Raw genomic sequence first — 543366 nt, forward strand, 5'->3', positions numbered from 1 at the left:
ATGCCTGTTACGTCTTGTATGATACCCAATGTATGGTTAAAACTGAGGGATACTTAATCGACAACTGAGAATCGTAACAGAGAATGGTGATGGATTTTTATGGGACAGATTATGCTTCTTGATATCATCTAATCATTTAACACCATCAAGAGGTTATCATGAATTCTTCACCGTCACGCTCCCATTCAGAACCTTTACCCATTCATCTTCCCCTTGCAAACTTCTCATGCCACTTCCCCCTTGGCTTAGGTGCCCCAGCGGCTGCCTCATCTGCCTCAACAAGAAGCTCAACTGTGTCGTGCATGGTGGCGATGATGCTGAGCGCACCTTGTGCCGCAGCCGCTATGGCTGCGTCTGGGTTGTCTGCTTGCTCCCCAATGTTCTTTCCAGTATTAGAGGTTGGTGATATTATCATAAGGGCATTGGATGTGTTTTTCTGGCGGAGAGAATATGTCTTTGATGGGGTCTTGAGAAGGGCAGCAGTTGGGGATGGGTGGAGGGTGAGTCTGCTTGGGAGTTAGTGGAGCTATAATAGAAAGAGTACATAGTATACTTTTAGGTTTAGAGCTAAGTGTAAAATGATTTCCTTTAAATTTTATCATCGGTTTCGTGAAAATATTCTTGGAATAGCCGAAAACAGATGAGAAGAGGTAAATAAGATGAGACTCACGTTGGTGGGTTTTCACTTTCAAGCAGTTCTAGCACCTCGGGCGGCAGCTCTATGAGCTTGTACCCTCTTCCGTCGTGGGCGTAAGTTAGAGTAATGCCTGCATCAGCTTGAGTTGCCATTGTATTATGCCCGGTTTATGAGGGGGATGACCTCAGTTGACTGTTGTTGAATGCTTGTCTTCACGCTTCAGGTACTAGTACCTTGCGATTTAACAGGCTCCACCAAGCAGCCAAAGTGGGGCCCGAACGAGCCGTCAAATGCGCTGTGGCCCAGTTATTCGCCTGCTCTTGTCACTGAGATCAGACAGATTACAGAATTTAGCAAGTCTCTTGTGGAAAGAAAAGGATTTGACACGAGGATGTCTGAGCCGTTAAACGTTGCCTAGACATATTGGCATACAAAAATTGAAGTTTGTGATATCGGTACCTGTCATAAGGCTGTCCTGATCAATTTCGACTAACATCCATATTGTTGCGTGTAACCACCAAGATCAAATTACACCAAGCATGTACTATTTAACTGACCATGGAATCCTTGTAATGGCATCCAGCAAGCCCAGTTGCATATACCAACAATCTAATTCGAGAATTCGCCCGCCGTTTGTGCTACCCGCTGGCATATTAAAGCCAAAGCAAAGTTTGCAGCCTGATTCGAAAACAGCATGTCACAATGTCCAAAGGTCACTGTTGAGGTCCTTCCCGTGCCAAAGGGGACCCCAGAAGGCCTAAAATTCGCATCACTGCAGCAAAATACAAGATGTCAAAGTCTCTTGCCGGTCAACATTACAAGTCTCTCGTAGAACCAGCAAGCCAGCAAATGGGGGGCCCGGCTGACAGACCTCAGAACACAACTGCCTCAATGATGTTGTCCACGACAGGTGACCAAGACAGATCTGTACGGTGCGAGCATCTAATGGTTCAACCCCTCGAGCTCTGACAGCTAATTTGCTCTTCTATCGTCCTGAGACATTTCGAGCCCAAGGTAAGAATGTAATAATGAGGATGTACGGTTCCAGATCTCCAGATGATGAGGGCACGCCAATAGGAGGGGGACAGTTGCAGAAATGCCCACTTGTGCGATGATCCCGTCATCAGGACCCTGGAAGGCTTCCAGAAGTGGGTCTTGCGCCCACTAACTCCTGCAACCGCCCCACCGTAGGGCTGAAATGCCGACAGCTGCCGGCAAGTTGCCATCGCCATTGCGTAAGAGCTTGCCCCGCCTGAGCTTCCTAGCTCAGCAACATTGCCCTTACATCCAACTTTCTATAAAACTGGAAGCAACTTTTCTATAAATCAATTCGGTGCTGCATTTAATGACTATTATCCCCCAGGAGCCAGTCAGCCAGAAGCTAAGCAACTATGGCCCCCGATCCGCTTGCCCCAGCTGCTGTGCTGGAAAGCATGGCGAACGCCTTGCCAACGCATGAGAAAGACGACACCACATCAGACTTGAGTAGTTCGCTTGACTGCATCTCGCTCTTCGTTCACGCCTGCCTGTTCAATCTGGGCTTTCGCTTGTTGGGCTTTAGCGAAGATCAGAAGATCGGTATGTCACATTAAAGGCCTAGGACCAAGGAAGATGGACTGACATCTCGACAGAAGCAGAATGTCAACGCCTCGCTCCTCGTCTTCCCGCACAGTGGAACAAGTCCCTGAGCTCACATAGCTTTGTTTATGCTCACACGCAATCCTCAATGCAGTTTGTCATCCACATCGACCGCATGGGTAGTAAGATTGACATCCGCGGCCTGGCCATCGGCGACGAACGCATTGCCCATTTCGACATTACCGCTCGCGATTACATCTCTTCCTCCGCTCTCCCTGTCCGCATTACCATGACATCTGAAGGTACTGAGGACCGGAGCGATCTTCCTTCCAAACTTAAGAATGTCTTTATCTCCGACGAGCGCATCAAGGGTATGTTTCCAATCCTGCATGTTCCTTCATAAATCAAAGCTAACTTCTTGAACAGACCTCTCAACCCTCCTAAAAGTCTCCCTCATCCAGCGCCTACTCCCCGGCCTCCACAAAGAAGGCTACACCGAAGAGCCCCTCCCCTCCGGCTCCTCATCCTCTCGTCCTCCCATCCAACCGCCCCAACACCCCCGTCCCCAAATCCCCGCTCACCTCCCCCCACCAGCCGCACCAAACCCTTACCCAGCTCCCGACCCCCTGGCAGCTCCTCCCTCGCGCCCTATCCCAGCCGCCGACTTTCCCCCTCCGGACTTCGAAGACGAATACGAAGTCAATCGCCCTCCTCGAAGCCCCGTCCCGGGTAGTCAACCAGGTTTCGGTCCCGGGTTCGGAAATCTAGGTCACGATGATCTCTACCCCGCAGGCCTTGGACCAAATGACCCTATTAGGGGGTCTTTTACGGGAGAATTTGGTATCGGACCTGCGGGTTTAGCCCGTCCCGGAGCGGGGACTAGGGGAGGGGGAGGGATGCACCCCACGTTTGATGACCCCCTGTTTGGGGGACCCAGGGGGCCTGGGGCGACTGGAGGAGTGGAGGATCCGTTTGGGGGGCAGGTGCCGCCTGGGGCGAGATGGGACCCTCTTGGGCCGGGGGGACAGCCGCGGGTTGGAGGGGGGAGACCGGGGGGGAGGGGGGGAGGAGCATATGGGGGGAGTGGTTATGGGTTTGGAGGGTTTGGGGGGGACATCATCTGAATGAGGTCGGCGGTGTCGAAGGGGAAGAATGTAGGCAGTGCTAGCAGGAGTGTGCAAAATGCCTAGTGTTTCACGAGAATCATGAAGTAACGCCGTAATGAGAATGAGGGGCTTGGGAGAATGGCAGTCAAGGAGTTCAAGGGAAGAAAAATGCAAAACATAGTTGATAATCATAACATCGTGTGCCGAAGATATGATCGGATATTTATATCTGGTTCATGATTGCAATGTTTGTAGGGATATCAACTAATCAGCATGCCACCCTTAATGTCATGCTCCTCTTGTCCGTACAATTGAAAACACTCGTCAGGCAACACAGGCCACACATGCAACCCCCCCTCCCCCCGCAAAAAGTATTAGAGGTCAAGCAGCTGTCACCAACACCACTGATCATGCGTAGTGGTATCAATAAACGCCCTGTACCCCTTCCCCAAATCCAATCCAATCCAATACAACAACCATATCTCACCCCCTTATTGCGCGGCCAACTGATGCAGCTTATTCTGCTCATCTGGCGTTAGCATGTTAAACCAATGCTGAAATCCAGCGACATTCTCCCTCGCGGCGCGGATAAAGAAATCAGACAGGTACGCCTGCGTCTCGTCGTCGCGCTGGCGCGAGCTGCCACCTTCAGCCCAGTTCATCAGCTCCTGCTTGGTGCCACCCAGTGCTAGGTCTAGGGTGTCATCGGGCTCGTCCTCCCAGCCCTCGTCGTCCTCATCTTCGTCGTCGTCGGCGAGATTGCTGGTTGCCGCGGCGGGCATGTTGGGAGCAGCACCGGCGCCAGAGGCAGAAAGGAGCTCTTCGATGAGGACCTTGAGGATCTTGAGAGGGGCGGGAATAATTGTGTACTGATCGGGGTCTGGGGTCGGTTAGCCGGCAGTACTTGTGGGAATTTAGGACAGGAGAGACATACTGAGCTTGGCTCTAGACCTGGTCATGATCCTGTCGCTGTTGTTCACGATCAGGTCACCCTTAACCATGGTTTGAGCGACACGGTTGTCGTTGAGGGAGTAGATCTTGGACAGCGCAATGACGCTAGCTGAGGTTAGCTAACTGTATGCTGCAAGACGACCACCGTGAATACTTACTTCTGCCTGATCTCATCATAGCCAGCAAAGTTGACCGAATTCTCCAACCACTTGGCCAGCACAACCTGGAGACCAACTTGGCCATTAATCTGGATATCGCTAAGGAAATTGATCACATCCTGAGCGCCGACCAGGGAAAGGCGAGCGAAGACAAGGATGAGGGACTGGATGAAAGGAGCAGCTTGGGCGCTGTCCAGACGGGTAGCAACAGCCTGGAGAAGCTGGGGAAGGAAAGGACCGAGCCTCTCATGGCCAGCCTTTTCAACCAGCTCAGCAGCGACACCACCAACCTCCGAGGCAGCATTGTCCTCGATACCCTGGGTGAGCAGACGGTCGATAATGCGCAGGCAGACCTCCAGACCGGACCGGCCGTTCTCATCGGTCCAGCTGAACACCTGCTGATGATCATGCATGAGCATGAACTTGACAGCCTCGGCACCAGGGCGCAGAATCTCTCCCTCGGTCGAGTTCATCAGGAGATGGTTGAGCTTGGGGAGGATTCCAGCAACGAAGCCCTGAGGGAGAGGCTCGGTACCGTACTTGACGAGGAGGGCTAGGAGGTCGACAGCCAGCTACAACAAGTCAGCACAAGAAATGGTCATTACGAAACGGAGTAAAAGTCCTACCATAACCAGCGGGCTATCCTGGGTCATGTTCGCAACATCAAAGGTGCCAGTAATCGAGGGCAAGACCTTGGTACAGAGGGCAGTATACAGAGCAGGGTCCTTCCTCTCCTCGAATGTGCTAGCGATATCCTCGAATGTCTCGCAAACAATGAGAGTGACGTGGAAGCTGGAAGCGCCATGCTTAGCAACCAAGAACATGAGGTCGAGGGCCTTGCTATCCGGTTGGATGGCGACCGTCATATCCATGTTGATGGCAGCACGGAGAGTCTCCAGGATAGTGACAAGGAGGTCATCGGCATCATCGAGGTCGCTGAGATCCTTGGTCTCCAAGAAATGCTGGATGGCCAAGATGACTGCAGACTGGCGCTCAAGGGGGATGCCGCCGTTGACAAAGCCTTCGACGGCCTTAATGCAAGAGACACGGACAAGCTCGTTCGCGTCGCTGGTAAGGGCATTGAGAACGCCATCGAACAGAGGGAGAGTCGCCTTCAAATGTTGAGAGAGATTTCCAGCAACGAGGTAACCGCGAGCGCGCAGCATTGGATCCTTAGGCCTGTTGATAGCATAGTTGACCAATTCCAGGTAAGCACTGAGGAGCTGCTCCGGAACCTGCTTATCGGTGTCCTGGAAGTCATTCAGGACAACATTGAAAAGGTAGAGGGCGGCTTCCTGCTTCTGCCAGCTGGAGTCCTGGCCCGTGAAGAGGGCCTTGGTATAAGCATAGAGGCCCTCCAGCGCTCGGGAGTCAAGCCACTCCGCAAGCTTAATCAGCAAATCGCCGCATGCGGTCCTGGCGGTGTAGTTTGAGGACACAGAAGTCTCCTCGGCAAGGAATAGCGACACGTCAATATCCCACAGCCCTTCTTCCTCCTGGGTAATCTGGGAGTAGGCAACGAGAAGCTTCATGAGATCCAGGACCCAAGGGGTATCATGAACGGCGCCACCACGAGCAGCAATCTCAGCATCCAACTGCTTCTGGACAGGAGGAGCCCGCATGCACTGGTTGAGGAAATCGAGGAGATCGAGGACCAGGAAGTCTAGAGTGAAGGGCAGACCATCGGCATCCTCCAGTCGGCTCTGGGCATCGGAGTCGATAAAAAGAGCCTGGTAAGCTGGCGCCAACCTCAAGAGCTCCTCCCAGACGGCTGTGAAGAAAACAGGGGTCCGAGGAAGCAGAAGGGACTTGAAGACGCTTCTGATCTTGATCAAAGTCTTGACCACCTGCACCTTCAGGGCAACCGGGCCGTACCAACTCTGCGGCTGAGAGCCCGAGTCATCAAGAGGAGGGAGGGGAGATTTGATCACCTGCTCCAAGAAGGGCAGCCACCCGCTGAGAACCTGCTCAGCAAAGGCCTTGACCTCCTTCTTGTGGTCATCCTTGACAATGTCCATGAGGTCGAAGCAACTCCGGAAGACTTGAACAGCCAAACTACGGTGTTGAGCCTTGCGGTTCTCGTTCAGGGCCACATCATAGCACGCCTTAATTATATCCCGGGCCGCCCCAAAGAACTGCTCGTCGGTCAAGCTCTCCTCGACAATGTCCTGGAGAATACGCAGAGCACCATGGAGCTGGGGGTCCGCACCGCTGGGCATGACGCCCAAGACAGACGGCAGAAGAGCCGGCCACTGGTCCGGAAAGTCGGACGAGGCGATCTTGGACACAACAACGCTGTCGTAGGAGCAGGTGAGTCGATCAGTCCATTGCCAAACGTTCCCAGATTTGTCAATCTAGGGAGAAGGGGAAGTCTCACCTGGCAGCAACCTTGACCTTGCGCTCATCCTCGGGGCTCAGGACGAGCTCCAGAATGATGTTACGCAGCTCTTCTTTGGTCGAGTCCGGGATGTGGATGTGCGGCGCGTGGTCGCCATCGGGGCTCCAGTTCTTCTCGATGAAATTCCGAAGGTAGCTCAGGGCAGACTGCCTGATCTCGACAGGGGCAGCGGTATGCGAGCCGATGCGAGCCAGTGACAGCGGGAACTCGGGGTTTGTCTGGGCATGCAACAGGTCGAGTTCGGCCTGCTTGCGAGGACCCTCATTCTTGTCCTGTGTGTTGGCGAGGAGCCGGGCCAGGTGCTCATCCATTTTCACAGCTGGTCGCTAACGAATATGCCTGGAAATTGCTTCGAGTGTCGTATATGTCTGGTCTGAGCCGGTCTCAGCCTTTAGGCTCTGCCTAGTTGGCAAAGAGTGGGCGCTGGCCGATGGTCAATCGGATATACTCTGCCGAATGTTGACTTCGGGGGCTTCAAAACAGCTGTTTTCCTGAGCCAACGGGGCTTGCTTTTGTCGGGCACTGCCGCCTGCAAAGGAAAAGAGCGGGATGTTAAATGGCGGTGGTGTGGGTGCCCAGAGATTATGTGGGGGAATCGTTTAGCTTGCTGGTCAACAGCAGAGAGTGGAGCGCAGAACTGCTCCCCCATCGCAGGTCGCGCTGTGAAGCCCCTGGGTCAGTGGGCGAGGAAGTGGTGCATTGCGGGGTAGGTGGCGACAAAAAATACCCCTCTTCACAGCCAATCGTTCTAATTCGCTCCACATTTAGTGTAGAGAAGCCCAGTTAATTGGGTCACATGTTTTGGCGTCGCGGCTGCTGGGGTGGCGCGTCGCTAAGAGGACCCCGCGATCCTCCTTCTGACTGGGGCACGGGTCACACAAGTGCTCCCATATCACACATTCCATCACAGGGCTCTTCCTGGTTGCTTCAACGTTTGGGTAATTTCCATATTTCCATGCCAAAACGTTGGCTGACTCAGATTGGCTTTCACAGCTTATGAAATACCAGTCGAGCTGGGCCCTTTGTCGTAATGCCTTCCCTGGATCCTGCTCCCCCTTCACAGCATCCAATCCCAGCCCCAGTCCCAGCCCCGGTCCCAGACCCAATTGAAGTTGAAGATGAGCAGCAAGAGAAACCATTTCATCAAGAAGCCCTAGAACGTCTGAGACGAACAGGGCGCCTTTTCGGTCCAGACGACGAGGACAATCCAAAAGAGGAGATGGAGGAAGATGCCGAGTATGCCGAGGACGCAGAATGGGACAACGAGCCTGTTGGCTTATACTTCCCCATCGAAAAAACCCACATTCTCTTCTCCTCCTTCAGTGATTTCCTAACCGTCGCCATCCACAACATCCTCTTCTACCGCAACATTTATCCCCCAGCTACCTTCCTCTCCACGAAAGCTTTCAACCTCCCCGTCCACCAAAACCGCCATCCCAAGGTCTGCGCCTGGGTCAAAGACGCCGTCGAGGCCGTCTTGGCCCAGCTGTCCACAGGACACGTCTCCCGCGTGGCAGTCGTCATCCACTCCCCTCTCGACAAACCCATCACCATACCCCAGCCCAACATCCCCCCTACAACAGCGACAGGGGACTCTCAGAAGCCGAAGTCCTCGGTCGCCACGCGCCCCTTGCAACAACAACAAGATGAGCTCACCATCCCCCAAGGTTCTGTCCTCGAACGCTGGCTGTTCGACACCTCTCACTTTCCGGCTTGGCCGGCTGCCAAATCAACCGCGGCTCACACTTCCCATGCCATGGAAGAGTTTGGCTATGCTATGGAAAGGGTATCCAAGGAGGAGCATGTGCGTGATGCCATCCTTGATGAGTACCCGGAGAGGGACGAAGACGAGGGAGATAAGAATGAAGAAAAGAAAGGGGAAAGCGAGCACAAAGGTGAAAATGGCGATGGAAAAGGAGAAGACAGCGAGGGTGACGACGAGGGTAAGGGAAATAAGCCAGAATATCCGAAGGAACCTATCGAGTGGACAAAAATACACTGGCCTGATCTGGACGAGCAGCTTCGGGGGGCGTTACGGAGAATGGCGAGCACGGCAGAGAAAATGCCGCCGCTGCCGGAGGGCTGTACCTTCACTGTTGCGATCGAGATGGATCAGGAGGGGCGAGCGCCGATAGGGGTATGAATTCTACCCTTTTCTGCCCAGTGTTAGTGGCTCTTGTGTTAACATCATCAACAGCATCCCCAGCCCTGGATACCTTCTGAGCCCAACCTCCAGCCTGCATCACGGGCAAAACCCACCCCTGGAGCAGACCTTGGCGGCGTTAGTGCACGGCCAATCCGGACGGTCGAAGCCGGACCGCTCTTCTTCGAATGTTGGATTGAAGAGGGCAAGGCGAAAGACGTGTGGAACAAAATACGAGAAGAGTCTGCCAAAGGTGGCCAGAACTCAAAACCTTAAGCTGTCTCAACCCATTCTTGCACTTCTAACACAGGAAGACAACTCAACCCCATCCAGGCTTGGAGATGCCATTCCCAGTAGGTAACTGTAACTTCCTTGCTATATGCATTCCTGTTTGCATACAGTACCAAACACATCAACATGAACATTTGGAAACGCCTCCAGTAAATATCAATCCACCAATTCCTTTAACAATAGAACACATTTAAAACCCAACACCCAATATCCCGACAACCCCAAACACAACCATCAATGCCCACCACCTAACGCCAGGCCTTTTCGGCCACAACAAACCCTGAGACCACGGAAATCGAAATCACCCGCTCATCTCACCCTCACCTCCTAAGCTTTGGCATCCAAGAAGGAAGCGACTAGCTTCCCTCCCCAGTTGTAGCGCCTTTCAGCAAATTCCTCAGGCTCGCCATCTCCCTTTTGAGCCGAGCATTCTCCTTTTTCAGCTTAGCCGCCTCATCACTGGCCTCTTTCACCATTTGCACCAGTTCTTCCTTATCCTCTCTACCCTTGCCCTTGAGCGCCTTGACGATCTTGCTCAGCTCCGAGTTAAACTTCTCATATAGCAGCTCGTTCTCTGCCGTGGCTTCCTTATAGAGCTGATCGATCGCCTTGACTTTGGCCTCGGTCGCCTTCAGGGTAGCCTCCATGTCGCGCTGCATATCCGCATGTCGCTCCTGCAGCTCCTGGAGCACTTGCGGGACGCGCTCTTCGAGAGCCTGGACTGCAGCCTGTAGCTTGCGCAAATCGACAGTTGGCGTCCGCGGTATGGACGCGCTCACTCGCGACATGTCCTCTGAGATGCGCGATAGCTCAGACTTGAAGGAGGAATCCACTTCCTCGACGATTTTCTTTTCGGTCTGAAGCCGTTCGCGCAGCTTTTGGGTGGTCTGCAGCCGGACTCTCTGGCTACCGCTAGAAAGTTTGCTGGTACTGCTGGAAGGCCGAGTAGGTGACTCGGGCGAGGACGGGACAGGTAGGCGGGTTACGGGCTTGAGCGTTGGAATCTGGGAGATTGTGATGGTCTTAGCACGTGTCCTTGAAAGAGATCCCTGTTCGGTGTCCGAAGAGTCGGTAGTCTCCTGCTGGGAGTCACCATTCTCCTTCTGCCGCGACGAAGACGATCGTATGATCTGTACCTGTGCTTGAGGGCTGATGGTAACTTTGGTAGGGGACGGAGTGCGTGCCGCCTTCTCCGGTGTGCGCTGCCTGTTTAATCGCAGAGGGAGAGTTGGCACATCTTCGAGACTGGCGTTTTCCATGAGGGACCTGAGATCAGACAGTGAGCTGCGCCTCTTCCTCCTGAAGGGCCTCCGTTCAAAAATCGGTGTAGCATCAGGTTCGTCAATTGTTTCGAGTTTATAGGAACTCGTGGGCCTGTGTATGATGTCATCGAAGGCACCGACAACTGGGGGACGATCGCGAGAATTCGGGCGGCGAAGTCGGTTTGGTAATGTAAAGTTCGGGCCCAAATCTATCGACTTTGGTCTGCTGCCCTTCGAGAGACTGTTATCGGCAGAGGAAGTTTTGTGGTGCTTGCTAAGGGTGCGCCACACTGAGGGGCGATCGGAATCTCCCTTGCTGTTTTGACGCAATAACGAGTCCCAACCAAACTTTCTCCGAAGAGAAGAAGTATTTGAGCTTACCGACCCTGTGGCAGATTTGGAACCCTTCTGGTTTGCCATCAAAGCCTCGTAAGTCTGCAGCAAGAGGGTTGTGGGATCGGTGTAGTCGAAGATACGCTCGCAATCCTCAACCAAGAGGTCAAGCAGGTTGATATAGTTCGGCGCAGTTCCATCCTCGACCAGGAGCTCTGCAAAAGCTAGGGTCAACGCTCCTCTATCGCCGTCGTTGCTGCAACCTTCCAAGAGGTCAGCAAGGAGCTTTACGAGAGCTGTGAAAGCGCGTCGGTTTTGCGGGGCCATATCACTGAAAATAAAGCGGACAAAGTCCGAGAACTCGCCCGGGACCTTCTTAGACGCGCGTATCTGAAGCGCGTCGAGAGCTTCCTTCGTGATAACCGGACCTATTTGCTCGCGCCAAGCAATGCGGATGAATTTCTCAAATGCCGCGAAAATGACGTCTGTTCCAACTTCCGACGCGGCCTCCAGGTCGAACGGATATTCGATCAGGCGATTATAGAGGTCATTGACAGCGAGTTCATCCGCCATGTTTCTGTTGAGCAAGGTCCGAGCCACGAAGTAGCCCTTACGGGCTTGCATGTTGGCCACATAACCAGTGAAGGTCTGCTCAAGTCGAACGAGGGGGTTCTCCGGCGGCTCATCCTCTTCAAAAGTGACGCGAGGGACAAGGATATCCCTATCCCTAACTGGCCCAGAAACCACAACCACGTCCCTAGTGCTATTGGAACGGGCCCTCTTGTGTCTCGAGCCATTGATGCCCATGTTGTCGAGTGTGGTGGTGCTAGATGACGCGCTGTTGTTGCCGCCCAGGAAGTTAGAAAGCAGCTTGACGGGCGAAGAAGAAAGAAACGACCGACTGCTTTTTTCCTCTTCGACTTTGGCTGTAACCGTGATGGCGCGCAGGATCTTGGTATAGTACGAAACCAGAGCAGGAACCAGGGTAGGGTTTGTAACGCCGCACTGTGTGTTAAGGAGTTGGATGATTCGTCGAGCGAGGGTAGGAAGGAAGTCCTCCAGCGCCACGTCATCAACGAACCTCTTGCCGTTCAAACCCATCGTGTTCATCTGTATTCTCCGCAGGTCGCCTGTTCTGACCTCGGCCACAATTTCTACACCATAATGACCTACAGGAGCACCCTTGCTTCCTTTGTCGGTGTCAACGACAATGCGAATGGCAGCTGGCTCCCGGCGACCCTCAATCAATTGCTGGGCACCTTCTTGAAAGACGGCGGCGTGTAGGCCAAAAGTGTTATCGAGCATCTTCACGGAGCGAAGGGTCCAGGTAGGCTCTTCCCGCTCCTTCTCAGAGAAACGCCCGCAGATGCGAGCCTTCACAATATCCTCCGCAAACTTGTTGGCTCTTCCCTCGTAGATGTCTTGCAACAAGAAGCACCGGGACGTAGGGGCCTTTCCGGTTGGGGGCTCGCCGCTTGGGCCACCCTTCATCTCCTGAGTCGATGTCATCCATATTAAGCGGCCGTCAGAAGATTCAGTGAATCTGACATCGGCAAGGTTGTGCCAGCCTATGAACATAAACTCAAAGTTCCCCTGTCCACTGGCCGCATTGGTCATCGATGCCAGCAGGCCCGCCGCGGATGGCCTTTCAACTTCGCGGAGAAGGTCTCGGCCAGTAATTCCCGTGTTTCCTTTCTTTTGGACTAGGACGACGCAGTCAGAAAAGACCAAAAGAATACCCGGGCGGTCTGACAAGTGATGGCTGTTTTGTGATACGGGCACATAGGGCGGCGAGAGCTCCAGAAAGTCGACAGCAACAACTAGGCGACCCTGTGGCTCAATATCCACAGGCCATCCCTCAATTATCGCACGAAGTCGATTGTTGACATGCGGCTCATCCGGAAGCGGCTCGTCCATGGAGCAGATATTGGTAATGATGTCTCTGGCTTTGAGAAGAAGCTGGAGGGCTGGATGAGTGATGGGTAGGCAGGAGATGATTTGGTCGATAAGAAGGTTATACCGGGGCAGCCGCTGGACCGGCTCGATCAACAATGACCGAATGGTCTGTTCGCCCGTATGGGCTACTCGCTGGCGGAAGCTAGACTGCTTGTCGAGGAACAAGTTGAGTAGCTGAGGGAAGTTCTGGCTGGCCCGGATGTAGTCCTGATAGCAGTCTGCAAACTTAGGAAACCATTCCAAAAACACCTTGGCCATAGCAAGCACACCAGTCGGGTCCTTGGTTTTGCATAAGCTATCCGGCCTGGCTCCGGGACCGGTATTCTCCATATCTTGGATGGCTTCCTCCTCCGTCTCATCCATGACTCGCCGAAGCTCCTGCATGAATGCCGTGTTTACCTCCAAGATGCGGTCCGCAGATTTCGGGAAGAGCTTCTCCAGATCCTCCTCAGTAGGGCTGATGCTGTTCGGGGGTCGATTCTTCGCGTTCTTGCGGAACTCGTTAGCGATGGTGTTGACGAGTTCATTGACTTTGAGAACGTAGCGCTCTTCGGTGTCGACTAGCTCGCTCATCTTCATACGAAGGTCAACCTTCTGATTTTTAGAAAATGACTTGGTCCTGTTTAGCGAAATGGGTCTTGAAGGCGCTCGCCGCAGCTTTGAGGTAGGTAAAAAGACAGGCTCTCCGAACAACTTGACCAGGGGGGAATATCCACAGTACTGGCGCAAGCTGGGGTCTAGGATGTCGTCTTCATCCTCTGGCACTTCCTCAAGGTCTTCAGGGTTGAGTGGCACAATGGACCCTGGGGGCAAGACAAGGTCTAGGTCCACATGGCTGATATGTTGTGTCCGTAGTGCATATTCCAGGACCCCGATGACCTCGAGTGTATTGTCAGCCTGGACGGCATCTTTGGCAATATTGGCAGCATGCTGCTCGCTGAACAGTTCAGGCGCAGAACCGGGATGGCCGCTGCCGTCGGAAGGGTATATCTTCTTGAGATGGCTCTTGACGGCTTCTGGGAGCTCGGTGAAATACTTATATAGACCGAAGGCCAGGCCTCTGCACACCTCATCACCCTGGAACTCGCGGGGCAGGTAGGAGACGACACTGTAGAAGGGAGAGTTGGGAGAGACTGTGATGCGGGGGAACGACAGGTAACCGGCGGGACTGATGATGTGGACTTGTATGCGCGAGCTGTTAAGCGTATAGTTGGCTGTCGTCGAGGGCCCATGGAAGATCAGGATGGGTAGATGGCCCAGCAGCGGGTCGCTGGCGTAGTAGAGAGTGACATGCTCTGGCGAGAGCGCCAGCTCCTCCGTAACACGAACCATGGTCGTCACTTCAATCGGCTATGAGCATGGCGATCGCGAGCGGTAGAGGGGAGGGGAGGGGGAGGAGAGAGGAGACAGGACGGCTCGGGTTAAGTCGGTCTCGGGCTCGTTGGGCGGCTGAGGGAACAGCTGGGAGCGGAGAGCTTGGATCGCAGAGGCAGAATTGGAAGCAAGACGAGAGGAGCAGTCGTTGGCTGGGCTCGCTGTTGGGCGCAAATGAGGACGAGGGCCCGGCTTGGGACGGCTTGCGAGGGGCTGGGGAGTGTTGATTCTGCCGCAGACAAAGGTAAACAGACAAAAGCTCGGCCGTTTTGCGGTTCGCACGGGACACTGCAGAAGCAGCGGCAGGGTTGGTTGCGGGCGTGCGGCAGACAGCGATCGAAACAAACGGCTGGGAGGGTCCAAAGTGTAAGGTCTCTGCACCTGCCACCCTGCTGAAAGCCCAAGTGGAAGACCCGACTAAGGCCCAAGGGTTCCCCAAGGCTTCCAACCAAACTCCGAACTGCAGCTTCGTGGCGCACCGCGGCTGCGTACCTCTCTCGCTGGCTCACTTGCTCACTAGACGCCTTCCAAGCCGGCAGCTTTCAAGATTCCGGCTTTCACTTCCACCTGCCTGCCTACGCAACTTGTGGCCAAAAACCAGTGCAAGCGGGCAGCAGCGGTTGGAACAGGTTCCAGAGTGGGGTGAGCAAGCTTTGTCAGAGTGCTATCCCGCGCAAACAGCACCGCATCGCAGACGGAGAGATTGAGGGTAAATTATTGTACGCGCAGCGCGGGAAGAAAGGGAGAAAAATCGAGGAAGAAGTATTAGCTTGTCCGAATAAGACGACGACCTTATCGTCCACGTGCGTCGCGCGAGAGCAGCCTGCGGGCACTAGATGGGTGATAGCAGTTGCTACCCGCTGCTAACGGCTTAACAAATGACGTTCCTACGCTACTGGAGGGGGATTGAACGATGGACGGGATGAGGCGGTAGAACTGAGAATCTGATCTGAGAGCGCACCAGGGGTCGGGCATCGATCAACACCGGCGAGTTTCTTGGCGGTGAGCTGGACCTGACCGGCCGCGCTTGATGGCGCCATCCCCAGAGGGAGCTTGGGCCACATGGGGCGCGGGTAAACATGGCCTAGCTCTTCCACTGCAGCCCTCCACCAACCCTACCAACCCCAAACCCTGTCCATCTCCGCTGTGACGCCCTCTCAAAACGGCAAGAACACAACAAAGGCCCCTGAATCAAATCGAGATCTTGCGAAACGTCCGATTCTCATATGTCCATTCTGAGAGTCGAATTCATACTGTAACCGTTCTACGCGGCAAGTCGCCGATATCTGCAGACCAGATTCTGCATGCTCCCGAGACCGGACTTCCTCCTCGGCCACACTTCACTCAACCTAACAACTTGCGATATGACTTGTTGTTGTGATACCGAGGGCTCGAGACTCGGGGCCATCTTTACCGATTACCAAGTGTCCGGTTCATGATTCTAGTACGGGAAATTGGAAAGCATTTTTCCATGGCACAGGTTCACATATTTATCTACACCTTATATTAATCCCATTAGGTGACCGTATCATGTCTCAGCTTGAGTTTGAATACTAGTACAGATTGCTGTACTTTTACTTCCCTGACTGCTAAGGTCTATCTGGAGCTCTTATTCATACACTTACACATGCCACAGTGTGAAAACCCCATAGAGCCAACTGCCGTGATGCAGTTCCGTGGTGTTACTTTTCTACGCTACACGGCAATGCTGTCTTGCACCTCCACCAGATCTGTTGCTGGATCGGCATGTCGAGATCCGGATCAGAGGCCATGGCATGCACTGAAAATACTATCAGCAGGATCTCAAACACCTCCCAAACACATTGTTACAACTCAGACAATGGTATTTTTGGGTGATCTTCCAGTACCTGCCGTCTTTGTCCTCCTCCCGATGATACTCGGATCCCATGAATCATGAGAGTTTTCCGAAGGTCAAGAGACAAGATAGTCATCATTTGCTGTACCTCAGGCATATATATTGTCAAATCCTTTTGTTTAGAACAAGTTTCTTCCTGCTTGTTCCAACATATGGACTTCTGGAAGCCCCCAGCATTTGTTGAGTACTATGATGGAGCCAAGAACGCTACCCACTAGTCCCTTTCACATAGCCATTATCGGGGCTGGCATTGCTGGCCTCTCCACCGCCCTCTTCCTTCTACAGTTCTACTCCGGTGCTTACCCTTTGACAATTACGATTTATGAGCAATCTCATCAAAGCCGCCCCAACTCATTCCCAGGGACTGACACAACCCGCAGCTCTACACCAGACAGTTCCCACAGGAAAACAAATACTATCACAGCCTCCACAACCGGCGCAGGTCTCGGCCTTGGCGTCAATGCCACAAAACTATTACATCGGGTTGGCCTCGGGCAGGCTCTTATGGAGATTTCGACACACAGCTGTCGCGACGAAGTCTGGTTCTCTTTTCGGCGGTGGGACGATAGCACTGAAGTTGTCACCGTACGGTCACCAATCTTGAAAACCTACGGTCAGGGAGAAGCGAGGGGCATAGCCGTTGCCAGGGGTGAGCTGTTGAAAGTCTTATGGGCTGGTGTGGAAAGAGGGCTCGAGAGGATGACTCAATTGTTTGAGGGACAAATCCATGAAAAGATGGATTGGATGCTTACTGGAGGGAGAATTGAAGTTGGAAAGAGGGTCACTGGAGTTGAGGTAAAGCTTGACCAGAATGCCTGATTCGATCAAGAATCTTGAACTTGAGTAGCTGATATTGTCTCCAGGACCTCGTTGACACGGTACGGCTAAAGTTTGAAGATGACACAACAGCAACCGCAAATCTTGTTATCGCTTGTGATGGCATCCACTCCCCCATCAGAAGCCAGTTCGTCCACGACGTGCCAATATATAGTGGGAGGGTTGCCTACCGCGGCCTTATCCCATTGGAAAAGCTCCCTAGTCCATGGCCGTTTCCCACGTATTCAGTCTTGTGGGTTGGCCCTGGAAAACACATCGTCATCTATGCTATTAATAAAAACTTGTTGAACTTCGTTGGAGTTGTCAGCAAGGATGAGAATGAAACACGTGCCTTCAGGGAGAGCTGGAACATAACGTGCGACAGAAAAGAAGTCGAGACAGAGTTTTCCGATTTTGACAACGTGGTCCACAAGATTATTTCCCTCCTTCCCGAGAAGCCTTCCAAATGGCTTCTCAATGATCGTGACCCAATCACGGACTGGACATTCCTGGATGGCAAAGTTGTGCTTCTAGGCGATTCGGCCCATCCTGTGCTACCTCATCAAAGTGCTGGAGCTGGGCAGGCAATCGAGAGCGCATATATCATTGCAAAAGCTGTGACAGAATATCTTGACCGGCGAGCTCAGGGGAAAACATCCCCAAAATTACAAAGATGGACACGACTTTACCAGGATATCCGACAACCACGAACGCAATACATTCAAAAGAGCAGCCGAGAGACCGGTCTGTACTACCACTTGCAGGTACCGGAAATGGAAGGGAAGAGCATTGATCAGAGCCTGCAATTGGTCGCCAGGAGAATGGAAACCTGTCTGGAAAGGATCTGGTTAGAGGATATCGACGTCAGCTACGAAAATGCCAGGGAAAAGATGTTGATGGAAGGGGAAACAAAGCTGAAGTTTTGGAAAAGGAGAAAATTTTGCGGGTATTCACCGGATCTTTGTAGGATTCTTTGAGGACATGCAACTGCTCGCGAGTTTAGGGGGCTGTGTCTCCCAGAGTCTGTTCCTTATTCACTCAAAAGTATCTCTGTTATGCCGATTATGCCTGTTCTTCTGGGTCGCGTCCTGTTCCAACCCCTGAACATCATATCTATATGAATAAGCTCAATCAGCCCAGGTAGTACAAATCTGTAACAGTCGAAGGCTGTGCTATGTGCTGAAAGCATCATCTGGCAAAAGCAACAGATTTGCTGGCGTAGTTTTTCCCTCCTAATTCGTCCGATGTAGCAGCATCCTTTCGTTCAGACGTGAACGTCATTCATCCGACCTCGCGAGCCTTGAGAAGATGACTAAAACGGCAAACTTATGCTGTTAGCACCGTTCCCATATCCTTCATACCGACATACAATCTGACCCAAGATACATAATACAGACCATACATACTAGTAGTACGTCGGCCCGTGAACTCCGATTGGCATAGGTAAAGTCCCAAGCCACAATCATCTGGACCTCCAACTGGCCCAGCATCTCGCAGTACCAGGACTCCTCCCGCCACCAGTCGGCCTGAGTTGCAGAGACGCGCATGGCTACTCGGTTTTGAAACAGGCCCTGAGCCCGCTAAGTGGTTTCCAGCAGCGCCTGGAGCTGTTTCGCCCTCCGGGCCCGCACAGAGCCATATTCGGCCGATTCTCCCGCAACCGCCGCTGCCACCATAATCTCCTGCACATGTTGGGAGTTGCAGCCAGTGGACACTTTCTCAGCCAGATACAGCAGCGAGGTCAGGAGCTTTGAAAGCGGAAACAAAGATATTGAGTTACGAAATCGGTTCTAGTTGGGAAGTCAGTTGGTTCAGCGCGTTAAAACTAACTACCCTTAACCAAGTTGATTCCACTCTTCAATGAATCTCGAAGCTGTGAGAGGGCACACAAACTGGCAGTATGTTCACCGGTGATAGTGGTGATGTAGGTATGGTTCTTTGTGGGCTAGCTGGAAAGCTTGATGGCCATATGAGTGCAGTTAAGGAAAGGAACTTTATGAAACCTATCCAGAGAAACTGCTCCTGATCATCTTACCATAACGGTGTTAAACTTTGAAGGCAGTCATGGGAGTCTCTGCCCTTTTCTAATGCTAGAATGGGGCTCTATCTGATGCTGAGGATGGCTTTTCCCGAACCTGACGGAATGGTCCTCCCATCGCATCCTGAGACAAGGGAGGACCGGGAAATGCCCTAACACAGGCATTGGATGGGAAAGCTCTTCATCTTGTGGTAACAAGCACTGTTCTAAGTTTCATAGTCTGAACTTTGTTTTGTAATGGGAAGATGACACCTTGACAAAGGTGTAACTCTCAAATACGAGTTGACCATTTCATGGGATACAGCTCTCATAGAACAGGTTAATTGACATCTAATATATTCATATAAGCTTAGCTTCAGAGTTTCAATTATGCGACAACACAAGTAAGCTTGCAAATTTTGAGAATCTTCCAGAGTTGCGACACACCCATCTTGGCGGTTGATAATTCAGCTACACATATTGGTTTGAATGTTAATTCCACATCGAGAGAAAAGCAACAAAAAGCTTCAAAGGAGATACAAGCAGCCTGAGCATCATGAAAAAAAGTATGTTTCAATAAGACCAAGAGCTAGGTTGATGTCGAAGTACATAGTCGTGAGTTTTCCTATCAATCAAGGCGATGTACTACACAGGCAAGTGCAGAACCGTATGGCTGCTACCTTAAGTTGACAATCCAAAACATATGTTGTAAATCACAATCAAGCCTTTTCCTTGTTGGCCCTCTCAATCGTTATTGAAGCTGGCGAGACGTTATCTTTCGCCTGTGATTCCCCAAGTCCAGACTCATCTCCGCTAAAGGTATGCTTCTGGCTTCCTTGTTCTGGCTGGGATTGTTGCTCAATGTCGACTTGATGATCCTTCTTTCTCTTGGATAGCCACGACCAGCTAGGACGAGCTGCCATGCGAGCTGCCATTTGGGGGAACAAGATGCCAGGTGGAAAGCACGCGAGCAAGAGACACGCAATAAGAACCATGCTGTTGATAGCTTGTTAGCATGATCAGGGAAATACTGCAAAGGGGGAAGACACTTACAATCCCTCCAGAACAATGAATGATGGTTCGTCTTGCATGATTGGGTTACCCCAACCACCAGCCATTTCAACGATACTGCATGGTATGTCAGCTCTACCATGGTTCGCAATTGCGCATGGAGGTTATACACACCGATAAATACATCTGATAAGGATTCCGCTGTAGGCACCTGTAACAGCATACACAAACATCCTAAACTGCTTATCCTTCCAAAGCTCAAGGGCTTCGGGAAGAGCCTCGTCTGATTTGATCCTATAAGGATATTAGTCACAATCCATGATAATCTCGTGTTTTTGTCTAAATATAATATTACAGTCAGAATGATGAAAGTTTGATACTTACCATCTCCTGACCCGAATGTAGTAATCCAATGCAGATAGCCCAAAGAACATCAACACAACCACCTGCAACACAATGCCTGCAATGATGCACCGGTTTCCATGCTGCACCATTTCATAGTTATTTAATGCAGCACTAGCTGCAAGGGCACCACCAATGGCCTGGATGAACAAGCAGGACACATCCAGAGGAACAAAGATAAAAGGGTAGCGATGAGGCCGAATGCGGGAGAGTGCTGGATTGAGAGAGAGACAGATGTGCTTGAGGGTTAGGTAGATGGAGATGCAGATGAGGGTTGGGCCAAGAATGATAGCAACAATTTGGGTTTCAAAAGCATGCTTGTTCCAGGGATTGTCCGTCAGTGGGATGCGAGCAGAATACCCTGGAAGGGGAACAAGATATTTGGTCAGTCTCTATATCTTAAGTGGGCTGTTGGTGGTCATTATCAATAATACTCACCTGCCATCTCCAACGCACTCCCAGCTGCAATGAATGCCATGTAACTCCATGTCTTCTTCTGGATACCAAAGAATAGTGTGACAATGGCGGCAATGGCATAACCTATCACAAAGAAGATATTAATCCCCCTGGTCGGATAGTAGCCCATCGTCGTTGCCTCGACGGGGCAGAGAGGCGTCACTTCATTGCATGAGTAGTAGAAGCTGGCAAGGTCGTTCGCGTCTATATCGTTAGGGACTTGAGAGGGATCAATCCCTGGAGGAAGCACTGAAGGGTCTAGCTGATCCATGCTGAGGAGCTAGGGAATCGAGAAGGCTTGATCGACTCGAGGGTCCGAGTTGACTGACAGATCAAATGTTGGGATTCTTTGAAACGGGCTACAGGTACGTGATAATGGTTAACCTCATCATATGACATCCGCTTGACCGGCAAGACAAACACGGGTCAAGAGATGCTTGAGTTGCTTTAGGCAGAGGCAAGCAGTCCACGATGAGGCGACAGGGAGTAGAAGGTCAAGTCAACTCCAACTCTTTAGCCTAACAAGGCTAGAGATCTCAACATGGAAAAGTCAAAAAAGCGAGCTCAAGTGCTCCCCCCATGGGGGCTTGCTCTTTGTATGCAAGTACATAATAAGTGCATGTGTGTACGGATATGGGGGCATCCATTGCCCAGGCCGCTGAGGTCCCATTGAAGCCAGAAGGCGAAAAGATAAGATGAGGTTAGCGTAGCAATGCTAAGAAATGACACCACTCCCGGGACCTAGTTGCCTTCCCCCCCTTCTCTTCCGGAACCATCACCGCAAACATGGCGGAGGGGCCATGCAGCGCTATGATATGGGCTAGCGGCAGGCGCGGGGTGGGCTTAAAGAAGTCGGTTAAGTTTGCGGTGACTCGTCGGTGAACTAACGGTTGGCACGCCAGACGGCTTGGTGCTGCAACATGCATCAACACGTGTAAGGCTGGGCAACTGTCAAAGTTCCTGGAGGATTTGGAGTTGAAAATGCCATGCCATCTCGCAATCCGTTGAAGACCAGGGATCCAATGGCCCGAAAGTTGGTGAGATGTGGGGTGGTGCCAGAACCCGATCCCGAATAGTGGCACACCAGGGGGTGTCACAAAATGTCGCGACCTGACCGGATTTTTGTCTGGCTTTGGCTCAGGACAACATCCAGAGAACTCTCCAACGGCGGACATCTGTTCCGTCGGATCAGAAAACCCGAAATGGCACATCTACAGATTTTCGTCAATAAGCAAATGTCCGCCCGTGACAACGCCTTGTTCTCTGTGATAAAATGGAATCTTTAAAAGAGTGGGGTCAGGAGTGACAGGGATGACAAAACCCCGAATTTCACTCTACTTTCCGCAAAATTTAACAAAGTAGGGCGGCCCCGGCAATCCGTGTCCCGCTTCCGCTGGCTCGCCTGATGCTGACACCCGCTGCGGTCTTCCACGAGCCGCATGAAATCGATCCGCAAGCCAATGACCCAGATCATCCTCACCAAAGGAAGCAGCAATATATCTAGGGACTCAATTGGTTGGATGACTTGATGTATAGTTGTCTCTTGTTGACACTATTTGTCCTACTCTTTGCCACCAAGCCACCGATAAATGACGGAAAAGTCACGGCCTTTACACCTCTCTTCGGACTCAGCAGCCTCATACACTTCAGAGGCTTTCTCAGCCAGAGGCAGCTTCGCGCCGGCTTCTTGGGCGGCAAGGATTGCCAACCTAAGATCCTTACGCATCAACCCAATGCCAAACCCACCCTTATAGTCCCTGTTCGCCGGAGCAGTTTCGACAACACCAGGGACGGGGTTATTCACTTCACTTGGCCAGCACTTTCCTGTGCTGACGTTGATAACGCTGGCCAACACCTTCGGATCCAGGCCCCACTTGACACCCAGATTCATAGCCTCTGCTGTCGCAATATTTTCAATCGCAAGCAGGTAGTTGTTGGCGAGCTTGGCAGAGAGGCCGGCTCCTTGAGGACCGCAATGGAGGACACGCTTGCCCATACGAAGAAGGATTGGCTCAACACGACTAACGAGGTCTGGGGGGGCACCCAACATGAAAGTCAGAGTGCCCGCCGTTGCGCCGACCACGCCACCAGACATGGGCGCATCGACAAATGTTCCTTGACCATTAGGGAGTGCCTCAGAGATGGCAGCAGCAACTTGCCGTGACGATGTAGGGTCGATAGTCGAGCAATCAATGAAGAGGCGTGGGCTCGACTTGGGAACCAGACCACCCTTGATGATGGCGTCGTAGGTGGCCTTTACGTGCTGTGGCTCGGGGAGACATGTAATAACAGTGTCCTATTAAACACCAAGGTTAGCCATGCTAACTCATTGAGATGCTTTCGTTGCTTATGCTGCTAACGAGTATAGCTTTGGGCAATTCAGAGGATTGGCTTAGTTGTATATGATAATCATTTAAAGAAAGAACCGGCAAGCCGGCCCAACTTAGAACCATCATAGATTGAACAAACTCATCACGGAGCCCATATGGGAGAACGATAACGAGCCTCGAGACTTACCGCATCCTTTGAAGCCTCAGCAGCACTAGAAGAAATCTCGGCAACAGCACCGCCCGCCTGAGCCTTCATCTCCTCAACCAGCTTCTCGGCTGCATCGCGATTGATGTCGAACAGACGAACCGTGTCGCTGGGAGCAAGCTTCGCCTGAAGGTTCCGAGCCATTTGGTAGCCCTACATCATAGACAAAAAGTCAGCCTCTAACTCTGACACAATGGGTACATGTCACTCAAGCTTACCATCTGACCGAGGCCAATAAAGGCGTAGTTGTCCAGCCGGCGTAGGGACGTGGAAAACAGGCGGCGTGGGGCCTGAACAACAGGCTTCCATGACCTTGTAGCCGGCCTCATCTTGGTCTGTTGCTTGACTTGACTCTCCCAAAGAGCAATGTCGATATTGCTACAACAACCTCGAGGTGGTTAGGGAGGTTGTCGATCCGGTCGAGCGGGTACGCCAACGGCGGGGGTTTTGGGAGAGCCGAGTCCAGAGCCGGCCATTGCCGGCCGTAGCCCGCTGCTCACCCTCGCAGCTCTTGCGTGGTCCTTGTCTTAACCTGAGAGGTCACGAGAACATGTCCCAAAGAGGGAAGGACAAAACGAAGGAAAAATGGAGCAAGCTGTAGCGCTCTAGGTCCCTGGGCCGAAATAGGGGTTCATATCGAGAAGACTATCACGGTTTGCACGGAGTCTTGCGAACGTTATGCAAATGTGAAAGGGGAGAAAAGAAAGTTAAACTTCGAAAACAGAAAAAAAGCTTTTGTGCGATGGATCAACAGGGACTTGGTCCGAGCGTCCCCAAGCTGGCGTGCCCGAACCCTAACCCAGGTGCAACCAAGAACCACGACATCAGGACTCTGACGTGCCATCAATGAAGTCGGGTATCGAGGAGGATTGGAAAAAGCCATTACGCATTTGGGGTTATATCTGAACTCTGGACAAACGCCTTACACCAAAACACGCCCAAGGAAGACCTGCATCCCCTATCCCCTGTCCGCACGAGACGCCGGAGAGACCGTGGTCGGCAACAAACCGAGCAATCCTGCTCGAAAGACCAGCAACGGTTGAGGCCTCAATGCTCTCCGACTCGTGAGGATGTCAACCAATCCGATTGGGTCCAAACAACGGCCCAGTCCTACCAATCCCAGAACCCTAACGATTGTATTTCCTTCCGTCCCGCTTCCGACCACTCCGCCCCTTGAGACCAGGAAGCAGGTATATTCGTAGGGGTATGTGCAACCAGAAACAAAAACCGAAATTTCAAGACAGGTGCAAATCGAAGAGAACTAGTCGCCTCTTGCGTGCGAATAACTTGCGAGGAGCCTGGATTTTGGTGACCTGGCCTCGGTTATTAGGAACGAGCCCAGGTACCCTATATCGATCGCTGTTCGACCACGACGGGCGCTGTTTGGTCAATCATAATGGGAGCGAGAACGCCAAGATTTGACTATAGAGCATTCATAACATATGGTGTAAGGACGGGAATCAGAGCGCTGCAGTCTTGTGTTAGCACACGGTTGTGGGAAACGTTGCAATCAAGAGTCACTTACCCAAGCGCGCCAACAGCCACGGTCGCAGTGAGACCCAAGAAGGCCCGCTTTTTGATCTTCTCTTTCCGAATCTCCTCTTCTGTCTTGACTTTCTTCGCCTGAGGAGGTTCAACAGCGTCTTCCTCTGTCTCTTTATCCTCATTACCTTGGCTAATATCCTCAGCCTTACGCTTGCTCTTACTCTTGGTGCTTGCGGGGCCGTCGGCAGCGGCGACAGCCTCGCTGTCGGCCTTCACAGCAGCCTCAACCATTGCTTTGGCCTCGGCAACCATTTTGGCCGCATCCTCAGGAGACGGAATTTTGCCAAAGATGGGAACCTCCACCTCGACTGTGGTACGCTTCACTTCCTCGCCGTCGACATCAACCTTGACGTCTTTGTCAACGTGAACCTTGATCTTCGGCTCCTCTTCTTTGGATTGGGCCTCCTTTTCAACTGACTCGACGGGCGCTTGGCTTTCGCTCGGCTCCTCAGTCTTGGAGCTTTTGAACTCAAATGACGCCTGGGACAGCTCGCCATTGACGAGCGTAGGTGACGACGACTCTGCCGTGCTAGCAATGGTAGCTTCTGTAAGGACTGACGACTGGGACGACGCGACCTTGCGTCTCCTGGGGGTAGCAATTGCGCGCTTGCTGGTAACTGACTTAGCCGGACTTGCCGAGCGACGAGTGCGACGAGTGGTGGTGCTAGGAGTCGGCGGGGCAAGTGACGAGTCATTGAAAAAAAACTTTGGAGGAGCCTGGATCTTCTTAGGCGGACCACCATCGGTGCTCGGGGTAGGCTGGATGTCGGCAGGGTCGAGAAGGGCGCGAATCCAGGGAGTGATCTGATACTCTTCGGCCAGCTGCAGCGCCTGCTCCGGGGGAATCCAGAGGTTTCCGGCCGTTTCCTCTGGGCTTGTCGTAGGGAGAGACTTGATGTATCTCCGCTCGGCCTCCTCTTCCTCATGCTCTGCGTATGGGAAAGTTGCCTTGAACATGCCGGTCGCAGAAACATAGCCATCCGCGCTACGGCGCATCAGGAAATAGCTCGGGGGTGACGATTTGAAGATGCCCGACACGATCCCCTTTGGCAGCGGAGCCCTCAGGTGCGCGTAATCAAACGCGCCGAGAGACGACTCGGGAACCTCGGCGCCAGGGACAGATGCCTGAACCATGCGCGAGGTCAGAATCGTCTGCCCGAGCCTGCGACGGGCAACAAGCTCGCTGTCTGTTGATATTCGGTAAGCGACGAGCTAGAAAAAGCGTCAGCTATTCTTGAGTACTTACGTGGCGGAATATTTTCGAGGAGCAGAGGGTTGCGCCGCTCCGGCAGCTTTCGAGTTCGCGCCATGGCTGTCAAGTTCTATGCCTTTGGGAAAGACTCGGAAAAGGAAAAAAAAAGCCAGGGGTAGCGTAGCCTCAAGCAGACGTGTGTTGATAGAGTGCGCGGTTGAGTTGAAAGAGAATGGGCGAGAAGGATGAGGCGCGACGAGGGAAATCTTTGCGCGCAACGACACCTTGTGTGCGTTTGTGGGCGTTACCGCGGCGCGCGGGTCAATAGGAACAAAAAAGAACTGATTTAAAAGCTAATTGAATGAGAAAATATGCGTTTGAGGTCACTCCCTCCCACTGCCAACAGAGCCGGGATAGAACAAAGGTTGTGGTGAGACGCTTGATAAACAGGTTTTTGAGGATGAAGGGTGATCTGCAACCTCTTCGCGGAGTGACAGATTGGAAAGAAGGGAGTCTGGGGTTTACCCATCGAGCTCGCACGACCACGCGACTCGGCCCGGTGGGGAGGGTTGGGGACATGTTGGGGGCACGGGCCACCTTCATCATTCTGCGCTTGCCGATAGGGCAGCCCACTACTAGATTGGTTGACAAGTCCCCACACATGCAGAAGGCTCAGAGCTCCGGGGTGCCAACAAGGGTTGCGCAGGCCATGCGCCATCGTTCCGGGGAAGATCGCTCCGAACGATCGATGGCCGAGCAGCTTGCAGCCGTTGAATTACAACCGTGTCTTTCCATTGCTCGGCTTTGCTTCTTGATGCTGAAATTTGAGAATGAAAGATGTGGAAAGCAAGTATATCGAGGAGACTCAATATGACGCAATGCGTTCACAGCTAAGAGGTCCAAATCGAGGCGTACTCACCAGCAAATAAGATGGTGATCTTAGCTGCAATAAACGTTGATGAATTATTGGGCTTGCAGTTTGCTTGTCAAGATGCCCAATCCAGATCAAACAGGTGCCATCTGGCTTTTACTTGCAGTTCAAGCTTCAATATGAGATGAGACCTGGAGTTCATTTCCATCCCAAAGTGCACTCATCCAAACCTGCTCATCATGAGACCAATAGATAATCATTTTCAGCCATAATCGCTGGGAGACAGGAGAAAGAAGCCTATGGCGATAGCTGCATCGTCAAATGATGTTCTTAGCTCATGCAATTAGGTGTCTCTATATGAACTGAAGTTAAAGTCTGATGATGGTAAGTAGTATTATCAGGACACTGTCAAAGATGGCGAAACTGAAGCCAGAGCAGATGCTGGTCAGATCTTGGGCATCCAACACATGCACTGAGCTTGGAGAAACGTGTTGCTGCACAAGGGCCGCACGGGCAGAACGGCCCCAGAGCAACAAATGAGCGGTGAGAAGGTTCTTGGCTTCTAATGCGATGCCCTGTCAACTGCGACAAGTCCGTCTCACACTCGAAGCCCATTCACTATGAGTATCTTACAAAAATGGAATTCTATGGGTACTAAAAACATTTATCATTGTTGATGGGTAATGATTACCTAGACAGCAAGGACCACAAGCAGTGCGTTTCAGTGAACGCAACAGATGTCGATCGGTGCTTCTAGGCTCTTACAATACCTGTAACATAGAACTGACATGGCCTCTCCCTGGGCCTAAACTTGCTCAGCTAACACATTCCTAACAACCTCTGGGAATACTAACATTTGACTTTGTTAGCACCAGTATTCACCATTGCACAAGTGTTCAGGGGATCATCAATGATCACCTGTGTCTTCATGAGAAAGAGGTTCTTAAAAGAACAGCCAGATTACAACATTAAGTGTACCTACTGTCGTTTTTTCCTCCTTAGCGCACTTTACTCACTGATAGCATCGTGGACAACTCATCCACTGTTGCGTCTCCGCCTATCTCATGGGCAACCTTTGTTGTCCTTGCTGCACCTGGCAACGATGTCGATGAAGTTCCAGAAGTCGGAATCGCCCAATGACGAGCAGCATCAATGTGGGGCCGTTGACTGAGCCCCACTAAAGGGGGCACTGGCGGCAGTGGTTGGTCCATATCGGATTTGTCGGGGAGCCCCTCCACTTCATAGGACCAGGAAGCTGTTGGACCCCTCACCCCTCCATCAGCCCAAATAAATAAGCTTAGGACCGGGCATCATCGTGCTGCTCCAGTTGTCCGCCTCGATCAACATCAAAACACCCATCACACATCCCTTATCACCAAGCAACCTGGTGGGAACGGTATCTACTGTTTTCAGCATTGCCATCCTTCTCTGAGATTCTGAAAGCTCCAATTGCCCAACATGGCGTCGCACCAAGAAGACGACCTTCTGCCCGAGAACACCACGGGCTATAAGCTCACCCAGCCCAAGCACACGCTGGAAGAGTACAAGAAGATGGGTAAGTTGCAAAAGATTGTGATGAGATCTATATGTTCTACCTCTTCTCCCTCACTATGGGCCATGACAAAAGCCGGAGGAGCTGGTTGTAGCTCCTGAACTGGTGTGAGCGAGTGCTGCTAAGTTCAGGAGAGATCTGTGATCAGTATACCTCATCGTGATAGGTGCGAAGGCCGCTTGTGACTCAATTTTCGCCTGCGTGCGAGCAGTGAACTTGCTCTACCCGCCAGGGTGACTGATTCCAATGGGAACTTTGAGCTTGCTCGATTGACCCCTTGTCCTTGTGACTTCTGGTCATTCAGCGAGGAACCGGTCCTGTTATTGTAGTCTGATATTGTCCGGCCGACCGACTTCTCAACCTCATCGCAGCCTGAATCGCAGCCTGGCTCCGCGTTACGCGTTGTCTTTCCTCCTTACATTGCGAACTGCCAGCCTGCAATCATCTCTACTGACTTTCAACCTTTCACCCTTGATGCTATCTGGGCTCTGCGAATCTCACCACAGCCCCCCCAATAACCCCTTATAACAACTTTCTCTGTTCCAGAGAGTTCAGTCATCGAGCAAAACACAAATATGAGCCCCGACCGCAAGATCCAGTTTGTGGTTCCGGAGCCGCGTGAGCCCCGTGGTTCGGAGGACCCTCCACGCGCCCCCATCAAGCCCCGTGGGGTTCAGGCCGCGGCAGCCGATACAGAGAACTGCGGGCGTTGCCCATCTCCTTATCCCAATAACATACCAGGTGTTAGCGACTCAGAGGGAATTGGCAAGACTCTTCGAAAACTCAGCAAAACAAGGCTATAATCGCCACATCGGTTGTCACGGCCATATGCATACTAACAGTTGCTTTTGTATAGATGAGAACGATGAGTCCCTCCAGCGCTACAAGGCTTCTCTCGGCTTGGGCAACGGCAAGGACCTGTCTGATCCCAATGACCCTCGCGTATGCATTATCCTTTCCCTGACGATGGAATCGCCCGGCCGCGAGCCGGTCGTCATCGACCTTTCTGAGCCTGGAGCTTTGGAGAACCTGAAGAAGAAGCCCTTCAAGATCAAGGAAGGTGCCAACTTCACGATGAGCGCCAAATTCAAAGTCCAACATGAGATCCTGAGTGGTCTGCACTATGTTCAGGTCATCAAGCGCCATGGCATCCGTATCCCTGGTGGCAAGTCCGACGAGATGATCGTAAGTACCACCAGCAAGGTGATAAGAGCTGAGCTGACATTTTGATCGTAGGGCAGCTATGCTCCCAACACCGATAAGCAGCCGGTGTATGTCAAGAAGTGTAAGTCTTTGTTGCCTCAGAATTTTTTTCATCGCTTCCTAACAGCTCTCTGCTTAGTCCAAGAGGAGACCGCCCCTACTGGCTGGGCTGTCCGCGGCAAGTACGATGTCACTTCCAGCTTTGTCGATGACGACCAGAAGACGCATCTCAAGTTCGACTGGGCCTTTGAGATCGACAAGGACTGGTAAACTGCCATGCAGTCCTAACGGGGACTTACCTTTCCTTTGTTAGCCTGTTGGTACTGCTCCGACTACAAATTTTCATGAACTTTCTACGATTCCTCTGGGACTTCTTATGTGCATTGTTGGTGTGATGGAAGGGTGGGTAAAAGGCTTGGAGCAAAGAAATTTGGGGGAGGATGGAATTCTCTGCTGTTGCAGTGAACCAGTCAATCGGACTCAATTCACCTTAATCGGAGTTCTCGGCTGATACCAATCTCTTTCGCCTTGTGAATTTGGGTCTGGCTGCTGCTGGATTCTGGAAAGATCTGCGGCCCTTCTTGGATGAGAAGTTTGGTCATGAGAACAGCGAAGATATTGTGGAATTAGTGAGGGCTGGTCATGTTGAGATTGGAACCAACATCCGCATCCAGTTTTGATTGCCCGCTACTCTTCTTTTGATGAGGGAGAGGCCCGATCGGGCCTTTTTTCTATGTAGTGACGATACCGAAAGACAGATATTGAGCGATCACCATTCTAAATCATCTTCAAAAGGTAACTTTTTATGTTATTTGTTAGTATTCCAGTCATATACTATTCATTACGCCATCCGGTTACTGAAGATTAAGTACTGTATCGCCTCTTTGTCCCAGGCACAAAGAACAGGTATCAATCCTTTGCATGTAGAACACACCATGTCGACGGTGACAAGACGATTACCCTCGACGGAACGCATCAAATCCTATAATCCAGACTTCTCTTACAAGAAGTAGTCAGGTAATCCATTTTCCCCAACTTTATCCAACGTGCCATTCATCTGCGCCTCCTTGACCTGGTCATTTTCAGGAGCCGCAGAAAACACGTTAAAGAAACGCTCGCCGGTATCGCTGACCTCAAGCACGCTGGCCATGTTACCGCAGCGATAGCAATAGTTGGGCGCGCTCCACACCGTGCTTAGCAGGTCACCATACAGGACCTGAAAGCCCTCTTGGCAGAGCTGATGTGCGCGGAGGATGTGGCTCATGTTGTTTACGGCGAGGAACTTGCGGACAACCTGGGCGCCGAAAGTGTACCCCGCGCCGCGGGGCGAGAGGGAGAACTCGTCGCGCTCGGGGTCTGGGTCGGACCAAACAAGATCGGCCATGGGGCCCTCGTGAGGTATCTCGCGGAAGCGGTCGATGATCTTGATTTGGTCAATGGAATGAATCGACGGAGAAAGACCTGTCCACTGCATCAGCAAGCTAATTCGTAGGTAGGAAAGCGGCAGTAAGACAACCATACCTCCATGGACACAGAATATTTGGTCATTGATAACAACACTCAGGGTCAAGAAGTCGAACATATCGGTGAAGTAATGCCAGACATTGGCGTTGCCGTACTTGCGGGAGCACTCTGTATAAAAACCATAGGACTGCGTAACGCCTCGTGACTCATGGTTACCTCGTATCAAATGGACGCGGTTGGGGTATCTCAGTTTCAAGCAGACAAGAAGAGAAATCGTTTCCACGCTGAACATGCCGCGGTCGACATAGTCACCTGTATAAGTGTCAGTCACCAAGCACAAGCTTCAGCAGAGGGACTCTGGAGAAAGGCAACACACCAAGAAACAGATAATTTGTATCAGGACACCAACCACCAATCTTGAATATCTCAATTAAATCGTAGAACTGTCCGTGAATGTCGCCAACCACGGTGACAGGGGCGCGCACGTGGACGACATTGCTCTCGCGCATCAAAAGTTCTTTAGTCTTGGCGCATATTGCTTCGATGACGGACTCGGCCAGGAGTTCCTTTTTATAAAGGCGCGAGATGCACTCGTCAAGGTCCACGGAAGCTGTGACATGCGAGGTCAGCGTCAGTTGGGACGAGGACAACCTCGTGTGGAGCGTTGCAGACGGAAGGCCGCTCGTGGAGGGGTCAAGACAACGAGGAAGGCAGGCAAAAATGCATCGATAAAGAAACTCACAGGGAAGTCCAGGCATCTTCAGTGAACACAGAGAAAAGGATGATTTAGTCAAGCGCAATCGAAGAAAGAACAGGTGATCAAAAAATCAGGAGCCGCAAAGGGGGCGGCTGCTTCTCCCACTGGCAGCTCGAGCAAAATCGACGGTGGAGATGATGTGGAAGATGCGATCCAACATATTCGAGGAGATTGGCGTCACATCGACCAAGAGCTTGTTGAAGTTGTCTTTCTGCTGGGCTTTATCGCGTCCGATCCCGCATCTGTCGAGGCTCGAGATGGAGGTCTGGACAAGGCCTACGGATATTGCTGTGCAACAGCTGCAATGTGAGACGCCACGTCGTTAAACCACAAGCTGGAGAGCAAAGCAATCGGGCTCAAACATCGCCCACCACTCCCAGGGGTTCATCCACTTAATCATGGCCTTAACCAGCTGCGCAAACCTGCGGCACCGCAGTGCGCAGACACCGTCCCGCAATCAGTTCTCGCCGCCGATTGGTTCGGAATTTTCTCGGATTTACGTTTTGGGAGGTCCCTATCGATAAGCATGCTGTCGCCACTTCTGCCACAGTCCACCTGCTGCCAAGGCCTGGTGCACCCCACGGTGCGTGGCCTGTCCCCACACCGACTGGGAAAATCATTTAAAGGCAGAGCAGAGCACTCGCGCATTTTCTGATGGCTGCGTCTTCAGCTTGTCTTTCGTTTCGCGTGTCTTCCCCATCGCTGTTCTCTTCGCTTTCGTCAAAACGTCTGTCTGCTCAACCTTGACAGCGGTTTGTTGAGTCAAGTGCGATTGTATTCCCGTTTCTTCACATCCAACATAGCAGATCGCGATTTTCATTGCTCTCTGACAATTCTGCCTTTCCTCTCATTCCTGGGCGGTTTTTCCTGGAAGGATATATTCTGATAATCAGTCCTGTCTAGGTTGCCTGGACAACCTTATTGACTGTTCCCCCCCCCCTTTCTCCCTCTGGTCTGCTACTTCTCTGCTTCATCACATTGCACCAGATCAGATCTCTTTTTGATACTCTGAGGTCTATCTCCTTGCCTACCTAATACCCATGGCAGGGAGATGTTCCTTGGTGTTCGGGCTCGTCCTGTTCTCGACTTCTTTGGTCTCCCCAGATTTTGTTTACTTTGGACCCCTCAGGGGGCTGCTTTAGAATCCGTCATTCTAGCTTTAATCCAAAACAACCGTCTCCTGTATTTGGGTCTTCTGGAGCCCCCAAGACTTGGACATTAGAGGCCGCTATTTTACTATCTCGACGGCATAGAGGGCCTACTTTACCTGTTCTGGTGCTGTAGTTATTCCAGCCATAGGCTCGGTTTCGGATCTGTCAGTCGTCCAAAGCCCACTCTGCTCGAATCATGTAAACAGTTGATGATGAACAACGTTGTTCACCATGTTGGCAACACAAGGCTCCCGGTCCAGGGCCGTTTCACGTGACTTTGGAGTGAAGAGTGCGATCGCCCCGCCCACAGCAGGTGGTGGCGGCTGGACGCCCAAGCGCTGCGCAACCACTCATCGAACTCCCAACCTCGAAACCCCAAATTTTGGTTTTGAGATTTCGGCTCGGCCACATGCGACCGACTCGCATCCTCTAACCAGCCCGGTGAACACCACACACCAGCAACTCACTTCTATCCCTCATTTCTACTTAGAATTTCCAGAGACTTTCCGGCCCACTGTTGTGCGTGCTTAATGCTGCGGGACCAGCATTTGCGCAAGCGACACTGAGCGCTGGGCAGTAATACTTCCTTCACTGAGACCATTCGCGTGCCCTCTTTCGCGGATTCACCACTCAACGCGGCACGGGTCCAGCTCACTATTCCCTGCGCGTTGCTATCCCAGCCTTACCATACCTACTCTTTCTAGTGAACAGAAAGCTCTCTCGACTGGTTGGAGCGTTTTTTACCATTCTAGTGACTTCAGCGACAAGTAGGCGACTGCGATCTCAGTTCTGGTGTTATCCTCGGCTGGCGCTGGCTGAACTGTGCGCATCCATCATCCTGGACGTGTCAACCTCTCATCATCTCCAGCTCATATTTGACTTCGGGCTTTCCTAAACGACCGACTTTACTATCCTACGACAGCGACAAGCAGTTCAAGTCGCAGGAGCTTGAGACTGCATACTCTTGAGCACCCAGCACTCAATTTCATTTGGGCTTCAGGGTTGCTTGCGCCCTGTACACACTGGTCTGGCATCCTTCGGCTCATCACTCATGCGACTCGGATTCATCGCGCCAACCTCAGACTCAAGTGATCATCATGCCTGACACACCCCTCGACCAGAAGCCTGCAGAGAGGGAGCCAGAATGCTTCAACTGCGGAGAAAAGGGCCATTGGGTTACTGCTTGCCCTGAACCTATTCGGCCAGAGCCTGTGTAAGTTGATCCCAGCTTACCAAGTCCACTTATTTCCTTCAACTAAAAACTGACGCATTGGCTAGTGGCGTCAAGCGCTTCAGGGCGCAGAAGTCGCTGGAACTACAACAACCGAAACAGGACCATGCACGCTCAGGAAGCAGAAAACCTCCGGTCATTACTCGCTATCCTCCTCCAGCGCTCCCGCCAGGAACACATTATGGCCAGCCGGCTCCTCCACCTCCTCCTTATCCCCCCGGCGTCCCCCCTCCCCCTCCCCCTCAAGGCTATCCCCAAGCCCCTTATTCTTCGACCTCTTATCCTGGGGGCTACCAGGCACCAACTCAACCAGTGCAATATGGACAGCATGCGACGTCAGCTCCCCCGCCGCCTGCTACTTATAGCCACCAAGCTCCTTATGGCCAGCCCCAGTTCAATAACTCGTACCCCGCTCAGCCAGGCTATTACTCGCAACCTGCGGGGTCCCTACCTCCTCCTCCTCCTCCTCCTCCTCCCCCTCCTCCTCCTGGCCCATCCTATCCCCCTACCCCCTCGTCTTATCCTCCGGGAGGATACCAGGCTCCGTATACGCCTCCCCCCCTCCTCCCGGGGCAGCTTCTTATCCTACTCCATATGCAACTCCGCCACTAGTCAATTATCAGTATCCTCCGGGACCCCCAGGTTCATACCCCCCTCCTCCTCCTCCTGGGGCTCACTACCCTCCTCCTCCGGGCTGGACCCCTCCGCAACATGCCCCTCTGCCTCCTCCTGCAGTTGCTGCAAATCAAACTCCGTCGGGTGGCCATCGTGGAAGGCACCAGAAGGGCCCTGGGCAGAAACAGCAGCGGGACCACCAGCGGGACCGTCAGCGGTCAAGAAACGAACAAAGAGAGGGCGATAAGCAGGGCAGAAACGATTCTCGAAATGACCGTCACGAGCGTCAAGATCGCAAGGACCGCCGATCAGCAAAGGACGATGGCAAGTCCAAGAGCGAGAAAGCTGAGGAGAAAAAACGCTCCTCGAAGAAAGATGACGACAACGATGGCGAGTGGGATCCTACTTCTGAGGAGGATATGAAACATGTCTTCCCCGAGATCAAAGTCAAGCCTGCTGACCCCGTGGGCATTCCTCTCCCTGCAGAGTACACAGATGCTCCGACTATCCCCCCAGCCTACAACGCGACCTGCCTTAAGTCTGAGTTCTTCAAGGAAGATGACAAAGAAGAATTCGCTCGCTCGATCCGAGAACACCCATGCTGGGCTACTCTGAGTATTGATCCGGCTTTTAGACAATACCCGGGCATGATTCTTCGGCGTTTCCCCGATAGCCAGCACGAGTATCCGACCTATGAGCCATCGGCACCTCCCCCACCCGATGCAAAGATCAAGATGCCGCCGAAGTTTAAGATCGACAGGGCTGCTTTGAAGGAAGCTCTAGAAAAGCAAAAGGAGGACGGCTACTGGAAAGATGACCGCAACGGCCACGCTTCCCATCGTTCACCATACAGCCGCGACAAGCATGACAACGGGTATGACAGATACGGCAACTATGACAGGGGCTACGGAGATTCCCGGGACGAGCCATATTCACGTCAGCCCCGCAAACGATCTGTCGACGAACCTTACGATCATGATCATGGCGATCGAGACCCAAAACGTCGTCGGTGGTCGCACCACGATCGTGAGCGATCCAGAGATCGCTGTTACAGGCCCATGTCTCCCTGGGCCGGGTCACCACGCCGCAGACGCAGTCAATCCCCGAGGTTCAACATCTCCGCAGACCTTTGGGCCCCGCAAGCCGGTGAGGGTTCGCTGAGCCGTTCAAACGACCGCCGGTATCCAGACTCTCATACCGATAACTGGCCGTCTTCGAGAGATGGCAGGACAAGCTCTTTCAAGGAGAACCGCCAGGACAGTGGGTACCACAGCGCGCAATCACAAGAAAGGGGCTCCTATCGTGAGGGCGACCGCGACCGTTGGTTGTCATCCTATCGGCCCTATCAACGGGATAGATCATCATCTCGCTGTCCAAGCCGCATGCGCAGCAACAGCCGCAGCCGTAGTCACAGCCGCACTCCGAGTCGAAACCGCGTTCGGGGCCGTAGCAGGCTTCGGAGCCGGAGTCATGGCAGGAATAACCGGCCGTCTACGTCGGATTCGAAGAACGGTGCCAATCAAGAGGAGCGGGCTCGCAGCCCCTCACCGTTAACTGCTATTGAGGCTGAGTTGCTTGGGTTGGCTGCTGGATCGGAGTCTAATGAGCCACCGGGAGAGCCCAAGCCGAAGCCCAAGCCGGCTGCGAAGAAGCCGATTCGGCGGCCGCAGGTTGCGGAAGCTTTCAGGTAAGATTTGGATGTTTCCTCGCCTGTTATTTACTGTCTTGCTAACAGCAGCTCCAGTCGCCGTTGGTAATTTCCACGAGCCATCTCTGACTTTATGAGTGTACACTTCGACATTTCTTTCTCACAAGGCAATCTCCCTGTGACATGATGAATTATGACGGGTTTGGCTGCTTTTCATGATGCTATTCCCTGGTTACATGGCGTTGGTTGCATCGTCGTTTTAGGAATGTGAGGGATCATTCTAGACAGGCGTTCTGGGCACAAGGACTCTGGAGTCTGGGTTGCTTCCGGTTATCCATTCTGTTTCTCTGCGCACTTGATTATGGGGCTGATTGATGCCATGGTTACCTATGGCTTTGTTGGCAGGTCCCAAGAAGTTCATTATTCTGCGCAGCATACATTACTACGTTTCACTGTGAGTTACTTACTTACTATTACAGCTATGACAGTGGCATAGAGAATCCAACTTCTTGTGTGTATGATACAGGGCATTGGCACATTATAGCCAATGAACAAAGGCATGGTTCATGTGCATGGGGATGTTTTAGGGGCAATGTCTTTGTTCCATCGACCTTTCCACATATAGCCTCAGCACACATTTAGCTCTCATCTTTTTAGAGAATAGGCCTGCTATGTGTGAACAAACCTGTCCACATGATCGACGGACTCCAGTATTTAGACTGCCTCGAGCCAGGCCAGAGAGTCGCGGCTCGTTCGGGAACAAGGCCGTTTGTGTCTACTAGCATCTAGCAGCTACCTGGCGATCCTTTGCTAATCACAGAGCTTGCTACATACTGAATAGATACTATACTATAGCCGATCTCATTACCTCTAACCTGAAGAATGTTTTCCCGGTTCTTCGGGTCCAATCCTGTCCCTCTATACAACCCTCAAGTTTCATGGGAGAAGAAAGTTGAAGAAGAGAAGGTCGATACAACTCACGGCAACTGGCAGGAAGATTCCGACGAGAAGCTAACTCGAGATATCTGGAGGGATCTTGGTTATGAGATTGGCAAGAAGGGCAGGTATCACGCAATTCGTACAGGCTCTCTGGTGAGATACGTTAATAACAAGCCGGTTGTGGTTGATCCTGCGGCCCGTGAGCATAAGGATGCAGCTTCCGCCGCCGCTGCTACTACAACAACCCTGCTGCTACTAGAATGTTGAGCGGGGGAAGAAACGCATGAAGTTAACGAGCCCGAGCCGGTATCGGTGGATGGAGAATGTCAAGCCTGCCTCCATGAGGACGCCATCGTGGTCGACAATGTAATGAACAGCACTGAGAGAATGCCTTGCGTGGCCATGGCGGTCCACTTCAGGGGCGAAGCGACAGTCCGGAGTCTTACTTGTAGCGAGAAAGCCTCGAGGTAAGTGTGGCCTTTTGAGAGTCGTTTAAGAATAATTAGGCGAGTTCCTGTATTCTTGGTTTTTGAGCATTATGTGAGGTAAGGTAGCATTTCGCCAGACATTGCCTTTGTATTGCCTTTATATCTAGCCAAGGTAAAAAAAAAAAAAAAAGTCAAGACTTCTACTGCATAAGTTCGTCCATAGTTGAGTTGCACGAAAATATATCCATCTGTGAGTTGTGACATGCAAAAGTTTAGATGCCTCAGGGTTCCGTGCAGTGCCGTGCCTCTTACCCCTCTTTCTAAGGCCTCCAAGGGCATACGGGGTTCCCCTCATTAGCTTGAACTACGAAATCCATATTTTAGTGCAGACATACAAGGCTGTATGATGAACCAGACCAACGGGCCGCATAAGGTTGCCTGCAGAAGCCTCCACCTTTCCCGACTATGCAGACACGATAACTGGTCAGCGCTAGCTAAAAGCCGCAGTCGCGAAGGCTACCTAGCTGTTGCGGTTGATTAGGTAGTGATGCATCGACTTTGACCGCGCAGCCAACCATTCGGCTGCGGAGCAATCGCGCAGGCTTCCATCGATGCTTTGTAGAAGGCTTAGGAACAGCTTTTCCATTCTGATAAGCCTCGCTCTGGCTTTTATGTTTTTTGACAATGGGAAGCCTGCCCCTCCTTAGAGTAAGCATAATTTTGAAGGCAGGGAGTTTGCGTAGTCGTAACTTATGACAGTAGCATAGATCAGTGAGATGCGGCATCTGACGAGCCTTGTGCTTGCTCATCAAAGCCATTGGTGATAGCCTTCCCATACCCAATGACCCTATGATAATTCCCGGCTTGTCCAACGTGATAGACCGCGTCTGACCGCTGGGTAACATGACTTAAAACGCAAAATGTGCCCCCACTTAACATTCAAGACGAAGTCTCGCCTCGTCGCCTCGTCGCCCAACTGCAGGGCGCTTTTCACCGCAGGCTTACATGCGGAGATTTTGTGCCCCTCAGTTTATGTCCCTCAGCCTTCCCAAAAGTCATTAAAAGTGAACCTAGTCCAGTGTCCGTAGTGGCTTTCTACCTTTTTCCAATGCATTTTCTGATATCTTTACATCTGACGTCGTAGAATACCTGACCATGGCAGATGCGCTGTCAATCTCTACTGGCATCACGGGGTTATTACCCTTGGTCAGGGGTAGGTCTCTTAAGGCTGGGACTTCTGAATATCCATGCAGATATGCTAACAAGGTTAAGAGGCCTTTGTGCTGCTTCGAGATACCTTCGCCTCTGATCGGAAATGGCGACTCTACCTCGGAAGACTAGAGCTCCAGACACTGGTCAGTAGCCGACCTTCATTATCCAGATCCAGCAGTGACTGACAACCATTTGCAGGTCTTCCACACATGGAATGATCACTGGAAGGGCTCAACTGCACCACTTGACCACAAGCTCAAAACCTTCACCGTCGCTAGTCCATTGGCAGCCAGGGGGATTTTCCAACAGTTAGTCGTCTTCTTGCGGACGTTTTCTGATCCCGAAAGATTGGAGAGATATGGGCTAGCAATAGAGGGTCGCAGACGGGAGGACTTATCGAGGGAGCTATTTTCCGTTGCCCATTATCTCAAGAAGATCGATTCCAGGTTTTCGACCAAGGATCTCACCAGCTTCGACCAGGATCGTTTACGACACCTGGACTTCCTCCAGCAGAAGGCTCGATATGCCTTGATCAGCGAGGGTAGTCCTTTGGATGACCTGATAGAACGGCTAGATGATCTCAACAGAATGCTCCAACTGCTCACGGCCCCAATTATTACGGAAGACATGGTCACACGCAAGGTTTTGGAATCAGCAGTCAAAGACATCTGGGCAGATACAGACCTCACAAGACGGCTAGAAGAGGCTGCGACATACGAAATGAAACATTCAATCGATCCAACTGCGAAGGCCAAGTACGACGACCTGTCCAAGTTCGCCAACTTCAGCCTGGCCGTCAAGTCGGCTACTCCTGACATCCCCCGAAAGAAGATCTTCAGCCGCTCCGAATTCTCCTTCGACTCGCCCTACGAGATCAGCCCCTATGCCACACTTGCTCGCCTCTTCGATTACCCGATCAAGCTCCAATCCCGTCTCGTTCTCGTCGAATGGCGGCGAATCAGACGATCTGAACCCCTCATGGAGAGCCTAGACAAGAGCAAAATGACCTGGTTCGTCCTCCACGTCGAGAAACCCGACCGCATGCTCCTCCCCCCAGCCATTGGTTACATCCTTGACGACGCCGACCCTCGCAATGTGGGCTTTGTCTACCAACTACCATCCCATATCCGCGGCAATCTCCCCACCAAACCCGTCATGCATGGCGACTTGGTCCAACGTGTCGTGCGCTCTCCCAAGACCATCGCCGCTCAACGCATGCCAACTACCTTGCGCCAACTCATCCTCAAGCGCGAGCCATCCGGCATCGACCTTAGCATCCGCTTTCAGCTCGCCAAAGCCCTTCTCGACGCAGTCCATCTCATCCACGCAGCAGGCTGGCTACACCGTAACATCCGCCCGGACAACATCCTCTTCTTCCCCGCCGTCAACCGCATGGGCGAGCCCGACCCAACCACACTCGACTACAATCGCCCCATGCTTGTCGGATTCCACGACGCCCCCTTTGCAATCGAATTCATCCCCGATTCGTCTCAGGCTACAGCACCTTACACCCAACCAGAAGGCCTCAAGCCCATCCTCAAAAATTCTCCTGCCACCCGCAAACTCCAGCCCCGCGATGTCGTCGTCGAAAGCTACAACCACCCCGAGCGCCGTCTCACTTCCTCATTCCTTGTTAGCCCCTTTCCTTCTAGCCCATCCAGCACAGCCGCCACGATCGTAAGCACCAACAACAACGGCAGCCTCGTCATCAAGCCCAGCCTAGACTCCCTCGCCTACCACAGACAGCAATGCGCGTATGATCTGTACAGCGTGGGCTGTGTGTTGCTGGAGCTGGGGCTATGGACGACGCTGGACCATCTGGGTGGGAGGGAGATTCCGACGCGGGTGTACCACGCGCTGGCGGCGGTAGAGAATCGGGGCGGGGGAGAGCTGTCGGGGAAGGAGGTGGAGGATTTGGTGTGGAAGGATGTGGATACTATAAGGAAGGCGACGAAGGGATTGGAGGTGTAAGTTTTCCTTCACTTGGTTCGATTTGTGATGAACGTTGCTGACATGTTCAACAGGGCTACCGGGTCGGTGTATGCCGAGGTGGTGAAGAAGTGCTTATTCATGACGCCATTTGCTGGCGATATTCTTGAGCTTGAAAAGCAGTTAGCTGGTGCACTGGCGCAGATCCGTGCCTGAAACCACGGTATGCGACTGAAAAATGCATCTATAAGAGCTTGGTGTTATATTGGTATAACCTGGGTATGTATCGGTGTGCTCTATTATTATTTTATGTCCATATTATGAACTAATAATTGTATCGTTCTTCAAACGTCTATGACGACGGCTGCATAAGTTGTGCCGTTTCTTCATCACTGCTCGAGTCCTCCTCCTCCTCCTCCTCCTCCTCCTCCTCCTCCTCCTCCTCCTCCTGGTCTTCCTCTTCTTCAGACTCTTCTTCCTCCTCAGACTCCTCCTCTTCCTCATCTTCCTCAGACTCCTGTTGTGCTTCTTCCTCCTCAGACTCAGCCAGCCAATCATCCAAAGTCTTCTCCCCAATGCCATTCGCCCCTCTGCTCCCAGGCTTAGAACCACTGGACGATGCAGCCGCCGCTGCAGTAGCATCCAAAATCGCTGCCGCCGGAACCTTGCCCCCAAGGCTGTCCCTACCAGCAGCAACCGCGTCACCTTCTCTCTCCCTCAACTTCGGATCAGGCTCTTGACCCTCCTCAACCCACGGAGGAAGGTCGCGATAACCCTTGATGCCATGTATGGCGCCACCGCCAGCCACGACGAGGGAAGACGAGCCAAGGAGAAACCCTTTTCTAGTCTCAGATGGACTCGGTGTCTCAGGGGCGGGTTTCGGAGCCAGCAGCATCAGTGTGGCTAGTTGAGGAACGACCAGCAGGGCCTTGTACAGGCGGGTACGGTCGCGGAGGTCGTAGGATGTGTCATAGCGGACGAGCTGGAGGAGATAACGCCAGAGTTTGGCTGCAGGGTGGTTATCTTCTTCCAAGGATTTGGGGACTCGAGAGTTTTGTGGAGGGAGAGACAGCGAGGAGTCTCCTGGTACATCAGAAGATGGCTGTGATGATTGAGCTTCCTCGATCTGGCGGTTAAGGTGGTGTAGATATACTTTTGCACCGAGGAGGACGATTTGGCGCTTGACGATCTCTGGTTCCGAGGCGAAGTCTTTAAGGAGAATGCGCAGGACATCAGCTGCAATGTTGTCCTCGCCGTTGAGCCCGGAGAATTCTCCAACGAGCCAGATGATGGTGGCTCGTGCTTGGGGATCGGTAGCAGTGTCGAGGTTCTTGGCTAGTCGGATAACTGTAGCAATATGGGCATTTGGATCTTGCTGAATCAGATGTCGAATGACCGTTAGACTTTCAGCTGCCAGTGTACCGTCTAGACTGGTGATTTGTCCCAGAAGGAGTCGCAGACACCTCGGTGCCGTGGACAAGTCCTTCTGGGCACAACGGCCAATAGCCCTAACAGCCTCTCTAACCAGCGCCTTGTCCGAGCCTCTGCTAAAGTGTTCGAGCTCATTGAGAATGAGGCTCTTGACGTGTGGTGGAGCATGAGGGAAGATAAGAGTGAGCACCTCCAGCTTAAGTTCCCAGACCGGCTGAGGGTCCGTTGCACGAACCAGAAAATGTGTGGCGTATTTGACAAAATCGGCAGGGCAGCTAAGGCAGATTGAGACAATATTGTAGAGAGCGATGTGTTGGATGTCTTGAGCACCACGGAGCAGTGCTACAAGAGGGCCGACAGCTGCCCTCATGTACTCGGGCGTGCCGATGGCTGAGTAGCAGCGTGCAACAGCCACAACAACACCCGAGTTCCGAGACTGCAGGAGAGGTTTGATACTGTCAAGCAGGAGCCTGTGGTCCGGGTCCAAGACAATAACCTGCTCCCCATCTGCGCTTAATTCCTTTTCGTCCTCGTAGAAACCCTGCAGATCAGGGGCCTTCTCCCTGATCTTGACAATTTTCGTCCTTCTTGGGAAACACTTCCGCGCATAGATTGTCATCAATCGTAGGGTCGATAGCTGACTCCACTCATCCATATCAACCACCATCCTAACTAATGTCCGATAATGCTTGTGGATCAGGTCTATCCTGTCAGGACACACTGCCATGAAGGCCGTCACAGCGGCGCCGGCCACATAGTATTGCTTGTCTCCCAGCAGCGTTGAGAGGTACTCGATCAGTTGGGGGAGCTGCGAGGGGTCGAGGCGATAGCACTTGGGGATGGCTAATGCCGCAGCGCGTCGGACGTAGGGGCTCATGTCGCCGGCTCCTTTCCTAATAGCCAGCGACACGATCTGACTAATGACCGGCACACGGATGCCCGACATGGTTTTCAGGGCCAAGGCCCGCACCTGGGGGTTGGTGTCTGACAGCGACTTCTGGATAGTATTGATGGATAGCAGAGCCAGGTCGGGCTCCTCCTCGGCATGGTGAATCAGATAGATGTAGACAAGCTTCTTGATTTCGAGGTTCGACGAGGCAACATTCTTGACAACGGAGGAGAATAGGGGAAGGGTCTTCTGGCCGCGGTACATCATCTAAAAAGGGAAAGAGATGGCATCAGCACTGGTCAACGGACAGGACGGGACTGGACTTGGGGGCAGCAATGCTGCGGACTCCTAGGACGTACAGTGATGACGCGCCGAAGCCCGTCGAGGACCTCGCGCTCATTGCGACTGTCCAGTAACCTCTTCACTTGGGCCCGGTCCAGCGGCTTGTACGAGCTCCGAGTTCGTGCGATCGAGGCAGCATCGAGGGTGAACTCCCTAGCTGGAGGGGGGAGGGGGCTAAGTCAGCCAACCATGGAAATGTTTGCGACTCCTGAACAGTGAACAGTGTGCACATACCCGTCTCAATCAGGCTCGTTATCCGCGATATTGACTCCATGGCTGGCTGTTCTGCTGCCTCAACTGAACTCAGGAGCAGTGAAGTGATCGGTTGGTACCGGCGCAGCGGCTGACAACTTGACGGTTGACAAGGCTCAGCTGCGTTGCTTGGGCCAAGCCAGTGACGTGATAGCGCGACGTTCACTGGTTGTTAGCGGGGTCCGTGTGGAGTGGGGCTCTGCTCTATGTAGTAGTGTACACTGCTAAGCCCCACCACTGTCAAAGCGGGGGCATGTCTTTCATTGGCATGGTGGGATGGCGGCCGACAGGAATGCGTTCTCGCTGCGATTCGGTCCGTTCAATTGAAGCTTTAGTCGATCATATTGGCACCTATTCGGGGCATTTTGAGCCGATCTTAAATAATAATAATAATAACAATGATAACCAAACTTTTAGTGAAGACCGAATCACACTAAACGAGTGTCAAGCAGAACGACCTCATCCTATCACGTACCACGGTCTACAAAAAAATGGATCCCTTCTCGACCTCTTATCCCGTCTTTCTCTCACCTGCTCTGCCATCCGAGCTACTGAGCTTCGTTTTGAATCACTGCACCTATCCATCGACACTCATCATCTGCTCTGACAAAGCACATTTCATCTCCTCTCTTGTGGAAGATTTCAAACAGCAGCAGAACCACACCTCTCAACAACCACAGCAGCCAGCCTTTGCACCACCACCACATCATACCACAGCAGCAGCTCCATCCAACCCTCCACAACGGCCACAATACCATCCAACAAAAACTCTCCACAAGTACAGTTCCGCCATAGCCCACGAAGCTCAACATCACCGAGATGCCTATGGCGGCTCAAGACCAGCACTGGCCCACAAGCCCAAGTACAACAAGCCCCACCCTCTCCTCACCAACACCCTCCACACTCTCGCCGTATCACGACACATATGCACCGTCTTCATCCCAACCGTGACACACCTGCGCGCCTTTCTCTCCGTCTTTTCCCTAGCACAACCAGTCACGAGCAGCAACAGAAGCAAGCTCCCACAACCACTACCTCCTCCACGACGCAACCGTGACAGTGGAACAACTGGAACTGGAACCCTTCCCATACTGGTTGTGTACGATCTGCTTGGTTTGCATCGCGCCACGAGCGAATGGAGTGCACAGGGACTGAGCAGCACTGTTGCGACGCTGGTTGAAGCGGGGAAGAGGGAGGGGATGAGGCTTGTTGTTGTGGAACGGAAAGGTCATGGCAGCAGAGGGTTCGACCCTAGCAGACCGGGAGACGACGTTGAGATGAGTCAAGACACAGAGTTACCCTCCCGTCTCGACGAGATCGATGAGATGGAGTTAAAGGCCCTCCTGGAAGAGAGGCTCCCGGTTGTGAACAGCGCAACGTTAAGAGGTGCTATCGCCCAGAATTGGGCTGCCGGAAGGACCGTGGAACTAGGGCGAGTACTGGGCAGATGGTTTCGCTTTCGGCGCTGGGAGTGGAAAGGACACCGGGTGTAAGTAGAGGTGCAACGGTGTACTCACTCGGATGCATGCGCCAAGGGCAACAGGAAGAAGTGAAATGGTCTGCTGGCGATGCTGCCGTGGACAACGAGGTGATGCGAGCAATGGTGATAATCGTGTTGTCATCCACATTCCGTACAACGCTGCTGTGTATACACACCATGACATTCCCATGAGAACCAAACCGCCCCAACGCCGGCGCCTTTCCAAACCATCCATATACCATGGTATCTTTAGTTCTGAGAACCCCAAAACTCCGACCCATGCCCAACAATCGACCGCGTATCATGAACCGACCTGCTGCTGACCGAACCCGACTAGATGGCCTGCTCCATCTCGGTGATGTACAGCTTGATGTGTGCCTCCAGCTTCAGGTACTCGTCGTGTGCTCTTTGTACCTCGCTCTTGATGTTTTCTGTAAGGTCCAACATCTGCAGCAGCCCGTTAGCATCTTCTCACAACAAACCTCACCAACCTCCGTTTTTTGTCGACCACCGAGTCACACATACCTTCTTCTCGATTTGCTCTATTCTGACCCGTCTCCTCTCAATATCTTTCATCTTCTCCGACCGCTCCTCGGTCAGCTTCCGATGTACCTCGCGCAGCTCCTCCATGCGTTCCTTGGCCCGCTTCGCCTTCTCCTCGCTTTGCTGCCGGAGGGTCTCTGTGCGCTCCTGCCACTTGGCTAGCTGGCGCCGGAGCAGGGCCTCGGTCCGCTCGACCTCGCGGACGTTGGCCCCACGTTCCGTGAGAGCGTCGCGCTGCTTCGCGTTCTTAACATTGTCCTCCTCTTCCTTCGCCAGCTCCACGGCGATTTCCTCGAGCAGCTTGATGCACGACGCCACGTCGGCTGTTACCACGCCAAAGGAGTCGCTGGATGTTTGCAGGGCCCGCGCGCGGCGGTCGAGGGCGTCGATGTGGGCCTTATCATTGTTGAGCGCGCTGCTCAAATCGGCTAAGGCTTGTTGCAGCGCTGCGGGGCTTTGTAATGTATACGGCTTGAGCTTCGCGCATTCTTGCTTTAGTTGGATCTTGGTGGCCGTCTTCTCCTCCAGCTCGGCTGCCAGTTCGTTTTTCTTAGTCTTGGCCTCCTCTAGCCTCGTTGCCACCTTTTCTTGGTTTCTTCTCAACTCTAGAAGCCGTTTCTTGAGTTCTTCGTTGCGCCGCGTCTTCTCGGCCACCAGCGCTTCCATCTGTCGCCTGTTTTCCCGCATCTCCTCGAGCTGCACCTCCAGGTTCTGATTCTCAGTATAGAGCTGTTCAATGCGCGCCTTTGTTGTCTCGGCGCGGTTGTAGTATTCATCGATGACCTTGGCCTGGTTTTCACGAAATCGTAGAAAGTTAATGATGTAGCTAAATATTCTGATAAGGCGCTCGTAGGTCGGCTTGTAGATGTCATTGAAACTGAAGTCATGGATGCCGCACTCAGCCATTAGCCGCTGTAACGACGCAAAGAAACCCATAAGATTTCGCGTATCCGGGGGGAACAGCGACTCGCCAAAATCACCGGCGAGGTCTTCGGCGGCTGCGCGCATAGCTGGGTCGACTGTTTGCCGTGTCTTGTTCATGATAAGCTCTCCTAACCTCTCGAAAATCATCTGAACCTGAATAGGGTTTGGCTTCTGAAGATCGGCGACCGAAAATGAGATTCCAAGCTCGTTGATGCAGCCGACGATCTCGCGGTCCGGCAAGCGCATGCTGGCAAACGCCGCGTCTTCCTCTTTTTTCCGCGATCGCATTTGCTGCTGCGCGCTCGGCAGCATCGACATCCGTCCTTTGAACGCCATCTTCGCCACCGTCTGTTGGAAATGCGAACGGGGACTCGTAGTACTGGCGCGCGTCGCGAGAGGCGTGTCGCGTTGTGTTTTGCTTGAGCTTCACGATGCCGCCGCAGCAAGGGCTTCTGGTTTAGTGGGGTGTTGTTGACGATTGTGGGGATCGGTCGGTTGCTCCAGGAACTGCAGCGTCACATTTTGCCCGAAAACTTCGTCTACATGCATCTAGAGGGGCAGGCACGGGGATTCATACGGATTATGCTCCTATGGAGTAGCTGAGTAAATTGTTAAAAGAGTCAAAAGTCTTGGCTTTGATCTGGAGGGCCCAGTCACCCTTTGCATCCAATCTTCATGGGGAGTCCTACACAATATGTTATCTTATTCTTCAGCTGAGAATTTGTCTGGCAATATTGACAACGTCAATTGGTCTGCTATCTGGATGTTTCAGTCACCACAACTGCCAGCGTAGTCTGGTTCTCTTTCTGGGCTTTAACAGAACTGTTCAGCGGACCAAACGTGAAAAAGGGCCTTAGTGTGTGGCTCTTCGGCTGCTGCATCACCAGCCCAGAGGATCCAAGATAGGGGAGGTTTTCCGCAGAGCTGCATGTCCATGTATATACCCTAGTCAGGCAAAGGCTTCCTTGAAGATTCCCCTGCAGCTCTCCGTTATAGAGATGGTTACTTTCCAAATGATACAGCATCTATTGGATATGATCTACAGCGCAAATAGTGTTCATACTATTGTTTCATGTGTACGTAGTTTTTATCCGTCCTCGAGCTTGAAGCAGCTTATCTCTTGGAAGAAAAGGCCTGGAGAGTGCGTTCGGCTGCTGGGACAACAGGTATACCTTGATGTTGTCATTGAAGCTCGGCCTGATAGGTTCTCGGACTCTCACAGGTTCCACTTCATCACACACAATATCCCGAGGTGGCTTTTTAAAGACGAAATGGTGGGAGACGGCGTGATCCCAACGGCCCTCTCTTGCAGCTTGCGGAGACAAGATACACGTGTCAGACCGTGATGCCGTGTCAATTCTGTGCTCGAGGTTCCCCGCGCGGCACTTCTGGATAGCTGCAGAGCGACTTGCTTTAGGTTCCAGAGATATATATGCAGGTCCTGCAGCAGGCTATCGTGGTTGGCTAGAAACGGAAGGCTGCCGTTTGCCTGTCGTGTCAAGAACCCGCGTTACGAGGATCGCAGAAGGCATAGCAGACGCTGCATGTCGTGATGGAAGACCACAAAATATTAACGACCATGGACGTTGACCAGATCCTTTCAGGTCCATGGCACCGTCGCAACTGCTCAGACAAGCTCCAACCTGACAGGGTAAAACACGCCGAGCTGTTACGACAAACGGCAACGCTGCGTGAATTATACCAAGCAGAAAACGCCAGGTGTAATTTCGTCGCAGCTGCGTGCGTACGAGGGCAGAAATATCAGTAGCAATAACCTCACCGCTTGGCATCAACTTAGTGCCCAATCACCCCAGACTTTTTCAGGGTCCCGTCGGATAAGGTGACAGATCATGGATGCAGCGGATGATCGGACGTTGGCGGATTGCCTGCCGAGCTGGATTTCTGCACGGGTCGACCTGGGCAGATGGAAATGATGATCGAAAACCGTTGTGGTGTGGGGCAAAAGTCTACAGATCCAGAAATCGAGCATCCGGCACTTGTCCGTTTTCAAGACGGTTCGCACTGTGTTTGAACCGTAAAAGGCAAGCCATGAGAGCAAGCATGGGAGGGAGAATGGACAAAGATTTTCAACCTGCGCTTTTGAACACCATTTCCCCCCCCCCTCTCTCCCTCCCCCAACAGCGTGGTTCTAGTGTATACTGAGTCCAGGTTGCAATAGGCCCAAATCCCCAACGAAGCGAGACTACCTCTCGACTATCGAGGAAATATTCACCTATTACAGCAATCGGCACGTGCATCCTGGTTTTTGTTGAGCTAAGCTATTCCAGGCAGATTACGGCCGAACGTGGGGACCTTAGCGTCTGGACTGCTCCAAGGCACCTTAGCTGCTGCATAAGGCTGGCCTTGGCAAATATAAGTGTGGTGCGTAAGCATTTCAAACGCAAGCGAGCCCCATCTTTGACAGGCTGCCCGAAGCCATCGCTACGACGGCGCTGAAGCTGCTGCAAGTCGCATCATCCCGACCAATGCTCTGCCTGTTCGCTTTTTTTTTTTCAGCTTCCCGCTGTCGTCCATCGCTTGCTGCCAGCAGTAGATGGATGAGCGGGCGAACGCGCTGCGGGTGTGTGTCCGGGATGGGCTGTGGCACGGCAATCCAAGGTTTGCTCCCCTGCAGCAGCAGTCTCAGGATTCAGATTGGACGAGAACTTAGATGAACGGCACGCGGGCGGTGTTATGAGCCATTAGCCTCGCGCCCACACACCACTTTGCTATATTTTTGAAGACACCTGCGGCACCTTCACAGTTTCTCTCCCTCACTGTCTACTTTTATGGTCGACAGGGCGCCTTCCTGGGTTCTCTCGTATTTGGTGGCCGTGAGAATTTTTCCTGCTTGGCTGGCTCTGGAATCTGCGGCCCCTCCCCCGCTTAGGTCGATAGCCACGACGGAATTCCCTGATATTCTATCTCCTCCCAGAACCAGACTGCAATCCGACAAACTGCCGTCTCATCATATCACCACCATCCGGTAGGCAGTGGTAGCTCAGAGCCGTGTGTGCTCACACGGTGTCAAACGGAAGGGGCCAGCGTTACATTCTGCAATCCGGCACCTGTCCACCCTCCCTGTGGTTTAGAACCTTCATCAAATTTAGACCCATCCCTCGACTGCTCTAAGGCTTCCTGTTCTCCAGAGCCGAAGCATGTTCCTTTAGAGATACTCGGGCTCTCCGACGTACTTGCTGCTGCGCTTCCATTCTAACAAACAACGCGTTCCCCGTCATCAAGGACTCGCCCTTTCACCCTCATCTTCTTCGTCCCAGCACTTCAAGACTCCATGATGACACGGCGCCCTCCTCCTTTGTCTCGTGCAAGTTATTCTAGTTTTCGTAGCCAGCGCTGTCACTCGCGATTTTTCACAGGCAAAACCTTCACCATCGAACATCATAATTGAGATAGCTCAGAGTGCCACTGAGCACGATGCTCTCCTGGCTCTTCCGGCGCGCAGGCGCCAGGAAACGCGGTCGGGCGAGCACCACGACTGTTGAGAGCTGGGAAGATGGCAGACGAGCCACAATCTGGGGTCTTCCAGTCCGCAGCCAGACGGAGCCCGCGGGTTCGGTACCGACACGGCAGCCTAGCACCAAACAACGGCCCCGGCCGAACAAGCTTCAGCGAAGAAGATACAGTTTCTCGCCTGGGCGCCGGGACTCTCTTCGAGTGGGCCGACAGCAGGGAGCTGGGGCCGATCCAGAGGGAAGATCCCTGCCCCGGGCCGCAACCGTTGAACGCCGAACGCTCAACGACCCTGCTGCTCGTAATGACGAGAATGTTCAAAACCACGAATTTTTGTGGCGCGTTCCTACCCTTCACTACGCACGCGACGGCAACTCTCTTGCTCGCAGAAAGTCGACCAAAAAGCGTCGCCGGGATGAACAGCGTGAGGCTGAAATCAGAGCCATGTGTGCTTTTTCGCCCATCCGTCATGCGACCACGGAGCCTGCACCCAAGCGACCTATGAGGAGGCTGTCGAAAAGAATCAAGACAGGTCTTGATTCTTCAGCTAAACCTGAGTGGGACAGGTTCAATCGGTCCTCGGACATCTCGATGCGGTTTCCCTCGATCGATTCAGCCCAGGAGTCCGACTCCTCGTGTATGTCTTATTCGGTATCGACTCTTGATTCATTATCCCCACGGCCGACCCTCCGAATTATCACGCCGCCCGAAGGATGGTTCTACAGACGGCCATCGCAGCGACGCACCAAGCTTAAGGAACCCATCACTGAGGCTACCCTTAAGGCCCACAAACGCGTTGATGACCTCGCCAACGACCTCAGCGCCAGCGACTTGCGGGAGCTCATGGAAAGGGACTCGCGAAGGAAAGCACGTAAGAAGCAGCTCGAGCAACAAAAGGCCGAGCAGAGGATTGCGCGCCGAGCTGAGAAGCAGAAGACTGTTGAGGTCGAGGCCCGGCGTCAAGGGAGAACATCCCCTCCAATTCTGGATAGGGGTGTCATTGGACGGGAGTTTGATGCCGCCCTCGGCATCGGGCCATCGTCTGCGATAGTTACCTCATCCAGGTTACGTGAGCAGGATGGCTCAGGCACCCCCCCTGCTGGACGTGGGGAAGCCGTTGATGTCGAAATGGCAGACCATGCCCCTCAACTACATCCTCTTGAAGTGTTCCATCCTGTCGACAGCATCCCTGAAGCAGTTCCGGAGCCTCAACCTTCTCAGTCTCAGCTCCCCCCTCTAGCAACTTCCGATTCAAAAGCCTCCTTGCCCACGAAGCTTTCTCGTTCCAAGTCGTCACAAATGTCCGAAGTCAGAACCGATCAGTCTGGGTCACTGAGAAAAGAATCTGTCGAGAGCGGCGATAAGTCACCGCGGACATGGACCTCCTTGTTCAGATGGGGCAGCAAAAGCAAACGTGCCCCCAAGGAGCCTCCATCGTTCACAAACACATCAAGGGACTCAATGCAATTGGTTCAGCCACCGCCGCCTCCTCCAATTGATACTCTGGCCCGCTCCCTAAGCTCCCGGGGACCAAAGCGGACTATGTCTCGTTTCAAGGAAGATCTTCCCGACTCGGTTCGGTTGATACGTACAACATTTTCTCGAACAGCTGAAAACTCCCAGGACGTCGTTGCTAGATCCTCAAATGAGCAGGCCGGTGGTGAGCCTTCTCCTCAACTAACACACGACAGCCAGCAAGATGGCACTGCTCGGGGGACTTCATCGCCCATCGATCAGACCGACGAGCATGGAGTCTCTCCCGAACCACAAAGCATCCTTTCCCTTGCATCTATCGATTCAGAAGGTTCTTGGTTTGCCGGTAAACTGTCCACAACACGGAAGTCATCGGCACAAATCTACCGCAGCGCAAGCGTCCGAAGTCGTCGCTACACACCCGAGCCTGATCACATCCCCGGAGCCGAGAACTACAGCCTTGCTGACGACGTGGACATGACCGATGACGATTATCTGGCACGCCTAACGCCTCAGCCAGGCGAGCATTCTGGATGGAATCGCAAGTCTTCCGGGGAGGCTCGGCCATCGAGCGACTGGGAAGACCAGCCACCTCATTGGGGCAGCATTAAAGAGCACCAGCCCAAGCTTGTAACTTCCCCCTCGATGACACGCATCAAGAGTTATCAAGGCCTTCTCAATCAGTCCGAATACGGCAACATCAGCCCGGTGTCCCCGGCCTCTGGAGAGAGTAATACTAATGCTTCTACCCCGCACGAAACCCCAACACTCCACCGCGCGACGAGCATTGATTATGGAAAGTCGGCTCGTCGCCTCAGTGCCGGGAGCACTCGCCTACTCCAGATCAGCCCTCGGCCATCTGTCGATGGCAGGAGGGTGAGCTTGCCGCCTGGTTCTGATGGATCCCACTGACCATGGTGATACTCGAGAATAGAAGCTTGCGACGGCTTAGCATGACTGACTTGATGGACGAACTTCACTCGTTTGACATTTCCTCTTTATTTTTTTCTCTCGGCAATTTTTTTTTAAAAAAAAAATCTCGACCAACCGCTGTTCGCTCGTTACCCCTTTCCTTTTGCTCTTCCGATCACAACGAATTGCCTTGAGTGGGACGCGAAAAAGACAAAAACAAGGTGAAAGGCAAAAAAAATAAAAATAAAAAATAAAAATAAAACGCAATACCCAACTAAGTCCTAAAATTAGTCATAGCAAGCAAGCTTCACAGTCTCATCGCCTCGGTCTCAATTTTGGAACATCCGGTCCTGGGACAAATTTTACACCAGACGACTAACATGTTGCCCCTTTTCTTTTTACCTTTTCTCCTACCCTCTCACTTTTCATACCAGCTCTTTAATCACGCATCGCGGAAAGGGGCATTTGTGCTTGATTGATAGATGTGGTCGGGTGGACTTGGCGTGTTTTTGTTTGGTACGATACCACTGGGATTGTTTGGTTCCAATGGATTTGTGTATACCTTAGGGCGGCGGGTAATGTGGGAAACCAGGATTTTCACGGACTAGGTCAATAAAATGCAACATACCCGGGATATAGGTAGTCTTGAATTTCCAATCCGCATGGTGGGTTGGGAAATAATAAGAGAAGCTTTAACGGATTCACCTTGGACTGTTGTATCATTTGCTTGGAGACCTTTTTATTAGTATCTGTTGGCTCCTGTTGAAGATCCTGGTATATAGGAGGTTTAGATTAGCCTGGAACTTCGTACATTATTAAATACCTCGCTGACTTTTTGGGGGGGGTACATACCCTGAGAGTTGTCTCCTTGAAGGAAATGTATCAGGCCCTGAGTTATCAAGTTTTGATATCCACACTTTTGAACCACTTACTCAAGCTTTTGCACATTGGTCCTGAGGCAACCATGTCATAAATCATCATTCTTATCTACGACTTTGCAATCCAATGGCCCTTTGAGAAGCTTACACCGTGTTGGCACCAGTTCACAAGCAAGTGCTGTATTTCGTGCTCTCTGCTGGCGGTTGTTTTTGGTTTGAGTGATTTGTCAGCTGCTAGCAGCTGGCAGGTCAGCTGCACTGGCAGAGGTGGGGAGTTTCCCAGCCGAAGCTGACCACTCTTCTGGGTAGGTTACTCTTTTGTCATAGTATCCGGTTATTCAAACTGAACAAGTTCTGTTGTTGATATCAATAATCATGCCCGAGGCAGAAATTCCAGAGGAGATGGATGAGTTTGTTCAGCCCGAGTCGGCACCCCCAACTGTCGACTCCCCAGAGGTGCCCGTTGACCATGACGCCACCAAGACGGTGTCTTCAGTCTTAGAAACTTTCACCTCGACCAAAAAGGATGCTTTCGCAGAACTCATGTCGCATAAACAGCCCTCTAAAAAACTCATGAAACCACCTCGATCTCTCGCCGAAAAAGCTGGCAAAGTAATTGGTGGCGTCTGGCGAGGGGCACTCGGCCCATTCATCGAGCATCCTGAGAAATACCCAGACCAAGTGCTACGGGTGACAGAACACACGGTCCTCATCAAGGATCGCTATCCAAAAGCTACAATTCATCTCCTGCTTCTGCCTCGTTCAAAAGAGCACAACTTACTTCACCCACACACAGCCATGGCCGATCCGGCCTTCTTAAAGATCATGAGGGCAGAGGCCGAGACAGCAGCACAGCTAGCTGCGGCTGAGCTGCAGCGATTGCTGGGGCGGTTCTCTGAAAAGAACAGGTCGAGAAACGAAGCAATAGATGCCTGTGTTCCCTTCGATGAGCTCCCTCCCGGCCGAGATTACAGGAAAGATATCCGTGTGGGCACCCACGCGCATCCCAGTATGGCTCATGTGCATGTACATATCATCTCGAGGGACATGCGCTCGGAAAGCTTAAAGCGTGTGAAGCATTACAACAGCTTCAACACGCCGTTTTTCATACCGCTGGAGGACTATCCGCTGGGAGAGGAGGATGAGAGATGGAGCACGAGCTATCAGAATAACAATCTGACGGGAGACATGGTGTGCTGGAGGTGCAAGAAGAACTTTGGGCACAAGTTTGCTGAGTTGAAGAGGCATTTGGAAGAGGAGTTTGAGGCGTGGAAGAGAGAATGATGGACAGATGAACTGAAAGCAATTGAGGAGTAAGTAAATGGTTCATCAGTTGAAACATATTGGAGCTCACTAAAATGATTATGAGCATGGTCAAGGTCTTAGACTCAGGAGGAGGAGGAGGGACAAAGGCCAGAGGCAGGATGACCCTAAAGCTATGTCCAGCTGATGGTGGGTTTCACCCAGTTACTTCTAACATGTGGAAGCTCATCGGAGATATAAACCTATAATGCCTGAATCATATCGAGTCCAGAGCGAGAGCCATAACTTATTATCATATTCGGGTCGCAGAAATCGACAATTGATGATGTGAGCTGGAAGAGAGACGGCCCAGGTTGAAACACGTCAACACGGCGACGACGCTGCCAAGACTGACACACCGGCTGGGCCCACCGATAACTGTGCTGGCTTATCATCTGATCACCCCGAAACAGCAAGTGACTGCCCCGGCTGACAAGGGGCCCTTGTTCCAACCGCCGACCCTGAGATTCACCTCGATCAGACCCTGGGGGCACCCAACTCTTCTCTTCACTCACTCAAACACTGAAAACAAGCACAATAAGCATTATGACAGCACTCAAGGCGATCGCAGTTGGCGGACTGACGGTCTTTGGGGTCTCAGCGCTGACTGTGCCGGCTGAGCGGCTAGACACCGCTCAGAGGCCTCTGAACATCCCTGAGTCCTTGGACCAGGACTTTGTCCCAATCTCAACACCCAAACAGCTGGTTGACTCAGAGAGCCTCCAAGCCAGTATCACTAGCGATAAGCTTCTCGCCCGGGCAAAGCAACTCTACGAAATTGCCGGATTGAGCCGTGAGGAGTATAACCATCCCACTCGTGTGATTGGCAGCAAGGGCCATCTCGGCACTCTCGACTACATCGTTGACTCTCTCAACAAGCTGGATGGCTATTACAATGTCTCCAGACAGCCTTTTGGTGCAGTATCTGGCAATGTCTTTTACTCTGAGCTGGTACTTGGTCATCACAGGGCAGAGACAGCCCAGCCCATGGGCCTGACCCCTCCGACAGAGGGCCGCTCACCCGTTCGTGGCGACCTTGTCCTCGTAACCAATGACGGCTGCAAGCCAGAGGATTATCCTTCGGAAACAGCTGGAAACATCGCCTTCATCAAGCGTGGAAGCTGCCCCTTCGGCACCAAGTCAGCGCTTGCTGGGAAGGCCGGTGCCATCGCGGCGATAGTGTACAACTACAACCCGGATTCGATTATCGGAACTCTGGGTACCCCCTCTCCGGACCATGTCGCGACCTTTAGCTTGAGCGGCATCGAAGGGAAGCCCATTGTGGAGCATCTCAAATCTGGGGAGCGCATCAGCGCGACTGCCCACATCGACGCGGTCGTGAAGACCATTGAGACTTACAATATCATCGCACAAACCCAGCATGGTGACCCCGAGAACTGTGTCATGCTCGGCGCGCACAGCGACTCGGTCGCCGAAGGGCCCGGCATTAACGACGACGGGTCTGGCAGCATGAGTCTGCTGGAGGTGGCCACGCAGCTGGCAGCCTTCCGGGTGAACAATTGCGTGCGCTTTGCGTGGTGGTCGGCTGAGGAGGAGGGCCTGCTGGGCAGCGATTACTATGTCGAAACGCTCACTGCCAGTGAGAGGCATAAGATCCGGCTGTTCATGGATTACGACATGCTGGCGAGCCCGAACTTTGCCTATCAGGTGTATGATGCGCGCGACAGCGAGGAGGGTATCCCCGTAGGCTCGCAGGCGCTGCGCGATCTCTATGTGCGCTGGTATGAGGCGAATGGATTCAACTACACGTTCATTCCGTTTGATGGGCGCAGCGATTATGATGCATTCATTCGTGGAGGAATACCGGCTGGTGGTATCGCTACCGGCGCTGAGGGTATCAAGACGCACGAGGAGGCGATTGCTTTCGGCGGAGAGCCTGGCATTGCCTATGATCCTTGCTATCACCAGCTCTGTGATGCGGTCAGCAATGTCAACTTGACTGCGTGGGAAGTAAATACCAAGGTGAGTCGTGCGCTCTTGACTCTGAAGTGTGTGGGCTTTGGTGGCTAACAAGATGCTCAAAGTTGGTTGCCCATTCCGTGGCCACGTTCGCCAGGTCGTTTGAAGGCTTCCCCAAGCCCGGCGAGATTAATAACCTTGCGGCTGAGGAGGCGGACAAGGCCAAGGGCTATGCCAAGCGCGTGCAGTACCGTGGTTCTCGACTATTCATCTAAGCTTCATGTATGTAGTTAAACTCTAGTTCTGGATAGAGGATAGACTATCTATTGATGCGGCGGTCTTGTTGCATGCATGTTTTTGGCTCAGTTCCACTTGGCCCCTAAACTTTCGGACTCACCACGTGTAAGCTTGTTTTCTTATCTGATCAGACGCTATGGCAGACCCTCGGCTTCTTGGATCATAGCCGAACTTTATTCAGCTCGCTTGGAGAGCGAAGCAAAGGGCCATACTTCCTCCCCCCCCCCCCGGGCACATCGCATTGGATGGTATCGACTTCAAGGTAATCCGTAGGTGTGGAGGCGATTCAAGGTTTCCCGTGTAAGGTAACTCATACTCGGCCCGAAGACAGAAATTGGTTAACGGTTTCTTCATTGACAGTGTGGGGTTTCAAATAAGCTTTTGTGGTTCTCGGTCAACTATTGACGAAACTACCTGCGCTTCTCATTTTACTTTTTGGAGCAGCGACAGCTAACTAACCCAATGCTGGGTACGAAGGCATTTTCTTTGCTGGAGAGCATATCAACATCGGCATTGCCAGCCCCAGCGGTGTTTGTGCAGTTTCCACACAAATGTGCCGCTAGGACTGGAAAATGTGATCCAGGGGAGAAACTCGATGTAATGTCAACATCCTGGACTTAAACCAGCCACAGTAAAAGGCCAGAGATATCGCCCTCATCAGATACATGTCGATAGCAAGGCTCCTCTCTGTATGGAAACGCTATTGCCGGCTTTCCGAGGGTTGAATCTTGGGCTCTCAAGCATCCCTTCAAGCTGAGCGCGTTGCGGATGTAAGGCTAAGATGAGCTATCTTGCAAATTTCTGCCGCCATATCTGGCAGCCAAGATGTGTGGCTACGTGGAGGAGTGGCGGTCTGTGATCAGAATCCGACGGTGAGAAAGATCAGAAACCACACGCCAGGGGCCGACATTCACAACAAGCGTGAACTGCTGGGGCTCGGTATAGCCCCGCGCTTGGCATTCAGGCGGAGTGGGGCCGCCACTGAGACTTTGGTTCCTGGGCTCGGACCCAGTCACACTCGTTAAGTTTCCCGTATTTCGAAGGTGGTTCAGGGCCCATCTCTACAGCTTATTTTCAGCTCTCTGCAAGTTTGAGATAGGACCAAATTAGCTCAGCGTTGTTTCCAGGTGCAGGTCAGGTACGCGACCCGCGACCGCACTGAGCGTGTTCGCCAAGCTCTGTAACTCGTCGGGAGAGGTCGGATTGCTCCCATCTCTAGTCTCTGGGCATACGAGTGCGCACCGCCAGAACGTCCAACGTCCAGTTTCTGATAGCTGATAGCTTCTCCCCGCCCAAAAAAAGGTCTTGCCCTGGACCAGTTTGCATTCCACTACAGGCTGCAGCGCACGTCGTGTCTCGCATTACCAGCGCTGAGCTGTCGGGGAGGGCAAAAGTCGCGAGGTAAAAACTGAATCCATGAAAAGGTGAAGCTTCCGAAATCTGTCGGATTGAGTTTTCGCAGGCCGGGCAAACATCAATAACAAATAAGGCTATGGAACTACGCGTTCTGGGGTCTACTGTGCCTCTATCTGCAGAATCTGCGGCTGGTCTGTGCTTGGCTCCCACACAACCGGTGGCTGCCGGGAAAATCATTGTTGTGAGCTTGTAGCTCAAGTTCAAGCTTCAAGGTGTTCCCCTCTCGCTGCTTATTTGCGGCTGCAACGCCACCTCCCGGACCCGAGCTGTTGGGTATCTGAGCCACCGAGTAATTTTTCGTTCCTGACCAAGGCTAACGCCAGTGCTTCGAGAAGAGCTGCGCAACGTGGGTGTTCCACGTCCCAAACTTCAGACTGCTTTTTTGGCGTGCGCCCAAAGCCTGGAAATTCCCACATCGCCGGCGCTGTGACCCACACGAACCACAGAATCTGCAGGGTTGATGATTTTTTTTCAGAGTTCCATCGGAGATGAGCAGCAGAGACGGAGACACCTGCGCGCATGTGTGGGCCACTGGGCCATGCCTAGCCCGCTACGCGCAGGTACACGATGGGGGATCGCAGCTTGCTACTGCTTTGCTTAGCAAGGATGACGACCGTCTGTGGCTCTATGGTGCGTAGGATGACTGTGTTTCTTGTGTTCCCTGGGTGTGCTGCCGCTTGCTCAGTTGCCCACTCATCGACACAGAGAGACACTGCCTGGACAGCTAGGTAATCCGTACGGTGCGGACCGTGCGTTAGGTATCTCTGGAGGTTGGAGAGCAATCCTCGGATGCGACAGTCTGGTCAGCCTGGCTGCTGTAACGTTGACGCTGTCAAGCTGACCGGCCATCCAGAATCCGTTAGGCCCAATGGCACTGTGGCAGCCAAGCATCGAAACACCAAATTGAGCTCCTGGCTTTTCTTGTCCTTGACGGCGTCAAGAGCTATCAAGGTACAACTACGCCGCAGCGGGTTTGCCAAACCGCACCACCGTCTTGATGGAAGCAATTTATTGGGGGGCTGCATGTGTATGTGGATTCGGCGCAGAATGCAGACAGCGGATAACGCAGGCACACACACCCTGACCGGTCCGGCTGCCCGTGTCCGATGCAGGAGAAATGTCGACCTGGCGACCTGGGCGGCCCTGAGCAGAATCCACCCGAGTTCTGGAGACCTGCACCTGGACTCCATCCGCCCAGCCTGGCCATGTTGAGCGACGCGGTCAACGACCGGGAAGGCGAGCAAGAAGATAAGAAGCCCCGCGCTCCGTCCTCCTCGCCCTGGGAAACTCGGACCTGTTGTGTCGTGCCGCCCATCATCATTCGCTCCCAGAGTCCAGAGTCTTAGGAACCAGCCCCCCAGGACCCTCGAGCAAAGATGCTGAACCGCAAGTCTGTCTCCGCCCTCGTCGCGGGCGCCGCTCTCGCCTCGGCCCAGTGCACTCTGCCTACTGAGCCTCTCACCAACAACCTGACCTTCCCTTTCCGCGTTCAGGTCCAGAACGCCACCCGCAGCGAGGTTCACAACAAGTTCATGAACCTCTACGAGGCCGGTGGTGGTGACCAGCATCTGTTCATTGGTCCTGTCGGCGTTCCTACCTATGACTTCACCCTCATCAACGGTGTCATCAACCACGAGCCCAAGGGCGTTCGGGCCGTCATTGGCGGCGAGGTATGATCCCTCTCGGCCCGCACATGATCGACAAGATCGACATTGCTCACACGTGGCATACGTAGTTCTCCGAGATCGACCACACCACCAAGATGTTCATGACCGAGCGTGGTGATCCTCGCGCCATCTTCCAGCCCACCTGGGCTTGCAACCCCGATACCGACGAGCCTCAGATCGAGCTGCAGTTCGTCGAGATGCAGGGCGAGACTCCTGGCGGCTGGATCTGCGTCCGCAGCTCCTTCGATGGCAGCCACGAATTCCGCTACTATCCTCCAGGCAATGAGCGTAAGTTTTTAAATCTCACTGACCCCCTATCAAGCTCATGAAATTTTTCCCATGCCTTCACGTACTCAACGGAATCTTCTCGCTAATGAGCTCCACTTACAAAAATCCAGTCGTTGATCCCAACCGGGAGTGCATCAAGGTTACCCTTGTTGCCATTGAGGTCGACCCCTCTGAGATCCCCGCTTATCCCACGACCACTGCCACTACCCTGGTGACCAGCACGGTTGCGGCTACTAGCACTGCCCCTGCTGCCACCTCTACCCACGATCCTTCTGCCCTCTTCGCCGACTTGACGCACCTTGGTTGGCGCTTCATCGGTTGCGCCCCTGAGGAGCGCTGGGCTAACGACGGTCCCTTCCGCACCCTGTCTGGCGCCATGTTCGGCTCGGATTACATGACCAACGAGGCTTGCATGGCCTTCTGCGAGGGTCTCAACTTCGCCTTCGGTGGTACTGAGTGGAGCCGTGAGTGCTGGTGCGGCAACAGCTACGCTCCTACTCGCGAGCCCAACACCACCCTGGCTTCCGTCGCCAACTGCAACTTCCGTTGCAGCGGTGACAATGCTCAGTACTGCGGTGGTGACTCTTGGCTCAGCCTGTACGCCAAGTGCGATGAGGAGGAGGAGTGTGAGAACGCTACCTTCTCTTAAATTGTAGGGGGTGTTGAGGAAGTCAAAGGGACCTTCTGAGGGTGAAGGCTTTTATGGACTCTTAATGTACGATTCATGCTCGTAACAAGTAATGCGGGTGTAAGACAGACGCCTTAAAGATAATAATAATCAAGTAGCCGGGTCACCGGCGTATAATCTTCTATTGATCCCTCTTCTGTGAAAAAAAATGTATGTTCAAACAACAATAAATGAGGGCTGGGCGAAGGAACTAGATATTCAGAATGCGAGCAAGATCTTGGAAGGAGAAACTTAGGCTGAGTCATATAGGTTTGACCAATATCTATGTCAGCCTTTAGGTGTCAATTCAGCGATGGTAGGTAGCCAGTGGGTGGATAGATACCTTGACCGTCCTTGGACTACTTGCGCTAAATAGTTTTGAGTATTACATCGACACCACTGACATATAGCTTGACGAAACCTATCCAGAGGTGGTCTCCTTGTATAATTGAAGTTGATCCACATGGCTTCATTCTCTGTTATCATACCGTCAAGGAAATGCCGTTAGCGTACATCCAAAAACACTTCAGGCCACAACTTGTCGTAACTTACAATTCATTGGAAGGAAGACACCGTTCTTCAAGGCCAAAGAAGCCGGAAACTTATGGGAAAACTGGCCTTTTTTTTTTAAAAAAAAAAAGAGGGAGTTCTAAAGGTCAAATGGTGCTTCCTAAACCTCCCCTTTATGTATCGGACTCCGACAGGGCACCGAGAGAAATAGTGAGTCCTCCGTCATGAATTGCAATGGCTTTCGCTGGTGGAGCATCAGCGTTAGAGATAATTTCCAGTTTTTTATCTGTAAGTTGGACGCATAGACGCTAATGGCGGCTACAAAATGTTTTTGTGTCCGTCACCGCGTCTTACTACGATGAGAAGCTCTAGTAGAACAGGACTAGGGCTTTCACACGACAGCAAGATTGAGAATAATAAGAGGATGTTTATGCGACTTCTAGAGAACACCCTAGCCCTCACGCTCAGTTCCCGGTGTACATGGATTCATGCAATAACGCTAAGAGAGTTTTACGTCCCTTCTCATCAAATCGTCTTCAAAGAGCGCATAACATGTGAACTTGCATTCCCTTTCCTCGCTTTGTTTAAATATGGGCTGTCTTCTCAAGACATGTCCTCGAATCCAGCTCATATTAAAAGGAATAACATATATATGCCACTGAGAAAGTCCCCAAGAACTCTGTACTTAACCTTTTCATGAGATTCTAGGGTTTTGCTGCGCCTGCTCCTCCTGGCTGTTTCTACCCATCGTTCACCTTTTCTTGCCACTTAGAGACTCGAGAGTATGAATCTCACGCACTGCACGCTGTATTTCTAAGTTTATCATGTATATGAGCGTCTAAAGTTTGTCTTTCGCCGAGGCTTTCAAACAGTACGCAGTAAGAAGGGATAAAAGCAAGACTGACGCACAGTACGGAAAACGTCAGATGGAAATGGTCTGCGGCGGGTCGGGGCTGAGTCTGCTGTCTTGTCAGCGCCCGCTGCGAGCTGCAAGACATCTGCAAGATCCAGGGTGGGTCAGGGTTTTCTGGCCTCAGGCAGAAATTGCTTAACAATTCAACCCCAAAAAAAGGGTTCCAAGGTTTGGATTGCATCATTTATCCTGAAGAATCCATGCTTGGCGCTGGTTAACTTGCCAGCTTTTCGATCCGCAACTGGCGCCTTCTTGTGCTTCGCATCCAGCCGCGTCTAACCACCCCGCCCCCTCCCAATGTCTCCCAGGCTGCTTCGCTCCGCCGTCCGCACTCTTCGAGCATCTCCGTTCTCTATTCTACCCATCTCTACCAGAAGTTTCACTACCAGCTCGCCCAGGATGACGGTCCACGCTATTTCCAGGTGAGTAAACCCGTGCACATTTGTCATTAGGTCCATTGAGAGCGGTGTTTGTTGTGTACCGTTCTACCCCGCAGTCTTATTGGGTTGCAACTTCGGCTGACGTGAGCTTTGTGTTACAGCCTGCCCGAATTTAAGGAGACCATCTCTAAGTACCCTGTCGTCATTGTCGACGCTTTTGCGGAGTGGTGCGGCCCTTGCAAGGCCATTGCTCCTGCTCTTGCCCGGTATGCTCTCCTCAGCCAGACCTTTCCTGATAGCGACAATGAAGATGACTTTTGGTGAGGGATTGCTGACCGTGCCTTTTTAACAGGTGGTCAGAGGACCCCGCTTACAAGGACAAGATCTACTTTGTCAAGTTCGATGTCGACGCCGTCCCCGATCTTGCTCAGGAGCTTGGCATTCGTTCCATGCCCACCTTCATCATCTTCAAGGACGGTGAGAAGGTGGACGAGATGGTCGGTGCCCAACCCCAGGCCCTTCTGGGCCTGCTTAACCGGTACAAGCTTGAGTAAGGAAGCGACAGAAAAGACTTGCCGTTGGTCGGGGCACAGCGAAGCAGGTGTGGCATAGGGAGAGATTGGGGCTTAACACCTTTCTCCGAGTGCGGGTTGGCGTATTGCTCTGATAGGATCACTACTGGTATCTGTATTTTGGAATTGGGAGGTAGTCTGTTATTTCCTGCACTCTGATGCCTGGATGCGGCGATCCGGCGCTTCGCATCCTTCCCTTCGAGGCTTGTTTGTGATAATCCTGGTTGTCCCTGGGGTTTTCTAATGCTCCCGGTGACCCCTGGCTGAAATTTCCCAGCCTGGTATCTCCTCACCCATGAGCATTGGACTAGTTATTGATTAGACCGTTAACGCCACAAGCCCGAATGTAATCAGAACATGAGCCAGTAAGTACACACTGCTCTTGCAAGACAAAAAGTCTCTATCCCATCACAGGGGATGGGTTGAAAAGGCTAAAAAGCTGGGGGCCACCCGGGGATCGAACCCGGGACCTCTCGCATTATTGCAAAGGGTAATCCCTAAGCGAGAATCATACCACTAGACCAGCGGCCCTTGGGAGTCTATATACTATCGGACTTGCAATTTGCTGCATGTAAACTTGCTATCGTTACAGAGAACGTTCCCTGGCAAATCTTAACCCGTTACGAGGGAAGGATATAGCCTCATACAGCTTGTTATCCACAAAAGCAATGCTCTTTCTTCAAAAGAGTGGGAAGGGATTTGGTGCAGTAAGGGTGCCTAAGGTAAGAGAAACTCGGAAGTCCAGTCTCATCTTAGTGAGGCTGTGCGTGATGACAATATCATGAGGCTAGTTCGCCGCATTACAGAAGAGTATTATCATATCATCACAAACTTGGCACAGAGAGTAAGAGTTGCCCCTGTTTATTACCATGGCAACAAGAGTGTTTACTTTGCGCTCTGTGTTGAGATCCACAGGACTTCTCTCAGTAAGCGTCCTAGAAAACATTACCTATGATGTCTCTGATAGTCAAGAACAAAGCATTAAGTCCAGTTCACCTCCAGTACCGAGCGATTCTGCGTTCTGCAATATGACGGAAGAACTCTATGTGTTTCCATTCTCTCAAATCCACCTCATCCACTTGAACTCTCCCGTCATGCTTGTGGCGCATCACACGCCAAACATGCGCAGCAATACATGCATATTCTAGTTGCTTTGCACGTTGTGCAAGGTTTCTCAACATTTTCTCAACCTCTTTGTGTAGCCTCCGACCAGCATCGGATGTTTTAACTGGCCAATGCTGCTCGCTCCTATCGTCGAAGTTGATGATCAAGTATTTCAGGCGTCTGAACCTTGGAAGTCTCGATTCTAAAATTTCTATCACATCTTGTCCCATTAGGGGAGCACCTTTCCGGATGATATCCCATATCCGAAACGGCAGCTCAAAACGGAGCTCAAGACCATCAAGAGACTCTGCATTTGATGAGAGGATGTGGTCTAACCCTTCGGGTGTCACTCGCAACCGGTAAGTTGGGCTGCTAGTGCCGACTCGTTCAAAGCTGTCTATGCGAAGTTCCCCTAGCGAGCGCAGGACAACAGGAAAACATGGGTATTCTGGGTTGGCTCTAAATATATGAGATGCAGTCCTCGAGTCCATGCCCATATGGAACTTGAGCTTTTTCGAGAATGCTGGATCCATGGCAAATTCTGATATAAGGCCCATGGTACCAGGCACGACGGATGAGATGCTGAATGCTCGAAGGTTAGGGCAATAAGCTGGCTGGAAGGCGTCGAAGATTATTGGAGTTTGAGTGAACATATAGGAAATGGGTCCAATACCCCAATAGGAGGATGTTGTTTTGATCCGAACTTCTTCCAGCCACCTGCGATCGACAAGTTTTGCCAGAAGCTCATGGTTGGTTGGGAAGATGCATTCACCGCAGATTAGTGAACGAAGTGCGAGAGGTTGACCTCCTTGTTCTGCATAGTTGGCGCACAGGAGATTCCAAAACTGCAGAAAAAGTTCTGGACTATATGGGAGGGTCTGGTGTGCTCGGAGCACAATCCTTTGAGAAAGGGAGAGATGGAGCCTTTTCAAGTTGGGTGAGTTGAGAAGAATCGTGGTGATACGCTGTCTCCATTTGATGAGATCACCGCAAAGCTCAGTCAAGGCCAGCGTTTCGAGGTTTCGAAAAATAGAGAGATCATAGCCTCCCTCCACTGCACCACAATACAATGGAACGATGGTGTCATTATGCTCATAGCTCCGACACCATGGCCATGGTGAGAGGCCGCAATAATGGATCTCAAGGCTCCGGAGCTGGGGACATGAAGTTCGTAAGATTTGGATAGTGGAAGGTGCTAAAGGGAATGTTTCGGGGCAACTAAGTGTTGGAATCATTAGCAAACGCTTATCATCCAGTGTGTTATAGTCTTGTCATCTGATAGACAAGATAATTTTGCAATGAGTATGGACGCGTAACATACACAAAACGTTCGAGATTTGACAGCTTGGGAATAATTTGGCGAAGGACGTGATTGAACTGTTGAACAGCAAACCTATCTTCGCACGGACAAGCAATGTTCTCGCGCGTCTTGACAGATGTACGGGCAATAAGCGATCTTGTGTAGACCAAATTTCGGTTACTTGGCTTGATCCTGTCAACGTTTCTGTCAATCTCTCGGTAGAGATGAACACTAAAGATTGCATTCCAAAAGCGGCATGTTAAACATAGGCTGTATAATGTCTTAGTATCTAGGGCCTACAGACTTCACTGTCAGCGGGTTTTGTCTTCACGGAAGACTTCCAATACCCGAGTTGGTTTGCCATTCATGTGCGTGATCGTGAAAGTCCGCTAACTTACCAAATCCCCAATAAGATCCAATATGTCTCCATTAAGCGCAACCCGTGACTCCGATGATGGCGAACTCTGTAGCTGAGATCGTGGCCGGCGTAATGACAACCACTCCTTCAGCTTGTGCAACCGGCCTTGCATCGTGAACCTAGAACCTAGATTCAAACAGCAACAGACAAGTACTGGTGGAGCCACTATCCCTCCAAGCCTTAGGAGACTAGATCATCTCGTTTAACGTTTCGTCTCACTTGCTCGACACGGTGTAACTCCAAGAATGTGTGATGCTGTAAGTTTGCCAAGCTTTAAGTCGTGGAACGTTCTTGGACTGACAACATACCCCTCACACCCTTTAAACACCCCCCGACTTTTCATTGGTGTGGCTAAGCCCCGGAGCTGCACAAACATGGTTAGGTACCTGTGGGGGTAGCCTCTGAAGGGTGATTTGGTGCGCCGGCCCTCCAAACCCCCGCTGCTGTTCGCCCCGGTTCAGGGTTATGGATGGATTGTCTGTTGCAAGCAATAACACCCATTTTCTTAGTTCTTTACTTTTCATGTTTATGGCCTCGCCTGGAGATAGAGAGTGCCATCTTATCATTTTACGACCAAGATTTTGAGCCCTAAAGGGAGAGAGTAGTACACATCAGCTGGGCGGCCAATCAATTACATCCTAGTCCTTCTCAAACCCTCTTCAGCCCATGCTATTCCACCCCCCCCTCTAACCACCCCATAAAAGTCTCAGCTTCTCTACCTTATAATAATCAGGGTTGGACGCATCAATTGAAAAGAACCGAGCAACTTTAGCCATCTGCGGCGCAGCACTCAACGGGATCTAGAAACCGCATGAACCTGTAGGAGATCTTCCCTTTTAATGTTCGTCAAATAGCCAATTGCTCAAAGCATACCCAGCTTCCAATTATATAAGAACACCTTGCGCAATATGAATGATATACTTTGGGTCTACATTTCAGGCTGTGTTAATAAGAAAGAGGCTATGTTTGAGAAAGGGAACATGGTCAGATTGCCAGCCACATTGCGAGGAGATTGTATATTATACAACATTGGCGGAATAGCATTCGTTTTTTTTTTTTTGGCTAGGTTATCCCCATGATATATCAAACTCAACGATGTCCAGATCATAGCTACGATAGAAATCTATTGATCATCATTTAGGGCCCTAATTTCGTGCCTGTGGCTTCAGTCCAAGCACCTTAGTCCTGCTGTTATAGGGTGTTGACATATCACCTAGGCACCTCTATACTTTCTCCTTTTGTATTTTCTCACGTCTTTAGCTTTCAGCATGGTCTTCTTCTTCCGGCAGCTTTGAATTGAATGTTCATGTCCCTTAAGTCCAGGCGCTGCGGTTAAACCGTTCTGCGATGACGGTAAGGCGGAAACAGCTAAAATGGCCAGAACTTCTTGCGGTGCTGGCAGTATTCACTTCCTACTTTCTTAGAAGAACCGGCTTCATCATCCCCGAAGCAAATGCACTTGATGCACAACCAAACCGATGGTTATCTATTATTACCGATTGAGGCGGCCATCTTTGTATGACAACGGGGCCATCTTCATTCTCATTTCAGCAGTTGGGTCCATCATCCCTGACTGCTGGATGAGCAGAAGCTGTAAAGGCGCTACATCACCGAACTATAAGCAATGTAGTTCCATGTCCATCGGAAGTGCCGTATCTTCTCACGTAAGCTTTATGATCCCCGTTCTAGCTGTCAGTTCAGGTTAGTATCAAGCTCCTGTCTCTGCTGTTCACTTCATCTCCTCGTCAGTACTCCAACAAAAATCCTCCAAAAGAACACCCTCTTCGCTATATTCATGCCAAAAATGGTCGTGCCTAGACTGAAATCGCTCGCGTAGCCATTCTACCTTCCAAGAACCCAGATGGCACCCGCTGACCTGGATATCCTCGCGTTTTCAAGAACTTCGACAACCTGAGTGATACTACCGATTATCTGCACGAGTGCCCTCTCGTACCTGATGGACAAAGCTACGAGATCAAAAGACTGGATCCTGGTCTTGCTCGTGTTCTGGTTTCCTCATATGGAACTCCAGGGATACTCAATGTAATCTATTACGACGAGACCAGACAGAAACACGTCTTCAGTGACGGAACAGAAGCTAAGGATCAACCGTTTACCACGGGCCGGAATTGCGAAAGCAAGAAAACCAGTGGTAAGGAGAACACTCAGGCTATGTCTGCCACACCCACTTCTAGAAACTCTCTTGAGAACGAACGGCCTCCTTTCGGTAAGGTGTCAGTATTCAGGGTGAATGTAACCGCTAACCGTTTGCAATAGCTACTGTGTGTGACCATAGATAGTAAGTTTCGAATGTGCTTGCGGCAAGGGCAACGGAGATAAAAATCACTCCCCCGCTCAGCACAACTGAGAATGACTGGCCTGCATTGGGTTCTCAGACCTCTCTCCAAAGACGAGACTGTGCTCGGTAAGATGAAAGGAGAAGAACGTAAAGCTTCGGAAGAAGCCATGGAGGAAGAATGACGACAAGATAGTCCTTTGGCGTAGTTGGATGCAGAGTATGGATCTCAAGGACGTGAAGAGGAAGGATTGCGAGATGAAAAATCTTCAGATTAATGTTTGTCGCAAATAGGCAGATTCAGAAGCTTGAATCTCGTTTCTGTTTTTTTAACCACACGAAAGTGAATCGATTTTGTTCTTGAAACACTCACTCTCACGAAGTCGCCATATGCGCCCCTCCACCAACATGGATTGTTTGCCCCGTAATCCAGCCAGCCTCCTCACTACACAACAAAGCAACTGCCCCGGCAACATCATCAGGCATGCCAAGCCTTCTCAGGGGCGACCACATTGCGACCCTGGTATCAACTTCCTCGCTGTTCAGACGCTTCTCACCTATAAAATATTCATTGGCATTCTGGCGATACATGTCGGTGCCTTTGACGCCCCCAGGAGCAACACAATTGACCGTGATATTTCTTACTCCTAGGTCCCAGGCGAGACACTTCACGAGACCGGTAACGGCAGCTTTGGAGGCGGCGTAGATCGCGTGGCGGGGGACGCCCTTTAAAAAAAGTAGCCTGTTGGAGGGAGAAAAGCAGGATAATAAAGGAAGAGTAAATGATAGGTTGGTGACATACCATGACGGCGGCCATGCTGCTCATGAGGATGAGACGTCCACCATCTTCCATATGACGCGAGGCTTGCTGGGCGACAAAGAACTGGCCCTTGACATTGACAGAAAAGACGTAGTCGATCTCGGCGCCGGATATACTCTCCACGTTCCCGAAATGCTCAATACCTGCATTGCTCTGGAAACTGACGATAAGTAGCCATTACTGAAGCTGGTATGGGTTGCGATATGTACCATCACAACGTCAATCCTCCCAAGTTTATCCTTGGCTTCATCAAACAGTCTAATGACATCCTGATCGTCGGAAATATCTGCTTTGATGACTATAGATCTAACACCATGCGTCCTACGGATGTCGCTGGCGACTTCTTCGGCGGCATTAGCCGAGCTATTGTAATTAATAACCACATCAGCTCCATGAGCGGCCAATCTCTTTGCAATAGCAGCTCCGAGGCCACGACTGGAACCAGTGACTGTGGCGGGTAAGCAGAATGTTTATGGACCTTGGATTTAAGCATATTTACCAATGGCTACTTTGCCGTTAAGATCCTTTTTGAACTGTGTCATGTTGTCCTCGGGGGGGGGGTGTTTACATAAACAAGTGACCTAAGTCTCTGAGTGACTTAGCGCTAATGAAAGAGCTCTGATACAAGGAATTGAGAAGATACCATGACACAAGACAAAGAAGAGATCGAGTCCGAAACTCGAGTTCTTGGAAGATAAACTCTGATCCTGAAGCGGAGTCCGATGACAACCTATGCATCATGCAGTATCAGAGAAAGCATCACAAAACCGATAGGGTTATATTTATGAGTGGCAAGTGTCGACATTCTATGAGGTCATCGAGCAATCGATGAAAGGCTAACAAAAACTTGCGAGGAAGTTTGGAGACAACTCCAGTGAGATGCTCCATTGCTTCTGGGACTTTCGGATGAACTGGTTGAAACGGCGAAGAGTCAGGCGTATCAGTAAATGCCTTTCAAACAGCAAAGCCCTTCCTGAAAGATCTTGATCGACGGTCGAAGTTGACCGCACATATCAGAGATCCGCGGAGCAATCGGACGATGCACGTCACGGAGCGGGGCTGCCCATGTCGGCTCCGGCGGGCCTGTGTTAAGTCAAGTTGGTGCAAATAGGCGGCACAGTTCTCGACAAGAGAATATCCGCCACTCATCTATTGCTTGATTGCCGCGAAACGGCAAAGGGCGCAGCAAGCTGTTCGATAAGGCTAGCCCTGCAGCAGCAGAAAGTTTTTGTTGGGGCCCAAACAGCACAGCGGAACAACTGACGAAGTTTGGTTGGCTGGTAATACGTGGGTGGCCCCGAGCAGCGATAGGCCCGTCCGAGAAGCGGGGAGCGCATTATCCCACTTTGCTGCCGGCGGGAGGTGCTTGTCCCGATGCGGGCCGCACGAGGGAGGGAGCGGCACGAGGGCAGTGAAAACCCGGAGCCCTACCCTCCCTTGACCAGTCTTCTGGTTCATTTGTGCAACTCACCGTCTCATCATCTACCAAACGGACTGGTTAGGGGGTGTAACCATTCCAGATACTTGGTGTCAATTTGCCCAGCTATTGTTAACATGCCGACGATCGTGGTTCTTGGGTAAGAACCCCTGGCACCGGAACCAGCGGGTCACACGGACGATGGCTGATGGAAGGGTGTGTTCAGTGCCGGTGTGAGCGGTCTCACCTGTGCCCTTCTCCTGGCAAAGAAGGGCAATGAGGTGACAGTGATCGCGAAGCATATGCCCGGCGACTATGACGCCGAGTATACATCTCCATGGGCTGGCGCCAATGTCCTTCCGTAAGTTGATGGCTGCCGTCCTCCGGATCTTCCGGAACAAGCGGCGGAACAACAGGACTGACACCAAGTCACCTTAGAATGGCCATGGCAAAGGACAGCCGGTGGGAGAGACGGACTTGGCCTGAGCTTGCAAGGCTTGCAAAAGAAGTGCCCGAGGCTGGCATTCACTTCCAGAGTTAGTTGTGTCACCGGTGAAACATACCTGTCACTCTGCTGACGACAACAGCTGTCCGGGTCCTCCGCCGGCAAAAGGATGTAGCTGAGGGCTTTAAAGCGGCCCTCTCAGACGGGCTCTTCCAGCCCAACCCGTGGTACAAAGACTTGATGCCAGATTACCGCGAGCTCCCAAAGAGCGAGCTTCCAGAAGGCATGCACTCTGGGTGCGAGTTCACTTCGGTGTGCATCAACACCGCCATCTACCTTCCATGGCTCATCGGCCAATGCGCGAAGTACGGAGTGAAGTTCAAGCGTGCCGTTCTCAAGCACATCTCAGAAGCAGCGCACATGAGCCACACGGGCGGCAAAGCAGACATCATCATCAACGCGTCAGGCCTTCTGGCATGCAGACTCGGCGGCGTCATGGACAAGGCCGTATATCCAGCCCGTGGACAGATTATCTTAGTTCGGAACTCAGCCAAGGGCCTCATGCCTACAGTGAGTGGCTCCGACGACGGCGAGGACGAGGTGATCTACGTGATGGAGAGGGCCTATGGCGGCGGCACGATCCTCGGCGGCACGTACATGAAGGGCAACTGGGACCCGAACCCTGATCCGAACATTGCCATGCGCATCATGAAGCGGACTGTGCAGACACATCCTGAGTTGACTGGAGGGAAGGGCATTGAGGGGCTAGACATCATTCGGCATGGTGTTGGGCTGCGGCCAGCGCGAGAGGGTGGTGTCAGGATTGAGAAGGAGATGATTGATGGGACCTGGGTCGTGCATAACTATGGTCATGCTGGCTGGGGCTATCAGGGGAGCTATGGGTGTGCTGAACGGGTCGTTGAGCTGGTCGACGAGATTGCTGGGCAACTGAAGCGCACATCGAAGTTGTAAATTGTGGTTGAGGAAATGGCAAGTCAAAGTTGAAGAACATAGGAAGAGAGAACCCTCGATTTCATCCCGCCTCGGCTCCAACAATGGAGTGAGGACCTTGATGGCTGCCAGCTGTTGCACTCTCTTATGGCAGCTGTTGCCAGTTGGAACGACCGGCTTGGACCGCTGGGGTCATGTGGGCCTTACGCCACCAAGGGGCAGCTCCAAACAGACACGCTAACACGTTAAATGTTCATGGGCATTCACAAGGAGCCATCATCACTGAATCTCCTCTCGCCATGAACCGCTGAAGCAGCATGGCCACCAAAAAACCACCAATACCTCTACGACTGGTCCAGTTCACATTGGACGTCGCCAATGGACAACATGCACTCTCCAAGCTTATCCCGCCAGTGCTTTTCCTGGCCGACGGCCTGCTATGTGGGTTGATCATATGGAAGGTCCCTTGTAAGTGGGCTGCGAGATGCTGCTTCACCACATCTCTCCAAGCTGACAATAACTTGCACACAAAAGACACTGAGATCGACTGGGTCGCCTATATGGAACAAATCTCACAGATCGTTTCCGGCGAGCGTGATTACACTAAAGTTCGAGGAGGCACCGGCCCCCTGGTCTACCCAGCTGCTCATGTCTGGGTCTACAAGGGCCTCTACTACATGACCGATGAGGGCCAGAACATCCTTCTAGCCCAACAACTCTTCGCGGGGCTGTACATGGCCACACTTGCTGTGGTAATGGCATGCTACTGGCAAGCAAAGGTCTGATGGATCCTCTCGCATTCACACATATTACTTAACACGACGTCCACTAACGACTCATCAACAGGTTCCTCCCTATGTGTTTCCCCTCCTTGTCCTGTCCAAACGCCTGCACAGCATCTTCATGCTGCGCTGCTTTAACGACTGCTTCGCAACATTCTTTCTCTGGCTGGCCATCTTTTTTCTCCAACGACGCAATTGGTACCTCGGCACCCTGGCATACACATGGGGTCTTGGAGTAAAGATGTCGCTGCTGTTATCCCTACCAGCAATTGGAGTGGTGCTGCTGCTAGGCAGTGGGTTCGCTACGAGCTTGGTGCTTGCCGCAGTGATAGGCCTGGTTCAGGTGCTGATTGCTGTGCCCTTCTTGGCAGAGAATCCATGGGGATACTTTGGCAGGGCGTTTGAGCTGTCACGGCGGTTTCTGTTTAAGTGGACTGTCAACTGGCGATTCGTGGGGGAAGAGGTGTTTCTAAGCAAGGGGTTCTCACTGGCTCTGCTGGGGCTGCATGCAGCCACATTGCTGGTGTTCATTACAACGCGCTGGCTAAAACCTGGCCGAAAGTCATTTACACATATCATGGGAGCGATCTTAACAGGGAAGTCACCATTCACGAAACAGGAACAGCAGGGGATATCTCGTGAGGTCACAACACGCTTTATTATTACAACTATTCTCACAGCAAACACAATCGGTCTTCTCTTTGCTCGATCCCTCCACTACCAGTTTTACTCTTACCTAGCGTGGTCCACACCGTTCCTACTGTGGCGCAGCGGGGTGCATCCTGCGTTGCAGTATGTGATGTGGTGTGTTCAGGAATGGGCGTGGAACGTGTATCCCAGTACCCCTCTCAGCTCTGGTATTTTAGTGAGTGTTCTTGCCGTGACAGTGGTTGTTGTGTGGGCGGGTGTTCGGGAAGATTGGGAGCCGAAAAGGGATGTGATGAAGAGTGATGTGGCAAAAAGATGATGGCGATCATTTTTTGGAAGGTATCGCGGTGCTGTAGATTTGTCGTCAATGGTTCTCTACATTATCCTCTGAGTCACTGGGTGGCATCTGGTATCCAGGACTCGGTGGCCCGTTTTGGACAATGATGCGAGGAAATTCTTTTGGCCTGGAAACACCATGTCAGTCAGCAAAATATAATAGACAAAGAACAGGCAGAGAGGGTGTTCAAATAAATACCAGTATGGTTGTTGGCGCCATTCTTTTTCATTGCACACGACGTTGACGATTTTGCCAATCACTTTACAGTTCTTCGACCGGGCGACCTCATCTATCTCAACCACCACATAGCCTCTGACACGTATGAAGATGGTATCGTGGAACTTTTTCTCCAGGGAGGCTTTGAGTTCTTCCCCCGTCGGAAGTTTGCATGTGTAGGTGAGATTGCCTTCGACCTTGACCACCTGGCAGATGTGTTGATTTTCGCCCAGCTCGTCGGGAGCGTGAGCAGTATTTTGCAGAACCTTGACAGCACGACGAATGCGGCCCATGCTTGCAATTTTGGTTTGATGTTTTTGAAGATGTTTTTTTGGGGTGTAGCTGAGGGTTTGTTTTTGTTTGCTTTGATTGTTCGTTGGGTGAGGTGGACGATCGCAAAGGCGAAGGTTGATGTTCGTGTTTGTTAAGTGATGGGAGTCGATGAGGTGGTGTTCGCTCAAGGTCGTGATGCTGACTGTTGATGTTTGTATATTTGTGTTTACAGTGATAAAAAGCTGTAAAGTTGAGTTTTTGTGTTGTGAGTGCGGGTGTGAGTGAGTGCAGATGAAAGTACTGAACAGTCTTGAGGACAAGTCCAACAGTAGAGTTTGATGTTCTTTGGAAAATGGAACTCTTGGGGGGTTTGCCACTCTTTTAAATTCTTGGTCCAAAACCCAGGAGCCACACAATCAGCCTTGGACGCGACGACAACGTTTGTTTACTTGCATCATTGTTTATTTTGCTTAAGACATCATCAAGATATCTGTATCGAGATACTTGAATTACCCATGTATGTAAAGAAAAAAGTTGCAGCATTCCCTTTTCTACCTCATTTTTCGGACCGGTGTCGGTCCCCGCTTGTGGGGCGGAGTTGCCCCGCCCCCGCGGTTTGACAATAGACGCCGCAGGTGGACATGATGCAGCCTGTGATGGGAGAGGGGCGAACGCGGGATGACAGGGATCGGTCCGGCAGAGACACATCTTGATCCGGGACCATTACCGGGTCTTTGGATAATTAGCTGCCCATTTTTTCAGATCTTTTGAACCTTTAATCTTTAATTTCTTCATATTCCCAAATTCTGGAAACTACTCGCCTGCGTTGCCGCGGCTACAGTCCAAAAGCAGTACACATCTGCCATTCTTCATCCCATCTCTTGATCACAAACTTATTCCCTTTACAGGGTATTTTCAGGTCTCCTACTGATTTTGATTCCTTCGCATCCCTTAAAATGGGTTCCGTTTCCCCAGCAACCCTTCCTGCGCTCAAGACAAATCCCAAGTTCATCTTCTTCACGGATTTTGACGGCACCATCACTCAGCAAGACAGCAATGACTACATGACGGACAACCTGGGCTTTGGCCCGGAGCTGCGTCGCAAGGGCAACCAGGACGTGCTCCATGGCCGTCGCCATTTCCGCGATGCCTTCCGGGAGATGCTCGACAGCATTAGCACCCCCTTGGACCAGTGCATCGACATCCTCCGCAAGAACATCGACCTCGATCCTGGCTTCAAAGAGTTCTTTCACTGGGCCAAGGAGAACAACATGCCCATTGTCGTCCTGAGTGGTGGCATGGAGCCCATCATCCGCGCCCTGCTTGCCCACATGCTCGGCGAGGAGGAGGCCAAGTCGCTGCAGATTGTTAGCAACCAGGTTGCACCGAGGCCCGGGAAGAGCATCAACGATGAGAATGGATGGCAGATTGTGTATCATGATGACAGGTGGGATGATCTTTTCATCTGAGCTTTTCAGGGGTCAACACAAGTGCTGACATGAGGTAGTGGGTTTGGACACGACAAGTCCCTAGAGATCCGTCCTTACGCCAGACTTCCAGCTGAGGAGAGGCCGGTCCTCTTTTACGCTGGTGACGGTGTGTCTGATCTGTCAGCCGCCAAGGAGACTGACCTGCTCTTTGCCAAAGCAGGACGCGGTATGCTGACGCCCATACCCCTGTTATCTTGGGTGTCGCTGCTGACTGTGGTCCCAGACCTCGTAACATTTTGTGAAAGGGAGAAAGTGCCGTTCAGAACATTCCGCAATTTTTATGACATTCTTACCACAGTAAAGGATATCGCTGCGGGAAAACTGTCTGTAAAGGAGGCTGCCTCTGGTAGGCAATGATGGGCTGTTGAATAGAAAAATTCGTTTGGACCTAGATACAATACTTGAATAGACCGTAGACCACCGCCCGATGCTAGGGGGTATAATTGCCTTGGTTGGCAGCTCAACTTGTCCTTTATGTCTTTGTAACAGTGACTGTGACGTGTCTACAAACATTTATCATACATTTTCGAGCCCTCTTTACTGTCCTACGATAATTTGGTCAATCAACGCTTATTTGACATCATGTCGACACACTCATCTTCTATCTCATGTGACCTAGTAAGCAACCTCTGAGGGCTCAGATAACATTGACAGGTTCTTGTTTTGTTTCATGTGTTTCAGCAAGCTCAGTTGTATGCACGGTGGGAACGAAGCCAACCACCACCGCTTTTGAGATTTGTCGTCGCAAATACTGCAGATCGCTATGACTACAGGTATAGAAATGAAATACTTACACAGACCCCCTAGATGAGAGAAATAATAACTCCGGAATCATGATTTTTGCTACCATTCATTCCGAAGCAAACTCAACACCCAGCGCGGGTACGTGAAGACATCACACCCTGCAACGCGAGATGGAGAACTATGTTTCAGAGAAACAACAATGCACCGTGTAAATTTGAGGTAAATCTGTGTGTGTCGCCGAACAAGGGCTTCAAGATCAAGTTGGGCATGACTGTATGCCTGTGAACAGGAGTAATGGTATATATGACAAATGAAGATTATACTATCGAGTGCCCGATTTCAGTTAGCTTGAGCAATGAGGTACCTATGTGGCAAAAAAAAAGCTGTTGTCACTGTTAACATCCAGATTCTGGGATGGGAACTAAGATGATGAAGGTAGCTGACAGGCAGGTATGTCAGGCAATGAGGAAAAGGAAGGACTGGAATGTCGAGAAGCATTGCTGAGATGTTCCCGCCCCTGGCACCAAGGGTTCTGAATCGCTGGTACTAGACATCTTAGACTGCTACTAGTGATTTTTCCACTCTCGGTGTTTGAAGCTGGAAAGGAGGTACCTATCTCATTTTATGCTATCAGTGTGTCCTAAACGATTCTGGGATGAAAGCATTATGGCCAGCGAGAAAAGACAGCAGCAGTAGTCAAGGCCCAGGGTCTTATAGGTGGTGATCGTCCATTATCTGGGGTCGGGTGGCCTGAGTAGGCAACTTGAATAGTGGAGCTGCCAACAAAAAAGTGGAAAATTCGTTCATCCCTTGCTATGATGCGCAGAAAAATGACATGTATTTAATATCCAATGTTCGTCAAAGATATCGATGCTCGGAGTTAAATATTTTGCTCCCGGTTGCCCCTGGCTCTCTTTCACGGGCCAACTTACATTCGATGTGAGTTAGTTTTTTTTTTGGAGCGAGCAAAGGCGGTGAGTCTCTAAGCGGCAGAATTTCGGTTCCATGGGTCCGGTTCGCTCCCTTGTCAACAACGCCAACAACGCCGAAGCTGACCGTCGTCGAGTGCGTCGAGCTGGCGGGGCGGCAACCTACCTTCCTTGCTCTTCACACAATGACCGCCCACACAGTAGGACTGCGGGTAGCCGTGCGCCCGCTTCGAAGAGTGTCACTCCTCGACCAGCTGACAACTGCATCACCAACAGTTTCAACCATGCCATCGCCGCGAGCGTCCACGAGTTGCCTGCGCTCCCGCATGCCCCGGCGAACCCCTCACCACCGCCGCCTTTTTTCCACAACTCCTCCACCTCCAAGATGTCCGCTGCCTCCTGATTCCAGGAAAGACTCCAGTTCGACAGTAATAAGTCTTGGGCCTCCACCTGCCCCGTCGTTCCTTTCTCCCTCGACATCATCACTGCCATCATCATCGTCACCAACGCCCGTATCCGAGCAGTCCGAGCCCAACGGCTCCCCACCGACCACCCAAAGCGTAGCCCCCGACAGACCCCTCGACAGGCCCGAGTCTTCTACCTCCACATCACAGTCATCAGACTCTAGCTCCTGTTCATCCTCATCACAGTTCCCATCCACGCAACCATCATCCTTTTTTGCTCCGCCCAACGCCGACGATGCGACTCCCGACTCCCCCTCCTCCAAGAACAACGACCCCTCCGACCGGTCCTTGCCCTCCTTTTCCGAAAAACATCGCCATCCCCTCAAAGCCCGCTTCAGCACCTTCATGGACAATCTCCAATCCCGTGCCGTGATGGCCACCCAAACACTGAACGACCTAACCGGCTACTCGGCTATCGAAGCTATCAAAAAGCGCAACAGTGAGCTCGAAAAGGAGCTCGCTGCAGCCCAAAAACGCCTGCGCGAAGCCCGCCAAAACTACAAGTCCCTGACCGCCCACCGGGCCGCGACCCAGCGTGAGGTTACCACCCTGCTCGCCCGCAAGGACACCTGGAATCCTCTGGATCTCGAACGCTTCACGACTCTCTACCGCTCCGACCACGAGCTGGAGGCCCGCGTCGCCGAAGCAGCCGCCGAGTTGACCGACGCCGAGACGGACGAGTCACGGCTCAGCGCGGAGCTGAATGCCGGCATATTAAAGCGGTACCACGAGGAGCAGATTTGGAGCGACCGTATCCGGCGGCAGTCGACGTGGGGAACATGGGGGCTGATGGGCGTGAACGTGGTGCTGTTCCTGGTGCTGCAGTTCGTGGCCGAGCCGTGGAGAAGGAAGAGAATGATTAATGGGATTGTGGAGAACCAGAAGGGGGTGATGGAGGAAGTGAAGAGGGAGTTGAGCGAGGTGAGGGCGGCACTGGAGGCCAGTGGGCTCCGAGAGGCGGCTCGGGCGGTCGAGGCGGCTGCCGCACGGATGGATGCCGCCGAGTTGTCTCTTGCCGATGGTGGTGCTCTTCCCGTTGGTACCGCGGGCGCTGCTGCTGGTAGTGGGGAGTTCGCTGTCCCAGCTGGAGCGTCGTCGGTTGAGGCTGAGACGCCGGCCCAGCCAGAGTGGCAGGCGCCGCGGAAACCGTGGAAGGAGTTGTTGGCCGAGTATTGGGAGGATCCTGAGCTGCTCAAGGAGGATGTAACCATGACGGTGCAGGATCTCTACAGCGACCGCAAGGCGGACCTGCGGATGAAAGACGTCTCGCGGATTGCTTTGCAGGGCGCTGCTGCCGGCGCTACCCTGATGGCAGGGCTTGTCCTTGCCCTAATGCAAATGACGAGATCATGATCTCTGTCTTTACGCTTAGTAATGCGAAGCATTTGCATGGATATACCGTTTTATGTAGATACCTTGTACACTAGCCGAGACATAGACGTTGCATCATGCATTGTAGAATAAAGGTTTTATTTGGGTGAGGGTTGGGTATCATCATGATTCCTTTCATCAATCTCACACACACTTCAGATGGGGAAAGGGAATGATCTTAACCAAAACCCCATCACCAATTCCATAAAGTATCTGTCCAACCCAAGAGCAGAAAAGAGATTAATTTCAAAGAGTAGAGGTATCAGCTAAAGGAAAATTTTCAACAGCAGACAATCGGCGCTTGACCGTCACCACCAACGTCCAACACTGGAACTGTTTATCTTATTTGGGAAGAACCAATCTGAACCAAAAGCCTCCACATTACGGAATTCTTCCCTTCACTTATTGATCTCAACGCACAAAATGCCTCGTGCTACCCCAAACCAGAGTTTCTGCAACCCCTGCGCCTGCTGCCAAGCAGAGAGCGGTGCTGACAAAAGTAGTAAGCAGAACAGAGTATGGGGTATCTCGATGCGAAGAATTGAGACGGTCTAGCTTAGCTGAGCAGGAAGCGATGACCCGCCCATAATGAGTCCATCGGCGTCTTATTCGTAAAACTCGCCCGTATACGAGAATCCACGGAATTGCTCCTGCATAGCTTGCGACAGGACTATTTGACATGGTGTTAACAATCCGAAAAATACCAGCCACACACAGAAAAATGAACATACCAGTATTAACCGGCGTGAGCACAGGAGTGACGCTCGTGAATTCGCTGTCAAAGTTGCTTGTGTCGGTTGGGCTCTTGATGGTCGGTTTGAACGGCGGCTCAACACGCTTGTGGTAGATGTCGTCCCAGTTGATGTTGCGGAAGAAGGGTTCCGACATGACCTCCTGGGCGTCGGTCGGACCGCTACCCAGACGGAGCTCCGGCTCGCGCGTAAGCAGCTTCTGCAGAATGGCAACACTGTCACGCGCCATGTAGATGGGATACAGTGGCTCATCGGCCAGAATCGAGTCATAGATCTCATCTTCGTCTTCGCCACGGAAGGGAGACTGCTGCAGGAGCATCTGGTAAATAAGGACGCCAAACGCCCACCAGTCAACCGCACGGGTATATTTCTTGTCGAGAATGATCTGGGATGATTGTTAGTACTGTTGGGACTGACAGACCGAATCAGAACTCGGACTTACCTCAGGGGCCATGAACTCAGGGGTACCGCAGAAGGTGCTTGTCGTTGAGCCGTACCACATGTCTTCCTTGCAGAGACCATAATCGGCGATCTTGATATGGCCATCAAGGCCCAGGAGAATGTTATCGAGCTTGAGATCGCGGTATATAACGCCGTTCTCATGGAAGTACTTGAGCGCTAAGCAAACCTCGGCAGCGTAGAACCTGAAGCGGAGTTAGCTACGAATAAACGGCAGGCGAACCGGGGATACATACTGAGCTTGCTTGGTGCCAAACTGCCCGCGCTGAATGTGAAGCATCAAATCACCACCACTAATGTACTCCATGACAAAGTACACACGGGTCTCAGTTTGGAAGCAAGCAGCCAGGTTCGTGAGAAATGGATGACGCTCGCGGTTGGCGATCAGGAAGACACGCTTCTCCGACTTGATGCTCTCGACTTCGTCATGTTCAATAATAAACTCCTTCTTGAGCACCTTGATAGCGTAGAGTTTCTTGCTGCGCTTGGTCTCAGCAAGCATGACCTTGCCGAAGTTACCTTTACCAAGCACCGCAAGGAAGTTGAAGTGATCCAAACCAATGCGCTGACCAGTACCGGGATCCGTAGCGGATGGCAGAGGCTTCCGGGCCGGGACAGGGATATTTGCCGCCGTCGCTGGACCCGTTTGCGGCACCTGGGTAGGGGCCGGTTGAGGCTTAGGAGAGGGAGCAACCTGCTGTTGGGGTTGTTGCTGAGGCTGCTGTGGCTGGTACATCTGGGGAACATATTGCTGTTGCATGACTGGCTGTTGAACCGGACGAGGCTGAACAGGAGGTTGGCCAGGATACACGCCAATGTTGGCGTAATCCGCGGGGTTGTACTTGCGCTGCTGCGGTTGACCATACGGCTGCGGTTGTTGTTGTGGTGGTGCAGATGAAGTACTGTAGTAATCCTCATCTCTGGTTGCTGGACGGCTCCCATACGTTCCCGAAGAACCGTAATGGCCGGGGCCAAAATCTGGTATCTGGGTAACTGTCGGAGCTGGCTGAGGAGCAGGTTTCGGTGACATGGCAGCAGCGGCAGCAGCAGAGGCTGTGGTGCTGCCGATCGAGCTCCGATCAGGGACGGAGGTCCTCTGAGGGGAGGACTGGTTGTACATAATCTTGGCAGCTTCCGTAGCCTCTGGTGAGGCGGGTTGTGCGCCATGAGAAGAGCCTGGTGGATAGCCAGTTCCCGGCTGAGGGCTGCCCGCAGGCTTGCCCGATGCCCTAAGTGTCCTCTCGCTCATGGACGCAGCTTTCTCCGCCCGATTCCTCTTTGTAGTCCGAATACCCTCCAGGATTTGGTTTGCTACAGACATAGGCATGCCGCAGAAATCGGGCACTAGGTGGATGCATTGTGTGTGCGCAGTAAGGCCGCATTCCACGCATCGCCTCGAGTTCTTCTTAGAGCCAATAGGTAACATGTAACCACAGTGGCAGCACCAGTTTGCGCTGATGTTCGAGAAGGGTTGGAAGCGGTGAGGAATCCTGTGGTTGATCTTCTCCTCATCGGGATCGGTCTCAGCATTGCTCTTGCTGATGCACTTCGTGACGACACTGGTGTAGCATTTGGTGTGGCAGGTGTACTTGCAGTCGTCGCACTGCATGCCAGCCGAGTACTTGAGGAAGTCACCGCAGAGGGCACAGCGCATGATATTGTAGAATTGACGCTGGACAAATTTATGTCCGTACATCTCGTGGACCTCCTCCTTGCGCTGGCGAACGGCACCCTTTCTGTTGAGACCGGCATCGAATGGCCGTGGCGCCTTGTTCTCCTTCACGAAGTTGAGGCTCAGCTGGATCTGTCCCGTCGGTTCAAGGTTGAACCACGCGTCGATGGGCTGGGTAACGATGGGCGTCTGCATTTGGGGCTGAGGGTACGTGGACTGTGACGAAGGCGAGGTCGGAGGAGCAGCAAACTGAGGGCCATGGGGCCCCATGGGAAACTGTGGAGGGGGGACCCGAGGAGCAGCACCAAGTCTGTCTGCCGACACCCAACCGGTCGAGTTGGTCTCGGCCTCGATCCTCTTACGACGGAGTTCCTCAGCGATGTCGGATATCCTGATCCATAGTAACCCGATGGGAAGGGCGTGCTCGCCCGGCTTGTCGTAAACGGTCAACTCAACCTCATTGGCCTTGTCGACGAAGATGTTGTGGAACTCGGCCTCCCACTTGTCGTTCCGGGTTGCTCTTGTCCGCGCCACGATGTTGTCCTCAACTTTAATCGTGACAAAGGTCTCGGGAGAGCGAGAAAAGCGGCTCGTAGGGGCATGGTCAACATCCTTGACAGCAATGACGCGGATAGAAAGCTGACCAGTCAAAGGCCTTCTCATGTTGGGCATATTGATACTATTATCTGTGGCCAAAAGGTTAGCAGGAAGAAAGGAGAACTTTCATGCTGATATGGTAGAGGAAAATCTGGATTACGTACCATCGGCTCCATCTTCATCCATATCAATGTGTAGCTCCTCGTATCTCTTGAGGGCTTGCTTGAGCAAGACGATCTTCTGTGTGCTTTCGATGCGCTTAGCGGCCGCGTCGGCCTTGCTCTTTTTGTCCCCTTCCATCTGATAGAGCTGGACCATCTTCTCGATGCCCTTGAGATACTGTTCCTCAACATTGAGTTTGAACTGAATCTGTGAAAGCATCAGCTGGATGCGGGGCCCCAGATATGGGGTATCGAACTTGATAAGGTCTAGGAGTTGACACAAGAGTCAGTCAGCAGTCGGGTCTTCCATCTGCTACGCGCACAGCTGCACATCTACATCCACATCCACAACTACATACCGAGCTTCGTGAAGTTCGGGCGAGCCTTGGGGTAGTGGGATTGCCCGGGATAGGGCTGGCCAGGCGCCTGGCCGTAGGCATCCTTCGGGGGAACAGCAGGTCGACCGCTGCCGTCATCGCCCTGATCGTGGCCTTTGTAAGAACCGCCTTGCGAGCCTCCGAGCGACATATTCTCTACTGACTGACCCAGACGACGCATCTGGAGCTCGCGGAGGCGCTCCTCGAAGAACTCGAGGTTGCGGCGGCCCTCGCGCATTTGGGTGTCGAGCTTCGAGCGGACGGCTTCATTGTTGGTCTGCTGCCGCATAAGATTAGCGGCATTGATCAGCGCCTTCTCGCGCTCGATCTTCTTTGAAATATCCAAGATTTTCTCGTCGTCGTTCATGACGGGCGGTGTACGTGCGCGACGGGCTACAGGTCGCGCAGGACAACTGGACGGTCAAGGTCAAGGGGAAGAGAAGGTAAGCGAAGTGGGGTTGTCGGGGTGGTGAAGTGACCAGTTGCGGACAGACAGGTGTTGGGCACGCTCGAGGTAATTTTATTTTCTAGTCACCCGTGGTGTTCTCGGTTCCCTTTCTCTCTTCACGAGGCTCCTGCCCGCGGGCCGATTCGGAGACGCAGCAAGCGAGGATGCGAGAGCTATCGGCGGTGATCGTGTTGCGGGAGGTCAGGGTCGCTGTGCTAGTACTGGCTGTCGTTAGAGGTTCGGCGGGGTTTTGTGCTGGTTTCGCATTGGGTGACTGGACAGTGGACGGCCTTGGCCCTTATTTGGTGTAGTGCCAGTGCCTGGTGGAAGCTGGCTGATGGGGGCCGCGGTACCTTGTTCTTCCTCACACTGGACAGAACCTGAGGCGGTAGCAGCGGGGTGGGTTGGGCCCTGGAGAAAATGGAGGAGCCGAAGGTCGAACAGTAAAGTGGGGAACCAAGAAGCTGTGGATGCTTCCTTCCGGCTCTGGAGGGCGACGGGAAGGGCCTAAAGCGCCGGGATTCAGAAGGAAAGGAAGCAGCTAGAAGCAAAACGACGGAACGTGGGTTCGAAAATCCCGGAGATATGGAAGGTAGAGAGGCACGAAATTTACCAATTCATCAGAATCGCTCCTTAAAGCTTGAGGCACCTTGCACTTGGTGACCAGAAGGCGCCCGAATCAGAGCATGTTGCGATGATTACCTTATCTGGGGAGACTGGGGCACAAAGATTCTGACAGAAACTGCTTGATGTCTCCTGAGTCTGGATTTAGCTCGCCGTCTTAGCATTGCCCCGCTATCGCGGGAGCTCTGGGGCTACAGGACATGTTGGGCTTCTGGCCGTTTGGCGTTCCATCGCAAGCCACTTTGTACAGCCGGCACACAGACGAGGACGTGTGTACCGGTTTAGGACTTGAGTGCATAGGACTACTTTGGTCAGGCTCTCGACCAGCGGTGCCCAACATGGTGCTTGTCACAGTCGTTGGTCGTTGCCTACCTGCTAGGAGGTGCCGCTCTGTAAAAGACTTGTGTTTCTGGATGGCGCATCATCCAGCAGGTTCCAGGTGCCCCAAAGTCGAGACTAAGAAAGCCCGAAATATCTTGATGGTTATAATGTGCTTTGCATCGACCTGGTTGGTAGCTCCACGTCGTCTGCTGCCCGAAACGGCATTCTATCCAATGCGGGTGTATTGATTACAGATTACATATGAGGAGTAAGGATTTCAAGAGATGTCACAACCCCGTATCAAAAAAAAGGGAGCTCCTGTGTTCGTCGCATCTGTTAGACATCCTCTACGAAAATGCAAGATGCAAACTTTTGACGCCCCGGACAAGAATAAAACGAGTAGTGCTTTTAGGAAAGCTAATCGAATACCGTGGCGTGCAACACGTGTGTTGCAAGCGGTAGTCTATACAATGTTCGGGCAAGGCCTATCGCCGTGGTGCTGACGCACCCCGAACATGCCGGAGCGCCAAGATCGAGCTCCACCGGCTCCGAGCGTTGACCGGGAAAGTGGCCGGGGTTTTCCTGATCTTTTAATGGTCACCGGCACAGAGTCTTGGATATTCGCTCAAAACTGCAGGGACAAGATAAGTACCTATCCTAGGAGCCCATAGGCTCAGGGGGGCAGACCAACGAGGTTGTGGACAGTTTAAATTTGGCAAAACCCGCTAGAACAGTACCTACGTAATGATCACAGTGTCTTTATACAAGAAACCCACACGCCGGCCATTTTCAACCTAACCGCTAATGCCTAACTCCAAATAATCATTGACCTTTCTGGGAGAATCGCCTGTCTATTGAGTATACTCCTTCTGGAGAATCTTGGCAATAGTGTTGAGCCTACTAGCTGTTAGCACACAAATACTTTCACAAACCCAAGTAACATGGGGAGAACACTTACTGAATGTTGCTCGTGCCCTCGTAGATGGCGCCAATCTTGCTGTCGCGGAAGAACTTCTCGGCCAGGCCTTCACGGACGAACCCCATGCCGCCCATCCACTCGACGGCCAGGCTGGCAACGCGACCGGCAACCTGAGAAGAGTAGAGCTTGGCCATGGCGGCATCCTTTACGAACTCCTCGCCGGCCTCCTTCTTGCGGGCAGCATTGTACACGAGAGCGCGGGCGGCGCAGATCTCGGTGTACGCCTGGGCAATCTGGTGCTGCATGCCCTGGAACTCGCCAACCAGCTGGCCGAACTGCTTACGGTCATTCCATACGTACTTGACCGCGTTCTCGAAGGCACCGAGAGCCAGACCGGTCATCTGGGCACCGATACCAATGCGGCCCTCGTTCAACAGCGAGATGGCGTACTTGTAACCCTGGCCCTTCTCACCAAGCAGATTCTCCTTGGGAACCTCAACGTCGTCGAAGTTGAGGACGCACGTGCTGCTCGCCTTGATGCCCAGCTTCTTCTCCTTCTTGGCGATGCTGAAGCCCTTCATACCCTTGTCGACAATGAAGGCAGTGATGCCCTTGTAGCCCTTGCTGGGGTCAAGGTTGGCGAAAACGATGAAGAACTCGGCCTCCATCGAGTTGGTGATCCACATCTTGCTGCCATTGATCTTGTAGCCGTGCTCCGTCTCGACGGCCCGGGTAGCCAGGGCGAAGGCATCCGAACCGCTGACGGGCTCCGATAGGCAGAAAGAGCCGACAGTCTTGGTGGCAAGACGGGGCAAGTACTTTTTCTTCAGCGCTTCGCTGCCCCACTTAAGAACGGCAGTGTTGACGAGCGTGTTGTGGACGTCGACCATGACCGAAACGGACGGGTCGACACGGGCAAGCTCCTCAATGCCGACAATGGCAGCAGTGAAATTCATGCCGGCACCGCCATACTCCTCAGGAATCTCAACGCTCATTAAGCCCTGCTCAAATAACTGCTCCACAATCGCAGGATCCATCTGCTCGGCCTCGTCCATGTCACGGACCTTGGGCAAGATAACCTCATTGGCAAACTTGCGCACCGAATCGGCCATGGCCGACTCGACCTCAGAGAGGTGCGTGATCGGGGTCGGGATGAGGTCAGAAATGTCCCGGCGAACAGCGGTCGTGGAGAGCGGGCGAGTACTGGTTTCTGTCAGAAAAATTACCGTCCCTAACTTCATTACAGTCGCCTGGGCGGACAGAGTTGATAAAACTCACGTCTGGACGGCAGAGAAGGCCGTGCCGCTCCGTAACCTGGGAGCAGACACCGCCTGGCTTCTTCGGACCGCGGGGCGCAACGCTCTCGCAAATGACCGCATGGTGGGCAACTGTATGGAATGAGCAGGTGAGGGTCAAGGAAGAAGTTGGGCGAACAGTGGTGTGTACAATGATGGCCTCTCCTATTTATACCAGCTCCAACTGTCTCCGCTGCAAAGCTGGGGTAGGCACTAAAACTGCAGCTCCCACAACCGGACGTTTGTTTCAAGTATTACACGGTCAAAGGGATGTCCGTTGCGAGCCGCAGGGCACGGCGTCCATCCCTCGAGGATGAAGCCGAGGTTACCTTTCCAGTCCAGGAAATCTGCGCTCCACAAAGGGCGGGTACACACGGTGGATGCGATAGAGGGGCCCTTCCCACGGGGCCGTTTCTATCGCCCCATGTGACCGATCGTGGATCGAAACCGGAGGCCCCACCTAGCCGATAATTGCCGAGTCGCACGTGATATTACACGTGACAAAAAGTCCCAAATCAGGGCCTCCATCAGAACTGCAGGTGCGGCAACCAAAGAGTCGCGATAACGACGAAGGCGACGACGACCACGGGCAGGACCTCTGTCGCGCCACTCAAAACACCGCCATGGTGACGACACTTTTCCGGAATCTGGTCCTTCGGCCGGCCATCCGACCCGCAATGGCCCCGGCGGCCCCAATCGTGCGGTCCTTCTCGACAACTCCCGTCCAGAGTGCAACTCTGAACCAGGTCCTCCGAGTATGCGATCTCTCCTCCCTAGCGTTCCCCTTGCAATCACATCGACTTTTTCGCGCCGCTGAGTAGTTGTATGCAATTCTAACATATATGGTCTCACCTCCTTAGGGCTGTCGCAAACCCCAACCAAAGCGCCATCCTGTCTCGCCCGCCCTCAGTGCCATCAAGGCCCCCATGCTCAAGGGCGTTTGCGTAAAGGTCGGCATCACGAAGCCGAAGAAGCCTAACTCAGGTGAACGTAAGACGGCGCGTGTACGCTTGTCGACTGGCAAAGTCGTTACAGCCTACATTCCCGGTGAAGGTCACAACATTCAGCAACACAGCGTCGTTCTTGTCCGCGGTGGTCGTAGTCAGGATTGTCCCGGTGTGAGATACCACTTGGTGAGAGGAGCGTTAGATCTGGTACGACTTGCTCTTAAATCCATGTTTAGTTAATGGAACTGATGACTAACGGGCATTGTCTTGCAGGCTGGTGTTGCCAACAGGATGACGAGCAGGAGTAAATACGGTGCTAAGAAGCCGAAGAAGGCTACCGTTGGCTAAGCATGACGGGTACGATTAAATTAGTCTGTTCTGGCGTACGGATATATAGATGACGAAGGCTCTAGATTCCGCCCTATGCCGCCGTAAGATTTGATGTCTAGTCATTCTATCCGGCACTGTAACATATCTCTGTATAATGTCAAACAATCCGATAACCCAGCGGAGGACAATATTTTAGTTAAAACGGATAGTCATGGTTGTCCCCGTCATAGTACATTTCTTGATGTGCCAAACTATCATGCTCAGAAAAAACCAGCCCCAAAAAACCACAATAACCACCCCCCTTACCGCTGTCAAATGACCATTCTATGACACCTTTAACCGCAGGTACCCATAGATGCTATTTCGCCGTTCCCGAGGGCCAAAAGATCAGCATATCAGTAGAAATCCGCAGCCGCAAAAGGCTTAAGAATGCAGAGTCCAAGTCATGAGGGTAGGGGGTAAAGATATTGAGAAAAAAATGTTTTGTAAATAAGCTAATCTTTCTCCTGCTCCCAACCCTCGGGCTTTTCCATGTTGTGCAGCTCATAAAACCTGGATGTACCTATGACTCAGTGTTAGTATTAAAGGGAGCTTCAGGAGGGCGATATGAGGGAGGACATACAAGAGTAACCCTTCCAGTCAAAGTTGTCTTTGGGATTGCAGTGACACCTTAGCTGTTCGCGCAACTTCTCGCCAGTCGGACAGTGTGTGAAGGGCACATGGTAGTAGGCGATGTCGTTGAAGAAGTGAATTTGGTCCTTGGGCAGCATGATAGATGCAGCAATGGAGTGCACCGGTGCATCACCCCAGCGCTCATAGAAGAAACCACCATCCTTGTCTAAACTCTCAAAGAAGTCGAGATAGGCCTTGGAGCGGAGCCAATTGAGGCTACCAATTTCAAAGTTAGACCACTGGAGAGCTTGTCAGTTACGGCATAACCACAACTATTGTTGGAAAGGGACTCACCATATGGCAGCGATTGTATGTCTCGCCGCCGTCATCGCTGATGAACGCCATCGAGTTGTCAGCAGCGATATGTTCCGGGTGGTTCCTCATGAACTTCTTGACACTCTCCCAAAGTGTGGGGATAGTCTCGATGTACTCGTATAAGCTCAAGACAAAGCTGTACTTCTTGTTGTTTTCGTGCATGAAGCGGAACGGATCGTAGTGGATGTCACAGTATAGCTCGATGCCAGGCTCGACGCGCCAATAGTAATCATAATTCATCATCAGGGGCTGGCGGAAGAAGAAGCCCGACTCGAACCGGCACATATGACGGTAGCTGACACTGTCACCATAGATAATTTTGCGCTCCTTCATGTCCTCGCGAACCTTGGCAGCTCGCTCTTGATCGATCCACGGTGGGAAAGACCAATGCTCCTCAGGAATCAGGCCATAGTATGTCTTGCCAGACACAAGGGAGCTTGTGATTTTCTTGAAGGTCTCGTCGAAGGGCTTATCATTGAGAAAGACCCATGGGTAGTTGTAGCGCCTGTTGAAACGATCCTCGATTTGACGAATGGACTTGGCCAACTCCCACACATCCGAATTGCGAGCCAAGGTCACGAATGTGGCATTCATGCGTGGCCCGGGAGCGATGCTCCACAAGTTGTCCCAGCCGGGGTCATTTGGGGTCATGGCCATAGGGTAGTCCTTTGGGTTGTAATTGGTAGTAACCTTGAAGTCATTGGGCGACTGTGGCCTGGGAACCACATCACCCTTGCTGGCAGCATCACCTTTGGTGTTCTTGTTGGTGCTGGAGGGTTGCTCAGAACCAGCAGCAGCTGGCTTGTTCTCAGAAGGCACGGTTGTGCCATCCTTATGCTCAGGCAGGCGGGTTTGGACGGACAGCGGGCTTGTACCGACTCCGGAATGCGAAACATAGTAGAAGACTGCCAGCATCTAAGCGGATGTCAGTAAGGTGGCGCGCAGTGAGTCACCGAAACCTCCATATGACAGGTGTTACTTACAAAGCAGGCGAGGAGGATGTATCGCACGTGGCGAACAGTGCCAGTCGCCATGCTGTCAAATTCGATCCACGAAGCCTTCAGCGAGCGCAAAGGTCAAACTTTCGAGGAAGAAGAAAGGGTTGGTTGTTGGGCTATTTGTGCCCTTGTGCGCCGCAGGGCGCAGGACACTCTGGTTTAGGAAAGGCGGGCAGGTGATGAGTGTGCAACAAGCCTGGCTATGCCAAAGCTTGATGTTTCTGAAATGGACAGCGCGTCCTATGGCGTCAAAATTTAGCAGTCTGTCATCGTCTTCCACGCTGCCTGTGAGGTTGGGTTGGGAGCAGATGTCTTGTCAGCACAGCGTTACCAACTGTACGAGAAGGACCCGTATCTGAAGAGAAGGAGAGGCGTTAATCCCACCTGCACGGACGTTATTGTTTCAACTCGTGGCAGGAGAGCATACGCTATACCGGATTTAGCATGGTTTGGTCTGTGCACCATATGTAGAACTTTAACAAAATCTCTGCAGATGAACATCTGCAAGCTGATATTACGCAACCCATGAAATGTTACAATCCGTCAGCAATGTGACGTAAAGCCTCCTTGCAGTCTCCATCTCTTCATCTTTGCCCGGATGCTTTTAGGTTGCCACGCACCAACCCACTCAGCCCTACTTCCCCGTCTACCGGTGGGCTCTGGCACGACTCAGATTGCGATCAACGGTCTGCTGCTGATCTCTTGACAGTTTTCAAGATTTGATCACAGATCAAAGAAGACTTCAAGTGTAACTGGTATCTTTCTTGTAAAACATGTACTAAGAGTCGGCTTTTGTAATAAACACCTTCCATTAGGCAGTCTCTGTAGGCTGGGCCATGATGGCAGCGCAGCACCAAGGGGCTGGCCGAAAACCTAATAGGTGGTAATTGCAGACAAACAAACAACAAGAGTGATGGGCTTCTCATATTTGAAGAAGAGTTGACAAAAGCGGGCCGAGCCAGAAACGTATTTCATGAGAACTAATGCTGTTTGGGCGTCGAACAGAATAGGGCATGTGACTCAGAAATAGAAGCTCGGCTGCAGTACTCCGAAGGCTGTTTAAACCAGGTATGTAAAATCTTCTTGACAAGCTTTGAAGATATCTACACAGCGAACCTACTGTTCAAAGACTCCAGAAAACATGATGTGTCTTAACTACGCCGCTGTGGACCTGACACGACTTTCAAGACTCACAGCTTTTGAGTTGCAAGTTCTGTTCTTAGTGATGGACCACTTCACGCTTGTAAAAGATCCCAACTGACCAAGGTCTTACATTCTGCTTGAAGATCACTTCCAATCCGATACTTAATGGAGCCTATACCATTGAATATACGTTGTCCTGAGTTGAAACTATAACAATCAGTTGATAACACCTTTATTTACCGTGTTCTCTCTCTCGGACTCTCCCTGATAAAGTGAATAGTCAAAAGAAATGGCATTTCGTCGAAGTGATTTCATGATTTGAAACACAAATCTATAATACTCATGCTTTAAAAATTGTACAAAGCATTGTTTTGAGCGGCAAATTCTCACTGGCCCCATGTCCAGTCATGTTTTGCAAATTGGGGATCAGCCATGGCAGATGTCTCCCGCAAAGTGACAGTTCATGTGGCTGTTTTGTATATGTGGCGCAACAAAGGGGCTCGACATGTGCGGGGCTTGTGACTTGCGTCCATTGGTTGGTAGGTCGTGGTGACGGGTTTCTGCCGCATGGACCCTCTGGCCCACACGCAAGGCCACCACCACTGCTCTGCAGGAGCTGCAACATTCGAGCCAACCTCCTGTCACCGGCCTGTGAATCTGCGTTTACTGTCCGTTGTGTGCGCCAATCTGATCGATCCACAAATTGACTCGTCTAGCACCAGGATTTACCACTTTTTTCTTGCAAAACTGAAGTTTTCCTAGGTATTCTTGTGAAGCTTTCTGGCGCTGCTCGATCTGTCGGCCGACCGACATCAAGCTTCTGCCTGCTCATCTGTTTGGGTCGCATCGATCGCATCACCATGTCACTTGAGCGATTCGAATACTGTCCCAGCATTCTTACATTGTGTGCTGTAAGTATTTCATTCGAGGCCTGTTGGCTCTGATGTTGCCGACTTTCTCTCCTCCATGGAGCGGCGAACCGGGCGAGAGTAGCCAAGCTGTCCACTGCCTGGAAAGTTGCCGCTCGGTGCCCCGCCATTGGGTGGATTGGGCGACATAGATTCCTGCCCTCAACTTCATCCGACGCTGACATTCTCCAAAGTAATTCTTTTTTTCTTCTCTGTGACACAATATTCTTGACTGGCCGCACCAACCATGTCGTTTTTCGGCTTCGAGAGCAGCCACCACAATCCGGCGGCTGCCGGTTTTTCGCAAGCTCACGATCCGTTTGCCGGGTTGGCCAACCGTGATGAAGATGGCGAGGTGCTCGAATTTGACGACACCTACGATGGCTTGGGAGACCAGCTGGAGGAGACGGGCGACGAGCTCAACGATGACACTTTTGGCGATACAGCTGTTGGCAAGGACTTCGACTTCTTCGGCCAAACCGCCAAGGTTTCAACGGCTATTGAGGAAGAACAGGCTCGCTTCAATCGCATCAAGCCGCCAACCAAGGCTTCGCAGCCGACGACCCAGCCCACTTCGAAGCCCTCGACGGCCTTTTACTCTTCTACACAAGCCACGTCTTCGTATACCTATTCTTCGCAAACCGCCTCTTCTAAACCCCTGCGAACAGGCTACGAAAAGTACAAGAGTGAGCCGGTTGCCGAGCTTCAGGTCGATCCAACCCTGTGGGGTGTCGCACCAAAGAAGCAGTCTCAGGCGTCTACTACTCCTGCTGTTTCTGCCTCTGCCTCTTCGATTCCCCCAAACAAGAAGGTTCTGAGTGTTGAGGAGGTCGAAGCACAGCTGCGGGCGCAGGCAAAGAATAAAGCTCAGCAGGCTGCTGCCTCGCCAGCACCACAACCAGCTCCTGGTCCAGCTACACCTACGCCGGTTCAAGCCCCCATGCAACACATGGGACAGTATCCTCCTGGTTATCAGTTCCCTCAGCATGGCCAGCCTCAGCTTTCGGTACAACAAGATCAAGTCTTTCCTGGCCAAGCCCACCCTGTTACCATCTTGCAGAGGCCGCAGTCCAAGCCAGCTCCTTCTCCTCAGCCCATAGGCCAGCCGCCTGCCCAACTCCGTCAACAACCTTCGGCGCCTGTTCAACCTACCCATATCTTGCAGAATCCTAACCGTTTGTCAGGGGATGGTGCTAAACTCGGCATCCCCCAGCAGCCTACCTCTTCAGTTCCTGGCAACTACCCAGCTCATCAGAATCATCGACAGCAAAGCTCATTGCCCCGGCAACCACCCATTATCACCCACCCGTCCCAGTTGGCACAGCTTACCGATGAAGAAAAGGCTGCGTATTTGGAACAGGAAGCCAGACGTGCTAAGCGGAATCACAAGATCTTCCTCATGTCCCGCGATAACGGCCTGATGACACCCCAGGACAAGAGTTTTGTGACCCGCATTCAACTTCAGCAGCTTGTCGCCGCTACTGGTAACCCCAACGAGCACGGGACTGATGAAGCGCTTGCCGAGGACTTCTACTACCAGGTTCACACGCAAATTCAGGGTGGTCATCGTCAGCATCCAAGTCAGCCTTTGAACAACTTTGCCCAGACGTACTTGTACCAAACTGGTGCTCGCCAGGGAGGTCGTCGCCATCGCGGTCCCGAGAATCACTTGCAGCGGATGGAGCAACAAGTCCAGCGAGCCGTTGAAGCGGCCAAAACCAAACCAAAGAATAAGCAGCTGGTTATTGAGGGCAGCTTAGGGAAGATTTCGTTCAGCAACGCCAAGACTCCGAAGCCCTTGCTTAATATCAAGCGCCCAGAGAATGGTGGTGATGCCAATCGTCCCGCCAGCGCCCACAAGCAGGTCCCCCAGAGTGGTGATCGAAAGAGCGAGTTGCGCTCTCTGGAGCTCATCTACACAACCTTGATGAAGATGGAGGATCACGATCGGACCATGCCTTCTCCCCCCGCCAATGAAGCGGATAGCGAGGCCATTCAGCAATTTGTCACTTGGAACAGTGAGGCTCAGATTCTCAACACCAAGTTATGGAACCTTCTCCGCGTTCATGATCACCCAGAGAATGGCGTCATTCACCCATTCATTGCTCTTCTGTCCTACAGCAAGGGCAAGAAGGCTATGCCACGCGTATTCCGTCATCTTACCCAGGAACAGCGTACGACCATCCTCACTCTCATAATTTTGAACCTGGATAATCTGGACGTTGTTCGTGGTGCTCAAGTCTCTTCTGGAAATATGCAGCTGAATGCGGCCATGCGGGAGAACGTTGAACTTTTCTCGGTAGCGGTCATGTCGACGCTCTTCAACGTTCTTAATGAACTCGATCTCGACCTTGTTGCCGGTGTGCTTGGCCTCGTTTGCACTCGAAATGTTGATGTCATTGCCAAGAGTAGAATTGGCGCGTCGATGCTGACGATGATTCTCAGCCGGGCTGAGATTATCAAGCACAGCGGTGCCGGGAGTGAGCAGGCCTGGCGTTCATGGTATGTTGAAGCTCTCCTCGTTCTGCTGGATATATGAGTAACTTAACATTCTTTCAGGGACTCGACGTACACGAAGTTTTTTGACTTGATTGAGCCATCACTCCCCTACATTTTCCCTGGCTCTGTCACTGCCAGTGACGATGTTTACGTTTGGCAGCTTCTGGCCGCCCTCGGCATTGGGGCTAGCCTTGATCAACAACAGAGGCTCGTCCTTGCTGTCAAGGACCGTGTCATGGACACAGTTGCTCTTTCCAAGACTCTCCCTCCAGACCTGGCCGCCCAGCGTCTGCAGAACGTCAACCTTTTCATGCGTTCCATTGGCTTAGATGTTGAGTTGCTCCAGTAATTGGCTTGTTGAGACATGAAGGAAAACACCGCCGAATCAGATCTTGAGACGAAGGTGGCTTCACGGAATGGATAGTGGGTAGATGCCAACGCGTTACACTAAATGGGTGGAAAGTATAAGACAAGCTTGGCAGGATGGGATGCTGATATCATTTTTTTCAGCTCACAATGGGATAACAATTTGATATTATGGGAGGCTATCAACTCCTTTTCATGCACCCCTGTGGCACAACTGACAAAGATCTTGGCGAAAGAAAAGTGATAAATAACGGGAAGAGCAACTTAAGTTGCATTCAAGTCTTGAGTTAGAAGAGCAAATGGGAAACTTTACAGCTGACCGCAAATGCTGGTCTCTACAACATTAGATGTTTGACAACTGCAGGCTCTCAGATCTTATATGTGACTGTCCCTCTGTCCGTTTTGAGTTTTTTTTTTCCAACCCGTGATGCCATCAAGGCATTGTGTGAGTTCATGTGACCTAGTAACCAGTTCCTGTCGTTTTTTTTTTTTTTTGCCATTTTCTGTCCCTTCGCTGCGCATATGTCTAGTGCCCACCAGTCCAACTACCAATTCACACCACAGCTCTTCTTTGCACCATTGTTATCTCCTGGTGCCACGCTTCTTTGGTTTTTCTCCACTCATAGCCTGCAGTAACTCCTTCTCTCCCCAATCCGTTTTCAGATGCGGCACCCTATCCACAAGATCGGCCGCACCTCCGTCGACCGTTCCAGAGCCTGCAACTTCCTTTCCCTTACCCTTAGGGTCCTTCTCCTCTCCCACAGCGCCATCCACAACCTCGTCTCCCACGACCTTCTCTCCCCCAGCAGCACTCTCAGTCGACGGCCTCAATAGCAAGCACTCATTATACGCTTCCCACGCCAACTCGGCCTCGTCATGCACCCACTCCATGCGCCTCCACGGCTCCATCTGCACCTTGCGCAACCGGTCGGCAATCGTTTCTGTTGCCACGCCGCCATCGCCGTCCATGGCTGATTTAATGGTCATGTGGATGGCGCGCGCACCGGACGCTGTGCCGGCCTTGTCGCTGCTGCTGGCACCGGCGCCCGATGCGCCGCGGCTGAGACGTTCTTGCTCTGTGAGGGCATCGATGTGGTGGGGGACGGGGCGTAAGTGGACGACGGAGGAGACGGGGGTTAGGTGGAGGTTTTCTGAGAGAGAGGAAGTTAGTAAGGTTGGCACTTGGAAGGTGTCCTTGTAAAAGGTTTGTGGGATAGGACTGTGTCTGTGTGGGCTTACTCCCTTGGAAAACGCCAACCATGTGTCTGGTGTGCTTTTCTTGCGCGCTGCGAACACCGCCGAATGTCTGGGTCCTCAGAACCTTGTCCTGGCGCACAGCCTCGGCCCATGTCAACGGTCCCTCATCGTCATTCCCTCCACGACCACGGCTGCGTCCTGCAGGATTGGACGTCGCAACGATATTGAACCCTCCTGCCAAACCCAAACTCCCGCCCTTCTTCGCCTCCATCGACTTCGCCAACGCAGTACCCCACATGATGCCCTTGTTTCGGTCGTATGCCTCGGTCGTGTCGATGGGCATGTCGACCTCATACATGCCCGTCTCGGGTTTCACGCGCAGCTCGGTAATGCGCGGCATGCGAATCTGGGATGGGTCCTGTGCAATCTTGTCGACATATTGGAGGACAACGAGGTTGCGGTTCTGAGGGAGCGGGGGCTTGATGAAGACTGAGTAGGTCGCGACTACGGGGTCGTCGTCGTACTGCGGACCGGCAGGTGCGCCCCGGGGGGCGTTGGAGGACATGGTCGGAAGAGTTGAAGGGTCTGGATGATGCAGCGATATGGCTATATTGGATAGGTTGTGCCAACGTTGTCAGCCTCAGGGAAGAGGTGTGCAGAGGTGGGCGATGGAGTCGAAAATTTCGAGATGATGGTGCAGGCGAGGTAGATGGTTGCAGTGATTGCTGGACCATTGGACGTTGCTCAAAATTGCCCCGCCATGCCAGATTTTAGCGTGGTGGGGCTCCCGCCGATAAGCTTATCCATGGCGCGCTGCGTTGGCAGGCGTAATCTCTTAGCTGGGGTCGTGTTAGCGCAGCTGTCCCCAAAGCACCGACCATCGACTCTATCAAGGCAAAAGTCAGCCAGTTGATTGCGGGGATGACAAAGGATTGATACTGTTGGTGAGCGCAGACAAACTCTGAATTTGGTCTGCCAGAAAATCTGTCATTTGATAATTGACAAGGCAACTGCAAGAGCTGTCCAGCCAACCTCCTCGTCTTACATCTTCAAAGGAACGCCAAGGGCCTATCAAGAGATAAATATACCTCTGACCAGCGCCAAGCCTCGCTAAAACGCTGAGATCGACCCGACTGTATGGCATGCATCAGACGGCCATGCTTTATTCGCTGTTGGATGATAATGCCTATTCAAGCTCGCAAGAATCCAGGAATTTTGGTGTCGCGAAAGCACACTTACTATCAGGTAAACGGCCTTGGGATTTTTTTTTTCGTCGGCAGCTGATGTGATCGAGGTTATGTATTTGGTCAGCTTCGGTCTTCACTCTTCAGACCAGCCGCTGTCTCGGGTACCACACCACGGCCAAATATCCCGCACTTGCAGCTACGTCGCATTACCGACAGAACGGCTGACTTGCTCCTGGTTGTCTGAGCCCATCAGTATAGCAACACTTACTTAACCAGTCATGTTCGGGCAAGTCTCCAAACTTTAAGACCTTCTTTGTCCACGAGGATTCGGCATGACCTTAATGGTCGTTACTGAACTAAAAACTAAACAGAAGTCTGCACAATTGCCTGGATTCTGTCATGGACAATTGGCCCTCCATTACAGCTACAATTGGCCATTGCTTAAATTATCCTTGAAACCTCAGGAACAGCTTTCTTTCAAGGAATGATGGTGTGTCTAATGATCTTAGGTCCATTAGCAATCCCGAAGTGTCAGCATCCGAGTTTTGTTCTTGATGAGACAACTGGAATGTTCCTTACTTGTATTGCACAACAAAAAGTTTTGGGATGTAGGCCGCCACTCCCATGGGTGTCCGCTGATATCATGCGTAGGTTGATGCGGCACAGCTGTTGGTGGAAGCGGCTGAGGTCAGATTTCCCGATTCCTGGGTCTAGACTGCGAGTTGAAGTTGATTGAACTTCGACAACTCTTTGTTTCGACAAAGTGTTTGGCTCCCTGATGAACGAAAATACAACGATATGCCCGGAGGTGTCTTTAGCACCGCAGGATATAAGATAGCTGCTTGATCGCTTCACCCCAAAGACTTTGTCCTATGGACTCAAAAGCCTCTTAACTGTCCATCACCATATTTTTGGCTTTCAAATAACCAAGGGCTGTCAAGTCCAAACTTGTTCTACACTAAACTGTATTTATCCTTCTGCAGAGCACTGTGTAGGATCAAGATCTCATGCCCTCAACAAGCCGGAAAATCGCAGTGATTCCTCCCAATTCGTCGTTCAGGACTCGGTACCGTGTTCGAGTCCACATATGTTTCCAGTTATGATCCCGCCAAGAACAATAGTAGTCACCGGTGAGATCAACAGCCAGTGAGCGGGGCACAGCTAAGGTGACCACCCTGCAACCACACAAGCCCCTGTCCCTCCCGCTCCCCAGCGGCCGGATGCAACCACCGCATGCAACCCCCAGACGCAGCTAGCACCAGGGACCTCTAACTTTGGGTCTGGACAGATGCTGCAGTTCGGTGGTAGGGCTTGGTGTCCCCCTTAACGCCACCAACGCGGAGATGAACTGGACATGAGGGAGCTGTTAATCTCTTGTGAACGTTCAAAGCCGTCGTCTCCCCAGATCGATTAAACGTTGTTTCTCCGTCATTCCAAGTTTATTTCACCAAATTACTTAGAGGTGTCGTCGTGTTGAATATCATCTTCTCGTCTCAAACTGACGGCCCCAAGTAATGGAGTCCAATTCGACAATCTCCCCAACAGAAGATGTGACATTTCTTCCCCCAGTTTCTCCCGATGCACCACGCGACAATGCGGGCCCAAATATCATTGGTGCTACGGTAACCACATGGACTATCGCCTGTCTCTTTGTGCTATTACGATTCTGGACTCGTGGTAGGATCGCGCGCGTCCTAGGACCCTCAGACTGGTTCATTCTTTTATCTCTTGTCAGTAAACCCGACTGAATCACTCTGTATTAGCCTAAACGTTGTGTGCTGATTGAAAATCCTATCTAGCTTGCATCAGGAGGAATGAGCATCAGTTATATAGTCCGTAAGTGACAGTCCAACTCCAGTGAGAATTGTACTGCACAGATAGAGAAGGAATGCTCACTTTGCTGATCTTGTAGAAGTTGCACATGGCACAGGGAAACATGTTCACGATGTGGACATGCTTGAGCACGGCTCCCATATTATGAAGGTAATGTAACCTCAACGTTCTGTTGATAGCTCTCTGCTGTCAAACGATGATGGCTGTGAAAAGCAAGATGCTGAATCTGTTCATAGGCATGGTGGTTTGCCCTGCTTTTCTACATCCTCACCTTGTTCCTCACTAAAGTCTCTATCTGCGTGTTGTATCTCACAATCTTTACTTTCGAGTGGATACGAAAGGCATGCTATGTGGTGCTGTTCATTGTTACGCTTTCAAGTTTCTGGGTTACCGGAGCAGCATTCACATACTGCATCCCTCTGAAAGCTACTTGGGACTACACAGTCAAGCCTTCATTCTGCCAACCTCAGAGTGTTTGGTGGGCCAACACAGGGTCAGAGCAATGTTGATTTGTTCATCATCAGTTGAACTGTACCATGCTGACAATCGTGAAACAGCCTGGTCATTGCAACTGACTTCATGATCTTCCTCCTGCCTGTCCCAGTCGTCTACCCACTAAAGCTTCCTCGTCGGCAAAAGTTCGCCTTAGTAACCATCTTTGCAATCGGTTTCTTGTAAGTACACCCACACCTGAACATTTAGTCTCCCATCATAAAAGCCTGACACTTTCCTAGCGTCTGCCTCATCTCCCTTATTCGCCTGTGGATCCTCATCAAGACCCAATCCAACCCCAATCCAGACTTCACCTACGCTGGCACCCCTCTGATCTATTGGACCGTCATCGAAGTCGACACCGCCATAGTCGTCGCCTGCGCCATGACACTGAAGCCGCTCATCACCCGCTTCTTCCCCAACCTGCTCATTCCCCGCAGCATATGGGATGCTAGCGTCCTCGAGAGCAACGGACGGCCACGGACCATCGGCTCGGCACCCTGGCGGCCTGGTGGTGGTGCTAGGGGTATTGGAGATGTTGGGATGGAAAGTATGAGGAATGGGGATAGTGTGGATTTGGGTCTTGGCGGTGGTCAGGTCTCACCAAGCGAGGGGACTGATGTCGGAAGCACGTGGGGGAGGTCAAATGGTGAGGAGCTGGGAAAGATGACTGCCAAGTCTCTTGGATAGTAAACCAAGTTGTTTGAGGTTCATTATTCTGTTCTTGATGACCCGGTTAGCATCGATAATCTGTCAGATGCTGTTCATCGGTCATAAAAACCTGGAGGAAAACATGTATGCGAGGGTCGGACACTAACATGTTTATAATAGTTCAGCATATTCCAGCTCGGAGATGATAATATACCTCAGGCTGGTAATCCAAGTTAGCTCCATTGAACACACTCTCAAACCACCAGCATTCACGAATGTTTTCACTCTTCATAACTGCATCGTATCTCGAGTTGGCAAACTTATTGTCTTCCTGCAAAACTCCAAATTTAGGCCCCCCCCCGATCATGTCCTTAATCCTGCTTTTGGTGTCAGCCACAGCATACAAATCCTAGTCCAGATCCCCAAGATCACCAAGACAAAAGGATAAACAGCCATAGGAGAGTAGTGACTGAAGTTCTGTCATCAGCTTCTGCTGCCAAACGCGATGGGAATCAGAGCCAATTTTGTGTTTTACTTCCCTCCAAGAAGTGCCCGAGTACTCTTGGAACCCGAGCCTAACATTTGCAGCAGATTACCGTTTCCCTTTTGATGTGATACTACTGCATCCACACTCGACACTTTCATGCTTCTGGCTTTTGCACTCTGATTTCCATGGCTGAAGATTATCCGTAGTCGCTGAAGATTTGGTCCCTTCCAACATCATGTCGCTATTTTGTGAAGTTTTATCTAGGGTCCCAGGCGTCGATGCTTCTATTTTTTTTCAGCGTGAATTAAGTCCAATTTTTTTCTCGCTTTGGAATTCCCAATGGTGTATGAAGTCTGGGAAAGAGATATACGATGACTGCACTCCTGAGGGAAAAAGGCTTATCAATATTTCTTACTTTTCTCGTGGTGTTAGTCCTAACGACAGCAGACCTGGGGCTAAGTAAGCAAAAACACGTCTGATTTACAACGTCCAGTCATGTGGAAAGTCTACTGTCAGCATGTGGCTTATTGTCGCACTTGTCGATATGGACCTCTTTAAGGCTTGGATCTTGGCAATGATCTGCGAATTGGATCATAAATCAGCATCAGATTGTGATATATCTTACTGAAGCGAACATTTACGATACATTGTATGACCCAGGCTCACCTTCCATGTCACATGGACACGGCAGTCCAAGGAGAAGAAATATCCTCGACAGCCAACATATAGAACACCGGTGACACAAGAGCTGAGAAAGGTATATTTGATTGGTAGAGCCCGGAAAATATGAGGGGGTGGCAAGAATGAGTTAGATAACCTTGCCACGCTGAAAAGAACCTCTGAAGATTGCAGGAGACCGCGAAGTACTCGCAAAGGCAAAGGGATTTTATAAGGGGAGCTACTTGGACATGATGAAGGAGTTCTCTTGGGCTTTCCTCTCCCCAACACAAGGACACTGAGGACTAAGAAAGATTAATACACGTAGTAATTGACTTCGCTGTGCATCCCACATCTTCAGTGGCCATCATCTAACCCATTTGACCCATTGTCGATCCCTGCCTGCACCAGACCAAGTCACTCGTTACATTCCAGTGAATGTTGAAGACGGCATTCACACCACTTTCCAGAAAACTTTGGATATACTCTCCTATTTCTGGGCCGCCGATAATATCGGTTCGACAAAAACCGGGAAGAGGGTATAGAAGGGCCCGAACGAAAAAGCAGACTGCTAACTCACAAAGAGTGCTGCGTTGTGAATGCTCCTCGGGACTAGTCATCCTAAGAGTTGACTCAAGATCGGGAACATTTGAGGGAGAGAGCAGATAAGGAACAAGCGCAGCCCCGATATATTCGTCAGAGCTTCTCGCCGGTCCTAGTGCCCAATAAAGGCTGATTTCGGCTTTTGATCACATTGAAACTCGTAATCCGGTCTAATTCCTATCCTTAGCAGCACTTCGGAAATTTCAAGCTGCTTTATGTTCAATGCTATACAGATAAGTGAAGCCATCAATTAGTGGTTTGTGGTGAAACTGGGCTCCATTTTCAGTTTTCAATCTAGATAGGAAAGCACACCAGTGGCTGCGGCTATATGCAGCCTAGAGGTTAATATTTCCAAATATGGAGCAATGAATGCACGTATTCTCGAGCGTTTTGAAAGCAAACTGTCAAACCGTCGGAAGCAATAGTAGAGGCTGTTGCTGAGACCAAAGTTTCAAACTATCAGAAGGGCCCTCGATCAAGTGTTCCTGAACATATCTTTGATTTCATGAGCATGATATTGGAGTGGAGAAACTCAAGCACAAAACGGTGAGTATAGCAGATCTCACCTGATTGGAGGACTTCAAGCAAACCTTGACATCGGGTATTCAATTTTCACTTTGCTGCTTCTCCCAGTTCAATGGCCTCGTGGTACTCTAAGCTGGCCAGACTACCCTTCTCGGCAAACTCTGGATCAGTGTTGTACTGATCGATAAAGCTGCGAGAAGGCCTAATAATGGCTGTGTTCATACCCTCATCACCGTTTGCCAAAGCCAAAATGAGTTGCATACCTGGGTCCAAAGGCTGGACCAATTGAAAGATTTCGGATCCATTGGACTTTTCTGAGGGTGGAACTGATTTCAACAAATGTGTGAAGAGGTCATCTGCTCATTGGGTAGATTCTCGATCTTACCCAGCACTTCGTAACCGTCAGATAAACGAGATCCGATGGACCGTACAGTCAAGGCAGCCCAGAAAATTCCATCAGCCTTACTACTTATCTGGTTGATGACTGTCTCCCAAGTTTTTTTTCTTTTTTGGACTGATCATTTGCAGTTTGTCCCAATGTACTGCTCGATGCCGTCTGCTGTGAGTTTCAGATGACCTTCAGATGGCCGGTAAGTTCACAAAATTCTTGTATCGAACTGAACAATCTCCTCGAGTTCATCTAACCGATCGATAAAGAGGCAGATATTGATGATTGATAGAAGACAGGGTGCGTAAAAAGGTGTGTCAGTGTGAACTTATAGTCAACTGAGATGTAATTGTTAGGTAGTCCAGAAGATTCAGTCATCCTCCAAAGATCTGGTAAGACTATTTGAATGAGATCCGGGCTTTGCTGAAGATTATGTAGCATTGTACGGAGAAGTCCAGTGAGGGAACGTTGCAGGGGGTCGCCAGACCTTCCAGAAGAAGAGGCTCCTTATTAGAATTGTTTCATTCCCTGATCAATTATTAGCAGCATATCCAAAGGTATGGCATATGTGACGGGATGATACGTATGGCAACTAACCTGCCCATTTTTGCAACTCTTCACGAACCAAAATGTGTCAATGAAGACGCTTTATCAGGGTAAGCTTTCCAGAGCCCAATTTTCTAGCGATGTGAAAGATACTTACGCCCCCGAGAGCCATTTCAAAGCACTGTCTACTGCTTCATGACTCTGTTGTCTGTATGCGACCAGACTTGGAGTTATTCATTTACTGGCCTGGGCATTCACCAAAGGTCCACTGGAATGTCTGTTCATGAGCAACCGCAACAGACTCGAACATATTTCGCGTTTCAGGAAATGCGATGAAGTCAAGAACCTCTTGCTGGACTTTTTGTTTCATAATGTCTTCCGATAGTCCCGGGATTTCCTGCAATCGGCGCTTTGTCCGCGGACTGAGACACTCCAGAGTAACCCCTCATCGAAGCTGGTCAACATGAGCTCGCAAAAAGGAAATATTACCGTTAATAACCTCCAATGTAAGCAACAGGCGATCCAGCTACTCCCTCGTTTTATTCTAGCAACACAAGTGGCGTCAGGACAGACTGGTGTACGAGATTGCACGACGAGGGCTTGTGGATATTAAGATGGAGTCACTTAGAGATCTCACAGAGTGTATGCTCCAGTTAGAGACGACATTCCTTAAGACGTTCTCGAAGCTGATGCCTTTCCTTGAATTATTTGGGGAAAGTCGATGACATCATTCTGTGAGGCCTTCACGATATTTAGAATATCACACTGGGATTGCGTTAACACAATACTCAAGCCAGTCCCAAAATTTTGTGATATTGCAGGAAACAAGAAAATCTATCCAAGAAAAGCCTTTACACTCCTCTTCAAGACGAGCTGCTTCTCTGAACATCCGCGCCCTTCAGTGTTGAGACTAAGAACACAGATCAAGATCTCCTCCAAGAAACACTTTAGACTTTTCCATGCCAGAACCCTATACATGCAAAACAAACAAGACAAATGCTCTTATTTACCAACCCCTGCCAGCCATTTTCTCCTCAGGCTTCAGTCCAGCATTGCTGATGCCCGCCATAGCTGACCCGTGCTCAATGCTAGCCTCGATAAGAGCCTGTTTATCAGTCCAGTTGGCGACAGCCTTGACAATGGCACGCGCGCGGGAAGCAGCATGCTCCCTGTCTTTAGCATCCTTGAAGATACCGCTCCCAACGAACACACCATCGCAGCCCAGCTGCATCATGAGCGCAGCATCAGCGGGGGTAGCCACACCACCGGCAGCAAAGTTGACGACGGGCAGACGCCCCAGTTCAGCAGTCTTCTTAAGCAGCGCGGCATCGCAGCCCAGCTCGCGAGCCATAGCAGCAATAGCCAGGTCGCCGCCGGAGGAAAGGGCGGCCTTAGCACGGGCAATCTCTGCGTTGACGGTACGGATGTGCCGGACAGCCTCAACGATGTCGCCAGTGCCGGCCTCACCCTTGGTCCGGATCATGGCCGCGCCCTCTTTGATGCGGCGCAACGCTTCACCGAGATTGCGGCAGCCGCAGACGAAGGGGACTTTGAACTGGTGCTTGTCGACGTGGTATTGGTCGTCGGCGGGAGTTAGGACTTCAGACTCGTCGACGTAATCGATGCCTAGCGCCTCAAGAATCTGGCACTCGACGATGTGGCCGATGCGCGCCTTTGCCATGACGGGGATAGTGACGGCTTCTTGGATCTCCTTGATCATCTTGGGATTGGACATGCGAGCGACGCCGCCGGCCTTGCGGATGTCTGCGGGAATGCGCTCGAGCGCCATGACGGCCACGGCGCCTGCTTCTTCGGCGATGCGGGCTTCTTCGACGTTTGTGACGTCCATGATGACGCCGCCCTTGAGCATCTGAGCAAGGCCTGCCTTCACGGTGAAGGCGTCGTCGCCCACGCCGTTAACGGCGCCGTTCAGGTTCGTCGCCATTGTGAAGAATCAATGGTATCAGAAGGTCGTTGAGCGCGTAAGTGATGCGTTAGAAGGCCTCCAGTGCCTAGATTCAAGTAAGTTGGCACAAGTAATTAACACAGAAAGGAAATTGGGGTTTCAAATTCGCGGATTTGAAGAAGTTTAAGCTCTTTTCATCGTGATGGTGGCGTGAGTCAGCTCTTGGAGTGGTTGACCCCGCGATGAAAACACAGTGCTGCGCACACTGTAGGTTCCAATTGGAGGGCATGGCGATGGCTCAGGGCGGGGCTCGAATTTGGGATCCTGACCCTCCGATCAGCGGAGAAAAACCACAACGGCGGCGGCCTTTGAGCAGGCTGACAAGGGCCAAGCCGCCAATGGGCCATGACTTGTGACCCACCTCGCTTAATGCCATGCCCCATTGCGCAATCACTCAACGGCGCGCCGGGTTCGCGAAGGGAGCACCAAAGAGCTTAAGCTGCCGCCAGGTCAGGTTGCCCTGAAAGTTCCGAAGCTCAGTCATCTGTCATCGTTTCAGCATGTCTCGCCGCAGAGGATGATGAAATAGAGTGGCGACGGAATGGTGACTCAAACAGATCCAAAGGCACAGTTCTGTACAACCTTGCGCCCTTTGTAATGAACGCGCAGCATCCAAAATTCCTTGGAGCGGGCCACGGCATGTGTGACATGTGGGGTTGCCTTACCCACCCTCCCACAACGCGGGGCGATCCCACACGCTATGCCAACTTTATTTCACCGCCCCCGCCCCCTACAGATCGACAACCATCTCTGACCTCTCAGACCCGGCCGTCTCGTTGCCTTTTTTGCCGGCCAGGCCGATGTCGTCGCAAAAGCCCTAAAAAACAATCTTACCGGGGCGAGGGATTTATTCAACTGATACTGTGCGGCAATGCCGCCCCTAACCGGCAAATCCCGACACTCAGCTTCTTGCTGCTGTCGTAGAGCTCTGCAAGGCCAGGGCGAATGGAATTGTGGAACTGGACCCGGTTCTCGGTCCCGGGCCAGGTTTTGTGACTCGGGCTGAAACGCTCAGAAAGGCGAGATAAGGGAAAAAAAGGTACCCTTAGCCAGAGTGTGATATAGTAGGCTCGATAACTGCGGTAGCCCCCCAAATTCTCATTGCCAGCAAAGAGAATTGAAGAGCCTAAGGGGAAGAGATCAACAAACCTAAAAAGAAACGCAAGTTTAACGTTAAGGCCAGGCGCAGTCTCGAAAGAAATGGCTAAACTCATCACTGTCGGCGTGCTCGCCTTGCAAGGGGGTGTCGTAGAGCACCTCTCACTCCTGGAAAAGGCCGCTGCTCAGATTAACTTGTCTCCTCAGCAAGGGAAGCCCCTCACCTTCAGTTTTATCGAAGTTCGTACCATCGACCAGTTGGCGAAATGTGATGCCCTCATCATTCCCGGTGGCGAGAGCACGACCATGGCTATTGTTGCGCGCCGGCTAGGACTAATGGACTCTCTGCGGGACTTTGTCAAGTATGTGGCAGCTTCACCCGATCCGTGTCGACAGCTTTTGATCTCAGAACGCTGACCTTTGTAACAGAGTCCAACATAAGCCCGTCTGGGGTACCTGCGCAGGCCTGGTCCTCCTCTCAGAACAGGCCAGTGCAACTAAGCAAGGGGGCCAAGAGCTGCTCGGCGGGTTAGACGTACGGGTTCAACGCAACCGGTACGGAACGCAAGTGCAAAGTTTTGTCGCTCCCTTAAAGCTCGACTTCTTGAGGGAAAAGAGTTCGACGGAGGACGAAGTGCCCCCGTTTAGGGGCGTGTTCATCCGTGCGCCCGCGGTTGAGGAGGTGCTTGTGAAGGAAAAGTTGGGAGCCAAGCAGCCGGTAGAGGTCTTGGGGGTTTATCGCCGGAATGATGCCGATGGACAAGGTGACATTGTTGCTGTGAAGCAGGGACACGTGTTTGGAACCAGTTTCCATCCAGAGCTAACAGATGATGCGAGGATACACGTTTGGTGGCTCAGGCAAGTTGTGGATACAGTGCGGCATGGGGACATAGTGGTTGGCAATTGAATCTAGGCTTGGGATATAGGGAAGCTAGGTCGTTTTGGTTTCGACATCTTGTATATCGGGGTTACACCGAGTAATAGTGTCTGACTTGGCATCTGGTGTCTGAGACAGGAGTTCTCACACCGATTCAGAAGCACTGCGGTCACTAGTTGGTTTGGGAGCTGTTTGTATTGCTGACCGGGGGGGGGTTCTTTTTCGTCCCCCTTCTTGCCGCGAGGAATCTATCTACGTTATAATCTACGTTGTATTCTTAGAATTTCTCCTTGTCTCTTCTACCGAAGGTCTTCAGTCTTCCGTCAGATATTTTCAGCTTTGACGACCTTTCACTACTGATACTTAAGTCCTGACGATTCTGTGTTTTTTTTATTGTTTTTTTTTAACTCTGAGAACCTTTCGTCAGAAGCCCTTGTTTCTTCTCCCGCTTGAAACACTCTATTGGTCGTGACAGTGTGAAAGATCTGATTGTTACCAAAGTATTCAATATAGCCTTAGAAGTCTTACTGGCTCAGGAGGAATATCAATCATATGATCCTGGTAGACTGGAGCGTATAGTGGCCGGTTAAATCCTGTCAGCTTATATCCCAGACACTTTACTTTTAGTTAAACAACAATTTATTGCAGGGCAATGTACTGCTAATCTGAAATTGAACAGACACTTTTTTAAAATTGAGGACAAACGAGCTGTAGAACAACCTTCCTCTCAACTACTGGACCGTACCAGCTGCTAAACTTGTGTTAGCGGTTGTGATTTCAAAGAACATAGGACCCCAGCCATTACCTTCACTTCCAGTGTTCTCTTATGCTTTATAGCATGGCTCCTCCATTCTCCTCATCATCTTCATCCTCTACTATGATCGGCCTACGGCGAGCAGACTTGAGTGATCGTCCGTTTGCGCGTATTGCGGGAGTTGTGCCTGAATTGCTCTTATCGGGAGACATCACATCATTGAGACTGATCTCAGTTAACCCAGCTGCTAATCGGCTATCAGCATCATCGACAACAATGCTGAACTCTCGCTTGAACTTTGTAAACGAGTAATGGTCATCTTCACCAACGCTAGGAATGACACTGTCGGTGTCTCGGACTGTGCTTCCCAGAGGGTTCGTGGCGGTATCGCGTGAGTCGTGCCGTCGCCGAGTGAACGAGCGCTCTTCGATAACCCGGAAAGCCTGCTGGCGTATCTTCTTGACCATACCATTAAGGATAAGATCGCGTTGCTTAATAGCCTCACGGTCATCAAGGTCATACACGTTTGGGGCACGCCAGTTATAATAAAGATTGCCATGTGTTTCGCGGCAACGAACGCCAGATGGATGGTCAGAGAACCATAAGTGACAGAGCATGCATGTTGGTTTACTCGTGCCTATATAGCGACCAAACTCTGCTTCGTTGAAAAAGCGCACCCCATCATCTTCCTCCAGGTCAGACTGAGCTTGACGACGGAGGATCTGGTCCAGAAGGTTGACCTCGGCGTGGACGATAGGGCGAAACTTTTTAGGATGGGCACGCTGGGCGATGCGCTGGTCTAGATTCTTATCCTTCTGCAAAGTCTCAGCGTGTAGCTTATAGGGTCTTGTTGCGGTCTCAGAACCCATTCGGCTGATGATTCCGTTGGCATTCCTGCGAACAACGGGAGCTGGGGCTGGTTCCGTTGAAGGCAATGATTTGACGATAAAATTAACAAACAGCTGAGGCCAGAGTTCGCGTGCATTTATCAGGACTCTCACGGCAATGAAAAGAGAGAGCAGACGACTGAGAAAATGGCGAAGCTCACTCCAGCGGCTATCACGCACATAGTTCTCCCCACGAGTTTTCTTCTTCATATAGATATCTAGACATGGGTAGTGCGCGTCGATGCAGCGTAGAAGTGACTCTGCATGCTTGGTAACTAGGAAATGAAGAGTATGTCAGGTATGTTGAAAGTATGGAAACAAAGCTCAAGATGCATGGTAAGGCGTACATTCGTGACTGTCACTACAAAGAGACCGTTGAACTGCCTCCACATGTGGCTTCAGACCCTCGAGAGCATCAGCAACGCACGCCCCTGAAGGACAAAGATGGTCAGCATATCTACAGGTTGGAATGGTATGATCTTGGTTTCCAAGGGTAATTATGACTAACCTTCAGAGGAATCTTCTCTTCGAGCGTACTTGATGCACCAAGGAAATGTCTCGCCATCTTTGCCACAGAGCTCGCTGAGATAAAGCTCGATCCGAGGCCGGTTGAAAATAAGAATTCGCTGAAGAATGTCAGAGAAAATACTGGGTGTGCTAGACTTGTTTGCAAGCTGCTCATCCGGGACACTGCCAAGCAGATTGAGGATACCTTCCACGAAGTCCTTGGCAATGTTCAACTCCTGTTGATCTCGTTGGTTGGAAGTAAACCAGTACTCAACAGTACCAGAGTCCAATATGGCAAACGCAGTGACGGTTGCCCCCAGGTCCTGCCTAGGACGATTATCACATATCTGGCTGAGTTTGTTGGCGAAGCAAAAGAAGATCTGCTGTGGTGATTTGCCAGTCGGTGCTTCCAGATCGGGCTCAGTCACCCGGTCCTCACCAAGATATATGGATTGGAGAGCGTCCAAGAGAAGAATGGGCTCATAGAAACGTTTCTCAAGAGAGCGCTTGAGTTCAGAGTTTCCACTAGCCTGCTGGGTGTTTGACATGATAAGATACACTGGAACAATTATGGCCTCAAGGAACGCAGGGTATCTTCAGCTTTTCCCGAAATTCCGGTTTTGAGAAGCTGCCTGACGGATTGAAAGCTTACAAAGCATCACGTCCACAACTGCAAAGCACCTGAGGCTTTAAAATCATAGGAATTCAAGGAGAGAAAAGAGGAGGAGGGGTTGTTGGGCACCTTAGGCACATCGAGTCACAGCCATCAACTCAGAGTTGCTTTGCAAAAAAAATATTTGAGCAGAGGAGAGTGTGCAATTGGGCGGATCAGTTTGGTTAGCCACATAAAGCTTCGTTATTGCAGCGGGCTGTCTCTTGGTTGGGCTTTTTGGAATCTCGGGCGCTGAGGGCGAAGAACGTGTCAAGCGCACAACGATCCCCAGGTGCGCTTTGGATGTGTTCAGCCAACCAATCACAATTTTGCGATCTGCCAAGGGGCCCACATATCGTGGGCCGCAGTGCAGGGCCGCGGCTCACCGTGCATCCAGAGAAATGGCAGGCCTCACGAGGAACCCCGCACACATCAACGACCTGTATGACTCCGAAAGTTTGACATCAACGAAGTGTTCAAACCCGGTAAACGAAGCTCAAATGAGAATAGGAGGGTTCAGTATTTCAGAGATATCTGGGCCACAAACGGTCTGATTCCACTTGTTTGTGCGCCAGTGTCCACCCTTCCACAGGGCTGGCATGACAAGAATTGATAACACATCCAATCCATCGTCGCTCCATATTCCCCTCCTTCTCGTCAGTCTCACCCTTTACACAACCCGCCCCTCGGCATCACTACCTTGGGGCCGAACGTTTGACATGACCAGCGAACCAGGGTGATGATCACCAACCACCGGCTTTGACCGAGAATTGATCTCTCCTAGACCCAAATTGCTACGACGTGGTGGGCCGAGACTTTACCGTCCTGGTCCATTTTGTGCGATGAACTTGGGAGAGCACATTCATACCCTTGTGAGTTGAGCCACCCCGTATGCAGGATGGAGTGTGTACTGCGGATACACCTTCCGATGGCACTTGTGACCGAATAGGAAGATCACGCGGTTACCAGAGTGGAAAGACGGCTTTGGTTAACGAGTACATCGCCCCGGCTGTAGGATGAGGGCGTTTCTTCAGGCCCTAATTTAGGGGAAGTTAGTACGACCACGTCGTCAATGATGAGGCATCGTGATGCTGAGATCCCAGTCGATTGGCGGCTCCTCAGTGACTCTAGAACTGAGTTTTTGGACGGAGCGCTGGAAATGGTACCGTCCGTCACGTTAGGCTTGACGGCACCATCCACATCCATTCTATTTAACCCAGAATCGCTGGGCTATTCTTGGAATTCTCCAGATGCTCAGTGTACTTCACTCCCCGAGCTCGAGGGGTTTCAAGCTCCCGAGCCAATGATTTCCCCTTCGAGTCCATCTACCCCGACTCGACAACTTAGGGAGATTTTGGCTTTCAGTCCCAGTTGCTCGCCACCTGTGTTCCCAGCAGCTTGCCCTATGGCTAGTTGCGTCAGCGACGAGTAGTTTGTCGCACTCATAGGGAGCGATACAGCTGGGGCCAGTTTGAGCCCATCTTTCCCTCTACCAGATCTTGGCGAATTTTCTATCGGTTCTTCCGAACCCGTCCCTGGCTTGACAACTGAACAAGTCGTTGAGCCTTATATTCGGACTTTTTCTGGAGACAGCTCTTCTGAATCAATGTCGGCTGCTACCTTCGTTTCGAATCCTCCCCATCATTCGACACAGCACCCACCCTCATCACCTTTGATTTCCGAGACTGCTGTTACGTCACCAGCACCGCCCGTAAGTCCACAGACGGAAAAGAGCCTTGTCACGAATAGAACAGAAAAATCTGCAAAGGCCCCTCATGGCCAGTATCGTTGTGACGTTCCTGGATGCAAAAGCAGACTCTCATGGAGGAGAAAATGTGAGCTGAAGTAAGCTGTCCTGGAAAGCCTTGTTATTGCTTGCTATTTGTTCATATTGTGGTCTAACACAGTTTCCCTTGAACCTCCAGGAAGCATCAAAAGTCACATGAACGCCCGAACATATGCGAGTATTGCCCGGAAAAGCGTGGATTTGCAGAGAAGAAAGACCTCAGCCGTCATCTGCGCCTGCACCACCCCGACCAGGTCAGAGACCAACCTCATGTCTGGAAGGAGATTGCCTCTTGCCCCGTGTGTGACTATAAGGGTAGGAGAGATAACCTGACGCGACATCAACGGAAAAAGAACCATTACTGAACATACTGGGCTGTGGTTTGTCTATCTTACACTTACCATATCAAGACTATGATTCCGACGTGCAAGTCGATCGTCAGAGAAGGGTCATTTACGGCCGGTTGTTGTTCATGGCATCATGGGGACTTTCTGTATCTGTTGTATTCTCTCCAGGGCCATGGGTATCCAGCAAGCCTTGATGTCTCCACTCGAGAATCTGCATTGCGCCCCCAGTTGTCATTTCACCATTGTCTTATTTCTGTAACCCTTTCGAATACCCTATCCTGTCACATCACCTTTTGCATGATTTGAAAGTTTGTTTCTAGAGACCTTTTTTGGATCTTATCACTTGCCCAGTTTACCCACAACCTTGAAAATGCCTTAACATCATTCACCAAAACTATAGGATCCTTGATATCCACTTTCAGGTTTTGTTCCCCTTGACATGGTTGAGTTTCCAGCCTTCCACTTCTTCCATAATAAGCCAACATAGTGAACCACTTGGAGAAAGGTTTGATCAGCATTCAATGTTAGTCCTATTGTAATTCTCCCAATATATATTAATCAGATGCCCTCTCGGCATCGAAACTCTATGATTACTACTAACTCGTTGACGGGTGAGCTGGGTATTACATATTTGCTTGACAAACCCAAGCTCCTACTTCCCATTACTCTTTTTCTAGCTTTGGAGGAGCACTGAACAGTTTCCATGCCCAGCTTAAGGCAAGTCCAGACCAAATCACACTTCCCTGACCGATCAAAGCAATACCGGGCCTAACACGTACCAGAAAACCATGTCTCAACGTCCGGCGGTGCCCTGCTTACGGACAAATCTCATCACCATCATCATCCGATTCCAGATCCGGATCCGGCACTTGCATCTCAGGTGGCAACTGAGGCATCCGTTCGACATGCTGCGGTGGGGGAGGAGGCGGGAGATGTGACTGAGGAATAAGCGTGTAAGGGGCATTTGCCGGTAGACCAGCAGCAGCAGCGGCAGCAGCAGCCTTACGTTCCTCCTCCCGCTTGATCTTGGCCAGCATGTTCCGGACGTCGCTTTTCTTCACATACTGGTACTTGTCACCAAAGGAGATGCGGATGCCGATCGTCAGCTGGCGCAGGTTGCACTGGGCCTCGCGATGCATTATCATCAGCCAGCGCATGCCGTCCGCCTCAATCTTACGGAATTGGGCTGGCGCGTCGGCACCTGGGCCGCCCTGGAAAGGCTCATGGTTGTGCTCTGCACATTGCACCACCACGTGCCACTTGTCGTTGTACGGCCAGGCCTTTTCCTGCACTGCTTTCATGCGCATCGGGCAGCCGGTCTTGGATGACCGGGTGTTGCGGATACCCTTGCTGTGGGAGGTATAGCTCTTGCCTCCCTTTGCACAGGCGAGGTTATAGCGCCGGTACTGGCCCTCACTGTCCCGGTTTAAAGATGAGACAATCACCACGGCATAGCCTTGGGACTTGGCAAATGCCTTAACATCGGCCAGCAAGGTCTCGAAGGTGGGGTATAGCCGATCCTGAGGAGGAGGCTGAAGAGCCATTTGGAAGTTTGGTCTCTGTTGCCCCTGCTGTGCCTGCTGTCCCTGTTGTTGCTGTTGTGGTGTTTGTTGGGGAGGGGGTTGTAACTGTGGTTGGGCCTGAGGCTGGGGCTGGGATTGCTGCACTTGCTGGACCTGATGAGGTTGTGGCTGGTGTTGAGGCTGCACTGACTGCTGTTGCTGTGGTTGCGGTGTGGGTTGTTGATGAAACTGCTGTTGTTGTGCTTGGGGTTGTTGAGGAATTGGCTCAAACTGTTGAACCTGTTGTAACGCAGGCTGAGTCTGTGGTTGAACTGGTTGAGGTGGTGGGAGCATTGGATGCATTTGTTGCATTTGCTGCATCTGATGCTGCATTTGCACGCTTTGGCGGCTTGGATGCGCCATTTTATTTCCCCCTTTTCCAGGCTTCGATGTGCGTTCTCTGAACGCTGTCGGGGTTGGTGATAACTTCAGTCTGTTGATGTGAGTTTGTACAGGCAGTGTAGTTGGATATTTGGCGCAGTAAAGTGTGTGGCTCGTACGTAGAATTTTGGCTAATGGGACTTTGTTGATTTCATAATCGCCTCACAACATCCACTGCCGCCAGCTGTTAGCAGTTGTCGATCGCTCGTCCAACCCAAGCGGGATATTAGTTGTCTGTCACGTGCCACAGGACCTTTCGCGAGCAGCGTCGCGACGCGTGTTTTGAGCATTTGACCTAGTGTCAGCGGTTAACAATCTTTTGCTTGGTCATGATCCACAAACCTCCACCCACTGGATGTCTGGACATTTTTTTATTGATTACAGTTTATTTCGGACTCTATAACCTTGAACTACTCAAGTACATTCTTAAAATTACTGCTCTCTATATTCCCCAACCCGGTTTTGTCAAAGTCGGCTGCTCTTCCAGCTTTCCAATGTTTGTGGATACTATTCTTGTACCTCCCTTCCTGTATTTAGCCCGTTCAACCTACCAGCATCAAAATCTTCATCGGGGTTGACCACCAGCTGCAAACCTCAGTCTCAATCTCGACATAAAGGCGGGGCCACTGGAGTTCCGTCAAGCTCCACTGGGGCTTGCTCTGGCAGCCCCTGCTGCTGCGACGTACTGACAACAACCCCAATCCCATCTTTATTGTCACCATTCGGAACTGCTCCCACGTCTCCATTCCAGTCGCGCCTCAGGAACTTGGCAAAATCAAACTCAACGTCATGGTTGCTCTCCCAGTCCATCTTTTGTTTCTCCTCTGGAGTAATACGTCCACCATTTTTCTCGACGTCATTCTTGCTAGCCTGCTCACGATGTTCAGCTCCTCGACCCATCCTCCTCCGCCATAGCACCAACACTGCCGTTGCTAGGAGGACAACCGCTCCGCCAGCTACTCCGATCGCAATACCGATTTTTGTTGACATAGGAAGCCGGGTTTCCTCCGAGCTTGGTGGGAGTTTGGGTTGCGTATCCGTGAAATCAATGTCTTCGGAGAAGTTATCATTTGAGCTTCCGGGAAGAGTGCTAGGCCGAGGCTGTGTGATCGTGCTGACAATGGTGCTGGCGGTAGCAGAAATGCCAAGTATGCTGCTGAGGATGGGCAAGTCTTGCGTACCAACACCATCAACAGCCGCAACAGGTCCCGTCGGCACTGGAGGAATGGACACAAATACCGGGCCAGAAGTGCTGGCAACAATGCCTTTCGTCGTTGGGACTGGTCCCCCTTCCGAAGTCCTAAGTCTCTCAGGTTGGGCAGGTGCATTTGGCTGTTGAACAATAGTCGGAGCGGTAGTGGACTCTAGTGCTGCTGGGATTTTTGGTAGTTCCGCAAACGGTTCATTAGCGCTCGCTGTCCTGGAAGAAGACGTAATAGGAGCGAGAGTTGAGTCAATGCCAGGACTTGCCGCAGGTGAAGTGGCAGGATCAAGGTTGGCAGGGACAGAAATGGGCAACGGTAGCACTGTAGGCTCCGGAGTTGGCTGCTCTTGCTGCTGCTGTTCCGACCTCGTTTGAATGGGCAGTTCTAGCTCCTGTGTTTGCACCGCATGAGAGCCCTCTTGAGTAGGGGCCGGCTCTGGGATTGGCACTGCCGTTGAGCTCTCTTCCACGGTAACCTCTTGAGTAGACCCGGGATCCACGGCCGGTTCGCCCGGCTCTGGGGGAGTAGTTGCAAGTGGATCCTGCTTCTCCGTCGACGTCGTTGGCTCTTCGGGGTTTCCCACAACCTCCGGCACAACTGTCGGCTCAACAACGGCATCGAGTGTTCCACTCAATCCCCTATCCGTCGAGAGCTCGCTGCCCACTAGTTTATTCAAATCTGTTTTCGGAAGGAATATCGCCGACTCCTCAGGTACGTCCGCTGCGGAAGTATTCGCAGCTGCTCCCTCCCTTGGCACTGCTGCCACATTGGCCAGCTGTGCCACGACCAGCGTGGCTTGGAACCATAAAAGACAAATGACCAGCATTCTTTTGACAAAAGGCTAGTGAACGAAAAAAAAAAAGCGAAGGCCTTAGCCAAAGTGCAGCAGCTCCTAGGTGGCAGCCATCATGGCTTGCAAGTTGGAAGGGGAAAGAGAGATGGAGGGAAAGAGGGAAACTTCCTGACAAGTAAGCAAGCATGTAGTTCAAAGGTAAAACAGCTTTGCATGAACGATCGACAATGCAGAGCTAACTCACGGGGGTTGAGGATATCCGGAACAACAATGGTTTCATGTTGTGTCTTTTAGATAGTCAGGGGTGTCAAGCTTGGCAGCACTCAATCAATTCACAAAAACTCCACTTCACACCAATCATCTATATGGTGGCCGAGAGAGGTCGTCGTTTCAAATGTCACAAACTATTAAATCTCCAAACCGAGTTAGTAGACATACCCCGGGGTTAAGCTCAGCCTACACACAAAATGACCAAATGATAAATCGTCCCTATACAACTTGATCAAAACAGCAGGAGCTGCTTTTACATATAATAAAAAGATATTATAAGGTAAGTTTGGTGTAGATTTGAATGATTTCAGATATTTTATGGTTAATACTTGGTAGATATGTTCAAACGAAGTCCTGATCATATCCTCATGTGGCTCGTAAACTGGACTAGCTATGGCCCACTGAAGTTTGGATTATCTTCTACCCTAACCCTAATTCCAAGACCTAAGAAAGGTAGTGCAGTGATTAAACGACCATAACTGCAAAGCAAAAAAGATGGAATTGAAGTGGATAAAGCGTAATTCTAAGGTTAGCAGGCCCATGTAAGAACTTAGACCAAGTATTCTTATATATCTAAAGCATAGAACGCTCAATTTTACAGTCGGATAGTGCTAGGCGTGTGCCTACAAGCGCTATGATTGTAGTTTCCACAGTTTTGACATTCCGGACGGTAACCTCTTGGCCACCATACATATACCTATCAGCGAGGACGGAGCTGGTGCAATGGGCCCAAACTAACCCATACATGGTTGGTAAGATTACAAAGTCTTGATCTACATCATTACCCCTTCACGTATGACATGGAACTGAGAGGACAACAGCAAACCATGACAGCCTTATAGAAGTTGCACTATGAAAAAGCTTTATCACCTGGTCAACTCACTAGATTGCAGGTAAACAAAAATCAGACACCAGACCCCGCCACAACTTGTCTTTGAACTTGACACTGACCTATGAAGTGACACATAGCTCATCCTAACCTCATCGTTCGTGTGTTCAAATACCGTCACTATTTCCCATCAAAAATTCACGAACTAGCTGTAGGACTATATTAAACTAGTGAGCACTTGGCTATTATTAAAATGTTTCCTGGAGTCGCAAAATTAACATTTGGCAGCTTTCTTTTCATACCGGCGCTCGAAATCCTCTTGAGAAAGTTGAGATGGAACTGCGCACAAGTTCACCTCCCGGAGCTGATGCTCCATTATGCGCCAAGACATTCCAAGGCGGGCCGAACGGTGTTCAGCAGCCAGAAGGGATTGCATGAAGACAGGGAGATTCCTAAACTTCGGCATGCTTCTGTGTGTAGTTGTCAGAAGTATCTTGACAATAGGGACCAAGGTTTGGTCCTCAATAATTGCTACAAAACAGCTCATCAGGAAAGACAGTCTGCGAACAATGCCTCAACATTGAAATGGGAGATCGAATCGATCGCAGTTCATATCGTCTTTTTGTCTTTGAATTGACGAAGTCCTCAATGCATCGCAGAACAGAGGCTTAGCAACTTGTTACTCCCCAGCTTAGAAAGGCAGGCATGGTTACCGATGAAACTGAGATTCCAACTTGTCATTTCTGGATTGGCATCGACTAGCCCCATCCACAACTACATGATAAGCGAGTGAATCAGGCCCACAGGGCCGTACCATGGGTTGGCAGGTAGAGCATGCAAACCACAGAAATGCACCGCAACATCCTGTGAGTGCACTCCTGTCCTGGAAGCAAAATAGCACAGAAAGCTGACACAACTGACAGAGTTTCTCGAGCTGCTCCTGGTATATTGGCGTCAACGTGGATGAGATCTGAATGAGTATTTCCCAACCAGTCGTTGAATTGTTGATACCCAAGAAGCACTTGAACCTTCCGCTGAAGGACAGAAGGGGAGCCATATTGTAATGCCAATGCTTTCTGAAGGTCCTCATTTGTATGACCCGAGGGTTATGAAATACTCACCTAAGCTTATCATAGCTTTGGGAACATGGACATGATTCCCTTCCGCGCTAAATGTTTCGTATGGATCTTCGTTATCACCCAACAACGGAAATTCTATAACACAAGGTCAGCAAAGCAATTAACAATATCTTTCTTCATTCGATCAAGATCATTTTCTCACCATTCACTTCAGTTACTCTGTTTAGTTTGGTCTCCTCCTGTTTTTCATCCCTGGTACATTGTACAGCTTCTCCAAAGGCAGCTCGGGACTCATTCAGGGACTCCAAGATTTCATTGATACCGCAAAATTTCATCGCAGGTTTTTTGCGTTTGATTTTGGATGAATGTCGGTTCTTTGTTATCGGTGTTAGAATCAGTTTTTTGTCAGTGCCAACATGAGTGAATTAGCAAATCATTGCTTATAACCTGATCTCTGTTCCCAGGCTGACAGCACTATCATATCAAAACACTCGATTACTATCTTCAGGGGTTGGTCTGACATGATCGTACGTAGGGCTCTTCTCGAATGGTGTCTAGCGGGGATTGCTCCTTTTAGTGCTTCCCTTGGCTGTTCGAACTCATGGAAGATTATCTCCCTTTTCTCATTGGAAATTTCTGCCAACTTGAGTAAAGGAGGTGAACAAGCCAAAGAGAACCCCAAACACTGCACTTTTGCTCTGGATCGAACACAAATCGATAAGGTTACATAAGTAATGGATGAGTTCGAAAGTGTTTCTTCCGCATAGTTGATTTAACCGACAGAGATATGGCCGCGGCTCAGTTCTTGCGTGACGATTCTTATGGCCATGAGGAATATGTCGAGGGTGAAAATGCTTATGTCAGCCCTCCCCAACAACCACACGGTCAAAGCACGTCAAACACCTTCACCCCTCCTGATTTTCATAATCGCATAGCTTCTCGCCAGAAAACTCTAGTCTGTCAAGTTTTTCAACAATGAGGAGGGTCAAATTGCTCAGAATCAGTACTTAGATCGGGATCAGGTTGGGACTGTTCCCCTCGCACAGCTATGCCAAACCAGCCGCCTTACAGCGGTATGTATCGCTCGTCCGCAGCTGCACCACCTCCACTACGAGATCATATTCCCATTCCCGCAGCACCTGGGACGCCAAGAGGAGTCCAAGCCAGTCCTGCCCATCCCGCTATGCGCGGAGAGTCATGGTGCCGCAATTATCACAAAACTGGCCTGCAAAATCTCCTAGCGGAGCCGGCGGGACCGGGAGTGATGCAGATCGAACAACGTCATCTTCCACTCGGTGGAATGAGAACGACGCTGGAGAGTACTAGTTCATTCAGATGGAAGTTAAACTTTCAATTATGACAAAGGAGGGCTAGGTCGAGAGGCGTACGGGCATGAAGTCGGTGACCTCGATGGAAAGGTATGAGCTAAGATGGATGGGGCGAAAGCCAATGGTCCGGAGACATGAAATGGCACAGAACCAGTATCCGTCAGGGGGAGGTGGTGAAAGGTATGTTGTGATCCAGAAATGAAGGGTATAATTCGAAGACCATCGAGGGATCATGGCTATCAGTGCGTTTTGCTATTTCTACTTTAACTGTTTTCATCTTTTCCTTTTGAATTTGTTGGATCTCTGTTGCTTCCTTACATTATATTGTTCTGCCATTTCGCATCTGGGCAAAACTGCCCCTTGTTTTGTTGCGAGTTCAGATCACTGTTGAAATTATTGGGAACGGACTATGTCACATGGACACGGCAGTCCAAGGAAAGGGATGTCCCCGACTGCCAACACAAGGGACACCAGAGACAGGATGATTGTGAGCGGCACAAATACGTGGTTGATCCCGGAAGATGTCTAGAGCTGGATGACCGAAGAGAATGAGCCATATGGCCGAGGCATGATGAGGATTCTATATAGGAAGCTGTCCGGTCATGATAGACTTCCCTTGGTTCCTCCTCTCCCTGACACAAGGACACTGAGGACCAAGAAAGATTATTACACGTAGTAATTGACTTCGCTGTGCACCCCACATCGCCAGTAGCCATCTTACCCATTTGACCTATTGTCAATCCCTGCCTGCACCAGACCAAGTCACCCGTTACAGACCACACAGGATCGACTCAATCGTGAATGCTCTCACTCGGCTCTATATCAGTTAAGATTTATGCAACTCTCTAATTTACCATGCTTATTTTGTCCCTGCCAACTTTATTCATGTTCCGGTCTCCTCCTCTTTGTGTCCGCGCCCAAATAGTCGATGGGGTTCCGACACAGCGGGCACGTGTTGCGGCCGCTATTCTGGAACCATTTATATAGACACACACGATGGAAGTAGTGGCTGCACGTGCCGCACTTCTTGTCTGGCAATGTCTTGTCCTGAGCAATGATTGAATAGCATATCGCGCACTCTTCCTGACCCTTCAAAGCGAGGGAGATGTTGCGCCTGAAGGCCATCAAACCATCAACCAAGCTGCAGTTCTGTAAAGAGAAAAGACAAATCAGTGGTCTGAGCCTAGAAATATATTAAGTCACGATCCCAAATCACTTACCCCAAACATGATGACGGCCTTGATGCCCTTAAGCCAAGCCTGCCACTTGTCATCCCTGACGGCCACCCGCTTAACACTCAAGACCTCGACAGGATCAAGAGGGTATGACTTGGGCACCTGCAAGAGGATAGTGGCCGCATCATCGTCAACAGGATACCCGGCAGTTATCTCTCTCATGGTTTTGTTGACCTTGACCACGAGTTCTTGTGTGTCTGGATCTCCTCCTTCTTGCTTTGACGCCCATTCCACAACCTCATCGAGGGCATCCGAAATGATGAGCGGTGAGAAAAATTTCTCCATCCATGACTGAACCGTGTTCTTAGTTTGCTTATATGGGCAGTCGAAATACCACATCTTAAACAAACCAGGGATGTATTTAAGCACAAGGTAGAACAGGTGGATGAGAAGCCAGTTCATGTCCCTCTCAGCTGGCTCGGAGTCGGCGAGATCAATGCTGTAGGAACGGATGTGCTCTGCCGTGAAGCCTTCTTTGTCGAGGTCAAGAGCACAGGCGAGGGCATGGCCAAGAACGTCAACAAGAAAATTGAGGAGAGGATCGAGGTACTTGTCCTTGCGGAGATTTTCCGTGTAATCGCTGCGAACTCTGAAGGAAGCCTTGCTGTAGGCATCAAAAACGAGATGCCAAGCCAACAGATAGGAGCGGATAGGCGCGGGAAACTGTGCAAGGTCCTCGTCGGAGTACTCATCGGGATTTGGGGCATTGAGGAGCAGAGAGAGTAATTCGTCAGGGAGTTGTGCAGCTGCCAGAGTAAGTCATCTGTGTACTACTGGTTTTGGATAACGTATACGTACCTTTTTTGTCCAGAATAACAGCCAGATTGATGTCCTCTTGCACAGCAGGCAAGGCACGATGGAGCAAGCCAAAAGCGGCCTTTTGTATCTCTTTCGACTCGGAAGAAACCGATTCGTAAAGGCCGCTGAGGTCTGTAAGGTGTGTATGTGGTATTTTGCTTACCGCTCTTGAGAGCAAAGCATCGACCAATTCGCCAGGAAGACTAGATGGCGCTTCCCGCGGAAGGGTAAGAAGAGAAATTAGCCCTGCAGACTCGTCCTTTGCATGGCTCTCCAGAGCTTCCTGAAGGTCATCGTTGGGGTCTTCGGTGCCATGAAATGCCTGCATAAGCTTAAGAGAGGAATGAATGTAAGGCAAGCGCTCTTCTGGTTGAGCTTCCTTGGCGTGCTCCCATAACCAAAAGCAGTATTCGATCGCCTGCTCCCAAAACGGGCCGTACGTATCTTTGCAGCCTGGAAGAAACCGGGCGATCGCTTTGCAAATCTCGGCAGCCAGCTGGTGACCAATCTCCTCGGGACTCTCTGCCCACCGCATCATTTGCTGAAGAGCGAGAACCTGCTTGCGTGTCTCGACGGGGACCTGGCCTGCCTCATACACGGACATGGTGAGATTCAGCAAAACGAGGGATGGAAGAGTTTGTGGCTGTGCTGCAGAGCACCCTGGGATTTCGCTGATCAAGCGGGTACACAGAGTCAAAACAACTTTGGAAGACTCAAGCGCACCACCGAAACCGGAAAGGAAGGCAGAGGCAGCCAGAGTAGTGTCCGGAGCCAGCCTCATAACCCCAAGCCGGGTGATCCACTCTTCAAGCCTGGTTGGTGGCCCATGTGCTTTAACCAAGGCTTGGAACAGCGAGCTTAGAGCTTTGGCAGTGTAGAACGCTCCAGGACCCGATCCCTGAGTCTCTCGAATCATGAAGCCTGTCAGGCGCTCGAGTAGAGAGTCACCGGACATGTCCAAATCTCTCCAGCTCTCAGCAGCTGCAACAATGGCCTCGACGGCCGCAGAGCTCAAATCAAGGAAGTCTTGCATATCGACCAGGGCTTCTGGAGAATTATTCCACAAGCCTTCAGGCTCACCGACTGCTAGTTGATCACCGGCCAGAGATGCAGTGACGAGGAGCAGATATACAAGTTCGAGCTGAAACTCTGGCGGTAGTGAAGCTAGCTGAACTCCAGAAGTGAGGAGCTTTGCTGTGAACAACGCCATCCTGGCCGTGACGGTGCGACCGGCACTGTCTCGAGTAAGTGCTTGGTTTGCTGAGCCGGCGCCGCCTTGGGCTAGGAAGTAGGCACCGCTCATGCTGCTGGTCAATGATAACGACGGATTTGGAGGGCGCGAGAAGAAGCGTGACAGCTCCGTCATCCATTCCGTTGAGCTAGGGAAGACATCTTCCACTGACAAAGATTCAGATTGAAGAGAGGAAAGAGCTTGTTGGACCAAAGTGTCGATGCTAAGAAAGGATTAGCAGACGAGAAGCGGCCTAAATCAAGGAAGGGACTACATACGCAAGGGAGTCAGGTCCAGCCTGACTCAATTGACCTTCAAGAACACGAATGAGCGGGTTCTGTTTTGGAACATGTTTGTCCAAAAGCTTTCGCAAAGCGGCTGCCTTTTCCGACAGCAACGAGTCTGAGAGTTCCGTCATAGCCAGAAGATGGGTGACTAGGCGAACATGTAGATCGTGGTTGGCAGGGATAAGCTCAGGTTTCTTCTGGATAAGCTTCTCCAGGGCTGGAAGGGCTGACTGCCATATTTCAGGGCTTTTCAGAGCCTCAGTGATTGCCAGTGAGACCGAATCCAGTGATTCAGGTGTTAAGGAATCGTATGTCAAGCTTGCCTCACAAAGTTCCGTCAAACTGGCAGACGACCCTTGGCTCAGGTATCCTTTCCAGCTTGAGATGAGAAACTTCTGGAGTGAGGAAGACTTGTGAGAAAATGCCGAGGTTGATGGTATCGCCAGAAGAACTTTCACAGCGGAACTAGCTGAGGTTTGATCAGGAACGTGAACTGCCTCCTCAACAAGAACCGTCCAAGTTTCTTCGAAGCGGGAAAGGTCGCTGCTGAAGAGGGTCTGAAGGTCTGCAACAAGATAAGGAAGTGATGGGGATGCAGCGATCAGTTGATACAGTTCTGGCTGCTCTGACGGGAAAAGAGAAGACGAAAAGTCGTTTTTGGTCAGAACTTGAGGGATATGCCTGACTGCGGACTGTATAATGGCGGCAGCTCCGAAGGGCTTGAAATTTCTTCTTTGGAGCAAGTCCAAGGCACCATGCAGAATATCCAGTGATGACTGTATCACCAAGTTCTGCAACGACCCACAGGCTGTACATTCTTGAGACAATATACAGCTAGCCAACGTAAACCACCGTTCACCTTCTGATGCGATCGATTGTTGAGACTTTTGGTATCCCTCGGAGACTTCTGGTAAGGAGTTGGACAATCGGGACAAGAATGAGGTCACCAATTTGTTCCACTCAACCGAGACAGCTTTTGTTGTGTCTGCATCAGGATGATTTGCAAGAGCAATCCATGCTGCCACAAGAAAATCTGGGTGTTGTGGTGACGGTAATGATGATTCGGGACTTGGGTGAAGGTATTGGTGTGTGAGGTTGGAGAGGTTACCGTCGATGAAGTCACTGGTTACAGAGATATGATTGATGAAAGTCTCAAACACCAGAGCGTAAGATCGGAACGCTTGATATCGACTTGGCCGAGTCTCGAGTCTGTCAGCGATTCCTTTACGCATAGATGCAAGGAAGGCTGACACTGCCTCAACGCTGGGTGACTTGTCCGGAAGCACAAGGAGCAGTTCATCTAAAGACTTCCAAAATTCCTCAACCCCTCCTTGTGAGCCCTGTGAGACGAACTGGTGTAGGCGATGGAATGGATGTTTTTGTGTGCCCCAAACTTGCGGGAAATGCTTCGTTAATGAAGCAAGAACTTTGAGCAGGTCACTCGAGGAACCGACCTGACTGTTTCGGAGACCATCTGCAATAAGTGATTGCCCAATCTGCTGTAGTCGTGGCTTAACAAGCTCAGGCTTTGTAGAAAGAATAATGTGTAAAAATTGGTAAAACGCCCTGCGCACAAATGCATCTTCTGTTTTGGACATAGTCCACAAGGCATCCACCTCCAAATAGCGAGCCAAACCGTCCTCAAGGGCTGCAAGATCCCCTTTTCTGATGAGGTTCAGGACGAGTGAAAGACTCGCACCAACGACTCGGTAATACTTCGCATCGGCATCTTGTTTTGTTGTTGATCGTTCGTCGCTTAGTGTATCAGGTGTTTCTTTGATCGCTTCGATAGCAAACTCTAGGGCGCGAAATTGGACTGCCTTCCAGAATGCCTCTTCTTTCTCCTTAGTTTGCAAGAATGCGGCAAGCGCGTCGCTGGCAGCCCGTGCTACCCGTTTGTCGCGATCAAATGTGCCGGCAAGCCACGGCCCAACGAACTCAGGAAGCTTTTTCGCGAGGCGTTTTTTCGCAAAATTGAGTATATTAAAGAGTAATTGGTGGGCCAGCTCACGAACACGGGGTGAGTCGTCAATGGAGAGTCTTGGGTAGAGCTCAACCTATCAAAACGATGTCAGTCCCAGAGCCAACGCGGAGGACGAAAATGATTTCAACGGACATAAGCTTGTATTATTGAGTCTTGCAGCCCCTGAGTATTGGAAGGCTGGTCTTTTACATACGCCAGGACATCTTGGAGTGCCTTTTCTTTGGTGGTGCTCGCTTTCTTCAGCAAGTTCTTGAAAGGCACTACCACTTCATGTGGGATGCTTGAAAAGTCAGGGGGAGGGGTAAGATATGAAAGCGTCGTTGTCGAGGTTGTGAAGCTCCCAAAGCCTCCTTTTGAGGCTTTTGAGCTGTTTGGAAGCATGGGACTTGGGGTGTTGGTTCCTGCTTTAGGGTTGTGGCGTCTAAAAGCCGATGACATCCAAAGGCATGTCAGCAAGCCGCAAGAAACTGGGGGAAGAAAATATACAAGCAAGCTTCTCGGCTAACCTCAAATGTTGGCTTTGCAGTGAGACTTTACTTTTTTATGCCGCAGAGACCAATATATCGTCGTTGCCGCCTTCGGACAGATACCCTCGCTCATGTCTCGGTGTGACTGGTACGGCGTAGGTCAGTGGTGGGGCAGTTTCTTCAGGGACAGAGTACAGGTGGGGTAAGCAGTACCCCCCAAGTGCATAATTGGCAATGGGTACCATTCAGCGCAAGCTTATGCTTGTACAGGACTTTATGTGCTTACTAGTTTTTTTGCTTAAATGCATAATATAGCACGGTTCCCAAATGACGTCAGAGTGGAGTTTCTGATCTGCTGTTGACAGGTCGGTGGAAGCGGTTGAGGGTCGTAAAGGCATTCGGCTCTTGAACTGAACACCAGAATTTATTTCAGCTACAAACGTAGTAACTACACAAGCCAGGTTATCTAATTATTGTTCCGTCGTTAAAACTTGCACCGTCCTCCAAACTCTTCTGCATAGACAGCTCGCTGCTGATAACATACTGTAGGTTCCTACAGTTTTACATGGAGCGCGCCTTCCTGTGATGGATTGTGATGCAGCTCAGTAGCCGGCCGACTTCATACTGTATCCATGGCCAATGTGTCCCAGCCTTACGCGAGCAAAACAAGTATGAACTCTTAGAGGCCGTGATTAAAATAGTTGAATAGTGGTTGTTGGTTTGCATTTTGATCAGAAGGTTCCTGCATTTTTTCATTGAGGGCCGTATCTTGGGATCATACGCGGGCACAAGTTGGCACAATACCGTCCCAAGTGCACGGAGGCCCCACCTCCCCGCAGACTCCGAGACGTACGCAGCTGTTAGCTCATCATGCTGCTTCCCGTTGGCCTGGAAGTCCATGGACAACCACCTGTCATCCATCTTTTTCTCCAAGCTCGATCAGTCCGTTGGAGCCCGATTCCATCCAAGCTTTTCTATATGCTTCACATGTTAGATCTGCATCACAAGCCTGAATTCCAGCGTCATATATAAAGTTTTCTCCTGCTGCCCTAAGCATGACGACATCCTTCCTTCGCCGTTGAGTACCGATCCTGTAAGTAAGGCATTGTTTGTCTCCCCACCGAGATCTTCATCTGTCCTCGCCTGATTCCTAATCATCATCTTGCTGTGCCAGAAAATTTTCATTTCAACAACCTCTCAAATTAAGGGCGATATCTTCAGAAACGATCCGACCTGCTGCTTAGGCGTTAGCGACCAGGTAGTTCAGGTTCCCGGGTGCTACGACTTCCGACCTAACCACTCAGGATGTCATTGACTGGCACCTTGTCGCTTGCAAGAGCCCGGTGTTTTAGGGCTGTATGCTATTACAGATCTCCAGGTTCCTTGGCGTTCCGGACAAGTGCTCACCATCTGAGACAACCATCACGCGGCTTCCGATTTGGCCGCTTGTGGTCGTCATACTGGGACCCTGACTTCTATCGGGACATATGTTCCCGCTACCAGGGCTTTCAATACAACAAGTTCGACAATATCACGCGCCCATCGTCCTGGGAGAAACATGACCTCAATGAAAACACAAGGGTGGGAGTGAAGCAAAAGGTTGAGGGCTACTGGTATCCAGGGGTCAGGGTTGGCCAATCCAGCTCCTTCCAGACGAGCAGTCATTCGGACTATCAAACACCCGACAATCCTGAAGGTGTTCGGCCAGGTCAGAACATTGAGGATGCAGAGAGAGCCCCTCTTGAGCATCTGCTTTTCGGTAACAAGTATAGGCACGCCCAGAACACCTCTTCTAAGGATGTGAGCCAGGGGAGTGCGTCCTCCTCGTCTTCACAACCTTCTGAACAGGGGGACTATATCATTGATCCCATAACACTCAAAAAGATATTCAAGGGTGCACCAGAGACAGCTTATACGAGTTCCGATACCGACGTTGAAATACCAGTCGAAACATATAAGCCGCAGTTCGAGGAATGCCGGCCGCCCGTTGATAGCGATTCCAAAAAGGCGAACGATGACCAAGCGGACACTACCAGGTCGTTTGTTGCGGATTCCACTCACCCGGAGCAACAAAATCCATTCACCATCCATCAGACCAGTGGAAGATATCCCCCCTATTTTGCCGAACCCCATATATCTGCCGAAGAAAGAGCCTACTACAGCCGTCCATTCCGCAGCCATGAACCTGATGGCTTGTACGCTGCTGGGGCCGAATCTGCCACAGAGAGCACCAAGTCGGCCAACCACGACATCAGGTCAAATGAACGGGGAGATGAGTCAAGCTTGGCTGACCTTGAAAAGCACAGCACTAAGGACCCGGCGGCAAGCTCTGTCAAGTCTCCCTTAGAAGACGATCAGAGCTACCACGAAGCATATGGATACGAAGATTCAGAAACTCCCCGGCATGCGAAAGTCAAAGGTGAAAGCGCCGGTCAAGAAGGATCGTCAGCTTCAGCCACCCAACAACAATCTCAAATGGATGAGAGTTTCAAGGAGAACAGTGCAGAAGCAAAATTCGAACCTAAAAAGGACTCGAAGAGTGCGCCGAGTGTCCAGACATCTCAAGAAGAAAAGAGCCCCTTCCGGAAGCTGGTCGAGGAGCTGATGGCTCAAGTAGCAACGGAGTCAAACGTGACTTCGGAGCGCGAAGCCCGCACAGTAGCATCAGTCAACAACGCAGAAGATACCAGCGCTAAGGTTTCACGTAAACCGAAACTGACTGGCAACTACGTCCGAGACTTTCCGGAGGATTTCTCCGCGACCTGGACAACGCAGTTACATGAAGACATCACGGCCGGTCAGTCAGCGGAACAGAGCGAGACTGGCCGCATTCAGCCAGCGCTGGAGAGGATCACAGAGTCCACATCAGATAGTACGAAAAAGACCGAGACCACTCCTGGTGGAGCCGATGCCACAATCTTGCCAAAGCCAACCGTCTACAAGGTTCTTGTCTACGACCCGACAATGCAATGCGTCCATATTGCTGAGACCACCTCTACCACACCCGACACCACCACTCCGCTCTCACCTGCGGAGGTCCTCCTTCGTCTTTCTAATCCAGCAAAGTTCTTCCCTCAATTTGGCCCTCTCCAGGCTCAGGGATTTGAGATTGCATCTGGCAGCGGCGATGTGTTGATTTTCCGTAAGGTACAAAAAAGGGTTTCCTCCTCGGATGCGGAGCTATCCAACAACCATGTTGCCTCAACCGGGTTTGTTAACCCCATCGACATGACGGGTGGCTCTCGGGCTTACATGGTGGCTGCTGATCGCTTCGCCAACCACAGTATGCCTGCAGGAAGGGTTGGTGCTACTGTGGAAGGTGAGATGCTGTCACAGAATGATGTTTCGGAAGAGCGCAAGAATTATGGCTCTGGCAAGACAGAGAAAAAGAGCGTTCCTAAGCGTCTTGCCATCGGAGCTGCTTGGTTGGCCGGTGGCACGTACGCCATTGGCGTTGTGAGTGAGTACTTCAAGACCGGGGGCTCCGAAGATAAGGGGAAGAGGAGCTTGTGAGTAGAAGGCGTACGACCTAGTGCTTTTCTATTTGTGCTTTTTTGCAGGAATCTACCATGGAATCTTGGATAACGGGAGCATTTGCATGTGGTAACAGCGTCAAGGGGTGGGACTTCGATAAGGTTGGCGCTTTCTTCCCCACTTCCTTGGCTAGGAATGTAACAACTTCTGGCAATTAAATCTTCTTGAGCTAGAAACTTCCAATGATAACCGTACCACCCATCCAAAAGATTTCATGTCAGTCCTTAGACAACACGTGATTTGACATTCTGATGATCTATTTCTGGCAAGAAGGTTGTCGGCTGTGGACACGCCGCACGTCAGGATCGGATTCTGAATCGTATACCGAGCACTTCATCATACAGTAGCAACGAAAGACGAAAGACACCGGATCCCCACGTTCACTTTTCCTAGACACAAAGGAGAGAACGTATGCTAAACAAAATACCAGAGAAACTGTAAGAGAAGTGCAAAAAATGGCTATCCAACGCAAAAAGTTGGCTACAAACAACTTTTATCGCACCTCACTAAACCCCAGCGGCAAACCCTTGCTGGGTGCTTCTGCGATACGATCTTCTGGCACAGCAGCTTCCCGGAGCTGAACTTCATGCTTGAACTCTTGAACAGACCAGCTCTGATGGCTGCGCTCGAGGCTGGGTTTCCAGGCACCTGTGTATTCCATGGCGCGAGCTGTGGCAGGTGATTCAGCTGCCTGGGTTGTGGTAGCGGAGGAGGGGGCCAAATCAGAATGGCCAGTGCCGGAAGGGTTGCTGGGGGCTCGCTGGTATAACTTAGGGAAAGTGAGAAGAGAACTGGTGAGCTCATTGTCGGCTAATGGGACGGAGCCTTGTTGAGTTCCCGACCCTGGCATTGTTGGGGCTGTTGTTGGTACAATGTGAATAAATGGTCTGATCAGTGAGGGTGATGTTTGTATCTAAGTGCAACGGTGACTGGCTGATGGCGGGGACAACAGGACTCTCCACTGTTGCTTGGGAAGCTTGGAAATAAGTAGCTGATCTAGAGGTATTTGGCGGAGCAGGAAGCTCTCATCACAAACGTCTTATACTCTTGTTTTAAAATGCGATCTGTCGCAGTTCTTCTTCAAGTAGCTAGTTGGAAGCACAATTGTCATCCGATTCTTCAAGAATGATAGGTGGTCTCTTTGTTATGCGGGGTTAAGAGCAATTTTATCGATAATCGCGGCTTTATCGATAACGACCTTATCCCTTTCTTATACACCCATTGTTTCTCCCGTTCAAGCTCCTTGTCTCTTTGCTGTTCCCTGACGCCAGCACGGTTTTGGTCCTTTCATGTCGCTGCATTGAGTCCATATCTTGTGTTTGCCCCCCAGATTTTGACCCCTTATCTGCCGATGTGAGCGGTCTCGGCGAAACGTCACTCTGTCTAAAATACGACGACGGTCTTGCGACGTGCGAACCCGCGCCGACGCCCATCCCTGCTGCTGGGCTTTGTGGATTTTGAGGGCTACGGGGAAGTCTCAAAAAGCTCCCGCTCCGCGGGCTTGATGATGTCGACGACGCTATGGCTGCAGTCGACAGAGTATTGTGTATCCTGAGCCTTCCTAGTATCGCGGCAGGATCGTTTACCTTTTCCCCGAAGGACTCCCTAATTATTCGACGCGAAGATCTTGTTGAGTAGAATGAATGATGTGAGTCTTGAGATTGGTTGGCGGGCGAGCTCCTAAGCCGAGATCTTCGACTCAACCAGCTCCAATGCGGAGGAACAGCGTCGCCTTCGAGCTCCGCTGGATTTGGCACAGTTCCAATATCAGCTCTTTTTCCCTCTCCTTCTGATGCACTCGAGCCTGTCAATGTTGCCATTGATGAACCGGAGTTTTCATCCTTGAAGAACTTTTGCTCTCCACCTGAACTATAGCAGTCACCATCGGCCACATGAGCATTCTGTCTTCCTTTTGCTCTTCGGTGTCGGCGAATGGCAAGGAATGAAGTTGTCCACAAAATGATGCCCACGATCACGGTAACAATAACTATGACAGCAATACCTGTCCCCCGATTCAAAGAACCAATGCCTTTCTCCTCCTTTTTATGTCGACTTGATGTTCTTGAAGGTGTGTTGTTCGTTGGATATTGTATCTCAAAGACGATGCCGCCGTTTGTCCCTCCAAAAACCGTGGGAGTTTCTCTGTCGATAATCAGCGTAGGATATGAGCCCATCACCTCGCTGGATATCGTGAGTATTCTCGTCATTTTGTTAGCCGGAGAGTTCGTTGTCTCTGTCTCTGTTATGGATTCCATCTGGCTAGCAGACAGCCTGAGTCCCGGAGTAATGGGATGCGTCTCCAGGATCGTTAGATCAGCAGCTACCCGTCGGATTTGAAGCATCGGCCCAACTGTCACAATAGCTCCTGGAGTTGAGTCTTCACAGGCGAAGCCCCATGCTCCGCCACGCCAGTCTGATGTGTCTGTTGTGCAGCTCAAACCGGTAGGCACACAATACGCCGCTCTTTTACCCTGAGCGATCGTGGTAAACCCTTCGGCTGTTCGTGTCTTTGCCACTCCGCAGCTTGGTCCGACCACAAAACCTGAGGGGCAGATTGTTGGCGAGTAGTAAGAGAAACCAGTTCCCGCAATGTTGGAAGCTCACAGCGGAGGGTGACAGGGCAGAGGGCCTGCAATCGGGAAAAGCGGATACTGAGATAGAGATTGGTCAGCGTGATAAGCCACGTTGTGGAACATGGCGGCGTGAACACCGACGTTAGCGCAGCTAGCTAGCGGCGCTGGCTTCTGGGGGTTTCAGGTGTTGCTGACATGAGGCTGGTGTGGTGGTTAGCCTTTCAGCCTGTTGGAACTGGCGAAAAAAAGATGGTGATGGTCAACCATGTCAGAGTTGCGACCATGCGTTAATGGTGATATATCAAGCCTATAAATCAGTCTTTTATGCATCTGTGACTGCTTTAGAAGCAGATTGGTGGAGATATCTGAATGAAATCTGCTTGCTCTAGATTTACAGGTCCGTATTATATAATTCTTCATTGATAGTCTAGTTATCCTTCATGTCGGCAGAGAAGCGGCGAAGCAACAGCATTACCTGGACACAGTCTGTTGCTTGAGCGGGATGCAAGGCAGCCTGGCATCCAGCTTCTCCACCCTCTCAGTTTGAGCAGTCGTTCTTTACCCTTTTTTTGCCAAATGTGAAAGGTGGTATCGGCCACTGACATCCTCACAAAACCAGAAACAGTAGTTGGAGCAAGCATGTACGGCACAGTACAGCACATCACCATCGGGTCCCGCTTAGAATAGCGTCACAATGCTTATTTGTGACGTTGTTCAGATTCCCGTAGCACCCATCCGGCGCTCCAAAAGCCCAGCGTAGAACCGCGGCCCAGTGGTGTACTTCGCGCACTTCAAACAGCCCGAAAATACAGTTGGAGTCTTCCCCACATCAACATGCATCTTTTTATATTCCAGTTGGATTTTAAGGTTGCGGGGAGCACAGTTGGGCTCTTCTTACATTGTTTTCTGTCCCTCTCGAGCGTCAGTCGGGTTCTAATCAACCAGTTGCTGGTAATGGATGCAGCAGAGTGTTACTTTGACACAAGCCATTGTGAGCCACGCCGCCAACAAGATGATGTGTAAATTCCTTCAGCAAGGATAAACCAACGAAGACACAACAAACCGGCCACTCATGGCCACTCTATACCTGAAGCATACAGCAAATGTTCAAAGATATATGGGGTTTCTGCCATCATCTCATAGTTTCAGGCCATTCAAGATGGCTAACCACATCGTTGGTGTTGGGGTGGCAAACTCCCACCAATCGGCTTGGGGCAGCACGGCTCTGAAGTGCCCGCCAACTATCTTTCGAAGAGAGCATGTCGTCCTCCCTTGGCAGATCAATTGGCAGGATTGGCTTGGCAGACTCTGCGGTTTGCTTAAGCCTGATTCACCCGGATCCTGTGTGCAAGTTGCCGATGAGCACTTGGAACCCTATGTCATGAAACCAACGTGGTCTCCTCTGTGTGCTTACTGAACGTGTATCTCAAGCCCGATGGCACATGGAATGTTAAGTCAACTTGGAAAACTCCCCTTGCAAAGTTAAACATCCAGCAATCTTGATCTGAATGAAGAGAGTCTCCATAGCATTTAGCTCATGATAATCTACAACTTAGATTACATTTTCTATTCTTTTGTTTGAGATCATTTCGAGGTGGTAAACGCCATGGGGCAGCACGATGTTAACACCCAGTATTTAAACCCGAACCCTGACTAATGGCCTCAGCCATTCACATACTGGCATAGATCGGGGTGGGGTCCAAAAAAAGAGGGTGGAAATCTCGGCTTCACATGCCATTAGTGTCAGCATCGTGAGAAAGACATTGGCAATCTCAAAACCCCCAAGTGTACTTGGTCTGGATTCAATCAACAAATATTTCAAGATGAGCATCAAACCTGGTCAAAAGACGGTGCTTATTACCGGGTATGATCTTACCATGATCGTAGGCTGAAGCCCTGTCTAACATGCGTCGTCAGCTGCACGCCGGGCGGCATTGGACATGCACTAGCTCTCGAATTCCACGCCAAGGGTATGCACCTTGAGTATAAGATCACTTGGTTTTCCTTGTGCTTACTCATGATGTTTAGGCGTTCATGTTATTGCAACGGCCCGTAACCCAGCTGTGCTCAGTGAAATGGCCGATCTCGGCATGACAACCCTCCAACTGGATGTTACCAAGCAGGACAGCATCAAGGCCTGCCACGATGAGGTCGCTAAGCTGACAGGAGGGAGGTTGGATATTCTGGTTAACAATGCGTAAGTTCACTTAACATGACCGCTAGATTTTGAGCGTATCTGGCTTGTGATCCTCAGTTACAAATTCTTTAGTTTCTGACATTTGCGTCTTAGGGGCCGCACGCATACTCACCCTGCTACTGACATCGACCTTGATGATGTTCGTGAGACCTTCGAGACCAATGTGTTCGGTGTCATGGCTATGTGCGCTGCTTTTGCCGACCTTCTGATCGCAGCCAAGGGCTTGATCATCAACATCGCCTCTCTAGCAGCCATCACCCCCTATGTTTTCGGCTCTGTGTACTGCGCTTCCAAGGGCGCTGTCGTCTCATACTCGCGCACCCTTCGCCTGGAGCTCAAGCCATTTGGCGTCCGGGTCATGGTTGCCATGACTGGCACTGTGCGTAGCCAGATCGCTAGCAAACCTCACCGGACGCTACCTGAGAACAGCATTTACCAGCGGATTAAGGAGGTGTTCCAGAAGCGGTTGACTTTCTCGCAAAACAATGCGACAGTTGATACCCATGTGTATGCTCGGAAACTGGTAAGCAAGGCGCTATCGTATGAGAGCCCGCTGTTGTTGCGTGCGTGGTTCGGCAGGCCGGACTGGTTCTGGGCTGGTGGCTGGGCTCGTGGGGTGTGGTTCTCTACCTGGTTTGGCGAGTGGCTGCTCGACTTTGTTCTGTATCGCATGATCGGGATCAAGAAGCTTGAGCGGATCCTGAAGGAGGAAGAGCAGCAAAAGAAGCTGAAGTAAGAATAATAGGTGATTTGGGACAAGCTGGCACCACAGGTGAGGGGGTAGGGGGTGGTTTATTGTACTTGATAGGCACCTTTGAAGCATCTGGGAGGGTCAATTGCTGTTCCTTACCCAGTCAACCTTTGTTTGTTTGTGCTACATATAATGGATATGTTCATGCCTCTAGAATGTCAAACCCCTGTTTCGGAATGGAATCAAAGCCAGGACAACAGCTTCCTCATAATATCCCCTTCTATCAATCACATTACCAGTCAACAACCCCACAGAACCATTCTTTTGTTTAGTGTTTTGACCACCGAACAGCAGATCGTCTGCCTTACCTAATTCCATACCTCCCCTTATCAGTTCGGCGCTCTCGCGTGGAAGATAGTAAGTGGCTGTACGAGCCTTGCCAACTTTGACCCCTTTCCCATCACTTGTGGCGAGCTCTGGGCCCAAAACGACAATCCATGCAAAAGACCTCAACAGGAACGGGTCATCCGGATCGCTATCGACACCGCCCTCGATCCCGACCCAAAAATCCGCGTCTGGAACTGACTTCCGGGCGTTTTCAGCCCTGTTACGTGCCCCAAGTAGCGTCTCTGCATCTGTCATCGGTTGGTCTGATACTCCAGACGGGACAGCTACGCCTTGCACTACATGCCACTCCGCGTTCGGAGAGGGGGTGCCGGCGGCCTGGCTGCTGATACTGATATCTGTCGGCGACGAGGGTGGGGGGAACATACGGTTGAAGCCCCCCAGAGTGGCGTTCACTTTGACGGGATTCTGGGAGGCTACGACGATAGTGAGGGGCTTTGATGGGTTGGGCGTTGCCGCTGGGGTCAGAAGTGTGGCAGCATCCGTGGTGGGAAGGGCTCGGAACGGTGAGGGGTTGTTGGAGGACATATTATGGCGCGTCAGATCCTTCCGCGATAGGACTCAAACAAATCGAAGAGAATTAAATCGCTTAACACTTCCGCAAAATTGCAGATAGGTAAGTCAGTGAATGTGAGAAAAGGTATGAATGCGGGGAAGCGGTGTTGCTTATCAACGCCCATGGCGATCATTAGGGTTTTTGAAACAAGGCTAGGTCTCCACCCCATCTGCCTCAGAGTAAACGGTCCAAGTCTGCTCGAGATTGAAGCGTGCTATAAAGGGACCAATTCCTCTGCCTGATGTAAGAAAGTGAATACGCAACTAATTCTCAACGGGCGAAATATATCTGATTCACTAGACTAGTCCAACTCAGAGCCGGACAAGATTTGTGGATTCCCAAAACAAGCACGATCAAAACAAGGATAGAGGAAAAAAAAGGCAGATATTCAAGAACTAGCAGCTGATGAAATTTCATATCATAACTCCTGAGGAACCGAACATTCCATTCAGGGCTTGGGACTATCCTGACAACTGACTTCTACGAAATGACTTTGGCATCCTCGAAATTGCATGGCAACCCAACAGCATAGACGTATAGTAGCTATCCTACGATAGAGAGGGGAAACAAGCTAAATACCTATTATCCTGGTCAGCTCCGAATTTAGATCTTGACTGAAGACACAATGCTGGGTATAAAGATGGACTTCAGAAGGGTTAAATTGTAATCACTGTTGATCATTCCCGTCTTGAAACATTTTGAAAGCCTTTTTGTCATCATGAAAAAGAGGTGGATTGATATCATTGAAAGTTGGAGAGCAAACTTACCATTGAAGCATATCCATTGAAAATGTGATAGGTAGATTAAGAACAGGAAAGAAACTGGAAGCAATTGGTGATGCTCCGCTTGGGCTGTAAAATTTAAGCAGTTCCCGGCAACCTGGTCTCCACACGGCCACGAGGGGCTCGGAATTCGGGTGAGCTTGCTCCGACGAACTGGGCCAATCAACGCCGCAGAAAACAGGGCGTCACAAGTGGCTCCACTGCGGCCCGGCGCGCCTTGGATGGGGTAATCGGTCGCATCAAAGCATCCAAGGTCCCCCTCCAGTTGAACTATTTGCAACCGACTCCTACTCTTTCATTCTGTATCATTGCCTTCATCGTATTGTCACGACCATCTGCGAAAAAGCTGGCGTCGTACATTTTTTTTTGCTGTGTTCTATCTGCGATTCTCTAGACGATGGCGATACGGAACCATCTGACGGCTCTGGTCATCGCTGGCTCATTGCTCTCTGCGGCCCTGACCAAGCCACTTGATGTTCGATTCAGTGACGACACCGATGACACGCCACTACCTGTGGTAATTTGGCACGGTAAGTTTGGCTCAGTCAGCGCAAATGTGGGTGATGTTTTCGGTTGCTAATTGCGCTGGACTCTAGGATTGGGTGATGCCTATGACACTGACGGTATGCGCCGTGTGGCCGAGCTGGTCGAAGAAGTCAACCCTGGTACTTTTGTTTATGCGATTCGCATGGACGAGAGTGGCGCTCGCGACCGATATGCCTCCTTCATTGGCAACCTTACCAATCATATCGGGAAAGCATGCGCCGACATCGCTGCCCATCCTATTCTTTCGACAGCTCCAGCTATCGATGCCATTGGTTTCTCCCAGGGCGGCCAGTTCCTTCGCGCCTATGTCGAACGTTGCAATAACCCGCCTGTTCGCAGCCTGGTGACCTTTGGCTCACAACACAATGGCATCTCTGCCTTCCGTGACTGCGCCCCGAATGACTGGGTCTGCCGCTTCGCTATGGCTATACTGACTGGTGATGCTTGGAGCCCCACCGTGCAGAGCCGCCTCGTTCCCGCTCAGTACTATCGTAACCCGAATGAGTTTAATCAATATCTGGAGCATTCGAACTTTCTTGCCGACATCAACAATGAAAGGGTTGTCAAAAACGAGCAGTACAAGAAGAACATCGCGCAGCTGGAAAGCTTTGTTATGTACATGTTCGAAGACGACAAGACCGTTATTCCCAAGGAGTCATCTTGGTTCCATGATGTCAACGGGACCGAAGTTACCCCCTTGCGCCAGCGAAGGCTGTACACAGAAGATTGGCTCGGACTGCGTGAGCTCGACAAGAAGGGCGGGCTTTATTTCCGCACAGCACCTGGTGAACACATGGAACTGTCGGAGGAGCTGTTGGTTGAAGCGTTTGGCGATTTCTTTGGGCCACTGAATCGACATGCTGGACGGTCAGATCCACGCCCACGCTTACAAGCTGGTGATCTCTAAAGTTTGAAGATACATTCTCACATTCTCAACTTGAGACTTCGTCGTATACTTCCATGGTTCAGGGTCTGCTTTGATATCAGGTCTGGGTTGTTATGGACAGGAACGCTAGGGCTGGACGGGTTCAAGGATATGTTAAATGGTCGGGCGTTGTTGGAAGTATTACAGGTTGCGAACGCGCTGCCGTATCTGGATTATGGGTAACTGTTAGTCATAGAATAGTATTCCGTACATAGGTGCACGAATGCCCGCTCGATCAATCGACTCGGTGATGAATTGTCAGTTTGCAGAAGCTGTCATGCTCCCAAGCTTTCCCACGTTGTTCCAAATAGCTCGGCATGGTGTTGCCTCGTTCATCTCGTACCATAGCTGGGCCAAACTGCGACTACATTACAGAGGTTAGGTAGCAAAGCGGGCAGGCAGAGGCTGAAAATGTAATGACAGCATCTTCAGAGCTCCAGTCTAAGATGTTGCCGACACAGCAAATGCACCTTAAGTCCATATCTTACTGATAGTGCTTGTCGTGGGGCCAGTGGGGTTGGAAACATGGAATTAAGGCGTTCTGTTGCATGTTCTCAAGGAGGTATCTGTCCGGAGTCGCGAAAAAACGCGCCCAGTAGCGGGGAGTATCCGGCGAAGCGGGGTTCCAATGCAGCAAGGAGGCTGGCGACGACGAGAATTTTCGCGCGAAGAAGTCTAGTAAAAGCCAAACTTCTTGATTTCGATATCGCTAGAGCCCGACATAAAATTAAATGGAAGCTTTGACAAGTCCATTTCAGCATGGAGTGCTCGAGTTATAACAATAGGGTGCAGCCCCCGGGGGTGCAGGTGGTGGCATATGCAGGCAACCGGTACGTCATTTTGGAAATTCAGGGTGTCCTGAGTGCCAAAGCGTGCAAGACGCGGTGCAGCTAGTGGGTCCCCACACGCCAAACGCGCCCACCACAGGCCGTTTTAATGAGTCGCGTCTAGCGAGTGAGTTCGCGGTTGTCCAGACACAGGGATGGGCACGACCTGCCCTGCATTTCTTAAATATCAAAATCCCCACCCTCGGCACACTTTGGCCTCTTCCAACCTGGGCCATCTCTGCCAATATCCAGACCGCCAAAGATCCAATCTAACTTTTCCATTTGTTATTCCCCTTTGCACAACCCTTTCGGCCTCATTGAAAACTGCTTTCCAACCATACTTGGGGTACTTGTACATGAAGCGCGAATATAGCTGGCGGAACTGACCGTGCCCGCACCTCTGACGCGTTTTGACGTGGCTGGCAGACTTGAGCCTCTTAATATCGCATCACAGGTGTCGTCAACTTCATCTTACCCTAATTGGCACAAATTGCAGTGATCGAAGCGCATCAGCCCGATACCCAATGGATTCTTCTCCGCCGACGCGTGGCAAGGCCTTGGAGCCTGCGCTGCCTACAGCAGGTGTCAAGCGTCCAGCTCCCTCGCTACTCCCCCCATTTGAGCCTCTCTCATCGTCACCGGGCTTGCCACGGCCATCTAAACGACAAGCAGGCACTAATGCCTTCGTCAAGTACCCTACGCCGGCGCCGACGTCGAGCACTGGCATCCTTTCATCAAGCCCTCCACGCGTTGGGATGCGGCCTTCTCTCCAACGGACTCAATCTGTCGCGTCAGAACGCACTCCACTTTCCGACGTCCCATCCGTGGAACTAAATGAAAACGGCGACACACTGCTTATGGGTCGGTCGAGCTCTTCATCGCATTATCAGCTTTCAGCGAATAGACTCATCAGCCGTGTTCATGTCAAGGCGCGGTATATCCCGGCCAGCACGCCCTTGGAGCCCAACAGAATCGAAATTGTCTGCACCGGCTGGAATGGGCTGAAGCTTCACTGCCAGGGTCAGACCTGGGAACTGGCCAAGGGTGACTCGTTCACGTCTGAGACAGAGGGCGCTGATATCATGCTCGATGTTCAGGACGCGCGGGTGTTCGTTCGGTGGCCGCGTCGGGATAAGGACCGTGACGTGCTGGACCACTTGAGCGATTCGTCTTGGGATGACTCACCACGACCTCGGCCCAGGCGAGCTGTCCTTGACTCCGAGCTTCACGGAAGTCCCTTGAGGCGCTCGACGCGTATCGGTACTCCGGAATCTCCGACACCGGCTAATGTGACGAGTTCCAGCACAAGCCTCGATGATTTCCTGCCAGGTAGCCATGATCATGGAAAGGGCCCTGTACAAATTTATGAAGATCCCAGTTGCGACGAGAATGAGGCTCCTAGCAAGACCAAGGTTGATACCAGCTTTGCCACTCAACTGAACAACAGCTTTTCCAGTGATCTGAGTGATCCACAGTCAGACGATGAAAATGAACCCAACGAAGAGAACGATCCCATAATCCACTCTTTCGGCCCATTTAGTGGGCAGATTTCGGATCGATTCTCGTCCTTCACCGCATATTCCTCAAAAAAGCAGTCTTCCCTCCTGAAGCCAGTTTCCGAGAAGAGCGTCGATAAAAATGCCGACAAGCGCTCTAGCCCGTCTGTGACCAGCGAACACCTGACGGCCTCCAGCACTGGCACAGCAAAAAACCCCGCGGCAAGCTCGGCTACTGATGAGTCTAAGGCCCCTCGCCCGATTCCTGACCTTCCCCCTAACATGAGCGAAGAACGCATTGAAGAAATCAAGAATCATGTTGTCAACCAGCTGGCTTTCTCTCGGCTGTCATCTACACCGCTGTCCACGATCTTGAACAACCTTCCTTCCGAAGATCGTAAGGGCCTTTCCAAGGAGCAGCTTCGCCAAATTATTGAGTCGATCGCTTGTGTTGGTGTCATTCGGCGACAGGGCAAGGACGCGGCAGGGAAACCGCTTGAGAGCGAGTACTATTACACTCCCGAGCTGGATACGAATGATGAGCGCCGCATCACTGTCACTGATGCTCTCAAGAAGCCTACCTTAAGAAGCTGCAGAAAACAGCACAAGGTTAGTGTTTTCTCTCGGCAATATGGTAATCGGTTCAGTGGGCTAACCTTGAGTGTAGCAATACTACTGGAAGCGTCCTCGTACCCCTTAATGGGTAACTTATCCTTGACTCTCTTTTGCATTCTTTCGCGGATCGCTTTTCCCTCGCAAAGTGGAACAGGATCAAGGTGGCTTTGAGGTTCTGGCGCATCACTCATGTCTTTTACCTTGTCAAGACCTCATGGTCCCTGATTTTAACCTTTTCTCTTGTGTATTTGAACACTTCCCGGAGCTGCATAGCGTCAGGCGTCATCTGGATCGGAGTATTACTTTTCTTTTCCTCCTCGGCCAGCTTGTTCCTGTCCATCTTCACTTTGGGAAATACGACTTATGAAACTGGACATTGGAGAAAATAATGGGAAAACTGTTTGTAGGTAAATGTAGGATAGTAGGATTTAGGCTCACTGTGTTCAACAATGTAATGTAGGTTCTGTATAGTGGAGCAGATGCATCTCTGCGATGCTAATGCGAATCAACGGGGAGAAAGTTTTGAGTTAAGACATGTAATCACCAAAAGTATCGTCTCCAGCCCAATCAAATCTCACATCCAGAACCGTAATGTATGTTGCCGGAGCAGCTTACATACCAACCACATGGTATGCGGTCAAACATAGTCCCACTCTATGTGCCCCACTTGCCTTTATTAGAAAGTGGCAGGCGCCTAAGTGATAAGCGATAAGCGGAAAAACCAGTCTCCGGATAAGGCAAAATTTCCGACCTCGACTAAAAGAACGGAAGAAAAATCATCAGCGCCTTGGTAGTCGGAACCGGTGTCACCACAAAACGTCAATTCACAAACATGGCCCCCTCCACGGCAGTCGCAAAGAAGGAGACCGATGCCGTGATCCCAGTCGATCCGGATCAGACTCTCAAGGCTTGCAAAGCGCTCCTCGCACACATCAAGAAGGCCGCTGCGGCCCCGCGCCCCGATGGCAAGCAGAACCTTCTCGCCGACGAGGAATCGACGGTCGCTGAGACTCCGATATGGCTTACTCTCACTACAAAGAAGCATATCCATGATTCTCACAGTATGTTTGATCCAGTTGATCCATGGACCTGTCATGGCTGATTGGAGCTGGGAATGCCATGGGGCGCTATTTCCTCCAACATCTCCTGCTCTCGATTGTGCTGCCACTTCACAGCCTGTCTCAATGATCGCATTGCCGACTGACATCGTTCAGGGCTTCAACCTGGAAAGATCATTCTTCCTCACCCTCTCAACACCAGTGAAGAGATTAGCGTCTGCCTTATCACCGCTGACCCCCAGCGGTTCTACAAGAATGCGGTCGCCGACGAGTTCCCCGAGGACCTCAGGGCCAAGATCGGCAGAGTCATCGATATCAGTCACCTCAAGGCCAAATTCAAGGCGTATGAGGCCCAGCGCAAGCTGTTCAGCGAGCACGACGTCTTCCTCGCCGACACACGGATCATCAATCGTTTGCCCAAAGCGCTCGGCAAGACTTTCTACAAGACGACCACCAAGCGCCCCATCCCCGTCGTTCTGATGGCGCAGAGAGAGAAAGTTAATGGGAAGCGGGTGCCTGCTCCCAAGGGGAAGAAGGAGAAGCGTGATCCCCTCGAAAATGCCAACGCTCGCCCAATTCCCGAGATCGTCGCCGAAATCCGGAAGGCCATCGGTGCTGCTCTGGTCCATCTGAGCCCATCCACCAACACGGCAATCAAAGTTGGCTACGCGAACTGGGAGCCAGAGAAGCTTGCGGCCAATATAGAGACTGTTATCCGTGAACTTGTTGAGAGATTCGTCCCGCAGAAGTGGCAAAACGTGCGCAATTTTTACGTCAAGGGCCCTGAGACGGCCGCGCTCCCCATCTATCAGACCGACGAGCTATGGTTAGATGAGTCCAAGGTTGTGCCGGACGGTCAAGAGCCTGCCAGGGCTCTTCCTGGGAAGCGCGAGAAGGCCAACATTGGCAAGAAGCGCAAGCCCTTGGAGGACGCTTCCCAGCCTGCATTAGAGGAGACTGGCAAGGATGAGCGGCCGAAGAAAAAGGCGAAGAAAACTCTCCCCGAAAGCAATGATGACAAGCTCGACAAAGCGATCGCCGAGCGGAAGGAACAGCTTAAGAAACAGAAGGCTGCGGCTAAGAAGGTCGCTGCTGATATCTAATTGCTAGAGGTCGAGAAGGGTGTTTTAGAGCACTAGCGCGACGAGTGCTTACTCCCCATGTTGCCAATAGCAGGAACTCGGTAGCTGCATATTTGTTTGGAGTTTTGGAGTCTGGGAATATGTGAAAATGCGGGCTTACAAATCCAGGCATAAGGTTCTCAGGTTGAGGTAGAAGGTACAAAATGTTTGAGCAAAAGAAAATTAATGTCCATTTCGATTCGTTACCCATTCACAGCCGGTTGCTGAATCACGGGTTTGTGTGGTTCGAAAGGATTTCACACGGTGTCTGGATGATGTGACAATGTTGACATAGATGACAGGTGACAAACAGGAGAGCCATGTGTTCAGTGTTCGCGACGTTTAATTCATCGTGTGTTATGTTTCGGTGAGGCATTCCACGTTATCAACATGCAACGAGGTACGCCACCCAGAGCCCAAAACCCTTTCGTCGTTACAGCCGGCTGAGACATTGAGTTAGCCGCACCCAGTCACCGCTACCTCGTTATTTCATTCTTCGGATCTCCTGAGGTTCCTGTCGCCATCCGAATGATTTCAGATGAATACGGCCATTATTAGCAGGAGGCGACTCCAAGTGATGCCAAGCTGCGCCGGAGGCCTGAGGGTCCGAGACCCCTTTTTGCTTGGCTGCCGAACGATCCACTTTCCAAGACCCCAAAAGTTTTGCGGAGGCGAGGCCGGTCGCCGAGCGTTCTCCATCCTCTATCAACCTCAGTCTTAGCACGTGGAGAGCCGCAGTATCGGGTATCTTCATCCCACCGCACCCCTTGGCTCAGCATGTCTCGATCAGGGTAACCCTTAAGCTGTGGAACACATTGCAGCCCGCCGATTTGTGCTGCTATGCGTGCAATTATATCTCCGAAGCTGACTAAGGCTTTGTCAAACGGCTCCCGCATAGCTCGCTCAGTTGCTCTCCAGTCTCCTCTCGAGCTTTCTGACGAACTAACTTTCGCGCCTGACCAGCTCTGTAACCAAAAAAATTGCCGACGGCGACATTGCTTATCACCAGGGACTTCTCCGCACTGCTTGAGGGCTAAGGCAGACATGTGTGCAACTCACTTCATTGCCTTTTGGGCTGCTTACTCCTCTCTAACAATCCTACTCCGCCGTTATCCTTGGATAATGCTGATGGGCTGCTGAACCTCTGCCTCCCCCGGAGGGTCACTAACTATCTCGATAATCATTTACGATGGGTAGCATCATCTGTTCGTCTCAAGAAAGTGACAAGAGGAGTGGTGGCACCGTTTCTGCTTATGCTTACAATTCACAACTTACTCACCGCACATGTAGCGCCAAAGTCTGGAATTAGCGGTGACATTGATTTCAACATGTTTGTCCCATATGCATTCCTGCTCCACGTCCCATATTGCCATACATAGCTCGAGCTCTTCTCCGCACGTCCCCAGGCATGTTCGTTCGCAGCCTATTTCTGACAACCGAAATTCAATCCCACTGATTGGATCCTGGTCTAGGCTCGCATATCCGTGCTGCGTGCTGCGGTTGCACGGCCTGCAAGCTATGTCCACAGTCAATTATGTGGACATGCTGCGTCATAGCCAGCAGCAACCATGATGTTAACCGCCGCGCATCTGAGTGTTGGAGTTTGGCTTGGGAGCTCGGGTGTGCCTCTTCACCCGCTCTTGGCACCTCTTCAACATGGCCGTGACAGGATCGGCAGATATTCCCGAGAGTTATCTCCTTCAGAGAGCCGTGTCCTCTTGATTCATGAGTGAGAGGGGCACTTCATACAGTTGTGGTGCTACTAAGAAGCTCATAACTGTCTCGACAGCCTCGCACAGTGTCACACCTTCATGCTCTATATGTTGCATCCTGACTCGAAGACTGTCCTACAGCGACAACTTCAACAGTTGCTCTCTTGGGTGTCCTGTGTGTCAACATTGAATCATTATTCGACACATTTCTCTTCTTATCCTATCCCACATCCAGGTCTCATCAGAAGCATACACCGTCAGTGCAGTCATCGGTCATTTGAGCTTTCGAGAAGTCCCATCATGGGCGTCCTCAAACTTGGAGATTCATCCCCCGCCGTCTTTACAACCATACTTTCCTTTGCCAAAACCCACTGGCCCACCATCCTCGTGACGTTCATCGTCCTTCGAGGTCTTGCCAAACGTTATTTCTCCCCTCTCCGCAAGTATCCTGGTCCATTCTTAGCATCATGCACACGTCTATGGAAAGTCTGGTCAACAGCGCGAGGGCGTACCCACCTTGACCACATCGAACTTCATCGAAAGTACGGCCCTGTAGTGCGCATTGCTCCCAATGAGGTCTCAATCTCCAACCCCGAGGCAGCCCGGATGCTGCTCAGCGCCGGCAAGCGCTTCTTCAAGACCAAGTTTTACGCCGTCTTCCCACCTCCCGAAAATCCCGATATCTTTACCGAGATTCGGGAGGATGTGCATGCGACGAAGAAGCGCGTGGCTAACGTGCCGTATAGCATGGCTGCCATGCAGCAGCTCAGTCCGTTCATTGATGACACCATCGAGTTGTTCATGAGCAAGATTGAGGAGTACATCAATCATGCCCGGAGTCCGAACAAGAAGCCGTTCGATTTGGGCGACTATCTTCACTACTTTGCGTTTGATGTGCTAGGAGAGGTGGCTTTCAGCCGCAACTTTGGTTTCTTGAAGGAGGGTCGGGACGTGGAGAATGCCATCAAGACCATTGACAAGTCACAGACGTACAACGGCATTGTTGGCCAGGTACCAGAGTTGGATTACTTGCTTAGGAGGAATCCGTTGTGGAAGTTTATCCCTTGGCTGAGTACCAAGAACGCCCTGATTACAAGGATGGCTCTTGAAGAAATGGGGAAGCGGCAGCCTTTCACCAAGGATACGGCTGGACTGCTGAGGACGGGTGATGGAAGGCAAGACCTCCTGGCCAGCTTGATCCAAGGTCATCTCAAGGACCCCGAGAAGTTTGGCGAGGGCGATGTCTTTGCTGTCGCCCACGGCGCTATGTAAGTTTTACTTACCAGAATTGGCCCTGTTATACCCTTCGCAATTAACACTTCACCCTCCCAAGCTTTGCCGGCTCCGACTCAACAGCCTCTACCATGCAGTCTTTCTTCTGGCACATCCTCTCCGACCGCCGAGTCTACCAGAACATCGTCCGCGAGCTCGAGTATGCTGTCGCCACCGGCGCCATACCCTCCAAGGGCAACCTCAACTGGAACCAGGCCCAAGGCTTGCACTACCTGCAGGCGTGCCTGAAGGAGGCTATGCGTGTGCGCCCGGCTGTGGGTCTTAACATTACGAGGCTTGTCCCACCCGAGGGTGCGCAGCTGGATGGTCACTTCTTCCCTGGCGGCACGTCGGTAGCTTGCAATGGTTGGGTTTTGCACCGGGATAAGGATGTCTTTGGGCAGGATGCCGATATCTACCGGCCGGAGAGATGGCTTGAGGATGAGGAGAAGGCGAAGAGGATGGAGAGGTACATGTTTCAGGTGAGTTAAGCATGACGTCTGGATTAATATCTGGTGATGCATTATTAACAGCTGTTATTCAGTTCGGCGGAGGGAGCCACTTGTGCATTGGACGAAACCTGGCGCTTTTGGAGATTAATAAGGTCGTACCCAGGCTGTTGCGCGATTACCGGTTTGAGCTGGCACGCCCTGGCCGGCCGCTCAAGGCAAATGCGTCGTTCTTTGTGGTTCAGTCGGGTCTCGAGGTGTACATTACGAAGCCATAAACGAAGCCAGCCCAGAGAATTTGGTGCGAGTTATGATCCTAAGGTATATCTCAAATGTCTGTTAACATGTCAAGTTTCTTGCATTTCAATTGCATGGCAAAAGTTAACAGTCCCAACGCGAGTGATAACGGTGTCCTCCATACGAATTACCCAACAGATGGCTTTCAGCATCGACCGTTACTATCCATGCATAAGTAATCCTAGACACTTTACCGTATCACCTAGGATGTCACTTCCCAACGCAGACATAGTATCCGACCAACAGCTTGTCACAATCAATCTGACATGGCGTTGTTAGCATTCTTGCTCGCGATGCAGGATCTTACGGGCATTTCCGAGCCGTGGTTCGACTTACCAGAGGATTGAGATTGTAGCTGTTTCATATATTGGCGTGTGGTGGTATGATGGTCAGCGTCGGATAATCCGTGACAAACTAACATGTGCCATGGGAGACAGCTAACGGACTGTATTGCTCAGGGGCTGGGGGTAAGGAAGCAAAGGGGGATAAAGTCCGAGAGTGCGATTACGGTTAGGGTTGGGGCAACACTTACAAGTCCAGGAGAGTCAGCCCATTCCTTTGCGCAAGACTCCGACATGTATCGTCACTTCGGATTTGGGAATAATGCTTGCCTGTGGAGGTAATATTGTGAAGGACACGGTTAGTTAGCTGGTCAGGTCGAAATAATGGAATTATAGAAATGTGCTGAGATCATCAGGGGTATTAGGGACACGCTCAGCGGGTGATCCCCATGTGACACATCTTTCACCCTAGTATATATCATGTGTGAACGGAGGAAACTCACAATCGCGGGGCGTTCCTGGTATCGTCAGGGTCGGGCGTGGGCCCTGGGTTGAGGTTACTGTCGTAGGAGATCCCGTTGTCCTTGTTGCTGTCGTAGTTGTGGTCCGCACACTGGTCGTCGTGAGAATACACGCAGATGATACAGTCCTTGTGGTTGTCGCTGTAACAATTGTGGTGAGAGTATCAATAGAGGTTCTAGTTGTGACACTGGTGCTGATGGTTGTCAGGGTGATGATCGTGGTTGACGTCCTTGTTGTTGCCGGAACAATAACATCGGCCCTTCGCACAGCAGTGGCGGTAACAGCAGGAACGGTGGCGGTAACAGTTGTCGTAACAGTACTGGTTATCACTGCTGTAGTGGTTGCCGTAGCCCCTGCTGTTACCGTCACGGTACTGGTAAGAGTGGCATCCTGAGAGATCACAGAAGTGCGAGTAACTTCGATGATAGATGTCACCGTAGCAGTAACCGTCGTGAAAACCGTTTCTATGGTGCTGGATGGTTGTTCTACGTCCGGATCGCAGAAACCAAAAGCAGACTGGCAGCCTGGTCCGCAATAGGCATAGGTCCGTCCGCAGTAACCGTACTCAGAACAACAGTCTCCGAAGCGTGACCCCAGACATGTTATCCCTCCTCCACAGCTCCCATCGGTGCTGACTATCAAGTCTTCTGGAACAGGATCTTCATCATCCAGAACTGCCGCATTGCTTGATACTGAAGGATTCGCTACAGCTGCTGTTGTGTAGGTGAGGCCAAAGGCCAAGAGAAATAGAGTCTTGGTGAATGAAGGAGCAACCATGATGGCTGATGATCACCGAATGGCGAATTCTAAGTCAAAGCCATGCTAGAAGGAAGGCTGCCAAAGGAAACACTTAATCGGAAAGACGCAGGAGGGTGCAGTCATTATAAAGACTCGAAAGATATAGGGAGAGCCGAATCTCATGCCGGATATCTTCAATGATGACTATCGAGTGTACCTTAATCAACAGGCAAGTTCAATTGTTTATTGATGTCGTAGCCCGCCAGAAGGTAGACTTGGTACAAGCAACAGCAATATAGTAAACAGAGCACTTGGTAATTCGGCTATTAGCTTGAGAGGTAGAGTGCTCCCGAAACATGCCAAAACCTGCATCAGTCTACAAGTTAAGCGTGCCCGAGATTGGATTCAGACATCCAAGCTACATCATTGCCATTAGTCCAAGCGGGGGAAAATATACCGATGTTACTTTATGGGTAAAATGTTTTCCTCTAAGCGACATCTACGGACAAGAGAGAGAGTGTGTGACTAGTCTGAAGTCACAGCGGGGATGCCAGGGGATGAATGAGCTGCAGATAGGCTAATTTCATGCGAAGTCTCCACCTTGCTTCTGAGTGGAAGCTTCCGTGTCTTATCGTTCCGCGCCTATCACTGTGCATCGTCGTTAAACACTCGTAGTCCCGTTGGACAATGTTGATGTGCTGCGCCGCCTTAATTGACGTGATTGCTTGATTGGACAGCTTTGGGTAGAAGACGACTACACTGGCACCGAGAGACAAAAGAGGCATTAAAGGTCAATGGAATTGATGTTGTATTAGATACTTCTATAAGTTAGACCCAAACCTGCCGTAGTTAAATATAGAAGCCGTTGCGCCCTTGCTGTCCTGCTCTCTCCATCCAACCCTGTTGGCTCGATGTTTCAACCCCTCGGGTGCATGTGGGTATCTCAAAGCCCAAATAAATCCAGTCCCAACCCAATCTTACACAAGTCCAACGAACTTGAATGACAGTTGCCATGCTATCGCATGTAGAAGTTTTCGACTTTCGTGGTGTACGGCCATCTGTTGTCGCGGCACAGACCGAGATGGGAGTCTTAATCCCTAAAGCTCCTCCCCATGACAGCCTCTTTACTTCCCATCGGAGTCGAGTTGTCCTCGTGGCTGCGACCGCACTTCGTGCAACGGCCGCCAGTGTCTCGGGGGTGTTGAATCTGGGCGCCAGTCACGGGGCAGATATATACACGTTTGCTGTGGAGGTGATGTAGTTGGAAGCACGACGGGCATTCCTTGTCGGGCCTGCGAGATGGGGATTCTATCCGGTAGCCAGTGTTGGGACAGACAAAGACAGATTGCCAGATAATATCATGGGCGGCATGGCAGTTGGAACATAGCCCCAAAGGTGTTTCAATTTCTTCGCCTGTTGTTGGGCAGTAATACGACGGCTGAGAACCCATGTGAGCAACCATACGCGCCGTGATCACTAATCCAGTGATTCCTTGAAGACTCACTTGCACAATTGAAGAATGCTTTTGCCCCATTTCGATTGTGTGGTGGGTGATATCTAGTAAGGAGCGTTCGGTGAACGAGGTGTACGTAAAAGACGATGATTATGTAATGTAGAATTATAGACACATCCTGTTACTTGCAACGGGCTGTACTGGATATCAAGAGCGGCCAGGATAAGGAAGCCGTTCGCCAGAAGAAGAGGGATATATGGCAATGAAGGAAGCAGTGTCCCGCTCTGTCCTGGAGTTTCCCGCTTCGACGAGACCTGGGATGCGCTGCAAGGAAACTGTTCGATCCTGAGCCTGATGGTAGGGTGGTGGCCCAATTATAAGGGGAGAAGACATAGAAGACAAGTAAGGTGGGCAGACTACGCCAGGGAAGATGACGAGAGACTTATATCGGCAGATTCGCCCGATGACAAGCAAGCCGGAGATGACCTTGCCACGTGCCGGCCAAGGAGTTCGGAGGCTCACCGAGAGGCCCAGACTCCGCTTGGCAGGCGTTGGCAGACGTTGGCGATGTCATGGCCCAGGGTCCAGAAACACGCGAGAAAAGAGCGAGGTTCTGTGAACTGCGGGGGGTTGCAACCGTCCTGCGTGGGAATGCCTCGGCCGCGGGGAGATGTCGTATCAAGCCTGCTTAGCTGCTACGCTGGGAGCCAACACCAAAACCAACATCGGACCCTGTCCATGGAGATAAACAGGGCTATTGTCCTTGGCAGGACAAAGGATATGTTTTAGAGACTGTAATCTAGTGAAGTGGAGTGCATCCTTTCTAGTGCAGGCTTCTCTCTTCGGCATTGTCGCGGTTCTGAGCTGCACTAGAGGACCGATCGGCAAGAGCAATTCGGTGGCAGCGATGCAGCAGTGTTCTGCTGCAGCATGCCTGGTGGGATGTTCGATGGATCGTTGTCGGTCGATTGATGCTTTAGGGTATTGCCCCCGACCGCCTGTCCGCGCGATCCACTCGGGGATCTGCGCCCGGATACCTGCGTCGACATTCCTCAGCAGAGAGCAGATACGGATATCCGTGAGATGGAAAATGCAGTCATGCTACTTTGCAGCATGTGGCGGCTGTGTGTAGGAGGTCTCAATGTCGAGTGGTCGTCGGACAACTTGGCAGAAGAGCTATGGTGAGGATTTTTGGGATGCCTTAGGTAAAGTAAAGCCCAAAGAACGCGGTCAAGCCCGTCGCATGCACATCCCCCCCTCTTCTGAACAGCATTGGTGGATGGACACCGGGCAGCGCACATGCGCACTGGCTCAGTTTCCCCTCAGTGGCCTGTGGGCGTAACACCATTTGATGTGAAGCTTGGCGCATGGGAATGGGCAAAGTCATGCTGCTATTGCTGTGACTGGAAGGCTCCGGAGCCCCCTGCACCCGTAAACCAAGCATTGATGACACAGCAGCACCAAAAACACAGGCAAAACGCAAATGATGGATCGAAGATAACGTCGGCCCACGCTAGACATTCTCAGTTTAGCGTTCACCAAAACATCCCAGCGTTTTCCTCGTGGGCTGCAGAAACACATCATAGCAAAAAACGCAATCTGTGAGATCCAGGACGGCGCATGCAGCAGGGACCCTTAGCGCCCGTCGGGTGTGCGCCACAGAGCGTGACAAAAACGTGGCTGGCGGGGGCGCATTTGGGCATGGTGGGCGGAGTGGGCTGCATCGGCCGCTGCATCACCGGATACCATGCCATTTTCTGCGCATTGCCCGCGATCCGGCCTTCTTTGCCGTTCCAGAGCCGACTTACGATTTGCTCGGGTCAAGGGAGCCAGTGGGATCAGCGATCGTCGGTGTCCTTCTGGGCGAGCGATGTGCGTCTATCGTCTTATTCTTACCGGTTTCCAGAAGCCACAAATCTCCGACAGGCCAGCTGAATCTGGTCCCCAGAGATAGGGCGCGCGGATGTGGCTGTCGGCGTCCAGCAAGCATCTGCGACGGAGCTGCGTGTCGGTGATCGAGAAGGTTTTCCGGAAAGCATCGGGAGAAGGTTGAAACGCTGTGCTTGAGCCCCTTCTTGAATCGTGCAAGCCTTGCTCAGACAGGTTTAATCCTGCCCAATGCATCAGAGATGCAGGCTATGCAGGTACGAGATTGGTTGGCGAACAGATGCAGCAGCGGACGAACCCAGGCCAAGCTTGGGATCACTGGATACATCTCCAATGGCCCAGCGACTTTCCGAGGAGGATTCCATTAAGTGCGACCTAAGAAGAAGCCGAGACAATACCGCATAACTTTCGCGAGTCCGGGGGTGCACCTGCCCATCAGACCTTTTTACAGCCATCACCGCGGCTTGTAAATCTCAGCAACTGTTGTACCGTCATTTATTGGCAATGCCTCTTGCTTGAGAGAACCCGGAGGGGGAAATCGGCGTATAACATGGAACTTATTCCTGTTCTAGAGCTTTCTCGGGCCAGGGAAAGATCAAGGCTCAAAAAGCAAGGGTAGTAATAAAAGAGCGACAAGCGGTCCCGGCGGTTGCATTTAAAGAGGTGGCGGATAGCCTACAGTAAGAGTTGGGGGAAAAAAAAGCTATTGCCCAGGCAATTGCAACTTGAGAGCGACCAATTCCTACTTGAATCTTTAGAAATGCAAGTGTAGCTAGCAATATATGTCGTCAATTTCTCTTACAATGCGTGGTCCATTCTAGGTATCTGGCCAGAGTAAGTCTTTCCTAACATTTGATCGAGTCCAGCCGTCATCGCCAGTGGGTCCCTCCGGGAGCTGGTCGCTGGCTGCACTTCACATAGCAGCAGAAGGCGGTAGCGAGGGGCACTTCACTCACAGAAAACTGTTAGATAATAAGTCGAAGCGTAAAAATACATCAACTTATGACTACCTTCTCCCAGGCAACATTGGTGAAACCGCAGCTTGCAATCTAATGTCGCGTTAGTCAAGAGCAGTAAGGTGCAATGCTTACTTTGAACCTGTGGTTGCCAGAGCAACAAGTATTTAGAAAAGGGGCTAAAGAGGGGAGAATCGAGCGTTGGCACCAACTACACTGCCGGTGAGTCAATATCACTAACCACGCATACATTGAGCAGCAAAAGAACACATGTGTCAGTACTGTGTAAGACACGATAGTGCGGTTTTGATTGTCGCTGCCTTGGTTACACGAGCATGCAAGCTTACAGAGTCCTACCCAAAATTTATCCGACCTTACTGGCATGTACCGGGTGTGATACTCATTAGGAAATGGCGCATCACTTAGCAATGATTTGCTCGCGACATGTCTTGAGTACTGCGCCAGTCAGCACTGATGGCCACTCAGCAATCTCGATTTTGTTGACAAGACAGCATGAACGTCTGTGGCCGAAAACCTGGAGTAGCGGGTAAGACTGGATGCAAGGATCTTATGTAGGCAGGTAGGGTTACAATGCTTTTCGAGAAAAAAAACCTTACATAGTAAAAGTTGTCAGCAAATCGTTCGAAGCTGGTAAGAGCCGTTTCGTGGTCGAATAGCAACAAAAAAGTTGACCGCCAAAAGGTACTCCTTCACGCTGCACATTGTGGATTGCCAGTTCCGTTTTCCGGCCTTATTTGCCTAACCACGTCACTACCAAACGCTTTTAATCCAGCCATCCAGCTTTCTTGGTTCTTCCTGTTTTATTTACCTTCAAAGAGTTGCAGATTACCATGGCAAAAGATCGATTCCGCGTCATCATTGTTGGGGGAGGCGTAGCTGGACTCACACTAGCTAATGCTCTTGAGGTCAGCCTCTTTGCGACCTTTCTCTGGGATCAGAAAGGGCATGCTTTAACTGTGTTTAGCAAGCTGGTGTGGATTATCTACTCCTCGAAGCACGAGATACTGTGGCACCGGACCTTGGGGCCACAATCGGCATCCATCCTAATGGAGCCCGGGTAGGTAATTTTGATGACAGGCCTTGGCCACCAAAACGATTTTGTTGACAATACTCGTAGATTCTTGATCAGCTTGGCATCTGGGCCAAGATAGAGGTAGCAGAGAGAATGGTAAGTTCTTAAAGAATTGCACTACCAAGGTTGAAGCTGCATATTAACAGTCGATGGATGACAGACTCCGCGCAAATTGGGCATGGTATACTATCACCGTGATAACAAAGGCAATCTGATTTGCCCTGCCGACAATATACCGAAACTGCTCACCGCCAGGTATGGTCTTCATCATATTTGGGTGCCCACTGACACTGATGTTCTCTTCTTTCGACCGCAGAACGGGTTATTTCCTTCGGTTTCTCGAACGATGGGAACTTCTTGCGATCATCCGTGACAATCTGAAAGACCAAAGTAAAATCCTTGTGAACAAGAAGGTCACTGATATCAAGGATGGAGACGATATTGCAACAGTAATCTGTGAAGACGGCTCCCTGTTCCACGGCGACCTTGTTGTTGGCGCAGATGGGGTATTCAGCAAGACACGGGCGAAGATTTGGGAGCTTGCCGAACCCGAGAATCCGGGACTGGTGAAGTCAGAAAGAAATCGTATAGAACTTTATAACATCTCTTGCCATGGTTCTTTTACTGACTACTTGAAGGTCTGCAGGCGAATTATGTGTGCGTCTTCGGGATCTCCCGGGACTATCCTTTCAAAGAACCCGCGGTAGGAAACGCAGAAGTGTTTTATGACCGCAACCGTTGTCTCTTTGTATTCATCGGAGAGGGGCGCTCAGTGTATTGGCTACTCCAAGAACGCCTTCCCAAGACACACAGGCTCGGCGATATCCCGCGGTACACAGACAAGGAAGTCTGCAAGGTTGAAGCCCGGAAGCTTGTCACAAGGAATCTTGATATCGTGATTCGGTCTTCCCCAGAGCGCATCACCATGAAAGACATTTGGGAAACGACAGTAAAGTACAACGTGACCGCTACAGAGGAGGCAACGTTCAGGCTATGGCACTGGGGCCGCCTGGTATGCGTTGGCGACAGCGTCCATAAAACAACACCTAACATGGCAGCCGGCGGGAACATGGCAATTGAGAGCGTGGCTGCTCTCGCCAATGGCATTAAACAACTTGCAGACTCATTCGCCGCAACAAAACGCCGCCCAACTCGTGCTGAGATCGAACAGGTGATGTCGGAGTACCAGAAACGGCGCTATGCCCGTGCCAAAAGGGGAGTCGAAGATTCGGGTGTTTATACACAGGCCAACAATATGGACAGCTTACCCGGACTTGTGTTTAGGTACTCGCTACCCTTGATGATGGACGTCCTTCCCGAGCTTGCCGCAAACACGATGATCGCGGCCGAGAAACTCGATTTCCTCCCGCTCCCTTCGACCTCGCTAACGGGCACCATGCCGTACAACCAATCTCAAGGATCCGAGAAGCGCGAAGGCATTCTCAAGCGAATGGCATTCGGCTTTCCCATGTTGCTCCTCCTAGTCTTGGCAGTATATGTCATGGATTTGAACCCAGCGGTGCCCCTCATAGAGGAAGTGCTGGCCAAGGGCAGCGTGGAGGTGGATGGCATCACCGTCCCAATTCAGCGGACCTTCTTTGGGCAGCAAGGCGTAGATGACTGGACGTCTGCGATCAATACGTTCTTTTTTCCATGCATCTATGACCTCGTTGAAGGCGCCTGGCACCAAATCCTTTCGTTTTTGACGGATGGCGTGGTGCTATTGACGGTCTTAATCTATGAGGCGAATCGCAGGGCGAATCACCTCACACTGTTGCAATGGTAAATACCCCTGAACCCCCCTCCATCACTTATTGAGTTGCTTGGGAAGTAACGAACGACACTTAGGCCCATGCTTTTCGCTTTCGCGGCCCAGTTTGTCGGGATTGGCCTCATCGGCCCTATCTACACATTCATCCACTATGTGCTTTCTCCTTTGGACAAGTACGCTGCTTCCGATCAGCGGCTAACAAATGTCCGCGCCACCAAAGCTGCTCTTCCTGCTGTAGCTCTGGGTCTTCTCGTTCCAGTTTACTTAAGCAATGGCATTCCTCCTATCCCACTCTCTCTAAACCCGGAACCCCTCTCTCCAGATCAACGGCTTCGGCAATTTCAATGGCAACAAACCATGCTCGGCATCTTTTTCCAGCCCTATCCGATTCTGGTCTCTGTCTTCCTGTTCTTTATCTCTCGGATTTGGAATGACACCACGGAGGAAGACAAGTATAAAAACACAGGGCGCGACTTGCCAGTAATAGAGTGGTCTGTTGGGCTGGCCAGTATATTCTCTGCTGCACTGTGGATCTGGTCAACGTCGCTCTCTCCCACAAGAATGCAACAAGTCTTCATCCCTAAGGGTCTGCTGAAGGATATTGACAGCATGTGGATTTTCGCGGCAGAGTTCCTGAAGTGGGACGAGGTCTTCGGTCTAGGATCGTACCTTCTCTGGCTCGCCTACCTCTTTTGGGACTTAAAGGTTGCGGGTATGCTAAAGGAGGGCTGGCTGAAGGTTGTAGGGCTTGGATTGCTGTGCTTGTATTGCTTCGGACCTGGAGCCACCATCGGGGCGGGATGGTTGTTCAGGGAGCATATCCTGGCGACTCGAAGGCACAAGGACGCCTTAACACTTGAGAGTGTTGGGAGGCTGCATAAGATGGGGTATCGTCAGGATTAGGATTGGACGGAAGTGAATGTGGTGAACTACGGGATCCCGTAGTTACAACCGCACATGAAGTCGCCAGTGCCTGGAATCAAGTTCTGTCGATGGGCTATTTTGTCGAGGAATAGTTTCATTTACTCAAAATATCTTAGCTTGGCTTGTATAAAGCTGCAGACGTTTAACCCGTAGTTTCCCGGTGATGTTCTGTGAACTTGCTGGTCAGAGCCTGGCCTCGGTGGGCCAGCCGGACCTGAGCAGTATAGGGCCGCAACCACTGGCGGAATCCAGGGTGCGGACACAACACCACTCTCCACGCTGGGGCCGAAGTATGAGCAAGCTCTCACGATAACCGGTTAAAAGCAGACATCTCGGCATGCTTGTCTCTGCAGCAGGTCCTTGCAATTTTCTTGGACTAAACGGAGATAATTATGACAAAGAATTTGAAAAGATGAAGCTACCTCTTTTCGGAATCGAGAAATAGCAGGCAAATACTTTAAGTTCTGAGACATGCTATCTAAGTCCCAATTTTTCAAGCCCCGCCCCACTCATTTCTCCCTGTCCCATGCAGCCAAGCCATGCCATTCTCCTGGTAAATACACTCCAATACACGTAACTTACAACGTAACGTAGCACTAGAATCCATTTTCTTGCATCCGAGCCCGAACCACTAACCCCTAACCACTAACCCAAACCTTAATCTAACCATTACCTACTTGATCTAACCATTCAGGAGTTGTTTGTTGAGTTTTTGTTGGCGATTCTGAAGCTTCTTTGACAGTGGTGCTGTGAATGTAGCCGCGTAGCGTCTTTCTCACAGCGGTGGGGCATTGTTGGGAGGGAGAAAGTTAGGGCTTGATAGACTTGCGTTCTAAAAAAGGACAAGTTGGGCTTCAAGTTTCCTTAGTCAGTGACCCCAAAATTCAGACATCTCTGACAAATATTTGTATCAACACGGTAGGTGCGTGAAACACCTTGCGTCTCCAGTCGTAATCCGATAATGATAAGTTATAAAATGTCATCATGTGCTGGTTTTGCGGGCTTTCCTAGGTTGTTCAATATCTACTACCTATGCTTATCGGAGACCAGGATGGCTTTCCTGCTGACTTCGCAGTGCTCAGCAAATGGGAATGGCAAAAATGCATCGTGGGCAAGCAGCTCAGTCGCTACTCCAGGTTAATAATTCCCCACGGTATCCGAAACTCAGCTATTTTTAACTCGCCTAATACAAATACAGGTCGATATGTGATGCTTGCGTAGCTGTGTGATGTGTAGAAGCAAAAGCGGATGGCTCTCAAAACATGGAGTAAATTGCTTGAACAGCGCGATCGAGTCAAGATTTGATACCAGTACTACGGGCCATGAGTGGCAACGGAACTCCTGATCTCTTCGGCGGGTCGCCACGTGCCACACACAGGAACCAGGAGGATATGGGGAGCCGAGCCAAGGAAATCCCAGGCGGACTCGGATCCGACGATAACTAATTGCCGCGCCTGTCATTCCGCAGCCACCGAGTCCGCCTGAATCCAGGAGCTCCGGATGCTGTCATCAATGCTGCCCAACAGCTCTGTTCCCTCTTAAAGTTCGACCATGTGTATCTTGTGAGAGCCAGCGCCCACCCCCCCAATCTTTCAATACACTCTTTCAGCGCACAGCGAGCGGTCGAAAATGGCACTATGCGTGACATGTAGAATGCTACTTCGGCGGGGAATAGATGCGCTCCAGAGTTTGCGACAGCGACGCGCATTTTCGGGCACAGGAAGGCTATCGAAACCACCAACTGCGCGAGAGCAAGGTCAGATCCCGACACCAAACAATGTCCCAACACTGCCGTTCTGGCAACGGCTCGGCCCGTTGACGAGGGCGGCCGAGGGCTATGCCCGCGCGCAGCGTAAGAGGCCTTACATCACCCAAGTGTGCACGTCACTCTTCATCTATTTATGCTCCGACAGTATGTTATCCCACGTCCGCAGCTTTATTCGCAGCTGTCTCTGACCGTCAGCACAGTCTCTGCGCAAAGCATGGGCGGCAAAGATTACGATCCTATGCGGACAGCGCGGTCGCTCTTGATCGGGTCGATATCGTCGATTCCCAGCTACGAATGGTAAGGATTCCTGTGTTGTGGGTTGATTGATTGTATGCAATGAGCTAATAAGTCCACATCGACAGGTTCGTGTGGCTCTCGAATAACTTCAACTACCCGTCGCGCTTCCTCTCGCTTGCCACGAAGGTCGTCATCAACCAGATCTGCTTCACGCCCGTGTTCAACACATACTTCTTTGGCATGCAAGCTCTGCTTTCGGGAGCGACGTTGCCGGAGACATGGGAGCGCATCACGCAGACGGTCCCTGTCAGCTGTGTGAACTCGTGCAAGCTGTGGCCTGCCGTGACCGCGTTCAGCTTCGCGTTTCTTCCCCTCGAGTACCGGCCGCTTTTCGGTGGCGCCATCGCTGTTGCCTGGCAGACGTATCTCAGCTACCTCAACCGGATCGCGGAGCAGAGCATGAGGGAAAAGCATAAGCTGCTAGGGCAGGCTGGTGCGGCGCAGGCAGAACGAGTGCCGGTGGCTGCATAAGCACTACCTAGCACTATCTCGTATCTAGAGGGCGTATGGCTGTGTTCTATTTGGTCTTTTGGCAGAAGGCATAAATTCCCTGCAGAAGTTGGTGCACATTGGATAGACTTATTACGGGGGCGATATGGCGTTTGGATACACGGATTGGCCGGTTGTTGATACACTTCAAGATTAGTGGTGAGACCAGGTCAAAAAGATCTCCGGTACAGTGTGGATAGCTTCGTTAATTACACTGTATAATCTTGGCTTGGCATAGGGCGCTTGCTCGACCCCTCGGAGTCGGCATCAAAACCAGCCGAAATTTCCCATCGCATCCCCTCGAGCGACGAGCAACCACCCACCGTCCTCCACCGCCGTCCTCGCTTCCATCGAGCCATTGACCGCTGGCTTCGGCCGGCTCTCGGTGTTCACCATGGCGAGCTCATCCCTCCGGGCCCGACACGCGTTCTCAGTGGCAGTTCGGCCTTTTCTGTGCCAGCCCTCGGTCTTTAGCCATGCTGGTCTTCGCCCCGCATCTACCGAGTCCTCGCCTACCACGCCATCATCAGGCCCCGGCTCGGCCAGTGTTGCGCGTAAACTGTCCTACTTCCTTGGCGCTGCCACCGGAGCCCTCGCTGTTGGTGGCATCTACTATTATGTCACAGACACCCGGGCATCCATCCATCGCTGGCTGGTGCCCCCTCTTCTCCGCGTGATCTTCCCCGACGCCGAAGATGCTCACCACGCCGGAACTGCCGCCCTCAAGTTCCTCTACTCCCTTAACCTCCATCCCCGCGAACGCCCGACGCCCGAAACCTCTGAGAACCCCAACCCCCTCGCGGTCAAAGTTTTCGGGCACGAGCTCTCCAATCCAATTGGCATCTCTGCCGGTCTGGATAAAGATGCCGAGATCCCTGACGCTCTCTTCGCCCTCGGCGCCGGCGTTGTCGAGGTCGGCGGCTGCACGCCGCTACCGCAGGAGGGTAACCCCCGGCCGCGTGTGTTCCGTGTGCCGGCCGTTGACGGCCTCGTCAACCGCTACGGGCTAAACTCGCGCGGTGCCGACGCCATGGCAGCTCGTCTGAGGGAGCGCCTGCGCAAATTCGCCATGGGCCTGGGCTTGACGGAACGCGACATGCTGGACCACGAGCCGCTCGGGGATGTGCCGATTGGCAGCCTGCAGCGCGGGCGTCTGCTGTGCGTGCAGATCGCCAAGAACAAAAAAACAGACGAGAAAGACGTAGATGCGGTCATCCGGGACTATGTACACTGCGTCAAGCGGTTGGCGCCATACGCGGATGTCCTGGTTGTCAACGTCAGCAGCCCAAACACCCCGGGCTTGCGTGACCTGCAGGCGGCGGAGCCGCTCGCGAGGCTGTTGCATGCTGTCGTTGAAGAGGCTAAGAGGACGGACCGGAAGACGAAGCCGCGGGTTATGGTCAAGGTGTCACCCGATGAGGACCACGACACCCAGATCGAGGGCGTTGTGCAGGCCGTGTGGATGAGCGGTGTAGATGGCGTTATTGTGGGCAACACGACGAAGCGGAGGGCCGGGCTGATCCCCCCTGGCATCAAGCTTACTTCCAAGGAGCAGCGGGCTCTGCAGGAGGAGGGAGGATTCTCCGGCCCGGCGATGTTTGAGAGGACACTGGACCTTGTTGGAAGGTATCGCAAGATGCTGGACAGCTACACGCTTAAGTCCGCAGAGTTGGACGACTCGTTCCCCCACCAGAAGGTTATCTTCGCTACTGGCGGTATCACAAACGGCGAGCAGGCCCTCAAGGTCCTCAATGCCGGTGCCAGCGTCGCCATGGTCTATACCGGTCTTGTGTACGGCGGTTCTGGTACGATTACCAGGATGAAGAATGAGATGAGAGCAGAGCTGGCAAAGAAGGCCGCAGCAAAAGCTATAGCTGAGAAGACAGATGCGTGATGCCCGATAGTTGATGGAAGGACAGAGCTTTTAAGGACGGTACATATGTACTAAAAACGGTGCTTGTATATCCCGTAACCCCTACCAAGCTGATTTCCTGGCGCAGTATACAGTGTTTCAACATCACTCAACGGATGTTTTTAGACATTTGCTCTTGTGCTATTCAGGAGTATGTACAAAGGAGCCAATTAGAACATGAAAGACAATAGCTCGTTATCGAGTTCTGCCTGGGTCCAAGGCCTAAGATCAGTTGTTCGCTTGTCTGGATAAGGTCCTCAAGATCGTTTGCAAGGAGCACTGCGAGAAGGGCATTGACTTAAAAACTTGATTCCTCCCAGCTCTTCTGCTTTCCTTTTCAGCAAGTGAATGCAGCAGGGCTAGGGATGATATGATTGAGCTAGGCCAGTACGTCAGCAAGTCTCCAATCCTTCTCTCCCAACCGACTCTGTCTTTCGGAAGAGAAACTTACCTTTGTAGGTATCGTTTGTAATAACTGAGCCTGTGGTTCTGTGGGCGCCGGGAACGACACAAGGTTGGTGCTCGGGACAACCGACCCGTCGCCAGAAACGTTAAGCTGGTGGCATACCGGATAGAACTGCGCATCCGGGTAGGTCCACTACGCGTGCAGCACGATGATCTTGTGACGGACAAAATAGTAGACCTTTCTGAGGGAGCCAGGAATGGTGTAGGTGTAGGAAGTTGGGACTTTCATGAGGGCAGTCTGGAAGCGTGAAGTGTCAGTAAGCGGATGCTCAAACCAAGGCTAAATTTGTGAATTGGGAAACTGACAGCTGCCCAGACGTTTGAAGTCTGCTCACGGCCGCCCTCCTTGATCTTGAACCAGACGGGATTATGTTACCACTTGTTAACACTGTTATCTGGAATGGAATGCGGTGAATATGATCATACGCGGTACAAGGTTCCCAGTCCTGGCAGCCAGTGTCAAGGCAACGAGCCATGTGAGTGATGACGGGGCCAACATGGGAGTCGGGCCAAAGTGTCCAACGTAGTGTCACAGTAGACCCTGCTGGGGCAGTAACATGCAGCGGCGCAGGGATAGAGCCTTGATGGCATTGAACATCAATGGGGTTCACGTCTTCAACAGGACTATTGCCAGGAATAGAGCGGGAGACCCTTAGGGGCTTACCAAGTTGTTGTTAACTAAAAACTACTACGAGTCGGTCAGTTTAGGAGAGATCATCACCTTGTTGTTGCCCATGTAATGGTCCATTATATGGCTAAGTGATCAGTGTTTACTGGCATGTTTCACTGTAAGCCCCCCATCATACCTAATAGAACTCCATTGCCCAGTCAGCTAACGATGATAATCCTTAGACTCACAAGTAGCTTTGTCTTAACTGCTAAAATTGACCACCGATTGTAGCATTGTCGACGTAACCATGCGCAACCCAGCAGGCCAATTGTGGCCAAAATGGTTGTCAACGTCCTCATTGTGGCAACTTTAAGAATTATGCTTGCAAACACAACCGGTTTTAGGTTCCTCTTTTGACTCGTGTCTTAAACTTGTCTTTTGGGCTGTGGGGAGGGCCATCGTTCAAACTTGCATCTTTTAGACATCGACAGTAGCCCCATGGACCCAAGGAGTACCCCAACTCCACGAACTCCTTCAATGTCTTCAGGCATCTTCAGCATGCTAAAACAAGTCTATGTCAGAAAACTAACTAATTGTCCACAATAGCCACGCTCATGCTCAAACCCCTTCAGGAGTGAATGCCGATGCGAGCGAACGGTGGATTTTCTAGGACAGGCAATATGACACCTTACGATCTGGATACCACATAGACGTCCTCCATAAAAGCGAAACCTTGGACTTGATGTAAAGGATGTTCTTGTGAGGCTACTCATTTTGGGGTTAGAGCATAGCTCTAGCCATAAACTGTAAATGTCTTGATGGAACATCATGTTCTGAAGCACTTAAACACAAGACTGCGTAAGCAAGTTTTACCTACGAATTAATATGGCATAATGAGGATATGATGACGATAGCAGGATCAACATCCTGGGAGCTAGTTGCGTTGAGTCTCAGTAGGATTCCGAGATGGTCCACAGCCTGGTGAACCAAGCTGAGAGAGCGACGCCTGCCAGCTTCACGTGCATGCATAATGCTCCAGTGCCTTGATCACACAATGTTCTGTAACCACCGGAACCATCTCTACGAGAGTGATCCTCGATGTCAGTTGAAACATGGAGCATTAGGATCCAATTATCAAGGGCGAGCGCTCAAACAAAACACCATCCATAGAGAACCCCGGCGACAGCTCGACGTATCCTACCTTATATGTGGTATATTATCTCTAAGTTGCTGCTATATCACTGACTGTATTGACCTTTTTTTCTTGAAATGATCAACCCTGGCTCCTTGTTTCCTGATCGCTTTGTTTCAGCAACGCTTTCTCATGCAGTAAATACAGGGAGGCCACTGTAGCATTGACTGACTGAAAGCCCGGCTGGCGCAATGGTAGCGCGTAAGACTTCTATTCTACTTTCTCCAGAGTATCTTAAGGTTGTGGGTTCGACCCCCACGTCGGGTGTGGTCAGGCATCTTTTTCTCAGGGGCTCCCTCGTTCAGTGCAGGTCTCAGTTGGTCTGTGCAACACTCTTTTTGGATAGAATTCGCGTTGGTGCCTGATGCCGTTCACAGCGTTGTGGACGTGATGCTTTTTGACGCCCTTTTCACTCGATGCAATACTCAATTGGAGACTGCACGTCAGTGGCGCCGGTTCTTCATGAAGAGTATTTCAGGCTGCATCCTACTAATTTCGACAACATTGCATGAGCGCGCGCTCTCTGACGGTCCTAGGACTTTTTGGCACTTAATTGACTCCACCCTAACAGAACCTCAGTTCTCAACATCTTGGTGGCCTTCCTGGCCATAACGTCATGCTTCATCCAGCTTCGTCTTTTCATAAGTCTCCGATCCGAATCTCAACGGAAGACATACCCCCTTGTTGTCCTCCCACAGCCCTGTGAAGCAAACCTTTCCCTCGTCACAATGATCCTACCCCCCCTCACACTAGTCGGTCTTAGGCAAGCAGATCCCAAGTTCATCGCACATTGGCCCTCAGCGATCGAGACGTTGAGGGTCAGAAATACAAGTTTCGATCTTCTCAACGCAGTTATCATACATGTGCCATCTCCCACAGAGAGTGTAGATCTTCTGGGTCGAGATGTCGACTTTTAGGCAGGTACCTAAACAGCTTGGAGACTTTCAGGTTGGTCCAAACATCGTGCAGTTTTTTGAGATAGGAATGCAAGTCAACGTCGGACAGTCCCTGTGTTCCATCCCGCATGGCTTTTAGCTTTCATCGAGGCCCGACAAGGTCAAAGGCAGGCTGTTCCCGAACGGCAACCAGACTTGCTGCGAGACGAGTTCGTGCTCTCTTGTTGCAGCGGTAATGATGGAGTCTCCTTGAGGCTGGAAAGTGTCAGGCACAGGAGATGATATTTATGATTGAAAAGACTGGGGTGCTCTTCCCTCCACTTCACCCACTCCTATCGCTGGAATGATGCTCTGCCGAAGACACATCACTTTATCACATTTTTTTCTTACAAATTCTCATGGGCCGTCGACCACCCAGCTATTAGCTTGCAGCCGGTTAAGCGAGAGTAGCTACCTAATGGGAAGTCAAAGTCGATTCAGAGCCTATTGCATACCACACGTTGGTAATGATACCATAACACGTTGCAACGGAGTTATTGCCATTACCATTCAATTCTCGGGCCCCCAACCAGAAGGATGATAGAGGAAAGTATCGAGAGCAACTGCAGATACTATTGATCCTACTTAGCAGGATGCATCAATCAACTCTCTTAGAACAATACTCACTGCCCCCTAACAGATTGTGCCACCTCCACCTCAAAAAGGAATTACGAAACCCGCTTTATGACCTCTGCTTACAGCTTATCTAAAAGTTACCGGTCATTCCGGTGTCTCCTAGTGTCCATTGAAACTTTTAACCCTGCTAAGAGGCTTTGAGAGGAACGAGCATGCCAACACCCTCAAAGTAACCCCTGAGGCCATCCTCATCTTCTAGATCCATCACAGCTCCAATATAGCCGTCAGGACGGATCGCAGCGCAGCATCCCCTTTTCTTGTCTATTTCCAGTCGTTCAAAAGCTCTGCCGTGGCCATCATGGGCGCTTTCCCCGTCGGCGAAGACCCGCCAGTAGTCGTATCCGATCTTTTCGCTCCAAGGCCGGTAGATCTCATGAAGATCAGTCAAGTGGAAGCGGAAGCGGTCGGATGAATGTATGAGGAGGACTTCAATTGCAGGTTGATCCTCCGACTCAGGGGCTCCAGGCCGGTTAGGAGACATCATAGTCAGTGAACCAAGTCCCCTGGTATGGTTCGCTAAAAAATCTCCTAGGCGTTGCACCTTGCTAAACTGCTCTGCATCATCGATGTCTCCCGCAAAGACTATAACGCGGAAGGAGCCTGTGGCCTTCATCCTACTCTGCAGTCGAACGGGTATTCCATCTGCATGATAAACAACCTGGACATCCTGCAAACGCTTTCCAGGAACCAAATCAGCCTTGAGTAAGCTCTCTCCTAGCTCTCCGACCCCTCTAGGAAGCTGGACAAGGCATGAGGGAGGATATCGAATTGACAAACCAGTCGTGAACCTCATTGCCTGAATAATCTCTCTGTTCAAGCTTGGAGAAGGCTCAGCGAATAGTTTCAGGTAGCCACGATCGAAAGCAATAAGGTCCTGGGCAATTGGTCGGCGTTCTGTCTCGTATGTCTTGAGTAGTCGCTCAGGATGGGCCATAATCCGACCTTGAAGGACAAGCCGGAGTTTAAACCCAAGATTGTACGCATCTTGGATTGAGGTGTTCATACCTTGCCCAGCCTTTGGGGAATGCGTGTGAACAGCGTCACCCACAAGGAATGCCCGTTCATTATGAGTCGAAAATTTACTGCCCACTCGTTGGCCAACACGGTAGGATGACCACCAGGATACGAAGCCCGCTTCAAGAGTGTAAGGGGCCATCATTCGGCGAGCAGCTTCCATGATTTGGGGAAATGTGACATTTCCGGGGTCCGATAGAGCCCCCCCTTTTTCAACGGGGATGTATAGACGAACTTCTTTGTTACTTCTTGGGATAACGAGGATCGTGCCGCCAGTAGCATTTCGGATGTAACACGCTCTTCGAATATCAGGGAAGTTCGTCTTTGGGATAATATCGATCACGCCTAGACCTCCCAGGTCAGCAGATAAAATCCAACTGAGCCAACCCGTCTCATTCAGGAACACCAACCAAAAACTGAATCTGTTAAGTCACCCTCAAGAATAACGCCCAGTTGCTTGCGCAACCAACTATGCGCTCCATCACAGCCAACAATGTACTTCGCTCGTATAGTCTCTTCGAAGCCTTCTTCCCGAACCGGCTGCCCCAATGTTGACTCATTGCCCTGGTCCTGGATGGAAGTAAATGTGATGGTCACTGGGTAGGAGGAAGCATCGTGTGGACAATGTGGGTCGATGGTAACAGCCACGGGAGCCTTGCCGTACCTGATTTTGATATTGTCATGAGAAATGAGGTTGTTCAACAAGTGATACTCGACGACACCTACGGCAGTTTAGAACCATGTGTTCATAACAGAAGGGTTTACAAGGCTTGTTTGCCCACCTTGCTGAAGTATGCTCTCTCGAGGCTTTCCAAGTTCAGGGACCTTATCAAAAAGGATTTCCTCTCTGACGATACCAGGCTCAGTAGCTGAAGGACCCCAGATTGCAATTTCTTCGATCCTCCAGGATTCTGCTTCAATCTGGGGACCAATGCCAAATGTCTCGAAGATCTCATTTGTTGTACTTTTAAGGCCATCTGCCTTCCCACGACATGTTGGGCCATGCTTTTTGTCGATTACTAAAACCGTGATGTTGGAATGTCGGAACCAATTGGCCAGTGTGAGTCTGTAAACCATTATCTGTCAGCTGATTAAGTTCCAAGAGTGTATCATCATCTAAGTTCAGAAGCATATGACAAACCCAGCCGGTCCTGCCCCAATGATTATCACATCCACTTCTTTGATCGCAGTCATCATTATGAAAGTCGCACGTGGAGGGTCCAAGGGTTAGATACTACCGCTAGACATACGATGATGGCTTGCGTGCCGCAGGAAGATTGTTAAGAGTATATGGGTGGCGGAAAAAAATGCAAAGGTGCCGTAATAGGTGTCATGCCGCTGGGCCCCCACCTTAGGCTACCCTCTTGGGGAAAATGTTGAATATATAAGTGAGAGTGAATGAGGGTCCAGGGAGTGGTATGAAGTAAAATAGCCAAGACAATGGCGTGAAAGAGCTTGATGGCTCCTTTCTTCTAGAGCAGAGTGAAGAGTCAGATGAGGCTAAATGCAGATCATAACCCCACCCAACACACCCTTTTGGCAAACAAAAACAATGCCCCTTTTAGGGCTATCCCATCGTTCAAGCGACAAGGCACCTACCGACTTGAAGAAAATCAAGGGAAAAGCGTTGTTTTAGGGCTGGAAGGTGCTAACCAGGTCGAGTGCAAAGTTCAGGTATGGTTTGTAGGATGAAATTCCCGGAACTGCCTTTCTATTCACATCCCGAGATCATAACTCCCTTGATTCTAAGTAGGATAATGTAGAGAACTTCACCGAACCGGCTACTCACATATCCCTGGATAAACATGTCATGCAGTAATCTATCTGTGCTCGTTGCCCGTCATTAATCGGAGACAGGCTATATTGGCTTGGTACCGGAGGACTCAAATTCAACTGTGATATCTCTATTGATGTTGTGAAGCTAGGCTTTTCCATGAAACTTACAATGATGATCGATCAGCAGGCATCGAGACTTTATAGAACGTACAGAAAATACTTATTAGAGTTGCGTCTAAGAAAAAGGGGTCCTCAACTTAATGCAAAGACAACAGCCCCATCATATTGATATTTCATGCTAGGTGTGGCAATGAGGACATATGTGGTTGTCAGTATGCGGACAGCAATCCTGAGACATAAGATTGTAAGTAGAAAGGTGACACTGCAGCTGGTTTGTATGCCACTGTTTGACACATCAGTTGTGTCAACTACGAATTCCAGTGAAGAAATATCCCGTTGAATTGAACATAGAACCAGAAAGCATGTTTTGAACTGATGTCAAGAGAGAGAACTATAAAGATTTCGGGCCCAATGTAGTCACAAAAGGGTTTGAGAATGTAACACGTGCTGAGATCAAACTTGACACCAAAAGACAACTCACTTATGGGCCTCATGTCTGGGTGCCGAATATCAAAGATCAGGATACAACTCAGCCTGTGTGTGCCAAACAGGGCCCTCCTATTTCGTATTCGGAACAATAAGTTCCCATGGACCAGGAACATGAGCACACGAACTATTCCGGCTCCAAGTGAAAAGGGAGCTTGAGGGTGGAGTTTGCTCTGGATTCGTCCATGAAGCACAACATGTTCTGTGCAACAGATCTATGGCCATCCAGAGCTAGCCTGTGTTTGATTGCTGATATGGCTTCCTGGACCCTAGCCCCTTCCCAAACCAGGAGGTCTCGGCATCGGCCTCTTCTTTGATTGGCTTGCATGACCAATATAATGCCTGTTTCTTTTGTTGATATCTTCTTTCAGCTCTTTACAGGATGCAAGCGCTGACTGGATGCAAGGGTCTCTCATGGTGACATCAAACCCCAGTAGGACAAGTCAAAGCGGGGTAAATTTACTAAATCCCATCCTCCTGAGACTATTTAGCCTCGTGTCCCTGGTTGTGCGACCCGCTGGGCATGTTTGCTTCTTCATCCCGGGAGACTTCGGCATCGGGAACTTGAATTCGCCTGAGATTTGTTGTGCTTACCTCATCTAACCAAAACGGGGCCACAAGAATTGGCAAGTATGTACAATCCCGTGTCGCGATTGCAACCACCTTCAATCTCTCCTGCCATCGTCGGTCTGAGCCCATCAAAGCTGGAGCGCCTTCGCCGTTGTTGGTTGTGATGCTCCGACTAGCTGCTAAATGTCCGAGAAAATAGCAGGACAGCTGACGAGTGACCACTCTGTTGAGTCTCAATCAAGAATCACGTCAAAACTCGTCAAGCGCCACCGAAGTTCCTATAGCAAAATGTCGACTCCAGCATTTGATCCCACCAAGGCATACAAGAGATTCGAAGTCAATGGAGCATTTGTCAGTATTTCCGTGAATGCCAACATGTTTTCATGACCAGACAGCCATGCTGATCACAACGCTTGACTACAGTTGGGTGATGGCCGAGAGGTCGCGCTCCTCGAATATGTGTATAGCCGACCGGACCTTGACCAGCTCAGGGGGAATCCATCGAGAGTCCTTCAAGCTATAGATGAGTTTGCCAGGACGCACACTGGTCTGATCAATGTCGGCGAGATCAAGGGTGCCATTGTCTGCGATACCATTGCCAAGTATAAGCCTGCTATCATGGTTGAGTTGGGCAGCTACGTGGGCTATTCAGCCATTTTATTTGGCAATGCTTTGAAGAAGGCTGGTGGGAAGGCTTACTACAGCATCGAAAAGAGTCCCCTTTTTGCTGCCATTTCCACAAGTCTCGTGGACCTTGCCGGTCTCCGCGATACGGTGCGAGTCATCGTTGGCACAGGCGAAGAAGGGATTATGCGGTTGCACAAAGAGGGTGTCCTTGAGCCGAAGGTCGACATGTTTTTTTTTGACCATCACAAACCCTCCTATACGCCGGATCTCAAAGTTTGTGAGCGGCTAGGGTTGGTTGGAGTAGGCACGGTTCTGGTGGCCGACAACATGATTCAGCCAGGTAACCCAGCCTACATGGCATATGTGCGCGCCAGTGTTGCGGAGAAACGGGAGTTGGACAAAGAATCGACGGAGAAGGGGAATCCGAATCTCCAATACCGTAGTCAATTTATCAAAAGCTTCGACCCATCCGGCGACGAGGATGCACTGGAAATCACGGAATGTGTCGGGGTTGAGGCTTGATTGACAGCAGAGGAAGCATAAGGGAATGCATTTTTGGTTGAGCCTTTTGAGAGTCAGCTGAATAATGACTGGTTGAAGTTATATGTCGCTGAAAGATGGTTGTTCTGCAGTTAGGTGACAGCATGGATGCATCCAGCGTTCCAAGAGTCCGTCCCGGTCTTGTTATCTTGTCGCTTCTGGTGATCTCGTACATCAAGGATAATATTGGCGTTAGTTGACTTTGCGTTTGCTTTCACCATTGTCACTAATGCTCCATGAATGCTAGATGTGGTTGCGTCACTAAGACCTCAGTGTTGGTAAAGGGATGCCAGGTTCCCAAATGTTTCTGCTTTTTTCCAACGAACAAACTTGGATACCAGTCTGGTTCCAGGAGCTTTTGAAGTTAGTTGGGAATGCCGGCACCAACTCTCCAGGTAAACACATATCAGCCGCAAAGTCAAGGAGACATGAAAGCGCGACAAGACGTGTGCCGGAACTTTGGCAAGCTACTGATGGTGCGTACATTACAGAGATGCGGAGCTGATTTATTCGCTGCTTATCTGACATCTGCAATACAGCAGATACAATGGCCAAGTGAGTCAAACTAGAAAGTAAACCTAAGGGGTGAAGAGCCTGATCAGATGATAAAATGGATCATTGGGCTCTGAGTCCAGGGCGACATGGGACGCTTATTGAAATCCGGGTTAGAAAATCCAGCCCTGCTATGAATTGGCAAGATTTAGCGTGACCGGAGAAGCGAAAGCCATCCAGTTTTCTGAATGCTTTGTTTTGAGTATGTTCCTTATCAGAGTCCCGGATCATGGTCCTAGATTGCGGTGTTGATAGCGTTGAGGTTGACTGACAACGGCCTTACAATAGTTCCGGGAAGTAGGCATCTTGGGGTTGAAAGAAATCGGAACCTACGAGCCGAGTTATTTGATTCAGACACTCTAATTTACACTTAAGGAATCCCAAAAGTGATCTTGGCTTGGTACCAGGAAGCACGGTCGTGGTATAGAGTACGTATGAAGCTGAGAAACTGGGAGTGCAGATAACATGATGATTTATTACATATGCATTAGTGCCCTACCTAACAGCAGTTGTTTCGATGATTCTAGAACGGCCTGTTGTAAAAATTCTTCTGGCTAAGGCAGCACGCATGAATGTTTACGCTAGCGGCAGCTACTTTAAGTAGAGTGGACCCCTAACCCTGATGATGGCCCACATCAGATCTCGGGTCTGCCAGAGATCACTCCGCATGGGGAGCGGGGTGGGGGGTTTCAATCTCCATGCGTCCACTCTTGTGGATTTACTGTTGGAATTCAACGACAGGTCCCTGGTAGAAATCTGGGTTCTTCGTCTAAAGAAAGATACTAAATTGGGCCAGAGACATTGAAAAACTACGGATGACGAGATCGTCGAGCCTTTTCCAAAAGTCAGATGATCTTCGAATAAGACCCGTCTGTGGTGGCTGTTTGGCTATACAGCTGGGAAATTGTTAAGGCAGGAGTGGAATAACGTGAAGCCGAAACACAAACGGCCACGCAAGACTGTTTGAGTTGGCTTCGACGGTTGCGTGAGATGCCCAAACAGGTGGCATATTGATGACGGCGCTCGTCACCCGCAGCTCTCCTCTGTTGTCGCTGAGGCTGAACACGTTGATGGCTGCCTCTCGCTCGCCTTGCCGGTATCACTTCCCGCTGCACGTCGTGTTCCCTCGCTTCGCAGTAGCTTCCCCGTTTCACTTTGGTGGGACAGCCCTAGAGGACCCCCTGCTAGCTATCGCTGCATCTGGTAGCCGGCCCCGCGCCACCTTTCGTCATAGATCAGGGCCAACAGAGCTGGTTTCTCTAGGCTTCTTCCCCGTTTGGCCGCTGCATCCTTTTCCGATCCGATATCAACAAGATTTTTTATTGCGTCGAGGCCCCCCCTCGAGGGACGCACAGAATGGCGTGGGAACTGAATCGCCGCCTGCTACTTCGAGTCCTCAACCACAGATACATCTATGGCAGAGTTGTAAGTGGTCTTCTTGGCTCGGTGGTCGCGTGGGTCAACTGGCCGGTGGCAACTTTTCATCACTTTTCATCCCAATCCGCCGACCCTGTATCATCCATATTGTCATGCCTATTCCTACGGCTTTTTGGCTTTTAGTCCTCGCCGCTCGCCGTTTCTGCAGAAGCAGATGCTAACTAGAGTGTGTGACCACTTAGCCGCTGTTGCATGCCATCGTTCTACTGGTACAGATGGCTATCATGGCGCGGCTCATAAGCCGGTTCAACACGTACTACGATGAACGGCCTCGTGCGTACCCTCAAAGCTGTTGACGCTTAGTCCCGTTTGATGTTATGCCAATCTTAGTCATTCGGGAGGAATCAATAGACACTAATGGTGATGTTCAACAGTCCTGACTATGATGGTTTCCAACTCCATACTTGGAGGGATTGCCGACACTGTCGCCCAGACGATCACTGCGATCCGACAGCGAGCCCTCAGAAAGCATCCAAATGGTCGGCTGGACCCGCGTGAAGATGCCCTTGCTATTGAAATCCATGAGCTGGACCGCAAGAATCCGTTTAGCAAGCATGAACTAATCCCCGAATCGAAACTGTTGCCGCCGCCGTTCGACTTTGAACGGCTAACTCGTTTCATGGCGTACGGCTTCTTCATGGCCCCAATCCAGTTTCGTTGGTTTAAGTTCCTGGAACGGTCGTTTCCTATTACGAAGTCCAGTGCCTTCCTGCCCGCCATGAAACGAGTGGCCTTCGACCAGCTGATTTTCGCACCATTTGGTGTCGCTTGCTTTTTCACAGTTATGACAATTGCCGAAGGAGGAGGTCGCCGCGCCGTTTACCACAAGATGAGGGATATGTATGTGCCAACTTTGAAGGCAAACTATATGATTTGGCCAGCTGTGCAGGTGATCAACTTCCGCTTGATGCCAGTCCAGTTCCAGCTGGTAAGTTGGTTTTGCACTGCCATTCTCTGTCTGTAATGTCGCTCTGCACGATTCTGTTTACTAACTACTCCTCCCATAGCCGTTTGTATCAACAGTTGGAATCGCTTGGACCGCCTATTTGTCCCTCACAAATGCCGCTGGAGATGTACAAGAAAGTCGACTTCTGCAGCCGGGGGAAATTCGACTGCCGTAGAACTCCAAGGTTCAATGCCTCCACCCTGACGCTTAAAGTAAGTGATGGAAAGCATACAGTGTTCTTTGGATAGGGAAGGCGGCAGTACCTTTTTTTCCCTCCTCAGCATTGGCAAGCCTTTGAGATGGGATTGGCTTGTCCGGATACTGATTAACTTTGATATTGATAAAAAGACATGGGCGTCATTGGGTACATGACTTGACGACATGAGTCCCTTGGCGAATGGAGTTTTGGCGCGTCATCGTTTCCATTTTACGTTCTGATTATGGGCAAGCGACGCCCATGTAGTTTACAATTGAGTTCGGGTTACAGTTGTCTTCCTCGAACATCAGCTCTCTTTTATTTCTATAGAATGCCTATGTGCAGTGATAACAATATTCTTTTATCCAATTGAGATACTTGGAAGTCTATTGATTCGCCGATATTTCGATTTTGACAATAATTTGTTCCTGACAAGCATCTGACTTTCTTTCTCAGAGTCAGAAAGTTCCCTCTGTGGCCACAGTATCTGTTCCCTGGTGGCCTGACAGCCATATGTGGTTTGCCCTCAAGATGATAGGCAGGTTTGCCATGCACGCGGAGCGGCAAGTGAACGAAAGACGATCAAGTGCCCCGAAGACACCGTGATGGCCACATGCTTAACTGGGCTGATCCGGGGTTCTTTTCTTTTCTGTGATAAGCGGAGCGCGTCTTGGCTGCCTGTCACCGGGGCATAGCCGAAAACCGGCGAGCAGGAGCCTGTCTCGTTAACATAAAGCTTTTGGAGTGGATCATTAGCGAGGAAACCTATCGTGGCGACAAGTAGAGCATATTTGAAGATAGATAGGAGCAGGCTGTTGGCGGCATGATATTGATGAAGCAAAATCGCATGAGGTAGGGCGAAATGAAAGGTTTGCTAGGCGTCGACCAAGCTCCGTACTCGGCTCTCCGATTGCTTAAACTTATTTTGTCGAACTCTGGAAGCGAAGCTAGCAGAAGGAAACCAATCAGCCAACCATCGGGCGACGTCACAGCTCAAGCAGGCAACCCCACCAAGTTTTATTACCCCTCTACCCCTCCACCCCCCTCCATCTCACCAAGCACCACCAGCTCAGCCTCTCTTCACTGCGCCTTTTTGCACCAACTTCCTGCAAAATACTGGACCTTGTATCGCGATTGAGAACATTCTTCATTCGACAAACACTGAAAAGAGTTGTCAAGATGTCGCTGGCAAACAAACTGTCGATTGAGGACGTCGATCTCCAGGGCAAGCGTGTCCTGATCCGCGTACGTGCCAGATGGACCCCCACGCTGTCACTATGGCAATTGAGCAGCTGAAGGCTGACACGATCTGCATCACAGGTTGACTTCAACGTGCCTCTCGACGCTGACAAGAAGGTCACAAACAACCAGCGCATTGTTGGCGCCCTTCCGACCATTAAGTACGCCATTGAGCATGGCGCTAAGGCTGTTATCCTCATGTCTCACCTCGGCCGCCCCAATGGCAATCCGAACCCCAAGTACTCCCTGAAGCCGGTCGTCCCTGAGCTCGAGAAGCTCCTGGGTAAGAGCGTCACCTTTGCTCCGGATTGCGTTGGGCCCGAGGTTGAGGAGATCGTCAACAAGGCCGATAACGGTGATGTTGTTCTGCTCGAGAACTTGCGCTTCCACATCGAGGAGGAAGGCAAGGGCACTGATGCCGAGGGCAACAAAATTAAGGCGGATAAGGCCAAGGTTGAGGAGTTCCGCAAGGGGTTGACCAAGCTGGGTGATGTCTATATCAGTAAGTTTCAAGACTCGCGCTTAATCAGAATGTGACGCAATGCTAATCCATTACTCTCTTACAGACGATGCCTTCGGTACTGCGCATCGCGCCCACTCTTCAATGGTCGGCGTCGACCTCCCGCAGAAAGCTGCTGGCTTCCTCATGAAGAAGGAGCTCGACTACTTCGCTAAGGCGCTCGAGAACCCCAAGCGGCCATTCCTGGCCATCCTGGGCGGTGCCAAGGTGTCTGACAAGATCCAGCTGATCGATAACCTGCTGGACAAGGTCAACACACTCATCATTTGCGGTGGCATGGCCTTCACTTTCAAGAAGACCCTGTACGGTGTCTCGATTGGCAACTCGCTCTTCGACGAGGAGGGCTCCAAGACTGTTGCCGATTTGATGAAGAAGGCCGAGAAAAACAACGTGAAGGTTGTGTTGCCGGTTGACTACATCACTGCTGACAAGTTTGACAAGGACGCCAACACCAGTACGGCTACTGATGCCACCGGCATTCCTGATGGCTGGATGGGTCTCGACTGCGGTGAGGAGTCCGTCAAGCTCTACAAGGCTGCCATTGAGGAGGCCGAGACCATTGTCTGGAATGGCCCTGCTGGTGTTTTTGAGTTCGACAAGTTCGCCTCGGGCACCAAGGCCACCCTTGATGCGGCTGTCGCTGCCGCCCAGAACGGCAAGATCGTCATCATTGGCGGTGGTGATACCGCTACTGTTGCAGCGAAGTACGGCGTCGAGGACAAGCTCAGCCACGTCTCGACTGGCGGTGGTGCCAGCTTGGAGCTGCTCGAGGGCAAGGCTCTGCCTGGTGTTGTTGCGCTGAGCGAGCGGAACTAAATTGTTGCTGTTTGATTGGGGTGTTGTGTTTCCATGGGTTACATATGTCACATTGCTGTGATATGAATAGCACTAGTTGAGCTGGAGCCAGGCTTCCAGCAGCTCAAATACCTCAGTGTTGCTAAACGTATGCCTTACTTGGCTGTAATAAAAAGATTTGATCCCAACCTCCGTTTCTGAGAGACGATGCCCCCCGAGGATGTCACAGTTCTGATCATGCACATCCAATCAGAGAGGATGGGGAATATAACCCGGTTAGGGTTTAGCAGAAAATAACATGCTGCTCACTAGATTCATCGTGCCGTTCCATCTTCTCTCACTTTGTTTTTCTATTTTTTTGGTATAGTGGCATTCTCGAAAGCTGTCCTGATGAAAACGGCACGTCCCGTCAACAGATTTTACCGCTTTCTTGCCGCTTCGACCTTCTTCAACTCCTCCCTATTGCAACGTATTGTCAGCTACTGTCCTCTGAAACTCTAGAGTCCTCGGTCAATAAACATACTTGAGTTGTGTTGAGAAATCGTCAGTAGTATCATCGTCGTCCCACGACTCCTCCCACAAGTGCTGTGTCGCCCCGCCGCCATTGGCAGCTTCTGTCTCCTCCGCCGGCCAGTCTAGATGCGGATTGCATGTCAGCCCTCTAAACCTTAAATACGGTAAAGGCTGTTGTCCTTTTTGCACGTACCATCGACAGGGAAGTCCTCAAACTCGTCGTCCTCCTCCAGCACTGCCGGCTTCTGCTCAACAACAGTCTGCTCTTGCTTCGTGTCGGCGGCGGACTTGTCGTCCTTCTTGGCAGCAGTTTGTGATGACGCCATTTTGAATAGTACCTGGTGGGAAGTAGGAGGATGTGTCTCCTTAGAATGGGAGAAGAGATTGAGTTCTGGCTCTTCTGCTCGGGGGTATTGGAGCCTAATCGAGATGAGGTTCGCGGCCAGATAACGACGCAAAGAAAAGGCGAGGGGTTATGATCTGGCGTAGAGTATTCCAAACAATGGATTAATATGCTGTCTGTGGCCAGAGCTGAACAAGGTGAATGTAGGAGGTCTCAATGCGAGGACACGATTGATGCGGGATGGACTTTAAAGGTTGCTGGCAGTTGGTGATGCAGGTCGGCGCTGCGCGATCGCTGAGGCCTTGTTCCTGGTGGGTTGACTGTCGCCAAGACTCGGACCCGCTGAGCGCGGACAGTGCTCAAAAGTGCCATGTGGACTGTATCAAACACGTATTAGACACTGTACTTATGGTTTTCTTTTGTTCTTTTTGCCTGCCTTATGTTATTGAAACTGTCCATAACTGCAGACTTCGGACGAATTTACCGACTGAACTGAGTTGGGCCTTGATTTTGTCGCCTTTCGAACTTTGAAATTCGCGATAATCTCCCCGTACCTGTCTCATGAGACCAGCGCTTCCAAGATAGCACTCACCTGGGCCAACCGGCTTACATCTGTACAAAAGGGCTGAAAAGACAGGATTTGACTGCCGGTGACTCTTCCAACAACGTATCCGTGTCCGTAGAGGGATGGACCATATGTTTACGCTGTTGATTCATGATGTTTAACAACGGAAATTTTCAGCCATAGCGCATTGTTGAGTCAGATATTGCAGTATATATAAAACATTACCTGCACCACTGCATGTTTGAAAACGTTGGGATCGAGATTGTCGAACCGACCTGGTATTTTGATGGCGGGGCTTCAGGCTCACGCTGCGGATCGGGAGAGGACCCCGTCTGGGCGTGTCCACCGTGCCCACCACGCGAACAAGGCCCTGCGGCTCTGCCGACAACGCGAAACTTCGGCCTTCCAGGTTACCTGGTTGACGCTTCTTCGCTGCCCGGCCGTTCAAAGCCGGGTTTGCCGGCTCGCCTCTCAAGTTCTGCGGGCTTTTCCATTTGCATTTTAACCCGCCGATGTGACGAGGAGGCAGACCGGCTTCTCTACCCCAACTACTTGCCTTCCTGCCGCCGATACAGTCCCGTACTCTCCGCAAGCCACGCAGGCTTCCCTCTAAATGGCCAGTCTGCGCGCCTGGTTTCGCGGCACATCCGCTGCCCCGACCTCAAAGCCTACCTCCAAGTCCACGACCCCCAACTCCAGCCCACGACCCAGCACATCCAGCCGAGATGGCAGAACAAAGCCAGTCGAAAGCCTCGTCGAGCGTCGAGCCCGGGATATCGAAGATGCAATGGCGGCCGCCGAACTTATCATGAACGACGACATGGAGGGTGCCGATGTGCGGCTCCGTCTGAGAGAGGACTCTTCTACGTTTCATCAGTTCGGTTTGGGCGTCTCGACGTTTGTGAGGAGCATTCTTGGATTCGAGAAGGAAACAATGACAGAGGCTGCCAATCGGCTGAATGAAACCGAAACCCGAGCATCGGAAGATATGAAGAGGGTACAAAAAGAAGCAGCAGTTCCTGGATGGCAGGGAAGCAAGGTCTATCCCCCGGGATCCGAGTTTGCCCTTGTCCATGCTGAAGCCCAGGTGATGAATGCCGTGGTCGGCGTCATGCATGAAAGTTTGACGGAGGCAATTAAAGGCTTTTACAAGTTGCGCAAGGCCTATGTCACGCTAAATAGCATTATCGAGGCCGAGGAGCGGTATCTTGCTTCTGCTGGGGTTGCTCTTGGTCATGAGAAGCCATCTCCGCGGCGACCAAGTTTTGCTGAGGATCCCATGCCTGGGACGTTTGACGAGTCGGAGTTCGCAGATTTAGAAGACTCACAACCAGACAGTCAAGATTGGACATTAGTCGCTAACAACAAGAGTCCGACTTCTAACGGTTCCGCGACGGTGGTACCGGATGCTACAGAGTTGAGCGAGAAACTCGACGGTCTAAGCGTTAGCTCAGAGTCCCTGAAACCTCCACAGCCTTCACCATCACAGTCCAATTCGCAATTACGTGCCAGAAATGGTTCGAACCACCTCGACTCTGAAAAGGATCTCTTCAAATCTACCGCCGATATCTGGGTACACAGCGGTGCAAACATGTGCTTCGGTGTCATGCTTCTGCTCCTCTCTCTCGTGCCACCGGCCTTCTATCGTTTGCTGTACATTATCGGATTCAAGGGCGACCGCGACAAAGGACTTCGCTTATTGTGGCAGTCCACCAAATTCCCAAACATCAATGGCGCCATGGCAGGATTAGTGCTGCTCAACTACTACAATACCTTCCTCGGCATGGCAGATATCCTTCCCTCTGACCATGATCTCAACGAACTTCCTGGCTCCATTTCGGACAATAACGGCACTAGCATCCGTGATGATGAACTAGAAACAGTGGGGTATCCGGTAGAAAGGTGTGCCTCTTTGCTTGCTGAGTTGAGGAAGCGGTACCCTGACGCCGGTCTTTGGAAGTTGGAAGAAGCGCGAATGCTGGCCAATTCGCGAAGGCTTGATGAGGCCATCCAACTCCTGTCTACTAATATGGATAACAAGATGCGTCAAATTACAGCACTGAACAACTTCGAGCTCAGCATGAGCACTCTTTACGTCATGGATTGGCCTGCAATGCGAGACAATTTCTTGAGGTGTGTTGAGCTGAACAATTGGAGCCACGCATTGTATTACTACATTGCCGGCTGCGCAGAGATCGAGATGTACCGCGATAGTTTCCATCGTGCTGCAGCTCTTCAAGGAGACGATAAGCAAAAGGAGAGGATATCTCTTCAGGCAGAAGCTCTGAAGCACAAGAAGATGGCTGAGGAATATCTGCGCAAGGCGCCCACCACGGCCGGTAGGAAGCGGTTCATGACACGCCAACTGCCGTTTGAGGTGTTTGTATGCCGGAAGCTGCAGAAGTGGGAAGAGAGAGCCAAGAGTTTGGGAATTGACCTTGCCGATGCTGTCGCCGTCAGTCCTGCGATGGAGATGATCTATCTATGGAATGGTAGCAAACGGATGGCGCCCAAGTACCTGGAGAAGGCTAGGACTCTTTTGTCGTGGGACCGCTGCACCACGACAGCAGAAAAGGTGGCCAAGATCAAGCAGGAACAGGATGAGGTTGCGATCGCTCTGCTCTCAGAATCAGCGCTGTTGAGGCAGCTGGGTAGAGGACAAGAGGCGCGGGCTTTGGTTGAACCTCTGTTAACCATGGACAAGTATGCTCCCCTATGCTTAGTCCTCCTAATGAATTTGTGCTAACTTAACTTATCAGATATGCATTCAAGGGCGCCACACGAGACGACTACTGCCAAGCTGCAGCTCACTACGAAGTCGCCGCAATAGCGTGGATGGATCTTTGCAATCCTTCTTCCTGGCCGAATGGATCTGCTGCGGATGTCGACGCTTTTCGTCAGCAAAAGGCGAATGAGTGTCAGCAGTACCTCGACAAAGTCTCTAAATGGGAAGGCTTTGTCTTAGACGCCCGCTTTGGGATGAGGGTCAAGGCCGGCTTGGAGACAGTACAGTGGCTGAAGGCTAAGAGGAAGTGGGCATGATCATATATACACAACTGACGGCACATCTCGGGTCATCGTATTCAATCTCTATGCCAGAAGATTTTCCTTTGACTGGAGATTGATTATTGAATGAGCTTGTGTGCTTTTTGAAGATCGGGGAATGTGATCTCCAGCAAGCGTGTGTTTCTGGCTATGCGTGAAACAGTAAAGGTCATGAAGCATATGTCGCAGGGTAAGGGGAACGGGTCTGGTTTGAACTTAAGCATTTATACTGCATCGTTATAGAGTACTGCAATACCCAGATGATACAATGCTTTTTTTACTCTTCACCTACCGTTTATCTCCAGGTCCCATGCCCCCACGATTGCTCTGTAGGAATAATTCTTTCACCCTCCAACCTTCAGAAAGCATATTGTGTCATGAAGAGCTTCCACTAATATGTATAATTGAAGGATCAAGTGCCATACGTACCTATGCGATATGTGAAATGTGCTGTCAACGGCCATGGCTCCAAAGGCTACCAGATTAGGCGAGCATCCTTGGGAGAACAACGGTGCTCTTGCGACCCTGTTCCTTCGAAGAGACCATATGACGTCAGTCAGACCAAGCAACCGAACTCCTGGGCGGTCGGAGTTGGCAAAATCCCAAACCCTCGGAACGCCCGAAACCAAAGGAACGGCAGACCGTGTGTATAAGGTCCGAACGACACGGCATGAAATTGACGGTTCCGTTCTTGAAGTCTGAAGGTTCTGCCCATATGTTTGAGATTTTATCTTTACAGGAGAACGTGAATATTACAAGACCTTTGTGCATTATATGCGAAACGTCTGGCTTTGCAGAGAGACACTCGTATGTTCATTGGTTTCAATTCATATTTTCGAGTGTCTCAAACGATAACACGGTGTGCAGTACAGCGGCAGACCGACAGCCCCAAGCTCTTAGTCGCTTTTTTTTTTGGCTGGACTTGGAACCAGGCTGTTGCACAAGATGGGGAAAGACCTATTATTAATAATAAGTACACTTGGAACTCCTCCCCTTCCCCCCCAACGTTGCACTGAGAAATGCACATACTCGTCGTAGGAGCTCGTCCCAAGACAGTATCTGCCAGCCTGGATCCAGGGGCTTGATGATTCTCAAAAGTCTTATGTGTGTTACGGTATTCTAATGCCTCACAATGCCTCCCTACACATGTATATTTGATAGGAAAAATCACGGAATTCACTGCCGATGCTCCCAGGATGGCCACAGCCTGGCTCCCACCAACCGGGTGCGCGGATTCGGCACTGCAGGGAGAATTGGAGGGACCCGTGAGGGCCAGGGAAAGGCAGCTGCAGTTGCACTCGCTCCGGGTTGGTGGAAGCGTGAGATGCATGCATGGGGGAGTGGAGCAGCTGGAGATCACATCCAGGGGTTGAGAGCACAGGCCAATATTAGAGGTCAATGCGCGTCCTCCTCCGCTCACTGGTCCCTCGCGTCATTTCACCTTAGCTTCCAACCTTCTGCGCCTTTCTTTGCGCAAACAAGCATCTGTTGCTGCAGCTTGCTGTCGGCTGCTGCCTCCTCCCCACTTCTCACACATCCAGTATTCTGGTTGGGGCCTGAGAGAGCATCGCAGCTTGAGATTAACGCTGAGCGAGGAGAGACGGGATTACGCTTCTCGAGGGCTGCTTCAGCAAGCTTAAAATTACGGACCTGCCCACGAAATCCAGGAATCCATTGGATCCAATACATGGCACGGCACGCTTCCGCAGACCATTCTTAGCACTGTTCGCTTCCCCAGCGTCACGGGTTCCACGGTTCCCGATCTGGCGTGACAGCTTCGAACTTCAAAGGCACCCTTTACCACATCTCCCCCACCTCTCGTGCCCAGGGACGCTGGGACATCCTGCATGCAGGCCTTCTGCAGGAGACAAGTCTCATCCCTCCCATGTCTCCGAGACACCCAAACGGCGATCTTGGACTCAGCCTGTGAGACTCGCAACTTCTGATACCCACGTGTTGAGCGACGCAAGGTCTCCCTCTCCGTACCCCTGAAAACCCCTCCGGTTGTTCACTCGCTGGCGGGAACTAGCTCAACAAACTGCAGCTCGATCCCAATCCCCCACGTGTCCTGGTGCCGCCGCTGCTGCTTTAACGATGGAGCACACTTCCTTGTCTGCAGCATCATCCTCCGTTCACCTTAAATCCCGGGACAGGGAACATGATCCCCTCAGCGACTGGACTTCCCGAGATCGCTCCCGCCACTCCAAAAGTACTCGCGAAGAGCCTGACGATTACCAAGCTGCCCCGGTTCCGCCCGCATCTCCCGAGGTTATCTCGTCGCTGATCACATCGTTGTCGGCCATATCACGGCCCGTGAGCAACCACTTCGACGGCCCATCATACCTGAGCCCCATCGGCATTGGAAGTCCCCTGAGCTCCGTCCCTGGATCACCCACCGCTGGCTCCTTTGGTGTCGACTATGGCACGTACAATCAGCCTTCTTTAAAAGAGTTACGAGAAGAAGATGAGATTCCCCTAGATGAACTTCCGGCCAGCCCTCCCGTCGTGCGGACGTCGAAGCTGCCAAGCAGTCTATCGACTCTGACAGCGCCAAAATCTCCGAGAAGTCCCGGAGCAAGAGAGTCGACTGGATTTCTGAGCATTCGGTCCCGACGAAGCAGTGGCGGTGTGTCTCGTCCTTCGAGCAGAGGATCCTTCACATCGGGTGCAGAAAGCATTGGCAAACCCAGCGTCGAACGGGCACCAGACGCGCTGTCTCCCCCACGTCACAGTCTAAGAAAACAGAAGTCATATGACAGCTGGGGATTCAAGGGTCACCGAAGCCTTATCTATATGGGAAGCAAGGAAAAGCTTCGTGATAAAGCAACAGAAAAGAAGAGAGCCAGCATAGGTGCAGTTGGCGGCGATATTAACATCCCTGGGTCCAAGACTGAGCCGCCCACACCACGTCTGCAGCCTAGTTTTACCGACTCAGCAATCAGTGAAGAACCTGCTACTATCGCGCTTGAGACCAGCGCACTGCAACCTGCTCCTGTCTTTCATGACAGTCTGCCCAGTCCTGGACTTATTCCGACTAGAGATTCGTCCCTCAGGAAGACTGGTAACAACGCCAAACGCTCATCGGTTCGCACTTCGCGACACTCCAGGAAGGATAGCGAAAGCGACGCCTACGACGCGATACCAGAACTCGACGAACAGAACGCAAAACCTCGGGATTCCCGCAGCGAGAAGAGCAAGCGGCGACACTCAGGACGTAAACAAAATTTAGGGCTTGATCCGTTAAAGTTATCTGCAGATCTCGCTAAGGACGCTGCGCTTCCAGGCCCCTCAACTCCAGCCGCGGCTATGTTTCCAGACGGCATCGACGATGGCGCCCCGTCACCAGCAGTCGCTCAGGGACGACGTAGGGACCGTGAGACCAGCATCGATTTCAGACGCCGTTCTGGCCGTCTCACTCCTGACCCATTCGGCGGCTATGCCAGTGAAGGCGGGAACCCTACAGTCAAGCTGAAGAGGAGCAGCACCCGATTGAAACGACGTTCTGGGGCAGCTACCCCAACATCCGAGAAGTCAGGCGCTGGCGGCAGTAATTATGACCATCCGCATGTTGCATACGAGCGACCCCGGAGCGCAGACAGCATTGACGATGCCGTTGAGAGCTACCTCTGCAGCCCTCGTCTCAGCCAAAAGATCCGGCACCCCCAGACTGGCAGAGTCATCAGCTTCAGTGAAGTTGGTGACCCTAATGGAAGCGCCGTCTTCTGTTGTGTTGGAATGGGATTAACAAGATACATCACCGCGTTCTACGATGAATTGGCCTTGACACTCAAATTGCGTCTGATAACCCCAGATCGTCCAGGTGTCGGCGACAGCGAGCCTTACCCTGACGGCAATGCCACGCCGCTTGGCTGGCCTGGTTAGTTCATTTGTTGATCCCGAATCGTCTTCCGTGATAATTAACTAACCATCTACTTAGACGACGTCTACGCAATTTGCCAGTCGCTCAAGATCACGAAGTTCTCCATTTTGGCTCATTCTGCTGGTGCCATCTACGCTCTCGCAACCGCTTTACGAATGCCTCAACATATCCGCGGTCGGATACATCTCCTTGCGCCTTGGATCCCGCCCTCCCAGTTGAACGTTATTGGAGCCACTTCGCAGACGCCGCTGCCACCAACGAATGCCATTCCTACTAGCCAAAAGATCTTGCGTGCACTCCCGACCCCTATCTTGAAAGCGGCAAACAGCAGTTTTGTGACGGCCACTTCTTCGAGTCTCACAAGTTCTTTGCCCAAACAAAAACGGACAAAGAGAGAAAAGAGGCACACCGACACCAAAGAAAACAAAGATCAACCGAAAGGAATCCTACATTCTCCCATGGATAAGGAGAATATCAACCAGACAAATGACTTATCCAAGAGCTTACCTGAACTCCCTGCTCCTGATGAAGACATGGACCGTATCCGACCAACCCCTGCAAATGGGAACAGCCACGATCCTTCTTTACCGCGAGCGCGCGGCATCGGTCACCGACATCGCAGGTCCAATTCCCAAGGGCTTCGACGAAGATCCGAACAGGATGCACATCTTCTCTCCTCGGCAGCCTCTCTCGCAACTTCGCAGGCAGATAAGGAGCGACAGGAGTTATACGACAGCCGTTTGACCCATGCCATCTGGCAGCTGGCCACAACTGGAGCGAATCCCGCTGTCGACCTGCTTGTATGCCTCGAGCGCCGACACACGATTGGCTTCCGCTATGTAGATATCACACGGCCGGTTGTCATCCATCATGGGAGCAAAGACACACGAGTCCCTGTCGAGAATGTCCGCTGGCTGGGAAAGATGATGCGTAGATGCGAAGTGCGTGTTTTGGAAGGGGAGGGACATGGACTGATGGCCAGCGCACAGGTCATGAGCAACGTCTTAATGGAGATCTCACGCGAATGGGAAGAATGGAGTCGCGTCACAGGAGCGAACAAGAGGGAGAATGAAAAGGGTAGGAGAGGGACCATTGGACAGGGCCGGTAATCGGTTCTGGTCATGGCTACGTCAATGTCGGATTTCCTATTTCATTTCATTTCATGATATTGTTCTTAACTATATACCCATCTTAGAGATGTGTTACATAATTTAATTCTTAATATTTTTTTCTTGCAGAACTCCGATCTTGTTTATATCGCTTTTGGGTTTGGCGCTTGCTCCCTTCCAGTTCGGCTCTCAGGTCCTCTCCCTTGCCCTTCGGCCTCTATCGCGACTATAACTGTCATCCACTCACTTCCTTGATGCTCCATCTGGACTTTTTGACTAAAGTCCTTTACAACTTCGTACCCTCGCAAATCAGGAAGGGAAATACCATTGTCGGGCCCATCACCCCGCTGCCTGGTTCCGTCTCGACTTGTTTCTCCAGCTCGAACGCCGTTTCAATCTTAACGTCCACGAATCCTGCCTCTTCTAACACTGTCTTGATCTCATCCCTCAAAATCCCGTGTCTCTCTACGCCATCCATCTTCGATTCCGGGTGAAATTTCCTCGCCTCAGGCCCAAAGTTCTCAAAATCTGTCACCATTACCTTACCCCCCTTCTTCACACACCCGAAAACCGTAGCAAACAGCTTGCGCAGGTCCAAAATATGATGCAGCACCAAATGCGACACAACCACGTCGAACCTTCTCCCCGTCACCTTCTCCTTCGTCACGGGATCCACAGCAATCCTCTCATCATCCGGGTCCTCGAGCATCGCACATATAGGTAATACATTCTTGGCTGCGTCTTCAGCAGTCAGCTTGGCTTCTAGGGCGCCAATCATGCCCTCGGCTGCGTCAACAGCGGTGACGGAGCGTACTGAGGGCGCGAGGGCTAGCGACAGCAGGCCGGTGCCGCAGCCCAGATCGAGGATGTCGTAGGTTGAGAGGATGGCAGGGTCGGAGGGAAGATGAGAGAGATAGGCTTTGTGCGCTAGGCGAGTTGCTTGCTGAATGTCGGGGTTGGAGTCCCATTGCGCGGCTTCGGCGTTGAAGCGGGCTTTGTTGGCGTCGGTCATGGAGGGATGAAATGTGCGGTACAGTGTTGGTGTGTAAGCTTGTCAGGGATGATGAAGTGGGATGGCGCGTGCTGTTGAAAAGCACTGTTCGTTTTCAAGGAGAATTAGGGGCAACTGGCAAAAGGTTTTGTTCTAGTGCAGATGATTGAAATGATTACCTTGACTTTTAAGAGGGGTAGGTGTCGAGAGAAGTGTAACGTTGCGCTAGTAACATGACTTATCCGCCTGTCCGGCGCCGAGAGGCTACCTGCTGGTGATGCACACTGTGGAGGTGGGTGGAGAGGGGAAACAGCATTGCCCTCCCCATACCTAGATATTTAGGAAAATAGGTAAGCAGAGGAGCGCTTTTGCGTACCCTTGTTCATGCAACCGCCCATGCCCATGACCAGGACCATTTGCAAAACTCTTTTATATATTGATCTCAAGATTCCAACGACTTAAAGGGTTTGATTGTGAACACGAATACAGGATTCCGTTTATTGACGAGCTACCATCACGGTCCTCTGATTTTGTTTTGTTGGTAAACGAACTAAGATGTCAAAAACGAGGAGTAGGGATTTAGTTCGAACAACAAAAAGCGCATCGAACGAATGTAAGGTAGATCCGAGAGCGGGAAAAATAGAAAAAACATGCCAATCTCATCATGGTACTCAGCTACCTCATCCACTAACGATAAAACAATGTCTGCAGTTTTGTTCCAGTAACTGCTTCAAAACTTTGTCTCCAAACCCTTATCCATTATCCTCCCCTTCTGGTACCTTCAAGAGAAAGCTAGGTCACGTGATTGCATTCAAGTGATGTGAGTTTATGGATATTGAATTCCTCGCCATTCGTTGTTTTTACTCAAAGTTGTGTAATGTAAACGTGAGCCGTGTGTGTATGTCAATCATGCGGGTCCCGGACAATTACCACTGCCTTGATGGTTATGGGGAAGAATGGTGGAAAACCCCATTTAGGCGGGAGAGGACCCTGCTATGGGCCTGTATTCATTCTCATCACCAGGAGTCTGCCCCAGTGCTGAAGCAGGAAAACTCTGGACGTTCTAGACATAGTATATATAAGGTGCGCAAGAGCAATAAGACTCCACTGACATATTCGATCGTCTTTCGAAGTTTTTATCCTGCACTTGAATTCGTTTCAACCTCCCCAGGTGTCTCAACTTGGATACCTGTTCCAATCGACAGTAGAAGGTCGGCTTCTCGGTGTCGAACATCAGGCAATATCAATTGAGATCCCCAATTGCCACATTGACAGGACAATTGTGATAGACTGCTCCGTCAATGAGTGATACTCTGATTTCTTCTTGAATAAAAGGCTTGAATTACCGTGAAGTCGCATATGTTGCTCGTGCTCTGACAAACAGATTAGGTTGAATTATGCCTTTCATGTTCAAAGCGTCGAAAACACAGGAATTCTAATGACGTTGATTCCAATTACGCTTCCCAGCATTTAAGCTTACTGGAAGGGTCATCCGATATCAAGAACCGATAAGGTTCTTTGTTGATATTAGATCAGTGGACCATGTTAGCTGATACCCTTATCGTAAAATCCGAGACTCACTTGTTTCTTCATTAGGCTATGCTCTGATGTAACTTGCCAGAATGATAGTAAATTCGTAACTACAGCACCAGAGGGATTATTGTCTTTGGGTTAGGCCCTGAACATGTCACACGGGCACGGCAGTCCAAGGGAAATGGGTATCCCTGACTGTTAAACACAAGGGACACCGGAGATAGCATGATTGTGAGCGGCACAAACCCGTGGTTGATCCCAAAAGATATCTGGCAGCCGCATGACCGAAAGGAATGAGCCGGATGGCCGGGAAGATTCTATAAAGGAAGCTAGTCGGGCACGATAGACTTCTCTTGGTTTTGCTCTCCCTAACATAAGGACACTGAGGACCAAGAAAGATTATTACACGTATTAATTAACTTCGTTGTGCACCCCACATCGTCAATGGCCATCATCTAACCCATTTGACTCATTTTCGATCCCTGCCTGCACCAGACCAAGTCACCCATTACAGAACACTGGTCCGTATCTCAGTGTAGAGCCAGCTTTCGGGCTCTTTGCCCAAAGAAATTCATGGCTCAATATGTAAAACATTCTTGGAAATGGCGGCTTTGTTTGGCATCAGAGTAATTATAAGTCACGGCCCTTTGAAGAAACTTTGAAGACCATGTTTCGCGAGGGTCTCTTGTTTGGAATACATCACATTGCAACTGTGAAGGCAAGAGGAGACGGATCAAAGTAGCTGTGACTTCGTCCAAGGGAATTGAACATTGGCACTCCGTCATAATTTAAGAATGACATGATCGAAGCTTCAAATTGATTTTGATGTGATATGAATATAGTTGACGGCTTAAAGGGGTTGGTTTGTGTTGATTGTTGGTATGGTACATGTATTAATCGTCTGAATCGAAGATATAACATGTTTCTACAATAATATCAAAGAAATCTTGGATTTGAATGAGGTTTCCAAGTTGATTCTCAATCTCTTGGAGTGCTCCATATTCAACATAGCCATCATGAAGAATAATGCACCCTCCAACGCCAAATGGTTCTAAATGTATGCAGACTGGAGAGATTGAATGCAACATCTGCCAGAAGAGAAAGGCCAGGATCTGATTTCGTACAGGTTGTCCCCACCTGTGTTTCAAAGGCATAGATGCATGAGGTACAGATAACATAGCTTCACAAAAGTGAGTCCTCAGGAACGTTGCGTAGGTAGCAGAAGCAGCTTGGGTGACTGACTAACTTGGCCCTGCCGATTCTGCTGGCAATTGCACTAAAGAACTGTTGCAAGAATTTCTTACGGAACTGAACATCTCCGTTCGAAGAATGTTTCTTTGTCTCTGTAGTTTGGTTTTCAGGTATTCAAGGTGCCAAAAATCATCTTTTCCCACCTTGCATAGAAGAACGGAAGGGAGATAATCATATTCGCATTCTCCCTTCAAAAGAACTGGCCAATTTTGGACTGATGACCCTTTGTGTGCGATTTTCTCACACTAACACAAGCGTGGTCACCAGTCTTTGTAACGAGTGACTTGGTCTAATGCAGGCAGGGATCGAAAATGGGTCAAATGGGTTAGATGATGGCCACTGACGATGTGGGGTGTATAGCGAAGTCAATTACTACATGTAATAATTTTTCTCGGTCCTCAGTATCCTTGCGTTGGGGAGAGGAAAACCAAGAGAAATCCTTTATCGTATCTAAGCAGCTCCCTTTATAAAATTCCTTTACCCTTGTGAGTACCTCGCATCTCTCATGCAATCTTCAGGGGCTCTCCTCACCATGGCAAGGTTATCTAGCTCATTCTTGCCATCCCCTCATATTTCCCGGACTCTACCAATCACATATGCCTTTGCCCTTCTCAGCTCTTGCATCACTGGTGTTCTATATGTCGGCTGTCAAGGATGTTTCTTATCCTTGGGCTGCCATGTCTATGTGACAGTCTTATATGTGCAGCGCAGTCATTGCTCACGCTAGTTATAGGAATTTGTTATGAGGCACGAATTCTTCATGATCATGGTACAAAAACAGGATAAGATTCAAGATATGACCACCGAAGTCCTGTGGCATGAAGTTATGTGTCTCAGTCCCTGCTTGACAAAGTCGAATGGTTTGTCCCAGCGAGGTAAGAAATGATCACAGGCCAAAATAATATAGCTTCTTTGAATCTAGCAGCATTCGAACTGACTTCTTGGATTGCAATGACTCTGCGTACTTGGCCTGACGATATTGTGCAGCTTACTTGAGCCTTTATCTGCATGTATCTGGCTTTGGTTAGTACGCGAACGACAGTGCTAGAGGAGTAGTACTGCTTAAGCAGTGCCTTTGACGAACTGACTTCATTTCTGATCTGTGCCAATTGGGAAACCAGAATGTTGAGCCTCTTAACATGAAAAGAAATAACTCTATATAGTCCTCCAATAGCTTTGAGTAGCCCAGTCGGGATCTCATTGCCACTCCTCCAGAAAACCTTCACTTGCATTCAGAACAAGGATAATGTGTGGAAGGTATGATTGGTTGATACATCTCTTGAGAGAAGTGCGTGTCCATTCTACCAGCCTCAACAACACTTTAGATTCAAAGGCTCTAAATTTTCGCAAATTTTGCATATCAGAGTCTTGAGCATACTCAACCTACAGGCCAAGAGAAAAGCAAATTTGGCTCACGGAGGACGAAAACAATAACATCAAAAAAAGGTGGAGAGGATCTTGGGATAGAGCTCCTGGACGACAAACTGCCTTGATTGAGAGCTTGCCACGGTGCCCCAGAGGAGCGGTTTTCGAAGCTTGCTCCGCTTCGAAGCAAAAACTGCTGTCTTTGCCAAAGCTACTGGGAGCTTCTCGCTGCCGCTGAGTTCTGCACAACCAGCGTAGAGAATCGGGCACAGGTTGCGACGTGTTTCTGGGTCTGAGAAGAGATGCACATCTGCTGTTATCGGAACCATATCCCTGGAAGTCCTAGGACGGGACTCGGAAACATCAGGGAATTAGAGAACCGGTCTCTCTACTCAAAAGGCTGACCCGACTAAATTTGCTCGATTGAAAACTTGATGAGAGTATTTCCCCCAGCTCCTATGGAAAGCCCAGAACTGTTAGTAAAAACCTCATTAGTACAGGAAAAGCAGAATGCATGAGCTGCTGATTGCTAACCAATTGCCCAACAAAGAAAATAAGATGAGGAAACCGTTCTTTAACGGCCGGTGCAAATTTTTTTGATCAACATCGGCCACATGCATCTCCGCTTGTTCATCTTGGTTCCGAGAGCCTTGAAATGCCCGTTCCGGTCTTGAGACAACATCAAGAGCCATGCCACGTGGACACGGCAGTCCAAGGAAAGGGATGTCCCCGACTGCCAACGAAAGGGACACCAGAGACAGGATGATTGTAAGTGGCACAAACACGTGGTTGATCCCGGAAGATGTCTACAGCCGGATGACCGATGAGCCATATGGCCGAGGAATGATGAGGATTCTATAAAGGAAGCTGCCCAGTCATGATAGACTTCTCTTAGTTTCTCCTCTCTCTAACACAAGGACACTGAGAACCTAGAAAGATTATTACACGTAGTAATTGACTTCGCTGTGCACCCCATATCTTCAGTGGCCATCATCTAACCCATTTGACCCATTGTCGATACCTGTCTGCACCAGACCAAGTCACCCGTTACAAGCCACTTTTTTCATGAAAATGATGATTGTAGAACCCAGAACGATCAGCATGGCGCTTGTGAGCCCGTTGAGTTGTCAAGCAACCATCACAGAACGCTTCGTGGACGCATTGGACGCATATTTGAATTTGAACAACCTGTCTCTTTCACGCGTAACAAAGTTGTTGTGATACCGACATTGACATGGTAAGAAAAGAGACATGTCAAACCATATAACAACGTGGGAGTTAAGGGTCGATAGATGTGATAGAATGAAGATATGATTAAGTGGAAGAAAACGTGATCATCTGGGAGATAAGGTGCTTCGACCCAAGCATTTGACATGCGAAGTTGCTGAGTAAATATGTGTGAGTGTAATAAGCAGATTGCCAGGATGCGTTTCAAGATTGATTTTAAAAGCCGGGTGCTGGGGAGAAATGTGCATTGAAATAGCCTCAACTGAATACGGGTCAGTGTTATCAGGAATGACCTTCAGTCACTTCCCACTCGGGCATGCCAATTGATTTCTGATATGTCACGAGGCATTAATTGTCTGGCTGCCCTTCTTATCGTCTCATGGTGGTGGTTTGATGGCCTTATACCTTGGTTAAACTTCAGACAGTCTAGAGGTTTCCAGGAAGGCTTTGACATTTACGTAAAGCTCTGACCTCAGATAAGAGAAATCATACATCGAATGGACCACCTACTGGGCAGCCTGCTTGACACCCTAGGCTCTTGTGACGGGTGACTTCGATCACAGATCTGACTCAGTCACTTCAAGTCAACCTTTTGTGTAGGTGTAACCATTACCGTGATCAAAGTCGAGATTGATAAACAATTGCAAAATCTCAAGGGCTTCCAAGGACCAAAGGCCTATCTCTGATGATCAAAGTCAGTTACCACTCATGGCATTAGGATTTGGTAATCTGGAGTCTAACAGGCAGTAAGTGGGACTTCCTACAAATATGGAATTCACTACAGGCGTAGGGCTTACAGCAAAGTGGAATAACTTTCTAAAGCAAGTGATCAACCCGCTCAAACTTTCCGCGGTGGTCATTGTTCCTGAATCAGACCACTGCCTACTTTGGGTAGGTGTTGGGGAATACTGCATTCTCTCCCTCCGTTGAGACAGGTTGTGTTGTCCAGGCCTACCAACATTGCTGCGGAGAGAGAAAACATCGAGAAGAGATAGAGAAAGGAAAAGGGGCGGGCGCGAAGGAAGAACCAAAAACAAAAGACAAAGGAGAAACGATGTGAGCACTGTTACCTTACCGCACCTGTCTTTCCCAGCTAGCATTATCACTAAGTGGTGGACAGGAAATCAAGAGCCTTAAGGGGCTATGAAAGGTCCCACAAAAGTAAAGTACATCTGCTCTGAAGCTGCATCAGCCGCGAATCGAACGCGGGGCTCATCGATGGCAACGATGAATTTTACCACTAAACCACTGATGCTGAAACAAATATTTTTAGGTTTTTCAACATCATAACTTAGGCAAGTAAGCAAGCTTCTATCCCAGAGGAGCCTGTGAGCAAGAATGAAACCGCCCACAAAACATCTAGTGACCTAAGGCCAGCCAAGAATCAATTTGCTGCCCAATAATCCCGAAGCTAAAGCGTACATTACCCTTGCTCTGAAACCTTCGGTTAAGGCACCCTTGCCGCACTTCACGTGTTCTAACCCTGGCTTATCGATAGGTCCATTGACAGTGGGGGACTTGAGGGGTCCACTTGCTCAAGCCACCCGTGCCACAGGGCCAGTGGCCCTCGTGCTCTGTCGCAAGGCGCAGACACTTACATAAGAGCTTCCCGGGCTAGAGAGTCACTAAAGCGACTCACACAGATTACGTGGCCACCAGTTTTGCTATATTCATGTAGAGGACTCCTTCGCATAGGCGGTGAGCTCTTGACAATGTGAAAAGCTCAAGGGATCAGAAGACATTCAAAGGAACATAATGATGTCACAGCCCATCTTGGTTGCAACTCTGCACCCATGCAAGCTGGAATGCGGGATGCAACAAACTGTGAGCCAATCACACCAACCGTGGAGTGATGCAGCCGTGGAGGAGACTCGCATCACTGGATTGCGCGATTCATGGCAAGGTTGATGTGACCTACTAGCACTAACAGCACAGGAACCTTTTTCGCAGGGAAACAGCATTGCATCTGTTAAGGACAGAACTGTCAACCCGATACCCTTGCTGAAGACTACACCAAGAATCGACACCCAACGCGATATGTTGCCCAAATGAGAGCTCCAAGTTTCAATACAGCAACCCAGAGGCGCGGGTCACCGGATAAAGGTGCATTAGGCTAACGTCTCGGCAACCATGTTTCTGTTGATGCCAACCACCCTCTTGGAGCTGATTTATGGTCCAGACCCTCGGGAGCAAGCAACATAAACATTGGATTGCCCAGGGGAGGGTCTGCATCTCGACTCTATTTCTAAGTGGTCTCGCCCTTTGAAGGCCGGGCTTGTGGGCAGGATCCTGTCTACTGTCCCTGCTCGATAACCGATCACACAAGAAACTTTTGATCCAGTTGACATCTCCATCCGCACGGTTTATTATAGCTCGACCTATCAAAGACGTCAGCCTCACCTGCTTTCACACAATGCTGTTCCCTTTGAAGGGAGACACTCAGCCTTCCAAGGCCAAGGATGACGAAGCTGTCATTGCCAGCAATGGCTCTGACTCCGACGACTTCCGCGAGATTGACCCTAACAGCGGTGTCAAGCGCGGCCTTAAGACCAGACATCTCTCCATGATGGCATTGGCTGGTATCATTGGCCCTGGTCTGCTTGTCGGGTCAGGCGGTGCCCTGTCATCTGGCGGTCCGGCCTCCCTCCTGATCGGATTCGGTGTTATTGGCATTGTTGCTTTCTCTATCATGCAGAGTCTCGGCGAGCTCACAACCCTCTACCCCACTGGCGGCGCCTTCACCTCTTTGAGTGACCGTTTCGTCGACAAGGCTTTTGGTGTGGCAGTCGGCTGGAACTACTTCATCATTTGGTTCTGCGTCTTGGCCAACGAGTATAATGTCATTTCCAGCATCATGACCTTCTGGAGTGAGAAGGTTCCCATTTGGGGGTACTTCCTAATCTTCTGGGTAAGCTTGTTCATTAACGTGGCTACTTTTGAGTAGAGGCATTGACAAAGGTCTCAGTTTGCATTCTTGGCCTTCCAGCTACTTGGCGTTGAAACCTTCGGTGAAGCTGAGTTTTGGTTGGCGTTGATCAAGATCGTAGGGCTCATCGCCTACTTTTTCTTCAGCATCATCTACGCTTCTGGTGGCGTTAAGGGCGCCCCGGCCATCGGGTTCAAATATTGGCATGACCCAGGCGCTTTCGCAGACGGGTTCAGGGGCGTTGCCTCTGTCTTCGTCTTCTGCAGCACTTTTTACGCCGGTGTTGAGGCTGTCGCCGTTGCTGCGACCGAGACCAGGAATCCAGGCCGTGCCGTTCCCCTCGCTATTCGTCAAGTCTTTATCCGCATCATTGTCGTATACATGGGTAGTGCCTTCTTCTTCGGTCTAACCTGTCCTTCCAACGCTGAGGGCCTCATCGGCGGCGCACAGCGTGCCCTCAGAAGTCCCATGACAATTGCCATCCAGAATGCGGGCTGGCAAAGCGGAGTTCACCTCATCAATGCGTTCATATTCATCACCACTCTTAGCGCCATCAACAGCTCCATCTACATTGCCAGTCGTACCATCCTGTTCATGGCTCAGGATGGCAAGGCTCCCAAGTTCTTCGGCTGGACCGACAAGCGTGGTGTCCCAATTCCCGCCATCGTCTTCACCAACCTGTGCGGTGCTCTGAGCATGATGAACGTTAGCACCGGTGCCAGCAAGGCCTACAGTTACATCGTCAACCTCAGCGGTGTCTCGACCTTCCTCGTCTGGGGAGCTATTAGCTTCACTCACATCCGCTTCCGCTCAGCTTGGAAGGCTCAGGGTTACTCAGAGTCAGATCTCCCGTTTGTTTCTCTCTGGTATCCCTGGAACGCTTACTTCGGTCTGGCCTCTAACATCTTCCTGGCTCTGATCCAAGGTTGGAAGACCCTTGCCCCGTTCAGCGCTGGCGATTTTGTGGATGCGTACATCCTCCTCCCTCTCTTTGGTGTCATCTACGTCGTCTACAAGTTTGTTTTTAAGACCAAGTTCTGGAGCTCTCTCGAGGTCGACCTCCAGTCAGGAAGGCGCAAGGATTTGGACTCGGCAAAGTATGCTCAAAAGGCCCAAGATGTTGAGTCTTTGCCATGGTGGAAGAAAGCCTGGAAGAGCCTCTGAATGGTGCTACGCAACGAAGATGTTTTGGATGGCTATGCAGTACCGGTTACTGGTTGAGTTTGGCTTTTTGGATACCCTTTTTGAGCAAGTCCTTCACAGCACACTTGGGAGAGTAGGGAATCATGGCTTGATCCGGGTCATTATGTGATAACGCAGACTGCAAGTTAATAACGAGCCTAGTTATTTAATGTTCAGTATGAGGGCTTGCCTCTGTACTAGCGAACTCTTATGTTAAGAGATCACAGGGAGCCTGATGTGAGCCACTGTGCATTTTTCTCTTCTTAGTCTAAGGCTTCCGTTGCCGGCATGATATGTGCAACATTGCCAACACATAGCTGTAACAGAACGTAGAACATTAGGGTCCTGGGACTTGTTAACAACGTACTATATTGTACCTCAAGCTAACATACAAGCAAACAAAAAACGATCTCTATCCAGAGTGCATGTGACATAGTACACATTGATTGTACAAAAGCTGACAATTCTTCCGAACCCTACACTCAGGCCTTGAACTCAACGGCTCTCCTCATCTTCATTCGGTACTCAATAGCCCGCTTCCTGGCGGCAGGGCTCTGCGTAAAGGCGGCACTGCCACCAAAAGGACCAGCCGCAGCATTATTGCGGACGCGAACGATGCATACATTAGAGACGCCAGCAACTGTAGCATCACAAGTCATACCCTCTGGCATCTGAACACGCAAGGGGAAGTCCCTGCTGGTGGCCAGGCTGAGGCCCTGGAAGCCAAACCCGGGAACGTCCTGGATAACACGAGCGGGCTTGAAGGCAGCAAGGTCGGTGCCACCTGAAGTGCCATCAACCATGGCTTCCAAGGGACCAGCACCATCTTGGTTGACCTGAATCAACTCTGTTAGCTTGCACTGAACTCCTCAAGACCTTGGTGACCATGTTTGCCATAGCCCCACAACCCTTGTGTACCCCTGAATGTTAACCCTGAACGCCCCACGCCAAACACCAGCAATGGGGCACAAAGTAAACAAACCCAACAAAGCTGAACGAAGGCAAACCCACCTGATGAAACACCATCTCAATCGTGCCATCATCCGCACAAGTAGGCAACCCGGCTGTAGCGCCAAGCCCAGCCAGAGCAGCAACATTCCTCTCCACCTCCTCGGTACTCGCAGTCCCACCGCGGCCAAGACCCTCACGCAACCTGCTCAGGAACTGCCTTGCAACCATCAACATCCCACGCTTCTGATTATTCCTCCCACCTCTTTCACGACCCGCATCAGCAAGCCTGCTCAGCCTTGACACGTCGATGGGATCCTCCGCGGGATCGTCAAACTCGAGCGAAGTGTTGGTCCGTAAGGTCGTAGCACCGGTGCTGGTGCCCATAAATCGGGCGATCATGACCGCAGCATCAACCGGCCCACTACCTTGCGTGCGGCCGAGAGGGCCGACCCGGCCGGAACGGATCTCACGGTCACGGATGATGGCTGTGTCAGCCTGAGAGCCGCAGCGGTTTGTGGAACAAGTGCGGGGAGTACCGTCAATGACTGGATGATCTATTTGTCAGTATTCTGCCCTTAGAACGACGTTACTTCCAGGATTTTCTGGGTGCCAGGGAATATGAGGTCAGTTCACAAAGGGAACAATACTTGAAAGGCCTGGCATATCAACGCCATTGGCTCCACGGATGAGGGTGACGACACCATGGGCTGCCGAGGGGCCAACCAGGCTGATAAGAGCACAGAGAGCAGAAATATGCATGGTGATTGTGAGAAAGCGGTGATCAAAAGAAACAAGTACAATCGATGTAAGTAAAGAAACCAAAGCCACCAGGGCTACTGTCAAACAAGTCCGGACTCGCCAGATGATTAATTGAAGAATGAGAGAGCGATGAGCTTGCTGGCAAAAGCATCGAGGGCTAAGACGCGATCGAGAAGAGCAGATTTATACTTGATGGATGTCGTCCAAGACACTGTGAATAGTATTCAGACCTATCGCAACATAGCTCAGAATTGGGGTATAAGCCAAATCTGGAAAGTCGCTAGCATGAAACAAGACCCAACACCATCATGAGACTGCCACTGATCGCCATAAAGCAAAACATTTAAAACAATTGACAAATCATATTTGTGCCAGCCGATCTTCCGTGCGCTTTTCCGTTAAAAGATTCATAAAGATTCCTAAGATGTGTTGCGGCACGGATGATCGTTGAAACGATTTGCCCAGTCTTGGCAAATGTCTAAGCCACCAGCTAGATTCTTGGCAGACGCCAGCAGTTGGGCTCCTGATGCGCATCAGTGATGCGTTTCAGATCGCTGACGATCGTCCACGCGGGGCTAAAGATTAACGAACCAAAACTCCAAGGTCGAAGGTGCTAGTTCGCGGAAACTATGAACTTCCGGTGATGGTGTTGTTTCAATTGCAGGAGATTTAAAATACGAGAGGCAGATGTAATTGACATGCACCTCGCCCTCGAGTACTTTCATCGTGCGTCCTAAACCGTTGATCTCCGAAACATCACGGAGTCGACTGGACGAGTGTCGAGAGAAGCCAGGTTCTGTGTTTCAAATGCACTGGCCATTTGTGCATCAAACACCCAAGAGGCATCTGTCAGCATGAACAGGTACCCAAAATAGCAATATACCAAGACACTCGATTTTTGGCTTCCAGGGATCGCAGATATCATCTGCCCCTGAGAAGGAAGGATGTCAAGCTCCTTGGAGTTGTTTGAATTGTGCCGCTCCAATCATCACTGGATTACGAGCAGCGCATCCTGCAGTTCAGGTCCTGGTCCATATGATCTTGTATCGAAAACGGGTTGCCTCTGTCTCTAGGTGTCATCCCTATGAGGTTTCCATACGTTGTCCCTGCAAGAAAAGGCTTCGCGGGTTGTTGTCTAGGGAGTTCTGCGGCGACAGCAGTGCCGAGAGAGCTCATGGCGATTTCGGATGTGATCTCAACCTTGTCAAATAGGTTCGAATCAACGCCCACGACAAAGTAAATCCCTTCATTGTCGAACGTGTCAACACCTTTACCCGTTGAACCGTCGTACTGGACAATGAACACAAGGTTGTTGGCCTTCTCTACCACGTATTCTAAAACCCATGGGGGCTCACCCCGGCAGAGTGTATGGGCTGAGACTGGGGTGCCAAAACCTTTGTCCCGTACTTCGACTGTCAAGCAAGCATCGGACTGATATTCCCGGGAAGCCATCACGTAACGAATAGTGAAGGTGACCTGCTCGCCGGAGGAGACAGGGTACTCAAAGACCTTTTCCTGAATGGCAGGACTCACCAAGTCGGTGAGGACGATTCCAGAGTAAAGCCTCATGTTATCTGGGCTACTCACATCATCCGTGGCTGTCAGACCCCTGTTCATGATCAAATCGATCAACTTGCTGGGTGTGTGGATGTCAGGAATGGTGACGATGGCAACAACACCTCCTGTTCCCAACGCATTTCGCAACATCTCCAAGCCGCAGTCATCCCACATATTGTTGCTCTCGATGCCCTGCCGCGTGGTTTCTTGGATGTCGATACAAGCGTAGTGCACCCGAATTCCCTCATCTTTGGCACGTTTCACTTGAGCCAGCACGTTGCTGGAAGATTCTCGACTTTTGGATCTGGAACACAAAAGGAGTACTGCCCCACGATCGGCATATGTTTCAGGCTGAGCATTGATATTCTCCGCAATTGCTAGGTCGAGTGCATTGTCGATGCGTCGATAGCCAACAGGGTTCGAAGAGCCAATGATGGCAAACTTAGGATATCCCATCGGGTAGACAAGCCTTGGTGCTTCGTCAAATTCTAGCACAGCCACTTTATCCAATGCATGCATGGCCAGTCGGGAGTTGAGCTCCTGCGCAAAGATACGCTCTAGCTGGATGGCGCCGTTGACACCACTGCCCCATGATTTGTCAAGTGCGATTGCTACGGTGCGGTTGCGGCAATCCTTGATCGGGTTATCACGGATCAAGGCACATATCATCAAGTTCCCACGAATAGCACCATACCTGTCGCGTATGGCATCTTGAAGGGCGGCCCAAGTATCACGGGAGCTCTGAACGGCAGCTTCAACGGCGCGACGAAAGTTGTCAGAAATCCTAGAACGAGGTGAGCCCAGCCATACTTCACCAAAACTACCGTCCAGGTGAATAACGCCATTGTCCTTGCTGAGTGTATGATGCGTGATACGTCCTTCACACTCACCGACCCCGGGGTAAGTATCCGGCAATGCAAAGCATCCGGTTGACAGATTGATGGGAATTTGATGAGCTGGTATGGGGCCTGTAGCACGGAGATCCAGGAATGGAGCAGTCACAGCGATACCAAGTCCCGGAGGATTGGAAACACCGATGGGCAGGTTCGGGTCTGCAGAATCGACCCAATTGCTGTGGGAGTAAAAGTCTTGAACGCCATGCAACGCCCTGCCAAGCCCTTCCAAGGTCCGACATTTGGCCCGACCAGACGTATCCCCTTGTAGCTTCGGAAATGCATACGTGCAGTCACCAAACAAGGGGCTCGATATGTCGACCATATCCTCGCGGATTCTCTTCCTGTCGTCCAGCAAGCGCGCCGCAGCAACGAGTGCCTGATGGAAGCGAGTGCGAAGATGGTCGATACAAACCTGTAGTCGGGCTGTAGCCTGCGCGCGGGTCTGTGGGTAGCCAGGAATGTCGAGATAGTCGGCGTCGTCACAGTGGGCCTCGGGGCCTTCAGGAATCGGGTCCAAAGTATCTGGTGCACCGACAGCGCCGTTGAAGCCGGCACCAGGGATGGCCCAGCCGAGAACATGGAGATGATAGCCAGCCAACTGATCGAGTGAACGCGGTTCGAAGCAAACACCGTCTGACTTGCGACCTTTGGGACACTGGAACGCGAGACGGGTGATCATTTCGTGCTCGTTATGCTGCCCGAGCAGGACGGGCTCGTTGATAGTGCCAAAGGCACCTACTCGCAAGCAACATTGTGTAATGAGCAACGCGAGGGCAGAAAACCAAGAGAAGTGGCGCATTACGGGATGTTCGAAGCGAGGGCTTCAGGGCGATCCCGGGTTCTGTGCCCTGTGCCCTGTGGTCAGCATGGGCGCGGGGGAATAGGACCGGGTCGGACGACTTTTTGCCGATGGGGCAGGTCCCGTCGATGGCAGGCAGCAAGGAAGACGGATATTCGATGCTGGAAATTGGTCGCGATGATCGCCATGGATGGAGGGGAAGGGCTAAGGTGAAGCAAGGTTTACGCCCTCTTTCGTTCGTCAGTCGTTGGGCTGTCGATGTTGAGGATGGTGTTGGCAGTGCATGAGGATAAAAATGAGAGGTAGATTTCTGGTTAGGTGGTCAGACCAGTGGAGGTCTCTTCCCTACAGGGCCTAGCCGGTCATGTGATGACGTCATGCTGTCTTTCACTGCTTGCTGTAAATCAACACATAGGAAGCAAATTTCATCAGGAAATGGTCATCAATTAATGTATCATGAAGAAGGAGAATTAGAATAAGAATAAAAGAGGATAAACACGCAAATAGAATATTTGAGAGAAACTGAAGACAGTGGTGGGAAATTTGCCAAGTCGCAGGTCGGATTGCTGGTTGATGTGGGGCAGCTGTGCCAAGCATACCCAAACTGGTGTTGTTTGCCGCGCTCGCGGGCCGAGGAAAGATCGTCGACGCGAAGAGCTCGGGAGGGAAGACCTTCGAAAAATCCACGTCTGCTTCTCATCCGCTCCCTGAGTCCTCGCTGGTATGACTCCTACCAGACACGGTTTGCCGTTCACCACAGGCGCAGTGGTGCTATTCGTGCTGCTGCCCCCGTGCTGACAGATGATAGAGCAGTGCCCTGTTGCGAACCACCATCGGGCGTTGCTGTGGGCGTGGGACCTGTTGGATCACCCAAAAAGCATCCTTGTCAGCAACCAGAACCTAAACCAGGTTGGCAGAGAGGGGAAATCGCTCAGTCTGGACGGCACTCACATTCCTTGCCTTGTGAGGTGACGACGGTGTAGACAGTCCTGCACCCGAGCCCATCACAGCCTTGGCTGCAGTCGTGCGAACGATAGATGGTGGCTGGATTTACCGGGCAGGTGCCGCAACCGGCTGTGATGGTGACTGGGACGACGCATGCAGCTGTTAAACAGGTGCTGCAGATGGCTGTCGTCTCCACAACGGCAGCGCACCCAGACACTGACTCGATCTTAGGGGCATCCGTGATCTGCTGAGAAAAGGCCGCGTGGGTTCTGGGGGATGTTAGCAGGGTATGTGTAGTTGTGGTGTGTTGGGCGTGGCGACCCTGCTTACATGGCCAGGCCAAAGATGAGTGTTGTGAGTGATCGCTGCATTGCTAAAGCAGCCTTGCTGAGTGCACTTCTTAAAGGTCAGGTTACAACAGAGAAAAAGTAGCAAGTGGCCAGATGGCAGAAGCTGAAATAGTTTAATGAGGGTTTTAGAACGCGACCAAGAAAATGTGGTACCAGGAACAGGCTGTTGATTGTGGTCTGGGTCTCGGCGGTTTAGGGACCAGAACGTTAGGGTTGGACAAGGTGAAAAGGGCAGAAGCATATAGGGGATAAGGCACGGAGCTGCACCGGGACGATTAAAATGAAATTCCAGGTCCAAACTGATAGCTTGCATGGTATCTCCGTGTCTCTCCGTCTTGCACTTCTCGGTACGTCATGGTGTGACCTTCCATGGTCAGGAGGGTCACCTGCGCAACATTAACCGATTTACCGGGAATGGCTGATAACGGCCATGATTGGTAGCGGAGCTTTGGGTGGGATGGTTCCTTATGCGTTTGATGAGGCTCGGCGCTCGGGTTCTAGCTTTTCATTTGTTCTTCAAAATGTCCAACCAGGGCACACCACCTGGACTTCCATCTCTACTACGATTGACATGTTGAGCATTAGCACAAGTGTGAAGACTAGCTAATTGGCCTTGTTGCTTGAGAGTCTTGAGATGTAGGGTTCAGCTTTGTTACTGATGTTAGAATATATGGAGAGGTTTCAAGACTTCGAGGTTCAAATGTACATCGGCCATGGCTTGGTTGACAGAGGTATTGTATCAGTTGACTGGACCTCCACGTTATGACAATCAGGCACATCAGTTCATCCAGCTATGACTCTGCAATCATGATTAGCAATAGCATACTCTGTGATTTACGTACTAGAAATTCTGTACATTTTGTTGTGCTGAGCCTCTCACTTGAGACCCCAGTTGTCAATCAGACTTAGCCAAATGCTCGACAAACATGATTCCTCCTCATCTCACGTAGATCGATAGTGAGGAAACACACACCGTACCGATCCATACTTATTCGAGCACAAAATCATACTTTTTCTGGATTCATCAAGCCTTCGAAGCAATGAATACCAAGCAGACCCATCACCATTGCTTTAGGATTCCTCTGGTGAAGCTAAAAGAGAGAGAGAACACAGCGTGCTGGCAAGGAGATGCCACAACTATCAATTCTTTATTGCAACCCCCCCCCCTATACAGGTTCTTGGTCCAAGGACCTCCCCTCTCAAACAGCTTTCAAGTTCCATACACTACCATCAAAACTCAAAACCTTGAGTTTCACGCAAGCACATCAAGACACCAAACTATGACAGCCGAAATGGACAAACCTAATCTAGGCTCTAGCTCATGACTTCTTGCAACATCTACTCCGGCATCCTCAGAGCGAACAAAGAGATTTCTATCGCGACTTTTGGAAAGGGTATCTTGGACTGTTGGGGGTTGGGTTTTTGCAATGGCCGCGTTGTTCTTTGGGCAGAATTGAACCAGGATATTGTAAAACAACATCCCATGAAAAAGAGGGAAATTTATTGAGACTAAGCCGCCTTTTTGATCGATTCATTACTCTGCTCGCTGATTGTCGTTTTTAATTACACAATTTTGACCATTTCACTCAGTCGTTGAAGCAGGGGAAACGAAATCAGATTTCGCTGATCATGTCCCTAGAACACCAGACATACCTACACCACTTTTACTCCAGGTAAGGCCGATCAAGAGAGGAATGTAGGAGGGACGTCAGGTCCTTTGGAAGCGTCAGCAATTACCTGGTTATACACAGAATGGCTTTTGACCAGCGCTCCTACTCACCCCAAACATGAAGGTTATCTGGAGACGCTTTGGTCCGGTGCGTAGGCTCCCTCATATCGAGCAAATCGCCATCGACATAATGTTCCATGATAAAGCCAGCAGGGTCAAACCTTGGCACAGTGATCAGTCCGGTTCTGTGCTTGACAGATACCCGAGAACATACCAGTAATCGAAAATTTGACTCCCCATAATGTGCCTGCCAACACCCCAGCAGTTCGTCCATCCCTTGGACCGCAGCCAGTCGTGGCCGAGGACTTGAGCATCAAAATCATGCGTCTCAAAAGAGGAATGGTGTACATGCGACTTGGGACCCTCAAAAAAGAAGAATATGTGATGGTCGACAAGTTCATCGCCCCGGTCAAGACGAAAGAACACCGTAATGTCACGGCCCTCTTCGTTATGTACGAGCTGTTGGTGGGTGAGTTGGTCAGTCTAGTCAACCAATGATCCATTTCACCGCTAGCTTACCTCGCTGGGAAAGAAATTGAAGAAACTTGAGTAGAACTCGAAGCATTTCGCAAAGTTGGTCACACACATGCCAAAGTGGCCGAGTTTGTGGATAGGGGCTGGCCGCTTCTTGAAGCGCTGAAACGTATTGACTTCACGGTTCTTCTCGACAGGCTGGGCGATCTGTTAGCTTTTTGATCGGAACAGAATCACGGAAGCTGCTGATGCAGAAACACTTACATAGTTGAACTTGAGCTTTGGAAACCCGGGATCCTCCATGGGGACCTGTGTCTGGCCATAGACCAAGTGGAAGGGGAAGCTATCAACGGGATCGTAGAACGTGACCCTCTTGCCACCACCGGGAACATCTTTCATCTCGTGAACCTCTGTGGCCCTGCATTCTGGGGGGAGAATCTTGCTGGCACGGATGAGATCCTCTTCGGACTCGACCACAAACGCCGCGCCACCAAATTCGTTCTTGTCAGACTCCTCGAGGGCTAACACAAATGGCTCTGTGCCGTAGCCGCGGAAGAATGTTGTCTTTCCGACCTGAGCTGTCTCAAAGAAACCAAAGTCCACGGCAAAGGCCTTGGCCTTCTCAATGTCTTGATGCTTGTACCATACGTGGGCGATGCGGACCAGTCGTATCTTCTGGGATTCAGGGATTGCCATGGTGAAAGCTTACTAGGTCAGAGGTACTGCAATAAGTAAACAATGGTTGATTCGCTACTGGTGAATGTGTAATTGATGGAATAACCCCAGTCTGAGTCTTATGGAGATAGAATGATGGATATGAGATGCGATTGGGATACCCAGGGCAAGATCATCAGTGTCTAAGTCCGAAGGACAGATATCCAAGGGTAAGGGCCTGGACGGGACATTTATTTAGAGTCCGAAGTCTTGGAGGGAACGCCGGTGAGGCAGCGTCCGCGGGGAAGTAGTGGGGTAGAGCGGACGGGTGACACAAAGCTGGAAAGCTCGCGCATCACCACGAGCATGCCACCGGCAGTTGGCAGCAGCCATCTGCGTTGCCCAATGGCGACAAGCGGTTAATCGGCCGCATGTCATGTGTTCTTGCAAGCTGAGATGGGAGCTAGGATGGCTGGAAGGAGTCACGATAGGCTGTATTCAAGGAGGAAGGACAGTCAGAGGAGGGTCGGGAAATGCGAAGGACATGATCCCGCAGCTGGCACCTGGCTGCGCGGTGCCAAGAGTCAACTTGACTTAGCAACGTCGTCGGTATGTTGAAAACAGAGGCAAGCTCCTTATTGTGACCGTGGGTCGATTCAAAAATGGACTTCGTAGGCGGGCGAAGAAAGAAGAAGCCGTTGCAGATGATAAGTGAGATCAAGAACGCAGCGGTTGACCAGTTCTTGAGGAGAGGGCAAGGTGAGGAAACAGGACCCGCTGAGGAGGAAGCTCCATCAACCTGAATTACGATCTTTAAGCACGTGGATGTCATTAATCTATAAATCTCTTCAGGTAGAAGGCTTAAATGAGGAGATAGGGAAGTTCAACTGTGATATCACTGGTAATTGGTGACTCTTGTCGGTTGACTTAGTTTTGTACAGAACACAGACTTTGTCCGATGTTCACCCTAACCCTCAATGGCCCCTCACCTCGCGCATTGGCTGGTGGATGCCAACCCCTCGCTGACAATCTCAACCCCGCAGCATTGCCTGGGAGCACCAACGTTGGGGTAAAATCCACTCGATCTCCAGCGCCCCGCTGTCCACGCTGAACCCTTCCCTTAACCCCTGTATCATCCCCGACCTCCCGTGCGTTCGCCGAAGGTCGCCGTTCTCTCTTCTTACAAGATGGCCAAGTCGAAACGGCTTGCCCCCAGAGCACCAGGCGCCGACTCAACCTTCTCGTTGCCTGCCTGGGCGACCGACGGCCTACCGCTTCCGCGCATGGTCGTCTTCGACCTCGACTACACGCTCTGGCCCTTCTACTCCGACATTCACATCTCGCCGCCCGTGCGCGCAGTTCCAAACACCCAGTCCTCGGTCCTTGCCGACCGCAACGGCGAACAATTCGGCCTGTACCCGGACGCGCCATACATCATCCGGCTGCTGCAGTCGCTCAAGATCCGCCTAGCTGTCGCGAGCAAGTCGCCCGTCGGCGACCTCTGTCGCGAAGTGCTCAAGCAGTTGCGACTCCCTGAAGATTCTCCGGGGGTTGAGAGCAGCAGTTCGAAGAAGTTGAGAGTTATCGATGCCTTTGATGGCGGGCTCGAAATCTATGAGGGGACCAAGATTCGGCACTTCGAGGTGATTGCGCGGCGCACGGGGGTGCCTTTTAACGAGATGCTCTTCTTTGACGATGAGCGCCCAAACTTGGAGGTAGAGCGACTTGGAGTTACCATGAGGCTTATCCGCGACGGACTTACCTGGGATGAGTTGGAGAAGGGCATTGCTCAGTGGAGAGCAAATAGGGGTATTGCCTAACGATCTTTTGTTAGGGTTATACTTGGATGAGGTGTTTGAATTTGGATGAAAGTGATTCCTTGTTCTTTGCTATTTGGCTGATGCATGAACCCATTGGTTTACTCGTCACGATAGAATATGGCGTTGGAGTGGGATGGGTATGGTATATATGCCAAGGTGTCTCGTTCAGAAGTCCCAGATGGACGGACAGTCTCGGACAGTCTTAGGTAGTTGATTATGTCAACATGGTACATAATGAGGCACCAAGCGTGCCACTAATGCTGATATCAAGGATGATGAAAAACATAACTCACATTGAACACTGTGTGCAAGTCAAGGCTTATATAACCCCTTAGCTACCCAATACCACTTGCATCCCGACAAATAGACTCATAATGATAGCAAAGAATTGGACTTTCGCGGTCTCCCAAATGCATCAAAACGCCCATAGTATATATCCATGTGTGGTGAAATAGCCAAGTAACGGTACCAAAGCCAACCAACACCCGTCGATGATATAAAAAAGTGTGAAAATGCATCTTCTCATTATGCCCAAAAAACAAGGCATCAGGCGGCGGCAACGGCAGTCGGCTCCTCTGTCAAGGCCTGGCCGCTTACCTTCTCAGTTACCACATCCGTGGGGTTGCCTCCAGAGATCGCCAAGCCCTGGACACCTTCCACAATGACATCTTTCTCGGTGGCTGTGGCAGCGCCATTCCCTGTTGCCACAGAGACATTCTTGGCTTCTGTCACTACAGAAGTTGATGTTTGTCTCTCCGGGAACGCTACGGGGATGGTGCACACGCGTTCCCTCCTTTCCTTGCCATTCTTGCTTCCTACAGCGAGACAGGCTAGGCGCTTGCCACCGTCGACAGGTACCCAGTATGCCGGACCCTCTGGAAAATCAGTATAGCCGTTTTCCCAGGTAATTTGCTCGCGAATATTGGGGTCAAGGTTCGGGCGGTCGAAGAACTCAAAGTCCAATTCACCACCGTACTGCTTGGGAATATTCCTCGGCTCGATGAACTTTTCCAGAGTGGGCTTCACCTCACTCGGGGACAGGACGAAAATCTTGGACACGGTTACAGGATCGAACCAGCGTTTGATCCACCCCCAGACGGTGCTGAAGAAGTAGGGGGCGCCGATGATGAAGATGCGGTCGAGAGTTTCGGGATAGTGCGCCGTAGCCAGCGTCGAGGCAGCTTGCATGTGCGCTTTGAGGTTCCAGAACATACGGAGTGACACCTGTGATACGTCGACGATATTCGTACTAAGGGTAATCGGCGTTCGGGGGTGTTCACGGTCGGTCATCTCGGTGCATAGCGGTTGCGCGAAGCGGGTGAGATTCTCATAGAGCGCAAATAGCCTAAGCAGCCGCTGGGGCGTTGAGCCATCCGTTTTGGCTTTGCTAACAGTGGTCGTCTCAGCATTCTTTTCATATGTCGACACAGTCTTAGAGTCAAGATTGCGAATCTGAAAAAGATAGAGGGGGATTCCTCTGACGCATAATACGGACGAATTAGCGCCGCTGACTAGCATGATAAAGGATCAGCCGGAAGGTTCCACAAACCTCCTATCTCTCCTGCCAGTCCATTGAGGATACTGTACGGTGGTTCCGTTAGCAAATGTCAAAAATATGGGCATCGCGCATCGTACCAATCTCCTCGTCTCCTCGTAGGCATCGACATCAATTGTGTCGTACAACACTTCCAGCTGGTTGGCCTTGCGCCACTCCTCCGTATCCTTGAACTGCTGGTAAGCGTCTTGGATTATCCATTTCCTTGCGCGCAAGAAGCGCCTGGGTAGGACAGAGTAAGCGGCAGATTCTTGTTCCAAAGTGAGTAAAAAGAACGTACAGCAGGGTCTGGTCGTCATGCGAAGGCTTGTCTCCAGATTTGTAGAGCCCCTTCTCTTCGAGGAAAACTTTGAAGTTTTGGAGCGTATTTTCCTCATCCTGGGTGAGATAGCCCAAATGGCCATGCGGATAGCCGATGTCGTGGCCGCCAACGCTCAAGACTCGTTCTGCCGGCGAGTCGCTCATGTTTATAGATTCTCGCTGAGACGGCCAGGGAATAAGAGGGATTGCGGGGCGAAGAGGATATGCGCGGTACAGTTGCGGCAGCTACGCGGTCTGCGATGGGCCCTGGATTGTGCAAGATGGCGACGAAGGACGTGCGGCTTGTGCTGCTTGTGCCTGTCGCAAAGAGTGATGCTGTCCTTCGAAATGGAGGGCGGCCGGGGATCAATGGGCATCGTAAAGCCCCGAAAATCCGAAGATCCCGAAACAGCACCCCCACCTCAAAAGCGCCATCACTTCTGCGGCCAACATGCCATTGGTCGCCGTCCAGAAGAGCCCCACTTGCGATAAGCCGTCCCAAGATCTTGGATCTCGAATGACGCCGCTGACAGCAAGCCATCCACGTGTCCAGATGGGCTAGATGCAGATTCAAGCCTGCAAGATGGGTCTTCTAATCCATGAGCACACGATATATGGCGAGCAGCCAGGGCTCTGCATCTTGAGCGGATCTTACAAAAGCGAGACCGCTGGGAGGAGATCAAAAACCAGCACATCATTACGTACTTCATATTCTCAACACGACAACCGGTCAATCCCACCCAGACCGTAGAGCCTTTTCGTTGCTTGCTCCAAACGATAGACAGTGGTCCCAAATACGCCAAATAACACTATGATCGTAGAGTCTGCACCATGATTTACTCATCCTCACTCCCTTCAGCTACCTCTTCACCCTCCACAGAACCATTACCATTTTCAACAGCAGGACCCTCCTTTTCAAGCCTCAACCACTCATCCCACTCGGGAAAGAGCTCCTCATCCTCACCAGGCACTCCCAGAGCCTTGGCAACACGACCCTTCTTGTTCTTCTCGAGGCTGTCCTTCCACTGAGCAACAAGACCGGGAGTCAAGCTCGGCTTGTATGTCTGAGAGAATAGAACAGCTTCAGCAAGGCGGCCGGTCTTCACAAGGATGTCGACACAGCCAGGGACGTCGCCCAATGACCATTTGCAGTTGAAGGCAACGTTATGGGCTCCAGCTTCAGTGGCCTGTTCAGCCAGCTTGGCAAGACCTTCGCGATCGGATGTGGAGGTGTACACGAGCAGGAGAGACCCGAGGTCCTTGGCGTTAACGAAGCACTCCGTTGCCATAGGGATATCCCAGGCAGCGAGAGCAGCATCGCCAAGGGTCTTCCATTTGTGGTCGGAGTCGGCCGACCTTGCAAGCTCGAGAGCGATGTCCAACTGGTTGAGGGACAGGGCAAGGTCAAACTTCTGCTCCGGGTCTGTGGCGACTTCGAGTGCAAGCTCCTTATGGCCTTGTCCCTCAAGGAAGCGGGCGATCTTGTTAAGCTGATCATGGGGGATACTGGGGAGAAGCTCGGCGGCTGTCTCCATATCCCCACGAAGAACGAGCGTCTGATACTCGAGCACTGGCAAGGAGAGAGCGAAAGAAGTAACCGAAAGGTCTTTGTCGGTAAGGTAGACCCGACTGTCACGCTGCAGGTAGCCCAGGATATACATGGGCTTGTCAAAGTGAGCCACAGCATAGGTCTGGTCGCCGACCAGGTAGTTCAGCCGGTTAGTGGAGTTCGTGTAGATGAAGACGTCACCAAGCCACTCCGCAGACCGCACGCTGTGAACATGTCAGTCAGGGGGTCAGATATACGATTTGTGGACTAAAATCTTACCTTTCACTGATATCAGTGACCACATCAAAAGCAGCCTCAACGCCATCGTCCTCAACAGCACCTGCCTGAACAGCCTCATTGTAGGCGTCCCTAGAGAACCTCAAGATGTAGCAGGTATCTTCGCAAGCAAGAGCGACGAGCTCACCACTTTCGCTCCAATACACTTGCTTGGGCTCAACCTCGATACGGCGGACAAGGCCACCGGTATGCCAGTCGTAGAACGAAATCCCCCCTTGACCCTTTACACCCAGGAGAACACCACCAGTAAGGCCGTCTGCGGCGAATGGCACATCCAGGCCGCCCTTCTTCTCTTGGAAGTTCTTGAACACCTTGATGCTCGTCGCAGACTCCCGGATAGCAAAATCGTTGGAATTATCCTTGGACGCCCAGACAAAATCAAGGGCCTGGCCGAAAGCTTTGTTGCGCCAGGCAAGGGCAGTGTAGATAATGTACTCGCCGTCACCACAGATAGCGGCAAAGCGGCCATTAGGCGAGTGAATAAGAGTCTGTGGGTACACTTCAGCAGTCCCCAATTCCTTGGTAGTGAGAGTGATGGGCTCGTTGTCCTTGGTGGCCTCATTGCCTTTGATGACCGCGGAGACAACCTCATTGTGGCGGGCATAGATGATCTTGCCAGACCCATCCATCGAGACAGCCGGCTCTTCACGACCAAGCTTAATAACCACAGAGCCATCATCGAAACCGACGGCAATACCCTGCTTGCCCTTCTGGTACGCCACACACCACGCACGCTCCAATCCATAGTTCAAAGATTGTTCGAAGCGGTACGTATTGGCGTTCCATATCCTAATAGTTCCCTGCATCGGCGTCGTTAACACCCAGACAGCTTATCACGGAGGTCTTGAACTTACATCCTCAGAGCCTGAAATAATGATGGGCAGCTCAGGGTGGTAGACAGCAAAGGAAACGTTGTTGGTATGGCCTTCCAGGGTGGCGATCAGGCTCTTGGTTGTGTAGTCCCACACTTTGACCGTGCGCTAAGTCATTGTCAGAATCCCCCTTCCCACGTTTAGGGGCTGGTGGCTTCACTTACATCATCTGAGGCAGTTAAGAGGTATGGCTTATCACTATGAGGGTAGTAATCGACATAGTTAACACCCTTTGTCTCATGTGCCTCCAACTGGAACATCGGCGTAGAAGAGCCCAAGCTCCAGATCTTGACTGGAAGGAGAGTTAGCCAAAAGACAGCTGTGAGGGACGAGAAAGTGACGAACCAGTCCGGTCCAAGCAGGCCGACGCGAAGGTATTTGTATCCTTCGGGTTAATAGCGAGGGACATCACGTAATCTGGGCACCCCAGTCAGCATTGATCCAGCCACATATGGCAAGCTAATCGCGCGACGTACGTGAGTTGCCCTCGAATACCCTAACGCACTTCCACCCCTTCTCCCAATCCCAAAGCTTGATCGTCATATCATCGCTGGCGGTGAGGACGAAAGGCTGTGTTGGGTGAACGGCAATCGCGCGAATGTAGTCGGGGTGCGCCTCAAACGAGGTAATCTTCTCGCTCGTATTATAGTTGTAAACACGGATTTGGCTGTGGCCAGGCGTCAGCGACTCGGCGGCATACTTGGAAGACCCAATGGCACGGGATATCGTACAAATCATCCGACCCGCAGACAATCCAATTCTTGCGCGCAATGAAGCGGCCAGCGCGAACCGGGACATCGGTAAGTTCGAAAGTCTTGACGATTTGCTGGGTCTCGTATGACCAGATGTAGACATGTCCACTATAGAGGGTGGCTGCAACAGGGGTTGTCCATCAGTACCAAGGGACATCGAGCGAAGACGGGGAGAGGAATGCATACTCAGAATCCACGGCTCCGTTGGATGGAAATCAATGCCTTTCACTCGCTATTCAACCATGTCATTAGCCTAGGGATGTCGAGGGTAGGTCATCGACAAAGCGGAAGGGAACCAACCTCGGAGCGAGCAAAGAGCTGACGCTGTGTATAGGTAGTCATGTTAGCATGTGGTCCCAGGATGGTCTGAGAAAGAAAAATGGGAGCCGGCAATCAAGCAAGCGCCAGGTGTCCCAGAAGCAGAGGATGAATCGACGCCGCATCATTCGGCCGCTGCTGGGTGGTACTTGGGTAGACTGCGTTCGGGGCCGTGATAAGATGGCCGGTAACACGGTTCTATTGCCAAACACGAAAGACGTGGGACATGCCTTCACATCTAGCCTCATCTTGGACAATGGTATGTTCCGTGACCCGAGGGCGATATTCGACGGAGCTTGTGTCCAGTTTCCCTTAGCTGGCTTATAGGTTGGGCGGGGTGATGGAATAGGAGGAGCAAGGACGTCTCGAGCCGTGAAAAGGGGGTGTCGCTAGGAATTGATGCTTGGCCGATTGCCCACACTCTGCCGCCTGGAGAATCGTGGTGGCAGTAGGGTTCAGTCCAAGCTCACAGTCGCTGCTTCGGGTCGACGAGGAGGAAAAACCGTCGGCAGCTGGTCAAGATGCCGGGCCACGTTTCTTAAGATCGGGGATGCTGTGCAATTTCGCCAATGTGGTCAGTACGGCCTGCTGCATGGCGGTCCAGAAGGGTGGATTAGGTAAGGCGCCAAGACCGCCAATCATGAGGCCTCAGGCACCAACAATGGTGGGTCCTGGCTATGCCGCAAAGGCCAGGCAAGAACCTCTTTGAAGCTGTAACCTCAGACTACCTCCCCACAGCTGTCATCTCACAACAGGTTCACAAGCACCTTGGACCAGACGGCAGCACCCACGATCAACTCATGCTCATGAGGGATATACTGGGGCTTCTTCAGATGAAACTTTTTTCGGAGCACGCCATCTACGATTTAGGATATGGAGCATACCTCTTGGTCCGCTTCAGAAGCTCACCATGGTTGCATCCCACAACGGACAGTCCGATCGATACCAGATGGAGAAAGAGTCTCTCGTTCCGAACTCCTCTATCTCCCATACCTGTTCCATGCGTCCTGTTATCCCGTCTCAACCTTCCGTGAGCCCTGAGGGCAGCGCTAAACCGTATTGAACAATAATCATCATTGGAAATATGGCAGTGAAGGGCATAACACATGTCATTGCCTGTGTGTGTCGGCCTGCACACGCTTGACGACGTCCACGACTGCCGGGAACAGCTTATCCTTGGGCTCTAGCCCACACACTGTTTTGACCACCTCTTCAGCAGTGTTGTGCTCCATAATAACGGCGAGCTCGAAAGACTCGCTGTCCCCCTCAACTCTTTGGAAGCGGAATGCCATCTCAGCTGCTCGGAGCAGTGCGTTGACGTCCTCTCCTCGCTCCGCCAGCTCGGCTGCAGGGCCAATGAAGCGTTCCTTGCGACCAAGCTTGCGCAGCGGGGCACGACCAACGCGCTCGACCGAGTCCTCAAGGTGTGGATTGCTGATGCGCCGAATGATCTTGGCGACGTAGACGTCCTGTTCGGCTCGCGAGATGCCATGCTTCTGAATGATGAGCTCCGCGGTCTCGTCTAGCACCTTACGGACTTCGTCCTGGATCTCGCGGTCTTGTAGCGCATCATACACAGTGGTCTTCCGCCTTACGTGGCCGTAGTACGCCGCTGTAGCATGGCCCGTGTTAACCGTGTATAGCTTGCGCTCGATGTATGGCTGTAGGTTCGTCACCCATTTCACCCCCTTAATATCTGGCGCCGCATGGTCAGCGAAGGGAGTGCAGTCGATCACCCACTCGAAGAACTTCTCCAGCTTGACGTCCAGGCCAGCATCCGGGTCCTGCGCAGGAACAATGCGGTCGATGGCCGAGTTGGCAAATCGTGCACGCATGTCGTAGTCAGCTAGCCTTTCCGGCGAGGTGTTTTCGGGTGACTTGATGAAATCAGCCAGTATGTCTGTGGCGCCTATCGCATTTTCGCAGGCAATGACTGCCACGGGGGTCAAGTCTGTTGAGCGTTTGTCAATGCCCTTTGCAATCACTGGGGCAATATGCTTGAGGATGTGAGGCCCAACAGAGCAGGTCACCAAATCGGCAGTTGCAATCTCTTGAACAAGTTCATCCTCGTGTGTTCTTGAGTTGATGGCACGATAGTTGGTAATGGTAGACTCCGTTGTCCCTTCGGCGCCGACCTCTATGACCCGGTAGCTTTTTTGGCCATTAAGTCTTGCCACCGTTTTCTCATTGACCTCGGCGAAGATGACCTCGTAACCAGAGTTATGCAAGAAGCAGGCGACAAAACCACGCCCTAAATGGCGTCAACGAGTCAACAATGTTTGTCATGCGGCGACCCCTAAGCCTGGTTTAAGGACACAAGTACCTACCGATGTTCCCAGCGCCAAAGTGAATGGCCTTTTTGGGGCAATTCCTTTTCATCTTGCAGACTTGCAACTGTGGTGAAAGCAAGAGGTGAGATGGTGCGTGATGTGACGAGTCAATCAAGGCCTGAGCGGTGCTGGCGCTCGGAGCAACACACCCTACTTATACAGGATGACGTCTGCAGCTGCAAGGATTCAAAACGGACAATGGCTTCCGTTAAACGTATCTTGCTAGACGCAGGGCTAGGATGGATCGACTGTTATTCCGATGTTAAATACCATTCAATTCACGCGGGGAGCAAAACAACCAGAACAAGCTGTTTCCTTTATAAGAAAGGGTCGGCATTATGCAGCCGCTGAACAACTGTCCTCCTTGTGTGCCCATCTGCCCGCTTTATCGGCCTCAATCCATCAACCACACATCTCGAGCCTATTGATATAGTAAGGCTGATGAGACAGCTAGCGGGCCTTTAGTTACGGCTGTGTCTCCATGTCGGGCGCAAGGCCGTCCCGCGATGATCGGCTTGTCGGCCCCCACTCCGGCCAAACGACCAGGGTTCATTCTTGGCTGCGACCACGCTCACCCCTCTGTTTTCAGGCATCCAGGGACGAGACACGCGGCATCGCGATCGGGAGTGTGCAGTTTGGGGAGGTACATGACATGGTACCATCGACTGTGTACCTTTCCGGTAGGGCACCGGAAGGTGTAGACCACGGCGTGCCAGGAACCGACCGACTGGCCGAAGTTTTAAATGAAAGGTTGCAGACGAGAATAGGGCCAATCAGACGTGCATCCAAAGTTATGACAGGCGTTTCAAGTCGCCTTGGTAAGGTTCCGTCCAGGTAACCGCGGGAGGTTCACTGCCGGCCGGGATCCTAACTAAGTCCAGTACACTTGCGGAATGGAAGCTGACGGTAGTTGGTTGCATGGGCAACTAACAAGACACGCTTTTCCAGCTTCTAAGGTTGCATTGGGCACTCGTCCAGCCCCTCCGCAAAAATTCTGTGCTGGTCGGTGCTATTTGTTCCTTCTACGTCGGGACGTTGAGTCTCTTCTTGCACCCCAGAGCAACCACAGCATGGCACCCAATGTTTACATGTACGACAGGGAAATAGTCGAGATAACTCTCGGTGGCCGAAGGATTCCGTATGTCGCAAGGCAGCTCTATCACGGACGGATAAGATCTGCAACAACGTGAAACCACATTGCACAGGCCTTCCTTGTCCCATATGTTACGTGGAGACTTAAGGCCTGAGGCGACTCCGGTCGTTGGTAGCGGACAGCTGCCCGTCGTCAGTGCGGCTTGTTTTGGAGCTTAGCTTCAATTAGCCCTGGCTGCTTCTGGACAACCAAAAGCCCCAATCCGACGATCACTTGTTCTTTCGATCTTAGATCATCAGATTGTTGTTGCGACGAAAACAAGTTCTGAATTTATGAGGTCAAAGCCATTGAAGGTTGCCTTTCTCGTTTACCCCTCCGTGCTCTTGGACGGAGGGGCTGTCAATTGAACAGAAGCATTGCGTTATACCAAGCGCCCCGGGCCACCTAAAGCAGGTGGGGCTTATGACGACATTGTGGAACCCGCATCTTTCTTGCCTGGCTTATGTAAGATATGAGGGTCTCAGTGGAGCCACAACGACGCCCCTGACTCCCCGCCGCTTAGACTCTGTCCGTGACATCAACTTCTTCGTTCAGTAGGTAGCACGAAACCAGGACAAGATCACTCCCCTATTAATCAGAAATGTTATTGTTCAAATATGCAGTTCGCAATCGATTCAAGTTTTAGGAATCGATATCTCGCCCTTATAAGGATTTGGCATTTCTGACGGGCTAGAAACGAGGTCGCGTGGCTGACGACCTAAAGCCACCAACAACAGTCACGGCAAAGGACGTTCCAAGCAAGTCACCTATTCTCGCACCCACACATCCACCATTTGTACGGACAGTTTCTCCTTGATGGATTGGATATGGCACTATTAACGCTATGCATCTTTTCCGTTGTTGTAGGCAAGTGGCGGAAGGTAATCGTGACTCTCGGTATTTTGAGTCTTTGATGTCTCATCTGTTTGGCAGCTTGGCCCATGGTTCTTACCCGATATCTGTCGGAGCCGAAAACCAAGGTACGTAACCGGCTGAATATCTGAATATATTTCTCCTCTTCTACAAACAGGGCTGTTGAAGTGAAACAAACCCTGCACAAGTGAATCAAATGCCCAACGAGATCATCCCACATCGTGCTTCAGCTCAATGGCATGCAGTTGCCAGCATCTCTACTTGCCCTGGTTGGCTTGCTGCATCCTGCGGTACCTCGGCAGAACCCTGTCATCCGGACCCCGGTCTGCCAAGACTTTCTTGGCCGAGCCGGGACCCGATCATTGTGGAACCTCCGCGACCCACCTTACCGCCTTGGCACCCCTGCATCACGCTGCCGATCCTTCCGTCTCATAATCCGGCGACCCGGGGGTGTGTGGCCGGAACGAGCGGCATTGTCCCCGGTAGACATTGAGAATGTGGTATGTCATCCTTGCAGCAAGCCTCGCCATTAGATGCCGGATCCCGGCTGGGCAGCGGACAACTCACCACGCGGTGTCAGCGGTGATGCACTGATGGCCGATATGACTGTGTTACCGCTGGTCAGGCTCCGGTTGGTTGGTCAGGGGTAAGGTACCCGCGCCATTGTCAGCGCTTTATGTCAGAGCTTGCTTGTCGGCTGGCGGTGCCGATATCCGTGTAATTAGTCTGCCTTTCGTTGGGGAGCTGCGATCTTACGAAGTCAAGGCTCCTACCTAGAATGAATTATAAAGCATGCCCACCCAGTGACCCATTTTACCTTGCACCGGCGCCACAGTGCAGCCGACATCGTTTCTACGTACCGGGCTCAATAAAAGCCAAACAGGCTTTAAAATAGTCAAGAATGTACGTTGTTGATGTGTTCTTCATAGATATGATCGATGATTTGATCTCTGTTGGGTTCTCCCATGCCCTGTGATGCAACGGGCGCACGAGCGCAGTTCGATTACAGTACTTGTAGGAGGAGTGCTTGCTGTGCTTTGCCAAACATGCTTGTGATTAAAAATTCAATAACCCTGTTTTAGACATGATTCCTCATCAGCAAGATTGCCTGAGGGAACGAGTCGATAGCCTGAGTACAGCCTTGTCGTCCGTGACAGATTTAAGGCGCAAATCTCGCGATTACCAAAGCACAAACCCAAGGTAGCAGCTAAGTAGACTGCGCAGTCAGTCGGTTCCAATCAACTTATTGTGTATTATTATAAAAAACGAACATACATAGCGGGTATATTTGACAATGTAGAGCCGTCGCATGGTATAACTGTTGCTGTACATCATTGGCAAATGCTTAACAAACTAGATACCACAGCTATATTGCTGAGATCGCATCTATGAATCACGTGTAAAGCACATTCATATGTAATCCAAGTTTCAAGGATTGATGCTCAACACATGATACCGTGCTTCAGAGAGCTTATATAATTCGAGTCTTCGCTCGCGTAAGACTTTCATCACTCTCAACACGCTTTCATCAGCCAGGACCACGGAGCAATTCGTCTAAACGGCGACTATCCTCGCCAATGTAAACCTGCCGCCCGCTCCTGCAGACCTTAGCCCGCTTGACAACCGGGTTCAACTTGCCATTTGGTGAATGGAGCACAAGGACATCGACAGTCTCAAAGCGGAAATTCGAGCGATCGCCAACAACTTGGCAAGTGCCGATCCGAACTCTGCCCCTCGAAGATGGTCCCCTGATAAGCGTCTGGAAAGTTGCGCGTGATCCACAACATCTTCCCCTCCCTCGTCAAATACCATGTCTTCGGGACGGACAACTGGCTTGATCGTGCCATTTGCCATCTATTTTACTGTTCTTTGCACTGAATTTCGTCCATCCCCCAGGATACCATGTTGCGCTTGTGTGCTGGCCAAAGCACGGGGCTGACGGCCGCCGAAACCACACTTCTCAATGAACTGTAGGAGGTTCGGCAGTTTTTCGTGTATGCCATGGCTTACCAATGCTGGACTCACCACAAACATCATTGGCTGAGGTGGGCGGAAAACGTCATAATAGATCTGACGGAATGGATCGTCAACCCCTTCGCCTACCACCGCCATGGTAACATCCAGTGTCAAGATAACTCGCGGTTGTTCTTACAATAGCGCACGATCAACAATACTGACTTCTTTTTCATTTTTGACACTATAAAGGCCTTGTGCCCTCACCAAGACATGATTCGTAAAACGATCCCATCCGACTGCTCTAGCTGTCAAAGGGTAGGGTCAAGTAGGAATTTGGACACAATCCTAACCATACGATTCATACTCATTTGTTAACTAGTACAACCTTTACATCTGTTATGTTCAAACATTGACATACTACCCTAGTCCATATCATCATGCACGCAACATCCATATTTTCCACAGGGCTACTCATCACTTCCAGTTCCTCCACCCGTACGGGAGCCCCCCTTCCGACCAGCCTCACGGGCACGCTCGCTGCCGGGTTGAAAGCTACCGGACGATGCATGACCACCTTTTGATGCGATCTCACGCTGAAATGTTGTAAAATAGTCTCATTAGTGCATCTGGTCATCAAACGGATAGGCGCCAATGTCGACGAACCTGCTTATCTGGGTCCATGCTTGCGAAGCCACCACTGTGACTGGCATGACCACCCTTGGCAGCAATTTCACGCACTTCCTCCTTGGGACTGGACATTCCGAGGTATTAGTTAGCGTTAATGGTTTACCGGAGGAGTCAAGAGAGGGGAAGTATGACCGGTTGGCAAAGTTCCCTGGGTTGGTATTCTGGGTTCCGGACATGGTAACTTTCTCTATGCGACTCGATAATTGTAGATAGGTAATTTCACGTGTGATATGTCCTGGGTATCTTGTAGGCTGAGTAGGCGTTATCTTGAAGGTGACCAAAACTGAGTCAATCAAAAGCAAGCAACATTTATTTTATGCTCCTAAGCCTACATTAATACATGCTGTCGCCGCTGACGCAGCTTATCTCCAGTGTATCAACCTGTCATGACCGACTGTGGTGATGTCAAGCTTGACGTCGTGCTCCGCCAAGTTTGGCAAGTGGGTCCTCGCCCAGGGGCTGTCGGAGATCCTCTGGAAACGTCAACCTTCAGGAAACATTTTATTCAACTTCATCCGAGGAAGTAGGTAACTTGTCAAATTTGCACTGCCGGAGAATCGTGGGACATGCAGTTGTTTTGGCATTGTCGAACGGCATTATGTTGTCAAACATCTGCGTTGATTAGCTATGCCTGGAGTTGAACAAGCTATCGTCAATCGGAGCAGTCGAACGGTCCAAGAGACAGGTCAAGACACTTCGCGCAGAGCTGAACGATCCAATACCACTGCTGGAGGCAGGATGTCATCAGGGTCGGACGACGTCATTAAGTGGACCTCCAAGCCGGCACCTCCTCACCCTGACATCGTGCATTTGGTGTTGTAATTGTATGCCTGAGCCTTTGTAAACTCAATGGTAACATCGGGGAGGAAAAAATAACTGGGGATGAGCACATCTCGAATCTTCTCGGTTTTTGAAATAGCGACTTTCTCGGAAGGATCTCCCGAAGTTTCAAGGTGTCTCACGTTGATGATGTTGGGGTACCCTAGAGGTGTTCTCGCGAAAACGGAAATGATTATAATGAACGCATATATGATTTACACAAAGTGACTACTCGGCTGCCTTTCCGTCAAGCCCTAGGTACCTAGATAAGCCATCTTCCCTCCCGTGTGTGAGTTGTAATGCTTTGGCAGCTGAAAAAGTGAATGCTTGTGTGATATCAATTGTTCTGAGAGCTTCTTCCACCTCTGATATGGTAGGCAATTCTCATGCCCTGCGTTCAGAGATGTTGTAGAGGCAAATACCCTGAACATTATACCTGAATCTCTGTTGCCCGTTCTAATACTGTAGTTGCTTCTCTTGACAGGTATACTTCGCCAATTTGATGGAAAACTTTCCAGACTGCTCCAACCACAGAATTGTCGTAAATTGTGCTCTCGCTTGCTTTCCTGTTTGACATACCGAAACCTCTCCAATCGTTAGACTTGAGCAAACACCTGCCACCAGGTCTCACGTGGCTGTCAACTTCCTGATGGTAGAAATTGATGAGTATCTGAATACATGACAAGCGTGAATTTATTACAACATCTAGAAATGCATGTTAGCAGAGATATACTTCATTAAAAAGAGAGCCTGGCATCTCATCAATTCTACGGCATGCCATGCAGATCTTGTGACCCAAGGGATCTCTGGGGGTTGAGAGATTGGCCGTCATGCCAAAGTATCGTCTCATTTATAGTTCCCGTTGTCGTAGAAAACAGGATGAGGGAAAACAATTTGTCCCGCAAGATGAGTTCATGTCCGAGCTCCCACGCAACACAAACTTGACGAACATAGTCCTCAGAGACCTCACTCTGGAAAACTCGGATCCAACTAGCAGCCAAAGGCCTGATGAGATGTCTTAACGCGTATTTATCTAGCATGATAAGAAGCTGATAAAGTTGATAAACGGATAATACTTGTAGACCTTGATCCAGCAAGCCGTGTCATCTTGAAGGCAAGATCCGTGGCCTCGGGGTCATCTTCGGCCAGCTGTACCTCTCATGTCCCATCTCGCGGCTTCGCTTCCTTCCAGGGTCCAAAGAGCATTGTTTCCCACAAGCGTGAGGCTCGCCACAGGGTATCTGAACATGCCTGGTATCTTATGTACTCTGTGGCTAGGATAGGGTCTCCATCAGGATCGATTTCGATGCGGGTGCACATCTTCTTCATGTTGGGTGCGGCGACTTCATGGTCTGAATTTTGCGTGCTCTTGTTGCCTGCCTCAGTTTTAAAGTATCAAGAGATGAATAATAGGTTGCGAATACTTGAGGATTGACAGTGATACTTTGTGGCAGTTTCGGAGCCTGCATATGATCGATGAAAGGCTGGACCAGTATCATATGCCCAAGGAGCCTAAAACACTGTGCAGATGAGAACTTGGCTAAGAAGCACGACGCGTCGTGTCGTAAAGAAGCAACCGAGTCTTTTCATATAGTTGTTAATCTGATAATTGCCGGAGGTTCACCATCACCGGCCTGCCTCAAATTTCCGGACATACTCCAGAGTGGCATCAAAAGTATCCGTATTCCACAGACAATCAGACTCAGACGTCCCAGAGTGAAACTTCGTCCCTGTCAAATCAGCATGTAAAGACAATAGGTACATCACTCAGTAGATGATGTACTGATGGGCACGAAATAGCTGTTCATTCTTGGTGAGAAAGCGAGGATATGAGCACCATATGCCTACCGAATTGATCACAAACCACCCATTAACACAGGCTGCTTCCATTGCCTGTGCGGTAGCCAACTTAGGTATTCCCAGGCTTGTTCACGTAACCTGGCTGCTCCGGCACGTTTGACGAGTTAGGCTCGGTTTCTTTGCCTCGCTGTACAAGATGCGTTTGATGGTGTGATTTTAGGAACTTGATCTGTCGATTGTCAGCTCTTAGCTTTCCCACATAATCGGTGAACGGTCTTCCAGGCATGCACGTCTGATGCTTCTGGCTAAGTAGTTCTAGACCAGCCAGCGCTGCCGTAAGAATCTCAATTAGAGCATTAGGGCTCATTGATATGCTCTGAGCCTCTTCCAACAGGGAAAGAAAGCCACGTGCAGCAAGCTTTCTCCATATCGCTTCAAGAACGTTGTTGTCGCAGATCGTTTTCTTAGAATCGGCCGCTGCTGCTGTTGCTGCTGCTGCGGCAGCGGCGGCGGAAGCAGCAGCAGCATCGGCCCCAAAAGCGGACTATTTGATGCTTGTTGAGATTGCAGTAGCCGGTAGCGGCACCCTCCCGAGCCCTCTTTCATGCGACGGTCCACCACCGACTGGTAGAAGTTGAAAATCTTGATCAGAGAGAATCGGCAGTTAAGAGCAAGTTATAAAAAGTGTTGTCAGTAGCAGAAGGAAACTGGGAATAGGTAATTTGTAGGAACCTGGAACAAATTGGTGCTTATTTGTGTGTGCGTGCACGTGCATGTGTGTGTCTTGGGAAGAGTCAATTCTTACGTCTGGTGGGAGTCTGAACCAAAAGTGGAAGGAATGATTGTATCCAGGCAACGACGGGAGAAACTCTTCCATTCATCATCACTCCATACCATGGCTAGAAACGCAACGAAATCGTCTTGAAGACGTCGACAATATATCGGACAAATTGATAAGAGTTGCTCTCTACACTGCAAAGGAGCATCTGGTATGCAGAAGATGATGTGTAGTTTGGTATCTGCACCGACCGATCTTGTATCTTTCTCGTGCGACATTGCTCTGATTTCAGGTAGTATGAACTCCAAAATATCTAGGTGGTTGTCTTGTTTGCGGATCTTTGCTGTACAAGAATACCTGCAGGGCATTTTTGCCCCAGGGTCCACAGGCTCAGAGAGGTCAGGGAGCGAACATGTGTGCCCATCTACCTCTCTTGTGATGACTTGATTATAGATATAGTGACTTGGGTGATCAATTGCATTCACTATGCTTTTCCTTCTCCACAATGATAATTTAGCACTGAATTACTCTCCTCTGAGCTATCACGGTGCAAAGTATCTATAATCAGGATCGAATGCGTCTTCGATAACCCCTACCTGATCAGATACAAGAGCATCCTCATCACCCACCGGTTCTACAAATGGATTATCACCAGCTCCATAAATGAAATCAGTTACCTGCTTATCTAAGCAGAGCCAACGATCCTCCATACCCTCAGCTTCCTCCTTCGGGAATGGCTCAACCTTAATGCTGAGTCTAATTCTGGGTCGCTTCTTTTCTTGTGTTTGGTAGCTGAGATAACAGCGCAACTCTTCCAGTAGGCTGTAGTAATTGCCCTGTAGGAAGTACAAAAACGAGAGTTCAGCAGAGCGTAGACTCCCTGGAAGCGATGCAAAGAATGACATAAGGTCGTCTTGGCGTACAACGATTCGCGAAAGTCCAAAGCGCCGGAGATGGGACCACTTCTCAATAGGAAAGATGAAGCTAAGCGGAACGAAGCGACTCAAGTTGGCATATGTCACGTCCATGCTGAGGCTGATGTGTTCCATTTGCGACGCATGAGCTAGAGCCCTTCGAAGATTGCCCGATTTCAGTGCTTTCTCGTCCATATCTTCATACCAGATCTCATTCCGCCAACTGACTGCCAGAGCAATATCAAGACGATGGAACCCATCACACTGGAGAAGTGTTTCGAAATCTCGAAGCTCTTGACAAGGATCTGAGAAAATCGCACAATCGATCCCAGAACGAGTGGTCCTTGCATCCACAACGAGCTCCATAATGTTATGATGTCGATGGTAAAACAGTTCCCTCAAAACGGCGAGAAATGCACGCCAGGTGTTATGCCAACCCCAGTTATGCCATTCTTCGACAGATTCAACGTGGGCACGATGAGGATCATAATCATTAGTCGGCCACGCCCACGGTATTGGATAGTTGAAACCTCATGGAAAGGAGCGGATCATGGGCGTTTCATATAGAGGTGTGAAGAGAACCCCAATGGGCGCAAGGAGTGATTGTCACTTTCCTGAGGGCAGGGAAACGCTCTAAACCGTATCAGAAGGCTTCAATATCACCGTTTGTGGATAAGATTTTTGTCCTGCTCCCGAATCAGCTCTTCGTAATAATCTAACGAATCCAGTAGAGGTAACCGTGCCGCGATCATCTCTTCACGAGCAAGGTTTTCGGGCCTGCCCGGGATGTCACGATCCTTGCGAGCTTCAAGATGGTGAATGTTTTTCTCGCACTGTTGCAAAAAGCGCAAAGGACAAGCATCCGTTGAATTATTGTAGAAAGTCTCGTAGTTCCAACAGTCGGCCCATGGGGGAATCCAAGGAATAGGAGCGATATCCAGCTGAGACCGTGACCCCCCGGTTGGCAAAGGTTGTAGGAGTGCATCGTCCCATACAATCTCGAAAATTTGTTTACGAAATGTCTCGTGCTGTGCAATGGCTCGGAAGACAGAGATATTGCGTGGACTGGCTGATAGAAAAACTCGGTCAAGACGAAGCTTGCAGATGATAGAAAGTAGCCGACAAGTCAGCCGCAGGTTTTTGATGTCTTTGTTGGAAAGAGCGAAACATATAACGCTAATAATCTCGACCAGGAAGTACAAGGAAGTGAAAGCTATGACATGTGATAGTCGCCATGGTGAAAATGACTGAAGTGTTAAAAGAACAGGAGCCAGGTGCTCGGAAGAGATGCGTCTGTCATATGCTGTCAAGTTTTGTAACTCTTGTAGTCTTGCTTGATTTTGTCTTTTGTTGAACTCTGACCTTCCTTATAAGACAGCATCCCCTCGGGCAGGCCCTACGCAAATTTGCCAAGATAGACTACGAATGGGCAGTTCTAGGACACAAGCAGACACCTAATGTTACCGTAGCATTAGAACATAAGTTTGGCTTACATGACACCAAAGAGGTCTGGGAGGATTCGATCATCCTCCTTGGGGAATGAAAAGTGGGCTGGTTGTCCTCATTTTGCATGTCCCTTCGTCTTATGCCATCCTGCGTTCTTCGGTCGAGGCCATCTCTGAGAACACATCGCTAAACAGAGGCTGGCCTTCCCATGCGGACTGGCCGGAAAGAGCACAGACGTGAGTAATGAGAAGAAAACAGCTCGCGTTGGAACAGGGACACTCCAACGAGGCACATCTATTATCGGGTATAATCTGCAGTTCATGTTCCGCAACAGGACGCTCATCGTCCCTTGCCTCTTGTCCCACGACCACTCTCGAGAACCTTGAGTCTCTTCTGATATCTCTCACCCATGGCCACACCGCTGCCACGGGACCCGTTCACTGTGTCGATGGTGCGCTTGCGGCTCTTTTCCAACAGGGCCTTGGTACCACCGCCAGAACTCTTCGCTTTGGTCAAGCGGCTGATCCGCTCGGCACCTTCACCAAGCTCCCTGAATTCTTCGCCGCCAAAGTTCATACGACCACTGCGGCCCTCCATCCTAGCCCGCTTGGCACGTTCCTTCTTGCTTTCCTTGGGCAGGCGGACAAAGTTCGTCTCTTCGTACTCGCGGCGCTCCTCCTCCATGCGACGCTCAGCAGCGGTCTTCAAGCCGCGACCGCGCTTGACAATATTGGTACCAATGCTAGGTTCGGCAATGGGAGCCGTAGACACCTCATCTGCAATGAATTCGTCCAATGTGGCAGACTTGAGCGGCCGGCGCTCAGCCTTGTCTCGCCGATCGTTGGTCGGCATCGCAATTGGCGCTATCCTTGGCGGCCGGTAGACTCCAGAGTTGTCCTTCTCTTTTGTAACCTTTGTCGCTGCGGCTGGACGCTGGAAGTTGGAGAGGTTTGGTCTATGCAGAAGATCTTCTGTCCTCGCACCGCTCAGACCATTTACCTTGCTATCCATGTCGCCCGACTCTTCCTCCTCACTGTCCGACTGCGATTCGGAGCTAGATTCATCATCTGACTTCTGACACTTCGCTTTTTCTGCTTCTTCAGCGGCCTTTGCTTTGCGCTCAGCATCGTCTGCTGCTCGGAGCACCTTGTCAATCTGGAACCGGAGTTTGTCTTCAAGCGGCCTTGTGCCCTTCTCAAGGTAGAGGCGTAGTTCGACGAGTTTCCGCACAACCAAGTCGCTCAGGCTCTGCTCATCTGACTTGCGTTCTGACCTAGCGCTGTACTTTGCCTCGCGCAACTTAATGAGAATGAGGAAGACGATGTTCTGGAGATATGACAGGAGCAGCTCATTCTTGACATCGAGGAGAGAGATGCCATCCTTAGGAAGCTCTAAACTCTGGAGTTTTGGCGCTACTTCGAGGGTTGACGTCAGAGACCTTGTGAGGGTGTCCAGCAAAGCTGGAAGTGTTGTTGGCGCTGCCATTGTTGATGTCGGTTGGGTTCCAGCAAATGAAGGGTTCGGTTGTTGCAGAGAACTGCAAAACTAGAAATTCTTCAGCGGCCCCACAAGAACTTTTTGTGGGTCTGCGTATCCACCCCTTGCAGGGCAGATGCCAAGACTTAACAGACCCGCTTCAACGGGGCCTTTCCGCTGACGCGGTTGGAATCCACCCCTGGGCGTTGCTCCTTGCTTACGAGCCTTGGCGATGCTGCACAAGCCAGCACCACAGTTCCTTTGTTCTGCGCAACCACCAACCTGTCGAAGACGACAACCTGGCATGACTTCGTGTTGGCGCAGGCACAAAGGAGCATTAGCCACACAATAAGCACGCTCTGAACGCACTATCCATCATAGATCCAAATTTTGCTGAACGGTCGTGCATGGGACCTCGTCAGGCGAAGAGTAACTGACATCCCCTACGCGGGTCAACGGTCGACCAGGTTCTCGAGAGGTGCGGCTTCATTCCACTTCATCTCCTTGTGACCTCAGAGCGAGACACTCGGATCGCGATGGCAGCTCTGTCAATTTCGGAGATCAGATAGTCGCGTGTTAGCACATGTATACTGACTGTTTTGCTTTCATCTAAACCTAGGTTAGGTAATCACAAATCGACGACACCATGAAGCCGAGACAAGTAGCACCTTCAAAGGCGCTGCTCCTCTCCCTTCTTGCAGCACCTCATTTAGCTTTTGCCTTTTACCTCCCAGGTGTTGCACCGACAACATACCAAGAAGGCGATCTCGTACCGCTCTATGTCAATACGATACGCCCTGTCGCAGGGCCTGATGGCTCCCTGCACTCGGTTGTCTCTTACGACTACTATTACCCTTTATTCCAGTTCTGCCAACCAGAGGGGGGTCCTAAGAGCGTCAGCGAAAGCTTGGGCAGCATCTTGTTCGGCGATAGGATAAAGACCTCACCGTTCGAGCTCAAGATGAGGAAGAACGAGACCTGCAAAAAACTGTGTGAGGTAACCTATCCAAAGGGTGCCGCTGTCTTTGTCAACCAGCAGATCGCATCTGGCATCAGCCTGAATTGGCTGGTAGATGGCTTACCGGCTGGCCAGAAGATTGTGGACGAGCTTACCGGGACTGAATTTTATAACCCTGGCTTCCTCCTCGGACAGGAGAGCCCAACGGATGGGCAGATCCAATTCAATAACCACTACGATATCATCATAGAATACCATCAAGTGGCCGGCAGTACTAACCAATATCGGGTGGTGGGCGTCATTGTGCAGCCTGAATCAAAAAAGTACACCGGTCCGGTCGATTCCAACACCTGCCTTACTGGATACGAGCCGGTGGTCCTTAATGAGGCTGGTGATACCAAGGTTCAGTTCACCTACAGCGTCTATTGGATTCCTTCCTCCACAGTCTGGGCGACCCGCTGGGACAAGTACCTTCACGTGTTCGACCCCAAAATCCACTGGTTCTCCCTGGTCAACTCGTCCATCATCGTTGTCTTCCTGGTCCTTACCGTCACGTCTGTCCTCGTCCGTGCGCTTAAGAAGGATATCGCTCGCTACAACAGACTGGATCAATTCAGCCTGGATGACCTGTCGGGTACTTCAGCTCTTGAGGATGGCGTTCAGGAGGACTCAGGCTGGAAACTTGTCCATGGCGACGTGTTCCGTACTCCCTCGCGTCCTCTCTTGCTCTCAGTTCTTCTCGGAAACGGCGCTCAGCTGTTCGGCATGGCTGGTCTGACCATCGTCTTCGCGCTGCTCGGCTTCCTCTCGCCATCGAACCGCGGTTCGTTGGGTACCATCATGATCCTTCTCTACACAGTCCTTGGGTCCGTTGGCGGCTACACCTCGGCACGCATGTACAAATCAATGGGCGGCGAGCAGTGGAAGACATGCATCGTACTCACCCCCCTCCTTGTCCCCGGCATCGTCTTCGCGACCTTCTTCTTGCTCGACCTCTTCCTGTGGGCCAAGCAGTCCTCAGGTGCCGTCCCCTTCACTACCATGCTTGTCATCATTCTCATCTGGTTTGTCATCAGTGTTCCCCTCTCCTTTATTGGTTCCTGGATGGGTTTTCGCGCACCTACCATCGAGGCCCCGGTCCGCACAAACCAGATCCCACGCCAGATTCCGCCAGTCACCGGCTATCTCAAGCCGATTCCCAGCATGCTTCTTGTTGGCCTGCTTCCCTTTGGAGCGATCTTCGTGGAACTCTACTTCATCATGAGCTCGATCTGGTTCAGCAAGATCTATTATATGTTCGGATTCCTGTTCTTGTGCTACGTCCTTATGATTATGACATGCGCAGCGGTAACCGTGCTTATGGTCTACTTTTTGCTCTGTGCCGAGAACTACAACTGGCAATGGCGCTCGTTCTTGGCCGCTGGAACCACAGCATTTTACATCTTTTTGAATGCTCTACTCTACTGGGTGAGCAAGCTCTCATTGAGCAGCTTTGCAGGAAGTGTGCTTTACATTGGCTACAGCCTGCTCATTTCGTTCTTAGTCTTCATTCTAACCGGTATGTGTGTCTTCCTTATTCGTATGAAACCGTACCTAACAAATTTAAATAGGAACAATTGGCTTCTTTGCCAGCTGGCTGTTTGTCCGCAAGATCTACTCGTCTATCAAAATCGATTAGATGTTGCGCAGAGTGGAACCATACAGGAAACGGCAAAAGAGCAATGGGGTGGCAGGATTTTCTTTGCATGAAAGAAAGTGCTTTGGCTTGGATCAATTTACAGGCACTCGGTTAGGGCTGTCGTTAGGGGGAGGAGGGCTTAGCAAGCCTTGTAGTAGCAACCTACTATAGGATTTCAGTACGCGGGCTTAGATATGTGATAAAAACTCTTCTTCCCAGAGAGACCATATCGGCAATGGCGGCCATGCAAGCGAAAAAGTTCATACTGATATTCGACCTCTGCAAATCGCTGTTGTAGTCTCATGGTCAAGAAGACTTGTTCCTTCATGAGCCCTCGCTCTACTCAAGGACCTAAACATTAATGGATAACATGTGAAGCATCATACGGATTCCCCGGGGAATGGTATCAGCCCGAAGATGGACTCCCGAATAGCTCATTTCTTCCTCGTCCCAGCTTTCATCATCCATGATGGCATCCTGCTTCATCACAACCCTGAAGGGATGCATAACGTCCTAAAGATGAGCATCCTTCCAAATCATCCCACCAAGCTTGGCTTGCAGGAACCCAAGAAGGCCGGAGGTAAAGGCCTTGATTTCCCGACGCAAATAGGAAATTCCTTGCCATCCTCCCTCTTTGACCGAGGTCCGTGACTTCTAATCATCATCATCGTCATCGTCGTCGTCACCGCCCAAGAAGGTGAACTGCTTCGGCTTGCCAGCCGCAGGCCCACCAACAACGCTATCCCTCCGGCCTTCTTCAGCAGCAGCAGCCATGCTCTCGCGAGCCCGCTGCCTCTCCAGCTCTCTCTGGCGCGCAATCCGTTCGGCCTCTTCCCTTGCACGCCTTTCGGCCTCTTCACGTTCCTGCTTCGCACGCTCTTCGGCCTCGCGCTCGGCATCCTTCCGGCGCTGCTCCTCGAATTCTGGATCGTACCCGCGCGGATCGATGCCCTTGTCCACGAGAAGCTGGTAGGCTCCCAGCGCCCCGCTGCGGACTTGTTCTACAGATGGCCAGGGGAAGAAGCTGGCTCCATGTAATGGATTTGTGGCGAGTTTAAGATGCTCCGGAAGTTCGGTGTGAGGGTTTTGACTGTTGGCTGGCCCAGCGTTCGGGATTGGCGTGCTGTTGTTATTGAATGGGCCTGGCGTGTCGACGAGCGTGCCGTTGAAGGAGACGTTGAAGCTTGTATTAGGGGTTTGGGTCTGAGATTGCGATGTGACACGGAAGGAGTCCTCGGGTTCGACGGAAGAGGGTTGTTGGGAGTGCCGCGCCGCGGCTGGGGTCATGTTGACGCCGTTAGTGACGCCAGGAGGAGGGAGAGTGTTGCGGCTGATGCGACGCGCGAAGTCCAGGAGCTCGCCCGTAGTAAACTGAAATTTTGCCCCTTTTGGGATGGGGCTGGTCTGAACGGATGTCAGCTCCTGGCGCATCTTCCAGAGGGAGCTGATAATGTCCTTGATTTGCGCATCGGCCTGCTCGGTGCTTTGGCGGAGCTGCTGGATTCGCGCATGGTTGTTTTGATGGGCCTCAAGCAGCTTCAAACCTTCGAGAAGCTCGGCTTCGGCAGCAACAAGGTCTTGAGCAAGCTTTGTGGAAGGATTGTTTTTTGAGAGCGAGTCGATCATGGTAGCGAGGGCCTTCTCAAGCCGCTCAAAGCGGCCATCAAGCTCCTTGTCCATGGTGACAGCATATACTGTCGCTTCGCAGCCTCGGTGACAATGGTCAGGTTAACATAGAAGGCTGAATGCTATACGTTTAATAACAGCTACTGTGAGCTCGTTGCTGGGAGAGCTATGTTCCCAGCGGAGAGTCTGGACGGTGATTGTGGACGAAGAGGTCCATCGCGGTGGCCGTCGGTAGTTGATTGTCGGAGCTTTTGAATCGCTCGAACCCCTCCACGCGTTGTCGGATGAAGGCACGGCGCGTCGCTCCTGTGTGGGACATTGATCGATATTCTTGGCAAGTGGGCCTTGTGCCACATGTGATCCACAATGGAACCTAGACAGCCTGCCAAGAATTTGCCCCAGACGTTTCACGTATAGTGCCTGAGGCAGCCACCAAACTCCGGCTTTGTCCGGCATTGAAACTCGCAAGCAAATGGCAACATCCGATCCAAGTTGAAGGTAAACCTCCAAATTGCGCTGCACACCCATTGAACCAACACCACGCTCTTTAGACGCGGTAGTTTAGTCAAGATGTCTTTCTCTGTGCGTATCGAGACACCCACACCAGTTCTACGCTTTTCCCTCTTATTTGCAGTCAAAAGCCCTCGCACGCAGGGTTCTTTCAAGCATCAGCTAACCCCTCCTCAGTCACAGAGCCCTCTTTTCACCTCGTACAAGAGCCCCTACGGCCCGAAGTAAGCAGCACTGCCCGCGCACCTCCGTACTCAATCATCAGTCTACGACATGAAGAACAACTGCCGTCATGATCAAGACCCATACCACGCAATGGGACGAGTGCTAACTTCGATGATAGGTACTACTACCAGCGCAACTTCGCCGGCATCACCTCTCAGTTCCTCGTCAAGACGTAAGTCAACCGTGTGCTGTTTTCTGGGGATCCTGAGTCTTGTTTGTGTTATGGGCTGGCGAGAAATCTTCGGGATGAGGCGATGATGGATGACGCAGAGATTGGAAAAGGACAAGCCCGCGCTCGATCCAGTTATCTTCCTGGGCAGGGTGCTTGGGGGGTTAAACAAGAATTCTTCAGCCTGAAAACAGACAAGACAGAGGGGTATTGGCATCGCAGAATCACGGCTAACGTCTGTCATAGTGGCGTTAAGGCTAGTCTCTTCGCCGGTGTCGGTGTCTTCGCCCTTCTTTTCTATGCCTCGGGCATCCCCCGTATCCAGAAGGATATTCTTCAAGTACGTTTGTGCTCATGTCTCAGGCTTCAATTTTTATCGGCAATTGCTTACAAGCCTACAGAAGGTTCCCTTCATCGGCCACAAGTTCAAGAAGGAGATCCCTGCATCTGACAACGTAAGCACTCTCCATCTTAGCTGGAAGATCTCACCACTAATACCATCTCTTTTAGCCATTCTAAGCTGCCCACATGTTGAACTAAGAGCGTGTGGTTGGTGCCGAGGGTCAGGAGAAGGAGGTTTGTTGCCTCGGTTTTGTGAGTACTGTATAAGCACCTGTTCTATAGACATGCCCGCATAGACCGAGCAATCACTTCTTGAGCATGTCCCAGGATCATCGCATGCGCTATCTGTGCTAGTGTTTTAGTCCCTGAACTCAAACAGGGAGTCATTTTAATCTTCAAGTTTGGCTGTAATTTTGCGACTAAGCTGCGCACGGACCACTCTCTGTAAATTACATCCTAGGAGACAATTGGGAGACTGCAACATCTCCTGATCGTGCTCAACAATACGATCATCTGCTAAACTCAACAGCCCGTAGTTTTGTCCTGTTTGTCACGCGGTGTGCTTCATTGACTGCCTTGTGATGCCCGCTCGGTCCATAAAAATGGATATTGTCAGCACTGTTCGCGAAAGCCTAACGCTTAAAGAGCTCTTCCAGGCTCATCTCGTCATTCTTATCCTTGCCGGAAGTCTGCTTCCTCTTTCAGCGCAAAGACACAACGATTCTCTGTTCTTATTACTCCGCTGGAAACGGATCAATGTGCTATGGATCACAGGCCTCGTGGGGATATTTTTCTTCGCACGGGTTTGGTTGGCCCTTGTCGACAAATATGTCCCTGATCCCTACCTCGTCGGTTGCCTTTATACTTTGCCCACATTACCGGCCACAGCTAACAGTCATTTCAGGATGAGATCTTCCATATCCCTCAAGCGCAGACATATTGTGAGGGACGGTATGGAGAGTGGGATGACAAGATAACCACTCCTCCAGGGCTGTATGCATGAATCCCATCTCGTCACCTAATGTTCTGGTTGCTAACTTCTATGACAGCTATCTAATCTCCGTTGCAGGACACAGGATATTGGGCATCTTGAAATGTACACCATTTTCCCTTCGCTATGGAAACCTTGTTGCCACCTTGACCACAGCAGTTCTGGCTTGGGAGTGCCGTCACCTGGTTGAGCTTCGTGCCTCAGAGGCAGAGGGAAGGCCGGTTTCTCCAGTGTCTTCCCATTATTCCTTCCATACCGGCATCAACATCGCCCTGTTCCCCATTATCTTCTTCTTCTCCGGTCTGTACTACACCGATGTGGTTTCCACATTGGTCGTTCTCATCGCCTTTCGAAACCACTTGCGCCGTGTGGGCCCCCAGTCTCCCGATATCTTGAACGATATCTGGACGATAGTCCTTGGAGTAGTCGCGTTATTCATGCGACAGACCAATGTATTTTGGATTGTCGTGTACATGGGAGGTTTGGAGGCGGTGCACGTTCTTCGCCTGGCTCAACTTGCGACCAACAAGCTCACCAAGTTGCATGATCCGCCCATGACTGAAGCCAACGCAGAGGGTAAAGTCCATCAGCTTATTCTACAAGCATGTTAGTTACTGACGCAGGCATAGACTGGCTGATGTGCCTGATCTCTATTGCATCCGCGGCCGTTGCAAATGTTCCAAGGGTCCTACGGCAAATTTGGCCTCATCTCACAGTGCTTGGTCTGTTTGCTGCCTTTGTCACCTGGAACGGTGGTGTTGTTTTGGGTATGTCAAAACTCTTCCCCCCCTTCTCAAACTTAATGCTGATTATATCACAGGCGACAAGTCCAACCATGTTGCCACGATCCATTTGACTCAAATGCTCTATATCTGGCCTTTCTTCGTCTTTTTTTCAGCACCCCTCTTCATCCCCTCAATCTTGGCCTTCGTTATTCATCCTGGTCGCAGCATTCTTGCAACGGCCAGGCAAGTGCCCTCCCAAAAGTCAGCCCTGCTCAACGTGGTTGGCACCTTGGCCACTTTTGTTCTCTCGATTGTCATTATCAAATTCAACACGATCATTCATCCATTTACTCTTGCTGACAATAGGCACTACATGTTCTACGTCTTCCGCTACACTGTCAGACGATCGACTCTCATGCGCTACTCTCTTGTCGTGGTGTATACTCTCAGCCGCTGGCTGGCCCTTCACAACCTCGCTGGGGTGGCTACGCCGTCAGCAAGCATGAAAGCTTCGAGAAAAGAGACACAGCAAGCAAGTCAGCATACAACTGAATCATCCTCACCCCTTTCCCTTATTACAAGACCAGCGGCCTGTGCCGTGTCGTCCATTCCTCCTAAGACATCCACGGCCCTACTCTGGCTCGCCGCCACCACCCTCTCTCTTATGACTGCGCCGCTGGTGGAGCCGCGATACTTCATTCTACCTTGGGTGTTCTACCGGCTCTTGATGCCGGCCTGGTATGTGCCTGATGACACTGTGAAAGGCAATGGCACTTCCCAGAAGCATAGCCCCGGCTCAGGTTGCATTACAGGAGGGTTTGCGTCCGTGTTGAATACGCTCGACATAAGACTTATCCTAGAGACGGTGTGGTTCGTGGGAATCAACATCGTGACGATGTATGTATTCTTAACAAAGGGCTTCTATTGGAGGGCAGAGGACGGCACCCTCCTGGATGGAGGAAAAGTACAGAGGTTTATGTGGTGAACCTTTATACCAAATTACTTCCTTTGAGGTAGGACGGAATAGATCTGGAGAGGTGTTATTCTTGTTCTTTAACGGATACCTAGCCTGTTATCCTAGCAATATATCAGTACTATCGAGAGCGTATCTTAACTGTTCATTCATGTGTGTAAATGATATTCTTTTGTCCAAGACCGTTCATCCCCAGCAAATGTATGATCCATATTCACGATCCATCCTTTGCGCCAATCCGTAAACGCCATGACTACTAAAACATGGTCCCCCAATCTCAAATCCGCAAACTCTCCGCGATGTCACTTAACATGATAGTTGATCCGGCTCGCTCCAACAGTGAAGTGACTATCCAAGATGGCCTGACCGCAGCAACACCCGAGTTATGATCACAGGCTCAACCGATCCAAGCTCAACATGTCCCCACTCCTGACTCTCCTCACAACACCAAGCTTAAAGAACCTCTCCTCACCAGTCGCTGTTCGCCCACCAATATATAGCTTCTCAGCGCCCAGCGCCTCCCGGAACCCTTCGCTGCTGCTATCACTGCCGCGCCGACGGCTGTGGCTGCCTCCAACCGGGCTGCTTGACCCGCTGTTGCTACTGCTCTGTTGGGGAATGGGGATCCCAGTGCTGTGGTGATGATGGGAGTGATGCCGGGGCGAATGCAGAGGCAGTTGGCTGAGGACCGTTGAGCTGGGTGATGATGAGGATGCTTGGACAGCAGCAGCGGCGGCGGCGGCGGCAGTTGTGGAGGAGTGAATTGTGCGTGGTGCTGAAGAGGTGTTTTGTGTTGGGTTGGAGGAAGAGGATGGTTGGCTGGTATGTTTGTTCGAGGATGCAGAGGCGGCGCTGGCGCTGGAAAGGGAAGAGCCTTGTTGACGGAAGGCGGCAAAAAATGTCGAAAGGAAGAAGGGGCGCTGCGACGACATCTTACGAGTCATCTGGGTTGGCGATGTTGTTGATGAGAGAAGGATGGTGTTGGGTTGTGCGGCTGGAAATTTTTGTGCATCCACCGACGAAAGTTCGGGGTTATGGGACGATGGCAGGTTCCCGCCTGCGGCGTTGATCAATGTAAGCCAGTCGTACAGACGGGCAGCGTTTCCAAGTATGTTGCGACGGAGTACCCGAAGTAGTCTTAGAGATCCCCCAAAAAGTCTCTGACAAGATGGATTTGTATTGATCCGTCTCGGTGTTTGACCAGGACTGTTGACGTCGACCTCGAAATGCCGCGGCTTGGAGGCTATGTAAAGTATCGGTATCGCTATATCACAAGCGCAGGGTTTTGCACAACGCTGACGTCGGTTGCGTCAAATAGCGCGTGGGGGCTCTTGCGCTCCTCGTCGTCGCCGGCGGCACGGCTTATAGAAAGATGGTAGAGACTCGTGGATGCATCGATGGTCGGCCCCGCTGGGCAGAATCGAAGATCCTGGACATCGACGGCAAACTCGTCGAGTGGGATTCGGGCTGAGCATATGAAGGCATGAAGGCTCTGGGTCCCGGAACCAGGATACTGGCCGGGCTGACGTCGCAGCAAATGCAAACCCCGGCTGGTCTGTGCAATCGGCCATTCCCGGAAATGCTGGCCAATCACGTCCTTTGACAGCCTCGACCACAACCCTGGGCCGCGCCGCACAACGGCCCTCCTCTGATAGGCTGGACGGCAAGGCCCCACTCTATTCTTCAGTCTTTCATGCGGGGCAACGGACAGCCCAGCCAGCGCGCATCCAGGTCTGCAGCTGACAGCTGCACTGTACTCCTCCACTGGATGCGCTCTGCGTGGCATCCCGTTTCCACCAGCGTGCCTTGTGGGGGAACCTTGACCTCAACCTCTTGATGCTCTCACCGCCCACTCGCGTCCCAGTACTCTAACTTGACTACCCGAAAGTAGCAATGCGAGCCCAAGATGAGGCACACCAGACAAAATAGCTTTTATTCCTGATTTCACTGCCGGAACTCCGATCGTCTTCCCGACGGCCGACCGGGAGCCGCATCTCCGCAATGAGGGTTTATCGAGGGCAATCACATGGGAGGCGAAGAGCTCGCCAATGCACTTCGATGCATCCTCCCTTCTTCTATTCACGTCTCGAACGTGGGGCAGCGGGGCGATGGCATGACCATGTGTCCGTACCGACGCTAGACCCTCTCCCGCTGTTGCAGATCGAAGTCAAGGCTCACCGGTGGCGCGCTCGATCTTGGAAGTTCTCCAAACCACGTCACCACACGGTTTCCGAATAACATCCGGATTTTACGCAGATGCCAAACCCATGCTACCAGTTGTTGGCTGTTTTCCTCGATGAGGATTTCTTCTGTATGGCCGTGCTCAATGCCAGCTCTTGATTTCACTCCTTTGATCTTCCTGCCCACGAACCTGCCCGTTGCTGCTCTCTCCAAACGGGTCTCCAGAAGCACCTCTGAGAAGGGTCTCAACCATCATGGAGCCACACATTCTGCTTCTGACAGCTTCCTAATCCTTGACGTTCCTGGCATCATGCGCGAAGCCTGCAGGCCGAAAGCTGCATGCAAGAGCTTTTGGCAAAGGCATGCCCCTCACGGATCTGATATCATCAGGCGCTTTGAGACCAAGCGGCCTGTTCTGGAAGGCATGGTTAGCCCTGACTTATCTGTTTCAATGTTAAGACCCTGATAGCCCATTCTTTGCCGACCAACCCAAATTATTTGTCATGGAGCCTCAGTACCTAGACAAGCGTTCTCATTCAGCCTCTTGAGCTGTCAAAGCCCATCACCTGTCGTGGCTGAGCCGAATACTTGAACTAGTATCGTCAAGAGACTTTTCAACGTGTCGGTGTCAATATTGATCAGAGTACCAAAATATGTTCCTCTGACTTGCGCAAACTCTTCACTTCGCTGCCAAGCATCTGGCTGGAGCTGTCTGCTTTGCTGTCTGGAAGTCCGATACGGTATTGCAGGAAACACATGGTTATAAATCTGGGCAATGGTTCTTTCAGTCTCAGTAGAGTTCTTTTCTGCTGCAGTAGTATGGTCACTTGGTTCACCATGATGGTTGGGTGTTTCCCACCCGGATGAGCTGTCCCCACGTCTTTTTGTTGATATCATCGTATAAGTAATCTATTTCAATCCTGAGTTGTTGCCTATTGAGGCTGAGGATAAGGCGTTGTAACCCTCGGATGGATTATCTCCGAGGCATTGTAGCGGAGAGGTGGGCAACTGCCTATTCATGAACAGCACAGCTTTCAATTATTCTATTAAGGAGGCCATGCGGTAGTGTTGTAAGGAATGTTTAAATGTTAAAAGACACTCGGCTAACTTGGAGAAGAGATACAACAAAGGCTTGGTGAGAAGTTTATCATCACATGAGGAATGTGCATCAGATTGGCTTGCGGCAACCCGAAGGCTATGTACAGGAGACAGTCTGTCTCATCCTAGAAACCCAAGCTACTATTAGCCCCACAAACATAGAGCTCAAAACGACTACCATGACCAATCCTATCAGCGAAAGCAAAGAAAGTAGAAGAACGAAGTTTGACAGCACTTCTGCCGGGTGTTACGTATCTCTCCACACTTTAGCAAACACAAATCACCATCAGCAGGCATCATGAGAGATCCAGGGAGGCTTACCTCATGGACAGATCGTCTGCTCAGCATATTTCTCTATTAGTACTCTTCTTCGACTTTCCATGCGACTATCAGACACGAATTATGATCGGTGCCTAGATCGCAATGCATCTCGGCATATAGTAGCATTCTGTGGCTTGGCTGTGGTTGCATTTAGCAGCCGGGCCGTTGGAACACACAGTCCATACATATCTCCAATAGCGGAAGAGGCCTGGGTGCTAGCCATTATCCACGACTCACACCACGACGTTAATTAACTACCATTCGATCAAGACTTATGCCTGGCACGTCTCCCACTGGGTCTGTTCACTTGAACGGTGCTATTTGACCGGGGTCGTAAATAGGTGGGGCCCAGAGAGAAGTGCACTCTCGGCCCATGGAAGCGAAGCCCTATGAATCACGCCGTATCATTGAGTAGTATCGCGACTGTCCTCACCCAGGCGTAAGACACGGTAAGAGACCAATGCCAAGCCTGTATAATTCGGTTCCCGGCTCACTATGACAATAACGGGCAATATCACCATAAAAATTCTTCGAAGGATTCAATGCAGATACAGTTTAATGTCCGTATGTAGTAGAGGACAACATGGTGGGGTTATATTGCCGCAGTTTACTCAGGCCGTCCTCGATAGTGAGTGACGAGAGATCGTCCAAGTCGGTAATATAAGAGCGAGTCGAGCTCTCTCCTCAATTGGGGGAGGTTGGCTCAGCTATCAACGCAGTCCTGTCAGCAGGTCGGTGACCTGGTTCATACTATCAGCCATTATGGGTCAAACTTGCTCATACATTCTTGTTAACCCCGGTGACTCGTGCAGCAGTCTTGCCGCCAAATGCGGCATCACTCCTGCTCAGTTCACTCAGTACAATCCCGACCCAGCACTATGTTCAACTTTGATCCCTCGCCAGCCAGTTTGCTGTTCCGAAGGAGTACTTCCGGATCTCAGGCCACAGCCAAACACGGATGGAACCTGCTTCACTTACACGGTTCAGAGTGGTGACTATTGCTACAAGATAGCTGAGGACCATTATATCTCGGTTGCGGACATTGAGACTTACAACTCGCAGACATGGGGCTGGACTGGGTGTTCTGGTCTTCAGGTCGGCTCAAAGATCTGTCTCAGTTCGGGGGCGCCGCCCATGCCCGACCCCATTCAGGGTGCTGTCTGTGGCCCACAAGTTCCGGGCACCCCTAGACCGGCGAACTGGGCCGATCTTGCATCCCTTAACCCCTGTCCCTTGAACGCCTGTGTAAGCCACAACAGCAATGCTTTTCGACATCGTTTGAACAAAGAGACTGACCAATTCAGTGTTCCAAGTATGGATACTGTGGCATAACGCCAGATCATTGCACGCCAGTTAACCAAAATGGCCCATGTATCTCCAACTGTGGCACGGAGATCGTCAAGTCCACGCCGCCCCGAGAGTTTATCAAGGTTGGCTACTGGGAAGCCTTTAACGGGGATCGCCCCTGCCTGAACATGAGGGCGGACCAAATCCCATCTGGTTATACTCATGTTCATTTCGCTTTTGCCGGCATTGCCCCAGATTTGGCAGTCGATTTCTTGGGGCTTGAAGATGAGTTCAGACTATTCGCCAGCCAGACACGCTTCAAGCGCATCCTGGCGTTTGGTGGCTGGTCTTTCTCGACAAACAACGATTCGGTTCCCATCTTCAGGCCCAGCTTCAGCTCAGCCAGCAGACTGCAATTTGCACGCAACGTTGCCAACCTCGTTCAAGAATACAATCTTGACGGTGTGGACTTCGACTGGGAGTTCCCTGCCGATCCGGCCGAAGGTAACACGTACCTGACCTTCCTGGCCTCCCTCCGGAGCCTGCTTCCAGCGGGAAAGACTGTTTCTGTTGCAACCCCAGCGAGTTACTACCACCTCAAGAACTTCCCCATTGCCCAAATGGCGTCCGTCGTCGACTATGTCGTCTTCATGACCTACGACCTGCATGGTCAGTGGGACTACGGCAGCAGCGGGAGCCAAGACGGCTGCCCGAATGGCGACTGTCTGCGCAGTCACGTCAACCTGACTGAGACGAACTGGGCTCTCTCCATAATCACCAAGGCTGGAGTTCCTAGCAACAAGGTCGTCGTTGGCATTGCAAGCTACGGCCGCAGCTTCCGGCTTGCTGACCCGAACTGCATATCTCCGCTCTGCCGTTACACCGGGCCGGAGTCGCAGGCCGAACCAGGGCCGTGCACTCGCCAGAGAGGAATCATTGCGCAGGCGGAGATCGAGGCGATGACCGTCACCCGGAGATGGTATGAAAGCACCAGCGATGCGGACTATGCTGTATATGGACCGAATGGGAATACTTGGACGTCGTATCTGAGTGATGAGAGGAAGCAGTCCAGAATCAACCGCTATCGGTCCTTGAACTTGGGCGGATCGGCTGAGTGGGCGATCGATTTGGCAAAGTTTTTGCCTGGTGATGGGCTTCCCAGTGCTTGAGTGCTCTGACCCTTGTGGCAGATAGTTGTGGGAGAGGAGGATGGGAGCCTAGATGTACAGGAAAGAATGTTTATAGTACTGTATTTCGGCTCTGCTGAGTCTCCTATTTTCTAAAAGGAGTTATGGATTCTTCTGGGAAGTGATAGAGTTGGATAAAGATGTGTGAGTAAGGGTTTCTGGGCATCACAAATATGACAGAAGAGTATAATGAATCAATGATATTGCTCAGTGGAACTTACTGGGTGTACAACCTATCTTACATTTTTTTTTGTTTTTATTTTTACGAGTATGACATCTGAGCTGTTGTACTTGGCATGGAGATCAGCTTTGTGAGTTGCGATGTCTAGATTGCCTAATTCACTTGTTGTCGTTTTCTCCCCCATAATCACCATACCATCTATTGCGTTGTGTCTAAGCCCCGAGTGATAGGTAAAGTAGAAGAAGGGAAATTCCTGACAATGGTATATATGTGGGCATCGGTTATTGATCTCGCTCTTAATATCTGCGCTACCTGTGTAGCTATTGTGTGCAGCCTCGAGAGCACGTGCCATAATCTTCATTTGTTTGCTTTTCTCTGCATGTGTATGAGCCTCAAGACTTCGCCGCAGTTCTCTGAACCTATTCGAGGAAAATACCCCAGAGCCTGAAATTATCCCAGCAGAGCACCTTTTATTCCAAACACTGATTCTATATGATATTTCGACCTGACTTCAACCTCTTTGGTCCTACCACTTCCTGAATAGGATCAAAGTCGCGATCCCTCGGTATCTAAGATTCCCTTGCTCATATCTTTACTAAACTAACTACAACTTTTAACCCAAGGCTGTCTCACCTCTCTCGTTACCTTTCCCCCTTGCCGAATACGTTGTCATTTGAAACCATGGAGAAGATGACAGAGAGAATCTCTAGTCATGAGGAAGTTCCAGCCGAAGAGTGCATCGTTGTTGCTGATGTTGCGATCCCAGAACTCCTGAGAACAAGCGAAAGCATCAATGCGACCACAACGACACCTGCTCGGACGAGAGAACTCAACTCTGTATGTTACCATGACACCAAAGACCTCTGATCAATGCTGTGACTAACGCCTACCAGTTCTCTTTCTGTTCGCCAGCGCCAAAGCTCGAAACATCCCTCAGCGGCGCACCCATCCCGGAGTGCAGAGGCCCGAAGCGCCGCCGCCGGCTCAGAGGCGGCCAGGTTTCCGCCCCGACCTCCAGCGCCGAAGCTGCAGCCGGAGAAGCACAACAACCTGATGCCCACCGGGACTCCTTTTTCACCAAGCGGTACGCCAAACGGACGCGAATGCAGGCTGGGCTGGTCGAGTATTCCCCATCAGCCAAGCGTTGGCGGACAATCGACGCCACAAGCAGCAGCAGCAGCGGCGGCGGCGGCGGCAGCGACCAAACTGCCACGGACATCTTCGGGCCCTCAACACCCCCAGCCCAACCCAATGACATTCCGGCACCCAACCCCCCTTGTGCTTCTTGCGCCAAGCGGGAAGAACCTAAGCAGATACTGGAGGCCGCGACATGCAACGTGACCTACCTACACCAGCAGATGCTCACGTTTAAGGCCCTGTCGACCCAGCTGCGCAGCGAAAATGCAAAGCTGGAAGCACAGGTCAGGGAACTCCACCGCAAGCTGGAAGACCGGGCAGTGCAGACGCGGAAAGGAAGAGAGTTGACTCAGAGACCAGCTTTCGAGAGCACACCGGAGGTTGATATCGGCAAAGCCAGCCGGGGGGAGTGGGAGAGGGAATGTCAAGCTCTCCTCCAACAACTTCAAACGAAGGACGTCCTGATCCGGAAACAGGCTATCTATATCAAGGAACTCCTGGAGCTGAGAGAGAACATGAGCAAGGAGATGACTCAGAGTCGGGAACTTAGCCTGGAACAATGAAAGGGGCGTGGACAAGGTCAGGGAACAGTTTATCAAAAGTTGAATGCTGAAGTATGGCTATAGACTTCATAGTTTTCTGTCAATTTTACGACTATGATACCCACTACCACCATAGAAGTCTAAGTCAGCTCGGTAACCTTCCCAACCAGAGCCAAAATGCATAGAACACGGAGACAATGCTGTCTTCGACCATCAAGACATGAACTAATCCGATGCCTCCTCCCCAGACTTGACCAGAACATCTAATACCACGACCTTCCCATGCCTGACCAACTCGGCACTGGCATGAAGAACACCCTCCAACTCTTTGCGCCTGGCGACCTGGAACCGAGAGCCCCGGGTACAGCCGAATCCCTCTGCAATCGTCATGACATCCACGAGAGGCTCCTCAGCCAGCAGCACGTTCCCTGATTTGTTTTGTGTTACCCTGCCGCGCCCATTAGCGATTGCCTTCTTAGCGCGTTGGTCATCTCCAAACACCCGGCTATTCATCACAACCACAAGCATAGGCACCTTCTTGTTTGCCGCTGTCCACAGTGCCTGGCAGCCGGCGAGGAAGTCACCATCGTCCAGGACAGCAATTGGAATAAGGTTGTGCGGGGATCGACCGAGATGTTTGAGGGCGAGCGCGGCGCCGACAGCGTAACCGGGTCCCAATCCTGTGCGCGATTCACCGTAGTGTCCGAGATGGGCGAACGGATGCATCTGAATGAGTTCATTTCTTGGCCAATTGAGAGGCAAGCGGAGGAAGGAAATTGATGCTGGTGTAAGCACCTTGTAAAAGGCCACCGCAAGGTCCCTAAGGGTAATCTGAGGCGTATCCCTCATATTTAGCGTCGAGAATGCGATACCCATTGGGGTGAGAGGACTGAGAGGAGACGGTTGTGAGGACCCAGACGCTCGACGCCTCCATAAGGAGGACGATGAGGATGCATCCATCCCGCTGGAGTTCGAAGTGCTATTCCTCCCTGTCTTAATCTTTATCGGCTTGGTCTCAGGGATGAGATGCTGGCTCGCGACATGGTCATGATTTTGATGGGTTGATTGGGATGTAGCATCAATCGGGACAGTCTCGGGAGCGACAAGTAACTCCTCAATGAACTTGTCAACGTCAGCATGGACAGCTATGTCTACAGGCGGTTGGGCAGCGTTTTTGGACCAGTAATTGCAGGGAGATGGCTGCTCAAGCGTCACACTGACGACGCAGACCGTCTGCGGGGGTTCGCCACTTGTTTCCGAGAAGGCTGTCCTTAGTGTTCCTGATAGATCGACCCAGTTGAACGCAATGATGATCTCTGACGCGCGAATGATCTGGATGGCGTCTTCATCGAGAAGCAGACTTGGAGTGACTGGATGAAGCGGGTGGGGTGTGGGAAATGCTGATGGTAGCTTCAGATCCGTGAGGACATGGGCTTTGTACTTTGCAGCAAGACTGATGCGCTGACTCCAGGAGGATAGAGACCTGCCGACGCGGCCATAAAGAAAGAGACGGCCGTCTGGGGGGCTTGCGAGAAGGGCTTCTTGTACCCGCTGTACATCGACGCGCGCTGGTCGCGGGGAGTTCCGTACGGTATCAAGATACCTCGACACCTTAGGAAGGTTATGCACCAGCGGGACTGGGATCCTTTCTTCCTGAAGCGAAGCCCCAAGGCAAACGTAAGTCGGGCTTCTTGGGACTTGTACTGCAGTTGTAAAAGCAGTGATGATGCTCTGAAGAGCACCTTGGAGAGACACTGGTCGATCGTAAAACTTGAGAGGTTTGATGGGTGCTGCTTCATCCACCGTTTTCTGCATCCCGTCAGCCTGTAAATTGCGGCGTGTGGAATCCAGATGTTCTTTCCCTCCTAATATGGGAAATCCCACTCGGTCAAGGTGCGCATTATCGATTGCCACAAACGCGTTCATCAGCCCAACACCATCACGAACGGCGGCGGCCATGGGAGATGTGGGTAGAACCTTGGTAAACCCATGAGCGATAGCGATGGCATGATCCTCCAGCAAGCAAACCACGACTTCAGGTTGGCGATCGTATTTGTAGTTGATAATGCTATCCTGAAGGCCCCGAAAGCATGAACCGGGGACGAAGGCGATGTACAAGACTCCCAACTCCGAGAGCACGTCGATGATTGCATCGCTGCCAAAAAGAGGCAAGTCAGCCGACGAGTTGTTTGCTGCCGGTATCAAAAGCGCGGATGACATGATCGTTAATCAGCGTATGGTGAAAAGATTGAACTGTTGACAGGTGCTAGCAAAACATTGCAGATGTGAAGAGGTTGGGAACTCCTCCCCCTCCTCCCCTTTGCTATAGCCTCACACCTGAATGATCAAAACAGGCAGGATTGATCAAGGTGCAATCTCAAGGAACAATTGAGCATAGCTAAAAGGAATAGCAACTTCCTTGTCTTTGCGAGCAAACTCGAGTGACCTCCGGTGGTTACTTCTTGCATTGTGCTTTCTGGATCCTGGAGACGTTGAGCATATGGGATGGACCAAATCCTCTTTAGTGAGATCTATATCCGGTCTCAGCAATTCTATCGCTAATGTCCACTGAGATTGACTGTTAGTGTCGTAGGTAAGGAAATCAAAACGTACTTGTGGCGTTCCAAAGCTAGTCTCATGATGCCCCAAAACTGCCTTTGGTAGGTACTGGATGAAAAACTAAGCGAGCCATGGTTTGTCCTAAAGTATTTAAAAAAGGTTTGGCTCTCCCATAAGCCTTGATCTCAATTTGCTTCCAGGACAACGATCAAGGAAAAGCCTTAGTCTGGAAAGACTTTCTCACATGGGCGGATTCGACCATCTCTCTCACTATAAACTCCGAGAGATAGATGGTTTCGACACAAACTACTCGTTTTCATCGAGTTCTCGTCGACACTTGATTGAACTTGCAAGTCGATCCGATGCTGAAAGGATGCCATCTGTGGCCCGATCGGATGGGATCTAGTGCTAAGCCCCGCACCAACTTCAACTCCAAAGTGTTCAGGGGGTCGTAGCCGAAGAAAGGCGAACGGCAAATTCCACCAACCAGCAACCACATGAATTCTGAACTGGGAGAAATGATCGTTGTTGTTCCATCCGTCTTTCCTAGTTATCCGTCTTTCCTAGTTCGAAACCAAGACCCGTGTGTTTGTTAGATCGTAGACCTGGTTGACGGCGTCTGTTTCACGGCCGTTGGTGGAAACAGAACATCTACCGAGGGGCAAACCCTTAAATTGCCGACAACATGACATTTTTGGGTACGCCGAATGTCCTGCAGAGAGGATAAGAGACTTCTGGGAATTACAACGAACTAACCACATTTTAACCGGACGGGTATTTCCTCCCTCATTTAAGAACAATATCTTTCCCCTCTTCGCTTCTTTCGAGTCTGGTTCAGTGGCTCCTGACGCATTTTGTTTGCCTTCACTTTTTAACATCCCACCATGTTCTTTTTCTTTTCTCTTCTCCTGTCATTCGCGGTTATCACGAGCGCGGCGCCAGTATTAGAGGCTCGCGCTTCGCGGACCTCACCTCCTTCGGGCTGCCTGACTGTCGGCAGCTCGGGCAAATACAAAACCGTGCAGGCCGCTGTCGACGCCCTCAGCACGACCACCACTACAACTCAATGCATCTTCATCTACGGGGGCACCTACAGGGAACAGGTCTACATCCCGGCCCTCAAGTCCTCCCTGACCATCTACGGCGAGACAACAGACACATCTACATACAAGTCCAATACTGTGACCATCACCCAGGGAAAGTCCCAGGATGACTCGCCCAATAATGACCAGACCGCTACCCTTCGGGCGCACACTCCTAACCTGAATGTCTACAATATCAACTTTGTCAACACCCGCGGCAAGGGCTCGCAAGCCCTTGCTCTGTCGGCGCAGAAGGACAAGCAGGGTTTCTACGGCTGCCAGTTCAAGGGTTACCAGGACACCATCCTCGCGAACGAGGGCGCCCAAATCTATGCTAAATCCTATATCGAAGGCGCGACAGACTTCATATTTGGCCAGCGCGGCCGTGCCTGGTTCGAAAAGTGCGACATCCGTGTGCTGGCCGCCAGCGTTGGCTACATCACTGCCAACGGCCGCGACTCGTCCAGCAACCCGAGCTACTATGTCATCAATAACTCGAACATTGCCGCCAAAAGCGGTGACTCGGTCAAGGCTGGCGCGTACTACCTTGGTCGGCCGTGGAGGAACTATGCTCGCGTGGTGTTCCAGAAGACGAGCATGTCAAATGTCATTAATGCGGCTGGTTGGAAGGAGTGGAACACTGGCGACCCTCGGACAGATCATGTTGAGTTCGCTGAGTATGGGAACAGCGGTGACGGGTCTAAGGGTACAAGGGCCAGCTTCTCGAAGAAGCTTTCGTCTGCGGTTAGTATCTCGACTGTGCTTGGCAGCGATTACGAGAACTGGGTTGATGCTAGCTACCTCTCTTGAGCTGGCTGGGGTGTTGGAGCGAGAAGACATAAATAGGAGTGTACATAGCTCATCTCATTTTGACTAGGCATCTAAGTCCCATGTATATACGTTGAACGCTCTGAGGGCCGATGCAAGATCACCATGGATAAACTCATTTCTAGCTTTGTTGGTGAAACGGTGAAGGCATAAGTAATCGAAACAATACACTATAACATGCAAGTTCAGCTTCAGTTCTGGCCCGCGCCGTTGTGGCTGTTGATGTCAAACGGGGTTGTCGAGGAGTTGAGTGCGACAGATGGATTATCTGGAACGAAAAAAAAAAAAAACAAAGTAAACTACTTCTATCGACCACAGTAAAACATACCTAGGATTACGTGTCCTGCTAGAAGGGGGTCATTAGAGTTCTTGACCGCAAGGGAGATACTCTTCCACTGAGGACTCGCCAGATTTTGGTTAGTCTGGATATCTTCCTGCGAAGAATTGCTTCATGCTCCCTGTTCCAACCCCCGATCTTGTCGCCTGCCTGAAGCGATGAAGCCCGAAGAGGCTATGTTGATGACTGGTGGCCACAACTTGGTACGAAAGACGAGATCCCATCTGGCTACAAACGACTTCAGCATTACACACCGCCCCATGCCCACCCACTCATGTTGGGGCTTCCTCAGGCTCTGGAGGTGCCTACATATGGGGACTGTCAACATCTGGAGTCACCTGCTCGGCTGTCTTACCTTTTTGCAGCCTGCCTTATTGCATGTCGGTCCTATGATAACGCACATTCTCCCACAATATGTGACGGATTTGCCTTCGGCGTCTGTTTTCAGTAACCCTCTGCTTCGACCTTGGCACTGCCTTTCCTACGCTGTGAAGTTGCTCGTGTCAAATCCATCACCTCTACGGAAAGCTAACCATCCTGATAATACGTGTCTTAGCGATTTGGTAGGGACATCCATGACACACTACGCTTTCTATGGTTGGCCGGTCGTTCAGAAGGTGTGTTGGAGCATCATCATCTGCTCTGTAGTGGCTACTGAAGGTGTCCTCTTCGACACATGAGGTGGGGGGCAAAATGCGAACACGCTGCAGCGGGGTTCTTTGCTTTGCTTGGGCTATCGATAATGATCTCGCTGTTACATGCCGATGGGGAGATGGATTTGGATAGAGCAATCAATGGGATCGGATTTGGCTAGTACCTTGCCGAGGGATTCATCCTACTTGTTGGGGCATGTCTACTCTTTTAAATAATGCCAGAAAGTTTCACCCCTGGATGGGTTGATATCTGGAGCTATTTGCACTAGCTCTTACGTGCCTGTACACACCTCGGCACAGCATGTAATATTGTTGCGCTCATGGTCAGCTACCAGTACAACCAAGGCTATGTCGGATGCTAACAAGACAGGCCAACCAAGAGCTCTGACATAGCAAAGACTTCTGGGTCGTCTGGTTGAACAGTACCAAGAACAGAAATGCAGAAATAGCACAGGGATGCATGGGAAACCCCACATTAAGTCAAACGACTTTTTGGACGCTGCTGCACGCTAGCAATACCCCGGGTTTTCGAGGGCTGTGTAAAGGATTGCGTTGGTGTAACCCTCTAATGGGGAACCCCCACACTGCTGCTGTTAAATCCTCGGATCATTCACAGTGTCAGTAACTTGATAGTCGTGCTTCTCTTGTGTCTATAAATCCTAATCACTTCATCTTAAGCGCATAGAGTGTGAAGGCATGTGAATACAAGACCAATAACATCCGTGTATTGACGAAGCATGGGTTCCATCTGGGAGTGGAACATTTTTCGGATGTGAAAAACAACCCGCTGCCAAAGCACAAGCTGCTGTCTGTAAGAAGTCAGGCCAGGCATCTGCAGGTGAATATAATACTGCAGGCTCAGGACGGAGGTCTCCGATGGAATGAAGCAGTTTTGTTGAGTGTCAAGATGGGGACATTGAGATAGGTATCGCCAGACAACTGCTGGTCGTCTCTGCAGATACGAGTTGAATAATAGAAATCCACAATAGACACAACGGGTTGCGATTAAGATTCTTTGGATGTTTTTACTCGATCGAGCAGAGCAATGTGTGGAAGGATCAGCCTGAAAGTGCTGAGTATTTCGAAACTCAGGTCAATCAACGCTCAACGATTTGCTTGTCTGGGACGATGAACATGTCATTGGGTTTAAAACGCAGAGGAAAATAAAGACAGAACTTCGATTTTTAGTTAAACACTCATCCTATCAGAATTCTGCTGGAGCTCATGGTTTAAACCAAACTCAAGTTCTTCGTGTGCGTTGTTGCAATCCTTCGAATAGCAGGGACAGGGTTGACGTCAGCGCCACACAACCCCTGGCTGTGGATGCAACAAAGTCACGTGATATAGCTTAGGTTATCGGAAGCTAAACTGAATTAAGCTAGTGCGGGGGTGCCGGGAGCCGACGAGATTGTACTGCGATGGAAATGAGGGGCATGTTATCGCCGTTGCAGCGGAAACTTTTTCCACTCATGGATAGCCGCTGCCCTAAAAAGATGGGAGATAAGCGATAAGCTGTGGTGTTTGTCGTTGGAGTTGGCCAATCGAATGTCACATTGACATCTCTCCATCGGCGAGCACAACTTTCCCGCTCACCGATTTCCCGGCATCCCAAACCTCATCCACAGAACGTCGTCTGAAGATACGGGGAGAGATGGCACATACATGCAGAATCACAGCGTGGGGGAAATGCTGGCATCTGGCCTGTCACAGGCCTGGCTTCAGATGCAAGTTGCTGCAAGCGGGAGGCATCTGATAAGGCACGTAACGAATGCATCACACAGTCATCGGATCGCCCATGCGACAACCCAGGCCTGTGGTTCTGGAAGGATTGAAACCCACGCGCGGGTAGTGAAATCAGCCTTTCGAGATAGGCATATATATCGGCGGATCCTCCAGCGTAGTTCCAGACCAACAAAACGTTCGGTCAATCCGCCAACCATTGTTGCAAATTGTGTGGTCTCGGGACCATCGCAGGGACTCCTGGTCACTCCCACAAAGAGAATTTTAATCGTCTTGACGGTGAATCCACTTCACCAAACGAATTCCAACGTTCCTGGGGTTGTGTCCCCTTGAGGATACCAAACAGTCTTCTCAATTGGCCTTCGAGCCTTTTGGAGAGGTCATTCCTTGACGAGTGGTCTCTCAACTTGTTCCTCATCGTTCAATATTTCTCAGCATAAGTTTGGATATTCTTGATACGTCTCCCGCTCTGTCGTCAGCATTACGATGAATAAGCCCAAGCCTGGCTTCTTTCGGCGCTTGGCCGACAGGCTCGCCACCGACTCGGAACCTGGGTTGACAAACACCCAACTTATGGTGCGAACACTTCACACTCGTTAGCCCCGTCGCAGTATGCTCCTGCGCTGTCATGATGGCTAGCAGGTCTACCCCATACGCTAGAGGCCGCTGACCACCTACCTCCCTCTCAGTTAACGAACGATGATCTCAAACCAGTTGAGCCTGCGCGTCGTCAATGGGGTCCCTGGAACTTTGTCGGCTTCTGGATCGCCGATTCATTCAACATCAACACATGGATGATCTCGTCATCCATGATCGTTGGTGGTCTGTCGTGGTGGCAGTCATGGCTCTGTGTCTGGATTGGCTATGCCATCTCAGGATTATTCATCGCCTCCACGGGCCGCATAGGTGCCACTTACCACATTGGCTTCCCCGTTGTCAGTCGCTCGTCCTTCGGCATCTGGGGTAGCCTTTGGCCTGTCTTCAACCGCGCCGCCATGGGTATGTCTTATCCGAGACTGAATGATCTGGGTAGAACCCGGCCGCTAACTGCAACAGCGTGTATTTGGTACGGTGTCCAGGCTTACATCGGAGGACACTGTGTGTACCTCATGATCCGCTCCATCTGGAAGAGCTGGGTATGGACTTTGCTGCATGTTGTCTCGAGCTTTTTGTTGTCTGACCATCACCACAGGACCGGGAGAAGATCCACAATACCTTTCCCGAGGACTCTGGAACAACTACAGCGGATTACATTTCGTTTTTCATCTTCTGGTTCTGCTCACTTCCAGCTATCTGGTTCCCTGTACACAAGATTCGCCACCTCTTCACCGTGAAGGCCTATTTCGTGCCAGCTGCGGGCGTTGCCTTCCTCATCTGGGCTGTTGTCCGGGCCGGAGGTGTTGGTCCCATCGTGAAGCAGCCCGCCAGAATATCAGGCTCCGAGCTCGCTTGGGAGTTCGTTAAGGGAGTCATGAGTTCTATTGCTAACTTCGCCACACTGATTGTCAATGATCCCGATTTCGCCCGTTTTGCTGGCAAGCCTAGAGATGCTTTGTGGTCACAAGTCTTCACCATTCCCATCGGCTTCGCTGTCACATCATTCATCGGCATCATCGTTTCGTCCTCCTCGACCGTCATCTATGGTGGCGAGCCCATTTGGGACCCTCTGGAGCTCCTGGAGAGGTTCATTGACGATGGCGGCTCGGCCCAGCGCTTCGGCGTTTTCGTCATTTCTGCTGCCTTCACCCTTGCGCAGCTCGGTACCAACATCGCGGCCAACTCGGTCTCGGCCGGCACTGACATGACAGCGCTGTTGCCACGCTGGTTGACCATTCGTCGTGGCGGCTACATTTGTGCTGCGGTGGGCCTGGCCATGTGCCCCTACACTTTGCTTACATCCAGCAACAAGTTCACAACCTATCTTTCGGCCTATAGCGTCTTCCTTTCGTCGATTGCGGGAGTCATGATCTCCGACTACTACTTTGTCCGCCGTGGCTACCTCGAGGTCAAGGAGCTGTACGACGACCGCAAGACAGGGCCGTACTACTTCACCTGGGGTATCAACTGGCGCGCCTATGCTGCCTACATTGCTGGCATCCTGATCAACGTCGTTGGCTTCGCCGGTGCAGTTGGCAGAGAAGTTCCGATTGGAGCTACATACATTTACAACCTCAATTTCTTCTGTGGGTTCATCGTCTCGGCTGTCATGTACTGGGGGCTGTGCAAGTTGTTCCCCATTCCAGCTACGAGCGACAAGTGGCTGGAAGTGGGCGATCTCATCGACGAACTGAGACTCGCATATGACACCGAGAGCACTACCGATGATGTGGCGCATACAAAAGCTGTGAATGCAATGGTCTAAGGGAAAATACCCAGCAGATTATATGTTTGCAATGTTTGTTTATTTTGGATAATTCAATGCAAGTACGATGGAAACTTGGATACCCGGAGCAGCGTAGATCATGGGGAGTTGTTACGTTTAATGATTCATTCAATTGGAGTTGGAAATGATCGACGTTAAGACGTCCAGCGTGCTGTCAATGATGACAAATAGATGGCTTTCTTCAACTTGAAGTGAATTGCATATGAAAGTAGTTTATATGATGCAATCATTGAAAGCTTCTGATGGGTCACGGCTTCAATCAGATGTTCTCGCGTGAAGTAGTTGATTTGACGATGACGCGTCGACACATGCTCTGCGCATTTTGGTCGAGACAGGTCTGTGGACGTTCCGACGTCAGATGTGGAAACATGCAAATCAACCCTAACCCTGGAAACGCATGTTTCTTGGCGCCGCTCGCGGAGTGGGGCGGGCGGCAGAATGTCTGTCCGCCAAAAAATTCCATGAGAGCTTCCTGTCTGCGACTTTCATCAGACGTGAACACTTGGACTGCCATCGCCAGTCGGCCTTCCAGGGTTCTCAGTAACTCTACCACAATGGCCGCGCCTGGGACAAAGGGCAAGAAGGCAGCGCCCAAAAAGTTAGAACCGTCGAGAAAGGTCAAGCGCCAAAAGGAAAAGGAAAACCTCGAGAAACTGCAAAATGCCATCGACCAGCTCGACCCCAAGAATCCCGATCTCAAAAAGTTCGCCGACCTCCCTCTTTGCGAACCGACCGCGTCCGGCCTGCGCGCATCCCACTATGAGGTGATGACAGACATTCAACGTGCTGCGATTCCACTTGCGCTCAAGGGTCGCGATATTCTCGGTGCCGCAAAGACGGGCAGCGGCAAGACCCTCGCCTTCCTCGTCCCTGTCCTCGAGAAGCTCTACCGCGCCCAATGGACCGAATACGATGGCCTCGGTGCTCTGATCATCAGCCCAACCCGTGAGCTGGCGATCCAGATTTTCGAGGTGCTGCGGAAGATCGGGCGACACCACTACTTCTCGGCCGGTCTGGTCATCGGCGGCAAGAGTCTGAAGGAAGAGGCCGAGCGCTTGGGTCGTATGAACATTCTTGTGTGCACGCCGGGTCGCATGCTTCAGCATCTCGATCAGACGGCAAATTTCGACGTGAACAACCTCCAGATCCTTGTCCTTGACGAAGCCGACCGTATCATGGACATGGGTTTCCAGCAGGCGGTTGACGCACTCATCGAACACCTGCCCAAGAGTCGCCAGACTCTCCTGTTCTCCGCTACCCAGAGTAAGCGCGTCTCCGATCTTGCGCGGTTAAGTCTGAAGGATCCGGAGTATGTCTCCGTTCACGAAGCAGCCCCGACAGCGACCCCGGCGACCCTCCAACAACATTACATTGTCACCCCGTTGCACGAGAAACTTGATACTCTCTGGGGTTTCCTGCGCTCCAACCTCAAGAGCAAGATCCTCGTGTTCCTATCGTCGGGCAAGCAGGTGCGGTTTGTGTACGAGAGTTTTAGGCGTATGCAGCCGGGTATTCCTTTGCTACACCTCCATGGGCGACAGAAGCAGATTGCGCGCATGGAGATCACCAACCGATTCGCCGCGGCGAAATACTCTTGTCTCTTTGCAACCGACGTCGTTGCCAGAGGTATCGACTTCCCTGCTGTCGACTGGGTTATTCAGGTCGACTGCCCCGAAGACGCCGATACCTACATCCATCGTGTCGGACGGACGGCGCGGTACGAGAGTAAAGGGCGAGCTGTCCTCTTCCTGCTTCCCAGCGAGGAGGAAGGGTTCTTGAAGCGGTTGGAACACAAGAAGGTTCCGATCCAAAGGGTACATGTTCGTGAGAAGAAAAAAAAGAGCATTAAGAACGAGCTACAAAGCTTGTGCTTCCAGTTTGCAGATGTGAAGTACCTAGGGCAGAAGGCCTTCATCTCCTACGTCCGGTCTGTGTACCTGCAGAAGGACAAGGAGGTCTTCAAGTTTGATGCGCTTGATCTAGACACGTTTGCTGAGTCCCTTGGTCTGCCAGGTACACCGCAGATTAAGTTCCAGAAGGGAGAGGACGTCAAGAGGTTAAAGAACATGCCACGTGCGCTCCTGTCAAGCGACGACGAGAGCGACTCCGATGGAGCAGGCAAGAAGAAGGAGCAGGTAAAGACTAAGTACCAAAAGCTCGCCGAGAGGCAGAACCAAGACGTGCTCTCATCCCACTATCGCAAGCTCGTGGAAGACGATAACCAACAAGACGGCGAAGAAGACGACTTTCTTCCCGTCAAGCGCGTTCTCGAAGGCGACGCCGAGCTCGACGCCGCGGCCGGAGGCTCCGGCGCGCCGGAGGAAAAGCCGAAGGTGGTTAAGCTTGGCAAGACCGAGTTGGTCATCGACTCGCACCGCCGCGAGAAGCTCCTCAAGTCGAAGAAGAAACTGGCCAAGTACATGGAAAAGGGGCAGAAGCTTGTGTTCGACGACGAGGGCAATGCGCATCCCATATATGAGCTGCAGAACGAGGAGGAGTTCCACCGTGAGGGTCCTGTCGATGAGCTGCGCAAGCGCTTCCTCGAGACGGAGACCGAGAAAGTCAAGGAGGCGGATATCGAAGACAAGGAGATCGCCAAGAAGAGACTCAAAGAAAAGAGGCTCAAGCGCAAGCTGCGCGAGAGGGAGGAGATGGGGCTCTTGGCTGGTCCTGCACCTGCTGGTGCTCAGTTGGCTGTCGATGGGGAGGGGTCGGATGGAGAGCAGGAAGATCCTCTTGCGTTATTGCGGTCGTTGCCTATTGCTGGAGGTGGTGGCCGCGATAGTGGGAGTGAGAGGAGCTACAGTGAGAGTGAGTCAGAGGAAGAGAAGCCGAAAAAGAGGAAGTGGTTCCAGAAGGATGAGTCATCGGATGAGGAAGGCGGAGACAGGAAGAACAAGAAGCGCAAGGGAGGAAAGGTCATTGAAATGGGACAGGAGCCGACAACTTTGGAGGATCTCGAGGCACTGGCTACTGGGCTGTTGGAGGATTAACGAGAGTTGCTATGTCTGTGAGCTTAACGGTGGCTGGATTTTGATACACTTGAACATGATACCTTTAATGATGACAAGACCGGATTGTCATGTAAGCCAAGTGTTTTATTATGGGTTGTAGCTCTGGTAGGCAAGGCATATAAGGCGTAGAGGGTGAACATTTGGTCCACGACATGTTGTTTTTAGACTTTTCAACAACCAAGATTACAAGTTTGATACACACTATGGCGAACGCTTCATGTCCAGTTTTTTTTTTTTCTACCAATGTACTGAAACCCAAATTACATGCCGTATGATGAGGAAACCACCCGAAGTCCCAGATAGAATCTACTTTGTACGAAAATAAAACTCGGAATGGTATCATGCTCAAGTCTTCCCAGGGAAATGAAAAAAAAAAAAACGCCGAAAGCCCCAAACCCATACCCTACTTTCTCTTCGATATCATCCTTTGTACTTCGTAACTCAATTGAGGTCAAAGCTCACAAGACCTTGTCCAAGCTTCTAAACTCACCACGGCCATAATTTACTCTTTTTCTCCGGCTCCAGATCCGTTACCTCATCACCATACAGCTTAATCCTAAAGAAGCATGTATGATCCTTGGCGCCATAGTTCGTGACAGCCCGTATGATCACCAGGTCCGTCGCAGCCTTAATGCGACTGAGCTGGTTCGACAGTTCGTACACGAACACGCCGCCATTGGCGGGCTCGTATGTGTATGTGAACTGTCCGATTTTGTACAGGCCCATGTTGTTAAACTTGTCGTTCCACGCCTTCATGCGTGCGTCCTCGTTGAGCCGCGGGTACTGTGCCAGCGACCACTCGCTCACGCGCTGGCGGCGAGAGTACTCGTCAAAGAGCGCCCAGACTTCCACGTCCTTGGGCATGGCGTCCGGGTCGCGGAGAGACTGGGGGTCGGCGTGCTCCAGGACGACGTACTGCGGGATGATGAAGTCGGTGATGCGGACGGCAAGCTGGGCAAACGTCGGGGTCTTGGTGCCGTTAGGACCAATGCCGGCGCACCAGCACTGCCCGGGCTCGTTCCACGCCGTGAGCGCATGCACGCGGTCGCCCATGAATTGCGGGATCTTGCGCGAGTTTTGGAGCCATGCCTTTGAGCCCATAAGTGGCACCTTCTGGGTCCAGACCGGAGACGACAGATCGGGATCGGGGAACGCGCCGTGAGCCGGATGGAAGTAGTTGATGCGGCGGGAAAGGAAGGAAGCCGCGCTGGCCTTGAGACCGGCGCTGAGCTGGCGCGAGCCGATCTCACGCAGGACGATTTGTCGGATCAACTTCTGGACTTGGTCGTTGGTCATGCCGCCAGATACTGCTTGTGCACGAACTTCTTGGACGAGGCCGTGCAGCTCCTTACGAAGGGAGTCCATCTCCTTGGCGATCTTCTCTTTATTCTCGGCAAATCGGGAGGTGAGCTCGCGGATGAAGTCGTCGCGTGAGATGACGGTCTCGCCGTTCTTGCTCGAGGAGCCAGCGGGGGCGCCAAGGATGTCCTTGACCTTGCGCTTGTTGTTTTGCAACCATTTTTCCCAAGACACGGGACCTGATTTCTCGATGATCTTTTCAACGTCAGCCGTCGTGAGCTCCTTCTTACCGAGCAAACCGGCGCTCTTAAGGCGGTCTTGCACGGCTTTCCAGTGCATGTCGGAGATGCGACTCTTGCCGTCCAAAGTGAGAATGGTTTGATCTTGCTGGATCCGTTCACGAAGCGCCTTGTAGAAGTCGTCTGAAATGACGACACTGCCGCTCCAATCTTTCTTGACCGAAATCATCTTGGGCAGAATCTTCTTCAGGTTGTCGACAGCAAGTTCGGTGTTCGTCATTCTCTCCTCGAGATAACTCCTTAGGTCGTTGTATTGGCTCTCCGACAAGACACCCATAGGATGGAGAATGGACGAGGGGAAGAATTGGCCGATATTCTTACCCATGTTGCTCCATCCATACCAACGGGGTGTCAGCGTGGCATTGAAGAGGTCAGGCCGATACCAGCTGTGAGCCATACGGATGGCCAGCGGGAGGACCAACAACAGAATCGCAACGGTCTTGAGCCATCCACGCACAGATGTGGGATACAGTTGTTGCTGTTCCCTGATGAATGGCCTGGCAATGCTGGGGAAAACCGTCATCGCCTCTCCGGGAGATAGACGCAAAGGCTGGACAACATCCTTGAGACCAGAATCCCTGGTGAGGGCAGAAGATGCGACCTGCTCTGGGGATGGAGGAGGGGATGGAGATGAACGGGGTTCTATCGGTGAAGGGGTTCGTCGCCTCGGTAAAAAAGGCTGCTTTTGAGCCTTGGAAGCCGGTACGGGTGTCGAAACTGACGCATCGCGGAAGATGTTCGTTTCCTCGATAAAGCTGCGTGAGGATTGAGGGCGCTCAGTGACGATCGTCCTGGGAGGGGTTTGACGAACAGAAGCAGGAAGGGGAGGGGGAGGCATGACGGCTCTGGCAGCAGCTTCAGCTCTCTCTCTCTCGACGCGTTCCCGCTCAGCCCTTTCTCTGTCGGCCCTCTCCCGTTCTGCGTGCTCCCTTTCGAGCCGCTCTCTCTCGGCCTTCTCTCGCTCAGCTCCTTCCCTTTCGGCCTTTTCCTTGGCCGCCTCGGCTTCCTTTTGACGCTCCCGTCTCAAGCGCTCGTCTCTCTCCTGACGCTCCCTCTCGGCCTTCGCATCGGCATCGGCATCGTCGCGGGCACGCTTTTTAGCGGCCTTCGTTGCCCGGGGGGCAGTGTTGTTTCCGATGTCGCTGACGCCAGCTCCATCCACGTCCATCTCGGTGAGAGGAGGGAGACTGAGCTTGCTCGGGGCAACTCGTTGCGGCACTGGCGACATGGTTGCACCGTGCCGACCGAGAGCCCTCTGTTCTCGCTGCTTGCGACGCTCCTCGGCCGCGCGGCTGTCTTCCTTGACCTTGGTGAAGATCTCAGCAGCAACCTGCGACATGTTTCCTGCGGCGACCACGTTCGAGCGGTCAGGTAGATGAGCCATGGGTGCACCGTAGGAGATGCTGAACTTAGTAGGCAGCTCTTTACGAGGGGTCACATCTTTGACCGCGGGGCTGCTCAAGGCTGCTGGCGCGGGGGAGGGGCTTGGAGCCACCCGGGTTCGACGTCGCACAGCCATCGGGGACAATGGTGCGGCAGTCTGCGACTGGAGCGCTCAATATGAGGGATTTTAGGATGAGACAGGCCAACTGGCAAGAATGTCAGCCATACAATTCTTTTGTACGGTAAAGAAGTTAGTAAGGCGGCCATGTCAGGGGTGCGGGTCTGTGTAAGTGCCCCCCTCCCACGCCCTGGTCTCATCGAGGCCAGAGTGAAGTGAGCAGCACAACAAAACCGGGGAAGAAAAAGAAACAGAAGAGCGACTAATGGGAAGGGGAAACGAGGACATTTAAAAGGACGGACAAAAAAGAGTCATCGTCATCTGCAGGGGAAAATTCTGTTGGGCAGGAAGATGCAGAAACGCAGACAATTGCAGGGCGACCGTGAGAGCGAACCGAGTAGAGACGAATAGGGGGGCTGAATTGGGTGGCACGCGTACCTTCACCTTCAGCGCAGCGCAGTGACTAGTGACAGCGTGGCGGGTGTCCCAATGCTGAACGCGGGCGTCCAGTGCTGGATGTTGGCCCTGCAAGCAGCAAACTCGCCAAAAGGCTTGATGGAACTGGAAGCTCCAGTGACAGGCACCGACACGTCACAGCGTGAGCTGATTGGGCTGTCGCACGCCCGCAGAAAGCCGGCAGCAGCGCAGTGGCCAATGGCCCTCGATGAGTCGATGAGTCGACGAATCTCAATTCCGTGCCGCGGTAATGGTGTCGCCGATCTCTCCGCAGCGAAGCTCGTCGTGTGTTCTCGTGGTGTTGAGCTGTTCGTTTGCTGTACTTGTAGCAGATGGAGTTATGGAGTTTGGGCGCTGTCAGTTGGTCACAACGACCATAATGGTGGAGACTTGGAGAGTTGTTCAGCTTTTTAGGTTCGAGATCAGGTCGTCGGGATGCACCTAGGCAGCAGGCAGATGCGGCAGATGCAGGATGGATAGAATCGGATCGATTTTTGACTGTGGTGTTGGGTATTGGGCGCGAAGGCGGCTGCTAGCCTATTGTGAGTGGAAATAAGAGGCCAATCGAAAATTGAAATGAAATGAAACGGCAGTCCGAAGACTTAAGTCCATGGACGACACACGCGCGCAACGTCGACGGACTGCACAGAAAAAAAAAGGACAGAAAGCCGAGTGGGATTGTTCTCCCCCTGCGGTCTATTCATCGCAAGCGGAAGAGAAAGCTTTTGTCTGACAGCTCACAATAGCTGAAAACGGGCTTTCTCTGTCCTGTTCTTTGAGTGGTTGAATAGCAGGGCTCTTTCACCACACCCAGCGCTGCGTAACCAAGCCTCGAGCCTCTTTGTTCGTAAATGGCCATTGGCACGTTGCGCGAATGAAGCCACGCACTGCGTCTTCACGCTTCGACAAGGCCGCGAGGCGCGTTTCTTGCCGACGCCAACTCACGCTTCGCGCCTGCGCTTTCTCATCGGGTGGACCCTCGCCAAGCCAACATAATTCTTGGCAGTTCCCTGAAGTCTGCTTATGTAAGTAGGTAGCTGCAAGCGATATTCTGATACTCCTGTCGGATAAACGGTTCGACCGGATCCGAGCTCATCTCAGACCCCGGACCACGCCAGGCCAGCGAACCATGGGTCTCTGTCCCGGGCCCAAGGTTTCACAGCACGAAGTCAAGATGCCCATTTCCACATTCTGCAAGGCTGCGGCACACCTTTTTTTTTTTTTGCTTCACCTACGCCAAAGGCCGTTTGTCCTTCTGGCCCTGCCTGCGAAGGACCTCGTGGAAGTGTGGTTTATACTGTGTGTACACTGGCAATCAATGCAGTGTGTGCTCATTACACGAGGTTTTGGACTCGACAGTCGGTATTCCGTGACGTTGGAGATCTGGTGTCGCTCGTGTTCAGCATCTCAAGTTTCAGACATGGATGACATGGAGTGCAATCTGTGCTGCGCCCAATTGGCACTTGACAAGTGACAACACACGTGTTGTTTGCACCCTCCATCGGCTCCGTACCGTCGATCTGCCTACAGGCTAATATGTACACGCTCAGCCCAGGGGAATGGATTGACAAACCGCCTGCAGCATGAGCCGCATGCCTTCCCAGTCTTCTGGACAAGAAGAGCAGACAGAGAAATCTTTGTCTTGGCCGTCAAGTCATCCCTGAGTCTGTGTTCGTCGTAAGTAATGTTGATGTAGGACACCAGGGCTAGCTGAAAGCCCACAGAATAGCGGGCTTTTTGTGTCTGCTGTTCTCTTGCAAGTCCAGGCGGAGCAGGCCCGCGGGCGGGGGGGGAGGGGGGGGGGGAAGAGGAGGGAGGGGAGAGGATTATAGCATGATGTTGACCTCTAAAAGGCTGCGCAGCCCTGTCCTAACTTTGGCTACCGTCCACTTGTTCCTGGCAAGACCTGCTGCGCTTCATGCAAGGGTCCAAAATCGGCGCCGCGGAGAGATCCCAGATGTTCAAGGTGGGACCTTGCTCATATCCCGGCGTTATCGCCGCGCGGACGTCTCATCTCACCATCCAGCGGCCAGCAGCAAAACAGACCAGGCAAGCCCCACGCGCCCTGCACGGCAGCACCCCCAGCGGCCACAGTGACCCCGGGTCTGGGCTTCTGGACTTGGGGCTAGTGTAGCGAGATTCCATCTGCGACATGTGCAACTGCAACCACAACGACTACTCCCATTCCATCTTAAATTAATATTCGCTGTCTCCTCGCTGGTCGTGTACACACCACGCTCTTTCTTTTCTCTTCGTTCTCTCGCTTGCTCTGTCGTTGATACTCGCGCTCTCACTAATCAACGTCGCGAGCACCGTCCTCTTTCTCCCGCTGCCACGTTACCCAACCCCCTGACGAACCCAATTTCGAATATCCCAAGATGGCTGGGGGCAAAGGAACTGTCCTTGTCACCGGGTATGTACGGTCGATCACGAGGCCACCCCAATCCCCATGCCTGTCTTCTGCAACGGTGACGCAAAGCATCTTGCTTGCGTTGAGCATCGCGTAGCGGCTGCCATGACATACATAAGCATGTATGGCATGATGCTGATAGGTCCTCTCGCCTAGTGGTACCGGGTACATTGGCTCTTTCACCACCCTCGTTCTCCTTGAAGATGGCTACGATGTTATTGTCGTCGATAATCTCGCCAATTCATCGGTGGTCGCCATCGATCGCATTGAGCGTATCTGCAAGAAGCGCCCCCTCTTCTACGAAGTCGATATTACCGACGAGCAGGCCCTCGACGAGGTGTTCGCGAAGCATCCTGAGATCAACAGCGTCATTCACTTCGCCGCCCTGAAGGCTGTCGGCGAGTCAGGCGAGATCCCCCTCGAGTACTACCGCGTCAATGTTGGCGGCAGCATCTCGCTGCTGCGCTGCATGGAGCGCCACAATGTGACCAATGTCGTCTTCTCCTCGTCGGCCACTGTCTACGGCGACGCGACCCGCTTCCCCAATATGATCCCTATTCCCGAGCACTGCCCTCTCGGTCCCACCAACACATACGGCCAGACCAAGCGCATGATTGAGCAGGTCATCACCGACCAGATCGAGGCCCAGAGGCGTAAGCTGAAGGCGGCTGGCAAGCCGTATGAGCAATGGAACGCGGCGCTGTTGCGGTACTTTAATCCTTGTGGCGCTCACCCTAGCGGCATCATGGGCGAAGACCCTCAGGGCGTGCCCTACAACCTTCTTCCTCTGCTCGGAAAGGTGGCTACTGGCGAGCGTGAAAAGCTTCAAGTTTACGGTGATGGTAAGTCAGAGTCGACCATATATATATATATATATATATGTGTGTGTGTGTGTGTGTCTTCGAAACCCAGGAATGCTTAATGCCCATCATTAGACTACCCCTCTCGCGACGGCACTGCGATTCGTGATTACATCCACGTCCTCGACCTTGCCGACGGCCACTTGGCCGCTCTCAACTACCTGCGAGAGCACAAGCCTGGTGTCCGCGCCTGGAACCTGGGTTCCGGCCGCGGCAGCACTGTCTTCGAAATGATCAAGGCCTTCAGCAAGGTTGTCGGCCGCGATCTCCCCTATGAAGTTGTCGGCCGGAGGCACGGCGACGTCCTGGACTTGACCGCCAATCCCGCCCTGGCCAATGAGGAGCTGCAATGGAAGACGCGACGCACGCTCGAGGATGCTTGCGCGGATCTGTGGCGCTGGGTCAAGAACAACCCTAAGGGCTACCGGCAGGAACCGCCGGCCGAGCTGCTGGCTGCGCTCGACGCGCAGAACGGAAACTGATGATATGACCATGACACGACTTCGCTTCGGGTTATAGCACTGTTATTGGTTGGGACAAGGGTTTGGTTTTCCTTTAGACTAGTACTACTACAACTACAACAACAACAACAACAACAACTACTACTACTACTACTACTACTACTACTACTACTACTACTACTACTAACTTTCGTAATGCTCTAATTCTTAGTCATGTCATGACTAGGAAATGAGCCCGTAGGGGGGTTATGGAGTAATTGATTCCTTTATTTTTTTTTAGACCTTGAGCAGCAACTTTCCTGTGGTTTTTCTGCCTTCGAGGTCAGAATGTGCACGTCCGACCTCCTTAAGCGGGTAAATGTCGTGGATCTTAACGTTAATCTTGCCGGTGAGCAGCAGGTCGAAGAGCTCCTTGGTGTAAGCAGCCCGCTCTTCCGGGGTGGTGATGTAGCCGAACAGCGAAGGCCTCATAAGCTTGAGGTTCTTAGGGGTGAGCTTGAACAAGTCGACGGGAGGCACAGCGCCGGACTAAGTCCAAAGTCAGCAACTTTAATCAACGCGTCTCAGACAAGCGAACATGGAAAAGCAAAACATACCGCGTTACCGAACATAATAAGTGTCCCCTTTCTGGCAATCATGTCCAGATCTGCCTCAAACGTCGCCTTGCCAACACCATCAAAAATCACGTCAACTCCCTTACCCCCCGTAATCTCCTTCACTCTCGCCACGACATCCTCCGCGCGACTGTCAATCACCCACTGAGCCCCATTCTTCTTCGCAATCCCCACTTTTTCCGGACCGCCAGCCGTCCCAATTACCTTTGCTCCCGCCAGCGTCAGCAGCTGCACCAGCCACGACCCGGTCCCCCCGGCTGCGGCATGCACAAGGACCCAGGGCCCGGAGCCGACCCCCAGCGGCTTCAGTGGGGACAGGCCAACGGCCTCGTGCACGAAGGTCAGGGCGGTTAGGCCCTGCAAGAGGGAGGCGGCTGCCAGTGAAGTTGAGACGCCGTCGGGGATGGGAGCCACGTTGGCCGCCGGGATCGCGGTGTACTCGGCGTATGTACGGTCGCCGATGTAAGCGACACGGTCGCCTTCCTTGACGGGGGAGTCGCTGGACGAGACGGAGGGGTGGACTGAGATTACGGTGCCTGCGGCTTCTTTGCCTGTTATGAAGGGAAGGGGGGCGGAGTACAGGCCGGTGCGGAAGTACCTGGGTAGAAGGGGAAGAGAGAGCCCTTGGTCAGTAAAAGAGGGACTGTGATGGGGGAGACGTTGGAGGCGCAATAAAAGACTTACGTGTCGATGTAATTGACGCCAATAAACTCGTTGCGGACCAGCACCTCGCCCTCCTTAAGCTGCGGGACGGGCAGATCGGTCTTCCATCTCAGGACTTCGATGCCGCCCGTCTGCTCGATGAGGATGCCAGACATAGTCTGCGGAATGGGCGTCATGGTGGAAGTTTTCATGGAATAGTAGACACTAACGCAATAAATGTCTTCCGGGTAGTGACGATGTTACTTACAAGTTATGATGCGGAGCTCGAATAACTTGCGGGGCTCTTCTTTTTCTTGAAGTGAACGACATCAAACTATTTATCTGGTGAGGATTATTAAGCCGAAGCTTTGCGTGATGCCGCTTACCGAGCACCTCAAAGTTATCTCCGCCTGCCCCGCCCTCCTGAACTTTACCCTCACAAGATCTGTGCGCCGGAGGTGAGCTTGTGCCACATCCTGTGTACTCTTGAACTCTAAAACTGGGCATATTCCAAGGTTTATTGATTGTCTTGCATTTACATGATTTTCGGACACGATGCCCTACCGTAGATGTACTTGGACTTTCTCGAAGGCAGCGACTCAACAAAGACACGCACCCCACTGGCTTTGCGAAGCGCCCCCAGAATTGCGGGGTTTGATGGGGGTGGTGGAGCTTTATGGGTCCTACTCCCCTGATGAGGGGTCGGTTCCTGAGCCCATGACCCTTCAGTCGTCAGGTCCCGAGAGAGAGAGAGATGTGGTGCCTGAAAAATATCCTAGCAAGCTTTCAACGGCAGAGCTTTTGGCCGAGCAGTTTTTGCTGTCTTCAGAACCCGAACAACTATCGAGTACGTTCATTTTTCTTTATCCTTACTCTTAGTCCCTGACTCGACTCCTCCCAACTCTGACGTGTGAGCGTCCAAACAGTGCCAAGAGCTTTTAGGAGGAGCCAGCTTACGCGGACATCAAAGTCTGCTGTGGAACTTGAGACCTTTTTTTTTCATGCACCAACTTCATAGAAACTAACAATTTCATTAAGATAAGACTTGGAGGTCTGACTTGAACGAATACCGAGTGCGCATGACGACGACTCCGAAATAGGGTGATGTCATTGGAGAAGGGCATGTTGGCTGGTTTCCGAGCCCGGCCCGAGGCGGAGACGGCTTGGCAGCAGAGCATGGAAATGCCAAGATGTAGTGGGGCAAGCCTGCTAGCATTTCCATCCAGCTTTAGCCAAGCTAGGCAGCACGGTTGACTAACCCGCCCACCGAAGCTATGCCAAATTGTCAGTCAGGTCCATGTCCATGTGCGTGTCGATCCAACATCTTCTGCAGACCCGAGCATAGGGAACAATGAAACGATGGCGGTGATCGCTGGTCTCTGTTGCTGCTGTTGGAAGCTGCCGTGATACGGCTGGGCTTTCAGATGCTCTCGGTCTCTGTCGCCTGCACCACTTCAGCAGTATTAGTCGGCCACCCTTGACCTTCTTTGGTGTCCAGCAGAATTTCTGGAGCAATTTTTAGTGCTGTGACGACCAGCGCAGTTCTTGCATGGCTGCATTCGTTCGACGCATCGACCGTCAAACGTGTCGCATTCGCACCAGGAGATGCTGCAGAAGCCGGGCTTTTTTTTTTGTTGGGTTGTGCTGGACCCGCCTCATCGAGGCTGTGCCTGGCGCTTTGAGTCCCGGTTGATGGCCACATCCCCAGCGGCCCGGCTGCGGCCCTTGACAGCCACTCATAACCCGTCAGTCGATGCAACTTCAGTGGTGTTCCCGAACTCTAAACCACCTTGAGTGACGGTAGGACTCGATCCTATTCTTGCTAGGGCTCTGAGCCTTTGCCGGACAAGGTGACACCCAGCCCGTGCTTGGCCTGACTGCGCCTTGTCCTCGAGTGCTTGTGTTGCTCGGTTGAGTTTCCGAGTGCCTGACTCGTCGACTTATTTGCACACACTTCTCTGCCCTTGGGCTCATTTATTTTTGTTTTTTTTTATTCTTAATCTTGATTTCTCTCCATGCTGGTCCCAAGCAAGAGGTGATGCTCACAAGACTCATTGCCATTCTATTCTCACCCTTGACCGGAAACCAAGGATCGCCTGATCTCGAGCGCAAGTCCTACAGCTACGAGCTTTTCGTCAGAGTCGCTCTCCTCACTTTCCAGAACCCGAGCACCACAGTCATTGTGTTGCACGGGTTTCCAGAACCAAGGCGTATGCACCGTCAGCGGGACCTCCCTTCGGCGTTTCTTTGATAATTGTTCAAACTTGGGCCTAGGTTTGTTTCGCCAGCTTATAGGACTGGTCGCTTCGTCAGAATATTCCACCATCCAATTCTACGCCGCATAAAGAAGATTACTACGACTTCCTGACAAACACGATATTCCTACTTCCTCCCTCCTCCCTTGCTTCGAGGAGCTGAGAACCCAACCAGAAATGTAACTTTGGTCGAAAGTTCCTCGACCCAGATTATTCAAGTCCTGTACGCTCGACAATGACATCCTCTTCTGTTGCAAGCCAGGATGCCCGCAGGGCCCGGCTCCAGCAGCTGGCCGCCGAATGGGGGATCCACCAACCGAGTCCGGTGATCCCACCTCTCCCAGCCCCGGTTGCCCGCACCCAGCAGGACGACCTCGAGGCAGAGGAGCTGTTGAAGCGTCGGCGATTGTCGTCGTCTTCTGGCATGGAAAGGCATTCGCATGGTAGCCTCAGGCGAGCCTTCGGTTCCAGCAAGAAGACGTGGGAAGCGAGCGAGATCTTCGAGGCCCTCGACAACCATATCGCCAACCGTGGCTCTCCCGGCGTCGCCGATGCTCTTATTGAGAAGTTGAAGTCAGCTGGCGGCAACATCAATGTCCTAAATGTCAAGAGCAAGACGAGCATCATCTCCCGGCGGAGGAGCCTCGAGTCGTTAGAGCGCAGTCGTGTTCTGCAGAAGGCTATCGAGAACAGGCAGGCTGATATGGTCGCCTTGTTGGTTCAATATGCCGACGAGATCGCTCTTGACAATTCTTTGTCATATGCGCTGCGTACCACGGATCCGGTGATGGTCCAGTTACTGCTTGCTCGCGGTGCTAATGCCTCCCAAACTGACGATGCCAAAAACGCTTTCGCAGAGCTGTGCGCCATGGGGGGGTATTCCGACATTGTAGGTCTCGTACTTCAGTCCGAGGGCCGACCACCCCCCGACTGGTTGTCGATGTGCATGGTCAGTGCTGCCAAAAAGGGATGTCTCCCAACCGTGCTGTGGCTCAGCCGAGCCGCTGCTGATGGGGAGTACAGCAAGGGGGAGGCCCTGAAGACTGCCATCGAGCAATGCCGTGTTGATATTGCTTTGGCCATCCTCACGGGGGCCAAGCCTCCCATCAGCGGAGGTCAAGCTGTGACGGAGAGCTTTATCCAGCTGTTCCAGAAAGATACCATCAACCCGAACGAGAAGTTGGTCCTTGCTGAGGCACTGCTTTGCGCTGGAGCTTCAGGGGATCCCGTCTCGGCTGCCCTTGTGGTGGCTTGTGAAGCTGGCTTCTTCGACATGGTTAACCTGCTTCTGTATTACGGCGCCTCGGTCGATTACCAGGACGCGTCAGTCATCAAGTCGGCCATTGCCCGGGGCCATACGGGCCTGGTCATGTCCATGCTGAATGAGCATACGCCCCTCAGCCCGGTTTACGCTTCTCAGTGTGTCGAGAGCATCCCGAAAAATCTCCTCCCTGAAGACCGTCACACCATTCTTAGCATCTTGCTCCGCAAAGGCGCGAAAGGAAATCCCCTTTCTGAAGCTCTCATCGACGCAGTCAAGGCCTCCGATCTTCAGTCCGTGCAGCTCTTGCTCACCCCTCACTTCGCTGTCGGCCAAACCGTTTCCAGGCAAGGATCCCAGAGTAGCCATGTCAGCGTGGCCTACATCAGTCATGATGTGGCCTCAGTCGACTACAAGGACGGCCTTGCTTTGATGATCGCCGTCCAGATGGGCAACGTCGCCATGGTGCGACAGCTCTTAACCGGCAGACCATCGACCCACACGCTTGACCGGGTGTTCCCTCTAATCCATCATCTTCCAGATCCCGTCCGTTGTCACATGGCTGAGTGCCTTGTGCCAGCGGGCGTCTCGCAGTCGTGCATCTCTGCAGTGTTGCAGGCTGCAATTGAAGAGCAACCGCCTAGGAGGAACGAGGCCTTGATTGGCTTGCTGCTGCAGAATAATGCCGATGTCGATTTCAATGCGGGAGCGAGCATTCTGTCCGCAGTAGTCAACCAAGATCTGCCGTTGCTAGAGACGCTCCTTCAAAGCAGGCCATCGATCCATACCATCAATGGTGCTTTGTTGAAGGCCATGGAACTTGGTGATAGGCTCATCAGGTACCAAATCATAATGCGGCTCCTCCGGGCTCGGATGGGGCCGATTCAGCCAAGCGCCGAGTTGGCTCAGGCTTTCATTCAGTTGCTGTCAACGAAGCCGGTTGATAGCCACTTGGTGGCCCTGTTCCTGGATCATGGTGTGATTGATGCCAACTACGAACAGGGCCTTCCTGTTGCCATCGGTATGTTTATTGAAAAAAAAGGACACATTGGACCGCGACACTGCTAACTTATCCCAGCTGCCGAGGATCCAGAGCCGGCATTACTCGAGCTCCTCCTCGAAAAGGGCAAACCCAATCACGATACCCTTTACCGTGGCCTCGATTTGCTCACAGGAACACCTGGAAACTCCACAAAAGCTAACAAAGTTCACTCCATCCTTAGCCGGACGACTGAAAACGGAATCCTCGATGCTATACTTTTCAAAGAAGTGCAAACTCTTCTCCAAACCCCTCCCGAGAGGCAAGACCTCTCCATTCTGCACTCCCTGCTCTCCGCCGGTGCCGATGTCAACGCTCACAATGCTGCAGCCCTCTGCTGCGCCGTGAGGGCTGCAAATGAGCCCATCGTCGATATGCTCTTCAGCGCGAACCCGTCCCCTGCTTCGCTGGGCCGCGCCCTACCGCAGGCCCTTAACATCTTGGAGCCAATGGACCGTCTTACCTTCACCCAGAAGCTTATAGAAGGCGGCGCGCCGGCCACCGAGGTGAACAGAGCGCTAGGCTTTGCCGTATCTGCGCTTTCAAACGATCGCCCTCTGATTGCGCTCCTCGCAGCCTATGCAGAGTCTTCTGACGGGAAGGCGCTCGCGAGAGCCGTGATGAGCGAGAACCCGGAGATCGTGCAGCTCATTCTGGAGAAGAGCCCAGCAAAGTACTCGGTTGCGGTGCTGCGGACGGTATTCCAACATGCAATGGATCTGAAGAATAAGGATAAGCGGCTTGCGATTTGTACGAGTCTACTCAAGAAGGGGCTCTCGGGTCCCATTGTATCCGATGCACTGCTAACCGCTGTGGAAGAGGGGGATATCGCGCTTGGGAAAGTTCTGGTTGACTTTGGAGCTGATATCGATCACCAAGATGGGCAGGCTATCGTGCAAGCTTGCAAGAGCGGGTCATACGCCGTGCTTGAGATGCTACTTTCTAGCAGGGCCCAGGTCACGAAGCATACTCTTGTCAAGGGCTTCCAGGCGGTGACGAACGTCAAGGACCTGCCCACCCTCGAGCGGGTCTTCCGCCTGCTCCTCGAGAGAGGCGTTGACGGCGAGGTTGTCGATGCGCAGCTCGCTGCTGCATCGCGCTTCGGTCTCGACGGCGAGCCCTTGGTTCGTCTGCTGATGCAGTATGGCGCCAGCCCGGACTTCAACTATGGTGAAGCCGTGTGGAATGCAACCCGCAGCGCGGTCTTCAGCACCCTAAAGGTGATGCTTGGCGTCGAGCTTGTCAGCGAGACACAGAAGCGGCCTGGCAAAGAGACCCTCTTGCGCTCTTTAAAGGCAAGCAAGAAGCTCAGCCGCGATGCCAGGTACCAGGTTATCGAATGGCTGTTTGAAGCCGGGCTGCCGCCATGCGAGGAGATTGACATCACGCTGAATCGGGCAGTCAAGGATGAACCCGATGCCAGACTAGTCAGGCTGTTGCTTGACCACGGAGCGTCTCCAACAGCTAATGGCTGCCAGACCTTGATCGATGCAGCGCAGTTGATGATGGTCGATATCTTGGGGATGCTGCTCGAGCTCGAGATCTCGGAGAAAGACATCTCCTGGAGTTTTCAACAGGTGTTCACCCCCGAGGCCGGAGAGACTTGGATGACAGAGCGGGGATTCCAGGTTGCAGAGTTGCTCTTGGGGAAGGGCGCTGAAGGAAAGGCGCTGACTTTGGCACTGGCTACTTGCATTGATGCCTTCGACTCGGAAAAGGATGAAGTGGCACGCAAGTTTGCACGCAGGCTCTTGCAGTCGCCCGTGGACGTTAACTATGAAGATGGTTTGGTTCTCCAGAAAGCAGCTCAAAAGGGAGATGCTCATCTGATCCAGCAGCTGCTCAATCAAAAGCCCTCTCCCCTTGCAGTGTCTCTGGCATTCCCGTATATCTTTGAGGCTGGTTTGGATGAGAGCGAGGTGCTCAGGCTCATCCACGTCTTTGCGGATTACAGAAACGGAGAAGATGGACTTGATACCGTCTTCAACCACCCCTCCTTCATGCCGATCTTGTTCCATGCCCTGGATAGATTCCCACGATCCGTGGATATTCTGGAAGCCCTGCTCAATGCTGGTTACTATCATGACCAGGTTACAAGAGTGCGTGTCACTGATGAGGTAGAAGAAGAGGAATTTGTCACGGTCCTTTTCTGGGCACTCCTCCAGCCGGAAAAGAGAGTCAGCAGTGCATGCATAGAACTCCTGATTGAGCGTAATGCCAAGGTCAACTTTGAAACCGACATCTCGAAGAAAACACCGCTCATGCTGGCAGTCCAGCACCGGAGGCTGGATCTTGTTAAGACATTGATACTCGAAGGCGCAGTTGTTGATGTGATGGATTCAGCAGGCAATACTCCTCTAACCATGGCAACCCAGATTGGCGGAGAAATGGGGGCTGCTCTGTTGGGAATCCTCCTTGTGGCTGAGCCGTCCATCAATGACGGGTCGCTTCACAACGCCGCGAGAGAGCTCGATATTGCTGCGATGGAGGCGCTGATTAAGCATGGCCATGAGCCCGATTTCCCAAGTCCACTGCATGGAGGCCGCAGTGCCCTCGGTGAGCTGTGCCTAAACGCCGGTAGCACTGGTGAGATGAACAGGGAGCGTATCAAGAAGATGGAGCAGGCCATCAGATTCCTCATCGACCATGGCTCTGACCCGACTATACAGTGCGAGGGCAAGACTGTTCTGCACCTGGCCCTCCACTCGGCAAATCCCGTCCAGACCACAACTGCCCTCCTCAGAGCCATTTGGCATGACATCAACAAGCCCTGTTATCTTTACTCTGATGGCGAGTACACTTATTCCCCAACCCAATATGTTGCTCGCGTCATGCCACCATCCCCGCTCAACCAAGACCTCATTAAGGTCCTCCGCATGTCTCGCTGCAAAGATGTCTACTACGCCAATGACCCCACGGTCCCCCAGCCCGAAGGCGCAGTCAACCTCCCTGAGGAACTTCTCCGAGCCGAGCGTGAGCGCAAGGCCCGCGAGTACCGCATCAAGAAGGAAGAAGAAGACCACAAGCTGGCATTGGAGCGCACAAAGGAAATTGCGCAGCTCCAGAACCAGATCTTCCTTTCTCGAGCCGAGCTTGAAGATGCGTGTGCCCGCCGCCGGCACGAGAACGAACTAGCCACCCAGCGCGAGCGGCAGCAGATCGAGGAGGAAGCCTTTGCTGCGGAGCTGAGACGGCGCAAGGAAGAGCGCGAGGCAGCCATCCAACACGAGCATCGGTTGACAGAAGCCGGCCTTACCAGGGCCCGGCTGATCGCCGAGGCGGAGATGGAACTGGAGGAGAAGAAACACGAGATGGCACTCACGTGGGAGATGAAGCAGGCTGCGGAGAGGGAGAGGAATGCTCAGCAGCTTAGCCGGCTTCGGATTGAGGAGCGGCAGGCGATCGAGAGGATCGAGAAGGCTGCGGATGAGAGAACCATCAGGAGGATTACGGAGCATAAGCGGTTGGTGGACAGCCAGAATGTCCTTGCTACGAGGTTGGCAGCTGGGGGGCTTGATCAGAGGAAGCAGATTGGCTATGTTACTGGGGAGTTGGACTAAAAAAGCATTATGCAGTTTAATCGGCGGGATGATTTATGGAGTTGGCGTGGGAAGGTGATTTTCAGGAGTCTCTTCTGATCCTCGGGGCTGCACATAGGTAGGCAGGCATAACAGAGCTGTTACAGCACAGATCGAGAGTTGAATGGTAGCACACACCTTCAGGTTTAATGGCTTATGCCGCTCCATTCCGATAAATAAATCCATGGGTTCCCTCCACACTTAGCTTCCACTAATCATGGTCCTTTGTCCACCTTGTTAACAGCCTCTTTTCCCTCCTTCTTTTTTGCCGCACTCCACCCTTCCACCTGCCCCACGCCTCCCTTCGCCATCTTTGCCAATTTATTCCCATTCTCCATCCTCCATCCTTCTTTCACATTTCAATCACACAAAGCTGCATCTGTCACTCGTCAGCGTTCCCCTCTCTGCTTCCGAAACCTACCGATCCCCCTTCCCCCTCACCCCAAGGCACTCATTTCTTCCTTTGAGCCCCCCTCATCCACCTCTTATACCAAATTTACCCTGCAGACATCGATATTCCGGCATTTTGAATTCAATTATTCATGAGTGAAGAGTCACCCTCATATTCTTTGGCATCTTCCTATCAGAGGAACAAGGGGATTCAGCAAGTTATCCTTTCCAGTGATACTTTTTTTTGTCAAGTTTCCCTCTCTTCGACTACCACCTTCATCATATTCTTGATGCTTGCATTTTTGTAACCTCTATTTCTCCCGGTTTTTCTCTAATAACTTTAAACCGCCTACTTTCGGCTTTACTTCCGCCAGCTTTCTGAAGCATAAGGTGTCAATCTGAGTTCCACTAACACAAAAAAAACGAATATCACACACCTCTCAGACTGGCCTGCGAGACTTCTAGCTCTGGTCTGTTTCTTTGATTGAAATCACATATATAAAATCTCGTTTCCCATACAAGCTTCCCTGAAGACTGCCCTTTTCACGTGCCCTACTGTCCTCCAAGACAAACCATCATCCCAGACATCCACGGAAGCGAAACCATTCTCGACTTTATTTCCAACCAGGGCTGATAGAATGGCCAAACAGGAAACCTCCTCCTCCCAAACTTTCCAGCAACAGAAACACACCATGGAGAACATAGCCGCCTGGAAAGGAACCAGAAGATGAAAGCAATATCAAAGTCAAGATAAAATATCTCAGTAATGACGACTGAGCTATCATTTGTAAGCGTCCGGTCTAATGGCCTGCCCAGCCGAAGTCAGGCCATACACTGTGCAGTCATACATTTTGTAAAGAGTTTTTCGAGAATACTCTAAAAGAAATTGATGTTTACCCCTATTGTGAAAATCCTCAGCTCAATCTTAAACGGCTCGTCGAGCCCGAGATAGGTGAAAGATCCGAAGAAGAGAACAATAGTGGCGAAGATCAGTTCGCCTACGAGAGAGCCCCAATGAGAAGGGGAGGGCAGAGGAGGAACGAACATCAACATATTGACAGCAATCGCATTCTCAATTTTAAGGGCCGTTCCAATCAGGCCCACCAACAGGATGAAGATGACCCCAATCAAGTGCTTCTGGCCAGTGCCAGACAATCGCTGTCAAGAAGGAAATCTTGGAGTGGCAGCAACAGGCACCTGAGGGCAAGATTGCCGGCATGTTCCTGAAAAATAGCTTCGTCTTGGTGATTAACACAGCTAGCTTATTGACTTCTTGTGACAGTTAGTCTCATTATTAATTAAATAAAACTCACCGGCATGATTGGCAGGATGCTCTTTGAAGAGGGCATTGGTTTTCTTTATTACGTTGATGAAGTGACGAACTATTCAAAGAACAAAGTCATAAAGACTTTTAGTACCAATCTTGAAGTTCAAGATCCTGGTGAGTTTAGACTCAATTCTCTTGGCATCTGAGGCACATTGCTAAACCAGATCGCACGATAGATTGCCTCTATCAGGTTTGGCGCACAGACTCTCAGCCTCTTAGTGGCAAATCACTTTGGTCGACCAGTAGTGGGACACGGTAATGAAAACTCAAGCTTTTGGCCGCATTCACCAAATCTGTCATACCAAAGAATCCCACTTTGCAAAAGTCATTAAGGACAGCGTGGATGAGAGAGACTGATGGAGTTCCAAGAAGATGACCACAATTGGTAGCGCGCTGCAGACATACAAGAAACAGAAAATGATACCTTCAATGGAAGAGCCGTTGATGCTCTTTAGTGAGGATGAGAATGCTGAGAAGGACGGCAAAAATGATATCGTGTTTCCACAGAACATAGGGAAGATGAGGAAGGGGAGAGGGCTACTCAGCAGAGAAAGGGTAAAGGGAAGCAAAATGGTGGCATATTGGGAAAGAAGCAAATGAGAAAGTCGAAGGAAGCAAATGTCAAGCTGGAAGAGAGTAGGGTGAGTCTCGGAGGAAGGTAAAAACCATGGCGGAGGATATGGCTGAAGTCCTTGAGTCGTTTGAGAGCAAGTAGACTGGTGAGATGGGTAAGGACAAGACAGGTTTTGGAGAGCTCATGGAGTCTCTATAACAAGAAAATGAGTTTTCAGTGATGATAGGTAAGTCATTACTGAACTGCTCAGGTCATGAAAGGTTGACAGGATTCCCGATGTCCACCCCCTGAGCCCCTGAAGTCTTGGCAAACTAAACCAGTAAACATTGACAATCGCCACAGCAACGTCTGGTCTTGGCATGTGAGTTCTGGTCGACGAACGAGATCCGACAGGCCATTGTAAAAATCGCAACGATGCCAAAATGTGACCCTGTTGAGAGTAAAGTTCTGGAAACCTCCGAATTTACCTTATTGCAAAGTGAATGGACGCAAGAGTAAAAGAAATAAGGCCGGGAAGATATGAACATGCTGTTAGCCTTTTCTGTGAGGGATCAATTCCTCAAGACCTTCCTGCATGATTAGCTAGTCACAATTTGGCCCAGTCGCACTATGGCCGAGACTCTGTGCTTCCATTTGCCTGAGCCTCATGCGCTTTGATGTTAGGAATAATGGCTCTGGCTCAAGCCAGTGACAAACATGAGATATCGAGCAGTATGCGGTTTGTTTACTGATTCTGGGCGGAAGGTTAGGAACTTGTTCTTCCGTCCGAGAGTCCGAGAACACTGTGCTCAGATCATTTGCTGGTGAGTACAAATGGATGTGACGCGTTTTTGCTTGTGTTTTGGCCGTTCTTTTCTCTGCCAATGCACCTGATCCATTGTCTACAAATCTCGGTGCCAGAACTGTCTGGGATGTCTTTCCGTCTCTCACCCCTCCCCCCACCACTTCTCCCTCGTTTACCTCAGCCTTCAATCTGTCCGTCCGACCGACTCTAACAACAATTGCCAATGGCTGAGCAACAGCATCTCAGAGGCGACAGCCCCTTTCCTAAGAAAATGCGTCATCGTGATTGTGAAGTTACTACTGAAACCTTTCATTCTGCGGGAGGAGATATGCTAGCCGCTTCTTCAACAACGTCGGCATCGGCTGAGCAGCGCGACACCGACCCTGAAACGCCCAATACGTCTGGCATTGAAATCGTTGAGCATACCCCTCCCGACGGTGGCTACGGCTGGGTGTGCACCATCTGCTCTTTCATCATCAATGCCTGTACCTGCGGGGTTAACTCAGCGTGGGGAGTTTTCCTGGACTGGTACACGGTCTACAACACGTTCTCCCACGCGACTGAGTTTGAATACGCCATGATTGGCGGCCTAGCTGTCTCGCAGGCACTTTTGATCTCGCCCATTTGCGTTGCTCTCCAGGACAAGGTTGGGTCAAGAGTCACGATGCTGTTGGGGGCCGCCATACAATTTGCAGGGCTGACTGCCTCATCCAATGCAACCACGATCTGGCATCTTTTTGTGTCTTATTCTCTTTGCTTCGGTTGGGGACAAGGTCTTCTTTACATTCCCGTATGCAGTCTTAAGATCTTTCCTCCCGGTCATAGACACTAGCTAACTGGCGAATCTAGGCCATGTCTCTCTGGCCGCCCTGGTTTTCGAAGCGTCGCAGCCTTGCCCTCGGCCTTGCTACTTCCGGTGTCGGATTCGGCGGCTTTGCATTCAATCTCATTACTGGCCGTCTCATCAGCAGCGTCGGAATACTTTGGGCATGGCGTATCCTCGGGTACATCTGCATAGCCGGCAACACCATCTGTGCCCTTCTCTTCCGTAAGTACAAATCACTAACGGGGTCGAACAACACAACTGCTGGCGTTTACAAGCCCCGTTACTCAGTCTCTATCCGTCAGTTCCTGCACACACAGACTTTGCTGGTCCTTGCCTGGGGATTTATCACAGAGTTAGGTTACGTCTCACTCTGGTACATCCTTCCGACATATGGTACGTCAATCGGTCTTACTCCCACTCAAGGCTCTGTTGTGCAGGCGATTATGAACCTGTCTTTAGGCCTCGGTCGACCTGTGCTCGGTTATTACAGTGACTTGCTTGGGCGTATCAACACAGCATTATCTGCCCATCTCTTATCCGGTGTGCTGTGCTTGACGGTTTGGATCTTTGTGCGGAGTTATCCAGGCCTGTTGGTGTTCGCTGCATTGGCAGGCCCCGTATCTAGCATTTTCTGGAGCACAGTGAACCCTATTCTGGCTGAGGTGGTGAAAATTGACCAGGCTGCGAGCGCATTTGGAGCTATTTGCTTCTCATTGGTCTTGCCAGCTACGTTTGGGGTTGCCATTTCGCTGCAGATGGTCAAAGGTCATGGTATCGAAGAGTTCTTGCCATCTCAAATCTACATCGGCATCACATTCCTTGTTGGCGCATCTTTCCTCTGGTGTCTGAGGGCCTGGAAGCTTTTCGATGTTGAGAAAAGGCAGGCTGCCGAATGTCACTCAGCACCTGAAGACACGGAAATAGCAGGAAGGGTATCTATGGTGATTTCCAACAGCTCTTTTTGGCTCACTCCCAAGCGCTTATTTCTCCTCGAGAGAGCTTGAGACGGATGGAAAGGTTGGCGGTAGTATTGATAGGAAAGAGGGAGATAGGGATTGCTCACAATGCCCTTTCTCCCTTCACTTCGCAAAACTTTTGAGGTTATTTTGATTAAGACCCTGTGTTCTCCTCCTTCCCTAGTCTTTCCACACTCCTAATGTACGGCTCCATGGCCACGGCACCCAAAATACATTGCTTACTTCCCGATCTTTCCCGTCCTTCTCCTTCACTTTCTTCCAAGTTTGACCTTCACATACTTCCCTTCCACTACTGCCACATCAAGAAATTATCTATTCTTCAATTCTCCACTTTTTTATCATAGCGCAAGGGTTGAAAAGTGTAGCATTGGGCTGCTTGATCCTCCCATCCCACATACCAAAAGGTCATCCAGATCATCCTGCGTGTTTCACCAGCAAGTCAATGCTTTTCATGCAACTATCTAGCAAACTCCAAGTGATCTATTTTTGGTTCATGGCTGAGTTCCCTCCCCGTATCCTTTATTTCTCTGAGCTGGCCGAGTCTGTCGCCGACGAGCCATCTTCACGCCAAAAGGTTTCCTCACTTCATACATTTCCCAAGTGTGGAGTGGCCTGAGAAATATGCTCTTCCCGTCGGGTTCTAAGAATTAGATAAGTCATTGAGGGAAACTCTCGAGGGTATAGAAACATGCATCATGAATATATTTCTGCGTTCGTTCCCTCACCCTGCAGTATTATTGGTAACAAAACTCTTTTTCTTTTCTTTTTTTTCCTTCCACCAGGCTAGCGATTGCCATATATTTTTCCACATCCCTGTCTCGTATTTTAGTGATGCATCACATTTCTACATTCCTTCTTCTCGGGTACGTTCTTCTGTGCACCTGTGAATTCCCGATATTTGCTCACTACTCGTTTTTGGCTTTGACAGAACCTACAAGCGTCGCTTTGACCCGATAATCGTTGCATTTCCCATATGCGAGCTTTCTTATTTCAGAAGCTTAGGCTTTTAATAGACGTTCTGGATACAGTTTAAACTTGAGCGTACCTTCATTAGGCAAGGACAAGCTAGACATGCCCCTTCATGATGCCACCAAAACATCTCGATTAACTTCTGAAGAGGAGCTTTACATCCCCCACACTGTTGAGGATTCGTAGACGGAAGATGTCTACCATCGAGACGCACAAGAATTTTTGATTCTCACAGCCAATGATACAACGGATCCAGGTGGGCCGGATGCAGAGCCGACTTCTCATTCCCAGTTCTTCAGGCCGCGACCTCTAGTGCCAATTCAGTCCAATCAGTTGCCGAAGGTTCTAGACAGACTGTCGACGGAGTCGTCATCAAGCAGGAAAGGATGGTGACCGCGATGGACTTTTCATGAAGCAGACACAGACACGGTCTGCATCCAGAATTTTAAAGTCATTGAATCAAGTGGAAACACTGGAGATGAGTCCGGTTCTCGAGAGTCGACTGTTCCTAGCTTACTCATGACGCTTCTAATGACAAGTAGATCAATCAAAAGGAGGAAGATGAGAGCTGTTTCAGCTCCGACAGAGACAGTAAACACCATGCTGAAAGAGAGGATGAAAGCAACAAGCCTGATCTCCGTCGGTCCCGTACTCGCAAGAAGGGCAAAGCCAACCGCGGGCAGACACATCAAGCGAAGTGGATGGGAAGAGGTCACAAACATGATCAGGATGAGCTGACCGTACAGCAGAAAATGCTTCTCAGCAAGAAGAAAATTTTAAGATCAAGATCTGAAAAGAAGCTACTACAACTCTGTCACACTAATAAAGGACTGACAGAGCATAACAAGACCCTCCTGACATTAATCATTCGAGAGTTGACCTATGTGGAAATACATATTCAAGATTTGAAGAATGAATACACTCAAGTCCGATCGCAGCGAGCTGTGAAAGACAAAACGATTGACAAGATCACAGTCACTTTTCGAGGATGTTCTTGTCAAATTCCCATCTCTGATGACTCTCCTTGAGTCACAAAAAAGTGCAAAATCATCACGGAACCAACAGCCAAAAGAGCCAAAAGACTCGGAGATACCAGCAGAAAGCGATCCACCCGAGATTCTTGCCAAAAGAGAACAAATACTACCCAAAAAACCCTGCCAAATCCTCTTGGAGATGTTGCAACATCCTCCGCCGATGACTCCAGAAGAACTGGTTGCCTCTTGGGCATTGGACTAGTTTGAAGCCATAACAGCTAGAAAGCAGGGCGAGAATTTCAAAAAGCGTTGCGCCATTGAGGGGAATCTTAGCTGACGCATTGGGATTCGGTGAAATGATCCAAGCTGTTGCTTGCATCGCCGGCAGCCCTCCAACGGATGACAAATTCCGTCCAGATAGAGAGGCGCAGATTACGTTGATCACTGTGCCAGCCAACCCTGTTAATCAATGGATTGCTGGGATATCCGATCACGGAAACGGTCTCCAACCTTATGAATACCGACAAGGTCCGCATTGAAATGAATACGCTACATGAACGCAGATATATTGTAGGATGAACCTGATATACCATGTATTTCGAATTCTCAAAAGTTTTCAGAACTAATCCTTTGCAATAGGGTTATGACCTATGAAGAACCTCTGAAACAGTTCCACTCCGATAAAAGGGTCAGACAACTTGAAGGCGATTAGTCTCAGCAATAATCAGTGCGAAAAGCTCAAGGAAAAGTACCCTGACAAGATGTTTCGGGTCTGGTTTCACTGCATCATGCTTGACGAAGGACATGCTATTAGTAACCTTAAGTCTCTGAGTACGCTGATTTTTATCATGTTGAATCTGTGCAAAGACGGAACAGCATCCTTACTGATTTCAGAGGCCAAAGCATGCTTTGCACTTAAATGGTGAATATCAAGGATACTTAGTGGAACTCCAATCAAGAACGACGTGGCTGATAAGTAGCTGGTTATTGTGTGTTGCTTTTTAGCATCAAGGTTCAGTTTTCGAAGAGAGTTCTGGATTTCCCTCTCAAAGAAGCTTGTGCTTTGAGATGCGGCTTTACATCGAAGTGAAAAAATTTTCTCATGTTTTACTTCATGCTTTTTTGTTGGGAGAGGGAAGTCAATATTGGACGGAGATGAACAACTGAACTCTTCTACTTCGAATAGTAATCTATTCCATTACCCCCGGAGTCATCCGGACATACATGCGGAACAGTTTAATCATCTAATAACAGCTCTCTTGGATGAAACCTTGCCTATCCCTTACAAGCCATCATCTATCAACACTTTGTAGTACTTATCCTTGCTTTTTGGTAAGATAGTACACCCCGGGGTTATTTGGGCAAAAGTCCCGCACTCTGAACCCTTGAGGAATGAGGAATTATCAGACCCACATGAGATATCCTATAACGCTGAAGTCCAAGATATCCAACGAATTCCCCCGATGTCTCATTCTTAGTGCTTAATTTCCAACATTCGAAATGCTCAGGCTTTCAAGAGCACCAGAATTCCACTCCTCAGCAATATCAGACATAGCCCCATGATGGGAAAGCCTGAACGGCTGCGTCACGTGTGTTGCCCACACATATCCCAAACGTACCAGAAGGGTCTTATACTAACAAAGAAGGTGGGGAAGATTTTTTTTTTCTTGAGATGCTTCTGTGCGTTTTATGCATCAGTCTAGTGCGCGGTTACACCGGGCGAGCGGGGGCAGCCTGAGGAGGAAGTATTCCGCGGCCAGCTGACCTCACGTGGGGTGCTAGGTTGGTAATTTATGGTAAGGAAGATGCTAGCAAAACTCTCCAGTCTGCAAGCTTGGAATAGAAATAGAAGGGAATCAGGCATATCCAAGAATACGTGCAGCTAGAAGCGGGAATGTGCACGGTACATCCGAGTTGAGCTCTGGGTGGACAGTTGTTCAGAATGAAAAAGGGCTCCCCACTCTGTGAAGAGGGAAAAGGCTAAACGCTGGTCCCACTTATCCAGAGCCTTGTTAGCACGGAGGTAAAAGAACTGGGAAATGGGTTGATCAGCATCAGCTAGATTTTCAAAGTTAAAACCGGCTATTATCACGATTGAGCTATTGGCTAGCCTTCACTCGCATGAAACTGTTAAGCCGGGAGAGTTATGATTAGTGTTTTGCTGTGTGGTTCAAGGGGTTTACCTATCTGCTGAACACCAGAGTTAAAGGCTAGATGAGTCAATGATGCCAGCAGGAGGAAGTCTTTAATAGTTGTCGATATTGACTGGTAAACTAGGCCAATTCAAATACAGAGATATGCTTTTATCAATAACAGCATGATGGTACTCGTCCTAATCGATGTAAAAAGGCAACAGAGTGACACTGAACGACCATCTTTGCCGGCCAGTCTTGAGTTATGGGAGAAAATTCCGGGTATTGAACACCGCCATAGAGAATCTTTACCAAGACATCCGGAAATGCTGTGAAAAAAAATTGCTCAGTAAGACATGATGAAATATATGACTTCTTCATGTCCTCACATCGTTTAGCTTTATAGATAATTGATTTCACATCCTACCTCCTATGCCATGTCTCCATAATCGTGACAGCTATCCCTTTATCCCGTCTCCCCTTGTCCATCCACACCCCTCTCTCCATGCCGTTCCTGCTGGCAACGGCACTTTTGCAGCTTACTCTCTGCTTCGCGAGCTCTCCTAGCCAGGTCTTTATTCCTCTGTTTCAGGTCCTTGATAAAGCCAACAGCCATTTCGACCACATCCAGCTTGCTGCTTGGCACACCCGGACGGATAACGTAGTCACACTCGCTGCGTCCTCTCTCCGACCTCGAGCCTAAGGTGGATCCGTCTCCCAGAAAGTCACGATCTCGGTCCATTTCCGTGGGTAACAGCTTTTGGATCTCGCGAATCGCAATTGTGAGCCGGTTCCGGCGGGACTTCTCTGAAAGCTTGTGGGCGATACGCTTCGAGTCGGCTTTTTGATTGTTATGATTCGACGGCGACGATGAAAAACCCGTTTCCTGCGGTGGGAGGAAGAAGTCGGCGTCGGTCACGTCCGAGGCGGCATATGGAGCAACCGTGCCCATACCGCCGTGGGCGGTCTGGAATGCCTCTGTTAACTCACGCCAGTCGATGCTCGTCGAGGCAGGATTGAATTCTTGGACATGAAACCTGCTGGTGGGTGAGTGCTGACCAGGCCTCAGGGTTTGTGATGGCTTGGTGATTCGATACGGGCTCCTTCGCCGGGGCCTTTGATTCAGGGGCCATCCTGCGGTAGTAGGAGACGAACCGTCTGAGCCGTCATTTGCGAGTGGGTTTCCATCGAGCTCATCCTCAAGGGAGAAATCATGTTGCGTGAAGTGCCCAAAGTGACTTGCGAGGGAGTGTCGACGTAACAGATCGCATTCTGCCTGCGCTCTGGATGCTGTCTGAGAAAACGAGGGGGTAGAAAGGGGGTTTTCAACAAAAGGGGCAGCCTGAGAAGGCTGGCCGGATGTTAAGTTTCGCCGTCAGACCGACTAAGCCCAAGATTGGTCAGGAGGATGCTGATAACTTACAAGGTTGCGATGATGCAATTGCTCGATTCGGCTGGACCAGCCCTCCGACCAAAGAGAGGTTGCTGCTGGCTCGATAGGCTGAGGTTTCGATACGGCCAATTGGCCGTGGACACTGTCCACAGCTGGGTCCTTTTCGTCGTCGTAGGATAGCGTGAAATGTCTCTCCGGAAAGGAGCTCTCCGCCTCGAGGTCTGGGCTGGTAACGAAATTGACGTCGTCTAGATGATACATTTCGTTACTTTTTTTTTTCTCTTTTTCGGTCTGCGGTAGGATGCAGCTGGGTTTTCAACAGCACAAATGAGAGGCGGTGGGCAAGGAGATTTTGTAGTTGGCGCAAAGATGATTTAGTCTTGCGTTTTCAACTGTGCCTACGATATCTGCATTATCTCGAGTGTTGCACCCGCCGACCAAGTCGGCGACCATTCAGCAGCGGGCATTGAGACCATCATAAGGCAGACAAGGTGGAGGGGAAACAGGCCAGATTCCCTCGGCCCGTCTCTCTCCCGATGTTCCCTTCTAACGTGACGTGGCTGGGCAAGATCGGGGGAGCCTAGAATCAAGACACAGCCGGACATCAGTGGTCGGAGCCAGTCAATAGAAGCTTGGGGGGCTGAATATCTCTACGTAAACAAAAATATAGGGCCCTGTAAGAACTTCTCGCTCATAGGTCCATCAAGGAGAAGATCATCTTAACGTCGAAAGATGTGGACGGGATTGTCGACTTGCATTGCGGAAGACAGGTGCTAGCGCCACTGGCACAGATGACCAGGCCACAAGAGAGGAATGTGCTAATGGGCATCGGGCCCTCAAGGTTACCAACCTGGGGTTGCAGCTCGCTTGGCCTTGCCAGCAAGAAGACCCAGGAATCAGCCTATTCACATCCAGTACTTTCACCCCAAGCCGGCCCTTACTTCAGCTCGGCTATCAGTGAACTATATCATGAGAATTTTTTATCCATGGTCTTGCCATTGTTTAGAAAATATTCACGATCCTCATCATCTCCTTCAAAAAGTGCTGCAAGTTGTGCAATCCACATCACTCTGAGCCCGGATCATTGCTTGGGTGACCGTCCCGAAACCCCGAACTCGGGATTGCCGAAGCTGAAGAGCAAGTTGCAGGATACTTCTCTTGTCAAAACAAAACAATGTCGCAAAGAACGCTCTCAGCTGTGCCAAAGCTCGGTGTTTATTTACCCGGGAGAACGAGGATGTCCGCGGCCTTCTCCATAGAGCTTTGCGGGATGTGTGGCTATTTTCGGCTGGCCAGTACCAGTGGGGGATTGGCCCCGGCGCTTACCGGACGCGAGAGGGGGGGGGGGGGAGAACCTAGCGAGGACACGGTCGTCGGGCCGGGAATCACGAAGGCTCGGTCGCTACCGTCGCTTCGCAGTGTCTCCGGCTCCGTGGGCGCGGCGCTCTTCACTTCAACTTCGGCCGCATGGGAAATCGGTCCATGGCCGAAAGACGGAAGGCCGGACTTAGCACAAACGCCGTGGCCGACGGTTGCGAAGATACCGAGATAAAGACCCGACACAAAACTCGGACCGGACCCAAGCTGCTGGGCACTTGGGAGAAGGTGAGAAGGCGACAGGGGCCAAAAACAGTGATCCAGGCGACGTGGAAACGCTAGCGTAGGTCGGGCGTTGGGCGCAGGACGGAGCGTCAGCGAGAGTGCTGAATGGCTAACAGCCGACGACTGAGATTGATGGTTGATCGCGCAAGAAGACCCCTGGATGTCGTCATGCCCTAGAGGCGGGCGAACACGACGCTTTTTGAATTTTCCGAGCTGCGACCATGGTTCGGCCTGCCCCCCACGCCGGGATCAATCTATGACAAAGATGAAGAGCTGGACTCGAGGAAGCTCTCATCCTGTTGGCCAGATATGTGCATTTTGTCGTACGAAACGAATGCGACAGAAGAACTCTTTGTGAGTGATGTCGGGCTGAAGCTTTCAGAAAGGAAGCTGCCCAGAAAACTGGAATCTGGACGCCAAGGCTTTGGAGATGAGAGGGGTTCCGGAGGAGAGACCGTGGCAGCCACTGAGCCCGCTCAAAGCATGGGTAAGTGGGACTGAAGAGAATCGTACTTTGGTATTTATTTCACCGCCTTCCAGGAACGGAATGGTCCCTGTCTCGACTGCCGAGCCTGGCCGTGCTTTCTCGCGGTCTTGTCGACGATGTTGTGCTCGCGCTTTGCCATGAACTTGCTGCGAGAAGGTCGCACTTGACACGCCCTGTTCTCCCACTCGGCTTTTGCCTGTACACACCTGTGCACACCTGTGCACACCTGTACACACCTGGCCATCGAAGTTGACGTGATGCAGTAGTGTCCGTCCCGTCTCATACTCGACCAGTCCTCCCCCGTCCTGCCCAGCAGCTCATCTCAGCCCTGTGTGCCCCTTCCCCAGATGTCGCAATCGCTGCCGAGCCAGAAAGCTCTGGTCTGATTCGCAGCACAACGCTTCTCCATGAACTAAGCATTCCCGGCATTTCGGAAGCCAAGTTAGAAGTACGGAAAGCTGTGAAATGTGCGGCCTGCCCAGAGATCTGGCATCTCGATTGACGTGTGCCGAGCCTTGAGCCTCATTCCGAAGTCATCAACACCAAAAATTATCACCAAAGTCAATATCAAGTCCTCAAATGGTAGCTAGGCCTCTCTCTAGCCACTAGAGCGCACCCCGCGATTCGATCAAGCAGGCGGCTCACGCTAACGGCGGAGATACAGCATACAGTACAGGGTTTACCGTGTCCCTCGGTTGCAGTCTACCAACGCCAGTCAACAGCTGTGAGATAGCGCAGCCCAGCTCCGGATCAAGGTCCGGATCCTCCCTCCCCCCCCCCTTCCCCGCCGCACACTGTCGTTTTTGCATGGTTCACAGCGGGGAAAACGTGCTCTGGGACGGGTAGAATTTACGCACCTCCACCTCGTTTCACCCATGGCGTGCAGATCATAGTGTTTCCTTTTCCATTTTGTTGCGTCGTCCCGCCCTTCTGGAGGCTCTATGCAACGGGAACATCCCAGCAGGCAAACATTTTCATCCCACACAAGCTGCACAGACTCGTCAGCGCTTGGCCCGTCGTACATGCACCTGGTACACGTTGTCCGTGGCCCTGGCTTCGCCACCCTTGTCTCCTCTTCCTTATTGTAATCACAGCATGCGGTGGCAGAGCACACAAGATCTCCAGCTGATAGCCAAGATCCGAATACCACCTTGAGCGGGAGCCTCATCGGTCCCAAAGACCCTTCAGCACTTTGGCTCCTATAAATATAAGACCCGAGTTTTCGTCCCCCGTCATGTCGCGCCCTCCCGCAGCCCTTGTCTTGACTCTACTAGAGCTGTACTAGTAGTCATCTATAGACGGGCAGCTGACATGGCTTCACCCAAGTTTGCCGACCGTGTCAAAAGGTTCCTGGGCATTGACCCCGAGGACACCTTTGACGACTCTTCCTTCTATGATGATGGCTCGTACATCGAGTCCGAACCCTCTACCAAGGACTTTGTTCGGGGACTTCTCCCCACAAGCACTGGTGTTATCAATTATCTCAAGGAACTTTTCCCATTCGTGAATTGGATCTTCCACTACAACCTTACGTGGCTTCTGGGCGACATCATTGCTGGTTAGTAGAAGCTCGATCAAAATAACGGAGAGAAAAAAAAAAAAAAAACTAATGCGTGAGATAAGGTGTCACCGTCGGCTTCGTTGTCGTGCCGCAGGGTATGGCTTATGCGCTGCTGGCCAACCTCACTCCTGAATATGGCCTTTACACTTCTTTTGTTGGCTTCTTCCTCTACTGGGCCTTTGCCACATCCAAGGACATCACAATTGGCGTACGTAGCTGTGATCATTTGAGTATGTTGGATATTCACTGACTAATGACCATGACAGACGGTGGCTGTCATGTCCACAATTGTTGGCAACATCGTGGAGAGGGTACAAAAGGAGCATCCTGACATGAGCGCAGATGTCATTGCCCGCAGCCTGGCATTGATCTCTGGAGCAGTGCTCTTGTTTTTGGGCTTGATCCGAGCTGGTTTCATTGTTGAGTTCATCCCCCTTGTGTCCATCGGCGCCTTCATGACTGGCTCCGCTATCAGCATCGCAGCTGGCCAAGTTCCTGGCCTGCTGGGCATCAAAGGGGTCAACACTCGGGAGGCTACTTACAAGGTCATCATCAACACACTCAAGAGTCTGCCGAAGACCAGGCTCGATGCAGCAATGGGCTTGACCGCTCTGTTCGGCTTATACTTCTACCGCTGGTTCTGCAACTATATGGGCAGGAGGTATCCCAGCCGGGCAAAGACATGGTTCTTCATCTCTACGCTGCGCATGGCCTTTATTGTGATCCTGTACATCTTTGTGAGCTGGCTTGTCAACCGCAAGGTTGAAAATGCCTCGGATGCCAAATTCAAGATTCTTGGCACCGTTCCGAGTGGTGAGCATGCCCCCCCTCCCCCTATGACCCTCGATCAAAGTGGTTTGAGTACTAATAATCTGTTTTCCATTCAGGCTTCCAACACACTGGCGCCCCTGGGATCAACAAGGAGGTCCTCTCTGCACTCGGACCGGATATCCCTACGACAATCCTGGTCCTTGTTATTGAGCATATCGCCATCTCCAAGTCGTTCGGCCGCGTCAACAACTACATCATCAACCCTTCTCAGGAACTCGTCGCTATCGGCTTCACCAATCTCTTCGGTCCCTTCCTAGGTGGCTACCCCGCCACGGGGTCGTTCTCCCGCACAGCCATCAAATCCAAGGCCGGTGTTCGAACCCCACTGGCTGGTGTTTTCACTGCCGTCATTGTGCTTCTCGCCCTCTATGTTTTGACATCCGTCTTCTTCTTTATCCCTAGCAGCGGGCTATGTGCTCTCATTATTCACGCTGTCGGCGACCTTATCACCCCTCCACGGGAGGTGTACAAGTATTGGAAGACGTCACCTATTGAATGCGTTATCTTCTTCGCAGGCGTCTTCGTCTCGATCTTCACCAACATTGAGAATGGCATCTACGTGACGGTGGCTGCCTCAGGTGCGGTCCTTCTCTTCCGTATGGCCAAGAGCCCCGGCAGATTCTTGGGCCGTGTGGAGGTTCACTATGCTACAAGAGAGAGTATCCGTGGCGCTGGGCCCTTGTCCGACGCTGCTGAGAGCGAAAAGGCACATTTGACTTTTATCCCTCTCGATCGTAGCGATCTGTCCAATCCTCAGGTCGACATCAAGACCCCTTATCCGGGCGTCTTCATCTACCGCTTTGGCGAAGGTCTCAACTACGTCAACTGCGCACGCCACCTCGACAACCTGACCATCTACGTCTTCAAACACACGCGTCGCACCCAGCTCAACAAGTACGAGAAGGTCGGCGACCGCCCCTGGAACGACCCTGGACCGCGTCGCGGTAAGGTCATCAACAACGAGGAGATTGCTGCACGCCCAACCCTGCGTGCTATCATCCTTGACTTCTCAGCTGTAAACTTCCTGGACGTGACTGCCGCCCAAGCACTGATAGATCTGCGCGACCAATTCAACCGCTACACAGCCCCTGACCGTGTTGAATGGCACTTTGCGGGAGTGCAAAACCGTTGGACTAAGCGGGCGCTTGTCGCGTCTGGGTTCGGGTATGAGGCACGGGGTGCCTCAAGTGAGGAGCGCGATGCGGCTGGTCCGCTCGTTGCTGTTGCTGAGGCGGTCGTCACGCCATCGACAGCTGAGGATGAGAAGGCTCAGAGCCAGGAGAAGACGGAGGTTGATATTGAGGCTGCGGCTGCCTCGAGATCAGCATCTTCAGGTGGCAGCAGCCGCGAGGCGAGGTACGTGCCGCTGTATGGCATTAATAGGCCGTACTTCCATGTGGATGTGGAGACTGCGCTGGCAAGCGTGGTCAGGAACTTGGAAAGGAAGGGGACTGCTTCGGCGGGTGAGGACTCGTGAGGATTTAGAAGCACACATGGTTTCGTACATATCCTCTTTTGGGGTTATTGGGGTTCCTTTTGGGATAGGTCTAGGTTTGTTACTGGGATTTTGGGTTATCACTACTTGACGGCATGGACATTCAGAATCAGTCAGATCTCTAATTTGTTATGTGTGGCCGGTTTGCTTCATGAATGATACCACTTTTTGGATAACAGGTCGAGTCATGCTTTGTGTGATCTAGTCGTTGATGTCAATCCGTCAACCCACTGACGAGACCAGGAGCTCATCACCCCAAGCTTCTAACTTGTTGACATTCCAGGCTCCTGCTAACTCTTTGAAACCCTACCCATCTAGTTTTCAGGAAACGATTTGCGCCAAAGCCCGATGCCAAGACTCGTTCCGGGCTGGTACTCTGAGCTTCCGTGTCGCACCTCTTTTCATAGTGTTCAAGAGGAGGGCTCAGTGAGATGCTGATTATGGCTAAATGGTTCCCTATGAGCAGTGGACTTAAGTCACTGATGGCATTGTCCCAACAAGGACTCAGTGAGGCCTTCTGCGGCGAGACAAAACAAGGTATATCGTCCATTGGCTCGTCTATCATCCTTATTACCGCGTCAAACACTATCATAAGCCCCTTAAGAACAACAGGATTATAGCTCAACCAACACCCAGCACCGGTCACAGATGCTATCGGTAAGGTTTAGAAGCCCCTCAAGAACTCCTCCAACGAAATCGGCTTCCGCACGGCATTATTGATACCTTCGTGATATGTCACCCACACCTTAATACCTGATCCCGACCCTGACCCCTCTTCTCCTTCTGAGCTCATGGCCCTCTTGCGTTTCTTATTTGAACCACCATCATCCGTGCCCTCGCCCTTAGCAGGTCTTGCTGTGAGTACCGGACGGCCGAAGAAGTCACGCTTGACAGGCAGTGAGGAGGTGTTCTCTTTATTTTGGCCAAGTGGACGGTTCTCTTTGTCATCGTCCCCGCCATGCTCGTTATGGTCATGATCAGAGGTACGAGAAGAACCGCCCGCTTTGAGACGGGCCTGTCGGGCAGCGTTCTCCCGCTGCGCGATGACCTTTTGGAGTTCTTGGTCGAGTACTTGACGCACAGCGTAGCGAGTTGGTGCCTGCGCGGCAAGGACATGGGCGCCGGCTGATTCAAAGGTTGCCAGGGTTTCGAGGTCTCTGTTCACGGCTGTTAGTATCACGGTTCGTTCACTTTTACACCAAAATGGGGAATAGTGATACATACGGTTCCATCCGATAAACCCACTGCGTCCGTCCTCCAAGTCCATCCCCTTCCAGCCGTCCCTTCAACAGTTGCACGCCAATCTCGGCCAGCACCTGCGCTGCCCTTCTGACCATGGCCTTCTCGCCCTCCCGGCGCACGCTCGCCACGGGCCCGCTACCCCCTCCGTCCTTGCTGCTCCCGCCAACCACGACAGGCTTCACATCCGGCGACACCATCCTCAACAGATAGGGTAAGAAATCCGTCGCAATATGTTCCGGCGAACGGAACGCGCGGGCCAAACTGGGCGATAACTGCGCCTGGATGCCTTGCAGCGCAGCACGGTTAGCCTTCTCGGCCTCGTGTGCTGCAAAATCCGCTCTGGGACCAGTGAATGGCAGCGGCTGGGCATTCTCCTGCTGGTCATCGCCCAAGTCGGCGCCGCCGGCGCCCCAGCGCTGATTCGTGCCGTAAGCCAGCTGGGACTGATACCGACGCGGCGTGGCGAAGAGGTAATGGCAGGCAAGGATGGGTTGGGCGATGTACTGTGTGAGTTCCCATTCTTGAGAGCCTAACACGCGCGAGGAGCAGGCGTCATGGAAGTACAACCATTCGTAGGCGGCGTCTGGCTTGGAGAGGAAGGAATCGTCGTTGAAATCGTGGTTGGGGTAGTCGAGAAAGACCTCGGTCATGATGCGATCTGCTTCGCCGCTTGTGTCGATCATCTCGCGTAGACGCTCCATGGCGTACTTGCGAGTTTGCTCGAGCACTCCCAGCTGTTGTTGGGGTTGTTCGTGGCGCGTGGTCTTGTCGGGCTGTTGCCGGGATGGGCCGGAGGAGAGGGGCTTGGGGAAGCCAGCGCCCTCTTGGAAGATGCGTGCCACGATCTCGCGGACGTTACCTCGGCCAAGGCCACGAGCACCTCCGCCGCCGTGGGCAAGCTCGTGTAAGACATGCTTGTCGATCCATTCTCTGGTGAGATGAGGGACTGGATCCTTGGATGTCGCTTTCAGCCGGCCAGCTACCCATTCGCCAACGACCATGACACCGCGCAGGTCGCCTTCGGCGTTGCTTTCGGAACCTCGCTTGGCATCAATGGCGTTAGTTATGCCCCATGTAGCCTCGCAGAGCTTCCGAGCAGCATCCTTGTCACAGCGAATTCCCTCCTTCTCAAAGATCGACTTCAGCCGGTTAACGACAGCCTCGACAGATGGCTTTCCAACATGAATGATCTCAGCCAGCCCTGACTGACGGAGCGGTCTGAGAGAGGGATGATAAACATCATTACAGATGAGTATCAGCGGTCTCATTTGCCGAAAATCGTCTGCTTTTTTATTCTTCCTCTTCCCTTGACCAGACGTCGTGCTGCCAGCCCCTGAACTGTTCTTCTGGTCCAACAGGATCAAGTCAATCAACGCCTTCACGAAGCCGCCCTCGCCTGACCCTCCAGACCCGCCAACCACACCATCGACTTCATCCACAACCACACAAACAGGCCGAGCTATCTTTTGCTTCTTGCCCGGCTCAGCTTTCCTATTTTCAACTGTCTTAACTGTCTCAGTCCCCAATGCTGTCCTAATCCGTCCCTTGACCACATCCTTGCTACGTTCATCGCTCGCATTGATCTCCAACACTTCGTACCCAGCTTGTCGAGCACACACATGGGCTAGAGTAGTCTTGCCCAACCCAGGAGGACCATGCAGCATCAGAATCTTGCGATGCAGCTTCTCCTCTTCTGTCTGCTGCTGCTGTCCCCCCTGAGCATTTGCCCCAGCAGCACCGGCCCTCTTGGCCCCAGCCACGGCCTTTGGCTTCGCTGAATGGGGGAACACAATCGGATCCCAGCGCTTCAGCCAGCGCAAGACCTGGCGGTTAGTCAGGTCGTCGCCGACCAGGTCCATGAATGTCCGGGCGCGGTATTTCTCGGTCCAGAGCATCGCGCGCTTGGGCTTCTTCAGGCTTGTGTGGCCGTCTTCAACCGAACGGACCGGTTGATCGCAGGATGTTGCGGTAGTCGACTCCTTGCAGGCTCGGGCCAACTCCTTGTTGGCATTGTCTATCAGTTCGTGGATCGGAATGCCGTAGTAGCTCTTGTGTGCGCGGCCTTCCTTGTGGCGGGAGCGAGCAGCTACCATAGCTGAGTATGGGACTGCTTCGGCGGGTTTGCGTTCCCAGATGGGGATTGTTTTACCGGAGCATGTTGTGATGCGGTATGTTGATGAGCCGAGCTCGCTGCCGAGGAAGGGGTTCTTTTGGAGAGAAGTTTGCGTGCCGAAGAGACGCTCGTAACGTTCTGCTTCTTCTGCATCTTCCACAACTGGCTGACTATCTGGAGGGGTGGTGACAGAGTTTTGAGTTGGCTGCAGGAAAGGGTTCACGGGGTCTTTTTCAAGCTGGCTGTCGATCATTGCATCGTCGTCGGGGGAGCACTGGCTCTCTTGCTGCAGCATTCGCCGCTTGGGAGACGGCTGCTCGGCGACGTTGTCATCATCGGAATCGTCGGCGAGGAAACCACCAAACACTCGTGGTTTTGCAGGTTTGGGGGCATCTGACTGTTGTGGACGCGGCCGTTTGGCGCTGTTGAAGGGAGATGGGCTCTTAGGAAAAGCAATTGGCGACGATGACACCGTCATTTTATAAGCTTTCTGGGAGTTGGGTGCGCAATTCTGTCAGTCTCTGGTTAAGGGACCAAAGATATCGAGATAAGAAGGCAGGTTGGCGCTTGTTGCGCTGAGCCTGTTGTTGACAGTGTCATCACGCAAATGCAAATGAAACGCGTCCAAGACGCGGTTGCATCGCGTCCTGAGTCGCGTTGAGCGGTCGAGTGGGGCACCACTCAGCCCAGGGGTTAGCGTTAGGGTTAGGGTTTAGAGGTCCAATCACGCCCTTGTCAGGGGTTCATCAGACCTTGGGGAGCCGGGACTCACCGTCATACATATAAGACAGGCGTCTAACGGCCGTCGCTGCCAACGGTATGCATCTTTCGTCAAGAGACGGTGCTGAATAAGCCAGTAAAGTGTGGATGAAAGCGAAAAAGTTTACTTTGGAGCAAACCGAAATCCAACCCAGGCGCCCACTGCCAGGTGGGAGGATCAACCCCAGCCTCCCAAAGGTTATGCCCGTACATGTATGTCCCAGGAACCCACCCTCTACCACCTGGATTGGTGATGATCACAGTTGGAAAGTTGCCTTATATACTACCTTCCGTACGATAACACCACAAGGCTACCCCGAAAGAGTTCGAAAACCAGTTGGAACAAGGCCAACGCTGATTAAAGTTGTTGAGCCTCCGTGACGTCATCTGCGCTGATCATGAGCAAACAAGCGTATTGAATTGGCCTTCCTTTATATCTGCCTTATCCCTAGATGCTGAGCTTCCACAAGTCTCGTTGTCCACCATGCAAAGTTGCGGGCCATCAGTTCCAACTTCCAACTGTCTGGATTAGACGAGACATGGTTAGTATTCATCGTTTGGCTTGACTGGGCCGCATACGGAGTTAACTATTGTCAGTTCCGAGAGTGTGGTACAGATTCTATATAACTATTCGATCTTCCAGAACCACCAATCGCATTTGGTAAACTTCCGCCACGAAGCTCTTGTCAATCCCGCTTATGATCAATAAGCCCCAAAGTCTGATTGGATTGAAAAAGCCATCAGGATTCTAGAGTTCATTCCCCTCGAAGAATCCATCCAACATCTGTTATCGAGCTACAGCAATATCTGACTTTCACAGCCGTCGTTTGAGCCCTTGACTGTAATCCCGTAACTTGGAAGTCCCACTATGTATCTCCTTTTGTTTCTTCTCGCTGCTCGATGGCTTGGCATTGCCTTGCCCATATTCTACGCCGGTAGGCTTTCTTTTTCATTTCCCGTCAACCCATCTCAGTTGTTGTAGCCAACACTTTACTAGGAATAACCTTCCAATACACCCTAACAACTCACCTCCTCTCTCATATCCGCACTGGTCCGGCCCCTCCAAAAGTTCTCGCCAAACAGTGGCTCGCCCTGTACCAACTCGGTCCCTACTTCGTCCCGCCGCTCATCCTGCCCGGCACACTATCCAATGCGTACCTCGCCTATGTATCCTCTTACTACTCTAAGTCACAGTTCTTTCTCCACTCCCTAGCGGCAGTTTTGACGATATCCATTATGCCTATGACGTTCTTATACTTCGAGCCCGGGATCAACGGTGCATGTAAATGGAAGGTTGCAATGCTACTTGAGTCGGAAGAAACGAAACCCAAGCTTAGCAGTGGGGGGAAGACTGAAGGCAAGGTGGGCTGGTCGACGCAGCGGCACTCGACGAATGCGGAAGCAAAGGTGTGGGCGGAGCGGGCAGAGATGGTCGAACTGGTCGCGGCGTGGGCTAGCAGGAATCATATTCGCTGGGTGGTTGCTGCCACCGCCGGGGTTGTAAGCGGGTTGGCGACTTTGGGGGCTTGGTAGCAAGAGCTGAAGGTCTTTTCGAGGATCAAATCGTGAAGCAAACTCGCGTCGAAGCCTTCAAGTTTGGGATGCCCTTTTTAACACTCTTCGGACCCGGCCTGTAGATAATGCTGTTAGCCTAAAGCCCAACGGGAACAATGACCCATCCCCGTTAGCATCGTGAAATCAAACTTCGCAGCATGCATGTTTTTAACGGCAAGTTAAAGATGGAAACCTCCTATCATATTGAAAAATCGCTCTGGGGTATATATATCAATCGCAGCCCTTCAAAGGACCACCCATCTTCTAGCTTACAAGGCATGCTGTTTCTCCGACATTAATAGAACTGGTGATATGCAACTATCAAATCCAAAAGGAAACAGCCGTATCCCCAAATCCCGTTCATCACTCGTAAAATCAAGTCAACTGAGATGTTATTACCCCTGAACAGGGGTTCCCTCGACGCTGTCCAAGACAAGTACCTTAAGTCTCGAATCGTATCCTCAGACTTCTGCTCGGAGTCCATTACTGGCTGTAAGGCTGTTGTGCGGGATAAGGCTGCTAGGGATACTACTGAGAATTGTATGACTGCTGAGGATAGGGCTGCTGAGAGGTGGTAGAAGCCTCAGGCTTGACTTGACCGAGCTCAGCCCGGCCAGAAGTGTTGGGGTCGAGGATGCTACCGCGGATGAAGAAGACCAGGTGGACGATGACGAGGACCCTATGGGCAAATCTGTCAGTTATGACATTTCAGGAGGAAGTAATAAGTGTGTTTTAGGTGTACTGGCTGCTTACCAGTTGATAGCGCCAGTGGCAGCAGCACCAGCCATTGCACCTCCGAGATTATGTGCATCTGTACCCTTCCAGCTCAAGTCGAGCCACAGAGCGGCGACGTTGGCCGACCAAGCCCAGGCCGAAAGCCAGAAGATGGTGGCCAGGATGTACCCAATTAGGGCGACAATGCGGTAGAACATGTCGGGCCTATAGTGCTCAACGGCGAGAGTGCCACCGTAGACAATGTATGTCCATATGGCCTTGGAACATGTGTCAGTCACTCCAAAGGGTGTGAACTCGTCCAGGGAAGCAAGGAACATACAATGAAGATGTCCATGCCGGCAACACCACCACTAGCCAGGTATCCAAGAGAGCAACCATAGGCACCAAGAGCAAAGACAATGGTTGCCAGGAAGATGATGGCGGCCTTGACGTAGAGTATCCATTGAGGTTGGGGCGGAACACCCGTCTCAATCAGGCCGCGAGCACCCATGGTGGTTTTGATTTGAGGGTTATGTTTTCTGTCGTATGTAGACTGTCGATTGGATGGCTGAGTGTTCTCAGAGAGACAGAGGAATCGAGAAATTGTCGACGTGAGGGACTGATGAGAAACTAAGATTTACCGGATCGACTGACTGATGAAACATCGAACGAGCGACAAGCAGGAGGGGATGAGCCCATCTTTATCTTCGACTCCCATCTGGCTCTGAGTTTGCACCATCATTCAAAGCCTGCCGTTTCTGTTCGTGCAGCACCTCATTTCGCACTCAACGCCCAATGGGCGACGTGGAGCCCCAGACGGCGGCCTCCCGAAGGGAACAGGGCTACAGCAAGTCCCAGTCTCTGATGATACCACTTCGACCCGCTGCCTGGGCGTTGTCATCACACACCGTTTCGTTTTTTTAACACTCCACAGAGCCCTAGCTACATACCACTAGTTCCAAGAGAGGACCTCTTAGAGCTACCGGTTGCATCGCAGTAGCGGCGTGGCTTGCGGCAAACGGTGCTTGTCTTCGGAGAAGAGATGGAGCATCTGGGCAACCAGAGCGCCGATTGAGGACTTGGCCGTTCGCAAGCGCGCGTCTTCCATGCATTTTCCGTGAAGCCAAGGAAATTAGCCTCTGATCTTGTGCAAGACTGGCCCCAACGGCCTGCATCCAGCCATCTGGTGATTCGCCGCTGCCGTCGTGCCCCGAAGGCTGAAGAAAAGGTTAACATCGCGACGTCCCGTGGGGCTTCAGAACAAATCCCACAAGCCAAGACAGGAAACAAGTTCGAACTGCCAGCATGACTCCACCAATACCGCAAGCGTTGCAGTTGCGCTTATCCGTTCAGCGAGAAAAAAGCGAACGCTAATACTCAGAAGAGTCAAGACTAGCGAGAGATGCCCGATTCGTGCATCTGGGCTTTTTTGATTGGCCTCACAATTACCGGGGTTTTGGAGATCAGTGTGGCTTTGCTGGTGGAGATACTAAGCCTGCACCGCCCCCTCAAATGTTGTTTTGCTCCCGTAAGGGCTGGACTCTTGGGCATCAGCATTCCTTGCGACTCACGGGACACACATGCATAAGGCTGAAGGCCTTGGTTGGGCTGCAGGTGGCTTGCATCAAGATCAACTCTGTGGAAAAATAACGAAACAAATTGCATAACGTGTTCCCACATACCTTAGTGTACACCGTTCTTCACATGCAGCATCACAATCATCCGGCCTGCTCTGGCAGTCTGCAAGTCGCGGATGCCTGGATGATCTCAGGTTTGCTCGTACACCTTCAACCTGCCATACAAGTGAGTCCATATCTTGCTGAGCTATGATCTTGAGTCCAGGGCAAGGCTAGCTGCCTGTGGTGCAACCAACTTCCGGAAACGGCTCCCTCAGATCATCAATCGTTGCACTGAGCCAAAAAGATAAGCTCATCCGGCTCTCAGCCGGATCAAAACCACGAGTCAGTGAATGCACAGCCTTTGTCACAAAGATCAGCTTGTGCGGCTGAACTCTTTGCCCCTGATCATGCCGCTAAAATCTGATCTCAAGTGCCAGGAGGTGTGATCGATCAGGACTCAAAGAGAAGGCTCTAAGAATTAGTTTGTGGCGGTGTGGCTGTGGTGGCTGGTCTTAACCCGAATGGTTGGAACTACTTTAGTCCAACGGAATGCCGAACTACCAGTTGCACCATGGATAAAAGTACAGTTTTTGATTTTATGGTCAAAATATCTTATCCAATCACATTGTTAACAAGGGCTGGATGGAAATTCAATGGTAACACAACATGAATAATTATAGGGAAAAAATACAGCGCTTACATTGATGATTGGCTCCGGGAAAGATTGTCTCGGAAGTACACTGTAGCTTCCGATGACTTAATTCTAAGAATAACACCGGTATTGAACCTAGCAGAGAGAGTAGCACAGCTGATTTGACTTATCTCAGATTACACTTCCGGTTATTTGTTTGTCTGTTTGTTTGGGTAGGTAAGGTTTCTCCCACTGACGGCCGGCTGCAGTGAAAGGAGTTTCAGTTTCATAATCACTCAACATGAAGAAGCACCATCATGACTACCAGTCGATATCCCTGGGTTTGACTAGGACATGATGAGGATATAACTCACCAACTGGTGTGCAGACTTAGATATCAGAATACTTCAAAACCAGAGCAGCATTTTGATGTTGGGCCCCTCAAAACCAAGCGGTTACCCCGACAGTTATCCCCAAGACCTACGAATTAGAATTATATAGATATCAACATTTGCGTCTGGCGCAGATAGGCCAAGATTTTCTGATGTTGCAATAATTATTCTAGTTTCTGATTTTGCACATGTTTATATTTAGAGTTAACTAGTTTGATCTGATTGGTCCCTTGCTGTCAAATCACTACATAGCATGAGAGTTCGCAGTCTATCTTTGGTCTATGAATGGTCAAAATTGTAGCTTTCGGCTCCAGGCCTGCGGCCTGACAGATCCAGAGGCCGCATTAGGCAGCCACAAGACTCTTAAGCTCATGATCGTCTCAAGCAAAATCTCTCCTGAGTATTAACTTCCACAACTTTAGGACCACAGCGCCATCGCACCTTCTTTGCTTGATGATGTCTACCACGACATATCCAACAATGACCATCATCCAGATCATTATGATACTACTTCAAACTCCCTATAGCTGCTGGGTCCTGGGCTGCGACAGATTAGACGGACCTTGCAGTTAATTTTGCTACCAGCCTGGCCCCCTTCCTAGCACTCCTCGGTGAGCGAGTGACCGCGCCGTTCAGTTCTTGACTGGGAGCACATTGTTCCTCGACAATATCATATTCGAAATGGCTCCAGTTGGGTTCCTGACAGCGCATGTTGCTGTGATATGGAAATCCGTTACACAGGACTTTCATCAGTCGGGCCAGAAAGCACATGGCCTCGCTGAACTTGGATTATGCACCTCAATGAGCGACGAGGTTTGCGAGCTTTGGTCAAAACATGGTGTCATCTGTCATTTACTAGGCAGGCTTGGAATTCTACGGACAGTGTTCATAAAGAACGATAAACAAACTTATACCCGATAATTTACTAGATAAAACACTTGAACTACTGCGTTGTCAATCTCCCTGCGGTCTCTATGTTAACCCAATTGACATACTTTGGAACGATGGAGGGAGGTATTCATTAGAACGGTAGGTTCGCATGGCTATCAGCACAACTCCTTCCTGGACTTTAAACTGCTAAACTTTACCAAAGTTTTTGGAGATGGAAAACAAAATACCGATGTATGAACAGCGATAGATTCAGGGAACGTTTGAATCCGGAATTTTCCCAGGATATGGAAGTACACGGATCGAAAACACTTCTACTCTGCTCAGTAATCACTGGCATTTTAATCCAGCTAAGCTTCCTCACCTACGCGCCATGGGCAACTTTCTACAACCGCAAGTTTTACGCAGATACTATTGGAACTACACTATGGTCTTTTGTCTTTGAAACAATGGGCATGTTTCTTCTTGCCTGTGACCATGACAACTCGTCTGACATTTGTCGAACGCTACTCAATGGAGAACCATTGAAGCAATTGGCGTCCCTTGATCACTGATGTTTTCCTCTTTCTCGCTTATTGACCCCAAGGTGGAAATCAAGTAGTTTATGATCAATATTTTGAGTCTTTATGCGCACTAGAAACAAACTGCGGAGTTTATTACGTCTCACTTGCAGCCAAAAATAACAAAAGCTACAAACTTTACGCTAGATTTACTATCTGGCTTGCGCTTTCATTTTCTGTGATCGGCTTTGTATTTCAGTGTGTGGGTCTCCGTGGTCTTCATGGATTCATCACGCTCTATGTAACGGGGACTTGGTCTGGTGCAGGCAGCGATCAAAAATGGGTCGAATGTGTTAGATGATAGCCACTGATGATGTAGGGTGCACAATAAAGTCAACTGATACGTGTAATAAGCTTACTTGGTTCTCAGCGTCCTTGTGTTCGGGAGAGGAAAAACCAAGAGAAGTCCTTCAACGTGCCTGAGCAGCTTCCTTTATGGAATCTTCCTGCCCTTGTGAGTCCCTCGGCCTTCCAGGCTTTTCAAGGGTCTCGTCCTCCTGCCTCGACCATCTGGCTCATTCGGTCGTGTGGCTCCGTATATCTTCCAGGATCAACCACGTATTTTTGTCGTTCACAATCATTCTATTTCTGGTGTCCGTTGTTTTGGCAGTCGGGGATACCCCTTTCCTTGGACTGCCGTGTCTGTATGACAATGGCATATCGATGAGCAAAAACTTGCCACCCTCCTCTATTTTGGCGACATGATTCTAACCGTTGAGATGCTTAGCTGCATTGGCTAATGCAGGAAGCGCCTTCTAAGGTGATGCAGGTGACAGATTCGAAGAGCAGCGCCATGGAAATCATTCGCTTTTGGGTTGGAAGTGATTACAAGGCCTACTACGAAACTTGCAAACTAAGGAAAATTGAAGCAGCATACTATCCGGCTCTCGAGCGAGAGGGCTTTGAGTGAGTACATCACCTGGTTGGAAGAGTGGAACAAAAATCCCTGAACACTTAGCGGTATTACCGTGTGCAGAAGCAATGGAACCTTTGGGGCTCTCAACTGCCGCAACATATCTTTTCAGAGAATATCAGATACGGCTGATACCGGAGTAATTGAGCTGTTAGACATGAAAACTTCAGCTATTTTGCATGAAAACATGGCCCAAGATATCTACACTATCTTCATGTATGAGATGGCATCAATTAACGATGAACTGCGCGACGTCAAGCCTCACCGATCTCCAGTCTTTTCCTCCATTTAATCTTATCGAAACAATAGCTCCAGTCTGGTCTACAACCAATACCTCGATACCCTGGCCAGGATTCCTTGCGAGCCAAGCTGGCTACAGAGTCAGATGCTTTATTTAGTGTGGTTCCTGCGTTCTGTCATTAAAGTGAAACACCTCAGCATCGAAGCAGCGGAAAGCTGCGCTGCAGGACGATAGATCTTAGGAGTTAGCAAGCCTTCTGATTGATGGGACTTCGTCTACTTTGTTGAGGACTTTAACATGATGAGAGGGGAGATCGGACTTCGGGCTGCTCAAACACTCGGCGGTGATTCAGTTGGTGATATCAGGAAGCCTGATGCAATTTAGGTCTTTAGAGTCGACAATATAACAAGAACGGAAGGATGATCCGGATCATATAGTCATTTTGGTCTGGAGAAGGCTGCTTTCCAGGATAATTAACGTCATTTTTCATTCCTTGTGGGCTTCATTACTACCGAGTAGACTTGGGTTTCAGACTGTTAGTACGAACTCGTAAATAGGGCCAGATGCCGAGATTATCATCAACGATTATTAATCACCTATCTGTGATATCTACAATACCCAGTCAAGCGTTCTCCGAACCCGTTAATCTCTTGTTGCACGTATATAAAGGAGTATTACCGGCAACACTAGTGGCACGTGTCACTTTGCAACGTTTCTCATGTACTTTATGAGCAGCACGGATTTAGCTTTGTGGGACGAATATTGTAACGTATAGAATTAAGAGGACTCTGATGACGGGGATATTAGTATACCCGAATAGATAGTTTGGATGAGGATGCGGAATGCAGTAACTTGTCGCAGATGACCTTTCTGCCAACCGAGAATTGTATTACCATGGTATGCTATGACAAAAGGAGTCCCAAGGGCGCCTTTGTGGCCCTCAGAGAAACATGTTTTCTTGTCACTAGACTTTCAGAAAGAGGACAAAGGCTTAGGAAGGTTACCGCTAGCCCATTCACCGTATGCGGTCTCGTACGAGACTACACCCTGATATTGTTTTATCCTCCTCGTCATGGAAGCTGACGAGTGTCTTCGGCATCCTCCAACGATACAACACATCCATTGCATACCGCATATGGCTAAGGAGTCGGGGCTCATAAGCCAGATGCTGTGGACGATCTGTGGCGGTGCTGTAGGACCGAGCGTTGGGGCAAATTATATAAGGACTGGATCATAGCCAATGGCGAGACGCCGGGGATGAGCTTTAACGGCATGACTCTCGGTGAAGATGTATTTGCGGGAACACCAGGCGGAAGCGGCACCGACCAGGCACGCAGGTAGAATTGTCTTCTGTCCACTTCGATTCCAACAATGCAGCAGAGGCATATCGAAGGCTGCTTTGAGGCCCCGGATCAAGTCCTGCGACCGGCGAACAGATCGGCGAGACCATTAGGAGCAGCATCCTGTCATACATAATGCTTGAACCAATGACAGAGATTTCACTTGCTTCTTAAGAGCACGGAAGGCATCCCAAAAAGAAACACCTATTGTGGGAATAGACAAAAAAGAAGCTCGGATACGGGGAGTCGAACCCCGGGCTAGCGAGTACTCATGTTTGAGAGTCGCTGATGTTACCGCTACACCATACCCGACTAAATCGCGTATGTTTCCCGATTTGGCAAGAGCGTAGCGCTTGAGGCGCTCTTTTATTTAATAGAATTGCTGAAGATCAAGTGGGGTTGGGCTGCGTCGCACATATGTGGCGTCTAAGAATCTCTCAAGTCAGCAGATTCGAGAGCAATGAGGACGTGTTATGATCATCGTTGTCCTTAATTGCAGAAAAGGGTAATAAAAAATTATCTCGCTACGAGCAGACAACTGATATCACACACACACACACCAAAAAAAGAGGTTCATCGTATCTTGAACCGACCCTTCAAAAATACTCTCTTCAACCGCTCCTCTCCGGTCCTAGCTCCAACTCCACCTCCTCTGATGCACTAACCGCCCCCTCACCCAAACCATCTTTGTATTTCGATCATCCCCGCAATACACCCACTTCGCAATCCGATCCGGCCAGCTCTCCCACCCAAACACATCCACATTCCCCCTCTCTCCCTCAACCTCATCCTCCATGCCCCCATCCCCCTCCTCCCCTACGACCCTCCCAAGCGACACCAACTGCGCATCCCACTCCATCCCCTCCTCAAACGCGCCCACTTTCCCCTCCAACCCCACGACCCTCGCCCCTCCTCTTGTCGCAAGCCACAGAACCTCCTCCACGCTCAACTTATCTCTCTCCCCATCTCTCGGAGCATTAAAACACACGTGTCGACTCACTAGGACCGCCTCCCGCGCCGCCTCCAAGATGCTGGCGCTGTACCCACCGCTGACGTCGGTTCCCAGGCCAACAGGGATGCCATGATCAAGAAGGAGTCGGCGGATAGGTGCAGCGCCGCTGGCTAGGGAGCTGTTGCTGCAGGGGCAGTGGGAGATTGTAGCGCCACGATCGGCGATGAGTTTGAGCTCGGAGGGAGTTAGGTGCACGCCGTGGGCGAGGATGGTGCGGGACGTAAGCAGGCCGAAAGCGTCGTAGACGCCGGCGTAGGTCGATTCGTGCTGTTTGGCGAGGGATTCGTCGCCTGTGGCGCGAGCCAAGACGGCTGGGGGGAAGAGCTCCTTCACGAGGGCGATCTCGTTCTTGTTCTCGGAGATGTGCGTCTGGATGGGGAGGTTCTCCTCCTCTGCCAGCTTGCCCAGGCGCTTCATCAGCTCGGCTGAGCAAGCAGGCGCAAAGCGGGGGGTGATGATCGGTCGGACGAGGTCCATGTTCGGGTCGACCTGCTTGATATAGGCAATGCACTTCCGCGTGGCTTCCTCTCCGGCTTCAGGTGAGGCATCTTTGTAGAAGTCAGGAGATAGCGCCGAATCCATGCATACGCGGCCGACGAGTGCGCGCTGGCCGGCTGTCAGACACAGGTCAGCCAACAGGTTGGTTGTCTCGACGTTGATAGTGGCATAGTATGCCGCGCAGGTGGTGCCGTGGGCGAGAGTCTTGCGAATAACGCGGGCATAGACGCGACGGGCCTTGACCGGGTCGGCAAGCGACGACTCGAGAGGAAAAGTGTAGGTGTTGAGCCAGTCGAGGAGGGTGGAGCTGCCGAAGATGCCCGCATTGGGGTACTGAGAAGCATGAATGTGAGTGTCTGATGGCGTGTGACGATAAATCAGCCCCTGATCCCTGTACTCTTGTGGTGGATGATGTGCTGCAACAACGGGCGTAACTCACCAATAAATCCCGGAAAGAAGAATTCTCCGTCCTTAGACTGGACAAACTCAACGTCTGCTTCGTTCCACCCGAGCCGCGGAAGTAATGTCTCGCGGGCCTTGGCAAGGTCACCGCAGTCCTTGTCAACAGCAACAATCTTGCCAGTCTCGTCCACGGCGATTGCTGAGTCGTGGAGATACTCGAGCTCGCTGAGAGCCTTCGAGTGAACAAATGTGCCGAGGAACAGCTTCCTCTTTGCAGTCGATGCTGTCATGATGTTGCTGAGTTATATGGCCTGCTGACTTCAGGACAAGGAAGTTCTCTTCTGAGCGGAGAGATCTGACGGTTATGATTTGCGAGCGGGGTGGGGATTCAGAACGGCGCTGGGGAAATTGACAATTAAGTCGGGCAATACAGTCGACGACCTAATTAAATAGAAGATCAGCAACTTCTTTCGAGAATAGTCTTCAATTGAGGGGAAGCGAACGTTATTCCACCCGATCGACTCTTAAAATGCCCAAAATGTTCCGGGTTGAACAGCCAAACGCACCTTGTGACTGGGCAAAATCACTATAGATGATAGAACAAACAATGGATGCTATGAAACCCGCAGCTTTGTCACTTCGGACTTTTTGATCAAACAAATGACTGGTACTGCCTTTGAAGTCGCACCCGAGAACTGAACACCAAGCCCGAACCAAGAGACCAGACCAAAGCCCACGACTCCGACACAACGGCGGAGTCTGGCCTCTTTATCTCCAAAAGTCAACACCCACAGTCTCTAGTCTCCAGTTGGCAGTCCCCACGCCGCCTTGCGATACTTATCGCAGACCCCTGCAGATCTCAATCCCCGGGCGGATCCCGTCTTGGCAGCCAAGCCCTGGTCTGCTCGGCCAGCGCCGCCGCCCGGAGATCGCCAAGCCCCCATGAAACACGGGGAAGCAGCCGCGCCGTGGATGGGATTCCATGCCATTTCCCATCTTCTCCATCCAAGCTTTCCATGTTTCCGCGTCCGACCCACCTGCCTGTCAACTGCATCACGCCGACGACCTGCAACATCTGCGACGGCGTCCTGCGCTAGAACAGCACGGGCAGCTCCTAACGGCCTCTACAAATCTGTCACCTGTCTCAAAATCACGCTTGTCACCTTTGTCGATTCCGGCACTCTGGGAACGCGGCACGTCGCTCTGCCGCCCGCATGAAACCATGACACCCCATTCTAAATTAGTCACATCGGCCATAGCCTTATCTGATATCTATCTCCGTCTACCTAACACCGGCAAAGTTATGACCATTCCCTGCGATAAGCCCTCTAATAGAATGCAAAGCCCAAGAATAAAGCACATCAGCCCTTTCCATCAGCAAATCACAGCTGCGCTGTCGCAATCGCTGCAGCTTGGCTGTCCGTGTAAGAGATAGACACGCTCACGCTCTTGATGCCCGCCTTCTTGGCCGCCTCTGCCGCAGCACCATGCAGCTGTTCAAATGTCAGCAACCAATCATTGCCCGTTCGCACGTTAGTGAGTCAACTTACTGATACAGTGGGGGCGCCGTTTTCGTCTACTAGGATCTCGATGTCCTTGAGTGCAGCGCCCGCACCCTTGCTAGACACACCAAGAGCCTTGAACACGGCTTCCTTTGCAGTCCAGCGGCCGGCAAACGCCTTCTGCGGCGACCGACCACTCTTGGACGCTAGGCAGTACTTTTGCTCAGCCTCCGTGAAGTTGCGGTCGAGGAAAGTGTCGTTATCCGTGTTAATAGCAGAGATGTCCTCCACATCGACACCGACCCGCGTGTTTACGCTCTCGAGGCGCCTAGCCTCGCGGCTGAGCACCGATTCCAGAGACACCTTGGGCTGCGCCGCAGCCTGCGTTTTCTCCGACAGCTTCATGAAGTTGGGAGGAAAGATGAGCTGGCCCGTCTTCTTGTCCTCAACAACACGAGCATCAGGGTTCAGGAGAACAGCGCTAAGCTGCTCATCGGTGTACGGCGCCTTCTCCTTGGCCTGGAACAGCGTGTTGTTGATGAGGCCGTTGTGGAAATAGCGGTACGCCTTCTTCTGGCGGGCCTGGACCTTGGTGCAGTACTCGTTGTACGTCTGTTCATCCAGCGTGGCGTACAGATACTTGGGGTGCACACCAATGCACTGGGCTCCCTTCTGGCCGAAACCGAACGAGGTGACCGAGAAAGCCTTGATACCATCGGTCTGGATGCTGCGGTTCGGGTACACGATGTAGTCGAACTGCTCCATGACCTTGTCCACATTGTCGGCGTTGCGATTGCCAGGCACGAGACCTGTGTTGAGCACCTGCAGGCAACCGTTAAGCATCCAGGCACCAGCGGCACCCTTGGGATGGCCGGTGAGGTACTTCTGGAAGATACCTAGGACGGCATTGCCCTTCTTGCGGCCAAGGTGAGCAAGCTGCTGGCAAATGACCGACGACTCGTTCTTGTCGTTGGCTTTAGTCGATGTGCCGTGGAACGAAGCAACATCGAGGTCATCGATCGTAAGACCCCATACGGCGAGTGCACCGCGAAGAGGAGCGATCGTCGGATCATTCTTCCAGAAGAAGTTGCCAAAGCTGCGGAGAATCTCCTTAGCTTGCTTCTCGGCCGTCTTCTCGATGTGAGCAGCCCTGTGCGCGGCATACTCCTCAATCTCGCTCTGAGGACGACCTTCGGCCTTGAGAGCCTCGATCTCAGCAGCCAGGTACTCGAACTCAGCCTCCTTCTCCTCCATGACCTGCTTAGTGCGGCGTTCGATCTGGCGGCGACGGTAGTTGATGTCAAGCAAGGGCGACGGGAACTTGCCGCGATGCTCGCGGGCCGTCGTGAGAACACCCTGGCCGGGAGCCGGGACGGAACGGCCGATCTTGTCCGACGCAGTGGTCGTGAGCGCCAGAATACCGTAGATGGGGACGCCCATCTCGAGCGCAAGCTTGGCAGTCATGATGACCTGGACACCAGAACCTTGAGACTCCATGAAACCATTGCGGGTAGTGGTTGTCGGGCGAGACATCTCCTGAGGGGTGCGGCCGTGGGCAAACTCGTCGACAGCGTTGCTGGTCGCCTTCATGTTGGCGAACTCGTAAGAGCCCTCCTCACCAAAGTCGTCAAAACCGCCGACCAGGCAGATGCGGGCCTTGCCCTCCAATATGGTCTCGACACCAACGTCGACGGACTCGACGGCCGTGGCGCAGGCAGCAACAGGTGTCTTGATCGGACCAGACGAAGAAAGCAAAAGCATGTTCACCCAAGCCGACATGGTGTTGATGAAAGACTCCTGGAGGATGTCATTCTGAAGCGGCTTGTCGAGGAAGCGGTCGCGATGCATGCCACGAAGAGCTGTCGCGCCACCCATACCAGACCCGATGCAGTTGCCTAGCTCCGAGACGTGGACATACTTGTAGAACTCGTACGGGTCGGTGATACCCGAGGACAAGAGAGCCTCAACGGTGGAGACGAGCACGAACAGGCAGACAGGGTCGACCTGCTGGATGATGTCGTCTGGGATACCATAGCGCTTGGCGTCCCAACCGGTCGGGATTTGGCCGGCGACGAGACGGTCGAAGCGCAGCGCCTTGGGGATCCAAAGAGTCGCACCCTTCTTGAAGCGGACTGTGTACTCGCCCGATTCAGGAATCTCGAAGATCTCGACCTTATCCCCGTGCTCGCGCTTGAACTGCTCGGCCGTCTCAGCGGAGCACTGGAAGGGATCCAGATCCTCCTGGATGACGACCTCGTGCAGCAGCTGCTTCTTGTTAGGATCGTAGCCACCGAACAACTCAGGCTCGATGAGACGAATGCCAGAGTGCTCCAGGATGTACTTCTCGTACTTGGGCTTGACGTCCTTGTCATCTACAGGCTCGCCAGTCTTGGCATCAACCCAGCCCGAGTACGGCTTGCCCTTGATGAGACCATTGTAGTTCTTGATGAGGCCCATGATCCACGCCATCTCGATGCAGCCCTCTAACGAGAATTCTCCATAGGCTTCCATCTCCCAGCGAGTACGGGAATTGCCCCACGGGCCGACCTCGGCGAACCCGGTGACAACGATAACTTTTTCGAGATCGACCATGCCTTTAAGCTTGTCATTGAGGGGCTGGATGTCCTTCTTCCAATCGGGAAGGGGAGGGAAGTCGAACTTGATGTTGGCCCGACGCTCAATGATCTTCTTCTTGTAAAGAGCCTCAGAGGCCTCGCCGTTGACGACCTTATTCTCGGCAGCCGTCTCCTTTGTGACAGCCTGGCGGATCTCGCTGGTCTCGGTGAGGTTCTTGCGCTCTCTGGTCATCAGCTCATTCAGGTTCGGAATGAACTGTAGACCGCCATTCAAATCGGCGCAGACGGGCTCGTTCTGGCAGAGGTCAACGATGGTTGGCGCCATCAAACCCAGCAGGTTGAACGCCATTTCCTGTTGCGAGAACGTGCGAACGCCAAACTTCTCGACAGCCTCCGCAACAATGTTGTTGCCAGACATGAGACCTGTCCCACGAGTCCAGCCGATGATGGCCCCGCAGATGGTGAGGTAGTTGCTCCAGTTCTCAGATTCCCAGCGGTTGAAGAGAGTCTCAAGACCAAGCTTTGACTCGGAGTACAGACCGTCGCTGCCGAAAGTACCATGGTTGGGCGAGAGAGGCAGGATGACCTGCGCGGGACGAGTCTCGTAACCGCGGCTGGCCTTCTGTGTCTTGACAGCACCAAGCAGACGAATAAGGTTGGTCAGCATGATACGATGGGCCAGCTCGGATTTGGAGTCAATGCCATCGATCTGGCGACCCTGCTCGGAAATGGCGGCGAACGGCACGATGTAGTCAAGATCCCAGCCGAGACCGTTTTTGGTGTCGTAGATGTACTCAACGAGGGCGTTGACGTCCTGCACGCTACCCTGGTTGAAAGGCACGACGACGAGCTGGGAGCCGCGAGCACCATAGCGGGAGTACATGGACTGGTAGTACTCGGTGACCTCGCGGGAGTAGCGGCTGGTCGTAACAATGACATGGGCGCCGCCGCTGATGAGACCCTGGAGCACCTCGGCACCGATGGAACCGGCACCGGCACCCGTCATGAGGGCGTACTTCCCGGCAAAGGTGAGACCATCACGAGCAGCTTTCTCCAGGCAGTCAAGGTACAGGCTGGTAAGCTTCTTGTTGTACTCCCAGCCCATGACACTCTTCTTACGCAGGTGAAGGAACGGGATAGTCTCGGTTTTGGCCTTGGGCTTGCCCTTTTTGGGCAGGCCAAGGCTCTTGCCGTTCGTCTGACCGAGAATCTGGTTCTCGTTCATTTGCAGGGCACGGATGATGTCGCTGTACAGGGCCTTGATCTCCAGCTGCGACGTTTTGGGGAGCTTGTGCTGCTGCTTAATCAACTTGTAAATCTTAGCGAGGTCGTTCTGGACCTTGATCCGGTTACCATATTCCGAGATCTTGCCTCCAGCCGCCATCTGTTGCACATAATGCTCCAGCTTGCGGCAGCTGGGCCGAGGGACTTCCTCGTACTTCAGGTTGCCGCGGGCATCAATGGTGGTCTTCGGGCCGGTAGGAATGGCGACATCCTTGTACACGGGGTTGGCATTGAGAACCTCCTTGCAGTTCTCAATGAGTTGAGCACCGAGTTCCTTGGCAAGCTGGTACGTCTCGCCACGATCCGTGGGGCAGTTGTCGATGTGGTACTGCATGAACTCCAGGAGCGTCGGATTAGCGCGATTCATGATCCGAATGCACTGACTGACGATCTCGCGGTCGACCGTCTTGAGCCTGCCAAAGATAATATCATAGTACATGCTCAAGGCATCCTGGCGCGCCCAGTTCCATGAGGAGTCGTAGACACGGGCCTTCAGCGGGCTGAAAACCGGTTCAATACCCGATGCGTAGAAGTCTCCGTGCTCAGCAAGCCACAGGTCAAGCTGGGACTGCAGGACCTTGGCCGACTCCTGAGAGGCCTGGTAGGCCTTGTCTCCTGCACGAATATCAAGCTTAAGGTATCTGGCAATGAGCTCCAGCTGCTGCTTGAACAGAGCCTTTTGGTCGCTCGTGAGGGCTTCCAGAGCGGCAGGATCCATCAGCATGCCGCCACCAGCGCCGGCAGCCGGGCCAGCAGCCGCAGCCGTAGACAGGCTGATGCCGGCGTTGGCGGCATACTTCTGGGAGACATCGTCCAGGAAGGCCTTGGCATCCGCCTCTGATCCGAGGCGCGATGGGGGCTCCATGGTGATAGCCAACAGGAGCACACCATCTTGGCGACCCGGACCCAAACCCCACCTCGTCTCTAGGTACTTGCGTGCTGTTGTAATGTTGAAGCCACCAGGCATCTTGGACGAGATAAGACGGGCGATAAGGCCCTGAGAAGTCTTGCCCAGGTTGCCGTCAAAGGTGGCCTGCATGGCGGCGCCGAGCTCATCGAGCGGGGTGTCTTCCGGCTTCTCGGGCGTCGAACCGAACTCCTTACCGAGATCTCCAAGAATTTCATTCTGGAGCGTTGACTTGCCTGAAGAGACAGATTGATCAGCAGAGCAACAAACACGTGGGGCCACTCAAACTTACCGCCAACTAGGTCTTTGATAGCCTTACTAAGAGGCACTTCTTGGTATGGCTTCTTGAGCTTCTGAGCGATCAAGGCGCGCACGATCTCAAGGGCCGTAACAGGGGCATCGGGAACCTGGGCGGCGGGACCGACACCAGGCGGTGGCGGGGCAGCGACCGGGGCCGGCGCCGCAGCAGGGGTGGCAGCCGGAGCCGCGGGGGCAGTCGGAGTAGCAGCCTGAGCCGGAGCGGGCTCGGGCTCCTCCTCAATCGGATCGACATCATAGTAGATCTCTTTCGCGTCCTTGCTGTAGCACAGAATCTGGCGCTGAGCAGACTTGGCAGCGTCGTAGGCTTCGTACTTGGAGGCGAGAGTCCTCTTGGCCATCACACTGAGGGTGTCCGCGGGGCCAATTTCGACAATGCGCTCGGCCATCTGCTCGGCCAGGAAAACATCTTGAGTCTCAATCCACCTCACCGGCGAGGCGAATTGGTAGGCAAGAAGCTCCACAAGGAGCGTGTGGGCAAGCTCCTGCTCGACTTCAGGACGCATCTTCGCGTTCTCTATCCCTCGACTGAATGGGAGCAACTTTCAGTTCGGAGACGTTGCCAGCAGTCAAAAGAATGCCCAATTACGCGTTTGGGGGCAGAAGGGCGAAGTCAGCGAATTACGGGGTATCTCGATGGAGAACTGACTATCACCGATCCTTCCCAGACGTGAGAAAATAGAGGGAGAATTAGGTGTCGTCTTGTAGCGGCGAGGGACTGGATGTGTCTGGGAGAAGGAAAACGTGATTTCTTCGATGCGACGTAGGCAACTGCCAGCGATTTCAAATGATAGGTGAAAAAGTGAAAGGTGCCCCTCCAGTCAAGGGCCTCCGTGTCCCAAATTCAGGTCTAACGGCAGCAGGGCAGCTGGAGTAAAAAGATTGACGGATTGGAGGGGAAAGATCGGAATGCCAGAGGCGGAGATCTACTTCCTTAACCACAGACAAGCCACGGGGCGGTCCGGCTGTTCCTTGGTACGAGGGCAAAAAAATGGCAGCAGCCGCAACGACACGCCGCATCTGTTGAATGAATTTTGGGTTCAACACCCCTGCCGGCGATAGCTGCCATGCACGCTGCTTCTCAACCAAACAACCCCAACTAAACCTAAATTGGAATAGCGTCCCGCCCGCTTGTTACCCCAAGGGGTTTTTGGGGGTGGATCGTACGGCCTTTTGGCATGTACTGTACCCGACCCCACGGTTGTTTCGTCTCAAATTACGCCTGATACGCATGTAATAATCATGGGGCGTCTTCCAGCCCGACTCCATGGAGTCCACCTCACCGTCCATCCGAAGAACCAGGACCGCTCAAACACAGCGAAACGAGAGTTTTGGCCGAACGCAACCGAGGACATCAGATCTGCTTCCGAAAACCATACCTGCAAGGTGTAATCATCTCTGATTTGACTGGTCGCTCAACACATTCTGACCGAAGGCACGATGGTTTTTGGGTTGGGATGCAGACAGAACGCCCCGGCTGATAGTGATGAACCCTTTCCCAGTGGCGCAGAGGTGGTTACCCAACGTAAAAATCCAGATCAGATCGTCTTCAGGCTTCGAGACAATGAAGAAGCCCAATACAAGCGCAAGGCATTCCTTTAGGTGCAGCTCAACCCCTCTTCCTGATTTCTCCACGCTGTCCTCGAGACTGCCATCTATAAAAAGAGGGGTTGTAACCTGATGGATGAGGGGCAATGCTTTACTCGCAGCCCAGAGAGTTTGCCCTCGCTTTTTCTATGGGCTCGGCCTAGATGCGATCGAGATGCCCTGATGATGAGACCCCCTCAGATGGACGTGCCATCCGTTGCATCCCCTCGAGCCACCTAACCGTTGCGTTGTGGGAGCTTCTCCGGGTTTCCCGGCTTCCACGTCAGCCTCTTGCAACCCTACCTTCGGGATTTGCGGGCTTCGATTGTGCTGGGTGTCCACGTCGCTGCATACCCCGCATCCTGAAGAAGGAACACTGCAGCGGCCAAAGAGACTTCCTGAATGCTTCATGGTTGACTTTGAACCCTGCTCTGCCCTTCGTCGCCATCGCCGTTATCACTATCATCGCTTTGATATCTTGCCACTCCATCAGCCCGACTCGGCCCCGGCAGTCGCGGTGTGTGAACCTTAAGGGCTCGGGCTGATAAGATTCCCGATACGCAGGCACCCCACCACCTTACGTACCAGAGGCTGTCAGATGTATCGGTACCTCAACGGGGGGGCAAGTGGGTGTCAGACGTGACAGGTAGGGTTGCCGCTGTGGGCTCGGCTATCCGGGTTGGATGGAAATAGGGTGTCCTTGCGACTACCGGGCAATGAACCGCAGCGCAGGCGTCACCGACTGGAAGATCGGGCGACAGGGGTTGGGGGGCTGCATCACAGTGCCGCGCCTCCCCAACAAGATCCAAAAATTTTGGCGTTCCGCAACAAGAGCAGTCACGATTTCGCGGGCGGCTTCTGATTCGGTTAATTTTGTGTTGAGTGAGAGGCCAATATCTCGTTCCCGTCCGTCTTTTGCCGTCTTTTGCTCCCCGGTTTCCTTCCCAAAGAGGGTCGCTACTCCAGAAAAGGTGCAGAGCCCATCATTCTCATCAGTGTCGATTGAAAGCCAGGAGCCACACCTAGGGCCCGACTTCACCCATCTCTGCCCCATACCCCTCGCCCTGGCCACCTCTGATATACGTGCTGCTCCCTGGACAGCCGTCAGGCAGGGCTTCTTCCAGAAAACACACACCCACTTCTAGACGCCAGCCAGTTTCAATTCTGCTCTTATTACCGTCCCCATCGTCTCGAGGACTCTCAAAGCTGCGGGGCAGTCATTCATTGCACGCTTCTAGACACGCTCAGCCAATCTAAGGTTGGGTACTTCCGAGATCTCTCGTGGTGGCCGTCTTTTGCAGTCCGGTTTGGTATGTTTGAACCCCTCTTCACCGCCTGCTGCAGCCCCGCGTTCCTGAATTGGACTCTGCTGTTGCTGCCCGTCTGTCGTACCCCGCATTGGGAGACGAAAACATAGAGAAACATCGAAGAATGAAAGCTAACCGGTCTCGAAAAGCAACGAGCATATTAGATACCCCCCAATCATCATAATGTACGGCACTGGAACCGGCCCTCAGACGGGCGCCGTGACACCCCGCTCTTCGGCCTCTTTGCGGCCACTCACTCTTTCTCATGGTTCCCTCGAGACCTCATTCTTAATACCAACCGGTTTGCACTTCCATGCCTCCCGGTTGAAGGACGAGTTCATCGCAAGCCTGCCCCCGCCGACAGATGAACTGGCACAAGATGATGAGCCCTCATCGGTCCCCGAGCTGGTGGCAAGATATATGGGGTACATTGCCAACCAGGTCGCCGAGGGTGAGGATGACGCGCAAGGGTCTTACGAGGAGGTGTTGAAGCTCATTCTCAACGAATTTGAGAGGGCTTTCCTCCAAGGCAACGATGTCCATGCCCTGGTTGCCACTCTCCCTGGCATTGACGCCAAGAAGCTGGAGGTGATCCGCAGCTATTTTGCTGCCCGCGCGGCCACAAACAGGGCCATGAGAGCCCATCAGTCGGCTCTGCTGCGGGCTGCGGAAGAGGGAGAAGCCCGCATCTACAGCATCTTCGGCGGTCAGGGTAACATTGAGGAGTACTTCGAAGAGCTCAGGGAGCTGTACAAAACGTACCCGTCTTTCGTGGGCCATCTCATCGTCTCTTCTGCAGAGCTCCTCCAGATCCTGGCCAGCCATCCCAGCGCCGAGAAGCTCTACTCCAAGGGTTTGGATATCATGCACTGGCTGCACAATCCAGACGCCACTCCTGATACCGACTACCTAATCTCTGCGCCCGTCAGCTTCCCCCTCATTGGCCTTGTGCAGCTCGCTCACTACCAGGTCACCTGCAAGGTCCAGGGCCTGCACCCCGGTATTCTCCGTGACAGGATTAGCGGGACGACAGGTCACTCCCAGGGCATTGTCCTTGCTGCCGTGACGGCAGCCGCGGATTCATGGGAGTCTTTCGAGGACTTGGCCAAATCTGCACTAACCATCCTCTTCTGGATCGGTGCGCGTAGTCAGCAGACGTTCCCCAGGACGTCGATGAGCCCTTCCCTGCTCCAGGAGGCGATTGACAATGGCGAGGGCACTCCTACCCCAATGCTCAGCATTCGGGACCTTCCCCAGGCGGAGGTTCAAAAGCACATCGACCAAACAAACCAATACCTGCCTGAGGATCAGCACATCTCGATCTCCCTCATCAACAGCCCCCGCAACCTTGTTGTGTCGGGTCCCCCGAGGTCGCTGTGTGGTCTCAATGCCCAGCTCCGTAAGGTCAAGGCTCCCACAGGTCTTGACCAGGCCAGGATCCCCTATTCCGAGCGCAAGATCCGTTTTGTGAACCGCTTCCTGCCTATCACTGCGCCCTTCCATAGCAAGTACCTGGCCGGTGCTGCTGAGCTGATTGCTGAGGACCTCAAGGACATCTCAATTGAGGTTGAACGTCTCGGCATCCCTGTCTACGACACTAACACTGGCGAAGACATTCGGCAGACGGTCACTGGCAACGTGGTTCCTGCTCTGATTCGCATGATCACGAATGACCCGGTCCACTGGGAGAAGGCTACTGTTTTCCCGGAGGCGACCCACATCCTGGACTTCGGCCCAGGCGGCATCTCGGGTCTGGGCGTCCTGACCAGCCGCAACAAGGACGGCACTGGTGTCCGTGTGATCCTCGCAGGTACCGTTAACGGTACCGTCGCGGAGGTCGGGTACAAGTCGGAGTTGTTTGACCGTGACGAAGAGCATGCCGTCAAGTATGCCGTCGATTGGGTCAAGGAGTACGGTCCGAGACTCATCAAGACGTCATCTGGTCGCATTTACGTCGACACCAAGATGAGCCGTCTGCTCGGCCTGCCCCCGCTCATGGTGGCCGGCATGACCCCTACCACCGTCCCCTGGGACTTCGTCGCCGCGACCATGAACGCCGGCTACCAGATCGAGCTGGCTGGTGGTGGTTACTTCAATGCTAAAATGATGACCGAAGCCATCTCCAAGATCGAGAGGGCGATCCCTCCTGGCCGTGGTATCACGGTTAATCTGATCTACGTCAACCCTCACGCCATGGCCTGGCAGATTCCGCTGCTTGGTAGACTCCGTGCCGAGGGTGTACCTATTGAGGGTCTCACCATCGGTGCCGGTGTTCCCTCGATCGAGGTCGCCAACGAGTACATTCAGACTCTTGGCCTCAAGCACATCTCTTTCAAGCCTGGCTCGGTCGACGCCATCCAGGCTGTCATCAACATTGCCAAGGCCAACCCCACGTTTCCCGTCATCCTCCAGTGGACTGGTGGCAGAGGTGGTGGTCACCACTCGTATGAGGACTTCCACGCTCCCATTCTCGCCATGTACAGTCGCATCCGCCGCCAGGAGAACATCATCCTCGTCGCTGGTAGCGGTTTTGGTGGCGCTGAGGACACCTACCCGTACCTCACTGGCGCATGGTCGACCAAGTACGGCTATCCTCCCATGCCCTTCGACGGCTGCCTGTTTGGTAGCCGCATGATGGTTGCCAAGGAGGCCCACACCAGCCCTGAGGCCAAGCAGGCCATCGTCGATGCTCCTGGTCTGGATGACAGCGAGTGGGAGAAGACGTACAAAGGCCCCGCTGGCGGAGTTATCACTGTGCGCTCCGAGATGGGTGAGCCAATCCACAAGCTCGCCACTCGTGGTGTCTTGTTCTGGGCCGAGATGGACCAGAAGATCTTCAGCCTGCCCAAGGAGAAGCGGGTTGCCGAGCTCAAGAAGAACCGCGACTACATCATTCGGAAGCTTAATGCCGACTTCCAAAAAGTCTGGTTTGGCAAGAACAAGAAGGGAGAGGTTGTCGATCTGGAGGACATGACATATGGCGAGGTTGTGCGCCGCATGGTCGAACTGCTTTATGTCAAGGATGAGAAGCGCTGGATCGATCACTCGTTCGCCAAGCTCACTGCCGACTTTATTCACCGTGTTGAAGAGCGTTTCACTACTGCTGCTAGCCAGCCTTCTCTCATCCAGAGCTACTCGGATCTCGACGAGCCATACTCCGCTGTCGAGCGTGTCCTTGCCCACTACCCCGAGGCTGAGACTCAGCTCATCAGTGCCCAGGATGTGCAGCACTTTCTTCTGCTCTGCAAGCGTCGTGGCCAGAAGCCCGTCACCTTTGTGCCCGCTCTCGACGAGGATTTCGAGTTCTACTTCAAGAAGGACTCCCTCTGGCAGTCCGAAGACCTCGCTGCTGTCATCGACCGTGATGTCGGCAGAACCTGCATCTTGCAGGGTCCCATGGCAGCCAAACACTCGACCAAGGTCGATGAGCCGATCAAGGAGATTCTTGACGGCATCCACAACGGCCACATCGCGGCTCTCAAGCGCGACCTATACGATAATGATGAGTCTAAGATCCCGACCATCGAGTACTTCGGTGGCAAGCTCAAGGATCCCGAGGTGCAGCTCGACTTCGAAGGCGTCACCATCTCTTATGACGTCCACAAGAACACCTACCGTGTGTCGAACAACCCCTCCGTCCCGCTTCCTCCTTTGGATGCATGGCTCTCTGCTCTGGCTGGCCCCAACAGGACCTGGCGCTACGCCTTGCTGCAGTCTGAGGTGATCGTTCAGGGCCACAAGTACCAGACCAACCCTATGAAGAAGATCTTCGCTCCGGCCCGCGGTCTCTTCGTTGAGATCCAGTACCCCAACGATCCTGCCAAGACCGTTATCACCGTCAAGGAGCAGCCGCGCCCCAACCGTTACATTGACGTGATCGAGGCCAAGCTGGTGGGTGACAAGGAGATCGTTGTCAACCTGATCAAGGATACCAACGCCCTTGGAGAGCCTGTTGCCCTCCCTCTGCGCTTCACCTACCGCCCCGAGGCCGGTTATGCGCCCATCCATGAGATCATGGAGGGCCGCAACGATCGTATCAAGGAGTTCTACTGGCGGTGCTGGTTTGGGCAGGACCCGCTGGATCTGGATGCCCCTGTTACCAGCAAGTTCGATGGTGGCGAGGCAGTCATCACCAGCGAGGCCATCAACGAGTTTGTCCATGCGGTTGGCAACACCGGTGAGGCGTTCGTCGACCGCCCCGGCAAGACCATGTATGCGCCCATGGACTTCGCCATCGTAGTTGGCTGGAAGGCTATCACGAAGCCTATCTTCCCTCGCACGATCGATGGTGACCTTCTCAAGCTCGTGCACTTGTCGAACCAGTTCCGCATGTTTCCTGGCGCTGAGCCGCTGAAGAAGGGTGACAAAGTCTACACGACGGCCCAGGTCAACGCTGTCATTAACCAGGAGTCCGGCAAGATGGTCGAGGTCTGCGGCACCATCACTCGCGACGGCAAACCGGTCATGGAGGTCATCTCGCAGTTCCTGTACCGCGGTGTCTACACCGACTACGAGAATACCTTCCAGCGCAAGGTCGAGACGCCCATGCAGGTTCACCTTGCAACCACCAAGGACATTGCCATCCTGCGGTCCAAGCAGTGGTTTGTCCTTGACGACGTCGCAACTCCCGAGGAGTTCCTGCTTGGCAAGACCCTGACCTTCCGTCTCCACACTCTGGTTCACTTTAAGAACCGGAATGTGTACAGCCACGTCGAAACACGTGGTCAGGTTCTCGTCGAGTTGCCGACCAAGGAGATCATTCAGGTGGCTACTGTCGAATACGTTGCTGGAGAGTCTCACGGCAACCCGGTCATCGACTACCTGCAGCGCAATGGCCAGTCCATCGAGCAGCCTGTCAACTTCGAGAACCCTATCCCACTTGGTGGCAAGGCTCCTCTACAGCTCCGTGCACCAGCATCGAACGAGACCTACGCGCGCGTGTCGGGCGACTACAACCCCATCCATGTTTCGCGCGTCTTTGCTGCTTATGCCAATCTCCCCGGCACTATCACGCACGGCATGTACTCGAGCGCTGCGGTCCGCAGCCTGGTTGAGACTTGGGCCGCCGAGAACAAGATTGGCCGCGTTCGCAGCTTCCACGCTTCCCTCACCGGCATGGTGCTTCCTAACGACGATATTAACGTCAAGCTCCAGCATGTCGGCATGGTTGGCGGTCGCAAGATTATCAAGGTCGAGGCCACCAACAAGGAGACCGAAGAGAAAGTTCTGCTTGGCGAGGCCGAAATTGAGCAGCCCGTCACTGCCTATGTTTTTACTGGTCAGGGTTCTCAGGAGCAAGGCATGGGCATGGACCTGTATGCCAACAGCCCCGTCGCCCGCGAAGTCTGGGATCGCGCCGACAAGTACCTCAGAGACACTTATGGTAAGAAGTTCTCTTTTCATTGCAACAGACTTTTAGTTGTATGCTAACAGTCTCCTCAGGCTTCGCCATCACCGACATCGTGCGCAACAACCCCAAGGAGCTCACGATTCACTTCGGTGGCCCTCTCGGCAAGAAGATCCGTGCCAACTACATGGCCATGACCTTCGAGACCGTAGCTGCCGATGGCAGCATCAAGTCGGAGCGCATTTTCAAGGATATCGATGAGAACACTACGTCCTACACTTTCCGCTCCCCCAATGGTCTCCTGTCGGCTACTCAGTTCACCCAGCCTGCCCTAACCCTCATGGAGAAGGCCAGTTTCGAGGACATGAAGGCCAAGGGTCTGGTCCCGCGCGATAGCACCTTTGCCGGACACTCGCTTGGTGAATACTCTGCGCTTGCTGCGCTTGCCGACGTCATGCCCATCGAGTCTCTGGTCTCGGTAGTCTTCTACCGTGGTCTGACGATGCAAGTGGCCGTCGAGCGCGACGCCACGGGCCGCTCCAACTATGGCATGTGCGCCGTCAACCCCAGCCGCATCAGCAAGACCTTCAACGAAGAGGCTTTGCGCTTCGTTGTTGGCGCTGTTGCCGAAACGACTGGGTGGCTGCTCGAGATTGTCAACTACAACATTGCCAACATGCAATACGTCTGCGCCGGTGATCTCCGGGCTCTCGATACTTTGACCAGCGTCACCAACTTCATCAAGGCCATGAAGATCGATATCGAGCAGATGCGTAGGGAGTATTCGCCCGACAAGGTCAAGGAAGAGCTGGTCGAGATCATCAAGAAGTGCGCTGCCGAGACCGAGGCGAAGCCCAAGCCTTTGGAGCTGCAGCGTGGCTTTGCCACCATTCCTCTGCGTGGCATTGACGTGCCTTTCCACTCAACCTTCTTGCGCTCTGGTGTCAAACCCTTCCGTAACTTCTTACTCAAGAAGATCAACAAGACGTCTATCGATCCTGCCAAGCTTATTGGAAAGTACATCCCCAACGTGACGGCTAAACCGTTCGCTTTGACCAAGGAGTACTTCGAGGATGTCTACCGCCTGACCAACTCTCCCCGTATTGCCCACGTCCTGGCCAACTGGGAGAAGTATCAAGATGACAACAGCACTCTGAGCGCTTCGGTTGCCAACACTTCCAGTGAGACCAATGGAGTCAACGGCGTCAATGGTGCAGTTGATGTGAATGGGCAGAATGGCGTCAATGGAGTGAATGGTCATTAAAGGATTGGAGGATGTTGATCGCGATGGTTTTTACTATGGTGGCATTAAGAGTTGCTTTTGCAATGATTTCGCATAAATATGGTTTTGCTGACGGTAGAGTTTTGTAATTTTAAGGCACCTCAAGGCGTATGGGTTAATGATAGAAAATAGATCTGGACTGGCGTCTTAAACCCCGAGCCCCTAACGTTATGTAGCACGAAAGGTGTTGCTCATTTCCCAAGACTACCCTCGCCGTCTCTTGACAGTTCGCGTGGGAAAGATGGTAGCCAAGTGTACTGCAATGATTGAAGACCTCGACGTACATACAAGAAGTGGATAAAGCGCTCGACTGTTGGGTTGATGCAGGGAACATAAACAACCCTAGCCTTGGTTAACCCTAGACTCCAGCACACTGTATCAACGCGAGATTTCAGGCGCGAAGCAGAGGTCAAGAGAGATGAGATCGTCGTAGTGCATTCAACAAAGGAAATGTATTGTCGTCTAACCGTTTTTCACCCATCGTAAAGCACGAGGGTGAGTTGGATGCTATAGCGGCATGGTCAGCCACTCATCTTTTTGCTCTGTAACTACAATACCCATGAGAGCCCAAGGTATCCTTCCCAAACAAAAAATTTCGTTTCCACGCCATGCGTCCATTTCATGCTAACATATATTCATATCCCTTTCCCTTTGGTTCCCTTTCCCTTCCTACCTGATCATGTACGATTCCAATCTTTCCTGCAAAACACCCGAAAATGACGATGAACAGACTCTCGTGAGAAAACCGACCGGGGTAACACGACAAGGAAAAGCATGAAGAGAAAGCGCCACTCCCCACCAAACCGACTCCGACATGCACCAGCCACCGATGCTCATTTCCTTCCGTTCCGTTTATGTATGCATATGTGCGTGTGCATATATGTATGTTGCCTGAGGTATATATGAGAAGTCATCCATCCAACCAGTGAGCTCCTTTTTTTCGTATGCGTGAGAGCATGAATGATAGTATAACAATCTTCGTTTCATGCTGTCCATCCATCCACGGCTACATTCATAACATTGCATTCAGCGCCGTTGCTTGCGTTTCGTGATAGGTGAAATGAGATGTGAGAGAAGGAAAGGGTGTATGTCGTGAGGGAGTGATGAGGATGAGGGGTATCGATGAGTATGGAGTGAGTATGGGGTGAGTATGGGATGAGTAAGGTAGTGAAGTCCGCCTGTCGACCTCGATGTCAATATCACTTGTTATCAGCACCTAACCCATTGAATTGATCGATCCATGAGTCCCCCTCAAGTCCGATAACGGATGGGGTCTCACTCTCCTTGACGTTGGGCACCAACTACCAACACGTGGCACGGCTTAGGGACCTAGCGCAGTACGCGCTCCCGAGATAGCCGGGCACAGATCGCGAACAATTCCGTCATCTGTTGCAAAATGACAAACTTCCCCGCAAAGTGTCTCCATTCAGGCCCGATCCAATCCAGTCAGGTCGGCTCAGATCGGCTCGGGAAAGGGAGCCAACGCTCGAAAGGGGGGTGGTCCATCTTTCGAAGGAAAGAAAAAAAAACCTTCTGGGGACCAACTCGCCACCTAAACTACCAACGGAAAACCGTCGCCGGCGGGCAGCGGGTCGCTCAAACCCAGTGGTTTCCTCCAAGACGAGCCACAAGCCCTCAAGGCTCGGCCCTAACTCTCTCCCGGACCGAACCAGTACCTAACCAGAAACCACACAGTCACTCACGCCCGGCTAGAACCTCAAACCACCCCTAAAGCAAGAAAGGGGGGGACATTCAGCAGGCGGCAACGGCGTGGGCAAAGCGGAGGTGACTTGACGGAGCGGCGGAGGAGGCGACAGGGACACGATGATGGTGAGTAAGTTGTGGAGTATTGTTCGCAGCGGCGGCACAGCGACGGGGACTAAGCATGCTGGCGCCGCCAAAAACGTGCTGGATGACAGCCTCGAGGGAGATGGGCTTTTTTGGGATCAACGATGACACCGACAGGCGGCGAGAGTTCTTAGGCTTCTTATCAGATTGCCAGCGAGTGATGATGCAGTCGTCGACGAGGGCGATGAGGCCGGTGGCCATGATGACGCTGGATGACAGTTAGCTTGGATTTTATTTTTTTTTATTTTTTATTTTTTTATTATTTTTATTTTATTTTATTTTTTTTTTTGTGTAGAGGAAGGGGAGGAAGGGAGAAAGCTTACTCAGCAACGTCAGTGATGGCCGTCACAACCGACTCGTCAGCAATCCACATGGCGCACGGCGGGATCCAACCGCCGGCATGCTTATCGGCAAGAACCTGGCTTGGTGATCTTGTCTCAGGAACGATGTGAGCGATGGGGACACTGCTGTGACCATCCCGGACAAGATGGAAGGAAACGAGGCCAAGCTCCTTGTCGACAGTACGCTTCCAGTAGTAGCGATGTCCCCACCACTCGAAGACGTAGCGAATGTTACCCCTGACACGACGGCGAGTAACATCGACGCGAGCGTAGTTGCTAAACTCAAGCTTGATGGTGTTGGTCGGCCGGGGCTTCTGGGACTTCGCCTTGCCATGGCGGCTGTCGAGCGAAAGACGAGACAGCGAGAGGTTGTTCTTGGAGTGTACCGTCTCGTTGTCGGCAGCTGTCGAGTAACTTGTGCCGGGCCGGCCGGTTGTCGTCGAGCTGGCTGACCCACGACGAAGCATGGTTGACCTGACGCCGGCACCGCTCAGTGTCTTGAGGGCGGCCGACATGGACTGCTTCAACGTGGGCTTCTCGTTAGGAGAGGGGGCGAGCTGAGGCTTGGGCTCGCGGTACTTGCGCTTCGAGTTGCAGACCTCACGGCCGGAGTCACGGGAGTAGCGTCGCAGGGAGAACTCGCGGTTCACAAGGTCGTACATGCGCAGATGGAAGAGCTGGATGGCAGTCCTCCTCCGGCCGGTCACCACCGTCTCGATCCTCAGATTCATGTTCCCATCGGCGGTGAACTCGTCATGGCGGACGTTGAGACGGTTCAATGAGGGAAAGTATTTGGAGAAATCGTGAGGGGTTGAGACGCGGACATTGGGCTCGACGACACCGGGCTGGTATACTGGAAGGGGCGGGATCGGGTTGTCCTCAATTGCGGAGGACTCATCGATGTCCATGCTGTCCAGGTCCTCACATGACAACGTTGTCGATGCTAAGCTGTCGAGGGATGAGCTATAGAGCGAAGTTGTTGGGCTGACATCGTTGTGGTAGTCGTAGACCTGGCGGGCCTTGTACGATGTGACCGAGGAGGCTTCACTGTCGGTCGACCTCGGGGAGCGCTTGTAGTCTGAGGGAATGGAGGAATAGTACGAGGTCGGTGCCGTTGACTGTGAGCCGTACGAGTCATTACTCCTCCTGCTCCGCGAGTCGTGAGTGGAGGAGGACTGACATGAGGCTTTCCTCCTCTGTGGGATCTGAGAAGGCATCTTGAAGGTCTGAAAAGGAAATTCCGACTGCCTTGAAGGAGGAAAACGAGAGACGGCGTGAGAATAAGCAAATTGAGCGTGAGTGAAGGGTGTGGATGTGGGTGTGGGTGTGGGGGAGGAGCAGGAGCCCGATCCGCCGAGGAGATTGATGGGAGGGCTGGAACGGGGGGCTTATAAATAGGCGAGGTAGGCAGGCGTGGTCGTGGATGCTGTGCTGCAACGAGCCGAGCCGAAGATGGCGAGAGAAACACGCTCGACAGATGGCCACATAGATAGCCAGAGCAGGACGCAAGCAGTAGGTAGGGTAGTGTATGCAAACAATTGGAGATTGAAGGTAGACCGGGTCCGGGATACGGTGCCGAGCGAATGTCGAACGGGACTCGGGGAGACAAGGGAGACAGGGAGACAGGGGTGTGTGTGTGTGTGTGTGTGTGTTGTCTCGGTCGTAGCAGTCAGGTTAGTCAGGTTAGATCGGGCATTAAACGCGGGGATCTCTGGTCCTCTTTGGTTGTCTCTGGTCCTCGATGGACCTTGCTAGTGCTTGCTGGCAGCTGACATCCGGCGTCAACATCAATGAAGAGCAACAACAACAACAATGATGAACAGGGAACAAGTCCCAACCTAGCAGCCAGCAGTTGTCAAAGCAGCGTGACAGAGTGGGATTGGGATGCAGTCGCTGACGCAGTGCTTGTCCGGTGGCTGTCCAGCGGCAGGGCAGGACTAGGGTGATGCGCCGTTGCTGTCGATTTACATCGAACTTCTATCTTAGTGGGGCCCAACCTCCGAGCCTGGTTCCCTGGACTTTTGAGCTTCGGGGGCCCTGGCACCAGTCTCTTGGGCCGCGTGGGAGTCTCCAAACTGCCGGCTGTCGTGGTCGTCTGCGCTTGGCAATCTTGACTGTCGATGGTCGAGTATCGTCGACTCAGAGAGATATCAAGTTGTCAAACGACGGGCAGGCAGAGCCATCAGCCATCCGAGCAATTGCATAGAGCTAACTGTGTAGCTCGCTGCAAGGACCGAGGGGACAGCTGTGACCTGTGCTGTGTGGACAGCCTCTGCTATGAAAACCTTCCTTCGTGACGCACTGCAAGGCAAGCTTGCTGTCGGCCAATGGCCAATGAGCAGAAGGACCGAAGCAATAGTCGTCCAGCTCAGATCAAGATCAAGCAGATCTAATGAGAGGAAAGTTGGGACATCGGGATGTTGGCAAACGAGTAATATTGTAGAGGGGCACAGAGCACACTAAGTAGGCAGGTAATACGAATGGAAGAGGCGGCGCAGGTGAGGATGCCCTGGCACCAGCAGTACAATCCCATAATTCTGCACTGATTGCATTTACGGATCTGGCCTTCTTCCCGCGGCCACATGGCCATATGGGCTATTATGAACTATGGGTTCATGACCACCCATCATTAAGTGCTGCCTCGAACTGGCACTCGCCCGTTGAAGGCCTATGTTGCGACTCCTGTGTGGGGCAGCGAGCAGTGTGAGCAGATGAATGGCGGTTGCAATTGAAGAACGCCATGGACGACTCATCATGGAGGGGCTGGGCGAATGGCGGGGTGGGACCCTGGGCTGGCCGGCGGGGCTGGGAACTTCGCGGTTTTCAGGGCTTTGCGAGAGAGACCGGAAATTTCATTGGCTGAAAGATCGGACAGATGGAGCAGACCTCTGATTGGCCCAACAGCCCACAGCCTCGACCGATTGGGAAGTCGCGCTCTTTTGGCCCTTTGGCACTGCTGCCACTCGCGCAACTTTTCCCACTGGGCGGCAAACTCGCACAGAGAGCGCCTACAGGGACAGGTGAGCGTTTGCCTGTGACCGTGGTACTGTAGGTGACCGTTACAGCGTTAATGGCTCCAGCTCTGCCACACCCTATGTACAATAACGCTGTTGCGACGCTCGCCAGCGGATGAGCCCACCACTAGAAGCTAACGTCCCACAATATTCGCATTTGCTGCGCCGTCAGAAGGTTGTCAGAAACTTTATTCCCCCGAGCATCTGACACCAACAACACAGCATGACTTCGAACGTCATCGATCCGGACGGAAGGCTTATCGAAAATTGCTGACTCAAATTCAATGCCGAATCCGCCAGAACGGAACATTTCGATTGCTCACACGAATTTACCATCCATCCGCAGGACGCAATTCCGGATGGCGACAGCATGGGCGGTACTTTGAGCTCTTCCACATTGCCGGCCGATCCCGGGGGACGATGTCAGTTCGTTCACATGTTCTTGGCCTTGGACAGCTGCTCTGCTCAGCATCAGCACTTTTGCAGCCATAGCTCGCGCAGAATAGAATGATCTGGATGACATGGCAGGTTTTTCCCAGCCGCCCTCCATTCTTGACACGGCTTGGGCTGACACTCTGGCAGTTCACCCCGGATGAAAGAGGGGATGTACTTCGTAAAATCACGGTTGTACTCTGTACTTTGGCGTTGAGATACCTTACCAGCCATCCCCCATCCTCGGACCTCAATTGGCATTTGGCCTCGTGAAAACTTTTTCATCAACAGCAGTGTTGGCGTCGAGGTGCTACCATTGTCGGGTTCCTGGGGCTTGCGTGCTTCGCGCTGCACTGCTGCACGTAGGTACGTGGCCTTCTCAACGCATGCATCACTCATCACTCCCAAAAAAAAAGGTCGGTTGCGTCGCTGCCCGGGTGCCCAACTGCCACCTTTCTGGGTCCCCGCGATGGCTTCAGCCACACAAACCCATCGAGCGTTGAGGCTGCACACGAGGAGCCCCGCGATTGGCTGCAAAAGTCTGGGGATCCCCTAGCACGAACACACGCTGTCAGCCGTCCACTCACGACACTCGGTGAAGTGATCGACAAAGTTGCATGTCTGCCCATCACGCTGCTCCCAGGAAGGCTTCCGTCGGAACGCCGACCGCCGGCCCCGGCGACGGTCGGGAGAGGACCACAGAGTATCTACTAGGAAACCATCGGCGCCGGTGACCTCCCCTCTAAAATGTCGGTGACGGCCGCTGACCGAGCCTCGCACACGACAGCAGCGCGCCCCCCCCCCCCCCCTTTTTTTCCCCCAAGCCACAAGGTCGGGGCTTGACGAGTGGGCCTGCCAATTCTTCAGCCAAGAGAGACGCAGCAACACAACAACGCCGGTGACATCAACAGCCATGAACTCCATTGCCAAATCACCATCCCAATCCCAATTGAGGATCGACGCGACAACTTAGCACTTAGTACCAGGGCCGTCAAGCCCTTGTCACGGCGAGTTTGCGCTTCGCTTCTGCAGCCAGGCTGCACCCGCAGAGCGCAAGATTCGTTGTGTCTGGAGCCAAGTCAACTGCTGACTTGTGTCAAGCTCTCATTCGTCCGCTCCGCCACTTCTTCCCTCGACCCAGCCCGTTGTCGCACGTGTTCAGATACCACGCCATTCGCTCACACTACACCCTCCACGACTTGCTTGTGGAGCCGCCTGCTAACGTCCAACCTTCCAATCACCCACACACACACTCGACAATTTTGCGAGAATTTCCCGTCTGCGACTCCAAAGCCAGGCCAGCTGGCCAGCTCTGGCCCCGAGAATTTGGTTTCCCCATAGAACGGTTCCTGACGGCAGATAGAATGTTCCGGGATCCGTATCCATGAGACAAGCAAGGCTTATGACGTCTGTCCGGGCTCTTGTCGTATCAGGTGTCTTTCTCCCCGCAAAAGGCCCGAGCAACCGATAGGGATGGCATCATGATCTCCCACCTCATGCCGAGTCAATTCCGGTGCCAGCGACCTCTCGTAACTCTCTCTGACCCTTCTCAGCCGACGCTAGTGTGGAGATGTCACCGACTTACGGCATCGCAACCGGGATCAAGGGCAGCGAACGGGCCCGACGTTCATGTGATCGGCCCCTCCGTCTCCTGCTGAACCTGCCGATCGTCATGGACTGATGATGACCGGCATCTTCAGAGTTCGGGACCAACGTATTGAGTATCTCGAGACACTTGTTCGGGTGATGCCGAGTTCCTCCAATTGCGTGGTAGGCGCTCGGTCCAGCAACGGCCCCGCGGCCCGCTCTTGCGCCTTATTCTGCCCGAGCATGTCTGCCAATCGCAAATAACGCAGCTTGCTTCAAGCCCCCCTACACTTCAATGGCTTGCTCAGCAGTTGCTGATTCAAGCAGTCCTGTCAAAGATCCCGCGTTCTGATATGCTGGTTGTCTGTATGGTGACGTGCAAACCGGCCTATCAGAAACAAGACACAGGTGGGAAAAAAAAATCTTTTCAACTCGTTCATCCATTCAATGCCGCGACGAGGGGCTGGAAGAATATGAGGCGCGTCTTGCTATTTTCATTCATCTTCACCCATCCCGCACTGTAATGCAGCCTCGGGTGGGTGACAACGACACCAATTTTGTCTCTTTTTGGTTAATATGCCGTCATTAGTCTGACTTCTAACACTCTGTGCTCAATCCTACCAGATTGGAAACACACACACGTCCTCCCTGTCCGGGTATACCACGTCTGTCAGCGAGTACCAGAACCTGTGTGCCTGTATGCCGTAGGATGCATCACGAACAACTGTTCCAACTCACACATACACACTCAGTCCTAAGAACAGTCACATCACACCAACAGTGAACAGGCTTTCCTCCCTTCCCTAAAACAGCTGAGTGAGCAACGAAATTGTGTGTCCTTCCCATGCCTTGCTGGCTTGACTAGTTCTTTGCCAGGTGTTTTCCCGGTTCCCAATATGGACATCCCTCGATGAGCTTTTCCTCGCGTCTTCCTTCTCGCAGCTTCCATGCCTTACAGGCACTGACACCTGTCGACTCCTGACGGGATGGATGTGGATGGATGAACATGACCTTGGCCACATTGTCTTCCCCTCTGGACTCGTGTCCGTTCTGTACAAGATGATAGACGGAGGGCACGGGGACACAGAACCACACACTCACGATGAGCTGGGGAATTACTTGGCCCGGTAGGGCCAGCACCACGAAGACTAAACAGACCATGATTTCAGTCAACCATTCGTGGAATCGGTCCAGCCCAGCCCAGCGTACGTTGCACCCGTGGCCGTTGGGATGGAAACACGGACACCGGGACAGCATGGTCATGTTGTGGTGACAGCCAGCTCAGCTCAGACTGTGCTGTGTCTTGACATTGACAGGCTCTCCTCTCAGTCACCCTTCCTCTCTGCATGCGCGACTTATTGCTATTGGGCTGCTGGCTCTTGTCTTGGCGCAACGGAAGGGAGGAGTTGGGGGCTAGATGGCTCTTTTCTGGATTCCATCTCGTGGTTGGTGAGTTGATGGACCACGGCCTGATAATTCCCGCGTGGTCTGTTGCTGCCCACGGGTGGCTGTTTTGGGGGAGTGGAAGGCCGGGCTCATGTCTTTTTGGAGGTTTGGATTGGGAGGTTGTGTACAATGTGGCTCTAGACCTCTTTGTGTCCCTCCCTCTTTATGAAGGCTGTCGTTCATTGGGCCTGGGGATGGGGTTAAGACGGAAGATGATCCCCGGTTGTATTGGTGGGTTGTGTGCTTGTGAAATGGAGTCTCGGTTGTGGATCAAGTAGATGGAGGATTCTAGATGGCTGGTGAGTGAGAAATAGCTTAAGGTTGGAGGACGAAAGTAGGTCCGTGCTATATTGGGACGTTGAGAGGGCAAAGCCCTTTTCGCGGGGTTTGAGTAGAGCTTTTTTTTTTTTTTTTCCTTTTTGATGGGGGGATATACACCTCCAAAGTTGCGATTGCCGACCTCCTAAGCTTCCTGTGTACCTCCCTCTGAACCGCAGTTTGTTTAACGTTCGCAAGTGACTTTCTAATAGACCTCTATGACGCCGAGATGAGCACATAACATCAAAGCTACGTCCACCTCCCTATCATGAAACGGATTTCCCCCACATCCCACAGCAGCCATAGCTGTACCAACGGTGACACAACATCTGTTCCCGGTCAACACACGGCAACACCAAGTCTGGGCTGGCTGCTGGCCTTCCCCTCTGACCTCCTCCGCCTGCATGCAACAATCCTGTGGCCATAGGTAAGGCCCGGGATGTGTTCCGAACGGTTAATTCTGGGGAAACAAAGGGGGACTGTTACGATGGACCGAGACACGACTCTGGGGGCGCAGCCTTATGGGGGCGAACAGTAATCATTCTGTCATTCTGTCAAAAAGTGTGTGTGTGAGGGGATTATTATCTCCAGCCATCGTCCAGCCTTCCCGTCCCTACCTGCCCGCCTACGGACCTATCTTGCATTTTGCGTCCGCCTCACAGCACGTCCAGTGCGGCAAACTCCATGGGAATCATGGCAAAGCGACCGCCCTGCACCGAGGGAACATTGAGTAGTAGCATGCATATCCATCTTCTCCGGGATCGGCCTTCGAACTCAGAAGTTTGTATCATGAAACTTTCGGAAGACCGGAGAAGCCTGATACTGTCTCGGCCCGGCATTGAACCGAGTGGGAGGGCTGTGTTGAAGACGGCCGGAACTTGGTGCCCTTGATGCTACCTATGTTAACTTGATATATTGTACCGAGACATATAATCCCCATGAAATTATTGCGAATAGACACGACTGTGATGGATATTACATGGAGTACATAAAAACTGAGAGCACGCTCAATCGCAGGTGAAACATCCCATCCAAAATTCGACGATAAAACAGCGAGTCAACAAATGTCGATCTTGGGTGACTCATGGCCACACAAGCAAAGCGAGTCATATCGGACACATCATCTCTTTGTGTATCTGAGACTTGGGTAATCTGATGGGGTAAGTAAGTAAGTAAGTAAGTTGTTCAACTCTCCTACCGGATGTCTCGACTTTTCGTGCATCGGGGAAGAAAATCGAGTAGGTTGCACTCCGGTCCTCACTGCGCTACGCATGTCTATTGGGCGTGTCGAGTTTTAGCTCAGGGGCAGACTTGTTTGTCATAGGCCCGATAAGTGAGTTAGAGATAAATAGGTGAATGATCAAAGCAGTTGATGTTGACTATCTGATCAAATTCCTTTGCCAAGGCTTATATCTCCCAACCAAACAAGGTATCATCGAACACATGAGGGATGATTCTCTCACCATTCTTCTTAGCAAAACATTGTGGATAATCCCATCGTAACCGTGTAAAGTGATAAAAAAGACACATGTATCGATTCGGCAGTTTTGTAATGTCATGGTCAGGGAGAGTTTTGCTTCAAGTTATGCTATGTCGCTCTCTCCTAGGCACCTAATAATCTTCTGTAGTGACGCACTTACAACCCAGCAAGACTCCGGAAGCCTATCAGGATCTCTAAAAAGATGCTCAGACAAGGTAAAGCATAATAATATCCATGCTCTGTGCTTCCTATCTCAGCACACGTAATGAGTAATTGATATTGTCAATCATCATGGACAAAATCGGGATATCTCAGGCGCTTTCCTGTTGTGACTTTCAAAATACCTAACCCGAGTCGATTCTCAATTGGCAGTCCGGGATGAAAGAGTAGCATAGTAACATCAACATATTATCATCCCCAAATAGCGTTATAAAAACAACTGATGCCATGTATTGAACCAGATAAACTAAGACAATACTATGATGATGATGATGATGATGATGATGATGATGATGATGATGATGATGATGATGATGATGGTGGTGGTGGTGCTGAATGAATCCAACTTCTCCACACCAATCAACCAACCAACCAACCAACCAACCATCCATCCATCCATCCATCCATCCATCCATCCATCCATCCATCCAGACATTAACAACCAGTCAGCATGATCAGAAGGAAACAAAGCCATGCCTAACTAAAAGCTATTGCCCCATACAAAGGCGACTCAGTACCCACTTCTTGTCAACAAAATTACATCAAAGTCCATCGACAACACAAGGCTAGACACAAACACCAGACAAGACTAGACAACAGGCCTTCTTTCCAAGGCCATCACCCTCCCAATCCCACCCTCACTATACCACATCTTTCTTCCCCCACGCCCCTCGACACCCATCACAACCCCAACCAAAACCCTCCCCCCAATCAACTCATCTCCAAGCATCGTCCGTTCCCCTCTTCCAGGCAAACCCCATGGCCACACCACTGTCGATGGGCCCACTACTAATCCTTGCACGTTACTGTTACCAACCGGGACAAAAACCTCCTAATTCCCGCTCCCGGGAGCAGCCCCCTCCCAGCCAATCCAACTCCTGGGCATGACCCTCCAAATCTTGACCTCGCCACTGCGTAAATCATCCAGCTTGTAACTCTCCATCTTTACCTTCTTACTCCCTCCCTCACGACCCTGTTCCCATGCGCGAACCTTCTTCTTGGTCCCATCCCACTCCGCAACAATCGCCACATGCCCGTCAGGCTTACCCACTTCCATGGTGTACTTTGCGTGCATGGCGCCATGCTTACCCTGGAACTTGGCGTTGCGGATGGAGAGGATGTCGCCGGGGCGGATCTCGTCGTTTTGCAGAGTTGATGCGTTGGCTAGATTGGCATAGACCAAGGCGCCGTAGGCACGGTTACCGACGGGGAGGAGGGCATCCCGCAGGGGACGCAGGAGGTCGTAGATTAGGGCGTGCGGGGTACCGTCGCCGACGACGGTGTCTTTGCGGGCAGCAGCGGCGTCGGCGATGGTGCGGCCGAAGCGGTCATAGGCCTGTTCGAGCTGGTCCTGGCGCGGGGGACGAGGAGGAGCCTCATGGCGCTGTTCCAGTTGCACGTCGGACTGGTCGTTGGGGTTGAAGCGGACGGTGATGATGGTTTGGGAGTAGTCCTGGTACAGGATGTAGATGTCGCGTGTGATGACAGTCTTGCCATGGTCGGTCGACGTGGACTCCTCGGATTCGGAGAAGATGTCCTTGCGGCCGTGCAACTGGGGCGGCAGGCCGTTGGGCTGCAACCACCAGCCCGTGTGGCTAGCCAAGTCAAGATCGTTGGCAACGTAGCCTGAGTCCATCGAAGTTGACGGACGTGCCACGTCGATGGATCGGCGACCATGGCCATGGCCGAAGCCGGACCGTTGGATGTCGACAGACTGCCGACCCCGACTCGAAGGAGGGGGAGGAGGGGGCGACCTCGGGACCTGTTGAGGAACAGCATAGGACTGGGGCTCCTGGTGATAGTAGACCTCTTCCTGCTTGGCTTGAGTTACGGGGGCAGCAGGAGCAGGAGGTTGGCTAGTAGGGGGCGGGGGAGGGAAAGATGGCGCTACAGGGATGCTGGGAGCAGGGGCACTGGGAGCAGCAACAGCAGGAGCAGCAGGAGCAGCAGCATTGTAGTTGTATGGATCGTACTCGTTATCGTATGTCAGCGCCTCCTTTGGCGGGGAGGGGGGGCGGCGGGGCCCTCGGCATGTCGACGGACTGCCGAAGATCCGGAGGGGGAACACTAGGGATTTGAGGAGGAGGAGGAGGAGCCGCTCTGGGGGGAGTGGAGACCGGGATAGGTGGCGCCCGAGCGGTTGGGGAACGCGGGGTCGACAGCTCATCGAAGCTCGACTCACGCTCAGGATGGGCCTTGAGAGCATCTTTGTGGGGGACCAGAGGCGATGTCGGTGTCATAGTCTCCTTCATACTCAGTAACCTCTTCGTCACCTTCCTGGTCGCTCTCCTCCTGTGGCTGGGCCTTAGGCACAGGTGGCGGGGGACGAGGCGGGACGTCAGTCGTCGACTCACGACGCAACGGAGGAGCAGCAGTCGGGGGCGGCGGCGGAGGCCTTGCCTGGATAATGGGAGGAGCTGGGGCCAACGCAGGTACGGGAGGAGGAGGAATGGGGGGAGGCGGCCTGCTGTCGCGTTTGCTCGACGGAGACTGCGGAGGAGAGATGGGCGATGCGTCCTCGATAATCGACCTGCGGTTGCGGTCCTGAAAAGCACGGGCAGACGATGGGATCGGAGGTGGCCCAGCAGGAATAGGCGGAGGAGGAGGAGGAGGAGGAGGGGCTCCGACAGCCGGAGCAGGAGCACGAGCAGGAGCAGCCTCGCCACTCAGAGTATCAGGCTCCTCACCTGGACGTTCCGAGTACTCATCATCCGAGACCGAACCCTCACTAGTGGACTTGACTATCGGAGCCGTCGGAGCAGCCGGGGGCGGCGGGGGCGGCGGGCGCGCTTCGAGAGATTAACAATAATATTCCAAGGAGCAAAACAACGGGTCCAGAGATACTCACAGTCCACAGGAACAGCAGGAACAGGCGGAGGAGCTGGTCTTCCGCCAGGAACAGGAGGAGGCGGCGCTTCCGGCTCGTGGGACGGAACTACGTGCAAAAAAATTGGTCAGCTGTACGACTCAGTCATAAGTTATGGTTTGCCAGGCGCACATACATGCCGGGGTAGAGGCCCGAGGAGAAGTAGGCTGACGGGCTTCAGGCTCTTCCTTCTTCTCCTCGTCCTTCTCCTTCTCTTTCTTTTCCGGCTCCTGTTCAACAAATTCATGTTCAGGCTCAGGCTGCTTCGGCTCCTGCGGCGGGGCAGCCCTCATCAGACCAGGCAGCGGGATAGGAGCAATGCGCACAGGCTCCGAGTGCTCCTCCTCAGCAGGCTTAGGCGCAGCCTTCTTCTTCTTGGGCAGCACAGGAGCCGGAGCACCGAAAAGAGCGATGCCTGGCACACCAGCACCGCCAGCGAGCCTGGCCATTCTGGCGCGAAGCTCTTCCCTGCGCCGAATCTCAGGGTCGACGTCGTCCTCCTCTTCCTCCTCTTCCTCCTCTTCCTCGTCTTCCTCTTCTCCGACATCCTCCTCATGTTTCGGCACTGCCGGAGGAGCCGGATGTTTGGCCTTGCTGTCGCTCTCATCCTTCTCGGTCAAGTCGTCTTGGCCCTCGGTAGTCTCTCCAGCGCCAGACATGTCAGCCTCGTTGCCATCACGAGGCTCGGGGCCCTTTGAGGACCTGCGGCGACCGGATGGCACACGCGGAGGATGAGACTCCTCAGCGGAGGTCGTCGTTTCTCCAAGCCCATGCTTCTCGGCCTCCTCGCCCTCAGCAGCAGCAGGGGCAGGAGCAGCCTCGTGACTTTCCAGGCGCTTTTTGGGCGGCTTCTTGGGCTTCTCCTTCTTGGCAAGAGCTTCGGCATGCCGGGCAGCAGCCTCCATCTGCTGCTTTTGCAGCAGGGCCAGCCGCTCCTTCAAGCTCATGGGCTTGGGCTGGTCCTCTTCAGCAGCGCCCTCGGCCGTGGAGGAGCTGGTAACAAGCCCGGCCTTGGCTGCTTGTTCCTGAACCTCGGCTTCCTGGTCTTTCACTTGAGGATCCTCCTCTCGACGGTAGATCTTGGCGACGGGAACTTGAGTCGGAGGAGGCACGTAGGCATTCCTGCTGGGCGGCGGGGCCACGAACGGCTTCTTTATGAACTGATTGGCGCTGCCCGAGCTCAGACCAGCCGGCTTGAACGGGGCAATGGGTGCCGCAGCAGCCTTGTTGAAAGCTGCGATGCGGTCCTTGAGGGAGCCTCCGATAACCGGCTTCTCCGCAACGGGCGGGCGCTCCTCGCTGGGCTTGGGCGACGGGGGAGCAGGCTTAGGAATGCTCGGGACAGGAGGCGAGGCCGTCGCAGGGGCCGAGGGGACAGGAGGGTGTGGGACTGCCGGAGCAGCAGGGGCGGCAACGGGCACAGGGGGAGCGGATATAGGGGCTGCCTCGACGGATTGCGCGGGCACCGGAGGCTCGGGAGGGGATGCTGGCGCCGGAGGAGGCGGCGGGGGAGCAGCTACAGGAGCTTCCTGCCGCTCCGGGGCAGGCTCGACGACGGGAGCAGGGACAAGAGGAGGAGGAGGGGGCGGCGTGGCAGCAGGCTCAGGCTCATGTTCGGGCTCGGCCTCCTTCTTGGGACGCGATCTCGTAGGACGAGGCGGGGGACTCGGCTCGTACTTCTCGACAAAGTTGCGTGGGAAGATACCCTCGTGCTTCACGCCATTCTCGTCGACATACTCGCCGCCATACCAGTCAGCGTCCTCCTCATCGGTGACGGTGATGATCTGGCCCTCATAGAAGTTGAGGTCGTCCTCGTGGTTCGAGATGTAGTCGTACAGCGCCTTGACCTTGAACACCATGGCTGCCGACGTGTTGTGGTATGCGTATGCGTATACGGCAGTTCTGGGGTTCTGGAGAGAAATGAGGGATAAGGGATGCAGTCGGCGAGTCGCGGTGGTGCAGACTGCAATCAACTGATTGATGAAGATGTGGCGGGGCTTGGGAGCTAGCTCCAGTCCAAGCCACGATCAGCCGGGGATGGATGACGAGTGGGCTGCAGGTGGGCTGCGGGACAGCCTGGGCCCAAGGTTATTGTGTTATTGTGGTAAGAAAAAAAAGTTGTCGATGCTTGTCTTGCTTTCTGGGGTCTAGATAGGGAGAGGGGAAAGGGGGGGATTGGAAAATGAAAGTTCGAAGTTTCAAGTCTCTCACACTCTCTCTGACGCAGGCACTGTAGCGTTCACTGGGGTCCAAGTATTGGTCTGAAGCTGAGGTTCACTGTCAATGCCTGGTGCAGCGATGATCAGCCAGCCAAGAGCCGTGGGGAGAAAAGACCCGTGCCCTTGCTCCTGGCTCCTGCTCTTGCTGCTAGGTGCTATCCTGCTTGACCCTCGGGGATTTGGGGGCTTGCTGTGGGAGCTACCTGGGCCCACCCTGCGACACGAGCCACGAGCTTTACCCAACTTGTACCAGATGCCATGTATCGTTACGTACAGTGTCCGCGGAATGACGATACCTTAACAGCTTTCCGCCGTTTCAGCGGGCGAATCCGGATGAAGAGGAGAGCCTTGGATGTCGCGACTCAAGCTGAGCTTCAGAGTCAGTGCATAAACACCACTCTGCTCAATCACACCTTCCCTGAGGAAATCTGCCTACATATGTCGTGTCGCGACAGACAGGCAGCAGAGCAACTGATCCTTCGCCCTGCTCGCTTTACGCTCAGGAGGTGGCTGGGGCATTGTTGGTGCAGTGTATCCACGGTACGTAATGTCAATGAGAGCGGTACAGATACCTTTTATTTACAACATTACTGTCACAACGACATCTCGCCAGTCTTTGTTGGGAAGGTGTGGGGAACGTGGGAGGTGAGGACGACCAAAGGAAAGCCCCTCCTCAGAGGTGGGAAGCGTAGTGGGTCCGACTGACGCTCGGGCCAAATGCCAAGAGCAGGATGGTGAGCGCGACATTGATTCTGCTGCGTTCGTCGACCGCGACTCGTCGAGGCGAGGATCGGACTTTGATCGACAAGAGTCTCTCAATTCCTCTCCTCTGAACCAAAGACCTCCAAGCCAAGTTTTTTTAATAGTGAACAAATCGATTTCATCATGAGCTCAGAAGCATCACCCGAAGCAAAACCCAACCCCAAGCCCCTCAAGGGCATCCTCAAGAAGCCGTCAGCCCCGCCAAACCAGTCAACTCCCACCAAGTCGACCTCCTCTCCATCATCATCATCAACGAAGCCGTCGTCGTCTACGCCAGCCAAAAAGTCCGCGACAACACCAACCAGGCCCTCGACTAGACGACCCTCTCAAACTCTTTCCCGCTCCTCCCAGCCCCCAAGCCCCCAACAATCCCAGTCCCCCACCAACGAAGAAGAAAACGAAGAAGACCTCCCCCTCGCCGAACAACAACGCCGCCGCGAAGCCGCCGCCCGCCTCCGTCTCCTCCAACAAATCAAATCCCAAGTTCTGCCACCCCCCGTCCCAATCGAAGTCTTCGAGCACCTCTGCACCCTACCCACCACCTCCAACCCGGCGTCCTCCCCCTCAGCAGAGGACATCCAAACCTTCTTGAATGCCCTCCAGAAGTTCCAACCCAGGGAATACCTCGACCTGATCGAGGAGCGCAATTGTTTGGGCAAGTGCGGATACACGCTGTGCCCTAGGCCAAGAAGACAGCTGCCGGGGCCGTACAAGATTACGAGGAGTGGGGTTGGCAAGGCAGAGGAGTTGAACAAATGGTGTTCGGATGCGTGTGCAGCGAGGGCTCTATATATCAAGGTGCAGCTGGATAATCCAAGCTATGAACGGAGGAAGGGACCTGGGGGTAAGGATGAGCTCTTCATTAAGCTGGAGCTGAGGGCCGAGAAGGGGCAGGAAAATAAAACGGAGATGGGGAGGAAGACGGCCTATAAGGATGAGCAGGCAGAAAAGGACCTGGCTGATGCCATGGCTCGGCTGGAACTTGACAAGGCCACTAAGGCAAAGAAAGATGCCGCCCAGCTGGCGCTTGAGCGCGGCGATGCTGCTGGTGGTCTCTTTGCCGCTGAAGGACGTGTCGAGGTTGTCATTCAGGAGAAGGAGATTGACGAACCCGTAGTGCCACCCAATCCAGGCGATCAGGACAGCCACTTGTATGTTGAAGGATACAAGAGCGGTACAGGGACGAAGAAGCGTTCCGAGGATGATGATAGCGATGACGACGAATTTTTCTCGATCAAGTTTCGATAGACTTACCAACCTTCATTATTTGTTTGTCTAATGATGGGCTAAACTCCGTCAAAGTGGCGGGTCGCTGACAGATGGGCGTCGGAGGGATGTGTGAAGGTTTACAAAAAAGATGGAAAGATACCCAAACATAAACCTACCTTTGCATGCCAAGCAGCAATAGTTCACCATGAGCTTATCAGCAGATCGTGAGATCGTGCTGTGGGTCAGTCACAACACAGGGAAGCAAAGCCCCTGCTGCACAAATAAGACAGCATCATGCCTCACATGTTCCCATGGATGGGAAGAGTATGGCGATCAAGCTTCATCCCCGGAACTACCCTAGGGAATCCGCGACACCTCATGTGGGCAACAGATCTCTCATTTTTGCGAGGATCTATCCCGCTGTCCATGCTACCATCCCCTCCCGTAAAGACGCCGTGATAAAGACATGTCCTATGAACCAAAATAATGCCATCGTGCCCCGCAACCGTCCGCCTTTTTTTTAGGCCGTCGTCATCGCGCGAGCCCGAACCGTGGGTATTGGTGGTGGTGATGGTATCGTGGTGCTCGTTCGCCCATAGCGACGCGAAAAAGCCAGCCGAAAGGTTCACAGAGGACACGCTTAGTCGCGACGGCCGTAGCGGCGGCCACGCTCGACGGGCTGGCTCTGGGTGACGGGGATGACGTTGACAGGGATCGAGTCGAACTGCGAGGGTCAGCACCGCCCCCAACAACCGGCAAAAGGGAGAAGAACGTACGCCAAGGTGCTTGAGCAGGTCCTTGGTCTCCTGGTCGATGTCGAGCATGCCGGTCTCCGAGTTCTGGTGGAAGTCGAGAGCCGAGACCTCGGGGACGTACTGGTCCTTGCGCTCGCGCTCCTCCTCCTGAAGCTTGAACGAGATGCCGCGAACAGGACCACGCTGGATGCGCTTCATCAGGTGGGTAGTGTAGCCGGCAATCTGAGTTTGTCAGTAACAATATCTCCGAAAAAAAGAACCTTAAATAGGCTCCGCATACCTTGTTGCGCAGGCGCTTCGAGGAGATCACAGCAATCTCATCGCAAACCCGCTTGTTGGTCTCGAAGTCCAGGGTCAGGCGAGGGTAGTACTTCTCGATGATGACCTTGGCGGACTTCTTGACGGTCTTGGTGCGCACGCGACCCATTTTGGCGGATTGTTGTTGTCGTTAAAAACTAACGGGATTTGGCGACCTGGCAATGCTTCTCGGGACGGAGAGACAAGAGGAGAGGTTTTGTCAAGTTAAGCTCGGCCCTCGAAACTTTTGAGTGGTTACGCTTGTGGGGTTCGGAATTTTGTGTTAGGGCATGCCAAGACTTCTGTGTATGTGGCGCAACAATGGCTCAATGTGGCTCATGTGGCAAGTGGATCAGTACGTAGCTGTTCTTATCGATAGCGCTGCATCCAGCGCCAAGACATGCAAGGCTGGGAAAACTTCCAAAACTTCTGAATCGCAGTGAAGAGTCCGCGACAAGAAATTTGGACGAACTTGCGACAGAGCGCGGGCGCTGGCAAAACTGGCATCACTGACGGACGCTACAGAATTTCAAAGCGCTGCGCCGCCACAATGCCTCACCCTGAGCCCGATTTCCCGCTCACGAAGCGGCAAAAGCTCGATGCCGCTCCCAAGGCGTCCTCGTCCAAGAGGAAAAAGCCGGGGTCGGCCATCTTTGCGCCGTACCGGGTATGTTCTCTGAGCGATCAGGATGTTGCTTTGCCTGAACATGTTTTAACGTATATATAGACAATTGGTCTGATTTCGCCCACCGGCGTTCCCTTCACCTCGATTCCCCTTGGCAAGACGACCTTCCAGATCACCACCTCCGTCGGCCGCGCCCTTCAGACGTACGATCTTAAGCGCGGTCTCAACCTTGTCTTCGTCACTCGTCCTCAGACTCCGTCCGATATTACTGCCACTCACGCTTGGAAGGAGAGGGTCTATGCTGCCTTCGGCGACCCGCGCAATGGCGAGCCCCAGGGCCTCTGGGTCTTCCAGCGCGGCAAGAAGGTGGCCGAGCTGCCGCTTCCCTCCGACCTGGACCAGCCTATCAAGCAGATCCTAATTTTCGGCGGCTGGATTGTTGCCTGTGCTCTGACAAGAATAGAGGTCTGGAAGGCGGCGACCCTGGAGCACTACACCACCATCTTCCCCGCTGCCTCCAAGAAGGGCGACAACGAGCTGACCGGCGGCGCTATCAACATGCCCACGTTCCTCAACAAGATCTTTGTTGGCCGTAAGGATGGTTGGGTCGAGATTTGGAACGTCAGTACCGGCAAGCTGATCTATACGCTCCTGCCCCCGTCGCCCGACTGCGGTGCTGTCACCTGCCTGCAGCCGACCCCGGCCCTCTCGTTGCTGGCCATCGCCTACTCCGGGGGGCCTCTGGTCATCCAGAACGTGCTCACAGACAAGACAGTACTTCTCCTCGAGGCCGGTACTGACGATGCGCCTGTTACCAGCATCTCTTTCCGTACCGATGGCCTAGGCGCCGGCCAAGACGGTCGTAAGGACGGTGTCATGGCCACGGCGACGAGCGTCAGCGGCGATGTCACCTTTTGGGACCTCAACAAGGGCGGCAGGATCATGGGTGTGCTGCGGAGCGCGCACAACCCGCCGTCCCGTCACAACATTGTCCGTGGCGGTATCAGCAAGATCGAGTTCCTGGCCGGACAGCCCGTCATCGTCACCAGCGGTCTCGACAACTCGCTCAAGACCTGGATCTTCGACGAGTCGCCGTTCTCTCCTGTGCCTCGAATCCTGCACCAGCGAAGTGGCCATGCTGCCCCTGTGCGGTGCTTGCACTTCCTACCTTCCGACTTTGACGGTGCTGAGGGTGGCAACAAGTGGCTGCTGAGTGGTGGTAAGGACAGGAGTCTCTGGGGCTGGAGTTTGCGTCGCGACGGCCAGAGTGCCGAGCTCAGCCAGGGCGCTATCCGGAAGAAGGCCCGGAAGATGGGTCTTCTCGCTGGCGGCTCCCATGGTCCTACCACAACCCTTGAGGACCTCAAGGCTCCCGAAATCACCTGCATTGCCTCATCGCTGAACCGTGACGGTGGCATGGGTGCTATCCCTGGCAAGCAGATGATCTGGGACAAGGGCGACGACAAGAACCGGATCAGCAACGCCGAGCTGAGCGGGAACACTGGCTGGGAGAGCGTCGTCACCGCGCATAAGGACGATCCCTATGCCCGTACCTGGTTCTGGGGCAGGAGGAGAGCAGGCCGTTGGGCCTTCAAGACCGGTGATGGGGAGCCTGTCTCGACCGTTGCTATCAGCTCATGCGGTACCTTTGCGCTTGTCGGTTCGACCGGTGGCAGCATCGACATGTTCAACCTCCAGTCTGGCCGGCATCGCCAACGCTTCCCGTCGCGCCTTACTCCTGCCCAGCTGAGACAACTGAAGCTTCAGCAGCTCAGGAGGCTGGACGAAGCCAACAAGTTGGCCCACCGCTCCCAGCAAAAGACCTTCGCTCCCGGCACCGGACGGCACACAAATGCCGTCACGGGCATCGTTGTCGATCCTCTGAACAGGCATGTCGTCTCGTGCAGCCTGGATGGCAAGGTCAAATTCTGGGACTTCATTACCGGTAATCTAGTCGACGAGATCGACTGGGCGCCCATGACCAAGATCATCGGGTGCCGCTACCATCCAGGCAACGACCTGATCGCCTTCGCCTGCGACGACCGTTCCATCCGGGTAGTCGACATCGAAACCAAGAATACCATCCGTGAATTCTGGGGCTGCCGTGGCGACATCAACGACTTCTGCTTCTCGCCCGACGGTCGGTGGATCGTGGCCGCGTCGCAAGACTCCATCATCCGCGTCTGGGACCTGCCGACCGCACATCTCATCGATGCATTCCGCCTGGAACAGCCGTGTACCGCGCTCGCCTTCTCCCACACAGGCGAGTACCTTGCCGGCGCAATGGAAGGGTCTTTGGGCGTCCAGATCTGGACAAACCGCACGCTCTTCCGGCATGTGCCGACACGGCAGATCTCAGAATCCGAGATCGCGGACGTCGCGGCGCCCACGACCTCAGGCGAGGGCGGTCAAGGCCTTATCGAAGCTGCTCTCGAGGCCGAAGAAGAGCAAGCCGAAGATGACGGCGTCATGGCACCCATCATCGACCAGCTCAGCGCCGACATGATGACGCTATCGCTGGTCCCGCGCAGCCGCTGGCAGACGCTACTGCACATTGACATCATCAAGGCGCGCAACAAGCCCAAGGAGCCGCCCAAGGCGCCAGAGAAAGCGCCCTTCTTCCTGCCGCCGGTCGGCCAGAACGGAATCAGCTCGCTCATTCCCCAGGAGGACGCCAAGGCGAAGAAGGAGAAGGCGGCTGCGAACGGGGCGTCGAGAATTACGAAGCTGGATCTTACGCGGCAGGAGCAGACATTCACCTCCAAGCTGTTGGTTGGTGGTGCGAAGGGGGATTGTAAGTCTCTACACATGACTTTCGCACAGATTTCAGCAGAGCTAAACTAACGGACGTTCTTAGACACCGACTTCATCGAGCATCTCAAAGCCCTCCCTCCCGCAGCGGCCGACCTGGAACTGCGCTCTCTCTCCATCGGCAACGGCGACGAAGCCACCAACGAACTCCTGCACTTCATCCGTGCACTTACCAGCCGACTCGTCGCCCGCCGCGACTACGAGCTGACCCAGGCGTGGATGACAGTCTTCTTGCGGCTGCACTTCGACCTGATCATGGAGAACGAGGAGCTTCTGCAGGCATTGGGCGAGTGGAGGGAGCATCAAGCTCGCGAGCGCGACCGGTTGAGCGAGTTGGTCGGGTACTGTGGTGGTGTAGTGAGCTTCTTGCGGAGTCCAAGGACATAATACCTAGTGTTGTGTTTCCTTTTACTGCATATGCATATGAGATCTAGAGCGATGCTACGGTTCCGGTGTCCATCACACACCGTACACAAACTATTTTTATAACTTTGTTTTGTTTTGGGGTATCTCGGTGTTCAGAAAACGGAGTTTCATCACCAATGATGTGGCACATCCAAGACACACCTGATTTGTTGTGGTAGTTACGAGTCTATCCAAAGAGCTTCTCCAAAACCTTTTCAAAGAGGTTCCTGTAATTTAGTCAGCAAATACGGGAGTGATTGGGTCCTTACAGACTTACGATGGCGGTGTCGGCACATAGTTGCGCTCGTACTCGGCAATCTCGTCCAAATTCTTGACCAAGTCAATCTCAGATGCCTTGTGTATCTTGGTCTTCTTGAGTATCTTCCAGCCGATATAGAGAAAGGGGAAGACGCCGATCATGGTGTAGCTGTTACTGTCAGTACTTCACACAATCTTCAACATCCAGAGCAGAGAGACTCACGAGAACAAAAACGTAGGCACATCCCAATTCCCGGGCAAGAAGACGGTATACCCTCCCACAAACGTCATGACAAATGTGCCAGCCAACGCATACCACGCCATAAACGGCTGCCCAAACCCACGATACGGCAGCGTCTTCCTATCCAGCCCCTGTGCCTTACACGCGGCATAAAACCTCAAATACGACACCGTAATCACACTAAAGTTGATCAACTGACTGGCCGTTACCAAATTAATAAACCATTGCAGCACCACAGCCGCACTGTTCGACACCTGGAGAAAACTCAACAACGACAGCGCGAGCACCAGCAGCACCGCATACACGGGCACACCACGCTTTGTACAACGGGCAAAAATCTTCGGCGCCTTCCCCTCCAGCGCCAGGCCGTACAGCGACCGCGAGGCGCAATAGACGTAGCTGTTGCCCGCGGAGAAGGCCGCTGTGAGAACCATGGCGTTGACAATGTCGGGCAAGATGCGGATCCGCAGCCGGTTCATGGCTATCACGTACGGGCTGGCAGCCGCGCCCGGGGCACCCGTGCTGTACGCGGTCTTCAGGTCCTCGTCGTTGTACGGGACCAGGATGCCCACGGCGAGCGAGCCCAGGATGAAGAAGACAGTCAGGCGGGAGTAGACGGCGTTGAAGGCGCGTGGCATCACTTTGCGCGGATTCTCGGCCTCGCCGGCCGCCATGGCGACGTAGTCTGCGCCGGAGATGGTGAAGGAGGCTTGGATGAGGCATTGCAGGAAGCCGAGAAAGCGGCCTAGGGAGCCGGAAGAGTAAAGCTCGGTGAAGGCGCCGGGATCTTTCCAGTAGCGGAAGCCGATGCGGTCGTGCATTGGGTTGCCGCCGAGCATGACGATGAAGGTGAAGATGAGTAGGCCAGTGATGAGGAGGAACTTGCCAAGGGAGGCCCAGAACTCTGTTTCGCCGTAGTATTTGACCGCGAGGAGGTTGATCGTGCTGGTCTTGAGTCAGTACTCTTTCCTCCAGGAAAAAAAAAACGTTGGTTAAGCCCTAGGTAGATAGGTACCCATAAATCACGATGGTAATCGCAATAATCCCCCCGGCGGGCACAATATCACTCCAGTAGTGAATAACCACATTACAGGCCGTAATCTCAAACGGCACCATGGCCGCCTCATAGATGAAGAAGTTCCAGCCGGCAGCGAAGCCGAACGCCTCGTCGACATAGCGGCCTGCAAACCGGATGAAGGGCGACGAGATGGGTAGGTATGTCACCATCTCGGCCAGGGACAGCGTCATGCCCAAGATGAAGGTACACCACAGCGTGAAGGCAAGGAATAAGCTAGCCGGACCGCCGTTCAGAACGCCTTTGCCTATGTTGACGAAGAGCGCCGTGCCGATTGTGCCGCCGATGCCTTATGTTTGGTCAATCAATGGAGCAGAGGACGGTTTTGAAGTATGGGATAGTACCGATGAGCTGAATGTGCCGGGCCTTGAGCCTGCGGCGCGTGTTATCGGTCGTGCCATTCCCGATGCTATGGAGAGAGACGGTCTCGGAAGAAGCCTTTTCGCGGCTGGAAGTCCCCTTCTCGGGGATGGTGGCGAGAGGAGACCGCACGAGGCGGTTGGCCTCAAGGTCAACGGCTGATGAGGCCATGATGGGTTGAAATAAGACCCCGGGTAGGATACAATCGTGATAATACACACCGAAGACACCGAATAATACGTAAGGAAGGATAAGATGGCGGACGCTTTAAGAACGGAGTGTTTCTGTTACTGTCTCGCTCAGGCTGCTCAAAAGGCCATGAGGCTCAGGCCAGGGCTTCCTAGAAAATTTGTTTGAGCAGGAGAGAAAAGAACTCAACAACAAACTTCATGTGGAAGGCGTGAAGGAAGAGTTCCGTTTCTAAAATCTGGAGAGTGGGGGAAGGCCGTTTACCAGCACAGGGTAGCTGCAGCATCTGAGATGTTTGTTGACGTGCGACCTGACTTGAGACAGTTGATAGTGGCTGGGACTATGGCCTTCTGCGGGAGCTACGAGGGTATCCCACAGCAGTAAGTAAACTTTCACAAGCCACCATTAACCATATAATTTTTTTCGATTGTTCCGCGGTTAGTTGTCCCAAGTGCAGGAAGATTGTTACCCTTGAGTAGATATCGAGCTATTCGGCGCTAAGGCCGTGCATCATCCGCCCGTTGACAGCAGGGAACACAGATCGAGAAGCATCAGCTGTCACCCGTTCACCGATCACAGCTCAGGCAATCCTCATCCCAACTCCAGGAACAAAAGTAACATTCTCGCCACATGGCTTCCCTTGGGCCATATTCGACCCTCTAGGTATCTCAGAGCGCATCTCATCCATCAATTACAGTTTTTTTTTCTTCGAAACTAACGAAATGGCACCATCCCAGGTCTCCAATTTGCCATACTAAGGAAAAAAAAAGTTCGCAAGTCTCCAACAAGCTCCAACAACCAACAAAGCCCAGCCTCTTCCATGACCCTCCCCACAATCCACCACGCAAGAGAATCCACTCTGGCGCTCTCACTGTGGGGAAGAAGCGGGTGACGGGCCCGAGGCCCTCGGGGTAGAACGAGCAGTAACCCTGTTTCTCGGAGCGGACGTTCGGCCGTGAGAGGATGCCAAGGCCGTGCAGTTCCGTTGCGATGGGGTCAACTCGGCGCCGAGGAGGGGTGATTGTGGAGAGTGTGTTTCTAGGGGTTTAACTTTTGGATGTGGTATTGGAGTCGAAGCGTTAGAGTCTTGGAGATGTGTGTGAAACTTAGACAGTTGGAGAGCGTTTCACCGCTCCAGGACGGCAGTTGATCTAGCTGGTAGGAGTTCATATGATCGACGAGTCCAGCTGAGCTGAGAATGAAGTTGTTAGCGGTGAGTACTGTTTATTTCAATACAGGACCAGGAATGCATCAGCAGCGGAGACTGACTCTAAGGCTAAGCTTTTCTCAGGCTGTCAACACTCAACATTAGCGGCATTGTTTAAAGAAAAAAATTAAAAATGAACATACAAATATGATATAAAATACCAATTGAGAACAATACCTATTCACATCGCGAACCCAAAAGATAGCTTACCAGGTTGAAAATAGCTCGCCGATCTCGACATCACACCAGGTAACCTCTATACCACGACTACATTCCCATTTCATCACCCCTTGAGAGACTAAAGCTCACCGATGCTTGTTCAAGAAAACAAAGGCAAGACCTCTGCAACAAACTTCTTCACTGTCTCTTCCTTCATATAATGTTTCGTAGCAAACTCTGCATATAGGAACCAGGTTTTGATCTCTTTTACGATCTCTTTCATCAGGCTGCTCCGAGGATCGGCTTTGGGTTCAATCTTGTCAATGTCTGCTGGTTGGAACTGTGCAGCGGCGAGTTTCGAGGGAATCAACGGCGGGGCCATCAACGACGTACCAGGAGCGGAAGTTGTGCGGACTGGGGACGGATTCTGATGCTGAGACTGCTGTTGTGATGGCTCTGTTTGAATGGGCTATTGGGAGAAGTAGGGATGTTGGTGGGGTTGCTGACAGACTGGACGTTGTTGACACGACAGCTGTAATTGCATAGGAGGGTGGAGTTGGTTCTGGTGCTGCTCCTGAGGGCCTGGTGGTAGTTGGCATCCTCCACCTGAATGGCCAGGGAAAGCAGTTGCCGTCGGCGAGTGCTGAAACTGTGCCATTAGATGATGGTGAAGCCCCTGAGGGGCACCACTGAATGCTCCTTGCTGGCGCAGACACTCTATACAGGAATGCTGTTGAGCTATAGCAGATTGTCCATATGAAGCCGGCACAACCCCCTGGGCCGGGACAGTTGACGACTGGGATAGATGGTGAACTAAGCTGGGGTGCGGTGCCTGTAAAGGTGTCATGTTGGAAGACACCATCATAGACCCAAGCATTCTCTTAGGAGCAGCCTGGGGACCAGGAACTCGCCCTATAGAATCAGACATTGCACCATTTGCAATTCCCATATCTGCTATCCCAGTCTCAGAATGTTGGGATGGAAAGGCCTGTTTAACGTTGCTTGCTGGTGAATTGGTCGGCACGCCGTTGATGGTAAGACAAGAGATTCTGTCCGGTGTGATTGACGGACTCGGACTTGGAGCCAGGACAGGCCCAGTTGTAGAGACAGGAAACAACGGAACTGAAGTCACATGTATTGACTGTGTCCTCGGGGACAAGAATTCCTCCACTTGGGGATGGCCAGAGGGTTGTTGGAAAGTGAAGTTGTAGAACTGTGGGAGCGATCCTCCCCGCACTGCTTGAGACATAACAGAAGTTGGAGAATCAGGCCACGCCGTGGCCGCGACACTGTGCCTGGAAGACACTCGCGGTTGGTTGGAGGGATTGATATGAGGCTGCGAATTGGACAACTGGCCATCTGCGATTGATACTGTCAGATTGATTGATGAGTTGGTGTTGAGCCTGCGCTCTGGCTCCGTTAACAGCCTAATCGGTCGTTCCAAAGACGAGCATGGCTTCTTTACTACACTAGAGCCGATGACAGCGACATCATTCTCGCCTGGGCGCAGGGGTCTCTTGGCTGGTTGGTTTATCTTTACAATAGCCATTGTGCTCTTGATGTTGTAAGGTGATGGCTGACCAAACTCGGACTGTGGCCCAGAGACTAGCCCCTGATGATCAGAGACGGAGTAGAGTGATGGAAATTTCCTCCCTACGTCTGAAGCTGGCCTAAATCGGCTTCTCTTGTAAATATATGCCAGTGCTGATGAAAGCCGCCGGGCCTCAATAGGCCCATTCACTTTGCTAGTAGTTGGACTCCAGTGAAAACTCATCGTGCTTGCATGATCAAACCCGTGAACATTGTGAAAGATGAGCCTGGATAAAGGATTGGAGCTAGCAAGGTATTGCTCCGCGATCCGCGAAATAGTCATGGCTCAACAAAGGTGAAAAGAAACTGAGAGTAGAGACACAAGGAGATGCCGAGAAAAATCGGCTTGAACATGGCATTGCACTCATATAAGCTGGACTGAAAGACATTTTGTAACAGTTAAGAAAAACAATATCTAGATATTTTATTTCATATCTGAGATGTTTTTATAGAGGAGAACCTGAAAGCAGATGCAAGGGTTTTTGATGCTTGGTTGGGCGTTGTTCCAACCCAGGGGAAGAAACATGAATGCAGCGACGGGGCATGGCCAGCTGGCAATGATGACTGACAGTTGTCAGACCCACATCCCAATTGGAGCTGCCCCTCCTCAAGCTCCCCGAGCTCTCCAGCAGGGCGAGGCTGCACTTCTGCCTTGCCAACAACCCCTCGACTTCCCACTATCATCCCGTTGTCCCCTGGCTTCCCGCCCTCTCACAAGCAGGCTTGCCTCCCTTGATTCCAGCCGACCTGAATCTAGGTCCCCGATAGCCTTGTGAGAGCGACAATATAAACCATGGCAGATCAAGCAGTCAACGAGTTGCTTTCCACCCAAAAGGCTGATGCCTTGGGACTCCAGGTCGTCCTCCATCCCCTGCCCGTCCTGGAGATATCTGACTATATTGCCCGGGCCTACCAGCGCGGTCTACAAGGCGCTGTTGTTGGTGCACTGCTAGGTCAGCAGGATGGCCATCAAGTCACTATCGAGTTCAGCTTCAGCTGCAAAACGGTCAAAAATGATGAGGGTCTCTTTGAGCTGGACCAGGAGTGGTTCAAGCAGCGGTTAGAGCAGAGTGTGTCCCTCACCCTCACCTCCGCTAATTTTCTTGTAGACTGACCTTTTCTTAGTGAGGACGGTCCACAAGAACCCTCCTCTTGACCTGGTTGGGTGGTACTCCCTGGTGCCTAAGACCGGTCCTACACGTTACCACCTCCCTATTCAACGCCAAATCAGCGCCGTCAACGACTCAGCCATCCTTCTTGGCTTCCATGTCGAGGATATTATCAACCCCGCCCCGGGAGACCCTCTCCCCATCACAATCTACGAGACCCTGATGGAAGCCGAAGAGTCGAGGGAAAACGACGGGGAAGACAAGGAGATGATGGATGTCGAGGCGGCCGCTAAGATGGTGCTGCGCTTCCGCAAGCTGCCCTACGTCACCGACACAGGCGAGGCCGAAATGATCGCACTGAAGTACATCCGCGAGGGCGGCGCCAACGCGACCGCCGAACCCAGCGACAGAAGTATGGTGGAGCAATTCGAGAAAAAGATCGCCGTCGACGACGGCAAGGGCAAACGCCGTGCCGTCGCCTATGAGGAGAGCAGCCAAGCCAAGAAGGAAGCCTCTTCCTCCGCCACAAACACTCCGACCAACGAACAGCAGCAGCAATCTAACCCCGACGTTAATCTCAACCGCGAAGAAACAGAGTACATGTCCGCCCTGCAAGCCAAATATAACGCCATCAAGATGATGAAGTCCCGCCTAGCCCTCGTCATCGCATATCTGGCCCAACTCCCACCCGCCTTCAAACAAGGGTACCAAACCACCGCCAACGCGGCAGCCGACGCCCGCGCGACCCACGGCGTCCACACCATCCCCTCTAATACCATCCTCCGCCAATTGCAAGCCCTCCTCACCAACGCCGACCTCGTCACGCCCTCGACGACTTCCCCCTCAGACTCGCAACCCTCTGCCCTGGCACAAGAACTCCAGCGCGAGGCAAACGACGTGCAGCTCATCTCTCTCGTCAGCGATCTCCTCTCTAGTGTGAGCGAGATCCGCGAGGCGGGCAAGAAATTCTCCGTGCTGGAGGTCGCGCGCATGCAGCGGCAAATGGGACGTGCCGATCCCCGCGATGGCGGTGGTGGGTTCGGGGATATGGAGTTTGATCCTAGGATGTTACTGGGCGGTCGGAGAGGAGGTGGTGGGTTTGGAGGGATGGAAGGGGTTGGGGGACCGGGGTTCGGGAGCAGCAGTGCGGCAGCTGCCATAATTTAGGGAAGTGCTTGGCACCTGAGCAAGAGTACGAAATGAGATTCACGACCTGGTGTCACGTGAATTGTTTTTCTTTGCTTGATCGGCGTTGGAGAGGAATTATGGGACTACATGAGGTTCTTGCATGTCGAGTAATGGAATGGAACTATGAAGCAGCAGCTTCGAGTGAAGGGCTTACATGGTAATGATACATGGGTTGGTGACCTCAAAGGGTAGACGGGAGATGAAGCTTGAGTGACATATCATGAGCTGTTGATATGATACAGCTGCAATGCAAATGAAAGGTGTTGTATGAGCCATCCAGCTTCATAAAAAGTTTTTCCTGATACAATAAGTATTTATTATTATCCGAAAGGGGCAAACCCTGAAGTAGCAGTCAATTGCTTTCAATAGCTGTGTAAAAAATACGGAGGATATTCGCACTAAAAAACTGTCCCAAGGAGTACCATCCCAGACTCTATCATCAAAAAGGAAAAAAAAATTATAAGAAATAAAGCTGCACTCTATGAAATAGCAAATCTTCCGGTAATACTGTCCCGGCGATAAATCAGAAGACCAACGTTGCCCAGAGCTTCCCGAACCCTGTTCATCCGTCTATATTATAACTTGTCTCTCCATGAGCGGAGGGGGGCCACCCAAAAAGACTTGTCAAACCATCTCGAAACCGAGGAAACGGTAAAAGGGCACTATTCTGAAAAAAAAATAAATTTACCCCCCCCCGGGCAATTACTGCTCAATAACAACCTTCAACACCAAATTCCCCTCATTATCGGACGTCCTGCTGGCGAGCTCAAACGCTTTATCCGCGTTCTCAAGCCCCTTGAACCGATGGGTGACCATCTGGTCAAGGTCAGGCAGAACATACCCTGCGCAACCGACGGTAGCTCGTTTCCTCTGCTCGCGCGCCGCACTCAATAGCTTGATACCTGTGGCGTAGGTATTCGCGTAGCGGAAGATCCCGATGATATCGATCTCGCGCAGATGGGCAACTGATAGCGGCAGCGTCTGGATGGGCGTGCCCATGCCAACCATGACGACCTTCCCTCCGGGCCGTGTCGCGTACAGTGAGGTGTGCATGCAGACCTCCTTGCCAGTGCACTCAAAGGCAAGGTCGACACCGTCATCTTCGTCCTCAGAGCCGTAGAACGGGTTGACGTCTGCGAGCAGGGCGAGCATCTCCGTGGCCTGGGTCTTGGCGTAGTCGAGCTGGGCTTGGAAACAGAGTGTCTTGGCGGGCATTACACCGTCAAGAGGGGTTGATGTGCCGGAGCTGCAGCAACTGGAAGAGTCGATGATAGATGAACTGCTGGGAGAGGCATGCAGTGGACGCTGTACCACGTAGCCATGCGTCGCGAAACCCTTGGAGATGGCAAAATCGACACGACCTTGGTCGACGTCAGCGATAATGATGGAGGTACAGCCGGATTGCCGAGCCATGGCTGCGGTTAGGAGACCGACAGTGCCGGCGCCCATGACGAGAGCCGTGGAGCCAGGAGTCGGCTTTGCCCGGTTGACGGCATGGATCGCAACAGACAACGGCTCAAGCAAAGCAGCCGAATCAAAGGAAACGTGATCAGGCAATCTAAGAATTTGTTAGAACAAGGAGCAATCACTCAGATCGGTTCAGGCAACTCACTTATGACACCAGATAGCAGGATGGTTAATCCGCTCCTGTAATGTACCCTGAAAATGGGGGTACGATTTGGCGCTGCTCCGGAACCTCATGCGCTTGCAGAGGTTATACCTCCCTTGGAAGCAGATAGTGCACTTGCCGCACGGGATGCCGACCTCGAGCGCCACGCGGTCGCCGACCTTGAAGCCCGTGACCTCGGGCCCGATGGCGACAACCACGCCGCACGATTCGTGCCCGAGAGAGAGCGGCATGCGGGCACAGAGATCGCCATTGGCGAATTTCTTGTAGTAGGAGACATCAGAACCGCAGATGCCGGTGGTCTTGATAGCAATCTGTAGCTCACCGGGACCTGGCTCCTCGATGGCTCGCCGCTCCTAAAACTTTGTTAATTGTGATGCTCGACGCTATCAGATGCGATACCGCAATAGAGGCAATTCGCGCAGGCTAAAGAAGACAAGCTTTCGGGCTGTGTAACCAAGATCCTAAGGGTAATCAGGGGTAATGCGCGGCACGGCCGCTGGACACATACCAGACGCAGATCTCTGGGGCCATGGAGGACAGATGCAGTGATGGATGAAGCCTTCGTAACAGCGGGTAGCTGCATAGGGACAGGCTCTTCTGTAGCAGATGGTGCCATTGTGATGGTTGGACGTGGGATGTCAACGTGGGATAGAGTCAAGCTGGCCCACGAGAGAAGGTCCCCACGTGGCTCAAAGTCCTAGGTACGAGGGAGCTTGTCGAGCGTAGGTTGTTGTGGCTCCTCTAGTGCACAATAGAGCGTGGGATTTACGACAGAGGTATCCCAGGGATAGATAGATCACGTAAGAGCAGGGCCGCAACCGTCGTGATGAGCGGCAATAGCTGCTACTGATGGAAGAGTGCCCTCAACACCTAGGTATCGGGAAGGAAAGGTGTCGATACAAGTCTATAGTTGACCAGGAGGGCATCGGAAGCAGAGAAGAGGTCAAGAGAGACCCCCACTCCTTATGTAGAGTAGAGGGAACGGTCTAAAAGCCATGGTAGGAATCATTGACATGCCTGCTATGTGTCAATCCGTGATGCGCGCGGTCCGGGGGTTGCAAGACGTGAGGAGCAAACGGGGGATACAAGAGACAAAGATCCACGGCGGCATGAGCCAGAGCGGAGGGGAGGCGTGTTGGAGTCAAGAGTCTGGGTGCGAACGACCGCGCCAGTCAGATATCGACAAGTTATCTCTGACAAGAGGAATGGGTAAGCATAATGCGCCTAGGGAAAGGGACACAGGGTCCCGGTAATCTCGGGAGGACATAAAGCAGGTTAGTGTCCCAGGTTTGTCTTCGGCAGCTCCCACGACCCAGCACCCATACCCGCACGCGCGCTGTCCGCTAGCCGTCTGCTTCCTATCGTCTCCCTGGGCCACGGTCAAGGTGTGAGCCGGAGCCGGAGCCGGCAGCAAGCAGGGGAACTCCTAGTGTGGGCTTGTTGGTCTGTCCAGAGCTACCCTGGCAGTTCGGTATGGTTACACTCGACATGCCGTCTCTGGGGACGGGACGGATCCTGGGGACAGCAACGGGTGAAACGGGCGCACATCAGCGTTTCTTCCTGTTCCTCCTAACTGGTGAGCTGGTGAGCTGAGCAAGTTTCGATATGGAATGACCGGCATTAAAGGAAGAGGCCGTGGTCTGACCAGATCAGCAAGGCAGGACTATAATTGCGTAGGACAGCCAGAGTCCATTTTATTTTCCATGAGAGCTATTCAGCCATTCTGCGGAGCTTAGGTTGTCAACTATGGGAGAAACAACACCAAGAAAGCTTCCGAGGCGTGTCTGCTCCCGGATTAGCTCGGGTGGCGGGGATCTCGCTGCAGAACATGCTATGGCTGCATTGCCTCTCTGCAGGAGCATGCAGGTTCCAATGTACCCCAATAATTTGCTGGACACCTACAGCTAGCTTGTGGTACGTCCGGGAAGAGCTCACCTCAGGCCGTTTAGCATTCATCTTGTTGTCTTTTGTGCTTCCTGGCAGCGAGTGGTTGTTAGGAGCCCAAGCACGCAATCGCCTACAAAACCCATGCCCCATTGAAGAGAGCTACTGACAGGGGGCCTTCATGACCGTTGGGTCTCGGAAGACCGTCTCCCATGATTCCATTAGCCGGCTGGTTATCAAAACTCTTTTGCATCGTAGTAGATGTTATCTGCGTTTGAGATGCCAAGAAAGCACAGATGCTGGACTACTGGACTATGATGCCTGTCGGTAGGTAGGTATTGGTAGGGTATTATAACGCGGAGAGACGGGGCGGTGACGACGACGGTTGAGACGGCTAAGAGACCAGAGAGTTCGAAACGGGAGAAATGTGGGGTTGAAGTCAGGCACTTGCTTGGTTATGGCTCCAAACGGAAATAAGGGAAAAAAAAAGGTTACCTAAGCTACCCGGTCTTTTATCTGGGGTTGGTTGATGGAGAGGAACGTTCATGGAAGCCTTGTGAGACTGACATGCCTTCCAGGTAACCCTTGTTAAAAAAAAAAAAGGAGGGGTGGGGGATGTCACCTCTTAACAATTCCCAACCTCTTTCACCTTCCCTCGATTACCCTGACTCCTTCCCTTCCCCCCCCCCCCCAAACCACAAAAGTCTGGACTTTGTGAAGTCGAGCGGTTGAGCGAGATATTTAGCAGCATTGTCGATGCCGAAGCTTTTGAATTGAGCCGATATTGGACCTTGAGAAGGTGTGCATGCACAATAATTTTTTTTTAACTTCGTACTGGAATGAGTAAAAAGCTGTGGTACCTCCCACCTCAACCTGCTATGACTCTTCTCCGCGCCGACGCCTGCCAAATGCTACCTGTTGCTAATTGCTTGCGGTGACCCGCGGACCAGCCTGCTGGCCATGTCATTTGGTGCGTCCAGTGCCGGAAGGGTACTTAAGACCTTCGGTTTTCCATGAGTCGACGCGGCTCCCGCGGTCGATAACGTGAAGGAGGAAGATCTGGAGGCTCGCCTTACCCCCGCGAAGCGCTCCAGAAGGTGTCCAACCACCCCACATGTTCCTTGCTGCCCCAGCTCTCGTCAGGGGTACATTGATCCAAACGGCCCGGTAGCGGGTCCAACATCAAGCGCGTTAAAATCGACTGCAGCTCGCAGCATGATACGCTGGAAATTACGCACACTTAACACTGGCGAACCAAGCTCCCGAGGATTCGCTCGAAAACACGAAAATGACGAATGCTTCAGGCTAGGGATGGCAGCCACTCTGGCCCCGAGAAGCCAGGATCCTGGTGCGCCCAGCGGCCAAGCCTGAAGTTGTTTTTACCATATGCAAACGGAGGAGCCGGAGGAGCAAGCTCCTGTTCGAACAGGCCTGGCTGTTGCCTCGTTCCTGGCAGTAGCCAGGGAACCTTCGACAATAGTGACATCACCCAGGACGGCACAGCCGCCTCGGGACAAGCGCAGAGGACTTCCGGAACGCTGCTCGGGGCACGGACGGAACCATTATGTGCGATCTGTTGGTGTGTACCGCGGTACGCCGACTTGTATATGCTTTATCAACTCCTTATCAACACCTGGCGGCAGAAACGGGGTTTCCAGGTGCTGTGTCAGGTCGAGTGCCGTCCCATCCACGGCAGATGCTGATAACCATGACCTTATCAGCAGTGATTGCTGGCATCCATCCCCCGGGGGGTGGGGGGGGGGCACTTCCGCTACTCATCGGATGCTCTCCGATGTCATTCATGATGGAGGGTTTGTACTCCTTTAAAAGCTAGCAAACAGGTTTGCACTCCAATTGCATCGCGATGTTGGAGGCTGGAGAAAAGTTGGAGTTGGGCTGGCTGACAGGGTCGGCATGGAGGCTGAAAAAATTCAAAATTTAGAAAAAAAAAATAAGCGGAAGAAAACACTAAACGCGGAGCCCCACAATTGATCGCCGACCCTAACGGGGCAATGTGGACCTGTTAGCATCCTCGGGCCAAAAAAAGGCTGCGAGCTTCTGACGAGCTCTCTTCATTGCTCTCTCTCTCTCTAGACATCGATACAGGTACAACAGCAAAAGCTTCCATTTCTACTAAGTGGAGGGTATCCCTAACCGCTGCCTTGTCATTGACCTTCGAGATGAAAGTATCGCAAGCCCTATCGGGCAAACCGAACGAAGTAATGAATGCGGGACAGCCTCGTCTAGACATCTCTGGCTCCCTTGTAACACTCAAGGATTCATCCAGTATCCCCAGGTTCAGAGTCCGGCTCGCCTTGCCTGCGACCGTAGCAGAGCCGACGCCGCGTGCGCATGTGCGTGCTCCGGGCCGTATTCCTGCCGCTGCACAGCCCGAGAGAACCAGTGTGCGCTCATGTAGCCTCCCTATCCGGGGCCTTGACAGCCGAAGATGTCCCGAGAACAGAAAGGCCCCGGTAGGTTCCCCAAAACTGCTATCTCTCCGGGTCAGCTCGAAGCTGATAGCCAGAATGGGGATACTGCCATCACGAATACGGATCATGGCTGTTGTATAAGCTCGGCCCTACATAGAAGCATGGTTCAAAACACTCGGTGGTTCGGGGGTAACACGCTCTGTGTAACGGAGCCACTTATCCACAGCTACGGGAGTACGGATACCGGCAGACCGAGGTACACCACAACAAGCAGTCTATAATGCTACCGTCAATGCGAGCGATACGCCTTGCCTTGATGTCATAATGCAAAGACGAGGTCTGAGGCTCGTATTTAGCTCTTTATCCAAGAGGCTGCACGTCTTCCTGGGGCCTACTTGACCCAATAATACCGACGACGGAGAATGTCATCCTACGTCTGCTGTCTAACAGCAACAATTTCTTCTGTACAACACATACAGGGCTTCACTGGGCGCAAGCCGACGGCATGACAGTAGTTCGGTGAGTATGATAGATGAACAGCGTGTCATTGGGCTGGTTAACACCCCTACCTACCTACCTATCTATCTATCTATCTACATCACGCCTTGTATTCTCCTGTCCCGCTGTCTAAAACAAGCATAGGCTCGGAACACACATCCGGACTGCAAGATGCCCATCCATTTGCAGATTGCGTGTTCCCCCCTCCCCCCCCTCCCCCCTTCCTCTCGTTCATGTCTAAGTACCTATGTACAAGTACACACCTGCCGAAGATCTACCTGCAGCTGTAGAGAGGTCTGACGACATCGGCATTCCGCTATCCGTAACTGAACCCACATACCTACCTTCTCGAGCGGTGAGGATTACCACAGCAATGGCCATCTAACACGTCTGGAGTAGTCGATTGTGAACATGCTCGATGGGATTCAGCCACAGCTGTCGACGGCGTTACTCATCTGTAAAAATGGAGTCAAGCCCTTGTGTCAAGTGAGCATCTCAGAGTTGTTGATCAACTGCAGGCTAGCTCATGGCCTGTACTGGGCCCCTGAGCCCCTCTATGGATGACTTTCTCGCCCTTATTATTGGGCTTGAGCTTGAACCCCTGGACGACACCGACTTAAAGGAATATTCGTTCAACCTGTTGGCGGACGGATCGAAGTCTGCTTCAACATCCATATCGACAAGACTCATAAACTGAAGCTGTCCCCAATCCCAAACCCAAGAACGTACGTATAATTACACAACATGCCGTGTACTAAAGAGGGGAAAGAAAACAAAAAAAAAAAAAAAAACTAGTATAGCAGCTCGATACATGCATCCATCCAATCTTTCCCCTCTCGCCTTCACATATTAGAAGGTACTCTGCGCCAGTCGGCTCGCCGCATTCCTCGCGTCGACACGATCCTCATCATCCTCCTCTGCCACCAAACCCGCCAATGGTCCTCCAATGCCAACACCATACCCAACCCCGCTGAGCGACCTCGCTCTCCTGCCATCCTCGCCATCACCAGTCCCATCCTCCTCCGGAATCCCGCCCAGTCCCAATCCAGCCGTCACCAAGGTCGCGACCGACGCCCGACCCAGCACAGCGTCCGACCTGCGAGGCACACCGCTCCAAGCATCGCCCTTCGGTCCTTGGCTAGCCTGTAAACTCGAGCGGCGCGGCGCAACAGGGTGGTTTTCCCTCCCCAAACGCGACAGCCCACCAGAGCCATCAATCGACCTAATATCCGGGCGCACAGACTCGAGCAGGGCCAGCGTCCGGCGTTCAGCTTCAATCTGGCGCAGCACATACTCCCGGATAGAAGCGCGCAGGTCGGCCGAGGTGCGGGCGAACCAGCGGCGGCGCTCCTGGACCAGGTTCTGCGTCACGCGCGAGGTCTTCTGGTAGAGGGCTTCTTCCGCGTGGCGGGCTTCGTCCAGGGCGGCGAGGGCCTCGTCGACCTTTTCGCGGCGGACGCTGGACGAGGCTTTGAGGCGGTCGGCGGCGTTCAGGCGGCTACGGGTCGTGTCTTGGGCTTGGAGGAACTCGCGGATGAGGATTTGACGGTTGGTTAGGGTTTCCTTGACGATAAAGGCATCGGAGGAGTGATATTGGAGAGGATCACCGAGCGTGGTGGCTTCGGCGGTTGCTTGTGCGGCGTGGAAGTCGCCGACGGTTTGGATGATTTTGCCTAGCTTGCGGTAGGCGTTGGCGAGGCCGGGATGCGGCTCTTGGACGTTCATTTGTGCCAGCTTGACGCCAAAGTCGGACTCAGTGAGGCCCAGGCCTGCTAGGGTTAGCCTAGGAGAGGCTTGAGGGCGTAGGGGTTCAGTAAACGTACCTCTCCGCGACTTGACGAGCCTGTCCAGCTTATGGCTGGCATCCAGCGAGCCGAGATAGAACAGCTTGACGATCGGTCGAGCCTCCTGCAGCTCAGGGGTATCATCCGGCGGCGGGGCAAACTGCTTGAGGATCTTGCGGCGCACACCAGTCGCAGGCTGCTTCTTCTTGACCATGGGGCTGTAACCGAAATCACTCTCGACGAACAGCACCATCTCGTCATCACGCATCAGCACCTCGTTGCTGCACACGTAGTTGAACCAGCGCTGCATCAGGGCCTTGACGCGCAGCTCATCCTCTTCGGTACCAGCACCGGCCGAGGTCACGGCAGGCGGTACGGCGGGGACGATAGCCTCTGGGTTGGCCGAGATTAGGTGCTCGGCCAGCTTTTGGAACTCGGAGTGCAGCCGGCGAACATCCCGGTATTGGGTTGTGCGGAAAGCGGGTAGGTTGGTCTGTAGGGTTAGCGAGTGAAGCTAAGCAACTGCGTAACCAATGGCTCCGTACATAGACATCGAACCGGATAATGGGGTCCTTGCGACCTGTCCTCTCAATACCAGTAACCTTCGCTTGCAGCTTGAACTGCGGCGGCGGGGCTTTCCGGGGTTGCCGCTGCTGCTTGGGGCTCTGCATCGGCGCAGGCTCGGATGTAGGCTGGGGCTGAGGAGGGGCCTGGGCTTGCTGTGGTGTCGTCTGCTGTGCGGGAGCGGAAGGGGAAGGGGGCTGTGGCGGCTCTGGCTGGGCGACTTTGCTCGTCGGCCCTTGTTGTTCCCCCTGACGTTCTGGCTCAGGCAGAGGCTCGATGGGGCCGGGCTCTTCAGCATGGAGAGAGGTGCTCTCAGTCTCAGGCCGCCTGCTATCGTCGTACGTCCTATCACGCGAGTCGCCGGCGCCGAAACCTCCCTCGTCGTGCAGGCCGTTGCTGGGTGCCGTGTAGCGGAAGGGTGAGCTCGGGGGCTCCGAGCCGAAGAGGGGCCGGGTTTGGGGCGACCGCTGCGGGTCATTACCGCCCCAGACGGCCGCCTCAGACTGGTCGTGGTCGTGTATTGAGGAGCTGTAGTCCATGGTCGTAGGGCGAAGAGATGATGATGGTGGCGATGTTGCTGGTGATGAGTATTACTGTGTAGTGGGTCGAGCCGCAAGTCGACGTTGTGATCGCTGATTAGGGGGGCCCCGTCTTTTCGTAGAGATTACGCGGTGGTGGGGAGGGAGGGGGGGGAGGGGTGTGCGTGGACGGCTCGAAGTGTACGGATACGCTGCGGATTATCGCAGCGGTGTCGATGTTCCAGGACCTGGCTGAGAACCGTTTCGATGCGAGGGGCGGAAGTTCCGCAAGGAGGCACAGCTCTCGTCGGAAGTTTCGATCAATGCTCAAGTGCGAGAGTCAGGCTGGACACCAAACACAATGGATTTGGTAAGCGTAACTCGGGCTTGAACCTGAACCCGGAAGTTGCGCTGCTCCGCATCATCAGTCGGCGACTGCTGCTGGGAAGCTGAAGCGGCGCAAGCTGTCCCTGTCTCGTGTCTTGGCGCCAAGTCCTGATGGGGAACTTGTGATGCACGGGCCACAGCAGCCGGCCGCCCCATAATGTCAACGGATCTAAGGACCCCACCACGTCCAAAAAAACACTAATGAACCAATGAGGGTCTCGGGGCCTGCAGCGTCAAGATCTCATGACATCGACAAAGCTTCATGCCCTCCTCAACAACGGGGAGGTTGCGTTGGCTCTGCCTTTATTCCACCTGAAGAGGGTTTGTCGAAGTAAAGCTGGCTGGATATGCGGCTAGCTGGGAGTCTACCAGAGTCAATTGAGTGAATTGGAGCCTTTTTTTTTTTTTCGCTCATACCTACCTACTTAGACCACCATTACAAGGCTCAGTTCAGAAAACTTCAGTTACTAGCTTACACCCGCTTCGTCCAAGTGAAATAACTCGCCCGTTTTGCAGTAATCCATGCTCGCCGTCTCCCTACGCTGTGTTACTCGGCCTGGCGGTAGTAAGTTGGCCATATTGGTGCTGAAAAATGCCCAATTGACCCTCCAGGCCGTCCAGGTCCGAGCATACAGCAGCGAGTATTCGCACCACGAGGCCCGGGTTGAGAGCATCCGCAATATAGGCATTATCGCCCACGTCGATGCGGTGTGTAGATTGGCGCTGTATTGGGAGGACTGGCGCTGACTCGTCGCAGGGCAAGACGACGACGACGGAGCGCATGCTGTTCCAGAGCGGCCGTACTCGCCATCTCGGAAGTTGGTAACATCTTTTTCTTCTCCCTCACCGCCCTGACCTCCAATGATGTGATATCAGGCATTGACACATGAGTAGACGTTGATCATGGCAACACCACTACGGACTTCCTCCCCATGGAACGGGAGCGCGGCATCACCATTCAGTCGGCAGCCATCACCTTCCAATGGCCGCCCAAGTCGCTGTGTCCTCCAGGCATTGAGCCCCAGACGATCAACTTGATCGATACACCTGGTCACCAGGACTTCCGCTACGAGGTTGACCGCTGCATGCCCATCCTGGACGGTGCTGTGTGCATCCTGGACGGCGTCAAGGGCGTTGAGACGCACACTGAGCGCGTCTGGTCCTCGGCCCATCTCTCGCGCATCCCCCGCCTGCTCTTTGTGAACAAGCTGGATCGCGACGGCGCCAGCTTCCGACGGTCAGTCCAGGAGGTGGCTACTCGACTGAAGACTTGGCCGCTGTTGTGTCAGATCCCCTGGTGGAATAAGGACGACCTATGGGGCGTTATCGACGTCATCCACCAGCACGGTCTACGCTTCAACACCACAAACGGTTCCATGAACGTCGTCAGCAAGGACAGCATAGCCCGCGACAATCCGGCACTGAAGGACGAGATGGAGACGGCCCGTCTGCGCCTGATTGAGACGCTCTCCGAGCACGATGACCAGATTATGGAGGACTTCCTCGAGCACGAGGGCAATGTCCCTTCGTCGTCCATCAAGCGTGCCATCCGCCGTCTGATCATGGACGGCAGGGCGCGGTTTACCCCTGTCTTTGCCGGTGCCAGTCTTCGTAACATCGGCGTTCAGCCCCTGCTGGACGCCATCGTAGACTACCTCCCGAGCCCCCTAGACCGGCCGCCCCTGGAGCTTACGATGGGCATGAAGGCAACTACGTTGACTCAGGTCCTCGAGCAGCGCATCAAGAGAAAGGGTACTCACCATTCGGAGGCGCCAATTGCGGCGATTGCCCACGTCTTCAAGGTGGTTAACGACCCGCGCCACGGAATGATGAGCTGGCTGCGTGTCTACCATGGCACCTTCAACCGCAGCAGCAACATGTGGAACAGCAACACACATATGTTCGAAAAGCCACAGCACATCTTGCACGTCTCGGCCAAGGATCACCACAGCATCGCTCACCTGTCGACGGGCCACATCGGTGCCATGACCAACCTCAAGTCTGCTCGCACCGGCGACACACTCATCACCTTCCCGGGCCATCACGGAGGAGGCAACCACGCTCCAGAGCCATTCGGAAACCTACGCATCAAAGCCCCCGACACGCCCCCGGCGGTAGCCTTCATCTCCATCGAGCCCTATACCCGCACAGCGAGCGAGAAGCTTGAAGAAGCCCTCTCCAAACTCGAGCGCGAAGACCCCAGCATCCGCTGGAGCAAGAACGAAAAGACCGGCCAGCTCATCCTCTCCGGCATGGGCGAACTTCACCTCGAAATTGCTCAGGACCGCCTTTGGAACCACTACAAAATCGACCGCGACTCCGCCGTCTGGGGCGACATCGAGGTCGAGTACTCCGAGTGTCTTCTAGCGCCAACCGGCCCCCATCGTGCACTGTATGACCGCACTATCCGCGACAAGCAGGGCCGTGCTGGGTGTACCGTCTCGCTGGAGCCGCTCGAGGCGGATCCGGGACATGAACACCAAGGTGCCCTGCTGGAATCTGCTGTCGAGCGCGAGGGTAACATCCTGCACGTCTCGATCCCCCTGCCAGAGGATTCGACGACCCTGCCCTTCGACCCCGATCTCGTCCGGCAACAACTCATCAACGGCGCCATCGCTGGTCTAGCCCGCGGACCGCGCCGTAATGCTCCCGTCCGCCGGTGCAGAGTGCACATCACGTTTGACCCGGCCACCGACTACTTCGGTGAGAGTGTCAGCACGGGCGGGCATATCACCAACGCGGCGCTCGCGGCGGTCAAGGCAGCCCTGAAGGCTGCGCATGAGAATAAGACAGTTGGCATCTTGGAACCGTTTACTCGCGTGCAGATTCATTGCCCCGAGGAAGCAGGTAATGCAATCCAACATGATTTGGTGGCTGCCCGCGGCGGGCAGGTGGAGGAGGTTAGACGGCCGGAGGATATGGATAGGTCTCAGGTTATTCAGCCGTTCAACACTCCCTCGAAAGGATCCTCTGGCGAAGATGGGGAGCAGGGAGTAGAGGAGGAGGAGGAGTTTAAGGTTGATCCTAGCAAGGTGTATGTCCCACCCGACCCGTACGAGTCCGTTGATTCCTTGAGGGGACCGAAGAAGGCGGTCGTGAGGATGTTGACTATCATTGGTAAGGCACCGCTGAAGGAGATGATGAAGTATGATGGGCATTTGAGGAGCTTGACGGGTGGTAGGCATACTCTGGTGCTGGATCCGGCTGGATTTGAGCTGGTTGTTGGGCCAAGGGAGAGGGCGTTGGAGGAGGGGAGGTAGACTGGTTTGGGGGTGTGTTTGGTTTGGCTTGGACAGAGGGTTGTAAGATCTGGATGGATGTAAAAGCTGTATGTAACAGTAGGTACCTGTAGGTAAAGATGTTGTCTGGGGAATCGTGCAATCTATATTATATATATATATTATATATACATATATACATATACATATATATATTATATATACATATATACATATACATATATATATTATATACACATATATACATATATATATATATATGTATGTGTGTGTGTGTTTGTGTGTTTAGGATACCTGGGAGCGAGAGGGAGGGAGTGTACAATTAAAAAAAAAGGAACAATGACATGTATCTACTCCAGAAGGCTCACCTCTAGCTCGCTTTCGCGCCATTGATCAAGCTCTCTTTCGCTCCAATATTCCCCACCCCGCCCCCTCCCCCCTTTTGTCCTCATCCCTTGACCTCAAATCCCAGATGTTTGGATCGTCTTGTGCACATACCTGCGAGCATCAACCATGGGACACAGGTTGGCTCGTGGGGGTCACAACAGTCGAGGTATGCATCGGAAAATCCTTTCCGGTATAGCATACTGGTGTTCTCGTGCCGAGCCGAGCCGTTCCGTGGTTAGTGCATATCCGCTTCCGGGTGGGGGTTTCCACGTGGGGGATGGCACAACTTTGTCCGGGTATGGTCAGGGAGATGTTCATGGCCTGTTTTGTAGGTTGACCTATTTATTATGTATGGGGCGAGAGCAAATCTTACCTAAGCTGTGTGATCTCCGAGAAGAGCGTTAGGGAGGTAGGCGAGGGGACAAGAGAGCCATATCCCAGAGACAAGAGTGTGAGGGGGTCATCAGTAACTCATTCCTTCTTGGTCTTTGCCCAGTTCATGGTCAGCTTCCCCTCCTTTATTTTTCTTGCTTTGAGAAGTGCTTTATTGGGAAGCTCTGGCTAATATTTCATATATTGGAAACACATCATCTCATTGTGTGCTCTTGGTATAGTGGCTGAGTTCCTGGGTGTTGAGATCGGGCTGTCACCTTCCTGCAGTCTGCTAGCAAGTCAGATAATGTAAGAACCCTCCTCTCAGAATTCTGATATTGGTGTGGTTTGTTCCTGTTAACTTGTTTCTGGTGACTTGATTGTGTATCATGACAGTGTGTGTTGATGCTTGCCCCTGAGCGACAACATGAGTCATAGCTCATTGAACACTCAGGTCCCAGATCGTGGAGAATTATCGTTGGGAATCTGACAGCTGAACCCTAACGTGACCTGGCTGCCAGATAGCTGTATTGTAGCCTCTACTTCCAACCGCCTTAATTACCATCACCGCCCTCACCGCCCACACCCCGCTCAAGGCGGTGTCGTTCCAAGACCGGCAGAACGCCGTGACTGCCCTCTCCCTCAGGCAAACACAGTGCCTCAGACGGACCGACCCCACAGAAACTAAGTATATAAGTGTCTTCTGGACCTCTGACTTCTAACAAAGAAAAAACTCGTCAAGATGGCGCAGTTGGCTCGTGTTTCACCCTCAAAAAATCGAGTACTACCTGTGTTGTATTGCGAGAGGTCAGGACAGGATGGCTAACACTAGTCTTCTAGACAAGTGACGAGACGTCCAACCCCGAATCTGGTCTAGGGGTCAACACATCCTGCTCTCCCAAACGCAGTGTGGTCTCGGTGAAGCTGACGGTGTGGTCGACGCAGCTTGCTCCCGCTGACAGTCAAAAAAAAAAAAAAACGGGATCTGGTCAGTCCCGCAGCAGGAACCTGGTCAGTCCTGCAGGACAATCCTCGTTCATGTAAGTACCTCTCCCCCTCCTCTGGGTGGTGCTCGAGACGTCAAGGTTCGAACCGGGTCAGCTAGGTCATCAAGACGAGTTCAAACTTTTTCGTGCTTTGCTTTTTTAATTCTTCTTCTCGTCCGAATTTGGTATACCTTACGTAGCATGTGAGCCACATGCCCCAACCAAACAGTTTCACACAACTGTTTCCCTACGCACACACAAACTTTTCTTTCCAGCCCTGTGTGTGATTAGTCACTATAAATCGGCACTCTTCCGCCCTCTTACAATTGACTGCTGTGTCAAACCGAACTCAAGGATAGGTAAGTAGTAAGTAAACAAACCAGTACTCTTATTAATTACTCCCTCAGTGATTCCCGAGTTACATTCCTCCCTAATTTTCTTCACGTTGCCCAGGCAAAGCCTTCACACCGTCGTGCCCAAAGACGTGAAGGAGAGAGCACACGGCTGATAATGGACTTTATTCAAGTTATAGAAAAAAAAAGGCTAAAATAAAGCTGGCGAGATAAAGACATATTCCCGTCAATGACTAACAACAATGAGTCAGAATGTTTGAAAGGTGTCCTGTATTATGCCCAAAGAAAGGCTACCTATAGACATGGATCCATGGATGGACAGCAGCAAGGCCATCAAGCTAACAAGAAGAGAGTTAGGTATATAGAAAGGAAAAAGAGGTATCCAAGCTCTCAGACCCTCATAACAAGAGAAAAATCCAACACTATTTTCCAGCCATCCCATTCGACCCATCACTCATTAACCCAATCCCTTCCACAAACCCATATATCCCAAACCAACCTGGTCCCATTTACTTCCTCTCATCCACCATATCCTCTGCCCTCTCTGTAAACATACTCCTCCGTGCCGGACTCCCCGGCACCCCACCCCCCACACTAGGCACAACCCTCAACCTCAACATGGGGCTTTCTCTCCCTCCCAACCCTGAAGAAGGTCCCTGCCCAGGAGTAGGAATCACATCCCCCTCCGTCAGGCCCGACACCCCGCCGGGTACCCTCCCCGTCCCGGTGTTAGTATTGGGATCAGGAGACCCAACAGCCGTGGTGACCGAGCTCACGGTCGTGTCGCTCAGTTGTCTGAGATGGGCGCGATCGCGCTCAGAGAGGTTCGAGATCTGGGAGACAATGCGGTCGTAGGGTGGCTGGTCTTGGGGGGAGTTGCGCAGGCGGGAGATGTCGTCTTTTTCTGCAGCAGGAGATGTGGGGGAAGAGGTTGCTGTTACGCCTGGGGGTACGATGGCTGTGTTGGAGTGGTAGACGACTGGGGATTCGGGGGAGGTTTGAGAGGAAGTTCCCGTACTAGTAGGGGCAGGGCAGGGGCCGGTGGCACCGCTGCTGGGGGTTGTGCCGGTACCGGGGGCTGGAGAAGGCGTTGAGATGGTCGGAGATGCGGTACTCAAGCCCGAGGGAGGGGTCAGGGCGAAGTCGGTGCGGCACGGGCCGTAATAGCCGTAGATGTTTGAGGAAGGGGTCTTGGTTGCGGGCCCTTGGAGTTCTGCTCTGGCAGGGGGATCGGCTGTTTTTTGGGGGAAGGAGGGGAGAGGAGGGTCGGGTTGTTAGTCACTTCATCAACATCCTTAATTGATGGGTGAGAGAAAAACATACCGGGCAATTCAACAAGTGGCTTGATCTCCGTATCCATCATCTCGGCGATGGTCATTTGCGGGGGCAGGGTCGGCAGCGAAGACACATTACTCTCCGCATCCAGGACACTTTGTGGGAGATAATCCGAGCTGGTGACCGTCGGCGTCTTGACGACGGTCGGCTGACCGCGTAGCCATTGTCTGATCCGGCGCCGACTAGCCTCCTCCGTCCCGGCCTCGCTAACAGCACCACGCAACAGCTTTCTTCTCCGCCACAGTAAGATCAGCACCGCGACCATAGTCAGGAAGACCAAGCCCAGCACGGAGCCCAGGACCGGAGGGAGATATGACGGTACGCCGCCGTCACGGTCGTGACTGGTGGAGTCTGTGGGCACCGGGATCGTCGGGTTGGTGTTATCCGTCGGCGCAAGCGACTCGTATGGATAGTAGGTCGTGATCTTGCTAGTCGGATATGGCGTGTCAAAGATCTTGGCCAGCTCCTTGTCCGCCCAGCCCGACGGACTCGGCGTGGTCAGCGTTGCGCCGCCGGTTCCGGTCCCGCCGATCTTCTCGCGTACGGCTGTGGGCACGGTGTAATTTGACCAGACAGCGGGATCATAGCGGGTCATCCACTCGCCCGAGGAGAGATTAAACACGCGGATAGTCTCTGGAAGACACTCCACGCGATTCCCGAACCGGCCCAGGTACCCGCCGATAACAAACATCTGATCCGGATAGGGCATGACACACTTGTGTCCGGCGCGGCCCTCCCTTTTGCTGCTCACCAGCTTGGTCCAAGTAAACGACGGCAAGCTCAGCACCCAAACGTCATCATTAAGCGGCTGCTTGCGATTCAGCCCATCGTACCCGCCATACCAGTAGATATTGAAGCTCGACGCGTCCTGCGCGCGAGCAACGACGGCACATCCGCGCGTCAGCTGTCCCGGACCTCCTCCGCTCGTGCCTTGGCGGTACCATTTCCCGCTGGCGACGTCGTAGATGTCGATGGTGGTCATGAAGGTCGGGCTAATCTCCTTGCTCGCTGTTTCGTTGGCCGATTTGCCGTCTACGACGTCGACGAAATCGGGGTAGATGACGCCACCCAGGGCGACGAGGATACCGCGCTGGCCGACGGGCACCCAGACTAGCTCGGGGTTGGCTCGACCGGGAATGTCGGGCGGCAGAGTGTAGTTGGTGAAGGTCTCTTGCTGTTGATCGGACAGGTCAACGACGATCAGCGAATTGGAGACCTCGACGGCGTGCGTCTCGTCGCTTGCGCCCGACGGGGTGTGAATTGGCCCGCCGCCAGGGGCCCGCAGGCCGGAGAAATACCATGCCAAGTTCTCCGACGGCGCGCTGGCTGCCCCGCCGTAGGTGATGTATCGCGTGGTGTTGGGCCGGAGCATGGTGTCGATAAAGGGCGCGAAGTTGTCCTTGAACCCGCTATACTGGAAGCGCCGGTAGGTCAGGACGCGGTCGCCGGGCGGATCGGCGAAGGCGCCGGTGCGCCGGGTCATGCCGCCAAAGAGGAAGAACTCCTCGTTGTTGCCGAGGAGTGCGCCATCGTAGTAGTCCGGTTGAAGATTACCGCCGCCGGTAGGGGTTTTGCGCAGTTCCTCGAGGATGGCGGTAATGTTTTCCGAGGTGTTGAAGGGCTTGCTGAAGTTGAGCGTCCAGATGATGCCCGCGTTGTCTGTGACGGGTGGTCAGTACTTCGTAGGTATTAGTCACTGGTGTAGTGACTGTAGTCCAGTTGACAGATACTTAAGACTCACAATCTATCTTGGGCGGCTTGACGCTTCCATCAGCGAAGCCCGGCTCCCAGTATAGATCGCCGCCATCGAGATAAACGGCATCCCGGAGGACCGTAGCTATGAGATTGGTTAGACGTTGTTCGTTCGTGTTTAAGAATATCAGAAGTTAAGAACCAACAGTAGCGTACCTCTAAGACCTCCCCACTCGCATATCCGGGTATTGACCTGACCCGGTTCCCAGTTGATCTGGCGAATGACGTCGGCGACCACAGGCTGGGCCGTCAGGCCGGCGACTAGCGCAATTGCAGCCAGGGGGACCATGGGGATTGGTGATTCAAGATCAGATCCTGAACGCTGGGCAGGACCGCAGGATACTGTGTATTATCGGATTGCAAATAAAGATAACGCCCACAGCATCGGGGGGGGCACGTGGCGGCGATGGGCGATGTGCTGCGTGCTCCGTAGTCTGTCCGTACAGATAGATAGATTGGTTACAACGAAAACAGACTGAGTGACAGGCAAAATGTTGGACCGCCCTGCTGCAAGTCCGCTCGGATCAGCGATCACCGCTGTTTTCTCTGCTTCTCTTCTCTCAAACAAGCATCCTCCTCGACGAGTTTTCTTCCATGATGCAAGCATAGGACTCGGGAAGAGACTACAAAGGGCTAGACCAGCCCGGCTTTTTTTTTTGACTTTGATATTGGTGAGACAAAAGCTGCAGAGCATCAGAGCCTGCGCCTGCATTCTCATTACTTCCTAGTTTTTACCCTGAGTGGTTGCTTGGCCTGCTGGCGGTTGGGTGGTGCGGCACAGCAAAACCGCACAACCGGCGAAAGCGAGCAAAAGCGGCATTCTCGAGCCCCCGACACGGCACGGGGCCAGGGCAAGGCTCCAATTCAAGGATACAAGGCTTTTGACAGATCCCCGCAGTATATCCCCCTGCATCTCTACCACAGCGGTTCCCGTGTATTCAGGCTTGCCTCGATGCTTCCTATTGGTGTGTTGGTTTGACGGCTGCACCATATAAGAAGCTGACCAACACAACAACACACCAACCCACAAACACAGCGACACAGCGACAGAGCCATACGAGGACATCAGAGGTAGCAGACGCGGTTTTCTCGCTGCTTTGCTCCTGGGGCTTCCGTAGTTGTCTCTTGGGACGAAATATTCAGCAAACTTCAAACTTCTTCGGGTCTTGTTAGGTTTACTGCTTGTCCCGGATTGGGTCTGGGGTGGCAGCAGCTTGGCGATATTTCGGTTTATTGCAGCAGTCGGTAATGCTGCTGTCCCGAAACCACGTGGGTGTACTTGTCTTGTTTTGACCCGTCTACCACTCCGTGCCAATGTGCTCGAGATTGGGGTCACCGAGTCTGGATTGCTATGCTTCAGCCAGCAAACAAGATAAGGCCTTTTTATTTTTATTTATTTGTTTGTTTGATAGAGATCTTCAGAGGCACCTAGCTAGGCATGGAACACATCACACAGTGTCCCCTCGTACTATGGCAGAAAAGGCTGTCTTACAGCTTACGTTATAGCCTCGAAACATGGACAAGCCAACTGAAACTACGAGCACAAAAAGTGAAGCAAACAGACCCTCACACAGCCCTGGCCAGGCTCACACAGCAGCATGAATTGGAAGCCAGGACTGCAATTCAAATGCCGGGTGTCCTCTCTCTCATAGGCTTTTGGGAGGATTGCAGACACTGCCACTTCCATCGCGTCGTCAGGAACAAGTGCGGAGCGAATGCCTAAAGCCAATCCAGCCCTTGTTTATATTTGCCAAAGTATCAAGCAATAAAGATAGATAGGTAGATACGTAGGGGAAAAATTTCAGGGAGAGATCCGGAACCAACACTGAATTCGCTGAACTGGGTTAATGTCTCCCTTAAAGCTTCATCTTCAACTCTTCGAAAGTGTGGTTGTGTCGACAACATATCGGCCAGGGTTGTTGGCCAACGACCTGCTCGTGTAGAATCCGATCTTTCGGGCAGGGGACACTAGTGCATGAGGTGTACCAACAGACAGCACTGAACTACAAGTACGTACCTAGAGGTAGGTAAGGAATGCTAATGTGCCAGCAATACACCACCTACCTTGAGTAGCAACCATTATATTTGCCGGTCTGAGTAGTTCAGCCTTGCCTCACCTTGTCCTGCCTTATTTTTTTTTTTTTGCACTGCGTGGTTCATGAATGAAATGAGCGAGGGGGCCAGGTTCCCCCGCAGGCAGCCCCGCCACCTAAAAGAAAAAAAAAAGAGAAACAAAGACCAGACAGAGTTGCATCCACGGACCCGGGCACCGCCGACCCTCATGCCAAAATACAACCGTCGAGCCTCATAGGCAGGATAATCAGGTCAGCATTGGGCTGATGGCATCGACAATAATGTTGCTGGTATCGAGATTAGGTATGTACTCTGGGAAAACTCCAAGTGCGGGGGGTCTCCGGGCTGGCAGGTGAGGGGAAGGAAAATAGCCGCCGTGGTGTGATAAGCTGAGGGGATTGCAGTGCATACATACGAGTAAGGTAGCATAGAGCTGTGACAGTAGATCTACGTGGAGCGAGAAATACTGTATGCCCACAGCTTTGGAATTTGCTTGTGAACTATTGCGTACCATTGATATTAGTGCTTACCAAAGCGACTTCTTGGCTGTTGTTGAGAAATCATATTGTTAGCTAGAGCCTAGCGCTGTTTGCTGGTCACGTCGTGTAATTGATGATCCGCAACAAGCATTCGGGGTGCTCTTTGATGACTCTCATTTGAAGGCTTTCTTTTTATCGCATTCCTTGCGTTTACACTGTTCTGCATGCGGCTTTGTGCCACGAGGGTTGAAGGCTGACGATCTTGCACTTGGGGGGTGTACAAGTAGGTAACGTAGCACAAGCAAATACGGCAGGTGCTCGGATACAACGGTTAGAAGTCAGCAGTTACTTGATCCCAGAGGAGCTCTGCGTCGTATTATTGACTACTGTCAAGGCGAATGAGGCAACTGTGCTCACAACGAGATAAACCGTCATGAATGGCATTTGGCAGCGATGGAGTCACACACGAAATCGGAGCCTTGCCAACAGCGGGACTCGAGAGCGGAGAAAGCCAGTGGGTGGGTCTTTGTGCACCCGATCCGGTTCCCGTTGGAGCTTCCGCATCCCGGCTCCACAGCAGGCAGACTTCACCGCCCTAGCCCTGTGGGCTAGACCAAACTTGGCATCAGCCTAAGAAGAAAATGGGGCCAATCAGAGAACTCCAAGAAACACAAGCTCTTTCTGGGGTAACAGCTTGCACCCCGCGCTGGCCCAGCCTTTCCTTCACCTTCTGTTTGTCCATCACTTCTTTTTTTTTTTTTTCGTATTTTTCCACGAGGGGCAAGGGGAGTTTCTGGCAAACTGTTTCGGTGTTGTGCACAGCGGAATACTCGAATACGGCGAAGTCGATCGGTCGACGATCGGATCGATCGATAGGAAGTGCTTGTTCCCCTTTTGGGCACCCGACATTGACGTTGGCGAACCCGACAGGGCAACTCTTCAAAGCATTCAACCAGTGGCAGTGCGCCATTCCTTCGGCCTGCAGAAGCCGATTTTCCGATTGTGCAAGCGAGCTGCTCACTGTGCTCTGAAAGTCCCCTCTCAACAGCCAACGCTACAATTGTGAAATGCTCTCCCACAGTGTTTGCGGAGGAGCCTTCACTGCTTCTACGTTGTTCTTTGAGTATACCGTTTGAGGCATAACTGACTGGGGAGTTAGATGTTTGTTAATTGATTTGATGTCGATGGTGCTGATAAGAAAAATCTCGAGAGTAACTGACAACATCCCGTCCATCACAGAGATCTCCAGGACCTCGCGGCACAGTACGGATTGCTAGACGAACAATACCAATTATCGTCAGCATGAACTATTAAGCCCAAAAACACGGTATCGCGGCTGGCGATCCAGTCAAAAAAGGAAGCGGAAGGGGCCGTGGCTCCCCAGTGAGGGGATCACTTACTGTCGGACTCTCTTGGGCCTTGGCCGCCGCTCACAGCCTCTCTCCCGCGTTCCATCATCCGGTGAGAATCTGTCGGCTTTCAAGCTCCCTTTCGGCCCCCATTGGTTGCTCTCGCTAGCTCCCAGCCCTCCAAGTCCATCCCAGAGTGCCATCACAAACTGAACACTCATGATGAGCATTCTCGGCGAAGGACAAGACCACAACACTCGTATGATCCCGTCCACGAGGAGGATTATGAGCCAGCTGCCGACAAGACCTGCGAGCGCAAGATCACCAATGGCCATGATGATAACGTGGTCTTAGTAGGACAGACAAGCACTGCGATACTCCCGAGTCGTGAATAGGCGAACAGCGAAGTTGTGTTCAAGCCGGAGTCCAAGGCCAGCAAAGGCTGGGGGGCAACTATGCTCGCAATTGCCATCGGGAGCGGGCGGGGCAGGGCAGTCATGCAGCCATATGCAGCCATGCAGCTCACATCAGCGAGTGAGAGCACTCTGAGCGACCGAAGGCCCGCCGCTCTGCTGGTCCTTTGCAGCTCAGTGCTTTTCTCCCCGGGATGCTCATGATTTTGCTTGCCAAGTCTGTCCCCCCCCCCCCCTCCCCCTCCCCTCGCTGCGGTCCACTAGCACCATTCCCCAGTCCCGGTCGGCCCAGCCACTCCGCCCGCGGTCCCTGTGTCTGCAGGATTGGGGGAACTTATATAATAACTGAGGGCGGTACAGAGCCGACACACTTCCGCTGCGCGGTTCTGGGTTCTGCCATTTGTTTACCGGTCGCTCGCTTCCCTCAAGCTCTCCCCATTGAGGTTGCCCTCTTTGGCATAGCCTTCGCTCGTTTGGCCCTTCGTCGACTGCTGCTCGACGTGACGGCTGGGACAGGGCATCATGAAGCTCAGCACCATCTTTGGGGCTTTGGCCCTGGTACCGGCAGTGGCTGGTACTCCTCCTCACGAGGACTACGGCCATAGTAAGAAATGCACGACCACAATCACCGAATACACAACCTCAACGTATGGACATCCGGTTCCTTTGAGAGAGTGTGTGTTTCAATGCTAACCTTCAGCAGGAAGACAACGGGCACCTGTAAGCCAACCACCTCCTGGAAGACGAAGACCGAGGTTGTGCCCACGACGGTTTGGGAAACCAAGTGGAAGACGGAGACAAAATATGTCCCTACGACTGTCCGGAAGACCGACACGGTATACGTGCCAACCACTGTGTGGAAGACAAAGACAGAGACGGAATATGTCCCAACTACCGTCACAGACACCCAGCATGTGCCGACCACGGTCTGGAAGACGACCACGGAGACAGACACCACCACGCTCTGGAAGACAAAGACAGAAACAGAAACGGAGACAGAGTACGTCCCCACCACGCATTACGAGCCGACGGTCACCACGACGACCAAGAAGATCAAGATCACCAAGACCATCGTCAAGACCGACACGGTTTATGACACGTCGACGACCACGGTCCATCAGCCAACCACAACGACCGAGACCGAGTATGTCCCGACGACAGCGACGACTACTTCCACCAAGAAGATCGTCAAGACAATCATCGAGGTCAACAATGTCACTCAGACTATCACCAATACCGCCACGACAACTTTGTTTGAGACTGAATACGTTCCGACTACCACCACAGCGACAGAGACGGAGACATTCGTCACATCCTACCCGGTTACCGAGACGGTGACGGACAGCACGACTAAGATTAAGATCAAGTGGAAGACCACAACGTTTTACAGCACCCATGTGGTGGTCAAGACCACTGTGCGGCCCGTCACGCACACCATTACCAACGTGATCCCTGGCCCCAAGGTTACGCAGACGGTGACACACTACGTCCCGCCCGTGACAGTGACCACCTGCCCAGCCACGACCACGTCGGTCTGTCCCGTGCCGACGATCGCTCCGTACATCAACAGTAACAACAACTATAATAGGCGGGAACTTGTCGGGCGCACTGGCAAGAAGAACGACCAGAAGCTCAAGCCGGGCGAGCAGCTGCTCTGGGGCTGCAGCCCAGGCCGCGTCTGCGATCTGCCTAAGCCCGGCACCTGCACGATCTGGGAGGATCTGCCGCCGAAAGAGTGGACTTGCCCTGCAAAGTATTGTGTTCCCGCGCCCCCTGTCCCCAAGGTTGAGTGGCCCGAGGGCGCGACCGAGCGCTACTACCCGCTCATCAAAGGTTACTTCAACCTCGACCCGCGCGCGTTCGGCCTGACCTACGACATCTTCCAGCCGCCCAAGAATCACTCGAAGCGGCAAGATTACTTGGACGAGACGCGTGTACATCCCGACTGCTACGGCACTTGCAACGATGCCAACCTCGAAGCCCAGAACTTTGGTCTGAAACCAGATCTGTGCGAGGAAGAAGTCAGCCCCTTCCTCACCTACTACCACAGATGCGTGGCGTGCGTCGCTAAGAACGCCGACAACATGATAGAAACTATGCGCGCGTACCTCGAAGGTGCCTTTAACAACTACCTTGGCTACTGCAACATTCAGCCCCCATACTACGCGACTCAAGCCCCGACCGAACCGCCGCCGCAGACCCAGGTCACCGAAACGCCGGACATCTCGACCACGTCACAGGAGCCTCCCAACACCTCGGCCACGCCTGTGCCGATTGAGACTTCGACTGAGTCGGAAACCCCGACGCCTACTCCTGAGCCATCCGTCGAGACACCCACCCCGACCCCGACTCCGACTCCGACTCCGACTCCGACTCCGACTCCCGAGCCGTCGAATTCAAGCGAGACGGCAACTCCAGAACCGACCACCGGGACTCCTACCCCGTCCTCCAGCTCAGAGAGTGAGACACTTGAACCGACAGCCGAGTCGTCCAGCTCGACTTCCTCTTCGTCTTCATCATCAACTGAAACCCCCACGCCGTCTGAGGCCTCTCTCCCTCCCGTGCCGACGCCTAATGAGGTCGGAACTACTCAATTTATCACGCCTTCGGCCAGGCCGACCGATATCCTTGTAACGGCCGGTGCGGGTAAAGTTGCCTTTGGGTGGTTCTGGCATATGATGGCGGTCATTGCAATGATCATGATGCTGTGAGTTGGCGAGGCGTCATTTGGTGATTTTTTTTTTTTTGCATTTTTGGGTTAGTCTACAGATTAATAGTAATGGGCATTATCGGGAAACTTTGGACTGGGTGGTTTTGGATGAAATGGTATGGATATCTCGATGGGTATTTTTGGATCATCAAGGACGCCCAAATCCCATATATATATATATATATATATGTGTGTGTGTGTGTGTGTGTGTGTATGTGTGTATATATAGGTCATGATCATGTTTGTCTTGGGTCTACGGATCAAAACCGAGACTACTTAATCTAATTCGCTATATTTGTTTAGGTATGGTAATGTCTACGGACATTGAGTTATGTTTATTTGAGGATCTATGCGTGAGGCGTATTTGTGATACTCAGTGTACTTGCGGCGATGGATTAATGATATTACAGGTTTGGGTATTTTTTTTTCGAGATTCAATGGGCGAATGCGACCTTGACCTCTCTCCATTGGGAGCTGCGGTGTCTGTGTTTTGCTGACACGGTCATGCAATTTGCTCCCCCGATCTTCAGCGTTCAACTCTACCTACCTATTTCATACAGCAATCCGAACGCAGCCAGCGAGACTGAATACGATGTGTTTTCACTTAGCTCTACAACTGTTGGGTGCGGCTCTGCCTTTATTTTTTTTCTCCGAGTTATTGATGGGTGTGACCTGCTGGGAGTTTAAGGGACCGAAAGCAAGGGGTATGGATGTTTGCTTTGGCTTAAAGGTGAACTCGCACCAGCGTCAAGGGGTTAACTTACTGTAGACGATGGCTGGTAGGTACGGCATGTGATTGATTTACTTCAGTTGGGATACCAGTTTCCCTACCTACAAGCACTACGTACAGACGCAAATATTTCCCTCTTGTTGTGCCTCTTGCCCCTTCAATTTTTGATGTGTTTATTCGGAATCAGGTTTACAACAGCACAACAGCGGCGGCATTTCTTCGAGGGTCATGACGGGCGCTCCTTGGTGTGGCTGACACCAGTTCCAACGATATGACGGCAGCTAGGTAAGAGTAATAAGAGGCGTTGTGTACTATAAGTATGGGGGACCATTCATGTCTTGGATGTTTTGGGCGTGGTGTTGGTAGGGTTCCTCGACAATTTTGCCTCGTTTGGGGACGGTATGGAGGTACGTGGCACAAGCAGACGGCGAAGCGCGTAGGTAACCCGCATGACGTGACGTGGAAGGATTGGGGAGGGATTCAGATGAGTAAGGTGGTTAATGAATGGAAGGGATTTTTGCCATATAGGGGTTTAGAGTGAAGGATTTTGTGTGTATTGGTGGAGCAAATACGCTAAGAAGAGTTGGTGTGGATGAAATACACGGCAGTTGATACACCCGACGAGAAAACCATATGAGCGAGATATTCGAAAACAGACAACCCCCTGTCCCTAAGTAAAGCAAACCTATCGATAGTAAACAGCCCCGAATCAGAACCAGCGTTAGGCAAGTATACCCACGTAAACCACAAATATACAGTAACAACCAACACTGCCCAACTAAACAAACCTCCACCTCCCTTCCTCCTATCGATCCGTAACCCAAACCCCTCACTCACCAAACCTTGCCCCCTTCAACTTTAATCGGGACATGCAACAGCCGTCCCCCCTCCTGCTCCCTCGGCAGCGCACCAGCCCTGATATTTATTTGCAGCGCCTGGTGAATCAGCCTCGGTTCAGCGAGCGTGGCATCCCTCTCATTGCGCCAGCGTACAAACTCCTCCTCGGAGGTGCCCTCCTTGAGGTGCTTGTTGTGCGCACGCTGGTCGGCGACGGTCGCGAAGGGCTGCGGGGTGTCGCGCGTGTCGGAGGGTGGGTAGTCGTGGCCAGTGTAGATTTTGGTCGTGGGCGGGAGGGAGAGGAGTTTATGTGCTGATTGATAGCTACGGAAGAGATGAGTATTAGGACCTAGGTACCTGTTGGGGGTGTAGAAAAAAAAAAGGGCGGGGGGGGGGAAGAAGGAAAGGGAAGTATGACGTACAGGGCTTTGGTGCTGCCGCCGGGAAAATCGCAACGTGCTGAGCCGACGTCGGGGTTGAAGAGGGAGTCACCACAGAAGATGTTTTCTAGTAGAGATATTGCAATAAGCCGCATACTCTTTCACCATGTTTGAGAAGGGGTAGCACTCACCTCCGATCAAATACCCCAAATGATCCGGCGTATGTCCCGGCAAATGCACCGCCTTTACCTCCAACTCGCCCAGCTTAAACACCTCATCATCTTCCAGCAACACATCAAACGCCCCTTCCCACTCCTCCTCAGGAACTCCATACCTCTTCCCAAACCGCTCCTGCACGCCCTTGATCCTACGCCCGATACAGATCTCTGGCCTGTGCCCCGTCTCCTCGGCCAACCTCGTTTGCAGGTACTTCGCCGCCGTGAGGTGGTCGGCATGCACGTGTGTTTCGAGCAGACGCTGGACGGAGTAGCCCTGCTCGCGGACGAGGGAGAGGATGCCGTCAGCGGTAGACGTGGAGATTGTGTTGCGGGCTGGGTCGAAGTCGAGCACGGGGTCGATGATGACGGCGGATTTGGTGACGGGGCAGGCAACGACGTATTGCCAGGTTGAGGTGTTGGGGTCGAAGCAGGCGTGGATGGCGGGTTCTTTAGCAGTCATTTTGACGGCAGTCCTTGGTTCGAAGTAGAGACACGATGGTGGGAGATGGGATGTATCCTCGTGTTCACCCGATGCGGATGGAGTGGAGGACGGGGTATGGATAAGGCGGAAGGGAAGATATATACATGGTAAGGGGCAATGGCGAACACGGTGTTTGGCATTAGTAAGGAGGATGTTGTGATGGTGTGATCGATGGCTACGGGGCAGAGAAAAGGTCGGCGACTCGAGACGAGCGCGTGTTGGGATGAAGATGAATTTGTCAGCGCCAGCGCGTGGGAGGAGATTCAGGAGAGAGAGTTCAGGGACCAGTTGAGCAGAGCGGAGGAGACGGAGGGTTCGGGGAATGGCAGCCATCGATGACCCTGAAGACGTCATGGAGTTCGCGAAGGGAAAAAAAAAAAAAAAAAAAAGTCTCCGGATAGCGTCTCCACGAGTTTGCGAGTTATGTCGTCCGTACTATCCGTACTCGTGTCTACAGTAACGTCTTCGGGTCTATGCAAGTCATGATGGTCTGATGGCCCCATTGAAGAAACAGTTTCTGCCCTACCAGCCATGCACGACGTCATCATCGGGACGGACCGCCCCACAAGGCGCTAGGGAGAAGGTTCTCTAGTGTCATCGGCGACTCCATCCGCCCCAAATCATCTGTAGCATCTCCATCATCTCCATCTTCCCGGTCCCACCCACGGGGACCAGTTCCCGAAAGCACGATCGGTGGGTCGCCGGGCTCGATCCACTTTTGCCCCATGCTCCAGGTCTTGGCATTAACGTCGACGGTGTGTTCGGCGACCACCCGTGTGCCGCCGGCGATGTGCCCATTGTATCCTACCCGTGGTCGCCGGCGCGCAACAGTCTACGATCTTATGAATCCATCTAACGAGTTGTCTCACATATCTTGTGACCGGCCGTTAGCCAGGTACCTCTCGGAAGAAAGAAAGACAAAAAGCCAAAAAGTCCCGACTCCCGACTCCCGACTTCCGATGAGGTCAAAGCCCGCCAGCCGCCGACGCAGAGCAGACGTCACTGCAGCGGTTGCCCTCAGCAAACAATTGAATGGGCTCATCTCCTTAGGGGGGCCTCGCATTGTAAGGTTTCGCAATCGCCGGGCAAAATGGGACATGGCCACAGGCAAGCCACCCCTGGCGGTTTCGCATCATTAAGGATGCCACACCGGAAGTGCACCCCACCACACCATGCTACTCGCTGGCCGTGTGTTCCGAGCAGGGTCTTTGGGGGGGGGGGTTATGGTATAAAAGAGATGTGCTAGGTTTGTGCAAACGAAAGTCTGGTGCTGAGTGAGCAAGCCGAAGCCATCTCAGTAGAAAAGGGATCCAATTCTATCTTAGAGATATCGCCCACTTTATCACCAAACTGCTTTAAGTCTCCCGCATCACAAAGCTATCCATCAAGATGAACAACATTCTCACTGGCGCCGCCATGGGCGCGGCTCTGACCACCGCGGGCGTCTACAAGCCCTCCGTCATCCTCTCCCAGTTCAACTTCTCCGACTTCACCATGCTTCAGACCTTCCTAACCGCCGCAGCAGGCAGCACGTACGCCAGATATCCCCATTTACTCAGCTATCCTCCCTTACACTAACGCCCCAAATCCAGTTTCTTCGTGACGGCCTTCCAGTCCCTTTCCCTCACCTCCCTTCCACCCCGCCCTTGCGCCCCCCTCTCCTCGTCCGCCAAATCCTTCCTCTCCCGCCACGCCGGCAACATCCTCGGCGGCGTCATGCTCGGCACAGGCATGGCCATTTCCGGCGCGTGTCCAGGCACTGTTCTCGCCCAGCTCGGCGCGGGCGTCCCGTCAGGCCGGTACGCCTTCGGCGGTGCGGTGCTCGCAGGCTGGGCGTGGAACGTGCTGTTTAGCAAGCGCATGCCCAAGGCCAGCAAGGACAAGGCTGATGGTGACGGGGAAGGCAAGAAGAAGCAGGCCGAGACCATCTACGAGATGCTCAACACCCCGTACATCAGAGCCGTCGCTGCCATGGAGGTCCTCCTCGCCACGTGCATCGCCCTCGCGGTGAAATATGCCCCTGCCGAAGCAGGTTACACCCGTAACGTGGTGCCCCCTCTGATCGGCGGCGCGTGCATGGCGCTTTCTCAATTCATCTCGCTCGCGCTGCGGCGCACCACGTTGGGGGCATCGACTTCTTTCGAGGAGCTGGGGTCGAACCTGTGGGCTATTGTCAAGGGTCAGTGGGATCAGATCAAGAGCTGGAAGAACGTGCTGTTTATGGGGGGCATGGTTGCCGGTGCCAAGGCGGTGACTGCGTTTATCCCCGCCGCGGCGGTCAGTTTGGTGGAAGGGACGGCGGTTTCGCCCCTGAGGGGGTTGTTGGGTGGGTTCTTGATCGTGTTTGGGTCACGGATGGCTGGTGGGTGCACGTCGGGGCATGGGATTAGTGGGTTGTCGTTGCTGTCGGTGTCGAGTTTCCTGACTGTGGCTATGACCTTTGCTGCGGGTGGCGTCGTCGGGCTGTCGATGGGCTAGAAATGTTTGGGGTTCCTGGTGACGATAAGGAGTAGGGGGGGGGGGTTAAGATAGGAACTGTACATATGGGGGATGTGTGCTACGTAGTATCATAACCTAATGCAGTACATAATGGTAATCCTGTGTAATTGTTAGGTATCATCAGCAACATGGTAACATGGTTCGATAAAAAAAATTTTGAGAAAAAAAAGAAAAAGAAAAACAATGTCTGCTCTGTGTCTCGTCTCTCTTAACAACCACCCAAGAGATTCAGGGCCCAGAGGTTTGTCTTCGCTCCGCAGCACGTATTGTGTGAATGATGAATGTGTGTGCTAGCAGATGCCTCTTCCGTGGAATTGAGGCGAAAATCGTGTGGTCTTCTCGCCTATCTCATCATCTCATCAACCTCATTTCCCCTCGTTTCCAGCAGTCTTAGAGTCCTAATGGCCCTTCTGTCCCCTTCCCTACCGCCCTCTCACGGTCATCTGACTTTCGTGCCGTTGCTTCAATCTCGATCTTCATCGCTTCTTCCATCAAACCAGCCTGGATCATGGTTGCTGCCGGCCTGACCTCGCCAAACCATTTCTTCAGCACCGGCCTACGCAACAGCTCAATATCAGCCAGTGACCTTCTCCAGCGATCACAGTTAGAGCAATCGCAGTTCCTCCCAAGTACCATGGCATGAACTGAACTGATCGCACAATCAGGCTGTGCTCACCAAGTCTTGGGAAAGTCAGCCCTATCCGGCAGGATGTATCGCACCCTCACAACGTCTGCCACAGTGCAGCCGGCCCCAGCTAATGCCGCGGCGATGTTCTGCATAGCCTGCTGCGCTTGCTCTACCACGTCGGGAGAGATGGTGCCTGTTTTGTAGTCGTAGCTGTAGTCGGGCCCGCAATTAGAGAACTCTGAATATATCTCACACCTTCACCTCTCGTATTATCCCATCTGGGGACATGGGGCTAGAAACTTTTCGCCTACCCAGTACACCCTGACACAAACACCCAATTCCCAGACACCACGGCTCGGGAGTACCCTATCTCGGCCTCAAACGCGGACTCAGAAGATATGAGCTGACGTGCGATCATGGCTATGATGGCTTTTGATGAGATTCAGACTTTGGGGGCTTAAGGTGTGCGCGTGGGTGGTCGAAGACCGGGGGCCAGAGCAGCAAAATGAGCTGCTGGCGGAGATTTAATTTAGACAGATCTATATGACTCACTCCTTGACTACTTTAGCTCGTGGGCTCCCCATACCATTTGTCAAATATTACGGGGGACTCACTAATGCTTGCAACGAAAGCCAGGCAGCCATCTATCAGCAAACCCTAACCCTGGCATAGATGGGTTGTGTCGCCCCTGAAACCACATAAACCAAAAACAACAAACTCATTAAGTAACCAACTCATCTTTATCCTCAACTACACAGCCGCCTGTACATATTCATGGTACCTACCTATCTAGGTACATAAAGACCTGCCCAGGCTCAACAACCAATTTCATGTCCATTTTGCTCCGTCCTCCCAACTCCCAAGTCCTCATTAAAGCAAACAGAAAGCCCAATCATCTCTCCAACTATCCACCACCCCCTTCACGCCAGCATCGAATGGCTTCTGATGCCCTTCGGGCCAAGCTCACTGCGAATACGTTAGCCTGTGCTTCCCGATCACTGCCGAACAAGGGACAAGGGGGTAAAACTTACTTATAATCCACCCTAGTTAAGCTCATCCCCTTCTGCGCCTCCAAGCCCTGCGCATCCAAGTTATGTATGCAGAACGCCAATCTGGCCGCCACTAACGACCCCAGGAACATGGCCTCCTCAAACCCATGCTTGCTCCACTCGCTCAAATACGTTGGCAGCTGCGCCGTCTTGATTACCGTCGGCGTCTGGCTATGGAAGGACTGGCTCGTGCCACCTCCGGCGTTATTCGCGTCCCCGCCGGGTGTCTGTCCTGGTACAGTGAGGTTGGATTGAGCGGCCGCGGCCGTCGTCGCAGCCTGCAGCAACGGATTCACTCCGCTTCCGGCCCCGGCTCCAGGCAACTGATGCGGCGGGCCACCGGCGCCAACCGCGCTATTCGGGGTCTGGGACCCAGTGCCCGAGGGCGTGCCGATGTTAGACGGCAGGTCGCCTACAAACATGGATGCCGACGACGGCGAGATGAGGTACCGGTGGGTGAGCGTCTGGATGATGTTGTCTTTCAGGCCACGGATGCGCGCGCCGTTGCCGACAAAGACTATGTTTTCCCAGAGCGCGGGGCGCATGTAGATGTCGTCGATGGACTGGATCGCGCGGTAGATGGCTGTTGCGATGCGATCGATTTCGCGGCGCGAAGCGAATTGGAAGCGTTCCGGGCCGACTTCAATGTCCCGGCGTACGCGACGGGTGATGCGCTCCGTTTGTTGGGCGGCGCCATTGGCTTGTTGTTGGTCTGCCTGCGGTTGGGCCTGGTCTTTTTGCTCTGTTTGGCCGTCCTTTTGCTCTGATGACTGTTGTTGCTGCTCTTCTAGCTTCTTCTCGGAGTCAGCAGCCTCCTCCGGCTTAGTTTCTGGGCTCTCCTCAGCAGTCTTGGGCTGTTCACCCTCCGTCCTGGGTTGCTCGCCCTCAGCCTTAGGTTGCTCGCCTTCTGGCTTGCTAGCCTGCTCCCCCTCCTTATTCTCAGCTGGCGCAGCATCCGCCATGGTCACGTCGCCGTTGCTATCCGTCGCCGTCGCCGGCGGCGGCGGCGGCGACGGCTGCACAGGCACTTCCTCGGTAACAAGCTCCTCATAATGGAAGATATTCTTGTACCGCTTCGAGTTCGGCAGCTTGACCGGCTTCGGCGGGGCGTCACCACTACCAGCCTCCTTATCCTTGCCCTTCTTCTTCTTTGCCGCCTCGCGCTCTGCCTTCTCGCGCTCCCTCTTGGCAAGGAACTCCCTGGTCTGGCCGCTGGCAACAATATTCGCGACATCCAGCACACCATCCTCAACCTCCTTGGTGTCAGCGCCCGTGTCGACGTCATCACCCGGCTCGACGATCTGCGGCGCGTTGGGCGCATTGGGATCGATCTCCGGCGGGATCTCCATCAAATCAGGGTGCTCCGGCGCGTACGGCAGCACCTCGCAAATGTTGCTGCGCTTGAGCTGCTCGGCCATGTCGTAGTTGAAGCCCTTGGACTCGAGCAGCTTGAGCAGGCTGCGCGTGAACACCTCGCCGCCGCTGATGTCGGTTTCTTCGGGGCCGCCGACGCCGGGCCGGGGGCCAACATTCTTTTGTGAGACGATACGCCCGTCGTAGATGCATGTCACGTCGACCTTCTCGTAGCCGATGTCCACGACAGTCATATTGGGCCATTTTAGGCCATACTGTGTCGCAAGGCCGCTGTGGATCAGACATAGGGCCGGCGTCTTGGTCTTCTCGAAGATGTAGCGCGCGATGGCCTCGTGATCGGGGCGCGTCCATTGCGGCGAAGCCATCAGCAAGATCGGTGTGTTATGGTATGTCGTCGTCATCTGCGAGTGTACGTGCTCCAGGAGGGCAAGGAAAGCATCCATCTGGACAATCCGACCAGCTAACACACATCGTCAGTTCCGGTTCTAACCTCTTCTCTTACTCTCTCTTGTCGAGACTCACCCTGCATAGGATAAACGGCTCCCTCAATCGAATCCACATCCTCAACCCACTCCCACTCATCCTTGTCCTCCCCTTCACCAGTAGTTCCCTCTTTCTTCCGCTTGTAGGTATGATATGGCCGCCACTTGCTGGGGTCCTCTGGGTCGCGGAACATGCGCGTTGGGAAGCGGCGGGCCGGCGGGGTCAGTTCGTTGCACCCCAGCTGAGCCAGCGTCGTCTGGCTGCCGGGGCAGATGACGAGGACCTGGTCCTCGCGCCACTTGCCTGACTGGCCCGACATTGCGACGTGCGCGGGGCAGTGGGATGGGTTGGCACGAAGGGTTCGTTTAAGGATGGATATTACGTGTTGTTGTTTTGGGTATCTGTGTTTGGTGGGCCTTTCTGTTCTTTAAGTAGTTAAGATGTGACCGGACCGTGACAGGTACCGCAGGTTCGATGCTATCACGGGTGTGAGTGCGGTACAATGGATGCTAAAGGTTGACGCCGACAAGGCTTGGGATGCGCAGTTCGAGCTGCGACCAGTGGAGGCGCGGTGCACGCGTTACAGCTTTGGTGGAAGGAAATTTCGGGGTCTGCTGATTACGTAAGCATCCACCTGAGGGCCTTCGAAAAGTTGCAGCGCAACAAGCACAGCTTTCACTCGCTCACGACGCTTTTAAGAGGAAACTAATCAGTTAAGGAGAGAATACAGCTTGCAGTAGCTGCTCAAATGAAATTTCCCTGTATTCCCCAATATAAAGGCGATTCCCAATTAAAACACATTAACGCCGCCCTAGGAGACATAGATCAGAAGAAAACCAGAGATTCTCCCTCTTTTTAGGCATCACCCGTCCCCATTGCCTCGACTCACCCACCCATCACTCCATCACTTATACCGTCCATTCATGGGTATCTCAGCCTCCTTGCCCTTCCCCTTCCCCGCAACAACCACATTGCCATCTCCCCCTCCAACAATGACGCTCTCCCCCTTGGACGTACGCCCAATGACCATTCCCTTCGCCACGCTCTTGATGATCGCCCGTCTCGACACACCCGTCACGTCAATATACACCAACCCGACATTCTTAATCCCACCACTCAAGCTCCTCGTCACCTCCCCAGCCTCAGGCCCATACTTATGCGCAACCACCGTGGTCGCTGCCTCCGACGTGCTCGCAAGCAACGTCCTCCCCGCTTGCTCCACGCCATCCATGACAGTCGAAAAGGCCATAAACGACTTGTTCAACAACCCTGGCTTATAAGTAGGCAGTGGCTTCCCATCCGGACCATAACCCTTCTTCCTGGGCTCGCCATTCTTACCCTTAGGATGCCCGCCCAGCGTAGCGCCAAAGTTCTGCGCAGCCCTGGTGATCTGCCCAACCGTCTTGGCCGACAGGCTGGCCGCACTACCAGTGAAGGCGCTGATGCGGCGGATGTGCTCGCGCGTAGTCGGCTTGAAGGTGATGGGCTTTGTGGCGGGAGCGTGCTTGCGGGTGTAGTTCTCGGCCTCGGCCTGCAGGATCTTGCCGACCATTTCTGCGCCGGCGATGATCAGGCGCGACGCGGCGTAAGCGTTGGAGACGAGCTTGGATTTCTTGTAGGCCGGGTGCAGCTCGGCTTCGAAGAGCTCGGGGGATATGGGTGCGATGTTGATCTTGTTGCTACCGTCAGTTGGGAGGGTGATTTCGACGGGGTCTGGAAACAGTCAGTAAGTACTCGATCGCAATAGCAGCTAAACATCCGAACGCAGACATACCCTTTGATCCCGGCTTCAGCTTGCTATCCTCCACGATCTGGAACCCATCGCCTAGCTCCCCAATGACGCTCCCATCCTCCTCATCAACGAGCACAATCTGCCCGGGCACACCCCCCGACTGACTCCCCCGAACATAGCCCTCACCAGGCTTAAAATCAGCGGGGTTATACGGCGGCAGCTGCTCGCCAGCCGCATACGCCGTCTTCGCAGCCGCCGAGCTCCCACTCTGCTCATCCACCTCCCACCAATTCGGCGACTCCTCCTTCTTCAGCTTCGGCGGTGGTGCCCTCTCCAGGAACGCCGTACACTGCGCGAGGATCGTCTCGAACGTATCCACGTCTTCCTGGACTCCCGGCCGACTGTTCAGCGGGGGGAATTCGATGCGTGTAAACGCTCCGCTGTTTGGGCCCAGGTCCCATCGCGGGATCAGATAGCTTGTCGGCGGCTGGTGGTAGATCTGGGTTGTCGCTGGCAGCGGCAGGTCCAGCTCTGGAGGGAGGTGCAGGTGCAGGTAGAAGTCTTGTTCCGCGACGACGTCCTGGTCTGGGTCGATGGCGGGGTCAGCGAAGACAGAGGTCGTTGGGACCATTAAGAGGGAGAGAGTTTGGGGCCCTGCGGGAGTGAGGGGCTCCTCGCGCCCGTGGACGATGTGGTAGGCTTTGACACCATCAATGGCGTAGAGGAGCTTGGGGTCCTGGTGTCGCGGTGTTAGTGGACGTCGCCTCTACGTATCCATTGCTGATCAACAGGAAAGTACTCACATTGTGACTCGACGCCATGGTTGATTCTTTGATTCTTTCGTTCTTTCTCTCGACCTCCAGAGGAGAAAGAGTGCTGGGCGGGCTGAAACGGCTGCCCTAAAAGCTGAGACGCTGGCGCCGGGACGGCAGCCAATGTGGCGATGCGGGGTCGGGTTATCTGGTCTTAGGTACCAGGTAAGCGCAAGGTAGGCTGCTCCTCTCGGAGCGAAGGCACTCTTCGCAGTAGTAGAAAATACTGAAAGGGAGTAAAACCGGGAATTTCTCTGCGATTGACCCGATGTGATTGAGCTGTTGGTATGTAAAAAAAAAAATAGCACCGTAAATTCGAGGTTGCCGATGCTAAGAAAGCAGCTACGTCGTCCTAGAAGGAGTGAAAACCGCAGGAGATAACAGCACAATGTGTGTGATTGTGACCTCAAAACAGGCAATTTCGTCAACAAGGCTGGTCCAGAGAAAGTTTCAAACCCAAGGCGGGGTTGCTTCTGCGTCCTGCGTCGATCCCAAGCGAAAGCAGAGGCAAAGTTGAAAATAGAAGCACTGTACTGCTGCACTGCAAGTCAATCAAAGCAACCACCATCGAAAATCCTCAACGAATCGACAACCAACCCCCTTGCCGGGAGTGCACCCCCGCGGCAAGCAAGGCGCTTAGAGTCGACGTATGTGTGGAGCAGCCGTGAGGCCTCTCAAGCCCCGCAACGTCATTGGGCGCGCCGCAGCACGGGCGCGCATCCGCCACACTTTTGGCTCTTTTCTCTTTTGAACATTTGGCGTGCCTCGGATTGGGAACACACAGGGAAGCTTTGCAATGGGCATCCTGAGTCTGGCTGTCTTCACCTGGCTCGGTGTGTGAGTGCGTGTGTGTGTTCCACAGTCAGGTCAGAGCAGCGTGGGACGACAACAACCTCCGGTCCTCCGGCATCGATTTAAAGGTGGAATCCAGCTGAAGCTGAAGCCAAAGCTGAACCTGGAGCCGCAGCCGCACGTGGCCGGCCATTTAGGCGACCCTCAAGATCAGGGCTCAACTCAGATGGCCTGCGGGTGCAACGTTCGCTGATGCTTCTGCTGCTTGGCTCTAACTCTGCTGCTGCTGCTGCTGCTGTTAGTAGGCATATAATTACATAGAGACCTGTATGCATGCTGATGGCTGGCTGGCCGGCCGTGCCATTGGAGAAGCTATAGTAAAGCAGCACAACACAGCATAGCTTTGCCTTCCTCCTCCTCCCTCACCTATAGTTTACTTGCCTCTATGCATGGTAGACCCCATACTGCTTACGAAAAACATGCCTTGCGTCGTCATCATCGCCGAAGAGTCATCTCGTGGAAGCCGACACAGACCGACCGAAACCATCTAGCTGTGACCGTTTCAGACTCCCGCCAGCACGTGGCTATGCAGCAATGGTTTCGGGGATCTCCTCCAAGTTTCTGGCGAAGGAGAGGATCTGAGGAACGGTTCAGCAGCCCACTGCCAGTTTCGGTAGCCCTGCGTTGCCGCTCATGCTGCCGTTTTGACGCCCACGAGCGACGCTGCAATATCACGATCACGATTGCGATTGCGATTGTGATGTGGTGGGCAGCAGTGTACCTGCTCTCTCATGTTCATCCTCATTTCACTTACTTCACATTACGACGGCGGGAGAGCACTGTGGCTGATGCTTGCTTGCTTGGAGGCTTGGGGCCAGTCTTGGCAGAGGGGCTTTCTCAGGAGAAAAGGCCCAATTCTGGTCACCATCTCGTGACACCGCCGAGCAATTTCGCCTTTTGGCACAGAAAAATCCGTTAAAACAGCAGCTCTCTAGCCCGAAAGGAAAAAAGAAAAAAAACAAAAATCTGGGATGCGGTGTGCCAGCAACTTTCTGATCGTGACCACTGGTCTACTCATCCTCATTTTCACAAACGGATGTGCGTACGCCGGGTACCCCGGCAGGCCGTGCCGTACCGAGCGAGATCGCTGTTTCGTTCCATGTCCTCCCGAGAAGCCCCACTAGACCTTCCACAATCGGATCCGGAGCTCGCATGCCGAAATCTTCCAAGTTTGAGGCAATTCCCGCAGCCTAGGTGGGTTGCGGATTGCAAGACGGGGGGGGGGGAGGGGCGCGCATCTGCTTCAAGGTCCTGGTACTGGCCTGGCCATGTCGCGGTGCGATTGCGCCGTGACGGCCGTGCAAAGAAAAGTTGGGCATGGCCATCGAAAAAGGCCGCGATTGCTCGGCGGTGGCTGGCACCAAGAGTGCAGAAACATTGGGGGGTTCTGCGTCACGGCGACATCGGGAGACAAGTGATCCAGCTGGGTCGAATCAGAGCAGCCACTGCGGCCGAGTGGCTGCAGACGATCCCGAGTCGGCTTCGCTTTCGTTACGGCGGGCCATGCCCGCAGGTGCCGGTACACCACATACCGTTAACGGTTAACGTTTTGCTTAGCTACATAGCTACCACGCACGACACACCACATGTCACAGCACGCAGTGGAGGTCGCTACCATTATAGCCTGCCGGTAGGCTTGTGTCAGTCCTTCGATGTAGGGAGTAAGTAGGGCCGTAAGCATCTCGTGCTCCATAGCGCGCATATGGCATCTCGCATCTCTCCTGATCGTGCCGTGGCTTCTGTCGCACACTTGTGTGTCGTGCAAAGAGACAACGGCCCACACATCTGAACCATCATTTCTTGCCCGGTCTTGCTGAGGTGACACTCCGTCACCCCAAAGCGCATGCCCAATACTGCAGCAAGTCAAACCCGTTCCGGCAATCTGATCGCGGTATTCCGAATCTCCCAACAGAGACGCTTGCCGGCAGAGCTCCTGGGGGCCGACGGAAAGACAGGCCTGGTCTGAGACCGGGCCATCAACTGCTGCTATGTGCTGCTGAATTCTGCAGCTTATACCTGAGGTGTCTGACACAGATGGGCATCTGCAGCACTAGTTTAGTAGAGCATGGCTTCCCAAGAGCACTCTTTTATTTATCTCTTTGGACTCCTTCTCCAGGGACATTTGGTCCAACAGCAGGAGCCTGTACCTCCGTCCCTAAGCCCCCCATATCGTCCCCCCGGGCCACCCGACGGCTGGCTCCCTCTTGCTGGCCGAGAAGGGCAACACAGGTGGTGTGCTGAAGAGGTCCAGCCTTGTCCATGGCAGAGTTCGATGGAGTGATAACCGGGCGCCGAGAGGTCGTGTAGCACTTCCATCCGGCGGCCAGCCAGCCAGCATCGAAAGTATGGCGTGTTCAGAGCAAAAAAGCGGGCTCGGGCAGCCTGGTATGTCTTACTTGGTATTGTGCCCAGCAGAGGGCATGTAGGGCGGTCGGGCGGTCGGATAGCGATGGGCAGTTGGGCACATGCGATGACCGAACACGACATGGTACAGCCTTGAGGTCGTGTGCAGGGCCTGCCGATCCTCTTCTCAGCACCGAGGAACACAAAAAGGCCACGGTAGGTCATCACGGCAGGCCAAGCAAGATAGGAGTGCCCTGAGCGCTGGTTCGCTGGGGGGGGGGGGATGAGAAACATCGTGTCCATCGCCGATGGGGCCCGGCCATCCAGCGCCCATCATCATGTCTCATGGCCCTCAAGACCCGCCTACCCATGAATGCCATGCTCCATGCCATGCTCCATGCCGTGCTTCGTACCCTGATGCGTTTCATTGATGGTCTTGGCCCGGAGAATATGCGAACGCTGCCCGTGGAATGTGTGGAAGGTGTGGAATGCAAATCCAAAGTCATGCCCCAGACTGGTCGGGCAAGCTGCCATGCGACCCAGGACGCTCTCACCTCAGCTGTACAGTGTTCGCTGATATTTCTGGCGGGGGCGGGGCCATTTGAGCGTCGCGCTGCCAGCGGGCAATGGGGGCATGGACTCGGCGCCAAGCCGCTGGCGCAGCGAAAGCCGTCCTCTTCTCGTCCCGATGGCCGCATCGGCGTCGTCGGCCAAAATCGCTGAAAACGGCCCACAACAAGATTGATGTGGGTGGGCAGCATTGTGCCATTGGGGCTAGAACTTGGCATTGACGCCGGCTAGCTTGGTGAGGTAAGGGAATCGAGCAGCGTGAGTAATAACCCCCCCCCCCCCAAAAAAAACCTTCGGTAAAAGTAGCGTGTAATCCGCAGTTGAAAGGCAGGGAGGGATACAGAAGATATATCGAATATCGAATATCGCTGTGCCCGCTCTTGCCCATTTGTGCGCAGCTGTCATTGTCATGTTAAAAAAAATGAAAGATGATAGTGGTCAAACACACACACCAAGATGGAAACAACTCCAGTGGCGACTGCCCACCTCGGGTCTATGTGGAGGATGCTCCCGTCCACACTGGCAGGAACGGTGCTGCGGTGTTGGCCGGGCCGTCCCCAGAGCTTGACTCCGGGAAAAGAGCAGGGGCCAGCGCCTAGCAGCCACTGCCTGGGCCTTGCCCTCTTGGCACTTGGCGTTTGGTTTGACCTGCCTGGAGCTCCTGCTCCGTGTCCTCCACATCCCCCGCACTGGGCGACCGGCGATGGCTGCCAGCAGCCAGACTGCAGCAGCTGTCAGTCAGTTGTCAAACGGCGGTTTGTCGGTCAGAAAGTCTTTACTGGTCAATCAGCGACAGTGGTTTCTCCAGCAAAAAGAGCGCAGAGGGGCCATTTCGGCTTTGCAGCGGCCTGTCGCCTCCCGTGGATGGGATCGGGCACAGTGCGGTTGGTGAGACTCCATCTCATCTTGGACGATCCCATCACTTTCACCCTCTGGTCTCTCCGTCCACACCCACCCCAAGCCTAAGCCCACGCTCCTTCGTTTCATTCATCAATTAGATTATCGAAAAGCAGCAGAGGTTAAGGTAGCCCCTCGCCCCTCCACCCCCGTGCATCCATCCAATCTCGGTCGCATCGCATCGCAGCTTGCCCCAGCTCTCCAGCCTGCCCTGCCGTCACGCATCATATCCATTGCCCGTCGGTGCTGCACCGAGCACCGAAGCTCAGTCAGGTCCCCGTTCAGTTCAGTTCAGTTCAGTTCAGTTGAGCGCAAATTGCAGGGATCGTGTGCATGCCCGGCTGCCACAAGCTTATCTAGAGCCTGCATCGTGGGGACAAGTGAACGCTGCGTTGTGGGCTACGGAGCACACCAAACGACACACCAGCACCGAGCCCGAGCCTGCGCCCGCTACTTACACTCAATCGCTCACTCAGCACTCAACATACTTCTAGTCAAAGAGGCCAGGATCCCTCGGGTCGTTTTGCCGCGACGGCCACGCTTCTCTGCGTCCCCTCTTCCACTTCAACCCCATCAACCCACTGATCTCCAGGTCCCGGCGTGCTTCACCTCTGCCAGGCCTGCCGACGTTGCCGACGCTACCGACGCTACCGACGCATAATTGCTGTGTGCATCCCGTGTTTCCGTTTTCCGTCCACACGTCCACACGTCCACAGCACAGAACGCGCTGCCCCAGCCAAATCAAGTCAAGCCACTCCAGCGTGCTGCCCGCTTCCAAGTTCTGTTCTGTTTGCGACATTCAGCTTCTCAAGCAGTACCAGTATTATCCTATTCTAAAGCTCCAAGCAAAAAGCACAGGGACGACTCGGGTCCCACAACTGTGCAGCTGTTTGCTCCAGCCCGGCCTCTCCATCCCACACCCTTCCGCACACCTACCATTCGCCCTCGCGCCGTCTCGCTACCTGCTGCTCGCTGCAAATTGTTGCAGCTTGTGTGTTCATCTCCCGCCGCTGCGCCTCGGGCTCTGACTCGCGAGTTTGAACTTTGTGCTCCAGTGCCTGACCTACTACTCGCTGCTACTGTCGTTGCTGGACGGTTCCGTTAGCTGCTGCTGCTGCTGCTGCTGCCAGACATTGCATCTGCAAGCCATACTGCCTACCTATCTGCCTTCTGCCTCCATACACCGGTCTAGCTCCCGCTTCGGCTCCGGCTCCGGCTTCAGCTCAACCGTCCAGTGCAGTCGAGACTCGAGTCCGACAGAAGCTCCCCATTCCCCCGAGCACATTTCTCCTCCCACGCACTGTCGCGATCCCGTGTCGCCCTCGTCTGCGTCTGCTTCGCGCTCCAACCGCAGTCGACTCGAGTCGACCAACAAGCAACAAGCAGACTTACTCCGTGATATTGTCTCTATCCGCGCAGGAGGCCAGGAAGTGGAAAAGGAAGGCAAGGAGGACAGGACCAGACAGGACCAGACGGGACCACGGATTACTGGCCGCCAGGAGGCACAAGACGCACAGAGTTGCTCCCCGCACCCACTCACTCGTCCGGCTTCCCGCCGTCGACGGCTACTTGCTCCGCTGGTTGATGCTGTAACACGCTGCACAAGCTACCTGTCCTTGGGAGCTCTTCGTCCAGTCTCAGGCTGCTGCTGCTGTTGTCTGTTATTGCGTTGCCCGCAGCCCCCGAAATCACGCCCTTTGTCGCTTGCGCAAACGGCTCAAACACCTCGCGCTACACGACCGTGTCGCCCCCGACCCTGACCCTGACCCTGCTCTTTTGCCCTCTCACGTTTTCGAGTTGAGCAGCCTGAGCAACCTGAGCGGCTTGAGAAATATCTTCGGTACCGTCGCCTCGTTTCTCCTGCGTATTTAGCTCGCACCGGCCACTCGCGGTCCGCCCCGAGCTCACGCCGACCGAACATCGAGTCTCGGCCCTCCCTTCCCGTGCCCGCATCGCTACCCGCCGAGCGGCCTTTGCAGCCGCCTGTTGCACTGTGCAGTGTGGCCCAGGGAAGGCCCCGTTTCTCCCACTCACGTCTTTTTTTTTCTTTTTTTTTTTTCGTTGTTTGCCTTTAGCGGGTCCCTCGCGCGACCCAACCCGCCGTCACGATTGCTTCCCAACTGCGCATCCAGTCTATCCTCTCCCCTCCCGAGCCGCCTGACTCCGATGCGGCTTCCCCGACACCCACCTCCGCTCAGCACCAGCACCAGCATCAACAACAGCCACATCCAAAGCGCAAGTTCCACGACGCCTTCGCCCCCGCGGCGCCCGATGTGCCCATCGAGCCAGCGACGGTGCCCGAGCAGCAACATACCGCCGCCCATCATCCCCCGCAACCCCCTCAGCCCATCCAGCCCGAGCGTTTGCCCAACATTCGCCAACCGCTGCCTCGTAGCCCGCCACGCCCCGCCGCGGTCGGGGCTGTCCGCACTCAGGGCTTAACCGCTCCCCCTGCTCCCTCCCCCGGCGAGGATGACGGTAGGTCCCCCGGGGGACAGCAGCCGACCATGATGGCGGCTGCCGCAGCCAGCCCGAGTAGTCCGGGAGCTGCCCCAGACTTCAAGAAGGGCATCAAGCGTGCCCCCTTGAGGTCCAGCATCGCCTGTCACCGCTGCCGCAAGTCCAAGATAAAGTGCAACAATACTGGTGGCGATGCCCCTTGCGATACCTGTATCCGGAATGGCAAAGAGTGTACCTACCCCGAGGTCGCTCCGGCGCCCCCTAAGCGGTCCGAGCCGGCCACGGGCCCCAAGCTGGACCAGGGCTCCGAACGCAAACGCCCACGCCGCACCGAAGATGTGGTCCGCGCGAGCGATGCCCTCTCGGGTCCTGCTATCGCCGAAGAGGTCCTCTCGGCCAAGTTCCTTACCGAGACAGTCTGGAACCAGTTGTTCGACATCTACCGGTTGCACTTTGCCACCGAGCTGCCCTTCATCCACCTTGCGACCCTCAAGGAAAAGTTGGGCAACAGGTTCCGGTCCAAGCCCAGCGACACAGCCCCTGACTTCAACCTCGTGCTGCTGGGCATCCTCACGCTAACAGCGCGCTTCCATACCACGCTGGTCTCCTACATCACAGCGCGCAGGAACAGCGAACTTGTCTCGCCCGTGCAAAAGAGCCGCTCATCCGGGCCCGCGAGCGATGCTGCCAGCGCGTCAGAGTATTATGCTGACATCCTCACCAAGGCCCTTGGTGGTCTCCGGATGAGCATGACAGTAGCCTCGGTCGAACGCGTCCAGGCTTTCTTGATGTTAGGCCTCTATGAGTGGAGCCAGGCACGGCCCCGAGTCGGCGGGATGGCTGCCTGGATGTATGTGGGTGTTGCCATCCGCATGGCCCAGGCCCTGGGCCTGGGTGATGGTGACCGGGAACCCAGCAGGGTCAGTTTCCACAAGCGGCAACAGACATCTCTGGACTCAATACCCCCGGGCCAGAGGATCATTGCCAAGGAGATTAGAAGACGGACCATGTTCAGCTGTCTGATCTTGGACCGTCTGTTGGGTTGTGGCAAGGATCGCGTCTCGACCATCCGTTCGGAGGACCTGCAGATCCAGCTACCCTGCTCCGAAGTCTCCTTTGATCTTTCTGAAGAGGTCTACACTGGCTTCTTGAAACCGTTGCCGGGCCAGAAACCGGATGACAATCGCAAGATCAGCGACAGCGTTCTGGGCCGCTTCGTCCGGCTCGTTGATCTCTGGGGCGAGATCTCGAAGTGGAGTTTTGCCGGCGGTCGCTTTACGGAAGAGCATCCACCTTGGTCCCCCGACTCGACCTTCTACCAGCTGAGGGCGAAGCTTGAGGCCTTCTACGAGGACCTGCCGGAGCACTTCCGATGGTCGCAGAGCAACTATTACAAGCATGAAAATCATCAAGCAAGCAGCGTCTATGTCTCGCTGCACATGCTCGGCAGCATATGCCGCATCATGCTTCATCGCGAATACATTCCTTTCATCCCGATTCTCTGCGACAGGCCTATCGGCCCGCTCGACGAGCCCACGTTCCCGGCAGGGCAAGAGCCTTCTGGATTCTGGGAGACCAGTGCCGAGCATGTCTTCGACGCTGCCAAAGTAATTGTCGATCTCACTGAGATTTGCAGGGAGAAGCTGCCCATGTCGTCGCTCGTCCTGTTCGCCGTGTGGACCGCAGCATTTGTCGGCATCTACGCCGTCCACTTCCCCCACATGGACACTAAGGAGCATATGCTCCCGAAGGATGTCGTCGGCGACCTAGACGTGATGAAGGACGGCCCAACCGGACTCATGTACAAAATGCTGAGTCATATGGCCACCTACCTCAAGATGGCCGAGACGTACGTCACCTACTTCCGCGAGATGACGTGCTTCTACGAGATGGTCAAGCAGGATTACGAGCGGTACAAGGGCAGGCGACCGCCAGCCAGCAACTCGGGCGAAACCAAGTTCAGCGTTCGCATGGGCGGCGGCGGGCTCGAGGAGTGGAGGCAGCAGGCCTTCAAGGTGGTCAACAACGGCGAGATCCTGGCCGTCGATGAGGACAAGCACAGCTCCTCGCGCGCGAGCACCGTCGAGCCTGCGTCGTCGGTCGGCCCAGACAGCATGCACGCCGACCACGCCAAGACGCCGCGCTCAGCGTCCATGTCCTTCACGCCCATCAACAGCGCCCATCTCTCGCACCCCTCGCACCCCTCGCACCCCTCACACCCGGACCCTTCTGACCCTGAGACTGCTGCTGCCTCTGCCCTCTGGCGCTTCCAGCAGCCGCTTCAGCAACACTCCCCACAGTCTGCTGGTGCCATGCCCAGCCCGCAGCTCTCACACCCCCATCCCCACTCGCACCATCCACACCCGGTCCACCCTGCCACGGCCGGTCAACAACAGCAGCAAGTGGCACTCGCCATGCCCAAGCTGCCGGCCTACTCGTCGAGCGAGGTGGCGTCGTACCTGGAGCAGAACCAGTCGATGCCATGGAGCTTGGCGCCCGGCGGCGTTGACCAGTTTGCGTATGGAACGGATGAAACGGCGCCCGTGGAAACGGGGAATCCCTTCTGGGGAGGGAATTTCCCTGCGGAGCCGTGGATGCTGCAGCAGGTTACGCCGTTGCATCATGTTTAGATAGGAAAAGGGGGGGGAAGGGAATCGGATTAAGGTGGGGAAGGTTGAGATAATGAAATGAAATATGGGCTGGTTTCGTTGGTACTCTTGCATGGAGAGGCGGTTTATTTTTTTTTTGTTTTATCTTGAGGTGTTTTTCTTGGATAGCAAGAAGGACAAGAGGTAGTTTCTCATCATGGAGAGGTTTATGTGATATGCAGGGCGTCTGTTCTGAATCTGATACTGACAATGGCCGACATGGGAGAAGAGAGGGGACATCAAAAACGGAGGTCTTAAGAAAGACGAGAGATCTACCCTAGGTAGTATGAGACGGGTATCTACCTTATGATATCGTGGATGTATCGGCTTTTGGTTATTCTTGGTTTCCTGTTCACATGCATCTCTTTCATTTGGCTTGGTTATTGGTAATCTAAGTGATTACGCATAAATAGCTCCTCGCTCATGTCATAGTCTTATCATCATCATCATTCCCATCCTCTCCCTCACCATTATTACCATCATTCTTGGATCTTGAGAGGACAAAAAGCTATTACACCTAGGCAATTAGATACCTTTCTATTATTACAACAACTGCAGGTACTACTACTCATTCAACTACTGAGACGAAAGGATCCAGGGAGGGTAGTTTACTACTACTAGGTTAAGTAAGGAAAGGCGGTCTGCACCTAAGTCATTGATTTGTTCACTCCAGTTGGTGTACCCTTGCCTCTCATCGTCTGCTGTGATGTGCTTCCTTAGTGGGAGAAAGGTAAAAACCCCGAATTGTCTGTCTTGTCTCTCAAGTTTGTCTTACTTCAAGATAAGAAGGCAGGGGCGGCTACCTCGGCAAGTCTAAGACCACCAGGATCATCGAGAGGAGATTTTCCAAGTTTGCTTTTTTCTTTCATGAGAAAAGATGTGGCTGGTAGAGGAGAAAAGCGACAGTGACGAGTTTGCGTTTCCACAGGTGATGACCCGTTGACGTTGGCCAATGCTCTCTAAGGTGATAGGATATAGGAGCTGCACTGACAGATCAGCTCATGGGCATGACACGCATGTAGAAAAGAATGTGAGACCTGTTTGTGTTGCTCTTTACGAGCCCTGAGCATCGAGAGCCCCAACAGCCTCTCTTTCTCTCTCGACCCTAACCCTGATATTGGACATGCCTTTGCAGCTGACATCACCCTGGAAAGGGACAGCGCAACTGTGTTGAATATTACTAAGCCAGTATCTGATATTATTCTAACATCTTCAGCCTCCGTCATGTGTATCACACTATTACGAACTGTTACACTCACGGCACAAGTGACATATCAGAAGTCAACATCCACCATGAAGCAGTGCCAAGGGGTAAGGTTTTTGGGTGTTACACGCATCATTGGCCGAACCAGAGAGACTCTGGTAAACTTGTATTCAGTTCCCAGATGCAATTCCGATTTCTGCGTGCACTCAGACCGGGTCGAGACTTTTGAGGTTCTTACACACCTACTCTCAGGTCGAACATCTCATGTCTCATATGTTGTCCTTCTCAGGAGTCTCATCCGAGATGCTATTACCGGAGAAAAACCCTAGGCGCCCAAATTCTCCCCTCAACCCTCGGGACCAGGACCTATCATCAACTGGGCCCATCGGCCCGTTCCTACACCGTTCCTGCAAGAACTGGGGCCCAGATTCGGCTTTTTGTCAGCGACGACAAACAGCGCGCTAAAGCCACCAGTCCCCACGGTCCCATGTGAAATTGTGAATGCCCTCCATTGCTGACGCCGATGAGAGCTTCCAGACCGTTTCTAGGGCTCAAGTTTTTCCGCCAAAAAATGTCGTCTCCGATAACGCCGATGATGAGCTAACCGGTTTGTCTCCCAAAGGGGTAACGGGAATCGAACGAGATGACGATGACAGGCAGGCAGGCAGCAGAAGGCGCATCGTAGATCCGAGCGCCACCCCGGCTCCCGCTATGCGGAGAGGATCCAACTGCTAATACTAGCTTGGGTTGGGGAGGGACCTTTAGCGCTTGCACGATGCTTGTGAGACAGGGCAGAGAAAACCTTTTTTAGAAGGGCTCCTGCCCAGCGGTTTCTCATCCCACGCTCGTGCCTGTGCGTGGCAGATACTCCGTTCCAGCTCACCATGGCGTCCGCCGACGAGAAGAGCACCCTCTCCCTGATGCAACAAGCTGACAATGGCGCAAGTATGGCCCGCACCGGGCAGTCAGCTAGCTCCGTGTCCCCGGAGGGCACCGACACGACCGGGTCAACCGCCACGGCAGAGGCTCCGACCCCGACCCAAGACAATGCCGACGCCGAGAAAGCCGGCGCCAAGCCGGCTAACACCTTCGGCGAACGCCCGGCCTGCTTCAGGAACACGGTGCAGGAAGGGGCGTTCGTGTTCCAGGCGACCATGGCGACCGCCACATCGTCCTTCTCCCAGGGCGCCAGCGCCATCATCACCGCGTCCATTGGGCACTCGCTCGACATGACGCAGGGCCAGATCACGTGGATCACAGCGTCAACGGCGCTCACGGCGGGCGCGTTCCAGCTGGGATTGGGACAGTTGGCGGATCTATTGGGGAGGAAGGCGACGTTTATTGTGGGGATGGGATCGTTCAGTGCATTTTCGTTGCTCGTAGCGTTCGCGCAAAATCCGTTCTGGATGGATGTGGTGTGTGGGATTTTGGGAATCAGCTCGGCCATGGTGGTGCCACCGGCGATTGGGATTATGGGTGCGGCGTACGCAACGCCGTCGAAGAGGAAGAACTTGGCGTTTTCGGCGTTCAGTGCGGGAAACCCGTTGGGATTTGTGTTCGGGAGTATCGTTAGCGGGATTGCAACTATGATCTTTAACTGGAGAGCGGCTTACATCTTCATCGCCATTCTGTGGGTTATCTTCACGCTACTAGCGATCTGGACGATCCCCAAGGTCGAGGCATTCCCCCCGGACCAACCGTTCAGGGAGAGGCTTAAGACGTTCATGAAGACGTTCGACTTCGTCGGTACTGCGTTGACTATCTTTGGCACGGGTCTTCTGACGGCTGGCGTTACGTAAGTCTTGCAAGTCTTGCCAAACCTGTTCAACGCTGACCTGAAACAGTATTGGACCGGACGATGAGTGGAAAGGCAAATGGGTCATCGCGCTGATCGTCATCGGCGTCGCCCTGCTCGTCATCTTTGCTTGGTGGGAAACGGTCTATCCGACGCCCCCGATGCCACCGCACATCTGGAAAGACCGTAACTTCACCTTCGTACGTCGTACTATCACAACATCTCTGTGAGACACGCGCTGACAGAAGCAGATCATTCTGAGCTGTCTGCCAGGGTACATGTCGTTCATCTCGTCGCAGTTTTGGCTGTCCTTCTTCATGCAAGAGGTTCAGCACCTGAAGCCGCTCACAGTCGCCGTCCACTTGCTGCCTCAAGCGATCGCCGGGCTAATTTATAATGGCATTGCTGGCTCCGTACTGCATCGCATCAACAACACGTTGCTGTTGGTTATCGGGTCGTGTGCATACGTCGCCGCGGCAGTCCTGCTATCCGTGATGAAGCTCAACAGTCCCTATTGGGCCTTCATCTTCCCATCGCTTATCCTGGCTGTCGTCGGCGCCGATTTCCAGTTTAATGTCGCCAACGTAGGTCCCCCCCCCCTTCTTCTGTGGCTATCTTGTGGTCAAGGCTGACGATTCGCAGATGTATGTGATGCAGTCATTGCCGCCGCATCAACAGGCACTCGCTGGTGGTATTTTCAACACCATCTTCCGGCTGAGCAGTGCGATTGCGTTGGGTCTGTCGACAGCGGTATTCTCCTCAACGAAGAGCTCGGCCGCGGCCATGGCCGATATCATGGTGCCGTATGAGAAGGCCTTTCAGGTGTCGATTGGGCTGAGCGCTGGTAGCTTCCTGTTTCTTCCGTTTGTCAGGCTTGGGACGCAGGGCCATGCGCCCAAGAGTGTGGATGCCGACACCTCTGATGGTATTCAGACGCCGAGTGTGGTGTTGGAGGGGGAGAGGAGTAGAGGAGAAAAGCAAGAGAGTGTCAGCGAGAGGGAGAAGATATAGATTCTCAAGGGGGAATAAAGGTTAGAGTTCAGGTTGAGATTGCAGGTCTGAGGAAAGTTGCAATGGGAAGGAAGAAGCCACTGAGTGACTGAGTGGGAGTCGTGCGTCGATTCTGTGACTATTCGCACTTGGATATTCAATGTTGTCCAATGTCATGAAGCAAACAATCACAATGGTCTTTAGACAATATAGAGCTAGTAATACACTGTAGGAGTTATAGGTCGGTCATAGTGCAACCATAGACAAACGGCAACATGCATGAGCCTCAGCAAGCTATGCAGCTTGTGGTTTTGTGGGCGGAAAAGATGTCAAACAACAGGGCTCACCGCTTAAGTATCAACGCCGTGATGCTTGGGCCAAGTGAGCGGAGTTCCGATGAAAGGAGAGTGATTATGAATCTGGCGAGGCTTTTATTTTTTATTTTTTTTTTTGCTTATAGCATCTGTTAACATTCCTTTGCCTACACGCATACACCTAGTCATTCACTCGACTTCCTTGACTCCATTCATTCGCTCATCCATATCACTGCTGCCCACGTCTTTATCTTTCACTTGTACATACATTGGCTTCCGCTTACATTTCCCGAGTTATTGTATATTGTGCTATTTGTCTCGGGATGAGCGGTTGACCGACATGGCCTTCCAAGTTTTGTTGTGGATTCTGCTCGCCTGGGCGACTTTCTTGCCAACCCAAGCCCTTCTAATCACCCCTGATGACATCTCCCGTCTTCTTCTTCCAGCCTACGACTACATCATAGTTGGCGGCGGCGTGTCTGGTCTTGTTGTGGCTAATCGGCTGAGCGAAGACCCTGAAGGTCGGTCGATCTTTGGTACTGACGGGGCATGAAGCTAACAAGATATAGTGACTGTACTCATTCTTGAGGCTGGTGACCTGTACGTATCCGGAAAAAAAAATTTGCTCCTGAAGACTCTTCCTAACGCTACCTAGTGACTCCTGTTCTGAAATCGTCACTGTCCCTGGCCTCATCGGCCACGGCTTCCCTCCCGCGTATAACTGGAACTTCACGACTACTCGCCAGGAGTTCCTCGACAACCGAACCAGGGACTATGGTCAGGGTCATGTTGTTGGTGGTGGCAGCATCCTTAACGGGATCGTCATGACGAGGGGCACGGTGGCCGACTACAATGCCTGGGAAGCCCTGGGCAACCCTGGCTGGGGCTGGAAGGGGCTCTTGCCGTATTTCAAGAAGGTGAGCATTGTCCTGATGCTCGTATCATGACAGAATTTTTCCTGACAGACATCAGAATGAGCGCTTCGAGGCCAATTTCCCCCAAGCACATGCGGATACCCTGCCGATTAGGCCTGATCTCACGCTCCACGGTACAAACGGTCCCCTCGAAGTGACCTATCCCAACTACCTCTACAACCAGTCAAGTACGTAGTCTATCATGACCAATGCCGCCGATCTTTGCTAACTTGTCCAGGCAACTTCCTGCAGGGCTTCTCCGAGCTTGGCATGCCCGTTCAGCCCGACCCAAACACAGGTGCCCTATTGGGAGCCATGATTGTGCCCGCCAGCATGTTGGCCAAGAACCAGTCCCGCCACGACGCTAGGAGGGCCTACCTCGATCCGGTACTGCATCATCGCCCTAACCTCCATCTGGCTGTTCAGCAGACCGTTACGCGGCTGCTGCTTAGGACGGAGGAGAACAGCACGATCGTGGCACCGCATTTTGGGAGAAGGGTGGCTGTGGCATATGGAGTTGAGGTAAGTTTTGAGCATGAGATCGGACTCATAACACGGCTAACAGATGCGCAGTTCACGACATCCGCGGAGGAGCCTCGCCGGACCGTGTCATGCAACCACGAAGTCATCCTCGCCGCTGGAGCCATCGTCTCGCCTGCTCTGCTACAGGTCTCGGGAATCGGTCCTGCGCCAATTCTCAACGAGCTGAACGTCTCGGTGCATGTCAACCTGCCAGGCGTTGGCTTCAACTTGCAGGACCACGCTATGGTCGGGGCGTTCTACAATTGTATGCTCTCTTAACCACCTACCGCTCACAAATGTGCACGGCTAACGTCACAGACACCAAACCCGGCCTCTTCACCGAGCACTCACTCGTCGGCCCCGTCCTCGAGCGAGCCAAACAAGAGTACTCCGCCAACCGCACAGGTAAGGCCCTTAGGCTTCCCAGTTGCCCCCCCCCCCCCTTTCCCTCTCTCCTCCTCACCCATCAAAACTAACTTTTCCCTAGGACCCCTAACCTCCCCCCTCATAACAACCGTTGCCTTCACTTCCCTCCACGCCCTCCTCGCCAACGACACGAATCACCACCCCTTCTTCAACACCATCGCGAACCTCACCTCCCCCACCTTCTCCCTGCAATCCCTACCCCCCGGTTCGGGCCGACACACCTCGCTCGTCCGCGGGTATACCGCCCAACTCGCCGTCTTGCGCAAACTCCTCGCCCGGAAAGACCTCCCCGCTCTGGAGATCATGGCCGATTCGATCGGCACATTGACGGTTTCCGTACAGAGGCCTCTCAGTAGGGGAAGTGTGAGGGCACTGAATAGGGATTTGCTTGCAGGGGAGAGGGGCGTAGCGGGCAACGTCGCCCTAGACCCGCGCTACTGTGCGCACGAGTATGATTGTGCCCTGTTAGTGCAGGCGTTGCGGTTCAACCGGAGGGTGATTGCCACAAAGGCGATGCAAGAGCTGATGCCTCGACCGGGAAAGCCGTGGGCTGATCCTGCTACCGTGGAGGATGCTGAGAAGACGTATGAGGAGGAGGGAGACAATGAGCAGGATAACGAAGCGCTGCTGGGGGCGGTCAAGGAGAGGATCCAGACCGAGTTTCATGTGTCGGGGACGACGGCGATGATGCCTTTGGATATGGGTGGTGTGGTGAATCCGAGGCTGGTGGTTTATGGGACGGCGAATGTTAGGGTTGTTGACGCGGGGATTATGCCGCTGGTCGTCGGGGCGCACTTGCAAGCGGGGGTATACGCTGTTGCTGAGAAGGTGAGTCTTCCCCGTGTTTTGAGCGTTGTGTAGGGGGAGAAGGTGTGCGCTAACTGTTAGACTCCCTCCCCCAGGCTGCTGATCTCATCAAGGAGGACCGGAAGGTCTGGCTAGGTCCTCCGTCTCCTGCCTCTATCCCGTCGCCAAGTGGCACGGTTTTCAACAAGGGTAATGGCATCTCAGGCCCAAAGGAGGGCAGAAACTGCACCTTCGGCATGAGCAGCCGTCCAAGTCATGGCCATCGTCATGATACTATGCATCGCAAGCCTGCTGCCTGATGTCCCACAAGAAAGGGGTTGGAGACCAGGGGTCACCAAGGGCTCTGCCGTCACCAGAAGTGATATCACTTTAAGGCTTCTGATGCCGCCTTTTTGAGACGATATGCCAGCTGACGATATATTGGGTGCCGGCATGTTAGAGGGTGTAATATCGTTCACTTGAGAGCACGGAGTCTTTAGGGTATGGATTGTCCTTAGGGGTAGCTATTAACCATATCAACTCGGCAGCATTAATGTTAGAGATCAAGGTAGTAGTAGTTAAATACAGCGAGCGCCCTTTCGGACATATCGTCAAAACCACCCAGCCAGACGTGTAGGAAGCAGCGTTTTACCTTAGAAGACGCAAGGAAAATATATTACCGCCCACCCATGGCAAAGAGTGTCAAGCTATCTATACGATTCCAACGCGACTCAGTCTTTCCAGGTCTTGGTATCGAATACTCAACTCAACAAACTGCAAGAAAGCAAGAAATGCGGGTATCAGTTCAGTGCATGCACGCATGCATGCAAACTGTCCATTGGCCACAGCCACAGTAAGGCAAGTCACTTCAAACCATTTTTATCCGTCCAGCAGGAACGCGAAACGATGAATAATAATGAATGGTGCAACTCCCTTCCTTTCCCCCGTCCCTTCCCTGCAGCCAATTTCTACTTTTAATAATAAATCTTCTCCTCCCAAACCGGCGGCCTCGTCCGCTCCTTATCCCAAATGAGCTTCCCGTCCTCGCTCAACGTACACCCTTCATCGGTGATGGGAATCACTCTGCTAGTATGCGCAACCTCTTGCTTGCTCACGCCAGCCGGATCCTCCGGGATCCACAGCAACGGTGCCGGGCTCTTCGTGTTGGGGGGATGGTACGCATTAGAAGCAACCTCCTCGGAATACTGCTCCAGCTGAATATGCCTTGGCACAAGCTTGCGCAGGACATAATAATTTGCATATATCCACGGCTGGAAGAAGCGCGTAAGGAAGTTACCACTGCGGTCGGTGACCTTGGCAGCCTGGCGCGCGGCGGCGACGTGGGCCTCGGTGTCATCGACGACACCGTCGTCATTGAGATCCTTGACCTCAGTCTTCTCGGCAGTCTCGTCCGCCGAGCGGGACGGGCCGACGCCAGCCTCGGGATCCATCAGACGGATCTCTTCCTCCTCCGAGAGCAGCGTGCGCGGCAGGTTGTACAGCAGGGGGTTGAGCGACGAGTTAAGGGAGATGTGGAAGAGGGCAGTGAAGACGAGGTAGATGACCATGAGGATGAGGGGGCCGGGCGAGGCGGAGGCACCGAACAAACCGATCATGCACAGCTCGGCGAGGTACAGGCCGGTAAAGAGCTGCTTGATGGCATACGGGTAGATCAGACCGCGGGTGTCGACCTGAGTGTCGGTGACGAAGAAGACGTTGTAGCGCCAGGCGATGTAGAAGAGGAACATGGCGATGGTGGCCCAGCCGAGCATCAGGGGGGCGATGCACGAGTAGGTAATGGCTGCAAAACGTTTTAGCGGGAAAGTTTCCAGACCCTAAAGAGCGGAGACATACCAATGACGGCAATGTTAGTGTAGATAGGCAGGGTGCTGCCCCACGAGATGGCGCTGAGCGTGGTCCACTTCTGGTAGAGGGCGCGAGGGGTGTTGGCCAGCAGCTTGTACATGAGGTAGAAGATGACGAAGCCGGTAATCTGGGTCAGCTCGCTGGTGGCGATGCTCAGACCCTGGACGATGAAGTAGGAAATGTAGAGATTGGACGCCTTGGGCAGGTTGTTGGCCAGGATGGACGTGGCGCTGGTCGGGTTGTCGACGATCTGCTTAGCCACAGCCGTAGCGGACGACGAGAGTGTTGTGACGAGGAAGACCTGGATGACCTGGAAGGCAAAATAGGCATTTTGCGTGAACAGCTCGATCCTCGACTGTGAGGGCTCGCCGGCAATCCTGCCGCACACTGTTGACAAAAGAGAAGTTAAATCAGCCAGGCTCAATGCTAACCCGCAACCAGGACAACTTACGGCGAATGATAATGGGAACCAGCGACATGAGAATAGACAGCATGACAGACGGCAACAGACCGGTAATAACACCGAGGATAACAGCGGGAATGTCCTTGATCCACTCGAGCCAGCTGATGGTAGCAAGGTAGTTGACGTTGCTGACAAGACCGACAAAGGCAACGGGAATCGCCCAGAATAGGATCATGGCGAAAATGAAGCCAAACACGATGTAGCGGCGGATAACCTTCTGCCACCACGGGATGGCCAGCGAGTCCCAGACAACCTCATCGGGGCGGATACCAACATACGACTGCATGTGATAGCCCAGGTGGTGAGCCAGCGTCTGCGAGGCGACCTCGGCATCGATCTGGGTCTTGAACTCGATGAATACGGCATTGATCCGCTTGTAGCCACCCGTGCGGTACTTGGCTTGGGCGGCATCGGCCTCGGGGACGAGACGGGCCAGCTGCTCACGGCACCAGTTGATCGAGTCGACCTTCTCACCCCACAGACCCAGAGGACCAAGACGGTGCGTCGGGCGCTTCTCGGCGGGGACCCAGCGAGCAGCAACGCTGCCAGACTCCTCATTGGCATGGTCGCCCACGATGGGGGCCTTCTCGGTGTCAGTGCCGTTCTTGATGGCGCGCTGCCGCAGCTTGTTGGCCAGCTTGATCAGGTTGACCTCGGCGTTCTCCAGGCGCATGGCGACCTTGTCGCGCTCAGTAACCAAGTCGTCGACCTCGCTGGTGTCGCTGGTGATCCAGACGCGGTTAACGGCCGAGCCAAAGACCCTGCGCAGCTTAGCCTCGGTCAGGTACGGCTCGGGAACGTCGGTGAACAGCACGGTACGCGACGAGATGCGCTCGGAGTAGAAGGGGCTCAGCAGGAAGGCCTGGCGTAGGTTGATGTAGAAGATGCACTCGCGCATGATCATGTACATGATGAAGCCGAAGTAGGCCCAGGAGACGAAGACGATGGCATAGTAACGGTCACTCTCGGTCTTGTTATCGATGTTGGCGTACGACAGGATGTCGAGCTGGCGTTGGCGGCCGCTACCAGTGGCGTTGACGGGGAATAGGATAGGCCAGGTGACGAGACAGCCGACGAGCATCATGATAAAGGCCTGACGCAGGAAGCGGATGTAGAGGTAAGCATCGAGCGACTGGTGCTGCAGCGCATAGATGTCGGGGATCTTCCAGAAGCTGAAGAACCAGTCGATGAAGCCGTTCGGCAGAGGAGGCGAGCGCTCGCTCTCGCGCAAGCTGCCCAGATACGTTCGAGGAGCATAGTAGCGGCGCTGAGTCCGTCGTAGGACCAGGAAGATAGCGAGGTATGCTCCCGACATCACGGCCACAGGGGCCAGTGTCGAGAGCATGCCCGACAAGCTTGCGGGCGGTACTTTATCAACTTCGCTCATGTCCACTGGGTCCGCCATGGGCGTGCAGAAAGGTCTGCGGCCGGCACACTCTCCTGCTCTGGTTGTTTGATTTGGTTCAGATGACGGATTAATTGGAAATGGCGAGGTTGGTGATGGTCGCTGGAGGTGTGGACAGGTTGAGGATCAGACGTAGAGCTGTTCTTCCGTCGTCGAGATGGATGAAATGAGGGTCGCTGTCGTCTCGTGGCAGTGGACAGCGGCCTCCTGAAAAAGGCACGTCAGATCGCTAAGCGGGAGGAAAATGGAACGCTGGACGGCATGGAGATTTTGAATGGACGCGGGGGGAGGGGGGGGGAGAGGAGGGTAGTTTCTTAGCGCTCTCAGAGAACAGCCAAGACACTGCAGTAGCGCTGAGAAGCTCCTGTGGCCGATTCTGGTCGCGGCCTAACCTGGGTGAGAATGGCCCAATTGTGGCCCGCAGGGGGAGCTGGCGCGTTTCGAGACAGGGCAGTCTCCGGTCAACCACCAAGAGAGCCGTTGATAGGCTGAAGACGGCCAGCTGATGCTCTCGTGTCCAGCAGAGAGCAGACGTTCCAACAGCAAAAGCTCCGAGGAGAGAATTGGATGTTTGCATTTTTTGGCTGAACTTGGCCTCAGTCGCTTAGGTGGTTAACTCTTTGCTCCACACACCGCAGAGCTGGGGATCGCTGGATCATGACGCAACGAGTTACAGGGTTGCACAGCCAGTGGGGCCACGGATGCATGGTTCTAGCAACCGACTCCCCGAGCCCGAGCCAGGGCCCTCAGCGAAGCAAGTTTCGCGGCGTTGCGGCCGGCAATCAACAGGATCGGTGCTACAATGCAACGCTGAGCTTTGACGGCTCCGGGTTCATCAGTGAAGCTAGCCCCCCTGAAATTTGTCTCCTGCCGATTGATTAGACATCTCAATAAACACACCAGTCGTTGCACAGCGTCAGGACGGCGTTTTAGATTGATACCGCGCAACACTGTTAAATTGCTGGCTTCTCGCATTCATCTCCTCACCTAAACCCTTCCGCAGCAACTCATCCAGCCCCTCATGCAAAGCAATCCCTTGCGGACGAGACGAAAGCGCGGGGCATCGGACTTTAGACAGAATCTTCAGCAGATCGACGCTCTCCGCAGGTGGCTGGCCCCACCTTTCAGCTGCGATGGCCATCCCTCTCCCAATTGCTGAGAGGAAAACCTGCTTTTTCCACATCTCCTGCAGTTGTGGCAGTGCCCTCCAAGCTGGAGAAGCGCAGAAATGGCACTATCCCGCATGTCGTGCGGACTTGGGACAGAAATCGATGAAATGTCGGCTGATTTTTTTTGACGAGATTGAGGCAGTTTGACGAGCTCAAGCCAAATTGGTTGGAGATCCCGTTTGCTCCAAACTGTGGGATAAGCACAACCCTAACCCTAATATTGCCCAGCAGAGTATGTGGAGCCATACTGATCGTCGTGGCCGATCGGTAATTGCTTGTGGGGACAGGGACCAGGGTCCAATGGTCCGTGCATTTCAACTACGAGAGCAGCCTTGCGTTCAGGTCAGTCAAGACAGGACCGTGCCACATATCAACGGCCTCCTCGTCGTCGGCATGGATGTTTTGTGAAGCTTGATGCTGCAAGTTGTCAATTCGTTTTATATTTCTGTGTTACCTGTTCGCCAGCTGGTCTCACAGCCAGGATGAGCCACCACGTGTGCCGAAAGTAGACTGCCGATCTGCAAGCAGTCGACGGATGACGCCCAAGGAAGAGATTGAAGGGCGGCTTGAAGCCATCCAGATCAAGATGTGACAAATATACGTCCTCTCACCAACTCAAGCTAAATTCTAAAAGAAGAGAATACCCCAAATCTCGATAGCATAGTCATGGAATCAACATTGAGTCAACTGGATCCAATTGCAGGTTGCTACGCAAACCCAGACTTATTGGACCGATAGTGGCTGGGCGAGTGAGCTGCCGTTTGCGCCAGCGAATCCTGCATTGTTTTTTTTTTTTGATGACCAAACAATGTCTCCCTGGACGGATACGGCTTTGCTGCCCATGAGATACGGCCAAACGGCAACAATGTGGACCCCTTATTTTGGGGATCGCTCAAGACTCCAGAGAGCAAAAAGCCTGAGAAAAAAAAAGTTTCAACATTGGACAGAGCATACCCTTTGATGATAGTAGTTGAGGCTGACCGCGGCAGAGCATCATCGACATAACCTGGAGAACGTCAATATCCCACACCTCGCTGAGCACAGCGATGACGAGGGAGGAGAACAGCGCGGCTATGTCCAGCCGACTGATTACTGTCTTCCCTACATGTCGAGGTAGTCATGTCGGCACTGGAAAGACGTCAGCCGAGGCTTCTTGCGCCATGTCAACTGCAGCTATCTATCGACTTGCGGCGTACCGCCCACTCTGCTCGCCCTCAAGTAGCAATGCCCACTCGCTCTGCATCCTGATTCACATGCTCTTCCCGACCCTACGCTCAGGTGAGGTTCATGTCAACGCAGGCAACAACATTCTCACACACATTCATGACCTGTTCGGCCAGAAGGAGCGCACGTGGTGCGAGAACGGCGTTGCAGGCCTCGCGCATGTTTTCTGGTCTCGACAACAGCTCCGGTGGCAGGCCCCACGCCCCGCGGTCTCGTCCGCATCGACATCATCTCCCGCATTTATCGGCTCACCGGACACGGCCACAACATGCCTACCTTCATCATCCCCGCGTTCGACACGCACCCCCCTACCGCTGGCACTCGCAACATCGAGACGCAGCCGACCATCGTCGCTTGCCTTGAGCCGAAACTCCCGACCCGCTCCACGGAGCTCGAAAAGTCCTACCAAGAGCGCCTAGACAAGTACATACAAGCGCAAGTCGAGGTTGAACGGCTACGTACCGAGCTGCGCGACGTGCAGGAGCAGGTGCAGACGCTGTCGCAGCACAATGAGATGCTAGAGAATCAGGTCAACGGCGCCATCGAGTCGGTCGGCAAGGATGTGAACGAGCTGGGGCAGATGGTAGCTAAGCCGAAGAAGGAGTTGGCAAGGGCCAAGGCTGAAGTCCAGCACGCAAAGAAGGGCAGAGATCGAGCGGTTGAAGAGAAGGCGGACATGAGGGAGTTGCTGGAGGAGGAGGAGGGGAGGGGGTCGCAAAGGTTAAGGACACAGGCCTTCTTTATATTGAAAAGAGGGAGGGGGGAGGGGTAAAAGATTGTGGTAGTTCTGAAGGTTTGGGGTGGAAATATCTGTCTTGAGAAACGACATGTAGTTTTCTTTAAATAAATACGATATGTTTTGCGATAATTACTTGTGCTCTCGATACTTACTTTTCGCGATCCCGATATCTATCTGAAAGTGACGTTCCATGGTTGTGCTTGGTGTGTTGAGCGCCCGCAGATGTTGCCCTCCTGTTGCTATGGCAACGCCCCTCCCCAGCCTCCTCCTACCGAGCCGCCGCCACGCCATGTTGCTGCCCCTCCCCGCAGACAGGAACACAGTCGTCAGGTTTGTGTGATAAACCGCCAATAGAAAATTTAGAACGAGGGTAAGGTTTTTTTAAAGCTTGCCCTCGCTATGGGAACGGGGGCCAATTGATAACGAAATATAGCTTTTGAGTGTGATTGTGTGTCTGTTAAAGTGCTAATGTTGCCCCGCACTGCCCGGTATCGTTTGTTGACGCGCAGCCAAAGCAGCCCGTACACAGTAGCCTGTCACCAACCTCCTCGCTGCATTAGGACCCTGCCTTCCCGTCCCACAGCTGACTGCTGTGAACCGTGTCATTTGGCATCTTGCATCTGCCGACTCAGTAGCAGCCCGACCGGCTCAATGGGTCCTTGTTTACTTTAGCTTCTTCTCTAGCTTATTTTCAAGCCTTTTGGTTGGATACCGTCGTGTTACGTTTTATGCATTGGCTTCTTGGTCCTCTTGGGATCCATCGCGCGAAACGGGCTAAAGCACGAGCTGCTGCCGCGGCATTGCGATTGTGGTGGGGTTGTCCCGAGTCGCTTCTTCAGTCAACGGCACCTCAACGTTGAGGATTCGTCCGTCGCGTTCCTCGACGTCGGTTGCACTCCATCGACCGCATTGCACGGCGGGCACAAGGACGGACGATCCGGGGCTAAGGGCCGACTGAGAGCTCCGCCTCGTCCGACCAGTGACCACGTTTCCCGGCCACATTCCTCCGATCGCACTAGCTCACGGACTGTGGCATCACGGCGCTAGGAGTTCATGCCGGCTCCCGCGATGGGGTCGACAACCCCGATGTGGAGTCCTGGCCCCCGGGCCTGGTCCCGGTCCGGGCTCCATCACCTTGGACTGCTCCAACTCCTGACCGGGCTGCTGGCCCTGACGACCGGGGTTGCCACTGCGGGGCTACCAAAGACACTCCCTTACGTGCCGACTACGATCTTACTCCCTACAAAGGATCAGATCCCTATAGGGGGGAAGGCGAAAGGGCCGGAAGTGGCCTACATCTTCGCCCCTGGTACTGAGGACAATGGGGAAGAAGTGGAGTTTCTGAAGGTGAATCTCACCTCCAAACTAAAGGCTGACAACCTCGCCCCAACGAGGGTAACCAAATCCCTTCCCTTCGTCAGCAAAGGCTCCATCAACCAGGCATTTGCGCCACTCATTCTCGAAAACGGCACGCTGGCTATCGTCAAGGGGGACTGCTCCTCCTCTTCAACCACCCCCGAACTCTGGAAATATAACCCTCTCGACCCAAAAGCCGAATGGACCCATCAGCAAATCACCATCCCCCATTCTTTCAGCTACGACAATGGTTTCCCCGCCCACCTCGGTGCAGCTTTCTCCTTCTCCCCCCAACTCGCGCCGTCCCTGTCCTCGCCTGAAATCTACCTCTACGCGGGCATGTGCCCTAATGAAACCGCCAAAGCGCTGCCATCTTCATCGTGGCAGTCAGCCGCAACATACTCCAATGCCATGATCCGTCTCTCCCCGGTAACCAGTCCGTCATCCTCTGCGGTGGAGGAGTACGCCCCCAGCGTGGTGACACCTCCGAATGCTAGTAAAAACAATGGCGGGGGATTTACACCTCTGCCCGAGGCAGGCTTCTCCCTGACGCAGTTGACGCCCTCCCTGATTAAGTTAGGCGACGGCACGGTGACCCAACAAACGCGCCATCTGCTTCTGGGTGGACATACCGCCGAAGCGTTTGTGAACATGTCCACGGCCGCATTGTTCAGTCTTCCGGACGAGACCTGGCGGTATGTGAGTATCGCTGGGCCGATCCCCTCAGGTGGGGAAGTGCTTCTGGGGGAAGTGGAGAGTCGGTCGGGACATACGGCTGTGCTGAGTGAAGATGGGAAGAAGATTGTTGTCTTCGGTGGTTGGGTCGGCGATATATACACGGCGGCGCAGCCGCAGTTGGTTGTATTGGAGGTTGGGGTTGGGGGTGATGGATGGGTGTGGGAAGTCCCTGCAGTGAGCAATGGATTTCAAGGAGGAGTCTTTGGCCATGGAGCGGCTGTGTTGCCGGGGAATGTGATGATGGTGTATGGGGGGTATGAGATCGGCGAGGAGAGGAGGGTTCGCAAGAGGGGGGTTGAGCAGGGCGTTATGTTCTTCAATATTACGGCTATGAAATGGCAGGCCGAGTATATCAATCCTCTGCAGCAGCCCCTCAACCCTAAACAGGATCCCTCCAACAACCCCTCATCAAACCCTACCCCTGAAGACACCTCGGGCTCCATCAACCACAAGCGCGACCTAGCTCTCGGCCTAGGCATCGCCCTCGGCGTGCTCTTCCTCTCCATCGTAGCATTTTTCGTCATCCGTTCCCTGCTCCAGCGCCGCAAACGCCGTGCAGCCCGCGATGCCGCCATCCGCAGCCTTTCACAAGGCTTTAACGGCTCCTTGCCACGCGGCCTATCCGACGACGATGCCATGCTGGAGCAAGACGGCGGCGACCTGTCCTTCCCCTGGCCATGGAACGGGGATACCGCACGAGCATGGTACACTGGTGGCGAGGATCCGTATGCGTCAGGGTCAAGGTCGCTTGGGTACGAGAGCTTGCGACGTGGGAAGTTGGGCAGTTCGCTGTACATGCCTCCTCCTCCGCCGGCGAGTTCGGGGAATGGACGGCCCAGGGCTGCAAGGGGGCTGTTTCACCCTGGCCCAGGGGGAGGGTACGATTTCTCTCCGTTGGGACGTAGTCGCGGGATTGAGCCTATCTATGAGGCAGACGAGGAGGATGAATATGATGAGAAGGGCCTGAAGAAGGAGACTTTGGCTGAGAAACACCCCCTCAGCCCGACGAATGAGGAAGAGACGGAGGATGATGACCCGTTTGTTACCCCATCTACTGCGACTTCACCTACGACGAGTCTGCTTGTTCCCCGGACTGTGAGCCCCGTGACACCAAGCAATAAGAGCCTTGAAGAGCAGGCTCAGACCCAGCCCCAGCCCCAGCCCCAAGCTCAAGTCCAGTCCCGCCGTGAAGGGCAACAACAAGACCCTGACGTCCGAGGCTGGGTTTCCGACGTCGACGCGACAGAAACGGAGCTCGTACGTCGCCTGTCCCAAAGCGGAAGCAGACCTGGCGCTCCCTTACGCCGTGTCTCAACCAAATCAGCCTCCGGCAAAGCCCCCGCCACACCAAAAGCCGAATCCGATCGCACAGGCAGCGATCTCTCGGAGAAGAGCGCATTCAGCTTTGCCAAGAGCAGCGACGAACACACCCAGAGCGGCAGCAGCAGCAGCAGCAGCAGCAGGATTCTCTCCAAACTTCGCCTACCTTCAGATGCTAAGGGTGATAGCAATCCTAGCTTGAGCAGCAGCAACAGCAGTGCCGGGGCGTCATTTAGCACGGCGAAGTCACATCTACGAGACTTTGCTACGCTACGGGCCGAAGGGCCGAGGCTGCTTTTGGGTCGTGGGCTGGATGACAGTAGCGACTCGTCATCTTCTGACGAGGAAGATGACCTCGAGAGGGAAGTGGAGGAGACAGAGGATGGGTATGTTCAGGTGCCGGGCAGCCCGAGCAAGAGCAAACCGAGGAGACGCAGTTGGCTGGGGAGTTTACGGAGGGTATTTTCTGGCGGGAGCGCCTCGATGCCATCTGCTCCTGGGGAGTCAGTCTCCAAGGACAAGAATGCTCATGTTGGAGAGGGCACATCCACAAATTACGACCTGGAAGGTGTTGTCGGCAGCGCACTGCTACAGCGGAGGAGGCAGGCGTGGTTGGGTTATGGCTTTGAGACGGAAGATGGGACAGGAGATGACGACGATGGCGTGGAGAGGGCTGTGGAAGGCAGGCTGGTGCAGGTCATGTTTACCGTGCCAAAGGAACGGCTCAGGGTGGTGAATGCTGATATTGAGAAGGAGGAGGAGGCGGTGTTGGTTAATGCAGACGATACAGAACCACGAGATCAGGAGCCCGAGGAATCACAGCCGAAGACAGAGGGCAAAACAGAAGAGACGCGCGACGAGCCCAAGTCAACACCAAGCGACCCCTCCTCGCCCCCCGAAACAACAACCGCAGATCTCAGCTCAACCACTACTCGACTCACCACATCCACACTCACAGCAACCATCACGACCCTAACCTCCCCAACGACAACAGCCTCAAACTTCCAACCCCCAACACCCACCCTCCAAGTCCCCACCCCAACCCTCCAACGCACAATCTCACCTTCCCCCTCAATCCTTACAGCCTCCTCCAGCTCCTCCCACGTAGGCGAAACTGTCCGTCCCGAGCGGCCACGCACACGCGTGCTCGACATGGTCGAGACGTTCGAAGCTAGGGCACGGGCCGCATCGGCGGGCAACATGCCTGTGGGGAGTCGGTCTGGAACACCGAGTCCTACTAGACGGGGGACAGCAGGACCTGGGGCTGGGACCGGGACTTCTGGGACAACGCCAGGGGCTAGGAAGTGATGATAGGGATTAGGGAAGAGGAAAGGGGGGGGGGGAAGGTTAGGACGGGAATGACGAGATCACGACAGGCACGATGGTATATTGAGACGAGAATGGCGATGCGGAGGACGGAGGGGGGCTTCGGATCGTACAGAAGTGTACAGGTTGGGTGGGTCGGATGCTAACGGGCAATCAGCTCTGAATGCAGCTTCCGACGAGGAAATTTTAACCTCTTACATGGAAACAGGGGTTACAGGATGGGATTCTAGGGACTTCTGGATTAAACGCGCATACATCAGGTCAAACTTTGGATAGGAACACACAATACACGGTCGCTACACTTGGATAGGATAGTAGGATAGGGATCTAAATCTGGATACGGGCAGACTGGCTCTTACGGTCGGAGGGAGAATATAGCAACGCTATCTGGATTCTTATCTTTGGCTGTTTATTTTTCCACTCAATTTCTCTACATCTCGCCGTCATATGGTTTGGTTTCATGTATATATTTATCAGCCGGGACGGTCCCGCGGGTAGGGTAGCGCAACAGCGTGCTTTATCTATCAAAGGTCTCCCTTTCCGTCCCTCCTTTCCATCGCTACCTTTATCCGGGCTCATTTGTGCGATGGACGGGTTGCTGTTCCTGCATCATGGTGTGTTGCGCGAGAAAAAAAAGCTGCTGTTGGCAATGTTTCTGCCCCTTTTTCCTAGGGAAAATACTGGTGAAGGCTCTGTTGGCATATCACCCCTATAAATTTCTCACCTCAAAGTTATCCTACGTCACAATCGCCAACTCCATCCCGGTACGGACAGCCCGAGCAACCGAAGTCTGCTTTTTTTTTCTCTCCCCAAAGCACCGGAACCATACGGAACAGAACAAACAGCGATCGACAGCGTTGTCGGGCATCAAAAAAAGAGGGGCGTGCCGATCTATCGGCGTGCAGCGACCTACTTCCCTACCTCCCTCTGCCTCGACCTTCCCACAATACTGATAAGGGCAGGTAAGACAGAAACAACGTCGCAGATTCAATTGCCAAAATCGACTGCGATGGCATTGTCTCTGGCTCGTTACGTACGTTTGTAGAGACAAGACGGCGCAAAAAGATACCACCGTCGGCGGTGGCGTCGGTGTTGCACCGCAGCCGGCGTCGTGTTAAGGGCAGTCCGCTTCTCAGCCAGTCAGGAGCCTCATCCTAGGACCGACAGCTCGTCTGGAGTCCAGACGCTGCAAGAGATGCTTATCACTCACTGGGCTAGACGACTCAACCTGGCGTCCTAGTGTCCGAGGCGGGCATGGTTTGGCCTGGGCATGGTTTGGGGTTGGGTTGTCTGGTGTCAATCGCTGTCGCAGGAGAGGTGGCCTGGCTTTTAGAGGGCCCAGGAGCGAGCATATTCGGTGGACGATTGAAATGGCAGTTGGGGATCTAACTGTAATAAGTTGGACAAGGAGCACAAAGAAAACCTGGCCGTCTCTTTTGAAGAATCGACAGAAAAAAGTCACAAAATTGAGGGAGAGCAATGCTGCTGCCACAATTCCTTCTTGGCTTTATGAGACTGGGGGTATGAGTAACGGGATGTCACGGTTTCAACCGGGTACCAACGCCGCCTTGGGGAGGAATGCCGTTGCAGCCATGTGCGCTCACGAGACCCGACCAATACGAGATGCCGGCAGTTGCGTGAGAGAAGGAGAGAGAAACTGAGAGCATCAAAAAACAAAAAAAAAACACTAGCTAAAACTCGTCATTAGGACGCGCGTCGCTGCTCGGAGATTCAGAGATAACGTCCTGAATCTTATCGGCGTGCAATTTGACCCTTTTTATGAAGATATGGGTCTGACCGTGCGCCCAAGCCCACACCAAGCCCTCCCCTGGCAACCGCGCCCCCCGCAGTTATTATCACCAAAGGAATGCCAAAACACAGCGTTCCTGGCAGATAAAGGAAACAAAGAGTGGTTCCGTAGCAGGACACGCAAGAAAGGCTGGCTTGATGATAAAGAGAATGGTTTGGCACCCACACACAACTGCAACACGAAGCGGGGCCGAAGCCACAAAAATGATGACCTCAAGGTGCGGGTTTGGAAAATCCCTGCAAGGAAGTCGCAAGCATGCAAAAGTCGGCTGGCCGCGATGTCCGTGGCGATCGGTGATCGGTGGATGCCAAGAGGACCCTCTTGGCTTGTACCGGTACCTCCCCCTCCCGGAGTACAGCAAGCGCGCTGTTCCTCCACGTGTACCCAGTACTGGCTGGCCGGTTGCCAAGACCACGGCGCACTGGGGGTTTTTGCGCGCTTTTGCTAGCCGTGTCTGCGCTGTTGTTGGCCCGGCTCACCGCAAGGCCGCTGTGAAGAGCACGCTTTCGGCAGGTTTCAGCGCGGCAGGGATCAGCGGGCGCGCTAAACAAGGGACCAGAGGGCGCATCCCAAGGTACCGGGTACGCGTGAGGGGGTCTCAGCTCTAGCACGCGCAAAAGGGGGAAGGCGGCAGTGGAGCGCGGTGACGACATTTTTTTTTCAAGTGGAAGTTGCCGTACTCAGTTGCCAGCCGAGTCTCCCTGTGTGCCTTCCTGCTCTGTCTGGCCTGCTGGCTGTACCTGTTCTGCCTGATGTGGCTTGCCTGCCTTGGAACATAGGGAAGGAACCGTCGAAAACGGGAGAAGAACTTGCCTTGGCTTGTGCAGCCGTGATGGTCAAATGGTCAGTCGGTCGGCAACAGCTGCGCGCGGCCCAAGACGGCTGGCTGGCCGGCCGAGCTGGTGCTGATTCTTGGTTCTCGATGTTCCATAATCCGTGACAGAAACGGCTCCTCTTCAATTCGTCCGACTTTGCTACAAGCTGAGGTGATGGCGCCGTCCAGCCAACTCATCCAGCCATCTTTGTAGCATGCCCAAGTGCTCCGTAACCGTCTGCGGCCTCGGATTTGGCCATTAACTCTGCTGCTGTCTTCCGTTGCCTGCTGGGGGCGCGTTGTGTTCTCTGTCTGCGCTGCTCCAGTGGAGTGGTGCTACAGTGTGGTGGTGGGCTGCAGATCCTGGCCCTGTCAACAAGCTCGCTGAAGTTGCGCCGCTTTCTTCACCGTCTCCACTCCCGGTCTCTCACTCGCCCACAACCTGTTGGCTGCTTCTGCACTGCTGTACCCACGGCTGACGGCTCACGGCTCACCTGGATCGTGGATCATCTCAATGACCAACCTTCAACCTGGAACCCAGCCGAGTCTCACCTGGGCTGCTGCCGATTTGCTGTCATTGTTTTGTGCACACTCCGACGCTTGCACTCGCGACACCTCTGCGACTGTGACTCCAGCAAACTGAACTGCCACACTTTCCCCCTTGCACACTCGTTGCCCACTGCAGTCCAGTGTTTTGCTGCTCTAGGCCTCTTCCATCTACGAGGCACCTCCCATTCTGGCACTCACTCTCTCGTGTCTCCTTCTCTCGCCCTCATCGACGGCACCACCCGCGGCATCCCTGCGATTTCCACTCACTACGGATCCCACGGAGCCACAACAACACATCGCAGGCCGATCGCCCTCCAGTCCCCCCGCCTGCTGATTAATTTTTTTTTTCTCTGGCATGGCCGTGGCTTGAGTCGTTGAGTCGTTGTGTCGTTTCGATCGATCGGTTGAGCGCTGCCGCCGCTGCCCTGTCCTGCTGCCACAACATTTCCTGTCCCCGTCCACATCGCGGCCACCTCATGGCCTAGCAATTGACTCTTTTTTTTTTCGTCCCAAAATACCAAAATCCAAAACCAAACCCTAGATCTCACATCTCTTTTTGCCATTTGCTGGCCCCGACTGAACGCTCGCCTACCGCGAGCTCATCCCCGAGCAGCTGTCCGAGCCCCACTGCCCCGACTCCAAGTTCTCCGGCAGCAGCTGTACCGACTTTCAGCTCCAGCTCCCATTTGCACCTGCACCATGACGACGCATCGAACCCTCATATGGGCCGGCCTGAGCCTTGCCGCCCTCGCCGGGTCGGCAATGGCAAAGCCGTCCATCCCCATGGACTACTGCGCCAACAGCAATACCGCTGAGACCGACGCTAGTGAGTATCTCCCGTTATCGAGAATCCTCAGTTCATCGCTGACCCTCCCCAGGCCGGAGCAACTACCAGAGCGACGGTCTCTGCTTCAATCACTGTCACGGCCTTAACTTCGCCCTCGCCATCGTGCAGGGTAAGAACTGCTGGTGTTCGAACCTCGTGCCCAATAAGGACAACCAGAGGCCGCTGTCCGACTGTCAGAACCCGTGCCCGGGCTATCCATCAGACTTCTGTGGTGGAGATGATACCTACGGCTACATGTTGGTCGATGATGCCTCCCCGACCGGCACTGCTCCTCCGGCTGTCGAGACCTCGTCACACTCCTCTATCACATCGGTAAGTTCTAAGTTCTCACCCGGGATGCTGAGCTAGTTGTGCGCCCGCCGGATGAGTGCCCCTTGCTCCGTGACTTTGAATATGTTAAGCGGTTGATGACGTTCAAGGCTGAGACGGTTGGTTAAGACAAACCTGGTCAGCTCCAGCACCAGCATCCCGTTGTCGAGCTCGACCTCCTCTGACCTTGATATTTATTCCTCTTCCTCCTCCTCCTCCTCCTCCTCCTCCTTCTTCTTCTCCTCCACTTCCTCTGTATGACTTTTTTTTCCTTTATTTCCCCGGCGGGCCCATAACCCCCTCTTCTCCGGAATGTCCCCTCTTGCTCTTGCTGACTTATTTAATAGGGTGGCGCCACCACAGCCACTACTTCTAACGTCCAAACTGTCACTGTCGGCGGTACCGTCCTGACCGTGACGGCTACCCCTACGTCTTCCGGAGTCGGCAGTCAACCCATCATCTCATCGGGAAGCAAGGGTCTCAGCGGCGGCGCCATCGCCGGCATCGTTGTTGGTGTTGTTGGTGGGGTGTGTTTGCTGCTTGCCATGGGCTGGCTGCTCTTTGCCAAGCGGAGACGCAATCGCCTCTCAAGCGACGAGAAGTTCGGCTTCGGTACCTCTACTGGCGGCACCGGCGCCGGTTCTCCTGGTCGGCTTGCCACCCCCCACACAGGCGACTTTTCGGGCGCCTCATCAGCGCACGGCTGGACCGACTCGCACCGTCGCAGCCGCATGATGGCTGTCGACCCACGTCTGGACCCATTTGCCAAGGGTATCTACATGGGTGACCCGAACGGCTCTCGCGAGAGCTTTGGCTCCTTGCAGGATAATCACGACTACTCGCGGCGTGTGGCTCAGCCTCCGCGCGTCTTGCGTGCCACGAACCCCGACCCGATCGAGGATGATGACGATTAAATAATTCAACGCGTTTCACGACGACGCTAATTTTTGCTCAACAGCCCTTTCCCGTCGATACCATACATAGGTACCTATTAGCACCGCTCATACGGGTACGGTAGTACAGCAGATGTGCGTTGATAGGCTTGTCTTTCATTTGCATCGCGTGTGAGAGAGAGAGAGTAGGTTGACTTCCAGCATTCATGTCATGTGCATTTGCATTTCCGAGATACCACGGCGTTTTTTTTACGGTGGGCGAAATGGGGGTTAGGTATCATCGCGTTCTGATTTTTTTTTTCTCTTTTGTTGCTCTTCCGCCAAAAAAACTTTCTGGGAATAAAGAAGGGGTGGTGGTTCTCTAGCTTGGTTTCATGGATATGGGCCGGGTTAGGCTAGGCTAAGTGGGTTGGTTGGTTGGTTCCCGTTTTGTCGCTTTCTATGCTGTTCTGTGAAAGGAAGGCAGCTTGGAATGGAGATGACAGGCTGGACTGGACTGATGCCAAACCTTTTATCCAATGGTGGATTATGCGGTCATGGCTTTGAGCTTTGGCTCCAATGCTCTCTCTGTGTTACTAGGTTAGGGGAAGAACGAACGTACCTACATGATGGTGGGTGGCTTTCTGTGTCTATTGAGGAATGGAATGGCAATGGAATGGAATTGGTTTGGTTCGTCAACTGTGTCAGCGTTTTCTCTTGCGCGTATGCTCGTGCTTAGTGACCGGGTGTTGTGGTTTATGAGAGGGAGACTGAGAGGCCATCTTACGGTGAGAAAAGTAGTGTTCCATGATCGAGAGCACGTAGGGCGATTTGATTGAGCCTCCTTGCCCTCTGAGTTATGGAATAGCCGGGAATTAGATTACTTGCTGTATACTACTATTGAGTTCTATCAAGTCGTCTGCCTTGACTGGCCCAATAACAAAAGTTTCAAGGGAAAAGTTATGAGAGCCATCATGGACTGATGGCCGGCTACACGTGCTTACTGAGACGAGCTGTGTAGGAGCTTGTGTGGCACAGTTCATGACCAAACCAATATGTCAGCCAAGTAATTATAAGGCGCGGGAGTTGACTATGCCGCTCTTTTAGTTGAGCTATGTTGTTAGTTGTGGTCCTGTCTCTGCAGGCAGGCCAAGCTACTTCTCTCTGGGATAACATAGTAGTAGTAATCTGTAACGTGGAGGTGATAGGAAGTATAGCCTCTATCAGATATCAACACAGAAGTGCTCTGTTGGATTCACATAAAACCATCCGCATCTCACCCCCTCATATAGCCTTCCTCCGTCCTCTCAATACTGGCACCCCCTCCCGTTTTGATCACCCTTAAGGAGTCCCAGGCGGTGTCAGCAGTGAGAATTCAGGACATTGTTGTTCTCTGTCCTCGTGTAACCAGCTGAGCCCTCCCTCATATTGAACACAGTTGCCCAATCTGTCCTGCATCCTCACACTTCGCCGTTCCAATAAACCCTTCGAGGTCTTGACGGTTGTTTAGATAGGTGATCTTCTGAGCAGGCGCAGACGCAAGCCCGATCATCGCATATCCAGATCCATCGCCTGTAATCCAGGTGTAAGTATCAAGTAACTCAGTTGATGAGAACATGGCATGAGTGACAGCAGTCCTCGGAAAAGGCTTGTTGAGATGGGGAGACGAAGCGGTTTAAATGTATCTGGCGATCTTTGGTTCTCTCCCTGACCTCGTCGTTAAGCAAGTGCTCCCTTCCCTGACTTGTTCATGTGTGCTCATTCCTCCCCCCACCCCAACCCACTAACTATATGTTATGGTTTATCTCCATCTCGATCATATCCGGTTCCCCATGGATCTCGTGTTGAAGACATGTGTGTGATGCGTGAACACCGCGAATGTGAGGGAAGGGAGAGCTCCTGACCAAAGCGTGATTGGTTGTTAACTACATGGTCTCCCGATCAGATGTCCGAACTAATGTACATAGGTGGGATATCAGCCGCTCAAGTGATTAGCCAAACACACAATATCACAGACCTTAATCGATGACTTATAGGTCGTATAGGATAATACGTCGGGTACGGTACCAGCGCCACAAGGCGATCCGGCTCAACCAATGGAGTACTTAAGAGATACACGAGTGACACAGCATATTGATTACCATGACCTCATGCTTGCAGTGAGGTGGTGCCTCACTTTTGCTTGTCTTAGCTCAGTTTCGTTAAGCTAAGCCGTATGGATGGGGGTGTCGCGTTGAGGTTTTTTTTTGCCAACCAACCAACCAATCAACCAACCGACGGGATTGCGCCGCCTGTTGAGCCACAAATGTATCAGAATGAATGCGGCTCACAAGGGGATGTATACACCCATAAACCAGTTCTTCAGGTTATACAGCTGGAATTGATGTCTATCCAGAATTCAATCCGTGATTTGCGAACCCATACCCGTGTGAGTTGCGGTGATATACTGAACATATGCCCTTTGATCCCTATCCCATGAAGAGACTTATTCGCCATTGTATTCATCCAGAAATAGTACAAGCACGGGCTCGTCCCAACCGATTGTATCCAAATGCTAGCGTCTATCCGTATGTATCTCTCTGGTTTATCTTAGTGGTACATATATCATACATTACACAAATCACTAACCCACAAGTAAGCAAAAAAAAAAAAAGAAAAAGAAAAGAAAAGAAAAAAAGAGGGCAGGGTATCCATATCCTTCAAATAGGTCAAGGTTGCTTGGTAATATAGTACAGCGTTTAATGTTACAGAGGAAAGCTCCAGGAAAGAACGGCCAATCGATTGACGGTGGATGGTTTATGATCGGGCTGTTGAGTGGCTAAAGAGAAGACTGTTATAAAGGCGAACAACCTAGTTGTGTTTGGAGGAGGGGGATGGATGGATGGAGTATGCAGACGCCTGAGCTGCCTTATTCGCTGGAATGCCTCGAGGTGGGGAAAGTTCTGGAGTCCCAGGTCTCTGTCTGTTTCTAAGTATGCATCACGATTGTCGAGTACACTTGATGGGTAGTAAATAGTACGATGAAAAAGCGTCCACTGCCCTTAAGAGAAATCATCCACCGTCCGGATATGGTAATCATCCAGGCAGTTGAGCTCAGTCGTTGGTTACTTGATGAACGTATTCTCTCCAACACGCTCGAGATCACGGATAAGATCGTCGATATATAGTCGCATGCTATGCAATTTGCACAAGAAAACCCTTGTGGTAACAAAAATAGATACCCGAATCGAGGTTGATTTGAGTTGACTCATTGACAACAATGGAAGTCGAACAGTTAATTGCTTCCTCTCCCGAAAAAGAAAAAAAAGAACTTCACAAGGAGGCCTCCTCTCTTTTATCCTGATCGAGTCCATATCTCGACTGGGCTGAGCGAAAAGGTCGATGTATGCATATATGTAATAGAGAAAGACATGAAACAAGTGTATGTAAAGGCATGTATCCTCCATTCTAGCAGGTAGGAATGCTCTCTGACTTGACTTGCTGATGACGGCTGAAAACACGAGACGATTGACGAACGACGAGAACGACGACGATAAATGACGATATAACTCTTGTAGTCCGGTCCTTCTCTCTTTCCTTGTCACGAACCTATCCTTTTCATCCCCTTTCCTTTTGCGTCCACGCATTTCATCCCTCTATCCCCCCACAAATAGACAGCAAACCCAGCTTTACTAACGCCTAGGCCGCTTGTCTACATGTCCTCCATGTCCACCATGTCCATGCCCATGCCCAGAAACCTCCATCGGCGGGCCCTCGCCCCTTCTCTTCCTGTTATTCCTGTCATCGCCACCTCCGCGATGACCATGATGATCATCTGGCGGCATACCACCGCCCATTCTCGACCTCAACTCTCTCGGCTCCCTGGGAGGACCGGGCGGGGGAGGAGGAGGAGGAGGAGGAGGAGGAGGAGGAGGAACACTCGTGGGAGGGGCACCGCGAGACGATCGAGCGGGAGGATAATCCTCACTCATTCGGGAACTGGACCCCTCGCGATGGTGGCTCCCGCTGCGATGGCCGCTTCCATCACGGGGTTCTCGCGGCGGAGGGGCAAGCAGATCCCTTACTGGACCACCGGATGGAGCAGGCTCGCGTCCAGATCGACGCTCGGAGCGCTCCGGCCGCTCATCCCTTGCGCCACTACGATCGCGGTGGTGATGCTCGCGATCTCTCTCCCGCTCGTTGCGATCACGATATTCGCGGTCACCACGGTCTCTGTCCCTCTCCCTCTCTCTGTCCCTCTCACGATCTCTTTCCTTTTCACCGCCCCGTTCACGCTCAGACCGGTCCCTCTCCCTCTCCCGCTCACGCTCACGTTCCCTCTCACCCCTCTCTGACGGCCTAACCGGCGAGCGTTCGCGTTCACGCTCGCGCTCCCCACGCTCACGACTACTACGCCGGGATGAGCGTGCACCGCTGCTACCACCGCTGCCGCGAGAAGGACCCTCTGGTGCTGTCGCGCTACCAGCCAAGCCCGAAGACCGATGATGCTCACGCCGAGCCCTCTCATGCTCGCTCCGGCTGGCGGCGTACTCCTCTTGAGCCCCGTTGACCAGTCCAGCTGGGCCATTACGACCGTGGTGGTCACGCTCGCGGTCCTGACGCTCCCTATCGGCGCGATCCCTGTCCTTATAGGTATTCTCTCTCGAATCGGGAGCAACCTGGATCGACATGGTCAGCGGCATTGGCTCACCTCTGCCTGAGCTAGTCGGCGGGCCCGGAGGACCACGATCCGAGCGAGTCGACTCCCGCAGAGGATGATCTTGTGGCGGCCTGTCATGAGTAGGCGTTGACACCGGTGACGTTCCGGCACCACCAGCCAGGATCTGCGCATCTGAACCGGCAAGGCTCTGCCTAGATGTGCGCTGAGACATGCGCAGGGACCTGGGATCCGGGCTCGCGGCCGCTGCCGCTGCCTTGTCGAGGGTATTCTGGATGCCGCGCAGCTGTCTGCCACCAGACCGCAGCCTATCATTCATGGTGTTGCCAGCTGCCGGACCAGTGGGCGTCGAAGCAGGGAAATCGTTGCTAGGTCCCGTTGGGGCAGGCCGTGATCCAGATCCAGATCCAGATCCAGATCCAGATCCAGGAGCAGACATGCTGGGCCGGTCGGGAGTCGACATCGGGGGAGGACCGCGCGAGTGAGGGCCTGCAGGGCCTGTGGGCTGGCCTCCACCAGAAATGTGGCTAAGACGGTCAGGATGGATGCCGGATGGGCCGCTTGGGGGCATACCCTGCTGCATGTGTCGCATCCTATCAGGGTGAACGCCAGGACCGGCAGGCACGCTAGTCGGAGGAGAGTGCATGTTGGGGTTACTGTCGTACTGTCCTCTCCTAGGCGGTCTTGAAGCAGACGGACCAGTAGGTGGGTGCCGCTCGGATGGGCTGGGGGGACGCATGGGCTCCATCATGCTAGGGAAGCGAGGGTCGGATGGGCGCATAGGGGGACCATTGACGGGTCCAGGGCGGGTGGCATTCCTACCACCGCGGCCGCGCGGGCCCGAAGGAGGACCGCCGCCGACGTCGACAGTCGGAATAGGGTTGAGCCGGCCATAATTAGGGTCTTGCTGGTTCAGCCTGCCTGGATGGTCGTGGTCAGAACGAGACGGCGGGCCACCGTATGGCTGGTCTCTTGGTGGTGGCGGCGGCGGCGGCGGCATCCTCTCCTCACGCTCTTGGTTCCTATCGCGCTCCGGGCGCGGATGGGCATGCGAAACAGGCGGCTCATGAGCCTCGCGTGGCGTGCCAGGACGATCGGAATGACGATGACGGCTGTGGCGATCGTCGCGACTATCGCGGGCACTCTCCTGCTGCGGGGCACTCGGGGGCTGACGGTCACGGTCGCGGTCGCGGTCGCGATCGCGGTCCCTATCGCTGCGTCTGGGCGACTCGGTACGTGGGGGCCTCTCCCGCGAAGGCTGGTCACGAGGTGGATGATCTCTAGGCGAGCGCGACGGAGGCTCCCGTGACGACTCATTGATCAAGGCGGCGCGGGCGGGATTTATAATTTCCGGGCGGTCAGCCTCGATGATGCGTGCACGGTCGGGGTTGATTGGAGGCTCTTGTGGAGAGTTCTGAGCTGAGGGAGCAGGAGCGGGAGCCGGCTCCTTGGGGGCTTCCCTAGACGGTCTGGAGTCGGGTCGGCTCGAGCTCGGGGGAGGAAGTCTCTCGCGCGGGCCGCGGTTATCACGATCCGGCGGCGGGCCGTGATCATGCCAACGCGGCGGCTCGCCTCTAGACGGACCCCAACCGCCATCGCGCGAGCTAGGCTCGGGAGGGGGGGGACGCCTGTCCAGCGGCGGCAAGTCACGAGGCCTATCGAGTCTTGACGGTTCTGGTGGCGGTCCACGGTAGTCTCGGCTGTCCCGACCGCCATGGGGCTCGCGCATGTCGCGAGGGTGCTGGTCTCTCGGGTCTCTGGGGTCTCTGTTGCTGTCACGATAATCACGGCTGTCGCGCATGGGAATATCTCGGCGATCGTGACGGCCCTGGCCAAACCGAGGGATGGGTTCGGGCCGGCTGGGCAGCTCAGGTCGGTTGGGCAGACCGTGGCCGCCAGGAGGAAGAGTCGAGAATTTGGGCGGCTCGGGACGACCAGATGAGGCAGCAGGGGCTGGCGTTGGTGGCTTCGAAGGGGCCGTCGCTGGCGTGCCAGGTCTCTGAGACGAGGTACCAGCATCTCGTGACGGCTGCTCCCGGGACGGCGGGGGCTTGGGCAAGCCGGCTGGTGGCTCTCTGCTTCTCGCAGGCGCTTTGATATCCTTGACCTCTCCGTCTTCGACTTCGCTTTGTTGCTGCGAGCGCGCGGCGCCGTCGGGCTTGAACTCGGGCGCCGCGGCCCTGAGCGTAGAGCTGGCAGTGGTAGAGGGCCGGTCCTCGTCCTTGTTTTCTTTGGCATCGGTCTTCTGTGGCTGGTCAGAAGGGGGCGGCGGCCCAGAGGCTGGCGCACGAGCAGATGTAGCCGGAGCACTTACTACACCTGACCGGAACGCCTGGACGAGGATCCATTTCGAGCGGCGTTTCTGCAACTCCGAGTATGTAGTCTGCGCCGTGACTGACAGATCGACGCGGTGGCCCTGCTGCTCGCTCTCGGGAGCGTTCTTGGAGGCCGCCTCGCGTTCCGTGATGGTCTTGAGCTGTTCCAGGAACTTCTCGGCCATGAAGTTGATGGCAGGGAAGTAGTCGATGACGCCCTTGAGGATGGTAATGGCGTTGCGGATGTGCATCCACTCCAAGCCGTTCAAGCAGGACCTCAGGGCGCTGTTGAGCTCCTTGTGCCAGCGGAACAGCATCTCCTTGAACGGATCGTGCTCGACAAACTCGGTCGGCTTGCCATCAGCATCGAAAGCCGTGGCAAAGCCGAGGTAGTGCCGCGTCTTGGTGCCCTGGAGATCCTTGAGGCCAAGCGCCTCCTTCTCGTACGCGCTTTTGTCGCCATGCCACTTGGATAGATCGGCCAGGATAAGGCGCAAGAAGCGAGCCAGATGCTCGGCCTCGCGCACGGTACACGTGAAGATCATGGCCCGCAGTCTGTTGTGGTTGAAGAGACGGTCGTAGAGCGACATGAGCTTGAAGTTGGGAGCCGAAAATTCGTGCAAGAACTTGATCAAGCGGAAGCAGTACTCCGCGTCAAGCGCGCCGAGCTGCAAGCGTGGCAGGATGCATTCCTCCAGCAGCGTATCCGCCGTCTGATCGGCCTTGGAGATGTCGGCAGGGAACCAGCTGGCGACCTGCCGGCCGATGTGCAGGCGCGCTTTGGAGAAGCGCGTGATGCCCTCGTTGGCCTCCTGCAGCAGGGCCTTCTGCCGATCGAGGATGTCGTCACGCTTACGCGTCTTCTTGTTCATACCGGCGCGCGTCATATCGCTGCGGTCCCTCATAACCTCTTCGGCCTGCTTCTTGAGCCTGGCACCCTCGGCAAGGTAGCTATCCTGCGGGAAGACCAGGTTCCCCAGCTGCAAAGACCAGAAAAAGACATAGCCAGCAGGCGTGATGTACTGCCACGTCTGCCGCGGCAGGACGCTGGGGATCTGCTCGATAAGGGGCGCCAGCGCCTCGGACAGTGACTCGGGGCGACCGCTAGACTTTTGTGACGCGGCAGCTGATTCATCTTTCGCTTCCGGTGTGGCATTCTCCGCAGGCGCAGGCTCCATAGCAACGTCACCGTCGATATCGGTAACGGGCTTTGTAGTTGCGTCCTTGGTCGGAGTCGAGGTAGTAGCAGTACCCTTAATTTCCCACCGGATGCTTGCACGGCGGATCATGAACGCGAGATTGACGTCGAGACCATAGTCCTTGATGAGTTGGATGATGTCGGGAACGAGCTTGTCGAACGTCTCAGGATCAAGATTGCTGCGAAGCAGGTCGAGGTATTGCGAAAGGATCTGGTGAGTGTCATCGACGATGGCAGACAGGTACTTGATATGGGCACTGGCGTCGGCCGTGTTGTAGATGGCATTCTGCCGGTACTGGGCAATGTTGATGAGCAGCTGAGCAGCCAAGTTCGAACGCGAGAGGGCCTTCATGAGGCGAGCGGCACTCTTGACCGAGACAGCGCGCTGGTCGCCGAGGTTGACCAGCGTCTCGCGGCGTAGCAGCTCGCCGCCTGTCATGGCGCGCAGCTGAGCATCAGTAAAGTCGACGTCGGGCACGATACCACCCATGGAGCCGATCAGCTCCTTCAGGATGACGAGGTCGGTCGAGTTACCTCTCAACAGTTGGCTGTGGACGTAGCGCAGGACAGGGGAAGCATCCATGTTAGGATAGCGCGCAAAGACTTTGCCGGAGAAGCGTGACAGCGCCTGCAGCCACTTGCTGGTCAGCAGCACCGACGACTCCTGCGTGCGGCTGCGCTGTTGACCACCGAGCGAGCTCAGGACAGACCAGACGAGCACGTCGTAGCCTAGATCAGTGAAGTACTTGGCGCACTCAACGAAGGCCTCGATCAGGTTGCTGTATGATTCGATCTGCGCCAGCGCGACCTTGCAGACGATGCCAGGAGACGGGTAAGCGATCTTGGCCAGCGCCTTGGCCATCTGCGGGATGTTTGTCAGGGACAAGCGCTTCAACTTGCTCAGTGTCTCCAGGCGCGTGCGGTGGAAGGCTTTGCGGATGGGCTCAAGGCGCGAGGTCTGGCCCTCGTACCACTCAGCGTACACGCCGTAGCGGGTCTTGATCGGGTACTGCTTCAGCAAACTCCAGACAGCCTCGACGATGGACGAGTTGGTCTCGCTCAGGCTCAGCGCCGGGACCAGCAGGCGCTTGAGGAGGTCCAACCAGCGGTTCATGTTGGCAGGCGAGGGGTCGTCAGCAAGGCTCTTACAGCCGATGCCGGCGAGCTTGGCCACCAGCGAGGCGTCCTGGCCAATGTGGACGCCAATGACATTAACGAGGGTGTCGCAGAGCGTGAACACATCGTCGACAGTCTGGCAGACTGGCACGTTGTCGGCCCACTCGTCCCAGTAGAAGCGGTACGAAGGGCCGTCGCTAACATCAGCCTTGTCCGGGAAGGGCCAGCGCAGAGCGCGCCGGACGATCGGGGTAGTCAGCTTGACGCTGCCCTTGGGCACGCCCGACTGGTCGATGTCCGGGAGCTTCTTCATGCCACAGTCCATTGACATGGTAGCCCTGGGCTGGGTCTCCTGGTAGACCTTTTCGATGGAGTGGTGAATGATGCGATGGAACAGCGGGATGATGTCCGGGTAGCCTTCCAAGAGCCAGTCGTGCCGACCGATGATGAAGAGAGACTCGGGCAGGGCGCCGATCGTGAGCAAGCACCTGAGCAGGTCAACCTTTTGGTCGTTTGGCTCAGGCAGCTTGGGCTTCTCCTCGGCTTGTTCTTCTTTCTTGGTCTCAGGCTCTTTCTTAGCCTCGGCCTCGCGGCGGTTGTTGCTCGGGGGAGGGGGCATGTCGTCAGGGAGGGCACCCGCCATGGTGAGTGCGTTCTTCTCACCACCAGGGCGGTTGGCTTTTTCCTTCTCCTCGAGCTCCTTGAACCTCTGGGCCTTGACGCGCTCCATGTCCTCGTCGAGGGGCCAAATGTGGTGCCAGAGATCTGTCAACGAGATGAAGCCGACCTTGATGAGCAAAGCGATCAAGTAGAGCAGGTTTGCTGGGAGGGTATCCTCAGCATTGCGGAACTCAGAAGTGTAGAAGCGCAGCTTGAAACCCAGCATCTGGGCGGCGTCTCGGTTGCCAGGAGGCGGGCGAGTCTGTGTAATCTTGATCCACTCGCGCTCAATGGCATTCTCAGGGCTCACGTCGTCGTCCGAGACGTCACTCCTTGCGCGCTCTTCATCCGATGGCAGGAGCTGGCGACCACCCAGCTCGAAAAAGGCCTTGAGCTTTAGATCACGGGCGCGATCCCAAAAGGCAATGTCGCGCTGCAGACGCTGCTGCTCCAGAGCAGCCTCTTCCTCCTCGGTTGCGGTCCAGCCGTAATGGTCGGGGAGGGCCCAGATGGGCAGGCCTCCAGTGAAGACGTCGGTGCGCATCTGGAGCTGGCTACGTGGCCACCAGGAGCTGATGCGCAGGAACTTAATGAAAAAGCGGAACTGCTTGATGAGGACGGACGCAAAGACGTCGAGCGTCACGTCGAGCACGCGGCCGGGGTGCAGGTCGAAGGTACCAATCAGGCCCATAACCCTGTTGAACGTGGCCTGCACGACCTCGGAAGACGGCGGCTCGGAATTGCTCGTGGTGAATAACTCGGTGACCAGCTTCGAGAAACCCTCGGTCTCTTCGCGCAGCAGGTTGTAGTTGGCCTGGCGATAGAGAAGATTTGTCGAGTTACGGATACCCATCCGTACGAAGGTACTCCGGATAAGATCCAGGTGCTGGAGGATTTCCGGGTCCAGGACGACACGCATCAAAGCCGGCGACACCTCGGTAGCCATCATGAAGTCGCGTAGCTGGGGATGCAGCGGCCCTGACTCGACGTCGACGAAGGTCGAGACGGTGTCGAGGAACAGGGTGTGCGGGTCGAAGGCGCCATTCTTACGATCCTCTTCCGAAATTTCAGGGCCAAGGATCTCCTTGACCACGCCGCCAGCCTCCGCACCCGGCAGGCGGCCGTCTGTGACGGAATGGATAAGCTCCTGGAAGATCATGGCGACCTCGGTCAGGTCCTCGTCGTCGCGTGACTGAATGCCGTGGTCGATAATTTCCTGTCGCGCGCCCTTCGTCCATCTACTTAAGTGATCGTCGGTAATTATGGTGTATTCGTAGACGTAGGGGATGTGAGTAGAGGCAGCTGCAGGAGCTGATGATGACGGGGGCGGGGGGGCCGGCATAGAAGCTGGAGCTGGTGTTGATGTGGCGGGTGCTGGGGTCACCGCGGGAGCTGGCGGCGGTTGAGGAGGGGCTGGAGGAGGAGGTGCAGCCATCGATGAGGATGAGCTCGGGGGTCTAGGAAGCGATGGCGAGACGGGTGCCGATGCGTTAGTAGATGAGTTAGGGGTGTACGAGTCGCGACGGTCGCCGCGACGGGCATTTCTGGGAGGACCTCTGCGGAGGCCGTCGAAGCTTCGCTCGTGCTGGCTGAGCGTCATATCGCCAGGCCGATGAGGAGCAGGCCTGGAAAGACCAGCGTCGTTGGGACCCCGGTCGTTTCTCTTACGCTTTGGAGGCATCATTAAGGTGCAAATTGGTCGAGTTGGCGAATGCTAAGTCGTGTCATTTATCGGTGGCGCGGGCTCGCGGGCGCCAGGTTAAAGAACGATCGACTGGTGTGGGATTGGTCTGGGCCGCGCGATGTTAGCTACTGAAGCGATCCCAAATGAATGATCTGGAAGATGCGAGCGAGCGAAAGCTGCAAGAGGGGGAAGTGGGAAGGCAGGGAGGCATCGAACAAAGCGCGAGGCAGACGACCCAAGGAGCTACAGGAAGCGTACCGAGCAGGGTGGGTTGAGGGCAAAAAAAAAAAAAAAATCTGAAAAATAATTCGTAAGTGGAACGACGGCCGTCGTATAGTAATGCCGTGATGCCGTAGAGATGGTGCCAGATGGCAGCTTGACGATGCTGGCCCAGTCTGAATGGCGGCAGTCAGTTGGCGGGATGATGGATGATGATGAGTTGGAGTGTTTGAGTCGGATCAAGATCGCGTCTGCTTCGTCGAATCGCAGGTCGCAGCTCTGCTGCTGGCCTTGGCGCCTTGCTCCGGCCGTTTGTCTCTTGTGGGTCCCTGTTACGAGCTCTGGTAGGCTGACGCGCAAGGCTGCCAGTCTCCTGGTATGTGGTATCGTTACAACGATAGACTGCAAATTTTTGTGATATTTGCAAGTACCCGTACAGCCGGTCTACAACGTGCGGGATCGGCCAGAGGACGGCTTGGCATATGTACTTGGCGCCAAGAGCAGTGTTCCTAACGGCCGATTGCCGGCGGGGCGGCATCGCAACAAAAAGCACAGGGCAGCGCAAGACGCACCCCACCAAGCCCACCAGAAGCCCACTGTTCCCGCGGGGTCCTAGCCTGGGACGCGGCCAAGCGTGGCCTAGCAGGGATGCTAGTGAATTGCGCAATCGACGCTTGCGGCTCTGACGCATGGTTTTCGGCCAATGAGAGCCATCGATAAGTTTCCTGCTGCTTGTCGTGGGCCATCTTGGCCAGGGCGAGCCGGCCTCGCGCAGCGCGGGACGCCCACTCGCCCACCGGCCGTCCACACACCTCAGTCATCCACACGCCAACCACAGCGTCCACAAGTCCACAGAAGCATGGCCGACTCCATGTCTCCATGTGAGCGCGGTGTTTCTCTCTGCAGACTCGTTCTCTGCTGCGACATGCCCGGCGCCCAGGTTGGCAGGTCCGCGGTTCTCTTTTATCCGGCTCGGCTGGCCCGTACTTCGTAGACCTTCGCCGTTCCCTGTTCCAGTTCCATCCATCCCCAGAAGCCAGAAGCCAGAATCCAGAATTTCGCATTCCATTTTGAACTGGAAGGGATTCCAGTTCCATCCCAGAATTCCTAGCGTCCCGTCTCCAGGGCCCATCTTGCCCTGATCCAGCAGACGTGGTTCCGTTCTGCGTCTTGCAAAGTCCTCGATACATTGCCGTGTGTGTCCTTGACGATTCCGTCTCGAGTCTTGTCTGCCATTGAGGCCCGTTCATTTCGCTCTCCGTTCCGATCCCGCTTCTATCGCAGATCCCATCCCACAGCCAATCCCCCCCCCTTTTTTTTTTTTCATTATATTCCCCTCTCTCTACCCGTACTTACTCCCATGCCCTCCGCCGACATCGCCATGAGCCAAGAAATCCCAAGGCCAAACGCCGCGCGGCCTGGGACATACAAGTACAGTGAGTCATCCCCGCTATCAGCTTGCTCCCTTTGATCGTCCTCTCGTCCCCGAACAGCGCTGAATACCTCAAGAAAGGGTCTCGTCGCAACCGGAGAATCCCTTCGCCAAGCTTATTCCCGACCAGCAGATCGCCATCATCCCTGAGTTCACCCTCGAGTCCGGTGTGACGCTTTACAATGTCCCCGTCGCCTACACCACGAGGGGCACGCTCTCCCCTGAAGCCGACAACTGCATGGTCATCTGCCATGCTTTGACTGGCAGCGCCGATGTGGCCGACTGGTGGGGGCCTCTAATCGGAGGGCCCGGTCGCGCCTTTGATACTACACGCTTCTTTATCGTCTGTATGAACAGTCTGGGGAGCCCGTATGGGACAGCCAGCCCCGTAACTGCCAAGGATGGCGATCCGTCTCGCGGGCGCTATGGCCCTGAATTCCCCTTGACGACGATCCGGGATGACGTTAGGTAAGCAGTCCCGTCGACGGCTATGTTATAGTGACCTTCTAATATCAATATCTATCTAGACTACACAAGCTGCTCCTCGACGACCTAGGCGTCAAGCAGGTGGCCGCTGTGATCGGCGGCTCTCTGGGCGGTATGTTCGTGCTAGAATGGGCCTACTTTGGCAAGGACTACGTGCGGTGTATTGTCCCGATCGCGACATCGAGCCGCCACAGTGCCTGGGGCATCAGCTGGGGCGAAGCCCAGCGCCAATCCATCTACGCCGACCCGAAGTACGAGGACGGCTACTATTCCTTCGACGACCCGCCGACAACTGGCCTGGGTGCCGCGCGCATGGCCGCCCTCCTGACCTACCGCAGCCGTAACAGCTTCGAGGCCCGCTTTGGTCGCAATACACCCGACCCGTCGCGCCGTCAGTTCATCCGCGAGGTTCCCCCGCCGCAGACGCCCGATGAAGCACATTTCCATATCCACAATGACGGCCACAAGTGGAAGCGCTCTCCCAGCCGGCAGAACAGCGTGACAAACGGCAACGCTCCCAACCCCGATCCGCAGTTCCACGGCCCGCAAAGGAACGGCAGTAGCAGCGGCAATGGCGGCTCCCTGACCGGCGGCGCCGTCATGCCCAAGGGCTCAACCTATTTCTCCGCACAATCCTACCTGCGCTACCAAGGCGAGAAGTTCGTCAAGCGTTTTGACAGCAACTGCTACATCGCCATGACCCGCAAGCTGGACACGCACGACGTGAGCCGCGGGCGCGCCCCGACTGTGGCCGAGGCGCTGGCCATGATCGAGCAGCCGACACTGGTGCTGGGCATCGAGAGCGACGGGCTATTCACGTTTGCCGAGCAGGAGGAGTTGGCGGCGCACATCCCGAACGCGCGGCTGGAGCGTATCGACAGCCCCGAGGGGCACGATGCCTTCCTGCTGCAGTTCGAGCAGGTCAACCACTATATCCTCAGCTTCCTGCGCGAGACGCTGCCCGACATCATGGGCAAGGATGCCGAGGGCGTCGTGGAGGAGAGCGTCGGGCAGCTGACTAAGAGTAGCACGTTTGGCGAGGCAGAAGTGGGGGACATTACGGCGTGGTAATTTTTGGTGCTTCCGTCGTCTTCGTCATTCGGCTTTCTGGAATTTTTTTTTTCTTGGGGGGGGGGATCTTTCTTCTCGGTTATTGCTTCGAACATTTTTTGGACGATTGGATTGGCATTCTTCCACTGTTCGCACAATACACCCTTCTCTCGCACTCTCTGCCTCTCTTACCTCTGGTACCCAGGTGCCTTCGGTAATCGCTGACCGTGGTGCCACCCGGCCGCGGGGCACGTTTTTCTCTCCCCTCTCCCTCGCTCGCGCTGTCTGCCCTACACTACCTCACCGCCCGAGGTAATGGAGTGATAGAAGGCTTCGTTCACGTGTCGACGAGTTCGAAGCATTTTTTTTGTCATCTCAAACAAGCCCTTTCCGATCGGAGCTACGTGGCTAGGGGTGGTTATTGGAATTAGGTGACCACTGCATCTTGCACCTCTTTGTCAAATCAAAACGATCCAAATGTAGGAGGATGTTTTTTGGGGGGGGAAGGGTTGTTGGAAAGCAATCAGACGAAAAACCTCGCATTAGCGGCCGGTTTTCCCGTCCTACCCCGGACGAAAAGTGTGTGGTGTGTATGTGTGTGTAATGTGGGGTGATGGAATGAGGCCTGCAGGATAACCCCGCGGAAAGCGTGCTGCTTGGCAAATTACGTGAGGCCTTTCCCAACCCTTCGAAATGGAGCTGAGAGTTGCTTTCGGACAGCCGGGCAGGGCAAGAGACTCTAGAGAGAGTGTGGGTATTTAGTGGACCAAAACTGCTTACCTGGGATATATCAGACGGTTGCGGCTGGAAATATCGATGTCGTCATCGTCCCTGTCGAGTTGGTATCATGAAAAACTGGTTGAGAAGATGAACGGGTTGGATAGCTGCATTCCACTCTGGATGGATGTTTGGAGATGGAAGGGTTCATGGCATTATTTCGTTTCTTTGCCCAGTTTACTTGGCTAGCTTTCCAATGGTTTGTCTTTGGATTAACTTTTTTATTGGTTGTTGCTGGGTTCTTATTGCTTATCATCGAATGCGTTGCTCATTGTTTTTTTTTTTTTTTTTCAATAGAGGATACCTAGGATAGGAAAATCAAAAGTCGCATGTATATACCATCCTATACAATAATGCTCCCTACGTTAAAGTACACATGGCCGTGGACTTTGTGACGGGTGGCATCTTACACAACTCTGTTGGTATATATATCCCTCGCCTGGTCCTAGAGGCGTGATTGGTTACGTTTGGACCAAGGGAGATGATGCTCCAGGTTGCCAGAACTCAGCTTATGCGCAGCTCTGAAGTACATCCTCAAACGAGGAGAGGTAGCCGGCTATGTGCAAGCCATCAGATAGATAACCATTTAGAAGACGTCAACTGCTACCGCCTCGGTGCCTAGGTTGTACAGACGAATCCCGCCTGAGCCATTGGATTCGACGAGGTAGAAACAATGCAAAGTATTTACACACAACGAATAATAGCCCCCGAACTATGGTTAACATCCAGGGCCTGGCATTCCCTGTCCCTGCTGTCCCTTGGTAGTACTCTTTAACTCTCCACCATCCTCTAGCAGGTTCCTCGAACAGCTGGATAATTAAAAGAAAAAAAAAGAAGTTTAAAAATATAACCGCATACGACAAACAAGCATAAAGTGCGCCCTGTACAGCTATCCACACAGACATGCCATCCTTTTCATCAACCATTGCCAATTCCTGATCCCTCTCTCGCTTGTAAACGAAACCCGAAAACACGAGAACAACATATAGTGGTAGTACCATGGTCAAGGAGATGGAGGGAGACGCGCTCACGGCTCCCTCTCAACGAACGGAGCGAAACTCCGTCCCGCGTAGCGCTCCTCGTCCATGGCGTCAGACATAACATCGTCGGGGTCTATGCCGTCATCCATCTCGACGTACCTCGTCTCCTCAATGCGCCGTTTCGTCGGATGCGGCTGCAGATACTGTTGTGGCGGTTGTAACGGCTGCTGGTGACTCTGCTGACCTTGAGCTGACACATTCGTCACAGCAGGCATCGCTGGCGCAGTCGTACTCGTGCTCATCATGACGCCAACATCCCCTCTCGCCCTCAAGATATCTCCATACGCCTGCAGCATATGCTTCGTCTCGTCCCCCAGTGTAACACAAAACCTCTTCAACAGCATATACTGCACTGCCTGCACAGTATCCAGGGCAAACATAGCCATCAAATACGCCGCTACAATCGCCGCGCTGCGATCATTCCCTGTCTCGCAGCACACCAACACCTTCCCCGGTTTCCCCTGCCCTTCATTCTCCACCCTCTCCCTCTCAATCCTCAACATATGCCGATTAATAATCCCCACAACCACATCAAACACCCTAACCAACTCCCTCGCATCACCAACCTCAACCCCCTCCACCTCAACACCCGTCCCTTCCAAAGCCCTCTTGAGCCCTGGCAAACTCACTGCCGCAAACCGCTTATCTCTCGCCGCCAGCACCATGGTGATCCCCTCCCTCTCCATGAAAACCTTATCCCTAACGACACTCGCAGGCCCCAGGTAAACCCAATCCAGAACTTGCTGTGCCTGCCGCCGCGATTCATACACCCAGTTCGTCGATGCATCCTTAGCATACTGCGGCGCCAAGTTACGCGTCACTAGCGCGAGGTCGGCGTGCGAAAGGGGAGTCGGCGTGTACTGCGAGTAGTGCACCGCATTGGGGGACGGCGTGATGGTCATGAGGATGTTGCTGAAGGGAGAGGGGGTGCGGGCGCGGGTGTTGGCATCGCTAGGGTTTGATGATGTGGAGAGGTTGCCGGTGGTGGTGGTGCTGGTAGCGGCTGGGAAGGGGGCGGCTGGGAAGGGGACGGCCGGGACGTGAATGTAAGGGGGAGAAGGGGGCCGGGTTGAGTAAGGGGCTGTGGGGAGGACGCCGGGTCGGAGGGGGGAATGGGCTCTTGTGCGGTCGGAATGTTGGTTGGAGAGCATTTTTGGCAATTATGGTGAGTGTGCAGAATTTTGGGATATGAGGTGTGGTGCTGGCGAAACTTGGAGATGGTTATCGTTGTCGGTTAGTCCGTTGGATGAGATGGACTTTGTTAGGGCTTAAGGCCCGCGAAGCTTGGGAGGACGACTCGGCGAGTTGTATAGATTTGCTTGAACGTGCAGTCGTAAAGCCGCAGTTTTTTTTTAAAAAAAAATTATTATTATTATTATTATTGATGGCCTCTGACTGCGTGCAACGGTGTCGCGTGTCCTCGATGAACGCCAGGTGACCACGGATGACACAGGCAAACTTTATTCTAAGTCGGCTTGTTGGTTGCTGTTTGCTGCTTGCGGTCAACTCGATAGCCGAATCATAGACCGATTTCTTAGCTCGATACTCGTAGTGAGCTTGGCTATGTTTCTCTGCTGCACCACAGAGGGAAATGATACAATGTTGTGATGCAATCTTACACGAGTTTGCGGAAAATCGATGCGGCTTCAGAGTCGGTTGACTAGCCGACGCGAGTCCACGGAAAAATAAAGAGTGAAGAGAAAGAAGAGAAGGGTGAGAGGTGAGCTGGATGAAGTGAAGTCGCGACTGAAGGTAACGGTCCAAGTGTCCCCTGTCTCTCCCCAACAACCAACTGCCTGGGTTCTGCCTGAAGTGGGCCTTGAACCCTAACCCGAACCTTATCGCTGATCCAGCATAAACATCCATCACCCTAAGCCAAGGCGGTTTGAAAAAAGTTAGGAGTAAACCATCCATCCGAAGTCCCAAAAAGGAGGAGGCAGTCATGAATATACTCTAATTTTCTCACTATGCATACCAATTACACTACGCGGCATCAGCCACACTGCTCTCGCGACTCAGCGGCGACGGTACTTCGGGCGTAGCCGACCGAGACTCACGCTCCCGTTCGCCGCGCTCTCGCTGCCGCCCCTTGCTTCCCGGCCCCAGCTTCTTCCTCTTTTTGTTCTCCGACGCGCTGCTCGATGTGCTGCTTCCCCCTTTCTTCTCTCCATCCAGCAATGCCGCCGCGGCTGACCCAGAAGTGCCGCGCGACATGCTGCCCCGACGTATGCTGCCGCTCCGGGCGCGCTTGTGCTCAGCCGCGACAGCTGCGTGGCGTGGGTGTTGGGCTTTCTCAGCCACTGCGGAAGTTTGTGTTGTTGCCGGAGGCCGGTCGGGGATGCGACGCCACGGAAGCCACCACAGCCAGCCGTACTTCTGCTTGCGCAGCTGGCGGTCGCGCTCCTTGAGCTTGGCGCGCAGCCGGGCACGGCGCTCGTTCTCCTTCTCCCAGTACTCTGCGCGGTAGAGCTCCCAATTCTCGCGGAAGGTGGGCGAGAAGGGCTTGGCAAGAAGCAGCAGCTTGACGTAATCGCCTCCAGGTGCTAAATCCTCTTCATGTCCCCCCTTCTCGGCATCCCAGTGACCAACGTTGACGGCCGGGTGTGTGTCCTTATCCAGATTCATCTCGCGGTCGACCTCGCGTACCAATGCCGGGTCAACCCAGCGGTACGAGCTTCCGTTGTCGGAGAACAAACCATATGTCAGAAACCAGCCGATGGTGCTGAGAGCTTCCTTCCACCACGGCTGTCTCAGCAGCACCAGCTTGCAGTTGAATCCTCTCAGACCCCGATTCGACACAGCGAACCAGCGTCGCGGCCAACGAATACCCCGCTCCCAAATACCCGTCACCCACACGAGCAGTGCAGTGACGATGCCAGCGAGGAAGCACATGCGTTCGGCGGTCTCGACGGCCCAGTAGACGGAACCGCCAACACCGCGGCCGTCCTCGCGCGGCGCCAGAAACAGGGCGTAGCCGAAGAAAGCGGTCCACGCCGTTAGCAGCGACAGGAAGAATGTGTGATGTCTGCGACGTGCCCGCAGCTCTAGGTACTGTGCGCGCAGCGAGGCCTCGAGGATCAGCAGGTTGAGGTAGATCATGGACGGCGACGACGGCGTGTGGCTGAGGGGGTCGCCCGGACGGTGTTGCAGGAGCGATTTTCCCTTGAGATTGGTGTTGTTATCACGTTCGTCGTCGCTGCCGCTTGCGCTGGCGGTGCCTGACGACAGGTCGCCTGGCGGCAGCGAGACGGGGGCGCCCTTGACGATGGAGTCGACATCGGCCATTGCTTCGGTCATGATGATGGGTGTGGTGTGTGGGTGAGCCGTGGGCCCCAGACGGGCGCCCTGCGGACGGATCGCGAGAGATTCGGCTCGGAGGGAGAGAAAGAAGGGGGAAAGGGGGGGGGGTGTTTGTCCAGTGTAGACAAATCTGCTGTGACGGTGGTCAAAGGGGGATAAAATCTGAATGGTGGTTCGATGGCGTGAGCCGGGTTAGGTGGCTTGTCTTACTCGTAGCTGTCTCAGCTTCGGGCCTCGTTGCGTCTCGACTCGGCGGGTTCAGGCGGTTATCGGCGTGTTCGAGCCATTCCAAGCTCCGCGCGACTCATGTGCTAGAGCAAAGGTACCTAGCTTGGTTGTTCGCAATGGTAACGCTGAAAGTTCTGGTCTTGCGTTGTTCGTATCAGGGCCGCGTCTCCATTGGGTGGAAACGGGAAGCGGAACGGGAGCTCGAGACGGGACTGGAATTTTGGCCGACTGCCCCAACCCTGAACTCGAACCCAGAACACTGGCTTTGGTCCCACCTACCGTGCTCCAACCCTTACCCTGACGCTGACTTTGGGAGCTGGTAGCTGTCACTACCGCTGTCACCGTCCGCGGCTCTGGATGCTGCCGAATCCGTCCTCTCGTTAACTGCCCGTGACAGCTCCACTGCGGTGCTCGGGCGCCCCACCCCCAGAGTGGCCGCACACAGTGCCGCCAACAGTGTTCAACGGTTAGCAGTCATGTGCTCAGGCTTGGGGTGCCTTAGTGGCTATTAGTGGCTGTCAGCGGTAGTCAGCACCCCCAGATCGGCGGGGATTCAGTGATGCAATGCCTGAATGTCCGCTGGAGACAGGCACATCTTCCCTGCCTGCCCCTGTGACCCGAACACCCGCAACCCGCTCGGTCGTCGGCTGCAGAGCGCAGACGAGTGCAGACGAGGTGCAGCTGGAATATTCTCAAGCTACCGCTAGGACACTTAAGACGGATAGGCAGCCCGTCTGATGTAAGTACCGCATCCCTACTCCCTCAAACCCGTTCCGTCTGAATGCCATTGTCTTCCCCCATCAAAAGGAGCGCCGCTCCCAACGCGCGCTCTGCCTGGTCTCTCTCCCGTCCATCATGGTCATTAAGCCGTGTCCCACAGCGACCACAGCTTTTCTCCTCCCGAAGCGACTCAAGCTCGCGTCTCTCGCGCTAGCAGGTGGCGTCAGCAGTTCTGGAAATAGTAGCCCTGACTCTCGCTCCGTCTCGACCGTGACCGTGACCGCGACAGCGACAGTCGCCTCCGACACGCTCCCTCCAGGCGTCGATCCCCGCCAGCCGATTCTCTTCCCCTCACACATGTCGTCCTCCGAGGCCACGCAGACCGTCCCGCGCCGCAAGGCCTGGTTCCCGCTGGGCTTCAAGGAGGCTGCGCAACAATGGGTGTGTCCTTCACTCTCCAAGGGTCACTTAAGACACTTGCTGACTCCCCTCAGTGGACCTGCGTCAACGCCCGGCAGGCTGAGCGCAATGTGCTCTCGTTCGTGCCCTACATCCGCGAAGCGTCAGCCGAAGCGACCGGCTCTCAGCTGCAAGAGCTCGCCAAGAGCGATCCCTTCGGCCAGCGCGTGTGGCGCTCGTCGCTTGTCTCGCTCTCCGGGAAGGACCGCGCGCTCAACGAACTGGCCATCGAGCGCGTTGGCGAGCAGATTGAGGACACCCTCGTCATGTTGCATGGCTACGGTGCCGGCCTGGGCTTCTTCTACCGCAACTTTGAACCGCTGACCCGGCTGCCCGGCTGGCGGTTGTATGCCTTGGATATGCTCGGCATGGGCAACTCTTCGCGTCCGCCGTTCCGGATTCGGGCTAAGGACCCCAAGGAGAAGATTGCCGAGGCTGAGGCCTGGTTCATCGATGCGCTCGAGGAATGGCGAAAGATCCGTGGGATTGAGAAGTTTACCTTGTTAGGCCACTCGCTAGGCGGCTACCTCGCCGTGTCCTACGCCCTGAAATACCCCGGTCATCTTAACAAGCTTATTCTTGCGTCTCCTGTCGGCATCCCAGAAGACCCCTGGGCCGTCAACTCCGAGGCCCCCGAGCCCGAAGAATCTTCCTTCGTCAACGAGTTCACCCAAGACCAAGAGAGCATCATTTCCGGCCGTTCCTCCAACATCCCGACTCCAACCTCCTCTGATTCCGAGTCTAGTAATTCTATCAAGATTGAAGGTACCATGTCCGCACCTCCTCCAAAACGCCCCATCCCCGGCTGGCTCTCCTTCCTCTGGGATGCCAACGTCTCCCCCTTCAGCCTCGTCCGCCTGGCGGGCCCCCTCGGCCCCCGTTTTGTCTCAGGCTGGACCCACCGCCGCTTCAACCACCTGCCCCCTTCCGAAAAAGAAGCCCTCCATTTGTATTCTTATGCCCTATTCCGCCAAAAAGGCTCCGGCGAGTACGTCCTGCCCTATCTCCTCGCCCCCGGCGCGTACGCCCGTTCCCCCGTGATCCATCGCATCGACAAGGTCGGTCGGCAGGTCATCCAGCCGGCGACGGAGGACCGCCCTGCCGTGCGCGAGACGGGCTTCCCGATCGTGTTCATGTATGGCGAGAATGACTGGATGGATCCGGCGGGCGGGTACGCCGCAGAGGAGAAGATCAAGCAGGCGTGCGTGAAGGCGTTGATGCGTGCGCAGACCGAGGAAGAGAGGGAGAAGGAGAATGGGGGCGCCAAGGTGGTGATTATCAGGCGAGCGGGACATCATTTGTATCTGGATAATCCGGAGGAGTTTAATGAGGCTGTGAGGAGGGAGATGGAGGAGGTTATGGAGGAGAGGAGGAGAAGGCAGAGGAGGGGATGGGAGTGAGTAATAAAAAGATGTTTGAGTAGAGGACAAGTTTTGGGAACTTCCCTCCTTCCCCCCACCCCTCCACCCCTCTTCCTCCGGCTGGCTGGTAGGCATAGCGTGGCGTTGGCAGAGGTTTGACTGTGGTTTATCCAGCATGGCGTTTTCCTGTCTTGATAGTGTGCTTTGACTGTCATGAGAAATGAGTCATGGCTGTCTATGACTTGGACAACGGATGGATGGATGGATGGATGGATGGATGGATGGATGGATGGAGGCATCGTACATAGGCTAGGCAGTTCGGAATGGTTTTTGGTTTCCAACTCACTGATAGGTAATACCGTTACACGGAATTTTATTAAAACTTGCATATTTGTTGACGAAGAGTCGTCAATGTTGTTATCAAGCTGATTCTGATCGTTGGCCCAACGATGAATGTCTTATCTTAACCTATCTTTTTCTATCTGGTCGAGTGATTAGTATGGTCGAGAACAGCAAGGTTGAGGCATCACATCTCTACCGCCACAGGAGTATGCCTGTCTTTGAAAAACTTAAATTGTCCGCACTACAAGAAAGTACAAGCTACTCTAACCGGCCTAGAAGAGGTAAGAGGTAGGGTAGGTAGTTAAAAGCCATATATATATGTGTGAGCTCTAAAAAAAAAAAAAACCGGGTATCAGGGAGAAGGCCAAACAGAGAATAAAACCAGACATATAGTTAAGAAGAATACAAGCAGACCGGATAATAAAAGTATAACATGAGAAGAGAAAGAATGGTCAAGCGTCAACAGAAGTGGATAGGAAATAAAGAAAACTCCTACAGAGGCTCCCCATCAACCGCTCAAATCAGAGAAAAAAAATAAATCATTTAATCGTGTGCCCTTAACACTGTACCCCAGTACAGCACTCCAACAATCTTTAGACCAGCAATCACCACCATAAACCCACCCCTACAACGTCATCCCAAGCAATTACTTCTGCTCCTCAGGCCTCGGCGCAAAAGGGATATGCCCCTTACTTGAGAAAATCGGCAAATTCTCCCTCTTAATCGGCATTGGCTGGGGTTTCGGCGGCAACGAAGCCTGCTGATTAAGCGGCTTGGGCGGCCAGTCAGGAAGCTTATTCCTCTTCGGCTGCCCATCCGTGCCAGGGGAGATAGAGGCACTACAGGCAGGCTCGACGCTGCTGGCTGGCGAGGACGGGACCGTACGCGGGGCGCTTGTGGGAGGGGATGCGAGACCCGGTTCTTGGGTCTGCACCTGGGACGGCTGGTCATGAATGACCTGCTGCTGCTGGTACAGGAAAGACTGGGTCTGCCCCGGTGCGAGGGAGCACGGTGAGAGAGAGAGGGATGGCGTCGGGGAGGGGAGTGGTTGAGCAGGTGGGGCTTGAGCCTGTGGAGTAGATGCTTGCTCCTCCTCCTCCTCTTCCGCAATCGATTCGGAGGCTGGGACATCCATACGCTGGCCTTGAGCTTGGGCAAGCTTCTCGCGGACAAGGCGCTCCCGCTCGCGGGCATCCTTCTGGGCCTTTTGGATGACGGTGATTTTGATTCTCTTCATATCACCGGCGATCTTGTCGACTTCCTCGCCACCGTCTTTCTTATCAGATGTGGTACCGTTAACAGCGGGAGTTTTTTTCACCTTGATTGTTGTCCGAGCAGCCGTCGTGCTTGCAGTAGAATCCTTCTTCAGCGATGCCACCGAAGGTTCTTTCCTCAGTGTGGCCGTTGACCTCGTCTTCTTAACCGTCAGTCCGTTGGAACCTGCGACACTAACACTCCCCGACGACGGTGGCCTGGCAGGTACCTCCGACGACGACGCAACAGCCGATGCCGCACTAAGCCGGCGACTAGTCGCTCTCATCATCTTCCCTGACAAATCTCCTGCCCCAGATACCGTCTGCCTCCTTGACTTGGACTCCACATCACCACCAATAGCATCCTCAGCAACCTTTGGCTTCCTCTCCCGCAAGCCCGTCCGTGTCGGTGCTCGGCCCTCTTCAGGCACAGTCGGCGGCACAGCAGGCTGCGGCGGAGGAGCAAGCGTGCCAAGGGCGATCTGTCTCTCACGGCGCAGCCTCGTCGCTTCAGCATTAAGCTCTTCGGCGGTGCAGCTATTGGTCTGCCGATCAGTCGGGATGAGGAGCTTGCTGAGCTCGTGCGTGGCGATGGTCCAAGGAATGTCTAGGCATGGCGAGGAGGGGGGAAGCGAACGGATTTCGGCGCCGTTGGAAGCAAGACCAGCCGAAGGGAAACGTGGCGGGGCCTTGGCTTTCGCGATAGACGCTTGCGTCGGGGACGAGTATGTCGGCGGGGTGATGTTACGAATGACGCGGGGCTGAGGAGCTGGTGTGGCCACGGTGACCTCGAGACGCTCCAACTCGGCGGCAGACCACCACGAGGGCTCGTACCGACGGGATCCGCGCTCGCTAGCTGAGGAGTCCTTACGTCCTCGCAGCGGCATAGAAGTTGGGACGGGGGTTCCTTGCGGCAACTGCGAGAAATCGACGCTGGCGGGACGAGAACGAGGCTCGTTACTGGCTCCGTCACCGGCCAAGCCGCAGAGATGGGCAAAAACGCCGGAGCAGAGGGCCCGGTCGCTGTAGCCGCCCTCGAGGACGCTGATAATGCGGCCCTCAACGCTGGTGCCCTCCTCAGCGGCGATGCGGACGATGTCGCGGGTAAACTTGGCATAGAAATCCGTGGGCACGTTGACGTTATGGCGCTGCATGCCAGGGTCCTCCCACTGGCTGGCATCAAAGCCGGCTGAGATGAAGATGGCAGCTTTGGAGTTGAGCCCGGCTGCGCGAAGCTTCTCGGTCTGAGCCTTAAGGTAGCCGCGCGCACGCTCAAGTAGAGCAGAATATTTGGTGTTGTAGATGGTCCAGAAGTCGGACTCGGTCTTCCACGGCTCCAAGTGCACATTCCAAACGGTCTGACCGTGCGCGTTGTCGATGCAGATGCTGGCGTTCCTAACCTTCTCCTCATCGCCCGTCTCGCACGGAAACGAATTGATGTCGTGCAAACTGAAGTAGCCGATGGACGTCTTCTTCCACAGCGCCGCGTTCTTAGCGGAATTGATGGTCCGTGTGTTGTGTTGCCAGGCAATAGCCTGTGAGCCGTCACCATGGTGCAGGTCGAAGTCGATGATGGCAGCGTGGGTCAGGCCATGGGCCAGGATAGCATGCATGATGCCGACATGCACGTTGTTGATCCAGCAGAAGCCCGACGGATGTGACGCGGAGCAGTGGTGGCCTGGCGGCCGGATGGCGACGAAAGCACGCTGCGGGCCGTGAGGATTGAAGACGATATCGACAGCATCGCAGACGCCGCCAAGGGCACCTTCCAGAGCGTCCCGAGAGTCCTCACACAGGTACAAATCTCCCTCATGAAATGCCTGCGGCTCTCCAGCGTTCGGGCCGCGGTCCATGTCGGGTCGCTCCAGTTCTTTGCCTCCCGATGCCAGCTTCGTCTCTGCCGTATCACACATATGCCTGAGCTCCTCCATCCACTTGACACCGTGTACGTTTGTCACAACCTGCGAGGTCAGGGGCACTCGACGGAACGACTTCTGGATACGGAACGGAATCGTGGGCAGCGTGGCAGGATCGCTATCGGGGTGAATGGGGAATGCACCATCCTGGTGCCGCTCGCCCAACCGAACGTAAGCAGCGGCGATACCGAGGATGCAGGCCTTGATGCGCTCTGGGCGCTCAACGATGGTGCTGAGGAGCGACTTGGATGCACGGGGGCGCGAGTAGCGATGGCCGTAGCAGGCGTCCTGCAGGATGACGACGGTCTCGACGCGACGAGTCGGCTCGGGCCCATGGTGGATGTCGAGCTCAGCCTTGAAGTGGGCGCTTGCGACGGAATGCGGAGTGGGAATGATGATGGGCTCGGGCGAGATGTCTCTCAACGGCGACGTGCCCGACCGAGATTTGGCCACCGACGAGATATGGGCGATGCTCGCGCGGCGCGACGGGCCGTGGGTAGTTGCCGTGGTTGCAACCGAGTGCAGAGAGGTCATGGACGCTTTCCGTACCAGCGTAGGTGTTCCCGATCGCGAGTGTGGCTCCTTGACGGCAGCTGAAGCGCTGCGAAGGGGGGTTCGCATGGCGCTGCCTGGTCGGGGGGTATTGGGCAGATTTTCGGCGAGGGGATTCATCGCAGCGGAATTGACAGGGCCAGGACGGCCAGGACGAGCGGTCTTCGCAGAGGGAGATGTTTTGTTGATCCTGAGTTTCTCCATGGACTCGGTCAGGTCATTGTGGTGGTCCTGCCTGTCATCCCTGGACGTCGACGTCGCGTGCGCATCGCTGGTACGAGCCATTGTCGACGATCCTTTCGGAGCAGCAATGGGTTTAGATGCAGACGACACCGTGAGTTGTTCCCTAGATTACCTAGTCGTGGTGCTGAGTGGATTGTAGGCAAGCTGGAGCTGATTGTAGCTGGCAGCCAAAGCGACCTCAACGTCGACGAGGCAAATAGGGGGCGGGGTCTTGCATCGACAGCCCGGCGCCAAATCCAATTACGATTTGAAATGGCACTGCAGCTGGAGGCTCTCAATTTAAGGCTTCGGTTGTTGATTCGATTCCGTTTCCCGGCAGCCCTGTATTCCGTATACCGACGTCGACTGCGCGCAACGCTGATGCGAGTAAAAAAATAAAAAAAAATTACAGAATCGGCAAGTAAACAAACACAGATGATCAGATCTCGATGCAACGTGGGGATGAATCGAGCAGCTCCAAGCAACGGCGGGTTCGATCGCGAGCTGTGAGGTCATCAAGCGTCGAGCTTCCTAGGCGCCGTCCAGTCGCTGTCTGCTGTGCCTGTGTTTTGGTGGAACCTGGCTGCAACGGCGCTGCATCCAATGACTTTTGGTGCGGCCGAGGCCTGCGACCCACGGTCTGTGCAGGGATCTGCCTGGACGCACGGATCGCCTGGAGCGCGTCGCGCCCCTCTCTTGGCGTCACTACCTGCCAAGAGCTCATAACGCGTGAGACCCACCGATGCCTGCATATTCACGTGATTTAAGCATGTTGGGGGAGAGTCCACTAAGGCGCGACCACAACCCCGGCACGTTCCGTCTCCCGTGGTTCCTAGCTTTGTGGCTCAACCTCACCCGCAGCTCCCCCACCCCTCAAGTTTCCCAAGTGACGACCTCAACCAGCCACGCCAACTGCTCAACCAAAGTTCGTCACGTTGTCGCCAAGAACAGTAGAACTCAAATCACAATTCTGCAAGCAAGGGCCTGCCCGGCCAATCAATGCCGCTCATGCTACTCAAATCCATGCGTTATTGTAGCTTGCTCTGAGCGTGGCTGAGAAGCATCTCCGCATCCTTCCCCGGATTATGAAACCCCCGCGTTATCGGGCCCTTCTTGTTGGGAAGGTATAGCGAAGTCTCAAAGAGACGGCAATAGTGCAGCAGCCGATGCGTCCTGTTGGCTCTTGCTGCAGCCTAAACGACGTGTCCAGCGGCCTTAGGCTCTTGGTAGCGCGGTTCTACACAAAGAACTTTTTGGAGGGATGGATCGAGGTAACATGCAGCTTTTGCTTCACGTCCTCAGCCGCATTTTGGCCAACCTGATAGTAGTCTGGTCATCAAAGCGTAGCTAGCTATGGGTTGCGCGCCCTTGCTGTGTAGATATAAGTACCTGGGAGCATTTTTCGTAGCTCACGGCTCTTCAGTTCCTCAGAGTCGAGGTTGTCTTGAACGAGGCTCTCTGTTCCCTGTGCTCTCCCACTCTTGGCCCCAAACCATCCTCAAACTCCTTGACAAGAAAGTGACTCCAGTAACAGTCATGGCGCGCGTTTTTTCTGCTCTGGCCTTGGCGCGCATAGCCACTGCCCTCTTGGACGGCCACATCGATGTCGTCGTTCACAAGAACGTTGACATCAAAGTTCCCAAGGTCAACAACAACCCTTTTTCTACGGCTTTACCAAACGTCGCTGCCATACATAACGCCGCTCAGGGCTTAGCCTCGCCAGGGAACCAGGATGAGGGCACCGCAGCCTGCATGGTCGCCCAGAAGGTGATCGACCAATGCTATTCGGCGGGATATCTAGAAGAGGATGTCCCAAGAAGCGTCGCGGAGAGCTGCTTTTGCTGTTATGAGGGACTGCGAGTTTTCCCAGCATATGACATCTGCGCCAACTACCTTGTCGATGAGGGTCTATACGACGGCGTCTATATGTCCGATGTGTACGAGAGTATGTGATCACCTGCCGGTCCAACTTGAGTTCAACGTCTTTTCAGCCTGGCTGACCATCGCTGCTAGTGGCTTCGATCTTTTCGTCGGTATGCATTACGAAGACGAGGTGTACCTCCACCCCGACATCTACTCGGCCGGTCACGACAACTGCCCCAAGAGCCTGCACCTCGATGGTAGAGCTCTACGAGTACTGCAGAGATGTAGAGCTGGCTCACCTATCGACCACCTATTTTACTGACATGGCCAGCTGCTTCTGGTTCGTCTTTAATGTCTTGACAGCGATGTCTCACCATAACTAATCTTCAAAAACAGTTATGATTACTACGGCAACTTCGACACACGTATTCAGGACTGGGCCAGCGCGTGCCTGCCGTGGATCAGGACGGCTGCTCCTAATGATTATAACGGTAAGTTTGCTGTCTTTTCGATCACGGTCACTTTCTATCCCGGACTGGACTCGATCTAACCTGCCTTTTGCCAGCCGTCTCAAACTATCAGACCGCCTGCAGCCGCGTTCCGCCGGCTAGAAACTCTCGCTCGAGCAGCTTTCAGTTTACCGCTGCTGCCTCGCGTCCCACTGACAACGTCGACAATGGTTTTGATGACCCGCCGGCCCCTACGTCCTCGGAGAGCCAACCCACGCCGACCACGCTCTCCGAAACTTCTGCCGAGAATAATTCTAACACCCGCGGCGGAGCCGCAGCTCAGATGGCTCTGCCTGGGTTTGCTACCCTGATTACTGGCCTGCTAGCTGTTCTTTTGTCTGTCTTTTTGTTCTAAGTATGCCTGGTGACTTATCTTGGTGGTTCTATGATGGCTTCCCCGTCCCTCCGGGGCACGTAACTGCATGACTGATGAGCAATTACCTACGATATGATATGAAACATAGGAGCGTAATGTCAGTATGAATTTCAATCTCTTCAGTTAGGGCCCATCTCTCCCCGTGATTGTAAGGACGATCTGAAGGCGCTGATCTGACGAGGCATCTCTGTCCGTGGCAAGAATATGGTGTCCCAATGTTGAAAGTTGGAGTTCCTGTTCCAGTTCAGGAGCCAGCAAACCTAACCGCGCGATTTCTGGTGTTACAACTCCGCGAGGAAGGATCTCAGAGGAGACAGAGAAGTTGGGTAAGGCGGCTTCAAGATGCAGTTTGTTGTGACTCTGCCTTGTGGAACCGTGGAACCGCTGCCAAGTCTGAAGTCTTTGGTGGGGCCGCAGAATTGCGGGGCAGGTTTCACGGCTCCAGTTTGCGCCTGTCGGGACCCTTGAGCCTGTTGACTTTTGACACAGAAGCACTCATCTGGTGGTTGGGTGGGAGATGTGGGCAACGTCACTAAGGATGGCCTCGAACAAGTTTGTAGCTCCTGCGCTCACCTTTGAGCTGGTCGCCAAGTGCTCGGTAAGCCAATTGCCCTGAAATACGGCCGCCTCGACACTAGCTAAACTTGCTTCACGCAGACCACTCGCGCCCGCGCCTCCATCCTGACCCTCCCCCATGGGCCCGTCAATCTGCCCATCTTCATGCCCGTCGCCACCCAGGCATCGCTCAAGGGCCTGACCCCCGAGCAATTGGAGGCTACGGGATGCCGTCTATGCTTGAACAACACTTACCACCTCGGTCTCAAGCCTGGCCAGGAGGTTCTGGACGCTGTCGGCGGCGCTCATAAGCTCCAGGGCTGGAAACACAACCTCCTTACCGATAGCGGCGGGTATATTCCCTCTTCATACCCTCTCCAAAACTTTCTGCTGACTGTCTCAGCTTCCAGATGGTCTCTCTCCTAAAGCTGGCCAACATCACGGAGGAGGGCGTGTGCTTCCTGTCGCCGCACGATGGCACACCCATGATGCTAACCCCCGAGCACTCAATCGCGCTTCAGAATTCGATCGGTTCTGACATCATGATGCAGCTGGACGACGTGCTCGTCACGACGTCGCCCGACAAGGTGCGCATGCGCGAGGCCATGGAGCGCAGCGTGCGCTGGCTGGACCGCTGCATCGCCGCGCACAAAAAGCCGGATCGCCAGAACCTGTTCTGCATCATCCAAGGCGGTCTGGACATCGACATGCGCCGTGAATGCGTGCGTGAGATGCTGAAGCGCGATACCCCTGGTATTGCGATTGGTGGGCTTTCTGGCGGCGAGGCCAAGGATGACTTTTGCAAGGTTGTCGCAGCCTGCACAGAAATGCTTCCCGATTTGAAGCCGCGCTACGTAATGGGCATTGGATACCCGGAAGACCTGGTTGTAAGCGTGGCGCTGGGTGCCGACATGTTTGACTGCGTATGGCCAACACGCACGGCGCGGTTCGGCAACGCCATCACGAAGCATGGCGTGCTGAACATGAAGAAGGAGATCTACGCGACGGACTTTGGTCCGATCGAAGACGGCTGCGGCTGCCCGTGCTGCCGGCCGGCGGACCAGGAGGGCGCCATGGGCATTACGCGGGCTTTTGTCCATCACAATGCCGCGAAGGAGACGGTTGCTGCACACCTGCTGACGATGCACAATGTGTGGTATCAGCTGAATCTGATGCGGGAGGCGCGCGAGGCCATAATCGAGGATCGATTCCCGGCGTTCGTCAGGAAGTTCTTCGCGAACCTGTACCCGGATAAGAGCAATTACCCGTCGTGGGCGGTCGACGCTCTGCGCGGTGTAGGCATAGACTTGATGGAAACATAAACTTTGACCTCATGCCTGATTTCATACCCCTGTTCCCCGATCTACGTTGTAGTGGTGGTGCTCGTGGTCAGAAGGTTACCTGCCCCTGCGAGCGGTCAGGGGCAGCCTTTTTAGCCGGGGAAGTTGGCCAGTCGAGTCAGGGTTAGGGTTGCCCCACAAGGCTGGCATCAACCCGCTGCCAAGACTCAATTGGACCAGATGCTGGCCAACAGCAAGCTCGAATTTTTGCATGCGACTCGCAACACCCGACTTCCCAACGGCGACGATACCGGCGCTCCTGGGCCCAAAGTCACCCTCACACCATGGCGACCAAGAGGGTGTCCCCCGGAGGCGCGCTGCTGCGCGCCTCACGCATGTGGTCCCTGCCGAACCCGATCCCCCCGCCACCGGAGAATTCGACCGGCCCGACTACTTCGGACACGGCCACGCCGCCCTTCCCTACCCATCAGATCATCACGACGCTCAGCGGCGCCCGGAAACAAGGTGACTGGGGTCTCAAGCGGCCCCTGCCGCTGCGGACGACCGTCAAGACGACGCACCCCATGATCCGTGTCAAGGAGATAGACAGCATCGAGATGGTGACCGACTTCTCGTCCGCCACAGACCTCGGCATGACCCTGCGCAAGTTCCAGGAGCTGCACCTGCCCATCACGCTCCGCTTGTCCGACCCCTCCGCCATGACCAACCTCAACCTGCCGCAGCGGTCGGTGTTCGACGACGAGATCGACTTCACTGCCGGCTCGGCCAAGAAGTTGGCTGAGAATCGCGACCAGCGCTGGAAGTTCAACGGGCCCTGGCTTGCCGGCATGACGCAGGGCGAGTTCCAGAAGTGGCTGATCAAGGAGGTGCGGCCGAAGCGGGCAGCCTTCCGCGAGTTCCTTAAGGAGAAGATCGCCAAGGACTTGATGAGCAAGGAGGCTGCGGAGAACTTCGAGAAGGGCGACTTCAGCAAGACCGTCAAGACCATCCGGCCCCAGGACGTCACGGAGGAGCAGTTGACCGACGGCCTACGCAAGTTGCGCCACAACAACCAGGAGCTCTTCGACATGGTCGGCCAGTTCCTCGACCTGGCGCCGCTGGCCCCGCCGAGCACCTCGGCTTCGCTCCTCTCGGCGACGAGCACCACCCGCCTGACTTACCGCGACACCCAGAACCCGTATGCTGAGCACGGCCCGCCGATCACCCACCCGTCGGCCGGTATTTCGTACCTCCGTACATCCATGTATATGGAGAACCATCCAATCTATGGACCCCAGAAGCACCACACCCCCGTGGTGGCACGCATTGTGAGCCCACGGCGCCCGGCGCAGGCTCGCCCGGCTCGCCTGGGCGTGGCGGGCTTCATCGTCAACACGCCCCTGGGCGACACGGCATCGAACCAGAAAACTGCAGCTGCCGCGATCTACGACCGCATCGACCCGGCTGTGGAGGGCGGCGCCAAGACATGGGTGCTCCCTCAGCGGGCGTCGGTCGACTCGAGCGGTCGTATCCAGCTGACTGTGGGTGATGCCAGCGCCGAGGCTGTGCTGATCGCGCAGGAGCTGCTGGGCGACGCCGAGGTGCTCAAGGCGAAGCGCGACGAAGAGCGTACACAAAGCGCCAGCGATATTCGCCGGCGTTACAGTGCTGCCCGGAAGCCGCAGCCCACTATGTCGAGTGCCGGGAGTTATGGGTTGAGACGGTGAGGGGGCTGAGGAGAGGGGAGTGCTGTGCAATTTGGAGAGGCTATGTGTAACAATACCATGTAGACCAATGTGTGCTTTATTCCATGCCTTGATCTCTCTCTCTCTCTCTCTGTGGACAGAAAGGAAGGCTGTTGATGAGTGATGATGAGACTTCCACGATGCCTCAACTGTACAGATATTGGAGACTCTGAACTTGAATTCTTTCTGCTGACTTCTCAGAGCGTCATGAGGATCATTTAGGGCTTAATTGCTTACCATAACCCTCCGACTGTTTCCAACCCAGGCATCACGACTTCAGGAAGTCCAGCACGTGCTGATTATCCTGATGAGGATGGCTGCGCTTGTGGCTTGCGCTCTTGTGGCTGGTAACCTTATCGGACAGATCTCTTGGCGAACAGCTTGGCATGCAGTGCCCTGGGTGGGGAAAATGGGCATAAGAATTTCAGGACCGACGGTCATGCATGTCTTGTCCCTCCAAGCCGAAGGGATCTTTCTATATCCAACAATGGCTCTACCGGCTCCCACGGGGATGGTTTGTCACTAAGACATCCAGCATCTCATCAGAGACAGCGCCATTTTTTGCTGGCAGCATATCGTCATCCCTCTACCTCTCCCACCTTTTGTGTGCCCCTCCATCCCGCTTTTCACATCCGCACGTCCGCCCCACCAAAATTTCGGCTTCACATCCCTGCCATTGACCGCCGCTCTGAGGTTGGGTTGGCCTGTTCGTCCGGCCACGCACACGACCACCGTGGGACAGAGCAGTAGACAAGAGCCATACAAAACAGCTTCTAGACGGATTGTGCCACGAGCTCGGGAATATATCTCATCATATATACCTATCCACCTATCGCTCGGTCTTGGACTGACGAGGTGCGTCTTAGCTGTCTAAGGCTTTACTTACCTAGCTGCCGGTTAGCTTGCAGCCGATTGCTACGCGGCTTGCTGCTGTACGTTCCCGCCCTTTTCACGTGGAAGTGCCTGTCCAGCCTGTCGAGAAATAAAGTTGGTTTTGCGCCCTTCAGCTGTATTGAGTCCTGTCCTTTGTCCAATTTTCAGTTTAGATTGATTGCTAGCCACTGCCTTGTCTACTTGTCGCCTCAGTGACGGCCGTCTGCCTGTCGTTATCTCTCTGTCTCCCCGTCTTGCCACCAACGCTCAATTCGCATCCCCCTTGGTTGCCGTCGCACACCTCGCCGAGCAACCATCATAGTTAAACTCTCCGGTGACACTTCTGACGCTATCTGCAAGCCAATGGTTGCCACCTGCAGCTGCCCAAGCCCGAAGTGATGGAGCCGAACCCAAGCTCGACCGGGGCAGACCCGCTCTGTGCCCCATCTTTGTCCCCTCCTGCCCCAACTACCGTCGTCGAGGAAGGCGCCTCGAGTTCAGTGAACGGCAACCTGCTCGACTCTGCCGCTATCTCTGTTTGTTCCTCGTCCTCGAATCTCGATTCGAACCCTTCAGCTCCTGCAGCAACTGCAGCGGCAGCATCTGAGGGAGCCAGCGACACCAGAGCCGACACTGAGGCTTGGCCCCAGTCTGGCATCCCTTCGCAGCCTTCGCAGCCATCCCAGAGCGACGGCGATACGACCGAACCGTGTCCCTACCAAGCTCGTGCAGAGCAAGCCGACTGCAAAGCAAAGCGAGAGTCGTTCTGCTCGGACCGTCCTGAGTGTACCATCGACCTCAATCCCGACGACCAGGACACGCCCCGCTTGGACGCCGTCGCAATCACTCTTCACAGCGCTCGTTCGTCTGTCTCCGAGCCGGTCCCTGCGAGTAACCGTGTAAGCATCTGCTCCGTGTGCAGCTTGGGTGCTCGATCTGTTCCGAGTTCTTCAGCTGTCGCGTCCATGGCGACGAACAATGGTTCCGGCGCGACCGAGCCGGTCGAGAGTGCTCAGCAGCAGCCGTCGGCTTCGCAGCAGTCGTCTGCTCAGTCGACAACGACCCAACCGTCTCAACAATCACCACAGCAGTCCCAAGCACAGTCTCCCCAGCTGCAGGCCCCGCAGCCTCAGGCCATCTCCCGGCCGCCGCCGAACCGCTCACGTAGTAGGGCGCAGCGTCGGTTCAGCAGCAGCACGGCGGGTGGCAGCAGCCATAGCACGAGTGCCGACCGCTCAGGTGGCGTTATCTACCGTGCCGAGAAGGAAGAAAAGAAGCCGGCTCCCTTTGGTGTCATTGGCGTCTGCGCCCTCGATGTCAAGGCCAGGAGCAAGCCTAGTAGGAATATTCTGAACCGGCTGATTCAGAATGGCGAGTTTGACGTGTGCGTGTTTGGAGACAAGGTCATTTTGGATGAAGGTGAGTTTTCCGAAACAGACGAGATCCAAAAAAAAAGAGAAAAAGAAAAAGAAAAAGAAAAAAAACAAAAATGCGATTTAGAGTTGCTAACCGGGACAGAAATCGAGAATTGGCCCATCTGGTAAGTTTCGTGATGGCATAGTCATGTGTATGATCTACTAACAAAACAGTGACTACCTTATCTGCTTCTACTCAGATGGCTTCCCTCTAGAGAAGGCCATTGCCTATGTCAAGGCGCGCAAGCCCTTTTGTGTCAACGATGTACCTATGCAAAGGATTCTTTGGGACCGTCGGTTGTGTCTGCGCATGCTCGATCGCATCGGTGTGCCGACCCCCCAGCGTGTGGAAGTCAATCGCGATGGCGGTCCGAGGATCTTGACGCCTGACCTGTGCAAACTGATTCGGGACGTCAGCGGTATTGTCTTCGAACCCGTCGACCCCGATGTGGAAAAGGCCAAGGCGGCTATGTCGCCGAAGAAGGTTGAGCTGCTTGACGACGGTGACACTCTGTCGGTCGACGGCAAGCTGATTCGCAAGCCGTTCGTTGAGAAGCCCACCAGCGGCGAGGATCACAACATTATCATCTACTTCCCACGCTCAGCCGGCGGCGGCGCTCGCAAGCTGTTCCGCAAGATCGGCAACAAGAGTAGCGAGTTTGTTGAAGGTTTGACCATCCCTCGCTGCATCACCCAGCCCGAGAGCAGCTTCATCTACGAGCGCTTCATGCAAGCCAAGGACTCAGAGGACGTCAAAGCCTACACAGTCGGCCCCACGTACTGCCACGCCGAGACCCGCAAGTCCCCCGTGGTCGACGGCATTGTGCGCCGCAATACCCATGGCAAGGAGGTCCGCTACGTGGCCCACCTAAATGCCGAAGAGAAGGAAATTGCCAGCAAGATCAGCCTTGCGTTCGGCCAGCGCGTTTGCGGCTTTGACCTGCTTCGCACCGAGGATAAGAGCTACGTCATCGATGTCAACGGCTGGAGTTTTGTCAAGGACAACGACGACTACTACGACCGCTGTGCCGCCATCTTGCGCGACCTGTTTATCAAGGAGAAGTCGCGCAGAGAGGGCCGCACTCCCGTTACTTCACCAGCCATGCAGTCTGAGGCCGACTCGTTTACCCGTGGTAAAGATAGCGCGCAGAATAGGTTGAGCGTGGATAGGTCCATCCGCGAGTCCATCAGCGAGTCGATTACCAGGCCCGAGGTCAAGTTTGGGAGCGTGCCGCCGAGTCCACTTACTAGTCAGTTCTCGACGTCCGTGTCTGACCAGACCCAGTCGACGGCCCCATCAACAACCATCTCAGCTGCGACCTCAGTTATCCACGAGCAGGCGATCGAAGAGGAGGAGGAGGAGGAGCAGGAGCCTCCGCCGCCGCCCCCTCCTAAGCCCAGCTGGAAGCTCAAGGGTGTTGTGTCGGTTATTCGCCACGCCGATCGCACGCCCAAGCAAAAGTATAAGTTTACGTTCCACACCGAGCCCTTCATCGAGCTGCTCAAGGGTCACCAAGAGGAAGTGCTCCTTATCGGGGAGCCTGCCCTGGCCAGTGTGCTAGACGCCGTCGAAGTTGCCCTCAAGGCCGGCATCGAAGACCGCGAGAAGCTGCTTACCCTGCGTAATGTCCTCATCAAGAAGGGTAGCTGGCCTGGTACCAAGGTCCAAATCAAGCCCATGTTCCGGAAGAAGCCCGACGCGAAGGACGAGTCCAAGCAAGGCAAGGATGACGACTCCAAGGACAAGTCGTCGGCAGTAGTCGAGGAGAGCGATGCCGGTGCTGCCGATAAGGATGGCAAGGACGGCGAAAAGAAGAGCCGCAAGTCCGGTAAGCGCTCTGACTCGTTCTCTGGTGTCACCATGTCCAAATTTACGGCAGCCGAAGAGAGCCTCGTGCTCGATAAGCTGCAGCTCATCGTCAAATGGGGTGGCGAGCCGACACACTCGGCGCGCTATCAGAGTCAGGAGCTAGGCGAGAGCATGCGCAGCGACTTCGGCTTGATGAACCGTGAGGTCCTTGACGAGGTTCATGTCTTCAGCAGCAGCGAGCGCCGCGTTCTTACCAGTGCTCAAATCTGGGCCGCCAGCTTTCTTAAGAAGAAGGATCTGCCGGAGGATTTCATTACCATTCGTAAGGACTTGCTGGATGATTCGAACGCAGCCAAGGATGAGATGGACAAGGTCAAGAAGAAGCTGAAAGGCCTGCTGCGCAAGGGCAACGAGCGCCCGCCGCAGTTTGCTTGGCCCGAGAACTTCCCCGAGCCGTCGGAAGTGCAGACTCGCGTCGTGCAGTTGATGAACTTCCACCGCAAGGTGATGCAGTATAACTACAATAAGCTGTATAGCGGGCAGGTTGGCAACAACAAGGACTCGGCATCGTCGTCCGGCTCCTCTGAGAAGGGCCTCAACGAGGCGGGCGGATCTAGTGTGTCGCTCAGCTCGATGGCCTCGGCGTCGCTGAACGCGGCCAACAGTATCCAGGCTCGATGGTGCTGCGGCGAGGATGCCGAGCTTTTCCGCGAGCGTTGGGAGAAGCTGTTTGCCGAGTTTTGCGATGGCGAGAAGGTCGATCCTAGCAAGATCTCGGAGCTCTACGACACCATGAAGTTTGACGCCTTGCACAACCGCCAGTTCCTGGAGTGGGTCTTCACGCCGCCCAAGCACATGCTCGAAGAGGAGTACGGAATCTCGTTAAATGGCAAGGACAGCAAGTCGTCGTCGGCCCCGTCTCTCGAGAAGGTGCCCGAAGACAGCGAGCGGCAGGAGACGCAGAGCACGGCCAGCAGCATCGCTGAGAAGATTAGCGATTCGGGCTCCAAGGCGGTCAAGCGCCTGTTCCATCGGCGCTCGTTCCTCAACGGCCTACGCTCCGCCAACACCGAGGCTGAGCCCCCTGAAAAGTACTTCCACCTACACCGCGGCGGCGGCCAGACCAAGGCGAAGACCGACGCGCGTTTCGAGCCGCTGCGAGAGCTGTACCAGCTTGCCAAGGTGCTCTTTGACTTTATCTGCCCGCAGGAATATGGTATCTCGGATCGCGAGAAGGTGAGTCTTAGCTGTCATACAGGCGATTGTCAACCAAAAAAAAAAAAAATAAAACTAACTGGACATCCTAGCTCGAAATTGGTCTCCTTACCTCTTTGCCCCTGCTTAAAGAAATCGTCCAAGACCTCGAGGACATGCAGGCCTCGGAAGAGGCCAAGTCTTTCATCTACTTTACAAAAGAGTCACACATTTACACGCTGCTCAACTGCATTTTGGAGGGCGGTCTTGAGACCAAGATCAAGCGCGCCACTATCCCTGAATTGGATTACCTCTCGCAGATCTCGTTCGAGCTGTACGAGATGCCGGCCAACCCACCCGTTGACGCCGAGGGCAACCCTGCGTTCAACTATTCCATCAAAATCACCATCAGCCCCGGTTGCCATGTCTTCGACCCGCTCGACGTGCAGCTCGACAGCAGGCACTGCATCGGCTGCGCGCCGCGCAGGAGCCTAACTGCCCATGCGGACTGGAAGGTGGTTATCGAGACGTTGAGGGCCAAGTTCCATCAGTATGTCCCCCTTCCTCTACTGTTAGTCGTGCTGTATTGATGCTAACATCTCTTAACAGGGTCAAACTTCCTAAGACCTTCTTGGCCGTCAACCTCTCGGACGCCTTCACCTTCCAGGAGAAGCAGCACCACGACGACAACAACGGCGAGCAAGGCGAGGAGGGTAAACAAGAGGGGGAGCAGGAGGCCCCGAGGGATGCCGCTGGCGCTGCTCCCCAGGCGCCGGCCACCCAACCCACTGAGGCCACTGCTGCCATTGCTGACGACCCTGGCGCGGATCCGCAGAAGATTGAGGCCGCTGACGCTGTTCCTGCCCTCACTGAGCCAGCTGGTCCTGCTGAGTCCCAAGCTCATGATCAGGAGTCAAAGGATCAAGAAAAGCAACAACCGGCCCAGGATGCCTCCACGACCGCTTGAACCGGCGTAAACGCGAATACGGGGTTAGAGCCACGGAAAAGGGGGTTCTATAATGGGGCTATAATATCCCTCACCGACATCGAAGCCCAAAATAACCGCTTCTACCGTCTCCTTGATGTCATTATTATCATACTTGGTGGATGGAATTGACATTTCTCATTTAACCGCCCGCCGTTTCGCGACACGGTTCTCTCCAGCGAACCAGCCAGCTAAGCAGCCAGCACTCTCGGGGGTTCTTGTTTCTCCGAAAGCCTTTAACGTCTTGTTTACTTAGTTATGTTTGTGTAATGAAGCGTATCGTATTGTTCGTCCGGGCCTACGCTTTAGTCGTTTTTCGTTACCATGGGTCCGAAGTGTGTTCATAGCATGGGCGGTGGTAGGAAAACCGGAAACCGAAAAATGGGTGTCAATGTACAACAAGGCAGGTAGGCTTGAGCTGGGTCATCATCATGGTGGTAGACAGGTCGGCCAGCGCACTACACATGCACAGAAGAAGCACATGTACGAATACACCCCCTGAAGGGTATCCACTGATAGACTACAGCATCGTAGGAGTGAACTGTAGATAGAATGACAGACAGACAGATAAACCAAACCATTCTGGGCGTGTATAGGTGTAAGCGTGGTGGCGTGGGTGATACCCTGAAAATGCACCGGAAGAACATCCGGGTGGACGATGAACCAGAGTACGAGTGTACCTACAATGCTGTTACCATACCCTCGAGTTGATTGTGAGGTCAGAAAACGTCACCGTTACCTGCAGATGCAGGCGTCAATATCTGGTTCCGGTTTCGCGGGAACCGTTGGATGCGGGCCGGGCGATGCCGCTGTCGTGTTCACAAGCGGGCGGCAGCCTTGCCTTTCCCCATGGGCAGCTCTGACGTTACTAGTTGTACTTATAAGAGGACGTCTGTTATTAGGCCTGTCAAGCTTGCTCCTCAGTGGCGCGGGTAGGTGATAAGAAAAAAAAAAAAAGGTACATGTGCTGACCCCCCAGCGCTTCTTGTAGACGGTAGCGGAAGCTAAGACGGGACGAGGGCATCCGCTCTCATCGTGTGATCTGTAAGATGCTTATGACAGACAAGCTTGCTGGCAGCTCGTCCCAAAGCCGTGATCCTTCGGCTCTGATAACAGTCTGTCGCATCCTGTTCACCGGTCTCTCGCTTACCTTACCACGCTCGGAGCTGTTATCATTCTTGCCGTCCCTCCATGACGCAAGACCCATGGATGTTGGGATACCAATCACCCAGTTCTCAACAGGCATCTGCAGGTGACGAAAGATGGTAGGTAGGGTGAAGAGATATGCTCAACTTAATAGTACCTATGGTTCCTGTTAAGATGCGAAATCTCGTCGTTCTTTTTACGGTGACACCGGTCCAAAAGTATCCTGAACCGGTTCGGACAGGTGGAGGCAGGGGGGTCGAGAACATGACGACATGGTCCCTTGACATGATCGGCCCGAGGAATGTCACGTCTAAGTCCATGCGCTGACCACTTGTCAATGTCCGTCGAGGAAGCCGCATGATAAACCCTCCGTGATGAGTTCTCCCGTAATTGTCAAAGACATGAAATTTATTACTTCGAGAGGAGGGGGAGGAGAGGAGGAGGAGAGAGAGAAGAGTTATTTCCCACAACTTTTCCTGATGCGCAATGAAACATGAGTGAAATGGTTGCAATGCAAAAACCGTTGAACGGGATCGTCCTTCAGGCGCCTGTCAGCCATTCGGAATCGCTACCGCGTCGTTGGGCTGACTTTCCCCTAGAACAACAACCAGAGGGGTCAATGATACCGGGTTCACGGCAAAATTGTCGAGCGCCCAGGCCTGGACTGCCGGCCGACCGTTGTCTGCCGGAGGCCATGACATCTTGTGTGTGGAACGCTGAGCGACTTTCCATATACACTGCGGGCTGGAACATCCGGGGAAGCGTTTACTCGACACGTAGCGAGACGATCGGATGACATGCTGGTTTCCACCGCAAAACCTTTCTTCAGGCGGGTGCCGTGTCTCTCGGAGTGATAGCTGCCGCGCGACAGCATGCATGACGCTCGAGAGATATCGAAGCCCACCAGCCTGAAAACGGCGTCAACGCGAACGAACGGCTACAGAAAGCGTGCCATCGAATGAAGGGAAATCCGGCTCCTTGAGTGTGCCCATGCTGTACGTGCCGATGGAGGGTAGCTAATTCAAAGCTGGCGATTGTTGACTTGTGGTCCGTTTGGTTGCAACGTTCGGCAGTCGACCTCATCTACCAGAACCAAACCGTCAAAAATGCTGGGGTTGAGATAGGATGGGCGGTAAAGGGACAGCAAACGACCCAGTCTGCGAAATCGCGCGCAACTTGCCGGACATCAGGGGCGAGCACTGCGCCTGTTGGTGTTGTGTTTTGGAGGTCGCGATATTGTTAACGTTGACGACGCATAGACCATTGTCCCTCCCTGCTGCTGCAGGAGGTCGTCAGGACGGCCGCATTCGTTTGAAGTCAGCGGGGACCCAGGAATGAGCCCAATTGGCCAGAAGACGGCTTCTTTTTCGGGGTGCAGACGGGAAAATCATGGACCTGCTGCAGCTACGTAAAACACAGGAAGCCGGCGTCGGCAGAGCCTCCGAACCATCAACAGCTGCCGAGCGGACCAGCTTCAGTCCGCCGGACGCTGGTTTTCCTCGTGTTGAGCATGATCGAGGGTGAAAAATGCCATCGCCGTGTGACGTCTGAAACTGCGGAAATCCCGCCTACACAACGGGGATTTACGCTTGGCCCCTAGCTGGGCCCATGATGAGGCGTTCAGCTCGGACAAACGGACCTAGTCAGCCAGGAGTCGTGTTCGGTGAAGCATTGATGCCGTTCCAAGCTGATGAGGCTGGAGTTTGTCCAGGGCCTAGCGCTGCCTAGCGCCGTGCTGGACCCGCTGCCAGGACGCTAGAAGCTCCTCAGAATGTTCTTTGCTGGGGTGGTTGGGCGGTTCGGCGCAAAGCTGGCGCACAGGGCTGTGGAATCTCACGATGCAAGCTTCCATGAGGCTCAGCCTGAGGGCCTGCCCGATGCCTGTTTTCATCCCCTGCAGCTCCACCGACGGGGGTACTCAGACGCTCATCGACATCACCACTGCCGACAGGCCTTGTCGCTGGCCTGATCGGGAGTTCTGTGCGGAGAGCACCACCGAGCGATGAGGCAAGAACTTCTGGATAATGTGGGTACGTGGAAGTTCGAGACGAGTCTCTATGTTTACCACTGGTACGGCACAGGTATGGAAGGGCAACAACGGCCGGAAGAAGGCTATCCGGAGACGGCGCCGACATGCCGGTCAAAACGGTTGTGCATCGTGACAGCAGCGACACAAAGTGGCATCCGCGCGGAGGCGTGGGCTAGATGAGGTGACACCGAGACGCCGTTTGGGAATATTGCGGGTGGTGTTGAGGAGAAGGAGGGGGGGGGGGGGAGGGGCGGCGGCGCGGGGGGTTGAGTGCGCTCAGTACGCATGACGGATGTTCCTGTGTTTACTTACCGTACGCGGTGGCTCGGTAATTAACAGATCCTTAGCGCCCGTGGGTGCTCTTTCCATGGCAGGCAGTGTGGGCAGGCAATGGGCTGCGCACATCACGGCAGGTGCTGCTAGCGCTGTCGAACCTTGTACGTACTGGGCAGGAGATTAGCAGCACCTTGGTGGACTGCCTCTGGAGAACCGTTGGGGCTGAAACGCAGTTTCCCTAGAGCTGTCCCCACAACTGCCGCTTTACCGTTTGCACCTTCCAGTGTCTCTTTCGGACGGTTTTGGGTTTGCGGCCTTTGTTGCCTGGTTTGGGCAATGCAAGTACGATTGGTGGTGTTTTTTGCGCTGTTTCCCTTGTCCGGCGTTCCCGGCGTGTGTCGATTTCTTGAATTGGTCCTCATCTACAAGCATCAGACAGCGCTGTGGAGCCTTGTTTCTGATCGTATCGTCAACAACTGACCACGGCGCATTTTTGCGTCCTTTGTGAAGCACACCGACGGAGCGCTCGGACGCGAGAGATCTCTGCGCGGCTTGCGGTTGTGTGGGTTTGTCTGGGTTGTGTTGTGATGCGTCGCGGCCTGCTACGAGTCTGGATACACAGGTACGTAGTCTGTTGCAGTTGTGGTAGTAATAGGTCATCGTCACAATGGTAGGGACTGGGAGTAAAAATGTGGTTGTTAGTTGTAGTTGTTGTTACTGCAACGTCTTATCCGCCCTGTTTGAATCGTTCAGGCGGGCGTTGCCAATCGCAGAGCGCTGTGCTCTGATTGCTAATTGCCCAATGGCCTGCTCTGTACTGATCGCTTTTCGGCTGAAGGAAAGGCCTTGTGTTGCCCGGCGCCAACCTGAGATGCAAGGTACCCGCCGTTAGCGTTTGACAGGTGATATGCTGCTACAGTGCTACCTTGTGCAACGCCACGCAATTCCAGCAAGGCACTCATCTTAATGCCGCGACCATCCTCAATCTTTGGTACCTAAGTCTGCTACGACGGTGACAGCGCTGCTCACGCTCCTCGAGCCGGTCCAGCAGCAGCCCACTTAGGCATCGCCTGAGCCAGCAGTCTAGCAGGAGCGAGCCTGTTCGGAGCTATCTGATGAGATTGTCCGTGTGCTTCGAGCATCTCGGCTCACCAGCTCCCCTCTGGGTCAATCGCGCCGTGTTTGCATGCGTCTTCAAACCTTCCTGCTCCATTATCCATGCCTAGGCTAGACCGACGCAACGCCGAATTCCGGCCACAGCCTGTTTTGCGCTCGCTGGCTTTCTCGTTGTCCCATCTGTTCCCAGAGTCTGCGCCAAGGCTGGATTGTCGACGTCGAGCAGCAGGAGTAGCAACAGCAGGAACATCAGGTTTTTGTTAATGAGTCGCTGCTGCAAAGCAACAGCATCCAAGGTTTGACGGCTAATATTCCATAACCCATCCAATAGGTAGTTGTATTATAACCCTCATCCGTCCATAGACATCCAAAGGGAGTGGAACGGCCTGCAAATGGCTCGATTCAGGAAGCTTCACACGGCTCAGTTGCAGGCCATCCCGGTCACAACGTTCGTCCCGACTCGGTCCCGTTTGGGCTTTGCCGAACCGATACCACCAACTGTGGGCAGAGATCACCCGCCCCACTACTCATCGAGCCAGTCTCTGGGAGAGAGCAACGGTGTGCTTGACGAGCTACACACTTACGCTCGATCAGGAAGTCCAATGATGGCAACGTCACTGTTTTGCAGACATCCAATGTGTAGTGGGACAGTCCTGCAGTACTGTACATGTACCTCTTGTTTCTTTTTGCTTACAGCGAGTTCTGAGAGACATCATATGGGCAGCACATAGTTTAGATGTTGCACTTCGATCTCGTGGCTTTTTCAACTAGCATGTTAGCTTGCAAGATCAGTTAGTTTTTTTTTTTTTTTTTTTTTTTTTTTTGTTGTCTTGGCTGACGGCGCTCCGCTGACATGGACATTAGTCTGAGTACAGCATGGCAGGGCGCGAAGTGAAGGGCAGAAACATCAAGCAGAAACAAGGGAAAGGCGGCTCTCTGAACCCATGCCGATTCGGGGGAACCTCCATCGGCAAGCGGAAAGTCCTGTGACGCAGGCCGGTGGTCCGCTTAAGCTCCTTTCTGGATCGATGCAAGAGAATTGTCAATCGTGCCATACTCCCACGACCCTACTTGCTCTGGAGTGACCTCCGCCTCAACTGATAAAAGACACCTCATCCCGTCCGTTTACTGCACCTCCGCAAACCAGATGAACAACACAGGCATCCGCTGCAACTACCACGTTTGACAAACGACGTCTTAATCAGCCTTCGATCTGTTCAACACTCGTTCTTGCGCTGTGTCCCAGGACGGTTTCTTGAGATAAATACCCCCAACCATTCCACCCTCGCTTCTACTCAGCTCTGACAGCAGCCAACTGCACTCATTTACACTCAACCGGCAATATCTAAAGTGCTTTGCAACCGAGCGACAGCATCATCACTTCTTCCACTAAACTCTGTCAACACCTCTCAACCCGGTCCACAAAACCCATTGCTTCCTCCAAATAGCATAGGGCGATCTTGTGGTGAGTTATGACCTCATCCTGCTGCCAGCTGTTCTGGGGGAGATCGAGACCACTAACATGCTGCCACAGGCTAGGGGCTATTTCCCTTTTCAGGCTAACCCGCAGCACACCAAACGCTCTTTCAGCTCAAGCCCAGCCTAGCCGAACAGGGCCTTCCCAGTGAAGAAGCGAGACCTCGGTCCACAACCCTATCAACAGCAACCTACCTTTCTCGTATCGCAAGAGCTTTGTTTCGCACCATCAACGAGGTTCACGATGGCCGTCGTCAGCCGTTGCGCGCATTCGTTCCAGGTCATCAAGACCGACAACAACTTGATCCAGTGGACCTGCAACCTCTGCCACTCCGGGCCCCACTGGTGCATCTGGGAGTGCCGGTACTGCCGGCTCCACTGCTGCCGTGAATGCAGCAACGACGTCGCCTAAACAACCTCAACAAACGCTAGGCGCCGAGCCTGGGCCATCTGCAAGCATTTGTGGGCTGGTTTTGGCCTCAGGTTGGAGGAGACCGGGGTGAGCGTTGAAGCATTGGGCATTTGGAGATATGGGACTGCATCGGCCAGCTTTCCATGGCGGACATGATTGGCTGGCTGTCCGGTTTTGTCAGAGCGCCAGGTACGTTACAGTCTGGAAGCTTCAGCTTCATAAAGCCCCCTGACATCGGGGATTCGCCTGCCTTGCTGGGAAATCTATGCCAGCTTGCCTGGTCAGGTGAACGGCCAGCAAGACGACAGCAGGAAAGCTTGCGATTGCTCGCCTGTTTGTCTTTGGCATCAACGTTGAACAACGATGCGTTTGGGGGGCAAGTTGTTGACAAGATCGGACAGGCTCAATGCCGTGCCATAAAAAAAAGCAACGAGAGACAGGGGGTTGTTGGTCCGCAACCTTCCAAAAGATCCAGTCCCACCGGCCAGGCCAGCAGATCAAGGAAGCCAGCCGAACCCAACATTACAGCTCTCAGCTCGATCCACTGGTCTTGAGTGTCGACATGTTGCTTTCTTTCTCTCAGTCTTGATGTTCTCCAACAACCTCACCACTGGCATCGGGAATTGACATACGACCATGGTGGTACAGCAGCAACAGCAAGGGCCCAGGCCCGGCCGTTTGCAACTCTCCGACACAATGGGTCTTTGCCTTTTGTCTCACAAACTTTGCCTCTTGACTGTCAATCCGACACAACGGGCCATCGCCAGCCTTACACTTCACACGCAGAAATCCAGCAGCTCGGTTACATATCTTTCACTCTTTTCTTTACCTCTGCTCTCCTTCCCCTTCGATCATGGCGAGGCGGTGCAGGACCACGCTCGTTCATGTTTTCACACAATGCGTTTTTTGTCTTTTGATTTGGTTTTGGCATCGGCGCGTGGGATAGACTGGCAAGGGGGCAGCAAACGCCCAATGTTGGGTTTTCTCAGGTGAATCAGATGGTCAGTCACCCGCCAGAGGTTTTGGGACGATACCCTCAAAGACTACAGGCATCATGGTGGATAAAAAGCATTGGATGGGGAAAAATACGGAAAGGGAAAAAACGGCGTCTGGGAAGGACAGAGAACGGAGGAAAAGAAGGGATAAACTTAGATGAAAAAAAAAAAAAAACTAACTTGCGTGCTGGCACTTTTTGCACTTCGCTTCTCTGTTTGTTGTTTTTCTTCGGGATTGAACAGGACTGATAGACGACATCTACCAACACCATTTCTGGAATATCGCAGCCGGTAGTGCTTATGCCGAGTCTTTTTTCTGGCTATGCTCCGCGTTGTTGTGACCCGCTGCTCTTCCTGTTTGCAGGTTTTTGACATCATGCACAACATTTCCCTGAAACTAGACGGGTTATCTGGCCAAAAATTCCCCATTTTAGTCCCTTCTGCGGTATCACTTCAGGATTCCCGCAGAGATTCCAAGAAGCAAGATCTGGGGGATCTCAGTATAAAGTTCTCCAGCCTGCAAACAACCGTCTCCTCCCCCGCAAGAGTGTTGTCAACCAATGTCCCCGTTATGTTTTGCATAGCATCATGTAAGTAGACACAAAACCCCCTTGCTCAATATCCGCATACTATCTGACCACACTCCACACACTCCATCTAAGACGTACTCGAGCTGTCTTGGACAGACACAACATTATCTTGTGCCTCGGCAGCCCATGTATCTACCAATTGCCTAAACCGGGTCGAGGACGATGCTGATAGCCATCAATCTGTATAAACTTTTACCTACCAAGTCTCTTGCGGCTCCGCTCCCTGCTACGGTGACATCCCGTGATTCCTGTACGAGCAAATCCACGTCCATTTTCCTACACTAACGGGTTAACCGGCCCTACGAAGCGACGCTTCGCTTTTAACCGTCTACATTTTTGTTGGATGTGTTTGCGTCAGTCGGTATCCGTCATGGGTAAGGGCATGTCGCTGGTTGAGTTGAGTTGGGTTGGGGTTCTTATCATCCCCCCCCTACATACATTTCCCTCAGCTTATTACTAACCGGCCGCCGTTTGTGTGCGTCGTTACACTACGTAACCCTTTCCAGCGTGGTGGAAAATAATGCGGGTTGTCCAGCTCTGATGTCATTCGGCTGACCGGCTCGCCCGTATCGGATCGGATTCTGCAATTCATATGGCTGGTGGTTGGACGAGTTCCGATCTCAGTTGATCGATGTTTCCGATCCTATTTTTTTTCTCGCTCTGTCATCTCGCTTTCTTCCATATCGATATCCTGTTTGCTCGAAACAAAGGAGTGTGGGGAATTGTTAACCTGTGTTGACTGGCTAGCCCAGTCCAGCGATACGGCGCTTTGTCTCAATGACGAACAGGCTGACAACTCTGAACAAACTTAACAGAAACTGTTTGATGTTTGCGTGACCCTAAACTGGGCCCAACTGCTCTGGATACCTACATCAGCAAGAGCTGTACGTAAGGTACTTGTCGTAAGTACGGCCGTACGTATGTAAGAGCATCTTAGAGCCTTGACGCCCTGCGATAGAGAGGTGCCAGAATTGCAATACCAATTTCCAAAAACAGACATTCGTTACGGCCTTATGGGCGATAATTCGGCTGTTCATTCTCGAATCGAGCGTACCTTGCGAAACGCGAAACACTTAAATGACGTACACGACGAGACGAGACAGCCGTACTTAGACGCCCCAACCAGCTTCCTCAAAGAGGGTAGAATCTCAAACGATTCTGCTCGCTGACAGGGACTAAATCTGGCATGTGAGAGTAATGGATTCGGGGGGTTCGGGGCGTCAGTGGCGCGCCACCTAGCGCCACCGATCAGCGTGTCTCACTACCTCTTCCGATCAGCTGCATGCGCTAGCCCCGATCTGCCCAGGCCTGCAGCTTGGCGAGCCAAGCTTTTCCAGATGTGAAACTCTGACAGGGAGCCTTGGCGTCGTTATCCCAGGGTGGGGTCATGGTTGATGGGGGGTTTGTTCCTGATCCGATGTGTGTGATGCAGTGCGATTGCAAGGGGTCCGCGGCTGCCGCCGGGAATCGAAATGCTTGAAAGCTGAGAATGGCTGTTTGCTCTGCTCTAACAGGCACGGAGCTTCAGAGAGCTTAACGAAAGTAGCAACATCCCGCCGGCCCGTATCGCGGTCGATCATGGCAGAGTAGGTGTCAATGATGTGAAAAGATCGGAAGCGTTCATGCAAGTAGCTCAAATCTCTGCGTTCTCTGCAACCTCAGCGGCCCGATCAGTAATGTCAGTGTGTCGCATCAGGACTGCACTAACAGCAAAACCCTCCAGTCAACAGTTCTCAATACAAGTAACGGTAGTTTATCTGATACGGTTGCCTTGCCAAGCTGGTGTAACCCGACATTGAAATGCCAAGCTCCGTCTTGGGAGAGGATACCCGCCGGGCAGTTGAGCGTTGTGCGGCCGCGCGAGACCTGTCAAGGAAATTAGGGATCGAGGGGCGCATACACGTCATCGCGGTCACGACAGATACGGAGTATGAGAAGACCAGCGTGACATGTCGACCCACGACATGGGGCGTAGCCCCTTCCAGAAGCTCAGAGCTGACAAAAACTAAAACGTTGCGATGGCATCAGCGACTTTGGGAGACCGGTGTACGGTCACAGGGAATCGTATTTTGAGCCTGTGATGGAGACTCGGTAAGATATAGAATTGAGGTTGTGGGATTCCCACCCTGCGAGGGTGGCCTGATCGTGAGTCTTGGCCTGTCTTGGGCTGATGAACAAGTACCTAGACGGATGAAATTGGCTCATCATCAGATGTGTAGGCTGCCATCCACGTGGGTTGCCATGAGGCTCTGCCCATCGAACCCTGTCAATCGCCGGCAGTGGGCCGGTAGTTGGGTCCAGACCTAAGATAACACATTGTCGAGATCTCGACAGACCGAGGCTTACGCTGCGATTTTGAGCTAAACGCCGTTGTCGTTGTTTTCAGCTCGGTGCTATCGGACCCACCACGCGGATCTAGTGTGGTCGCCGTTGCTTTGATGTCATGGAAACTGCAACGTCTTTCCATCTGCTATGACGATGGGCTTTTTTTCGGGACATGTCAGGGGACTGGTGATGCAACTCTGCGCCGGGCTAGTTCTGCCGAGGAAAGCCGATCGGTCCTGTCCATGGAGGTTTGCACCGGAATCACGAGCCAGCAGCAACGGAGTGCCAGGTGCGAGATCCTGAGGAATTGAACTTCCAACCGGTACATCCTGATGGTTTGTGCAAGACGCCATGCCCAGGCTGGCAGCTGATAAGGACTCGACTCGACTGGTGAGCAGAAGGCGGTCGCGGAAGGCCCGGAAACTCCAAGCCGAGGTCCGAAACGGCAGTCCCATGCTTCCGAAACCAGAGTTCGAGGATCCAAGTTCGAGAAGGCGAAAGGAAGATGGCACGGGAAAGGCCGGGATATGTCTGTGGTTGGGGTTGGCTTCTGGCTCCGGCTCAGGGCAGACAGGACGACAAAGTTGCGGGCAGGTGGCAACCATTTTGGGAAGTTGGACAAGGCTTTCACAACCGACAGGCTCCGGACGACCGGATCCGCATTTCGGCGAGATGACCGGCAAATCCTCAACCTAAACCCACTGCCGAGCGCTGTGCCGCTTCCGTGCACCAGCTGTATCCCGGAGGAGGGTCCGATGCCAAGGGGCCTTGGTCCCGGGCCAAGACCCGAGCCCCGGACAAGACTGGTCTGTGCGTCGGGGGATCCGGGGCATCACCGGAGACGGGTCCGGACGTGCCAATTAGTTGGTTGCGACATTGGACTTCGGGGGTTCGGGAACCTGGGGCTCATGTAATGGTCCGTGCGTTTCTCCGGGTACCGGATAAGTCCCCGTGCCGATCCATTGCTCCCTCTGGGCTGGCTGGGAGAAGAGCCTGATATCTAGCATCGTGTAACAGACAACAAAACTACCACTCAAGGGTCAAATCGAAGAGTCTGCTGACGTGTGTTTGCTCACACCGCTGCGCTAGCACCACGTTGTGCGCTCGCCGACGCTGACGTCATCCTGATCACCGATCAACCCGTTCGACAACATCAACTCTCTAAGGAAGGCCAATATAGATGCTGTGATGCTGAACGTCTGGGAGATGCGACCTCACGCCGGCAATCTGCCCAATGGATGAAGTCACCATGTTTTTGTGCGTCCAAACATGAGGCCACTTGACCTCCCACCAACCACCACGCAATCTTCCGTCGGTGTTTCGCAGGCTCTTTTAGATTTCTTCCACATCGCTCGCCTTAGCGCAAGCAGCATCGGCATCCCGGAGATTCACCGAGACATATGCTCTAGAAACCCGGGCCAGCTGTCCAAAATCCGCGCGCGTCTTACTGCAATCTTCTACCAATCTGCCTGCACCGATGCAGCGGGACAGCCAATTGGGAGGCCGCCTTGTGGCGCACGTGGCGGAGGTGTTTCATGCGACCGTGGTGTTGAGCTTGGCTCGGGGGTTCAGGGGAATGTTGCATTTCCCCTGCAGATTTTTGCCGCCATCCAGTGCGGCCCGCTCTCAGCGGCAATGAAGTTGCCGTCGCTGGGGGAACACACTGAACGGTTGGATCGCACCAAATAACCGCTTGCGGAACCAGCGACGCTTGTCAATGGCACACATACCAGAGCGCCTATGGCAGCTTTAGTCTTTGAACAATCGTCTTTGGAAGCGTTGCGAGCCATATCGTCCCAGCATAACTTGGCGCGACACAGCGTTTGTGTTGGGGATTGCAACACTTTTTGGCAGCAGTTGTTTGACCTGAAAACCCTGGAGAATTTCGCGTGGGCGCGGTTTCGACCTCTGACCCTGGCAATAACAGTTCTTGGCGGACCCCATGGAGGGGTCGTGACCCCCAGGTGCAGTCATTTTATCTCAACTCCTTTTTTGCAAACTCGGCATTGTTATGGTTATCTGATGCTGTGTCCTTTGCTGAGTTGATGCAACATGTTTGATGACTTCAGCTGACTCATTGTCTAAGCTTTTTGGGCGATTGGGAGGGCTCGTGCTGCACTTTTGCGCCATAAGGTGGACGCTATTTCAGGAATGCGGGTTGTGTGTTTCGGGACGTTACAACGCCCAGATCTAAGGTTCGCCCCTGAAAACTGGCCGCCTCGGCGCATAAAGACTTGCAGTTGGGACGAAGGGCAAACATACCATTCGTCCCTTCAGCATATGTGTTGTTGTTGGGCAATCTCGAGAACCAGTTGGCACTTATAATACCTAGTGTTGCCCTCTCCGTGGGCCATGCCACCACCTCAAACGGCATTCCGTCATCATCGTCGCCAACAACACGTTAAATATCGATCAAGATGGTGGCCATACGATGGAGCGAGCTAGCTGCTCGTGCAGTCTTTTACCTCTCGACTAATCCAACATCACATGCCGATCGTGTCCTGCAGGCAGCCAAGGCTCTTCAAGGCTGGTACCACGGGCCATCGGGCCTCTGGACTACGACCGGGTGGTGGAACAGCGCCAATTGCTTAACAGTTCTGGCTGACTGGGCATTGCACGTCGGATCGAACACGGGGGATGTGAATGTGCCCCAGATTATCGCGACGACGTTCGAGAATGCGCAAAAGACGCATTTCACGGCGCGAAAGATCCTCTACGGGGATGGCCTGATGCAGTCGACATATACATATGACCCGGTGGCAAAGCGGGGCTTTTCCGAATTTCTCAACGAGTTCTATGACGACGAAGGGTGGTGGGCACTCGCACTTATCCGGTCGTGGGACGTGACGAAGGAGAACGCCTATCTCGACATGGCGGTGCGTATCTTTGCTGATATGCAGAACGGCACCGATACTGTCTGCGGAGGGGGGATTTGGTGGAGCAAGGAAAAGAAATATAAGAATGCCATCTCCAACGAACTGTATCTGAGTGTGGCAGCCAGCCTGGCCAACCGGATCCCAAATAACAAGGACCATTTTCTCAAGATCGCGAAGGATCAATGGACGTGGTTCAAGAACAGTGGCATGATTAACGGCAACAGCCTCATCAACGATGGGCTACGCATCCAGGAGGACGGGAAGTGCGTCAACAACGGCCTGCCGACATGGTCCTACAACCAGGGTGTCATTCTTGGTGGCTTGGTTGAGCTGTTCCATGCGACAGCTGACACCTCATATCTCGCCGATGCCGTCGCCATCGCCACCGCCGCCATCACTAAGCTCAGCGACAACACCGGCATCATCCACGAGGTTGACCGGTGTGAGCCCAACTGTGGCAATGATGGACCACAGTTCAAGGGCATCTTCATGCGCAACCTGCAGTACCTAACGCGCGTCGTTCCAAACCCCGTCTTCCAGGGAGTCATCCGCAGGAACGCGCACTCCATCTGGACGAACGACCGGAACGAGCAAAACCAGCTAGGCATCAAGTGGACCGGACCGCCGGACTTAGGGAAGGGCCCGACAGCGGCAACACACAGCTCAGCAATGGACGTGCTCGTTGGCGCACTGGCTATTTCGGGGCTTTAACGTGCTCCAAAGAGAGCATTTTGATAGTTAATTCTCCTAGACATGCCCGTTTAGCACTGTAACAGATACCCTTAGTCACTATTGTTAATCTTGATTTTTGTCATTCTCTGTTTTCTCCGGGAGAGAAAGCTCTGAATATAATAGCCCCTTCTGTGGCATGCCTTGTGTTGGGATATTGTTTCCTTGAAATCATCGTCCCTGCCAGTTAAGTCGGTTGTGGGAGGAGGGGGAAGTGGTGCCTGATGCAAGATCTCGCCGTGCCTTGCCCCGCTGTCGTGAACTTGGACCCACTCCTCCCTCTGCAAGGCCATTCATTCCAACAACTTCACCAAAACTCCAGCAAATCTCACCATGGACGCCCCCGAGGACGAGCTTGACATCAAGCTGCAAAAAATCTCTGGCGATCTAATCGCAGACTTTAACAAATCATTGTTACCGTTCCTCCGGAAGCAGGATGGCGCTGGAAAGTCGCCCGTCCGTTCTCATGTCCGCACCCGGGAGGCGACTCGCTTGACCGCATCAGTGAGTTCCAGAGCTGTGTTTTGTAACAAGCTTGCTGCTAACAATCGTGAAGCTTCTTGACCCCTTCCAGGAGCTACCACAGCTCCTCGATCCTCACCTGTCAAAATGGATACCCATCCTGGCCGATGCATTTCTAGAGTACCAGCTGACCCGACGGCATACTGCCGCAATGCCGAGTCGCTCTGAGCTTCTGATGCCGCTGCCACGGGCTATCTCCAAGATAATCTACACCTTTTGCAAGGTCCGCGGCGAGAAGGTCATCGTGCGCTTCCTCAACAACGAGGCTAAGTACCTCGAACTACTGCTCTCAGCCCTGGAGGAGGCCGAACAGGCTCAGGAGCCCCATAACCAGTGGACCTGGGAAGAGCGCTACGTCGTGCTGCTGTGGCTATCGCATCTCATGCTTGCCCCGTTTGACCTCTCCACGATCTCATCGCACGAGGTTGAGGAAGAGGAGCTTGTCCGCATCCCCGGCTTCGAGTGGCCAGCCGACCTGCCAAGCATCACCACACGAGTCCTCCCCTTGGCTATCAAATATCTGGCATCGCCAGGCAAGGAGCGGGATGCGTCCAAGGCGCTACTAGTGAGGATATCCATGCGCAGAGACATGCAGCAGTTGGGTGTGCTAGATGCTCTGGTTCGCTGGGCTCTTGCCGCCTTGCGGCCAACTAGGGACGAGGAGCGTACGCCATATCACTACATTGGCGTGCTCTCGTTTCTCGCTGGAATTCTGACGATATCAGCCGACACTTCAGACATGGACCAGTACTTGTCGACAATTTTCTACGCCGTGCATGGCATGGCTACGGAGCAGACTAATATTGGGTCGGCTCTGACCCGCAAAACTATAATCAAGGTAGTCAGGGCCATCGCTGTTCTGCTCCTCCGTAGGCCATTGCGGGACATGGAGAGTTTGGAGATGGTGGAAACCACGATTGGTTTTCTGTTGGACAACCTTGGAGACAACGACACTCCCGTCCGCTTCGCAGCAAGCAAAGCACTCAGTATCATTGCACTCAAGCTGGACTCCGATATGGCTTCGCAGGTCGTTGAGGCCGTCCTTGAGGGTCTCAACAAGAACGTCTTGCACGTTAAGGATCGCAACGACCCTTCTACTCCTCCGAGAAAGGACTTGAGCGCTGTTGACGCTCTTGAGTGGCACGGTTTGATGTTAACCCTATCTCATCTGCTGTACCGAAGGTCTCCCCCGGCAGAAAATCTCGCAGGTATTGTCCAAGCTCTGATGATGGGTCTCTCCTTCGAGAGAAGGAGCGCATCCGGCCACTCGACGGGCACAAATGTTCGTGACGCTGCGTGCTTTGGCATCTGGGCGTTGGCGAGGAGGTACACAACGGCTGAATTGCTCGCTGTGCCAACCCCTCGTCCTGACACATCCATCATCCAGATCTTGGCAATTGAGCTTATCGTGGCAGCGTGTCTGGACTCGTCCGGAAATATTAGGCGAGGGTCTTCGGCTGCTCTTCAAGAGCTCATCGGTCGCCATCCCGACACGATCGAGCACGGGATCTGGGTTGTCCAGACAGTGGACTATCATGCTGTGGCCCTGAGGACACGGGCGCTCCAAGACGTTGCTTTGGGTGCGACCAAGCTCTCCAGGAGCTACGGAGAAGCGATCCTAGATGCGCTACTTGGCTGGAGAGGCGTTGGAGATGTAGACATGGCATCGAGAAGAGCAGCAGGAACCTCGTATGGCCGGATCACGGCAGAACTAGCATCCACTGACCCGAATCCTGTCAACAGCTTGGCTAAGTCCGTATCAATGGTTCTAGATCGTCTCAAATCACTGGAAGCTCGGCAGGTTGAGGAACGCCACGGGCTGTTCCTGAGTTTTGCTGCAGTTCTAAATGCCCTTCCAGGAGCCATGCAGAAGTGGGACGCAGCTGTGGACAAGTTCGTCCGCCTTTCCATGGACGCTCTCCTGTGGATTCTTGAAGACTGCAACACCAAGACCTATCGTCGTCCGGAGCTCATCGATGAGGCGGTGAGCCGGCTGATCATCTCTTCGCTCCCTGTGTTGCAGGCAGCGACTTCCAGCACGGAGACCTTACTGTCTGGCCCATCGCTGAAAAATATGACTGGCCCGGATTTAGTAGCCCTTATTAACGCGGTAGAACAAAGACCCGAGCCTCTCAGCAGAATCGTTGCCCTTATCAACTCCAGCCTGCAAAGGGCGTTGGTGTGGCAAGATCTGGATATCATAGCCGCCGCATCACAGGCAGCGGTTGTTCTCATGATATTCAGCACCGCTACGGAACGTGATGAAATTATTAGAGGTTGGACGGATGCCGCTCGAGCACGACAATCGTCCAAGACGCGAACCACCAGTGGCCATTTTTCTGCTCTGGCCGCGGTGTATCCGATCGCCTCGACACTGGCTCTGGAAGAGGACAAGAGCCTGATATGCGATGCCATCGTGGAGAGATGGAACACTGACAAGCAGACGGACACCCATGCCTGCATCTTGCAAAGCCTAGCCAACAGCGAGTTGCTCAAGCAGAACCTCAGCGTCTTCCTCGAGCTTGTGGCTGAAGGCCTAGACGATTACACTACAACTGCTCGAGGCGACGTTGGCTCTCATGTCCGTCTGCAAGCTATTCGAGCCACCAAGTCACTCTGGGAGAGACTGGACGACCTTCCAGCCAACAACAACCTTACCTCTGGACTCTTCTTACGTGTCCTACGGCTAGCAGCTGAGAAGCTCGACAGGGTCAGGGTGGAAGCACAGGCAGCTCTGGCCGTGACACTGAAGCCAAGGTACGGCAGGCTCTAGTCACAACTTCGTGGGATACTGACGCGTTTCTAGCTACTCGACGGAGCTCAGGAGGTTAACATTCTCCTCCAAAGCATACTTCTCATTCTTGCTTGACCTCCTCCGAGAGGATTGGCTGCTCCCGGCTTTCTCCGGAGCAAAGGCCGACACGGAGGGATGGGTGGACAGTTTGATGGCCGGATTTGTGTCGTCGGCTGACACTGGAAATGAAGAACTGGTGATCGCCACCCGGGCCGCGTTGGCTGAGTTCTGTGAGAGATCGACAGCCAACGTCGAGTTGATCTGCACAGCTCTGGCCCGAAATCTCAAGGCCTGGCAGGGTACAGACCGGGTACTCGTCCCGACGCTTGAAGTTGCAGCGTTCCTTTTCCACATTGGCGTGTTTGCCCGCTGCGGCGGTGTCAACTACAAGAGCATGTGTCTGCAAGTCCAGAAAGCTTGTTACAAGACAGGCAACGTCCGCAAGATCGAGGCATGCATCAGGATGTACGGGGCCATCGCAGAACTGGGCCGGAACGCCGTCTCCACGACCACCGAGACCGACGATGCCCAAAAGATCAAAGCCGGCGCCCGGGAGGCTCGAATCCGGCTTGGAGCCCTCATGTTCCATCCCTGGCCGAGGGTAAGGGCCATGGTCGTTGACGAGGTCTGGAGTCTCCATCATGATGATCCGGCTGTCGAAGATCTCAAAGGCACTGATTGGGGACGAGCAGAAAAGTCGAAGATAAAGCGATTGGTCGAAATGCTTGGTTTGGCGTGAGCTTTGACCGCTCTTTTGTGCTGCGGGCCAGTCTCCGAACCAATCAAAAGCAAGCTTTCCCAGCCATCCAAAATGCTTCTTTTTTCATGCCAAGAACCGTTGGCTCTACCCCCCGGCCAGTTGTGAAGAGGACATGTTCGACTGCGGCCGCGGCGCGTGGCAGCCCTGTTGCTGTGGAGCAGGGCGGCGTCCACCCGGAATTCATGCTTTTCGCCCCGAGCAACGCCAAGACCCATCCTCTGACTGTTTTCGTCTTGAGGTGAGGCCGGGTAGATGCAGAGAACTTTCATGAGAAACCGGCAGTTGAGAGCCACCATGGCCTTGTTAATGAAAGACCAACTTCCAATCCTTTCTGCTCTTTCTGCTTGTTACACGATTACGTTATTCAGCCTTGACAAAGCTGTCATGAAACGGCGGCATAGACCCGCATCGTGCCTGAGATCAAACGTCACTAGTATCGAGCCATAATCGGGCCGGCATCCAACGTTGGGCAGGTCGCCGATTAATATCGGCTCGGGGTCACACCACCGTGGGATGGCCAGCGGTTACTTTGGCTGCAGTTATGTTGTAGTGTATTTCTATCTGGCGATGACCACGTAGCTGACAGCATCTGCCCGCAGCCATTTCGATGAAGGATCTTTGCTATGCATGATGGTGCATGAGAAACGGCTAGGCACGGGCCAGATGGATTTGTGATGTCGCCGTTGGGGGCATGAAATCAGATCTCCCCTACAGAACGACAGGAAAAAGTGGAACATGTACATACACCGAAATGGCCGATATGAGATCGGGCGTCTAAAGACAGAAGCTGCCCCAGCCGTCACCTGAACGCGGCGATGCCAAGGAGCGGATCTTTGCGGGTGCCAGCGGGCTTGTCGGACAGAGAGTAGCTCGGAATCAGCTTGGGGCGTTCCTCCATTTATCTAACGTCTTGACAATGCCGGTCGAAGAGTAAATCTAGGGGGTTGCACGCTGTGCTAAAATTGACAACATGATGCTTGCTGGCTATTTGAAAGCAGGAACACACTGACAGGTGTAATATAAAGAACTTTGAAAGCCCTTCGACTCGTAAACTAAGTTGTCGTGCTTCGTCGCTGAGCGTCCCACCTAGCTCCCGCATCAGGAAAATGTCAACGCGGTTGGCTGGCAGTCCATGAAAGGTTCATCAGGGCTGTACACTGCATCAATTGATCTAACTGCTGAGGAGCAGGCAGATGAGAAGACAGGGTGTGAATCATAGGGAGTTGCGATGTTGGAGTCAAGAAATTCGTGGAGCCGCTGAGGTAGGCATGCAGATATCCTGTTCTGCAAGACGATTCCTTGCCGCTGCCCAGAGAAAAAAAAACGCTATTTTTTTCTTCTCTGGGCGTCGAAGCTCTTCGCCCGACTAAGTTACGTACGGGCCGTTATCCGCCGAAGCTGCACGTGCAACGCCGTTTCTGCATTTTTTTTTCGTTGCAGATGCCTAACAAGCACCTCCGGCGGCTGGCTAATTTGAGCTTGCAATCCTTGCGGTTTACACTATTGTTTATCCACAGTACATGGTTTGACAAGGTCCTCCGCCACCTGCCTTCCTTGAAAGGCCTCCGTTGTTGGGGACTGGGGGAGGAAATTGTGAGGCTGTTTGCGGACTGTTCTTCTTGAATGAGACCTTTAGAGGTTGTAACGGCAGCATCGTGCCCCGTAAATGCAGCCTCTTGGCGACACTTGCGTGGTTAGCCGGCAAGAAGACCGAAAACGCTGCCAGTGGGGCCGCAAACTTCGGCAGTTCGGACACAGTCCTCCATTGCGAACCGGACGGGCTAGCCGCAACGTTTTGGTGTTGTTTTGGACGGGTCGATCCCGAGGCGCTTTTGCTTGAACACCACCGAGAGGCTGGGGGAAATATGGCAGAGTCGCAATGAACCTTAACACCAAAAAAAAGCTGCGACCGACGAACGTTGACAGCGCGATATAGAGCCGCTCGTTAGTCGCAAAAATAGCAATTAGCAGAAGAGCAAGGCCTTCCTTTTTTTTTTTTGCCATGCAACGCTCGGCTAACAGCTCCATCTCTATCTCTAGTGACGGTTGATTGCACGAAACAAGGGTTGCACATGCCGCTGCGGAGACCGACCTACGTACCCAAGTAGCAGCTCACCACCGTTGCCAATTGCACGTCCCATCGTATCTTGCCAAATTAACTCTGCTCTAGGACGAGCCACCACGTCTAGCATATCTGCGTTCCTGCCATATTGAGAGAGGAGCAGGCAGAGCCATATGAATCTCATCGTTACACGGCGATCATTAATGCGTGTCGGGCCTTGCTGATGGAGATTAGGGCGTGACGACACGCAAGGCAACGGCGAGAGAACCTCTTTGCTCCCACATATACATACAAAATTTACGCCTTTGCAGATCTATTTGTACGTATTCAGCCACGGACCGAGGGCGAACGGCCATTTTGGAAGATTAGAATAGGATATGATGGGGATTGGATTTGAAGCTGTGAACAAAGCGGTGCGAGGGGAGTCGTCGCTTCTTGAAATTCGCTGCCCCCTCCACTCCTGCCGAGGTGCTTGCTGTCTTCTCGAGAGCTACTCGGCGGATGGAGAGAGTTTGGTAAGGTGATGGCGGGTGACAGGCTGATGATCACCTCCGCATTCTGGATGCTTTGGGCGTCGTGACCCTTTTTCGTCACCCCCGCAACCTGCTTTCTCCCTTCTGCAGCTGTCTGCATTTACGCGAGACTTTAGGTACAGTGCAAACAGCAATGCTTGGTGGATGGCTACTGAAATGTTTCCTTTAGCACTAGGTCAGGCGGACACAATCGAAGCAAGGGAAAGCAACGAAGTGAAGACTTAATAGCAAGGATTGCTGTTCCCTCAGCGTCCCTCGAACACGTGGGAAGTACAGGCTGAGGCCATCAATTCGTTGCACCCTCTTCTTTTCGCTGCCAGTAGCCTTTTTTTTTTCATCGAGTGTGCGAATGAGATGCTGGATCTCTTGAGGATTTCCCGCACCTGCAGACAACCCCGACAATCTCCTCTCTTTTGCCCCTTGTGATGCGCAACATGCAGCCAAAGAATGAGGCTCCCCTCCCGCCCCATTTGGCTCAGTCCGCCAGGCAAGGTAGCGAGCGGGTTCTTCCGGCCATCCGCACCACATTTGCATGAGCGCGTGGATGGTGGATTGCTACTGCCCTCATGAAGGGCATCTGAGAAGCTACCACGGCGTGCGTCCATGAATGAGCGATGCTTGGGCCAGAACACTGCACAAGCACAGATCTGAGATGGAGAGTGGACCAGCGATGCAACATGCAACCAGCCATGGGGCCTTTACGCAGCAGCAGTGCAATGTAGCGAGTGCGAGTGGTTGAGTGACCCTTGTTCAGCTGGCCAGCCAAAGGCCAGAGAAAGAAGAGCTCTGCTTGGTCTTCCAGCGTCAAACAGACGCAATACCTCCGCACGAGGGAGCCCGAGCTGACTGTGCCTATCGGCTCATTGAAAAATGCACGTGAGTTGACTGAAAAAGAATGACATGAGCAAGTACTTGGTGTGAAGGGCCCATCCTATGTGCAGATTACATCCAGTATGTACAGTTACCATAACGCTAATGAGGGAGGTTGTACGGTCGTCGACTATGTTGGTCAGGACTCGGCTGATGAGAACGCAGATGGCAACGCAACGCAAAGGCCCAGCCCAATTGTGGAGGTCCGCAAGTTGAGGCGAGAGCCCCCAGCAAAGCGTCCAGCCACACAGCGGAGGAAAGTTGGTGAACGGCAGCTATGTGTGTAGTTGTACTTGCTGTCGCGATCGACGTGCAGCAAAAACTGCAAAACCGCATGAGACCAAGCCAACAAAGGAAGCACAGGGCGTGTGGGCTGCCCGCCCACGGCTTGATCTGCCACCTTCTGCTACCTAGCCATCCATCCATCGGCCTTCGGCCAGCAAGGAGCGGCATTTTCCTGTCCGTTTTATTATAAGTACGCTGAGCCCTCGGTTTGTGCTGACTTGTCTACATAGAGTGTCTTCTGGTTGTTTTCTGCATTCTTGCTGCTATGTGTTGTCGATGCCAGGCTGACGGCTTCTATTTCTTGTTTTGCTGTCATTTTCCCATCTCGCATCTCGACTCAGCGCCGGCCGCGCCCAGACACCAGACAGGCCGACCGCAAACTGCAAGGTTGTGGACGGACGCTGGACAACCCGATATTGGTTTCCACTTCCACTCTCCGAACCCCAACGGCTGCTCAAGACTACACTAAATTCCGCTGGTGCTTGCGGGTGAGCCAACAACAAATATCCAATAGTGTAGCAGTGTTGGCCCGTGCTAGGCTTTCCTGTGCCTTTCTGCTTGCTCGAAAAGGGACCCCTGGCCGCTGGAAACACACGGCAGCGCTGCCCGCTCTTAGCTTGCGGATCAGCCAGCGCACTAGTCCACGCTAAGGAAGCTTCCCCGGCACCCACCCGCTTCAACTACACGTTCGGCCCACACCCCCCTTCAAGTTCTCGCCCTTTTCCGCCCTTGTCTCCCGTCTCGCTCTTCTAGTCGCAATCCCACTCTCACTCAACCAGAGCTGACCGCGCCAGACAAAAAGCAGACAAAACCAGACGGGCGAACCGTCGAGCCTGTTGCACTTTCTGGGCTGACTTATGCCTTCTTACGTCTTTTGGGTGAAACCGTGTGAATTCTGTGGTGCGGACTCGAAGCCGTGGAAGATCGCTGCTGCTGTTGGCTGCTGGCTGCTGGGGCCCATCTAAGTCTCCGGCCCCTTCGACCCCCATAGGTCCATCTCCACTTGTCGCCCTCTCCCTCTTTTCTCCGCTTCCTCGCTGCTCTGCGAAGGACCTAAACCGTTTCCCACGCTCCGTGGCGAGCTTGATCTCACACCATCACCTGTTCGTCCGACCTCGAGCATCGCATTCTCCCTTCTCCCCCTTTTCATCAGCAGCACGAGCACCACGAGACAGCACGGCTATTTTATTTTACCATTGAGTGAACTCCCGGACATTCGGATTCGAGAACAGAGAGACCAATCTAAACACAATCCTAACACTGCCCTCTCTCGCCCTCTCGCCCTCTCGCTGCCTGTTCCCTGCTCCCCTCTCTTTGCCCGTGTCCCGAGTGTCCACTGCCCAGCCCGACCAAGAAGCATGCTCACTACCCACTAAACCTTCCTCGAACACACGCCGGAATTTTTGCCGATCGCTGCGACAGCTGCGCTGCACTCGCCTTTCTCACCCTGAAACTCATCTCCCTATCGCCTTTTCTCCATCATCATCGCCGTCAAACAACGACGTCTGGCTCAGTCTCGACGGCTGTGCGCGTTGACAGCGGCATCACGCGCTCTCGTTTCCATCCAAAACTCAAATCACAGATAAGCACAGTATCATAATAACTGGTGCGTGCCGGCCTCGCGACGCACGCACCCCCCCAAATCGTCAAGACGGCCGCGTACTTACGCAGAGACGCTCCTTCCGGCGAGGAGGAGGAACAGTCACTCGAAATGGATACGCTCAAGTTCCTGACTGCCAGCATCCCTGACTGGCAACGACGCCTAGAGGACTTCGACGAGCAGATCGACCAGCGTCAGAAAGACCTGGCCCGCCTAAACGAGGTGCAGGATGCCGAGGCTTCCGGCAGCGGCACCAAGAGCCTACGGCCTAAGGGATCGACCGAGTCACTCAAGGCCCGCGACGATGGCGACGCACACCCCCGAGAAGTTGCAAGAGACGTGACTCCCATGGATGTCGATGATGACGACCCCGAAAAGAAGGCTGCTGCCGCTGCAGGAGCTGCAGCAGCTAGATTTGACACCTCTGCACAGCGACCAGCCGATCCTCAGACACAGCAGCAACCACAGGTGCAACAACAACAGTCCAACACCCAGCAGGCGCCCCTTAACCCGGCTGATTCTCATGCCCAAAGGCAGGCGAACGCAGCCCGTGCCGCCGGGCAAGCCCGCGCCCGTGCCACTCTCAAGAAGCGTCAGCGCACTGATTCGCTACTTAGCCAGCCTCGGGACGAAGATTACAAGCCAAAATACCGCAGTCGTAGTATGATTATCGTGTACTATGACAGCTACGTGCAAATTTTTTTCGAGGAACTGGTCAAGTTTGTCAGCTCTGCCCGCAATATGATGCGCAAGGCCAAGATGGCTGCCAAGGTGGCAAAGATCCGCCGCCAGGCTGAGCTCGATGCCACGGATGCTGACGGCAGCAAAAAGCTGAACGCCGCAAGCAACAATAACGCTGACAACAACAATCCTACCACCGCTAATGCTACCACGCCGGGTGACGCTCCCATCGAACCGGCCGAGAACCTCAACGATCCCGCCGCCATCCTTCCAGTTCTAGCCTTCCGGTCCACGCGTCGGATGAGCCCTAGTGCTGCCGCTTTGCTCAACGCTGCCCGCAGCGGCCGTCCGCTCTATGGCCAAGCTACCCAGGCTGTCGCGGCCTTGGATCTTCAAAACGACGAGCCCACGGTGTGGGACGAGCTCGATAAGGGCCTGGAGTATGTGCAGAGTATGAGCGAGCACGCCGCGCACCAGTTCTTGCGCGATGGTGAATGCGCTGAGGAGGTGTCGAGCATTAAGCGGCGGCTCGAGGAGGTGCTCGAGCTGGCCCAGCGCGAGATGGAGCGCATGGAGAAGGAGGAGGCGAACGGCAACAAGCAAGAGGACGCCAACGGCGAGGATGACCTCACGCGTGCCCGGAGCTACCGTCTCCAGAGCATGCGCAAGTCCGTCCTGGGAAAGGACAAGGACTCTATTCCGCTGCCGCCGCTACCGGCGCCGATCCTCCCCGAGACACATGGCGTGCCGCCCGCGGCCAAGCCGACGCAGCTCGAGGACGAGGGCGTTGAGGCGTAGGGCATGAGCCTATGTAACGATCAAACGCCCAATCGAGCAGTGCGGTACTGCTGTCACCCCCATTTACAGCCACAGACAGACAACGCCGCAGCTAGTCTGGCTTGGCAACAAGTACCCAAGCCTACTCGGCTCGATTCGTTCTCTGCCCTGCTCCGATTACGTTAAGCAATGACATCTTTATATATCAGTGCGGCGCCCTACAGTTTGATGGTTCTACGATTATTGATGGTTATAACATGATGGATGAGGACATGCTTAGGGTTACTTTTTTGGGGGGGGGGGGAGTTGGTTGGACTTGAATATACAGTGCATTGGGTTGTTCCCCGACAGGGGACTAGCTCTCGGGTCTTTTCATTTGGCGTCTGCGAGAAAGAGAGTTTTGTCGTTCTATTAGTCTACATCCAGCAGGAGATACCATGAGGCCGGCGTCTAGGGAACAGGACTGACCCGGTCCAGCACAGCACACACAGAGAGATTTCGTCATTCTTGGCTACAGGCAGCAGCAAAAGCATATAAGTAGGTTTATTTTTCTCTCCGCTTCATCCCATTTTTGCTTCGGGTTTTATCGAGTACTGGTCTGTTTCCTTTGCGTCTCTGCTCTTGTGCCTTTGTTTTCTTCCTTCGTCTTGTTTGACATTTTACGAAGCATGGCGATCGCGCAGAGAGGTGGCTGGCTGGTGGGCTTGTTGGTTGATTGGTGGGCTGGTGGGCTGGATTTGTGATTGGTTGGAAGCGGAGTCCAAAAGTGTTTTTATTTTGTCCCTTGAGACCGCACGAGACACGACCTGCAAAAGTTGGATGGAGAGTGTAATGGGATATACCACTTGAGATCTGTTCAATGTTGTTAAGGCCGAGAGTAGAGTGCAAATCCCATGCATGTCTGCTCTGCCCCGTTGGTTTGGGATTTTCTTCTGGTCCCAGGCAATACCCGAATTTTAAGAAGGAGAGGTTTTCCCAAAATAAAGACTCTTCTCGGTTCGTTGGCTTGTTACAGGAGGAGATACCCAACGTTTGGGGCTGTGTTGAAGAGAAAAGGGGGGGGGGGTTTTGCGGTTTACGAGGACGTGATTTGGATGGTTGGGGGAGCAGGCTGGTCACAACTTGTTTCTCTGCCATCCTACACAGTACATGATACAGATAACGCTACATGATTGCTCTACACAATCATTGCATATAGGGGTAATACATCTGTTTGGTACGGAGTGCATATTTTATCTCTTGAAGCTATCTCATCCCGCTTGATGAGCCAAGGTCTCTCTCCTGTCTTTGCGCAATCACACCAGAGAATATCTCACGCACACGATGCATCGATCGACCTCACAGGGGCTGCTGGCCCCGGTTCTTGGACAGGCTTTTTCTCACTCCCATTTCATCAATGCAACACCATCTTCGCCTTCTAGAAATCCTGTCCCTCCTCTCGGATCCCTGGAGTGCTTGCATTATGCTACACACAGTTCAGGCTGCACTCAACCACGCGCCACGTCAGGCGCCAGACCACAGTATCATGACCGCCAAACAACCTCTCAATCCTGGCGGAATTTTGCCGTGTGATATGGGTGTGTATGCTGACGTCACCTACCAAAACGATTATTCACCCTCCTTTTGTTGCCTATTCTAGGCAGGAGGGCCACTCACGTCTTCAAATTTTTCACCTGATTGTTAGCTTTCACTGACGTCGACAGGGTACCGAACCCGGCGGCGATACGCGCCCTGAAAATCTCGGGACCGACTGCCGGGCCGATGGCACATGTTTGTTATCTCGGATGTCGGGATGATCACAGAGATTCGGCGGCGGCGCTACTAGACCCTAGTTAGATAAATTAGGGCTGATCTGGCGTGATTTCTCGCACTTTTTGGGCAGGACAGGTAAATGCCTGCGGTTATTTTGTGGAAGGGGGGGGGGGGGAGGAAGGGCAGGTAAGTTTTGCACACGTTGGCGCTGGTTGTTGGTGATAAGTATGCTACACAGTCATGTGTGCAGGTTGCTGTTGCGGCGGCTGCTGCTGTTGGTGGCTTACCTTAGGTTAGGGATGCATGAGTGAGGCCTTTGATGAGATTTTCTGATTTGTTGCTTCGTTTAGCATCCACGAAGTAAATATTGGCTCTTTGAATCCTCCATGTAGTACGCTACAGCATCTAAACTGTAGGTAGGCGGTGTAGACTCTCCCACCTGAGTAGCTACACAAGGAGATGACGACATAAAAGATCAGTCAGTGATTTAAGCGAGTGTCTTAGGCAGTGCCCTAGGCAAGGACTCGACGCTGTAAGAATATGTAGACACAGTCATATTACCTTCGTAGGGCGACTTTACACAGACCGAGTCGGCGCAGCGTCAGCTTCCGGCTCGACTTGCCTCTTGCCCTTGTACAGAGTTGGCTAATACGGTGGCTTGCACATTTTTCAGCTTGTTGCCCGACCACCTGGTAACTACTGGTTAACTTGTAGATCTCTTTTGCCGATGTTATCCTCAACGTGAAGTGTTCGCCTTTCGCTGAAATTTGACGAAGTTTTACTCTCAGCCAACGTCGCAGGATAGTAGTCTCTTCAGTAGGCCAACACAGAATCAAACTCCTCTGAGCCACCCAGACCCTTCATCTCCTCCAGTGAACCCCACGACCAAGTCCCTTGATCTCGACGAACCGAGACAGTATACAGGTCAACGTTGTACTCACATATCTCTTAACACCAGACCGGATTACCCTACCGAGTAAGCCACCCGGCTATCCCTTCCCTTCTCCCCTACCTATCCATAACCGCCAGCGCTGTCTGTCTCAACTCCTCAACCTAATCTGGGCGCCACCGCCTCTTCCAGCCACCCCTTCCTTCCCCGCGCTAGCTTGAGGGAGTATCCAACATCATCATCACCATCGCCGAGCCCGAATGTCTCATCGACGCTAGGGGAGAAGCTATAACGCTCTCTAGAGCCACGACTGCAACGTGGCATGGCAACGTATCGGTGGATTTCGGGCTGTTCCGTCTTGTGCTTGTGCCTGTCTTGGAACGGGAGACACCACGGTAGGTAGAAGCTACGGTATTGTGCTCGGGACCCAAAAAGGGGGGTCGCTTCCATCGTGCAGGTGGCACAGTGTGTGAAGTTGGCGACACAACTCACGAGGCCCAGTTGGCGGTGATGGTTGGGTAAGCGTCGCCAACCGCGGCAGGTAGGATATCACGAGCTTGGGGATTGGCTTGGGCTATCCGTATTGCGATCGAAATGTCCATTGAGGAAGAGGGATCAGGCGATGGGGCTCCATAGCGAACAGGGCTTTAATATATGGACCTCTCTGAAAGCGATGACCTGGTCAAATGCTTCAATTGAGCCAATCTGGATGCCAGAAACTTGCAGAGAACACATCGAAGTTAATCTCTTTGACTTAGCTCTCTCATTCCGTCATATCTTGTTCCAAGCTATGAGGTGGGTATCACACGATGACCGTTGAAGTGAGAGAGATAAGGCTGAAACTTCACTGCTCGTCATGCGGACTGAACCCAGTGCTGTCATAACACACTACACAATAACCCTGCAATGATAACAATGCCATGATGCCTTACTCAGGCGCATAACCCGATGAAAACCCCATACCAAACGCCGTACCTGTAACCAAGCGAGTGTTGATGGAGATGTCATTTCAAAGCCCCATCTCCATCCAGTCCCCTAACCCTGCCAAACGCGTTGCGCGGAGCGGACCAGCCCGCCAGCTGCCCCAGCCCCACACATAGGCGGGGTTCAAACCGATCTCAATTGCAAACGAAGACTCTCCAAAACATACATCCAGAAATCCACCCACACAATCAGCCCAGCCTCCACAATACCCAATACGGCGCCTGACTGATAACAATGGACGCCAAACGATCTGCCGAAGCGCTTGTCCCCCGTTTCCAGTTCGAACGGCTGCTCAATCAGGGTACGTACGCCATCCTTGGCCCGCGACGACCCCATCACCCACTCTCGTTGACAAGGCTGACATTCCCCGGCCAAAACACAGACCAAGCCGGCCGCCGATCAGCGCTGTACGGTGCCATCGACGGACAACCGGCGCTTCTAATCCTCGAACGCGCCCCATTCCCAACGTCCACAGCCTACCTGGGCCGTGCGGCCAACACCCTCCGGGCGTTAACCAACCTCGGCGCCAATGACATCTACCACTGGTACCTGGCTAGCAGCGGCGTCATCGAGATTCCGGTCGAAGAGAGCGAGGGCACGGACGACGAGTTTGCCGACCTCAAGATCAACCTCATCTACCCGTGCACAGAAAAGCATGTGAAAAAGTACAGCAAGCAGGGCGTGCGTTTCGTGACCGAGACGCCCGAGATCTACCGCGATTATGTGCGGCCGTACATGCAGGCGCAGCGCGAGGCGGGCCGACTGAACTGGGTGTACAATATCATTGAGGGCCGGAAGGAGGTTGAAGACGTTATTTACCGAACGCCGTACGGCCAGGATCCCGAGGAGGGCTTCCTGCTACTGCCGGACCTGAACTGGGATCGCAAGACTGTCGAGGCGCTGCACCTGCTGGGCATCGTCGAGCGGCGGGATTTGTGGAGCTTGCGCGACCTCAAGAAGAAGCACCTGCCATGGCTGCGGCACATGCGCGAGAAGCTGATCGAGGCGACGACCAAGGTGTACCCTACCGTCGAAGCAGACCAGCTCAAGCTGTACCTGCACTACCAACCAACATATTACCATCTGCACATCCACATCGTGCATGTGCAACTCGAGGCGGGGGCAACGCAAGCTACGGGCAAGGCGGTCGGGCTGGAGAGCGTCATGGAACAGCTAGAACATATGCATGTAGGACCGGAGGATGGCGACGGCAGCGACGTAGGCATGGACCGCGTCACCATGTGCTACACGCTGGGCGAGGCGAGCGACCTGTGGGTGGACGTGTTCGAGCCGCTTAAGCGGAAGAAGCAGGCTCGCCCGACGAGCGAGCCCGGTGCAGCTTCTCAATCTCAATGACCAGGTCGTTGGGGCTCGCGCCGTGCGGGCAGTCGGTCCACTTGCCGCCATCACGGATACAGTAGATCTTATTATCAAGGCGGACGGTGCAGGACTTGGTGACGCCGGCCTAGGAGACGTTAGCTTGTTATTTGTAGATACCCAAGACCACAACTTACATTAGCCGTCCGCTGCACGCTATCGCGCAGCATGCCGACGCCGTAGGCGCCATTCTCGCGTGTGGCGCACTCGTTGAGGGCGTTAAAATCGAGAGCGTGCTCCAGCGCGCAGTCCTCGATCAGGCTACGCTGCGGAATGTGCTTGTAGTCGCGCGTCAGGCACATGGTGAAGCCGAGGAAGGCCTTGGGCTCGGGGTAGAGCTTCTGGGCGCATAGCTCGATGATGTTGCCGAGGCCTGTGGTTGTAAGTGTGTGTCTCGGGTTTGAGGGGCAAGGGGAACGCACACTCTTCCGGGCCATGCTTGCAGGCGACGCCGTCGTTGTCAGTCGGCCTGGGAATGTCAGCAAGCGTTTAGGCTATAGTTGCAGGAAAGAGTACGTACGTCCCGATGAACGACAGTGTAAAATTGACCTTATCATGCACGCGCACCATCGTAGGAAGCACCAGATCCCGAAGGCAGTCCTGTGTTGCGTCAGATATGCCCCCAATGAGCGTATCTTTGGCCGTTGACGTACCCTTGCATCCGGGCACTTGCTCATAATATGGGCCTCGAGAGGGACCAACGTTTGCGACTTCACCGGCGTAGACTTTTTGGGCAGTTCCTCCTCGAACTCGTCGAAATCGGGCTCCTTGTGGAAGACGCCGCGTGGGTCGATATAGTAACAGGCGAGCAGGTACAGGCCGATAAAGAAGGCAACGGCGGTGATACGAACCAGCCGTGAGCTGGGGCCGCGGCGCATCGGCGGCATGGGCTTTGGTGTTGTTTGCATCAAGTGTTTCTCCTCCATCAGTGTGCTATCTTTTGGGAAGACTGCGGCGATGGTCTCTAAACAATGAGATGGCGAGGTTGGTGATGCTTGGAGATGATAATCCAGGGTTGGAGCTGTACTGTCTGGGCGGCTCAGGGTTCAGGCGGCAAGCTGTAAGACCGAGGTGGGGTATGGACACAATACAATAAAATGCTGCCAAGAGCACTATCCCATAATCCCACATAAAACTCCACAAAGCTGACACATTTTTTTGTACCGAATACAGTCGCCTTTGGTGGGTTCGATCACAGCAAGTCAATACTTGGTTAACCTCTCTAGTGAGCCAATGGGTACCTAGGGCTACTCGAATAACGTCTAACTTACCATCTCTACATTTCAGTGAATGTTTTGGATCAACACTTTGTCCGGCCACTGTCACAGAGTCTGAGTGCTAAGAGGGTAGAGTTTGCTGGCCAACTACCCCTTTGAATTAGAACTTCTCTCAGGGTTAAAGCTGGGAAAAATCACCTAAAGGGCCATGCAAATATTTCCGAAGACACTACAGAACAAAAAACGCACGTCTTCGTAATATACCCGAATGTACTTGCAAAAGACGGAGATCTTTTGCGTGCATTTTGGTATACTTGATAGATGCAACTGGTCGGTGTTACGGTTAGAAGCGCGGATCAGCAGCTGTCCCGCAGCGGTGTGGTAGGGAGCCAATGGAGAGCCCACTTGGCTTAGAGGATATGGTCAATGGACAGGTAAGAACGGGTTCGGTATAGTGATTAATCAGAAGGATGGAGGACTCTCACCGTGGTCACCCAGCGACAATGGTGATGAAAGATGCTTGGCAAGAACTTCAACCCTATGACAAGCACCCCAATGGCTTCGAATATAGATATGTATTTAGAAACGCCCATCCCCCGGAGTGATGATGAGGTCTCCTCAATCAGCAATAGAAATAGTTGTCAACGAACAACTGGTGATCACAGTAAATCACATACACTACTATATGGGGGCCCTGGTCCTTCAGGCTCTATAACCTGTCTACTACCTTGAACCCATCTCGGGAGGTTATGGAATCATCACAGTCGGGACATATATATGAAAGAAAATCCAACTTTGAGTTGGTGGATTATACCCTCTCGACCTCTGTAAGCATGGTCAGCTGCGAATTTCTCAGCACCTCCATACTTAGCTATGACCCTGTTAACGCGATATGTTGTGACAAACTCTGCCACTCGCTAGACAGAGGGGGTGAGCAGTACTAAGGACAGATTTGATCAGATGTTGAACTCTCTGATCTATCGTCCTTTCTCCATTTGTACAGCCATGCATCCAACTTGGTTTTCCGGCATGTGTGCATTTCTTAGTTCACTGCCTGTTTTATGATCTTTTCGGCCATTCCCAGGCTGTTTAGCTCACTGGGCCTTTTCTGTATGCATAGAGCCTTTTGCCATGCTTTTGGTCCAAAAACCTATAGAGATATCTGGCCCTAGTGGCTATCCTGAATTCGATTATCCTTGCTTTCTCAGTCCATGTGTCTTATATAAGAACAATCTCGCAGCGGCTGACAGGGTTGGAAACAGTTGCACTATACTGTAGGAGGAGGGATCGCCTAGGCAAGAGCACTAGGACTATAGCTTTATGCTTCCGTAGTGGGAATGAGCATCGGCAATTTGGTTCACCAATTATGGCTGTATGGATATTAACATAGGTATATTTAAGTATAGAAGGAAAGCAATCTTCGTTATCCCATCTCTTTATATTCTTCTCCTCTTTCAATTTCAAAGAGGGTAGATCTGTCTGAGACACCAAAAAAGGGAGATCTACCTGAGACAGGTGACGTTGTTCTAGTTCCCCCCTTGATCAAAGTGCTGGATCGCTGGTCGTGCTGGGGACAGAAGCGTGGCTAAGGGAGGGGAGTCTGCTAAATAACAATAAAAAACTTTCATGGACCACAACGAGTGTCTGGCCAGACCTTTGGTTTTATGGGCTCACCATCATTGCTGTCACAGGTATTCTCACTGTTAGTATGATCGTGTTCGTCACTCCTGCCCTCGTATCTACCATTGCCGTCCTCCTCATCTTTCTTGTCGCTTCTGTCTTCGTTCTCATCAATGTCATGCTGAGCACCCAGGAGAGCAAAAAGTGCTAGCTGCCCCAGATGCCTTCCAGTGTGTTTGATGTATTATGTGAGATTGCCCAATTTGTTCCTGGAAACTTGGGCAACTCATAGGTCCCATCTTCGTGGGACCTTCACCAAGAGCGATAGCTGAGTTGAGCTGCTCTTCACTCGCCTTCAAAAGATATCGCTCGATGAGATGTTCCTTGAGATCAGGTTCAGAACTGTAAAATATATTGCACTGGAAAGGGCAGGACCATGAGCGCCAGTGACACCGGAAAACGTGATTCTGCCATTGATGTCGTCTTTCGAAGTCTAGATCCTGTTGGATGCAGTTCGACAAAAAAAAAAAAATCAGATATAAGGGCAAAAGTCACCGAAGACATGCCTCCTCACAATGAGACGTGCACATATACATGGGAATGGTAAGCTCAAGACATCACTCAAAACCATGACTTGCTTCAGGCATGTCTAGTGCTTGCTACAATCATCCTATAGCAGAATGTACATTCGAAGACTTCTTGCTCAGCTGCAGCTGGCAATGGCGGCACACGCAAGTCTCCTCTGAGCACACTGGTAGATGAGGGCATAAGAAGTCAATGGAAGAGCCATGCTTAACCTCTCATCCTCATCAACTATGTCCTGCTGAGAGATGAGACCTGACAGCTCCTATACATTATCTGATATAGTAGATACACCATGCTTGAAAGAGCCCCGGTTCTGGCAGTTTACTCCATGTCCTAGTATTCTTCGTTTTGCTCTGCCACAAGCGACTCCCAATCCAAAAACCAGCTGTTCATGGCGCTTCCGGCGATGATAGAGGAATTGGAAATGCCTTGTGATCGCTTTGCCGAGTTCCTCAGTCATTGGGGGATTCTTATTCGGGAATTTGTCTCTCACGTGTGCGATATCTTATGGTTCTCCATATCTCACGTTATCTAAGCTTCCAGAATTGTCCTGGAGATGTGTTGTCGACCCATGCTTGCTAGCGGGTTGCCGGACCCGATCCGAATGCTTTTGGGATCTGAACTGAGGAAGTTTAAAGATGTCTTGCAAGGATTCCAGAACATTCTGCAAGAGAAAGACAATGTGAACCTGAATCTAGAGGGCTTCTCTCAATCGATGCTCCAAGGATACCCCCCCCTTTGTGATGTGCAACATGTTTTCCAGCCCACACCTTCAGCCGGCACTCCTCATTTCTTTAGTGATGACAGAATTTTCGGGAGCACGTTTGACACATCCTTGGGCCAAGAAGAATTTCCCTGCTCAGCACCAAGAGAGTCAATAACCCGGTATAACGCACGCACTCCCATGCAAAGATTGTGAGCTATTGGGCCCGGGGGCCAAGCGTACAATGGTACCAATGTCCGTTGAGAGAAGCAAAAGCACACAAGGCTTGAAGCGGAAACTCTTGAGAGACCACAAAGGCAAGTCCAAGGTGATACAGGGCTCTGAGGATACCTGGCAACAGGTCGTTAATACCGACTCAGGAAGTTGTCAAAATGGACAGGGATAGACATATGATACTAGGAACCCTTAGTCTATGTATAACCATTATACTGCAAGATGCCCATGGAAGCTTTTATGGCCTGTAGCGGGGCGAGAGATTCAGCTAGCGAATCAGCCTCAAGTTTTACCCTGAGCTTTTTGTGGCACGTGCGGTTTAGTACCCCTTATAAGTGCTTGGGGCATGCCCAAGTCAGCGTTAAGTTGGTTGCTTGCAGCGATCCTCGACCAGCTTCACACCTATCAGGAATTTCTTTCAAGATGCACCTAATCTTTACAAGTTTACACTAGACGACTACTTGACCGACGCTGCAGCGTATCTGGAATTGAGGTGGCTGGCCTTATTCTGGGGGCGAATCCTCTCATCCTTGCAGCAATAAAGCCTTCAATCCGGTGTGCTAAGTCAAGGAGTAGATTTGGGAGCTCACGCTCACTCAGAAGTATCAGGCATCAGTTGACCACGGAGGAGAAGAGATTGCGAAACCTTTGTAAGCTGTTGCTGGGCAGTATCCTGTCGGATGGCGAAATAGACACCGCCATTTCGATCCATTTGGGTTCCCTTGGAGATCGAAGGAATGGAGTGACAAGATTCGTCGGAAGGTGAGGGGTAGTTATAACGTATTTGAGGAAGGCATCTCGGAGATTCATGTGACATTAGAGAAGATTGAGAAGGCTCTGGACCTCGACAGTAGTGTTGCGATAGGGGCAATGCTGAGTGAGTCTTACTAATGATCTGTTCCAGCCATGGACTGATACGAACTAGCCTGAATCCGCCATGAAGAACTGGTTGTCAGAATTAATTAGCAAAGGGAACATTCACTTCTTTCAGGGAGAAGAGGCCGTGAGATACAATCAGCCGTATCTCCAAAGCCGAATTCTGCCAGCAATCAGCGGTCAAGGTGATGGTACAGTCGATCAAACAACCGAACAATGCAACAGCAGCGACGATAACTCTTTGTTCCTGTTAAGAATCCAGCTTCTTGAGATCGGCCTTGGGGCACCTATAGAGCGTCTGCGGAAGGTTAAAGAGGATATCAAGTTAGTCGGTAACGACTATGTCATTCTCAGGGACTATCTGGTCGCCAATAAGTTGGCTGAGAGGACGTTGGGAAGTTGGAGAGGGTTACCAGAAAGCTGTACGACGTTGTGTTTCGAGAAAAGCTGCTCAAGAAATGGATACCGACGAGTTTTGGAAGACGGTGTACAGTGAGGTTGTGGCGCCGCTGGAGGAGGTTTACCTGACATCAGGAGGCGATTTTGAGATGTAAAGTGAATGAATCCAGCCTTTGCGATTGATGTCGATGACAGCTATGATATGCTTTTATCTGACATTAATGCCGCCCCTCGCCTTGTAAAAATTAGTGAGAACATCATTCGCAGGCGGCCGGTACATGGCCTGGTGGAGGGAAAGACAGGAGGAGTCCTAAGCAATGAAAGGACGAAATTCAATTGATTGGCTTGTGGTGAAGCGTATGACTTGCCACGAGAATCGTATGCTCGATCCGAAGCTGTTGTTGGGAGTTGCACAGCAAGAGCGGTGCTCTCCCGCTACGCCCTCGAGGTGCTGAAAGCCGCTGACAGATGACTGTTCCAAGCCGATAGCTTCATGCTCTCCGCGTGAGTCAATACTTGACACTCGAGTATGTGGCATGTCAACTCTGTTATCAATTCCAGCCCAGTGCCACGAAAACACCGGGGAGGGTAGACAGCTGTTGTGCAGCTGATGATCCTTGTCACCCACAGAACCTCCTTCCCTCTCCCCCCGCAAATCTTTTGTCGCTTATTGCAGTTGGGCATGTCCCAAACTCATATCAAAGCATGCGGGACTCGGAGAAAGGTAAGACATGTGTGTATCCTTTCGGGTCAGCAGCAACTTGGAGATCCTATGTGTCGAAGACAAGCCCCGTCCAAGAGCCGCATGAGGGTCCGGCTGCTTAGTCATTAGTAAAGCGACCACCTTAGAGCTTCTATTCTAACCTCGGTATGGAATTGACATCAACAGCTTGGGAAAAACTAAAATCTGGCCAAAGACGTGCAAGGGAAAAATTCAACACTTGACCGTGCGTGGGCATGATGGTGGCGGGACGATTCTTAGCCGGCGGGGGTGGGGTTCCCGCGGAGCGCTAAGAGCAAACCCCAAATGTCGTGATACACCAGCTGCATAGCATCATCGCCCTAGCACCGGGTTCCCGCGATTTGTCACGAGGGTCAGAAACGTGATCGACTGCTTGTCAATTGCAATACGAAGGGCTTGCAAGCGTGTATTGGATGGTTTCACGCAAGAGAGAAGATATGCTTGTGCTCGGAAATATATAGCTGGGCAGTGGAGGTGTGCAACGCCAGGTTCGGCATCACAACGACTGCAAGACGACAAAGTCCAAAACATCGACCTCAAGAACGGCATGATGGAGCTATCGGCAGGCAAGGGTCGCCTTGCAGTTCCCACGATGCAAGCAGGACCGACCATCGGATGGAGAGCGAAACCGAGCGATATGGACCGCGATGGACTAACGTGAAATATCAAGGCTGCCCCATGTCCTCGTGTGCTGATGTTCGTTCCCTTGCTTCAGCGGCTGCCCAGAAACCCTTGGTCCGTAACAACGGCAGGATGACGGTAAACGCAGATAGCCAGAGAGTCGGCCCTGGCGCTGGTGTCGACTCTGAGCGTCGCGATGTCGAGTCTCTCTCGCCCAAACACTCTGCTCATACCACTGTTGTTCCCATTCCTGATGAAGAAACGCCCCTCATCTCCGAGAATGGCACAGCGGCGCCGGCCTCAACTGAGCCCCAATGGCTCGGCGGCCTGACGACTAAGCGTTTCCAGCTTCTCTTCCTCCAGATCGTCATCGGCAACTTTGTCGCCTGCTTTGACGGCACCATCATGGCGTCCAGCCACCCAGCCATCACGTCGTCCTTTGGTAGCAGTAACGCGGCATCGTGGTTGTCGACCGCCTTCCTGCTGACGTCGACCAGCTTCCAGCCTGTCCTGGGCAGCCTATCGGACGGTTTGGGCAGAAAAAGCCCTTACGTCGCGACTGTCGCTATCTTCTTGGTAGGCACGGCGGCGTGCGCGCTGGCACCGAGCATGGGTGCGTTCATTGCGGCGAGGGCGCTGTGCGGTCTGGGTGCTGGCGGTATGATGACGCTCGGTATCATCATCTTGAGCGACGTCGTGCCGATTGAGTGAGTCTAGACCCTGCTGTCGATCTCAAGAGCGCCGACTAACGTCAACAGGATCCGGGGCAAGTATCAGGGCTACCTGAATGTCGTCTTTGGCGTCGGCTCAATGATGGGCGCCGCTCTGGGCGGTCTCATGGCCGACACACTCGGTTGGCGATGGGAGTTTGGTGTTCAGGTGCCGCTGCTAGTTGGCTGCTTGGCGCTCTCCATGGTCATCGTCCCTGCCGATCTGGGTTTGTATGGCAGAGAGCAGAAGCCGCTAGGCGAGGTTATGCGCAACTTCGACCTCCGCGGTTCCATCCTGATGGCCAGTTCGGTCACATGCCTTATCATTGGCCTGGTAGGTCTTCGCGGGTACTCCTCACGTCTCGACACCGATGCTGACTTCCCGCAGAGTCTCGGAGGGAATATCCTTCCCTGGTCTCACCCCGTTGTGATTGCCTCTCTCGTCCTCTTCGCCATCCTCTTTCCCATCTTCCTGCACGTCGAGTCGAATCCGCCAGCCGGGGTCAAGCCCGTCATGCCAATCCATCTTCTCACCAAGCAACCGCAATCCAACCTCCTCTTCTCCAACCATCTCGCCTTCCTGGTCTCCAGCGCCGTAATCTTCAACGCCCCCTTGTATTTCCAGGGCGTTCTCCTCACGTCGGCCACGACCTCCGGTCTGCGCCTGGTCGCTTCGAGCGTGGTGACCTCCATCGTCGGCACCACGACCGGCTTCCTCATCACCTACACCCGCCGCATGAAGTGGGCGGTGGCCGGCGGCACGGCGATTCTCACGGCAGGCACTGCCCTGCTGGCAGCTCAGAGGCCCGGCTGGCCCGGCTGGGTGTACGTGCTGTTCCTGGTGCCGCAGGCCGCGGGCTGCGGTCTTGCCTTCCCTGGTACTCTCATGGCCGTGCTGGCTGTGGCGCCGCAGGAGGAGCAGGCCGTGGTGACAGGCACGCTGACCCTGTGGCGGAGTCTGGGCAGCGTTATGGGTGTCGCGACGAGCTCCCTTGTGATGCAGAACGCGCTGCGGGTGTACCTGGAGAAGTACGTGAGCGCTCCAACTCTGGAAGAGAAGGAGAAGATCGTGCAGCTGGTGAGGAAGTCGGTCGAGGCCATCAAGGCGCTGCCCGACGGCTATCGCGCGCAGGTGGTGACAAGCTACGGTGCGGCGTTGAGGGTGACGTTTGTGGCGACTTGCGTGGTTGCTGCGCTGAGTATGCTGCTGGTGTTGCCGGTGAGGCTGCCGAAGCTGACGAAAAAGACATAGCGGCGCGGTGAGGTGCCGCTGGATGGGGAAATATATGATCAATTTCTGTGTATCGTCTAAGAAGCCCAATTTTAGAAACATCCATTGTTTACATGAATAGAAAAGTGTGTTCGCTCTTAGAACCCAGTACCGCTTTTATCATGCTCACTATTACGCTTGTTCAAGCCTCAACTCCTCCAACTCGTCCCGTAACTTTCTGTATAACTCCTGGGCCTTACGCTCGCGGGTGCTGACGAAGGCAACCTCGGCCCGTAGCGCCTCTAAACGCCGCTGGATAGCTTGCTCTTCGGACGCCCGTAGTACCTGGAAGCCGGCCAACGCGTTGCGCGCCTTTTCCAGGGCCGCGTGCGCCTCGCCGAGCTTCTTGCGCAGCATCTCAGCTCGGTTCTTGTACCCGCCGAGGTGCAGGTTGAGCTTCTTCTCGAGCTTGTTGCCTTTCTCCGCAGAGGCCATGAGGCGGTCAAGGGCAGCCTGTGACTGTTAGTAGGTGCACGTTTTACTGATTAGGCAGCGGGATTTTTTTTTTGTGATTTTTTTTTTTACCTCGAGAGTTGCTCTTATGTTAGCCACGTCATCCTCCCCATCCTCACTGTCCGAGTCGTAGTATCCCAGGCCTAGCCTAAGGGCATTAAGATTCTCCTCCCGCCTGTTCCAGATAGCGTGAACTACCTCTGGCGCAGGCTTCTCCTTCATCTCCATCAATATCTGTAACCTGGCCTCGGCAAGTTCGTCATCGCTGAACCGTGGGATCTCGACCGGCTTGACTCCCGGCGGAGCACCCGGCAACGGGTACTTGGCAGCATCATGAGCCATAAGTAGGGCAGCCTCACGGGCGACCAGGGCCCGCGCAGGGTCCTCGATCTCGTCCGCTGCACGGAGCAAAGCGTCTATATCGACAACAGCTGTCCGTGGCAACTCACGCTGCATGACCTGGGTACGTCTCCGGCGCTCAGCCAGCTCGCGGGCCTCGCGGAGCTCCCGCTCGCGCCGGTCCCGGTCAGCGGCATCTTCCTCCAGCTCCTCTTGTGTCTTAGGCTCCTGTTTCTCCTCGGGAAGCTCGAGCTCCCACTCTGTCTCCTTCGGCTTCGGCAGCGCTGCGAGCTTCTGCTTCAGCTGCTGCCGGAGAGCATGCTCCATTGACACGCCATCGGTGGCATTAAGAGAGAAGGTATCGCGGGGCGTCCGCAGAGGTGTTTGCCCGGGCCGCAGCGGCGTCGCTCCGCCATTGGGCCCTTGGCGCAGCGGAGTTGCGAGCGGATTGGGTGTAGATACAACTTGCTTCTTGGGGACGACCGACTCGAAGCCTGTCGTCCCGGCACCTTCGGCCAAGGGAGCGTTCTCGCCGCCGAGCAGTGACGACTGCGTCTCGGTAAGAGCCTTGATGTTGCGGATCTCGTTGGCGATATGGTCTTCTTGGGCAGGAGCCCTTGGTGTCCGGATCGGCGCGCCAGTGTTTAGGGTCGAGTAATTACCGACAAGCCCACGAGTAGCGTCGTTCTCGCTCTCGCGAGCCATGGCGCTGGCCCGCTCGCCAATCATGCCCATCTTGACGATCTCATCCAGCTCGCTGTCGCTGACCTGCGGAGCGGGAAGTATCAGAGGCTTCCGCTTGCTGCTCTGCTCGGCTTCACGCAGCTTCTGCATCTGGCCAGCCTTGAGGGCCGCCTGAAGAGATGCCGAAGGCCCATCCTTGTTGTTCTTCCTCTTCTTGCGCTCGGCCTCTTCCTCCTCGTCGCTCTTGCGCTTGTTGCCCACTTGCTGCTTCTTAGGGTCGAAATGGGCACGCTGCCACTCGTTGCGAGCAATCTCCTCAGTCGTGTCGTAGAATCCGGGAGCCGGCTTCTTCTCAAAGGGGATGTCGGCGTTGTAATCCATCTGGCCCTTCTTCCGGGTCGTGATCTTGATATTGATGCCGGCCGTCTTGAGCTCGCGGCGCTTCTGCAACGCAGCCAGACGTCTCGACTCCTCCTGCTGCCGCTCGCGGGCTTTCCGCTTGGCCTTCTTGCCTTGAGTATTGGCCAGACGGGCACGGGCTTCGCTCAGCATCTCTTTCTCATCCTCGTCGAGGTCGATCGTGTCGGGACGGGCGGGCTTCGTCTCGGGATCTGGGTCAATTTCGCCCGGCCGCAGCTTTCTGACGTCTTCGGCAGTCGGGGCACGAGTTTCGCCGCCATCGGGGCCCGTCAAGCCCAGTTCGGACGCTTCGCGCTGCTCGGCCTCATCGAGGAGCTTCTGGTAGCGCTCGAGACACTGGTTGGCAGTACGACCGACGATCGGGGCAATAGTGCGCCATTGCGTTGGCATAAGTTTTGCCAGGTGAAGCAGTTTCTCGTCCTCCTCGCGGCTCCATTCGATCTTCTTGATGCTGGGGTCCAGCCACTCGTTCCATCGCGCCTTGCACTGCTTCGGCGTCTTACGCGCCAGCAGCGACGACACACGCGCCCACTGGTTGAGGCCATACTTGCTGACAGCGGCCTTGAGGATCTCGTCCTCGATATTGGTCCACACGCCTCCCTTGACGACGGGCATGGTGGTGATGGGTTGGTGGTGTTGTGCAAAGTGCGATGTCTGCGTTTCGCAGTCGCGGCTGCGAAGCTGGAGAAAGGCGACCTCAACAGCTGGTGGGCCTGATTGGTCAGTGCGCGCCAAGACTAGCCCCACGATGTATGTTTTAAAAGCACCCCTGTCCATGCATGCAGCTAGTAGCTTCGATCGCGTCGTCGCGGTCCCGTAGTACTTGAGCTTTAACTTCTGTCACTGCGTCCTACAGTACGCATTTCGATCCCCATCCAAGTGCAATTGGCCTTGGTCATTCCCCGTCTTTGTTTGTTTCTATCCGGTTGTTCAATACCTAATGGCATCAAGCGCCCCCTCGCCACAAAGGGAGGGAACTGCCTCGGCGCAGCTCAACGGAGCTGTCCCTCCCTCCTCCATCCCGCAGAAGCGTACACTTGAAGACGACCACACGCCGGCTGTTCCCTCACCGCTGAACCCAGAAGCAAAACCCAAAGTTCAATTTCAAGCGCCAGAGGAGGCGCAACCCATGGGGCGCGAGAAGAGGGCCAAGAAAGATTCGCTCAAGAAGCGCGAGTCCAAAGCAACCAGCTCGGACAGTGCCCGGGCAACACCCGACCCCAAGCCGAAGGAGCCGCCAGAACAACTTGGGCCAATTCGATACAGGCTGCCGCCGCCGAAGCCGTCTGACTTTGAGCTGCCGCGCGGGCCTGTATTTTCCAGCCATCATGAGGTCCAGGACTCCGAGGGCAGGACGATCGAGTTCTTTGAGACTTCAGACCAGTAGGTCTCGACTGACCGGCTAGGTATAACGACGAACGTCCAACTGACCTCCTCTCCAGTGTGTATAACAAGAAAAACTTCCACTACACGCACTGCATTGCAGACCCCGCCTTCCGATCTAGCTTTTACTACCGTCAAACCGAGCCTCCGCCCTACGGGCCCCACATGAGTTTCGAGGATGCCGCTTCGCACATGTTCTTCGATCGCGAGGGCAAGCATGTCACAACAGAAAAGGGGTACCGTATGTCACGAGCCAACGTGGCCGTGCGCGAGGGGCGCTGGTTCTGGGAGTGCAAAGTCACACGGGGTATCCTGAGGAATCGCCGCGAAGACGAGATGGAATCGCACGGTCATGTCCGTATCGGATTTGCCAGACGGGAAGCGTCTTTGGACGCGCCCGTTGGCTTCGACGCCTACAGCTACGGTCTACGAGACATTTCAGGCCAAAAGGTGCACATGTCACGGCCCAAACCCTTCTTCCCTCCCGGTGAGGAGATCCGCGAGGGAGACGTTATTGGCCTTGAGATTTACCTTCCATCCGAGCGCTTGCACCGCAAGATTGTCCAGGGCACATACAACCCGGCTGTCGATCACGACGACGACTCAGACCTGCCGCCTGAGGCACCGAATATCGTGCGCGACCGTATCCCGATCCGCTTCAAGCAGCACATCTACTTCGAGAAGATCGACTACCACACAACCAAGGAGCTCGAAGAGCTTCACAATCCGTCGCCCATGTCGACGACGCATAATACCGAGCCCCCGCATCCCAACCATCCCGTCCCAGCCATGCGCACGCTTCCAGGGTCGTACATCAAGGTGTACAAGAACGGTAAGCTGATGGGAACGCCCTGGACGGACCTCTTTGCTTTCCTGCCTCCGGCGTCCAAGCAGGCGCAACAGTCCGGTGGGCGCGAGGCTCTCGACGACGGGTCGTTAGGATACTATCCGGCCGTAAGCGTGTTCCGTGGCGGCGCCGTCGAGGTGAACTTTGGGCCGGACTTCTGGTTCCCTATCTCGGAGGAGGATGCCGCGACGGACGGGACGAAGACGAAGCGACTCCGGCCAATATGCGAGCGCTACGACGAGCAGATAGTGGAAGATATTGTCTACGATATCATTGACGAAGTCGACTTTTGGATGCAGGACGGTGGGAAGGATATCGATCGCGGCAGAGATGAGAAGGCCGAGACTGCAGGAGCGGGTAGGGAAGAGATTAAGGAGTTGTTTCAGGATGACTAGAGATATCGATGGTAAATATAAACAGGTGACGTCCTTCCGTCTGAACTCCTCGATCCAACATTATTATTATTATTATTATTATTATGATGATGATGATGCATAGTGCACATGGGTATCAATCATTACGAGCTCTTCGCCGCCTCAACCTCTGCTGGCGCCCTAGCTTGATCCTCTGCCCGTTCTCTCTCCTCCTTCTCCCGTTCCTCCTTACCCCTCTTCCAGCAATACCACAGTACAAACAGCAACAAGACAACCGCCGTACTCCACAGTGCGCTCGTCCCAACAACCGCAGGCCACCTCAGCTTTAGCGCGTTCACAATTGCCCTCAGCATCGCCTGCACCACGGCCGGGGTTAGCGTAAGGTCGCCCAAACTCTTCGGCAGTAACAACTCCTTCACCCCCTTAGTCCCCTCCTTCCCAATCTCCTTTACCGCTGCGTCCTTCGCAGCGCTAAGCACCTCCGATCCGAAGCTCTCGGCCATCTTCTTCGGCAGCTTTGTGACAATATTCTGCATCCCTGGCGGCAGCTTCTCAAACCCGCGCCTGAACGCATCGTTGCGCCCGTCAAACAGCTTGATCAGGTCGTCCACTGCCGTTGGCGCCCCGCGCATGATGTCTTTGAGCACCAGCACGAACTGGCGAACCAACTCCTTCAGTTCAGCCGAGGCCTTGTCCTTTTTCGCCTTTGCCTTGGCCTTGGTCTCCGGACTGAGGTCCAGCCGCGCAAGCACGCGGTTGAGGTCGGCCCACTCGCGGTCTGCCTCGTCTTCCGTGGTGGTGTCTGTCGCAGTCTGCTTGGGCTTGCTGGTGCGGTGGAACAGGCGCGACAATCGGCTCTGCTTCTGCTTCTTCGGCGATGCTGCGTCCGCACTGCTGCCGGTGACCTCCTCGCCTCCCCAGGCCTCTATCAAGTCGGGCGTTCTTGGGCGGGAAGGCATGGGTCGCTTCGAGCCATCAGCTTTGTCTCCATCTTTGCCCTCAACGTCGCCGACGAGATGCTCGAGAAAACGCTCATCTTCGTCGTCGAGGAGGGCGGGGGCTGGCTCCTCTGACTGCTCCTGTTGCTTCTCGGCTTCATCACGGCGGCTTGGCGCAGCGGGAATGTCTTCGTCTGGGGTAGGTGTTGCGGGGTAGCCTGGGGTTTGAGTCGCAGCCGAGGCCGAGAGTTTCGCTGCGTCGGCTGCCGCTTCCTTGGGTCGTGATTTCTTGAAAAAGGAAGGCATCTCGTGGGTTGGGTGAGATGAAAACAAAAAGAAGAAGAAGAAGAAGAAGAAGAAGAAGAAGAGGAAAAAGAAGTTTGCATGTCTGGCACAAGCGATGTAGGGGTAGAATGGGCTTCAGCGGCCTGTCGGCCGCCGGTATTTGTCTTGCTTGCCGTTGCTTGGCTGCCCTGCCTCTACTCTTAGCCCCAGCCCGACTACTGCCGATGCTGTCGCCACATATCGCACCGCCACAGTGATGTCATGCCTTGCTTGATGATGGATGTTGTGGCGGTGCAGAGTACACTGGGTATCAATACGGATTGGCTCAACGATGATAAAAGTTTTAACCACACAGTCTCCCAGCTTTATTCCTCGTCCTCATCCTCAGCCTGTGGTTCACTCCTCCTGCCTCCCCTCTGTCTGCCTCTCTGCCATCCTGCCCTGGTCGTGAGGGCACGTTCGCCAACGTAATGATTCCCCGACCACTCCCTGTTGCACTTAGGGCAACGGCGATCGGGTCGCGTGCGCCAGAAGCCCTCGCTGCAATGGTCGTGCAGCCGCACAAGACAGTCAGGCTCGTCGCAGCGCTGGCCGTATGTGACAATTTCTTTACAGCCCTCGCAAAACTTTATGGGCTGCCACGCGTTGTCCTCAGGCTCTGGATCATTGTATGCCTCTACAAGCCACTGCCATAGCTCCAGCAGCGCCCGCGTCGTTAAACTGTAGAACCCGTTCGGGCTTAGTTGCAACCAACCCTCTTGCACCAAGCTCGAGAGGAGGGACAGCACTTCGGAGTGCTTTAGCGGCTGGACCTTGGGGCCAAAAACCTCTAAGTTGTCGCTGTCTCCGCCAGCACCAACGCCGCTCTGTCTCGACTGCGCTGGTGGCCTTGACAAGCGCAGCGCCTCTGCTTCGTCGATGGCCATCAACTCTATGCGCGGAGTATTGTGCTTATCGAACATCGCGTCTAGCAGCCTCTTGATGTATGCCACTTCGTCGGCCGTGTGCACCGTGCTCAGCTGTGTCGGAGGGTCGCTGTGGGCGTTGACGAAGGCCCAGATACGTTCTCCGCTGAGCTGGTCACGAGTGTTGCGGATGTCAAAATCGAGCGGCTCGATGGCCTGGCGGGCGGCATGGATATAATGCTGAAAGACATCGCGGGTGATGTCTGACGGGGAGATGTGCTCGCCGGTCGAGGCCGACTGGATGGCCGCGATCAGCTTCTGGCCTTCGCTGAGACTCAAGGTCCCCCGGGCCATGAAGGCCTGGAGAAAGGCCCGGTTGGTGTCGTTGTAACCAGGAGGGAGCGCAGGGACCCAATCTTGGTCCATCCCGGTGTCCCTTAAACTCAGGACTGGAGAGGCGTGTAAAAAGAGGCCTGTGCTAAGTAGCAGAGGTATTGATTGCGTGAAACCCGTATGTTATAGGGGCGGCAGCAGCTTCGGAATTCGGAATGGATGGCGCTGCCCGATCGACAACACTCGTTGATTTTAGGTTTGGCTAATGGTTACGCGTCGGAAAACGGCTCAGCTTTGACAGGTACGTAGTGGAGCCTGATAACGCCGTCGATGGAGTCTTTGCTCCGCGTCGCGACGCGTTTGTTCACCTTTGATCGCAGATCTTATCACCATCCTTCATTGGGGGTTGGGCACGGTGGGATCGACAGGGTCCTCCAGCCCACGTGGTCAGCCGTTACCCGGTAGGCGAGCATATGGCGGATCTTGGCATCACGGTCTGTGCTCAAACAGCCGCACCAACCACAGCACAGATCGACTGATATTGGGACGACAACGCCCGAGACGGGCAAGCTGCAGAAAACCCACGCTTACGGAGAGCCGTTTCAGATAAAAAGGGAGTCGCAGATAGCTTTGGGGCCTTTAGTCGATAAAAAAAATGTCAACAACCCCTATCATGCTTCTGCCCGAGGCCACGGCTGATCGGCAACAAGGGTGGGAATCATGGGATCCATCGCTTCTGGTTCAATTTTTGCAACAGCGTCACATGAAGATGACACCTATGCCAAGTATTTAAGGGAATTTGGGACCCCTCAAACACCCCCATGACTTGTTTCCAAGGCCGTTCCAGGGGAGGGGCTGTTGTCGCAGCGTCAGGTACTGCTACTGGCGGACGTTGGCTAGGCGGAAATTCTCCGCAGCACGACAGGCTGTCGGATGTGCGAATTGGGAATGGCCTCGTTTTCTAGCCAGGTTCTACAAAAGTATAGACGCCGCTTTGACTCTGGGTTATCGCCTTTATCACCAGCCTTCCGATCCTCCGTCCTGCTTGGCGAGCATGCTCGGCTCGCGGGTTGTTGGAAAAAGGCAACCGTCCGTTTAGCGACCACTTTACCCTCCCCCTCCCCCCCGGGCGGGCTCTCAGCCACCGTCTCAAGCCTCTTCACAGTCTTCACCCCTAACATCGAATTTGAAGAGCTCCCAGACTTCCAAACATATGCTTCATCATGCTGCATGGAGGGTCGCAGGGTCTCGGCCTGCAGATCAACCTGCAGAGCCTGCAGGTCGCTCACCCAGCTGCACACTTGCCCACCCTAGCAACGTGTTTAGCTGGGCCCAATCCCGAGAAGCCCCTCCTCGTGCAGCCCAGTCGCTCACTCGCATGGGTGACATTGCGAGGGTAAGGATGCTACGCCAATCCAGCCCAGGTCAAAGCGTACTACGGCCAGTCTGCAGCTAAGGGCCTAGTCGGCAGCCTCGGCTCGATGCAGAGCGACATTGTGGCGGTTTTGCCTGCCCTAATTGGACGCAGCACGATTTGAGGGCACGTTGTAATGCTTGCCGATCGTTGTTCAAGCTCTGTGCTTCTCTGTGATGCTTGTCCACCTGCTTCTTTCCATGCCCCGGCTCCCCAGAGCTTGGCGATATCAAACCCCAGTTCCAAATCCATGGGGCGGGCAATTTATCCCGCGTGCATCGCTCCTGCGTGATCGTCCTGTTTTCTTCATGTCCATCTCTGTGACTGTCTTGCTGTGCCCGGTCGCATACCTGAGAGTTCTTAGCCGCGATGGCAGCCCAGCTGCCTCCCGGCGTGGCCAGCTTCGCCGCCGGCATCTTAGTGTATAGCTTCTTTTGTTTCTCCTTTGGCCCATTGCTGCTGTACCTCACCTGGGCACATAATGAGCGTTTCAGCTGTAAGTTCCTCCTGTGGTCCCGACGGACTCGATTGGTGCTGATCTGGGCCTTCCAGATATTGCTATGCTCACCTTCTTTGTGAGTTTACACACGGTTGCTTCGATTATGCAACAAATACACACCATTGTTGCCTTTAAAGACGTCAAGACCAAGGAGTGGGAGAATATTGCGGCCAATGTCGGAAGCCCAGAGCTCAACATCACCGGAGGTGCTACCGGCCTCGACCGTGTGCTCTTCTATATCCGTGAGTGGCTCTTGTTGATAAGCTTCTCTGAATGTTTGGGCTTATGCTGACCCGAACAGAGTACTACTCCTACAATGTCGAGTCACTGCTGGTATTCTTCTGGTTAGCATCCCCGTCGCTGTCGAGTGTGGTTCCTGACTGACCGTAACCAGGGCTGTGGCGCTGGCCAACAGCATATTCCAGCTGCGCATCATCAAGACGTACCGCTTTCACGCCAGTATGGCTGCGAAGACGATGGGTGCTCTGTTTCCGGCCGGCCAGATGATCATCCTGCGTTTCTGCGGCCCCTACGTTAACACCGCTGGTTACATGGTGATCGCTGATGGCATCAGTACGTGCTCCTGGCTTCCCCTTGTCGGCTCGCTTAGTTGACAGTTCCCAGTGATGCCATTCTCGTGCGCTACATCCACTCGCGCATCAACTTCGCCCCCTGGAACGTCGGTTACGGGCAGCCCAGCGGCAGCACGGGCCAGATCAGCGGCACCGGCGCAAGTGGCACCAACAACAGCCGAGCTGTTCGCAGTCGTCGTCGTCGGACAACCATCTATGACAAGTGGCTCGTCCTGCGCTTTACCATCGCATTCTTGTCTCTTAGGTGGGTTGCTCCCTTTTGGCTGAGAAGTTCTTCACCCAGCGCAACCTTCACTAACTCCACCCAGTCTCTTCCAGATCATCGTCGTCAACTTCCAGCTCCGTGCCGCCTCCCACAACAACGTCGCGAATCTGCCCCCGGAGCCCGATCTCTCCCCGGAGCGCGCCAAGGGCGACTTTGCTCTATTTGCCCCGGCCGTTTCAGCCCCTCCGCTCGTCTTCATCGTCTTCGGTACCACTCGCACCTTCCGCAAGTACATGTGGGCGCATTTCGTCCCTGCCATAATCCGCAACCCTATCGATGCGCGTCGACAGGCGAAGAAACTTGCCAAGCAGCGTGCTCAAGGATACGCCGAGGGCAGCGTATCTGGGACGAACCCCTGTGCCACAGCAGCGACGACCGCGACTGGCGGCTCGGTAACCGTTGAAAATTCCGCAGGGATTACATACGGAAAGGGGATGCCGAGTGCCAGCTGGAAGGACCACGATCCCATGGCGCAGATGGAGAGCGGTCGTGCTGGTATCGGGTTCAACGGTGGTAGTCACGGTCGAAAGACATCACACGGGGGCAGTACTCGCGGATTGCACAGGAGCAGTAGTGCCGACTACGGAGGAAAGAGAGGCTACGGGGGTGTTGGCTATGGAAATGGATACGGGAGAGGAGGATACGGCCAGTATGGCGATGAGGGATATAGGTTGCAGAACTTGAGTCCTGCCGCAAGGTGGAGGGAGCGGGATGACTGGCCAGAAAGGCCGCCGCCTGTACCCCCCAAAGATTTTCCTTAGTACGCACATATTTGGGATTTCGGATAAGGCATATACCCCTTGAATACCCCTGTTGTGTATGGCGTTCGGGTTGTGGCTTGGTTTTGCATATATAATACCACTATGACACTTGGACATCTGGGTAATTAACCCGCTCTAACTCTAATGCCCCCTCCATGCTCTTATGTTTTTTTTTTTTTCCGCTATTTCTTTCCCTTCTTCCCCCTCCTTCACTCTCTCTTTAGTACGGCTCAATCAGATGCCCAAGTGAGTGGCTTGGAGCTCCGTGGGATACCATTGCTGTTACTCCAGATGTAGTTTTGCTAGCAACATGAGGGTGCTACCATGACCTCACAGGTGCGTCGGCTATAGTGCTTCCAAGCCTCTTAAGTGGAATTACGCTAACGTCAGGGTGCTTTAGTAAAAGCCTCGAGCTCTGCCACAACACCTGTATAGACTTTCCCATGGAAGGCATCCTCGTCCATGTGCTGCACATACTGCCCAGAACTGACACATCGCTCCACTACTGTCTTATAAGCGGGACACAATATGGCAACCTTTGACCCCAATAGTCTATAGACTGTAACGGTATCACGTATTATGCCAGACTCGTCTCCTGGCATCTCCACCTCATCACATGGTTCCCGCATGCTTTCAATTGTAGACCCGAGAATGAATTCCAACAGAACTACTCCCAAAGAAAAGAGGGCATGGCTGTATGTTGCAGATGATGGATCAGGCTCGTCTGGGTGGTCTATCGTTTGCTTTGGTGGCTGTGCTCTCAGGTATGCGTGGTCGTACCCTGAGGTTTTGCTCTGCACGAGGAAATGTATGTTCCACTTCGTCATAGGCTCAGACAGCCAAGGGGGTTCTGATGAACTTCAAGAAATTCGATACAACGGCGAGAGCAAGCTGCATTTTCTCATCGAGCTTGAAGAGAGGCCGAAGCCCTTGTTTGCGCTGAAGCACGTTGACGAGTGCGACTGCTGACAAATCCTGTTGCTCATTCGATACCCGGAATACTGTATATAAAAACTTAGGATGTTGCGGATCAACCAGGTATCCCTGACAACTCTCTTGCATGCAGGAGCTGCGCTCTAGGCCGGAGCAGATAGTCATAGGAAGCGGGTTTGTGACAAGTGGCGCAGTGAGTGCGAGCTCGATCGACTTCTCTATTATGGTTACAGTTGCAGCGCCCTTGGATAATGTTGAGTAATTGGTAAATGCATTCTCAGCAAATGATACCACCCTTTTGGTCCGCTTTTTCCTTATCGCGACAGGACTTTCTGCGGGTGCTGGCATCTTTTCCGGCAGAGGAGTGCCGCGCGTCTTTGGTGAGGGAGCAGGGAGTTTGCTGATATCGATCGTTTCCCAAAGCTTGCCAGTCCCAGAATCTCGAGTTGTTGCGGTTTGAAAGGATATGGCAAGCCGAAAGAGCGATCTAGCCAAGATATCATCATCATCATCATCATCATAACCTAGATGAGTTGGCTTAGGACTAAGGCCGACGCTAATATCATGGCTGTGGGTGCGTCTCAAACTGGTCCTGAAAGCGCGATAAACCGATAACGAGAGATTTCGAAACAATTCAATGCCTCTGCATCCAGATTGTTTACGCCTTTCGGGTTCTAACACCAGGCATTGTTGTGTCAGCATTTCCAGGTCGTTTATACCCTTGGAGATGATGCCAAGTACATCCTGGTAGTATTTTCTGTTCAGGCGGTAGAGGAGTTTTTTGAACTCGCGAGGCATCCATGACTTTTGGACCTAGGCAACCTGGTTTCGGTCAGTCAGAGTGGCGGCATGACTTTCTGGGTATATTTGTTCTCCATCACCCACCTGCCCATCTTTGGTGATATCGATTCGAAGGCTTTGTTTGATGCCTTCAAGGGCCTCCTGGATCTCAAACACAGTCTTTTCGAAGGGCGCATAGGAATCCCACAACCGGCTACGTATCTTCTGTTCTATCTCTTCTCTTTGCCAGAGCTGCCCAAATGGATCGATGAGCATGTTCTCGATGTCTTTAAAGGGAGCGATATCTCGTAAAAGTTGTGCACAAGTATTGCAAAGTTTGGCATGCTCAGTGGTCAGCTGGCGGTACACACTCTTCAACTCCTATCAGAGTTTCCCCAATCTTTGACAAAGTGAATGTAGTGCTGAATGCCCTTGGCGACCAAAGGCAGAGAACCCAAAACGAGGCCTGCCACCTCTAGGCCAGACATGCTGTACTCATTCACACTGGTCGGGTCCTGTTTAATCTCAACCTGGGGAATCCTATAGTTGGAGAGGGGGGGAAACTTGAGCTTCAAGTACGGACAAAAGCAAACAAGTAACCCCATACACTTGGACTCACCATCAGAGTAGAAATGAAGCGGGGTAGAAGATCACAATGGCTGATGAGCGGAACTGCATACATCCTTGGCAAACCGTCATGATTGGTCTAGGAGTCACACAAAAGGCATCTCACGAGCAAGCTGATTGTTAGTAAGATACCCAAACACGGAAGTTGGTAGGCTAAGGGGGAGAAGGATGGAAAGTGATGATAAGGTATCTATAAATGATTGGCAAGAGAAGAAATAATAATGATAGAAATCTTAAAACGGAGGTTTATAACTTTGGCAAGTGACACCTTGGTATAAGCCCCTTACCAAAGCCAGTGGTCCCTGAGAAGTAGTGTACTAATGGACAGGAGCAAGGCAGCACTGGCCCCGCATTAAGAGGACTTTTTTTTTTTTTTTAGCTCGGTTCCTCAACGATATTGACGACCTTAGTTACTGCCCGACCGTCCTTAAGAAGCCCTGTTAGCACCTCCCCCTTCCATCTTATGCCTTCACTCGTTCGAGCAGGTCTATGTCTTGTCATACTGGCTTGGGGATCGTGAAAGATATCGCCTAATGAGCAATTCGATGACTGCAGAGCAGGTAGGAGTCGGCAAACCAGCATTCAGGCCCATTGCCCACCATGTCCGCATAACCCTGCAGGTCTTCTCCTTATTGAGAAACTCTCCGCCATTCGGACAACAAGCTTGGCTGAACAGTGAAGAGCTTTTGTCTCCAGTTAAGAATGAGGAGATCCGATTCAAAACATGGGCCGGGAACCTTGGCGCCCATCGTGTCGGGAAATCCTCCCTCGACTACCGACTGCGGCAGGCGAGCCACCTCCAGGATCAGGTTATCTATCTCTTGAAAGACATCCTGGAGTCACTACAGGATGTCTGTAGGCTCCTCGAGATTGAGGTGTCAATGATAATACGGTCGTCTAGCAGCCAATCTTCTCATTCGTCTTGAAGGAATTTAACTCGGCACCACACAGTTCTCCCCGGTGATTCGATGGTTATAGCGGATGTTACCGACACCAGCAATAGTTTTGATGACTTAAGTGACTCCGATATTGAGAATCCAATCGTCGAAGAGCGCTTTAGATTACTCTGCGCGGATGTCAAAGAGTGTATCGATTGTTTGCATAGTCTTAATGTTGCCATTGCCAACCCAGCTCCGTACGAAAGATTCCAGAAGTTCGGTGCGGGAGGATATCTCGTGCCGAGAACCGTGCGATATCGCTTATGTTAGGAACAAGTTCCCACTTCTCGATTTCAAGATAGCTGAGAAGCTCGGGAAGGGAATCACCAGACGTCGCCAGTTCTTCCGTTACCGACAAAGTCATCACGAGAAGCCGGCGGCAGGATTGGACTCCTTGGCTTATGAAGGAGGCAAAACCATTGGAGAAGAGGATGACAAAACCGAGGCCGCGCCGACGACGATCGCCTCATCGTTGCCCGATCACGTAAAAGCCGCGAACATCAACATCAATAGCGATGCTATTGACGAAGACAATTGTTCGGATACGGGATGCTCCATGACGTCATATGCGACTTCTGTAGGTGATTAGACGGGGACTGTTACTTTGGAGACAGCTCCGCTGCTGAGGGTTCCACCATTATGCACAATGGCAGAAACAGGAGCTTTCGAGTGTCCATTCTGCTATCGAATGATCGTAGCCAAGACAAGGTCGTCATGAAAGTAAGTTGTCACCTGATCGCTCAACGGCATAGCCATCGGTAAGGTTGGGCTGGAAGCCCGGAATGCTAACAGCAGCGCGTCTCCAGACGACATGTCTCCAGCGATCTTCGACCCTATACGTGCGTTTTCGAGGATTGTCTCGAGTCCAACCTCGACTTTGACAGACGACGCTGTTGGGAAGCTCACACAATGAACAGCCACTGGAAGTCTTGGTCGTGCTTGTTTGGATGTAGCATTACTTACGATTCTGCCTTGAAGCTGAAAACCCACATACTCCAAAGCCATCTCCCATCCCTTACGGGCACCCAGCTGGATGCAATTGTAGCGACTGGATCGAACCAAACAGCAGGTGACACCACTGTTGAGTGTCTTTTCTGTAAGAACAAAATACTTGGTCTAAGGCGGTATACAAGGCACGTCGACAATCACCTGAAACAATTAGCATTATTTATTCTTCCAGATCCCGACTACGGTAGTGGTGATGATAGTGACGACAAGAATCACATGGGAGTGGTGCATGCGGGGGAGAGCGATACTTCTGGTGGCCTTGGATTCTCTGAGAACCACAGAGATGTGCTTTCCTCTGAGGTTGAGTGCAGCACGGTGAGTAAACTTATAACTTGGCGGATAAAGTCTATTCTTCGCAGGAGTCATGAAATATTGCGATTTCATCATGATGATGGTCATAATGATGATCATGGTCATGACGAGGAAAGAAAAAGTCAGAACACAGTGGAGGAAACCCCTGCTGCGAACGAAGCTGAGTTTTGTCGAACCGCTATTGTTGATCTGATGTTACCGTTTACCTGACCGTATGATGTAAACAGCAACCAAGTTTGGCTGCCGTCACTCAGCAACAGTCTTCGAAGCCGACATCAGAGGCTGGTACGACTTTCATGCACCGCGAACACAAGCAGGGAGGCTATGAGACCAGCGACCATAACATATATTCGGCTGCTACTCATCACGACAGCGAAACTATGGAATCAAGCAGTGAAGAGATGGTCGACGAGGCGTTTTATCCCATGCCGTCACGAAAAACCATTCTATCCGAGGCACGCGACAAGGCAACTACTGCCGTTGAAATGGATAATGGGGGCGCTTGGGAGGCCTATTCCGAGGCATACACTTTGCTTCAGCAAGCATTATCACACGATATGGCAGGAGGATCTTCAAAAGTTAGAGGCTATTGTGAGTTTCTCAGACCCCCTCTCTTGCTGGGTGATAAGGTTAACGGTGCATAGAATGACGCGTACATTAATCGGGTTACGGAGCTCGACGAGCTACTATTAGAGTTGTCAGAATCCAAGGAAGAGTAATGGATTAGATTGTGTACAGTTGCAAGATATGGACTAGTTATCGCCACCAACTAGCCCATCATTATGTGTCACACGGACACGGCAGTTCAAGGAAAGGGATGTCCCCGACTACCAACACAAGGGATACCAGAGACAGAATGATTGTGAGCGGCACAAATACGTGGTTGATCCCGGAAGATGTCTAGAGCCGGATGACCGAAGAGAATGAGCCATATGGCTGAGGCATGATGAGGATTCTATAAAGGAAGCTGCCCGGTCATGATAAACTTCTCCTGGTTCCTCCTCTGCCTGATACAGGACACTGAGGACATACACGTAGTACTTGACTTCGCTGTGCACCCCACATCGTCAGTGGCCACAATCTAACCCATTTGACCCATTGTCGATCCCTGCCTGCACCAGACCAAGTCACCCGTTACACTATGGTCTCCCACTGGAAGGTCCTGCTTCAATTGCTCAGCTACCCTGCCATGTGCGGTATAATTTGACATCTTTTGGCAGGCCCCTTCCCGAGCTTTATGAACGGCAGTGTCCTGATTGGTGCTCACTGAGTCGCCAGCTATTTACAAACTGGTCTATGCACCAGGTATAAGAGTATCCTACCGGTGTTGGAGACTTGCGCTCCAAGGGTCGGGAAGTGTTAGCCAGTGGGTGGCGAGGAAGGACATGTGGTCCCTGTCTAGGACACCAAGTTCACTGGTAACTGGCGGCATGCGGGCGATATTGGTTACTTCGGCGTTGTTGTCACCCTGCTCTTCGCGACGACGCTTGCGAGGGTTGCAACAAACCTGGGACTCGAGCTTGAGGGTTGAAAAGTCACAGATGTTGATATCAAATTTCTGGAAAAAAGGCAAACGGTCGAGATTACCCCAGTAGTTTTGGGAGTATTTGAACATCTGAGGGTCAAAGCCGGAGATCTCCATCTCCTTTGGTACAATATTAATAGAAGACTCGATACCTCAGAGCAGATAGATTTTGGGGAGCCGACTTTTTGTCAGACCTGGAACCAGTCTAGGGTCAGCTCAGCAGAGATGGTCGTTTTCGACGACACATGACCCACCACTCCAAGTCGGCGAGGGTATTCTTAACCGTCTGGGAACAACTTTCGGAACGATTGTTTTTCGTGTTGCAGACAGGACAGCCCTGTACAAACCATCGCGGCTCGCGACAAGGGATACGTCGATCTTGTGCCCGAAATGACTAAATTTTCCGCATGCGTCGAGGTTGTGATGATCGCTCGCTGTATTCAAAGCCTTGTTCAAAGTGGTGGGCCATCTGTGGCCTGAGACTCTTGTCTATGAGATGATGTCGTCGGTTGTGGCTTCGCCAAATTTGAACTCGAGAGTCGGTTGGCTTATTTGGCCGGGTTGAGGAAAAGCGGCCTGCGTGCCACCCCGACTGCGAATAGACACGGCCCCGCCTCTTGGTGGTGTAGTCGTTCGGTCGTTATGGCTAGGAATCGGTACTGGTGCTAACGTAATCTTGTTTCCTTCCGCTTTGTGCCGGCGCACTCGCGTCTATGGCTGCCTCCTAATGGTTCCCAGGTTAGAGTGCGACATTTTGGTGTTATAAAGAGTGGCTGTTCCAGCTAATGGGGCTGACGGCGTCCCGGTGAAAATAATGACGGTAGCAAAACTGCTGTACTTTATTACTGGTAAAACTAATGGGGAAAAGGCTCCTTACCCTCAGATCATTCTCCATCGCATTCCAGGCTGCTTTTTGCCTAATACTCATTTGCCTGATACCGCTCTAAAGAGGCCCCTTGGCTTTGATCTCGTAGCCATCCATAGAGACACTTTGTTACCAAATCCCAAAAGTGATGCAGAACTTGGCAACAGCCAATTAGTATGCCACAGTTGAGTGTTGCCATCACCATACCTATCTTTGGATTTGATCTTCACCGAAAGGTACTCTCCGGATACAAGAAAACTCGTAGAGTGACATAACTCCAAGACATTTTTGTGCAATGTAACAACCCTCATTTATCTCTCATCGTTGTCAACACTTTCAACCAACAGAATATCAAAAGAGGTCTTAAGTCATTCCAGGTCTCCTTGCCTATACCACCTCCGGTGCCACTCGATGCAAAGGTTGATATGGTCCGTGCACGAGAGACTCTCTCCACTTGCCCAAAACATCGCGATCAGCACTGCTCATTGGCTGGATGCCAACCTGTTCTGCTGGGTCAACTATTGAAACGCCTGACCTTTACTTCCTGTTTGAATTTGGAAACTATACCACACGTTAGAATCCTTAGGGATGATATCTAGGTTTGCTTATGGATGGTTGTACGTGGGTACCCCTACAGAGGTTGCACCACCTACAACAAGATGAAGCACCTATCAATATCTGGCAGCGTGATTGTCATCATAGTTCGAGTCCAACTGGGAACTTGATAATCCCCTTATGCTGGGGGCTAGAATAAGCAGCCATGGTGAAGTTTTCTTAGCTTACCACCTTCCCGTGCAATGTTCTCTCTGTATAGTCTCTTAACAGTGAATGAGTTGTAGCTTCTCATATGTACCCTGTGAGCCGCTGATCCAGCAAAAACTTTCTCCTCTATATTGATCCAAACTGACCCCCAGCATTTCTGCTCAAATGCAAATGAGCAGCTAACGCACTTAGCATTCTCATATGATTCCATTTTATTGACTCTTCCATGTTTATGACTTTTCCCGTTGCGACAGCACCATCATTACGCAGGTAGGCCCTGGCTCCTGCGGACCTGCGTCTGGCTAACCGCCTGCTCGCAACAAACTGGAATACTAACCCTTATTACTCACAATCTCGTCTATCCAACGTCCACGCCATGAATGGATGCCGCACTCGCGCCGCAAGCTGCAGAACAAACCGAGAATTTCCAACTATAAAGATTCCCAGAGCTCCCCCGATGCCCCTCCCTTTTCATCTCTTCGCATACTTGACAGTCTCAGGCCTGCCTTTAGAAGACTGTACCGTCAATTGCTGCAAAGTGGAATCTCTACCAAGACCGGCTTGACTATCTCTTTAATAGGTCGTTAAGCTCAACGGCAGAGGGACACTTCGGCCCTTTCTCCTAGTCTAGTGCCTACCACCATCTTCATGGTGATGGGTGGTTGGTCGAGAAGAAGGGGTGTTTCTTGGTTTGTCAGGAACTGCCAATCTTTTTTTTCTGATGATACCTTGTATGATGACGTCGCCCAGTCCAATACCCCTGCTCCATGATCTTGGAAACTGCATGTAACACTTAACCACAACCCCTCACCAGATGTTATTGTACACCTATATCGACACTGTTTCTTTGTTGACGCAGACAGTTTTGCGGTGTGGGAGATGGGATCTTTGCTTTTTTGATGAGTAGAAGCAGGACATAGAGTAGTACATTGTGAATTATAGGGACCTCAGTGCGCGGGATTTGATGGTGGTAGCCCCACTAGAAAAGCAAGAAGCTGGAAAAGCAGTTGCTCACCAGTTATATCAAGCATGATGGATTGATGACGAAGGGAATGCATAAGACTCGGAGTAATGCTGACTGTTTGCGTGATGCGACCTGTTGTGGTTCTCTAGTTAGACATCCGTTTCTGCAAACTACCTTTTCAGCTCAGCTTGAATTGTTAGTTGGCCTGTGTGATTCGAGACACATCTGTTCCTTTGGCCCAGCTTCCGTTGCTTAAATACAGGAGGACAGGAATTTGTCCATGAATTTGTCCTTGGACTGCATTAACGGCTCAGTGGATGCGGCGGCGATTGACTGAGAAAAAGATGATGAGACATTGCGGTCTTTGTCATTACGCAGAGAATGTGAGCAGACTACTTGCCGAGCTGTAGTTTCAATTAGCTTGTCTTCACATATCTCAGTTCCTTTAGCTCTGGTGTGCCACTTGGTCGTCTGTAGACAGTCACAGTGAAACAATGGGGTGGAAAGGGGCATTAGGCGCGAGTTGCGGAACAGGGACGCTGAGCTAGGCGCAGAAAGGAATTTATTTTATGCTTCGATGTGTTCTGTGTTGTATTAACCGAACACCTCTCTGTTCTAGGCTCACTGGCTGCACCAATATTCTGATCTAAGCAGCTCCCCTTGGATGCTTTGTCAAGTTCAATATCCTGCTCCTCAGTCCTAAGCTGGGCCATTGGGATCCGAGTATGAAATTAAATGGCAGTCTTCGATAGGGACCAATATATTCTCAAATACTCCCTCAACATGCAAGTTTCTGCTAAAAGGTTAGTTGAAAAGAGCGCTAATTCTTGAAAACTGGAATTTGGCTTCAAAAAAATTAGCTCTCTTCAAAAAAGCCGAGCCAAAAGACCAAACTTGTATAAGTATGATTCTGTTGCCATTTTTGATTTCAAGTTTTACTGGCTTAGACAGGCATGTAGCTGTGATGATCCAGCTAGTCTTCCTGAGATGGGCTCGGGCTTTGTCCAAGGCTTATGAATCTGAGAGACCAGAATTCTCTTACAGATTCGGAAGCACTGAGATCATCAGTTGGTTTGGGCGGCTGTTCGTATTGCTGGCTGGGGAATTCTTCGTCCCCTTTTGCTTACGAGGGATCTATTTACCTTACATACTCAAGCCTTTCTGTATTTCTTAAGGGTTTTGTGTCCCTCGTCAGTGTCTCTTGGCCTGACGACCTTTCGAGGCCGTATGAGTCGTGTTTTTATTGGTCCTTTGTTCCAGGCTCCGCTTTTCCCTCGTGACATCCTTGTTTATCGTAACAGTAACTGTTGTCAGAACTATGGGTCAGATATATGTCAACAGTGTCGAAGAGACGACATAAAAATACCTGCATATTTTCAAAATTTCATACAGTGTTTATTAATAGCTAATATTTCAATGATTTTTTTTTGAAAGATTACAGGGAAATTCAGAAAATTTCATTGAGATCTCTACCGTCGAATATTATAACTTTTTGTATAAACGGATCTCCACATGATAGCAAAGCATAAGAAAGCATATTGAATAATCTTCTGGTCAAACCCAGAACTTGTTGGCACGTTACCATGTCATTGGCACATGGAGAGCAGTCAGTACGTATTATTTAGGAAAACTCTGGATGCCCTTGTGGCAATGAAAACTCCTCAGCCTTATTCATTCATCTCAGCCTTCCCCTCAGCCTCTTCTCAGCCTTTCCTCAGCCTCGCGTCCACCGACTCCCACACCCATCTCCCTACTTCTCCCCGCTCACAAACGTAACGAGCGCGTTCCCAAAATATATAACAACTCCTTCTCCTCCCAATCCAACACTCACCATGGACCAGCAAGCCATCCAACGCGCCATCTCCGGCCTCGCAATCCGCATGTCTGCGGTTCACATCCGCATGGTCGCTCTTACCCAGCTGATCCAGCAAACAAACGACCCCACAGGCGTGCTCAAGACGGACCTTGCTGCCTGCCAGCGCCAGATGACGCAGTATCAAGTCGAGCTCGCGCAGTTCCAGCAGCAGGCGACGACGGCTCATCGTGCCTCGCTTGCGGCCATGGGCCTGCTGGGTCTGGTCGAGACTGTTCCCGCGCCGGTGTCGCAGCCTCAGGTGGGTGGTATCTCTGGGTCGATAAGGGCTCAGAGTTATGAGTCAGAGAGGAACACGGGGAAGAGGAAGATACGGAAGAGGGGGGCTAGTTTCCGCCGGGGAGGGCAAAGTGAGGCGTTCTATGTTGGCAGGAGGGAGATTTCGTCTGGAGATGCTCGTGGTTTGTTCGTACGCGGAGAGGTTCGTAGAGACCCGGCTTCAAATTATGGACACTGAGCTCTGGCTAACCCTGCTGATTATGGTACAGTCATCAAATACTGGTATCGACGTTTATACTCCTTCGATCCGCAAGGAATCTACCAACCGATGCTTCCAAACTTTGAACAGGACGACGAATGAGCAGGCCAAGTCTGATTTTTCCACGACCGAACAGAACTCAGCTACCGTAACGCACAATTCTGCCCCCCAGGAGAGTAACGAGCCCAAGAAGCACGAAGAAAACGTCAAGAACGCGACGGAGGGAGCGAGTAGCCACTCTGACAGCAAGGCGGACACCAAGACGGATAAAAAGTCTTACGCTGCTGAAACCATGAAAAGCTTGTCGAAGAAAAAGTCTTTCAGCCGTCAGAAGTCGAGCTGGGCCGAGGAGATGGAAGAGGAAGAGGCTGAGGATGGAAGGGGAAAGGGAGCGTGATCGGATAGTGTTAGAGCTGAATGTATAGCTAGAGCTGAATGGCTACGTCTTATTCGCACAATTTCTCGTGACAACCGCGTTTGCTGCAGACGGGCCTCACTTCCCAAACCAAGTAACACCGTGAGAGCGCTCATAACAAAGCAATATCTCCATTGCTGCCAATCAGTTGGTATAATTACACTATTCTAGGAGGGATTACATTTATTATATATAGTAATATATTATCATATACCATGACAAACAAGATATCCCAGTCATGGTTTCCTAGAATTTCCCAAAACCTGACCTTCTAACCTAACGCCAGACACCGATCTCACACCCGAAATCAGCGGTAGTAATACACCCACTTCGGGGGGTTCTGCTCCTCGTAGTCGTCTACGGTACCATAGATCGCCTTATAGCACGGCGCACATTCGGTAATGGGACAATACCGGCGAGGGTCCGTTTTCCTCTCGCTATCCCACTCAGTCAACTCCCTCTTGATCCTCTCAATCCCTTCTCCCTCATTACCCTCAAGTCCATCGGTTTCAGCATGCGATGGCTCGGATCCCTCCGGCACGTCAGAACTGTCAACTCAACCGCATCCGGCTTCTCATCAATCCCCCCCAGCTCAAATCTCACCCTCTGCGCCCTCCACATACACTAGTTCTCATGCAGCGCCATAAGCCACGGCATCTCCCAGGTTATAGGATACCCACAACACTTCATATGCTTCCGACACACAACCGGTTTATGCTCCTCCATCCGACAAACATCCGCAGGGTACCGCACAAAAGGACACTCCTGCGCCCAATGAACACACTCCATCACCGACTTGCCATTGTAGTGACAACCCAGGCATAAAAGGCCTCACACCACACAGCTCATCTATATCATGCAGCACCTTATCATCCCTCGACTGCCCGCAAAATGGACAGTGCGTGGCGCATACAGCGGCTCGTGAAACGGCCAACAGACCCTGTGCTTCATGGTCTGGATAGTCGGCGGCAATCCAGCATGGGCGGCAGAGAATGTTGCACACAGTGCGTGTCTAGCAAGGGAAGGCGCTGCATGTGCATGCGAGGGCTTTGAACGGGAATGTGGCAGGCAAATGCAGCGAGGATGCCGCCCCGCAGTACTTGCAGGGGGCGCGGCAGACGTGGGGGATGCCACTTGCGGGGTCAATCTCCGGGGCAAAGCAGTTGATGCAACGACCGGTGAAGTCGAGTAGGCCGTCAATGGGCCAGATGTTGGTATTGGGAGCCTGGTCAGGCACAATGGATGTGGCCAGCTTAATGGGCAGCGGGCAAAACTCGGGCTCGCCGATATCCGAGCTTGCCGGAGACGAGGGACGTTCGTGATCGAGTGTCAAGAGCTCTTCGACCGTTTTACTGGGAGCCTTAAAGTCGACAGAGGTGGTAAAGGAGGGATTCTGCCTGGATTCTGTAGAGTCAGTCTGCCTGCGCCTCTGACTATGAGCTTTGGCAGGCGTTAGGTCGTTGTCGGCCCGCTTGGTGGTGGGCTGAGCCAGGGGCTGCTGGATAGTGGGCGCGTTGGCTTCTTCGCCCATCATGGGCTGGTCGACTGGCGCCGACAGCGTGTTGCGATTCTCACAGTTGCGCCGGACGCGCTCGCGCTGGGCACGGCGTCTATGGGTTCGGTTAGGACGCAACCGGTTGTGTTTGCCCCCTACGCCAGGCTGGCGTGCTGCCGGCGTGCTGATGCCACACTGGTCGGGCTGTCTCTGCAGCGGGCAACTTGGGCTCGAATGTTTCGTGGCACATGCTCCCAGAAGATTTGAGGAGCAAGCACAATCTCACCCGTGGCCAGGCGCACGTCAGGGGCACGTGGCATGTTGGCGATGTCGTCCTGGTAGAGTGAGGAGTACACAAACGTCCTTGGGTTGAACCCCTTGATCACGATGGTTCCATTGACGATGCCCTGCGAAAACGTGACATCCCACGGCGTGTCTTTGTTATGCTTCTCCTCTTTGGGTATTCGGTTCCAAAGAGCAACCCAGTCGATGTCGGCACACTTTGAGGTGTGGGCGGCGCTGGCGATGGTCGATGAGGTAGCAGATGTCTTGCTCGGTTATGTTCATACGACCGTGGCAACGATCGTAGCTGTGGTCGGCAACATTGCAAATGGGACATCCCGGGACAAAGTCAGTTTTATCGGCTACAAGACACACAGCATTAGTGTGATCGAATGCGAAACAGTTGCCACATCGCGTCCGATTCTCTACCTCCTGCGACATGGAGAAGTTGTCATTGGCGCCTTGCTGCTGAGGATTGGGCTGCAGATAATTGGTCGATATGACTTGAATGGGATGCGCACGACGCTTGTTATGCTGACATGTGACTTGTGGGTGATGGTCATAGGAGATATGTGGAACGGGGAGTTGTGAATGAGAAAAGTTGTGTGATAATTGAGGAGCGGGCCCATAGGGGGCAATAACCGTGTGGGGGAGCCTGAGCCATTGCAATGGCCAGGCCAACCATTGGCATGTTTGGATGAATAGGCGATGGGCTCCGGCTTCATGTTGCGCCGTAATAGTTGGGTGTGGCAGCAGCCGTGGCCAGGCTGTAGATCGGCGAGGGGTTAGCGCTCCAATAGCCGGGGTTGGCTGGTATAACCGGGAGCGGATTCGCTGGGGGCACAACACTGGCCACCTCCCTGACCATCGCGTTTTTGGGTGATTGGAGGTGGCAGAAGCCTGTTGGGGCTCATGAACCTGCTCTGCGAATGAAGTACGGCGAGGCTGCGAGCTTATTTGTGTGTGGCTGCAAGACCGATAGAAGTGATTTAAGCCAGACGAGAACTGATATTGGACTTGAGAAATAGTTGTAAATGGACAATAAGTTATATTGGAGCTTAAAGAGATGGAGAAAACCTCGCTTGAAGCAAGTGTTTGTCACAAATATTTGTTCTTGGTACCCTCTGCTGTTGGAGATGTGATGGCGCGAGAGGAAGAAGACCAATTTCGGCGTGGGAGGGTCTTAATAGTCAGCCTGTGCGACCCTCGTGGAAATCGCGGCTCAGTCTTATCAGATGCTGCTATAGGGTAGAGATATCGCCATGAGTGAGGCTAGTTACATTTGTCGCGGCTGTGCTGCATGCGGCTCTGCGCTCATGGGGTTGAGGTTTAGCCAGACAGCTGATGTGGTTCGTGCATCGGTTCATCGAGCTGCTTGCCAAGATGCCCCACCTCCCAATAAGTTCAGCAAAGACAATCCTGATTGGATAGCGGGCTGGTAGGCCTGAGCCCTGGATTCTGCGTCACAATTGCACATCGACAATCGCTTCTGTTTGCAAGAGTACCAGAATGTAAATGAGACTCGCACAGTTAGCAAGCATTACATTGCACAGCCGAATGAAGCCAATCCAAAGGCATGTAGTCCACTGAGACCACTGAGGAACGAATGGGAAGTCACTGACCGTTGCGTGAATTGAGGCTGCCAAGACCCTCCTAGTGCTCTAGAGAGCTGGGGAAAGCTTGGCATCAACTTCAGATCCGCTTTTACAGGAAGCCTTCCAGGCCGTAGCAACCAGAAGTACTATAAACAACAAAATATTACACTTGAAATTAACTCATTAATACAGATGACTGCGTGGAACATGGAGAGGTTTGCTCAGGACACAACGATCTGGAGTAGCCCAGTCAAAACCAGCACCAAGCACCTATGTCCTCATCATGACCAATGGAACCATCTTCCCATACGCCATCGCCTGCCCCACTTTTGAACGGCATAGGCAGGATTGACCGGTACCATTTTGGCAATAGTCCTTCATGATTCTCACCTAAGAGGATATACCGCTTTCATAGTGTCTCTAGGGCTTACTTGCTGCTGAAGTGGCTGGTCGGGGATGTGATTAAGATTTTCAAGACGAATATCGGCAACATGTTACCAATTCCCCCTTCCAAACTCTCCCCTGAAGGCCACAATCTATGAAATTGTGAGATACAACTCTCTAAGGCGCGCTATTAGCTCGATACTTTCCACCTTCCACTCTTTGGGGGTACGGGGTGAAGCAGGCAGAAGTGGCGTGCATACATCAGAATCGGATTCATGGACCTTATTTGTTATCTTGGAGAAAGTATTGGGCATTTACCCCGACAGCTAATCAGGCAAAGATCCCTTTTGGGCTGAAACAGCCAGTTACATAATTCCTCCACGGGATCTGGCCAATCTACATCGCCAGAAGCATCGGTCGACTCTTGGTGCTCTTGGTCCGCCACAGCCGCGGATAAAGCCATCGAAACAGCTGGTGCTATGTCATGGGACGGGAATTCCGGCATTTTTTGATCGCAGGAAATTGGAAATAGCCAAAAAATGGCGGCCCTTCGAGAGTAAAAGCAATTTATTCCAACCGAAAGCGGATGTGCTGGCGGCCATGCTCAACCCGATGACACGTCTGCATTTACCTGACCTGCGGGGTTTAGGCTTAAAAACCGAAGTTGTTTCCCACTACATATTCTGCAATGTCGCAACAATGATAACGAGGTTCTAAGATTTTGTGTGTCATGCGTTCGCGCTCCTCCCAGAGCAGATGGCGACCATCAGTCTTATCACTCATGTCACAAATGGCTGAACATACGAATATTGAGTCACGACTCACCGATAAAGCCCAATGTTATAACGCAACAAGTATATAGCGGTCCTGACTTAATGAATGTTCAATAGTTTAGACTTTAAGGAGAACTTCAAACAGCAGTTTCCAAATTTTCATCCGTTAAGGTCCCCAAAGCTCTAATACAGGCCATCTGGCAAGTTCTTCATATTATCTCAGGTCTCTCTGCCAGGTTTTACCTCTGGATACGTTTGTCGACCCTTTGCCTTTTTGGGTGGCTGGCTCCGACTGGGGGTTGGGGGCTGAAAAGTCCTCAGAACCTACTGGGGAAATAGCCTGCGATGAGTGCTCTGCCTTCTGGAGCTCTTATTGGTCGGAGAACAGGGCCCGGGGCTAAATTGGCCGGTGGAACATCTCAGTGGCGCTTGGCCCATTCATGACTTGGTAGCATCTGCCCTTGCTGAGCCAGTATAGGGGAGATTGGACGATGCATCGTCGCTCTATGAATGCCTTCCCCAGGAGAAATGACTGGCGCGTTGCTACTCTCCTCGGAAACCTAGTCTAAACGATTGATGGCAGCCAACACCCTGGTGGCCTGCCGCTCTCGTCTTGCTAAGCCGCTCCTGTTTGCACTCGGACAGGCGGACCTCCTCAACTACCTGAAAGCTGCTTACATGGTTGTTTGACTCGCTTAGGGTTGGAGAATGAGCCAACTGGCCGTGATATATATTTGATTTTCCGCTATCAGCTAGCAGTGAATGCAGACCTGTTGAGAAAATTTGCTATTCTGCGAATTTGGGAAGCGCGAGAAGGAATTTCTCGCGAAGATTTTCTTGGGAATCTTCTGGACGTGGGAGAGGCACTCAGTCAACAGGGCAGTGAGGGGCGACTTAAGCCATCCTCTCATCTAAATATTAGGATATCTTTTCTCTTAGCGTAGTATGAACACATGACAGATGAGTACGATGATAGTAACCGCTATTAGAGCACGTTACAGAGTATGTGGGTGATTATACCTAAAAGAAACATGATTTATGTCCTAGTCTAAAGTACTATTTATGAGGGCAGCAAGCAATCACTTTAGAATCAGAGTGAACTAGTTAGATGGCAGCGCTGAGGCAGGGGAAAAAGAAGAGCTATTTGCTTATCTGCCAAAGACTCAGGGATAATGCTCTCACAACGGCAACCGGAACAAACTGGTCACATGCATCACCTCAACCGAGTTTACTCATTGCGGCACTTAGCAACAGACACTCGCTAGCAAATATTTTTTTATTGGCATTCACTCGGGTTTGTTGCTATCGCTTGACAGAATGTCGTCCTTGAGATGCTAGATGAGTCCATTGTGGTTCGTGTTTGGGAACTCTAGGATCCAGATATCTTGCTGTTCATCTTGGGAGTTAATGACCCAGTTGCTCTCTTGGACACTGGAGCTTGCCATAGGAGGGGCATGAGCGTTGGTGATTGACTTGGCGTCCTGGATACATTTGCCAGCGCTGGCAGGGGCGATAGCGGGCACATCCTGGCCCTATCCGAATTGCTCCAGACTCACGGCAGAAACTGATGTTGAGCAGGTCCAGGTCCTGAAACTGTGGGTGGGACTGTACCTGCTGGGAGGATTCGGTGACCCCAAGAATATCAGAGTCAGTCAGGTTCATCGGACGATGCTCTTTGATAAATGTCGCCGTGCTATAGAGCTGGGACAGCTGATGGGTAGTGGCATCGCAAATGTACTGAGATTCAGAAAGGCTGGCGCTACTGAAATTTATGGGATTCAGCGGAATCGGTTGGGCAGGCATGAGAACCGTAGGAGCATCGTTGTTAACCGGAAGGTCCCCTTGGTGATATTTGGGGTTGGAGAGTTACGTGGAAGACTTCAGTCCTACGAGACGTAAGCAAAAGGTCTAACGTGCGATTGCACCAAAGCCAATCAATGGCGAACAGGCCATTGCGAACGATTCTCTCAGTCCTCAAGACAATTTGCCGCATGTCAAACCCGTCCGAACCGGCGGCAGCCGACTCAAGATCAACCCGTCCGAGTACGTGGACCGACCGACTTCCGCCATCGCCAGGCAAAGTGATGATTTTTATCCATCTGAAAAGCCGTGTCAGCAAGCAGCCCTTGCCATCTGCAGCCTTGGATGCTCACCCGGGCTTCGCTTCGATCATGGCGGGACTAACACGTAAGCACCCTTGAGGAGTCAATCCTGCTGGTAAATTGCCCCATTGGCTTCATCCTCTGCAATGGTGGTATCTTAAAAAGAGATAATGCGGACCGGCGTCATTGAAAGGCAGCTGAGCGGTGTTGTGGGAGCTTACTCCCTGACGGGTTGCCTGTTTAAAGTCGCTCTGAGTGGGTGAATCCATTAGCAAATGTATGTAGTAAGATTAAAGGGACCTAGGTGTGACTATGACTGCTGTTAGCTGATGGGGGAGCTCGAAAACAAATAGGCGCAAAGTCGGTGACCGGCATTGAAGCAGCGAAGATGGCCAATGCGCTACAGCTGTCACAGCAACGCTCTGTGTAGAACATGCTATGGCATCGTATCAATCTCGACCGAAGAATCGCAGGACAAATGCTAGTTCCCAGTGGGTTTAAGAGAACACAATGCATTCAGATAGGTATCTTCATCTAATGGACTGCTTGGTCAGCTGGGAATACATAAGGGCGGATTACTCAATGGCTTGGAATGTACTACACGACTTAGAATAGGATAAGATCAGCCCGATGGACTCCAATTAGCTCCAGCATTGTAGTGCTATACGGACGCTAAAGTGCGTACTCAGTGGTTGCACTTGGTGCGTGCAGCAGCATTTTGTCGGTTATAACAGGCAAATGAATAGCCTTGACAGTAGATATTGTTTCTATTTAGTGCATTCTAATGCCATTCTTATAGTATCAAACGGCTGGTCTGGTATAGCCTGTCCACATACGTCATGATAGTTGACTATTTGGCTCTCCAATCTTGATGCTGGACTTTTGTCACAGCGCAATCTGCACGGAGTCTTTTTGTGGAGAATGGGCCAACATAGGAGCGATGTGTGCCCCACCTTCCTGATACAGCTTCAGTCAGCGTTCTTATTGGCTGGACATCTCCCCAGATCACGCCAAGCCGCGTGTGATTTCCGGTCTCTACTGCTCACCGGCCACCAGCCGTGCCTCAGGCAACCCGCACAACTCATAGTTCCTCGACTCGCCTGCTGCATTTGCCAATGAGGGGAGCACCAACTTTCAGATCCCAAGAGATCTCTTTATACCATAATGTGACTGAAAGTTTTGCAGAATTTTATCCGATACACACCTTTCTATACACACTGGACGCGAAACAGCAGCCAAATGGTTACGGTTCAGGTGTGAACCAGCAGCATCCTAGTGGCAGTGGCGAGAAGAAGCCTCGAGCAGTACCGGAGGACAGGAAATTCGCATCAGGAAAAGATTATAGTCGTAAGAAACATCGATAATTGACCAAAACCCTCGATAATAATCCTAAACATCGCTGACGATAATCGGAACGGCGAGCAGGCATGCCAATTACCTTTCGGATATTAATATGTACGTAGAATCGCTCACCCCCCAGAGCCACAATGAGAGATCCTCAATCAGCCATACAAATTATTGAATACCAACAACTGGTGACCACTGTAAGAAATCCATGGTACTGTGCGAGGACCTTAGTCCCTTAAATTCTACAGCCCGATCACTATCTTCGAACCCACTTCAGATGGCTGGAAATCATCACACAAGCCAGTACTTCCACACTGACCTCGCGTGACCGCCAGAGTATCGGCTGCTGCTGGCAGACCTAACAGCACAATCTTAGGTGAGTTGCGGAGCCTGACAAAGGGGCAAGCTAAGGATCGCTGCTGCATCGATGACGGTCTCACTAGAGCCTGGTCCGAACACTCCTTTCGTGATGGCCGTCAACTCCATCAGACGGAGCCTTGTGCTTGAGCCATGAGCAGTCGAGATTACGACCGTGGAATCCCCTGGCCTTTTGTTGCCCAGCCGCAGCTGCCGCTTGAGCTCATCCGGGAAACCCATGACAGCTGCCACCGTCGGCCACTTGTTGGCCGGGCAACCCTGGTTAAAAACGGCCCGCGCTGCCGTATAGCCGAGCACTGGGCCGTCCGGTAGGTTGGGCGGCAGGGAGTAGGGGGCTACCAAGGCGAGCTCTAGGCCGTATTCGGCGGCTAACATTATATGTTAGCATTCGGTCCGACGTTAGCGACACAAGGCCTTATATGCCTGGCGGATGCCGTTCCAGACGCGCCCGAGGAAGAGAACGAAGCCGGTCTCCTCCTTGCCGAGCGGGAGGTTCCCGTGTGAAGACGGGGAGGGAAACAGAGGTAACTCCCTCAGTTACTTCAGGACTAGAGTATGAATTTTACCAGACGTCGAAGAAGAAGGTCTGCTGAACGGATTTAAATGTGCAAGGCTTGTTTGAGAGAAAACTTTAAGGATAAACATCAGACCCTGATGATTTTTATCGAGCCATTCCAAAGCCCTAAGCGCGCTGTCTGTGATCTCTAAAGATCAGATGGCTACTGACAGCGTTTAGCAAACTTGGGCTAGTATGTTGATTTTGGGTCTCGCAGGACCGAACACGTCTTGCAGAACCGAAGCTTAATTACTCATTTCCAGGTTCATCCCCTCTCTCGTCATCCGATGGCTCACCTCAATTCCGAATACCTGACATCCAGCAAACGTCAGCTCAGTTTTTCCCATTCCATGTCTTCTGGGCTAGGAGTTGTACACTATTACCACTCTTTGAGCTAAGCCCAGTCTGAGTAAAAGATTGCCTGGAGTGCAGATTATCCAAACGTGAGAAGAAACAAGGAGCTGTTATCACAGCAACGTAACGAAAACACTGGAGATATAGTAGTGATGACCGAACGGCAGTCGAACGTGCTTATCGCCTGTCCCTGTTTGCTCGTAGCGCTTTACAAAGCAGATAAGTAATCAAAGGGCTATTATCATTGTCCGAAGATTGACAATTAGCCTCCAGCAATTGCTAACTCGGGGGAAATGCCTATGAATAGATTTTTCTAGGGATACTCTCAACACAAAACCTCTCTACGCCACCTCTGACCTCGTTTCTGATCTCTCGTTATATATCTTAGCCGGTTCAACCCGCCTTTTCTCACCCTTACTGAAGCTGATCAAGAACGCCTCGCAAGCACAAGCTTGCTCTGATATCCTACATTTGGCGGGGGACCACGAATCCAGCGAAGCCTTCTTTTCGACTCGCTGCCCACCCAAGATTACAGTGCACATTTTCGCCAACTGCGACTTGCTACCAGATGTTGTGGCCTTTATTTTTCACAAATCAGCTTTGCGCTAGGATCTAGACTGCGATCACACCACTACTGTCTCGACGGTTGCACCTAAGGAGATCCAGCGTTTAAGAAAAGTATCAATGATGGCATGGGTCTCCGCTCTTAACGCATAATGTGGTTCTCTGTCGTGCACATACGGACGGCATACGCTTATTTTCACCATTATCCTAAGGCCCGAGTATTCAATATAATGTCCAGAACCGTGCCTTCGGACGGATAGATTGTGACAGCTCCGATATTGAACTCAACCTCCTAACACGGGCCTCTCCAACTCCAACCCTCCACAAGCTACTCGGGATATCCAAACTTCGTTACTTTCGATCAAGTTCTTGAGCATCAATGCCGTCTTTAGGAGTTTGGCAATTACGAGCTCATTTTCCTTGGTTGGCTCTCTTAAAGTTCGGTAGATTGGAGACAATGTTTGTCATTTAAGTACTTGCAATTCGCTGAACTTGAATCTTTGGGTTATGTGAACGCTTGTAAAGAATGATTCGATGGTAGCGTCTACTCGATCTACTTTTGGCTTCTGTTTTGTCAGCAGCATACTATACTGCCTATCTTGACGAAGTACACAAGGCCAAGCTCAAAACGAACATCGAGAAATTTGTGATTGATTCGACCAGGATGCTGTGAGCGAGCGCTCTCTCACGGCACGACTGAATCCTGTCGAAGGGCTGTGTTGGGTGTAATTTAAGCTATGCAACACTGGCCCTACCGATTGACCGGAAGATTCTGCATTGGCATCGACTTTTGCCAGAGGGTCGTTGGGAGAGGGCCGAGCGGTGTTTAGCGCAGCTATGCGCGCTCTCGAAATGCAGCCGTTAATCAGTATAGTTTACGGACTGTGTCGTTGCCACAACTCGAATCCAGACTAACTAAGCACATTACAGACGCCATGCCCTTCTGGTGAGCGAGAGATATAACCCTGTACGTCCTTGGCCTATTCATGGCCTTATCTCATCACATCTAATGCTGAGTCTAAGAGAGTCGGTAAAACCTTCGTGTTCTCATGCTTTCCAAGACCGTCTAGGCTTCTAACGCTACTACCAGGATGATATGCGTGCCTTTTGAACTTACACACATGCCTAGGACTAGATTAGGTTCCCAGATATGTAATTCTCTTTGATCGACTCGTACAGCCACCTAGAGATGACATTGTCCGACATATTATTCTTCTTAAGAGTCTAGGGTCCGGCTATGGATCTCACCGCCTCCTGCTCCTCACTTGCCTAGATGACATTGAACATAAATGCGTTGACGCTGAGTAATTGGGGTATCAAGCTCACTTGCAAAACGGATCAGCATAAACAAGCTCTTGTACAACAAACAGTTCCAAGAGCACATCTGGCTTGTGCTCCACACCAACACACAAAATCACGAGTATTCCCAGAGCTATCCCAAAACTTTACCAAACGTCGGGCCCGAACTTTCCCCCTTCCGGCACGCTCTTGTACGCACACGCCTGCCAGTCACACCCCTTTTTAAATACTTCTGTCCCCCACCACGAGAAGCCCTTCGTCCAGCCCGAGTAAATAAATCCAAAGAACACCGCCACGATGCCGCATGCCAGTCCCGAATCCAGCGCCGCGCTCAGCGTCATGGTGTACTTGGCCCACCACGCCGGTGCCCGCTTCTTGATGAGGTAGTTGAAGAGGAAGCAGACGAGTGCCCATACGGAAAAATTGAGTCCGGTGGCAGGAGGGATCCAGCCCAGGCTGCCGAACAGCACGGGGAGATTAATCTTGCGCAGAAAAGAGTCGCGCCGGTGTCGAGCGTACAGCCACAGGGGAACGGGGAGGATGGCGCCGATCGCGAACGCCCAGACTAGCGGGCGGTACAGCGCGTTGGGACCGAAGAACTCGGCTGGGCCGAGAACGCCCCAGAGAAGGGAGCCTGTGAAGTGCACGCGGGCCTAGCCGGGGGATGGGGGTTATGGGTTAGTTGGGCTTTGAGAGGGTAGGGTAGAACGGTATGTGGCAGAAGATCATAACAACTGTAGTCCGAAAAAAAAAATTCAAGGTTAGGGTTGTGCTGCTTACGATCGGACAAGTGAACCCATTGATCGCCTGTGGCGTGCAAAGCCCTGGAATGTGGACAAACATCCAGTTAAGCACGGCAATCTGGGTGAGCGAGGAGACGATGGTGGCGACAATCTGCACGCCGAACAGGATGCGCGGCGGGATCTTCATGTAGTGGCCAAGCTTCAGGTCGGCTGCGAACTTGATACCTTGGGCAGAGGAAATGTAGCCGTAGGTAACAAAGACCATGTTAGCGACAGGACGGCCAGGGAATATGGCGCCCGCGACGAGCTGGCAGATCAGGTAGATGCTGCTGTGCTGGTTGGTGACGGCCATGATGATGCCGATGGGGATGAAGAGCACGCTGCAAATGCCGAGGGCCAGCAGCAGGCCGTACCATGGGAGGTGGACAGGATAACTGAACGGTCAGCATGACGAATTGTCCAAGGAGCGAGATGCTTACTATTCGACGACAAAGATGCCGATGGCAGTCATGGACACAAACGTTAGCAAATACCAGAGCATTGGGGCGTCCTTGTACCGCCGCATCAGCCGATTGTGGACGTCCTCGCGACCCATAAGGTTATCGACGCTCAGCGACGACCTACTCGGCCCAGATGTCCGAGGAGAACGCCTCTCCTCTGGCCCTGACACCGGCTGGTAGGCTGCCTTGGACTCGCTGGGCGTTTCCCCGAGCGAGCGCTTCCACTGCGTCCAAATATCCTTGCCGTGCCAGCAGATGGTATGCGTGATGAGCGACGCCAGGCCGGCGAACTGAACGGCGTAGCTAAGCACGTACGTGATTGGCAGGAACACGCGGCTATACTTAGAGTAGGCCTCGCGGTCAAACAGAAAGTCCTTGGTCAAGACCTTACTAACGTTGTATATGTTACCCGTGTTGTCAAACACTGCCACAGACAAGATAGGCATGTATGAAGAGTAAAACAAATTGCAATAGTAGGCAATCGGGGCAATGATCCACATCACCACAACAAGGCCCCCGATAACGTTCATGGCAGCCCAGAACGGCGTCAGGAGCGGCGATCCGATGTAAGCGATCTGCGCCCAGTCGAATGTCATGGGGAACAATCCGAGCCCCGATACCACACCAAACAAATTGGCCAGGACAACATTATCAGGAGCAAACCAAGTGATAACGTTGAAATAGCTCAGGGCCGGCATCAACAGCCCCGGCAAAAAGTAAAAGAGAAACGCGCCGAGCCAGACGGCGTAAAAGAAATTCCAGCGACTGATCCTCCAGCCGTTGGCCTCCTTGTTCTCCTCCTTGTGGAGCGTGGTGAACATGGACGCCGACATCAGAGTGCCGGGCCAGATCATACCGCTGGGCCGGACTAAGAAGCGTCTGGTGAGCCCGGCGAAGGTGTAGCCCAGGATTTGAGTTGAAAGCGTTAATAATAGCTGGTAGAGGATAGGGGCCTCTTGTTTGTAGAATTGAGTCTGCTCGACGATGACGTCGGTCGCAAAGGCAAAGCCAAACGAAACGTTGCTGCTCACGTAGACGCAGCTGTGCTCCTTTTCGTTCCAGCGCCCCTGGGCAAGCCACAGGCGAAAGCGATCGAGCCGACTCCGCCGCTCCAAAGGGAGGAACTGGCGGCTACCAGCCTCCACAGATCTATTAATCCGAATCCCATCAACATACTCGTCAGGAGGGTCGTCCGGTCTTTTCAATAGGTAATCCCATAACCGGCCTAACGGATGGGCCATCAGCAGCGCGATGACCGGAGTGATCGCTACGCTGGGGTAGCGAAGGGAGAAAAATAGATTGGTTGAGGACCCGAGGACTGAAAAGAAGATTGACAACACCCACATTCGTGGGGTGTTGATGGACAGGGTGGTATCGTCCGTCGGGGAGATGCACGCGCGTACCTGAGCGTATGGGGAGTTATCAGGCACTTCCTCTTCCTCGACAACGTCAGACTCATACACAAATGATCGGTCGTCATCAACCCCTTCGTCCTCTGCCCGGTCGAGGTCATTAAGCAGCGACGTCTCGGTCGTCCCGAACCGGCCCTCGAGTCCGCCGACAATGGCAGAACCACCAAGCTCCTCCGACTGTCTCGGCCGCTTGAACACCGGCGATGAAGGGCCAGACCCATCGCGGTGTCGTCTCAGAGTTGAGAACCCCGATGAAGGCCCGCTTACGTTCGTGTCAGAGGCCTTCCGCGATCGCATTAGACCAGCGGCTACGTCATGGTCGCTCTCGTCGTCGGAGACACGGGCCGTGACTGAGCCATAAGAAGGCGACCTGAAACCCGCGGCCGAGCGGAGGGAAGGGTGCGCCCTGCTCATCGATTCGTTGACAGTCGAGTCGGCAGCAGGATTGCTCACACTTCGGTCAGCCGTGCCCTCGGTCTGCTCGGGCGGTCCGCTGCCATGAGCGCCGGCAGGCTGAGGCTGATGATCCCGGCTGCCTTGCGCTGGCGGAGGAAAAAAATCAGTCGATGGTGATGTCGATCCTCTTCGAGTGGAAGATCCGGGATCAAGGGACTGGAGGGGGAATGCGTCTGCTTCGTCGAGTGGCTCGGATGGTGTAGGTGATGTTATGTGTCTGCGGCAGGACATGTGTCTGGGGTCAGCCTCGCCGGCAAAGCTGCAGACACGAGACTTTGTGCGGCGGGTCTGATGGGCTGAGCCGACAACTGCGGGGAGTGGACACGGCGCAAGTGCTCACGAGTACTGTGATGGTGTACAGCCGGGATGACCTGGTTTCATAGGGGATCGGTGCGTGGAGCTCTGATGACAGAGCCTTTTTTGCATTGCCTGCTGCATCTAGCGGTGGTGCTTGGCAGGCGGGAGGGGCATGAGGGATAAAGCGTTGGTGTCAAGATGAAGGACAGGGCCGTGGTCTACCTGGTGCGTTTCTCCAGAATTTTGATGCCTGTCGCGATGATTGCGTCGGTGTTGACTGTCCCGAGACTGTGCCTTCTTGGCCTGCAGGTATCTATTGCTTTATCGAGGTGTCGAGGCAGCTGTCATTTTGTTTTCACCACCGTCGCAAGATCATGACGATCATAGACTCAACCAAGCAATCTGAATATAAATTCTGCTTGAAGTTTGATGACTTTCTATCACAACAAGAGTTAGGCCAGTGAACTCACACACCAGAGTCAAAGACAAAGATTTACATGCATCAATCGGGTTATGCAAGGAGAAGGCTTGGCATGTCGGAAACATTGTGAGCTTGGCATGCAGGGATCCGAAGCCGCTGGTTCACCTCAGAAAAGACAACGGACGACAGGGCCCGTTTCATCTCGAGCACACAGGCCAATTCCAAATGGGTGACCCAATCGACGAACCCAGCATGGCGTCGCTGAACGCCGCGAAGCAGCATCTCAGGGCTGCTATGAAGCAGAAGCTCAAGGCGCTCCCCCATGACGCCATCCTGTCACAAAGTACGAGGCTTGACCACACCTAAAATGGACCCTGCTAAAACGTTCTCCAGGCTTCAAAGTCTACCAGACCCTGCGTACTCTTAAGCCGTACGCGAATGCAAAGAGGATAAGCGTCTTCCTGTCCATGCCGAGCGGGGAGATCCAGACCGATGCTATTGTTAGGGACGCGCTGGCGACCGGGAAACAAGTCTTCATCCCGTACCTCCACAAGAACCCCGCACCAGCCCCAGGCCACCCGGCGCGCGTCATGGACATGGTGTGCCTGAGAGATCTCGCCGATTACGAGTCGCTCAAGCCAGATAAATGGGGCATCCCTAGCCTCGATGCGGCGACCGTCCGCGGGAGGCAGAGATTGTTTGGCGATGGTCCTGATGGGCAGCCCGCGAACGAACTACTGCTGGATCTCATCCTTATGCCAGGCGTGGCGTTCGATGTGAGCCCGAACGGCGACCAGATCCGTCGGCTTGGACACGGCAAGGGCTTCTATGACTATTTTCTTAGCCGGCACGAGGCTAAGGCTGCATCGCTAGGGCAGCAGGAATCCCCTGTATTGCTTTATGGCTTAGCGCTGTCGGAACAGCTCCTATCTCCATCCGAGGGGGCGGTACCTGTTGGGCCCCATGACAAACCGTTACACGGCTTAATCCTTGGCAACGGTGAGATCAAAGGACCGCTGGCGCCTCCTGTAAACAAAACAGACTAAATTCGCCTTTCCGTTCCCGTTGCGCCTGTGTCCTCTCCCTGGTATCCATGTCGTAGCGGTTGCCATGTTGTTTTGCTGTGGAAGAATTCGAATCAAACTGGTCGGGTAAGGTCGCCGTCTCATGCTGACCCAGACAGGGCCTGGATCAAGGAAATGTTGTCTCCCTTGAGAAGGATTTGCTGTGTCTCGTTAGCCACTGTCCTGAATATTTATAAGACGTACAGACATACCCCCAATGGCCGTTTGGACTCGGGCTCGTTGGTCTTCGGAGAAAGCTTGATTTCGACGGCATCATCGATCTGAACAGTCAGAAGGCATCCTCCAGGCTAAGCACGCGCATACTTACAACCAGGTTCATGAATTCATCGAAGCCCTGATATTCGTCAGCATTGGTCATAGGATGCCTGGACGGAGGACTTACGCGTATCACGCCTGTGATGCGGATGGCCAGCTGTTCGTAGAGCCAAATTTGAACTGGAGTACGCTGTTGGAGCAAGCGGAAAAGAAAGTTGATCGGAGGCAATAGCACTCTACGACCGGCCGGGGCACCTCTGCTGGTCATTGTGGCTAGGGAATATGGTGTTGTTGAGTTGTTGAGTTAGTTGAGAAAAACGGTGACAAAGCGTGTGTCGGGATGCGATTGTCGGTATGCTGGCTTGCCTGAGTCGCGCCGACCGTGTCGTGGAAACCCGTTTCCAAAAGAAACTGGCGGAGCTTTTGGGTGGCTTGCCATGTGGCTGGTGATGCCAAGGCAACCAATGTTGTGGCCGTTGATTGGCCCGTGCCCCTCCCCCTCCTATTGTCAAGCCACTCCCTCTCATATGCCTTGCGCTCGAGGTGGGGCAGTGCTCAGTTCAAGCCTGACGTTTCCGTTCCAACGGGGGGGAAGCTGCCTTGTCGACAGAAAGTTTGAGCCGCCAACCATCGCTCTTTCTATTTCTCGTCAGCTCCCCCACGATCGCCTTCCCCCCCAAACCCGAATTCGGCCAGTGCCGCCTATTCTAGCGACCGTCGCTGTGACCGCGCCGTATCGTCAGCGTCGATAGTAATCCTCGAAGTCAGCTAAGCAGAAACGGACGAGCCAAGGAGGGAGGGGCACTTTTGTCTCTTTGCGTGCAGCGCGCATCGCATACCACAAGCTCGGCGAGAGATCCGACCGACCACCGACCGACTATCCAAACATCACCATTCTCTGGTCCGCCCATCATGGCCTCCAATGGCGTGCCGGAGGACTTCTCGGTCCCCAATGTTCTGGCAGCTATGCTGACCATGCGGAGCGGGGACAACGACAAGAAGAAGATTGCCGTCGACTACCTTGGCAGGTTCCAGAAATCCGTCCGTATCTCCCTCGCATCACCCGCTGCCATCAACGTTCGTAGCTAATGGCTTTTCAGAAAGACGCGTGGACGACCACGATATCCATCCTCCAGAATGCGACCGAGGCTGAGCAGCAGCTCTTTGCCGCGACGACTCTCAAGGGCAAGGTACCGCGCCCCTATCGTATCCTCCGTCCGATCTTTCATGATGCCGAACTGACGATGATCAGATCACATATGACTTGTCGACGCAGGTGCCAGAGAGCGATTGGCCTGCTCTTCGTAGCCAGCTCCTAATCCTGCTCAAGAAGTATGCGTCCGGGCCCAAGCCGGTGAGGGTCCAGTTGTGTGTGTGCCTGGCCATCCTGGCCATCCAGATGCAGACCTGGAAGGACGTTCTGCAGACGGTCGTTGCGGCCCTGGGGAACGATGTAGCTAGCCATGCATGCATCCTGGATTTCTTGCGCGTGCTTCCCGAAGAGGTTACGGAAGGTCGCAAGATCACCCTCTCTGTATGTGGACCGCTGTCGCCGCTCGCCTGCGCCCATTCCGATGTTATTCTCTTCCCACTAAGCGAACCGGCCCTCCAGAACATTATCTAATAATTTGCACGCCTCATAGGAAGAAGACCTCACCCAGAGGACGTCGGAGCTGCTCACCGATAACGCCGAGAAGGTGGTGCAACTCCTCGTTAATTATGCTCAGTCGTCTCGTAGGTGTGGCCCTTTATCCAAGCGATTACTGTACTTCCCGCTAACCCATCCAGCTGCTGCCGCTACTAATCCGCAGCTGTTTGATTGCATTAGCTCGTGGCTCCGTGAGGTGCCTGTTCGTGTCATCGTCAACTCCCCCCTGATGGCCGCCGTCCTTCACGGCATTAATGACGAAAAGTCCCTGCTTGCTGCTGCAGACTGCCTAGGGATCATCTGCCGGGAGACTAAAGACGTCGACGACAATCTGGATACGATCCAAACGCTGCTTCCGAAAGTCCTCGAGCTCCGGCAGCGCATCCGTGCTTTAGTGGAGGAGGAGGATACCGAGGGGTTCAAAGCAATCACCAGAGTCTTTGCTGAGGCTGGTGAGTCCTGGGTGCTGCTCGTCGCTCGTGAGCCTCAACACTTCCGGCCCTTGGTCGACTGTCTGCTCGAGTGCTGCGCGCGCGACAAGGAGAGGGACGTCATAGGCTACACGTTTAACTTTTGGTACGAGCTGAAGCAATACCTGACGCTTGACCATTACATCGAGGCCCGGGTCCAGCTCGTCGACGTCTACTCGCAGCTGGTCGACATTCTTGTCAAGCACCTCGAGTACCCCGCTTCCGATGATCCTAATGACCTCGATCTGTTTGATGGCGACCGCGAGGCTGAGGAGAAGTTCCGCGAGTTCCGTCATCACATGGGCGACACACTCAAGGACTGTTGCCAAGTTATGGGTGTGGCTGCCTGTCTTACCAAGGTATACGACGCCATCAAAGCCTGGCAGGAGAAATATGGCAGCCAAGCCACTCCCACCTCGGTCCCTCACTGGCAATCACTCGAGGCTCCTCTGTTCGCTATGCGCGCTATGGGCCGTATGGTCGAGGTAGACGACAGTAGCGTGCTCCCTCAGATCTTCCCGCTCCTAGTCCAGATCCCCATCAGTAACGAGAAGCTGCGCTTTGCCGCCATTATGGTCTTTGGCCGTTACACCGAGTGGACTGCCGTTCATCCCGAGTTCCTCGAGCCGCAGTTCAAGTACGTCATCGATTCCTTCCAAAGCGAGAGCCAGGAGATCCTGCGCGCAGCTGCCCAGTCATTCAAGTACTTCTGCATGGACTGCAGGCAGCTCCTCGGCTCGCAGGTCATTCAGCTCCAAGCCTTTTATGATCAGATCCTCGACAAGCTGCCCGAGCAGAGCAAGGAGGAGATTACCGAGGGCGTTGCGAATGTGGTTGGCGTACAAAAGGCCGAGGATGTCTATAAGCTGCTTAAGCTGTACTGTGATCCCCTCGTGCAGCGCTTGATGGTCAAGGCCAACAACGCCACCGACCGGCCCAAACAGCTCGATCTTGCCGGTAAGTATCACTCTCTGTTTTTGCGATTCACGCTAACCATGTGCAGATCACATCAACCTCCTAACCTATTTCGTGCAATATGTCGTGCCGTATATCCCAGGCAATGCGGAAAACCCTGCCGTTAAGTATTGGCAAGAGGTTTTCCCCATTCTGTCCACAATTCTTGACAACTTCACAAGCTCCGTGCCTATTTGCGAGCGTATCTGCCGTTGCTGGCGATACATGGTGATTTCGTACAGGACGGCCGTCACGCCTTTACTTGGCCCTCTCGCCAACAAGCTGGCTGAGGGCTTCGCCAAGTCGAACCAGGGCTGCTTCCTCTGGGCTACCAGTGCGATTCTCCGCGAGTTCTCCGAGGACCGGGAGTATGTGGAGCAGAGCATTACAGACAACATCTACGCCTTTTTCGAGGCCCAGGCGACGAATGTGCTGCGTACCATGAGCAACATTCCGCCGAATGATCTCCCGGACGTCATCGAGGACTTTTACCGTCTCCTCGTCGACGCTCTCCTCTACTACCCGACCAGACTCATCCCTTCCAGCCTTCTGACTCCAATCTTCCAGGCTGCCATCTCGGCGTTGACCCTGGAAAAGCAAGAACCCGTTTCGGCTGCGCTTCATTACATCCGTGACCTCCTGACCTACGGCGGCCCGAACCCCGCCACGTCAAACAGCAACCTTGGTTCCGCCAGTCAACAGCTTCAGCAAATTGTCAAGAACCTGCTCCTTGCACAAGGAGAGGCTCTCGTTAAGCAAACGCTCGCCGGCATGATGATTACGTTCCCGCGCGACTGCTTTGCTGACGGTAGTGGCGTCTTGCTGTCTATGTTTGAGCTGCTGCCAGCCGAGACGACACAGTGGGTTGACCGCACCATCCGGCTGCTTCCCGAAGGCACCGTCACGCCCGCCGAGGCCGACCGCCTGCTTACAAAGATCAAGGAGAAGCTGCGCGGGCCCGATCCGTCGCATCTCAGACAGATCCGTGTGCTCCTCCAGGACTTTACCAACCAATACCGGAGGAGGTATGTCGCTCCCAGGGATGGGCTTGGCGCGCTTGAGGCGGCAAGGTTCCATTTCTCAGGTTAGGGTTGGGATAAGGGTTGCGGGTGCAATTGGGTGTGGTATTAGCTTTGGCTGTCCGCCTGAGGGGAATTTGTGTGGGTGATGGGAGATTTTGAAAGAAAATACCTCTCAAAGCGAGCAGTCGGGATGATGGACTGTAGTCTGGGCGCATGACAACTCGTAGGTCTCCTATACTGGTGAAGGATGGTGCTTATCAAATACCTTGGAGTGATAATATCCGTGACGTAGGGCAACGTGCCTAGTATTGTAGATGTGGCTATGTAGTATGTGGTTAGAATAATGTCGGCTGGAACCATTTGCATGAAGCAGCATCTTAGTTTTGGTCAATGGGTGCGCTCTGGGACAGTATGAGTGTTAGTGGTGAGCCATTCAGGTGAGTTTGTCCTTTCCATACCTGAGTTTCTCAGTCTTGACTTCAGCTAACCTGAACATCAGACCATCTAAAAGGGCAGGACATTGTATACTGAAAAATATCATCAATATCAAGTTGACTTAGGCTTCCAGAAGGATAGGGTGCTTATAACATTGGCCATGCTTCTGTGACTCACTACAACCCATGACACCAGACCTGCGGATAAGCCCAACCCTGTCGACAATGCAATTATTATGACACAGAATCCTGATTAAAGCGAGTAAGCACAAAGTAACAACAGGTTTGTAGGCCCAAACTTTCCCTCTGCTGTTACTCCCAGTCCGGCTCCCAATCGCTACCTGCGGTCCGCGCGGGACTTGCATTCTGTGCAACCTTTCAGGTGTTCCCCATCGACTCAATTATCTGCCTGCTGGGCCTCGATCGTAAGCTTTACAAGCCATTCAACACTTGCTCCGAAATCCCGGCCGGAGAACAACCCATTTGGTCAACGCTTTTGGTGTCGAAAGGATCGCCCGAAGAAGGGGCATTTGATTTTGGCTCCGTCATGCGTGCTCTCCAGATGCAGTACTTTTTCTGTCATATCTTCCCCATAAAGCCGGGCCTCCGGCTCCATAAATGGTCCAACCACGGCTATCACTCGCTAGTTTCCCGTGCCACTGACAAGTCCTAGCTAGATCCTATCCGCGGTGGTTTGTGTGTCCGGGAAACTTCACCCCAAATTCAGAGGCTAGCAGAAAAAAAATGCCAAACCATCTATTAAGTAATAGATGATACACATGTGTTACCATGCCTTGTTCGACATGATCCAAGTAAGGGCGGTTGTATCCACTTTTCTCAGTCCGAGAGACATAATTCCTTTTCACGTCCGATCCTGATCTATCCGTTATAGCAGATGACCTGAGAGTACAGCCGGCCATTCAATCGGCCGGGATAGTCTAGCAGGGTAAACTTATGTTGGTAAGTAAAAGGGTCAGCTAATATTGCTACCATAGATCTTGGGCCAGATGCCCTTGCCTACAGGGAAATAAGTATCCTATAGATTACAAGCGGATAGGGTCAATAGGTATTACTTCTACGGAGAATGGTTCAACGTTATCCTCTATTTGCTGTGGTTATAAACGGCACCGTGACCCACTCAGACTTTGGGCTCTGCCTTAAAGAAAAGGATTTCAACTAAACTGGCTACTTCGTAGCATTCTGCATATATTGCATCCGTATGCGTCGATAACATTAAACCGAGACTCACGGGCATGATGAACCGGTCAACTGTGCCAGAACTCACAAGCAGACTCAAATCCAAAGAGGTGCTTTAAAGTTGCATCATATGCCACACATACAGCGTGTTTAAGAGTTGATCTACCACGTATTTGCAATTGTTCACTCCTTTTTCTCCAGATATCGTTTAGCTCCTCTTTCCTACTCCCTCTATATCTGAGCCTCCTTCAACTTGACCTGAATGTTTTGTCTTCTCATTCAACATGACAATATCTCCTGCTTGTCCGGAACTCATGCCCGCCGAGGCACTCATCCAAATGTTATCCAACTGCTTGTCTTCTAACAATGCAGCGGCACTAGCCAGGACCAAGCGACGCCGGGCCGCCATCGGGAGAGAGCAACCAGATACCATCATCTGGGAGATTGGCCAGAAGACCATACCGATATTCAACAAGGTCATCGTGGTAAGTAAGCTGTTGCGAATTTCAGAATATATCTTCTAAGTTTGATCCAGTGAATTGCTAATTCTGCTGCTCAGGATCAGAGCCGCGAGGGTTTTGTTGGATGCTGTCGCCCAATATTAACTGACGGCTCCTCCTCCCACTTTTCAGAGCCTGAGTGGGAGAGTTAGAAAGTCACGGCTAAAGCAGCTTCCTTACCTTCTCCAGCTGCACGGCCTAGCGCCATCTGTGGAGAGATGGTATCGTGTTTAGGACACCCAGAAGCATCTTCACATGCTCGAGGCTTACCTTGACTTCGCAGACCGTGAGGATATTAGTCGTTCATCCCTGACTAAGACATCCAAGCCAGAGCATCTGTGATGTGAGCGATTCGACAGCGCTTCTACAGGGTCAAGCTGATGGCGCTCGCCACGAGCCATTACTACGCAACAAGACTGTTAGGCCCTGTTTCACCGGACGTCACAGTGGTTCATGACAGGCCGTTGGACCAATATACCGTCAATAAATCAGCAAGTTGACACAGGATGACTGGAAAGAGTGGAGACAATTTGAGGAAACGGTTTGGAGAGCCGGCAGTCAATATCCTTAGGCACTCTATTTTTCTTCCGTACGTCGACCCACCACGCCGCGAGGGGATCTTCAGAAACTTTACAGACTGATCTCCTCAAAATTGCCTCGGGCGACACGACCAACATCGGAATGCAGCACCACACGCCAATATCACGAGCGCAGCCGACAATGCGTTCAATGCAGGCCCAAACACATGACCTGATTGCTAAGGGCCCTCCTTCCTAAGAATCCATTGTTTTCAGTGTCATCATGCGAACAATACACATACATAGCTTTTTACACCATGTATTTCGGTGAAACACTCAGACTTTCTGTGGTATCAACTACCAAAAAGTATTTTACCGGGGCCTAATATCACCAAGGAAGACCGGATCAGCAATTGTCGGCTTGCCCTGAGTATCTGCCGCCCCCGCTCATAGATTACAAAGCAGACAGGAATGAGCTGGATATGATAGTGAGGTGTGCAAGGGAGTGCAGAACGGCTCCTTTTGAT

The 543366-nt window shown here is 52.9% G+C and overlaps 139 protein-coding genes, 4 non-coding genes and 2 pseudogenes across 145 annotated transcripts; 77 read left to right on the plus strand and 68 right to left on the minus strand.

Annotated features, from left to right (window-relative positions):
* Positions 1 to 2028: 2028 nt before the first annotated feature.
* Positions 2029 to 3339, plus strand: CTHT_0036840 (uncharacterized protein; the record flags this gene model as incomplete). The annotated part of the gene is made up of 3 exons (XM_006694047.1): positions 2029 to 2215; positions 2275 to 2586; positions 2642 to 3339. 3 exons carry the CDS (start codon positions 2029 to 2031, stop codon positions 3337 to 3339), a joined length of 1197 nt encoding a protein of 398 aa, XP_006694110.1.
* A 473-nt stretch (positions 3340 to 3812) lies between these two features.
* CTHT_0036850 (uncharacterized protein) lies at positions 3813 to 7139 on the minus strand (the record flags this gene model as incomplete). Its single annotated transcript, XM_006694048.1, has 5 exons — positions 3813 to 4201; positions 4256 to 4377; positions 4431 to 5002; positions 5057 to 6725; positions 6808 to 7139. The coding sequence occupies 5 exons, from the start codon at positions 7137 to 7139 to the stop codon at positions 3813 to 3815; spliced, it is 3084 nt and encodes a 1027-aa protein (XP_006694111.1).
* A 719-nt stretch (positions 7140 to 7858) lies between these two features.
* On the plus strand, positions 7859 to 9247 carry CTHT_0036860 (uncharacterized protein; the record flags this gene model as incomplete). Its single annotated transcript, XM_006694049.1, has 2 exons — positions 7859 to 8965; positions 9026 to 9247. The coding sequence occupies 2 exons, from the start codon at positions 7859 to 7861 to the stop codon at positions 9245 to 9247; spliced, it is 1329 nt and encodes a 442-aa protein (XP_006694112.1).
* Positions 9248 to 9618: 371 nt separating this feature from the next.
* Positions 9619 to 14145, minus strand: CTHT_0036870 (putative rho guanyl-nucleotide exchange factor; the record flags this gene model as incomplete). Its single annotated transcript, XM_006694050.1, has 1 exon — positions 9619 to 14145. One exon carries the CDS (start codon positions 14143 to 14145, stop codon positions 9619 to 9621), a length of 4527 nt encoding a protein of 1508 aa, XP_006694113.1.
* Positions 14146 to 19615: 5470 nt separating this feature from the next.
* CTHT_0036880 (uncharacterized protein) lies at positions 19616 to 21036 on the minus strand (the record flags this gene model as incomplete). The annotated part of the gene is made up of 5 exons (XM_006694051.1): positions 19616 to 19892; positions 19950 to 20024; positions 20082 to 20201; positions 20292 to 20670; positions 20748 to 21036. 5 exons carry the CDS (start codon positions 21034 to 21036, stop codon positions 19616 to 19618), a joined length of 1140 nt encoding a protein of 379 aa, XP_006694114.1.
* A 1290-nt stretch (positions 21037 to 22326) lies between these two features.
* CTHT_0036890 (3-hydroxyisobutyrate dehydrogenase-like protein) lies at positions 22327 to 23629 on the minus strand (the record flags this gene model as incomplete). Its single annotated transcript, XM_006694052.1, has 3 exons — positions 22327 to 23061; positions 23283 to 23453; positions 23519 to 23629. The coding sequence occupies 3 exons, from the start codon at positions 23627 to 23629 to the stop codon at positions 22327 to 22329; spliced, it is 1017 nt and encodes a 338-aa protein (XP_006694115.1).
* Positions 23630 to 24722: 1093 nt separating this feature from the next.
* Positions 24723 to 26155, minus strand: CTHT_0036900 (putative transcription factor; the record flags this gene model as incomplete). The annotated part of the gene is made up of 3 exons (XM_006694053.1): positions 24723 to 24768; positions 24826 to 26032; positions 26092 to 26155. 3 exons carry the CDS (start codon positions 26153 to 26155, stop codon positions 24723 to 24725), a joined length of 1317 nt encoding a protein of 438 aa, XP_006694116.1.
* Positions 26156 to 28366: 2211 nt separating this feature from the next.
* CTHT_0036910 (uncharacterized protein) lies at positions 28367 to 29933 on the plus strand (the record flags this gene model as incomplete). Its single annotated transcript, XM_006694054.1, has 5 exons — positions 28367 to 28463; positions 29007 to 29078; positions 29317 to 29645; positions 29697 to 29745; positions 29803 to 29933. 5 exons carry the CDS (start codon positions 28367 to 28369, stop codon positions 29931 to 29933), a joined length of 678 nt encoding a protein of 225 aa, XP_006694117.1.
* Positions 29934 to 30663: 730 nt separating this feature from the next.
* CTHT_0036920 (uncharacterized protein) lies at positions 30664 to 31885 on the minus strand (the record flags this gene model as incomplete). Its single annotated transcript, XM_006694055.1, has 4 exons — positions 30664 to 31124; positions 31185 to 31439; positions 31504 to 31737; positions 31870 to 31885. The coding sequence occupies 4 exons, from the start codon at positions 31883 to 31885 to the stop codon at positions 30664 to 30666; spliced, it is 966 nt and encodes a 321-aa protein (XP_006694118.1).
* A 2247-nt stretch (positions 31886 to 34132) lies between these two features.
* On the plus strand, positions 34133 to 36638 carry CTHT_0036930 (uncharacterized protein; the record flags this gene model as incomplete). Its single annotated transcript, XM_006694056.1, has 5 exons — positions 34133 to 34248; positions 34314 to 34781; positions 34890 to 35098; positions 35173 to 36568; positions 36626 to 36638. The coding sequence occupies 5 exons, from the start codon at positions 34133 to 34135 to the stop codon at positions 36636 to 36638; spliced, it is 2202 nt and encodes a 733-aa protein (XP_006694119.1).
* A 2413-nt stretch (positions 36639 to 39051) lies between these two features.
* Positions 39052 to 41253, plus strand: CTHT_0036940 (uncharacterized protein; the record flags this gene model as incomplete). The annotated part of the gene is made up of 4 exons (XM_006694057.1): positions 39052 to 39109; positions 39169 to 39251; positions 39307 to 41075; positions 41133 to 41253. The coding sequence occupies 4 exons, from the start codon at positions 39052 to 39054 to the stop codon at positions 41251 to 41253; spliced, it is 2031 nt and encodes a 676-aa protein (XP_006694120.1).
* A 136-nt stretch (positions 41254 to 41389) lies between these two features.
* On the minus strand, positions 41390 to 43973 carry CTHT_0036950 (AP-3 complex subunit beta-like protein; the record flags this gene model as incomplete). The annotated part of the gene is made up of 3 exons (XM_006694058.1): positions 41390 to 43624; positions 43717 to 43856; positions 43934 to 43973. The coding sequence occupies 3 exons, from the start codon at positions 43971 to 43973 to the stop codon at positions 41390 to 41392; spliced, it is 2415 nt and encodes an 804-aa protein (XP_006694121.1).
* A 469-nt stretch (positions 43974 to 44442) lies between these two features.
* Positions 44443 to 45444, plus strand: CTHT_0036960 (uncharacterized protein; the record flags this gene model as incomplete). Its single annotated transcript, XM_006694059.1, has 1 exon — positions 44443 to 45444. One exon carries the CDS (start codon positions 44443 to 44445, stop codon positions 45442 to 45444), a length of 1002 nt encoding a protein of 333 aa, XP_006694122.1.
* Positions 45445 to 45764: 320 nt separating this feature from the next.
* CTHT_0036970 (uncharacterized protein) lies at positions 45765 to 47234 on the minus strand (the record flags this gene model as incomplete). The annotated part of the gene is made up of 2 exons (XM_006694060.1): positions 45765 to 45878; positions 45957 to 47234. 2 exons carry the CDS (start codon positions 47232 to 47234, stop codon positions 45765 to 45767), a joined length of 1392 nt encoding a protein of 463 aa, XP_006694123.1.
* Positions 47235 to 50333: 3099 nt separating this feature from the next.
* On the plus strand, positions 50334 to 52754 carry CTHT_0036980 (uncharacterized protein; the record flags this gene model as incomplete). Its single annotated transcript, XM_006694061.1, has 1 exon — positions 50334 to 52754. One exon carries the CDS (start codon positions 50334 to 50336, stop codon positions 52752 to 52754), a length of 2421 nt encoding a protein of 806 aa, XP_006694124.1.
* Positions 52755 to 54007: 1253 nt separating this feature from the next.
* Positions 54008 to 54916, plus strand: CTHT_0036990 (uncharacterized protein; the record flags this gene model as incomplete). Its single annotated transcript, XM_006694062.1, has 1 exon — positions 54008 to 54916. The coding sequence occupies one exon, from the start codon at positions 54008 to 54010 to the stop codon at positions 54914 to 54916; it is 909 nt and encodes a 302-aa protein (XP_006694125.1).
* A 564-nt stretch (positions 54917 to 55480) lies between these two features.
* CTHT_0037000 (aminopeptidase-like protein) lies at positions 55481 to 57129 on the plus strand (the record flags this gene model as incomplete). The annotated part of the gene is made up of 2 exons (XM_006694063.1): positions 55481 to 56917; positions 56980 to 57129. 2 exons carry the CDS (start codon positions 55481 to 55483, stop codon positions 57127 to 57129), a joined length of 1587 nt encoding a protein of 528 aa, XP_006694126.1.
* Positions 57130 to 59943: 2814 nt separating this feature from the next.
* On the plus strand, positions 59944 to 61171 carry CTHT_0037010 (uncharacterized protein; the record flags this gene model as incomplete). The annotated part of the gene is made up of 3 exons (XM_006694064.1): positions 59944 to 60237; positions 60303 to 60522; positions 60633 to 61171. 3 exons carry the CDS (start codon positions 59944 to 59946, stop codon positions 61169 to 61171), a joined length of 1053 nt encoding a protein of 350 aa, XP_006694127.1.
* A 1840-nt stretch (positions 61172 to 63011) lies between these two features.
* On the plus strand, positions 63012 to 63546 carry CTHT_0037020 (uncharacterized protein; the record flags this gene model as incomplete). Its single annotated transcript, XM_006694065.1, has 3 exons — positions 63012 to 63034; positions 63154 to 63258; positions 63345 to 63546. 3 exons carry the CDS (start codon positions 63012 to 63014, stop codon positions 63544 to 63546), a joined length of 330 nt encoding a protein of 109 aa, XP_006694128.1.
* Positions 63547 to 64006: 460 nt separating this feature from the next.
* CTHT_0037030 lies at positions 64007 to 64095 on the minus strand. Its single transcript is given in 2 exon segments — positions 64007 to 64044; positions 64058 to 64095. It is a non-coding gene; the product is annotated as a tRNA-Pro (tRNA).
* Positions 64096 to 69057: 4962 nt separating this feature from the next.
* On the minus strand, positions 69058 to 70044 carry CTHT_0037040 (uncharacterized protein; the record flags this gene model as incomplete). Its single annotated transcript, XM_006694066.1, has 4 exons — positions 69058 to 69408; positions 69485 to 69655; positions 69712 to 69950; positions 70002 to 70044. 4 exons carry the CDS (start codon positions 70042 to 70044, stop codon positions 69058 to 69060), a joined length of 804 nt encoding a protein of 267 aa, XP_006694129.1.
* Positions 70045 to 71056: 1012 nt separating this feature from the next.
* CTHT_0037050 (D-amino-acid oxidase-like protein) lies at positions 71057 to 72336 on the plus strand (the record flags this gene model as incomplete). Its single annotated transcript, XM_006694067.1, has 4 exons — positions 71057 to 71079; positions 71146 to 71280; positions 71358 to 71455; positions 71507 to 72336. 4 exons carry the CDS (start codon positions 71057 to 71059, stop codon positions 72334 to 72336), a joined length of 1086 nt encoding a protein of 361 aa, XP_006694130.1.
* Positions 72337 to 72632: 296 nt separating this feature from the next.
* Positions 72633 to 73100, plus strand: CTHT_0037060 (uncharacterized protein; the record flags this gene model as incomplete). Its single annotated transcript, XM_006694068.1, has 2 exons — positions 72633 to 72783; positions 72850 to 73100. The coding sequence occupies 2 exons, from the start codon at positions 72633 to 72635 to the stop codon at positions 73098 to 73100; spliced, it is 402 nt and encodes a 133-aa protein (XP_006694131.1).
* A 1009-nt stretch (positions 73101 to 74109) lies between these two features.
* On the minus strand, positions 74110 to 74591 carry CTHT_0037070 (eukaryotic translation initiation factor eIF1a-like protein; the record flags this gene model as incomplete). The annotated part of the gene is made up of 2 exons (XM_006694069.1): positions 74110 to 74209; positions 74281 to 74591. The coding sequence occupies 2 exons, from the start codon at positions 74589 to 74591 to the stop codon at positions 74110 to 74112; spliced, it is 411 nt and encodes a 136-aa protein (XP_006694132.1).
* Positions 74592 to 75527: 936 nt separating this feature from the next.
* Positions 75528 to 76418, plus strand: CTHT_0037080 (phosphatase-like protein; the record flags this gene model as incomplete). The annotated part of the gene is made up of 3 exons (XM_006694070.1): positions 75528 to 76018; positions 76079 to 76227; positions 76360 to 76418. The coding sequence occupies 3 exons, from the start codon at positions 75528 to 75530 to the stop codon at positions 76416 to 76418; spliced, it is 699 nt and encodes a 232-aa protein (XP_006694133.1).
* A 1501-nt stretch (positions 76419 to 77919) lies between these two features.
* CTHT_0037090 (uncharacterized protein) lies at positions 77920 to 79551 on the plus strand (the record flags this gene model as incomplete). Its single annotated transcript, XM_006694071.1, has 1 exon — positions 77920 to 79551. One exon carries the CDS (start codon positions 77920 to 77922, stop codon positions 79549 to 79551), a length of 1632 nt encoding a protein of 543 aa, XP_006694134.1.
* Positions 79552 to 80174: 623 nt separating this feature from the next.
* On the minus strand, positions 80175 to 83954 carry CTHT_0037100 (uncharacterized protein; the record flags this gene model as incomplete). The annotated part of the gene is made up of 6 exons (XM_006694072.1): positions 80175 to 80239; positions 80301 to 80706; positions 80764 to 80965; positions 81017 to 83138; positions 83214 to 83477; positions 83570 to 83954. The coding sequence occupies 6 exons, from the start codon at positions 83952 to 83954 to the stop codon at positions 80175 to 80177; spliced, it is 3444 nt and encodes a 1147-aa protein (XP_006694135.1).
* Positions 83955 to 85831: 1877 nt separating this feature from the next.
* Positions 85832 to 87278, minus strand: CTHT_0037110 (acyl-CoA dehydrogenase-like protein; the record flags this gene model as incomplete). Its single annotated transcript, XM_006694073.1, has 3 exons — positions 85832 to 85877; positions 85939 to 87102; positions 87178 to 87278. 3 exons carry the CDS (start codon positions 87276 to 87278, stop codon positions 85832 to 85834), a joined length of 1311 nt encoding a protein of 436 aa, XP_006694136.1.
* A 539-nt stretch (positions 87279 to 87817) lies between these two features.
* On the plus strand, positions 87818 to 88489 carry CTHT_0037120 (mitochondrial 37S ribosomal protein uS12m; the record flags this gene model as incomplete). The annotated part of the gene is made up of 3 exons (XM_006694074.1): positions 87818 to 87949; positions 88055 to 88348; positions 88415 to 88489. 3 exons carry the CDS (start codon positions 87818 to 87820, stop codon positions 88487 to 88489), a joined length of 501 nt encoding a protein of 166 aa, XP_006694137.1.
* Positions 88490 to 88965: 476 nt separating this feature from the next.
* Positions 88966 to 90492, minus strand: CTHT_0037130 (alpha-1,2-mannosyltransferase-like protein; the record flags this gene model as incomplete). The annotated part of the gene is made up of 4 exons (XM_006694075.1): positions 88966 to 89033; positions 89094 to 89382; positions 89438 to 90373; positions 90442 to 90492. 4 exons carry the CDS (start codon positions 90490 to 90492, stop codon positions 88966 to 88968), a joined length of 1344 nt encoding a protein of 447 aa, XP_006694138.1.
* Positions 90493 to 92754: 2262 nt separating this feature from the next.
* On the plus strand, positions 92755 to 95355 carry CTHT_0037140 (uncharacterized protein; the record flags this gene model as incomplete). Its single annotated transcript, XM_006694076.1, has 2 exons — positions 92755 to 95009; positions 95067 to 95355. The coding sequence occupies 2 exons, from the start codon at positions 92755 to 92757 to the stop codon at positions 95353 to 95355; spliced, it is 2544 nt and encodes an 847-aa protein (XP_006694139.1).
* Positions 95356 to 95954: 599 nt separating this feature from the next.
* CTHT_0037150 (DNA-directed RNA polymerase-like protein) lies at positions 95955 to 97134 on the minus strand (the record flags this gene model as incomplete). Its single annotated transcript, XM_006694077.1, has 2 exons — positions 95955 to 96523; positions 96612 to 97134. 2 exons carry the CDS (start codon positions 97132 to 97134, stop codon positions 95955 to 95957), a joined length of 1092 nt encoding a protein of 363 aa, XP_006694140.1.
* Positions 97135 to 99709: 2575 nt separating this feature from the next.
* CTHT_0037160 (uncharacterized protein) lies at positions 99710 to 100771 on the plus strand (the record flags this gene model as incomplete). Its single annotated transcript, XM_006694078.1, has 4 exons — positions 99710 to 99739; positions 99826 to 99893; positions 100147 to 100263; positions 100324 to 100771. 4 exons carry the CDS (start codon positions 99710 to 99712, stop codon positions 100769 to 100771), a joined length of 663 nt encoding a protein of 220 aa, XP_006694141.1.
* A 4173-nt stretch (positions 100772 to 104944) lies between these two features.
* On the minus strand, positions 104945 to 105883 carry CTHT_0037170 (putative pyridoxine biosynthesis protein; the record flags this gene model as incomplete). The annotated part of the gene is made up of 1 exon (XM_006694079.1): positions 104945 to 105883. One exon carries the CDS (start codon positions 105881 to 105883, stop codon positions 104945 to 104947), a length of 939 nt encoding a protein of 312 aa, XP_006694142.1.
* A 1221-nt stretch (positions 105884 to 107104) lies between these two features.
* Positions 107105 to 107895, plus strand: CTHT_0037180 (glutamine amidotransferase-like protein; the record flags this gene model as incomplete). The annotated part of the gene is made up of 3 exons (XM_006694080.1): positions 107105 to 107364; positions 107432 to 107766; positions 107840 to 107895. 3 exons carry the CDS (start codon positions 107105 to 107107, stop codon positions 107893 to 107895), a joined length of 651 nt encoding a protein of 216 aa, XP_006694143.1.
* An 815-nt stretch (positions 107896 to 108710) lies between these two features.
* CTHT_0037190 (uncharacterized protein) lies at positions 108711 to 110575 on the minus strand (the record flags this gene model as incomplete). The annotated part of the gene is made up of 3 exons (XM_006694081.1): positions 108711 to 109795; positions 109868 to 109951; positions 110029 to 110575. The coding sequence occupies 3 exons, from the start codon at positions 110573 to 110575 to the stop codon at positions 108711 to 108713; spliced, it is 1716 nt and encodes a 571-aa protein (XP_006694144.1).
* Positions 110576 to 113627: 3052 nt separating this feature from the next.
* CTHT_0037200 (uncharacterized protein) lies at positions 113628 to 114668 on the minus strand (the record flags this gene model as incomplete). Its single annotated transcript, XM_006694082.1, has 1 exon — positions 113628 to 114668. One exon carries the CDS (start codon positions 114666 to 114668, stop codon positions 113628 to 113630), a length of 1041 nt encoding a protein of 346 aa, XP_006694145.1.
* Positions 114669 to 115355: 687 nt separating this feature from the next.
* CTHT_0037210 (uncharacterized protein) lies at positions 115356 to 116786 on the minus strand (the record flags this gene model as incomplete). The annotated part of the gene is made up of 1 exon (XM_006694083.1): positions 115356 to 116786. One exon carries the CDS (start codon positions 116784 to 116786, stop codon positions 115356 to 115358), a length of 1431 nt encoding a protein of 476 aa, XP_006694146.1.
* A 4352-nt stretch (positions 116787 to 121138) lies between these two features.
* CTHT_0037220 (putative finger protein) lies at positions 121139 to 123941 on the minus strand (the record flags this gene model as incomplete). Its single annotated transcript, XM_006694084.1, has 4 exons — positions 121139 to 121408; positions 121480 to 122240; positions 122293 to 123746; positions 123802 to 123941. The coding sequence occupies 4 exons, from the start codon at positions 123939 to 123941 to the stop codon at positions 121139 to 121141; spliced, it is 2625 nt and encodes an 874-aa protein (XP_006694147.1).
* A 3625-nt stretch (positions 123942 to 127566) lies between these two features.
* On the plus strand, positions 127567 to 129774 carry CTHT_0037230 (uncharacterized protein; the record flags this gene model as incomplete). Its single annotated transcript, XM_006694085.1, has 1 exon — positions 127567 to 129774. One exon carries the CDS (start codon positions 127567 to 127569, stop codon positions 129772 to 129774), a length of 2208 nt encoding a protein of 735 aa, XP_006694148.1.
* A 514-nt stretch (positions 129775 to 130288) lies between these two features.
* On the minus strand, positions 130289 to 130645 carry CTHT_0037240 (uncharacterized protein; the record flags this gene model as incomplete). The annotated part of the gene is made up of 1 exon (XM_006694086.1): positions 130289 to 130645. One exon carries the CDS (start codon positions 130643 to 130645, stop codon positions 130289 to 130291), a length of 357 nt encoding a protein of 118 aa, XP_006694149.1.
* A 3546-nt stretch (positions 130646 to 134191) lies between these two features.
* CTHT_0037250 (acylglycerone-phosphate reductase-like protein) lies at positions 134192 to 135301 on the plus strand (the record flags this gene model as incomplete). The annotated part of the gene is made up of 4 exons (XM_006694087.1): positions 134192 to 134232; positions 134286 to 134338; positions 134397 to 134565; positions 134659 to 135301. The coding sequence occupies 4 exons, from the start codon at positions 134192 to 134194 to the stop codon at positions 135299 to 135301; spliced, it is 906 nt and encodes a 301-aa protein (XP_006694150.1).
* A 2095-nt stretch (positions 135302 to 137396) lies between these two features.
* On the plus strand, positions 137397 to 138452 carry CTHT_0037260 (palmitoyl-(protein) hydrolase-like protein; the record flags this gene model as incomplete). The annotated part of the gene is made up of 2 exons (XM_006694088.1): positions 137397 to 137529; positions 137596 to 138452. The coding sequence occupies 2 exons, from the start codon at positions 137397 to 137399 to the stop codon at positions 138450 to 138452; spliced, it is 990 nt and encodes a 329-aa protein (XP_006694151.1).
* Positions 138453 to 139821: 1369 nt separating this feature from the next.
* On the plus strand, positions 139822 to 141493 carry CTHT_0037270 (uncharacterized protein; the record flags this gene model as incomplete). The annotated part of the gene is made up of 2 exons (XM_006694089.1): positions 139822 to 141402; positions 141461 to 141493. The coding sequence occupies 2 exons, from the start codon at positions 139822 to 139824 to the stop codon at positions 141491 to 141493; spliced, it is 1614 nt and encodes a 537-aa protein (XP_006694152.1).
* Positions 141494 to 142240: 747 nt separating this feature from the next.
* On the plus strand, positions 142241 to 143569 carry CTHT_0037280 (uncharacterized protein; the record flags this gene model as incomplete). Its single annotated transcript, XM_006694090.1, has 2 exons — positions 142241 to 142469; positions 142623 to 143569. The coding sequence occupies 2 exons, from the start codon at positions 142241 to 142243 to the stop codon at positions 143567 to 143569; spliced, it is 1176 nt and encodes a 391-aa protein (XP_006694153.1).
* Positions 143570 to 145599: 2030 nt separating this feature from the next.
* CTHT_0037290 (uncharacterized protein) lies at positions 145600 to 147298 on the plus strand (the record flags this gene model as incomplete). Its single annotated transcript, XM_006694091.1, has 3 exons — positions 145600 to 146567; positions 146633 to 147053; positions 147116 to 147298. The coding sequence occupies 3 exons, from the start codon at positions 145600 to 145602 to the stop codon at positions 147296 to 147298; spliced, it is 1572 nt and encodes a 523-aa protein (XP_006694154.1).
* A 229-nt stretch (positions 147299 to 147527) lies between these two features.
* CTHT_0037300 (uncharacterized protein) lies at positions 147528 to 148897 on the minus strand (the record flags this gene model as incomplete). Its single annotated transcript, XM_006694092.1, has 4 exons — positions 147528 to 147578; positions 147654 to 147672; positions 148102 to 148211; positions 148367 to 148897. 4 exons carry the CDS (start codon positions 148895 to 148897, stop codon positions 147528 to 147530), a joined length of 711 nt encoding a protein of 236 aa, XP_006694155.1.
* Positions 148898 to 154005: 5108 nt separating this feature from the next.
* Positions 154006 to 157263, plus strand: CTHT_0037310 (uncharacterized protein; the record flags this gene model as incomplete). The annotated part of the gene is made up of 8 exons (XM_006694093.1): positions 154006 to 154080; positions 154140 to 154232; positions 154293 to 154343; positions 154408 to 154502; positions 154564 to 154818; positions 155061 to 156029; positions 156096 to 156730; positions 157130 to 157263. The coding sequence occupies 8 exons, from the start codon at positions 154006 to 154008 to the stop codon at positions 157261 to 157263; spliced, it is 2307 nt and encodes a 768-aa protein (XP_006694156.1).
* Positions 157264 to 158924: 1661 nt separating this feature from the next.
* Positions 158925 to 159478, plus strand: CTHT_0037320 (uncharacterized protein; the record flags this gene model as incomplete). Its single annotated transcript, XM_006694094.1, has 2 exons — positions 158925 to 159007; positions 159073 to 159478. The coding sequence occupies 2 exons, from the start codon at positions 158925 to 158927 to the stop codon at positions 159476 to 159478; spliced, it is 489 nt and encodes a 162-aa protein (XP_006694157.1).
* Positions 159479 to 159890: 412 nt separating this feature from the next.
* CTHT_0037330 (putative dihydroorotate protein) lies at positions 159891 to 161390 on the plus strand (the record flags this gene model as incomplete). The annotated part of the gene is made up of 1 exon (XM_006694095.1): positions 159891 to 161390. One exon carries the CDS (start codon positions 159891 to 159893, stop codon positions 161388 to 161390), a length of 1500 nt encoding a protein of 499 aa, XP_006694158.1.
* Positions 161391 to 163852: 2462 nt separating this feature from the next.
* Positions 163853 to 163942, plus strand: CTHT_0037340. The gene is given in 2 exon segments: positions 163853 to 163888; positions 163907 to 163942. It is a non-coding gene; the product is annotated as a tRNA-Arg (tRNA).
* Positions 163943 to 169500: 5558 nt separating this feature from the next.
* On the plus strand, positions 169501 to 170361 carry CTHT_0037350 (catechol o-methyltransferase-like protein; the record flags this gene model as incomplete). The annotated part of the gene is made up of 2 exons (XM_006694096.1): positions 169501 to 169563; positions 169636 to 170361. The coding sequence occupies 2 exons, from the start codon at positions 169501 to 169503 to the stop codon at positions 170359 to 170361; spliced, it is 789 nt and encodes a 262-aa protein (XP_006694159.1).
* A 2389-nt stretch (positions 170362 to 172750) lies between these two features.
* Positions 172751 to 173489, plus strand: CTHT_0037360 (uncharacterized protein; the record flags this gene model as incomplete). The annotated part of the gene is made up of 2 exons (XM_006694097.1): positions 172751 to 173296; positions 173376 to 173489. The coding sequence occupies 2 exons, from the start codon at positions 172751 to 172753 to the stop codon at positions 173487 to 173489; spliced, it is 660 nt and encodes a 219-aa protein (XP_006694160.1).
* A 1200-nt stretch (positions 173490 to 174689) lies between these two features.
* Positions 174690 to 176085, plus strand: CTHT_0037370 (phosphoglycerate kinase-like protein; the record flags this gene model as incomplete). The annotated part of the gene is made up of 3 exons (XM_006694098.1): positions 174690 to 174755; positions 174831 to 175251; positions 175316 to 176085. 3 exons carry the CDS (start codon positions 174690 to 174692, stop codon positions 176083 to 176085), a joined length of 1257 nt encoding a protein of 418 aa, XP_006694161.1.
* A 398-nt stretch (positions 176086 to 176483) lies between these two features.
* CTHT_0037380 (uncharacterized protein) lies at positions 176484 to 176903 on the minus strand (the record flags this gene model as incomplete). Its single annotated transcript, XM_006694099.1, has 3 exons — positions 176484 to 176523; positions 176588 to 176699; positions 176771 to 176903. The coding sequence occupies 3 exons, from the start codon at positions 176901 to 176903 to the stop codon at positions 176484 to 176486; spliced, it is 285 nt and encodes a 94-aa protein (XP_006694162.1).
* A 1195-nt stretch (positions 176904 to 178098) lies between these two features.
* Positions 178099 to 180527, plus strand: CTHT_0037390 (NONE-like protein; the record flags this gene model as incomplete). The annotated part of the gene is made up of 2 exons (XM_006694100.1): positions 178099 to 180188; positions 180245 to 180527. The coding sequence occupies 2 exons, from the start codon at positions 178099 to 178101 to the stop codon at positions 180525 to 180527; spliced, it is 2373 nt and encodes a 790-aa protein (XP_006694163.1).
* A 2097-nt stretch (positions 180528 to 182624) lies between these two features.
* CTHT_0037400 (uncharacterized protein) lies at positions 182625 to 185519 on the plus strand (the record flags this gene model as incomplete). Its single annotated transcript, XM_006694101.1, has 2 exons — positions 182625 to 184407; positions 184468 to 185519. 2 exons carry the CDS (start codon positions 182625 to 182627, stop codon positions 185517 to 185519), a joined length of 2835 nt encoding a protein of 944 aa, XP_006694164.1.
* Positions 185520 to 185805: 286 nt separating this feature from the next.
* On the minus strand, positions 185806 to 186531 carry CTHT_0037410 (uncharacterized protein; the record flags this gene model as incomplete). Its single annotated transcript, XM_006694102.1, has 1 exon — positions 185806 to 186531. The coding sequence occupies one exon, from the start codon at positions 186529 to 186531 to the stop codon at positions 185806 to 185808; it is 726 nt and encodes a 241-aa protein (XP_006694165.1).
* Positions 186532 to 193070: 6539 nt separating this feature from the next.
* Positions 193071 to 193141, minus strand: CTHT_0037420. Its single transcript has one exon. It is a non-coding gene; the product is annotated as a tRNA-Gly (tRNA).
* A 1158-nt stretch (positions 193142 to 194299) lies between these two features.
* Positions 194300 to 195976, plus strand: CTHT_0037430 (amino acid permease-like protein; the record flags this gene model as incomplete). The annotated part of the gene is made up of 2 exons (XM_006694103.1): positions 194300 to 194794; positions 194852 to 195976. The coding sequence occupies 2 exons, from the start codon at positions 194300 to 194302 to the stop codon at positions 195974 to 195976; spliced, it is 1620 nt and encodes a 539-aa protein (XP_006694166.1).
* Positions 195977 to 196476: 500 nt separating this feature from the next.
* CTHT_0037440 (uncharacterized protein) lies at positions 196477 to 197704 on the minus strand (the record flags this gene model as incomplete). Its single annotated transcript, XM_006694104.1, has 3 exons — positions 196477 to 196830; positions 197006 to 197490; positions 197593 to 197704. 3 exons carry the CDS (start codon positions 197702 to 197704, stop codon positions 196477 to 196479), a joined length of 951 nt encoding a protein of 316 aa, XP_006694167.1.
* A 996-nt stretch (positions 197705 to 198700) lies between these two features.
* Positions 198701 to 202272, minus strand: CTHT_0037450 (uncharacterized protein; the record flags this gene model as incomplete). The annotated part of the gene is made up of 3 exons (XM_006694105.1): positions 198701 to 200892; positions 201908 to 202170; positions 202232 to 202272. The coding sequence occupies 3 exons, from the start codon at positions 202270 to 202272 to the stop codon at positions 198701 to 198703; spliced, it is 2496 nt and encodes an 831-aa protein (XP_006694168.1).
* A 1662-nt stretch (positions 202273 to 203934) lies between these two features.
* CTHT_0037460 (uncharacterized protein) lies at positions 203935 to 205150 on the minus strand (the record flags this gene model as incomplete). Its single annotated transcript, XM_006694106.1, has 5 exons — positions 203935 to 203966; positions 204032 to 204141; positions 204195 to 204439; positions 204500 to 204652; positions 204719 to 205150. 5 exons carry the CDS (start codon positions 205148 to 205150, stop codon positions 203935 to 203937), a joined length of 972 nt encoding a protein of 323 aa, XP_006694169.1.
* A 1145-nt stretch (positions 205151 to 206295) lies between these two features.
* Positions 206296 to 206928, plus strand: CTHT_0037470 (magnesium-dependent phosphatase-like protein; the record flags this gene model as incomplete). Its single annotated transcript, XM_006694107.1, has 1 exon — positions 206296 to 206928. The coding sequence occupies one exon, from the start codon at positions 206296 to 206298 to the stop codon at positions 206926 to 206928; it is 633 nt and encodes a 210-aa protein (XP_006694170.1).
* Positions 206929 to 207474: 546 nt separating this feature from the next.
* CTHT_0037480 (uncharacterized protein) lies at positions 207475 to 208948 on the minus strand (the record flags this gene model as incomplete). Its single annotated transcript, XM_006694108.1, has 4 exons — positions 207475 to 208405; positions 208478 to 208509; positions 208564 to 208705; positions 208764 to 208948. The coding sequence occupies 4 exons, from the start codon at positions 208946 to 208948 to the stop codon at positions 207475 to 207477; spliced, it is 1290 nt and encodes a 429-aa protein (XP_006694171.1).
* A 671-nt stretch (positions 208949 to 209619) lies between these two features.
* Positions 209620 to 212595, minus strand: CTHT_0037490 (uncharacterized protein; the record flags this gene model as incomplete). The annotated part of the gene is made up of 9 exons (XM_006694109.1): positions 209620 to 210556; positions 210612 to 211429; positions 211484 to 211609; positions 211666 to 211793; positions 211847 to 211918; positions 211978 to 212168; positions 212233 to 212374; positions 212440 to 212485; positions 212554 to 212595. 9 exons carry the CDS (start codon positions 212593 to 212595, stop codon positions 209620 to 209622), a joined length of 2502 nt encoding a protein of 833 aa, XP_006694172.1.
* A 1085-nt stretch (positions 212596 to 213680) lies between these two features.
* On the minus strand, positions 213681 to 214950 carry CTHT_0037500 (putative mannitol-1-phosphate protein; the record flags this gene model as incomplete). The annotated part of the gene is made up of 2 exons (XM_006694110.1): positions 213681 to 214822; positions 214899 to 214950. The coding sequence occupies 2 exons, from the start codon at positions 214948 to 214950 to the stop codon at positions 213681 to 213683; spliced, it is 1194 nt and encodes a 397-aa protein (XP_006694173.1).
* Positions 214951 to 219329: 4379 nt separating this feature from the next.
* Positions 219330 to 219725, minus strand: CTHT_0037510 (putative conidiation-specific protein; the record flags this gene model as incomplete). The annotated part of the gene is made up of 3 exons (XM_006694111.1): positions 219330 to 219455; positions 219526 to 219613; positions 219682 to 219725. The coding sequence occupies 3 exons, from the start codon at positions 219723 to 219725 to the stop codon at positions 219330 to 219332; spliced, it is 258 nt and encodes an 85-aa protein (XP_006694174.1).
* A 5920-nt stretch (positions 219726 to 225645) lies between these two features.
* On the minus strand, positions 225646 to 226791 carry CTHT_0037520 (U3 small nucleolar ribonucleoprotein lcp5-like protein; the record flags this gene model as incomplete). Its single annotated transcript, XM_006694112.1, has 1 exon — positions 225646 to 226791. The coding sequence occupies one exon, from the start codon at positions 226789 to 226791 to the stop codon at positions 225646 to 225648; it is 1146 nt and encodes a 381-aa protein (XP_006694175.1).
* Positions 226792 to 227428: 637 nt separating this feature from the next.
* Positions 227429 to 229418, plus strand: CTHT_0037530 (uncharacterized protein; the record flags this gene model as incomplete). Its single annotated transcript, XM_006694113.1, has 2 exons — positions 227429 to 229298; positions 229351 to 229418. The coding sequence occupies 2 exons, from the start codon at positions 227429 to 227431 to the stop codon at positions 229416 to 229418; spliced, it is 1938 nt and encodes a 645-aa protein (XP_006694176.1).
* A 654-nt stretch (positions 229419 to 230072) lies between these two features.
* On the minus strand, positions 230073 to 231098 carry CTHT_0037540 (uncharacterized protein; the record flags this gene model as incomplete). The annotated part of the gene is made up of 1 exon (XM_006694114.1): positions 230073 to 231098. One exon carries the CDS (start codon positions 231096 to 231098, stop codon positions 230073 to 230075), a length of 1026 nt encoding a protein of 341 aa, XP_006694177.1.
* Positions 231099 to 231614: 516 nt separating this feature from the next.
* On the plus strand, positions 231615 to 234991 carry CTHT_0037550 (alpha-1,2 glucosyltransferase alg10-like protein; the record flags this gene model as incomplete). The annotated part of the gene is made up of 10 exons (XM_006694115.1): positions 231615 to 231626; positions 231738 to 231778; positions 231898 to 231951; positions 232195 to 232288; positions 232350 to 232403; positions 232492 to 232542; positions 233195 to 233283; positions 233340 to 233887; positions 233998 to 234048; positions 234102 to 234991. 10 exons carry the CDS (start codon positions 231615 to 231617, stop codon positions 234989 to 234991), a joined length of 1884 nt encoding a protein of 627 aa, XP_006694178.1.
* A 377-nt stretch (positions 234992 to 235368) lies between these two features.
* CTHT_0037560 (uncharacterized protein) lies at positions 235369 to 235911 on the minus strand (the record flags this gene model as incomplete). The annotated part of the gene is made up of 1 exon (XM_006694116.1): positions 235369 to 235911. One exon carries the CDS (start codon positions 235909 to 235911, stop codon positions 235369 to 235371), a length of 543 nt encoding a protein of 180 aa, XP_006694179.1.
* A 3430-nt stretch (positions 235912 to 239341) lies between these two features.
* Positions 239342 to 241035, plus strand: CTHT_0037570 (class V chitinase-like protein; the record flags this gene model as incomplete). The annotated part of the gene is made up of 2 exons (XM_006694117.1): positions 239342 to 239824; positions 239884 to 241035. The coding sequence occupies 2 exons, from the start codon at positions 239342 to 239344 to the stop codon at positions 241033 to 241035; spliced, it is 1635 nt and encodes a 544-aa protein (XP_006694180.1).
* An 880-nt stretch (positions 241036 to 241915) lies between these two features.
* CTHT_0037580 (uncharacterized protein) lies at positions 241916 to 242934 on the plus strand (the record flags this gene model as incomplete). Its single annotated transcript, XM_006694118.1, has 2 exons — positions 241916 to 242071; positions 242128 to 242934. The coding sequence occupies 2 exons, from the start codon at positions 241916 to 241918 to the stop codon at positions 242932 to 242934; spliced, it is 963 nt and encodes a 320-aa protein (XP_006694181.1).
* Positions 242935 to 243138: 204 nt separating this feature from the next.
* Positions 243139 to 245133, minus strand: CTHT_0037590 (uncharacterized protein; the record flags this gene model as incomplete). Its single annotated transcript, XM_006694119.1, has 1 exon — positions 243139 to 245133. The coding sequence occupies one exon, from the start codon at positions 245131 to 245133 to the stop codon at positions 243139 to 243141; it is 1995 nt and encodes a 664-aa protein (XP_006694182.1).
* Positions 245134 to 246356: 1223 nt separating this feature from the next.
* CTHT_0037600 (pectinesterase-like protein) lies at positions 246357 to 247364 on the plus strand (the record flags this gene model as incomplete). The annotated part of the gene is made up of 1 exon (XM_006694120.1): positions 246357 to 247364. One exon carries the CDS (start codon positions 246357 to 246359, stop codon positions 247362 to 247364), a length of 1008 nt encoding a protein of 335 aa, XP_006694183.1.
* Positions 247365 to 250598: 3234 nt separating this feature from the next.
* On the plus strand, positions 250599 to 252474 carry CTHT_0037610 (uracil permease-like protein; the record flags this gene model as incomplete). The annotated part of the gene is made up of 4 exons (XM_006694121.1): positions 250599 to 250688; positions 250802 to 251111; positions 251169 to 251248; positions 251305 to 252474. The coding sequence occupies 4 exons, from the start codon at positions 250599 to 250601 to the stop codon at positions 252472 to 252474; spliced, it is 1650 nt and encodes a 549-aa protein (XP_006694184.1).
* A 575-nt stretch (positions 252475 to 253049) lies between these two features.
* CTHT_0037620 (ATP-dependent RNA helicase-like protein) lies at positions 253050 to 255488 on the plus strand (the record flags this gene model as incomplete). The annotated part of the gene is made up of 1 exon (XM_006694122.1): positions 253050 to 255488. One exon carries the CDS (start codon positions 253050 to 253052, stop codon positions 255486 to 255488), a length of 2439 nt encoding a protein of 812 aa, XP_006694185.1.
* Positions 255489 to 255995: 507 nt separating this feature from the next.
* On the minus strand, positions 255996 to 258626 carry CTHT_0037630 (uncharacterized protein; the record flags this gene model as incomplete). Its single annotated transcript, XM_006694123.1, has 1 exon — positions 255996 to 258626. The coding sequence occupies one exon, from the start codon at positions 258624 to 258626 to the stop codon at positions 255996 to 255998; it is 2631 nt and encodes an 876-aa protein (XP_006694186.1).
* Positions 258627 to 261442: 2816 nt separating this feature from the next.
* CTHT_0037640 (UDP-glucose 4-epimerase-like protein) lies at positions 261443 to 262816 on the plus strand (the record flags this gene model as incomplete). The annotated part of the gene is made up of 3 exons (XM_006694124.1): positions 261443 to 261477; positions 261631 to 262316; positions 262410 to 262816. The coding sequence occupies 3 exons, from the start codon at positions 261443 to 261445 to the stop codon at positions 262814 to 262816; spliced, it is 1128 nt and encodes a 375-aa protein (XP_006694187.1).
* Positions 262817 to 263071: 255 nt separating this feature from the next.
* On the minus strand, positions 263072 to 264248 carry CTHT_0037650 (uncharacterized protein; the record flags this gene model as incomplete). The annotated part of the gene is made up of 3 exons (XM_006694125.1): positions 263072 to 263323; positions 263392 to 264007; positions 264094 to 264248. The coding sequence occupies 3 exons, from the start codon at positions 264246 to 264248 to the stop codon at positions 263072 to 263074; spliced, it is 1023 nt and encodes a 340-aa protein (XP_006694188.1).
* Positions 264249 to 266089: 1841 nt separating this feature from the next.
* Positions 266090 to 272166, plus strand: CTHT_0037660 (uncharacterized protein; the record flags this gene model as incomplete). Its single annotated transcript, XM_006694126.1, has 3 exons — positions 266090 to 266261; positions 266516 to 268588; positions 268646 to 272166. The coding sequence occupies 3 exons, from the start codon at positions 266090 to 266092 to the stop codon at positions 272164 to 272166; spliced, it is 5766 nt and encodes a 1921-aa protein (XP_006694189.1).
* A 3421-nt stretch (positions 272167 to 275587) lies between these two features.
* Positions 275588 to 277089, plus strand: CTHT_0037670 (uncharacterized protein; the record flags this gene model as incomplete). Its single annotated transcript, XM_006694127.1, has 3 exons — positions 275588 to 276049; positions 276109 to 276307; positions 276812 to 277089. 3 exons carry the CDS (start codon positions 275588 to 275590, stop codon positions 277087 to 277089), a joined length of 939 nt encoding a protein of 312 aa, XP_006694190.1.
* Positions 277090 to 281603: 4514 nt separating this feature from the next.
* CTHT_0037680 (uncharacterized protein) lies at positions 281604 to 282791 on the minus strand (the record flags this gene model as incomplete). The annotated part of the gene is made up of 2 exons (XM_006694128.1): positions 281604 to 282488; positions 282561 to 282791. The coding sequence occupies 2 exons, from the start codon at positions 282789 to 282791 to the stop codon at positions 281604 to 281606; spliced, it is 1116 nt and encodes a 371-aa protein (XP_006694191.1).
* Positions 282792 to 285930: 3139 nt separating this feature from the next.
* CTHT_0037690 (uncharacterized protein) lies at positions 285931 to 288488 on the plus strand (the record flags this gene model as incomplete). The annotated part of the gene is made up of 4 exons (XM_006694129.1): positions 285931 to 286177; positions 286243 to 286388; positions 286447 to 286993; positions 287068 to 288488. The coding sequence occupies 4 exons, from the start codon at positions 285931 to 285933 to the stop codon at positions 288486 to 288488; spliced, it is 2361 nt and encodes a 786-aa protein (XP_006694192.1).
* A 682-nt stretch (positions 288489 to 289170) lies between these two features.
* On the minus strand, positions 289171 to 292339 carry CTHT_0037700 (putative chromosome transmission fidelity protein; the record flags this gene model as incomplete). The annotated part of the gene is made up of 2 exons (XM_006694130.1): positions 289171 to 289663; positions 289731 to 292339. The coding sequence occupies 2 exons, from the start codon at positions 292337 to 292339 to the stop codon at positions 289171 to 289173; spliced, it is 3102 nt and encodes a 1033-aa protein (XP_006694193.1).
* A 2363-nt stretch (positions 292340 to 294702) lies between these two features.
* CTHT_0037710 (uncharacterized protein) lies at positions 294703 to 295399 on the minus strand (the record flags this gene model as incomplete). The annotated part of the gene is made up of 3 exons (XM_006694131.1): positions 294703 to 294853; positions 294928 to 295166; positions 295229 to 295399. 3 exons carry the CDS (start codon positions 295397 to 295399, stop codon positions 294703 to 294705), a joined length of 561 nt encoding a protein of 186 aa, XP_006694194.1.
* Positions 295400 to 301703: 6304 nt separating this feature from the next.
* On the minus strand, positions 301704 to 301784 carry CTHT_0037720. Its single transcript is given in 2 exon segments — positions 301704 to 301740; positions 301747 to 301784. It is a non-coding gene; the product is annotated as a tRNA-Glu (tRNA).
* Positions 301785 to 301861: 77 nt separating this feature from the next.
* CTHT_0037730 (guanine deaminase-like protein) lies at positions 301862 to 303674 on the minus strand (the record flags this gene model as incomplete). Its single annotated transcript, XM_006694132.1, has 3 exons — positions 301862 to 301898; positions 302192 to 303338; positions 303422 to 303674. 3 exons carry the CDS (start codon positions 303672 to 303674, stop codon positions 301862 to 301864), a joined length of 1437 nt encoding a protein of 478 aa, XP_006694195.1.
* Positions 303675 to 304766: 1092 nt separating this feature from the next.
* CTHT_0037740 (fatty acid synthase alpha subunit-like protein) lies at positions 304767 to 310477 on the minus strand (the record flags this gene model as incomplete). Its single annotated transcript, XM_006694133.1, has 3 exons — positions 304767 to 304877; positions 304935 to 309889; positions 309946 to 310477. The coding sequence occupies 3 exons, from the start codon at positions 310475 to 310477 to the stop codon at positions 304767 to 304769; spliced, it is 5598 nt and encodes a 1865-aa protein (XP_006694196.1).
* Positions 310478 to 313048: 2571 nt separating this feature from the next.
* CTHT_0037750 (malonyltransferase-like protein) lies at positions 313049 to 319476 on the plus strand (the record flags this gene model as incomplete). The annotated part of the gene is made up of 2 exons (XM_006694134.1): positions 313049 to 318248; positions 318308 to 319476. The coding sequence occupies 2 exons, from the start codon at positions 313049 to 313051 to the stop codon at positions 319474 to 319476; spliced, it is 6369 nt and encodes a 2122-aa protein (XP_006694197.1).
* A 1770-nt stretch (positions 319477 to 321246) lies between these two features.
* Positions 321247 to 322900, minus strand: CTHT_0037760 (uncharacterized protein; the record flags this gene model as incomplete). The annotated part of the gene is made up of 2 exons (XM_006694135.1): positions 321247 to 321550; positions 321666 to 322900. The coding sequence occupies 2 exons, from the start codon at positions 322898 to 322900 to the stop codon at positions 321247 to 321249; spliced, it is 1539 nt and encodes a 512-aa protein (XP_006694198.1).
* Positions 322901 to 331011: 8111 nt separating this feature from the next.
* On the minus strand, positions 331012 to 334904 carry CTHT_0037770 (putative myosin I binding protein; the record flags this gene model as incomplete). Its single annotated transcript, XM_006694136.1, has 4 exons — positions 331012 to 332279; positions 332399 to 332968; positions 333028 to 333114; positions 333182 to 334904. 4 exons carry the CDS (start codon positions 334902 to 334904, stop codon positions 331012 to 331014), a joined length of 3648 nt encoding a protein of 1215 aa, XP_006694199.1.
* Positions 334905 to 336149: 1245 nt separating this feature from the next.
* Positions 336150 to 337274, plus strand: CTHT_0037780 (uncharacterized protein; the record flags this gene model as incomplete). Its single annotated transcript, XM_006694137.1, has 1 exon — positions 336150 to 337274. One exon carries the CDS (start codon positions 336150 to 336152, stop codon positions 337272 to 337274), a length of 1125 nt encoding a protein of 374 aa, XP_006694200.1.
* A 601-nt stretch (positions 337275 to 337875) lies between these two features.
* On the minus strand, positions 337876 to 338417 carry CTHT_0037790 (40S ribosomal protein eS17; the record flags this gene model as incomplete). The annotated part of the gene is made up of 3 exons (XM_006694138.1): positions 337876 to 337959; positions 338012 to 338212; positions 338271 to 338417. The coding sequence occupies 3 exons, from the start codon at positions 338415 to 338417 to the stop codon at positions 337876 to 337878; spliced, it is 432 nt and encodes a 143-aa protein (XP_006694201.1).
* Positions 338418 to 338837: 420 nt separating this feature from the next.
* On the plus strand, positions 338838 to 342110 carry CTHT_0037800 (putative U3 snoRNP protein; the record flags this gene model as incomplete). Its single annotated transcript, XM_006694139.1, has 3 exons — positions 338838 to 338954; positions 339015 to 341706; positions 341770 to 342110. 3 exons carry the CDS (start codon positions 338838 to 338840, stop codon positions 342108 to 342110), a joined length of 3150 nt encoding a protein of 1049 aa, XP_006694202.1.
* Positions 342111 to 342315: 205 nt separating this feature from the next.
* On the minus strand, positions 342316 to 344233 carry CTHT_0037810 (uncharacterized protein; the record flags this gene model as incomplete). The annotated part of the gene is made up of 5 exons (XM_006694140.1): positions 342316 to 342355; positions 342406 to 342555; positions 342610 to 343572; positions 343643 to 343991; positions 344047 to 344233. The coding sequence occupies 5 exons, from the start codon at positions 344231 to 344233 to the stop codon at positions 342316 to 342318; spliced, it is 1689 nt and encodes a 562-aa protein (XP_006694203.1).
* Positions 344234 to 348000: 3767 nt separating this feature from the next.
* CTHT_0037820 (complex subunit 6-like protein) lies at positions 348001 to 349483 on the plus strand (the record flags this gene model as incomplete). Its single annotated transcript, XM_006694141.1, has 2 exons — positions 348001 to 348277; positions 348333 to 349483. The coding sequence occupies 2 exons, from the start codon at positions 348001 to 348003 to the stop codon at positions 349481 to 349483; spliced, it is 1428 nt and encodes a 475-aa protein (XP_006694204.1).
* Positions 349484 to 350206: 723 nt separating this feature from the next.
* Positions 350207 to 351750, minus strand: CTHT_0037830 (dehydrogenase-like protein; the record flags this gene model as incomplete). Its single annotated transcript, XM_006694142.1, has 3 exons — positions 350207 to 351062; positions 351117 to 351487; positions 351643 to 351750. The coding sequence occupies 3 exons, from the start codon at positions 351748 to 351750 to the stop codon at positions 350207 to 350209; spliced, it is 1335 nt and encodes a 444-aa protein (XP_006694205.1).
* A 5047-nt stretch (positions 351751 to 356797) lies between these two features.
* Positions 356798 to 358835, minus strand: CTHT_0037840 (putative vacuolar protein sorting-associated protein; the record flags this gene model as incomplete). Its single annotated transcript, XM_006694143.1, has 3 exons — positions 356798 to 357717; positions 357772 to 358225; positions 358278 to 358835. The coding sequence occupies 3 exons, from the start codon at positions 358833 to 358835 to the stop codon at positions 356798 to 356800; spliced, it is 1932 nt and encodes a 643-aa protein (XP_006694206.1).
* Positions 358836 to 359723: 888 nt separating this feature from the next.
* Positions 359724 to 362461, plus strand: CTHT_0037850 (uncharacterized protein; the record flags this gene model as incomplete). The annotated part of the gene is made up of 3 exons (XM_006694144.1): positions 359724 to 359909; positions 359959 to 360019; positions 360096 to 362461. The coding sequence occupies 3 exons, from the start codon at positions 359724 to 359726 to the stop codon at positions 362459 to 362461; spliced, it is 2613 nt and encodes an 870-aa protein (XP_006694207.1).
* Positions 362462 to 365047: 2586 nt separating this feature from the next.
* Positions 365048 to 367914, minus strand: CTHT_0037860 (uncharacterized protein; the record flags this gene model as incomplete). The annotated part of the gene is made up of 4 exons (XM_006694145.1): positions 365048 to 365772; positions 365862 to 367532; positions 367615 to 367710; positions 367782 to 367914. The coding sequence occupies 4 exons, from the start codon at positions 367912 to 367914 to the stop codon at positions 365048 to 365050; spliced, it is 2625 nt and encodes an 874-aa protein (XP_006694208.1).
* A 4547-nt stretch (positions 367915 to 372461) lies between these two features.
* On the plus strand, positions 372462 to 374650 carry CTHT_0037870 (uncharacterized protein; the record flags this gene model as incomplete). Its single annotated transcript, XM_006694146.1, has 2 exons — positions 372462 to 372586; positions 372643 to 374650. The coding sequence occupies 2 exons, from the start codon at positions 372462 to 372464 to the stop codon at positions 374648 to 374650; spliced, it is 2133 nt and encodes a 710-aa protein (XP_006694209.1).
* A 1562-nt stretch (positions 374651 to 376212) lies between these two features.
* CTHT_0037880 (uncharacterized protein) lies at positions 376213 to 377274 on the minus strand (the record flags this gene model as incomplete). The annotated part of the gene is made up of 3 exons (XM_006694147.1): positions 376213 to 376540; positions 376639 to 376723; positions 376788 to 377274. The coding sequence occupies 3 exons, from the start codon at positions 377272 to 377274 to the stop codon at positions 376213 to 376215; spliced, it is 900 nt and encodes a 299-aa protein (XP_006694210.1).
* Positions 377275 to 378684: 1410 nt separating this feature from the next.
* CTHT_0037890 (uncharacterized protein) lies at positions 378685 to 379773 on the plus strand (the record flags this gene model as incomplete). Its single annotated transcript, XM_006694148.1, has 2 exons — positions 378685 to 378827; positions 378888 to 379773. 2 exons carry the CDS (start codon positions 378685 to 378687, stop codon positions 379771 to 379773), a joined length of 1029 nt encoding a protein of 342 aa, XP_006694211.1.
* A 411-nt stretch (positions 379774 to 380184) lies between these two features.
* CTHT_0037900 (putative chromatin structure remodeling complex protein) lies at positions 380185 to 383647 on the minus strand (the record flags this gene model as incomplete). The annotated part of the gene is made up of 4 exons (XM_006694149.1): positions 380185 to 380350; positions 380471 to 380632; positions 381454 to 383305; positions 383368 to 383647. 4 exons carry the CDS (start codon positions 383645 to 383647, stop codon positions 380185 to 380187), a joined length of 2460 nt encoding a protein of 819 aa, XP_006694212.1.
* A 585-nt stretch (positions 383648 to 384232) lies between these two features.
* Positions 384233 to 385881, minus strand: CTHT_0037910 (uncharacterized protein; the record flags this gene model as incomplete). The annotated part of the gene is made up of 3 exons (XM_006694150.1): positions 384233 to 385041; positions 385103 to 385796; positions 385864 to 385881. 3 exons carry the CDS (start codon positions 385879 to 385881, stop codon positions 384233 to 384235), a joined length of 1521 nt encoding a protein of 506 aa, XP_006694213.1.
* Positions 385882 to 390093: 4212 nt separating this feature from the next.
* CTHT_0037920 (uncharacterized protein) lies at positions 390094 to 395624 on the plus strand (the record flags this gene model as incomplete). Its single annotated transcript, XM_006694151.1, has 4 exons — positions 390094 to 390370; positions 391374 to 391525; positions 391665 to 392114; positions 392667 to 395624. 4 exons carry the CDS (start codon positions 390094 to 390096, stop codon positions 395622 to 395624), a joined length of 3837 nt encoding a protein of 1278 aa, XP_006694214.1.
* A 2106-nt stretch (positions 395625 to 397730) lies between these two features.
* Positions 397731 to 399652, plus strand: CTHT_0037930 (uncharacterized protein; the record flags this gene model as incomplete). Its single annotated transcript, XM_006694152.1, has 4 exons — positions 397731 to 398641; positions 398691 to 398841; positions 398893 to 399225; positions 399284 to 399652. The coding sequence occupies 4 exons, from the start codon at positions 397731 to 397733 to the stop codon at positions 399650 to 399652; spliced, it is 1764 nt and encodes a 587-aa protein (XP_006694215.1).
* Positions 399653 to 399906: 254 nt separating this feature from the next.
* Positions 399907 to 402913, plus strand: CTHT_0037940 (uncharacterized protein; the record flags this gene model as incomplete). Its single annotated transcript, XM_006694153.1, has 10 exons — positions 399907 to 400012; positions 400392 to 400466; positions 400515 to 400545; positions 400601 to 400862; positions 400918 to 401047; positions 401098 to 401381; positions 401433 to 401646; positions 401700 to 401786; positions 401869 to 402635; positions 402710 to 402913. 10 exons carry the CDS (start codon positions 399907 to 399909, stop codon positions 402911 to 402913), a joined length of 2160 nt encoding a protein of 719 aa, XP_006694216.1.
* A 654-nt stretch (positions 402914 to 403567) lies between these two features.
* Positions 403568 to 406309, minus strand: CTHT_0037950 (putative phosphate metabolism protein; the record flags this gene model as incomplete). The annotated part of the gene is made up of 3 exons (XM_006694154.1): positions 403568 to 404394; positions 404448 to 404846; positions 404911 to 406309. The coding sequence occupies 3 exons, from the start codon at positions 406307 to 406309 to the stop codon at positions 403568 to 403570; spliced, it is 2625 nt and encodes an 874-aa protein (XP_006694217.1).
* Positions 406310 to 408749: 2440 nt separating this feature from the next.
* Positions 408750 to 409492, plus strand: CTHT_0037960 (uncharacterized protein; the record flags this gene model as incomplete). Its single annotated transcript, XM_006694155.1, has 2 exons — positions 408750 to 408774; positions 408903 to 409492. 2 exons carry the CDS (start codon positions 408750 to 408752, stop codon positions 409490 to 409492), a joined length of 615 nt encoding a protein of 204 aa, XP_006694218.1.
* Positions 409493 to 410527: 1035 nt separating this feature from the next.
* On the plus strand, positions 410528 to 414181 carry CTHT_0037970 (uncharacterized protein; the record flags this gene model as incomplete). Its single annotated transcript, XM_006694156.1, has 1 exon — positions 410528 to 414181. The coding sequence occupies one exon, from the start codon at positions 410528 to 410530 to the stop codon at positions 414179 to 414181; it is 3654 nt and encodes a 1217-aa protein (XP_006694219.1).
* Positions 414182 to 418071: 3890 nt separating this feature from the next.
* CTHT_0037980 (putative ER membrane protein) lies at positions 418072 to 419442 on the plus strand (the record flags this gene model as incomplete). The annotated part of the gene is made up of 4 exons (XM_006694157.1): positions 418072 to 418198; positions 418251 to 418531; positions 418658 to 418783; positions 418876 to 419442. 4 exons carry the CDS (start codon positions 418072 to 418074, stop codon positions 419440 to 419442), a joined length of 1101 nt encoding a protein of 366 aa, XP_006694220.1.
* Positions 419443 to 423071: 3629 nt separating this feature from the next.
* On the minus strand, positions 423072 to 431027 carry CTHT_0037990 (putative THO complex protein; the record flags this gene model as incomplete). The annotated part of the gene is made up of 1 exon (XM_006694158.1): positions 423072 to 431027. The coding sequence occupies one exon, from the start codon at positions 431025 to 431027 to the stop codon at positions 423072 to 423074; it is 7956 nt and encodes a 2651-aa protein (XP_006694221.1).
* A 1603-nt stretch (positions 431028 to 432630) lies between these two features.
* On the plus strand, positions 432631 to 434238 carry CTHT_0038000 (homoserine o-acetyltransferase-like protein; the record flags this gene model as incomplete). Its single annotated transcript, XM_006694159.1, has 3 exons — positions 432631 to 432685; positions 432759 to 433149; positions 433209 to 434238. The coding sequence occupies 3 exons, from the start codon at positions 432631 to 432633 to the stop codon at positions 434236 to 434238; spliced, it is 1476 nt and encodes a 491-aa protein (XP_006694222.1).
* Positions 434239 to 436021: 1783 nt separating this feature from the next.
* CTHT_0038010 (uncharacterized protein) lies at positions 436022 to 437185 on the minus strand (the record flags this gene model as incomplete). The annotated part of the gene is made up of 1 exon (XM_006694160.1): positions 436022 to 437185. One exon carries the CDS (start codon positions 437183 to 437185, stop codon positions 436022 to 436024), a length of 1164 nt encoding a protein of 387 aa, XP_006694223.1.
* An 832-nt stretch (positions 437186 to 438017) lies between these two features.
* On the minus strand, positions 438018 to 439331 carry CTHT_0038020 (uncharacterized protein; the record flags this gene model as incomplete). The annotated part of the gene is made up of 1 exon (XM_006694161.1): positions 438018 to 439331. One exon carries the CDS (start codon positions 439329 to 439331, stop codon positions 438018 to 438020), a length of 1314 nt encoding a protein of 437 aa, XP_006694224.1.
* Positions 439332 to 440417: 1086 nt separating this feature from the next.
* On the plus strand, positions 440418 to 442141 carry CTHT_0038030 (uncharacterized protein; the record flags this gene model as incomplete). Its single annotated transcript, XM_006694162.1, has 2 exons — positions 440418 to 440723; positions 440777 to 442141. The coding sequence occupies 2 exons, from the start codon at positions 440418 to 440420 to the stop codon at positions 442139 to 442141; spliced, it is 1671 nt and encodes a 556-aa protein (XP_006694225.1).
* Positions 442142 to 443090: 949 nt separating this feature from the next.
* CTHT_0038040 (histone deacetylase-like protein) lies at positions 443091 to 446450 on the minus strand (the record flags this gene model as incomplete). Its single annotated transcript, XM_006694163.1, has 1 exon — positions 443091 to 446450. One exon carries the CDS (start codon positions 446448 to 446450, stop codon positions 443091 to 443093), a length of 3360 nt encoding a protein of 1119 aa, XP_006694226.1.
* A 1473-nt stretch (positions 446451 to 447923) lies between these two features.
* CTHT_0038050 (queuine tRNA-ribosyltransferase-like protein) lies at positions 447924 to 451012 on the plus strand (the record flags this gene model as incomplete). The annotated part of the gene is made up of 7 exons (XM_006694164.1): positions 447924 to 448332; positions 448401 to 448590; positions 448647 to 448741; positions 448816 to 449095; positions 449625 to 449733; positions 449793 to 450043; positions 450094 to 451012. 7 exons carry the CDS (start codon positions 447924 to 447926, stop codon positions 451010 to 451012), a joined length of 2253 nt encoding a protein of 750 aa, XP_006694227.1.
* A 302-nt stretch (positions 451013 to 451314) lies between these two features.
* CTHT_0038060 (mitochondrial 37S ribosomal protein bS1m) lies at positions 451315 to 452697 on the plus strand (the record flags this gene model as incomplete). The annotated part of the gene is made up of 1 exon (XM_006694165.1): positions 451315 to 452697. One exon carries the CDS (start codon positions 451315 to 451317, stop codon positions 452695 to 452697), a length of 1383 nt encoding a protein of 460 aa, XP_006694228.1.
* A 1289-nt stretch (positions 452698 to 453986) lies between these two features.
* Positions 453987 to 458974, plus strand: CTHT_0038070 (uncharacterized protein; the record flags this gene model as incomplete). Its single annotated transcript, XM_006694166.1, has 5 exons — positions 453987 to 455007; positions 455107 to 455128; positions 455178 to 458049; positions 458121 to 458557; positions 458617 to 458974. 5 exons carry the CDS (start codon positions 453987 to 453989, stop codon positions 458972 to 458974), a joined length of 4710 nt encoding a protein of 1569 aa, XP_006694229.1.
* Positions 458975 to 471774: 12800 nt separating this feature from the next.
* Positions 471775 to 472944, plus strand: CTHT_0038080 (uncharacterized protein; the record flags this gene model as incomplete). The annotated part of the gene is made up of 1 exon (XM_006694167.1): positions 471775 to 472944. The coding sequence occupies one exon, from the start codon at positions 471775 to 471777 to the stop codon at positions 472942 to 472944; it is 1170 nt and encodes a 389-aa protein (XP_006694230.1).
* Positions 472945 to 473295: 351 nt separating this feature from the next.
* CTHT_0038090 (uncharacterized protein) lies at positions 473296 to 477017 on the plus strand (the record flags this gene model as incomplete). Its single annotated transcript, XM_006694168.1, has 3 exons — positions 473296 to 473466; positions 473519 to 476241; positions 476291 to 477017. 3 exons carry the CDS (start codon positions 473296 to 473298, stop codon positions 477015 to 477017), a joined length of 3621 nt encoding a protein of 1206 aa, XP_006694231.1.
* Positions 477018 to 482499: 5482 nt separating this feature from the next.
* Positions 482500 to 483867, plus strand: CTHT_0038100 (uncharacterized protein; the record flags this gene model as incomplete). Its single annotated transcript, XM_006694169.1, has 1 exon — positions 482500 to 483867. One exon carries the CDS (start codon positions 482500 to 482502, stop codon positions 483865 to 483867), a length of 1368 nt encoding a protein of 455 aa, XP_006694232.1.
* A 3838-nt stretch (positions 483868 to 487705) lies between these two features.
* Positions 487706 to 488827, plus strand: CTHT_0038110 (putative mRNA decapping protein; the record flags this gene model as incomplete). The annotated part of the gene is made up of 2 exons (XM_006694170.1): positions 487706 to 487772; positions 487854 to 488827. 2 exons carry the CDS (start codon positions 487706 to 487708, stop codon positions 488825 to 488827), a joined length of 1041 nt encoding a protein of 346 aa, XP_006694233.1.
* Positions 488828 to 488946: 119 nt separating this feature from the next.
* On the minus strand, positions 488947 to 489735 carry CTHT_0038120 (uncharacterized protein; the record flags this gene model as incomplete). The annotated part of the gene is made up of 4 exons (XM_006694171.1): positions 488947 to 489221; positions 489271 to 489317; positions 489369 to 489448; positions 489502 to 489735. 4 exons carry the CDS (start codon positions 489733 to 489735, stop codon positions 488947 to 488949), a joined length of 636 nt encoding a protein of 211 aa, XP_006694234.1.
* Positions 489736 to 495977: 6242 nt separating this feature from the next.
* Positions 495978 to 497807, plus strand: CTHT_0038130 (multidrug resistance protein fnx1-like protein; the record flags this gene model as incomplete). The annotated part of the gene is made up of 2 exons (XM_006694172.1): positions 495978 to 496552; positions 496604 to 497807. 2 exons carry the CDS (start codon positions 495978 to 495980, stop codon positions 497805 to 497807), a joined length of 1779 nt encoding a protein of 592 aa, XP_006694235.1.
* A 150-nt stretch (positions 497808 to 497957) lies between these two features.
* CTHT_0038140 (putative pre-mRNA splicing protein) lies at positions 497958 to 500336 on the minus strand (the record flags this gene model as incomplete). Its single annotated transcript, XM_006694173.1, has 2 exons — positions 497958 to 498278; positions 498351 to 500336. The coding sequence occupies 2 exons, from the start codon at positions 500334 to 500336 to the stop codon at positions 497958 to 497960; spliced, it is 2307 nt and encodes a 768-aa protein (XP_006694236.1).
* A 325-nt stretch (positions 500337 to 500661) lies between these two features.
* Positions 500662 to 502346, plus strand: CTHT_0038150 (uncharacterized protein; the record flags this gene model as incomplete). Its single annotated transcript, XM_006694174.1, has 2 exons — positions 500662 to 501104; positions 501164 to 502346. The coding sequence occupies 2 exons, from the start codon at positions 500662 to 500664 to the stop codon at positions 502344 to 502346; spliced, it is 1626 nt and encodes a 541-aa protein (XP_006694237.1).
* Positions 502347 to 502468: 122 nt separating this feature from the next.
* Positions 502469 to 503569, minus strand: CTHT_0038160 (uncharacterized protein; the record flags this gene model as incomplete). The annotated part of the gene is made up of 1 exon (XM_006694175.1): positions 502469 to 503569. One exon carries the CDS (start codon positions 503567 to 503569, stop codon positions 502469 to 502471), a length of 1101 nt encoding a protein of 366 aa, XP_006694238.1.
* Positions 503570 to 503913: 344 nt separating this feature from the next.
* Positions 503914 to 504879, minus strand: CTHT_0038170 (putative DNA repair protein; the record flags this gene model as incomplete). Its single annotated transcript, XM_006694176.1, has 1 exon — positions 503914 to 504879. The coding sequence occupies one exon, from the start codon at positions 504877 to 504879 to the stop codon at positions 503914 to 503916; it is 966 nt and encodes a 321-aa protein (XP_006694239.1).
* Positions 504880 to 506569: 1690 nt separating this feature from the next.
* Positions 506570 to 508718, plus strand: CTHT_0038180 (annotated as a pseudogene; the record flags this gene model as incomplete). Its single annotated transcript has 7 exons — positions 506570 to 506696; positions 506753 to 506941; positions 507001 to 507043; positions 507094 to 507253; positions 507310 to 507536; positions 507601 to 508317; positions 508655 to 508718. Coding segments are annotated over 7 exons (1527 nt in total).
* Positions 508719 to 511360: 2642 nt separating this feature from the next.
* Positions 511361 to 513635, plus strand: CTHT_0038190 (annotated as a pseudogene; the record flags this gene model as incomplete). The annotated part of the gene is made up of 8 exons: positions 511361 to 511467; positions 511677 to 511793; positions 511867 to 512173; positions 512295 to 512316; positions 512403 to 512435; positions 512777 to 512919; positions 513144 to 513507; positions 513619 to 513635. Coding segments are annotated over 8 exons (1110 nt in total).
* A 599-nt stretch (positions 513636 to 514234) lies between these two features.
* Positions 514235 to 514558, minus strand: CTHT_0038200 (uncharacterized protein; the record flags this gene model as incomplete). The annotated part of the gene is made up of 1 exon (XM_006694177.1): positions 514235 to 514558. One exon carries the CDS (start codon positions 514556 to 514558, stop codon positions 514235 to 514237), a length of 324 nt encoding a protein of 107 aa, XP_006694240.1.
* A 4306-nt stretch (positions 514559 to 518864) lies between these two features.
* CTHT_0038210 (uncharacterized protein) lies at positions 518865 to 519780 on the plus strand (the record flags this gene model as incomplete). The annotated part of the gene is made up of 2 exons (XM_006694178.1): positions 518865 to 519326; positions 519394 to 519780. 2 exons carry the CDS (start codon positions 518865 to 518867, stop codon positions 519778 to 519780), a joined length of 849 nt encoding a protein of 282 aa, XP_006694241.1.
* Positions 519781 to 520810: 1030 nt separating this feature from the next.
* On the minus strand, positions 520811 to 521898 carry CTHT_0038220 (uncharacterized protein; the record flags this gene model as incomplete). The annotated part of the gene is made up of 3 exons (XM_006694179.1): positions 520811 to 521408; positions 521654 to 521793; positions 521863 to 521898. The coding sequence occupies 3 exons, from the start codon at positions 521896 to 521898 to the stop codon at positions 520811 to 520813; spliced, it is 774 nt and encodes a 257-aa protein (XP_006694242.1).
* Positions 521899 to 528148: 6250 nt separating this feature from the next.
* Positions 528149 to 528529, minus strand: CTHT_0038230 (uncharacterized protein; the record flags this gene model as incomplete). The annotated part of the gene is made up of 1 exon (XM_006694180.1): positions 528149 to 528529. The coding sequence occupies one exon, from the start codon at positions 528527 to 528529 to the stop codon at positions 528149 to 528151; it is 381 nt and encodes a 126-aa protein (XP_006694243.1).
* Positions 528530 to 531073: 2544 nt separating this feature from the next.
* On the minus strand, positions 531074 to 534419 carry CTHT_0038240 (oligopeptide transporter-like protein; the record flags this gene model as incomplete). Its single annotated transcript, XM_006694181.1, has 4 exons — positions 531074 to 531580; positions 531708 to 532104; positions 532204 to 534346; positions 534410 to 534419. 4 exons carry the CDS (start codon positions 534417 to 534419, stop codon positions 531074 to 531076), a joined length of 3057 nt encoding a protein of 1018 aa, XP_006694244.1.
* Positions 534420 to 534981: 562 nt separating this feature from the next.
* On the plus strand, positions 534982 to 535802 carry CTHT_0038250 (5-formyltetrahydrofolate cyclo-ligase-like protein; the record flags this gene model as incomplete). The annotated part of the gene is made up of 2 exons (XM_006694182.1): positions 534982 to 535099; positions 535150 to 535802. The coding sequence occupies 2 exons, from the start codon at positions 534982 to 534984 to the stop codon at positions 535800 to 535802; spliced, it is 771 nt and encodes a 256-aa protein (XP_006694245.1).
* A 119-nt stretch (positions 535803 to 535921) lies between these two features.
* Positions 535922 to 536364, minus strand: CTHT_0038260 (small nuclear ribonucleoprotein E-like protein; the record flags this gene model as incomplete). Its single annotated transcript, XM_006694183.1, has 4 exons — positions 535922 to 535981; positions 536033 to 536101; positions 536149 to 536175; positions 536224 to 536364. The coding sequence occupies 4 exons, from the start codon at positions 536362 to 536364 to the stop codon at positions 535922 to 535924; spliced, it is 297 nt and encodes a 98-aa protein (XP_006694246.1).
* A 644-nt stretch (positions 536365 to 537008) lies between these two features.
* On the plus strand, positions 537009 to 540257 carry CTHT_0038270 (putative mRNA transport regulator (mtr10) protein; the record flags this gene model as incomplete). The annotated part of the gene is made up of 6 exons (XM_006694184.1): positions 537009 to 537173; positions 537233 to 537286; positions 537349 to 537630; positions 537740 to 537830; positions 537885 to 539171; positions 539272 to 540257. 6 exons carry the CDS (start codon positions 537009 to 537011, stop codon positions 540255 to 540257), a joined length of 2865 nt encoding a protein of 954 aa, XP_006694247.1.
* A 1848-nt stretch (positions 540258 to 542105) lies between these two features.
* On the plus strand, positions 542106 to 542473 carry CTHT_0038280 (uncharacterized protein; the record flags this gene model as incomplete). The annotated part of the gene is made up of 2 exons (XM_006694185.1): positions 542106 to 542306; positions 542381 to 542473. 2 exons carry the CDS (start codon positions 542106 to 542108, stop codon positions 542471 to 542473), a joined length of 294 nt encoding a protein of 97 aa, XP_006694248.1.
* Positions 542474 to 543366: the final 893 nt, after the last annotated feature.

Source organism: Thermochaetoides thermophila (assembly GCF_000221225.1).
Source record: "Thermochaetoides thermophila DSM 1495 unplaced genomic scaffold scf7180000011816, whole genome shotgun sequence".
Taxonomy (NCBI): Eukaryota; Fungi; Ascomycota; class Sordariomycetes; order Sordariales; family Chaetomiaceae; genus Thermochaetoides; species Thermochaetoides thermophila.